Below are 476,483 nucleotides of genomic sequence, written 5' to 3'. Positions count from 1 at the left end.
TCCTAAGGTAAAAATTTCTTATTCACCATGCTCCAAAATGGTCTGTAATATTCTTCAGAGATGACATGGTAAAGCACGATACAAGGGTAATATTAACAGTATGCTGTCACAGCTGCCATTCTCTTCAAAAAGAAATCCCAAAATAAATATAAATGGAAAGCAAATAATTAATGGAGTTTTTACGGTCAATCAATGGTAAATATTATTGGCATTAGATTTTTCTATTAATTATAGTTTTACCTATGATCATGTATTTTTCCATTTAAAAATTACCATAAAACTTAATGGCTTAAAATAACAAATATGTATGACACAATTTATAGAAGTCAGGGAAATGATGGATTTGGGTAGGTGGTTCTGACTCGAAGTCTCTCATGAGTAAAGGTTGCTGTCATGTTGTTGACCCAGGCAGCATCCCCTGAAGACTTTAACTTGTGTTGGAAGGTCCATGTCTTAGTTTGTTTGCACTGTCGCTACAGAATACCATAGACAGGGTAGCTTATAAACAACAGAAATGTTTCTAATGGTACCGGAGGCTGGATGGTGCAAAATCAAGGTGCTTACAGATTTGGTGTCTGGTCAGAGCCCATTTTTTAGTTCATAGATTACTGTCCTCTAGCTCACATGGCAGAAGGGGCAAGGACGCTTTTTGGGGTCTCTTTTATAAGGGCACTAATCCCCAGCTGGGCACGGTGGCTCACGTCTGTAATCCCAGTACTTTGGGAGGCTGAGGCAGGCAGATCACGAGGTCAGGAGTTCCAGACCAGCCTGGCCAGTATGGTGAAACCCCGTCTCTACTAAAAATACAAAAATTAGCCAGGTGTGGTGGTGCGTACCTGTAGTCTCAGCTACTCAGCTACTCAGGAGGCTGAGGCAGAAGAAACACTTGAACCCAGTAGGCAGACGTTGCAGTGAGCTGACATGGCGCCACTGCACTCCAGCCTGGGTAACAGAGCAAGACTCTGTCTCAAAAATAAATAAATAAATAAAAATAAAAATAAAAATAAAAAATAATAATCAAGGCACTAATCCCCAACATGAAGACAGACTATCATCTACCAAAAGCTCCAACTCCTACTATCATTACATTGGGGGTTACGATTTCACAAATTCAGTGCATCATAGTCTGCTTCTAGAATGTTTAATCATTTGGCTGGATATCAGATAGGATGCCTCGGTTCTTCATGTGAGCTTTCTAGAAAAGATAGTTTGGAATTATTTGCATGGTGGCTGGGCTCGTAAAGAGTTGAAGGAGAGAAAGAGAGAGAAACACCAGTAAGGAGCAAATTAGTTCACTCAAAATTAAAACCCTAGCCTTTGTGACCTTGTCTCAGAAGGTAACATTCCAACCCTGTGGTGTTTTATTTCTTAGATGGGAGTCACTCAGCTTAGCCTGCCTTCAAGGGGAGGAGTATGAAGCTCCACTTCTTAAACTGAGAAGAACCAACAAATATGTAGATATATATATTTTTAATAGTATTACAGCTCATGAACCCATTTAAACCCATTTTAGAACTTTAAAGAAATATTTTAAAACGGAATTTTCAATTAAGCAGAAGAAATTGCCAGCTGTGGAACAGTGAACTTTATCACTGAAATCATACACATATATACACACACACAGTGCAAACTCATACATGATCAAATCTATAACCTTATTACACAAAGTTTTGTGAGAGGAAAAATGCTTGACTTTTCAAAAGGGCTCATTTATTAAAAATAAAATTACCATTGTGTTCATTTTAGCTGCAACATTTAAGCAATCAATGACTATATACTTGCTGTAATCATCCTTTAAAATTAGAATTATTGAAAAGCTTTATCACTGATGAATGAAAGAAAGTAATATTGATTTGTGGCCAATAGAGATAATCTCAGGCAATAAACAGGTGCAGTCTTTGAAGGAATCATTTTATTTTATTACTTTCTGACATTATTGAAGCCAATTTTAAATAAATTCATCATGTTTTTAAATTTAATCACATATTATTTTATCATACATTAGGTAAAGTTTCAATCTAACTCCTGGATAAAAAATGAAGTATATCAATTTACAATTACAAATACCCAAATTGTACAGGCATGCATTTTTCAATGACATTTATAAATTGTGTTTTGTTGTTTGTGCCTTGTGTTTGTTTTATTAATCAAATTAATTTATATAGATATATGTATGGAAATGAGACAGATATAACCAGTTCTCTATAAGTAAGCGTTATTTAATGGAGTCTTTCCTTTCACTAATGATCATCAGGACACCTAGGGAAGTGAGTTGAAATTTTCAGGCCATTAGGTTAATAGTTCCAGTAATTCTAGTAATGTTTCGACAGTCATAATATAAATGATACTATGTGGCTTGAATTAATGCATTTTCTTATGTAACAAATAATAAGACAATTTTTAAAAGTGGTAATTACTATTTTTAAATATGACAATTAAAAATAATGAAAGAAAAGAGGTTGTACATTGAGTAGCCATAACATTATCTTTAAACATATTTATTCTTCATTTCCTAACTTTTCCCACCTTTTGGCTAAATCGTATGTTCTTTCTCTAACCTCACTTCTGTTTTATTACTCCCTGGGAAAGATTTTTATATAAAACGTCAAAGCAATCAAACCTAACACAGGATGAATTTCTACACATTACTATACCCTCTGGTCACTATTTTTTTCTTCTCTTTATTGCCCATTTCCCTGTTCTTGAAACATTCCAATTATTTGCCTTCCATGACATTCTACTCTTACTTTTACTTTTCTGTCTCTGATTACTCATTTCCAGTTCCTTTTGTCATCTCCTTGTCTTCCTACACCTGCCAATTAAATTTGAATTTCCACTGCATTTCATCTTATGTCTCCTTTTCTTCTGCGAAATTCTCTCCTTAGACAAATACAGTCATTCCCATGGTTTTATATCCCACTTATATTCAGGGGCTCTAGAATGTATAGCGCCAGGCCAAATCTATCTTAAGAACTTACTTTACTTAACCAATTACATCTGCATCTGCTCAGGATCATGTAACCCAGATCAGCATTTGGCTCTTTTGTAGACCCATTTTTTCTTTTCCTGGAAGTCTATTTTGACACCTACTTTCTGTCACTACCCACATTTTAGCATTTAGCCTTGTCAATTTACTCTCATCCATATGTAACTCTATCCATTTTCTTCTATTATGAACAGCAGTTTGAGCCATCATGACCAATTTTGCAGTATCCCTTCTTAAATTAGCCTCCTGTTTCGCATTGGACATTTTCACCCCCAGCAATTCCACCAATTTCATTCTCGGAAAAATATAAATGAAGAGTTACATTTTTCAATAGCCATAATCATTAAATTTCCATGCGTAAGAAAATGTTCAGAACAGTATCAGTGCATTTATAATAAAATTAAAAAACTTGACCCACAAATCTCTACTTGTCCTTCTAGTTTTATTTCATTTGTCTCTCATCAATCTCTACATTCTGATCACCACAATCTTCTAATTCATCTGAAAGCTAAGCTCTCTCTTAATTTAGATTCTCTATACTTGCAATTTTATCTACCTAGAAGTGTTTTCTTCCATCTTTGGATTGTTATTGCAAATGTATTGAATAGTTCTCATCTGAATTGTTTCTTCCTTGGGATGACTTATAAACACTTCATCCTACAGCCAAATCAGAAGACCAATATCAAAATCTTTCATCACATCCTAAATTTGCTTATATGTAATTATATGGCAAGAATCTCTTTGTCTTTATAATCATTATTCACTTATCTATGGTTTTTAAAAACTTTTCTATGTGGTGATGCTAAGCTCCGTAATGTTGGGCTTGTTACCTGTCTCAACTATCTTCCACACCTACCACAGTATCTGCTACATAGATGTATTCAATATATATTTTTAGAATTAGTAAATGATGAGCAAGCGTGTACTTTTGTTCTCTTTCATTACACTGTTAGAAATGCTATTACAGCATTAGAAAAGATAATCAGAAAGAAAATTTAATAGATCATCAGAAAAAATCCCAAGATTTTTAGGCAAATGAGCCTATAAACACAGGTGAAATGGACTTGCAATTTACCAAGAAATAGGTTTGTCATACTTAGAAACCAACTGTATAAACATGTTTTTATATATTAATAACTTCATTTTCCAAAACGCTCTACTTTATATGAGACAATTCTTGACGGAAATACCATTTGCTTCTAGGCTCGTTGCTTAAACATAAAGTTAAAAATCTTTGTATGACACATAAAATTGTGGTGACTGCTTAACTTTGCAACTATAGTGCTCCTGAAATGCTCATCTAACCAGTCTGTGTTCCAGACCTACAAAACTTAGATGGTGCTAAAATTGCGCAAAAATTGTGTATTTCTTCTACAACTAACTTCTGATAAAAAGGGGCAGAGAAGGTTAACTCTCTCCCCCTTTAGCTTTATTTGCTTAGTGAATTTCTACAAAACATAATTTAAGTGCTATATTTTTCCAAGGTTTTAATAAGGAAATAAAAACCGCAATAGGTATCTTAAGCAGAAAGTGCATTTCATACATATACAATAGGAAGAGCTAAAATAACTAAAGTAGCTGTGGCATGGAGGAAGGTTTTGAGTTCTTGAATTCAAAGGCACGCAATCATTTCTGCAATCCTGGGTCAAAAAGATGCTCCTACTATTAAAACTTTAAGCTTCTTATGCCCATGAAACTGGGGATTAGGCACAAGGATATTGAATCCTACCACTTCCACTACTTCTGAACTATTGTCTCCATGATTTCACTTGCCAGAATCAACAATAGCAAGAAAGGCTTTGATCTCTTCCATTTTTCTAAGTCTGATTCATATGCAAACAATGGGTAAGTGGTCTAAGCTGCATTCATAAAGCTAGCTCAAGGGAAGCTGCATTGCTTGTTTTGTTTTGTTTTAATTTTCTAACCTCTTCAAAGAGTGGAACGAAAGTTGAGGAAACCTGTCCACACAGTCTACCACACACCTTCCATGAAAGGTTCCCCAACACCTCCAACAAAATAATGTAAACACACGCTGGAACCTATATTACTCTCGCACCATAACACTTCCCACACTTCCCACAATACTTTTTCTCTTCACGGGAATATCCTTCCAAAACATGCTGATATCTCCTAAGCATTATTCATCTGTCGAATTTTCCCACCTATTGTAAGGTCTTCCAATTGTTAGGTTCTTAATAAATATATTTTAAATTATTAAAATTCTGAACTAATGGGTAATCAACTGTACAACCCGAATTGCTGATTTGCATACAACTGAAGTCCCTCCTCAAAACTTCTGTAATACGTGAAACTTAGGCAAATGGTTGGGTCATTACCATATATTACTTTATATTTTTATTTATCAGTATATGTGATTACAGTTATACTTATGTTAATTGATATGTATATGTTAACTTTTATACATATGTACATTGTATTATTTTGTTACACAGCACAACGTTTTGTACTCAAAAAGTGACCAATAATAATAAGCTGCATACTTTGGGAAGCATTGCAGGCTAGTCATACAGTTTTTTTTTTTTTTTTCCCTGCAGCCTGACAACCTCTTTAGTCATTCACTAAACCTCTCTCAGCTTCAGTTTCTTCATCTGCAACATATAGCAAATAATAAAACTTAACTCAGATGGTTCTAGTGTGAAATAATACAGAGTAAACGTGCCACCAAATACAAACCAATGGCTTGATTGACATAACTCATTGCTAATTTTCTTGAAATGATTCAAAGTATTTTCCAGACAAGCACACACTGAGGGAATTCATCACCACTAAACAAGTCCTATGAGAAATACTCAAAGGTGTCCCAAACACAAAAATGAAAGGTCAACATTCATCATCATCAAAACACATGAAAGTAGCAAACTCATAGGTCTTGTAAAACAGTCACACAAAGTAGGAAGAGAAATCAAATAGCAACACAACAGATTTCCACCAAACCACAAAGACAAAGAGACAGACAGAAAAACAAAAAACAACAACAAAATAACCCCAAAGAACTTATAAAACAAGTAGAAAACAAATAGCAATATGGCAGAAAGAAAACCTCATGTATTAATATTAACCTTGAATGTAAATGAATTAAACATTCCACTTAAAATATATAGATTGATGTTGGGCCAGGTGCAGTTGCTCACACCTGTAATCCCAGCACTTTGGGAGGCCGAGGTGGGTGGATCACGAGGTCAGGAGTTCGAAGCCAGCCTGGCCAACATAGTGAAACCCTATCTCCATTAAAAATACAAAAATTAGCCAGGCGTGGTGGCCGGCACCTGTAATCCCATCTACTTGGGAGGCTGAAGCAGGAGAATCACTTGAACCTGCAAGACGGAGTTTGCAGTGAGCCAAGATTGTGCCACTGCACTCCAATCTGGATGACAGAGTGAAACTCCATCTAAAAGTAAAAAAAAAAAAAAAAAAAGAAATGTAGATTGATGGAAGGAACTAAAAAATGATCCAAAAATATTATGCTTACAAGAAACATATAGACACATACAGACTGAAAAGTAAAGACACATACAGATTTAAAGTAAATGGGTGAAAAAAGATACTCCATGTAATGGAGACTAAAAGCAAGCAGGAATAGCTATACTTACATCAAGTAAAACAGAACTTAAATCTAAAACAGTATAACAATGACAAAGGAGGTCATTACATAATGATAAAGGGATCAATTCAGCAAGAGGATTTAACAATTCTAAACACATATGCATCCAACACTAGACCATCAAGTTCATAAAATAAATATTACTAGACATAAAAAAGGAATAGACAGCAATACGATAATACTGGGGGACTTTACCATCTCACTCACAGCATTAAATGTTATCATCAAGACAGAAAACAAATAAACCTAAGACTTAAATTCAACCTTAGATGAAATAGACCTAACTGACATTTACAGAAAATTCTACCCAGCAACTACAGAATATACATTCTTAATAAAACCACAATTTCACCCAACAATCCCACTACTGGAGATCTACCCAAAGGAGAACAGATAATTATATGAAAAAGGTATCTGCACCCATATGTTTATCACAGCACTATTCACAATAGCAATGTGTCCCTCAGTGGATGATTAGATTAATAAATCTGGCATATATGCGCTATAGAATACTATTCAGCTATATAAAAGAATAAAATCATGTCTTTTGTAACAACACAGATGTAACTGGTCATTATTTTAAGTGAAACAAATCAGACACAGAAAGACAAATACTGCATGTTCTCACTTATAACTGGAAGCTAAATAATGTATACACATGGACATAGAATGTGGAATGATAGACAACAGAGACTTGGAAATTTCAGGAGGGTGGGAGGAGGGGATGATGAGAAATTATGTAATGAGTACAATGTACATTTTTCAGGTGATGTATATTCTAAAACCCTTACTTCAACACTATGTACTTTATGGAAGTAATAAGATTATGTTTGTATCCCATAAATTTACATAAATAAAAAATTGCCTTCTGTACTTACTTTTACTTTAGCCCAGTTATTGTTAGGTTCAACATTCAGCACTTTACTTAAATTTTCTATAGCTTTCTGGACCTTTTTTTGATATTTATATATAGTAGTGTGGCACAGAAGTGCTAATATTTACCAAAATAAAAGTTATATTTTTAGTTAAAAATTAATTAAAAGGTTGTAGAATCTCAGGATGGAATGCAGACTGTTACAAATTTATCTAGCTCTATTATGAACCATACAAAATAACTTCAGTGAGGGACTTAAGGGAAAGGGTGCTAGTCAAAGTGATATTGAAAATGAGTGCAGTCTCTTAAGATGAAAGGCAAAAGAAACTTGTACGAAGGCATTTAATTTAGTTGATAAAGATGTTCTTCTACTAAGGGCAGGTTATCAATTCTGGTACAGCTATATACATATACTGGAAGTGAACAATTAACTAAATAGATGTCACAAAATAAGAGTCAGGATTTTTATTGTTGGAGTGGGGGTTTAGAGATACAGGAAGGCATTGATGCTTGCGGGACTAGGTTAGAGGTAGTGATATCAGTAAGAACCCATGTTTAGCTTAATATAGACATAGATGGTGATATGGTTTACATTTTGTCCCCTCTCAAACCTCTTGTCCAATTGTAATCGCCAGTGTTGAAGGAGGGGTCTAGTGGGAGGGGATTGGATTATGGGGGCAGATTTCCTCCTTGCTGTTCTTGTGATAATGAGTTAGTTCTCACACAATCTGGTTGTTTAAAAGTGTGTAGCATCTCCCCCTTAGTTCTCTTCCTCCTTCTCCAGCCATGTAAGATGTGCCTGCTTCCTCTCTGCCTTCTGCTATGACTGTACGTTTTCTGAGGCTTCCCCATCCTTGCTTCCTGTACAGCCTGTGGAACTGTGAGGCAATTAAAGCTCTTTTCTTTATAAATTACCTAGGATCAGATAGTTCTTTATAACAATGGGATAATGGACTAATATAGATGTTTACATATAGAAATATTTAAAGATATGTGTCTACATGTGTAAGAATATACACATTGTTTCTTTGCTCTCTCATCTTAGAGAGCTATGAAAAAATTGATACTCCCTTAGCTACAGGCACAGCTAGCACTTAAATATTGATTTCATATATAGAAAGCAGGGCGTCTTTGAAAGTGGCTGATTCTAAGAATGGGGAAGAAAATACACCAGATGAGCCTGGGACATCCTCTAGTGCCAGAAATTATGAAAATACTAACAAAAATCTATTTGTGAGATATGTCAAACAAGCACAGGGGCCAAGTGAAAGGTCTTTCAATTTCTAGAATAATTTTAGCAACACAATACATTAATTGGTATTATATTTGGATTATACCCAAAAATGTAATTTTCCTTAGTCCATATTGATATCAATAAATGACTGAATAAACAAATGAATGAGATAAAAGAGGTAAATCTCCTCTGCAAATAATTTACATATGTATTCCAACTAAAGGAAGTCAGCTCTTAAAGACATCTTAAGCAATACTGCAACTGAATTAGCTTTCCAAAGATACTGTCACAATTCATCTATTCCAAGACCCATACATTTCATATTTTAATATCTCCTGAAAATATAATGCATTTTACAATTCAGTGGTATGTCTTAGTTTAATTAGCCACAATGCGAATTACTTGCTTAACGGGACATAAAATCGTGCATTATACAATCTATGGGCTCTTGGACTCAAGAAAATACGATAGAAAGGAGTTTATGTTAGAGTCTGCACACTGACTAAAGATCAGAGCAGAAAGCAGATTCTAGGAACAGTCACATTTGTGGCAGTCACTGGTCTCGGCATGCAACAAAATTCAAAGTAAATAGTGGTAAGGTGGGAAATGGACAAAGCTATGTAGCTAGAATCAGAAGTCTTTGAAATCAAAACATCAAGATTCAAACTATTTAGGGGCAGTGGGGCTGACGTGGTGACCGTGGGCCTGATCAGATAAAACCTTTACAAAGAAACAGTAGCTCTCAGACTCACCTCCTGAGACAGAGTTGTTCTGAGGGGAAAATGGGTAAGTTTCTACAGTAACATACAGTACTTAAACATACAGTAAGATACAGTACTTAAAGCCCTGACCTGTCCAGTTCCCAACACATCTTTCTTGATGGGCACCTAAATGTCACCTTTTGGTTTTACTTTTGTGTTTTTCTCATCTAAGCTCTGAGAGCAAAGCCTGACACGGTGAGCCCCCAAAGTGTGTTCATGTCTTAAGAGTGTCCAGAAGCCACATAGGGAGTGTGCAAGTTTTTCATTTTCATGCCAGGGACAATGTCTCTCTTTATTGAGCTAATGGCAAGGTATGGGTCTCAGAATATGTACAGTTTGAACATATTTGCATCTTCCCTTTAATTAACTGTGAAATCTGTGAGGCTAATGAGAAGAAAATTGATGGGTAGTCGGTGGAAGAATTTTTTTTCATCGTCATATCTTCAACTTTCCTGGGGTATAATAAGAGATGCACAGTCAATTCAGTATACTTGAAATGTGTGATGTGGTCAAATTTGAGATATATATATACATATATATATACACATATACATATATATACACATATACATATATATATACACATATACATATATATGTATATACTTTTGGAAATATCACTACATTCACAACCATCATTATGGAAAGTTTTCTTGTGCACCTCAGTAATCAGTCTCTCCCTCCATGCTGTCTCCAGGCAGCCATTTGATTTTCCATCAGGTAACATGAGTGAGAAGAAAATGTTTGTTGCAAGCTATTGAAATTTTGTGGTTGTTCACTTTTTAGAAACTCTTTGGAATTTTCTTTCTCATATCTTTATTAACATATAAAGTGTCTGTTTGGCATACTTTCAGATAATGTAAATAATATACTCAGCAATTGTTTTGTGCTGGGCTTCCATTTAATCTTTCAAGATCATATGGATTTTTATACCTTTATATGTTGTGTTTGGCATCTTAAGCTCACTATCTACCTACTGACTCTTAAATCCCAAACTCTAAAGAGGTTCTGAAGATTCCAAACAATGGCTTGATAGCTTAAAGTAAAAAAAGCTCAGGATAACTCAAATTTTGTGACTTAGCATGCTTGAGAAAGTTTTTTTTTTTGAGACAGAGTCTCACTCAGTCACCCAGGCTGGAGTGCAGTGGCGGGATCTCGGCTTACTGCAAACTCCGCCTCCCGGGTTCACGCCATTCTCCTGCCTCAGCCTCCCGAGTAGATGGGACTACAGGCACCCGCCACCGTGCCCGACTAATTTTTTTTTGTATTTTTTAGTAGAGACGGGGTTTCACCGTGTTACCCACGATGGTCTCGATCACCTGACCTCGTGATCTGCCCACCTTGGCCTCCCAAAGGGCTGGGATTACAGGCGTGAGCCACCTCGCCCGGCCTTGAGAAAGTGCTTTTAAGCTCCTTCCTAAATGAATGATTATTTAGTCTTGCAGTGTCCATAATTTCTTTAGGTCACTTACGGAAGTCTCAAACTTGTCTGTAACACCTGATAATAACTTCCAGTACTATTCTAAAATGTAGATTTACTTTATCACATTTTCTTCTAACTTCTACTTGCCCGTTATAACAATCTTCATTCTTCTTTTGTACTTATATTTTCTCCTTTTAAAACTCAATATCTAGGTCCTCTCTTATAATTGTGCTTAAAATTCATCCTGCAGTAGTGTCAGAGCAGGGTTTCTCAAAGTCATTGTGGGGAACTATCGTGTACATTGTAAGATGATTAGCAACATCCCTAGCCTCGACCACCAGATGCCAGTAGCACACCCTCTCTTTCACAGATTTTTTTTTTAATCAGAAATATCTGTACACATTGACAAATGTCCACCGGATGGGAAGAAGAATGTGGGGTGTAAAATTCCCATTTTTGAGACCCACTTGCTTAGAATGTATTAAAGACCTATAATTGAAAATACCTTGGCAAAATCTCCCAAAATTGTCTCTCAAAATAACAGTATATACAGTGTAACATACACAACATCCTGTTATACTAATGAAAAAATCTAAGAAAAACTCTATATGATGATATTTAGATATTACAGTCACTATATTAACTATTAGGATAATGTGCCACTAATTCCCAATCATCACTGCTTTCATGTAGTGCTTGCTCCATATTGTCTTAATGTTAATCCTTAACATACACAGCCTAACATATTTATTGATGTGAAAGTTTTTGTTTTATTTTCAACAACACGGTCTCAACCAGGGGTGATTTTCACTACCAGGGACAATTTGTCAATGTTTAGAGACAATTTTAGTTTTTACTGCTGTAGGTAGTGGAGTGTGCTATTCACATCCGGTAAGTTTAGGGCAGGAAAACTGGTAAACCTCCTATAATACGAGGCTAGAGCCCACAACAAAATTATCAGGTCCAAAAATGTCAATAGTATTGAAGGTGAGACAATTTCTAGGGAGACATTACACCTTTATATTCTCATTTAATATGCTGGTAATGTAATCCAGCATTTTTCTGAAAATAAGAATAGCCTGGTGGCCTTAAAAGTCATTGTTTTACTCTTACTTACATTGGACTAAAGAATGAGATCAAATGCAGCTGAATAATTTGGATATTTAAAGCAATAACATTTTTCACTAACGCGCATAGGCTTAATGCCTGGGTGACAAAATAATCTGTATACCTATTTACCTATAGGTTTACCTATATAACAAACCTGCATATATACCCCTGAACTGAAAATAAAAGTTAATAAATAAAGTAATTACATTTGTTTAGAAATAAAATAAATTTAGAAATGGAAAATATTGTTGAAAATATTCTAAGAATTTTAAATTTATACATTAAAATAAAAATAATCTGAATATTATTACTAATAGAAAATCTTTGTCTTGATCTCAAATTCCAAGTAGAATATCTTTAGACTATCTCTAGCAATAGCTAACAGAATAAGATTTACAAACCTTGATAGATCATTTTTCATGCCTGTGTCATTTTAAAATAAATTGATGGCTGTTAAAAATTTAGTTTGAGTCTCTTCCGGATCATATATATAGTTTTACAGACAGCCATGTTCAATGAAATTATAATATGTAATACAAGAAATATGCCAGATGTAAAGTAAGAATCTCTTTTAAACGCTCTGATATTCAAAAATCTTTATCAGATTTCCTAAGCTAACGATTTTAAACAAAATCTTTTAGTTAAGAAAGCATTGGTCTCAATAGTAAATCTGCCAATATGAATTGCTGCATTTTATTTTTGAATTTTCTAAAGGACATCTGCCAGAGTAATTAGATATAAAATCCTGCATGCAATCTAATATTAGATGAAAAGTTTAAACTACCAATGATACGATATTGATGCACAGAGGAATGAATTGATTTTTTATGTTATTCGCAAATTGAAAGTCAATCTTTTTATAAAATAAGTTAAATTTATAAATAAATCCAAATAGTGATATTTTAGCTCACTTTTGACAGTAGGTTTTCAGTTTCTGATGTTAACAATGGCATAATTATGATTTGTTGAATGACTTTAAAGTGATCAGATAAGGAAATAATTAGGGTTTGCAGTAGCTGGAGAAAGAAAAAGAAGAAATATTTTGATATTGCATACTCAATATGGAACATACTACCTCATAGGCTTTAATATCAGTTGACTACTCTCTTTAGAAGGAGTACGGTTTGACCTAGACCAGTTTATTTATTTATTCATTTTTGTAATAATTTTTCCTCATTCTCTTTGACACATTGGTTAACCTAAAATTACTGTGTTGCTTAGGACATTGACTAAAAATCGTAGTCTTTCAGTTTGTGGCTGCTCACAGGATTTTTTTTTTTTGCTTTGGCTTACTAAATAATCTTTTATTGGAGTTAAAACAACAAAGCTAGTAAAGATATATAAATCAATACCAAAAAAAAGGAGACAGGCCTACTTATATGCCATTATCTTCTGTTATTGCCATTGGATAGAAGACAGACATTATCATTTTTAATCAATTGTATACTTCATAAATATGATACAACAGATATTTTTACTTCCAAGATTATACATAGAGTTTTTATGATTCCTTTGTGAGTGTGAACTATATAGCTGTCCCTAAAACATAATTCAGAACAGAAAGGTTTTATTTTTAATTATATAATTTTCTTGCCCAAGTTATATGGATTCATAGGTTACAGAACGTATAACAATATACATTTTTTGCATTTTTTAATTTACTATATAATTTGTGAAACCAAATTTGATATACAACTATGTAAACCATTAAATATGATTTGGATTAAAATAATCTTAACAGACAAATCCAAAAACACTGCATTTTATTACTTCTATTTCTGATGTTACCTCCAGGTTTAAACTCCCCTAAGTAATTGCCTCTACCTATTATGTTTGTGTTTTGAAACATCACTCTATATTGTAACAAAAAGAAAAATGACACAATTAGTTTCATATATGTACACAAAAATTTTCAGTTTTAAATAAGGAAATATAGTTTTGAAATTTAAAAAAGTAAATGTTATAATATTTTCTCAAATAATTTACTACTCATATTCCCATTGCTTAGTTTCATTAATTTTTACACTCACATTTTACATATCCAAGATATATTTCCAGCTTTATTTTCTGAATGAACTGCTAGGATCTTAGATGAGTTTATTATTTTGCACGAGGTGCCACTGCTTGATACCTGATTGTGTGTATACCCCCTTTTTTTTTTAATACTTTAAGTTTTAGGGTATATGTGCACAATGTGCAGGTTAGTTACATATGTATACATGTGCCATGCTGGTGTGCTGCAACCATTAACTCCTCATTTAGCATTAGGTATATCTCCTAATGCTATCCCTCCCCGCTCCCCCCACCCCATAACAGTCCCCAGAGTGTGATGTTCCCCTTCCTGTGTCCATGTGTTCTCATTGTTCAATTCCCACCTATGAGTGAGAACATCCGGTGTTTGGTTTTTTGTCCTTGTGATAGTTTACTGAGAATGATGATTTCCAATTTCATCCATGTCCCTACAAAGGACATGAACTCATCATTTTTTATGGCTGCATAGTATTCCATGGTGCATATGTGCCACATTTTCTTAATCCAGTCTATCACTGTTGGACATTTGGATTGGTTCCAAGTCTTTGCTGCCCAAGGTAATTTATAGATTCAATGCCATCCCCATAAAGCTACCAATGACTTTCTTCACAGAATTGGAAATAACTACTTTAAAGTTCGTATGGAACCAAAAAAGAGCACGCATCGCCAAGTCAATCCTAAGCCAAAAGAACAAAGCTGGAGGCATCACACTACCTGACTTCAAACTATACTACAAGGCTACAGTAACCAAAACAGCATAGTACTGGTACCAAAACAGAGATATAGATCAATGGAACAGAACAGAGCCCTCAGAAATAACGCCGCATATCTACAACTATCTCATCTTTGACAAACCTGAGAAAAATAAGCAATGGGGAAAGGATTCCCTCTTTAATAAATGGTGCTGGGAAAACTGGCTAGCCATATGGAGAAAGCTGGAACTGTATCCCTTCCTTACACCTTATACAAAAATTAATTCAAGATGGACTAAAGACTTAAACATTAGATCTAAAACCATAAAAACCCTAGAAGAAAACCTAGGCATTACCATTCAGGACATAGGCATGGGCAAGGACTTCATGTCTAAAACACCAAAAGCAATGGCAACAAAAGACAAAATTGACAAATGGGATCTAATTAAACTAAAGAGCTTCTGCACAGCAAAAGAAACTACCATCACAGTGAACAGGCAACCTACAGAATGGGAGAAAATTTTCGCAACCTACTCATCTGACAAAGGGCTAATATCCAGAATCTACAATGAACTCAAACAAATTTACAAGAAAAAAACAAACAACCCCATCAAAAAGTGGGCGAAGGACATGAACAGACACTTCTCAAAAGAAGACATTTATGCAGCCAAAAAACACGTGAAAAAATGCTCACCATCACTGGCCATCAGAGAAATGCAAATCAAAACCACAATGAGATACCATCTCACACCAGTTAGAATGGTAATCATTAAAAAGTCAGGAAACAACAGGTGCTGGAGAGGATGTGGAGAAATAGGAACACTTTTATACTGTTGGTGGGAATGTAAACTAGTTCAACCATTGTGGAAGTCAGTGTGGTGATTCCTCAGGGATCTAGAACTAGAAATACCATTTGACCCAGCCATCCCATTACTGGGCATATACCCAAAGGATTATAAATCATGCTGCTATAAAGACACATGCACACGTATGTTTATTGCGGCACTATTCACAATACCCCATTCTTTAGACTTTTAAAATCAATACCCACTCTTCCCCACGAACAAGAGAAAGTAAAAACAACTAAGAGTGCATTTCTATATCACGATGACTCATTTTCAATAGAACACTACCATAGGTCAAATGGATGAATGCATAAATAATGAATGGATTAATATCTTTTATAAAATCATGTGCCACATAACAATGTTTACATCAATAAGAGACAGCATGTAAAACAATGGCTCATTAAGATTATAATAGGGTTGAAAAATTGCTATCACCATTATAGATTGATCACTCTATGAAGTTTGCACAGTAAGATAATCACCTAATCACACACTTCTCAGAACATATCCTCATTGCTAAGTGACACAAGGCTATATTTCATTTAATGATTGTGTAAATATTTGTTGAGAAAAATCTGCACTCTAAGTACCAGGATAAAAGAGATTAATAATAAATTAATGATTAAATGCACCATGATCAATCTTATCATTGAGGTCTATATGCTACATTTGGATTACATCATAAAGGCAGAGGTTAATCATCGCAACTTACACAACAGGATACAGAGTGGATCAGCAGATAATTACATAATAGAATACAGTTTGTAACCTGCAAGATGCATTAGAATTAATTAGAATCAAACCATATGTGTGACTTTGGTTTAAATGTGCAAAACCTATTAATATAGATATAGCCAGGACATTTCTATTGTGTGTGTGTATATATATATACACACACACATATACATGTATATATACATATATATAATATATATATATAATATATATATATACTTTTTTGTGATGGAGTTTCGCTCTTGCTGCCCAGGCTGGAGTGCAATGGCATGGTTTCAGCTCACTGCAACCTCCGCTTCCAAGGTTCAAGCAATTCCCCTGCCTCAGCCTCCCAAGTGGCTGGAATTACAGGGGCCAAACACCACACCAGGCATATCTTTGTATTTTTAGTAGAAACTGCTTTCACCATGTTGGCCAGGCTGGTCTCGAACTCCTGACCTCAAGTGATCTACCCCCTCGGCCTCCCAAAGTGCTGAGATTACAGGTGTGAGTCACTGTACCCAGTTTGTCTTTATAAATCTTATAGAAATATTTAACTTTTAAAATCAACCACATACAATTAAGACTTTGATAAAAGTAATTAAGAAGTAAAGCAATGGAAAAAGCAATTTTTAAAAACATATATGAATGATTGAAAGCCAGGAGTAAAATTAAGAATTGTATTAAAATATCAGTATTAAAATTAGCTAAATATTTAATTAATGCAGCTAAATTGTTAACAAACAAAATTTACAGAAGAAAAGTATGTTAACATTACTGAATCATCTTAAAATCTTATTAAAATTTAAAGTTCTTCTAAACTGAAATTATATCACAGAAAAAAACAGTGTCACCTTAAAAAGTTTAGGATTAGAAATACACAATTATTTTTAAATATAGTCTTTATATATTAATTATATTTCATTAATGTCTTATTTCTTGAATAAACTTTTTTCATGATACTATTTAAGTGCCACATTCTATAATAATATGGAAAACAATTCTACAAAATGTGGCATACAGTAATTTATAGGTAGTATAGCACACCTTTTATCTCTTTATAGCAAAAACATAATGTGTAAATTAATATAACACTAAGTCCCATATTGTCATTTTTTGTCAAACAGCTATCTCCTTGAAAACCATCATCCTCAGATGCATCTCTAACTTAAAAAGACCTTAGAAACTGTAACAATTGTAAATGCATTATAACTTAAAGAGATATTATCTTCACATTAGAGGCTAACAGGCTTATACCTACTGATAGCTGACAAGTATTATAGGAATCCTGGCAGGCAAATTGTTGCATAAAAATTATGTAATTTACTAACTGTAAAATAACCTTTAGAGTTTAGAATCAGTCAAATAAGTAGAAGAGATAATTGTTATCAAAGCCATATAAATGTCTATTAAAATTATTTTTTGCTACCCTCATTTTATCTCTGAAGAGACATCTTGTTAAAAAATGAATAATAGACACATATAAATACCTAATTACAAGCAGAGTTAAGATTAAAATTCAGTCTCATTAGGGGTGGGATAGAAATCAGTACAGTAAAGAATATTTTGGTGCAGGTAGTTTGTTTCAAATGATTCAACCTTCAACATCACTTCACTTACATTTTAGCAAACTTTCTGCTATAATTTAAGCATACAGACCTATGACACTAGACATATGTCCTGTATAAGCCTGGGCTAGGGGAGCTCTATTAAATACTTACATAAACCCCAAAGATGTCCTAAGAAATAAAATTTGGAAAAATTTTGATGTGCTACAGCACGGATTTTCTCATACAGCAACAGAGCAGACACTTGAATGTAGTTATACTCCTGCTTTCCACCTCCCTGTCAAAACAATAAAAAAGGCCACAGGCCTGTGGTTCTGGCCTCCAGGGAACTGGTGGCTTCTTTAACCCACACTGCTGCTGCTGAATCCCATTTAGGTTTAGGGTTTATTTTTATATGCCTTTGTACAGGCTAAATGCTGGTCTAGTTGAAAATCAACATAAAACAACCTTAATAGCATCTCATTTTATTGTGACTTTACTTTTTGTGTTGTTTTGTGTTTTACTTTTGGAGACAGAGTCTTACTCTGTCACCAAGGCTGGAGTGCAGTGGCATGATTATGGCTCAACCTCCAGGCTCAAGTGACCCTCCCACTTCAGCCACCTGAGTAGCTGATACCACAGGAACATGCCACCACATAAGGCTAACTTAAAGAACATTTTTTAAGATGGGATCTCACTATGTTGCCCAGGCTGATCTTGAGCTCTTTGCCCCAAGCAATCCTCCCACCTTGGCCTCAAGTGCAGGGATTATAGGTGTGAGCCACTATGCCAGGCCTCTCTCATGACTTTAAACTTGAACATGCTTTTGTGCTGTGGCCGAGTTTAGGATCCCAACCAGCCTGTGATTACTGTGGTCACCACACAGATTCCCTCTTGTTCCATCTTTTAGATTCCATCTTCTCACTCTCATAACTGTGTGGATAGTAAAACAATTATCCATACAGGTATGATATGGGCAGAGAAAATCACAAAATGTTTTAATGAGCAAACACTTTGGGGATGGTAATAATCTTTCTACCACCTTCATTGTCTTGTTTAAGTATCTCTACATTCTTCTTTAAAAATTAGGAATATATCATTCTTGCTCTTTCGTTGTTGTTGAACACCAGAAGGGGATATTCCTTAATTCTCCATAGCTAAGGACAGTACAGCACAATATTCCATTCAGCAGGTGAAGTCAGTATGAATGAATGCATTTCAATCAGCAAATTGCTGGTTGTGTTGCAACTCCTAGTTATGATGTTTTGTGTACTTTGAAGGGCTCCCATTAATTAAGGTATTTCTTATAAGCATTTAGAAAGATTTTTTTTCTTGGCATGCGACTTGAAAATTTGTCCTGATATTTTCCCTGTGACAATGTTTTGTGAATTGTAACTCAGCCACTTAAGTGGCTCCTCATAATAAAGCCACATGGTATCCATGTACACATATTTAACAAATCTAAGAAGTGGTTGTCAACCTAATCTCTAGAGGAGGTCCTTCTTGTTCACTTTCAATAACTATGTTGAAGAATAGATTCTAAAAAGCTATCACTAAATTTTCGAATATGTTTTGAAATTTGTGTCCACAAAATCTATAAATCAATAAATGTACAGAATAGAGCATAATAATACAATTAACGAATTTAAGATGTCATCTAAGCAGGAATGAATGCAATAAATAGGCCTTCTTACTTCAAAATCAACTGCAGAGGTAATGCATTGCCACTAGAATTGTGTGCTGTTGGTAATAAATTAACAAAAACTTTGGGGATAAAAAAATCTGCAAATAAAATGGTGTGTCATTTGTGAAATATAATCACAAAAATGTTCAGATTTTTATAATTAACAGAAAAATTATTGTTTTTATTATCTCCAGTGTTTAACAGACACTATTCATGTATACATACAACATTCTTATAATAACTCTTGTGTCCATGTAAATAGCAGTCTTGCCAAAAAGAATTGATTATCATGTAGTAGTTTATAAGTATTTTCATGCATAGGCTGCAACCTTTTACAGTGCTATTCTAATAAATTATTAATATTAACTTGATGAATACAATTCTAAGACATTTCATTTGAGGATATGTTTATTAACTATTAGGTTGGTACAAAAGGCACTGCGTTTTTTGCCATTACTTTCAATAAAAAATAGAACCAGCATTTAGAAATCTACTTTCAGAAACTTAATAAAATGAGAATTTGTCCTCTTTTACATATAGGAAGCCTGCATAATAAGCATTCTGTTGCTAGTACATAAGCTTCCCATTTTCATCAGGAACCTATACACTTACATTTCTCTTTTACTAACTTCAATGCATGACTTCTATCTTCAAGGTGATTTCATGCTTCTAGCCACCATGTCCGTACTCCAGGACAGCAGCAGAAAGTGTAGAAAAATAAAAAAGACATACCTCCCTAATGAGTCAACTGCACTTAAGGAGCCATCCCAGAAGTTTCACACGGCTTATTTTAATACAGCTATATCCAGATGCAAGGAATGCTGGGAAATGTGGTATTGTGCGCAGCTAAAGTTGGGATTATGTTAATGAAAATGAAACCATGAACATTGGAAGGTTAAAAGCAATCTCTCATGACATATACAATACAGAAATTAAATTAAATCTTTAAGCAATGTGATAAACCTATGGAATGTTAACAGGCAAAAATAGCAACATTAAAAATTACAGTGAGGGAATAAGGTATGATTCGTTTGTAGATGGTTTGTGTGTCATTAATCTAGGCAAAAAGTGATAAACTCCTCTAACAGTGACCAAATGTATAAAAGAAATAATAATACACACTATGGCTAACAACATTCCATTTTGGCCTATTTACTGTTGTTAAGTCTCTATGGTTAGCATCAGAAATGTACAGTTTTGATAGCCTATGACCTCAACATGTTCAGTTTGATCGTAGAAAGGACAACATAAAGACAAACCAGTCAACAAATAAGAATAAAAACTGTTAAAAAAGGACAATATTATCATAAGAACATAAGGATGTGATAATGTATTTGATATATCGTTTATTTATTGTTTTATAGTTTGATAATACATATAAATTTACTGCTCCTTCAATGTTAGAATCAATAGAATCATAGCAGAAGTAATTAAGCAGATAAAGATCAAAACGTCACCTTTATTACTTACTGTTTGAAAAATAGTCTAAGGCTGGTTTTACAGGGTTGCTCCTATCCATCACCTGATGTGAAGTTTCTTAGGAAGCTTCAGGACTACACCGAAGAAGCAGAACCTGCTGTTTCACTCTGTTGCATTGTGTGGAGTGCAGGCCATCATGACTGCTCTCTACAAGAAAAAGAAAGGAAATAATTAAGAAACGCACAAAAGTTTGTGAATTGAGAATCGCAAAATAGGTATGAAATTGGTTAGCTTTCTAAATTCACCAATCTCATAACTAACACCTGTCCCCATGCAGTGAATGAGTAAAGGATGGACCGAGTCCATAATGATTATTCTAGGGAAAGCCTTCTGAGTAGAAAGAGGAGAGTTTTGCAAACAGTTTTATATAGTTTACTCTTGTTTATGCACTGATAATAAATAAGAGTTCCTAAAATTCTCTCTAGAACTCTAGGTAAATGAGATATTTCACTGCTCATGCTGTGTGACCTTCATGTCCCAACTGCCTAGACTGTAAATATGCTTTCTGAATTTTAAAAGAATTAGTATACTATGCTTACATTAAGCAAAAAAGTACCCTTATTATGCAGGATCAAGTAACACTCTAAAGATTCATGTTTATGAAAAAACACTGATGATTCTATTTTATTATGTGTCTTCTAAAGAGAAAAATACCTGTGCTCTGCAGCATAATTTTACAATGTGCTATTCTAAATACTTTCATTTAAACAAGATCATTATGAAGATGTTTTGCACACAGAAATATATTTTGAATACTTTTTTAAAAAGATCACAAAGTATATGGTCTCTGTACGTGTTCAATTATTTTAATGCTTTCACCGTAACAGGAATTCTTAAAGAGGATATGTATTTGCATAATGCTGATAATCCTTTCTCATTTCTGTTTGTGCTTTGGCTGTTGTTACAACCACTGAAAGTAGTAATTACATGACTGTATTATCCATGATTATCTTTAGATATATGTGCATTTTCTTTAATTCAACTATAAACTCTAAATGAAAAATAAAAAAGAAGTCACCTCTTGTCTCTTTGTACAATATTAAAATTTTTTTCTTGTATCCAGAGTTTCCCAAATGCCTGTTGCAAAATTTTACTTACGGAGTAGAAAGTGGAGAATCAATATGGTAAAAAAAAACTGTGTTACAGGGAAGGAGACACAGGGTAAGCATTTTCCTTATCTTCTCTCCTGTATCTACGTGCTGCACAAGCATAAATGATAGCAGTCACATGAACGAGTACTTTTCAAGAATGTAGAATATTGTGATGGAAAAAAAAACCGCTTTGAAACATCGAATAATATAAAAGCCAGAACTATTACAACTGTTTTTTACATCCATAGAAGGTAAACTATTTTTAGATATAAAATTCCTTCTAACAGTGGTCCTGATCATTTAACCAATATTTTGATAAAAGAAGGGAAAAATGGACATTCAGTCCAAAGATGGGCATGTATTCCCATGCCCAGTCAGGCAAAACTTGTGGATGTTCTTTAAAATAACAATTCATTCAACAAATAATTTTTAAATGGCTACTGAATACCTGGAAAGGTTCTAGACACAGGGGCTATACTAATAAACAAGAAGGAACTAATTGACAAGAATGTGCTCACTGACAATGAAACATCTCCTCATGGAGCTTGAGTTCTATTTGAAAAGACAGAGAACAAAAAAATATTATTGCACAGAGTGTTAGTTATGTGTGAATTAAAAGACTGGTCAGTACTTGAAGGAGAAGGAGTGACAACAAATCTCACTTCCAGTTCTATTTACCTGAACAGATTAATTCTATTTTGTTTCAATGCAACAGTAGTCCTACGGTTAACAAGATGCACTACACAAAGCAAACAACTTATAAAATGCATTTTTTCCTTATATTGCAAATCAATTTTAAGTGGATCTACAAATATACAATAAATAATATAAATTAGGGATCGTTTGTTTCTAAGGTAATAAGTAGATTTGTTAATTTCACATAAATAATTTCAGAAAGAGAGCAAATGTAAAAATGTGTTTTAGACAGTGGAGATGCCATTTTATTGTAAGACTATTTATACTCAAAGGTCAAAGTAATGAGCTTTCTATGTCAATGATCGTCCTTCTCTATTTCACCCAGTTCCAGACAAACCCAAGTCTTCCAAGTCTCTTCATATATCTGATCCAATAAAATCTATAATGAGTTCAGTTAGCATACACACACACACACACACCACACACACACAAGCACACAAACACACACACACACGACTGCATTGAAATACTTGCTCTAGGGAAGGAACATAGTGTATATGCAACTTGTGTACTTTCTAAGTATGGGAAGACTAATCCTTTAACAACTGCATTTACTTTCTTTCACTTCTATCGTTGCTATCTACTCCTCAGAAATCTACTTAAACAACCAATAAATATATATGATGCTTGTTATGAGAGTTTTGGAAATAATTCCTAAAAATTTGCATGGCTGCCTCTTCATATTTGGCAGCTTCTATCACCCATGGGAACAACCCCTACAGAATGATCAGAATATAAAGCATGTGAGCCCTGGGTTTCTCAGGCACTGGAAGGACCTGTCAGAATCCTCTCAGGTGGGTCAAAATGGCTGGGCTTTATACCTCATCTCCATTCATGTTTGCATGTCCAGTGCTCCAGGATGACCTAACATTGAGCCAGACAATGGTTACAGCTGAGGCAAACTTTGAAGGAGCTGAGAGCTGAAGGCTGCTTTGTAATATTGCTCCTAGCAGCCAAGGGGGAAAGAAATCTTTTCTTGAAGAGCGATCTGTGTCCATAGCAAAATGTTTTTTTCTTAGCTCCTGTAAAATCGAAATTGTTTGCTTTTGAATTTTTTTAAATGATTCCTTTAAGATTCTTAATACCAAGATATCACAAGGTCAAGGAATTTTATAAAGAAGTATTTCTATTTATGTAATTTCCTAAATTTATCTATACATAAATCAGCACTAAAACATGCCTTTGATACTAACAACTTGATTGGTTTGTGAACCAAATGTGTCATGCAAATACATATGGATGTTTTTAGATAAATTCTAAAGGTATTACCAAATCATTTAATTTTATTGTGTATCTCAATATTCTGGTTGATGTATAAGTTTAAATAGAACAAACTATTTGACATTGAAATGTTCTTTATCAAAGGAGAAGGAATACAATTTTAAAGCCACAACGAGTGACACATAGTTCTGAATGATTTATTGGCTGTCTGCCATTCTGAAATGGCTGCCAGTCAATGTTACATGTGACATCTTTCAGATAGTGTGAACTCTTTTATGCAAGTACCTTTCACTATAAAATTACAGCTGAAGATCATGAAGAGAAAAGTGTGGTGTTTATCTCAATGGGCTGAAAGACCTATTTCAACAGTTACAATAATTCAGAAAAATAGTCTGAAGTCTAGTATTTCAATAATGTTATTTTCATAGATTTTAATCTCTAAAGACAATGCTTCAGTTTTGTAGAAAATGACTTTTCTAATCATCCTGGATTTCAAAATTCTTTCCATTACTTAATATTTAAATCACTGGCAGAACTTGGCATGAGGACTAGAGAGCTGTCACCAAGCAGCCAGTCATTTTTCTTGGCTTCCCATATGCCATGCCCAGCAATAGAGCATTTCTTAGGGGCTGAGGAACAGCAGCAGTGCTAAACACAGAGATGACATTAACAGGAATGACAGGGTCCAAGCTGTTTTCCTAGACTAATTCTCATTCAGCCTGAATCAAAGCATTTTCCTATCATTATTATAGATATTTTGCTTGTGGTATTATCTATCTTTTGGCAATGTTGATTTTTTTCTGATTATCCAAATAAGTAATGTTAATGGAAAAAATCAGATATTAGGGGAAAAAACCTCTAGAAATAAATGTTAACCCAAGACAATAACAATTCAATTAATTTATATGATACCTTAGGGATTGTGTCAATTATTTTTTAAATGAAATTCTAAAAATTCAACACCTGTGTTTTTTCTCCTATGATTACATATTCAACTAGGGCACAATTGTAAATGGTTGTATTTGGTTGAATTTTTAGATTGTTTATAAGTTTTACTCTTGCAGACAATAATAATGGAGTTTCTTTGAAAATAAATTTAGTTGTTCTATAACCAAGGCATAAATATTCAATTCAATAAAATTAGCAAAAATATTAAATGAAAAATATATTATATATAAAATGCATAAATAAAATAAAATATCCTGCACTGATCATTTTATGTCTATGGTTACCCTATTGATTCTGTGCACATTTGCATATGGGTATATATGCAATTTTATAAAATGAAGTATTCATAGTATACATAAATTTAGTAATTATTTTACCCCTTAAAAGTATATGCAATGAATGTCACTTATATATAAATTCTGTTAACGTGGAAGAAGAATGTTAGTCAAAAAAACTACGAATTTAACAATTTTCTGGTTAATTCAAAGGGCTTTCCAAAAATGTCTTTTAAAATTCAATTTCATTTATTTTCTCATAGCAGAATATGAGAATGAATCTTTTTTGCTGCAAATTGGCTAGCAATAAATTTTTATTTTTATTATTTTAATTCTGTGAATTTCGGGAATGGAGTCTCATTCAGTATAAATATTATAATACTAATGAGATTGACTCCCTCCTTCTTATTAACAGTGTGCATTGTTACCCTCAGTGATTCAGTGCATGGTGTAGTGCTGTAACTAAAAATGAACATTTTTTTAAATTTTATTTTATTATTATTATATTTCAAGTTTTAGGGTACATGTGCACAATGTGCAGGTTAGTTACATATGTATACATGTGCCATGCTGGTGTGCTGCACCCATTAACTCGTCATTTAGCATTAGATATATCTCCTAATGCTATCCCTCCCCCCTCCCCCCACCCCACAACAGTCCCCAGCGTGTGGTGTTCCCCTTCCTGTGTCCATGTGTTCTCATTGTTCAATTCCCACCTATGAGTGAGAACATGCGGTCTTAGGTTTTTTGTCCTTGCGATAGTTTACTGAGAATGATGATTTCCAATTTCATCCATGTCCCTACAAAGGACATGAACTCATCATTTTTTATGGCTGCATAGTATTCCATGGTGTATATGTGCCACATTTTCTTAATCCAGTCTATCATTGTTGGACATTTGGGTTGGTTCCAAGTCTTTGCTATTGTGAATAGTGCCGCAATAAACATACGTGTGCATGTGTCTTCATAGCAGCATGATTTATAGTCCTTTGGGTATATACCCAGTAATGGGATGGCTGGGTCAAATGGTATTTCTAGTTCTAGATCCCTGAGGAATGACCACACTGACTTCCACAATGGTCGAACTAGTTTACATTCCCACCAACAGTGTAAAAGTGTTCCTATTTCTCCACATCCTCTCCAGCACCTGTTGTTTCCTGACTTTTTAATGATGGCCATTCTAACTGGTGTGAGATGGTATCTCATTGTGGTTTTGATTTGTCCTCTCTCACCACTCCTATTCAACATAGTGTTGGAAGTGCTGGCCAGGGCAATTAGGCAGGAGAAGGAAATAAAGGGTATTCAATTAGGAAAAGAGGAAGTCAAATTGTCCCTCTTTGCAGATGACATGATTGTATATCTAGAAAACCCCATTGTCTCAGCCCAAAATCTCCTCAAGCCGATAAGCAACTTCAGCAAAGTCTCAGGATACAAAATCAATGTACAAAAATCACAAGCATTCTTATACACCAGCAACAGACAAACAGAGAGCCAATTCATGAGTGAACTCCCATTCACAATTGCTTCAAAGAGAATAAAATACCTAGGAATCCAACTTACAAGGGATGTGAAGGACCTCTTCAAGGAGAACTACAAACCACTGCTCAAGGAAATAAAAGAGGATACAAACAAATGGAAGAACATTCCATGCTCATGGGTAGGAAGAATCAATATCGTGAAAATGGCCATACTGCCCAAGGTAATTTACAGATTCAATGCCGTCCCCATCAAGCTACCAATGACTTTCTTCACAGAATTGGAAAAAACTACTTTAAAGTTCATATGGAACCAAAAAAGAGCCCGCATTGCCAAGTCAATCCTAAGCCAAAAGAACAAAGCTGGAGGCATCACACTACCTGACTTCAAACTATACTACAAGGCTACAGTAACCAAAACAGCATGGTACTGGTACCAAAACAGAGATATAGATCAATGGAACAGAACAGAGCCCTCAGAAATAATGCCGCATATCTACAACTATCTGATCTTTGACAAACCTGACAAAAACAAGCAATGGGGAAAGGATTCCCTCTTTAATAAATGGTGCTGGGAAAACTGGCTAGCCATATGTAGAAAGCTGAAACTGGATCCCTTCCTTACACCTTATACAAAAATCAATTCAAGATGGATTAAAGACTTAAACGTTAGACCTAAAACCATAAAAACCCTAGAAGAAAACCTAGGCATTACCATTCAGGACACAGGCATGGGCAAGGACTTCATGTCTAAAACACCAAAAGCAATGGCAACAAAAGACAAAATTGACAAATGGGATCTAATTAAACTAAAGAGCTTCTGCACAGCAAAAGAAACTACCATCAGAGTGAACAGGCAACCTACAAAATGGGAGAAAATTTTCGCAACCTACTCATCTGACAAAGGGCTAATATCCAGAATCTACAATGAACTCAAACAAATTTACAAGAAAAAAACAAACAACTCCATCAAAAAGTGGGCGAAGGACATGAACAGACACTTCTCAAAAGAAGACATTTATGCAGCCAAAAAACACATGAAAAAATGCTCATCATCACTGGCCATCAGAGAAATGCAAATCAAAACCACAATGAGATACCATCTCACACCAGTTAGAATGGCAATCATTAAAAAGTCAGGAAACAACAGGTGCTGGAGAGGATGTGGAGAAATAGGAACACTTTTACACTGTTGGTGGGACTGTAAACTAGTTCAACCATTGTGGAAGTCAGTGTGGCGATTCCTCAGGGATCTAGAACTAGAAATACCATTTGACCCAGCCATCCCATTACTGGGTATATACCCAAAGGACTATAAATCATGCTGCTATAAAGACACATGCACACGTATGTTTATTGCGGCATTATTCACAATAGCAAAGACTTGGAACCAACCCAAATGTCCAACAATGATAGACTGGATTAAGAAAATGTGGCACATATGCACCATGGAATACTATGCAGCCATAAAAAATGATGAGTTCATGTCCTTTGTAGGGACATGGATGAAATTGGAAACCATCATTCTCAGTAAACTATCGCAAGAACAAAAAACCAAACACCGCATATTCTCACTCATAGGTGGGGATTGAACAATGAGATCACATGGACACAGGAAGGGGAATATCACACTCTGGGACTGTTGTGGGGTGGGGGGAGAGGGGAGGGATAGCATCGGGAGATATACCTAATGCTAGATGACGAGTTAGTGGGTGCAGTGCACCAGCATGGCACATGTATACATATGTAACTAACCTGCACAATGTGCACATGTACCCTAAAACTTAAAGTATAATAATAAAAAAAATAAAAAATAAAAAATAAAAAAATAAAAAACAGCCACACTGAATTTCTAGAGCAGAAAAATTTCAGTATAAGAATTTTATAATACAACAAGAAATATTAACAGAAGGTAGGCCAAGCTAAGGAAAGAATCTCAGAGCTCAAAGACTGGTTCGTTCAATCAACTGAGTCAAAAGAAAATTTTAAAAAAGAATTAAAAAAAGAAAATGAACCAAAGCTTTAAGAAATATGGAATTATATAAAGAGACCAAATCTACGACTCATTGTCATTCCTAGAAGAGAAAGAAAGAGAAAAGGCAACTTGGAAAATAGATTTGAGAATAGAGTCTATGAAAATTTTCCTAACCTCGCTAGAGAGAGTGACATGTAAATCCAAAAAATACAGCAAACCCAGCTAGGTACTATAAAAGGTGACGATCCCTAAGGCACATAGTCATCATATTCACCAAAGTAAATACAAAAGAAAAAAAAATCTTAAAGGCAGCCAGAGAGAAAGGTCATGTTTTCATACAGCAAGAACTCCACTAGGCTAGTAGTAAATGTCTCAGCAAAAACCTTACAAGCCAGAAGAGATTAAGGGCCTATGTCCAACATCATTAATGAAAATAAATTCCAGGCAAGAATTTCATATTTCACTAAACTAAACTTCCTAAGTGAAGAAGAAACAAATTTCTTCTCAGATAAGCAAATACTGAGGGAATCAATTTCAACTTCACCAGCCTTATGAAAGGTCCTTAAGGGAGTGCTATACATTGAGTAAAAAGAATGACACCTGCTACCACAAAAACCCACTTAAGTACATAGCTCACAGGCACTATAAAGTATCTACACAATCAAGTCTACCTAAAAACCAGCTACAAACGTGATGATAGGATCAAAATCTCATGTATCAACATTAACCATAAATGTAAACAGGCTAAACACCCCACTTAAATGACGTACAATGGCAAACTGGATAAAAATGCAAGGCTCACCATCTGTAGTCTTCAAGAGACTCATCTCATATGTAATGACAGCCACTGGCCCAAAATAAGGGGATGGAGAAAATCTGCCATGCAAATGATAACAAAAAAGCAGGAGTAACTATTCTTATATCAGATAAAACAGACTTTAATCAAAATTAAAAAGAACAATTGAAGAATGAAGAGCATTACGTCATGAGAAAGTATATGATCAAACAAGAATACTTAAGTACCCTAAATATAAATGCACCCAACATGGAGCACCCAGATTCATAAAACAAGTTCTTTTTGGACTACAAAAAGACAGACGACCACCCAATAATTGTAGGAGACTTCAACACCCCCGCTGGCAGCATTGGATCATCAAAGCAGATAACTAAGAAAGAAACTGTGTACTTAAACTTCACACTTGACCATTTGGACCTAATAAGACATCTACAGAACACTCCACTCAATAACCACAGAATATACATTCTTCTCATCTGCACAGGGAACATATTCTAACATTGACCACATGCTTGGTCATAAAGCAAGTCTGGATAAATTTTAAAAAATGAAATCATATCAAGCACACTCTTAGATCTCAATGTAATCAAAATATAAATAAATATCAACATCTCTCAACACTACACAAATAGATGAAAATTAAACAACTTTCTCCTGAATAACTTCTGTGTGAAAATCAAAATTAAGGGAGAAATTTTAAGAAAGTGAAATTAATGAAAATGGGAACACAAATTACCAAAATCTCTGGGATGCAGCCAAATCAGTGTTAAGAGGAACGTTTAAATGCCTTTATCATAAAGTTAGAAATATTTCAAATTAACAATCTAACACTACACCTAAAGGAACTAGGGAAAAAAAAAAGAACAACCCTACATCAACGCTAGGAATGAAAAGAAACAACTAAAATAGAGAAGATCTGAATGAAATTGAGATGCAAAAATCCATACAAAAGATTAATGAAACCAAGAGTTGATTTAAAAAAAGAGATTGATAGACCTTTAGCTAGATAAACAAAGAAAAAAAAGAGAAGATCTAAATATATAAATCAGAATGACAAAAACGACATTAAAAATGGTCCCACAGACATACAAAATAATCCTCAGAGAATACTAGGAATAACTCTAGACACAAAAATTAGAAAATCCAGAGGAAATGGATAAATTTCTGAAAACAGGCAATCTTCCAAGATTGAATCAGGAAGATACTGAAATACTGAAGAGACCAATATGAAGCTCTGAAATTGAATAAGTAATAAAAAATCCACCAAGCCAAAAAGCCCTGGACTATATGGATTCACAGCAAAATTCTACCGGAAATATAAAGAAGAACTAGTACAATTCTACTGAAACTATTCCAGAAAAGTTGAAGAGAACGTACTCCTTCCTAACTCATGCTGTGAAGCCAGAATCAGCTTAATACCAAAACCTGGCAGAGACGCAAAAAAAAAAGAACATTCAGGTGACCACTGTTGATGAACATAGACTCAAAAATTCTCAACAAAGTACTAGCAAACTGAATCCATCAGCAGCATATCAAAAAATTAATCTACTATGACAACACAGGCTTTATTCCTGGGATGCATGGCTGGTTCAACATATGCAAATCAATAAATGTGATTCACCAGATAAACAGAATTAAATCAAAAACCATATGATCATCTCAATGGATGCCGGAAAAGCTTTCAATTAAATCCAGTGTCCCTTCATGAAAAAACAAAACAAAACAAAAAAACCCTCAACAGTTGAGGCTTCAAATAAGCATACTTCAAAATAAAAAAGAGCTATCTACAACAAACCCACAGCCAATATAATACTCAATGGGCAAAAGCTGAAAGCATTCTCCTTTAGAAATGAAACAAGCCAAGGACATCCACTCTTACCACTCCTATTCAACATAGTACCAGAAATCCTAGTCAGAGCAATCTCGCAACAGAAAAAGAGAAAAGCACCCAAATAGGAAGTAAAGATTAAGGCAAACTATCTGTCTTCACCCAACAATATCATTCTATACCTAAAAAACCTCAAAGACTTCAACAAAAGTCTACTAGAAATGATAAAGGATTTTAGCAAGGTTTCAGGATACAAAATCAATGTACAACAATTAGTAGCATTTCTATACAACAACAACATCCAGGTTGAGAGTTAAATTAAGAATACAGTCATATTTACAACACCTAGGATGAAAATAAAATCCCTGCAAATACAACTAACCTAAGATGTGAACGATCTCCACAAGGAGAATTACAAAACACAGCTGAAATCTGAAGCTGGATGCAGTGGTTCATGCCTTTGGGAGGCCGAGGCAGGTATATCGCTTGGACCCAGGAGTTTGAGACCAACCTGGGCAACATAGTGGAACCTCATCTATACAAATTTTTTTTTTTTTTTAAATAGCGAGGCATGGTGGCACATGCCTGTAGTCCTAACTACCCTGACGGCTTGAGGCCAGGAGTTCCAGCCTGCAGTGAGCTATAATAACTCCACTGCATTCCAGCCTGGGTGAAAGGGTGAGACCCTGTCTCAAAAAAGGAAGGAAATAAGAAAAGGAAGGAAGGATGGAAGGAAGGGAGGAAGGGAGGGAGGGAGGGAAGGAAGGAAGGAAGGAAGGAAGGAAGGAAGGAAGGAAGGAAGGAAGGAAGGAAGGAAATTTTGATAACACAAATAAATGGAATAACATTCCATGTTTACAGATTAAAAGAATCAATATTGTTAAAATGGCCATACTGCCCAAAGCAATTTGTAGATTCAGGGCTATCTCCATGAAACTACCAACATCATTCTTCACAGAATTAGAAAAAACTATTCTAAATTTATATGGAACACCCGCAAAAGCCAGAATGGCCAAAGCAATTCTGAGCAAAAATAATAAAGCCAGAGAGGCATCATACTACCCAATTTCCAGCTATACTATAAGTGTACACTAACCATGATACTGTTACAAAAGCAGACACTTAAGCCAATGGAACAGAATAGAACACTCAAAAATAAAGCTGCACACTTACCACCATCTGGATCGTGGACAAGGCCAACAAAAACAAACAATGGGGAAAAGGCACCCTATTCAATAAATGGTGCTGGGATAATTCGCTAGCCATAAGCAGAAGAGTGAAACTGGATGCTTACCTTCCACCATACACACAAATTAATTCAAGATGGATTAAAGGTTAAAATGTAAGACTTCAAATTATGAAAACTCTAAAACAAAACCTAGGAAATATTTTTCTCGACATTGGCCTTGGCAAATAATTTTTGGCTAAGTTTCTAAAAACAATTGCAACAAAAACGAAATTGACAAGTGAAAGTCAATCAAACTAAAAAGCTTCTGCACAGCAATAGAAACTATCCACAGAGTAAACAGACAACTTACAGAATGGGAGAAAATATTTGCAAACTATGCATCTGATAAAGATCTAATATAACAAATCCATAAGGAAGAAAAAATGACAAGCATAAAACAACCCCAGTTAAAAAGGGCAAAGCTAATACAGGAGCAGAAAATCAAACTCCGCATCTTCTCACTTATAAGTGGGAGCTGAACAATGGCAACACATGGACACAGGGAGGGGAACAACACACAATGGGGAACAACACACAACACACACTATAATTTTCTGTAGGGGGTTGAGGAGAGGGAGAGCATCAGGAAAAATAGCTAATGCATGCTGGGCTTAATACCTAGGTGATGGGTTGATAGGTGCAGCAAACCACCACCACACACGTTTATCTATGTAACAAAACTGCGCTTCCTGCACATGTACCCCAGAACTTAAAATTTAAATCAAGAAAAGGCAAAGGACATGAACAGATATTTTCTCAAAAGAAGACACTCAAGTATATGAAAAAACACTCATCCTTACTAATCATCAAATAAATAAATGCAAGCAAAAACCACAGTAAGATGCCATCTCACATCAGTCACAATAGCTATAATTAAAAAGTAAAAAAATTAGATGTTGGCCAGGCTGCAGAGTAACGGGAATGCTTATACACTACTGTTGGTGGAAATGTAAACTGGTTCAGGTACTGTGGAAAGTATTTTGGAGATTTCTCTAAGAACTTAAAACAGAGATACCCTTCGACCCAGCATTCCCATTACTGGGTATATATTCAAAGGAAAATAAATTACTCTACCAGAAAAATATATATGCATTCGTATGTTCATCAGCATGTTATTCACAATAGCACAGACATGGAATGAACCTAGGTGCCCATCAACGGTGGATTGGATAAAGAAAATGTGGTACATATACACTATGGAATACTATGCCTCCATAAAAAAGAATGAAATTATGTCCTTTGCAGCAACATGGATGGAGCTAAGGACATAATCCTAAGCAAATTAGTGCTGGAAAAGAAAACCAGATACCACACATTCTCACTTATAAGTGGAACCTAAACATTGAGCACACAGGAACATTAACACGGGAACAAGACATGCTGCAGGCTATGGGGGTGGGGGAGAGAGGGTAGCATGGGCTGAATAACTACCTACTGGGTACTATGCTCACTACCAGGGTGCACTGTACAAAAGTAACAAATCTGCATATGCACTATCTGTGTCTGAAAAAAACTGAAATTATAAAAACCAAGAGAATACGTTTCTAATGAATGTAGACTTTATTTGATGGACTGGATTAGAATATAATATTTTTTTAAGGGGGAAGGCATTGGGGGATGCACAATGTCTACAGGTTTCTAAATCTCTCTGGTTTCTCACCTAATTCATAGTCTCTTATGTCATTTTCATAGTTTTCATATTCTGCCTTTCCACCTCTTCTTTTTAACAAGTAAAATTCCTCATAGCATACAAAAAACCAATTTTATAAAAAACCCATATTATAGATCAGGGACCTGTGGATTATGCGCTATTAGAACTATACAAAATGTCTCTATATAGTTTTCTGTATCTTTGGAATATCTTTGGGTGAAGCTGCAGACCTTCTTGGTGAGTGTTACAGCTCTGCGCAGAGCCAAACAGTGAGCAGCAGCAAGATTGCAAAGAGCAAAAGAACAAAGCCTCCACACTGTGGAAAGGGACCCTAGCACGTTGCTGTTGCTGGCTCTAGCAGCCGCTTTTCTTCCCTTATCTCACCCCACCCACATCCTGATGATTGGTCCATTTCATAGAGAGCTGATGGGTTCATTTTACAGAGAACTGCTTGGTCTGTTTACAATCCTTTAGCTAGACACAAAAGTTCTCCAAGTCCCCACCAGATTAGCTAGACACAGAGCACTGATTAGTGCGTTCACATACCTTGAGCTAGACACAGCATGCTGATTGGTGCATTTACAATCCTCCAGCTAGACGTAGTAAGTTCTCCAAGTACCCACCGGACTCAGGAGCCCAGCTGGCTTTGCCTAGTGCATCTCGGCCGCGGGCGGAGCTGCCCGCCAGTCTCTGGCGCGCTGCCGCACTCCTCAGCCGTTGGGCGGTTGACGGGTGCCGCGTAGCAGGTGGCGCCCGTCCCCTCGGGGTGGCGCGCGGGAGCCCGCGGTTGGGGGGCGGGGAGCAGGGGACGGGGGCGGGGAGCAGGGTGAGGGCTCCAGCATGGCAGGCTGCAGGTCCCGAGCCCTGCCCCCTTGCCCCGCGGGGAGGTGGCTGAGGCCCAGCGAAAATTCGAGCGCGGCGCCGGCGGGCCATCACTGTTGGAGGACCCAGTGCACCCTCCGCAGCTGCTGGCCCGGGTGGTAAGCCTCTCACTGCCCAGGGCCGGCGGCGCCAGCCGACCGCTCAGAGTGCGGGGCGCGCCGAGCCCGCGCCCACCCGGAAGTCGCGCTGAGCCCGCGCCCACCCGGAAGTCGCGCTGAGCCCGCGCCCACCCGGAAGTCGCGCTGGACCTGCGAGCACCGCAGGCAGCCCAGGTTCCGGCCCGCGCCGCTCCCTCCACACCTCCCCGCCAGCAGAGGGAGCCCGCTCAGGCCTCAGCCAGCACAGAGAGGGGCTCCCACGGTGCAGCTGCGGGCTGAAGGGCTCCTCAAGCGCGGCCAGAGTGGGCTGAGGCCGAGGAGGCGCCGAGAGCCAGCGAGGGATGCCAGCAAGCTGTCACCTCTCAGAAATACAGGAAGAACATCAATAATGTTCGAAGTTATAAAGTAGGTTTCTATCAAGAATAAAACGTAAACGATCAAAGAATTCCTTATAAAAACATTTTTTTATTTCTAGGAATCAAAACATAAATATAAAATTTGAGAGTCCACCAAAAAAAATTAGATGCCAGATTTCACTATAATTATCAGGGAAGCGCCCAAACGGGTTGTTTACGGCGCCTCGGGGAAACTTTCTGTTTCGTGTTAAGGGTCTTGAACCATGATGTTTAGAAAACCATGGGCTGATGCTTTCAGAACCTCTGTGATTGTTGCCTCTGACACTGCATCCAATAGACTAGCATGTTGATTAGGGAAAGCTAAATTCAATAAAATACGACTGTAAGTGGGGTCACCACCTTGAGGGGTTATGTTAGAAAAGTAGATGATAAGGTGGTATTGATAGAGTATTGAAGTCTGGGCTCAAATGGTTGCCCGGGGCCTTTCAAGACCAATGACTGATAAGAATAGGTAATGTTCAGGACATAGAGTTTAGGATTGGGGGACACTGTGAGTTAAGGGCCATGACAGAAGTCTTCATAAGTAAACTGTTATTGACACAAGCTGCTACCTGTCCAGGTGAGCAATCTGTTGGCCCAGAGGAGAGTTGCTTACTGACATAAATTGATTTGCAGAAATTTCCTGAAGTAAACAATAAGTTATTTATTGGTTTGCAGCCTTACTTTCCTGAAAAATAATTTTCTGGAATGAATTGTGAAATCATGTTGACACAGATGGCCTCAGGTTTCAGTTCGGATAATTAAGCTGTGTAAATATAGAAAGTCTAAGGTTTCTGTGTGCTGTTGATTCACAGTATGTAACAATGATCATATTACTTTTATTTACTATGAGCTTCAGCTGAAAGTCCAAAAGAAACTTTAATTTCAGATATTTAATGAAATCATTATAGCTGTGGTAATTTCCTTTAGCTGGGTGTGAGTGTGTGATGTGAGTGTGTGAGGTGTGTGTGTGTGTGTGTGTGTACTCTGGCAGCATATTCCAAATTTCTGTAAAATTTCAGTTTGAAATTAATAGAAGACATATTAAATTGTTTAAACTCTTTGTTATTTAAATTCTATATTACTTTAGTTGATTACTCTGTATTATTACGGCAAAGCTTTGATATGTTGCCCTGAATTTAAATGAAAAGGCTGTTCGGCATAAAAACAGGAATATTTTATTACCAAAAAGAATTAACTACCATATGTCATTTACAGAAAAGAGTAAATTCTTCAGGGCATAGAAAATACACATTTCCTTCTGTTTGTGTGGAAATAAGCAAAATACCTGTTATAATAGATTCCTCACAGAATTTTGTGAAGCTTCAGGTAAACTTGAAAGAGAAAAATTAAAATGCTAGAGTTTCATAATTACAAATTGGGATATAAAAATAGAATAATTATTTGAATTTTGTATTTCTCTCCAGGGATCAAAAGTAATATATAAACTTTTAATAAATATTGGTATAGCTTCACGTTGACTCCATATGTGAGCAATTTGCTTTCTGTTAAATTCACAATTGCATAATTTTTTTCAGGCTGGAATGCACTTGGATGCCAGAGATTTTGATTTCTTAATGTGAAATAAGGTGATAATACATTCCAAAGTATATATTTTTTCAACTTTGAATATATCTGGTGTATTTGGAGTAATATCTGAGTAAATACACTTATATGTAAGAGAATCAAAGGAACAAGATATTATTTTATATCCAAGGAAATTAAAACACTTAGAACATAAATACGTATTGCATTACTTCATATTAAAGAAATGTTTTACAAAAGAAAATAAAGGAGCTTATTTTATAGCCCCATTTCCACAAATAATAGCAAAGGTACATACACATATCTAATGTTTTACACACTCATTATTGTTTCTCTTAAAATTTGTTGCTTATACTATTTTAAAAGGCAAGCCTATAGATTGTTGTGTGTATATACATATACACACAACATATATATATGTGTGTGTGTGTGTGTGTATATATATATATATATATATCAGCAAGCAAGAGAATGGGCCTCTTCCTACTGCGGTTTAACATTTGCATGTATATGTATATTTTGATTCACATAGACTTATTGTTCTTAATTACATGAACAGTGATTCCTGGTTACATTATTGGAAAATGGAAGCAATGCTCAAAGAGCATCACCTAAATTTCCATCATATTTTGCTCTCAATATATTTTGTACATCCAAATATATTGTGATTAATCTGCATACATTTTTGCTGTTCTAGGTGACGCTGGTATGAGGCTAGGTAATACACGACCTTAGTCTGCATGTTGTACTTGTGTAACACACATAATTTTACAGTGCTAACAGGTGCTATAATAACTAACTATAGTTAATGATGAATGAAAGAAGGAAGATGTTAAGATGTTAGGGAAGGACTCAAAAGATGCAGTGCTTGAGTTAGAATTTTAAGGGAGATTATGCAAAAGCAGTCACTTAAGGTGGGTTGGGATAATCTAGAATGTGGGAATGATGTATGCAAAGTCACACAGGAGAGATACAGCATGCATGTTTAGAAAATTGTTGATTACATATGGAAAGTTTGCAGGACTTGCATCCTAGAATGTCAGGATTTTAAGCTAAGTGGGGTTCAAATTAAATTTTTCACATACTTCACTGCATTATAATAACTAGTTTATGTTTAACTCATCCACTAAACTAAGTTATTTGAAAAGAGATGCCAGTGTTCACTCAATCTAGTTGTCTGTCATTAATAATTTAAAAATAATTGAGATTTTAATTTTGGTCTGCTAAGCCTGTTTAATTAAAATTTGACATTAAATAAGATTTTACAGGCCTCATTTTTTTTTCAGTCATCACAGTTTGAATATTAAACATTACTACTTTTATCTCCCTCAGTCAGCATAAAACATACTACTTATGGTTTTAATAACCAAATTCAATGAGCACCAACAAAATTTGATGTAACTATTAACTTTGAAATTTTATTGAAATAGAACTATGCCTTGGGTATCATTCAAAGCATTTAATTGTTGCAATAAGAAACTTTGAGATAAATTGAAATGATGGACAATATGGGTCGAAAGCAACATTGGCTTGAGGGAATAGGCTAATGTTTGAGAACAGAATTGTTAAGGACAAGATTGGATGTTTATATTATTTTAGGAAAGATACACTCTAATGGAGTTTAATTCTAAAATGTTTAATATTATGAAAATATTATATGTTATATGATCATTATAGAAAATTAAAAATATAAGAACATCAGAAGCAAAATAGTCAAAGTCTACCTAAACCCAATTAGAAGTGAATACTATTAATCTTGATTTGCATGTTTCTAATCTTATTATTATCCAATTAATAAACAGCTTTCAGATATTCTGCTTCTCCCTGTTACTAGATCAGGATAATGTCATTTATGTACAGGCATCTCCTGCTTACTCAGTTCAGCATTGATCAATAAATATTTTAGACTTCCATTCAAAACACTTCCATTTTTCTTTTGCCCATATTCTTTTTATTCAGTGCTGCCTGTTTTCAAATACACAACACTTTGTCAAACAAATTCCAACATTAGATTGGATATAGTTGGTATCAAAGTAGTAATACACATTGCCATTCCTAATCCTCAATGCATTGATCCTGAAAATTATTTGTAAGAATAGAAAAATACTGGATATTTCAAATTAAGTCTCATTTTGTTGCTTACACATGAAAGACTGGAATTAACCAACATAACCATTACAAGGTGATTGAGCAAATGAATAGATGGAAAATATTATAGAAACTTTACTGCAGTTCATCAACCATTGTGGTCATTAGGCCATAGGAAAATACAGTGTGACAGTACCCCTGTCTTCTTTTCCATTTGTTAAGTCTCATATCCAAGTAGCAGTGGATAGACCTTATGAGAATACAAAGTGAGATAAAAATAATTTTTGGCTTTTCAATGTATCTTATTTGATCTAAGAGGTATTTCCCCAACTTTGATGCAATAATTATTGTCACAAAATTTGACTTTACTGAAGACCGTTTTAAGGATCTTTGCAGCTGACAGCAGTGACTTTTTTACCTCCTACAAAGTTTCAACTGACAGTCTTATTGTCTCTGACTTTCCCAAATTAATGACATAATTAGTCACCAGGGCTTTGGCTGCTCAATAGGGATTTAGTAAGCAATGAGTCATATGTTGGTGAACACTTCAACAAACAAAATGTTGGCAGAGAAAGATGTATGAATCAGCTAGGAAGAAACACTATTCTATCATTGAGGATCTTTCTAATATTAGATATCACAGAAAAATTTTCATATAGATTACCATATGAGTGAGCCAAAATCTCTAGGAACAAAAAAGCTTAGTATAATTATAACTCCTTGCCATGATTTAACTTAAAATTTCTTTACTTATTTAGCAATTCTATAAACAAGAATAATTTCTGTTAAGGATACTAAGGAGAGTGTTCCTATTGAATCAGAACATTTAAAAGAAATAATTGAGGAACTCACACATGTAAAACGTCATTAACCAAACTAAAATAAAATGTGAGGGCATAAACTTAACCAGAAATGTTTAACACCTATATATAAAAAAAACTAGAAAACACTTCTGAATGGCACAAATTTGGACTTGAGCACGGGGAAAGAAATTCCATGCTCTTGAAAAAGCCTTAAAATCATAAATGTGCCAGTTCTTTAAATAAACTTATATCTTCTGTGTCATAACAAAACGACATTTTCTAGAATTTCTTTTTCCAGATTTAGAAAAATAGACAAATTTACTTGGAGGAATAAAGAAGCAAGAATAGCTAGAAATATCCTATAAAATCAATGGAATTTGGAGTCAATACAAAATATTAAGCAATTCTTAAAGCTTCTATGATTAAAATGAGTTATAAATACAGATAGATGAAGATCATATAGAAAATCAAGACATTGACAGATATGGAAAGGTGGTATATAATGAAAACATTTCAGATCAATGAGGGGGAAATGTTAACTGGAAAAGAATATTAAAAAGGCAATGAACTCAATAAGACAACAAGAAGCAAACCACAGAAAAATAACTGGACTGGATTAGAAAGAAAATATTTTAGACACTTCAAAAATAAAATATTCAAGTAACCAATGAACTTATTAAAAGGTTGTTATTTATATTGGTTACCTGAAAAAATAATTCAAACCACAATGAGATGTAAGTACTTGTCATTCAGAATCCTGAATTTGAAAGGAATATTTTAGAATTCTAAGTTGAAGAGAAAATGCAAAGTATTGATGAGAATGTTGACTAATTAGAACACTCAAATTGATGTTATTGGCATAACTTAGTTCAAATAATTTGGATAAAGATATGTATTAGGCTCCAAAATTCTACTTGTAAAGATGGTTTCTCCAGAAATGCATGCATATATATAGCTAAAAAAAAGTGTACTCATGAAAACACTTTTCAGAATAACACCAAAATAACCCCAAACTGTGGCCCAAAAGTGGACTAAAATACTTATAAAGAGTACAGTAAACAAATAAGTTGTAATATGATCACCTAATAAAATATTAGAGAAATAAATATAAATAGTTTCATTTGCAGGTCATATAATCAATTAGTCTCACAAATATAATATTAAGCAAAAAAATGTGGTTCAAAACACTACACACACTATTTGATTCCTTACTGGTAAAAGTTAGAATAGTGTTATGTTAGGAGGGATGGGTGGAAATCAGGTGTGTGACTATTACATTTTCTTATTCTGGATGATCATAGTTTTTTAAAACTCACTAAGCTTTAAACTTATGTGCATTTACCCATGTGTATACAATACTTTAATAGAAGCTTCAAATCAATGAGAAAACATGAAACTGTCTGATGGAAAAATAGCTTGAGGAAATGAACAGGTATAGCAGAAAAGAAGGGCTGCATATAGTTTAAAAACTTGAAGAGATGTTTAATCTCTTTGCAAATAGAAAAACATACGCATTTAAATTGAAATACCATTTTCATGTTCCAAAATTAAAATTATTAGAAATATGATGGTATACAGTGATGGTAATATGGGAGAAAGGAAACATCCTGGGCAATTTGGCTAAGCTTTTCTGAGGAAGATTTAGGCAATATGCCATTAAGATTTAATGTGAACAAATGGGAAATTTGCCCACATAAATCAATGGAAAGATACTCTATTTTTCAAAATTTAATCTGAAAATACCTAAGCCCCTGATATTTTTCTAAAAACTGGAATGTCCCTGTGGTCATTGGGTTTTAGAGACATAATTTTCACTGCGATGGTCATAATTTTAAAAGGTTGCATCATCCATTTTTAGTTAACATATATTGTCCTAACATCACATATCTATGTAATAGAAAAATAGAGTCAATTCATGTAGGGACAGACATGAAAATGACAAATACATATAGAGATAGAAAGGTATCTTGTGCATTATACTGAGAAAGACAATAGAAATAAACAATTTACATGGGTTGATTTATTTTGATTAAGATATATAAGTGGTTAGATAAATGTTAAATAGGTCAGTATGTAATTACAGAAAATGACAAATTGTTATGTATGGTACATTTGTAGGCATAACACAGACATTACATTTTGGAAAATTGTGTTCTATGCAACAGTGCCAAGTCTAATGCAAGTAAGAGGAAGAGGAATTCAGCCAAAGTACCAACCCCTGTTATCCATTCCTTAAGAAAGGAACTTCTTTATACACTCAAAAGAGGGGATTGTTTTTAAATTTGTTTCCAGAGGGGCATCTGCATACACATACACACACACACACACATTTACATTATATTTAAATGTGTGTGCATGATATATATATACATGTATTTATTTATTTAATATATATGTGTTATCCAGGTCCTATATAGGAACACACACACACACACACACATTTTGAATCAAACACTCTTTCGTATAATTTTGGTGACAAATGTATGCAATAAATGAGAATACTTTAACTTTCCAAAAAGCTATTCAAAAGTATAATTTTCAAATAAAATATATGTTTGTATGACAACAAATGATTTTTTATAAATAATATATTCTGCATTATCAATCTGCCACTTGTTTTTATTAAATAAAAAAACCCGTAAGTTTGTATGCTTTTAAAATACATATAACATTTGTAAGAATAGTTTTTATGTAAAAATAATTATAGTTCACTATAACTATGTTAAAAATAGACATAGCCAGGCAAGTCGCTCATGCCTGTAACCCAGCACTTTGGTAGGCTGAGGCGGGCAGATCACTTGAGGCCAGGAGTTCAAGACCAGTCTGGCCAACATAGCGAAACCCCATCTCTAATAAAAATACAAAAATTAGCCGGGCATGGTGGCCCATACCTTGTAATCCCAGCTACTCAGGAAGCTGTGGCAGGAAGATTGCTGGAACCCGAGAGGCAGAGTCTGCAGTGAGACAAGATCATGCCACTGCACTCCAACCTGGGTAACAGAGTGAGACTCTGTCTCAAAAAAAAAAAAAAAGAAAAGAAAAGAAAAAAATAGACACAGATGAAGGGTGTCTTTGATTATGCAAATAGATTACCCATCTTGTACTCACTGTGTTTATTTCAATAAATGATCCACAGAATATGCTACTTTTGATTTATAGTTTTCTTCTCCTTCACCGCTGTGGACTGGGAAAATATTTCTTATTATTTCTGCTGCAGAGTAGCAAAAAATTATGAGCCAGAAGGAAGACCACTACAACGAGCAAAATCTCTGAGTAATCATAAAATGAAGAACTATTTCCTATTGGGATTCATTGTGACGAATTTGATTTTAAATTCTTGATGTTGGCATTTTATTTTTAAAACTTAGCTTTCTTGCCTATTCTGAAATTGTCAAAAATTCAGAAAAACAATCATGATCATTTGCTTGCTGATCAATGGAGACCTACTGATTTTTAGGCTGTGAGACTACAGTAATAAATAAATAAAAAAGTTCATACTTCCTTCTATCGAGGGAAATTGAGCATTTTTCTCATAGTCCTAAATCACCAGATCAAGGGATATATGTAATACTTGAGTGTTGACATTTTATTAATTTTTATATTTAACTAGAGCTATAAAGTTGAAACAAATGGGTCAATGCAGTAGCCCATAAAATATTTTAAAAACACATAAAAGAAATATCACTAAAATTTAAACATAAAAAAATACAAAAAAACCCTGAGCTATAGGAAAGGAAGTATCCTCTAAATGCCCAAGTTGAGGGTAGTCCTCTTAGAAAGGCACAGTAAGAAGCAGTGTTTGATGGGAACGTGATTTTTCAAGTATTTGAATTTTCAAACTCACCACATTAACTGAGTAAAATGAAAAAAATATATAAACTTCCTCTGAGGCAGAAAAAACATTTGGCATTTTCAAGATAGAATTATAGTAAAAATATCTTGCCCCAATAGAATACAAAGAAGCATCCTTAAGCAAATAGAAGGCATCTACGGAAATATCACACTGAAGTTTGAACTAATAAATTATTCGTTTAAGATCCAGAAGAAGACAAAGTGTCCTCTTTCACTATTGTTCTCTCTACTGTATGGGAGGAATTAACCAGTGAGACAAATCAAATAAATAAGTAAAACATACACAGTTAAGAAATGAAAAATACAATTCTAAATTTTTAAACAACTCCATTACCTATACATAAACTTCTAGTGACTGTAAAAATCAGCTGCTGGAATAAACTAGTAATTTTAGCCACATCATAGAAAAAATAAGTCAACCCATTAACTTATTTCTATATATTTCCAATGAGCAATTAATGATAAAAATCAAATCCATGTAAAATATTAATAAAAATAAAATATGTATACATGATTTTAACAAATTACATGCAAGATCTCTCTAAATAGGAAACTAGCAAAAGTGTTGGGAGATGTAGGAAAGTTCTAAATAAATGGAGTCGCATACAATAATTGATGGTTTTGATGTGTGTCCCTGCCCAAATCTGATATGATGTAATCTCCAATGTTAGAGGTGAGGCCTGGTGGGAGGTGATTGGATCATGGCGTGGATTTCTCATGAGTGGTTCAGCATCATCCCTCTTGATATTGTTCTCATAATACTGAGTGAGTGAGTTCTCATGAGATCTGGTCATTTAAAAGTGTGTAGCACCTTCCCCTTTCACTCTCTTGCTCTTCTGGCCATGTGACGTGCCTGTCCCCCTTTGCTTTCTGCCATGATTGTACGTTTCCTGAGTCTTCCCAGAAGCTAAGTAGATGCCAGCATCATCCTTCCTGTATAGCCTGCAGAACAGTGGGGCAATTAAACCTCTTTTCTTCATAAATTGTTGAATCTTCTGTATTTCTCTATAGCAATGCCAGAACAAACTAATACAATAATCATGGCTTGAAAGTTCAGTGAATTTTAGTGTGTAAAAGGTTTTGGTTTTTCCAAATTAATCATTCTAGAAATCCTCACCATAATCACAAAAGATATTTTTATATAAATTGACACACTGATTTAAAAATGTACATCAAGAGAGCAAAAACAAATGACAGAAAGCTGAAAAAAAAGTTGGAGTACTCACACTTCCTAACACCATGCAATAACTTAAAGCTATAGTCATCAAGAGAATGTGTTATTAGTATATGGATAAACAATTAGAGTAATGGAATGGAATAGAGTTCACAAATAGATCCATGCTTATATGAATAATATAATATCAAAGATACTGCAGTTATTCAAAGGGGAAAGATAATTTTATTTAACAAAGTTTGCAGAACTACGAGATAAATGTGAAGAAAACAAACCTCAAGTCCTTCCTCACAATAAAAGCGTGAATGAGTTCAAAATTAAAGGAGTCCAAAATATATTATGGAACAATGTGTAAAAGTGAAAGCATAGGCTTCAAATATAAAGCACAGAAAATGTCTTAGTAAACTACATGAAAGCATTTCTTTTTATCCAAACTGTGGATAAATTTCTTTTTATTCAGAAAGCAATAATTATATAATGATAAACTACAGAAATGTGTAAATATATTTATACTTTAATGTTTATTTTTAATTACACAATTATATATACTATTTATTATGAATAAGAGCGAGAATATATAAATATAATGTACAACATAGAAACAAGAGAACTATAAAAACTAACAGATGCTACACAAAAATGATATAATAGCAAATAAGCAAATGAAAAATTTCTTAATATTGTTAGTAATAAAAAATAAAATGAGATAATTATACACATCTACTAGAAAAGCTACTATTTTAAAAATTGTGTTACCAATATTTGGCATAGATGTCAAGAAACCAGAATCTAGAGTTTGCATACATTGACGGTGGGAGTGTAACACAGTACAGCTACTTTGGATAACTAAATCTACCTTACACGTACCAATTCTACCCCTAGGCATTTATCCTAGGGGGGAGAAAAGCATAAGTCTGTAAAAAGGCTTGCACAAGTACCTTTATTCATTATTGTCAAAAACAGACACCATGCAACTGTCCACCAAGAGCGGCGTTCTCAAGTTCAGCACTATTAGCTGTTGAAGTGGCTTAATTCTTTGTTGTGGGGAGCTATCCTTTGTGGAACCCTGGCCTGTGGACACTCTATCCCCTCCTCCACAAACCTCTGATAACCAAAAGTGTCCCCAAACATTGGAAATGTCCCCTGGCAGGTAAAATGTCCCTCATTTGAGAACCTCTGGTCAAGAGTTTAGTAAATAAATTATAGTGGTATGTCTATGAAATGAAATAATATGTAACAATAAAAAAATGTGCTACTTCAACATGCAAGAAATTGTTGAATCTCAAAAATATTATGCTTAAGGAAAAAAGACAAAAAGAATTCATACTCTGTAATTCTACTGATATATAATTGTAGAAAATAAAAGCTAATATATGGTAATAAAACCAGATTAGTACTGGATTGACAATGTGTTGAAAGTCAAAAGAAGAGGCTTGAGATCTCTTTATAGTGTGATAGTTTTACAAGTATATACGTATGTTAATGTTTAAAAATTTCACACCTCAAAAATGTGCAGTATACCAGATGTTAATTATATCTCATAAAGCTATTAAAATTTTATCTCAAAATTATAGCTTTATTGCATTTAGGGCATTATTCAATTTTGAATCTAATCCAGTTATCATAGCTTAATGCAGTATTATGAAAATAATGCCTATAAAGGTCCAGTTCCTCAAACACCCTTGGAACCAATTTTGTCATCTATATTAGTTACCTTGGGCTGCTATAATGAAGTACCACAAGCTGTGTGTCTTTAAGCAACAGAAATTTCTTCTCTCACAGTTGCAGAGGTCAGAGGTCAGAAAACAAGGTGTCTGCAGGACCAACCTCTCCTCTGGATGCTCTAGGTGAGAATCTTTTCCATGCCTTTCTCTTAGCTTCTGATGTTGCCATCAGAACTTCAGATGGTGTTCCTTGGCTTCTGTCAATATTAATACATAAATCCTTTTCAGTCTCAGCTTCTCTCTTCACATGGTCCTCTCCACATCCTATCTGTTTCTGTTCCCTCTTCTTATAAAGATAACCCATGTTATTTTAAGTCCCACCTAAAGACATAATTTTAGCTTGATTACATCTGCAAAAACTTTGTGTCCAAATAAGGTTTCATTTACCTTATGTGTATAACTAGGGGTTAGGGCTTGAACATACGGGTTTGGGGAGGGGAACACAATTCAGACCATGACACTCATTGTTTCACTCATTAATGAGTTAAGGGTGCTTTGATATTATTACATTTGAATGAGAGTGGTTTTTAAAATTACATTTTGTCGTGTAGTTTGTTCCACCCTGATGCTTAAAGGGAGTCACCTGCCTCAGCCAATTAAACTGTGTTGTCTCTGCAGTGTGTTTTATCACAAGAACATGACCTTCAAGCACAAGAACACCTTGTATTCCACCACTAAAAACAGAAATGACATCTACCTTCACTGCTTCCCTATTTCTCTCCATCTTTACTGACTTGGTATTTTGTTGTTGCTGTTATTTCTGGTTGTTGGTCAATTTTCATTTCTATTCTTATTTTGCTGATAATTCTTATAAATCAGTGCTGAATTTTGTCAAATTATTTTTCTGCATCTCTACAGATGATCATTTTATGTTTTTGTCCCTGTGATAATTTGGTGAATGTCATTGATCAATTTTTAAATAATGAATATCTTTGCATTTAAGATAATATTTTTCACTATTAATGTTATCTCTGAAATGAAAGCTAAACCTAGTCAATAGATATTAGAGGTGCATGATTTTTAAAATTGTATAAAATTAGATAAAAAATACAAAGAAATATATATAATTTTAAAACTATGTAAAAATGTAAATGCCAAATGATAGAGCACTAAATGAAGCTTGTGATATTAAATACAATCTTTAGAAACTCTTTCGCAGTGCAGGAAAAAAATAGAACTGAAAACAAAGCAGAAGAAATCACAGATATAAAATTAAAGAGGATAGAATAAGCACCTGAGTTCCCACATCTAAAGTGAAAATCTAAGAATTTAAATACCATTCAAATACAGACTAAAATACAATATAAAATAAAATTTCCTGAGCTAATTTTTAAAATACTGCTTAATTTGTAGATAAAAATACAGACTAATTTTCTGACTATATTACTATAAAAATCTTCTACAAATATTTTTTAACTAAAATTATAAGAAAAACATCCGCCATAAACACGTAAGATTAATATTTTCGTTTCTGAAGTATAAAATGTCTGGATAGACTTGAGCTTGTTGCTTTAGTTTTATATGTGAAGACTGAAAAAATTCTGTTTTGTTTTGAAAAATATTTTGAGCTAAAAATGTTGTATTCCACATTTGTTAGGAATGGAAGTCTTTAAAATATGAAATATTTCCAATTGAAGAAAAATAGTGAAAATGAACTTTATCTGAATAAGATTAATGAAAATTATATGTTGAAAAAGTAAAATAGTTATGTGTACTAACAGTGACTACTAACCCAACAATATAAAATTAAGTAAAAATATTATTACCATGTTAAATACAAATTAAAATTAATTATAAAAAAGTTAAGATCTATGATTAAAGTATTAAAATAAAATGAGACTGTATTCACAAATTTAAAAGCAAATTGGTGAATGACATATTTTTTGAAATAATAAATTCTTTGGCATATTTTATATTTTTTATTATAAATGATAATTATTTATTTGAAATATTTAAAGGAACAAAATATTTGCAGCTCTATTTTATTGAGAAAGTAATTACAAAACAAAAACAAGGAGTTTTTGTAATTACAAAAGAATATATTAATAATATTATTTAGAAGCACAAAACCAGAAAAGCTTTATATTATTTCTTAACAATAAGTGTAAACCATCTAATTTTCTGAAAAGGGGTGGAAATAAATATTTAACAAAGAAGATGTTATTCTTAAATTGTAATATATACATTGCCTAAAAATAAAAAGGTAGTTGAAGATATATTGTGAACAACAAAAAATGAAGAGCTGATAATATTAATGTGTGAAGGAAACTCATAACATATTGTACTAATTATAAATCAGTGTATTGACAAAACCTGAGTCCTCAATTATTATTGACTGTTATTGACATTAATGATAGAATATTAAATATAGAATATAATAAAGCAATTTAGAATAAAAAAAGAGAAAGCGATAGACATGAATAGAAACAAAATGCAACTGTTCAATATTAAAAGCCTTTCTAAATTGCTTGTGTTTTTCTAGTGACCTGTTTCGCTATGCAGTGTAGGCTCAGGTGTCTAGATTTTAGTTGCAGATAAACACAGGTAGTGTTTTCCAGATCTCAGAATGACCAGTTACATAAAAATAGGCCATAAACCATATATTTCATTCTTACGGTTGACAAACCTCTAATTCACCTGAAAATATTAAAAAGAAAGAAGACAGACGTGACAGTGGTTGGAAGTTGAGGATAAGAAGAAGTTGGCAGAAATAAGCCTTCTTCTTTTGGAAAACAATGCATGATAAAAAAAATTAAACTAAATTCAGTTCATTTCCACTAACTGGGACTTATTTAGAAACTTTGAGAAAGTCTGAAGAATTTCAATTGAGGAGTAAATAAGGGCCAATTTATTTCATAGTGTGGACTCTCAAGACAATACACAGCAGTGCTTCTCAAAGTTAAACAGTATATGAGTGATCTGGAAATGAAGATGCAGATTTAATAGGGCTGGAGAGAAGTCTGAGATTCTCAATTTCTAATGAATTAAATTACAAAGAGGACACAGCACCACGGCTTCTCTTCCTCAGCACGGCGACAGGGGCTTCCCCTTCGCCGCCGCCGCCGCCGCCGCCGGCCAAGCTCCGCCGCGCCCGCTGCCCGCGGCCGCCATGCGGTTTATGTTGCTTTTTAGTCGTCAGGGAAAGCTTCGACTGCAAAAATGTTATGTCCCACTATCAGACAAAGAGAAGAAAAAGATCACAAGAGAACTTGTTCAGACCGTTTTAGCACGGAAACCTAAAATGTGCAGCTTCCTTGAGTGGCGAGATCTGAAGATTGTTTACAAAAGATATGCTAGTCTGTATTTTTGCTGTGCTATTGAGGATCAGGACAATGAACTAATTACCCTGGAAATAATTCATCGTTATGTGGAATTACTTGACAAGTATTTCGGCAGTGTCTGTGAACTAGATATCATCTTTAATTTTGAGAAGGCTTATTTTATTTTGGATGAGTTTCTTTTGGGAGGGGAAGTTCAGGAAACATCCAAGAAAAATGTCCTTAAAGCAATTGAGCAGGCCGATCTACTATAGGAGAGTTTCTTTTCTTCTTGAAGGATGTTTTTCCAGTGAAGAGGGGTTTCTCCCTATGAAGAGTATTCTCACATTTAATAGATGCCACGTCATGAATATTTTAATGTCCCTGTGTACTAAATGACTACTCATCGAGTATGCAGAATTTCACAGAGGAAATAGAATGCTGATATACATATGAAAGAAAATATCCTCAGCATGGTGATTTATTGTCTTGTATAATAATAGTAGAACATTTTAGAACTAGTACTTTTATGATTGTATTTTTTTCCTGTTCACATTCCAAACTTTTCTGTTTTATTTTCATTCTATATGTGATCTTGATACAGCTCATTCCTCTCTGCAACTGATTTAATCTCATCTTGACAAAATATGACCTAGAAGTGTTTTGAGTAATATTAAATCTTAAACACATACATATTATTAATGAACCATCTGTGATTTATCTTATAAGAGGAAAACATGACGATCATTAAAATGTTTACCAAAGAAAATATAGCTGAAGTGCTAGGTCAAAATAAGCAGTGCCATAATATATAGTGTGGTTTGGTCTTCAAATATTGAGGTTAAAAAAAGAAACTATTTTGTGTGATTATCTTACAATCTGTATGAGCTAATGTGTTCTAATGTATCACATAAAAGTATATGTGAAAATATTACAAGAAACTAAAATTAATTTGTACCATTATATAATATTTAAGGTTAAAACATTAAGTATTAAGAAATTTTGTAGTGCCACATTTATTGAATCACATTTGTGCTATATAATAATATCAAACAATCCCTTTAAGAACTTATTAGAGTGCTATGTCTGAAGTCTGTTCTGCAATATCTTGCTGAATAATAACTCTTTCAAAGCATTAATGCTGAGTTTATATAGTTCAAAACTTCTAATATTCATTCAGTTTTAATACCTAAATACTTATATTTTACTAGTGATGGCATTCTAATATATTAAGTCCTCATTTAAATACTTAATACTTTGTTAACTGTGGCATTATATTTCTGAATTTTAAAACCTTTAATATTGGTAACTATTGCATATTCTTTTAATAAAACATGCAGCATTTTTTTTATAAAAGGAAAAGAATTCATTGTTTATATAGAGAGAGCATAAAGCCTAAGTTAAGTAAGTTATTAAACAATAACTTCACAAGATGTTCAAATCGATTTACCACTGAAAGAAGATCTATGAAAATGTGTTTTGACCAAACTTAGTATTAGGTAGGTACACAGATAAGATTTTCCATTCTTAACATTCTCACTGTAATGCACTACATTTGAAGCACCTGGATGTGCTATCAGGTGGGAAATTTAGCATTATATATTGGAAGCATTGAGAAACATTGGTTTTTCATTTCTATTTTTCCCCTCCTTTCCTCCTCCTGCCCCACAATATATTATTCATCTGGTTTTAATGCTACATAAATATGCATTGTCTCATGCCTGTTTGTGTTGGATGCCTTGTGCTAAGCTGTAACAAAATGTTGCTTCTTTTGCTGTCTGTATACAGCTGCTTGCTTTAAATTAGTAGATTCTGAAATAGCTTTCCTTGCATGTCTAAAATAAAAGTATTGCATGTAAAATAAATAAATAAATAAATTACAAAGAGGAGAAAATAAGGTTATTGCTTACTTTATATACATTCACAAACACAGGCTAATCAAATAATTGTTTAAAGTATTGCTCTGATAAGAATTAAATTACATATTTCATAGGAAACATTTTCTTTACATTCGGATTTTATCTATTATTAGAATAATAATAGAATCTTGACTTTATGTAACTCTATATTCCAAACAACTAGAAACTTTTCGATAGCAATTGTTCACCATTTAATAACATTTTTCCAAGATACCTAATGCACTCAAGGACAAAATAGCTGCCTTCCAGTGATTTCCAATTTATTCAATTTTCAGGCAATCTGTCTGCCCCCACAATGACAGATTATAGTTACATTCTTGCCATGCTCCGAACAGCTAAGCCAATTGTTTTCAATCTTTTTTCTTCAGCAACTCCATCTTTTAAAGTACTTCAGAGTAGTTCCTGAAAGGATTCCTCCTTAGTTAAATGGCTATACAGCTCTCCCATCATCCAAAATAATCAGTGGAGAGATAGCAATATTTTTCATTACATTAGGCCAAGTTCCATTGCTTCCTTCATCTTGTAATCTGATCAGAAACACCACTATAGATTCAATAATTGAGTTTAGAGTTTCAGAGAATTTGGGGTCACAGAACATCTATGTCTATTTTGTAAAGATTATCGCATATTACTGAAATAGCTTGTCAAACACTGCAGTCTGCTTAAAGTATCAAAATAGAAATGTTGAATGCTGTGTCTGCACAGAGTTCATTTAAGCAAAGAATCTACTAGGCTCTTATGTCTGTTAATGCAAATTCCTGAATACAGTTGACCCTCCATACCCCCATTGTGGGTGGATTTAACTAACCATGAATCAAACATATTTGTTAAAAGAAATACCAAAAATAATTTTTAAAAAGAAATACAACAATAAAACAATGCAAATAAAACAATCCTTATAACAATTATGTGCATAGCATTTATATTGTATTCAGTATTATTAATGTAAGTAATCTGGAAATGATATAAAGTATACAAGAGGGTGTGTGTAAGTTATATGCAAATACTAGGCCATTTTATATAAGAAACTTGAGCATCTCTGGCTTTTGCTATGAAGGGATGATGGTGGTAGGATTGGTGGTGGTCTTGGAACAAATCCCCAGCAGGTACCAAGGGGGACTGTAGACCCCAAAGCTGTTTAGAAATGGGTCACAGCAGCAGAATTGAGGTAGGAATGCTCCCCACAGAAAACATCAACCACCTGTTGATTTTTGAATCTGCTCCTCTCAGGCATGCCTTCAAATGCTATAACCTGGAGATTCAACTCATTTTCATGCTGCTAAGTAGGAATAGGTGATTCAATTCCCCAAGAAAGTGACAGAGGTCCCTGAAATATAGATTTAAAGTTACATAGTGTCAAATGCTAGTCATTTTCTTTTTGCTCGATGGTATCCTCTCAGAAAAACCTTTTATAATATTTCTAATTCATTTACCAGATTTATAGAATCATCAAATTGTCTATCCATGCGTTTTTCAAATATTTTGTGAAGTGTCTAGGGTAACAACCTATTATTCGAACGTATTTTGTGAAGTGGCTAGGGTAACAACATAATGTTCGAACTTATGTTCGTATTTAAATACAAATGTATTTTGGCTGAGTGATTACTCAAGGTCACTGAGGAATCCACAAGGTTGACCTCCTGACTCTAGAACCATTGTTATATAGAGATATATAAATAGCTGATTTAATATTATAGGCTTAGCAAAATATTTAATAAATAAGGTCTTAGTAAAACAACACACATGTATTTATCCACTTATTTAATTTTGTTTTTCCATTTCTTCTGAACATAAGTTCCTGAGGACACGGGCCTTTTTTCACAGTTCATTTTTGGATTCCAACATCTAGCCAGTACTTTGCAAAGAGCACTGAATTTGAAATAAATTTCTCAGTTAATGATTTGAATCATATAAAATATTTAGTAAATTTGAAAACTAGTAACCGTGTAAAGCGATTAAAACAAACATACTAGAGGGTAATAATCCCCCGCCCCTTGCCTTCTTCCTTTACATCCACTTCATTCTTATTCTTGTCTACTTCCCCTGCCCCACCCAGGGAACGTGGTTAGCCCATCAACTGCAAAGATTGTTCTCATATAATATTGTTCTGATGGATAATGAGACTCTGAAAGTGGAACATAAACAGATAAAACAAAAACAAACAGAAAAGAACCCAAAAACCTAAACTCAACTTCAGTTAAAGCAGAAAATATCTGTCCAGCCTAAACCAGGCATACTCAACAGACTTCTGTTAGACGCCTGATCCTACTTCAGTCTGGAACCACCTAGTCTTCAGGTTTGCCTGGTGCTCACCAGCTGAAGAAATCCTTTAACGACCTTTATTCAGTCAAGTAAATTGTTTTCTTTTGGCAACTTGCATGTTATTTTTTAGGTTTTCATTTATTTATTTTTTTATATTTAAAGTCATGTTTTCTTCCTTTTATTCACTTTGCTGATCTTTCTCAAATTCTTTGATTTTTTTTTGCCTTGTTTTGCATTTGTTTACTTTAACATTTTTTGTAACTTATCTCTTTTATTTTGGAAATTATTCACATTATCAGTTTTCTTTTGCTAGGCAATTTTGATATTCTAATAAACATTATTAACATAAAATATAAAGTTTATTAACACCAAGCCCAAATAATACAAAGTCTTAGGGCTCTTTAATTGCAATTATTTAAAAATATTTGCTACAAATTGTTCATTATTTTATATTTATGTTGTTTTTCTTATTCCCACAAATCACATATTGTTGGTGTGTTTGTTAAATAAAATTGTGATTGCTTATATATGTTTTTTCACATCCTTTCTTCTTCTAATGTTTTGGAATTTACATCCAGTTAATTATCCTTTATTCTATGGTATATACTGTAAAAGTTACTATTCTTGGTAGTAAACTCTCAGTTTTTGGATTGTCTGAAGATGTCTCTATTTTGATCTGCTCTTGAATTCTAAATCTAATTGACATAAAATTCTAGATTTGCCATTATCATTTATTAGCACTTCAAAGATATTCCACAATTTTCTGACTTTCAATGTTTTTGTTGGTAAAAATGGTGATTGTTAATTGGCTTGCATATTCTGTTTTGGATATTCCACTGTTTCCTTATAATTTGTTTATTTATAAGGAAACTTATAAACAAATTATAAGGAAACAATAGAATATCCAAAATAAAGAGAATAGTTATGGGTTCATATAGATAATTCTTCAGAATCTACTAATTTGTGTCTTTCTTCTTTACTTCTGTAAACTTTTCAGCTACTATATATTAGAATATTTCTTAACTTTTTTATATTCATTCTGAAATTTCTTGCTGAAATTTGTTCAAAAGGTGAGTTAACGGAGCTATACATTTTTAGTGTCATGTGCTCTAAATTGCAAAATACATGTATTTTTATTTCAGACAACTTGAGTAACATTTGTGCAAATGTTTTATATACACGGACTTAATTTGGTAAATTTAGGCATGTGGTAGACAAATTTAAAAATGTATAAAAATCATGGGCAAGCATATGAACATTCTATTTTTGCTACTATAAAAAAATAGCAGACTATCCAACTATTTTATGGTACTCAACGATACATCTTACTAAATGGTCATGACTCTTGCCTCTCAGGGTCAGAGTTTGCAATAGTGAAAGCAAGAGAAAGCCATGGAAAAAAAAACAGGGAGAGGGAAAATATTAAGCTCTAGAATATGTACATTGTTTTGCTTGTATAAATTTAGAACATTCAACACATGTTTACAATGAATACATATAAAATACCAATGACATGAGGAGAATTAGAATAGAAATAAATACAAGGATTCTTTCATGATAACTAAAAATATCAGTGAAGGTTTGTACATAAAATTTAGGGATTTTATATTATTACCTAATACAATTCTGGCTATAACATCACTAAAGGATTGTAAACGTCTGCTGGGAAACCTATGGGAAAAAATGCAAGTGGAACTGGTGTCATACAAACACATTTTCTAATGGGAAGCTTAACTGGTGAAATGTAAGTTGGAAACATTACTAAATTTAGGTCTATGAAAATGTTTTCCCAAATACAATCTTTTCTTGTTTGATAGGAGGTTTTACTGTGATGTATTATTTCTGACAGCCTCTTTTTTTTTTTTAAAGCAAACGAGTAGAATTAAGTGAATTAATTATCATATCTAACCTGTAAGTACAAATTACTTTCCCTTGGAATTACATAATTGATAATTGTACATCCTTAGATGTGTTTGAATCTGAGATTTACTCTAAACTCAGAGAAAAAAAAGTGAAATTTTGTTTCCATTGTGACACCTTTGTTTCCTTTTTAAGTTTTCAAAATTTCTTAAAAATTATTTTTCCCTTTCATAATTTATTCAACAAGTATCTATTGTTAGGTGTTGGGAACACAAGACCTAAAACTCCTGACAAATATATTCTATTTATGAGGTCAATTTGTACATTAATAAATGCATATATAATACCAGACAAGATTGTAATGCTAACCAGTTTGACTTTGAGGCACAGTATTCAGAATGTAAATGCCCCTGGAAAAAACGCTGAATATAAATGCCCCTGGAGAAAGAATGTAGGTGGAAAAAACATTCTGAGGTAAAATTATGCAATATTGGTATGACTAATTATAGTGACCAGAGGTTCACACATTTTTGTGACATGCCATTGGTAGAAAAAGAGCCATAGCTGAAAAAATATGGCAGTCATAAGATGTCAGTGGAAATGAAGACAAGGATACCTTTTGGTCAATTTTCTTGAAAATATTGGCTTTTTCAACAGTGTAGTTTATTTAAAATTTAGTCCCAGTTCTTAGCAATTATTTATATACTGATGGACTTATATCCAGGGTCTTCTTGAATTAAAAAAAGTCAAAAAATAATTTTATAAATTTAAAATATTATAAAATTATGATATATACAATTCTTGCTCTCTCTGTCATATTTTTCCAATTTTTTGTCTGTCTTGTTTTTTCTTGCCTTTTCTTCCCTGTCCTTTCCCTTTCTTTTCTTTTCTTTTTGTTTTCTTTGTCTGGCCTTGCTTTGAGTTTCTTTTCCAAACGAATTCACTGGAGGTGGTATTTTTATGCATAATATACACAGCAAATTTCTAGGGCCTCTCATTTTTTACAAATCTTTGTAAGAAAAGGCTATCTATTAACCCAATGACATTGTCATAACCTTTTCTAAATTTCAATGATATTCAGTTTCTCGCAGCTATTACATTACAAAGTATACCTCAGTAAAAATCTAGTAAGTCACAGGGCTGATGTTGCTGATTGCTCACTTGCTCAAGCCAGAAGCTTAGAATACATGCTTGATTCTTCACTTTCCTGTGAGTTTATGCCAAATCAATTTCAAATCTATAGATCTTATCCTCTAAATAACATACAGCATGCCTACTTTTTTCTCTCTCTCGACTACTGTCACATTAATTCAAAAGAAAAAGACTGATGATTCCTAACTTCCTGGCTTCAGTAATTGGCAACAATGACATCACTACTAAGGCTTCACTTCTCACCTCTGCTTCCATATGAGTGTAATGTTATTTTCTCCTATGACAGATAAGTTTATTTTTCACCATTAAAAGGTAAGAAACTCACTCATAACCAAAGTTGGAGGAGACAGTTATTTTTTTCCCCCAGCTTGCCTGTTAAAACCATAAGGAATGATTAATCTGCCATGGTGCTTGATGTGGCCCAGGGATGTGCTCAGACTCAGTCATGTAGGGGCAGATGGTATTAACATTAGTTCAAACATGGAACCATGGCATGTGTTAGAAATAATGGCTTATATTAGAAACTGGACATAAAATTGTTGTGAGCAAGAAAGTTACCTCAATTTGAGTCTACTAGAAGTTTCAGAGTGCCATTTCACATGGCCACAAAGTTCAAAAGTTCCAAAAGAAGCAAAAGTTTGACCAAGAAATCAGTGATTTTTTAAAAAAGAGAAATTGAGCTCAATCATGTTTTTTATATCTTCTACTGTACTAAAAGTTTTTTTCTCAATAATTGACTAAAAGTTCATTAACTACTGCACAGACTTCAATATTTAGAAATGTAATATGAGCTTGCTAACTAAAAGTGAAGTTATTTTATTGTTGGAACTAGCTATTGTTAGAAAGACTCATTTGCTTTTTATAATAAAATTTTACATATGATTTATAGATTTACAGATTATAACAATTTATAGATAATTACCTCATTAATTTATTGAATAACCTGACTAAATTACTTAGTCACTGAATTAAATACAACCCAGCCTTAATACTTTGGGTCAAGGAACATTGACCAAATATATATTTATGCCACAGATTCCTTGAAATTTCTTACCAAAGTAAATTGTTTCATGAAAAATACAGAAATAAATTGGTAACTAAATAAAACATGTTCTATATTTCAACTTGAAAAATTAAAGAAATTAATAATTCTTAAAATCAAAGCAATGATCATTTGTTTCCTAATTATTATTATTGTGAATGTACTTAAAATTTTTGCTATGCTTTTAAGAAAGATGTACTTCTATTAAAAATTATTAAAATAAACAGCAGAGAGACTGACTTTTCAAAATAGTTTATCTGGGAAGAGCAATGAACTGCAATTTGGGATATGCGTACCGTAGTGAACCATAGGCACATTTGAAAAAGCTGGGGGAGCCGAAGCTTTTTTAAGGGTAAAAGGTGAAGTTCCCCATCAAACTACCATTGGCATTCTTCACAGAATTAGAAAAACCTATTTTAAATTTCATATGGAATCAAAGAAGACCCCATATAGCCAAGACGATCCTAAGCATAAAGAACAAAACTGGAGGCATCACACTACCTGACTTCATTACTGCAGGGCCTCACTGACCAAAACAGCATGGAACTGGTACCAAAACAGACATATAGACCAATGAAGGTGAACATAGACCTCAGAAATACACCACACGTCTACAACCACCTGATCTTCAACAAACCTGACAAAAACAAGCAATGGGAAAGGATCTCATATTCAGTAATAATGTGGGAAATCTGGCTAGCCATATGCAGGAAACTGAAACTGGACCCCTTCCTTACACCTTATACAAAAATTAACTCAAGATGGATTAAAGACTTAAATGTAAAACCCCAAACCATAAAAACCCTAGAAGAAAACCTAGGCAACAACATTCAGGACATAGGCATGGTGGGCAAAGACTTCATGACAAAAATGCCAAAAGCAATTGCAACAAAAGCCAAAATTGACAATGGGATCTAATTAAATTAAAGAGCTTCTGCACAGCAAAAACAAACAAACAAACAAACAAACAAACAAAACAAACTATCATCAAAGTGAACAAGCAACCTACAGACTGGGAAAAAATTTGTGCGATCTACCCATCTGACAATGATCTAATATCCAGAATTTACAAGGGACTTAAACATGCTTACAAGAAAAAGACAAACAACGCTATCAAAAAGTGGGCAAAGGATATGAACAGACACGTCTCAAAAAAAGACATTTACGTGGCCAAAAAACATACAAAAGAAGCTCAACATCACTGATCACCAGAGAAATGCAAATCAAAACCACAATGAGATGCCATTTCACGCCAATTAGAATGGAGATTATTAAAAAGTCAGGAAACAATAAATACTGGAGAGGATGTGGAGAAATGGGAATGCTCTTAGACTGTTGGTGGGAAAGTGAATTAATTCAACCATTGTGGAAGACAGTATGGGCATTCCTCAAGGATCTAAAACTAGAAATACCTTTTGACCCAGCAATCCCATTACTAGGTATATACCCAAAGGAATATAAATCATTCTACTGTAAGGGAACATACATATATATATTTATTGCAGCACTATTTACAATAGCAAAGACATGGACCCAACCCAAATGCCCATCACTGATAGACTGGATAAAGAAAATGTGGTACATATACACCATGGAATACTATGCAGCTATAAAAAAGGAATGAGAGCATGTCCTTTGCAGAAACATGGAGAAAACTGGAAGCCATCATCCTCAGCAAACTAACACAGGAACAGAAAACCAAATACCGCATGTTCTTATTCGTAAGTGGGATTTGAACATTGAGAACGTTGAGAACAATGAGAACACAGAGAAGGAAACAACACACGCTGGGGCCTGTTGGAGGTTGGGGGGTGAGGGGAGGGAACTTAGATGATAGGTTGAAAAGTGTAGCAAACCACCATGGCATACGTATACCTATGTAACAAACCTGCACGTTCTGCACATATATCACTTTTGTTTGTTTTTTGAAGAAGAAGAAGAAATAAAGAAAAAAAAAAGGTGAAGTTCATGTAAATTATTTTAAAATAAACCTCTTTGGCCCCAGAAGCTTATTGCTTGGTATGGACAAATACTCATTGGTGATACTGGCTATTGCTGGGAAGATGTCTTCATAGAAGCATCGTATCTAAAATTTTTGTAGTTTTCAGAGAGTCCTTGCAATAATTCTTTTAGAGACATCCATGCATGAAGGGCCTTCTTTTATACTCTCCAAGCTCCATTTTGTTGTGGTTTGACTTCAGTGAGTCAACTTCTTTGCTTGTAACTTTAACATTTCCCCCCTTTGACCAAGAATTTTTTCTGAAAGCATTGCTGATTAATCAGCCTATAGTTAGGTTTTGATTGTTTCTTGGTGCTGGAGTGGACCTTTCCTAGTTAGTCTGATCCTGCATCAGAGGTGAATGGCCAGCAACTAAGAGCAGATGTCAAAACCCTTTTAGTCACATTTAAGAAACAAAGAGATTCAGAAGGAGTGGCTCTCAGGATAAATCTGCCTGGAGTTCATTGCTAAGTTCAATTTTGTCAGTTCCATAGGCATTGACTACCATTTGGAAGTTCTGGACCAGTGTTATTCTGTTAGATGCATCATTTCTGCAGAGGTTGGACAGGAAACAGATAAAAAGTTTAAAAAGAATGATGTGGTACAAAATTAATAGTAACATGAAATATTGTCTATGAACATGGACCCAAAGGCAGCCAACTAATGAATCAAAAGTCTATGTGAGACTGAGTGAGATCTGTTGTAGCCATAAAGCCTGTCTTGCTATTTTATGCAATTAGGTCTTGACTTCCCCAGAGAAATATATTCAGGTACAGCATGTAGTTATTAGCAATGGCACAGACATGCTTGTTCAACCAGTAGATAATTGAGAGTTATCTCATCCTGTTCTGTTGTGTTATCTACGGCTACTCAGCAAGATACTTTAATGAGCACTGCTGGGTGGCAATAGCCTTTGCAGTGAAGCCTGCAATGAAACCCAAGGTGGCAAATAAGTCATTAGGGATGTTGCCATAGTTACCCACTGGATGGACTAAAGGATCCCTTAGGTCATGTAAAGATGTGGGTTTGACACGACAGATCCAAAACTTCATTCAGTTACGGAAGCTACTGAATGTGAAATTCTCACCACAGCGTTATTCTGCCAAGTGAAAAATGTAGGCATAAGCAAGAAAAAAAAATAAGAAGGATAAGAGTCCAGTTTTGTTACAATGTCTTGGGAAAAGCTTTCCACACTGTGATGTCATCAACTTCTTACTCTGGTTTGTAGTTTGAATGTTCCTGGGTATAGCATGGGGCATTTTAGTCAATTCTCTTTGTAGCCCACACAATAGCCATGAGATTTCTCTCTTGAAATTTACATGGAGTTTTCTGGCTCCAACTTATAGGACTTTAGGAACAAGGCAGTTTATGTTCTTAGTTGGAGAATCGTAGCCAGATGTTGGAGGAAATTAGAATAATTAAGTGCCCTGTCTAATTTAGAGATAGATGACAAAAACTTGAAAACAACAAAGAAAACTACAATCTAATAACAGGTGTACTACAGTTTTTCTTCAGAAACATAATTTTTCTCTGTACAATCATCCCTATTTCTACTAAAGATAATCAGAGTAAGACTAATTTGTCTGCTGAATAAGTTTAGTCTCATTAAACTTGGCATGATTATTGACAACAGTATAGCAAGAAAAGGGATGAAACATGGGCTGTTTTTAAGTTTATTTTGATGGAACTTTTGATAAGAAATCTCAGATTAGACTTTTAAAAGCCTTTCAAGGGTCAGAAGTCAAAGGAGGGCGAACATCAGACTTTGGCTGCAGTATCTAAAAATCTGCATGAATTTCTCTCTTCTTGAGGTCTCCAATATATCTGGAGGTTCCTGGCCTGTCAAGAGGTAAAAATGTTTATTCACTCACTGCGAGCTTGGGAATCCTTGAAGCTAGGCATCTTGTGCATAGTCTCAAATTTCACATTCAAGTCAAACCATTTATAATATAACCAATGTTTGTAATTCTATCCTGTTATAAAGAGAATAGATTTTTATTGAATTTATGCAAATAACTATGTTGCCATAAAATAAAAATATCAATAAGAGCTCTCTGAAGGCTGCAGGCTCAGGTAGGAAGAAAAAATAAATATTTCCATTTTTATTTATAAAAGTATACTTTACCAAATTGCTGTATGCTATAGATAGCTTTTTAAAAGTTTTCTCAAATCTGGAAAACAAAAAATTTAAAAAAACAGCAAAATGTTAAACAAAAAGTCACTCGAAAATATTGCCATCAGTTTGTTTAGTTCCATTCATTAAACTTATTCTACTTGATCTGGGTTAGATGTTTTAAGAAGCCATCGTTTCTTCATTAGAGTCCTGGAAATTCTTTCCCAGTCCAGTGGTATAATCTTAAACTCATAAGAAATCTAAATTCCAGCATACTTGTTAGAGTCCTTTTCATGAACCTCCTTGAAGAGGAAGTATTTTTCTTTATTCATTTTAATTTATTCTCTACAATACTTCATTAGGGAGTTCAATGATTTGCACTCAGAAGTTAAATAGCCAAGAGGCAAGCAAGTATAATAAACTTCAGAATTGGACTGAGGTTGTTGCACTGAAGGCCATGTAGTCTTTTGCTTCAGGGAAATAACAACAAAAATAACCAAAATGAACACATAGCTCCCTAGGCTTCTGAATCTCAATAGAAAATAACATCAACATTTAATGAAATTGTAGATATTAACACATCATGGGAAAAAAGATACTGTGCAAAATATTATAATTAACACTTGGCACTTCTTATGTCTAGATTTTTATTATAAACAATAAAATATATGTAATATCTTAACTACAAACCTTTCATGTTGAAAGGGCATCTAACATAACTTGTTTTAACATTATGAAGGGAAAAAGTTTAGAAATTTCAAAGTGGAAACAATCGAACACTAACAAACTATAGTGATCAAAAGTATTAACTTTTAAAGAAAAACAAGGACAATTCATAAAAGTAGAACTACCATTTGATCCAGCAATCTTACTGGTTATCTACCCAGAGGAAAAGAAGTCATTACACAAAAAAGATACTTGCACATGCACGTTTATAACAGCACAATTAGCAATTGCAAAAATGTGGAACCAGCCTAAATGCCCGTGAATCAATGAGTGAATAAACTGTGGTATATTTATGTGTGTGTGTGTGTGTATGTATATGTATATATATGCATATGTATATATATATATGCATAAATACATATATGTGATGGAATACTACTCAGCCATAAAAAGGAATGAATTAATGGCATTCATAATAACCTGGATGGGATTGGAGACTATTATTCTAAGTGAAGTATCTCAGGAATGGAAAACCAAACATTGCATGTTCTCACTCTTAAGTGGGAGCTAAGCTATGAAGATGCAAAGGCATAAGAATGATACAGTGGACTTTGGGGACTCAAGGGAAAGAGTGGGAAAGGCATGAGGGGTAAAAGACTACAAATTGAGTTCAGTGTATACTGCTCGGGTGATGTGTGCACCAAAATCTCACAAATCACCACTAAAGAACTTACTCATGTGACCAAATACCTCATGTTCTCCAAAAACCTATGGAAATAAAAAATTTAAAAAATTACAGAAAGGGAATGTATTATGAGACAAGCCAAGTTTATAGACCAAAGCATGCTCATAGCTAGGGATGAAACAAACCACAAACCAAGCCAGCAAAGTTGGGTTGATTCCTTGAAAAGAATGGTTACCTATTGTCCAGATTGAGTAGCCCAAAGACAGAGGAAACACTGAGCGTAAAACATTCCCTTTTTTTTAAACCTACCACTCACACCACATGCACTGATCACTCTCATCACTGCTTTGGTAAAGCATGTAGGATGCAGTTCAGTTTCAATTTGGAGCTGTTACCTCCCCAGGCAAAGCTGCCACACAGATGATCCAGACTTGGTGTTTTTCCTGAGAGCCACCTGCCACACATTTTCATAAGGTGACCATGACTATACACATCCAGGCTACTTCCTGACTAGGCCCTGTTCAGGAAGCATCCTGAGGTGTCCATTCCTCGTGGAGCCAAATAGTTCCCTTGGTTGACTCCTGAGTTCCCTTGGCAAGCCAAGCAGAATTCAAGCATTTCTACTGCTGGCCTTGTGTGGGAGCATGAGCGAATGTAAAGGGAGCAAGGCTCTTCACTCCATAAACCACAGCCTACTTTGGGGTGGTGCTGGACCAGCCCTATTCTTGGGTACTGAATTTCTTTTTCTCATTTGTTGGGATTTTAAATTTTCTATTTATTTTCTTAAATGGCAGGTATCCTACTGCATCTTCAATAAAATAAAATATATACATATATATGTTATACACTGGAGAAAACAAATAGGGGAACAGTTTGATAGTTTAGCACCATTTTTTGCTTTTATTTAACCTTTAGAAGTAAAACACAATTATTAAAACAGAATGCTTGAGCAGTAATAAGTGTAGCCCTATGTATCAATATTATTGTACAAATTGGATGTGGGTGGCTTAATCCAGAGCTGACCACCCTGATAATAATCCAGAAAAAAACCATTGTTACATCTGTTTGTAACAAGACATTTATTATTCTCAGCACCAGGACATCATAAAATGACTCCTTGATCTTCATTTACTTCACCAAGGGAAACGTGGCAGGCTACAGAAACTCAGCACAGCAGTTAGTGGGGCTGTGCCCTGGGTGCCCTGATGTCACCCACATTTCCCTTGCATGTCTCAGGTCCTAATAAGCAGTGCAGGACAATGTTGAGCCAACCTACTCACCCGTGCCCATTCCTTCCCAGAAACTTAAAGGTGATCCCTATAATAGCACATATGTCCTTTCCCAAATTGTGTCTTTGCTCCCCTAACCCCATTCTTGGCAGAAGAAAAAACAAAACATCTCTTGACTTGAATATTTGCTTATTTTAGAAACCTACACAATCACCATAAACTTAAAAAAAAAATAAATCAAAATGTTGTTTTCACTGGGTTGACACCTATCTGCTTCAAGAATTCTCTAAGCATGTTGTTGAAAACCAGTGTAACATCTTTAGGATCTTTCTCCCAACTGACCAGTCTTCCTGTGAATCATTTCAGCAGTTCCTTTGTGGCAATGTTTACAAAGCATCTTCTAAGTCCTCTAATTCTATGAGCTTTGCTATCAAAATAGTGAAGAATAGGAAAGGGGGAGGAAAAAACTAGCTGACAGCTATTTGGAAATCAGCAACAATGTGAAAGAGAAATGTATCACATGAAAGTTTGAAAGACATGGAATAAATGAGCTCCTTGGAAATTTGCCCTGGCGGAGTGAAGATTCCCACTTTATCTTCTTAGGCAAGATAAAGATTCACCTTATGTAATTACACAGCTTTGTTTAAGCATCCTGTAAAAGACTGAAAAATCAACTGTCTTCCTAACTCTACAGGCAAACTAGAAAAAGGATCTCCCTGCTTACTGGTCCCTCAGGATGTTTTCCTGAAAAGAAAACCAGCTTAGAGATACTGGATTTTCTTCTATGACAAAGTGTCCTCTTAAAGTCCAACCGAAACTTGTTTGCACACTTACACTTCTGAAAGCCTAGGTCCAACTATAGGGCTGATACCGGGAGAGAAGTGAAGTAGCTGGGTGGTGAGGAAGTGGTCTCTCCTTTCACATCTCTGTGCAGTAATGATATCAAGACCCCTTGTGGACATCTCTATTCCATTCCTCAGTCAGTGACACCACAGAGCTCTGTTTGATACCAGGAGACTTAATGCAGTAAAAGTGACAGAAAGTGCAACTGATAGTAGGATGAAAATTATAATCTTCAAGGATTATTGAGCCATGAGATCTGCAATGCTATCATAGGGTTTCTGATCCTGATGTGGGTCTCTGTCCAGGATCCTTGAAGAAATTATGGCACCCACATCCAACCCTAACATAGCTTCCACTTATGAAACAAGGAGGTTGTAATCAACTCTTGGTATGTAATAAACTGGAAGTTCAAAAATGTAATTTAAAACAATCTAAAAGAATTTAATGTTGGTCTCCATTGCACAGACTGCTAGGGGAATATATCAACTTGATTTGGGGAGGCTGTAGAGGTATATAGAGGAGTATATGGGTTAAACCTTAATGGATCATCAGTTTCAGAGAAGAAGCAATTTTTTATTGTAGCTGATTGCAAATGCTTTTAGAAAAGAATGAAAGCAGTCGATCCCTGTGGATGACAGACTTAGAGTGGCCATGGTTAAAAATCTCATGGAGTTTATTATAATAATAATGTAATTGACAAAGAAATTTGTTTATTTCTGTGGCATACAAAACTTGAAGATAATAACCAAGATTATGACCGATAACATATCAGATTTTGAAGAATTCAATATAATTTTGTAACACATATCAATAACATTCTGAAATACAACTTAAAGAAGGTTTAGCACCACTTAGTATTTGACAATACTCCCTATATAATATATCAAGTAAGTCTCATTAGTTTAATATATCTCTTTACAATGTGAGATACACATTCTTTGATCTTTCCAGGGGTCCAAATGAGAAATATCAAAATTAACTTGAGGGCAAAAAGAGTTAATTTAAAATATTATTTTGGGAAGTTTGTCAAAAACATCAAACAGTTTAAAACACTTTATCAGAGTACGATAACAGGTAACCAAAATGAAAATTAAAAGATTTCAAAAAATAAATGTAGAAATTTACATAATTGTCAACAAAAACATAGCTTTTTAATACTGAGAACACTTACTTTTCTCTTTTTTTAACTTTTATTTTAGGTTCAGGGGTACACATGTGGGTTACTTACGCATTTATATAGGTAAATTGTGTGTCACGGGGTTTGGTGTATAGATTATTTCATAACCCAGATAATAAGCATAGTACCCAGTAGGTAATTTTTAAATTTTCATCCTCCTTCCTCCCTCCACTCTAAAGTAGGCCCAGTGTCCGTTGTTCCATTTGTGTCCATATGTACTCAATGTTTAGCTCCCCTTATAAGTGAGAACATATGGTATTGGGTTTTCTAGGATAATGGCCTCCAGCTCCACTCATGTTGTTGGAAAAGAGATGATCTCATTCTTTTTATGGCTGCATAGTATTCCATGTTGTATATCTACCACATTTCTTCATCCAGTCTACCACTGATGGGCATTTAGGTTGATTCCATGTCTTTGCTATTGTGAAAAGTGCTGCAATGAACATACACGTGCATGTGTCTTTATGGTAGAATGATTTGTATTTCTTTTGGTATATACTCAATAGTAGGATTGATGAGTTGAATGGCACTTCTGCTTTGAGTTCTTTGAGAAATTGCCACACTGCTTTCCACAATGGCTGAACTACCTTACATTCCCACCATCACTGTATAATCATTCCCTTTTCTCCACAACCTCACTAGCATCTCTTATTTTTTGAGTTTTTAATAATAGCCATTCTCATTGGTGTGAGATGATATCTCATTGTGGTTTTGATTTGCATTTCTCTAATGATTAGTGATGTTGAGCATTTTGTCATATGCTTTCTGGCCACATGTATGCCCTCCTTTGAAAGTGTCCATTCATGTACTTTGTGTACGTTTAAATGGGATTGTTTGTTTTTCACTTGTTGATTTTTTTAAGTTCACCAGATGCACTGTGCTGGGGTTCTGTGATAGTCCCTAACTGCTGTGCACCCTCCCAAGCCTGAGAGCAGCAGGAGGGAGGGTTGCGAGACAGCAAAAAGGTGGACTGCCTCTCTCTTTGGGAGCTGCATGCCGGAGAAGTGTAGAGCTGCTCCCAGCTGGAGAACTCAGGAGGACTAGGGTGGCCTCACTAGCATCCCAGGCTAGTGGGCCTTATCCTACAAGGTTCAGTGGTGGTGAGGTCTGCAGTCTATCACTGCTCAGCCCCATGGACTTGGCCCCTTTTCTGGGGAGCATGCAAGAAAACTTGGCCTTCCCAATTGCTGGAGCTGCAGCCCCTGGTTTTGGGGTACCCAGGGAACAAATGCTACTGGGACTCCACACCTACCTAAGAAGCAGCTCTACCCAGACTCCACATGGCTCTCTGTTTTGGTCTGGAGACCCCAGTTGGGGTATCTCCTGAGCCCAGGGATTCAAAGGTTCGTGGCAGAAATATGCATCCCACGGGACTCTCACTCACTCACCATTTTCTTGTAGGGGGATTCCCCTGGGTCTGTGCCACTCCTAGGTGAATGGTTGATCTGTCTCACTCTTCTCCGTGATCCGAAGGTCACACTATGTCACTGATGAATCCTTATGTGTCCACCTGGATGTTCCGGTTGAAGAGCTAGTGTCTACTCACCTCACCACTCTTTCTGCTATTTGTGAGAGTGGCACACACTAGCTGCTTCTAGTCAACCATCTTGGCCCCACCTCACTCACTTTTCTCAAGTAATCAAAGACCTAATAAAAGAGAGCATAAAGCATAAGAAATTACCTTGATAAACAAAAAATCTTGGTTTATTAGGCCAGTTATCTAAAAGGTAGAGAAAACATTTCACTATTTTCTATTAAGAGCAGGTCAATACTCAAAGAAAACCTTGTTGTTTTAGCACAGGGGACAAATTTCAAGTTTTCCATTCCTGTACTTTTGATAATAATGCTCAAGTTTTCAGAATATTTATAAATAATTTCCTTTTAACTTTAGCCAACTTGGTCACACATAAAATTCTTTTCACAAGATTAATCTTCCACAAACTTTCTATAAATTTGTCATCCAGTTATCTTATTCAGTTTTTGTCTATATTTTTTCTCTTTTTCTTTTTGGAACAATAAGACATTCTACTTTTAGACAAAAAATACTCTCTTTTTCCCTTAACAAAAACACAACCTCTTACTTATAACTTTCTTTATGTGTTTTCCTTCCCTCACATACAGATTTGTTTCCCTTCATTATTTCTAGTTTAAATTACTCTAATATTAATTTTAATTAACTCTTAATAACCTTAATTTCTAGTGAAAATTAGTAAGCATTTTGAAGTGCATCATGTTAGTATTTTGCAGATGAACACCATCTCATAAAATAATTTTTATGCCTTTAATTAACAGGCCCAAATATGTTTAGCTTTTCCATAACATGTGAAACCAAGATGCCAAATTACGTATATTTTAAACTTCTGTTAAGCAATTGATATTTCAGTATTTTCCTTAGAAATGACTCAAATATTAAATCAGTAAAGTGTTACTTAATTTAATATAACATGATTTTAAGATTTCAAGTCACACTAAATTATTTTTGAAATTCTGACAACTTTATTATAAACCTTTTGTCAATTTATATTCACCTAATTCACTTGTTCTTAACAATTGTGCTTCAGTTCCTCCTTAAACACAACGATGAGTGGATTTATAGCTTTAAGACATTCATTATACATCTCAGTAATAGCAAGCTTGTTTCACCAGTAACTTTAGGTTTAAAAACTGTATCTGTACATTGTAATTAATGCTGACAATTCTGAAAATATTTGTTTTTATTTTGCCAACAAATTTTAAAACTAGCTTTGTTTGCCAAAGATTATTTCATCACATAAGCCAAAAGGCAATTGAGTTTCTGTTTTTCTGAGAGAATTCTTAGTTTAAACACTTATGTTTTCTCTGTAAGCCAATTAAGTAGAGCCGTTTATGAATTTTGGTAGAAAAAATTATACATATGCACACACACACACGTAGAAAAATACAGACAGAGGAAGAACTTACAACTTGCATTAAGAATTGTTATTTGCCTGGCTTGCAAATAGTTTTACTCCCTCTTTCAGACTATCTGTCTTTTAATGATCTGTTCAATTGGCCCATAAACAAGTGTTAGTTAGGCCACCCAAAATTTGTACTTCCAAAGAGATGATTTTTAGGTGAAGGAATGTAGAAAATTTAAATCTCAAAGGTACAGAACTTAAACACCACTATTTGTTGAGATGAAAAAAAGCATATATAGGAAGCATTCAAAATGAAATGGTCAAGGGTGAGTTTACACAGATAGATAGATTTAGGTCTCTTCCTTTTGCTTTGTGAAAGCATCTAGTGTTTTAGGTGTCAGAGAGGGAGATATCCTTACAAAGCAGAGATTATCATTACAGGTTTACATTTCTTACAAAGAGTTTCAAAATAAACAGGTAAATGCCAAAAACATATATTTTGGAGACAGATTAATTCACTAGTTGGTCTATTCAACTTAACTTGTTTCCTAATGAGATTAAATTCATGCACAAATAACCAAACCAAAAATTAAACCAAAAGAATACTCACCAGAAAGGATGTCCTTTACAAGAGCAGATCCCCCAAAATGTAAGAGTTCACTGAAAAGGTGGGAGCTCAAACCAAGAGAGGACTTATCTCGCAGCATAAAGACAACTTGTACAAGTGAAGATCACAATAGGCTCAGGTGAGTATCATACACAATTTCAAGTATCGCCAGATACTTGAAAGCCTTCCAAAGGCTTTCTTTGTTACTGTTTGGATAACAGTGCTGTAACTGTAAGTAACAAAGAAGGCTTGGAGCCTTTGCATCTTGCTTCTGACATTAGATTATGTCAACTTAAACAACAGAAATACCGACTCTCTAAAATAAAGAGTGTATTCAGGAAATAGCAGTAAATTGCAATTTGAAATACACATGCTATGGTGGACCTTAGGCACCAAAGAAGCTGAGGGACTGTATTAGTTTGTTCTAGCACAAAGAACTACCTGAGACTTGGTAATTTATAAAGAAAAGAGGTTTAATTGACTCATGATTTCATAGGCTGTACAGGAAACATGATTGGAGGAGGCCTCAGGAAACTTACAATGATGGCAGAAGGCAAAAAGGAAGGAGGCATGTCTTACATGGCCGAAGCAGGGGGAAGAGGGCAAAGGGGAAATACCACACACTTTTCAACAACCAGGTGTCATGAGAACTCACTATCACAAGAACAGCAAGGAGGAAATCCACCCCCATGATCCAATCGCCTCTCACCAAGCCCCTCCTCCAACATTGGGGATTACAATTCGACATGAGATTTGGGTGGGGACACAAATCTAAACCATATCAGGAAGGCAAAAATCTTAAAAGAGAAATTTTATGTAAGTTTTGTAATAAACCTCATGGGCCAGAGAAGCTTATTACAAGAGTTGGCAAATACTCATTGATAATATTGGCTGTTGCTGGAGAGATGTCTTCATAGAATCATCATATCTAACATTTTCGTGGTTTTTGAGAGAACCATTGCAGCAGTTCTTATTATAGACATATGTACATGAAGGCCCCTCTTTCATGGCCTCCCAGCTTCATTTTTTTATGGTTTGATGTAAGTGACTCCATTTTGGTGCTCACAACTTCCACATTTCTCCCTTTTGGTTGAAATATTTTTCTGAAAGCATTTCACACTTAAGATATAGATTGGCCGGGCATGCTGATTCATACCCGTAATCCCAGCACGTTAGGAGGCGGAGGTGGGTGGATCACCTGAGGTTGGGAGTTCGAGACCAGCCTGACAAACATGGAGAAACCCCATTTCTACCAAAAATACAAAATTAGCTGGGCGTGGTGGCATGTGCCTGTAATCCCAGCTACTCAGGAGGCTGAGGCAGGAGAATCACTTGAATCCAAGAGGCAGAGGTTGCAGTGAGCTGAGATCATGCCATTGCACTCCAGCTTGGGCAACAAGAACGAAACTCCATCTCAAAAAACAAAAACAAAAACAAACAAACAAAAAATGAAATAATTGTAAAAACCAACTATAGTTCTCAGTAATGATAGTTTCATTACTGTCAGCTATTAGTAGAGTTAATTAACTCCTATCAACCTCACATTTTCCATTTAAAAAATACAGGAGAAAAAGTTTGATGTGGGTTTAATGAGAAAATTTATATAAAATAGATCTAACTACTATATTTATCACAAAACAGATGCACAAACTATGTTTTTTTCCTCTCACTTGTTCTTATTTTATATATCATTTTAATTGAGGAAATCATTGAGCATAATGTAACAAATATTTTCATAAGTTATTATAAAGAGGGTTTGAAGGACTTGTTAGAAAGTGTCTGGCAGTGGAAAAAACATCTGAATAGAAAATGAAAATAGCATGTGAATGCTGAAATAGCGTATTAAATAGCTGCAACTCTAATATAATTTATATTTGGATTTTAGTATAGACAGAATACTTAAATTTATTTCTGCAGTCTTTTCAGTTGTTAAACATTTTATTGAACTCTTCATGTGCCTTTCAGATGTATTGTGCTTCAAGTGTGCTTGTACCAGCTTTTTCTGTTTAGAAATGCTTGTCTCCATTGTCAAAATGATCAGAAGGCAGTAATTGTATTTCCAATGTGAGGACAAACAATACTAGATATCCTGCAATCCTACATTGTAAAAAATATTCCCATCAAATGCCCCAATGGATAGCCACGTAAGTGATCATCTGTAATTATTTAGTCAAGAAATGAATATTTTACATGTAAATACTTTGAATGGCTTAATACAAACTAAATTTTTCAGAATGCAACCACTATGGAAATTAAAGAGAAAAAGTCTTTTTATTGTAGAAACTTCCAAGAGTCTTTCAATATTTACAAAAATTATGTTGCTAATGGCAATACCTTAGTTATTTGAATCACCAGTAGAACACACTATAAAAACATGCATTGTCACATCTGTACCCTGTCACATCCAGGATAACGATAATATTGAGATATATAACTATTTAGCCCTTATTTTAAAACATCAGGTAACAAGCATCAATCAATTTCTATCAAATGTTTCAACTCAGGTATTATAGCATAAGCAGAAATATACTGTTACCAATATCCCAGCCAATTTCTTTTCCTAATGAAACAATAAAACTGAGAATATAGAGACCATTTAGTAAAGTTGATATATATATGTGTGCATATGTGTGTGTGTGTGTATATATATATAAATGTAATTAATACAATAGATGAGGTCAAAGAAGCAAGTGATACACAACTTTTAATTTGGATGGGATGTCCTTGAAGATTCCTGTATTAGTCCTTTCTCACATTCCTATATGAAAATACCTGAGACTGAGTAATTTATAAAAGAAAGAGGTTTAATTGACTCACAGTTCCCTATGACTGGGGAGGCCTCAGGAAACTTACAATCGTAGTGGAAGGTGAAAGGGAGGCAGGCACTTTCTTCACAAAATGGCAGGAAAAAGAAGGATGGAAGGAGGAACTTGCCGAACAGTTGTAAAACCATTAGATCTCGAGAGAACTCACTCACTATCATGAGAACAGCTTGGGAGAAACCACCTCCATGATGCAATTACCTCCACCTGGTCTCTCCCTTGACATGTGGGGATTATGGGGTTTACAATTCACCATGAGATTTTGAGTGGGGACACAGCAAACCATATCAACTCCTAAATCTTAATACACTTTATTACTAGCTGATATGATTTGGATCTGTGTCCCTTACCAAATCTCATGCTGAACTGTAATCCCCAATGTTGGAGGTGGGGTCTTGTGGGACGTGACTGGATCATGGGGGCAGATTTCCCCCTTTGATGCTGTATCATGATAGCATCCTCATGAGATATGGTTGGTGAAAGTGTGTGGCACCTTTTCTCTTCCTCTCAGTCCTGCTTCTGCCTTGCAAGATTCGTGCTTCCACTTTGCCTTCTGCCATGAGTAAAATCTCCCTTTAGCCTCCCCAGAAGCAGATGCTGCTATGCTTCCTGTTCAGCCTGCAGAACTGTGAGCCAATGAAACTTCTTTGCTTTATAAATTACCCCATCTCAAGTGTTTCTTTATAGCAGCAGTGTGAGAACAAGCTAATACACTAGCCTTCTTGAATACATCTTAGCAAGCTCTCGAGCAGTGTAACCACATAGATTAGAGAAGGCCAAAACTGACAGATTCCCATCTTGACCAAAGTTTAATCGTTCTTCTCCAGTCCCTCTTCTCAGGCCCAGTTTAACAAAGACGCCTGCTAAGCCAGTTCACTGAGAATCACTTCGCCCTTGATATCTTATCACTTTGGCATGCCTTTAGCAATAATGCAGTTTAGCAAGAACCCCGCTCCCCGCCACCCCACCCCCCGCCACCCTTAATATCTAATTAGTTTCTATCCACTGACTCACTCCCTCAGCTCTTTGCTTATAAATTTCCAGCTCCATGCTGGGAGAAATTTTAGTTCAATCTCTCTCTACTACAGCTATATTATCCCCCCATTGCTATAGTCCTGAATAGTCTTCCTTGCTATTTTTAACAAGCATCCAGTGTACACATTTCCTTTTGACAAAACATAGTGTCCATATGTAGAGGGAAGAGGAAAGCTAACAAAATATAAAGTCATCCAAACCACACACACCTTGGACAAGCTTATCATGTGTGGGAATAAAATGCTGGAGGTGGGTTTGGCTTCCAAAAAAAAACAAGTGTGTAATTTGAAATTTCATATCAAGAACAGTTAAATTCCCAGATTCTTTATCATTACTGAATACCTTAGTAATTATTCTTCATTTAACACAACAGGAAATAGGAGATTTATTTTCTGGAGAGACTTGTCCAATTAAAGTGGGGATATGGTTGCTCTGTTGAGCAGAAATTTGGCTTATATAGACCCAAAGCTCAGAAAAAGAGTTATAGATCTAAAATGACAATCATTGAGACAATAAAGTTCATGGAAACCACGATGGGAAGCATCTACGTGGAAATAAAAAGTTGGATTTTCAGTAGAGAAATTGGTAACAATGTAAATTTCCTCTTAATGTCAGGTGAGAACTAATCCTGAAGTCAGAGGAGGAAAGTAGCCTACAACAAAGAGTAAGATCATCTTGACAGGATCAGGGAGAAAGATAATAGTTGCAAATGGAGACAGGTATATTGATTTAGTGCCAGGTAGTTGAAAGACTATGAGTATAAAGATTTATATTTTCTCTGTGTTGCAGTAGCAAAGTCATCTGCAGAGAGAGAGAGAAGTGAGAAGGGAGAAGAGAGTGTCAGAAATTAGAGGATTGTAGAGATTGAAAAAGTTATGTCAGGCACAATTGAAAACCCGGTTTCCAATGGTGATCATTGTCTTAAAATATTATCAGTTTGTTTTCTTGCATGACATTCTTCAGCAGCAGTCATGGACTGAGAAATATGCAGAAATCAGATAGTTGAGTTCATCTAGAGAAGAGGTTGCAATGTGCTTCTAAAAAGGACAAAACCAAAAGCAACCGAGAGAGAGAGAGAGAGAGAGAGAGAGAAAGAGAGAGAGAGAAATGAAGATGTGAAAGGGGATAGGTCAAAACTCAGTAATTTTTTTTAAGCAAAGGGCCAGATAGTAAATATTTTTATTTTGTGAGCCATATTGTCTCTGTAGGAAGTACTCAGTTCTCCCATGTTCTGCAAAAGCAACCATGGACAATAAGAAAATGTGGCTGCGTTCCAATAAGAATTTATTTTAAAAATAGGTGATGGATTGTATTTAGCCCAAGGGAAGCAGTATGTCAATTCTGGTTTTATGTTACTGGCAATTACATTTTAAAATATTCAGTAATGGAATCTACAATATCGATTCCCAACTATTGCTGCATATTAGTATCATAATAGAATGCCAGGTCCCAGAGACACTGGGTCAGCCAATCTCAATTGGGGCCAAGGCACTCATATGTATCTTTGGAAACTCCTCAGGCAATTCTAACATAAAGCCAGTGTTGAGAAGAGCCATTGTTAGTTTGCTTGTGGGAGTAACTGACCGCAGGAGGATCATAATGCTATAGGCAAAGGCTGAGGCACCAGTGGATTGAAAGTCTTAGTGAGGCAGGAGAACAGCTGCAGTGGGAATTGTTGCCACACTGAACAGACAGGAGATTGATCAAAGAGTGGTGTGCTTATTTAGTCATTTAAGAGGAATATCATGTTTTGTCATTATACATTTCATGGGTTTGGTAAGCAGCCTCTAAAATTGCTCCATGTCACTTGTACCCCTGGTAGAGGTAACTCCTTGAGGAATCTTCTACTCTGTTGTCCTAGTTGAATTTATCTCACTTCACTATCAAATCGACTGTGGCAGAAGTGATGGATATCACTTCCAACATTAGATTGCACAAAGACTGTGGCTTCTGTCTTGGGAATCCTCTCTCTCTCTTTCATTGTAAGGGAAGCTGACTTCTATGTTGGGCGCTGCCTATTAAGAAGTCCACATAGCACGGAGCCAGTGTCACCAGTCACAGCCAGCAAGGAAGGACCTGGGGACTGCCCCCAGCCACATGATTAATCTTAGAAGTGAATCTTCCCTAAGTAAGGCTTTTAAATGATGGCAGCCTTATGAGAGTCCTTGAGCTAGAGGGCCTTACTAATTCTGATATAGTTCTTGACCCAGAGAAGTTGGCATAATGAATGTTTGTTGTTTTAATCCACTAAGTTTTGGAGGTAATATGTTAAGCATCAACAGATAACTAATAAAAGGAGTGATTCTGAGCAAGAAAGGCTTAAGTGGAGGGAAGCTAAGGTCGAATAGTTTATGAATATCATCCTGTAAGAATACAGGGCTTGGAGCTTTGAAGGTGGGAGCAGAAAAAAATTTATGTAAGCTTGTCATTAACAATATGACTAAAAAAGTTCATTATACTGAAGGATAAATGCTTACATGTGCCTCAGAGAATAGATGTTTTTATTCCTGGGAAGAAAGATAAACTTTTTCAAAAAACATAAAGATTAAGTAGGATGCAGTTTCCAGCTTTGGATTCTGACATTCAGGACATGGGGAGGGTGATGAGCTTCTCCTGGAGGACTGAATTTAGGACACAATCAAGTTCATGATGGAAGCCCTTATGAGGTAGAGAGGGAGTGCATCTCAGCTCTTTCGATTAATTAAATGACTGTTTGAATTGGAGAAGGTGTGGGTATTTTGTGTTGTTTGGGTGAGTACATTGGAATGGTTTTCTAGCATTCCTTTGAGATTTTCCACAGTATAAGTTAAGGTAAACATTTTTACTTGTTTCAGAAAGCATACTGAGGAAGCTTTAATGTTACTATTAAGTAGGTAGGGAAATGACCAATATTATAAACGCAGATTTCCAGCCTCTCCTTTTAATGCTTTCAGAATGATTCCACAAGAACCTTGAAAATGTTGAGTATTTATATTTATTTTATGCCCTTTTATTGTGATTTTTTTAATAAATAAGTTTTTTTGGTAAATACTGGAAGTTAATATTCTATAGTTTAGAAAAGCAATTTTGAACACTCAACTAGTGAGCCCATATAAAACTACATAACAGCACAGAATATAGTAAAATAATAATATAATGAACTGGGAGACAAACTAGGCACTGTGTGCCAAGTTTTTCAAGGAAGATACAATTTCAATACCAATGAAATAAACTCCCACAAATTGATTTTTCTTTGTGTGCACTCATCAGTGTAAATACAATTAAGTAATAAAGCCTGTACTTGTTCAGGAAAGATGTTTTCTATTCATAGTCTGATATCTGGGTGCTTTGGTTTCTGATAATTTGTTATGTAAAAACCCTGCAAATTAAAAAAAAAAATCAGCAGCTCCAAGTTCATGGGCCCTTATCACAGAGGATTTTAAACCTGTGCATTTTCTTTAAACTGAGAATATTATTACATTTTTTAATCCAGTGATGAAACCATAATAGTTTTCTGAAATAATTCAGAATAATTATATACCTAAAAGTTAATTTGCATGTGCTGTAATTTAGATAAAAGGACAGTTAATTTTTGCATTACAAAACATGAAAAATAAAATCAAACGTTGCATCTTTACTTTTGTTATTACATAAATTCCTTTACATTGTAGTGCCCCCTAGCACCACGCAAGTTTATAAACTGCTTTCAATATTAATTATGTTATTATAATAATAATTTAAGAATGTATTATTAAAGTCAGTAATTTAATAATAATAATTTCAATAATATATGTGTCACAAAAATACCTGAAATTACAATTAGTATATCCGGTTTACTGATGGGAATACTGTGGCTCAAAAATATCATCTCAGGCAGGGTGTGGTGGCTAACTCATGTAATCCCAGCACTTTGGGGGTCCAAAGCAGGTGGATCACCTGAGATCAGGAGTTTGAGACCAGCCTGGCCAACATGGTGAAACCTCATCTCTACTAAAGTACAAAACCAGTCCGGCATGGTGGTGCACACCTGTAATCCCAGCTACTCGGGGGGCTGAGGCAGGAGAATCACTTGAACCCATGAGGAGGAGGTTGCAGTGAGCCAAGATCACACCACTGCCCTCTAGTCTGGGTGACAGAGCGAGAGTCCTTCTCAAAAAAAAAAAAAAAAAAAATCATCTCACCCAAATCATGTAGCTACAAAGTTATGGTTTAGAATAATTCAACTATTTTACTGAAATCAAAACTTTTACTATTAACCAATCAGTTACACTCAGCTTTGTGTAACTGAATACCAAATAACATCATGTTCCAGTAATTTTCATTTGAGTGAGAAGGGAGCACACTGGTACCCTGGACACACCCAGATACACTAAATCAGAATCTCTAAAACTTGGTGACTGTAAAAATAATTTTATTCTGAGTCTGAAACATATGCTCCGTGTTTCTTAGCAAGTTTCTGCAGCACAGGAGTCAGGTGAGGGAAGGTAGCGCCCCACTCCTGGTTATGGAAGGCAGAGGGTGAGTTCTGCTGCACATATGAAGCTATGGAGAGAGCAAGACTGCATAGGAGCAGGGTACAGTCTCTGGATATAGAAGACAGATAAACCTGGGTTATAGTTGACCCAGTGGAAAATTATAGGCCAAGAATAAGTTTCCAGATACCTTAATAGGACTGGGCATTTGATAAATTTTGAAAGTTCTCTGATAATTCGTATGTGCAGTGTAGGCTAAGAACTCACGGAAACAATATAGACATTTTTTGCCTCTCAGGGATATGCAGACACCCCAGTTCAGATATGATGTCTTCATGATCATCAGAAATCCAGATGGCTATTATCTTGTTGCTTTGCACCTCCAAGTACTGCTGCTTCTCATGTTGCCCCCTGGCTGCCCCAGATCTAGCCATCAGAGCTGCCTTTCCAAGAAGGAAGAAAGCACAGAGATAGGACATGCCCCCTGCATGTAAGTCAGCTTCTCAGAAGTTACACACGTTACTTCCCCTTACACAACATAGGTCAGAAATTGGTCACATGTGTCATGCCCTATGTTAAGAAAAGATTGGGAATATAGCATTTATTCCTGGTGATCATGTGTCCGGCTAAGCATTAGAGGACATTTTTACTGATGGCGAAAGGGTCAATGGAGATTGCAGTTAACCAGCCATCTCTGTCCAATAGGCACTTTATTTGGTGACAATAATTATAGGAAAGGTAGCACTAGACAGTTTTAATTCATTGAAGTTATTTTGGGTTTTTCTTGTTAATTTGTTTGTTTGCTTATTTGTTTTATCCTTCAGAGAAATGCTAGAAATTTAGTAATTAAATTAAATATTTCATTGAACACAAAAGCATAACATTATGGAAAAGAGTAACTGTTGTTTGGTTTTATTCATATATGTTAGTGTTTATACTGACTAATCTCACCAATGGAGACAGACAATTTCTAAGATTTATTATAGGCATTGTGTTTGGATCTTTCTTTCAGAAAAGTAACAATCAGCTTAACCCAAAAATTATTTTAATAATAATTGGCATATCCAGCTTCATCCATGTCCCTACAGAGGACATGAACTCATACATTTTTATGTCTGCATAGTATTCCCATGGTGTATATGTGCCACATTTTCCTAATCCAGTCTATCATGGATGGACATTTGGGTTGGTTCCAAGTCTTTGCTATTGTGAATAGTGCCGCAATAAACATATGTGTGCATGTGTCTTTATAGCAGCATGATTTATAATCCTTTGGGTATATATCCAGTAATGGGATGGCTGGGTCAAATGGTGTTTCCAGTTCTAGAAGCTGGAAACCATCATTCTGAGCAAACTATCGCAAGGACAGGAAACCAAACACCGCATATCCTCACTCATAGGTGCAAATTGAACAATGAGAACACCTGGACACAGGGTGGGGAACACAACACACCGGGGCCTGTCGTGGGGTGGGAGGAGGGGGCAGGGATAGCATTAGGAGATATGCCTAATGTAAATGACGAGTTAATGGCTGCAGCACACCAACATGGCACATGTATACATATGTAACAATCCTGCACATTGTGCACATGTACCCTAGAACTTAAAGTATAATAAAAATAAATAAATAATAATTGGCATATCCAGAACCCTTTGCTATCTTCTGCTACATTTGCACAAATTCACAGCTATTTGAATACCAGTCATTGTCAATCCTGGTCAGCTTTGAAAATACTGTTCCTTAGTTTTGCTCTCTGCCTAATTTACTTGGATTTAGGGGAAACCCAGGAATCAGTTGATTTGGGTATGTAGCCAATGTTGTAAAGAACTAATTGCTTTAACTTCTAATAGAAAAATATCACTATTTTTTTAAAAAAGTTACATAATTCATGTGTAGGAACATAATCCTTTTAGCCTAGAAGTAAAAAATGATATAGTCTTGCCCTATAGCACTGATCATGGCCATATATAATTTATAATAACCAAAATAATGACAATATTTTGGTAAAGCATGCTCTATTAATTTGAATGCTCACGAGTTAACACATAATTTAATGTGATATGTATTAGGTTATAGAAAACCATGAAGTAAAAATCATAGGCTGCATTGAACTTTCTACTTTCCCAACTTTGCCTCATTATAGGGAGGGATGCAGCCCTAGAGTTCAAGAATTCCATGAAGACCAACCTGAAATTCTGGTGCCTGGCATCTTGTCACACCTTCTTCCAATACACAAACATCAAGGAGTGTAGAAGTTGAACATGGTCTGTTGTCACTGCCTCAAAGAATCCACTTCTAGCTTGTTCACACTAGGGTGTGAACATTTAAAGAGGGTAGGGAAGAACCACCTGGGTGGATTTTCACTGGGGATCTTATAATAAACTCTCAAAATCCCAGATTGAGACAAGGGAAGGGATGCTCAGTCTTATGTAATTAGGAAAAAGAGAGGGATTTTGAGCCCACCCCTGCATCATCTAAGTCAAATAGAGCCAGTGTAACTGTTGGGACCATTGCAGGTAGGGTGTGCTAGGTACCAAGCCACAGTTAGGTAACCAATGACTTTTACAAGCTTATTTTCATCTCAGTACACCACATGCTTCATGTGCCACTTGCATGTATGTAAGTTACACATCTAAGATTATATTATTGGGTTACACTACTATGAATTATCTAAGGAAAATAGAATGATCATCATTGTGTGTGCAAAGACGACTTCTGAAATTAATACCAACAAGAGATTTCTTCTTTGCATATTTTCAAGCAGAAAGTGGACTAAATTATATCATTGGAGCATGATGTCTCAAAAAATATTTATTGCCAAATAATTCTTTACTGCTAAAAATTATTTATTGCATGAAATAGAAAAGATCTGAGACTGAAACTTCCATTTAAAAACATGAATTATTTAAAAAATAGAGTAATTACATAACAATTATGAAACTCAGATGCCAGAGTCAGAAATCAAGAAATTAACTATGTCAAGCAATTACAATATGATTACAAAGGCCCTTATATATTCATACAAGCTTTTTGCATTTTTTGAGCTAATTTTATGAAAAACATCAAAAGCCAGAAAACTAATGCTTAATGTATATTTTAAGGCCAAGAACAATATAGAAAAATTAATTTTCTCCTTAAAGTTTTTTAAGATATTTAAAGTAAACATTTTAAAAATTATTTAATCTGTGACCCAATTTGAATCACTTTGCTCTTCAGATTCCAATGTCTCCACAAATATTCCAATGTGTCCTTGAAATTAGCTGATACATTATAAGAAATGAATGACTGTCCTGTCCTATTTGGGATACACATAAAAGTTACCCCAAAGGTTTAATTAGATAGTGAAGTACAAAAATACAGATTTGTAAAATATTAAATATATAAACAATATAAATCTCTATTTTGACAAGTGACTTGATAAACTAGGTTAAATAATTGTTAATAGAGTTGAGTAAAGGCAGTGATGTTGGTAAACTAGTGATCCAAATGAAAAGCAAGTCGGCTGGGCACGGTGGCTCACGCCTGTAATCCCAGCGCTTTGGGAGGCCAAGGCGGGTGGATCACAAGGTCAGGAGTTCGAGACCAGCCTGGCCAATATTGTGAAACCCCGTCTCTAATAAAAAATACACAAATTAGCCCAGCGTGGTGGCATGGTGCCTGTAGTCACAGCTACTCAGGAGGCTGAGGCAGGAGAATCGCTTGAACCAGGGAGGTGGAGGTTGCAGCGAGCTGAGACCACACCACTGCACTCCAGACTGGGCAACAGAGTGAGACGCCATCTCAAAAAAAAAAAAAACCAGAAAAAAAGAAAGTCTTGATACATGGTGTATGCTGCATGTATGTAAGTTACACTTCAAAGAGTAAGTCCTCCCACCATAGCTGTTTTCAAGTTATTACCATTTCAAGATACTAACTCCTGTGAATAGGAGGGTGAAGTCTTTAAATTACAGGAAATTGCAATAAAAGCCCGAGGCAAAGATATTTCAAGGGTTTTGGTTAAACAAAAGACACATTGGCTGGCATGAACAAGAGGAATCCACTATTGAAACCATCTTAGTCAATGGCAGGAAGACAGTGTTATGAGTCTACTGGTTACAGAAAATCTTTGTTTTAAAAACTCAAGGTTTATCGAATTAAAATTTATATATGTCAAAAGTCATCTTTTTAAGTATGCAGTGTGTTGAAAACATAGATGGTTATATAACAAATATCATCCTCAAGATATAGAACAGTAACATCACCTAGAAAAATTCCCTTTTGTGCCTTTTAAATCAGTATTTCTGCTGCCCTCAGTCTTTGGAAATCGCTGTTCTTTATCCCTATCGTTTTATATTTTCTAGAATGTCATACACAAGGGAGCAAACAGCATCCTGAATAGGCCTTTAAATCTGGCTTTTTTTTTTTTTTCTTTTTTTTTTCACTTTTTCACACTGCCTCAGAGGGGAAGCAGCAATTTATTTTTATTTTTATTTTTAATTATACTTTAAGTTTTAGGGTACATGAGCACATTGTGCAGATTAGTTACATATGTATACATGTGCCATGCTGGTGGGCTGCACCCACTAACTCGTCATCTAGCATTAGGTATATCTCCCAATGCTATCCCTCCCCCCTCCCCCCTCCCCACCACAGTCCCCAGAGTGTGATATTCCCCTTCCTGTATCCATGTGATCTCATTGTTCAATTCCCACCTATGAGCGAGAATATGCGGTGTTTGGTTTTTTGTTCTTGCGATAGTTTACTGAGAATGATGGTTTCCAATTTCATCCATGTCCCTACAAAGGACATGAACTCATCATTTTTTATGGCTGCATAGTATTCCATGGTGTATATGTGCCACATTTTCTTAATCCAGTCTATCATTGTTGGACATTTGGGTGGGTTCCAAGTCTTTGCTATTGTGAATAATGCTGCAATAAACATACGTGTGCATGTGTCTTTATAGCAGCATGATTTATAGTCATTTGGGTGTATACCCAGTAATGGGATGGCTGGGTCAAATGGTATTTCTAGTTCTAGATCCCTGAGGAATCGCCACACTGACTTCCACAATGGTTGAACTAGTTTACATTCCCACCAACAGTGTAAAAGTGTTCCTATTTCTCCACATCGTCTCCAGCACCTGTTGTTTCCTGACTTTTTAATGATTGCCATTCTAACTGGTGTGAGATGATATCTCATAGTGGTTTTGATTTGCATTTCTCTGATGGCCAGTGATGATGAGCATTTTTTCATGTGTTTTTTGGCTGCATAAATGTCTTCTTTTGAGAAGTGTCTGTTCATGTCCTTCGCCCACTTTTTGATGGGGTTGTTTGTTTTTTTCTTGTAAATTTGTTTGAGTTCATTGTAGATTCTGGATATTAGCCCTTTGTCAGATGAGTAGGTTGTGAAAATTTTCTCCCATTTTGTAGGTTGCCTGTTCACTCTGATGGTAGTTTCTTTTGCTGTGCAGAAGCTCTTTAGTTTAATTAGAATCCCATTTGTCAATTTTGGCTTTTGTTGCCATTGCTTTTGGTGTTTTGGACATGAAGTCCTTGCCCACGCCTATGTCCTGAATGGTAATGCCTAGGTTTTCTTCTAGGGTTTTTATGGTTTTAGGTCTAACGTTTAAATCTTTAATCCATCTTGAATTGATTTTTGTATAAGGTGTAAGGAAGGGATCCAGTTTCAGCTTTCTACATATGGCTAGCCAGTTTTCCCAGCACCATTTATTAAATAGGGAATCCTTTCCCCATTGCTTGTTTTTCTCAGGTTTGTCAAAGATCAGATAGTTGTAGGTAAGCGGTGTTATTTCTGAGGGCTCTGTTCTGTTCCATTGATCTATATCTCTGTTTTGGTACCAGTACCATGCTGTTTTGGTTACTGTAGCCTTGTAGTATAGTTTGAAGTCAGGTAGTGTGATGCCTCCAGCTTTGTTCTTTTGGCTTAGGATTGACTTGGCAATGCGGGCTCTTTTTTGCTTCCATATGAACTTTAAAGTAGTTTTTTCCAATTCTGTGAAGAAAGTCATTGGTAGCTTGATGGGGATGGCATTGAATCTGTAAATTACCTTGGGCAGTATGGCCATTTTCACGATATTGATTCTTCCTACCCATGAGCATGGAATGTTCTTCCATTTGTTTGTATCCTCTTTTATTTCCTTGAGCAGTGGTTTGTAGTTCTCCTTGAAGAGGTCCTTCACATCCCTTGTAAGTTGGATTCCTAGGTATTTTATTCTCTTTGAAGCAATTGTGAATGGGAGTTCACTCATGATTTGGCTCTCTGTTTGTCTGTTGTTGGTGTATAGGAATGCTTGTGATTTTTGTACATTGATTTTGTATCCTGAGACTTTGCTGAAGTTGCTTATCAGCTTAAGGAGATTTTGGGCTGAGACGATGGGGTTTTCTAGATAAACAATCATGTCATCTGCAAACAGGGACAATTTGGCTTCCTCTTTTCCTAATTGAATACCCTTTATTTCCTTCTCCTGCCTGATTGCCCTGGCCAGAACTTCCAACACTATGTTGAATAGGAGCGGTGAGAGAGGGCATCCCTGTCTTGTGCCAGTTTTCAAAGGGAATGCTTCCAGTTTTTGCCCATTCAGTATGATATTGGCTGTGGGTTTGTCATAGATAGCTCTTATTATTTTGAAATACGTCCCATCAATACCTAATTTATTGAGAGTTTTTAGCATGAAGGGTTGTTGAATTTTGTCAAAGGCTTTTTCTGCATCTATTGAGATAATCATGTGGTTTTTGTCTTTGGCTCTGTTTATATGCTGGATTACATTTATTGATTTGCATATATTGAACCAGCCTTGCATCCCAGGGATGAAGCCCACTTGATCATGGTGGATAAGCTTTTTGATGTGCTGCTGGATTCGGTTTGCCAGTATTTTATTGAGGATTTTTGCATCAATGTTCATCAAGGATATTGGTCTAAAATTCTCTTTTTTGGTTGTGTCTCTGCCCGGCTTTGGTATCAGAATGATGCTGGCCTCATAAAATGAGTTAGGGAGGATTCCCTCTTTTTCTATTGATTGGAATAGTTTCAGAAGGAATGGTACCAGTTCCTCCTTGTACCTCTGGTAGAATTCAGCTGTGAATCCATCTGGTCCTGGACTCTTTTTGGTTGGTAAACTATTGATTATTGCCACAATTTCAGCTCCTGTTATTGGTCTATTCAGAGATTCAACTTCTTCCTGGTTTAGTCTTGGGAGAGTGTATGTGTCAAGGAATGTATCCATTTCTTCTAGATTTTCTAGTTTATTTGCGTAGAGGTGTTTGTAGTATTCTCTGATGGTAGTTTGTATTTCTGTGGGATCGGTGGTGATATCCCCTTTATCATTTTTTATTGTGTCTATTTGATTCTTCTCTCTTTTTTTCTTTATTAGTCTTGCTAGCGGTCTATCAATTTTGTTGATCCTTTCAAAAAACCAGTTCCTGGATTCATTGATTTTTTGAAGGGTTTTTTGTGTCTCTATTTCCTTCAGTTCTTCTCTGATTTTAGTTATTTCTTGCCTTCTGCTAGCTTTTGAATGTGTTTGCTCTTGCTTTTCTAGTTCTTTTAATTGTGATGTTAGGGTGTCAATTTTGGATCTTTCCTGCTTTCTCTTGTGGGCATTTAGTGCTATAAATTTCCCTCTACACACTGCTTTGAATGCGTCCCAGAGATTCTGGTATGTTGTGTCTTTGTTCTCGTTGGTTTCAAAGAACATCTTTATTTCTGCCTTCATTTCGTTATGTACCCAGTAGTCATTCAGGAGCAGGTTGTTCAGTTTCCATGTAGTTGAGCGGCTTTGAGTGAGATTCTTAATCCTAAGTTCTAGTTTGATTGCACTGTGGTCTGAGAGATAGTTTGTTATAATTTCTGTTCTTTTACATTTGCTGAGGAGAGCTTTACTTCCAACTATGTGGTCAATTTTGGAATAGGTGTGGTGTGGTGCTGAAAAAAATGTATATTCTGTTGATTTGGGGTGGAGAGTTCTGTAGATGTCTATTAGGTCCACTTGGTGCAGAGCTGAGTTCAATTCCTGGGTATCCTTGTTGACTTTCTGTCTCGTTGATCTGTCTAATGTTGACAGTGGGGTGTTAAAGTCTCCCATTATTAATGTGTGGGAGTCTAAGTCTCTTTGTAGGTCACTCAGGACTTGCTTTATGAATCTGGGTGCTCCTGTATTGGGTGCATATATATTTAGGATAGTTAGCTCTTCTTGTTGAATTGATCCCTTTACTATTATGTAATGGCCTTCTTTGTCTCTTTTGATCTTTGTTGGTTTAAAGTCTGTTTTATCAGAGACTAGGATTGCAACCCCTGCCTTTTTTTGTTTTCCATTTGCTTGGTAGATCTTCCTCCATCCTTTTATTTTGAGCCTATGTGTGTCTCTGCACGTGAGATGGGTTTCCTGAATACAGCACACTGATGGGTCTTGACTCTTTATCCAACTTGCCAGTCTGTGTCTTTTAATTGGAGAATTTAGTCCATTTACATTTAAAGTTAATATTGTTATGTGTGAATTTGATCCTGTCATTATGATGTTAGCTGGTGATTTTGCTCGTTAGTTGATGCAGTTTCTTCCTAGTCTTGATGGTCTTTACATTTTGGCATGATTTTGCAGCGGCTGGTACCGGTTGTTCCTTTCCATGTTTAGCGCTTCCTTCAGGAGCTCTTTTAGGGCAGGCCTGGTGGTGACAAAATCGGTCAGCATTTGCTTGTCTGTAAAGTATTTTATTTCTCCCTCACTTATGAAGCTTAGTTTGGCTGGATATGAAATTCTGGGTTGAAAATTCTTTTCTTTAAGAATGTTGAATATTGGCCCCCACTCTCTTCTGGCTTGTAGGGTTTCTGCCGAGAGATCCACTGTTAGTCTGATGGGCTTCCCTTTGAGGGTAACCCGACCTTTCTCTCTGGCTGCCCTTAACATTTTTTCCTTCATTTCAACTTTGGTGAATCTGACAATTATGTGTCTTGGAGTTGCTCTTCTTGAGGAGTATCTTTGTGGCGTCCTCTGTATTTCCTGAATCTGAACGTTGGCCTGCCTTGCTAGATTGGGGAAGTTCTCCTGGATAATATCCTGCAGAGTGTTTTCCAACTTGGTTCCATTCTCCCCATCACTTTCAGGTACACCAATCAGACGTAGATTTGGTCTTTTCACATAGTCCCATATTTCTTGGAGGCTTTGCTCATTTATTTTTATTCTTTTGTCTCTAAACTTCCCTTCTCGCTTCATTTCATTCATTTCATCTTCCATTGCTGATACCCTTTCTTCCAGTTGATCGCATTGGCTCCTGAGGCTTCTGCATTCTTCACGTAGTTCTCAAGCCTTGGTTTTCAGCTCCATCAGCTCCTTTAAGCACTTCTCTGTATTGGTTATTCTAGTTATACATTCTTCTAAATTTTTTTCAAAGTTTTCAACTTCTTTGCCTTTGGTTTGAATGTCCTCCCGTAGCTCAGAGTAATTTGATCGTCTGAAGCCTTCTTCTCTCAGCTCGTCAAAATCATTCTCCATCCAGCTTTGTTCCGTTGCTGGTGAGGAACTGCGTTCCTTTGGAGGAGGGGAGGCGCTCTGCGTTTTAGAGTTTCCAGTTTTTCTGTTCTGTTTTTTCCCCATCTTTGTGGTTTTACCTACTTTTGGTCTTTGATGATGGTGATGTACAGATGGGTTTTCGGTGTGGATGTCCTTTCTGTTTGTTAGTTTTCCTTCTAACAGACAGGACCCTCAGCTGCAGTTCTGTTGGAATACCCTGCCGTGTGAGGTGTCAGTGTGCCCCTGCTGGGGGGTGCCTCCCAGTTAGGCTGCTCGGGGGTCAGGGGTCAGGGACCCACTTGAGGAGGCAGTCTGCCCGTTCTCAGATCTCCAGCTGCGTGCTGGGAGAACCACTGCTCTCTTCAAAGCTGTCAGACAGGGACATTTAAGTCTGCAGAGGTTACTGCTGTCTTTTTGTTTGTCTGTGCCCTGCCCCCAGAGGTGGAGCCTACAGAGGCAGGCAGGCCTCCTTGAGCTGCGGTGGGCTCCACCCAGTTCGAGCTTCCCAGCTGCTTTGTTTACCTAAGCAAGCCTGGGCAATGGCGGGCGCCCCTCCCCCAGCCTCACTGCCGCCTTGCAGTTTGATCTCAGACTGCTGTGCTAGCAATCAGCGAGATTCCGTGGGCGTAGGACCCTCCGAGCCAGGTGTGGGATATAGTCTCGTGGTGCGCCGTTTTTTAAGCCGGTCTGAAACGCGCAATATTCGGGTGGGAGTGACCCGATTTTCCAGGTGCGTCCGTCACCCCTTTCTTTGACTCGGAAAGGGAACTCCTTGACCCCTTGCGCTTCCCAGGTGAGGCAATGCCTCGCCCTGCTTCGGCTCGCGCACGGTGCGCGCACGCACTGGCCTGCGCCCACTGTCTGGCACTCCTTAGTGAGATGAACCCGGTACCTCAGATGGAAATGCAGAAATCACCCGTGTTCTGCGTCGCTGACGCTGGGAGCTGTAGACCTGAGCTGTTCCTATTCGGCCATCTTGGCTCCTCTAAATCTGGCTTTTTAAATAGCATAATAAATCTGAGACACATTCATGTTGTTATGTTATCAGATTTGTTTCTTTTTCTTCCTAACGTGATATTAAATAGATACAGTATATAACTTTTTGACTATTCACCAGTTTTTGAAATTATGAATCATATGGTTAAAGTCACCAACAGATATACATATGTATATTACATATATGTATATAGTATACATATAAATCAGTGGATTCTTCAATTTTTTTATTGTCAAAATGATTTTTCCATTATAATTCCTTTGCTTCTCTGTTGAAAGTTTTAGAATGAGCTTGTTTGTTAGTTGCAAATATCCTGTTAGGAATTTTAACTGGATTGAATTTTTGTATTGAATTTTTTGATTGGTTTGAACATAATTAATTTATTGTCAATATTGGCTACCAAGCTCTTTACGTATTTACTTCTTCTTTGATTTCTTTTACCAGTGTTTTTTTAGTTTTTGTTACCCTTTCTCCATGTTTTTTTAGATTAAGAATTTAATGTTTCTTGTGCTACTTTAAATGTAACTTTAAAAAATTCTAATTTCCAATTGTTCATTAATAGTGTTGTAAAGTAGTGGGTCCCCCACCAGGGAATTTAAGGGCATATGTTGACTGCTTGAGTCCTGAAGGCTAGATGGTGAGCAAAGTTCATGGTGCTCAGCCGAGGAGCAGATATCCCTGAAAACCAAAACATCCGGGAGCATATCTAGGTACATACCAAGAAGAACAGTTTCATCACATGTAGTAAGCAAAGAGCCAGAAAAGTAGCTTTGGCCGGGCGCGGTGGCTCATGCCTGTAATCCCAGCACTTTGAGAGGCCAAGGCGGGCGGATCACGAGGTCAGGAAATCAAGCCCATCCTGGCTAACGTGGTGAAACCCTGTCTCTACTAAAATACAAAAGATTAGCCGGGCGTGGTGGAGGGCGCCTATAGTCCCAGCTACTCGGGAGGCTGAGGCAGGAGAATGGCGTGAACCTGGGAGGCGGAGCTTGCAGTGAGCCGAGATCCCGCCACTGCACTCCAGCCTGGGCGACAGAGCGAGACTCCGTCTCAAAAAGAAAAGAAAAGAAAAGAAAAGTAGCTTAAAAGCAGCTTAGAGGAAGATGGTGGGCAGCAGGCGGATCTCTGGAGTTATCCCGCTGCCCTTTACGTAAGTCCTAATAAACTCATCTTCTCATGAAGCTGGACTTGTCTAAGTCCTTCTTTGTTATTTCAGCACTATCTCTTTGGCAGAGGGATGTTCTTCTACACAGGTCTGGGTTTTTCGTGCAACAATTATATATAAAAAATAATTCTGTATATTAACATTATAGTGTTATAGTGCATAGTGTGAAATTACAAAACTCACAATTTATTTCTAGTAGCTTCACTTTTAATAATTTTAATTATTTTGTACTCACAATTTATTTCTAGCAGCTTCACTGCTAATAATTTTAATTATTTTGTACATAATGGAATATTGTGCATAGACCATCCACGAATCAAATAGAGTTTTATTTCTTCGTATCCAATTTGTATGCCTTTTGTTTATTTTTCTTACTTTAGTACACTGGTTAAAATTTCCAGTATACAGTTAAATCGTTCTTGAGGACAGGTTTCCTGTACTTCTTTTCTTCGTGCCTGTGTATAACGTATATTTAACTATATAATACATACAACACAACTATGTTTGTCTTCATATAATTTTTTACCTTTTTTTTAGTTTGTTTACATAGCCCCTATATCTCTAGAAATGTTTCTTGGATTTACGATTTGATTGCCTTCACTTCTTTTGGAAAATTCTCATTCATTTTGTTTTTAAGTATTTATCATCCTTGTTCTCTTTCATGAATCCGTTCAAGTTAGGCATCCAGAGCTGTCCTTCAGCTCTTGGATGCCATGTTCTGCTATTTATCACTCTTCTTGTTTCTTACTTGTATTTGTTATTCAATTTCTATGTTTTTTATCTTCAACTTTACTGTTCCATTCTTTATTCATATCAAGTCTTCTGATGAATTACTTCATTGGTGTTTGCATTTTGAGGTAGATACAACAGTATATCTATTGAGACATTAATTAGTGCAATTAAACCGAAGTTTAACACATTTTAAGTAAAAATTTATCCCACTATCGCATAAAACTTGTGAAAGTTAAAGTCATCAGCACTTAATATTGTCTGTCATGCGAGGCAATCAGCACTCAAGTGGCAAATGCACTCATTTAACTCTAAATTGGTACTTTAGTTGATCTCTCATATTGATTTTTTTAACCCTTAAACACTGGCAAAGAGAAGCATACACATAAAGAGAGATTTTTTACATTATTGTTTATTTAGTTAGTTTTTAGAAACAAGGTCTCCTCTCTCTCTCAGGCTGGAGGGCTGTGGTGCAATCACAGCTCACTGCAGCCTCAAAATCCTGGGCCCAAGCATACCTCCCACCTCAGCCTCCCAAGTAGCTTGGATTACAAGTGCCTGCCTCAGTTCCCAGCTACTTTTAAAACATTTTTTGATACACATAGAGTCTCAGTTTGCTGCTCAGGCTGGTCTCAAACTATTGGTCTCAAGCAATCCTCTTGCCTCAAGCTTCTAAAGTGCTGGGATTACAGGTTAACCAGGACACCTGGCCTAGAGGTTATTTTTTGTTGTTTTAATTTCTTTATTTAATAGTCTGTGTATTTAAATTTTGTTGACAATAATCTTAACAGCAACAATAGTATCTACTTGAAAGGTATGCATTCTATATATAATTCCTTAGATATAAATTTAAGTATAAATATTTGAAAACTCTTTAATTTTTTAATATTGTGTCCCATTTCTTAAAAAAGAGAGAAGCTATATTAACTTTTGAATTCAGTACACAGTTAACAGTTCTTTCATTTAATATGTGATAATATAAATTTAACAGTGAAACTTTCAAATACTCATATTAACTTACCCTGATAGATTTTATAGCTTTAGTATAAAACTTCTCATAAATGTAAAATTTGACAAAGCACAATATTCTCCAGGAAGTTAGAAAAGTAATATAATTTTCTGTCTCTCAGAATGTGTTTTCTAACCTCTAAATTTAAATTGATGAACTAATCTTTTAAAATTCAGAATCAAATATAATTGCTTTGGTTTGATCATTGAGAATTCTTTTTCCATTCCATCATTTTATAGTTTTTGCCTAAATAAAATACTTAAGGAAGTTATTGTTATGTTGTATTTGAAAGATGCCTGATGGAGAAACATTCATAGTTCTTTTCTATCCTTATGAAAGGTTATATGAAAACATATATATATGTATATATATAAACATGTGGATAAAGTACAGAAAATCCTATCATTGCCTCTGACTCAAATGGTAATCTTTAATATAAAGATTTGAAACTTTCATGGAACAGTATATCAGAACTTTATTTCCAATTTGTTTATGTATACTTAACGTATATCCTAAGTATCAAGAAATCACATTCAATTAACATATACATTATAAAACAATTCCTATATGGTAATTCTAATAAGTAAACATGATTTTAGTGGTAGTAATTATTCAATCAAATATTCATATTTTAAAGATTAAATCTTCATATTTTAAAGCACATTACATCAGTTTACAATTCGATATTGACTACTGGATAGAATTTATCAATGAAATTTTGAATATGGCATGGTTAATGCAGATCATGTGAATTAAATTGCAAGGCAGAGAGCTTTTAAATTAAAAAAATAAGCTGGTTTATAAATCCAGTGCTAGATAGTTAATAAAAGCAATACATATAAATCTCCCAGACACCTCCCAATCTTGGTATTTTGAAATATTTTCCTCTTTTTAGTATTATTTAAATAAAAAAATTATCTGCCTTTAAGCAACAAAACATGAACTCTTGGTAGAAAATTCACTAATTGACATAGGTATCTAGACTTATAAACCTGTAAAAAATGTGAAATAGAAGGCATAAAGTATTTGAGTCAATAAATTACTAACTAAATCTTTTGATTAAATCAGCTTTATAAAAAAAGTAAATGTAAACACATAAGTCTTTGTGTAAGCACCCCTACATTTTTAAAAGTATATTTGCCTTTTCATAAACTCAGTGGAGTAGTGGTAACATTCATCATCACAACTTTTTAGAGGCAATGAAATTGATGTCATTTGAGGTCTTCATCTCATATTTATCTTTTATTTTCTTATTTTGTCATGTTTAGCAAAGGATAGTAAAAGTAGAGGATCATTCAACCCAGAAATACAGGGAAACTGATCCTTGTAAATAGCACCCTTTATAGACTAATGGATATTTTAAGAGCAAGATGTGCTAGAAAGGAAAATAAGGCAATCTCTTAATGCTGTGCCTTTTCTTCCATTATATTTTTAGATTATATATTATCCCTTGTTTATTTCTGTAGCTGGGGAAAATATTTTTATTGAAATAGATTGTTTTTTGAAGTTTGCTATATTAGGTAAAAATAAATACCAAACTTCTCTGTCTTCAGTTTAATAGAAAAAAAAAATCCCTTGTTACTCTGTTTCTGCCTTACTGTTAGTAGAAAGATTTATGATTAAGTAATTTTAGTAGGACAACATTAAGAACAAAAACATGAACCAAAATACTTTTTAAAATAAATATACACATTTTTACTATATATAGACACATATATAAAAGTATATATACATATATGTATATATGTGGCTTCATTTTTTTTTTTTTTTCTTTTTTATTGATCATTCTTGGGTGTTTCTCGCAGAGGGGGATTTGGCAGGGTCACAGGACAATAGTGGAGGGAAGGTCAGCAGATAAACAAGTGAACAAAGTTCTCTGGTTTTCCTAGGCAGAGGACCCTGCGGCCTTCCGCAGTGTTTGTGTCCCTGGGTACTTGAGATTAGGGAGTGGTGATGACTCTTAACGAACATGCTGCCTTCAAGCATCTGTTTAACAAAGCACATCTTGCACCGCCCTTAATCCATTCAACCCTGAGTGGATACAGCACATGTTTCAGAGAGCACAGGGTTGGGGGTAAGGTCACAGATCAACAGGATCCCAAGGCAGAAGAATTTTTCTTAGTACAGAACAAAATGAAAAGTCTCCCATGTCTACCTCTTTCTACACAGACACGGCAACCATCCGATTTCTCAATCTTTTCCCCACCTTTCCCCCCTTTCTATTCCACAAAACCGCCATTGTCCTCATGGCCCGTTCTCAATGAGCTGTTGAGTACACCTCCCAGATGGGGTGGTGGCCGGGCAGAGGAGCTCCTCACTTCCCAGTAGGGGCGGCCGGGCAGAAGTGCCCCTCACCTCCCGGACGGGGCGGCTGGCCGGGCGGGGGGCTAACCCCCCCCCACCTCCCTCCCGGACGGGGCGGCTGGCCGGGTGGGGGGCTGACCCCCCACCTCCCTCCCGGACAGGGCGGCTGGCCGGGCAGAGGGGCTCCTCACTTCCCAGTAGGGGCGGCCGGGCAGAGGCGCCCCTCACTTCCCCGACGGGGCGGCTGGCCCGGCGGGGGGCTGACCCCCCCACCTCCCTCCCGGACGGGGCGGCTGGCCGGGTTGGGGGCTGACCCCCCCACCTCCCTCCCGGACGGGACGGCTGGCCGGGCGGGGGGCTGACCCCCCCACCTCCCTCCCGGACGGGGCGGCTGGCCGGGCTGGGGGGCTCCTCACTTCCCAGTAGGGGCGGCCGGGCAGAGGCGCCCCTCACCTCCTGGACAGGGCGGCTGGCCGGGCGGGGGGCTGACCCCCCCACCTCCCTCCCGGACGGGGCGGCTGGCCGGGCGGGGGGCTGACCCCCCCACCTCCCTCCTGGACGGGGCGGCTGGCCGGGCGGGGGGCTGACCCCCCCACCTCCCTCCCGGACGGGGCGGCTGGCCGGGCGGGGGGGCTCCTCACTTCCCAGTAGGGGCGGCCGGGCAGAGGCGCCCCTCACCTCCTGGACGGGGCGGCTGGCCAGGCGGGGGGCTAACCCCCCCACCTCCCTCCCAGACAGAGCGGCTGGCCGGGCAGAGGGGCTCCTCACTTCCCAGTAGGGGCAGCCGGGCAGAGGCGCCCCCCACCTCCTGGACAGGGCGGCTGGCCAGGCGGGGGGCTGATCCCCCCCACCTCCCTCCCGGACGGGGTGGCTGGCTGGGCGGGGGGCTGACCCCCCCACCTCCCTCCCGGACGGGGCGGCTGGCCGGGCAGAGGGGCTCCTCACTTCCCAGTAGGGGCGGCCGGGCAGAGGCACCCCTCGCCTCCCGGACGGGGCAGCTGGCCAGGCGGGGGGCTGACCCCCCCACCTCCCTCCCGGACGAGGCGGCTGGCTGGGCAGAGGGGCTCCTCACTTCCCGGTAGGGGCAGCCGGGCAGAGGCGCCCCTCACCTCCCGGACGGGGCGGCTGGCCGGGCGGGGGACTGACCCCCCCCACCTCCCTCCCAGACGAGGAGGGAGGACGCTCCTCACTTCTCAGACGGGGTGGCTGCCGGGCGGAGGGGCTCCTCACTTCTCAGACGGGGCGGTTGCCAGGCAGAGGGTCTCCTCACTTCTCAGACAGGGCGGCCGGGCAGAGACGCTCCTCACATCCCGGACGGGGCGGCAGGGCAGAGGTGCTCCCCACATCTCAGATGATGGCCGGCCGGGCAGAGACGCTCCTCACTTCCCAGATGTGATGGCGGCCGGGAAGAGGCGCTCCTCACTTCCTAGATGGGATGGCAGCCGGGCAGAGACGCTCCTCACTTTCCAGACTGGGCAGCCAGGCAGAGGGGCTCCTCACATCCCAGACGATGGGTGGTCAGGCGGAGACGCTCCTCACTTCCCAGACGGGGTGGCTGCCAGGCAGAGGCTGCAATCTCGGCACTTAGGGAGGCCAAGGCAGGCGGCTGGGAGGTGGTTGTAGCGAGCCGAGATCACGCCACTGCACTCCAGCCTGGGCGCCATTGAGCACTGAGTTAACGAGACTCCGTCTGCAATCCCGGCACCTCGGGAGGCCGAGGCTGGCGGATCACTCGCGGTTAGGAGCTGGAGACCAGCCCAGCCGACACATCGAAACCCCGTCTCCACCAAAAAAATACGAAAACCAGTCAGGCGTGGCGGCACGCGCCTGCAATCGCAGGCACTCGGCAGGCTGAGGCAGGAGAATCGGGCAGGGAGGTTGCAGTGAGCTGAGATGGCAGCAGTACCGTCCAGCTTCGGCTCGGCATCAGAGGGAGACCGTGGAAAGAGGGGAGAGGGGAGAAGGGAGAGGGGAGAGGGGAGAGGGGTGAGGGGTGAGGGGGGAGGGGGGAGGGGAGAGGGGAGAGGGGAGAGGGGAGAGGGAGCTCTATCTACCACACCATATGTGACTTCAATAACAGGAAAATAGATTTTCCAGATTAAGAATCTAAACATCTCATCCATAACAAAAGGTTAGGCTCTATACCAATGCTTGAATGAAAACTGTAATATCATCCATTTAAAAAAATGCCAACACATGCATAATTTTAGGCTGTAAAAATGAAAATATTTCAGAATTGATTAACAAATGGTGGAAGTTAAAGTTGTCTCTTCCTGACCTGCACTTTGTTTTCTGTCTCTTGCCTTTTCTCACATTTTATTTTTCCTTCCTATCTCAACAATATACCCCACCTGCCGTGTGCCCAATGTGGACACATACCTGCTTTTTTCAGGCACTGTTTTGGACAACATTTCCCTGCTGAGCATTAAATCACCTTTTCTTAAATATGTACTAAAGATTTCCATGGCTGAAAAGCTAGTTCCACATACATTAATAATCCTTGAAGAATTAAATCAGATACAACCTCTACATCAGCACAATATTTCAAGGTGGTAAGGGAGTGCTACTGCTGGGTTTGTCTTCACTTAATAACTTTATTAATGATGTGGATGAGTGAACAAATATGAAAAGAAAATTTATAGGTATTACATATGTAGATTCTGCAGAAACAAATAGGCTGGAAGGTAATGACTGTAGAATGACCTAGAGAGGTTAAAAAAAGAAAATAGTAGTCCAATATTATTCCACTTTTAAGTAAATGAGACCATTAAGCTCTTTAAAATAACCAGTAAATAAAAACTCAAAGCAATGATAGCTACATCAAAAAGTGAGGGAAGAGGGGAAATTATATGTTGCAATGTTACAGAGTACATTAAAGCATTCAGTATATTTCCTGAAAATTTCATAAGCACAGTTCTTAATGTTTATTCATAAATAAACAAAACCAAACCAAAAGCCATAGTTCATTTGTTTCTAACTAAGAGTACAAATTATTTATGCGGAAAAGTACATATAAGCTCACATAAATAACATGAATAATGTTTTCATTGTGAAGATATTCATAATGTTCAAATGACAAGGTCTTAGGAACTCTGCACCTTCATTAATTTTAATCAATATTTAACAATCAAGATTGTTTTCAATAAATCATGATCTAATAATGAAAGGGGGAAACTATTTGTTTTAACTTTCATTTCAGTTTTACCCTTTACTCACAAGTTGAAATTCATTCTCACTCTTTGCAAACTATTTTGAAACATTTCCAGGTAAAATTCATATAAATATTTTATTTTTCCTAATTTTTGGAAAAATTTTAGACTATTACAATCTGAGTTAATAGCCTAGTTCCTTTGTTGATCCAGTGTAAATAAATATTTCTCTTTTCTTGCTGTATTAAAAAACCCACAGCCTCTATAGCCAAGTCTATATCTATATCGATATCTATCTGTATCTGTATCTATCTATGTGTATCTCTATCGATGTATGCATACACAAATAATATCTGTGGAAGAATTTTTTTTCATGTAGTGTAATATCCACAGCTCTTCTACTTTAACCATAACTCAAGTTAATAACATTTTATTGTCTTTTGTTAGTTTTACCTGGAAAAGAAAGCACATCATATACAATATTATAAAATAGAAATAAAACTAAATATAGTGTTTTAGAAGGTAACAAAGTTTTATGTTTAAGGATATTAAATAAAATCTATTTCTTCCAGTATATTTTTTCACAATCTGTCTTAAATGGAATCTTCAGATATCTTAACAAGTTGACTACTAGATTTTGTAGTGTATTCCAATCAGATATCTATCTGAGGCCACTCTTTTTTTAATAATCTAGGCTTCTGTAGACAATGTGGAAACCTTTTTAAAATGATGACGCCCTCCTTTTCCTTCGTAGCTAAATTAGTACACAAAATTCTAAATATTTCCTTAGTTTTAATAATAATAAAGCAATATAAGATTCACCCTCTGTATTCAATTCTTTGTTACCAATTCTGCTATAATTAGAATTTTTGAAATTCTTAGTTATAACCTTTATTTTTGATAATTGCATTTAAAATGCAATGATAAAGCAAATAATTAAAATGCTAGGAATAAAATTGTCCTTTATTAGTTTATCATAAAGTTCCATAAATTTCAGCTCTCCTTGATTTCTCACTATTCTAGTTCATCAATTTTGTAATTAATCATTAAACATTATTCTTTCTCTATATTAAAAATATTAGCAATTAAAAAATCCCTATTTAATATTATATTCATTGTTTTAGTTTGATGCTTTTTTTTTTTAGTGATATGTACAGAAGACAAAAAAATGATGTGCAGCCTTTGTGTTCCATTTATTGTTGCATAAAATAAAATTTCATCAATCTTGGATAAAAATTCTTAAGCCTATGATTATATTTGAAGGAAACACTAACTTCTGACATGATTATTTAGAACACACATTTTCTTAACTTGTCTTCCATTTTAGTGGAGCTATAAATAGCTTTGGCAAATTTTTCTGCTTTGCTGTTAATTTAACTCAGTAGATTTATTGAAATTTTAAGACACCATGTTATGCAAGATTTAGGGTATGTGACTACTCTTTCCTCCTGTGTGGAGGTCGACATTGCCACAGTCTAATATCATAGTTCCCCTAACTGGTCCCCTCCCAGAAGTGAGTTGCAAGTTCCTGCTGACTTTCAGAATTATTTCTCCATGTTTATGTCATTTTGATGCAAGAGAGGTCAATACACAGGTATGTCATCAAAATAATATTTAGACTATGTCATTCCCACAAAAAACAATTTATATGCCATATTTTACTCACTACCAAAGTCTTGTTGAATACTACTTGTTTCATTCCTCTAGCCAGGAGACAACCTGGCAGGTATACTGCCTGAGCACCAAGAAGTTATCATATAATTTACGTTTCATTGACCTCTCTTACCTTGTCAAATTACCCACAATAATTTTGGTAAAGTTGCATCTAACTTGGTATGGACTAAAAATACTTGCGTCGCCCCCAAAATTTGTATGTTAAAACCCTAATTCCACTGAGATGATATTTGGAAACAGGGCCTTTGGGAAATAATTAGGTCATGAGTCTCTCTCTCTCTTTCTCTCTCTCTCTCTCTCTCTGTCTGGTCTCTCTCTCTGTCTCTTTATGAGGACATGACAAGGAATGGAGGTTTTACCTGTAACCATTGACTGGCACCTTTATCTTGGACTCTCAGCCTCCAGAACTCCGAGAAGTAAATTTCTATTGTTTAAACCAGTCAGTGTATGTTGTTTTTGTTGTTGTTATAGCGGCTTGAATTAAGACACAATTTTCCTAAAACTTAAAAATGTCAGATTGGTGGATAAAATTGTATTTCATTGTGCTTTTTTCTTCAAGCCTTATACCTCTGACTCCAAACTCATAGTAACCAGTGTAAGACATGGTAGAATCTTTCCACTAGTGCTTGGGACACTATTTATAGTATCTACCCAATCTAATTTTAATGAAAAAGTTGAAGGTTGGTATAAAAAAATGTTTATCATCTAGGAGTTCCAGGATCAATTCAACATACTTGCGATGGTCTCATGTAGTAGCAGTGACAGTCAACTACAAATGGTGCCTGAACAGGGACATTTCAGAGACTATCAGGGACATACAGAGACCTGAAAGGACCTGGAGGGACCTGAAGAGGCCTGCAGGGATAAACAGAGATAAGTAGAGGTAAGTAGAGAAAAGTAAGTAGAGATAAGTAAGTAGAGAAAAGTAGAGATAGGTAGGGAAAGACGGGGACTTGCAGGAACTTGCAGGAACTAACAGGTACCATAGGGACAGACAGAGACAGATAGGAATAGATAAAGACTAGCAATATAAGGTCAGTGCCCTGAAGAGGTACTGGTCAGTGTCCTAAAGAGGTACAAAAGTAGAGACTAGCAAAGACTAGGAGAGATTTGGAGGAACAGACAGGGACAGATAGGGACAGATAGGGTCCTATAGGACTAGAGCGAGGAAGGTCTGCTGGAACAGAAAAAAACTAAAACCAACTAGATGAACGAGAAAGCCCATTACACCTCTGTTGGCAGCGACATAAGGTTAGTGCTCTAAAAAGGTACTGGTCAGTGTCCTAGAGGTACAAAGAATGGGAAGTTTTTAAAACAGGGAAACGAGGAAGAATTTGGCTATTTCTTTTCTCTTTTTTGTTTGTTTGGAGTTTTGGTATGTACCATCTTTTTGTGATTTAGAATTTTTTGCCCCACCTACAGTGCCTATCGAAAATGGTGAACAGAAGAGGGAGAATGAAAATTGCCTTGTATCGTCTTCTTTTGTGGCTACAGAAAGGCTAACTTTAGCTTTGGCTTTCATGGATTGTAAACGTGCACTGGCACCTGTGAGATGTGCAGAGGACTTGGGAGGCTTTCTCAGAGCTTGTCAAGATGTGGGAACTGGCCGGGCGCGGTGGCTCACGCTTGTAATCCCAGCACTTTGGGAGGCCGAGGCGGGTGGATCACGAGGTCAGGAGATCGAGACCACGGTGAAACCCCGTCTCTACTAAAAATACAACAACAACAAAAAAATTAGCCGGGCGTGGTGGCGGGCGCCTGTAGTCCCAGCTACTCGGAGAGGCTGAGGCAGGAGAATGGCGTGAACCCGGGAGGCGGAGCTTGCAGTGAGCCGAGACTGTGCCACTGCACTCCAGCCTGGGTGACAGAGCGAGACTCCGTCTCAAAAAAAAAAAAAAAAAAAAAAAGATGTGGGAACTGAGCTTCATTGCTCTGCAGTATTGACTCAGGCAATAGCAAATTTGGTGGCTGACAGATCTAAAAGAAGCCAAGGGTCAAGCCCTAAAGTGGGAAAGTGTTATAAGTGTAGAAAACTTGGACGTTTCAAAAGAGAATGCCATCAGACCTCTGTGAAAAAGAGATCTTGTAACATAGTGCCCCTCTTAACAGAAAAAAATGCCGGACTTTGCCCTCAATGCAATAAAGGAAATCATTGGGCTAATCAACGCCACTCAAAATTTCATCAAAACGGCACCCCCCTGTTGGGAAGCAAGAAGGGGGCCTGGACCCGGGCACCTCAAACTATGAGGGCGTTCCCTGTCCAGGCCACAACTCCGTTTCAGGGGTGGGTTTCCAGAGGCACATGGATTCCCTCTCCCCAGGAACACCTGGAAACGCAGGATTAGATCTCCTAGAGAACCAACTACATTAAATGAAAGAAACAAACTCACTAAGATTCACATTGGTATTTGGGGATCTTTGCCAACAAGACACATGGGATTGATTTTGGTAAAAGCTGTCTTAACTTACAGGCCCAGGAGTTGTTGATTTTGATTGTGAAGGAGAAATTCAGGTAGTAGTAATGTCACAAGATCTTTGGGTTTTTGAACTGGGAGAATATGTTGCTCAATTTTCGCTTCTTCCCTGTAAATTGTACCCTTCTCCACATAAGAAGAAGCGAGGTGGTCAGGGATTTGGAAGTGCAACTAGGAGAGAGATTTATCTATCACCACCCATAGCATCTAGTGGACCCACCTGTACAGTGCAAATTGAAGGTTTAAGGATTGCTTTTTGCTATACTGTTTTACGAGAAGGATAAGCCTCGATTTGCTTTCTCTGTGCCGTGTGTTAATCAGAAAGAGCCTGCTTCTTGTTATCAGTGGAAAGTTTTACCCCACGGCAATTAACCAAAGAGGCAGAAGCTGAGTTACAAATGTTTCAGCAATGGCGTGCCTCCCAGCTACAGCAAAAAAAAAATAATAATAAATAAAAAAGAAAACACTTTTGATTCTGTTTGGTAGATTTACTAACGTGGGGACGAGGGTATACTTACGTCTTTGCAGAAGATGAACAAACCGAGTGGGTGCTCCCAAGGTGTGTACGACCGTTGAACAGGAGACTGGAGGGACCCATGGATCCCAACCATGGACCTTGTTCCCCCAGTATGAACCATGAACCAGTTGAATCTGAATGCAAAGATGGAATGAGGACCACTAGAAGCAGGGAGCTCTCTTCTTCCCCATGCTAGCCTTTCCTTAAAACAGTTTCTTTTGTTTTTTGTTACCATTTCTATGTTCGTCTCTTCATTCAGTCTAGTAATGACGGTCTCAAGTAGTAACCGTGGCAGTCAGCCACACTTAAATCTTAATGCTTTTGAATTCTAGAAGGAACTCAAAAAGAGACAAACAAGTCAGTCATAGTAGTAATACATGGAGAATGAATTGTGAAATCTAAGAGACTGAATATCATGTCAAGCATAAGCTTTTTCAAAGCAATTAAACTGGGCTTTTAATGACATTACTTAGACTTTCCAGACAAAATGTGTAACAATACAGCTAATTTTAATAAAATGACTTTGAAATCCCCAAACTCAAATATAATCTCATGAAGTAATTGTTTGTGATAACACCTTAATATGTTTTATACCATCATTATGAAAAACAGTGCAAGAGAAAGGAGAAAAAATTCTTTATTGTGAGTTAAAAACTTTGAAACCTAAATCAATCATTTTTATTGTTTCAAGAAATATTTCCCCACGGCTACTTTAGTAGCAAAATCGAAGTCAGGAGCCCAGGCTTCTGTAAACAAAGTTTAATTGTATCCCCTCCCCCTTTCTTCTCTGTCTCATAATTTTCTCAGTACTTTTTAAGGAGCGAGAGGCATCCCCATGAATGACGCTGTTATAGGTTCTAAGGCAGAGGATGTGATGATGATGATCTTTGGGAAACGGTGAGGTGAATGTTATCCACAAAGCTGCTTTCTAGTAGGGTGTCTGTGGGAAACTATACCCTTTCTGTGGGGTCTTCTGAATGTAGCTAATACTATTTTTGTTTGGGCTGGAAGTTTTTTATTATTATTGTTTTTACACTTTAAGTTCTAGAGTACATGTGCATAACGTGCAGGTTTGTTACATATGTATATATGTGCCGTGTTGGTTTGCTGCACCCATTAACTCATCATTTACATTAGGTATTTCCTCTAATGCTATCCCTCCCCCATCCCTCCACCCTACGACAGGCCCCTGTGTGTGATGTTCCCCACCCTGTGTCCAAGTGTTCTCATTGTTCAATCCCCACCTGTGAGTGAGAACATGCGGTGCTTGGTTTTCTGTCCTTGTGATATTTTGCTGAGAATGCTGGTTTCCAGCTTCATCCAAGTCACTACAAAGGACATGAGCTCATCCTTTTTTATGGCTGCATAGTATTCCGTGGTATATATGTGCCAGATTTTCTTAATCCAGGCTATCATTGATGGACATTTGGGTTGGTTCCAAGTCTTTGCTGTTGTGAATAGTGCCTCAATAAACATATATGTGCATGTGTCTTTATAGTAGCATGATTTATAATCCTTTGGGTATATACCCAGTAATGGGATGGCTGGGTCAAATGGTATTTCTAGTTCTAGATCCTTGAGGAATCGTCACACTGTCTTCCACAATGTTTGAACTAGTTTACACTCCCACCAACAGTGTAAAAGTGTTCCTATTTCTCCACATCCCCTCCAGCACCTGTTGTTTCCTGACTTTTTAATGATCGCCATTCTAACTGGTGTGAGATGCTATCTCATTGTAGTTTTGATTTGCATTTCTCTGATGACCAGAGATGATGAGCACTGTTAAGTTCTATCCTCTCCATATGTCCATGGGGCTGTTGGAAATATTCTTTTTCTGGGCTTAATGCTGTGCCCAGAGCATTTCCTTTTTCCTTCTCCTTTTTAAGGCAAGGATGCATCTGTTTTCATAAGGTTTGTGATAAAACAACACTCAAGTTTTGCAAGTTACATGATTGTCATCATCATCGCACTAATTTTTTGTGAAATATGCATTTTAATTACTTCCAAGAGGGTTTATTTCTAATGAAAAAAATTAAACAATAAATAATTTTAGACTTACCCCATGCAAGAAATGACAAATTCACTGAAGCAAACATGTTTAGGTTACACTGTGTACAATCTACAAATTGCCTGCTCAGTCTCAGTTTCTTGCATATATTTCTCATACATCTAAATGTTAATTTCCACACTTCTGTCTCTCTGAATCCCTGGCAAATGGCAATGGCTAGTGACTTTGCATTCACATATCAGAAAAACATGAATCCGGACACACTTCCGGGAGCATGGGACGTGGTAGGAATTTACTGGATAATAGGAACTGATATGTTATTTTGAGAGTGCTAAAATTCTCCCAGTGAATGTAACTTTGCCTATATTTTATATAACTTATTGGTTTTGGTTTGATAATTAAAAATATCAAAATTATCCTGGGGCAGGAGCCAAGGATGGTATTATACAGTGAGAAGTGAGTCCCACATGTCAGTCTTGTCATTTTCTTCCTCAGATAAAGTGCAGAATTTTGTCATCAGTAATATGAAAGAGAGATTTTACATAAAAATTGCCAATTTTTGTCCATGAAGATGAGGGCAATATGCTAAGTATCAACGGACTAAAAGATGGCATATATTTTTTAGTAGGACATCCATGCAAGACTGCATTTCTTACCTGTTGACTATTACAGTAAATAGAAAATAATTATTTTAATTAAGTGACTACAATTTAGGGCATTTGTTGTAGAAATTTACAAATGTTTCACATTGCTTGACTTCAGGGGGCACCATTTTTACATCATCCATTTCTAATAGCATGGCCAAGAGTATACTCCAAGTAACAAATGAGGTATAGCATATGAGACAAAGTAGAAACACTTAAAGGGTTAAAGAAATTTTCACCCATATCTCTATGATGCAAAGTAAAGCAAAAGACAAAGAAACAAGCAAAAAAGAACAAGTGGTCGCCAAGCTGGACTGCAGTGATAAAACCATGGCTCACTGCAAACTCCGCTTTCTGAGCTCAAGCAATCCTCCCACCTCAGCCTCACGAGTAGCTGGGACTACAGGTGCCCACCACCACTCCTGGCTAATTTTTGTGTTTTTAGTAGAGACAGATTTTTGCCACATTGGCCAGGTGGGTCCCAAACTCCTGAGCTCAAGCAATCCACCCACTTCGGCCTCCCAAAGTGTTGAGATTACAGGCATAAGCCACCACACCCGGCCGCTGCATTTTTTTTAAATGGGAAATAACAAGCATATTCATTACATATAAAATGATATATTTAGAAATTTTGTAGGCTTTATAAATTCTGTTGGATAATGGAAAATTTTTTATTGTATTTTTTGTGTATGAGAGTATATGTTATAAAGTAAAATCTACATAGAGGGAAATGGGATTGTGAGGATAGTAACCATAGGTGAGGAGATGGATGAAAGAAAGGTCTTACATTGCTGTAAGGAGCTGTTACTATATCTTCTTCATATTTTTATAAAACATATCTTATTAGAAGACTTAAGTTACTTATTTTTTTCTTATATGTATATATTCACCTCCATTTTGAAGGCTATTAGTCTGGGAAACCTACAAGAACATTGCCGTAGGGAAGCTCAAGTATGTTAACAACAACAAAAATAGTTCTGTGAATGCCTTTACATAATATAAGGTCTACATATTCTCTCTAGATCTGTGCGCCGTAAGACTGGATTTTGAAAAGCTGAGGCATAGACTGATAGCTCTTTACCACACTTGTTTTTTCTTCTTTCTGGATACATAGCTTGGCTATATTTCCATGCAACTGTGTCCCGGTTAATGTGTACCACTTTTAGAGGGTGGTACATATAAATGTTTCTTCCAGTTCTTTCAACATGTGTCATTTGAAAAAGGAGAACTCTGAAGCCCTCTAGGAAGTTGGAGCTACAATACTGGAGGCCAGTTTCCTGAATTACTCCCTGGTAAAAGCCACCCAGACAAGAAATGCCTTTATTTGAATGTTATTAATGAGAAACACATTTTAAACTTTCAGCCACTTTAACTTTGAGGATTGTTTGTTAAAACAGCTAGTGTTACCCAAACTGTTATAGGAGTCTACTACATATCATTTCATTTTTTTCCCTTCTCAAACTCAGAATGAATTGGGAGATAGCCGTGGGCATTAAAACTGTTTCAAGAAGTGCAACTTAGCGTTCAGGGCTGACCTCATGAGCTTCCAGAGACATCAGAGTAAGTGACCCTTATTCTAGTTTCAAAGCTCTGTTCTAGTTCTAAGCATGCAAATAAATTTTAAGCAGGATTTCTTAGCCTGCAGGAGCTGAGGATGATTAATAAGTCCTGCTGTTATGCATAAATGCACTGACCTATACTGTGCCCTTCAGTCAAATTGTATATTGTTTAATCGTGATAAATGAAGTGCACCAGGCACAGATAAGCTAGTCCCTGGAGTATGTCCAGATACACCTGAAAGAAGAATGACTCAAGCTGGGTGTGTAAAGCTACACTTTGGAGGATAGACCTTCCCACAGGTGCAATGGAACTCTCACTTCTCACTTGCTCAGAAATTATGATCTGCAGTGTGAGTCTCCCCTGGTAAGGAAACGTGTCCAGCTCCTTGAAACATGTTCTAGAGAACAGCATTCATTACCCTCCCATGAACTTAAACATGCTTCTTGGCTCCTGTGCATTTTAGGTAAGTAAGCTTTGATTTCCCCAGGTGGTGTCGGTGTCTAGTCTTTTCATAAACTTGCACTTACTATTAACATGGAGAGGACATCCACAGGCCGAGATACATTGCCATGTCTTGCATTAAAAGCAAATGAACCTGAAGTTTTTTTGTAAACAACTTACGAAGTTTCATTTGATTTGATTTGATTTTTAATAATTCCCTGAATTGCTGTGATAATTAGAGTAGTGAATTCATTTCTGGTATGTTTTAAAAGTAATTCAAGGAAAATAATTTTGCAGAATCCTGATTTAGATAATATGAAGAGTGAATAGGAAAATGATGAAATTGTTGCTGCTTTTTATAGAGGCTTAGAATCATGGAAATCATTTGCTTTCAGGTATAAAAGGGAATAATTTCATTTTCTACTTTTTACTTTAAATTTCTGTTATCTATGTCTACATGCTTCTGTCCATTTCTTCATAGTTTGTTTTTTAAATAATATGCTTCTACCATTCTCTGAAAGCTATTTTAATTTTTTAGCTTGAATATAAATTGGTTGATACTGGCTGCAAATTATTTTTGGTATTCTAATTTGTCTATTTTTCTTTTTCTTGAAATGGAATAAATAAGCTTCACACACACACACACACACACACACACACACACACACACACACACAAAACCCTAAACAAACAAACAAAAAATCACACAGCACCAGCAAACTACTAGGATTTACCGTAGGATAAAAGCTCTACATGGCCCTGCATACAAACTTTCTGCATACTTCTGCAAATTTTTATGCATTACTCAATCCATTAAAAATCACCTTGGAAGAAATTGCAAACACAATAGAAACTAAATGAGATAGTCACAGAGAACAACAAAAATAGTAATTTAAGCTCCCATACAACATCAAGTGTGTTCAGTCTATTTTTGGTTCTTCGGGTTCTCTTTAAAATTGAATTGAGTTTGTATATGCATATGTATGTAGGAGTGGAGGATGGAATTAATTATCCCAAACATCCTACACTCACTCCTCTAATATTTCTTTTGTTAACATGCAAATCTGTTCTCTTCATTACGGTGATACTGCATTTAAATTACAACACAATTAGAGATCATTAACTTTCTCCTTTATAATCAGCCATTTTCACAGGCCTTTGATATACAAGCACCTGTAATATATTCTTACTCATCTCACACTTTCATTTACCAAAGTGTCAAAACAACATTTTTACATCATTGATATTTGTTTTAGTTTCTGCAAGCTGGCTGTTAGAAGATGATTACTTCTCTTAAATTACCTCTTACCCTCATCTTGCTATCTTTTTAAAAGGAAAGAAAAAGCACTATAAAAATCAGACACTTTGGGTTCTGAACCTTTTATTTTGTGTGAAAAGATACTTATTTATGTATGCTAAATCACACTGATGCGGAAGACAAACTGGCTCTTCGTTATTATTTTTTTTTGGCACTTTATAGAGGAAATGTGTGGAGAACAGATCTTTCCTAAGGTATTATATTCATGTGCCTTAAAGATTAAGAATACTCAATGCGCCAAGAAGTGCTATATACCAGAAAAGTTTGTATCAATTAATATATCTAAATTAAGTTAAAGTTTCTTTCAATTTAATGTGCTTGCAGATGTAAAATTGCATGTTTAAGTTTTGCAGTTATGTACTAAATCTGGTGCTACACTTCTAATGTCTAAAGGTTTTATTCAATTTCAATTTATTTGTTTTATAGTTTGCCAGAATGTGCTTATGAAAGGCACTCTCAGTCATAAAAATAAAATTATAAGCAGACTGGCACATAACTATTTTTTTAAATAATAAACTTTCTGATTTTAGAGACTTGTATTCTTTTATAGGTCCTGGTTCTCTTTCACTCTCTGACCTATAAGAACCCATACAGCATGCATTGCTGTGTATGGAAAAGCAGTAAAGGGAAGTACAGCCACCTTTTAGGTCCCATGAATAGCAAAATCTCTTTGACTAATGTCTTGTTTCAGGGTACGTCCACTCCTTGTTTAAAGAATGTAACTGGCTGGGCTTGGTGGCTCACTCTTGTAATCCCAGCACTTTGGGAAGCCAAGGCGGGCAGATTACAAGGTCAGGAGTTTAAGACCAGCCTGGCCAATATGGTGAAACCCCATCTCTACTAAAAATACAAAAATTAGTCGGCCGTGATGGTGGGTGCCTATAGTCTCAGCTACTCAGGAGGCTGACTCAGGAGAATTGCTTGAACCCAGGAGGCAGAGGTTGCAGTGAGCCAAGATTGTGCCACTGCACTCCAGCCTAGGGGACAGAGTGAGACTCCATCTCAAAAAAAAAAAAAAAAAAAAAGAATGTAACCACACTCAATAGTCACTAGCACATTGTTTTGAATAGACTATATACTGAAAGATATCTGCTGGATATAGAATGACCTCAGGAAAAAGTCTAGACACTATAATCCATCTCACTTGCCAGCATTTAGCGACCTTTCAGCTTCATTACTGACTTTCACCCAGTGTCCCTTAGGTGAGTGACTTGAGTCCTCTTTCATAATATTTGGCAGGAGAAAAGATGAGGTCATTGCTCCATCAATCCCGTCATGTCATGTCTGCTCATGTGTCATAGCTTATAAATAGTCACATGGTTCTGTCCAAGTGCAAGGGGGGCATTGCAGGTAGAGGTCCATCTCCATGTGCCTTGAAAAGAAAATAACCAAATATCAGGGGAAAACAATAATATGAGCCATAGTGCCTGATATATACTATGACATCATAGAGATTTAATGAGTATTAATCAGGATTCAATGGCTGCAGGAGGCAAACAGTTTCACAAACGAGGGTAATTAACTGGCTCATAGGCAATATCTCAAGAAAGGTGGGGTATTGTTATACTTTATGTGTTGCAGAAACATAGATGCTCCAATTTTACATGTTCTTTCTGTGTATGTAACATTCTTTGCCTTCTGGGTCTCAGCTTTATCTCTCAGGTTGACGTCTGTCACAGCTGTAGAGATAGTCACTGTCAATTCCTAGTTTCACAGTCTCCCATTTTCCAATGGAGTCTTACTCTTTCTTTGTTTCCAGTTCAAATGTATTATTGAAGAATCCTGGTTCTTAATTTAGCTTCGGGACCTATTGAATCAGTCTGTGGAAGCTGGAATAATATGATTAGGGCAGCAGAAATGAAGAATGCTTCTTTAGACCAATCACTATGTCCATGAGGCAGACTAAGGACTACATGACCCTAATAAATTCTAATTTCTAGAGCTTCTTATCTGGATCCTGAAGCAGTTTTGGCCTTTATACTATGAGAGACTGAATACACTAACAGACAATGGTGGTTCCACACACAGAAAATCAACTCTGACCTCTGCAGCAACCAGTCTGCAGCGATTGGTCCAAATGCTTAGGAATTGGTGGGTAACTTCCAGCTTCCCTAAGTGTTTCCCTCCAGCTTCCAATTTAGAACCAACCAGAGAATGCTAATTATGCAGCTTCACCCATCAAATAGGATGTTTTGCTTCTAGTTATCCAACCTTTAGATTCCCCATGACAATAATTTCCAACCAGGGCATTCCTGCAGCCTTCTGGTTTTCCCACGATAAAGCTTTCTCACTGCCTGCCTGCCTTTGATTCGTTGCCATATTGCAAGTGATGGTGGCCAACTCCCCGGCTACAGCAAGCTCTGACTGAATAACCTGTATTTCTTTTCATTTGAGCAGTCTTAGCTTATTTTTATAACTATTGAGGAAACGTTGTAGCAACCCTTACACTAAATGAACTTAATTATGCCAAACCTTTACTTACTACTTAAACAAATACTCTTCCAGACAATGTTACCAAACAGTGTCCCCTTTGTTGTGAAATCTTGTAGATACTGTTTAATTAGTAGAATCCTCTTACTTTCTTTTCCCTGTCAGTTTTACAGTATCCAACTGGTCCCGTGTATGATAGAAAACATTTCTATAAGGTAACACAGTATATTTCAACCCACACTATTACTATTGATGAGATTACTTTGCTATTCACATCTCGTAACATTAGCAAAAATGCACAAATCTTAAACTGCCTTCTTTTTCCCCTCCAGGATGAAGGACAACCACATATTTAGCTGACAGTGATTCAAACTCTCATCTTGTCCAAAACTGACTTAAATGGCATAACTTTAATTAACTCTGATCTTACATTATCTGTTGACAGTTTTCACCTAGAATAGAGAAAATTAACCTTGTTTTGGATATTCTCTTATCTCTGAAGACTCCATCTGCCTGGGTTGCTGAATCAATTTTTGTAACTGGAACTCACAATCCAGCCTGAGGCAAAAAGTGAAGAGTATATGAGAGAGAGAACATTTATGTAGATAGTAGACAAGCACTAGAAATTGTGCATGATTTTGGAATGAAGGGCTCTTAGGTTCATTTTCGACTCTTAGCTGCAAGTATAGAAATTAAAAAGAAAATTAATGTTTTATCTGACTCCTTAAGAAATTATAAGTTAATTTAAACATATCTACTCCAGTGAAATAGAAATGAAATCTAAAGTTAATTCTCAGGCATATTGCTTTGCAAGAAATGCTCCTCTTCATAGAAAGCTGCCCAAGTAAACAAAATACTCCCTTACTGTAAACATTTATTCCTCTTTATGAAAAGTTACTTGTAAAAGAATTTTAACTAGGTATTGAGATTTATTTGACAGTTCAATGATAGCCACTCGGTGGCTCCTAAATCCGTACAAATAACATTAGCAATCACACTGTGTGGATCTACCTAAAATACTAAAGGTAACTCAGAATCAGTGTTACTAAGATATCGTGGATGAGTTTGTCTAGAGAAGAGCAAGCATGCCTTATCTGGAAATTCTGTAACCACCACAATGCTGATTAATCTGTAAAAGTGGGTCAAAACTTTCAACCACTATCACAGGCACTTTAACCCCCTATAAATGGACATTGTACAAATACCTTAGTCCCAAGGAAACCAATATGTCCTGGAGATTGTTTGTGAATGTCCCTAGTGGAGCAAAGCCTAAGTATAAAAATCTTTTTGGTGTGTTTTCCCCACCTGGGATCTCCTGTCAACCCTGTCAGCTGAAGGAAGGGCTCATTTTACAAGGAAGTGTTTTTGACGATTTTGCATGGTTGTCTTTATCTCTAAAGCATAATTACACTTATAATCTGAAAAGTATATAAAAGATAGAGATATTAAGTTGTTTGTTAAAAATAAGTAATCTGAATGTTCAGAATGACTTCATGTCCCTTGTTCTATAGTGCTTCTTTCAGTGTTACTAGCCATGTGATCCTCAGCTTTAAATCTTACAGGCTTTTTCTTGTGAAGTGGTAACTGTAAGAACCATGAACTTGGATCTAGTTACTACATTCGCCAATTCTTCATTTTGTGGTAGTTGTTGTTATTTTTCTTTATGAGACAGGGTCTTGCTCTGTTGCCCAGGCTGATGTACAGTGGCATGATCACGGCTCATTGCAGCCTTTAACTCCTGGGCTCAAGCAATCCTCCAACCTCAGCCTTCTGAGTAGCTGGAACTACAGGCATGCACCACCATACCTCACCATTTTCTTTTTTTGTATATATACATTTTTTTTTTTCGGTAGAGAATCAGTTCTTCATTATTAAGTTTATAAAATACCAGCCAGAGGCCAGGCGCAGTGGCTCACGCCTATAATCACAGCATTTTGGGAGGCTGAGGCAGATGGATCACTTGAGGCCAGGAGTTCAAGACCAACCTAGACAACATGGTAAAATCCTGTCTCTACTAAAAATACAAAAAAATTACTAAAAATTAGCCAGGCATGGTAGTGCCTGCCTGTAGTCCCAGCTACTTGGGTGGCTGGGGCATGAGAATTGCCTGAACCCAGAAGTCAGAGGTTGCAGTGAGCCAAGATTATGTCACTGCACTCCAGCCTGGATGACAGAGAGAGAAGCTCTCAAAAAAATAAAAATAAAAATACAGCCAGAGATCGATTTAACTGTTAACTATTGTTTGATGTAATTAGCTACATACCTATCATATAATTAAAATTCAGTATTGAGATGGTTGTCATAGGGACACTTCAAACCAGATTAAGTTTATTTTAAAAGTGAATTGAGAGATTTTACTTTATAAAAAAAAAACCAATTTGGTTAGTTTGCCATTTAGGCTTCTAATTTTGATCTGAGGCCTGCTAACCCTGGAGATTACACAAAGACTTTGTGAGGCGTACTGCGGCCAGGCAAAGACTTTTAAAGAACAGGTTTCCAGGTGTCACATTCGAATACTTCTTTCATCATTCTTGCTGTCCCTCTTTCATTTCTTCTTTTTCAAAAGAATTCTTCTCCCACAATGTTTCTTTTTTAAAAGAGAAAAATATATCTCCACTTTTTTTAACTTTACCTTGGTGCTTTGTCCCCAGGTGTTGAAATTTCCAGGATGCAAAACGAAGGGGCAATTCAAAACATTCATCTCCACTTCTCAAAAGTAAGTCACCTTGATGACTGGGTAACAAAATCTTGCTAATCATTTGTGTTTTTTGTTTTGTTTTGTTTTGTTTTAGATTTTTAATTACTTTTAAAAATTTGAAGAAATACCTAGTTGAATTGTCAATGGACACCTGCAATTTTTGTTGTCATTCTTCAAAGGAATTCAAAGAATCAAATGTCATTGTTATAACAAAGCCCTTCCAATCCTATCCACTTATTTCTGAGAACAAGATTTCTCAGTTCTTAGATCTTATAAAAATAATGATATAGGAATAAGAATGATGTGGAACCTGCCACCTTCTAGCAATAAAAAAGGTTCATTTATAAAAACATGAATTTATAGGCAAAACATTAGGAGGTAAATTTCAAAAAATGCTTTTGCAAATAATTAAATTTTAAAATCTGTCACATGTTTATGTTTTAATTCAACTTTTAATAAAATTTGAATGTATGGAGGCATTTTTTATTTTTTCCTCCTTATCACTCTGGGCCATAAAGCTCCACTTCTTTCAGAACATGTGCATGAGATATTTATACAGCTCTTCAGCTAAGGTTACTAATATGCAGCCCTGTGATGCCACCAGTTATAATTCTATTACTGCATTATTACTCTTTCAATTAAAAAGAAATAGTAGAAAAAACAAAGCAAACAAACAAACAAAAGGCAAAATAATTGCATTTCAGAGGATGTCTGTTCCCGTGTAAGGTGCGCCTGTCCTTGCTTCAAGGGGAGTGGGTTACTTTTTTTAAAGTTTTTATATTTTCAAGATTTGGGGTTTGATACAACCATTTTTTTTTTAACTTTAAATTCTGGGATACATGTGCTAAACGTGCAATTGTGTCACATAGGTATACATGTACCATGGTGGTTTGCTGTACCTATCAACCTGTCATCTAGGTTTTAAGCCCCACATGCATTAGGTATTTGTCCTAATGCTCTCCCTCCCCTTGCCCCCCACCCCCCGACAGGCCTTGGTGTGTGATGTTCCCCTCCCTGTGTCCATTTGTTCTCATTGTTCAGCTCCCACTTATGAGTGAGAACATGTGCTGTTTGGTTTTCTGTTCCTGTGTTAGTTTGTTGAGAATGATGGTTTCCAGCTTCATTCATGTCCCTGCAAAAGACATGAATTCTTTCTTTTTTATGGCTGCATAGTATTCCATGGTATATATGTGTCACATTTTCTTTATCCAATCTATCAATTGATGGGCATTTGGACAACCATATTTTTTGTTGAGTTTTGTTTCTTTAGTGGCTTAGCCATCTCTGCTGGTTTTAGTTAGTTCCAGCTGAGTCAATGGCTCATCATAGACTGCATTTCTACCACCAACCTCTGCAAGGAAATACTCCATAGGACTTCTGGCCTAGACCTGAGGTTGCCATGGATTCATATTGAGCAAGTGAGTTCCATGTACACATCCCAGTCTTTCCTCAAGTAGCCTGCACGCCCTGTCTCCACCCTCAGTTTAAGAACACCAATGAGGTTTTTGAGATGTTCTTCTTACTTTCTGCCAAAGCAAGATATCTGATAGAAGGAGAAACCCTGTATTGACTCCCTGGCTTTTTGTTTATTCCAAAATTATGCTCTGCCTGGCTGACACATTGTGAAATTTAAGGGGAAAATTAGACCTTTTCCTCATTTCACTTTCATTGTTTTTTTTTTTTTTTAATCTATTGTGTATTTCATTCATTTTGGGGGGGGAACAAATTCTACAAACTGCTTTAATATTGTCCTTTTTTTCTAATATTCACATTAACTTTTTATGTAAAACATACCAATGCTTTTAATAAAGCTTACATAGGAATAAACTATTATAGACCTGCATATATATAAGTACACATGTATTAATCTACATTAAAATAATGGATTTTATTCTGCGAAGACTCCAAGTTGCTCCTGGGTGCTAAGTGAAGCACTTAGGGAAATGTGTTCAGTCTTTGAGGTCATAGGAACATTAGATTATATCAAAGGAAACCTGGAGCCATCAGCTAAGTGGCCCTTCTGTCCTGTAGATACATAAAAACTAATGTGCTCCGCTATGCGGCTCACTTTCTGCCATTAGATATTATGAGGCACTAAGAAAAAACTACTGCCTGCATCATATCTTTCTTCGGTTTGAGATAAAGAGAATGGCCAGAACTGTATACAAGTCATGAAAGGCCCTGGTGTACATTTTTCAAAGTAGTGCAGATTGTGTTGAAATTATCAGTTTATCTTGCATATAAAAAAAAACTTATATACACTTTGAGTAAAATATAAAAAGTGGTAAATATCAAGAAAAGTTTGTTTTACTGTAGCCATTTCTTGTTCTATTCTATTTGAGTATTTGCTCTATATATTTGATATACTTCCAGAATGCATCCTATTCACAAAGCAGGCAATTACTCTATCAGTGAATACAGTTGCAGAGTCTCTCATCTATTCAGCTTCATTTGTACCTCCACTCCAGCCACTTGCAGAAATGGCGGATGCATCAAAAAGACTGGTTACAGGCCTTGCAACCTCCAAGCGGCTAATTACCAAGATGTTAAGTAAATGACCATTGCTCTTTATCATCCCCAATGGCGTATAAAAAGGATGTTAAACAGGTTGTCTCATGTTCCCTATACATTTATTCATTCCCGTGTTAAAATACGTCTTATGGGAAAAACAAAATTCACCAAAGAATGAGGAAGCGAACATGTGTTAACAGAGGGACTTCTGGCTAATTTTACAAAGAAGGATAAAAATTCTCAAAATATGTGTGGGGTGGATTGCGGGGGTATTACATATTCATAGCATGCCACAGAAATCATTTTAAGTCTATCAAAAACAACTATATTGTGCATTTTCAAATAAGCACATATAAAAGATGAGCTATAAGAAGAGAGAAGGATGCTAAAATAAATAAGTGAAAGAGAGAAATGGCTGGGCACGGTGGCTCAAGCCTGTAATCCCAGCACTTTTGGGGGCCGAGAGGTCAGGAGTTCAAGACCAGCCTGGCCAACATGGTGAAACCTGGTCTCTACAAAAATACAAAAATTAGCTGGGCATGTTGGCTCATGCCTGTAATCCCAGCTACTCGGGAGGCTGAGGCAGGAGAATCCCTTGAACCTGGGAGGCGGAGGTTGCAGTGTGCCAAGACCGCATCGTTGCACTCCAGCCTGGACAACAAGAGTGGAACTCCGTCTCGAAAGAAAAAAAAAAAAAGAGAAAAGTAGGTGAAAAGAAGTAATTAAATGGTAAGGAAAGAATAGGTCAGGACAGGAATCCAGGATGACTTTACTATATTTGAACCATAGAACATTAACCAAAATCTTATTTTTCTTCCCCTCAGTAGTTTGAAGTTGAGCAATATCTGTGTCTTTTGCATCACACTCTGAAATTGCAAATTATTTCTTGTCCTTTCAGATAAATGATTATGCAAAAGAAGCCCAGAACTGGCACAATTTAGAAGGTTTGAGGTTGCTCTCATGTGTTTGTAGGGTATGCTATCATCATCCCATAGCCTAAAGCTGTAGTATTGGACTCTCTGGAAGCAGCTCTGAATGTGATAGGATGGAGATAATTGAAGATACAAGCAGCCATTATGTGTCTGAATATTGGTTTACTAGAAGAGCTAGATGTGTAGGAGCACATCCTTACTTGACAAATGTCTGACAGAATGACCTGGCACCATTACTGTTTTAAATGTGTAATATGCTATCTCAACTGGGACATTTTATGAAAGCTATAGGTTGTGACCTACTGTTCATTACACTTAGTTTCTGAGGTGCCAAAGATTGATGTGTGAGCCAAAGTTCATTATTGTTCTTCACTGGATCTTTGCATTTATTAGTCTGATGCTAATGGGATTCACTCTTGAGTTGGATTGATGTTCAAGGTTAGAGCCACAGATGAGCTCCTGATCTTGACCAGAAATGATTTGCCCATTGCCAATTAGAAGAAGAAAAGGGCAAGGTGGAGGTTGAACTTGGAGTTAATAGGAATAATAGATGCTGAGGGTGCAAGATGAAACTCAGTAAGATAATACACTCTATTCTTAGACTGGCAAATTTACATAGTAAAGAGAACTTTTATCATTGTCATCCAAAGAAAATATAATCCTAAGAGAAAAAGTCCAGCTAGTTTTTTTTTCTTTTTTGTTACCTGCTCATAGGATATAAACTTATTTCTATCACACACAGGTATCATTTTCTACACTTAAAACACTTCTTCTATTTCACACAAATGACAAAAAATGTCCTTCAATTATTTTGACACATGATCTCTCAAGATACATATCCTTTTATATCAACTATAAATACAAATTTAAAATTTTGATAAAAGAGAAATAACTGGAATAAAACAAAGCAGTATTTTTTAAAACTATAGCTGTTCCCCTAAGATATTCTCACACTAAAGAATTTTTCCCAATTCTTCTCCCCCACTGAGAAGTACAGTCTTCAAAAATTAGTCCAGGTATTAGTGTTTACCAAGGAGGAATATTTTGAACAAGAATAATCTGATGCTACTTTTCATTTGTCAAGTACATTTTCTAAATTATATTCTAATAAGAGAGAATATGCACATTTGCATGTCATGATTCTTATAAATATTTACTGAGTACTGTCTCTCTGTAAAGAACTACAGTGGGATGGATTTAAGATATATGATACATAATTTTTCATCTTCAAATTGTTCACATTTTGTAGAGATAGTAACTTGTGCATAAATGACTAGAATGTTAAGTTGCTAAGTGACAAGTGACAAAAACGTTTAACCTGTAAAATCTTCCCCTTGGGAAATTGAGGAATAAAAACTTCCAACTAAAGGAACAAAGATTGTCATGAACAAAGTTGTATCAAAAATAAATTAAATGTAGGATAATAAAGGTAGTGTATTAAAGTGAGAAGGGTTAGGGTTTCTTAGGTGACAGACTGGCTTGATTTTGTGACTTGTGTGATGGTAGCAAGTTATGTAACACCTCTGAGTTTCCATATCTTCATCTGTGAAGTAGACATAGCTGAGGGTGAAATGCAATGGTGTGTGCAAGTTGCTAGGCAGTGTTGGACTGGATCTACTATTACGCTATACAAATGATACTTAGAATTTTTACAGTTATGCTTAATATTGTCATAATTCCAGGAAATGAGAAAAATCTCAGCAGAGGTACAAAACGGGCAAGCTCTGGGCAAAATGATCTTAGTGGGTTTGTTTCAAAGGATGCTTGAAAGTGATCTGTGGAAAACAAAATTGACAAAAAGTGCATGTTGAAATGGAAATTAACAGGTCTTTGAATGTTAAGACAAAGATAGCGGGCATGCTCTTTCATCTATCTATCCCTGGCCCTTAGCATGCCTGGTGCTTTTCAGTGCTCCAGCTTTACGTGTTTAATCGTTTTTGTTTCATTCGAAATAAATTTTCTCATAGATATAGAAAACCAGCAGGCAATAAAATATATATTCTGAGCTGTGATTTAGTGGTATTATTACTTAGCAACAGTGGGTAGGATGAATTACAGAAAGCAAAAGTAGGGCATAATTATAATCACTAAGACTAATTATCAATATAAACTTTTGCCAGAACAATTGTAAATATATGGAGAGGTGATGCACATGAAAAACACATTAAAATATCCTTGGATTTTGCCAAAATAAGCTGTGTAATAAAACAAAGGGAGAAGAAATTGAAGAATATGATGAAGTTTAAATTGAGGTTCAAGGTGTTTTGCATTAAGAAAGATGAGAAATTTAAATTTGAGATATGATGAGTTTATGGTAGGAAATTGAGATACCATATTTTGCCAGTTGGACTAGACCTCACAAAAAGACTCAAAATAAGTATGCAGAAAGCATTAGTTTAGATATATTTGAAGAGACCATGGGAAAAAAGGAAAAAGGGAGGAGTTTAAAGAGTCAAACAAAAAGATTATGGAAAGGCAGTGGGAGACATAAAAGGGAACCAGAAATCTTAAGAGGAGAAAGTGTTCTGAAGAAACACACAAAGTCAATTACTTAAAAAGTTGAGAATCACTGGCAGTGCTGGATGATCGTGACTTTTTTCTCTATTTCAGTAAGCGGGCGATGGACATTAGAATGCAAGAGATGGATGAGGTATGGAAGTAGAAGGAATAAATGTCAACTATTATTTTAAAACATTTGCACAGAAGAAGCAAAGTAGGATAAGAGCTTAAAAATAAAGGTTCTGTTTATTTTCATTTTTTAGTCATAGGGAAAATGTGGGCATGTTAAAAGAAAAGCTGAGTGTAAAAAGGGAATGAGAGGACAAATTGAAATAGACATGGGTTCAAATCCCAGATCCCACTGGACATCTCTGAGGCTTACTAGACATCATCTGTAAATATAAGATAAACACCTAATATAAAATGTGTTCAGCTATAAGAAGTTTGAGTTAGTGTACATGATTTTTAGAAAATCAATTTATCATATACAATAAAACATATATTAAATTAGACAGTTTGATGCATATTGACAATTGTATATCCCCTGCACATTTCCATCATATATGAAAACTTCTCACATGCCCTCACCATCTCAATCCCTGATCACAGGCAACCACTGATGGAGGTTCTGTCATTATGTACAGGATATATCTTTTCTAAATTTTGTATAAGTGACATCATACATGTGCATTATTTTGTTTCTGTCTTCTTTATCTCAGCATCTTGTTTTTTGAAATTTGTTCTTATTGAGTACATCAGTGGTCAGCTCCTTATTATAGCTTAGTGTATTTCATTTTAGGAATAATGTTCATTGAATTTATCCATTTTATCCATTATAATTTTGAGGGAAATTTGGGGTTTTTCCAGTTTGGGGCTAATATTAAAGCTGCTATGAACATTCAGATATGACTCTATGTATAGATATGTCTAACTGTCAGCTTCCACATAAACATTTTAAAAATCACTATCTCTAAGAAAACTAGGAAATCAAACATCTGGAATTCGGCATTGGCTACCAATTGTAGATGAAACATACTTTTTCAATGATTTAGACACAACTGTCACAGCTTACAAAATGCATCTTCACCAATTAGTTACCTAGTTAGGCTCTGCAGACTTAATTGTTTATCTCTGACCATAGTCCTAACCCAACTTGGCTCCATAGTTGCTGGGATAAGATAGATTGATTTTAGCTATTGGTATCAGTATTCTACTTCCCACATGCCTGTCGAAAAATGCTCTTAGAGTTTTAGAACTGGAATGGCAAAATTTATTTCCTGAGTGATTAAATGGCTCCACTCCTACTATTCTAGGTCACCTTGTTCCTTGTTGAGAGATAGCCACATCCTGAATGTGGCTCTTTTCTCTCAGCTTTGCACACACTGTCAATAGGCAAATCTCAGTTGCAAGAAACTCTTTAGGTAGAATGGAAGTATTTTTCTTTCTGCTACATGAACCTGAAGGAAGTATTCTCAGATTATCCAGACCTAAGGAAGGATACATTCATCTATAGCTCCCTCTCAATTTACAGAAATGTTTGGTTGGTAGAGAGTCTTGCCTAAGTATTTAATCTGGCCCAAGGTAAAGAAATACTGCAACCTCAGATCTACTAGCCAAGGGGAGCTGGGTTGTTTTGAAAGGCACTGTAATGTGCCCCCTTTTTCTTACACAGCAGTGGGCATGATTAGGAGGCAAAAAGCTATGGAAAGGAAAACTTAAGTTCTTCCTTATAAAAATTTAAAACGTGTATCTCCATGGAGGGCCTGCAAAGTCTTTATAGGATATTTTGCCTTTGGGAACTTCTTTTTTTATACTACTATTTCAATCTCCTCACCTCCCTCTCTGTCTCTATTTCTAATTAGATAGATCATAGATACAGGTATAGATAAACATAGATATATAGATGGAAGGCCTTGATTGAAAGTGCTACAACCTCCTTCCACTGTTGAGTGGAAGCACCTGCTTGAGGGATGTACCAGTTTAGTTAGGAGGAGGAAATGAGGAGGGGAGTCTGATGGAGGAAAAAAATAAAATGTTCTGAAGTGATTGAGAGCACAGAGAGTTTGGAATAGACCTGCAAACAGGGGGCCCTTGCTAGGAATTAGGGCACATCCATGAAGTGACTTTGCTGTTGTGTTTACATTATTTGTCTTTTTCCATTAGATACTTGCCACGGTTATATTACGCATCCACAATTTCAAGATGTTGCTGTTTTGGGATGCATTGTTTTATTTCCCCCGAGAACACAGCAGCCTTGTGCAAGAGGCATTGTGCATGACTAGGAGAGGAAGAAATAACAAACTCCTTAAGAACAACAGGAGGGGGAAACGGGGAGTAGTTGTTTAGACAACTAATAGTTAATTTCCAGGCCTTGCCAGGTCAGGAAAGGAAAATCCCTAGGTGGGGTTCATACCTGTAGTCAAATACAAGTAAAACCAAAAGGTAGGGCCTAATCCAGGCACATTTATTTTTCCCCAAATACTTTCAAAAAGAGAGACCATTGAAGGAGTGAGGGAGTCTCAGGGTTTTAGGCTACATATGCTTTTCATCCACCTTGTCTATGCAACTCGGGTCCAGGATTCCTTCCAGCCATCACTAACTGAACCAAATTCCAAGGAGCCACTGCCTCACATTGCCATGCTCCGTGTTTTGCACAGAGGCTTCAGTTTTGATCAAACATGTTTTGTTTTTGATTATCACACATTCCACTCCAAAACTAAATATTATTTCCCGAAAATAATTTGTCATTTTAGAAATTGATACAACTCTGAAATGATTTTATCTGTTTGAATACTTTGATGATCATCTCAGACACATAAGCAGAAATTTAACATAAAGAGTTAAAGATTGATAATAAATAAAATTGTTTTTCAGATTCATTGAAACATTCTTAATTTTTCTTCTATAAGAAATGAGTAAAATTGATTTTGTTATTTAATATTTCTAGAGGTGCTTATTTTAACTAGTACCTTATAACTAGAAGGTATCTGGGTCTTCAAAAGAATTTCATAGCATACCTTTGATCATTTAACTTGGCAAGTTTGTCTTTCAGAATATGTTGTAGTCAGATAGTCGAGAATGATCATTAGTGAATTCTCATATCCATCCATCTATTTCAAGTTGTACTTTGCCATAAATCCAGTTCAGAAATCTGTGGGAAAATTTAGCACTTCTGAAATTTTAGAAACTAGTTAAAAGGGATTGAATTCAGCCTTTCTGAGGCACTGAAGATAAAACTTAGACTTATATTTGTAATTCAACCCAAATGACAAATTTTTCAGTTACAAATTTTAATCTAGTTTTTAACTACCTCATAAAATTTTTACCAGTAAGTTCTAAATAAAATAATTCAAAAATCTGATAGTCAGAACCACTGCAATTTCTCTATTATGAATGTATTTACAAGTCATCCTGCATGTAAAAGAAGCAATTTCATGTGGATAAGTAAAATGGTTAAATTTGTTTGTATTCTATACATCTATACATAATTACGTGTACATATACATAATTAAACTTATACCCTTGTTGATGATGAAGTGAACAGTTAAAATAAAGTATGCTAGTCTTCACTTAATCATGTTATTTTAATTCAGCATAAAAGATAGTTACAGTAGTTATCTAACTAGTTAATTTCATTTTTTTCAGTTATTCTTATCCACAAGTAAGGCTTTTAGATAGATTTGAAATGGGATAATGGTTGAAGATGAGGAACTACCACTTATCAAGTAGCCATATTAGCAATGATGCAGTTTGCACAGGGAAAACAAGAAGGAATAAATAAGCAAATGGGAGAAGAATTACAGAGAACAGTATCCAAGATACTTCAGTTCAGATAATATTTTGTTTCATTATGAGAGTCTGCACTTAATTTTCCACCAGTTTACCAAGCTAGCATGACCATCATGACCTTGTACCATCTTCAGATTCCATGAATGGTAGATGAAGAGTTCTACCCATCACTTCTAATAGGCAAAGATAGCACATGTCTACATGCACTGATTTGGAAGAAGGACAAGGCTAGAGATGGTGAGCGTTCCGCTTGAGCTATGGGCTATTAGCTTGTGGTAAACATGACTTAATAGTCAGTGATATGGACTTCACTGGCAGGTCTCATTCAGATAATCCCACAGTTCTTCTACTTCTTAATATAATATTTTCTAGGATAGGGGGTAGGGTGTAGTTGGGGGATCCATCAGGTGAGTTGAGAAGAGGAATGTGATAGGAACTTTTGTCACTGTTGGAAAGTGCGTGGGTGGTGACATTGAATAGATTCACTCAGGGAGACAAGTTAGCATATCTTTCATCTTTTTATAAGCAGCTGAGTAGAAAGAAATTGAGCAGCAGGAAAGGAGGGACAGGATACAAGAAAGTGTCTTTTCTTCCTCTCCATTCTTACAATGTCCTGATTCTTCAGCCCAGAGCTTTAAATATTTTTGTAACTACTTTCTTGGGGAACTGTCATGTTAACAGTAATTTTGTATATATTGAGCTCCTAAAGCTATGGATGCTTTATAAAGCTACAATGTAAATTTATTTCTCTCCATAATCCCTGTCACTTTCCCTGTCTCCACATAAAAAGCAAGAGACTTAACATTTCATTATTAATTACAGCAACAGCAAGTTGGCTGTCAGAGTCAAACCTCCACACACTCCCCCCACCAAGCTGCTGAGCTTCCAGCCATTTACTCATTAAGCTTATGATGATGATGGAGTTTTTAAAACCTGCTCTTTGTAATGGACAGTAGACCTTAAAAATCTGTCGTAAATTGCTCAACTGAGGAAATCAAATGGCAAAGAGAGTGAACCAGTGTAAGAGCAAACAAATTGCACCATAAAAGAAAGTAGTGTCTTTAACTGAGCTTTTATTTTTACAAAGAATGTGAAAGCAACTTGGAGACTGTAAGTGGGTGCTGTGAGACTGTTTAACTAAGAGGAGTTATTCACATTAAAGAGGCTGAACACATAAGGAAAAAAAAAAAAAAAAGAAAGAAAATCAGACCAAACAAAAACAAAGGAACAAAACCGCCTTAAGAGTGTTTTCGTTTTTCAAATGATATGGTACTGCTGAGTAAAAATGACTAGGTCCATTTTTAAGTGTATTTTTTTCCTTAACATTTTAAAACCAGACTACATAAGATAAAAGCATATTTCAAGGTGAATACCGATCAAGTTAAGGATCTAAGCGTATAACAGATTTTTCTCTCATATTTCATAAGAGATTTTTCAAAATGCACATTAATTCTGATATTTTTATTCATTTATTCAGGAAATATTAATGAGGACTGTTGAAGTCAAAATAGAAATGTAAAGAGGAATCTCTAAATTTAACATTTAATTTAGAAATAAATAATTCGCAAATCAGGGCATATATTCAGACCGAGTGGTCTTCAGCATGTCTGAAGAATGAAGAGAAGGCTGGAGGTTTTACTAAAAAAAGAAATATTAATTATTGCTCTTTGAGAAAGTTCATTAGCATTGGTAAGGTTCTGGGAAGCTGGAACGTCTGACTGGTGACTGATGGTGGGTAAAGTAAATCTTAGATTTGTAGCAGGTTTGTTTGGCAACTATTAGATAAAACAGTTGTGAGGTTACAGCAGGCACTTTCAGCAGCCAGACTTGCAGTGAATTACATTTTGGGAGAGCAATGTTTTGTGTCCTGAGTGCTTTTTGCCCCTGCCCTCTTGACTCTGTTTTCACTGGGTATGACGAGAATGCCCCAATTCAAATAATGAGCTTTCACAGTACCTATTATGGTCCAGTTCTTTTCTCAAACACTTTGGAATTCAAGAATAAACTAAACAGAAGAAAATCTGGCCCTGAAGAAGAAAGTACCAAATAAGTCATAAGTATAATGGATAGGTAAGTTATATTGCAGATTTGAAAGAAATACGTGATGAAAAATAAGAGAAATAGAGCAGGAAAAAAGAAATTAAGATGGTAGGTGTGGTGGAAGGAGAGGAGGCAAATGCAGGCTCAACCAGAAGGTGAGAAGTCAACAAACATTTTGGAAGGTAGGAGTTGTCAATATGGACAACATGGACATCTGGGGGAAGAGTTCCATGTGGAGTGAGGTTACCCTAAATAATTGAACTTGCTGGAAAAAAACACAACTCTCCATTTTACTTCATAGAAGCTCTTATAAATGAGAGCAGATGAGCTGTTACTTGTGTTGTGTCCCCAAATGAAACAGCTCATTCTAACATGGGGTAGTGTGCATCAAAGACAAATCATGCCATCTCACAATAAGTATACCCACCAAGAACCTTTTGGAGACCTATATTTGGCACTAAAAATACCATTATGAAGAAGAACTTGTATGCCTAATTGCACCCATGCTTTGGTCAATCCTCAATTATATATACATTATAATCAACCACATACAAAAGTCTAATATGTGCATTTACCCTGTGATTCTGTTTTATTCATATTAATAGAAGCATGTTTCTACCACTGTGGTGTCATATTATTCAATTATTTTGAGTTTTAAATCCCAGGGACCGACTTTACCTGAGTATTGTAGCTCTAAAGTTGGAAAGAAAAAATAATGCTGATACCATAATCAGATAGACATAAACAAAAGTGGGAAGAAATCTGCTATTGTGATGAAGCCTATATCATTTAACACCTGAAACTTTGACCAAGCAGAATAAATGAATGAATAAATAATTAAATAAATTAATAAAATGATTCTGGAATTGTAAGCAAGGGAAGATGAAATGATCAGTAGCAAATAACCAAACATGAGCTGACATCATGAAGAAAATAGCAAATTCATGAATTATTCTAAAATCGAAGCATTTGTTAGTCTTAAGTGTGAATATCTCTCTATGAAATTCTTTAATCTGGCCTTACAGTATGATTTACAAAGCACAGTTTCTATTTCTAAGAGCCTCTTACAACTCAAAACTTGCCTTACAAATTTTCTTAGAAGTAATCTTGACAGCAAACACATATTGTTTGAACTTTGTTTTTCATATTTTGTACATTAATTGCCATTCACGTTTTGGTAGTAAATTCTACGTGGTCCCAGGTGTGTGACTGTGCATGCAAGTTATATCAGAACAGGCCTTCCCAGCTTTGTCTTATCGTTATAATATGCAAACTATTGGCATAATTCTACATCTCCCTAAAGATTTTTTGAGTCTTTTGGGATTGATGGTCTCTCTCCCTCTCTCTGGATGCTGCTTTAGGACATTTACTAAGTATACTACTGTGTCTTTCTCAGTGATTAATGATGACTAGATTAATTGGCTTTCTCTTTCATTGTAAGTTCCCCTTTAACATTTCTGATTTTAATTGTGAGAAATAACCCTGCACATGCATGTATTAGAAGTCAGGGAAGATCCTCTTGATCCATCCCATCAATTTCCCAGGAGCAACTGGCATAATTTAAATCTTCATCTAACTATTCTCCTTCAATTGTAATTGGTGCCACCTATTTTTAAAGTAGCCTATTCTTGTAACATTAACGTTATTTTGATAATTTATTGCGACCCCATTGCCAAAAACAGGCACAAGGGCGCCATAAATAAAGCAGTCTGATAATTGCTTAAACAAAACTGGGCCCCATGGACCAGCAATAAACTGTCATTAAGGTTAGGCTGGAGAAGCACCTGCAATTTCTCTGGATAACCTCTTTTATTTCTCTGTGTACACTACTGCTCATTTCAGAAAATGACAGTTTTGAAAGATATCAGCAATTTGTTGAAACAAAGAATGAGAAAAACATGGTCTTGGAGGTATAATTTACTTTTACATTTTGAATTAAAAAATAGAAAAAGATATGTTGAAAAAAATTATCATATGAAAACCATAAGATTTCTACTGTAGAGCTAGAGCTATTTCACAGTTTAAAAGCTTGCTCCCTTTGTGGTAACTTTTATTTGTTATTTAAATTCAAGTTAATCTTCCCTGACTTGTAGTACTAAAAAATAGTACTCATGGTCTTTTATTGTTTTCATGCACAATTTAGATAATGTATTTTAGTGTTGCAGCTTGGCTCAGCAATTTTAAAGATTTAGGTTCTGAAAGTTGTTCATCAATAAAGTGGCCTATGTACCTCATTTGCAATGTGAAAGTGTTAGAAATATGAAAGAATTATATTTATTTTATAATACAAAATATAGAAACATTAAAACTATATTTAAAACCAATTCAGAACACACAAGTAGGTATCACTTAAATGTCTTTTTCAATGTCAGTGACATTTTTAGTTGCTTTTCTTTCTTAAAATTTACTCCCAAAGTGGCCATAATAATTGATATTTTATAAAGTTGGGGAAAAAACCAAAATGAATGTCTTCCTTTTATATTTATCAAAAGGTTATTTAAATGAATTCATCTTGAATTTGATGGAAGCATTTTTAAAATTATGTTAATTTTAACACATCAGATGCATGTTTGAATACAAATAAGATCAAATAGGTCTTGAGTCATATCTGCAGGATCTTAATTTTAACATCATAGAGACAAAGATTTTAGTTAATCTTTTGTTTTGCTGTCAAATTTCCCTCTAATTTTGGACATGACACATTTTATCTTATTGAGTTTCAACTATATATGTATAATTATATATATAATCGAATATATATGTGTACATATATACGTAGATATATATATATATATATGTTGGACTCATGAATGTACATGAAGATACTAGCTTTGAATGAAACAATGTCAATTGCAAACTGCTGTTCATGCTTAATATAAATTCAATTATGAACCGAAATCCTTTAAGACAAAACAGGGAACCAGGTACTCTTATAACTTTTCTCCCAATAATTTGATGTTTTGGAAAAATTTAGTACCATATAATTTTTCCCCAAATATTACCTTTATTAAAAATAATAGTAATAATTCTGGAGAGTTATTTACACTGTGATTTATTAAATCAATCCCTATGATTTAATGTAGTGATGAAAGTGGTCTTTATATTTAAAATGTGCATGTTATATTGCCAGTTTTTACTGAGCACATACATTGTCAGCTAATACATACTCCTTTGTAGGTGAGTGTTTAGCGAAGAAAGCCATTGCTCCATTGGCAAATTAGCATCATTAGTTGAAGGAGCCCAAGGGTTTAAATTGCAGGAGGTTTGCAGGAAGCATGTGCGCTGGCAGAGCTGTGTGGTAAGGCATCTGCAATAACCGTCTACATTATGCTTCCATTTAGGTGGTGTCATCACTCTGTCACTTTCATCTATTCCATAATTTGCACAAAAAGAAAGCACACCACAACAACTCTTTAAATTCCAAAAATGTATGGTAAACTGTCAGTTTCTCTTGTATAAAGTTGTTTATCTCAGGATTTTACTTGGCGTGCAATTTCTCAATAGACGTATCCTTCCTTCTGAAATGCAAAGGAAATCCCATTGATCAATAGGGGTTGCAGTACTTATCAACATCACAACGGAGACAGCTTAATTCCTCAGATTAGCATTTGGCTCAGATCAGCAAATGTTTTCTGAGAAATTACTATTTATACATTTAAAAGTATCCAACTTCCCTATCTTCCTCCTATCAGCTCAAAATATAAGCCAGGGCCATGTGGCTGCATCTTAATCACGTTCGAGCTGGAGAGCCATCAGTTGAAAGCCTGTCTCAGTTCATAGATATGAGAGATTGTAATATTTTAACATTTCCTCCTGCCAAGTTGCTAAGCAATAAAACTATCTTGGCACTTTCCTGCCAGTTCATCATGAAGAACTACTTTAGTTTAGCTTAGTCTCTTGGTGAAACAAATGGAAGGCAGCTGCACCAAACGGCCTTTCAGAAACGTGTTGCCAAACAAATCCCGGGAACTTTCACCCCTTTGCATAGCTAATTTAGATGGCTTGAAGCAGAGAAATCCCATGTTAGTATCAGCATAGAAAATCAAGTCTTAAATATGAGTGATTAAAAATTATACAAACAATAGCTCATCATAATTTTTGCCGAGTGCTATTGTCCCATATTACCTTTCTCCAAGGTATACCTAAGTGTGATGATTTCTCAGCTAAAAAAAGGCACATTTTTCATACCATAAAGTCAACTTAAGTCAGACATACTAGACAAGCTACTGGCTAAATTTGAAATGTATTTCTACTTAATTTTTACTTAGCTTTTGAGAGTTTTGATTACATAAGTAATGCCAAAAGAATGCCACACAATAATTTCAAACAACAGAGGAATGTATACATTTAAAAGTGTATAAAGTAAAAAGAGAAGTAAGTTTCCTTTCGCATTCATCCAATCCTGTATATTTGTATGTGTTTTTTCACAACTGCCTCTGTGCATGTGTGTGTGTGTATTTGTGGCTGCATATGTATAAACTAAGAATTTTAGTCTATAAACTTACAGCAAATATTGACACATTTATTTATTGCTGTTATTGTTTTCATTAAAATTGAATCATATCCTGAGCCCCCAACTTGCCATTACATGAACTAAGTTCTTCCCATCTCAGGAATCAGAAAATCCCAAGAATCTTTATCACAACAGAATGTTCTGGGAGAGTCCCCTTGGATTTAGGACACACAGGTCACCAAGGAAATGGCCCTGTGCAAACTCACACCATCATGTGAAGTGGACATCTGCATTCTAGTGCTACACAGACTACACCGTCTGCTTCAGAGAGTTTGCAGGTGATCTTCTCTCAGTCTGTCCTCCTCACATTTCAGGTCCTTCACAGAGCCAACTCCTGCTCACTGTTATCCTCAGCCTGAAATCACAAAGCTTCCTTATGTAGGCCTTCTTTATCAACTCAGATTAAATTAAAACCTTTCCTCCCAGTGGACAACAAGGCACTTTTTAATGTATCCATTATCATACTTCTCAAATTTATTTTTGCCAACTCTCTGCTTCCTTACTAAACTATGGTATCCATAAGCGTAGCTTACAGTGCTCAACATTTATTCATTAATTGGACAGATACTCACTGAGCTTCTACTATGGTGAATTGATGTGCTGGATGCTGAGAATAAAACTTCTATTTGAATGGCATGATTCTCTCTCACTGTCCCTACCTTTGAGACAGATGTGAATAAAAAAGCCACACATTATTACTTAATTAGAATGATAAATGTTATACTATCTATGTGAGTAGTTGGAGCAAGTTAGTCTAGTGAGAGAGGTGAGTGTTTCAGGAAATTCTCTGGAAAAATTTGTGTGTAAGTTGAGACCTGAGAAGTAAACACAACTTCATTAGGAGAGAAGAGCGTCCTTAGTTCTTTAGTGAGACTGGAAGGTGTGTGGAGTAAAAGCCTTAGAGAGGAGGAGGTGGTGGACACACATTCTGAAAGAAGAAGTATTCTAAAGCCAGGCTGGCCAGCAAGGATTTTGTATTACCGAATCTTTTGGGGTTTTTTCCATGAGAATACTGTGAAGCCATAAGCAAGGCAGCAATATGAGTAGATCTGCAATTAGAACATGATGGTGGACTTGGCCAAGATGGTGAAAACAAACAGAATAGAATTGAAAAATATTTTGGAGTTAAAAATAGGAGAATTTAACGATTCACTGATTGTGGGTCTGAGGCAAAGAAGATAAAAGTTAAAAAATATAAGAGGAAAAGCAATAGTTAACACTCATAATGCACTTGCTAGGTACTAATCATTAAGTTTCTCACATGTATTAGTAGATTTAATTTGCACAATAACCATAAGAAGTAGGTGCTATTATTACTCAAACATCATCGATGAGGAAAGTAAATCAAAGGGTAAATAAATAACTTGCCCAAAGTTGTACAGCCATAGGGTGGTTTGGTTCCAGAATCTATTACTTACACATTACTCCTGGGCTTTTGGAATGAGAAACTGAGGATGGTGTTGCTATAAACTGGAACAGGGAACATTGGAGAAGCAGTGAATCTGGGTTAAGGCACAAGATGATTTTTGAACAGGTTGAATTTAAGGTGCCGCTGAGATAGGCAGCTAGAGATGACAGGTCTGGCATTCTAAAGTTGAATATAAACAGAAGATATCATTTTGGGACTTATCAAAGTAGAAATGATAATGAAAGCCATGAGATGCATGAAAGCATTCAGGATTACAGTATAGAGTAAAAAAAGAAAGCCTATATGAAGTAGAGGAAGGGGTATTGGCCTCATTGTCTAGGGAGGAACTGCTAGGGTAGTAGAACAATGGGATTATGCTGTCACAAAAAACAAAGAAAAAACATAATTTCTTAAATCATGGTCTGTCACTGAATCTGGTTATAAAACCTTATCTTGCACTAGAAGGATCTGTAGCTTTTCCAGCTGAGAATGGGGTTCAGGATACCGAATCAACACTAGAAAAGAGAGAAACTGGGGATGAAGAAAACTCAGCTAAATTTCCTATAGGAAGGAGAGATTTTGACAGTGAGTAGTTTTTCAAAATTCAATTCTTACATCCTACCATTAAACAGAACTCTGAGTTTAAGCAAATTTGGATGCAATCATAACAAAATCAAATAGGACCATGGCTCAATTACACCTGCCAAAAATGTGGGATTAAGAAGTGTTTAATTAGTTCTTATCATTTTGGTTTACTCAGAATTAGTTATACTAGATCCATTATTCTTTTTTCTTAACAAATTTTGTGTGATAATTATAGTCCTTTAAACAATTTAAACTTTCTTCGTCCTTCAGCACTCAGATGTATGCTGGGAAGAGTCTACCAATCTTGCTGGCAAGTCTGATTCTTTTTTTGATATGGACCTGTTGGTCCATATCATCTTTTCAGAAGAAAAGCATTTAATTGCCAATGGGAGGAGAAGCCCATAATGTTACTGTAACTTGGGTATTATGTTAAATGTCTGTTTTAAAAGAAAATAGCGTTAAGATAGATCAGTAACCAAAATCATAGGCTTTTTCTGTGCATTGAACTTTGTGAAAATGCTGTATAATTATGACTTACTAGTATTTTTGAACAATGCTTAACATACTAACCTTACATACACTCTAGACCAAAATAAGGCATCATAATTTACACCTTAATCTCAAAAATTAAGCATGTCTTTGGTGAATGGTTTTATATATACATAAACCTAAAACATATAAGACAAAAATTTATGTTTGGAGCCTGTGTTCTGTAAAGAGAAGGTTGATTTGTCTTTTAGCTATTGTATTTGGAGTGGAACTATAATACAAATGTATAATATTCTTTTTTTTTTTTTTTTTTGAGATGGAGTCTCACTCTGTTGCCCAGGCTGGAGTGCAATGGCACGATCTCGGCTCACTGAAACCTCTGCCTCCCGGGTTCAAGCAATTCCCTGCCTCAGCCTCATGAATAGCTGGGATTACAGGTGCCCACCACCATGCCTGGCTGGTTTTTGTATTTTTAGTAGAGGCAAGGTTTCACCATCTTGGTCAAGTTGGTCTGGAACTCCTGACCTCATGATCCACCTGCCTTGGCTTCCCAAAGTGCTGGGATTACAGGCGTGCACCACTGAGTCCAGCCTATATTCTTGTTTATCAGTTCAAAAATGCTCTGCACTGTTTTTGACTCTTTAAAAATAACTTAGATTCAAATTTATAGTAGAAGAAAAAAAATCTTTCAGATAAGAGGTGTTCTCCAGAATGGAAGAACGACTTGGCATGTAAGAAATAGCGTCAGTGTCCTAATGCATATTGTGACTGTTTGCATATACTTCTGTTTGTAAAAATATCAGTTTTACTTTTCAGAGGATTTGTAAGAAACATTTAAATTTTCATTGAAATAAATGACAAGTCATACTGTCACTTAAAAAAAAAAAGACCTTTGTCAAGGAGAGTGCAGTCAACCAGTAAACTGCAGATTCTCAGAATGTTTATTGACGTACTGATTATTCATTCTGTTATACTCTAACATCTGTATATTTTTACCAGTATTCTCAGACCACTTCTACCAAAACATAAATCTGTGATTGTGATCTCTGAAAGTCAGTCCTTTTATCTACTCAAGTAAGTGCAAATTTTAGAAAATAATTTTCCCTAGAAATATAAGTTGTTCTTTTCTTAATTTATCCACTAACTGTTTAGAAATATAATTAGCTTCTAAGATTTGAAAAACGGTAAATTTTAAAAATCATATCTATTGGTTAAAGTTTAAAATACTTCCAGGAAATAAGCAGAATTGAGTTAATGCTAATTTTATCCAACTAATACTTGAAAAGGATCATTGATTTATATTACCGCCAGCTTAAACCATTTTAATTAATGTACTACTAATCATAACAGTGTTAGTTACAATTTTGTCTTCAAGTACAATAAAGACACACAGATTTGAACTCTTTTGATTATTTTTGGCCTCTTGGTCAATGCCTCATAGTCAAAATTTTAATTAAGATTTTGCACTAAAAGTAAAAAGAAAATTGGGATAAAAATGTGCAGTGTGTTTTATTCATTATGTGGAGGCATCTTTCCTATATCCAAGTTTAACTAATACTGGTCCTCTACCTGCTTAGATTAACTGGTAAGAATTTTATAAGCATTTCTTACCATCCTGTTATAAACCAAAAATGGCAATCTTTCCACATTTTGACGTAATAATTTTGAGCTTATTACAAATTAAAATAAAAAATTAAAAACAAATATTACCTTATAAAAATTCAAATGGTATGTATTGAATATTAATTTAAATTACTGTTATTAATATTACATGAAATACACATGTTGTAAAATTTTAAATTACTATCTGGTTAAATAGACTATACATATTCTGTAGAGTCAAATCAGATTTTGGCAATGTTGTAGAATTTAACTGAATGCCCAGATGGAGGAACTTGATTATATTATAAAAAGGGGACTACAATCCTAGAGTTGGACTCAAGCACAAGCATTTCTCATTATTTTGCAGAAGAAGACACTAAGGTTTTCAGAAATTAAATTGCTTTTTGGAAAAGGTGGGAGATTCTGGGAACATAGAAACTTGAATCCAGTTTTCTTCAACTCCACGTCAAGACAGTTGCATTGTGTGAGAAAATAGCTACGGCCATTTGTGGTAAAATCACATATATGCAATTACGTGAAACTAATTGTGTATATGTATCTGTGTATGTGTGCGTGTACAATATATAAACTATCAATATTTATGAAAGTCCGTATAGCTGCTAGCAATGAGGGGGATCTAGGATTCTATCACATGATACCTTTTTATGAGGCCTTTGTTCTTTCCAGTACATTTGTCAGCTCGTTCATGAAAGAGATTCTTAATTATTTACTGAAATATCACAAAAGTGATGGTGAGCTAGGTTGCCACATTGATCCTGATAGGTCCTTGACAAATTCATATCGACTCTCCACAAATAAAACTCTAAGGCAGTTTTAACCCATTGTGATGCTTTTGTCTACAATCTTAATTGTTAACTCTTCCAAAGAATAAACACACAATATATCAATTTTTTAACCCATTTAGGTAGAAATATGGGTATATAGAAAGGAAGAAAGCAAGGTTAACGGTGAGCAGTGGCTAAATGAACAAGAGAACATTCAGTTAAGTATTTCATCTCCAAAATGATATGAACTGTGGCAGAAAGTACTTTGTTGAATCAATAGTTTCGAGACAGACACACAGTAGGGACATCGAAGGTACAAAATAGAGCACTGATGAAGGAGTGAATTATCATCTTCACAGATGAGTAGAGAAAGAGAAGGTCTAAGTATTGAGATGAGAATATAGAAATTTCTGATGCACAACACAGCTCCGAAATTCAATCTGAATATATTCCAATTCAGTGCCTTGCAATAGATCCATAATGATCGCCTACCTTTCCATCATACAAAGCAATGCATATCATTTAAACATTTTTCTAGCATGAAAATGTGCCTGGGTTATGCAATACACACTTTACCAAAATATGATTTTGGTGGCTGTAAGCACTTAATTGTAATGACCTGTAAAATAAGCAACATTTTTAACTCCGAAATTCTAATCAATATTAGTTAATGAGGTGTGTGACAACTTATAATGCTTTTAAATACTCTTAGTGGCCATCATAATACAAATTTTCCCACTTACAGCATATTTAATTTTAATCCTTGCAATAATATAAATGAAATACATCTAAAACACTTTATAGTAAGCACTCAAGTAAAAGTCCCCATAACATGGCCTTAAAAAAGGTTAATCTTTTAACAATGGGGTCATGAAAACATTTTTGTTATAGATATTTTTATGTTCCTCCTTGTATCAATCAGGATTAAATTTTCAAATATTCATACCATTTAACAACAGACTGAATAAATAACAAAGTTGTTAACACAAAATGAATAAATGTTTTGTATAAGTTAAAAATAGAAGATAGAAAAAATAACTTGGTAATGTGTTTAAAATATTTTATGGCCTCTACCCCATTACGTTATTCCATTTTCTCATAACTGTAGACCTTTAGCTACCAAACAGAGGGAAGGGGCATTGTACACTAGTTACCTAGAAAACAAATCATTTATAGGTCTTATTTTTTGAAAAGGAGATATCTTTTAATTCAACTAAAATGTAAAACATTGGAAGTGTCCCCTTCTCAAGGCTTAGTTTTACTATTGCTTAATATAGATGAAGAAAAAATAAATCATATACTAAACTCGGGAAGCTTGGGTTTTCTCTTAAAGTAAGCCATGCTGTGATTGTTCCATCTAAACAGTTATATCAACTTTACTTTGTATCATATGAAAACAACAGCCTGCTGAATGACTACGTATTGTCTATTTCCACCTGCTAAACAAGATAAGACCACATGAAATAGGATCAGCTTAGCCATTACCTTCAGGAAGCTTCAGACATATTGTTTATTGCAAATGGACATATATTATAAATGTATATACAGACACATCTTTGTGATATTACTTCCTGAAGTATGTTCTTATGGAAATTTAACTTTGTTCATCCAGTCAGATTTCCAGAAATGTATCTACTGTGACAATTAATATCTTATTCTCCAACTCTTTGTTATTCTCATTCTTACTTTGCTTTCATCAAAGACATTTTAGCAAAATTAATTTCCAGGACCATTTTCTTAGTGAACTAATGCCATTTGATCAACAATGGCCATTTTCGTTTTTATCTCGAGGATCACATTGGGCATTTGTCTCTGACTTTTCACTCAGTTTATAATGCATTCTTGTTCCCTTTGGAGGATGTTTGTTCTTTTTTTCTCTGCCCGCTCCCAACATTAAAATCCAAGGTAAACTCTTAATTAAGTGGAGTTGACAGAAGTCACATTTTCTCTATAAAGAACAATTGGAATCCACTGGATTTGCCCTATCAAGAAAAAAGAAAATCATATCTCCAAGAGTAGGTATTGGTAATCAATTCATCCCTAATCTTTTTGAAAAGTATCTGTATTAGTCCATTTTCATGCTGCTGATTAAGTCATACCTGAGACTGGGTAATTTATCTTAAAAAAAAAAAAAAAAGAGGTTTAATGGACTCATAGTTCCACGTGGTTGGGGAGGCCTCACAATCATGGCAGAAGGCAAAAGGCACATCTTACCTGGTGGCAGGCAAAGGCAATGAGAGTCAAGAGAAAGGGGAAATCTCTTATAAAATCATCAGATCTCCTGAGACTTATTCACTACCACAAGAACAGTATGGGGAAAACTGTCCCCCATAATTCAATTATCTCCCACCAGTTCCCTCCCACAAGATGTGGAATTATGGGAGCTACGATTCGAGATAAGATTTGGGTGGGGACACAGCCAAGCTGTATCATTATCAGATATTGTATTCATCTGGTAGTGGTCAGTAAATCTGTGCACAATCTCAGAGTTGGCTGATTTTTGCTTTTCCATCCTTACTATCTCACACCAGTGGTTTCCATCCTAAAGTACACAAACCATGTTATTTTTCTGCTCTTTGATTTCCTAAGCAGTATACCAGCTACTTTAGGACTGTGTTCCTGTACAGTGCCCCTTTTCTTCACGACCACCTACAAATCTATTAAGTACTTAAAGACTTTTTTCCTGTGATGGGGATTTTGATGCTTGTTTGTTCTTTCTATGCCAATTTCATACACCTCTGAGTCTCATCCATATGTCCCAACTGCTCCCTCTAAAACTAAAAGCTACTATTTATTAAGTATTTGTTGCATTTCCAAAATCACTCTAAGTACTTTGTCTACATTGTCTCATGTAATCTTCACAGTTTTCTGAGTTGTGCATTATATGTTGCTACTGTCCACATTCCTTCACTAAAGTTATGGATTTTAGTTTATTTTAATTAAATGGCCAATGAAGATTTTGAGAAGTAACTAGTATCACATAGCAGAGGTGGGAATGCATTTGAAGATATCTATATTAATTTTCTAAGGCTGCCATAGCAAATTTGCACAAACTTGGCATCTTAAAATAACAGAAATTGATTTTTTTTACAGTTCAGAAGGCAGAAATCTGTTTTCTCACAGTTTGGGCCAGAAGTCAGAAAGCAGCAGAGTTGGTTCCTTCTGGAGCCTCTTAGGAAAAACCTGTCTTATTCCTCTTTCCTAGCTTCTGGTGGTTCTTGTCACTCCTTGGCATTCCTTGATTTCTTGATTAGTTGTATCAATCCAATCTCCAACTCTGTCATTGAATGGCCTTCTTTCTTGTATAACTCCCCTGCATCTTTGTATTCAAATATTCCTCTCCTTTCTCTTTTAAAGATACTAACCATTGGCTGGGCACGGTGGCTCACGCCTGTAATCCCAGCACTTTGGGAGGCTGAGGCATGCGGAACACGAGGTCAGGAGTTTAAGACCAAACTGGCCAACATGGTGAAACCCCGTCTCACTAAAAATACAAAAATTAGCTGAGCGTGGTGTTGCACACCTGCAATCCCAGCTACTGGGGAGGCTGAGGCAGGAGAATGGCTTGAACCCAGGAGGCAGAGGTTGCAGTGAGCCAAGATCGTGTCACTGCACTCCAGCCTGGGTGACAAGCAAGACTCCGTCTCAAAAAATAAATAAACAGAAGATACTAATCATTGAATTTAGCTCCCACCTTAACTAAGTAGGACTTCATTTTAACTTGATTACATCTCAAAAGACCCTATTTCTAAAAAGGGTCACATTCATAAGTACCAAGGATTAGAATGTGAACATATATTCTTGAGGGACACAAGTCTACCCACTAAAATGTGTAATTCCAAATTGCATGCTCAATTTTACAGTATACAGCACTAAACTACATCCTACTGCTTTACTGGGTGACTCTCTTTTAAAGGCCTGCCATGGTCTTTACCGTAATGCTTCAATTTATTTTGCTTGAGTTGTCCTATATGTTTTTCTAGACCCAATCTCAAGTCATCCTTAGCAAGAATCTTAAGAAAATCTCCTAAATTGTATAAGTACTCAGTCAATGCAGAATAAGCAATGCTTTCCCTGATTAGTTCTATTCTGTTTCTTCTGCTTCCTGGACCTCTAGAAAGATCTCACCTGAGTTTTAGTAGAGTCTCTATACATCCTACATGAATGATCTAATCTCCAACCTCAACAGACTTCAAGTCAGTAATAAGTAAACAGAAAAACTTTGACTCATGTTTAAAATATTTCACTTGCCTTGGCCTCCCAAAGTGTTGGGATTACAGGCGTGAGCCACCACGTCCGGGTGGATCACAAGGTCAGGAGTTCAAGACCAGCCTGGCCAAGATGGTGAAACCCTGTCTCCACTAAAAATACAAAAATTAGCCAGGCATGGTGGCAGGTGCCTGTAATCCCAGATTCTCGGGAGGCTGAGGCAGAGAATTACTTGAACCTGGAAGGCGGAGGTTGCAATGAGCCAAGATCATGTGACTGCACTCCAGCCTGGGTGACAGAGCAAGTTTCAAAAAATAATAATAAATAATAAAATAAAATATTTCACTCATAAATTAATTGATTCAATAAATATTTCATTCAAGTACGTACACATTAGTACATGGTTTCAATGATCCTTGATTTAAAACCTTGGAAATAGCTTTAATTCTATATTACATTTACATCAACATCCACTCAGGTATGAATATTCTGTAGAAAAGTTTTGGTTTTTCCCTTTCCATTCTTTTGTGAAATGTTTGTCTTCCTTGTCTGCTAACACTTTTTAATATGACAATTATCATTAATTATTCACAAAGTGAGTTAATATTTGCTACATATTTAATGTCTAATTTGTTTCACTATTTTAAACGTACTGTACCTGGCTTCTGAAAAGAATGCAAAGCCCTCAGAGTCAAGTGCATAATATAATATCCTTATGGTTTTGCAGCCTACTATTCATTCAGTACTCAATAACTAGCAATGAACAGCAAATGTAATTATATATATGTATATATAGAGAGAGAACATTTATGTATATATAGAACATATATATGTATATATATAGAACACACACACACACACATATATATATGAAACATGAGAATTTATGTATAGCTAAGCTGAACATTTGGCTATCAGATAAAACTGTAGCTTTACAAATACTTAAGAACAGAAAAACTGAGATTGCTCCTAGATCTGGGGTGGCCAAAATAAATGGAATCAGATGTTTTTGTTAATAGGTAATGCCCCAAATCTTATCAGTCATAAGCACTGGGCCAGACAGACCTGTGCTTAGATATTCTAATATGGTATACCTTTACTAGTACCTTGGTTAGAAAAAAAGATATCCCCTCTAGGTGGACAAATCAGAAAAACAGACCAGCTGTTAACAGGTCAAGCTTAAGAGCACATGGCTTGGTGATGGTGGCAGAGAAGGAATTTTAGACTCTCCGGCTCCCTCCACAAGGCACTATTGTGCAGCACACACATTGCACAACCTCACGGAGTAGTCTTGGCCTTAGCTGAGGGGATAAAAAGAATTGTTTAGTTAAGAAATGAGATTTAGCAGCTTACATAAATCCTTAAGGTGTTTTACGCACTTTTTGTACATCAGTGCCTTACATTAATTAATCCATTTAATTCTACCTGCCATGAGTCTGCCACACCCATTTTACTCATGTGGAAACCAAGGCACAGGGAGGTTAAATGGCTTGTCCAAGGTCACACAGCCTTTGAGTGGTAGATTCCGGATTCAAATACATGCAGCCTGATACTGAAACTTTGTTCGTGAACACTTTACTGCCTTTAAACTGATGAAATTAGAATAAATGTAAATTCCTGGGACTAACTATTAAAAAAGTGTAATAAGCTGTAAGAAGGAGGCATTATTAAGTAAAGGAACTCACTTTGGGAAATACCAGCTTAGAACTTAATAGGCTTATGATAGTATTTATAAACAATCAAAGGATCAAGTTGATAAGCCATTCTGTGACTTGTTGATAAATATCTTATCAGTTTTTGTACCCGGCTGAAATCCTTCCTCAAGAGATTAAATCACCAAAGGGGTTAACTCTTTGTTTTGTGTGCAATTTTTCCACTGCCAATAATTTTGTTCTCTGAGCAGTGAAACAAGTAATTCCCAAATTAAGAGCATGTTAGGACTATAGGTCCTCATTTTCCTAACTGCAAAGAAAATTATTTTAAAAGTAATTTTCCCCTCAGAAGCAATTCCAAGACTGAAGATTAAATATACAGAGAAGCAATGATTCAGGCTTTTAAAAAAATAGCTTTTTAAAGGAGTATAAGTGAAAACAGTTAAGTAAATATATTTAATTACCAAGATTTTATTGTATCTTTTACTCACATAAAAAGACTAAAATAAAACGTTTCTGGTTTTCACAGTAACTGATCTGATAATGTCAACTTTTGAAAACAGATAGTTATGACTCAAGGCTTTGAGAATGTAAAGAGACCACCTTCACATGTTGAGAAATGGTACGATTTCACGTTATCAGTGCAGTTCCGTTCTCAGGGGGAAAGGTAAGCACACAGCTAACTCCAGCTCCAAGCTGCTATTTCATGATAACAGCTCATGGAGCTGTGGGCCTGCTAAGCCTTTCCCATCTCGTTCTGGAATTCCTCTATAGCCCATCCGTACTACCAGGAGACTGGATCCTCAAAGTAGACACTTGGTCTCATGAAGCCACTGCTGGGCTCCAGAGAGAAGGAAAAACTAAGAGGTTTTAAAACCCCCACCCTCCTTGGTTTACCTCCATCATTAAAAAACAAGAATGACAACAACAACAAAAAACAAAACTAAAACGACTTATTGTTTATTAATTATGTTGTGGCAGACAATGTGCTGAACATTAGGCATAATTAAATTCTTTTTAAAAATTGATAATTTATCTCTGTTTTATAGAAGTGTGAAACTGTCAGGAAGACAGATGAAATGATTTGCCTGAGGCCGTATCATCAAACAAGAAATTCATATTCACCTTTCTGGAATTCTTAGGATAATGATTACATGTGTTCAATTGTTAAAAATTGGCAGATAAAATTTTATGTATTTACCACGTACAACATGAAATTTTGAAACATGTATACATTCTGGAATGACTAAATCCAGCTAATTAACATAGGTATTGTCTCACATATTTACTTTTGTGGTGAGAACAGTTAATATCCACTCTCAACATTTTCCAAGAATACAATATATTACTAACTATAGTCACCATGTTGTAAAACGGATCTCTTCAAGTATTCCTCCTATATAATTGAAATTTTGTATCCTTGGACCAACGTCTCCTCACCCTACTCACTCCTCAAATATCCCTACCCTTGGAAACCACTGTTCTCTCTCTACTTCTAGGATATCAGCTTTCAAGAGTGAGATCTTGTGGCATTTGTCTCTCTGTTCCTAGCTTATTTCACTTAACATAACGTCCTCTAGGTTCATCCATGTGCAACCCCCTAGGTTCATGTCCTTTTTTAAGGTTTAATAGTTTTCTATAGTGTACATATGCCACAATTTATTTACCCATCCACTTCTTGATGGATGCTTCAATTGTTTCTGTACCTGAGCTATTGAGGACGATGCTCCAGTGAACATTGGAGCACCGATATTTTTACAGGGTGGTGATTTATTTTTCTTTGGATATGTATACCCAGAAGAGAAAGTGCTGGGTCATACGATAGTTCTTTTCTTTTCGTTTTTTTCTTTTCTTTTTCTTTTTTTTTTTTTTAGAAACCTCCATACTGTTTTCCACAGTGGCTGCACCAATCTATATTCCCAAATTAAACTTCAATGTGCAGATGAATTACCTAAAATTCTTTATAAATTGCAAATGCTGGTTTAGAAGGTGTGCTGATTTTGATGCATTTTTAAGACCCCCCTCCCATCCCGTGTGATGTTCCTACTCCACTCACTGATTTCCCATGTATTATCTAGGGTCTTAACCACATTGCTTGTTTTTCTATTAGAGTTTGGAACTGGGTCACCCATGCTCTGAGGCTCTATGAAACCCTGAAGGGAGAGGTAAACATATAAGCTCTGCAATCCAACTGCTTGGTTTTGTATTTTGGATTTGAAACTTAGTAACCATTTTCACCCAGAGGAAATTCCTTAAGCTCTGTAAGCCTCAGTTTCTTTATCTGTAAAGTGGGAGTTACAGTAGTATTATCTCTCACTGTATTTTTAAAGACCAAATGAGAAACTTGATGTAAATAGGAACCTAATGCCTGGTACATAGTGAAAGTTCAATATATACATTCATGAGTATTTTTAATTAAAACATGTTCATTGCAACATTATTCACAGGGGCCAAGATACGAAATCAACCTAAATGTCTGCCAACAGATGACTGGATAAAGAAAAGATTATATATATATACACATATATGTGTGTGTGTATATATATATACACATATATGTGTGTGTGTATATATATATACACACACGCACCCACACACAAACATATATATGTATATATCTGTGTATATGTGTATATATACACACATACATGCACAGATATATATGTATATATGTATATATGTATTACAGGCGTGAGCCATCTTGTCTGGCCAATTATCATTATTATTTTAGAAATTTATCAGTGATGCTTTTCTGTTCAGCTTTAATGAGGTATAATGACAAAAAAATTGAATATATTTATGTATGCTGTACACTGTGATGTTTTGATATATGTATATATTATGAAATGATTACCACAATCAAGCTAGTTAACATATACATCACCTCTCGTAATTATCTTTTTGTGTAGTGAGAACATTTAAGACCTACTCTCTAAGCTGATTTCAATTATACAATATAGTATTACTAACTATAGTCACCATGCTTTACGTTAGGTCTCCAGAAATTACTTTTTCTGCATAATTGAAAATTTCTATCCCTTGACCAACATCTCTCCATTTCCCCAACCCCAGTTTACACACACACACACACACACACATATACATATATAGTGTATATATACACATATACATATATACATATGTGTATATATATATGTGTACATATATATGTGTATATATACACTATATATGTATATGTGTAAAATTAGCTGGGTGTGGTGGTGCCTGCCTGCAATCCCAGCTACTCAGGAGGCTGAGGCAGGAGAATCGTTTGAACCCGGGAGGCGGAGGTTGCAGTGAGCCGAGATCATGCCACTGCACTCCAGCCTGGGCGACAGAGCAAGACTCCATCTCAAAAATAATAATAATAATATCAAAAATAAAATAAAAATTGCTTAGAAATTTCAAAATACAATACCTTCCACTGAACTTCCTTAATCCACATAGCACTGTATTTTTCTGTCTATAACACAGATTTATTATTGCACAATTTCTGTTGGTCGGGAGCCTGCCACATTTTGGCCAAGTCCTCTTCTCAGGGTCTCATAAGGCTGTCAGGGTGCTGGCCAACTGCATCCTCATCTGGAGGCCTGACTACAAAAAGATCGGCTCAAAGGCCCCTCAGAGTGTTGGCAGCATTTGTTTCCTTGTGGTTGTAAGATTGAGGTCCCTCTTGCCTCACTATCAGTCAGCTGGGAGTGACCTCACCTCCTCCAGGCTGCTATCAGGTTATGCCACAGGCCCCTTCCGTTTCTGTAATAAAGAACTGCCCTCATATTGAATCCATATCACACCTCAGATTTCTCTGATTTCCCTTCTGCTTTCAACTAGACAAACTCTCTGCTTATAGAAAGGCTCATGTGATTAAATTGTGCTCTATTTTAAGGTCAAGTGTGCTATGTAACATGACCAAATAATGAGAGTAAAATCTATTATAGTGACATTCCCTGGAATTATGTAGAAGCGAAACTATTGCTGGAGGGGTAATCTTTGGGGCCAACTTAGACTATTGATTATTCCATGTTCAAGGAGAGCTGGCATATAATTGGAGAGCTAAGAACCGTCAATATCTCAACATCTAAAAAAATAAAAATTGTAATTGTATTTAGAATGTTAGGAAACATAGTTAGAAATTTAGGGTTTTAAGCAGATATAAAGATCTTTTAATCATGCTACCACCTAATTACAATATTAGATAAAGAAGAACAGTTAAGCCTAGTCTATATGTTAGAGAAATATAGTAATTTTTTCTGGAATGATTTATTATGTGCAGACTTTGGGTTATTGGAATAGATCATTGAACATATATGTTTTAAAGTACTTAAAAATATTTTATAAATAAAGTTATTTTTATACAGAACAGAAATAGTTGATATTGAATCAGAAATACTGTATTAGCATAAGTCATATGTTTAAGGAAATATATTCCTAAACAATAGGAAGAAACACAGGCAACACTGATGTAAAAAAGATTTACAGACATGAGCTGCATGCACTTGGTTTATGGACTAGAATTCTATGCCTTCTAGAAGCAGAAAATATGCAACGACTCATTCTGCCTTATGGCCATTTCAGAGCTTTTAATCTAATAAAACCTATATGTCAGCCAGTAGCATGTCAGGGTCTTATTACTCTGCTTCCTTAGAGTCTGATATGGGAGGTTAAGTCCCTGCACAAATGTACCCCTTGGGGTTCCCTGAGGTGGAGCCGTGCAGGTTTGCTTCTTTGCTTACTGATATATATAAAAAAGATAACATTAAATATTCTATTCCTGTTTCACTTATGCATTCACTAAGAATGATGAAAGTGGGAACTGTGTGGCATGGCCTAGGAATTGTGCATGAGCACACTCTATTTTACATGTCTCATCAGAAGTCAGTTTCTAGCCTTCTTCTGTCTGTAGACAAGCATATCACCTAAGCTTTCTCAGAGATTAAAGGTATACCACCTAGCTTAAATGGCCCTACTAATGAAAGAGAGGTACACTTAAATTGCATCTTAATGAGAAAAAATATGAAAAGGAGAATTAATAGAGATTTCTCAAATAAAATTTAATGAGCATAATTTTTATTATTGAACAATGTTTGCCTATAAAGTCTTACTCAACTTGATGAAAAAATGCTAAGATACATGTTAAGGAGTCCTCATTTTAATACTTTATAAAATTGTATATACATATACTTAAGAAAGAAAAATAATGGCATATTTGCTGTCTTTAAATCATTGAGAAAAAAATAAAAGACTACATGTGTCATTTAATTTAGCTAAAGAAGGAAGGTGACTGAAAAATACAGTTTTTACATAAGATACTAAGTAGCTGGCTGGGTTTTGCTAATGTTCCCAAATTTGAAATCATTTTAAAAAGAACACTCCAATGAGCACCAGAGAACCGAGACGTTTTAAAATAAAATTATAACTGCACTTAATCTCACATTGTCTCCTTAGCCTTTTGACATTTTAATTGCTGTGCCATTTTTCACTGAGATGGCAAGCATTTTTTACATATGCATAATGTAGCCTGTGTTAATGCGTATTGATTAAAGTAGACAGTGATGCGAGGATGTTGGAATTTTACCCACTGTGACCCTGTTGAATGTTTCTCTCTGCTCTTTTTGTTTTCTTTATAACCAGAGGGGGAAGAAAAGCATGTATTTTCCAACAAGTCTCTATGCTATCTGAACTCTAGTATTAACAGGTGAAAAATGACATGTTTAACAAAAGAAAGACTAGAAAGCATCTACATCACAAACTTGTAAGTCTTTCATTTCTGCATTGGAGACACTATAGGAAAATCAATAACTTCCTTTGAGTCTAGTGATCTAGCTGCTTACAAGAAATTTACATCTCCCTGACAGGCAGTTTGTAAGGTCTGGTTCACCTGGGTCACAGGAGTACACATAATTTGCATCTTGAGCAATTTCTCTCTTTCCTTCTACCTGTTCCATGAGGAAAGAAGACTGAACCTGGTCATAAAGAGAATCTCATTACGTCTCAGCTGAGAAGAGTAATTTTGTAGGTGTTCTTGGATTGCAAGAGTATCATATAATGATAATATTTTCTCATAGCTCTTCAGACCTATGCACACACCAGGAAATGAAAGTAACATACACCCAGGCACATTTGAAGCTTCTGAGCTGTCATTCACCAAATGAAATTTAAGTGTTCCATCAAAGTCATTTGCAAATATGACCTCAAGATGGATATCCAGATTCTTTGCTAACAAAAATATACAAGAAGATAGACATTTAGCTTACCTCTCATAAAATCTGAAAAAAAATTCCCCTTCTATTTTATTCTGCCCTTCAAAATACACAAGATCTGAATGTCAAATAAATGTTTATATTATGATATGCTAATAATGCCTGGCATATATTTTCCTAGTTAGTTCTGTAAGCTCAGTTAAAAACAAATAAAAACCAAGGAGGCAATGCTGAAAACTTTTTGAATCAAAAATAGAATGCAATAGCATTTAATTATAATTAAGTCTTTAATATGCTTATTTAAATCTCACATACTTTTAAGCATGGGTCTATTTGCAAATTCATCTAAATAAATATTTGGCACGAAGTCTAAATCCACTTTATTCCAATGTTTTTTTTTCCGGGATAAAGATTATAATGAGATTCAAATGTAATAATTTTCATTCTGTATTCATGAAAATAATTGTCTAGGTGTAAATGAACGTATTATTACAATTCACTATGTGTACTCATACCTAGTCGTGAGGTCCTCATATATAAAATAGAGGGAGAGTACAACTTTAAAGTGTTTTATATATCCATTTCATATTTTTTCTCTTTGCAATTTGGGATGAATCTCCTTAGACAAATGGTTATGTTATTAACGCACCAACATTAACCTAGAAAAGGCTACTTAGTACTACTTAACTTGAATACTAATCACCCTGGCCTCAGTAGCCCACCATACCTTGCAAAGTATTCTGAAATAGTATTGGTGATAAACACCATTTGGAAAGGAGAAATGGCTGTATCTGTGTTTTTACATGCACGCTCCCCTCATTATTTTTGCATATGATAAAATAGACAATATTTACTGAGCACTTATCGCAAGTCAGTTGTCTTGTTAAGTGATGCAGAAGCATTTTCTATTAGTCCCCAGAAAACCATTGGGAGGTTGGTACAACACAGCTCCATTTTATCGAAGGATCCATTCATGAAGACCTTGTACTCACATAATGAAAGATTAATTTCCCGCAGGAGCAAATAAAAAGCTGAATGGGGGTGTTCTTTAGAAATATCACGGTGGTAATTCAGCTTGATTTAGAATGAATTTCTAAACCTATCTCTGCTGCACTATATTTGGTGGCTTGCTTCCCAATATTAGCCGTGTACACCTTACTTTTATATCATTATGACAGAATACACTTTTTGTTTGCATGATGACAATACATGTTTAAATAAAAGTCTATGCATCAGCAAAAGCACTCACAGGTGTTCTGATCCACTTGAACAACTGCTTGATTTACAATATGTTGACAAATTAGCTCAGGCCATCATTTATATTATCTAATGTACTAGTGCTACATACAAATAATAAAAACAAGAATTATAATGGTGTCCCTTCAGCTTTGAAATTCTGTGACTCTTCATAATAGCTTTGCATTATTTTTAAATTAGCATATAAAATAAAACTTCATTATTTAAAAATTTGAGCACAGTTAGATTGTTGGCATCGGTTCCCCTATGTTTTTGAATATACAGGTTCCTGAAAAGGTCCATAGTTTTAGCAGAGTAGACTTTACAGCAGTGGTGAATTTTGAGGGAGAAAACAGATGAGGACTGTCAATGTGCAAAACAAAGATCTAGTAAAAAATCAGCAGAAGAGAAAGAAACTATCAATGCACACCACTCAACAGCAAGGACAAAAGAGAGACAGGACAAGAGAGGATCTGTTGACAATGGTTCACAAAGAAGGAAATAGAAAGAAAATACTGATTTTCAACTCTGGTTTAATATGGTGACTTCTTATCCAACTGCCTTAATGTTGAAAATGAATAGTTTTCTCCAAATTTCTTAAGATAATGAGGATATGCCTACACGTTTTCATTAGAAAATGGTGCATGGGTAAAATTTTCTTTAATGTTTTGTAGTGTGGTAGCATGTTTTTCTGCCAGGTATATTAATAAAACCATATTATATTGCGTCTTTTCTGATCTATAATTATAGCTTACATGGTTCAGATGAATTTCCTCTCTGGCAGCTCTCTGACTTAATCGCTGCTGATAAACACTATCACTCATTTTTTACCCACCAAATAAAATTTTTCATCTTGATGCATTTTGTCTGCATTGCACATATTTAAATACTCAACAACTACCACAGCAAAAACTCACTTCGGTGTTTACCTTGTAGACAAATGGCTTATCTATTTAGCTTAAATTCATAAACTTTGTTACAGCGTTATCAACTGGATGAGTTTAAATATACTGGAATCGGGTTTACCATGACATAATTTAGATAGTTTAATAGTTCATTAACAAGATATTAACAAGATCAAAATTATTACTCCTTACTGAAAAAGGCAGCTCTATATACAAGGACATAGTCAAGACAGTAGCAAAAAGGGTCTGTGTGTGTGTGCGAGTGCATGTGCATGTGTGTGCCTGCGTGTGTATGATTCTTTAAGGTAATGTTAGAGACAACAAATGGTAATAGACGGAGTAAAAATAAAATATGTACCAGGCCAATGAAAATTAGAAAAACTTCACCTATCTATTGCAATATACGTTGCTCTTCTGTTCTGGCTCAAACAGGTATGTGTTCCAGAAAGTTGCAAAACTCCTCAAAGACTCTTCAGTTCAATAGGGTATCCATCATCGGACCCATACAGTTGAGATTGAAAATAGGTTCAGTCTGGCAGAAAAATGTCCACAGAAGGCTTTTCTCTTTTTTTTTTTCTTTTTAGAGAAAAACAAGATAAAGCAAAACAAAATAAATTATTAACATGCTGCTTTGGATATGTTAGATGTGTTTCCCAAGGGACACTGTGGTATCTTCGTGGCTGGATATTTTCAGAACATCTCAGTGTATTTTCTTATTTACTGCCCTTGGTTCTCCTAGACTTTTGAACATTGAGTAGTCACATGAACGTTGTTTAGCAAAAGGAGGTGAACCAAGTAAATCATTCTCTGAGATAAAGAAGTCCATGGGAATTGGCCTTACCTCACAGAAACAAACCAAAATGAATTGTAATATTAATCTTAGTGCATTCAGGCTGCTATAACTAAAATAGCATATACTGGATAGCTTATAAACAACATAAATTTATATTTAACAGTTCTAGAGGCTGGGTAGTTTAAGATCAGGGTGCTGGCTGATTTAGTGTCTGGTGAGGGCCCCTTTCCTGCTTGGTAGGTCACACCTTTTGGCTGTGTCCTGTGTTCTCACATGGTGAAAGGGACCAAGGAGCTCAACTCCCTTGGGCCTATATTATAAGGGCACTAATCCTATTTATGAATGCTCCACCCTCATGACTAATCAGCTCCTAAAAGGCCCTACCTCCAAATACCGTCACCACAGGGGTTAGTTTTCAACATACAAGTTTGGGGGAAAAGCAAACATTTAGATCATGGCAATATTCAATATCAGAAGCAGAAGATGATTCATGCTAGAGGGTCCTCGACAACTGTGTTTGGGAAAGTCATGCATGGCTCTGCACGGAGTCTCTGCCTGGCCCTCATTTAACACTCATGACCCTTGGAATGCACACGCTCTGTGACCTTGCCCAAATCCTGAAGCTTTCATTCCATAATTTAAGGGGAAGATACAAAAGTGTATAGAATTGAGCTGTCATAGAAGCTTCACTATTCTCATCCTCTCTCTTCTCATTTCTTATATCTTAACTATGATTGCTAACCCCAGTGAGCTCTTTGTCAACACTATGTTATGGAGTTCCCCTAAACCTTTTTGTTTCACCTCTCCTCTTCGGTCCTGTGTTCTGAAAATTAAAGATAAAAATTTTAGATGATTTAAGAATCCTTATGAAAAAATGAGCTAACTCTGGAAATTTAAAATACTAAAACACTTAAAAGAGAGTATCATATTGCAAGAATAATCAGAAACAACCTAAAGAAAAATATCTGGCTGGGCATGTTAGCTCACACCTGTAATCCCAGCACTTTGGAGGCTGTAATGGGAGGATCACTCAAGCTCAGGAGTTCGAGACCTGCTTGGACAACATAGCAAGACCCTGTCTGTATCATAATAATAATAATAATAATAATAATAATAATAAATTGCCAGACATGGTTGCACGTGCGTGTAAGAGGCGGAGGTGGGAAGATTGGATGAGCTCAGGAGTTCAAGATTGCAGCGAGCTATAATTGTGCCATTGAATTCCAGCCTGGATGATAGAACAAGAACCTCTCAAAAGGAAGGAAGGAAAGAAGGAAAAAAGATGGGGAAGGAAGAAGAGAGAGAGGGAGGGGGGAAAAGAAAAAAATCCAAACACCTCAAGTGTGGTTAACTGCAGTTGGGAATTCAATTTATATTTGAGCTTTCTGAAATCTGAGATACTAGAGAAATATATATTTAAAAAATAACATGCATAATAACTTTATTACATTTATTTGTAAAGACTCATATGTTTATTATAGAATGGGGGATTAATCTTTAATTAAACTGGTCTTGTCAAAGTCACTACAACATTCACTTCCCAGCCATGTCTGTATAATGACTTCTTATCAGTTTATGTTGCTTCAGCATCCATTTTGAATACTAGTATTGCTTTCTCATACTAGAAGCAGGGCTCAGTCACCCTTTACACAGTTTTTCATCCTACAGCATACCCAAAGGGCTGAAACTGGTGGTCATATATAAAAATTTAGAGGCATCTCTTCTGCCTAGCAGACTGAACACTGCTTTCTTGCCCCTTTCTTTAAAGGGACCATTCAGTCATTTGCTCTGAACTTTGAAGGCCCACACCCTAATCTTTATATAGTGTGCTAGTTGCCACCCGTTTCTCTCTCTTTGTCTGACTCTTCATTTCTGCCTGCCATGACTCCAGGATAAAGAACTGCCCTCCAGACTCATTATACCCTCCCACACACCCTTACTTGGATCCTGGAGTCTGCAAGGAAAAGTCTTTGAACTTGTTCCTTATTTTGGTGTTACATTAAATTTGCACTTTCCATCTGAAGAATCAGGAGCTGCCTCAGGTTGGGTTTTCCCTGGAACACTGGGGAGAATACAAGGTCAAGCTCCCAATGCCAAAGTGTTGACCAGGCAGGCGTAAACCAGACACAGGTCAGACAAGAATCACAGGTGGCTTGCCAGTGTAAGTTTTCCCTGGTCGCAGGTATGATGTGTTTATTTTTAAAAATAACATCATGCATATATTAAGTTTATTTGTAATAAACTTACAAATAAAATTTGTATACACCCACATCCAACTCCTCATCATTTGCCCTTAGTGCAGGTTTGTCAGCTGCTCTATTACTGGACCCATAATTTAGCTGGGGCTCTGACATCATGGAATATTTTATTTTCCCTTACCTAGCTCTCAATACACCCTATAATGCAGGCTATTCCTCCGCAGTCTCTTTTGTTGGTTCTTCCTCTTCCCTCTGACTTTTTTTTTTTTTTTTTTTTTTTGAGACAGAGTCTCGCTCTTTCGCCCAGGCAGGACTGCAGTGGCGCGATCTCTGCTCACTGCAAGCTCCGCCTCCCGGGTTCGTGCCATTCTCCTGCCTCAGCCTCCTGAGTAGCTGGGACTACAGGCTTCCACCACCGCGCCCGGCTAATTTTTTGTATTTTTAGTAGAGACGGGGTTTCACCATCTCCATCTCCTGACCTCGTGATCCGCCCACCTCGGCCTCTCGAAGTGCTGGGATTACAGGTGTGAGCCACCGCGCCCGGCCCCCTCTGACGTTTTAATGTTGCATCTCAAGGTTCAGTCCTCGGCCCTCGTTTATCCTGTTTATATACATTTGGTTGGACTTCTCATCCAATGTCAGGACTTTCAATATCCTCAATATGATGACAACTTCCAAATACATATTTCCAGCCCAGACTCCCTCCATTCCTGTATATTGCATGTACATAACACAAAGAATCATGTATCAATATTTACCACTTGGATGTCTAAAATGCATCTCAAACTTGGCATGCACAAAACTGCACCTTCAATCCATGAACACACACACACCCATCTATTTGTAGTCTTACCCACTTCAGTTGACATTCACAACCTTTCAGACCAAAAATTTTTAAGTTGTTCTTGAATTTTCTTTTTATTTTACATGCTTACGCCCATGCCATGGGTAGAATACTGCCCCAAATATTCATAATTTGAACATTTTCACCATCTTTGTTAGAATTATCCTGACATGAGACACCATTGTCTCTTGCCTGAAGTATTGCCATTTGTAACAACACCCAGGATCACACTGTCAATGAGATTCCCAAGAATTAGAAATTTGATCCAGTACTGAGCTTATTAATAATTTCAAGGGTACATATAAATGCATAATACAGGTGAAGCAGGAAGAATTCCATGACAACCAGTATGACTCCCTAGGTCATTTTTTCATCTCACCGTTATGTCTCTTTCAAGTAATAGATGAGACTTCTAATAAAGTACATGGTCACCTCACTTACAAAGAAAAAGCCATTTAGATTATAGAACATCACAATTTCATACTCATATAGTTACATAATTCACATTATGTTAATCAGGAAGTATGTCCCATGAATCTGTAGATTCCAGGTTTATTTACCAGAAGCAATTACAGAAGAAGCAAGTACATCCTGCCCAAAACTTTTCATAGTAAAGACTCTCCTCCTAGTGTTACCAGGGGTCCTTGCTCCCAGAGCTCCCAAGATGGTGGTGGGCCACTTCCAAAATGGCGGCAGGCCACTTCCAAGATAGTGGCAAGCCTCATGTTCTCTGACTTGGGGTTCTTGGCCTCAAGATTCCAAGGAATGGAATCTTGGGCCATGCAGTGAGTGTTATAGCTCTATTAGAAGTCGTGGGTCACAGAAGAGAACTGTGGAACCCAGTGACTAGTGTTCAGCTCAATTAGGACGAACCCAGGCACTTAGCTGTGCAGGAACAATGGCAAGACTTTAACCCGATGGGGAGCGACAGTGGACGCCTCGCTGAATCAGGAGCACAGCAGGCACCCTGCTGGATCCTGAGGGATGGAAGTCAGCGGAGGGTCTGTAACGGCGGCAAAACAGCAGTGGTGGACAGCTAGTGAAAGCTCAGCTCAAGCCGTAACAAACACGGACCAGAAGAGTGCAGTTGCAAGATTTAATAGAGTGAAATAGAGTGAAAACAGAGCTCCTATACAAGGAGGGGACCCCAAGGGGGTGGCCTTTGCCCGCTCGAATGCCTGGGTTTATATCCCGATCCTTGTCCCTCCCACTGTGCTCTCAGGCAATAGATGATTGGCTATTTCTTTACCTCCTGTTTTTGCCAAATTAGCATTTAGTGAGCTCTCTGATTGGACAGCTGTGAGCTCAGTTGCAAGCCCCGTGTTTAAAGGTGGATGTGGTCACCTTCCCAGCTAGGCTTAGGGATTCTTAGTCAGCCTAGGAAATCCAGCTAGTCTTGTCTCTCACTAGCACAAACCATGTAGTTTAATTGCCAGGAGGTCTGTCATTAAACATGACAATGTTTAATAGGAGATTAGACTTCTCACTGAATGTGTTTGTTTCCCAGGAGCACTGCCTTGCGAAAGGGAATTAATTCATCATTTCATCGCAGACCTGCTGTGTAAACATTTTCATCTCACCGCATAACAATGTCTCTGCTTTCACTTTGGCCCCGACATTCTATTCTGAACACACAGCCAAAGGGGCTGGTTAAAATGTTGGTCTGATCATGTCATTCCTTTGCTCATCACCCTGCAACTAATCCACATTTCATTCAGGCTAAGAGTCACACTCCTGACAATGGCCCCGAAAGCCCCACGTGATCAGTTCTTGTTACTTCTCTGAGTTCATCCTCTGTTAATCTCCCTTCACTTTCTCCATGACAGGCACACTAGCCTCGTAGATGTTCTGTGGATTTGTTAGGTGTGTTCCTGCTGTGCTTTTCATAGATACACACAGTGACAATTCCTTTACCTCTTCTAAATCTTTTCTGAACTCTTACTTTTTCAATGGGTGAATGTTTGATGACCCTATTTAAAGTTGCAAATATCCACCCTCCCAACACACATACACATACACATACACATACACACACACACACACACATTCCAAGCATTTGTGGTCAACACTCTTACTGTGTTTCACTTGTTTTTTCCTTATGTCAGAGGCCTTTGAACCACAGCAACTCCATCTTGAGTAGGGGCTGGGTAAAATAAGGCCGAGACCTACTGGGCTGCATCCCCAGATAGTTAGGCATTCTAAGTCACAGGATGAGATAGGAGGTCAGCACAAGATACAGGTTATAAAGACCTTGCTGATAAAACAGACTGCAGTAAAGAAGTCAGCCAAAACCCACCAAAACCAAGACGGCGAGGAGAGTGACCTCTGGTTGTCCTCACTGCTACACTTCCACCAGCACCAGGACAGTTTACAAATGCCATGGCAAGATCAGGAAGTTACCCTATATGGTCTGTAAAGGGGAGGCATAAATAATCTGAATAATCTACCCCTTGTTTAGTATATAATCAAGAAAATAATATAAAAACAAGCAACCATCAGCCCTCAGGGCTGCTCTACTTATGGAGTAGCCATTCTTTTATTCCTTTACTTTCTTAGTAAACTTGCTTTCACTTTACTCTGTGGACTCACCACGAATTCTTTCTTGTGTGAAATCCAAGAACCCTCTGTTGGGGTCTGGATCAGGGCCCCTTTTCAGTAACACTTATCAATTATCACTTTTTTAAAAAAAATACATAATGGCTAGTTCCTATCTTACACTGTTAGAATGCAAGTTTCAGATATGCAAGGATATTTATCTCTCTTGTTCGTTGATGTATCCCAAACCCCTGGAAGAGGACCTAGTTAGATAGTAGCTTCTAAGTATTTTTTAATGAATATCTGACTGCACTGGGAATTATATAGCTGTTCATTTATATTGGACATCTGGTCATCCCTTGAATAGAAGTCAATGGGTTTTTTTGCTTATGCCCATACCATATTGTCTGGTAGTTGATTAAGATGATTTTCCCTAGAATATATTTCTCTTAAAAATATTTTCTCCTTCTAAATTACCAGCAACCAAATTAAGATGCTTCAAGTATTTTGCTAAAAAGATTTTAAAAGTAGGTCAATTAGAATAAATCCAAAGAATAGCATTTTTACTATCATGCACTGCCAATTTCTTATATGGCACAAGTTTGCCAAATTATGCAAAAATATGTACACATGCTTTTAAAATATTTTGACAGATTAAAAACTACATAGTAAAACAACTGTAAAATGATTACAAAGAAAAGCTTCATTTCATAAAAATGCTGTTTCTCTAATATATCAAATTTGAGATACATTGTTAATTCAATGCTCATAATTGAAAAAATTCTTACTTTTAGAAATGATCGCTCCCTAGCGAGAAAGAATATATCTTACATTTTTTTAAAAAAAGCAAAAAATGATGGCAAAAGTCAATTTGAACCCAGTTGAAGTAATCATTTAACTGATAAGTAATACTCTGTAAATATCTGTTTCTTCAGTTTCAGAAGGAACTTCAGTTGTTGATCTTCAATTCCTATGTTTTATATGAAAATATTTTGAAAAGAAAATAAGTGTTTTCCAACTGAGCATAATAAAGGAGGCTAAACATGATTATTCACACTTTGCAGTAATATACCTTTGACAGGCATGAAACATACATATGGATGAGAAAAGAGAGACCTCAATTTGTTTAGATTAGACCCATTTCAATCAGCAGGAGAAAACACATATAAGAATGGATGTGGTTTGTGAAACACTGTGTTAGAATCTCTCTGTTTATATTCTGAAGGATGCTAGTCATGTGAATGATTTTAAGCAGCAGAATATATAAATGCCAATCAAGTAAATCACTCACGAAGAGCCAAAGCATCGCTGAAAGAAAGATACCCCAGGGAATTGGAATGACCTTACGCTGCCAAACCAAAGCAGATTGAAAAGTTTAATGCCATGGACAGATTTTGACAGTGGTAATGGTATTGGTGTCCTTGGCTCGTTCCTACTCTGGGGAGTTATAACTTTAAAAGCTTTGATTTTTGTTTATCATGACAAGTTCTTCAAATATATAGCTCTTTGGACTCAATGGCTCTGCCATGCCCCATTTCTCTTCTGTAGGCCTGGAATCAACTATGAGAAAAGAAAGCATAGCCATATATATTTTTCAAAGACATAATTTAAAACTATAATTCTACTTTGATACTTACAGATACTATAAATTTATAGTGCTATAAATAGTTAATAACATCATGATGAGTATTAAATACTCTTATTTTACATAGATTTGGCTATTTTCTTTTACGATGTATTATGTCTGTGACTCCCTTAGGTCTGCTTTGTTAATGACATTAAAGTTAAGCTTTGAAAATCCATATTCCATTTCTAATAGCTTTCCTCTGGCACATGAGTACACCTGATCTAAAGGGTGACATCATCCTTTACTTTCTCAATCATCTTGATTATCCTCAAACTCTGGTCAAAACACCACCATTAGATGGACACATTTTCCATCGTTTTTATAAGGTTCTTTTTCCTCTCAATACGTGTAACTGCCACATATAGCAACCGAAGGATGATAAGAGAATTTTCATGGCACCCAAGGTGAGAAGCTGAGGATTGTCAGAGAAAGGTGGAAGTGTTTATTTTTCTTTCTTTTCTCTTTTGATTCACTGTAGTTCTGTACCAATATCATCTTTGTCCTAGCTGAGCATGCCTCCTAACTTTGTGGAATAATGTGCTATATGTTCATGTGCATAAAGATAATATGTATATTTATAGTATGCATTAATTTGAATGAATCGAAATTAAAATTATGTGACTTTTTTCTCTCATGTCCCCTCTTCCGTTATTACACTACTAGTCCTCTCTAAACCCACTGACACTGTCCATTGTTCTGAATTTGATTCCAGAGTTAGAGCTCAATTCTCTGCCTAATATAGTATTTTCTGTTTACATAGTGATTGCTCATATATTTTGCTCTTGTCAGAAATCTTTGACGGACTTATGCTGCATAAAAGTGCTGAAGGAAGAAGTCATTTAATTTTAAAATAATTTGTTTACTATGCATTAGAGCCTAACAAAGACAGATGGATACACATTTATGGTAATAATGCTTATTTCTCTCATTTCCTTCTCATTGTATTAAAACTAAGAGCAAATAAGCACAATTCGGCTTTTGTTTGTGTGATTTTTACTTTTCAAGTTCTTTCCATCCTGACTCTCCTTGCAGCTTTCACATATGGACACATATTATTTGTGTTGAACATGATTCAAATACTGTTTTGAGTTATGTTGTACAATGTCTGATATATGTCATATATAAAAATAAAGGGTCTAATATATTCCTTCAAAGAATAATCAAGGTAAGTAATGTGCGCATGGGGCACACACTGTTCAAATAAATACTACAAAGAGACAGCAGTCTTTGCTGTGAGGCACACATCTTCCCTAGTGACCTCCCCTTGACAATAACTACGCTCCACTAAGGATGAATAAGGATCATTTCTTTTTCTCTCAGATGAGAAAACAGTACAACTACACTAGATGCATTTATCTTTTGTCTTTGCAACTGTCTTTCTGCTTCTTTGTCCATCCAATCTGTTTCTCTAGTCTAATTCAGACCTGCTCATTTCCCTCTCCTCCTGTCTATGTCTGTCTTCCTGTCTCCCTCTCTCTCTGCCTTTCTGTCCTATTTTTGCCTCCCAATTTCTCTCTACTTTTGTTTTCTTTTGGTTTGTCTTTCTGTCTTTTTTTTCACTTTATCCTCTTCTACTCATATTTATATATGCATATAAAGAGATACAGAATTTACACTTTATAAGTTGAACTCATTTCTGTTCTGCTCTCTTGCATAGTAAAATATCAATCACACTAACCTGCTTACTGAGCCAAAGTTCTTCCTTACAGTTGAGAAACCTTCTATGCGTCTAAAAATGAACAGTCGTATCCATAACAGTGACAGCATGCATTTGATTTGCATAGTGCCTTTTCAGTCAAACTGTTATGCAGCCTAGTTAGACCTCTGACTTTGAGGATGCAGACAGAATTGTTTAACACAATGACCTTGACGAGCCTCACAGTAAAGTCTCATTCTGAGAAAATCACACTTGAAAGATAAAATAATTTACACCTAGCATTCTAGAGTATAATTACACCCATGATAGACATTACTTTTCAGGGCTGAATCTATGGCTACATTTTATAATGCAAGGGGAAAGAGAGAGATAGAAATGATTGTTTGTTGAATGCATATCACTGACTAAGCACAATGCTAATTGATATATAATATCTCATTGTATTCTCTGTGTCACATGCTTATCCTTCTGAGTTACCTCTGTTTTATACACGAGAAAACCAGAGTTCTAAAATAGTACATTAACTTGTTTAAGGTCACAGATTTAGGAAGTGGTATTTTTGAGATTCCATCCTGAGCCACGTGTACTGAAAATATAGGTTCTATACTTGTTAATATATGTCTTCCATATATTCCTATGAGGGTCCTATTTCTTAAAGTTATGTAACTTTACTGCTTATTTAAAATATGCCTAATTGAAATAAACCACTACAATTTTATTTGCCATTACAATCTTTGGATTAATTTTCCAAAAAGCTAACACCTAGCAAGGTGTTATGTGTAGAAAGGGTGAAATGTGTAGTTGAATAACACACCTACAAAGGCAGAAAGCTGAATGTCCCTCAGAATAGTAGAAACAATTACTGGGGCTGTGGAGGGGGAATGATAATAGCCAGACCTGCTTCTCTTGAATACATTTTATTGAAGATATCAATATTCAAAGGCAAAAGATAATAATAATGATCAAAAACTTTAAGTTGTTCTGATTTTCTCGATGTATTTTCTAGGTGTGTTAGTTTGAGGGAATTGAATGTATTGAATAATTCAATTGACTTTTCACATTTCACATACTAACATTTCCTGAATACTTTTAAGGCAATTGTACTTCTTTGACATTTTTAAGGCTAACAACAATCCTAAATTGTAGATATAATTTACTGTAGTTAAATAAATGATTACCTGAAGCTGGGAGAGTTTGTTTTACATTCACTTAGAGAAATGGCAATTCAAATGATGAGTTAACTTATATATAAGCTTCTTTTTTAAATTTTCAAACTCAGTGCTTTCCTCTAATTATCGTTCTTCCCAGTCTACTTCTGAACTCACTTTTCTATGTCAAAGTAATATGTCTCAGTTAACATTGTACAATCTAACCTCTGGCAGCAGAACCACAAATTCACTGAATTTGGGAGCTGGTGCCACATTTTTTGTGATAATTATGATCTTGATAGTATGACTTTTTTCTAACTTCCAATTAGATTGAACTTTAAAATTAACATTTATCTTATTTTACTTACTTTGTCCATAGCTACTGTTAAGTAGAATTTTAATTAAGCAGCAGTTGGTAGCAGTTAGTTTTAAGTTGTTAGAATTCGTGATCATCTAAAACCCAAATGTTAGTAGATATATGCTTAAAAATAGGTGCTGCCAGAGGTCCACAAATACTTGGGTCTTTTTGCCAGTTTTAACAGTTAAAATTAGATATGCTTCCATGTTATTTGGAAAGAAACAATCCAAGAATATCTAGTCCAAGAACTTGCGTGGTCCACTGAACAGCATCACTGACAAGGAATCAGGCCTTTGCTTCTATTCCTGGCCACATGCTGCAAAAGTCATTCAGATTTATCATGCAGATGACTGGCTTTGCATATCCCTATCATTATCACTAACGCTGAGCTAACAATTCCGACTTACCACACAGGAATCTCTAATGATTAATTGGATAATGTTCGTTAAGTGCTCCCAGCTACTTAGAATAAATGTACTAGATGGCTATTAAGCATTGTTATTATAAGATGTTGCTTAGATGTAATACCAGTGACTGACTGCTCCATAGTTATGAGGAAAATTACTTCCTCTGATAATATGAGTGTAATACATATTGACTTAAAATATACATTCTTTGGCATACATTTAGACTTTCCAAATGAGCTAAGCAAAGGGCGGCCTTCTATATGGTTTGTTAGTTGCTTATTTAAGAGTGCATACTATCTGTGTGGCACTTTTATAAGCACTTCATCCTTACGATAATACTGAATGCCAATGATATATCCTCACTTTTTATAGGAAGGACACAGAAACATAAATGCCTTGCCTGAGGCCACACAGCTAGTAAGTGGTAGGGTCAGAACTTAATCCTTTTAAAATTGGCTTCAAACCACTCATGCTTAACCACTCCCTTAGACTGCATAGCTCCTATATTTACATTTGTATTGTGTTTATCCCTTTGCTCAAGAAAGTGGAAGTGTTTGGTTATATATCACCTGGAAAACTTGCTGATCTATCTTTTTTTTTTTTTATTATACTTTAAGTTTTAGGGTACATGTGCACATTGTGCAGGTTAGTTACATATGTATACATGTGCCATGCTGGTGGGCTGCACCCACTAACTCGTCATCTAGCATTAGGTATATCTCCCAATGCTATCCCTCCCCCCTCCCCCCTCCCCACCACAGTCCCCAGAGTGTGATATTCCCCTTCCTGTGTCCATGTGATCTCATTGTTCAATTCCCACCTATGAGTGAGAATATGCGGTGTTTGGTTTTTTGTTCTTGCGATAGTTTACTGAGAATGATGGTTTCCAATTTCATCCATGTCCCTACAAAGGACATGAACTCATCATTTTTTATGGCTGCATAGTATTCCATGGTGTATATGTGCCACATTTTCTTAATCCAGTCTATCATTGTTGGACATTTGGGTTGGTTCCAAGTCTTTGCTATTGTGAATAATGCCGCAATAAACATACGTGTGCATGTGTCTTTATAGCAGCATGATTTATAGTCATTTGGGTATATACCCAGTAATGGGATGGCTGGGTCAAATGGTATTTCTAGTTCTAGATCCCTGAGGAATCGCCACACTGACTTCCACAATGGTTGAACTAGTTTACAGTCCCACCAACAGTGTAAAAGTGTTCCTATTTCTCCACATCCTCTCCAGCACCTGTTGTTTCCTGACTTTTTAATGATTGCCATTCTAACTGGTGTGAGATGATATCTCATAGTGGTTTTGATTTGCATTTCTCTGATGGCCAGTGATGATGAGCATTTTTTCATGTGTTTTTTGGCTGCATAAATGTCTTCTTTTGAGAAGTGTCTGTTCATGTCCTTCGCCCACTTTTTGATGGGGTTGTTTGTTTTTTTCTTGTAAATTTGTTTGAGTTCATTGTAGATTCTGGATATTAGCCCTTTGTCAGATGAGGCTGATCTATCTTTTTAAAGACAAATTGTGCAAGGTTAATCCAGGAAGATCCCCTAGGGAAAATCAGTTAAGGAGAATTGAGATATAAAGAAAGCAGGTGTAGGAGTGAGAAAGGTAACCTGAGTTCCTTGTCTATGTACAGGTGTCATCACTTCCTATTAATTGGGGAAGATATTTTAAGTTCATTGTGATTTTGAATTTAGATGCCTCCAATTTTTTGAAAATGCAGAAAACAAATTATAGAAATGCTATGTGAAGTTATAGCATCTGGGAAAAAGAACAAATATTTTCTTCTCTAATGTTTCATCAAGTGAAATGATTTGGGCTGTAAATAAAGTGCTAGTACAATATATTTTCAATGATAAAAGAAATTATCATCTCTCCAAACAAGACATCCAAGGCAAACTGACTTAATTTTAAATTCAGCACCTCAACAGCATCATCAAGGATCCACACTTTTTCCCTCTTTATTCACTAGACTCCTCAGCATGTTACCTGAGCCTCTTATCTGCTCCTTGAAGATGACTGAAGCAGCTCCATCTACCAATTGACACACATCAGGATCTGCAAGAACAAGAACTCAATCTTCCTTGTTTCTCTCTTAAAGCCCCACAAGAAATCATTTCCCTTGTATCTCATTGGCTGAAACTTTGTAGCACGTTTGTTCCTAAAACAAATAGCAAGAGGGCTAAAAGGTTCACAGTTAGCTAAATTAGTCAAGATTCACTTCTTTCATCAGGAACTGGGAGGTCTCTTTCCTTAAATTCCATTGCTTTGTGAATGAATGTGGTTTTCGGAACATAAGTCATAGTCTCTAAACAGGGAAGAGGGATGTCTATTGGGTAGATGACTGTATACTGTCTACTGTTACTCTTATATTTTATTGAATGCATTTCCTTTTTTCTCTATTTTTAAATATTTGCATGGTGAGAGTGAATTCATTTAATTGATTTTAATTTTAAATATATATTAATGCAAATTTTACATAGCAAAATGAAAGAAATTTTTAGTTCATTAGATGCTGTGTCATTGTATTGTACTGAATTTTCTCCTAATTTTGTAATTCTGAGGATGACCCACAACCCATCTTTTCTCAAACTCAAATACCGACATTACCCAAGACTCATTAATCAGAGCCAATGACATTTTTGTCTGGTTTGTATTTTCTTCTAGATGTCAAATTGACATGTAAGGATTAACATATCCACAAAACAAACTTTATCAAACTAGGCTGCCCATTTCTATGTTCTGTCCTCTGTAATACATCATTTACATTTTGCTTTATTGATTTTTATTTAGCATAATACTTTTGGCAGTGGTGGTGGCCTGTGTGTACATGTATGTACATACATGTGCTAAATGTACACATTTAATTACATATATGTGATTTATGTTACATAATTATATAATTTATATAATTTAAATTTTATAATTATATAATTTATGTAATTATATAATATAATTTACATTTTATAAATCTAATATAATTTATATAATTTATATAATATAATATAATTTATGAAATTTATATAATTATAATACATACACTTTTATATAATATAAATATTAATAACTATCAATATTTATTAATAGTTATTGATAAATATTAATAAACATTAATATTTATTAATAAATATTAAATAAATACTAATAACTATTTCAAATGCTTTAAAATATTTGAAATAACCTGTATATAGAATTAGACTTAGATATCTAACCCTTATATAGGATTAGGCTTGGATATCCCAGACATCCAAATAGAATCCTATATACAGATTAGATATTCAAATATTTTGAAGAATTACTTCGATTTTTACAACCTTGGTTAACTCTTCCTTTCTATGAGATGGTATGATGTAATTTTTACTACTTTTATTATACTGTTTGTCTGCTGTGTGCTGTAGCTATTCATATACTAAAATTGTTACTCCTACCACATACACTGTGATAGTAAAAGCACAGCTAACACTTACATAATGTGTAATTTCCTTAGTATTTTCGATGTTACCATAATTTTTTGCAATGCTAATTAGTATTTTATGATAAAGTACGCTTAAAGAAATGTGGAGAATCCTAGTCTAGAAAAAATAGTTGAGCCTGTAAAAGCTGATATGCCACATGCCACTCCAAGTGGAATGGAGATAGTATGCTGCATTTCCCAAACATGTTTGGCCAGGAATCACTTGTGGTTATACTCATAGAATTACTAGTATTCTGTGAAACACATTAGGTGAATATAAGTATTGTGATTTGTAATGCATGCAATGCTTTAGGAATAAATATCATTTCATTTTCACAAAACATTTGAAGTAAGTAGATCAATAATTGTTAGTATTCTCATTCTATAGATGACAAGGTTGATGTAAAAAATGTGGCACAAGATTCATTGGAAATTCAAAATAAAATGTCCTCAACTTTGACTAAATCCTGTGTTGTCTTCATTACACTAAACACATGCTTAAAGCTCTACTTCTCTTGTATTTCTTTCAGTACCTTGCACAGTACCTTGAACTTTGTAAATACTTCAAAAATAAAACTTGCTTCAAATTTCATCTAATTTAATAGTAAGTTAAAATTAAAGCAAAAACAAGAAGTATGACTATGTCCCTAATAGTTTGTCAACACATTGATATAACAAAATGGTTTGTTTAATCAGTTCAAGATCCAATGGCATTTCTAAAAGCTTTTCAAAACTGTAATTAAGTTTTGTTTTTTAACTAAACTACAATCCTAGAATTTAGTGAAAAATCAGGCAGAAATCATGAATTGGAAAATATGTCCTGACATAGCTTTAGGTAAGAAATGGAATGATTAATATAGACCGACCATAATGAATACAAATGGAGTTCTACCTGTTCTATTAAGTGAACCATGGGAATCAGTCAATACCATTTATCTTGAGGACAAGTAAAGACTGAGTCAAAATACACTAAAAAGAGGGTATATTAATGTGGATTTCTAATTAACCGAATCCACCACACTCTGGTCATCAATGATAAAAAGTTGCAAATATGCTTTATATATGCACAACCATACAGATAACTAATGTCAACTCAATTTGCAAAGCTATACATTTTTAATGAACTGTCTTTAAATTGTATTAATTTTGAAAGAAATTTTGCTGTGCCAGGAATATAAGACACTAGCAACCATCTCAAGGCTCTAATGACTCTATTTATATTATTTATTAGTCTTCCACATTGTTATTATTATAAATGTCCTATACCTACTTACCTAGAGTTAAATTAATATTTTAAAATAAATATTAATGAATTAAACTATGTATTAAATGCCTAATTATTTAGCACATACAAAAACCCTCATTCTCAATCACATTTCAGATTTAAAGAAATGCTTTTACTTTGTGAATTGTCTCGTAAATAAATTTAGTTCTCTCTTTTAGGTTTAATAGGGTTTCTAAACATGCCTGGTTTAACAGATTATCAGTATTTGTTACACATTGTGTGTAATAGCATTAATTTAGAAAATTTAATGTACAGACACATTTTTCTTCTTCACAAATAGTAAACCATCTATCCATGTCAGATGTAGAAAAAATTGTTTAAAGCAAAATATGGTAGCTTCTTCTGTGTCTATCAGGTTATTCTGTTAAATGCCAGAAGGACTCAGAAGTTCAGGATCAAACAGAAAGCTAATATAAATCTATTTGGAAAACTTGAGAATGAAAAAAAAATATGTATATATATATAAATGCATTTCTTTGCCAATTTCCCAGGCTTGAGTTTTCCTAAGTATCAGAAGGAAATGTAAATTTTTTATAACCAAAATTAAGAAATATATGGTGTTAATTAAAAAGAATAGAAAATAAAATAATGCAGCTAAAGATTTATAGGTTGAATGGGACATGCCTGTAAAAGGAATCTGTATAGGTGGTATCTATGTAGGTCAACCTACAACAGAAAGCGTGAATGCTGATGGCAGAATGAAGTCTAATCAGGGTAAGGAGAGAAAATTCTAGATATCCCTGATGGCTCATCTCCTCTACCCTTTCAGTGACTTAGCAAGAAACTGGATCAGCTCACCTGAACTAGTGCAATAAATAGGACCAGAGGCTGAGCTCAGGAGCTTTCTCCTTTTAACTCGGCCACTTCCTAAACCAAGAAGCACCAATCATCACAGGGTCACTAGATGTTTATTTTCTTCCTTTCTCCACTCCTAAAAATGTGTAGATCATTATAGGGCTGGTATCTCCTTCCCGGAACCCCTTCTGTGCTGAATCCAGTCCAGCTCAATCTGCTTTAACACATCTCTATGGATTATTGAGCAACTGGGGCTCACTTGAGTCGTCCTAGTTCTCAGTGTATACATTATCTTCAAACAAACTCTATCACATATATACACTTCGGGGTATTAGGGTGTGAATGCCCATATCATCCTTATAATCCAGGACAAACTTTGTATATCTGAATGCAGTGGCAAGATTTTCACTTTTCATATTTGAATGAAAGATTCAAAACCATGTAAACATGTAAATCCCTTCATTGTTTTGTTGTTTTGTTTCTTTTTTTGAAAGTCTGTCTTCAGATTAAGTTTAACTGATCAATATATAGTATCTTAATCCATGTGTTTTAGGAAACAGTCTTTCTGATACTTTAAATAGCTGTGTTCAGGTGATCACGTTTGTTATATAACATTCTCTGCTCAATTATCTTCTATTTTGCTTTCTTCCTGCCTTCCTCACCTAAATAAGCCAGCAGCTTTGTTTCTCATACCAAATGCTAGGTGTCATCTTTTTATTCCTTCCTTATCTATTCCAATAGCAGAGTCTGGTTAGTTCTACCCCAAGTGTCTTTTCAATACTTGCACTTGGTATCTCTCCATTATGAATACCGTATTCCAAGCTACTGTCACTTTCTGCCTAACTGCCACCCTATCTTGTCTCTCTGCTTCTGCTCTCCTACCAGTCAAACCAGATCTCTTCCACAGGGGAGTGGGAGTGATCATTTAATCAGATCATACCACTCTTCTGCTAGGAGCATGTCCAAACTCAGAGCCCTCATAGAGTTGGGGCACTTTCTACCTCTTTCACTTCCTCCTGTATCACCTCTGACTTCCCTCACTATCCTGCAGCCCCATTTGCCTGCAATGCCTTTCCCTCGATATCTTCATGCTTTGCCTCTTTGCGCATGCCTCAACCAAGCTGCCATATGATCAGACAAGCTACCCACACTACTGATTCACACACAGGCATATGCTCATATCTGCTACTCTCCAACCCTGCCTTTTATTGTAATCAATAGTATTTATGATAACCTGACATAATACATATTTGTTTCTTGCTTCACTGAATGTAAATGGTATTATAAATGGCATGAAACAGGGATTTTGACTTCCTAGGTGGTTACTCTACCCTCAGTACTTAGCACGTTGCAGGTTCTGCAGAAATCCTGATTAATGGAAATGTTGACACAAATCACATGATTATTTTATGGTGAAATCACAAATTTCCCTGCCTATTTTTTTCATACAGAAGTAGCTTTGCTTTTTTCTCATTAGTTGTATTTATCTTCTAAATGAAATGAAAATATATTGCTGAAACAGGAGTAAGTTTCCTGTAATTTGGGTGTGGGAATCCCTCTGTAGAACTTAGTGCCTGAAAACCTTGCTTCACAGGGGAAGGAATAATGAATCTCATGTTTAAATTATGTAGCACAAGTAGATATAGTATCAACCTAAAAAATTTCACAAATTCTTTGAAAATCCAACTATTCAAAGAAAATCCATATTCAAGCACAGACTTTAATTTGGATTTTTACTCTTCTATTGGATCTCTATATAGCTTTGAAACTGATTAAAGCTGGCTTTGATTTCCACATTTAGAAATTAATCACACATGGCTGGATCATGGCCATGGGGGCTGCTATTCTAGAGCAACCTCTCTCTGTGAGACTTGGAAAAATATGAGGAGAGCCACCCACCTATCACACCATCAAACACTTATATAGACATACAACTGAGAGAGGGGTTGCTTCATGTGTTCTTTTCTCTAAAAAAAATCCTCTGGACATTTCTCTTTTAGCTTCAACAACTCTGTTGGTTTTTAAGTAGATAGAGAGATGGTTTGACAAATTAAAAGGTAGCTAGCTTACTAAACATAGCATGGTGAACACTTAATTCCAATCATAAAATAACATTTTACTATGTTCAAATTGTGAAAAACAGACGATAGTAAATGAAGATATCACTACTGATGGTGAAAGAAAGAGAAAGTAACACGATTGCTGTTGACTTCTCCAGCTGCATCTTCCCTCACTGGCATGTATCCACACCGTGTTTCAGGAATACCAAGATATTTATTATTTCCTAAATAGTCAAGGCTACCTCTCATCCCTTAGATCTAATTGGTCATGCCTCTCTGCCCAGCAGAATTTTAACACCTATCCTTTCTCATGCTAACTTCTATTTAGATTTCAGATTAGATCTCAAAGTTAAACTCCTTCAGATGTGGACTCAGCTCAAATACCATGGATACCAGAGATATCATTGACTTAATTATTCTTATGCTTATTAAAGCCTTCCTTGGGTTGTTGTGATAGATTATTGTGATAGGGGATATCATATATCCTCAAAATTATAAATACCTATGGTATTAATAGTAATATTTTTGCAGAAAATTTACTTTTGAATATCTATGTATTTCTAATTTTTAAAACCACTTTTCTGTTATAAACAATGAACATCTCTTTATGCAACAGATAGTTTATTCATCAATCTTTGTGTCTTTTTCTGATTGTTTCTATTAATTAAACTCTTAGAAGCTGAAATTGCTAGATAAATGCTGTTAACATTTAACACATATTGGCAAGTTGCCATTCTGAAGAGTAACACCAATTCATACTCTTACCAATAGTCCTCAGGGTACCCTTTTCCTCACATACTGTGAACTCTAGGTATTATCAATCTTTTTAACTTTGTAAAACTGAGAGTCAAATAAACTTGTTGTTTTGTGGTTCTACTATACCAAGAAAAGATATAATAGACATGAAAATGTTGGCATCTTTATGAGTCTGGAATTAAAGGAACTTTCCCTTTCTGCTTTCTAATTTGATTTAAGGAATATATTGCACTTTAATAACAAATGCACTAAAATGATTTGCATTTGAAAATCTCTTTAATATTTTAACTCTGAAAAGACAGACTTGCAGAATGGTTAAGACTGTGAGGTGAGGACTCAAGTGGGTCTGAGTTCAAATTGAAGCATATGCACTTAAAATGCAGTTTTATCATCTGGAATACAAGGGTGATAATCCTTGCTCTTCTAGGATTAAAATGATCTCATAAATGTTGAGTACTGAAAGAAGTATTGGCACATAATAGGCAGTTAATAAATAGTAGCAGTGAGGAGACTCCTGGTAAACATAGCATTTCAAACTTACGCACTCTTCCAAACAAAACAGAATTCATCTATGTACATGGACATGTATTTCTTACGAGGTTTTCTTCCATAGATAATGAATGTAAGAAAGCAAAATTAATTTGCTTGTGATTATTTGTGTTGTTATCAAGTATGGGTTTATGACATACTGTAGAGTATTCTTTGGAGGCAGGTTAATTGCTTTCATCCCATAAGAGGAGATTTAGTACTATAAATAGAAAATGCTTAAAGCTTTTCAGAATTTGTCTTAAAAGTAATTAAATTTCAGTTTAAACTATGATATTTTGCTCATTATCGTAAAGTTGGAAGATAAATTAAAAGTTTCAGAAGTTATTTTAATACAAATCTAAAATTCAATCATTATTCTTCTAAAATGCAATAAATTAAAAGATTATAACGGCTTGAAGTTTACCTTAATAACAACTTTTTAGTTGATGGTACATAGCTCCTGTGGGTCAGAATATGTTTTTAAAGTTTCTCAATTTGATCACATTAGCATTTGCACTGGATAAAAATGAATGGTACCACAGAATTAAGCGACGATTTCAGAAACAAATTCAAAATAAACTCACACTTAAGTGACTAAACAAATTGGCCTTCCATCTATTAATTTAGCACCTATAGAGTTCTAAAGTTTAGAGATTTAGGAAGGTACTAAGAGTGGCAAATGTGTGTCATCTGCATCTTAAAAAATAAGAAACATTAATTCACCAAACAGAGTGGTATTACCAAGTAGAGGAAGCCACTAACACATGCAAACAGAGTGGGTAAATTCACGGTGACTTCAGAGTACTTGTGGTTGTTGTGTGGGAAGCCTAACATGGAAGACCATGAATCCAAGTCAGAAAGATAATTCAGGATGAATTATGTTAAGGAGATTATATCTCATTAATTTCCCTCATTTATGAAGGAACTTGGACATTCTTAGAAATTTTCTCTCTCCAATAACATCTACTGCAAACATGGATCACATCATGAATGCCACAGGAAATAACCTAGATCATAAACCATTCGACTGGCTAATTTTGCTTTTTTCCCTACCTAACTCACCCTACAGCCACTCACTTTCCTCAGTCCTTTTAAATTTCAGCTCCAGTTTCAGGAAATGACTTTGTTATCTACTTAGAGAAAACTGGACCTATTGATAGAGAACCAATTAATCTTTTCTTCCCGCAACCTACAACAAACTCACCTAAGTCTACAGTGGCTTAATTTTTTTTCCTTTTACAGTACATCAATCATCTATTTGTGTCTGTAAGACTATCCTTTTGCCAAAGTTTTCAATACTCAATACAAAAATCACAGTTTTTAATTTTTTAAATTTTTTTTATTTGTTATTTTTTATTTTTTGAGACGGAGTTTCACTTTGTCGCCCAAGCTGGAGTGCAGTGGGGCGATATCAACTCACTGCAACCTCGGCCTCCCGGGTTTCAAGCGATTTTCCTGCCTTAGCCTCCGAGTAGCTGGGATTATAGGCATGCACCACGATGCCTGGCTAACTTTAGAGACGGGGTTTTGCCATGTTGGCCAGGCTGGTCTCGAACTCCTGACCTCAAGTGATCTGTCTGTCTCAGCCTCCCAAAGTGCTGGGATTATGGGCATGAGCCACCGTGCCCAGCCAGTTTTTGAATTTGAATGCCCATAGAGAATACACTGCAGTTACCCACAGAATCTATAATTGTTTATGACTTTATATCTAGTTGTCTTGCTTGTATTGAGTCAGATTATTTGTTAGACATCAAAAGGCACATAATTTGGGTTACCTTGAATTACATTATCTCTTTGATGTATTTGACATTGACTACTTAACTAAATCCTTCCCCTGTGTATGTAAACCCCTTCAGATTACTTATAAAAATAGACACACAGATCCTCTGTTGGACAGCAGATCATCCTCTCTTCTCCCTCACAAGCAAAATTATCATGAAGCATTGCATACCGTCTGAATCTCTGTTCATTTCTTTCTCTCCCACTAACATTTGCAACTGGCTGTAATTTCCCTTCAAATTCCTATTAACTTATGAAAGTTGTTGATAGGGTCACGTATAAAGTTCCATGTGAACAAATCTAATAAACATTAATAAGCTTTTTTTTTTGCATTCATATTCCTAGAGATACTTGATGACCCCCTTCACCTAGAAAGTCTTCCCTCTCCTTTATCACATAGAAGTCCCCTATTCTCCTCAGCATTCTTCCCCATCCTCCTTTACAGTCTCCTTAGACATCTCATCTTCTATGGAAACATAAAATAGTGAAATTCTGAAAGACTCATCTTTGCCTTTTTTTCTTAGAGATCTATATTCTCTCCCTACATAAGCACATTTATGTCTAGAGTTCTATTTGCTATTTTGTGCCAATGTTCCCAATATTTATATTTCAATCTCGGGCTTATTTATATTTTTTATTTTGAGATTCTTTTTAGTTTTATTCACATGCACTTAACAATTTCCAAATACTCTTTGGTGTTATGTTTTATGGCACATTTAATATAATGTACACAAAAGCAGACACTATCATCTTGCCCTGTTTCTTCCATCAATATCTGTCTTTTTTCTTGGCTCCTAATTTCAGGGAATGGTAATTTCCCTTTCTGCAAATTAGACATCTGGGAGTCATCCTTGATCTCTCTCTCTCTCTTTGATTCCTCTGTGCCCCATGCCATCCATATATGAGTACTTAAAATTTTTAATCACATATTAAGAAACTACTCCCAAATCATCCCGGAAGTCTTGCCACATCTCTCCATACTCACTACAATCTTTATATCCCAAGCTATCTTGATCTCTTTCTGGCAATATCTTCTATTCTGCTGCACTCCATGCACTCTGACTTTTTCAATCTGTTTTCTAAGTATATCACTCCCCCGCTCCATCTTTAAGCCCTATAATTAGTTTTCTTTGAATTTAGAATAAAGACTAGGTTTATAGTTTTTACGACCTGAACAATTAGTCACATTCTCTTATTTCTTCTCTCTGTTCAAATATACTGATCTTTCATTTCTTAAATTTTCCGAGCCTCTTCCTACTTAAGGAATTGTATTCACTTTGTTTCCCTTGTTTAGATTCCTTTTTTTCTAACCTAGCTTTTATCATTTTTCAGTTTGCAACTTAAAGTCTCCCTCTCTGACTTCCCAGGTTTCTCAAGTCACCTCAATATATGCATTCCACATGTTGGTGTTGTAATTGTACCTTTGTTTGCTAAGTGATTTGATTACAGTCACTTTTACCTACCATAAGAGGATTGCATCAGCATTACCACTGTTTCTTCAGTACCTAGTTTGGTAGATGTTTGTTTCTCCATAAATGCTCAGCTAAAAGAATATTTTGCCTGTTAGAATGAGCTGTATTGAGATAACTATGCAGGGTGGGAGCACAGTTAATTTTTGTTTTTAGAAATTTTACACAGTAGGAAAATAAAAGGAACAGATGGAGTGCGGGTGTTCTAAAAATAGGGAAATATTTTTGGAGGCTATATTAATAGCCCAAGATCCTGCCTGGACTGAAGATATTGATGAAGGCACAGCAGTTGGGTTATAGATGAGAAAGTGCAACTGAGAGATACTTAGATTAATGTAGTGATTGTTTCTGACTGGCTGGGCTGGACCCAAGGTAAGAGAGGCCTCATGAGCAAATGATCAACACTATAAGTTCTAATGAGTTGTAGAACTTTCTCTACAACTCATTAGAGCTTATAGTGCCAATAAGAAGATAGCGATGAAGCATTTTATGGTGAATTCTCAGTTACATTTTCCAAAGGCTGAATTTTAGTTGTTTAGCATGGAGAAGTTTAGAAGAATAATAGAGATAAGTACTACATGGTGCTCAAAGAGAGAAGTGGACTGATGAAACAAATTTGACAGTCATTGGTACAAGTTGCAGATAAAGTTATGAATGTGGCTGGGAACACATAGAGACTGGCTTTGGCTCAACCACAGGAATAATCTTAGAAGGAGAATGAAAGAATTTGAGCCAAAGAAAATTAAAAAGAAATGGCTACATGGGTAGAAATAAAACAGCAAGAAATTTGGGAATAAAAACCAAGCGAAGTGAGAGACATTCAAGGAGAGAGTGGTGAATCAAGATGAGGACTAAATAAAATATTGCTTATAATATTTGGTGATCAGAATTTGTTTTTAGGATTATCAAGTGTGTTGTTATTGGAGCTAGACAGGCAGCTATAAAGCCTGTTGTAAAGTGCATGGGACAGAAAAGAATCAGAAGTTATAGCACAGACTACTTTTAAAATATTTTTTTCTTATAAAGAAGAAAGAACTATATGGTGGTAACCAGATAAGAAAGCACATGGAAACGGGTGATTTCTTCTCGTGAAATTTAATGAAACCAAACATTTTACCCTTAAAATACAGCATTTACTCTATTTCATGCAAGTCACTAAGAATTCTCCCTGACCTTGCCATAAGAAGGAAGGGGCAACTGTAGGTACTACTGCTAAGGATCAGCAGGGACAATCTCACTCAAACCCACAGGACACAAGAAATCTTACGAGCTAAACAGAATTGACTGAAAGTCAAGTGCAATGTTAAAAAATCCCAGAAAGCCATAAGGCATTCTGCAAAGTCATCAAACTGAAAGGATAAAGAAAGCAGTGATACAGTCAGAAATATCCCCCAAAAGCAAGAGACTTGACAGTTAGAAAGGGTCCTTTCTGCATGAAAATAACTAGAGTAGAGTCATTAATGGCCTATTTTTATTTTCTGTCCTAATATATGAAGAATGGCTAGTTTGCAAAGGAAGAATAAATACCCTAGTGATAAAAAAAATTACAAAGTATGGAATTAGAGAAACCTGGGTCTGACCTTCCAGTTGTGTGGTTAAGGGTATGATTTTAGATAAGGCATGAAATGTTTCTTAACTCGGTTTTTTTTTTGTTACTTTATTAAATGGGCAACAATGGCTACTCTTAAGACTGTAGAGAGGACTAAGACAATAAATCCAAAGTTTTTGGCATGTAACACACGCCTAAGAGATAATAAAGTTATTCTTGATAGAGTCCTAGATTAGAAGTAGTGAGATGGGTTCATAAAATTGACCCTTGGTTTTTGAAACTAAAAATAGTTTTCCATTTCCAAAAAATATATATCGTGTAAATATCACTAGTAACATGTATAACAACATTTTTTTCCCCTGAGGCAAAGTTAAGGCAAAAGATAATTTCAGAGCTTTAAATATCTCTTGCCTAGAGCTCCTTCTTCAACCATTCCTCAACAACTATAGCGAGATCTGTCCTCTGTGTCTAAAATTTTCATAACTAGTAATTGTGAAACTAGTGGCCCAAAGCAAATGAAGAATAACTGCCTTGATATATGTATATGCACGACAATGAACACAGCAAATCCTGAGAAAGAAAGAATGGATTGGAACAGAGAAAAATAAATCCTCCTGAGAACTACATCTTCTTCTTATTTAGAACTCCTGTCCTTACTTCACATGTGCAGAACCAGCTCAAAGTCCGGATGTAAGCCAGCCATGCCCCTTACTCTGCTGTGAATATCATTCCCCCCAACAGTAGTCTCAGACTCTTCATTTCTCCATGTGGAAAATGTTGCCAAGTCACACAATACCTAGTACACAGCACTAAAGTCATTTTTTAAAAAGCTTTTAAGTTCAAGGGTGAAAGTGCAGTTTTGTTACATAGGTAAACTTCTGTCATGGGGGTTTGTTGTACAGATGATTTCATTGCCCAGGTATTAAACCTAGTACACATTAGTTAATTTTCCTGATCCCCTCCCCTCTCCCACCCTACCCTCTCTGAAAGGCCCCAGTGTGTGTTGTTCCTCTCTATCCGTCCATGTGTTCTCATCATTTAGCTCCCACAGTTTATCTAAAGATGTGTGCTTATAAATCTTCCTTCTCCCTTCTACTTCTGGCAAATAAAATATTCTTTTTGTTCATCTGCAGAAAGAAACAGAGTCCTCCTTCCCTCTCTCTCTCTTGTTTTTTTTTTTCTTTTTTTTGAGAAGGAGTTTCACTTTTGTCGCTCAGTCTGGCGTGCAATGGTGCAATCTTGGCTCACTGCAATCTCTGCCTCCCAGGTTCAAGCGATTCTCCTGCCTCAGCCTCCCAAGTAGCTGGGATTACAGGTGTGCACCTCCATGCCTGGCTAATTTTTTTATTTATAGTAGAGGCAGGTTTCACCATGTTGGCCAGGCTGGTCTTTGATTCACATATCAAGGCATGTTACAAAACTATTTATGCAGAAATGGCACACGTGAGCTGCTGGCATGTAACCTGAATCCTAAATTGGTTGGGAGAAATAGAAATTGTGTACCATAGAATCAAAGACTTTTACCTTGACATTCACAGTGTGTCCCTTTTCATGTAGATGACGTTATTTACTATTCATTGTCTCAAACACATTTCCGTGTATAAGTGAGAAAGTCCTAGTGCTTATTTGTCATAAGGTAAGTGAAGATGCTTCATGGGACAAAAGAAATCTGACAATGCAGCAAGATTTTTAAATTTTCTATTGTGATAGGAGTTTTACTGATTATCACTAAAATAGGGAATGAAGTGGGTTTTGGGAAATCAGTTCCATTTACATTTATTCCACAAAAAAGATTTATATCTATATGCCACTCTTTCTTTGTGTATGCTAAGGTGTATGAAAGGAAGAAAATCCTCTGTGATTTGCATTAAGAACAGTAAAAAACAATATTGAAGGACTTCATCATAACCAGTAGGAGAACCTGGTCAAATTAAGCACATTTGTGATTCCCCGAACATTCTGAAGAGAAATACTTGAGTCATTCATTTGGTTCTAAGTACACCTGACAGAATTGCATCTGGGCATCTTCTGAGGGGAATCTTCTCTCCTTAAGTGCCCTTGAGTAAGATCTCTCTACAGTTAAGTGCCTGACATTATTAAGAATCTTAATTTTGTACTGACTTCTTGTATGCGCGGCATAAGATTTAGGCAAAAGTAACACTGCCTCTTTCAAAGTCAATTTGAAACACACATATATGAAGAATTTTTTAAAAAGTCAATAACTATTGTCATTCAGTAAAATCCTCAAAAGAAATGTAATAATACCAAGTCCTTCACCCACTTCATTTTGATTTGAATTTATCAGAAAAAGTTCTGAAATTAATATCTAACCATATAGTCAAGCTGTGCCAAATGATTGTAGATTAACCAGTGAAAATCTATTCACATTTTGTTCAGTAGTGTGAGAGATACAGCAGCCAAAATCTACGGATTTGTGTTTGGTTTTTTGTTTGTTTGTTTGTTTTTTGAGACAGAGTCTCCGTCTTTTGCCCAGGCTGGAGTGCAGTGATGTGATCTCAGCTCACTGCAACCTCTGCCTTCCGGGTTCAAGTGATGCTCCTGCCTCAGACTCCTGAGAAGTTGGGATTACAGGTGCGCACCACCATGCCCAGCTAATTTTTGTATTTTTATTAGAGGCAGCTTTTCACCACGTTAGGCAGGCTGGTCTTGAACTCCTGACCTCAAGTGATGCCCCCGCCTTGGCCTCCCAAAGTGCTGGGATTACAAGTGTGAGTCACTGAGCCCGGCCAGCATTTTTATATACCTGCAAAAGACACTTTGAAATAACAAATAAGTTGTAATGACACAGTTGATAGAAACTGGAAAATGTATCCTTCCAATGTGGAGTAAAATAGCAAAACATGCTCGTAAAAGCACTAAATAAATAAGAAATATTAATGAAAAATATCTAACTGTAAATTTCTTGAAGAAAATACTTAAAGTACAGTTTTAGGGATTGAACCTAAACTTCAAGTTTAAATGTTCCATAATATTTAAATTTATTTACAATATAAATTTATAAAACAAAATAGATATTCAGCGTGGAAATTCAGAACGGAAACACATATACAAAGTTACTGGTGTTACTAATAAGTGCACGTGGTTTGCAACTGATTGCTCTTATGCAAACACTCACACGAACACATGTGAGGTCCCCAGGAGTAATAGACCAGTCTCTGGTATCTGGGCAGATGGTGCTTATATTGCTGGCAGGTGATGAAGCTGAGGGAAGACACTTATCATCTTAAATCCCAGAGACCAACACTTTCAACTTAAAAATGAAAATGTCCCAATTATAAATCCCCGAGGTGGAAAAGGCTGCAACACGAAAGCATTCTAAGCCATGCCTTTGTGTTGTATTGCAGTCAAGAGGAAATAAAGAGGTCCCCTTTGTTTAATAAGCAACTGAAAATTTTTCTTTCATGCCTCTCATATTTCTTGGCATCACCATAACTGTTGCCATTTAATCAAGATTCCCTTTAAACTGGTGAATGCTAGCAGAATGTCTCAAGAGAGCTGATTTCCTTCACTTTCAAGTTCATTGTGACCACAAATGCATTAACCTGGGCTGCCTACATTTCTTCCTGTACTGTCACATAAGATATACTCCACATAAAAATAAAGAACATCGACCTTGAAAGAGGAAAGAAAAAAAAAGAAAGAAAAAACTACATTTAGCAACCCAGACTAGAATCTAAGCTCTGTCAAAGTGATTTCTTATTCCATTTTACTGAAGCAGTGCCAAGCTTTATCACTTCTGAGTTCATGTCTTACAGCTGAGGCAACCCACTTGAATTGGTAAGTTGCTTAAAGTATACACGCGCTGTTCACGTTGTCACTGTGATTTAAAATGAGAGAGGAGTTCTGCAGGTGGAATACAGCTGAAATAGAGAGAGGAAATGGGAACTAGAAACATTAAACCATGCATAATTAATGGTTCTTTGTCTTGCTGGTCCTCTGGAACTCTTTTTATGAGTGTTATGCAGATGCCCTATAGCAGGAAGGGCAGTGCTGTCATTTGAATAGGGTTGGTTGTTCTCCACCAAAGTGCATTTTGAAATTTGATTCCCAGCGTGTAGGTTTTGGGAGGTGGGGTCTAGTTGGGAGGTGTTTGGGTTGTGGGGGTGGATCCCTGATGGATGGCTTGGTGCTGTGATCCTAGTAGTGAGTTCCCACTCTCACAAGACTGGATTACTTCCCTTGGGAATGGATTTGTTCTTGTGAGAGTGGATTGTAATAGAGCCAGGGTGCCCCTCAGGTTTCCCTCTCTTCACATGAGTTCATTTCCCCTTTGGCCTTCACCATGTTGTGACACAGCACGAAAGCCCTTGCAAGAAACCAGGGCTATGGCCTTGAACTTCTCAGCCTGCAGAACCATGAGCTAAACTAATCTCTATTCTTTACTAATTACCCAGTCAAAGGTATTCCTTTAGAGCAACACAAAACAGACAGAGAGAGAGAGGCAGGATGCTTAGTGCTGAGGGTCCAACTTTGTATCATCCTACATTTTTCGGTCACATTGGCATCACAAATAGAAATGGAGAAAATAAGTATGATTGCTGCAGCTAAATCTGACAAACTGTCACCTACCTACACCATTTCTACACCATGTAATCTCACATAACGTCCACAAATGTCCTGTGCCTATTAGCATTTTAAAGGGCTTTGTGGCCATCATACTCTCGCTTTGGAGCTAGGGATGTTTCATTATCCTCAATTAAAACTCTCTCAGAAGCAAGATTGGCAAGCATTTATTTATATATTTTCCTTAGAGGCAACATGGGAGGCATGGATTCTGTAAAGGAGGCAGGGTGCTCTTCTGTACTGCATCAAGAAGCGATGCTGGTTTGGAATAATTCTCCTAATGTGAAGCTATCCCCATTAAAACATAAACCATAATTGTGGAAAGCAATTTGCTCAGTAGCAGAGAACTAACAGGGTTTCTTATTGTGATTCAATAACAAGGGAGCATGGAGATGCAATGCTGAAAATGCTCCCCAAACTCTTTTAATTTTCTTGAAGTGTAATTTTCTTCTGTGAAACCAATGTGAAAAGCTGGAATCATTTCTATTATACTCAGAAGCAAGATGTATATACATTTCCTGTAAATTAACATTTTCCAACTTCAGTGAACTTAAACACTCTTCCATTTGTCTGTTTCAAAATGTGGATTAATAAAAACTTGAAACCATGACACTGCCGATAAACAGTGAAAGCAAATCCACAGCTAGGTCAAAAGTTGATGTACTTAAATTTCTAATCAGTTTTGTCATGCTTTATACAGCTGCTTCTCTTTCACTAACAATTGATTATAGTTCAATAATGATTATATACCAACATGAGAGGTTGATAAATATTAATAATATTTTGAAAATCAATAACATTATTAAGAGAATCTTTCCTATAGAATATGGTCAAAATCAATAATAGCATATAAATATATCAGATGCTGAGATATTGCATACTGTATGCTACTAAAGTCAAAATCAATAGTAACAATCAGGAGATCTATTATTTTATTACTTATACTTAAGATAAGTAGATATTCGATCTGTACAATTCTATTTCTTTTATTAGGCATAACATGGATCAAGGAAACGAAAGGAGCCATAAATGGTTCTAATAAATTTATAAAAACATTTATTTGTTAAAAATTTGTAGCTAGCCCATTTCTTTTTATAGCATTATCCACTAGTGAAGGACAAGAAATAGAAATATCTTTTTAAAAAAAATTTCTATTTTTAATCATAGTGCTCAATAGTGGCACATGCAATGGCTTGAGATCTGTGGTGCATCCAGGGGATTACAGATGCCTCAGAAGCATTACCACATCTTCCCCTCCCCTACCCCCAGCCCCGTGGGCTGCATTTTGTTGTGACTCCTGTGTGCTTTTCTAAGACGTGTTTGCTTCACAGCTGGTGAATGGACACTTTCCATCACTTCACCTCTTGGCAACAGATGCCTCTCAGTTAGGCACAGATGCTGAGTGTCCACCCATCCCTAACATTAGCCTTGCGTTCTGGACTAATTGGGCCAACAGAGTTGCAATTAAGATTTGAATAATTAGATAACGGACATGATTACTTTTGTAATTAATCCTCATACTGAGTCATCATGATCATGTCTGGGGTGATGACCACTGGCTTATACTTAATTCAAATAGAGGTAGTGAGTATTAAAAGCAAAGCATTAGCAAAAATACTCCCTCACTTCTCCTCTAGAAAAAATAAATATGACACTACATATAGACACACAATTTTCATTTTTCAAGTACATTTTACAGTGATCTGTTGGATGATGAGAACTCATTTCAATTTAATTCATGCCTCCATCTGTCTGTCTATCTATCTATCTATCTATCTATCTATCAATCGTCTATCCATCTTTTTTTCCCAAAGACTTCCACTTTGGCTTCTGCACTGTTTTGGAACTGTGACCTATATTTTAAAATGAGTGTTTTCTTTCCTTTTTCAAAAATTTACCATATCATAAAAACAAATACATAGAAACAAACTGGAGTTGACCTCTCTCCCTTCTCTTGTCTACAAAAAAGCCACAGATGTTAGAATTTCTTATGGTTTGGCTGTGAGTTCCTCCTCTTATCTCTACTCTTTCCACATACTGTCCATATCTGTGACTCCTAGAATGTCATCTGGTAGGAGTGTGTTGCGAAAAGACATCCAAAGCCAACAGTGCCTAGCAGACCTGCCAGAGCTCTTGTCTCTGCAGATCCCTCTCAGAAGCCTGTTGTCTTCAATTAATCTTCTCAATGAAAGGATCAATCAGCTCCGTAAATCAGGGTCTCAGACTCATCCCTGACTGCACACTCCCACAACTGGCGCATGCCAATCTGTTGCCAGATGAAGTTCACTTTTCTCTTTAAATGTTACTCAACTCCCACCACTATGTATTTTGCTCCATTGCCTCAATGTGGGAGTATTGTGATATCTTTCTGAAGTAATGTAATAGTTTTCCTTTCCTATTCCTGTCCCATTCCAAACTTCCTTCTAAACTGGCACAGGCTTCTCTGTATGACTGTGTTCCTCCATCGCTGCGTTTTAGCTGCTGTAGCTTCTCTCAATCCTAGGAATAAACCAACATCCCAAGTGTTACTACATGGACGCTTCCCTTTGCCTAGAACAGTCTTTCTTCCCTCTTCATCTAGTAAACTGCACATCCTCAGATCTCTGGCCATCAATTTTCCCAAGAGGTGTTTCTTGTCCCTCTAGACCAAGCCAAGCCCTTCCTTTATACTCTCTTACAGCCTCCTTCTCATTTCACTCTTAGCGCTTTCCTCACTTTGTAGTTATATGAGCTTTTTTGTTAATCATTTCAGCTCACAGATGCACTGGTTCGACCCAGTTTCTGACACACAAGAGACTCTATGCTCTTAAATTAATGAATGATAAATGGTGTCATATTGAAAATGGGTTAAACTGTGTGATTCAGCAACTAAGGATAAAAAGGTTTCAGAAGTAATTACTCAATATTTATTTATAAGTTGTCTATATACACCAATGGTCTTTAAAGAACAGATTCTTTCATATATGTGTTCATGTATGGCAAAATTAATACTCATGTTTTTTGTTTGTCTGTTTGCTTGAGACAGAGGCTTGGTCTGTCTCCCAGGCTGGAGTGCAGTGGCCTGATCTTGGCTCACAGCAACCTCTGCCTCCAGGATTCAAGTGATTCTCCTGACTCAGACTCCCCAGTAGCTAGGATTATAGGAAGGCCACCATGCCCAGCTAATTTTTGTTTTTTTGGTAGAGACAAGGCTTCACCATATTGGCCAGGGTGGTCTCAAACTCCTGGCCTCAAGTGATCTGCCTGCCTCGGCCTCCCAAAGTGCTAGGATTACAGGCATGAGTCACCATGCCTGGCAGTCAAATATTAATATGTGACTGACACAATACAGGTCTTTGAAGATATACACATAATTAATATGTAGTCTGGGCCTGCAAGGAACTTATAATCTCTCAAGTAATACAAATCTCTAAAGACAAAATTAGGAGCCATGACAAACTAATAAAATAATGAGTTAACGAGGCTGGTGGCTGGAAATGAGAGCGTTTTCTGGTGAATGTAATGTCAGGTTTGGGTTTCAAAGAGAGTAGGAATTAGCCAGACAAGTTACACAGATGTAGAAGAATAAGAAGGAGAAGAGCAGACACATTTAAGGCCCTATGAACAGCATGGGTAAAAGTCACAGAGGTCCACAAGCACCATTAGGGGTGTGTGTGTATACATTTGTGCACACAGGCTTATGCATGTGCCTACAAATTATTCACAGTGACTGAAAAGAAAAGAATGGTGAGAGGTAAGGAGGGGTGGGATAAGCTGGGGGGATGTCAGAGTAGACCTCTTATCCCAGAATAGACTGTGGCTCACTTTGTAGATAACAGAGAGCCATTTGAGATTTCATGTAGGTAAGTGGTAAGGTTATATTTGTATTTGAAACAGAACACAGCTGGGGAGGCTACACTTGAAAGGGAAGAGACTGGAGGCCAGAATATTGAAGAAGAGGCTGAGTCCAGGCAAGAATTTGCTATACTTGCCTGCATAGGCAAGAGTGAAGGCCTGTACTTAAGAGAGATGCAGTAGGTATGCAGACATGGCTACATAGTTAAGGAAGTCGGAAAAAAAACTGAGATTTGTGATACTGGAATGGAGTGTGGGAAAAAAAATCATAGTTTAGTAAGACACTCAGGTTACAAACATACATGCTGGAGAAAACTGCAATTTTAACAAATGTATTTTAGCTTCTCTGACTCATGAATCTGAGCCCTACATATGTCTTTTTGTTTGTTTTTGTTTGTTTGTTTTTGAATACTAAATGTTTTGAACACCAATTTGGATGGCTATAAAGTTTAATGTGAACTAAAGATATCATAACTTCTCAAATTCAGGCTTAATGCTTCTAGGAGTAAACATGTTCAGAATTCTAACCAAGAGCATAAGGAAATGTAATGACATAACTTTGTTAAAACTAGATTTCGATGTCGTGTTTTTTGAAGCTATGAATGTTAGATGATGGGGAAACTCCCAGGTCTTTTCTGCTTTACATAACATGTAAGTATTTTTGTCTCTTTTTGCTGGTTACTTTCCTAGGCATTGAGGAGTACAGGTGAATTCATATATTACCTTTGGGGTAGGTTTTCACTTTGTGCTGAATGTCAACCTGTTCCTTGAATGGGCATAATTCAGAAAAAAAAGCTAATTTGTGTGTTATTATCAGAGATTATAGTTCATTTTTTATTCTGGCTGTTGTCTTCTTTGAAACTTTTTTCTTTGTAGGTATACAAATTTGGATAAGCAGCCAGATGTATCAGGCAAATTCTTGGGGAGATCCATGTTTGCACAATTCTTGATGTAGTTGTTTTATAGAAGAAAAACCTACCAGGGTTGCTGAGTCATCAGACTCCACTGTACTCTTTCACTGCAGTAGAGAATATAGTAAGAACTTGGTTTGGCTCAGTACAACATACTAGCTCAGTGATAGCCTACACAAGGTATTATTTAAGACTTACTAATACAATTGAATTTATGTAGGATTATCTTCCTTTAATTTTCCTATTAAGAATAACTTAGGGACTGCAAGGGAGAAAGGAATGTTTTATTGAAATAAGTGGACATTATCATAGCCAATACTTACAAATGTTAGAATTTGGAAATGAAAATGAGGCTTCTATGTTCAAAACCCAGGATGGAGTCTAGGGCTTTGTCTCTGACACCTCATTGGAGATGAGTCCTGTCCTCTGCTAGAAGATCTATTTTAGTGCAGTCCTGGTAGGAAAAGAAAGCTGGCCCCTAGCCAATGGTAAATAGGGGTTAACAGAGATGAGACATTCAGGTACCAGGCTTGTGAGCTAGAGAGGTGACACACTGCTTACTTAAGGGTGTCTTATGTAACCTACCTCCCCCACTATTCTTTCTTTTCTTTTCTTTTTCTTTCTTCTTTTTTTTTTTTTTTTTTGTTTTTTGTTTTTGAGACCGAGTCTCACTCTGTCTCCCAGGCTAGAGTTCAGTGGCACAATTTCAGGTCACTGCAAGCTCTGCCTCCTGGGTTCAAGCGATTCTCCTGCCTCAGCCTCCCGAGTAGCTGGGATTACAAGCGTCCGCCCCCATGCCCGGCTAATTTTTGTATTTTTAGTAGAGACAGGGTTTCACCATGTTGGCCAGGCTGGTCTCGAACTCCTGACCTCAAGGGATCTGCTCAGCTCAGCCTCCTAAAATGCTGGGATTACAGGTGTGAGGCACCGTGACTGGCCTCCCCACTATTATTTCTTTACTTTATGAAAAAAACTTGCCACTTCGTCTGTCGGTGCAGTGTGGTCTTAATGAAAAGGCCAGGTTCAAGTTGTAAGTAAAAAAGTAATAAAAGGCAATATGTTATTCTTTCCCTGTAGCTACAATTTTGTGAGCAATGGGGACCACGGGCATGGGACAGTTTCACCCAGAGGAGCTGTGATCTCCCAAGAGACATCAGCAGTTGTGGTCTTGCCTGGCAGATGGCAGGAGGTCAGAGAGGGAAATACAAGACTTTTTTTCTAAGAGTATAAGCGAGCACCTTGGGAGTTTCGCAAACAGCCAGGAGAGAAATCAAGTGACTCAGGGGCAGCAATCAAGGCAGTGATCCTGAGCTATCATAAAGGTGTCAGTTGATGAAAATAGGACCTGATGATATTATCCCAAGCCTAGAAATATGGGTTGCCATAGGTTCTTGATAAAAGTTAGTTTTCTGTCTCTAGGTAAACAGAGGCTTTTTAAACTTGAAATTATTAGGGAGATTTGAGACCAAGATTGTAGCTAGAATCAGTGACAGGGCAATGTCAGTGAAATATTGGGACGTGGGCTATCCAGTTGCTGAAATAATAATAACCTCCTCGCAGTAGTGTGCTTGCTGTAAGCCAGGTGCTTCACTAAGCACATTTATTATAGTATCTCATTATATAACTACCTGTTAATATTGTCTGTGTTATGCTATGAAAGGAAATCAGAGCATTAAAGAGTGACAAAAATTGTCTAAAGCTACATAGGTAGTAAGTGGTAGGCTCAGATTGAAATGTCAATGTGTTGAATTGTAAATGCCATTCTTTTAACCATTATGCCCTTCCAATTCTACTTTACAAACTTGGATGTGCTACCTGGTAACACTGTTAAGGTTGGGAAAGCCAAAGGAAAAACAATTATTATTTTTCCTTTGAAAAATTGTTATTTGTCATTCATTAAGATGGGTGCTTTCTCATACTTTACCTCATTTAATTCTCAATACAATGAATAAGAAAATATAAAATGTGTATTTATACCTTTTAAACACACAGAAGCAAAGGATTCTCCAACTCTCACTCTATTGCCACCAAATTTATTTCTTATGGGGATTTCTCTTTCTCTACAATCTTCTGCAAAAGAGAGCATGTTTTGCCATTTTCTCTCCTTTATTTCTTGTTCCTAAATTTAGCTCAATATGAGGGAATAAAAGCCTGGTGTGAAAAACTCTTTTTTCCTAGGTGGCATCTCTCCTCCCTCTCTTTCTTTCTGTCTTTCATTTTCTCAGTTTCAACCTATTAGTAGTAATAATTTTTAAAAAGAGTCATATATACATATTAATCACAGAATTTAACCTAGATGTTTACATAGATTTAAATAAGAACGTTCTACACGTCTTTATTTCTCTATCCTATATTACAGAAGTTTTGGTAGAAATAGTGTGTGTATATTACAGTGTGTATGTATGTGGCTGTGTGTGCATATGTATGTATATCTCTGTCTATTCTATCTGCATGTAATTTTTTTTTTTTTTTTTTTTGACAGAGTCTTGCTCTGTCGCCAGGCTTGAGTGCAGTGGCATGATCTCGGCTCACTGCAACCTCCGAATCCCGGGTTTAGGCGATTCTCTTGCCTCAGTCTCCCGAGTGGCTGGGAATACACGCACTACCCCGCCCAGCTAATGTTTGTATATTTAGTGGAGATGGGGTTTCACCATGTTGGCCAGGATGGTCTCGATCTCTCGACCTCATGATCTGCCCACCACGGCCTCCCAAAGTGCTGGGATTACAGGCATGAGCCACTTTGCCTGGCCTGTATGTAATCTTTTATTCATTTTACAGAGATCATTAGAATTTTCTCTCCTGCTTTCTCATGCACTCCATTCCAGGTGACATCCTATACACAAGCCACATATACAGTGAGAAACTGCCTACGCTGAGTTGACCTCAAGTAGGTAGAAGGCTTTACACAGCTTCAAAAGTCCCTCATTTGCTCTCATCAGAAAAGGATATCTGCAAGGGGACTAGAGACATTTATTCTAACATGTGCATCAGGACTCAAACAACTTCTGAGGTGTCCTCAGGCACCCGGAGGGCTCTATTGTCCTACTTCTCCTTGTTGCCTGTGTTCTCCTTTCAATCTCAGCCTAAAGTTCTTGTGGCTTTGGGACATCACTGTAGCTCCTTGTTGGGTATTCTCTCCCTTTAATTATTTCATGTGATAGATCTTGCTTCTTTTCCCCAAGGAAAGGGATTCAGAGTGGGTCAGTTGAATTTCTTAATCCTCAATCAGACAAAAAAGTAGATCATGAAAAATAATTGATGGGTGTTAGGCTTAATATCTGGGTGATGAAACAATCTGTACAGCAAACTCTCATGATACAAGTTTACCTACATAAACCTGCACTTCTACTCCTGAACTTAAAATAAGAGTTAAAAAATAGATTATGATAAGATTTTCATTAATAAGAAACTGTTTGTTGCATTTCTAACACAGGGGCTTTCAATACCTCAACTTAAAGAATGGAAAGAATAGGCCAGGTGCAGCGGCTCATGCCTGTAATCCCAGCACTTTGGGAGGCCGAAGAGGGAGGACCATGAGGTCAGGAGATCGAGTCCATCCTGGCTAACACAGTGAAACCCCGTCTCTACTAAAAATACAAAAAAAATTAGCTGGGCGTGGTGGCAGGTGCCTGTAGTCCCAGCTACTTGGGAGGCTGAGGCAGGAGAATGGTGTGAACCTGGGAGGCGAGCTTGCAGTGAGCCAAGAGTGCGCCACTGCACTCCAGCCTGGGCAACAGAGCGAGACACCGTCTCAAAATAAATAAATAAATACATAAATAAACAAAAAAGAATGGAAAGAATATTGGCAAGGTAGATTTTGCCAGAGAGTATCAGTGAGATGCTTTTAAAGAGAAGCAGCTTTAAGCAGCATTGTTTCTTTTCTGATTAGTCAGCTCTTCTGTTTTATTCTAAATTAGCTTTCATTGCTTTTTGTGAAGATCAGGTATTGGTAAGGACTCCTTATTGCATTTTCCTAATCTGAAACTATGATGTTATTATCACTTGTTCCTAAAATACATCTATACCATAAAAAGTCTGGGGCAATTACTTTATTTCTGGCTCAATGTCTCCCAAGATGATCTCAAACACAAAATCATTACTGTTAATATTTATAAAGTCTCTCAAAAAGTATGGATTTTTCTAATTTATAAATTTGTATGCTTCTTGCAGAAAATCCTTAAACCTTTCTTATTTTTTTCTTTTCTTATGTATCAGTGTGAAATCAATTTGAAAGTTATAAAAGGCTTTACATGGTGCTCTTCACTTGCAAATTGGTGGGACAACATTCATTATGATAAAAATAACAGTAAAATAATATGATTTTATTCACAACAATATTATTCTTAATCATATTTAAAAGAATAAAAAGATAATTTACTTATAATTACAACAAAGTTCTTAGCAAACCATGCAGAATAACTTTTTTCATTACTAAAATATCATAGTGTGTGTCTGGGTGAGTGTCTCTATGTAATTACCATCTGTGTCAGGGTGTTCATTTCTAGCACTTCAGTAGTCTCTCTTTTGTACTTCTGTCAGTCACCCCAAAAACGTACTGATAGTGTTGGCTAAATGAATAATGCAATAACACTTTTATTCTACTTGCATTTTATGTAATAACTAATAATGTTAAAAAAATGCTTCAGATTTATTTTACACACCAAATAAGCATATTGTATAAACATGTTACATACATGATAGTTATGTTATCTGACAATGTTAGAAACAGGCATTTCTGACACTCTTCAATATTTTTATTTTTATGTAGGAATCATAACAAATGCCTAAGGAACTTAATGTCTACAAAACTATTTCTGCTGTTTAAAAGATACCTAGCAACTGGAATGTTAAATTTGCTCTATTTGTATAAGTAGTTATGCTGTTGTCAGATTGAGATGAGTAACTCCAGGACCTATGAAAACTCTACTTTCTATTCCTACATGACTTCAACAATTCTGCTCTGTCTAGTAAGTGATTTATGCACAAAACTCAAGGCAAGTATTTGAATACATCTTACACTTTCATTGGTAATGGCTTTATGTGGACAAAAATGCTATCAATTCTGAATTTTCCTTTCGGAATGCAAAACCAATGAAACATTTCAATAAATATAACACAAGCAGAATCACCCTCTTTACCAATCCTCAAGATTTTGAAATGTTTAACAGACCTGACATTTTTAATTTTTATTTATTTATTTAGTAAAAAAAGCAGATAGGAAAATTCGGCCTATTTTTTGTACTTAGTATGGGTCACTAGAGAGATAGAGAGAGTGAATGGTCTTTCAATAACCTCAAACTACAATGTGTTCAAAAGGGGAAATTGGAGAGGCACATGAACTTGAATTCTGATTATAGAGAAAGTGCCAGAGCACCCAGCTCTGCACCTGGGAGTACAGAATTCTTAAAACAAGGAAATGCTTACTCAGATTCCTCCAAATATGGAACAAACCACTTGGGGAAACAACACATTTTAACTTTACTGGTTCTTTTCAAAATAAGATCACCAAACTTCTTGAATAGGACACTAATACAACAGACACACAAACAAAACCAAAGACAATGAAGAGACTCTTATGTTGATACATGTGTGGCTACTTAGTCATGAGGGTTAGATAACTCAGGAGTCTGTAAAAACTAGACTAGAAAAGACCAGGAGAGGCGTGAGGGTGGGAGATGGCCGGTAGCTTCCTAAGTTCATATGTTGTTTAAGACCAAGGGTAATATAAACACTATCACACAACAAGCTTTACTTTGTTAAAAGAATCAGTGTGAAGCATTCATAGCTTTAACTAAACTTTTGTGTTAACTGTTCTCATTCCCCGCTGCTTACCTCTGGGCTGAGTTCCTCTTTTCATGCCTGCAGATCAGAGCATAATTGGACCTGCTCTTTTTCCCTAAAATATTTTCAAGAACAAAATGGCTTAGCATCCCATAGAGAAAAACATTCCTGATGTTTAATTATACTTCTCAGTAGATGTAGAATTGTGGGATGTTAAACCTGTTTACTTTTTGTTTGACAAGAGATATGTCTCTATTATTTTTCTATTATGTTCCCCCTTGGACACTAGTCACAACATTTTTCTTTGCATTCTTTTTCTCTCTGCCTTTTAGATGTTTGCCTTTAGGGGCGCTGACAAAAACCATTTTATTTGGTGGATCTGCATTAGAAATCACTTCTTTTCCTGACAAGCTATTTAAAATGTCACTTGTGCCTTGTGAAGGCTTTTAGAAAAATACAGAGACCTGGACCCAGATGACCCAAACTGTGTTTCTGCAAGGATTGCAATTTCCTTTTGAGGATTATGGTTCCAGGGAAGATTGCTTCTAAATATCTGTGAGAGAAATACTTTCCAGAATTATTGCTGTTGTTTACTCTATATTGATTTTTAGAGTATTTTACCTCACTTCATATAAAGGACAAATAATAAAATATCATTTAATTATTGTAATATTAAATATAACAGTGTAATTATTTCTCAAACACAAGAGATCAAAGTGTATCTCTTCGGGATGTGCTTTTTGACTACTGATTATCAAGTACAATATAGCCAATTTCAGTTGTTTGTTCTACCAATTACACTTCTCTGAAGATCAAAAAGCCAGAGAATAGGAATTAGTGTAGCTCCCCTATACTAAATATCATCCAGTTATGAAATACAAAGCTATGAGTGGTGCTTTTGAAGAAAATTGACGTGTGACTTAAAATATGCATGTTCATTGATCACAAATGGATGAGAAATGTCACCCAGTTATTACACAGAAAAGAGCTGATTGAAAATAGGTGACCTTTACCAAACATGTGTGAACAATTTCCACTGTTCATTAAAGTACAAGATATCTACATCATCCATAAGGTGGATATGATGTTGGAAATGCATTAAACAGATTTCAGTGGTTACTACCATGATAAGTGTTTTGAATTAATCTAATTGTTACTATACTTTGTGTTCTCTGACATTTCATCAAGGGGACATAGGGAAGCAAAATTCTTTTCAGAATGTCAGGAATTTAATTGCCCAAGTAGAAGGAAGAAGCATTGGCTTATGAATAAATAACTATGTTTTTAATTTGAAGAAGATCACCAACTATTCTTTTTACAAAGGATTTGGGCACATAAGTGCCTGTCACTGGGAATATAGTAGTGAATGACACAGGCATAGAACCTGCCATCAAAGAGTTTGAAGTGTGGCATTATTCAATGATGTAATGAGTTCTGTGATTGGATTATAAGGGACATAGAGTGTGCTATGGAAACTGATAGAAAAAACATTTGAACTCCACTTGTAGGGGCCAAAAAACACTTGTATGAAATGTATCTTGAGTTCTGAAGGTCAATAGATCTAGTCAGACAAAAAGTCAACTTACTGTGACAGACAGCAAACATGAAATCTCAGACATAGGAACCAAATGATAGCAACCATGGCTGGGTCATAGACTGCTTGAGATTAAGAAAAAGCAGATATGATGCAGCATCCAAACCTCACATTGAAATGGATGCAGCCATATTCACCATATAAAGATATGGAATCAACCTAAGTTTCCATATCTTAAGATATCTAAGATACGGAATCAATCCATCACAAAATGACTGGATAAAGAAATGTGGTGTATATACAAAACGGAATACTATTCACACATAAACAAGAATTAAATCATGTCTTTTGTGGCAACATGGATAGAACTGGAGGCCATTATCTTACGTGAAATAACTCAGAAACAGACAAATACCGCATGTTCTCACTTATAAGTAGCACTAAATAATGTGTACAAATGAACATAGAGTATGAAATGATACACACTGGAGACTCAGAGCTTGGGGGATGGAAAAGTGTGAGGGAGGATAAATAACTTAATGGGTACAATGTATATTATTTGAGTGATGGATACCCTAAAATGCCAGACTTCACCCTATGCAATATATATTGCATATAACAAAATTGTACTTGTACCCCTTAAATATATACAAGAAAATGGGTGTCCAGTGGGGGTTTTAATTATGTCTTTAAAAAGCAGGGAAACTACAAGAGAAGCCTTAACATGGGGGTAATAGGGCAAGCTTGTATTCAGAGATATCAATTTTCTGTCAGTATATGGCATTATCTTGTGTAGAAAAGGAATACGGTAACGCGGCCATAAGGCAAGTGACAGATGAAGGTGATAAGAACTGTGGGGAAACAACGAGGGAAAGCCAGGGGAGAGAAAGTTAGAAGGCAGGATTGAAAGGACCACATGTTAATTGGATCTGTGGGAAGTGACAAGTGGGAAGGCAAAGATGTTTGCTGGATTCCTAACTTGACACATTGGGTGGATTAGAGTGCCACTTACTGAGATGGTAAAGAGAGAAGACATAGAAAAGGTTTTGAGGTGAGATTAGGGAATGCACTGATATCTCCCTCCCTCTGCCCCTCCCTCCCTCTCTTTTCCTCCCTCCCTCCCTACTTTCCTTCCTTCCTTCCTTCCTTCCTTCTTTCAACATATAGTTACTACCTCTGTGACAGACACTGATCTAGGTGATGAGCCTGCAGCAGTAAACAAAGCAAAGTTCTCATCTTCACAGAGCTTACAGTCCCATTGGAGCAACCATCAGCAGGTAAGACACAGTAAATCTGAGATGAACAATAAGGAGAAAGAGATAGGGTGGGTGATATTTTAGGTAGAATGGTAAGAGAAAACTGAAAAATTAGTTTCAGCTAATATTAGCGACAACAAGCTCTGCACAAAAGGGTCAGAGTTTTTGCCAGAGTTAACCCTTAGTGTTCTATCTCTGAAATAAAAAGCTCAGAAGTTCTCCTTCTAAGAATGTCAATGGTGTTAAATTTAAATAGCTCAGTTTGACTTTGATTATCCAGCAAGAGTAGAGGCAAAAAAGTGGCCTTTTCTGTTAGGTCGCAGTCAGGAGGTGGGAGGATGTGAACACTTCTCCACGTCAGTACTAGCAGATATGGCCATCCATATTCTTCACTTTTCCTGAACTCTGAAACTGAAATACATTCATTCATCTAATCCTGCAATACAGAACCCCTGAAAATCACCTATGGATTTATAACTTTGCCAAATTTATGCTCATTCAACTTGATTTGGTTCAAAGCTCTACACGTGAACTTTCATATTCTTGGCACAGCATTTAGGTAAGTGACTTTCTCTCCCTTCAACTCCACTAAAACTTATTTTCTCCTATAGTATACATATTTTTGTTTTTCATGTGCCTTTTTAAATTTTTTAAAATTTATTTTTTAATTGACACATAATAATTGTGCATAATTATGGGAAACAGTGTGATGTTTCAACATAGGTATACGATGTGTAATAATCAAGTTAGGGCAATTAGCATATCCATCATTTCAGAAATTTATCATTTGTTTGTGGTGAGAGCATTCAAAATTTTCTCTTGTAGCTATTTTGAAATATATGTTATATTAGCTATAGTCACCATGCTGTGCAATGGAATACTAAAACTTATTTCTCCTATCTAACTGTAACTTTGACCAATTTCTTTCTATACATCTTTTTCCCTCCCCCCGCCACAGCCTCTGCTAACCTCTAATCTACTCTCTACTTCTATGGGATCATCTTTTTCAGATACTGCACATGAGTGCAATCATGAGGTATTTGTCATTCTGTGCCTGGCTTATTTCACTTAACATACTGTCCTCCAGGCTCATCCAAGTTGCTACAAATTACAGAATCTCATTCTATTTTATGGCTGAATAGTATTCTACTGTGTATATATACCACATTTTCCTTGTCCACTCATCTGCTGATGGACACTTAGGTTGATGCCCTATCTTGGCTGTTGTACACAGTGCTGCAATAAATGTGGGAGTGCAGACATCTCTTTGACATACTGATGTTATTTCCTTTGGATACAGACCCAGCAATGGCATTTTGGGATCATATGGTAGTTCTATTTTTAATATTTTGAGAAACCTTCCTACTCTTGCCTATAATGACTGTACGAGTTTACATTCTCACCAACAGCAATATGAATTCCCTTTTCTCCACATCCTTGCCAGCACTTGTTACTTTTTGCTTTTTTGATAATAGCCATTCTAACTGAGGTGAGATGATATCTCACTGTGTTTGTAATTTACATTTCCCTGAAGATTAGTGATGTTGAGCATTTTTTCATGTGCCTGTTGGCCATTGTATGTCCCCCTTTTGAGAAATTCTATTCGGATTGTGGGATAAGAACTCAAACACACAGATTTAGAAGCAAAAATAGATAAATGGGATTACATCAAAATAAAAAGCTTCTTCATAGCAAAGGAAACAATCCACAGCGCAAAGAGACAACTTACAGAATGGGAGAACATATCTATAAACTATGCATCTGACAAGGGGTTAATATCCAGAATCTATAAGGAACTCAAACAACTCAATGAAATAGAAACATAGAATTCACGTGTTTTTGTTTTGTTTTGTTTTGTTTTTTGTTTTTTTGTTTTTTGAGACGGAGTCTCCCTCTGTCGCCCAGGCTGGCGTGCAGTGGCGCGATCTCAGCTCACTGCAAGCTCCGCCTCACGGGTTCACGCCGTTCTCCCGCCTCAGCCTTTGCAAGCTCCACCTCACGGGTTCACGCCATTCTCCTGCCTCAGCCTCCCGAGTAGCTGGGACTACAGGCACCCGTCACCACGCCCGGCTAGTTTTTTGTATTTTTAGTAGAGACGGGGGTTTCACCGTGTTAGCCAGGATGGTCTTGATCTCCTGACCTCATGATCCACCCGCCTCGGCCTCCCGAAGTGCTGGGATTACTGGCGTGAGCCACCGCGCCCAGCCCAATTCACGTGTATTTTTTTAAGTAGCTGATAACATGTATTTCTATTTGAAGTAGTAAAAAATAAAATGTAAAATTCAGACTAGAGCGGCAATAAATCTAGCTTGCCCTTCTGAAAATTCTTTAATGAGTTCTCATTATTCCTGGGTTAAAGTTCGCACCTCTTACACAGGCATCAATGAAGCTGCTCTTTTTTACATATTCACCACTCCATTGTCGTGTTCTATCAAACTAATGTGGTGCTGGAGGGTGTCAGGAATGCACCCAACATATCTCTGTGCTTTAGCACATAGTGTGATTTCCATTAGGAGCTAATGGTCTCTCTTTTCCTGTCTGTCTAAATTCAAGCTATTCTTTAATTTACAGATAAGGGAATTCCTCTTGGCCTCTCTGTTTAAGTCAGGAGCTATTTTTTGTGCATTGACAGCAGTCTGTACATATGTTCCATGATGGCAGACCACAAGCATTGTGACTACTCGTTCTTTAGTTCCCCTCTCCCACCATCAGGCTGAGCATATTATGCATAGGAACTAGGCCTTGTCAACATGTATCCCTAGCACCTAGCACAGCACCTAACACTTAAGAGGTACACAATAGTTACTGAGTAAATTCAATGGATGAATGTCAATGAACAAATATGGTTGAATCTTACACATTAAGATTTTATAATGTGTTAAAACGTTAACAACAAAAGCAAAAGCAATTGCCTCAATTCTAATACAACAGCCACAGAAATTAATTTGGAATATTCACTCAATCTTGGTCAACAATATTTTCTGAGGATAAACTCTGTAACAGACACTATCTTAGGTACTGAGTTGCAGCTTTGAATAAAAGAAACAAAAAGCCTGCCTTCATAGAGCTCACATTCTAATAATGGGGAGTGGGGAGAAAAATAATAATCAAATAAATTTAAAAGAATATGGTTGATAAGATTTTAAACATTACAGAAGAAAATAATAGAGAAGAGTAATAGGAAATTATAGGGGCATGTTTGTAATTTTTAATTTATATTACCATAATGATGGTAATATAAATTATCCAAAATTTATATCTATATTAATGAAATATATTTCCCTCTATTGTTTATAGATTTTGGCAATAAGAAATAAATATGGCAGTTGAGATTAGAAAGGGAGAAAAGTTTAAATAAAGAAGAGAGATGAAATCAATATCCTTGCAATTCAGTTTTGGGAGAGAAGAAAGTTGAACTGACAAAGAAGAAAGTCTTAAGGCTACATTGCTAGAATAAAGAGAACTGAGATGTTACCAGAGAAGTCAGCATTTTCTGATAAGTTTTGAACTTCAGTATGGAGTTATCTTGAGCAATGCTATAGCCAAAAACTTCTAGATATTGGGAAGGGAGACTGGAGAAGCAATGAACACCCTGTCCCTCTTAATTGCAAGGAATTAAATATGTCAGCGATACTTACCTAAATATTTTGCTTTCTAAGACATCCAACTATTCTATGTCCAAAATAGTTATGTAGAAATCAACAATAGATTAAATATACACACAAAATTTTATATCATATATTAAATATAATATACATATTTCTCAATTTTGACCTGGTTCAGAATTTTTCTTCACCTTCCTGAGATGGGAAAAGCTTCTCAAGAAGGTTGATCAACATCTGATTCAGGTGAGCTAGGCAGTGAGTCTCATCCTGTGAAACGTCCTCCAGTAGACACTAGTCCACCCATGGCAGCCATGGGGCAGAGTAGGGGGCAGTGGTGATATGAGAGCAGCATTTCTCATCACCAGTAGCATCAACCTCTCTGGCAGGTTGTCAGAAATGCAGAATCTTGAGCCACACTCTAAAACCTCTAAAAAAGATCCCCAGATAACTTGCGTGCCTGTTCTTAAGGTTTGAGAGTTGCTGGTCTACAGCAGCAGTGTCCAATTGGGGCTACATAATAGAGTTACCTGGGAAAATTTTTTTTTAAATCCCAATAATTAGGCCACATTCTTATATATTCTGTTTTTGTCAGAATCAACTGTATATGTCTCAAACTGTGGTTCCTCGTTTCTTTTCTACAACTGAAAGAAATCTACCAAAGTTTTGACCTACTAAACCCACTAAGGTTTGACTTGTGAAATCAGCACTCCAGGAATGAGACCCAGGAATCTGCTTCTTTAAGTCACATAGCAGTTGATTCCTATATGTACCAAAATATAAGGTGTGGCTTGGAGGATGAAAAATAATGGATTCCACTGTAAAAAAAAAAAAAAAGAGTTTCTCTATGTTTATTATTTGAATCAATATGCAAAGTATGCAATGGAATACTTTTGCATATATACACTGGTAGTTGATAACTTTGTCAAAATTTATAATTAGAGGTTTTAAATACCATAGAAAAATATGGATGAATTAGTGAGTGTGAGGAAATAAAAATACTGAGTCTCTCCAGAGACAGACATTTAGATAGTTATCTTCAAGACATTTAAAAATATTCTACCACGGTCCGGCGTGTTGGCTCACACCTGTAATCCCAGCACTTTGGGAGGCGGAGGTGGATGGATCACGAGGTCAGGAGATCCAGACCATCCTGGCTAACACGGTGAAACCCTGTCTCTACTAAAAATACAAAAAAAAAATTAGCCGGTCATGGTTGCAGGCACCTGTAGTCCCAGCTACTTGGGAGGCTAAGGCAGGAGAATGGCGTGAACCTGGGAGGCAGAGCTTGCAGTGAGCTGAGACTGTGCCACTGCACTCCAGCCTGGGCGACAGAGCAAGACTGTCTCAAAAAAAAAAAAAAAAGAAAAGAAAAGAAAAAAAAATTCTACCAAATATTCATTATGCTGATAATAAAAAAATCATGCAAGATGAATGTTTCTCTTCTAAAGAAGCAGTCAGCAAACTTTTTCTGTGAAACACAAAATAGCCAATATTTTTAGCTTTGCAGGCTCTACAATCTTTTTCTGCTCTACTATTCAACTCTGGCTTTGTGACTTGCAATCAGCCATTGACAAGATGGAAATGAATAGCTGTGGCTGTATTCCAACCAAACTCTATTTACAAAAACAAATCATGGGCTATTTTTCTGGCCCCTGTAATACCAAGTTAGATTGTTGACTACCAGTGGTCAAATGGAACTTCTTTTTCAAGACTTGTTCAATTCCTTTCAATGTACGTAAGAAAGAGTCAAAGAATTCAGTTGCTAATTTAGTCCTCATGACAAATAGGATGGTTTCTCTAAAATGGCTCCTAAGTTACATTCTTTTAAGAAACATCCACTTCATCTGTGTAAATCCAACAGGACCCCCAAAAAAGAGTATGCCCCAAAATTCAAAATGTACTTATATAAACACAGTGTTATGAAATTGTTCCTGGAAGTTTTGCAAGATCCACGTGTTCATTGTTGCTTAGGAGAGAAAAGATCTCTAATTTTTGCTACTTTACAGGTAAGGTGACAGCTAATAATAAGGTTCTCTATTTATAATCATTTATAAACAACTATCATTTTCTGAGGACCTGAGCAATTGTGGATATATCAATTCCCTCCTTTATTTCTCAGAACACTACAATAGGATAGGTACTGTGATTGGCTCAATTTTAAATAACATAAAAACAAAGTTTAGACACCTTAACTGACTTGTCCAAGGCCACAGAGCTAGAAAATGCCCTCAGCTGGATTTGAACCAGGTAGTTGAACCTAGAACACGTACAGCCACTAAACATTACTGCCCTATCCATTGTCTACCAGAACTATGAACATGTAAGATACTGAGTTAGTTGTAATATTTTCATTTGTAAGGGAAATAGATGTGCTCAATTTGAATGGATTAACAGGACTAAAACTACAGAGAAAAATGTGAATGTGAAAAATGGGGAAGTCTCACCACTGCATGGTATGCCTGGAATACGATACGGGATATAAACCCAGGATAACACAGTACTTCCTCTGAGAAGCACTCTTTTCTTCTTGTGCTTAGCTATTAGGGTAAGTTAGAAAATGTGTCTGTTCTTACTGACCTAATGCAATTAACCTCTTTTCTTTCTTTTCTACTGGCCTCATTACTGCAGCTTATTCATGATTTCCACAGACTGTCCTTTCTATGTTTCTCAACTTCTTTTCCTGGCCACTAACTGCTGAGGCTCCACATGGTATTTCAAATTTAAGATAACCAAGTCAAATATTTGTTATTTCACACAGAACATTTTTATTGGCATGGTTCTCCTGGAAGGCCACATGGTGGCCATTGGCCAGTCTAGAGAGGGCTGTCTTAGACCTTGGCACATTCATTTCTCATCAAATCTACTGCGGCCAGTAGAGCCTAGACACATGGTCATATTTTCTTGGTGGAAACACCTATGCATTGTGAACTGTTACCATTACAAGCTCTTCTACAATATTGTTCTTTATAGATAATATTCATTCTTTTGGAATAGTAATACAGGAGGTAATGTGTACATATACTTTGTTTTTTCTGTTATTCTTATACACAATTAGGATAAGCCAACCATTTTCCAACAACCTAGAGAATTGAAAGTACGCTGGTTGGTTGTTGGAGATTATACACATATATGCCTTGAACATATTTCTAGTCATTGTGGAACCTGTTATTTACAGTATCTGGTACAATGTCATCTCTTTCCAGATTTGGGAACATGTTGGAACACAATAAATTATCATATTTTATAACCATACAACCTAACTTCTAGTTACCATCTTAGCACATCATTGGATATGACAGCTAATCATATTAAATTTTCCAGGTCACCTCTAATCTTATAACATCCCTCCCTTCTTGTCACAGGATTAGATCAAATATTAATTGAAAAATATTACCACAATATCAACATGATTAGCTACACCAAACATATGGGAAAGTTTATGTAAAATCAGCATAGCAAATAGGCTGCTGAATATGTAAGTCTGTTTTTTCTGAAGTCCACTTCCAACATTCAATTCCAACAGTTAGTTTCTCTACCTTTTCTAATATTGTGAATATCTTTCACTATTAACGTGAGTTCCCTTAACTTCCTTTTAATCGCATTTCAATACAATTAACACTGAATTTATATCTCTACATTTTGTTTTATTTTATCCTGAGAGTGTGTCAACCTCTCTTGGAAAGATGTATATGTTACAAATACTAAATTTCAGTAGAGACTTTGCTTACAGTAGAGTGCTTTTTCTGTCAGTTAATTAGCTGGAAGCAAAGACTTGCACACTAACCTCTTTCAGAAACTAAAAGAACAAAGTACATGCTGGTTTCCAATACTGGCGGTGATGGAATTTACAAAATCATTTATTTTGTGTAAACAAGAGTTAACCTGTTCTAAAGGTAATATGATTACTCTGTACTATCTTAAAAATAGTCTTACAATATTCATGAGTATCATGTCAAGTGCTGGAAACAGTCACCATATATGAGGTAACAAAAAGGTATAGTATAGAGTGTATGAGTTTTAAACACAGCCAGATCTGAATTTTAGTTATAGGTTCATTACTGTGTGCCCTTGGCCCAGTTACATATGCTCTCTCAGATTCCAGCTTTCCTTCTGGAAAATGAGGGCAAATAACATCCATGTTAACATTTCAACTTTCATATGTTTTTATATTTATCATTTATTCATATATAAAAAGTTTATAACTCAGCTATCTGAGTTGAGGAAGCATGTGAGCTAGATTAGATACTGCCTATCTCTAGTGTCTTTTATGGAACATATTACTTATTGAGGAGCAAGTTATAGAAGAACTTGAAGCAAGTTTTGTAAAGTTTTAAAAGATTATTTTATTTAAATTTTGAGACTTCCTACTCTAAGTGAGGTTATCCTATGAGATGTTTTCCCATCTTACAGAAGAAATAAACTACCCTCAATCAAATGAAAAATAGAATTCAATATAGATTAAGGAGGCAGATGCTAAGTAAAATAAACTGTTACTAATTCTCAGTTGAACCCAAGATTTTCTTCATCCTCCTATCAGTATATTGCAAATTCAGACAACTATGACAATGGTAAAACTCCTTTAAGCAATTGCATTTTTAATTTTTTAAATTAAATTTGTATTTTAAGTTCAGGGGTACATATGGTGGTTTGTTATATAAGTAAACATGCGTATTGGGGATTTGTTGTTTTTTGAATGAGAACTACAATTCCCTCAATTTTTAAACATAGATATTTCATTAGACAGTAAACACAACCTTCAATGGACGTACTCTGGTCAGACACTTCAGTGGTCAATACATCCAACAAAAAAGTTCATTGGGTCTGATGCCACCATCAATTCTGAAGTTGGCACAAGGATAGAGATGTTTTCAGCGACATGCAAGTTCGCTAGTAGCAAGTGTGTGTCCCTGTTTGGTTAATGTTGCCTCTTTCTGTTTATCAAGTTTGCTTAAAAAAAAAAAAAAAAAAAAGAAGCCAAAGACCCAGGGACAGTCACTGTAGTCAACACATTCTTCTCTCAATTATCTTTAATTCTATTGAGAAATCATCTCCCCAGGGAAAAGAGATAGAAGTCTCAGAACAAGAGAAGTAGATAAAAGTCTTCAGGCTTTAGCTACAAACATACTGGTAGCCAAGTACACATCAGCCTTTGGGAACCTTGAAAATAATTTACTCCTCTGGAAGAAGCAGTAACATCGACATCAGCCTGAAAAGCTCTCCAGAGAGTTTCAGAATGATAGCCAATTATTAGAAAGTGTTCTGACATCTTTATAAAATGTCCCATCTCAAGAGATCCATAGAAGAAAAGGGAAGTCAGCACTTCAGGAAATACGAGTGCTCACTCTGAAAAGCACACTTGAGATACCATTATAAATCTTTATACAAAAGCAGCTAGATATTTACATTTTGCTTTAACAATAGAAATTAATTGTTAAAAATCAACCTGTTTCAGTATTATATGTGATATTTTAAATAATGTTTATTTCATTATTTGAAAACTTTTATGTCATACAGTATCAAGGTAAGTGATTGCTATTCTTCAGTATTTAGAGTGCAGACTAATAGATCACGTAATTATAGTGATATAATTATTTAATTACTCTTAATTACATAAAAATTTATCATAATATGGAGTAAAACCATCAGGCATGTATGCGCTTAGTAAGGTAGAAAAGAAAAAGTTCAGGTAATTAAACTTTGGAAAAAAGTTGCTTACAATACCTTTCTAGATATTTTTAACAAGCTTACAAGAAAATGGGTAAAAAAGAATTAATATGGAATGGTTTAATCTGAATTACCTGGATAATTGCCCTAAATGATATAGGAAATGTAAGCTTCACTTCGATTCATTATATCTTAATAATAAAAATGAAATAAAACATAAAAAAGATTTTTTTACAAACACATAATCTCTTATTGAAGAATTCTTTCAAAAACAAGCATTTTAGAAAGCACTTAATTTTCCTTTGCTTTCTTTTTTTATTCATGTCATAAAAGAAATCCACTTCTGTTGAATAAGGACTATAAATTATATGAATGGTATAATAAGTCTTCTAGTTTCATTTTTCTTAATACTTGCATCAGAAACTATAACATTTAAGTTTTAAGTTCCAAATGGATACTATTAAAATATTCAGGGATTTAGTCCTAAATCCTTAAACCAAAAGGGAGCTCAGGAATATTGCTAAAGTAGAAAGCTGCACAAAATCTCAACTCGCATTTGCAAATTTTCTTTCCATCTGATTTAACTTTGAAGCTTTCAGACTCAGATTTTACTATATGACATCAACAAATCACTTCAATCAAAATCAATTTACCCTGGCAATGCACAACCCTCCAAATAGATTATTAAAAAGGTAAAATGAGAAATTAACTATCTTTTCATGTTCCCTTTTATTTTCTCTGGATACACGGCAGAATGAATGTATTTCAAAAGAAATTGCCCTGAGATATCATTATCTCCAACGCCGTTTTCACTCCAGGAAACTTGCTTATAAATTAAGCTTTTCCTGACACAGTCACTTGCTGCAGTGCAGATTGTCAGTTTAGTCAGTTAGAACTTTCAATGCAGAAATTCAGTGCCATGCAGTCACCCGGATAAAGCAGCACTTACCTTAATTGAAATTTTCTCTGTGAAAGAGGTGAGAAATCCGTCAAATCAACCATCAATGATGGGGTGGGGAGATCGAAGTTTTCAATCAACACCCTCGAAGTAGCTGCATCCTGTGCTCCTTTTCCCTGTTATGTTGAGCTCCTCACTGTCTAAGGAGAGAAAAACATCAGCTGAAATCCTCCGAGGTTCCCAGTGAGTAAATGAGGACTAAGCGATGTTTCTGAACGGGAGATTCTCCGTGAGCGTGCTCCGTTTGGAGGCTCCCTAACACTCTTGGCAGGTCCCTGGAGCCAGGCGCTAATCATTGACCTGATTAGCAAGAACGCTCCGGGTGCGCAGGCAACACACGCCGAGGGTTGGTGGGTCTCCCGGGAACTGGAAAAGGCACCAAGGCCACTTGGGAATCTTGTCTTTTCCAGCCTAATGGATGAACTACAACTATGATTATAATTTGCAAGGAGATTAGCTGCCGTGCTAGCCATCGCAGGACTTAAACAAATGTGCTTTCTCCTGCTGTTTTTCAAGGTGCCTTCGTGTAAGATATTAGGTACAGTGAAACAATTAATAGACTGATAGAGCTGATTTGTAAGACAAGCTTAAAGCTGAAAAATGGTTAAAGCGATGTGATCAAAGAGATAGCTGCACTTGTCCCTGCCGCTCGCCTGCTACATACTTCAACCTTTGTCGAAGTAAAATGAATTTAAAGGTTTATTACAGCCCTCCAGAGTGCAACTCTCTGAATTTATAAAAAGGAAGTATTCATACTAAATAAGCATATTTGGCAGATTGCTACAGACACAAGCACTCAAACCACGGCATGAACACAGCCTTGCTTGTGTAGTTTTCCAAACGGCATTTTCAATTAGCATTAAACTTGCAAAAAATGTTTGCATTGTACCATTAACCAGAGTAACGTAGGAGAATACAGCACTACACCTAACCGAATCATCTCTTTGATTATCTGTTGAAATACTGATTTACTAAAACAAAAACAAACAAGCATATGAGAGGATCGAAAATATCTAACAACTTTTTAAACGTAGTTATGTGCCGTTACCAACCTGCTGGTCCCCATCCGTCATCCGCTCTTTCTGCCACTGACCACCTTCTCAGCACTTCCTCATCAAGTTCCTAGTTCCCTGAAGAGATCTAACTCTCTGGAAAAGGTCACATAACTGAATGCCAAAGCCCCAAATGGTTAATTTTTGACAGCTCTCACTTTTGCGGGAGAAAATTATGCAAATAACATAAAAAGAACAGATGAAAAAAGTAATTTGCATGTCTTGAGGGTGAGAAAATTCTCATTGCCAGAGAGAAAGCTGACGACTGTCCTCTCACAATGATCCTGAGTGATATGTTCAGCACTTTTGTTTTTTTTCCAGTGGGCCTCACTTGGGACATATGGCATTTCCTTGATGTGTGTGTGTGTGTGTGGGTGGGTGCGTGTGCTTGCGTGTGTGTGTGAGAAAGAGAGAGAGGAAGAGCGAGAAGCTATATTTACATTGTGATATTTATATATATCTTAGAAAACCCTCAAATTTCAGTAGGCGAATGCACTAAGTATAAATAATAGAGAATCCGTTTGCCTTATACATTCCCAAATATATTTTTAAAGTATCTCATTAAAATACAAGCTCTTGGTGAAACTTTTTGGACAAAGTAAAACTTCAGGGTAACTGAATTGCTGTTACTAAGGCAGGTACTCATCCTACTCTGAAAACGGAGACGGCCCTGCAGGAGACCCAGGAGGTGGGGCTGTAGCCTCCCATGCAGAGGTCTCTTGCTCCCTCAGCTGGTGGAGGGTGACAGCAGAATGTGAAGAAACCCAGTCAACCACTTCAGGAGAGGGAGAACAATTTTTGCTGCTGTAAAGCAGGAAACCCATTATCCAATTTTAGACTGGCATGAGAGTGTTATAGTAGAAAAGAGGCTGCTTACATCGAAGTAAATGCATCTTGAGCATAAATTGTAAAAATAAGAAAATGTAACTGCTAATTTCTCCTGAGAGGGTTCCAACTAGTCTTTAACACAATACTTGTAAATAACAGTGGGATAGATTCCAGGGCTCTAATGTGTAGTTGGTCATGCAATTAAAGCACTCCGTTTCTCATATTGGTCTAAGTCCCATTCTGAGGATCTTAAATCGTGAACTATTTTTAAAACTTATTAAAACATTAAGACAAGGCTTATTTTCCTGAACCCTGCCAGCCAACCCGCAATCATCATCACCAACTAAAACAGGTGCACACGAAACTCTGTGCCATAGTAGATGGGTTCTATCTGGAAACTCCAACTCCATGAGACTGCCCTGATGACATTTCCAAATAACCAGCCTTTCTGTTCTCATAAAATCCAGAGGTCTTTCAAAACCCTGAATGGTTTCTACAGAGAGTATGATGACTCTTCAGTAGTTTTTTTAACCTATGTTGGAACACTAATTGATTTTATGTGAAAGTACACACATGAAGAACAAAGCAAAATAAGACCATTTTGTTGGAGGAGTGAGGGGAGACCGTAGTCACATGAAAATAACAGGTACTGTCTATTACATGCTTGCTATGTAGTAAGTGACTGGCATGCACTTCAGCTATAGCTATCCATGAACCCCTTAGTCCAATTCTATTAAGCAGACATTATAATATTTTATTTTTTAATTAATTAAGTTAGGGCTCTGAGAAGTTAAGCAAATTTACCAATGTTGCATAGTCAGTACAGAAGAAACCCACCACTAAAAGTCAGGTTACTGTAACTATAAAATTAACAAATATTTGGAAGTTCCCAAATGTTAAAACTGATCAAAATCCCTACTTCCAACAGAATGGGAACATTTTCTAGATTTTATGATTAACAAAAATCATTTTCACATCTTTAAAAACCATTTTATAACTGATAAACTATTGTAACAGTTCTGCTATTAAAAGTTATGTATGATTTAGCAGAAAAAAAATTCACACAAAAAACTTTAGGCTAAAAAATAGATTCCATCCAGAGCTTCCAAATATATAATTCCATTAGCACAAATTGCTCAATTTCAAATTTTTAAAAATCCCTTCTGCAATTCATTTGCTCTCCCACTCAAATATAATAATTATTGCTTTTTTAAAACAAGAAAATAGCTCCACTCTAAGTAAACGAATATCTCAAGAACAGTCATAAAAATATATTAGGCCAAAATTATGATGATTTTTACTATCCTAGTTCTCCAAGTGGCATAATGTAACAGCAAAGCTCAAATGTACTAGGGAGCTAAAGTTTATCTCTGATTTGTTCATGCTTTATCTACAGGTTTCTTAAAAGTCACATGAATCCTATCATTTCATATGGCTCTTTGAAATTCTCAGACACAGCCATAACTTTACACAGAAGCATTGTGACCACACTCTTTCAAGATGTTTAATAAAATAAATGATGATAACGCAAACTAATGCAACATTTAAACTTTGCCAAGAACTTATTCTCTCATTTGATTCTTATGGGAATCCTGTGAAATAGGTTACCATAAGTATTTTTCTTATATGTTAGTGATGAGGAATAAAAAGAGCAAGTGATTGTCCTTTAGTGTTTGATAGTGGAAAACCTAATGTCTTCCTTTTTACATAAGTCCTATTGCTCCCCACTATGTCAAACAAATATGTTTATCTGAGTCATCTTTTTGTCAAAAAGGATCTTAAGTGGCTATATAAACAGAAGCCAGTCTTTCTTCATTTACTTAGGTTTGTTCCAAACAGTGTAAATTGTGATTGTGATTTATTGAAGAAAAAATTACTCTGAGCTGACAGGGAACTTGTGATTTATGTATACTGGAATAACAACCCTTAGATTTCCTACAGACTTTTCCTGATCTTGGCTATTATTATTTAAATTGGGGATATATGAAGATATTTCCCAAATATTAGTCTTACGATTCTTACACAAATAGAATCTTGCTTCTGTATACCAATTCAGCTATTACCTCCCTACCACTGTTTGTGGTGGTTTATCAGAACAGACCTTGAAAAATTACCATTAATTATTTTAAATGGATCTATAAATACATATACATAAACAAGCCACCTAACTAATAACAAATTGATCTTGCAGCAGCAGCATCAAGCTAATACTATCACACAGAGGTTTGCTGAATGCTAACAGATTCTCATGTATTATACATATTTCTGCTTATGTCTAAATCATGGAGGCTGAATGACTAAACTCACCAGCCTTCAAGAGAAATTTTTATTTTTGATTCCGGTTTCACGCACATATACTCATGAGTTTAAGATAAGATGAAATTTTAGATAAAAAAGAAAGCTAAACTGGATATCAGAAAACTTAGACTATAGTCAAAATTCTAGCAGTGAGTAGTTTTCTAACCCGAAGCCATTTAAAAAGCTTCTATTTAATAATTTCATTGGAAAATTTGAGGAAATTAAACTATATTATCTCTAGGATTTCAGTCAGTTATGAAAATACATCTATTTGACTAATAATTTGTGATGTTCTTTCTACCTAATTCAGAAATAATCAAGCAATTAAGAAGGAATTATTGTCTGCAAATACATGTTTTCTCCCTTCTCACACCCTTTGGTACCCCAAATAACTTATTTTATACTATAAATAACATTATAGCAAGGATGTGTTGATTTCACAGTTCGAGTAATTAAAAAATCAGCCAGAAATTATTGATTTGAAATTGTAAATGGAGTAGATAAAAAACTGCTAAGGTCAAGAATATTCTTTAAATGTTTTAAAATAATTATAACACGTTTCTTATAACGAGCTTCTCCGAAGCTCGTGGAGACTTGGCGGCGCCGGGAGCCCTGCTGCTACACACGCCTGGGAGAGCCCAGCGAGAGCCCAGAAAGCGGGTTCTGTTCTGCCGGAGGGATAGGCGTGTGTGGATTTTCCCCACTGTGCGCCAGGCACAGGGGATCCACCAGCTCCCCACTTTTTTTTTTAATAGGAAATCACAATAAACACTACAATATCTTACTTTTTGGCAAAGCACATTAGCTTTCATTCATCCCCTTGCGGAGGCGGAGAGGGGCGGATGGAGACTGAACAGATTGAGGGTAACTCTGCAAAAGGCACTGTCCTTTACATATTTTCCTTCCTTATTCTAAACACAACTCTGCAAGTTAGGCTTCATTGTTTTCATTTTGCATAAGAGACAGACTTAACCGCGTAGGAATTGATATGAGAATAAAATTTAAGACGGACTCTAAAGCATATTTATTTTCCAGTTTATTCCAGTGCCCTTGTCACGATCCACAGTGCTTCAGGAGTTTTAGGCTACTGACTGTGCTTAGGTTGTTTGGTGGGGAGAGAATGGCAGGGAGTGCAGTCTTAACCACAATTCAGAATAGCCCAGAATAACCTCGGAACCTACGTAAAAGCTGTGGACCATCTGCCATTGGTAGAAACACGTGTAGAGATGCTTCTGTGGCTCATGTAGCGTATAATTACTTCACCTCTTTCATTGTTATACACACACACACACACACAAAAGAATAAAAACAAAAAGAGGCCGGGCGCGGTGGCTCACGCCTGTAATCCCAGCACTTTGGGAGACCGAGGCGGGTGGATCACGAGGTCAGGAGATCGAGACCATCCTTGCTAACACGGTGAAACCCTGCCTCTGCTAAAAAAAAAAACAAAAAACAAAAATACAAAAAATTAGCTGGGCGTGGTGGCCGGCGCCTGTAGTCCCAGCTGCTGGGGAGGATGAGTGAGGCAGGAGAATGGTGTGAACCCGGGAGGCGGAGCTTGCAGTGAACCGAGATCGCGCCACTGCACTCCAGCCTGGGCGACAGAGTGAGACTCTATCTCAAAAAAAAATAAATAAATAAAAATAAAAACAAAACGATAACATTGTTACAAACTGAGATGATTTGGATACCCCACATTGCCCTATATTTTAAAAACTTTTATTTTGGAAGATCTGAAATTTATACAGTACAAAAGCATTAGTAACAAGGATAATGAATCCTCAAGGAGATGCGACCAAACTTCAATTATTACCTCATAAAATCGTCTATTTTAGAGAAGGTGGAGAAAGTGAAGACTGAGGAGCTCTGGAGATGAACTGTCTGGGTTGAAAGTCCATCTCTACTAATTAGTAGCTGTGTCAACTTGGACAGTATTTCAATATGTTAAAGCGTTCTTACCTGTAAAATGGGGAGGTATGTACCTTCTTCATTAACTGAATTAACGTATGTGAAGTACTAGGTCCCCAGCATATGGTAGCACTCAATATGTTAGCTCTTACTGTCATTATTCTTTCAAATTCAGAGAGCCTCGCACACATCACTATCCTATCCCCACACCCCACCTCTCTTCCTTAATACTGCTAGCGTCTGTTTCCACTTAGTGAAGTAACTTGAAGGGAAAAGATTGACTTTCTGGCACCGTGTTTTGTTTTGGAGACAGTATCTAACTCTGTTGCCCAGACTGGAGTACACTGGCGCAATCTCCGCACACTGCAGCCTCAGCCTCCCAGGTTCAAGCGATTCTTGTGCCTCAGTCTCCCAGTAGCTGGGATTACAGGCGGCTGCTACCTTGCCCCGGCTAATTTTTGTATTTTTCGTAGAGACGGTTTTTTGCCTTGTTGGCCTGGCTGATCTTGAACTCCTGGCCTCGTGTGATCTGTCTGCCTCGGCCTCCCAAAGTGCTGGGATTTCAAGCATGAGATTTCAACCATTCCAACCGCTGGCACAGTTCTTTATAGAGATAAGATCATCTAAAGAGGGAATGGGGTGGGATTGGAAGGTAAGTGGTAGAGTTTTTTTGTTTGTTTTGTTTTGTTTTGTTTTTTAGACGGAGTCTCCCTATGTCGTCCAGGCTGGAGTGCGGTGGTGCGATCTCAGCTCACTGCAAGCTCTGCCTCCTGGGTTCACGCCATTCTCCTGCCTCAGCCTCCCAAGTAGCTGGGACTACAGGTACCCGCCACCACGCCCAGCTAGCTTTTTGTATTTTTTTCGTAGAGATGAGGTTTCACCGTGTTAGCCAGGATGGTCTCGATCTCCTGACTTCATGATCCGCCTGTCTCGGCCTCCCAAAGTGCTGGGATTACTGGCGCAAGCCACCGCGCCCGGCCGGTGAGTAGTAGAGTTGTTTTTGTACGTGCTCTCAGTTTAATCTAATTGAACATTTTTCTTTGCAGCTGAAAAATTTTGCAGTTCTTAAGTTGTAGGGCTACACATGATATACCCCATGTACACAAAATGTGTTGGGTGTGTCTCTCAGAGAAAAGTAGAGATTTAAAAAATTAGTATGATGCCACTAAGAATTTACTCCACAAACTTGTGTAACAAATGTCTTATGACTTTATATTTAATAATAAAATTTAATCTGGTTGTGTTCCCATCCCTTTACTGGTGGGAAATTAAATCTTAGTCACTATTTACTTTCTGACCTGTAAAAACTTGGGACAATGCCCTAGTCTCTTAAGTGGAACAGAAGACCATCTGGGGAAAGGCCCTGTGTCTTCAGTTGGTATCAGAATATGCTGTTCAAAGCTGTGTAGTCCTGGCAGTGGCTCCAAGATTCCTGAGACATCTTTAGCAGGGTATTCTCTCGAATTCTTGAGCTTCTTTAAATAAAGAAGATAAAACTGAGATCCTGTTCCTTTTCCAGAGTATTGCAGGGAGCCCACAGAATCCACAGACCTCCTCTTTTCTCTTCCTTCCTTCCTTCCTTCCTTTCTCTCTCTCTCTCTTTTTTTTTTTTTTTTTTTTGAGACAGGGTCTCACTTTGTCACCCAGGCTGTAGTGCAGTGGTGTGATCTTGGCTCACTGCAACTTCCGCCTCCTGGGCTCAAGCAATCCTCCAACCTCAGCCTCCTGAGTAGCTGGGATTACAGGCAGAAGCCACCATGCTCAGCTAATTTTTGTAATTTTGGTAGAGATGAGGTTTCACCATGTTGGCTAGGCTGGTCTTAAACTCCTGGGCTCAAGTGATTCGCCTGCCTCAACCTCCCAAAGTGCTGGGATTACAGGCACGAGCTGTGCCTGGCCTCCAGACCTTCATTTTCTTCATAGTCTTAGAGACATATGTTTTCTCTTCTCTGCTTTCAGTCTTGCCTTCCTACTCTCAAAAGCACTTGCCTCTTTTTTGTTCTCCCTTTAGGTGATCAATTTCTTCAGTCAGTTCAGAATTTTATTCCTTTGACCTTTTGTTATTAATGTATCACCATATTCTTGTAGGATTTTCTTTTCCTTCTAAGAAGAAAGTCAGGCCTTTGTGTTCCCATGAGTCAGGGGATTTGTATCACTGGTTCAAATATTGGCCCAATACCTCCAAGGCCAACCTCAGCTGTGGCTATTTTTCCTCTCATCATAGAGGACTTCCCTAGCCACTCTACTGCCAGCCTCCCTCCCATTACTTTCTATCACATCATCCTGTACATTTCTCTCTTTTTTTTCTTCTTATTATTAAATTTTTGTTTTAGGGACAAGGTTTCACTTTGTCACCCATGCTGGAGGGCAGTGGCACTATCATAGCTCACTGCAGCCTGGACCGCCTGCCTCAGCCTTCCAGGTAGCTGGAGCTAGAGGTGGGAGCCATCACAGCCACCGCATGTAGGTAATTTGTTTTAGGGGTCTCAATATTTTGAGCAGGTTGGTCTGGAAGTCTTGGGCTCAAGAGACCCTCCCACTTCAGTCTCCACAGTAGCTGGGATTATAGATGTGCCTCACCATACCCGGCATTCAACCCTTAAATTTATTTCATGACATTTGATACACTTTATTTTATTGCAATTAATTAATTCATTTATTTTAAGACAGAGTCTCACTCATTCTGTTGCCTAGGCTAGAGTGCAGTGGTGCCATCTTGGCTCCCGGCAGCCTCCACCTCCAGGGTTCAAGCCATTCTCCTGTCTCAGCCTCTCATAGCTGGGATTACAGGCTTGCACCACCAGGCCTGGCTCATTTTTGTATTTTTAGTAGAGATGGAGTTTAACCATGTTGGCCAGGCTGGTCTCGAACTCCTGACCTCAAGCAATCTGCCTTGCCTTAGCCTCCTAAAATGCTGGGATTACAGGCATGAGGCACCCACGCCGGGCCTGATACATTTAAAAAATATCTTGTTCATTTCTTTTTTGTATTTTCTCCTCCCAAATCCAGAACGTCTTGTTTACTGCTACCTCCTGAAGCAGATTAAGAATACTCACAATAATTTACAAAGTTTCAACTATAATAATTTTTAAACAGGCTGGAGTGTAGTGGTACGATCTCGGGTGATACATTCATATTAAAAAGTACACAAGGAGGTTGGGCGTGGTGGCTCACGTCTGTAATCCCAGCACTTTGGGAGGCCAAATGGGTGGCTCGCTTGAGCCTAGGAGTTCAAGATCAGCCTAGGCAACATGATGAACCCCGTCTCTACTAAATATACGAGAAAAAAAAAAATTAGCCGGGTGTCGTGGCGCGTGCCTGTGGTCCCAGCAACTTGGGAGGCTGTGACGGGAGGATCGCCTGAGCCCGAGAGGTGGAGGCTGCAGTAAGCCAAGATCGCGCAACTGCACACTCCAGCCTAGGCGACAGAGCAAGACCCTGTCTCAAAGGACAAAAACAAAAAAGTACACAAAGGCGTACGGTAAATGGTCTTCCTACCACGACGTGTTTTCCAGAAACACATTCCTCTCCTGGGAGGTAACTATTATCAGTTTCTTCACACCAGCATTTTTAATCTATGTCTACTCAATTTAGAATTTCTAAACCCTTCAGGATCTTCAAAAAACAAAATCGGCCAGCGATTTTAATAGTTCCAGTAAAGGTTTGAGCAGAGAAGTGGACTTTCTTCTTTTCCTCTTTTCAACTACTCCTAAGGACTCCTGGAGAAGAAAGAGCAAATATCTCTGCATCTCAATTTCTGGTCCGCAGGTAACCCAGTCTCAGTAGCTTGGTAGTTACCATGGCTCCCAGTGCTGTGCGTCTGACGTCATTCTGCGGCGCTGGCTGATGGCGCAATCAGTTCCGGCGTCCTGTGAGGGCGGGGATGCTGGGAGGAGGGTGAAATTTAGCCATCGGTGTGTGGCAGGGTCATGAAAAAGCGGCGGCGGCGGGAGAGAGGAGGAGGCGGCGGCGGGGCAGTGAAACTACGGTAGCTGCCCCCTGAGCTGGTGGTGTGGCTTTGTTGGGAGGGCGTAGTTCCTAATCCCCTTTCCGGGCAGCCGCCGGGGCTCGGGGCTGTGAGCGGCCGTCAGGCTGCCTCCCCGGGCCCCCTGCCTCCGCCATGTTCCGCAGGGCACGCCTTAGCGTGAAGCCGAATGTCAGGCCTGGTGTAGGCACCAGGGGCTCCACAGCTTCCAATCCCCAGCGTGGACGGGAGTCTCCCAGGCCGCCGGAGCCTGCCACGGACTCTGCTTCCAAGCCCGCGGAGCCCACAGATGTGCCCACAGTCGATTTCGGTGGAGCGGAGCCCCAAGAAAAGACTCCTAGGAGCAGGTAAGAGCTTGCAGAGGGAAGAATTTTCATTTGTCCCGCCTCTCCGGGCATGTCACCTGGAAGCTGAGAAAATGAATTTTATCATAAGAGTCCGCTCTCGTTTGCAGTAAGCCTTTCAGTTGAGGCTTGATGAAACCACTCCAAACTGCAGTTTGGTTGTCTGACCTGCAGGGTGTGGCTTGTGTGGATTTTGTCACGGTCTATAGATTCTCCGAGAGGAGACCATGTCTTCAAGTGGTGGTGGGGAGAATCGGGGCATGGCAGTCCTGAAGTGAAGAATATCCACACTATTCATTTGAGAATTTAGGTCACTATAGTTTTCATCCTTCTGGAGTGCTTTGCAGGGAAGTGTTTTTGTCTTTCAATTTATAAAATATTTATTTTTTAAAGGAGAAGATAAGTATTGCTTTGGCTTTGCCGATTTATGTCAGTGGGTAAGAGTTCTGGTCACTTAATTGAAGTGTGCCTCTTTAACTATGGTGACTGTGTTTCCCGAATAGAGAAGCATGGCTTTAGCGTCATGTATCGTATTTGGATTCAGGACTCTTTTAGTCTACAGGTAAACTTTTCTCAGGCAGAATTTACTCATCTGCAAAATGGGAATAGTATTGCCTACTTGGAGCGTTTTGGTGCAGATTGGAGATAACTCATATAAACTACCTTGCAGGGGATATGGCAGAATAGTTGCCCACAAAAAGTTACTGGTTTTTTAGAAAGGTGATGGAGTAAATTTAAGACATGTTAGGCTAAGATGGCCTCTGTTTCTATGTATGTGAGGAAATCAGTAAACAGCCTTGTTAAGTGAAGTGAGATAGTACAAATTCTGTTTGTGCTGTGATAGGAAGGTGAAAAATTTATTTATTTTTGGAACATCTTCCTCTGTTGGCCTGAACTGGTGCTGAGTGTATGGTGTTACGTTGATAGTTCAGTGATGGTTAGTAATTTCCAAGTTTATTACATGAATCTGTTTCAAAATTTCTACACAGAAAGGAGATACCGATACTAGTCGCTGTTAAATTAATAAAGTTCTCAGAGATTTCGTTAATTATGTATGAGTGCGTGATGGTTGGTAATTTAATAAATTGCCCAAAGATTGTAGTTTTGAGATATTTATGGTCAAGGATATTTAATTTTTTTTTTGAGTTGACATTTACGTTTGGGGAATATAATTTGTTTTTTAGTCACTTTTTTTGCCATTACTGACCCTGGGAAAGTGGTTTTTTTTTTTTTTTTTAAATTAGTGTTTTTTTAGATGGAGTCTTGCTCTATCGCCCAGGCTGAAGTGCAATGGTATGGCTCACCGCAACCTCCACCTCCCGGGTTCTTGCAATTCTCCTGTCTCAGGCTCCCAAGTATCTGGGACTACGGGCGTGCCCCACCACGCCCAGCTAATTTTTGTATTTTCAGTAGAGACAGGGTTTCACCATGTTGGCCAGGCTGGACTCGAACTCCTGACCTCAAGTGATCCACCTGCCTCAGCCCAAAGTGCTGGGGTTACAGGTGTGAGCCACCGTGCCTGGCCTCTTTTTATTTTTTTGTGGGTCTTTGCTAGTTGTAAAAATCTATAGGATATATATTCTGTCATTATGCATTCAACGTAATTGGGTGAAATGCAGATAATGCATGTATCACATTGGCATAACAGCTAAGATGGGAATTTAAATTGAAGTCTTCCTGGAAAGGTTATTCTATAAGGCATTTTCTAATTTTTTATAAGTAATTATAAAATAGGAAAAAAGTAGACTGTTTTTAATTATTGACTTATACCACCTCTTTTCTTGACTCAAGTTGCATTTATAGACCATTCCTGAAATACTTATATCTGAGGTATACCATACCTAATATACAATTTGGGGTGACTGAGTACTTTTTTTGACTGAAGTTTATTCTGATGGCTGTATAAGTAGCGTTGTACCTGACAAAAATAAATGATTTCTGCCTCAAAGGGAATTGGGTTTGGCTACTGTAACTAAATGTTTTTCTTCAAATACTGCAATACAGATATTTCAGAGGTTTGAAGTTTTGCATATTTGATTTGACTGACCTCGGGTTGATAAGTAAAGTAAAATGCCGGTACAGACCAGTTTAAAATGTCAGAGTGAATTAAAATTTTTTTAAATTTTATATATAAATTAATTATAAATTATTACTTTGTTACTTAGTAATTCAAATTAGGTTGATTAAGCTTTGTTCTGTAAGTTGGTTATTTGTTTTGAGGGAGGTAAGCCTATAATTATGTGCTCTAATGTGCCTAGGGACTTTATGTTTGAAAAAGATTAAGAGTCTATTAGAATTTATGTATATTTAAAAGATTTACTAAACAAATTTTTTTGTAACCTGTCATAATTATCATAAATCTCAAGTTACTAATTTTTTTTTTTTAATTACGAGATTGCAGTTTTGGATTTTCACCAGACTAGGTTTTAAAACTAGCATGTGTAACAGAAGATTCATGTGCCCTCTTTTTTCTTTTTTAATTTCAATAGTACTGAAAAGACTGGTGGTGACAATGATGTTGAAGAATCCAGTAGATCTTCCTCTACTGTTTCACAGAGAAGAAAGCGAATATCAAGTACTTCTAGTCTGGTTAAGTCTAGTGTCAGTGTTCCTTCAGAATCTCATCCCTTACCTACAATTAATCAAGAGGCTCCACAGCCAACTGCCACTTCAACAAAAGAGAAACAGCCATGCTCAGACAGATACCGAATATACAAAGCCCAGAAACTGAGGGAAATGTTAAAAGAAGAATTGAGAAAAGAGAAGGTAAGGGAGGAGAATCAGGATTTTGATGTTGCCTTCTATTTATGTTAGTAAGCAATCATTGGGAAGAAAAGCATTTGTAGCATTTTGATGGGGGAACAAAACCACATAACATCCCTTAGTCAATAGAACATCCCTTCTTGTTAATGGATTGATTGATACACCGTGGAGTTAAATTATATTTTTCACTGATAGTAATTTTTACATTATTTATTTATGTTTTCAGTGTTTTTGGTGAGGACCACAAATAAGTTTCATACACATACACATAGATACACATACACAAACATATTTATAAAATAAACCTTCAGTCTGATTTTTCATATAAAGATGTCCAAGTGACAAGTGATATATTTATTTGAATTAAGACAAGTATAGGCCAGGCGTGGTGGCTCATGCCTGTAATCCCAGCACTTTGGGAGGACTAGGGGGGCAGATCACTTGAGGTCAGGAGTTCAAGACCAGCCTGGCTAACATGGCAAAACCCTGTCTCTACTAAAAATACAAAAATTAGCTGGGCCTGGTGGCGTGCATGTGTAATCCCAACTACTGGGGAGGCTGAGGCATGAGAATTGCTCGAACCTGGGAGGTGGAAGTTGCAGTGAGCTGAGATTGTGCCTCTGCATTCCAGCCTGGGTGATAGAGTGAAACTGTCTCCAAGAAAAAGACAAATATAGTTGAGCAGAATGAATTGGTAATGTTTTCTAAATTGACTATGGAAAATTACAAGTGGGAAAAATTTGTGGTATGCATATATTAGAGTCCATGTTCTTTTTAATCTTGAGGATTGATTTCTTTTCTAGAAGGGCAGGTAACAGCAGTAGAGCATGCTGGCCCTGGAGTTAAATACTTAGGGATTGAATCTCAGCTTCATTTCTTTACTAGCTTTGTGACCTTGGGTAATTTAATTAATCTATTTCCTCATCTGTAAAATAGACCAATAATAGTTCAGGTTGAGCATCCCTGAAATTGAAAATGCTCCAAAGTCTAAAATGTTTTGAGTGCCAAAGTGATGCTCCAGGGAAATGCTCATTGGAGCATATTGGATTTCAAATTTTCGGGTTAGAGATGCTCAGCCAGCATGTATTCTGCAAATATTCAAAAATGTGAAAAAATCCAAAATGTGAATCATTTCTGGTCTCAAGTATTTCAGATAAGAGATGCTCAACCTCTGTCTAGCTCATTGGAGGGTTGTGAAGATTAAATGAGTCAATACATGTAAAACACACTTAAACTGGTGTCTTGGGCCTTGTGCAGTGGCTCACGCCTATAATCCCAGCACTTTGGGAGGCCGAGGTGGGCGGATCACCTGAGGTCAGGAGTTCGAGACCAGCCTGGCCAACATGGTGAAACCCCGTCTCTACTAAAAATACAAACATTATCTGGTCGTGGTGGTGCACACCTGTAATCCCAGCTACTCAGGAGGCTGAGACAGGAGAATCGCTTGAACCCGGGAGGCAGAGGTTGCGGTGAGCCAAAATCGTGCCATTGCACTCCAGCATGAGTGACAGAGCGAGACTCCGTCTCAAAAAAAACCAACCAAACAAAAAAACTAGTGTCTTGAAAATAGTAAGTGTCCAACCAGTGTCAGCTTCTGTTATGAATTATAAAATGCCTCTTTAGTTTTTTTTAAATTAAGGGAAGGCATTTTGCTTGGTGCTTTATATCTGTTATCTTATGTAATTATATCAACTATGTGAAGTAGATATCACTGTTTTACACAGGAGAAAACAAGCTTTCAATTTATGTCTTCTAAAATGTAAGCCTCACAACAATTGCTTGAACCTGGAAGGCGGAGGTTGCAGTGAGTTGAAATTGTGCTACTGCATTCCAGCCTGGGCGACAGAGCAAAGCCTCTAAAAATGTTTTATGGGTTGGGAATTGGGGGTGGGGGGATTAAAAAAAAGTTCTGTATTTTACAGAAACTGCTTATTTGCTTATTTAATTTATTTTGGGGAATTAAAGATTAAACATTTGCTTCAAGAATTTTACAAAATACACAGAATTTCAAGTCACTACAGGGTAAAAAAAAGCTGTGTAAGCATAAATTCTCAGTGAGCTATTAAGATGTTTAGTTAGAAGGCATCAGTAAGCATTTTATACATTGAGCTTTATTAGTTTTATTCTTTCGTTATTTATTTAGTTTTGAGACAAGGTCTCACTGTCACCCAGGATGGAGTGCGCTAGTATAATTACAGTTCACTGCAGCCTCAACCTCCCAGGCTCAAGTGATCCTCCCACCTCAGCCTCCCAAGTAGCTGTGGCTATAGGCATATGCCACCACATCCAGCTAATTTTTTTGTATTTTTTTGTAGAGATAGGGTCTCATTTATGTTGCCCAGGCTGGTAACTCCTGAGCTCAAGCGATCCTCCTGCCTCAGCCTCCCAAAGTGCTGGGATTATAGAAATAAGCCACTGTGCCTGGCCACATTGAGCTTTTATCTAGTCCTAGTCACTTTAATTGTTAAAATCTAAATACTGCCTGGGTGTGTGGTTCACTCCTGTAATCCCAGTGCTTTAGGAGTCTGAGGCAGGAGGATCACTTGAGCCCAGGAATTTGAGAGCAGCCTTGGCAACATAGGGAGACTCCATCTCTACCAAAAAAAAACCCCCACAAAATTAGCCAGGTGTTAGGCAAGCATCTGTAGTCCCAGCTACTTGGGAGGCTGAGGTGGGAGGACTGCTTGAGCTCAGGAGTTCAAGGCTACAGTGAGCTATGATTGCGCCACTGCACTTTAGCCTGGATGACAGAGCAAGACCCCATCTCAAAAGTAGATAAATAAAAACTAAAAGCTATTGAGGGTAATGTGCTACAACTTTTTAATATTCCATCTACAAAATTACATAATTGGGGTGAGAATAATATTAAAGCACTTATAGTGAACGCAACAGTGGACTGTATATTTGCATATAGTACATCTGAAATTCTTTAATATTTATAAAAGTGGATCTGTGTGTTTATGTATACAGAAACAATGGAAAAACAAATATGCTATAAATGAAAGTCAGAGGCCACCAGATCGTTCAAAAATGACTATGAGAGACTTCATATATTATCTACCAGATAATAATCCAATGACGTAAGTAAAATTTATTTCTGCTTTACTATCTCTTTTTTTTTTTTTTTTTTTTGGAGGTGGAGTCTCGCTCTGTCACCCAGGCTGGAGTGCAGTGGTGCAATCTTGGCTCACTGCAACCTCTGCCTCCCAGGTTCAAGCGATTCTCCTGCCTCAGATTCCCAGGTAGCTGGGATTACAGATGCTCGCCACCACACCCGGCTAATTTTTGTATTTTTAGTAGAGACTGGGTTTGGCCATGTTGGCTTGCCTGGTTTTAAACTCCTTACCTCGGGTGATCCACCCGCTTCAGCGTCCCAAAGTGCTGAGATTACAGGCGTGAGCCACTGCGCCTGGCCTTCTGTTTTACTTTATTTGGGTATGTAGTTATATAAATAGCATTTTTATAGTAATTTTTTTAGTTTTCCAAAAGCATGTTGACAAAATTTGGAACACATATGTCCTTTTAAATAGAATTTCATAACAAAAAGTAGCAGTATTTCAAGTAACTGCTTTCTGAGGATGGTAGATTATGCCCTTTATTTCTGAGATTAAAAATAAATTTCCTGGCTGGGCGCAGTGGCTCATGCCTGTAATCCCAGCACTTTAGGAGACCAAGGTGTGTGGGCCGCCTGAGTCCAGGAGTTTGAGACCAGCCCGGGCAACATGGTGAAACCCTATCTCTACAAAAAGTACAAAAATCAGCCAGGCATGGTGGCATGTGCCTGTAGTTCCAGCTATTTGGGAGGCTGAGGCAGGAGGACTGCTTGAACCCTGGCATTTGAGGCTGCAGTGAACCATGTTCATGCCACTGCATTCTGGGTGCACTCAGGGTGACAGAGCGAGATCCTGTCTCAAAAAAAAAAAATTTTTTTTTCTTTGTTATATTAGTTACCAAGGCATAGTGAAACCAACTAAGCCACTTTTCTGTAATCAAGATTGCAATTTTGGCCAGGCGAAGTGGCTCACCCCTGTAATCACAGCATTTTAGGAGGCCAAGGCGAGAGAATTGCTTGAGCCCAGGAGTTTGAGACCAGCCTGGGCAATGTAGTGAGACCCCATCTCTACAAAAAATACAAAAATTAGCTGGGCATTGTGGCGCACAGGAGGCTGAGGTGGGAGGATCACTTGAGCCTGGGAGTTCAAGGCAGCAGTGAGCCAAGATTGCACCACTGCACTCCAGCCTGGGAGACAGCGAGACTGTCTCATTTAAAAAAAAAATGTTTGAAAGGATTGCAATTTCTATTTTTAACATACTATAAACTGATCTAAAGGAGTGATGCAAGTTTTATGCCCTGCCTTCTAATAAAGACAGTAGTAGTGTGATTAATAAATCCTCCAAGAACAAAGCTTCTTTATTAAAGTTAGCCTGGGGTTTCTGAGGCAGGTTTATAATAAATCTCATTGTTGTATTGTTGATGGTTTAGCAGGTAGAGGTAGGAGTTGGGACAGTTCCTCAGCATAGCCCTTTTTCAGATTCACCAGGTCTTTGGCCCTGTTGAAGAAAGGGCCAGAAACCTCGGTTTTGAGTTGTTTAACATCCAGGAGTTGGAGACAAGTCAGTCACCTAAGCTGCTTCATGCCTTGGGATTGGGAGCCTCCTTTCACTGAGAAGTTAGAGGATAAGAACATTCTCTGTTGGGCGTGGTGGCTCATGCCTGTAATCTCAGTGTTTTGGGAAGCTAAGGTGGGAGGATCACATGATCCCAGGAGTTTGACACCAGCCTGGGCGATATGGTAAGACCTCGTCTCTACAAAAAATTAAAAGACAAAAATTAGCCTGGTGTGGTGGCATGCACCTGTAGTCCCAGCTACGTGGGGGGGCTGAGGTGGGAGGATTGCTTGAGCTCAAGAAGTAGAGGTTACATGGAGCTGAGATCACACCACTGCACTTCAGTCTGACAGCAAGACCCTGTTGTTGTATTAAAAAAAAAAAAAAGTATTCTTTACTTAGGACCTAACAAATTATTTGTATGTGATGACAAGCTTTTGACTGAAAAATTGATTGTTGGATTATACTGTCATTAACAAAATGCTGTGATATATCATTAAAAATTAGAAGTTAGAATAATTTTCTTCTTGCCTACAGATAGAATTGGGAAGATATAAATTAATAATTTATTAAAGATATTGTTATTTATGTTCAATAGTTCTTCACTGGAACAAGAAAAGAAAACTGAAAAGCCATCGACTCCAGTCCAGACAAGAGAGTAAGTATTTTATTTTTGAATATATTCTATTCCTACATTTTTTAAGAAATGAGATCAAATGGTGCTTCCTGTTATAGTTGAATTACATTTGATTGGGGTTGGGCACAGTGGTTCACTCCTGTAATAGCACTTTGCGAAGCCAAGATGGGAGGATTGCCAGAAGCCAGGAGTTGAGACCAGCCTGGGCATCATAGTGACATTTTGTCTCTACAAAAAATGTAAAAATAAGCTGTGCATGGTGGTGTGTACATGTAGTCCTAGTTATTCAGGAGGCTGAGGTGGGAGGATCGCTCGAGCCCACACGTTCAAGGCTGTAGTGAACTGTGATCACGCCACTGCATTCCAGCCTGGGTGACAGAGCAAGACTTTGTCTCTTAAAAAAAAATTACGTTTGGTTGGGCTATTGTTTTTGTAATTTTAAAATTTTAATTTAATTTTTGAGACAGGATGTTGCTGTGTCACCCAGGCTGGAGTGCAGTGGTGTGAACATAGCTCACTGCAGCCTTGACCTCCTGGGCTCGTGATCCTCCTGCCTCAGCCTCCTGAGTAGCCGGGAGTACAGGTGTGTGCCACCACGGTTGGCTAAATTTTTTAGTTTTTTTTTTTTTTTTGAGATGGAGTCTTGCTCTGTCACCAGGCTGGAGTGCAGTGGTGCGATCTCGGCTCACTGCAGCCTCTGCCTCCCGGGTTCAAGCGATTCTGCTGCCTCAGCCTCCCGAGCAGCTGGGACTACGGCTGCGCGCCACCATGCCCAGCTAATTTTTGTATTTTTAGTAGAAACGGGGTTTTACCATGTTGGTCAGGATGGTCTCCATCTCTTGACCTCATGATCGGCCCGCCTCGGCCTCCCAAAGTGCTGGGATTACAGGTGTAAGCCACCATGCCCAGCCTAAAGTTTTTTTTTTCATAGAGATAAGGTTTCACTATGTCGCCCAGGCTGGTGGTCTTGAACTTCTAAGCTCAAGTAATCCTTTCGCCTCAGCCTCCAAAAGTACTAGGATTACAGGCATGAGCTGCTGCATTTGGCCATTTTCCTTAAGGCTCAAATGAGCATGAAAATACTAACCCTGAAGGATTGTACTGAAAAGTTAATCAAATAATCTAGAAACTAATGCTATATAACTATAAGCATTATTATTATTATTATTATTTTTTACAGATAGGGTCTTGCACTGTCACCTAGGCTGGGGTGCAGTGGTGTGATTAAACTCTTGGCCTCAAGAGATACTCCTGCCTCAGTCTCCTGAGTAGCTGGGACTATAGGCACGCATCACCATGCTGGGCTAATTTTTAAATTTTTTTTGTAGGGTAGGGTCTTGCTATGTTGCCCAGGCTGATCTCAACTCCTGGCCTCGAGTGATTTTCCTGCCTTGGCCTCCGAAATTGCTAGGATTACAGGCCTGAACCACCATGTCCTTTCTGTTTCTCTTTATTTTAAAAGAGAGTAAAGACTGCTTGGGCAATGCACGGTGGCTCACGCCTGTAATCCCAGCACTTTGGGAGGCTGAGGCGGGTGGATCGTGAGGTCAGGAGTTTGAGACCAGCCTGGCCAACATCGTGAAACCCCGTCTCTACTAAAAATACAAAAATTAGCTAGGTGTGGAGGTGCGCGCCTGTAATCCCAGCTACTGGGGAGGCTGAGGCAGTAGAATGGTGTGAACCCAGGAGGCGGAGGTTGCAGTGAGTCGAGATCATGCCACTGCACTCCAGCCTGGGTGACAGGGCGAAACTCCATCTAAAAAAAAAAAAAAGACTTCTTACTAAATGTCTCGAGATAAAACTTGAGAAAATCCTCTAATTGCGTCCTTAATAACACATACTGTTTTCATTTGGATTATAGGGAAAGTTGGAAATAGCTAGAAGGTTGAGTTTATAATCATTTATTTTAAGTTTTATACTATTCAGGCACACTTTTCATGCCTTTGTGAATTAACTTATCTTTATATGTGGTAGGCAAGAAGGTAAGAGTACTCCTAATGCTGAAGATAATGAAATGGAAGAAGAGACAGATGATGGGCCATTACTGGTTCCTCGAGTAAAAGTGGCAGAAGATGGTTCCATTATTTTGGATGAAGAAAGGTATTTAGAAAAGAGAAAAAGTGAGATTGTGGTTACATGAGAACAAACATGCTTTGTCTAGTGAAAGAGGTCCTCTTTCTATATTGGCCTTTGTCACTTAGACCTTGACGTTCTTATTTGCATAATGAATATTGTAAATAGAAAAGTGGGTTAGTTTAATTTGTAAATTTTAGTAATTTTTATAACTATTTTGTATGAGAAGATGCCCTATCATCTATTAACCTAACACCATTGTTTTATCATCTTTACTGGTCACTGAGTCAGGCTGTTGAACTAATCATATGCTGTCTTCCACTGAGGATAAATTTCTAAGATTGACACAGTCTTGAAGTCAATATTCAAGTTCTCATATTATTAAGAGCTTATCCTGGTGTGTGGTGATAACTAATGGATATACAATGAAATGTAGGTTTAACATATTTTATGATTTTTGTTATGGTGAGGTATAATTCATCTTTTGGTTTAATTTCTCAGTTATAACATTAAATTTCGCACATTGGGCATTGTGGAATTTAGTTGTCTTAAGGGTTTTTTTTTTTAAAAGATGTAAATTAGTAAATGAATAAAGCAATGGAAGGTCTTTGAAAGTTTAGCCAGTGAAAAATAATTTTATAGCATTCACATTCTATAATTAAACATAAATGTAGTACTGCTAATAATAGTTGTTTTTGTGTGCTATTTTCCATTAGTTTGTGATGATGATTTTACGGGTCATTAAATAGTTAGAGCATATTTAACTGCTTTCTCTGCAGGAATGTAAAATATAAAGTGCTTGTGTTTTCCAAAATTTCCATGGAGTCCAGCACAGTAATACATATTGAATATCAAAGACATGTGGAAGTCAATAATACAAATACCTTTTTATAATACGTAGCCCAAAGATATTTTGTAAATATTATATTGCTGTTATGGATTTTGAAAATGAGTTGACATTTCTTTCTACCCTCTTGGAATCACATTTTAGGTAAAACTTAGCAGATGCTTGGAAAATACCCATATTTCACATAAGTATTATTATGCTTTTGATATGATTGCCATGCTAAACCTCAAAATATAACTATTTACATCTCATTTGCTATTTGTTTCCTTGTTTTTAGTATAGATCTATTTAAAAATGTGTTTATTTCAGTTTAACTGTAGAAGTTTTAAGAACAAAAGGCCCTTGTGTTGTTGAAGAAAATGACCCCATATTTGAGCGCGGTTCTACAACTACATACTCCAGCTTTAGGAAAAACTATTACTCTAAACCATGGTCAAATAAAGGTAACTAATTTTCATTTAAAAACGTGTAAGTTCTCTATTTGAAGTGAAGTGACTGTTTCTGAATTAAATCAGTTCTCCCCTAAGTACATAAAATGTAAACTACCATTTTATTCCAGCTAATTTTATTGACACCTCTATCTTATGCCCTCCATGGAATGGTATCTCTGACTTTGTCTTACAAATCTTCAAAAAAATTTTATTTTTTATAGCAACTGGGTCTCAGCCAGGTGCAGTGGCTTATACCTGTAATCCCTACACTTTGGGAGGTTGAGGCAGGAGGATCACTTGAGGCCAGGAGTTTGAGACCAACTTGGGCAACAAAGCAAGACCTCATCTCTACAAAAAAATTAAGAAAAAAAATTAGAAAAGTAGAGATAGGGTCTTGATTGATTGCCGAGGCTGGAGTGCAGTGAAACTATCATAGCTTACTGCAGCCTTGAACTCTTGGGCTCATGTGATCTTCCTGCCTCAGCCTCCTAGAGTAGCTGGCACTACAGGCGTGTGCCACCAAACCCAGCTAATTTTTTGAAAAAAAAATTTTTTTGAGACGGAGTTTCCCTCTTGTTGCGCAGGCTGGAGTACAATGGCACGATCTCGGCTCACTGCAACCTCTGCCTCCTGGGTTCAAGCGATTCTCCTGCCTCAGCTTCCCAAGTAGTTGGGATTACAGGCACCTGCCACCACCCCAGCTAATTTTTGTATTTTTAGTAGAGATGGGGTTTTATCATGTTGGCCAGGCTGGTCTCAAACTCCTGACCTCAGGTGATCTGCTCACCTTGGCCTCCCAAAGTGCTGGGATTACAGGCATGAGCCACCGCACCTGGCCTGTGTTTTGGATTTTTTTGAAGAAATAAGGTCTCAATATGTTGCCCAGGCTGATCTCCAATGCCTAGGCTCAAGCGATCCTTTGCCTCCCGAAGTGTTGAGATTATAGGCGTGAGTCGTTGTGCCCAGCCCAGAAATATTTTTCTGTTCTTTTTTTTTTTTTTTTTAATTTCTTTCAGTCACTGTTCTGCTGAAAGAAATATTTTTTAAGAATTACCTTTATAGTCGTTTTGGCTGGAACGTTCCTCTCTGTCAAATCTCTACAGTAAATACCATTTAAATAAAAATTAACAATACAATATTTCCTTTTTTTTTTTTTTTTGAGATGGAGTTTCACTCTTGTCGCCTAGGCTGGAGTGCGGTGGCGCGATCTCAGCTCACTGCAACCTCTGCTTCCTGGGTTCAAGCGATTCTCCTGCCTCAGCCTCCCGAGCAGCTGTGATTACAGGCGCCTGCCACCATGCCCAGCTAATTTTTGTGTTTTTGGTAGAGATGGGGTTTCACCATGTTGGCCAGGCTGGTCTCGAACTCCTGACCTCAGGTGATCCGCCTGCCTCAGCCTCCCAAAGTGCTGGGATTACAGGCGTGAGCCACTGTGCCCAGCCAACAATACAATATTTCTAATGCGAATAATGTTCTACCTCAGATAATATTGTATAATAAAGCTTCTATAGATAAATATTATGCTGTTAATAATCTGTTGCATGTTGGTGCTTATTGTTTTTATTTTAAAAACAGTAGTTTTGAGGAAAAAATTCGAACAGCAGGATATAGAGTAAAAAGATTCTATACTTCCCTTCTTTCACTTCCCTGTACCTATTCTCCTGAAGTATAACTTCTGTTAGTAGTTTCTTTTTTTGAGACTGAGTCTCACTCTGTCACCCAGGCTGGAGTGCAGTGGTGCGATCTTGGCTCACTGCAGCCGCCACCTCCTAGGTTCAAGTGATTCTCCTTCCTCAGCCTCCCGAGTAGCTGGGATTACAGGCATATGTCACCATGCCCAGCTAATTTTTGTGTTTTTAGTAGAGACGGGGTTTCACCATGTTGGCCAGGATGGTCTGGAACTCCTGACCTCAAGTGATCTGCCTGCCTCGGCCTCCCAAAGTGCTGGTATTTACAAGCGTGAGCCACCGTGCGTGGCCTCTTGTGTATTTTTCTAGCTACTTTCTTTATATACTACTTAGCACATCTTAGTTGCTTATGTAGTGTAACCCTATCCTGAGTATGACTCATAGTTTTCTTCAGAGCACTTTGAATAAGATCAGCTAGGCAGAATGAATGTCTTAAAAAAAAAATTCCAGATGCTTTTGTATGATTTCTTTTTCTTTTTTTTTGAGGTGGAGTCTCGCTCTTTTGCCCAGGCTGGAGTGCAGTGGCGCCATCTCAGCTCACTGTAACCTCCGCCTCCCGGGTTCAAGCTATTCTTCTGCCTCAGCCTCCCCAGTAGCTGGGATTACAGGTGCACGCCACCACACCCAGCTCATTTTTTTTTTTATTTTTAGCAGAGACAGGGTTTCACCATGTTGGCCCGGCTGGTCTCAAACTCTTTTTTTTTTTTTTTTGAGATGGAATTTCACTTTTGTTGCTCAGATTGGAGTGCAATGGCACGATCTCGGCTCACCGCAACCTCCGCTTCCCGGGTTCAAGCGATTCTCCTGCCTCAGCCTCCCACATAGCTGGGATTACAGGCATGTGCCACCATGCCCAGCTAATTTTGTATTTTTAGTAGAGACGGGGTTTCTCCATGTTGGTCAGGCTGGTCTCAAACTCCTGACCTTAGGTGACCCACCCGCCTCAGCCTCCCAAAGTGCTGGGATTACAGGCGTGAACCACCGTGACCGGCCCTGGTCTCTAACTCTTGTCCTCAAATGATCTGCCTGCCTTGGCCTCCCAAAGTTCTGGGATTACAGGTGTGAGCCACCATGGCCAGCCTACGATTTCTTATACTGAAAAGTTTTTATTTATAATAAGGTGTTTTTAGGTATTGCATGGGGATCTTTCTAGTAAAATTAAGTACTGTCAAATTCTGTAAGATATCTTTTCTCTGAAATATTGATATAATTAATTTTCAATCATTCTAAATCTTTTATTTTCACAGAAACAGATATGTTTTTTTTAGCCATCAGCATGGTAGGAACTGACTTTTCTATGATCGGACAACTTTTTCCTCACAGAGCAAGGATAGAAATTAAGGTAAAGTAAACCCATCACATTTGTTGATTGGAAAGAGACCAGACATTACAAATGTTAGTAGTATTATTCGCTTACCTTTGGTTTAAATCTTAGTTCATCTTTTTTTTTTTTTTTTTTTCATTGAGACAGAGTTTCACTTTGTTGCCCAGGCTGGAGTGCAGTGGCACGGTCTCGGCTCACTGCAACCTCTGCCTCCAGGTTCAAGCAATTCTCCTGCCTCAGCATGTCACGTAGCTGGTATTACAGGCACCTGCCACCACGCCCGGCTGATTTTTTTACTGTTTTAGTAGAGACGGGGTTTTACCATGTTGCCCAGGCTACTGTCGAACTCTTGAGCTCAGGTTAATCCCCCCATCTTGGCCTCCCAAAGTGTTAGAATTACAGGCTAGAGCCACCATGCCCAGCCCTTTTTTTTTTTTAAACTGTTATGATGTTTTTGTTACATTTATCCCTCTTTATTGAAAAGTAATATTTATCAGTTCTGATATGGGTACAACCTTCTTTATGTTAGTTTCATATTTTCTTATGTCTTCTTCATTTCTAAAATGAATTTGAGGCAGTACCAATAAAAATGCACTGCAACTAAGATATAAGAAGAGTTACATAATGAAAAGAGAAGATAAATGTACCAGAGTACTTTGGTTAAGGGTAGCTTTTTTTTTTTTTTTTTTTTTTTTGAGATGGAGTCTCGCTCTGTTGCCCAGGCTGGAGTGCAGTGGTGTGATATCGGCTCACTGCAACCTCTGCCTCCTAAATTCAAGTGATTCTCCTGCCTCAGCCTCCCTAGTAGCTAGGATTACAGGCGCACACCACCACGCCCAGCTAATTTTTTATTTTTCGTAGAGAGGGGGTTTTACCATGTTCGTCAGCCTGGTCTTGAACTCTTGACCTCTGGTGATTCACCCACCTTGGCCTCCCACCAAGTGCTGGAATTACAGGCGTGAGCCATCATGCCCGGCTGAGGTTAGCTTTTTCAATGCAAAATGTATTTCAGAATTTCCTAGGAAAGCTTAAAGAGAAGAAATCTGAGTTTATACAGTTCTCATTTTCTGATCCGTTGCTTTCCTAGGCCCCCTTAACTCTGGGACAACCAGTGGCACTAATAACAATAGTGATGTCAGTTACAGCTATTATATGCCCAAGAGGATGAGCTTTCTCTGTTTTTTAGTTTCTTTGCTTGAGAAACTTTATACAAGTTTTCTGGGTTTAAGTGCATTTGAGTGTCATCACACTATGTTGCCATAATGCATTCTCAATTGATAGTGAGATCTTTACTCAACCATGATTTACTCAATCATTTCTCATCCCTATCATGTTCATTACATTAATAAAAGGAACCATTAGGAAGGTATGTTTTTTCCACTAGAACTAAATTAGGCATGGATTGTCTGGGGACATTACATAAGGGGCATTGTACAGTATAATGAAATAGTCTTGTTATTTCTGCAAGAGATGAGGAACTTTATACTCTTCATGTTCATTTTCTAATGTTGATCTTTGATAAAAGAACAAAATGTTAAAATTCTGTGAAGGCTAGAAATTGATTTTCTGGAATTGGAGTGCTCTGCTGATCTGTGTAATTAATTATAAATTTGTCACTGGGCTATTTGTCTCAAAAATCATGTATATTCTTTTCCTGAAAGGTTACTATGGCTCTAGCAGGTCGTTGGGTAAAGTGTAGAAAAGTGAGAGTAGGCTGGGCATGGTGGCTCACGCCTGTAATCCCAGCACTTTGGGAGGCCAAGGCAGGTGGATCACCTGAGGTCAGGAGTTCAAGACCAGCCAGGCCAACATGGTGAAACCCCGTCTCTACTAAAAATACAAAAATTAGCCGGGCGTGGTGGCGCATGCCTGTAATCCCAGCTACTCGGGAGGCTGAGGAAGGAGAATCGCCTGAACCCGGGAGGTGGAGGTTGCAGTGAGCTGAGATTGTACCACTGCACTCCAGTCTGTGCAATGGGAGTGAGACTCCATCTCAAAAATGAGAATAGACTGTATTTAAAGCTACTGAATTACATTACCTTGATTTTCAAATATTGGACTAATGTTGTATTCCTGTATAAGTTCCATTTGGTCATAGTGTATTCTTTTTCTGTGTTGCTCTATTTTGCTACGTTTTCTTGAGGATTTTTTTGCTACTTTGTTCATAAGGGATACTGATTTGTAATTTTCTTTTACAAAGTCTGCCCTATTTTGATATGAGGCTTATACTGGTTACAGAAATTGAGCTGAAAAGTGCTCCCTCTTCTATTTTCTGAAATAATTTATTGAAGATCAGTATTATTCTGTCTTTAATATTTGGAGGAAGAGTTTATTTTATAAATATACTCTTTCATTGATAATTTGTATTTTCTCTCTCTTTTTTTTTTGGAGACAGGGTCTCACTCTGTCACCCAAGCTGGAGTGCAGTGGTGCTATCATGGCTCACCTCCTGGGCTTGAGTGATCCTCCCACCTCAGCCTCCTGAGTAGTTGGGACTACAGGCACGTGCCACAAAGCCCGGCTAATTTTTTGTATTTTTTTGTAGAGACTGGGTTTTGCCATGTTGCTCAGGCTGGTCTGGGACTCCTGTGCCCAAGTGATCTGCCTGCTTTGGCCTCCCAAAGTTCTGGAATGACAGGTGTGAGCCACTTGTCCTAGCCTCTTTTTTTCTTAATTCATCTTGCTAAGTGTTTATTAATCTAAACATCTTTTTAATGAACCAACTTTTCTTAATGTAATTTTTTTTTTTTTTTTTTTGAGATGGAGTCTCGTTCTGTAGCCCAGGCTGGAGTGCAGTGGTGACATCTGGGCTCACTGCAAGCTCCGCCTCCTGGGTTCACGCCCTTCTCATGCCTCAGCCTCCCGAGTAGCTGGGACTACAGGCGCCCGCCACCACGCCCAGCTAATTTTTTGTATTTTTAGTTGAGACGGGGTTTCACTGTGTTAGCCAGGATGATCCTATCTCCTGACCTCGTGATCCGCCCGCCTCGGCCTCCCAAAGTGCTGGAATTATGGGCGTGAGCCACTGCTCCTGGCTTCTTAATGTAAGTTTTAAGTTTCTAATTGTTGGTGTGTTTTTATTGATTTTTTTTTTGTTACTGTTTAGTACTTCCTTCCATTTACTTTGTGTTTGTTTTTCTAGCTTCTTTATTTATTTATTATACTTTAAGTTTTAGGGTACATGTGCACAACGTGCAGATTTGTTACATATATATACATGTGCCATGTTGGTGTGCTGCACCCATTGACTCGTCATTTAACATTAGGTATATCTCCTAATGCTATCCCTGCGCCCTCCCCCCACCCCACAACAGGCCCCGGTGTGTGATGTTCCCCTTCCTGTGTCCATGTGTTCTCATTGTTCAATTCCCTTTTCTAGCTTCTTAAGATGAAAACTTAGAGCACTGATTTTAAAGCCTTCTTTTCTAAAGTAGACATTTAAAGCTATACATTTCCTTTTTTTGACACAGAGTCTTGCTCTGTCACCCAGGCTGGAGTGCAGTGGCGGATCTCGGCTCACTGCAAGCTCCGCCTCCCGGGTTCATGCCATTCTCCTGCCTCAGCCTCCCGAGTAGCTGGGACTACAGGCGCCCACCACCATGCCCAGCTAATTTTTTTGTATTTTTAGTAGAGATGGGGTTTCACCATGTTAGCCAGGGTGGTCTTGATCTCCTGACCTCGTGATCCTCCTGCCTCGGCCTCCCAAAGTGCTAAGATTACAGGCATGAGCCACCATGCCTGGCCTGTACATTTCCTTTTAAGCATCACTAGAGCTGTGTCCCACAAATTTTGATTTTTTTTTTTTTGAGACAGTCTTGTTCTGTTGTCCAGGCTGGAGTGCAATGGCATGATCTTGGCTGACTGCAAACTCCATCTCCCAGGCTCAAGCAATCCCCTGCCTTAGCCTCCCAAGAAGTTGGGACTATAGGTGCACACCACTATGCCCAGCTAATTTTTGTATTTTTTTGTACAGATGAGTTTTCATCAGGTTGCTCAGGTGGGTCTCTGACTCCTGAGGTTGGCCAGGCGTGGTGACTCACGCCTGTAATCCTAGCACTTTAGGAGGCTGAGGGGGGTGGGTCACTTGAGGTGTGGAGTCCAAGACCAGCCTGGCCAACATGATGAAACCCCGCTCCCATTAAAATACAAAAATTAGCCAGGTGTGGTGGCAGGCACTTGTAGTCCTAGCTACTCGGGAGGCTAAGGCAAGAGAATTACTTGAATCCGGGAGGGAGAGGTTGCAGTGAACCGAAATTGCATCACTGCACTCCAGCGTAGGCAACAGAGCAAGACTCTGACTCAAAAAAAAAAAAAAAAAAAAAAATGATCCACCCTCCTTGGCCTCCCAAAGTGCTGGGATTATAGGCGTGAGCCACCATGCCTGGCCCCCAGTATAAAATTTTAAGAATTATTAATTATTACTGATTAAGGTTATTAAATGCATAACACTAATTACTTGCCAGCTATTGGTAGTCTTTTTCGTGTCTAGTTCATCCAGGGAACTCTTAAATTACATCTTCAGCAGAATAATCCTTAAATGTACTTTATTTTAATTTTTTTTTGAGACAGAGCCTCGCTCTGTTATACAGTGTGGAGTACATGGGCATGATTACGGCTCACTGCAGCCTCTGTCCTGGCTCACTGCAGCCTCTTAACTGCTGGGCTCAAATGATCCTCCCACCTCGGCTTCCTTGGTAGCTGGGACTACAGGCACATGCCACTATGCCCAGCTAATTAAAAAAATTTTTTTGTGGAGACTAAGTCTCACTGTGTTGCCCAGGTTGGTTTCGAACTCCTTGACTCAAGCGATCCTCTTGCCTCGCCCTCCCAAAGTGTTGGGATTACAGGCATGAGCTGCTGTGCCTGGCCCTTCAGTGCACTTCATAAGCAAAATGGGAGCTTTTGTTTATGTACTTTTTTTGTATTTTGCTGTTCCTAATTTTATTCTGAAACTCAGTTTTACTCCAGGCCATAAATAACGTATTAACTTTGTAATGCACAGTTGTATCCAGTTCAGCAAAGCAGTAGTTCATCATCAGGCTGTATTCACCCAGAGGTTAAGAAAACCAGGATTGGTCACACCTTTTAAAACAAATCTATCTCATGTTATTTTCCAATGTGTAGTTTCAGCCTAAATTCTGACAATGAAGTTGTATGAATTCCTATCTGTGAGATGAGATATCTTGATTTTCAAAAGTAGCCAAAGGGAGTTCCTCACAGCTTACCTTTGCTTGGCTGAAGCTGAAAACTTTGTAACTTCATATTGCCAGTGATTTTCCCTTTGCCTTGAAAGAAGGAGAACTGAGGATTCGTTTTACCACTTCAATCACTAAAACCAGTAAGTCCTAGTCAGTCTTTGTGATTGTGTGGTCAGCTTTCTCATCTGAGTTGGAGTTGGAAAGCACTGATCCTTTTCTGTTCTTTACATGCACCACTAGGTGGCTTCTTTACCCCCTAGGCCATTCATTCTTCACCTTAAAGGCAAAAATACCACGGATTTTCTTCACAATCTGTCCACTTTCCTCTTCAGGCTTCCTCTAAATCTCTTTAAACACAAGATTTGCCTTAAATCCATTCCCTGTAAAGCTGGTTGGAGGAGCCTAATTTGATGAATTCTAAAAGAACTGGCAGCTTTGAGAAAACACATCTTGTGAAGTGTTAAAACCCCAGCTTCTCTAAGGCCTAAATTATGCTGCACGCCAACCTTTGCATCAGGAGCTTGCCTCTTTCTAGCTTCCTTTCTCAGCTGCTAGCAAAGTTCAGCACACTGAACCAGCTGTTTATTGGTTTATTATAAAGGATATTATAAGGGATACAGATGAAGAGATTCATAGAGTACGGTCTGGAAGGGTCTTGAATGCAGGCACTTCTCCTGGAGGAGTTGGGGTGCACTGACCTCCCAGCACGTGGTTGCATTCACCAACCACGAAGCTCCTGAAAATCTCAGCCTTTTGTTTGTTTTTTCCGTAGCCCCAAATAACATGGCCAGCTTTGACTTTTTTTTCCCCTTTTTTTTTTTAGACAGAGTGTCGCTCTGTCATCCAGGCTGGAGTGCAGTGGCACGATCTCAGTTCACTGCATCCTCTGCTTTCCAGGTTCAAGCCCTTCTCCTGCTTCAGCCTCCTGAGTAGCTTGGAATTACAGGCGCGTGCCACCACGCCCAGCTAATTTTTTTTTTTTTTGAGATGGAGTCTTGCTCTGTCACCCAGGCTGGAGTGCAGTGGCGCGGTCTAGGCTCACTGCAAGCTCCGCCTCCCGGGTTCACACCATTCTCCTGCCTCAGCCTTCCGAGTAGCTGGGACTACAGGCGCCCGCCACCACGCCTGGCTAATTTTTTGTATTTTTAGTAGAGACGGGGTTTCACCGTGTTAGCCAGGATGGTCTCGATCTCTTGACCTCGTGATCTGCCCACCTCGGCCTCCCAAAGTGCTGGGAATTACAGGCGTGAGCCATCGTGCCCGGCCCCCCCACCCTTTTTTTTTTTAAGTAGAGATGGGGTTTTGCTATGTTGGCCAGGCTCGTCTCAAACTTCCTTACTTCAAGTGGTCTGCCTACCTCAGCCTCCCAAAGTGCGGGGATTATAGGCATGAGCCACCGAGCCCAGCCTCTTTTTCCTTTCCTTTTCTTTTTTTTTTTTTCGAGACAGGGTCTTTGTTGCCCAGGCTGGAGCGCAGTGGTGCAACCATAGCTCACTGCAAGCAATCCTCCTGCCTCAGCCTCCTGGACCACAAGTGTGCGCTACTGTGCTTGACTAAATTTTTTATTTTTTGTAGAGAAGAGGTCTTACTGTGTTGCCTAGGCTTGTCTCAAATTCCTAGGCTCAAGCAATCCTCCTGCTTCAGCCTCTCAAAGTGCTGGCGTTACAGGCATGAGACACTGCACTTAGCCCTATATATTTTTAAATTCACCTTACAGTAAACTTATTTTATAATAGTTTAATGAGGCAGCTGGTCCAGGTGCACTGGTGTTTACGACTAAATGATCACAACTGATTACAGATTTCTTTTTTAATATTAAATTTTTTTTTTAAAACCAACTGACCCATGTTCAGACAAATTTTTTCTTTTCTTTTTTTTTTTTTTTGATATAGGGTCTCACTCTCTGTTGCCCAGGCTGGAGTGCAGTAGTGTGATTGTGGCTACCTGCAGCTTCAGCCTCTTGAGCTCAAGTGATCCTTCCATCTCAGCATCCCAAGTGCCCAAGTACAGGCATGTGTCACTATGCCCACCTAATTTTTGTATTTTTTTGTAGAGATGGGGTTTTGCCATGTCGCCCAGGCTGCTCTCAAACTCCTGGGCTCAAGCAATCTGCCGCCTCAGCCTCCCAGAGTGCAGGGATTGCAGGCTGAGCCACCATACCTGGCCCAGATAAATTTCTTTTATCCTACTCTACTGGCCTTAAAAACAAAAACAAACAGCCGGGTGCGGTGAGTCACGCCTGTAATCCCAGCACTTTGGGAGGCCGAGGCAGGCGGATCACCTGAGGTTGGGAGTTCGAGACCAGGCAGACCAACATGGAGGAACCCTGTCTCTACTAAAAATACAAAATTAGCCAGGCGTGGTGGCACATGCCTGTAATCCCAGCTACTCGGGAGGCTGAGGCAGGAGAATCGCTTGAACCTGGGAGGTGGAGGTTGCGATGGCCGAAATCATGCCATTGGACTCTAGCCTGGGTAACAAGAGCAAAACTCTGTCTCAAAAACAAAAAAAAAAAAACAAGCAAACAAAAAAACAGCTCTCTCTCTCTATATATAGATATATATGAGTCTTTTGTCTTTTAAGGAAATCGAGTAGAAAAAAGCTAGTTTTTAGCATTTAACTATATATTTACCATTTTTGGTGTTTTCATTTCTTCCTGTAGGTCCAAATGACAGGTCTGCTGTTGAAAAATTTTCTGAGCTTTCATTTATCTGAATGTTTTTATTTCAGCCTTTCAGCCTTGTTTTTGAATGATATATTTTGCCGGTTTGACAGTTTTTTTCTTTTTGGTCTTTTAAAGATGTCACTGTATCGTCTCCTGGCTTTCAGTGTTTCTGATGAAAAGTCGACAGTAATCATATCGTTCTTGCCTCATATATGATTAATTATATTTCTCTGGCTGTTTTCAGGATTTTTTTTTTTTAATTTTAGTATTCAGCTGTATGACGATGATATGCCTAGCTTTAGTTTTGAGTTTGCTCAGCTTCTTGCATCTTTTACTGTATTAGGGAAATTTTAAATTACTTTTAATAGTTTCTCTGTTTAATCCTTTCGTTCTGGAACTCCACCAACATAGTTTACCCCATGTGACATTCTACAGGTTACCAAAGCTCTGACCACCTTTTTCCAATCTTTTTTCCTCCATTTCAGTTTTGATAGTTTCTATTGTCATAGCATCAAGTTCACTGACTCTGTCTTTTGTCTTCAATCTGCTGTTAAACCCATTTAGTGAATATTTTATTTCTGATACTATATTTCTTATTTCTGTAATTTCCACCTGGTTTTTATTTTATTTTATTTTATTTTATTTTATTTTATTTTAGAGATGGAGTCTCGCTCTGTTGCCCAGGCTGGAGTGCAGTGGTGCGATCTTGGCTCGCTGCAAGCTCTGCCTCCTGGGTTTACGCCATTCTCCTGCCTCAGCCTCCCAAGTAGCTGGGACCACAGGTGCCCGTCATGCGCCCGGCTAATTTTTTTGTATTTTTAGTAGAGACGGGGTTTCACTATGTTAGCCAGGATGGTCTTGATCTCCTGACCTCGTGATCTGCCCGCCTCAGCCTCCCAAAGTGCTGGGATTACAGGTGTGAGCCACCGCACCTGGCCTCCTCCTGGTTATTTTTTATAGTTTCCATTTCTCTGCTGAGATTTCCCCATCTCTTCACTATATTTTCCTCTGAATCCTGAAACATCTCTATAATGAATGGCTCCTTTAACTTTTTTGTTTGTTTATTCTAATATCTAGATCATATTGGAATCTGTTTCTTTTTTTCTTTTTTTTCTGAGTTTGCTTGCCAGGGAATGGGGTCTTTTTCTTTTGACTTTTTCTTTTCTTTTCCTATCACATTTTCCTATCTTTTCTCATGTCATGTGGGTTTTAAAAAATAATTAATTTTTTGGTCTCTGTCACGGGTTTTTTTGTTTGTTTGTTTTTGTTTGAGACAGAGTCTCGCTATGTCACCCAGTCTAGAGTACAGTGGCATGATCTTGGCTCACTGCAACCTCCGCCTCCCAGGTTCAATCGATTCTCCTTCCTCAGCCTCCTGAGTAGCTGGGACTACAGGTGCGCACCACCATGCCTGGCTAATTTTTTTTTTTTTTTATTTTGAGGTGGAGTCTCACTCTGTCGCCAGGCTGGAGTGCAGTGGTGCTGTCTCAACTCACTGCAACCTCTGTCTCCTGGGTTCAGGTGATTCTCCTGCCTCAGCTTCCCAAGTAGCTGGGACTACAGGCGCGCACCACCATGCCCAGCTAATTTTTTTTTTTTTTGTATTTTTAGTAGAGACAGGGTTTCACCATGTTGGCCAGGATGGTCTCAATCTCTTGACCTTGTGATCCACCCGCCTTGGCCTCCCAAAGTGCTGGGATTACAGACGTGAGCCACCGTGCCCAGCCTAATTTTTATATTTTTGGTAGAGATGGGGTTTCATCACGTTGGCCAGGCTGGTCTCGAACTCCTGACCTCAAGTGATCCACCTGTCTTGGCCTCCCAAAGGGCTGGGATTATAGGCGTGAGCCACTGTGCCCGGCCATTTTTTTTTTTTTTTTTTTTTTGAGGTGGAGTCTCGCTCTGTTGCCCAGGCTGGAGTTCAGTAGCATGATCTCAGCTCACTGCAACCTCTGCTTCCTGGGTTCAGGTGATTCTTCTGCCTCAGCCTCCCAAGTTGGGATTACAGGTGCATGCCACCATGCCTGGCTAATTTTTGTATTTTTAGCAGAGATGTGGTTTCACCATGTTGGCTAGGCTGGTCTCGAACTCCTGACCTCAAGTGATCCACTCACCTCAGCCTCCCACAGTGCTAGGATTATAAGAAGTGAACCACCATGCCTGGCCAACCGTGAGTTTTTTTGAAATTGCATACTAGGCCAGGCATAGTGGCTCATGCCTGTAGTCCCAACACTTTGGGAGGCCGAGGCGGGCGGATCACGAGGTCAGGAGATAAAGACCATCCTGGCTAACACAGAAACCCTGTCTCTACTAAAAATATAAAAAATTAGCCAGGTGTGGTGGCGTGCACCTGTAGTCCCAGCTACTTGAGAGGCTGAGGCAGGAGAATGGCATAAACCTGGGACGCAGAGGTTGCAGTGAGCTGAGATCGCGCCACTGCGCTCCAGCCTGTGAGACAGAGCAAGATTCCGTCTCAAAAAAAAAAAAAAAAAAAAAAAGAAATTACATACCAGACATTGTGAATGATGTGTTGTAGAGTGTCTGGATTATGTTTTTTCTTTTTTTTTTTAAAGAGCAGTGGGCCAGGTGCAGTGGTTCACACCTCTAATCCTAGTACTTTGGGAGGCTGAGATGGGAGGATTGCTTGAGCCCAGAAGTTCAAACCCAGACTGAGCAACATGGCAAGATCCCATCTCTTAAAAAAAAAAAAAAAAAAAAGCCAGGCATGGTGGCACATGTCCCCTAGCAATTCAGGAGGCTGAGGCAGGAGGATTGCTTGAGCCTGGGAGATCGAGGCTGCAGTGAGCTGGGATCACAGCACTGCATTCCAGTCTGGAAGACATCAAGACTGTTTCAATAAACAAAACAGAATAAAAAATAGTGTTGACTTTTGTTCTGGAAAGCTGTTAATTTACTGCCAACTTCTTTGTTCCTGTTAAGGCTTGTCTTAAAGCTTTGTTGAGGCACATCTAGACTGGTCTTTAATCTAGGACATCCTTTCTCCAATGGGATTTCTCATCTGATTTACAGAAAATAATTTGAATTACTATTATATTTTATTATTTTCTTCTTTTTCCAGAACAGTCTCATGGTAGGCGTGAGTTATTATTTTCTAAGTTCTCTAAGGATGGTTATACTAATACTATATTATTAATAGATAAGTGAGAGAAGGGAATGCATTGCATACAGTGGCTGCTTTAATGCATTAGTACTTAATTCTCATGCTACATCCCTGGTAGAGAAAGGCTACTCTAGGGTATCGTTTTTATCTCTAATGGTGATCTTTCTGGTGTCTGAGGTGAATGTATTTGGGTATTAATGAGGTCTTTCCATTAGGATGCACCTGAACTCTATTGTCTTACGGTGTTTTATGACTTTTAGCATCTTCCTTCTGCCTTCATTCCTTTAGCAGCTGTTCTCTTTTAAGCCTTATATTCTGGACATATGCAACCCATACTTAGGCCAAGGTACCATGGGGTATTTCCACCAGGCCTGTGAGGTACCCCTCTACACAGTTCCTTTTTAGAACTATGCTCCTAAAGATTCCCTACCTCTGCAGCCTAGTTGGATTGCTGTACCCTGTTTGGCCTTCACCTCCCTTTCCTTGGTTAGGAAATTGAGCCCAGGCAGAGAGCCAAGGTAAACATGGGCACATCTTGTCTGTTTTTCTTCTCTCTGTGATTGTAGTCTTGCTCTCACTATTGTCCTTTGCTTGAAAATAATTGATGCATATATTTTGTCAGTGTTAAAAGTCATTCGTGGTGGAGTTGGATATGTAGGACCTGTCCATAATGAGTTATTTTGCCAAGGCCAGAAGTGGAAATTATGGGATTTATTTTGTGATCATGGAATTTGGCCTGTTACTGGTTCTTACCTATGAAATCATTGACTAGTTTCAATATATTTCTTCGAGAAAGTTTTAAATTGTTCTGAATTACATTACCAATTAAGTAAAATATGAGGTAGCAGTGTTTTAGAATTAAATGCCTGAAGCCTATTGATATTTCTTTTAGGACATTTAATTTAGTGTTTATAGCCAATCATTTTTTGTGGAGGTAACATTTGTTAACTTGAGGAAATGTTTAAATAACAGTATGATCTTTTAAGGCAGAAATAAGATTATCTTTGAAAACTTCTGTATTGATAATAAGTTTTGTGAAGAAAAACAAAAGAATGGGAAAGAAGGGCAACCTGTACATTAGAAGATGTTAATGTCATATCAGGTTTTAAAAATATGGGCAAGGCTAAACTGTATCATCTAAGAATACACACTTGGGTCATAAACAATAAGGAAATACAAGAAAGTGATTGCTTTACAAGTCATATTAGTGGTTAAGTTCTTTTGAAGGGAGGAAGGGGGCATGAAGTACTTCCTTTGTTTTATGTGATATTCTCTCTCTTTTTTTTGCAATTAAAAAGCTTTATTTTTGTGCTTTTAATAAAAACTTGTAGATCACTGACATGTAGATGGGAAACACTGGCTGTTTGTTTCCTCTCCTACGATGTGTTTGCGTGATCAGACGTCTTCAGACACAAACTTATGCCCTCAGTCTTCCTAATGACCTTAGGATGGATTGAGCCTTAAGCCTTAAACATCTCCCTCTTAATGGAAGTAATCTGGTAGTAAACTGAGGACAGGGATTTTTGGGGCTGAGAAAAACGTGAGGAAATGTCCCTTAATATATAGAAGTTTGTCAGGATAAACTTGGCCTGCTTCAAAATTTCACTTAGTTGTTTCTCTATAGTCTTCTCTCCATGCTACTTGAAATATATTAGAACAATGATGTCAGAGGTTTAACCTGTTACGAATACTTAATTTTTTAAAAGTTAATACCAGTGAGCTTAATCATAGGTTTGATCTGCTTCCGTGTTTGTTGACTTTATTTTTTTCTGTCCTCTGTAAATCCAGCTTCCATTGCTGATTCATGCTATTGGTAATGAGAATCAAGAAGCTCAGTAAAAATCTTTCATCCTTATTTTTAAAAAGCCAAAGGTTTAAGTAACTTGCCTATTGGCAAAGACATATTAAGTAGAGAGCAGTATGTTATTCCTAAGAGTTTCATTTTAATGCTTACTGCATTTAAAAAAAAAAAGCTTGTTTTATGGGAGAAAATTACCATAGGGTTTTTTGTTGTTAACAGAATAAATTTAAACGGGAAGAGAAAACAAATGGATGGAGAATAGACAAAGCATTCCGTAAGTATTAAGACCTCTTTTACAAAGTATTACTTGAAGAGCCTAAAAAATGACCAGTCTTTTGTCTTTGGCTTTAGTGTGTTTTAGATTTGTTTTGTTCCTGTATTGGCATTAAGAGGAAGCAGTCTGAAATTTTTCTGTTTAACAGTATGGGTCTGGCACTTGCTACAAATATATTGGCAGGAGATTATCCAGAACATCTAGGTGCAGGTAAACAGTTCTAAGTCCAAGAAGTTATGGAGGGATTGATGCCACCACTTCTAAGTGTTATTTATTCTGAAGGAACTGTATTGGAGGAGATAATTGTTTCTGGAAGACAGTACTATTAGTTATATAGATGGTTCTTTCTGGTTCTGAATGACTAATCAGTCATTCAGTCAATAACACTGACCACCTACTATATGGTAGTCATTGTTCTAGGTATTGAGCATGTAATGGTGGAAGATAAATGGCAGATGAGAATCCTGCATTTAGAGCCTTAAGTCTGATTGGATGGGGAAGAAATATAGTTGATAAGCATAATTTTAGGTAGTGATTCATTTCCAAAAAGAAGAAAAAAGAGAGGGTGGATGTTTAGGTCTCTTTTTTCCTAATGATCTTTGGATCATTAGGGAAGTTCTGTCTGAAGAGATACACTAGCATTTGAATTTAGATCTCATCTGAAGGAATGATAGATATCTTGCAATTTCTAACTAAAATCCTCATTAAAATTAACATTTTTCTTCAAGTCTAGAGAAAGATATCAAAGGATCTGTAAAGAAAAATACATTTACTGTTAAAAATAGTTCTTGTATTTTTTGATTAGAAGATAGGTCTTTTTCTTTTTCACCACACCTGTGGACAGGAATATATTTTTTGTGGATTTATAATTATCAGTATTTTATGATTCATAAATGTATTCAATGTCCATTTAGTCATAAGATTAGCCATAGTGCTAATTTTAGAAAAAAAAATCCAAATGTAGACAGTACCTACATTATGTAGCATGTATATTTATTTTATGAGTAGACACTAAGGTAGGTGGGTGGATCCTACACCCAGTGTTTTATCCGGTCTTTAGGGAAACTGCTTTGAGGAATGGCTCTTAGAAGATCTGGAATATTGTGCTCCTCAGCCCATTCCATATTAGAGAAGTGGTCCTGAAACTTCATTAAGTGTAACACATTATAGTCAGAAAATAATTCATAAATCTATAAACAGTCTATTTGGATTGTGAAGCATTTTTATAGACCATTATAATAGATATCTTTAAAATTTATTGATCTTAAACAGGATACAGTGTTGTATGCCTATAGGCCCAGCTACTCTCAGGAGTCGCTGAGGCAGGAGGATCTTTTCAGCCGAAGAATTCGAGGCCAGCCTGGGCAACACAGCAAGATCCTATCTCAAAACTAGAAACAACTCATTGATTTGGAGGCTTTCTATTGGAAATTTTTTTTAAAAATTAAAACCTATATAAGTTTTTTGAGAGAACTTATGTTTTGAATTTCTCTGAGAACCATGTGGAGATCCTTTACGATTCTTTGATTGCTATGTCTTTCAGAATCATTGTGGAGAGTCAGAACAAATGAAGTCTGGGTCAGCAGTGAAATAGGGTCTTCAGGAATCCCAGATTTGGGTTTAGTTTCCAGAGATTCTTTTTATTTTAGTATATACCTTCTTTTCTGAGGCTATCTTGTAATCAAAGCAGTCTTCGGCTTATGTGCATAGAGCACCATTTTCTCTACATTCACTTTAAGTTCAAGCAAGGATTTGCCTCCTGGTCTGGATTCATTCCTGGAGTGTTCACTGATTACTTTCAGATATAATGCTGTTGATAGGTATTTAGTGGGCATGTTCCTGATTAAATTCATTTACTTCCCACTTTGCTGATACTTATAAGAGTAAATGGTGAAATGGTTGTGATAAAGGTAGGGCATATGGTGGTGAACAGGCATTTCAAGGACTTCTCAGTCCATAAAAAAATTGATTTATATTTACACACAGCTCAAAGTGTAGTTCAAGTTTTGACAAAGAATATGCCTGTGTAACCACTACCCCAAACAATAGAGGAAATGTTTTCATCACTTCACAAGGTCTATTATGTCCCTTTCTGAACAATCAAATGCTGTCCTCTTGGCCCAAGGCAACCACTATTTTCATTTTAATCACCATAGATAGCTTAGTGTGTTCTAGAATATCTTATACATGGTATCATATAGTATGTACCCTAGTATCTGTTTTCTTCCACTCAGTATGTTTTTGAGATTCCCTCATATTATTGCATGTATCAGTAGTTTGTTCCTTTTGTTTTGTTTAAAACTAGTTTATTTGCAATAAACAAATTATTACAAATTTGTAATAAATTATTATTTGTAATAAACTAGTTTATTTGTTTCGTTGCTGAGTGGTGTTCTGATGTGAACTAATCTATTTCCCTGCTAAGACCAACCTATTCTGTTGCTGAGTGGTGTTCTGTTGTGTATTTGTTTTTCTGTTCTCCTACTGATAAACAAACCCATTTGCTTTTGATGTTATGATACTTTAAAAGCTAGAAGTAGCTTTTAAAAATAAAAACTTGAAAGTTCTTTTCCTTTTCTTTAAACAGAGGAAAAGCGCCCTTTTGACTTCGATTTTTTTGCTCATTTGCTTCAGAAAGTTCTTGCTGAAGAAGAGAAAAGAAAACAAAAATCTGTTAAAAATCACAGTTTAAAGGAGAAGAAATCCACCAAACCACGGAAAAATGTAAAAGGTATTGATTTTAAAAGGAAGTGTGATAGTTTACTTAGTAATAATAAACTTGCAATATTGTCCCTCAGGCCTTTGAGAGTTCATGTGTAGCTCAGGTAGTTAAGATCATCAAAGCATCCAGTTGGAGGGAGTATATGTTTTTTCAATCAACTAGTTATCTGGTCCAAAACAATAGCTTTCTTTTAAAATTTTTAACTGGCGTGATTGGGTTATTTCATATCTCTCTAGCATAGAGGATAGTTGTAGCCAGTCAAAGAGCATCAGAATTTGGAGTGTTGTATTTCATGTTGGATTATTTATTATCATTTTCCTCTGTAAAACAAATCTGGTATAAAATTCTAGGATTAAAAAAAGGAACTCTAATCTTCTGGGGTTGTGACTAGACTGTATTGGTTGAGCGTAATTTATTTCTGAAGGCTAATGTTGACTTGTAACAGGTAGAAATTGTATATATGTAGGTATTTTTATTTTTAGGCTTATGTTTTCTTAACTATTTGAACTCTGGTCTATGAGGACAATGTTTAGCTATAATCACATAAAGAAGACGCTTGGAACTATAGGGAACCTTATATGTTAGCTAGCTTACATTTTAGCCCCCTTTGTGTTGTTTTTTTCTTTTTTTCTGTTTTTTTTGAGACAGAGTTTCGCTCTGTTGCCCAGGCTGGAGTGCAGTGGCATGATCTCGGCTCACTGCAAGCTCCGCCTTCCGGGTTCACGCCATTCTCCTGCCTCAGCCTCCCGAGTAGCTGGGATTACAGGTGCCCGTCACCACACCCAGCTAATTTTTTTTGTATTTTTAGTAGAGACGGGGTTTCACCATGTTAGCCAGGATGGTCTTGATCTCTTGACCTCATGATACGCCTGCCGCGGCCTCCCAAAGTGCTGGGATTACAGGCATGAGCCACCATGCCCGGCCCTTTGTATTGGTTTTAATCACCAAGAAACAGCCCCAGAGATCGTAAGACACTTTTTCCTAAGGACTCACAGTGTGAGTAGTGGCAGAGGCAGAACTGAAACCTGGGATGGTGAGAGCCTGTGTTGGGGGTCCCCACGACCACCACCGGGGTTCGATTATCCACTAGGAAGACTAAGGATTCAGCATCCTCTTCCTGGAACATACAAAAATTTCGGATTTTCAAAAGGAAAGCAATTCAGCATAAACCACATTGTACAGCTAAGGCACAGTGAGCCACTCTTATCAGTTAGGGTGGTAGGAACCCTTCCCAGAACCAAATTCTGAGACATGGCCCAAGGGCCAACCTTATAAGAAGGATTTTCAAAGGATAGCAGTCAAGCCTGCAAAATTAACTCTTTACTGTTCAAAGCTAGGCTAGAATTTCTTCTTCTGGGGCATATCTTTTAAAAAGTAGTATTGATAACTGCAAAATACCTTTATTCTTAGTAGTCTTTTTTTTTTACTTACACATAATCGTAGAAGATTATGTATCTTCTTGTGAGTATGTTACAGGTGATAACATGAGTAACTCACTGTATCTTACTTAATGTAAGAACTTTTTTTTTGAGACAGAGTCTCACTTTGTTGCCCAGGCTGGAGTGCAGTGGCCCGATCTCGGCTCACTGAATCCTTCACTGCTCGAGTTCAAGCAGTTCTTTCACCTCAGCCTCCTGAGTAGCTGGAATTACAGGCATGTGCCACCATGCCCGGCTAATTTTTGTAATTTTTTTGTAGAGATGGGATTTTATCATATTGGCCAGACTGGTCTTAAACTCCTGACCTCAAATGATCGCCCACCTTGGCCTCCCAAAGTACTGGGATTGCAGGTGTGAGCCACCACGCCCAGCCAGAACTTTTTTTTTTTTTTTTTTGAGATGGAGTTTTGCTCTTGTTGCCCAGGCTGGAGTGCCGTGGTGCCATCTCAGCTCACTGCAGCCTCCACCTCTCCAGTTCAAGCGATTCTCCTGCCTCAGCCTCCCAAGTAGCTGGGATTACAGGCGTGTACCACCACACCCAGCTAATTTTTGTATTTTTGGTAGAGACGGGGTTTCACCATGTTGGCCAGGCTGGTCTTGAGCTCCTGACCTCAAGTGATCTGCCTGCGTCAGCCTCCCAAAGTGCTAGGATTACAGGCGTGAGCCACCATGCCCAGCCCAGAGTTTTGCTCTTGTTGCCCAGGCTGGAGTGCAATGGTGCGATCTTGGCTCACTGCAACCTCTGCCTCCCGTGTTCAAGTGATTCTCCTGCCTCAGCCTCCCGAGCAGCTGGGATTAAAGGCGCCTGCCACCATGTCCAGCTAATTTCTGTATTTTTAGTAGAGATGGGGTTTCACCATGTTGGCCAGGCTGGTCTCGAACTGCTGACCTCTGATGATCCACCCTCCTCAGCCTCCCAAAGTGCTGGGATTGGAGGTGTGAGCCACCGCGCCCAGCCTGTATTAAATGCATTTTCAATTTACAGTATACTCAAGTTATGATGGGTTTATTGGGATGAAACCCAGTGTAAGTCAAGGAGCATCTCTATATGTAACTGTTTTTGTTTAATAAAAATGAGATTTTATGTGTATCTTGTTCTGCTTGGTTTTTTAAATGCAACAATATGCTTTGAAATTTTTCACATGACTACATATAATCTTACCTCATTATTATTATTGGCTCCATGGATTTTTATATATTATTTAGTCATTTCCCATTAGACATTTTAGGTTGTCTTTAGGTTTTTTGTTCATACAAATAAATAATACAGAGGACATCTTTGAGTCTCTTTCCCACCTTTACAAATTTTTCTTTAGGTTGTTTAAATATTTATAGTAATTTCTCTTGTTTTCAGTGAAAAAAGTTGCCTGTGAAGCCGTGAATAATGATCCAGATGAGTCTATGAGTTCTAGAATTTCAGACACAGAAAGATCTCAGAAGGATGCTCAGACAGTTGAAGAAGAGTCTCTGACCTTATCAAGGGAGGATGCAGAGCAGGTTGCATTAGAAGTAGACCTAAATCAAAAGAAAAGAAGGAGGAAGAAGCAAGATGGAGCTAATGAACTGGGAGTAAACAATCTTTTAGAAAATGCCACTGTTCAGGCGGGTCCTTCTAGAGGAGAAAAACACAAGAGTAAGTTTCTTACATATTTAAAAAGCCTCTATATTACTTGAGAAGACATGTACAGTAATATGGTATGTAACTTAATTTTCTGTCTAGATAGCAATTAATGATGCTTATTAATTGGTTCTGTACTCATGGTACTGTGCTAACGCTGTTTATTTTTAATTAAAGAAAAAGTTTATGTAAAAAAATTAAACAAATTAAAGTGGGGAGATTGTTCTCTAAAGTTTGTTTCTAAGATGTATCACCTCCTGTGCATTCCCATTAACTATGATTAGAAATCACATCTATATAGAGTTAAAAGTATGTTGCTATGTCTGTCAATAAAGCACAGATTTTCATGTTGTACCTCTACAGAGCACCTCTGTGAACCCACAAGGGGTTAGTTCCTGTAAAAGAACTAGTGGAATATGTATTCCTTCCCTTTTTCTTTTTTACTCTTTGAATGCAAACATATTGCCACTTATGAGTTGCTTGGGGATGAGGGCTAAGAGTTTGAGGGGGAGTCTTGGTCCCTTTCCTTAAGAGTTCATATGTAGATTATTTAAAGCTGATAACCACGGAAAAGGTAGGAGCAGACCAGAACAACCTTTCTATAAAATTTATGTTTTCTGTAGTTCAGATTTACCCATCTGATTTTAATAAAAGAGTACTGGTAGCTAACGTAGTATGCTTTGTAGGCATCACAATATTATGCTCTTGTTTGGCTTATTGGAGTCATTACGTATAATGCAGAACAGCCTAATGATTCACAACCAGGTTTTTAGAAATCAAACAGACCTTGCTTTAAATTCCAGCTTTTTTACTTGCTTAAGTATTGCATTGGGAAAGTTACTTAAGATCTCTGAACTCAGGGGGTTCTCTATGAGGTTAATATTAATATCTTTTAATAGGATTGTTTCAAGTATTAAATGAGATAATGCATCTGATGGACTTAAGGGTTCCTGCCGCTTAGTAAGTACTTAATAAATGATAGCTATTACTGTGTTACTAATTAGTATACTTCTGAAGGAGCAAAAGAATAGTTAAGTCAACTTTTAGTTTCCCTACTTGACATATAAAATAAGCCACTTGAAATACTTAGAATTTAAGATAAAAGATGCTGCAAATTGCCCAAGAAGGTTGAGCTGATCCTCATATAAGTTAAGTTTTTATTATGGTCTAAAAATAAGATGTGTGCCTTGCAAATAGGGACTTGAATGTTGATTAAGGTTTTGTAGGAAAAGACAGTGTTATAGGTAAATTCCTTTGTGCTTTAAAAAAGATGTTTTTGCTGTCATTTTTTAGAATAACATGCATTTTGTATTTGTAGATAAATGTCAGGCTATAAGGCCTGAGCTAAAGGAAGGTGAATGCAGTAAGGAGCAGATGCTTTCCTGCACACAAAACATAGATGGCATTGTGGGTTTTGCCTCCACTGAAAAAGTTGAGAAAAGAACTGACCCCATCCTTTCATTAAGGTATTTTCTGTGTCTTTTCTGGTTTTATCCACATCTGTTGATTACTGAGAAAGGAGTGTTGAAGTCTCCATCTGTAACTGTGGATTTGCCTGTTTCTTTTTTTCAGTTCTATTTGTTTTTGCTCCATATATTTTGAAGCTCTGTTGTTAGGTGTGTACATATCTAGGATTGTTTTGTCTTGGTGAAATTCCCTTTATCATTATGTACTATCCTTCTGGTATTGCTCTTTTTTTCTGATGTTTACTTTGCCATTGTAGCTTTCTTTTGGTTGGCGTTTGCATGGGTTTATCATTTTCTATAATGATTTTCTCTATCTTTGGTTTCGTTAGTTTGAATGTGATGTGTCCTGCTGTGTGTGTGTGTGTTTTTAAATTTTATTTTGTAATATAAAATCATGAGATTTACCCTCAGTAGATTTTTTATGTGTACTATACAGTGTTGTTAACTATAAGCACAGTGTTGTATTGCTGATCTCTGGAATTTTTTTTTACCTTGCATAACCGCACCTCTATACCTATTGAACAGCAACTCCTATTTCCTCCGCCTCCCAGCCCTTGGCAATCATGATTCTTTCTTTGTTTTGTTTGTTTCGTTTTGTTTTTGAGATGGGGTCGGTCTCTGTCACCCAGGCTGGAGTGCAGTGGCACGATCTCAGCTCACTGCAACTTCCACCTCCCAGGCTCAAGCAATCCTCCCATCTCAGCCTCCCGAGAAGCTGGGACCACAGGCATGTACCACCACACCTGGATAATTTCTTGTATTTTTGGTAGAGACGGGGTTTCACCATTTTGCTCAGGCTGGTCTTGAACTGAGCTCAGGTGATCCACCTGCCCTGGCCTCCCAAAGTGCTGGGATTACAGGTGTGAGTCACAGCGCCCAGCCTCATGCAGTATTTTTCTTTCTGTGACTGGCTTATTTCACTTAATGTAATGTCCTCAAGGTTCATCCATGGTATAGCATATGAGAAGATTTCCTTTTTTATGAGCAAATAATATTCCAGTACATGTATAGACCACATTTTCTTTATGGACATTTAGGTTGTTTTTGTCTGTTGGCATCACTGAACATGGGAGTGCAAATATCTCTTTTGAGATCCTGATTTCAGTTCTTGTGGATAAATACCCAGAAGTGGGGTTGCTAGATCATATGGTAGTTCTACTTTTAATTTTTTGAGGACCCTCCATACTGTTTCCAATAGTGGGTACACCATTTTACATAACCACCAACAATGTACAGGGTTCCAGTTTTTTTCACATCTTCTTCAATACTTGTTATCTTTTATTTTATTAATAATGTCCTTCTGAACAGGTAGAAGATGGTTTCTTATGGTTGTTTTGATTTGCATTTCCCGGATAATTATTGAGTTGAGCATCTTTCATAGCTGTTAGCCATTTGTATATCTTCTTTGGAGACATGTCTATTCAGGTCCTGTGCCCAATTTTTTACTTAGGTTATTTTCTTTTTTGCTATTGAGTTTTGAGAATTATTTATATAGTTTGGATTTTAGGACCTTATCAGAAATATGATTTACACATTTTCTCCCATTCCATAGGTTGCCTTTTCACTCTGCTGTTTCCTTTGGCGTACAGAAGTTTTTTAGTTCAATGTAGTCCCATTTGTCTAATTTTGCTTTTGTTGCCTATACTTTTGGTGTCATATCTAAGAAACTATTGCCAAAAACAAACTTAAAGCTGTTTACTATTTTTAAGCTTACAATTTAGTGGCATTATTTACATTTACATTGTTGTGCAGCCATCAGCACTATTTCTAAAGCTATTTTATCGCTGGAAACAAAAAACCTGTACCCATTATGCAGTAATTCCTCATTCTCCCCTCCCTGCAACCACTGATAATCTCTAATCTGCTTTCTGTTTCTCATCCAAGTATTAATCAGGACCAGACTTGCTTAGTTTGAGATCAAATTAGGCTCATTGAGAGCGGTAAGGATGTAGACAACTTTCTGTCTCTATGACTCTGTCTAATCTAGATATTCACATAAGTGGAATCATATGCTATTTCTCATAGTTGTTTGTTCCTAGGTGACAGATAATCTAAAGTGTGAGTTCAGAGATACACCTAATTTCGTAAACTACACAAAACTGTACTCATGACTTTTTCTAATTTTTAAAATAATTAAAAAATGTTGTGACAGGTTCTTACTCTATTGCTCAGGCTAGAGTGTAGTAGCGTGATCACAGCTCACCACAACCTTGAACTCTTGGGCTCAAATGATTCTGTCACCTCAGCATCTCGAGTAGCTGGGACTACAGTCATGGGACACCATGACTGGCTAATTTTAAAAACATTTTTTAGTAGAGATGTTTTCCAGGCTGGTCTCAAACTCTGGGCTCAAGCAATCCTCGCACCTCAGCATGAGCCACTGTGTCTGGCCCTAGCTTTTTCTAATTTAGGGGAAAAACAACCTTGTAATGACTGTTAAAGTCCCAGTTCGTTTTGGAAAACAGAGTTGATTCTAAAATTGTCATGTACACAAGAATAAAGGCTCAAGAATGGTAAAGACAGTTTTTAAAAACACCAACTTTGGAGAGGGACTGTGCTAGTAGACTAATTTTCGAGCTAGAGTAACTAAAGCAGCATGGTATTGGTACAGGGTTAGATGAATTGACTCAGTGGAACTGAATATAGAGTTTAGGAAGAGACATTTAGGAATCTGTTACATGGCAGAGGTAGCTTTAGAAATTAGCGGGCAAAGATAGAACTAACTGTTCATTAGATTGAGCTGAGATTTGAAAAACATAATATTTGATCCTTGTGTTACCATATCCGCTAACTTCCTGATGGATTGAAGACTACATGTATAAAACAAATCTTTACAACTTTTAGAAGAAATGTAGAAAAATATCTTTGTAATGTGAAGGCCTCAGGTAAGACATTTCTATTAAGATGTAGAAAACACAGACTTTAAAAGATAAGATTGATAAGTTTGATGGTAGTAAAATTAAATACTTCTGTTAACAAATCCTCCATAAAGAAAGTAAAAGGCAAGTTACTAATCAGGAGATTTTATGTGTAATATCTAGACAATAAAAATATATAGAGAACTCTTGCTGATAAGTCAGGAAAACATAAACACCTAGTAGAAAAAATGAACAAGAAAACAAAAAAAAGGTATGGCTAAATGTGAATATGTGTTGAAATGGTCAGTGCGTGGCTATCAGTTATATTATTGTTAGTTGAAATTTATTTTGTGACAGAGTCTTGCTCTATCGCCCAGGCTGGAATGCAGTGGTGCAATCTCAGCTCACTGCAGCCTCGACTTCCTGGGCTTAAGCAATCCTCTCACCTCAGCCTTCTGAGTAGCTAGGACTGCAGGCACGTGCTACCACACCTGGCTGATATTTGAAATATTTTTTAATATAGTAGTTCTCACTTTGCGTAGGACTATGTTAACTCAACTTGAGCTTATTGGAGCTGTATCTTTGCTTTATTTGACTTTTGGTTACACAGTACCCTGCATAGCAAGGATTGCCTATATAAATTTTAATGAAAGCTAATTCCTAAATATTACTATTATTTTACGCATGTTTGATTTGTGAACCACATTTAATAATTTCTCATTTTGAAGCTTTTTCTTTTTTTGAGACAGAGCTTTGCTCTGTCACCCAGTCTGGAGTGCAGTGGTGTGATCTCCACCTCCCCGGTTCAAGTGATTTCTTTTGCCTCAGCCTCCTGAGTAGGTGGGATTATAGACCTGCACCACCATGCCCAGCTAGTTTTTGTATTTTTAGTAGAGACGGGATTTAACCATGTTGGCCAGGATGTTCCAAACTCCTGGCCTCAAGTGATCTCCCCGCCCTGGCTTCCCAAAGTGCTGGGATTACAGGTGTGAGCCACCTTGTCCGGCCTTCATTTTGAAACTTCTTGAGCATGTTCCTAAGCGTGTAAATTTGTGGCTGCTGCTTTCTCTGGAGGTACAGTTTTTATAACATGATGCAAGATGGATCATGGAAAAGCTAATGTAGCAGTTTGTATTACTCTATAATGTGAAGCAGCATCTTGCAAAATGGTGATTTTGTGTGTTTAAAATTTTTAAAAATAATTATAAAATATATATCATTAGGAATTCTTTTCTCTCTGAAATATTTTCATTTTTTTAGTAATCAACAAGATGCCACATCAGTAGCAACTGAGTCTTCAGAATCAAGCACTTCAGATTTGCCTTCATTCGAAGTTGGAATTAGAGCATTGTGTGAGGTGAATAATGCTGAGGGTAGTTGTATAGAAGAAAGAAATGTTGACCTAAAAAATAATTCACTGTAAGTATTTTATACGATAGGATTTATTTATAAAGTTTTGATAAGGTTCTTAAATGATAATGTTGCTTCATTTAGGGATTTGAGGGGATTATTAATACATACTTTATTAATAGTAGAGGGAATCATTTAATATGTAATTATACTGTAGTCTGTTCAGAGTGTAACATCAGGTGTTTTACTTTATATTTCTTTGCAGAAAGATTCTCTTTCATATCTTTTGTATAATAATGATACGAATTTTAGGAAGGTGGTAACTTATGAAATTCTAAAACAATTTGGAAGCCTAAATATTTGCCATGACATTTTACTTTTACTTGGTTTGAGTTATTTTTTATGCCTGGTGTCAAAATAATATTTTGATATTGGTGATTTCAAGGAAGTATATCTTCCAGTATGCAGATACTGGTTAAATTAGTATCTTCCCAAGAAACAATTAAAAGCATCATAAAAATCTCCCTTTGAAGAGGTATCTGAAGGTTTTATACTTCCTTTTAATCTTCCTTATAATTCCTCATCTCATATGGGCTTAAAAGCTATTAATAGTTTATGGGCTGGGCGCAGTGGCTCACACCTGTAATCCCAGCACTTTGGGAGGCCGAGGCGGGCGGATCAGGAGGTCAGGAGATTGAGACCATCCTGGCTAACACAGTGAAACCCTGTCTCTGCTAAAAATACAAAAAATTAGCCGGGTGTGGTGGCATGCACCTGTAGTCCCAGCTACTTGGGAGGCTGAGGCAGGAGAATGGCGTGACCCTGGGAGGCAGAACCTGCAGTGAGCTGAGATCACGCCACTGCACTCCAGCCTGGGCGACAGAGCGAGACTCCATTTCAAAAAAAAAAAAAAAAGAAAGCTATTCAGTTCATAAATTCTTATTTTTCAGTAAAGTACTGTCACAATGGAAATCAAACTTAAAAATGTGAGTCTTTGAAATAGACAATACATTCATAGGGTTCAAACATCGAAAAGTATAAAAAGGTATGATTGAGCTCTCCCTCACACACACATACACATTTAAACATTTATGAATTTTTTTTTTTTTTTTTTTTGAGACAGGGTTGCACTCTGTTGCCCAGGCAGGAGTGCAGTGGTGTGATCATAGCTCATTGCAACCTCAACCTCCCAGGCTTAGGTGATCCTCCCACCTTAGTCTCCCAAGTAGCTGGGACTATAGGTGCTCACCACCACATCCAGAGATGGAGTCTTGCTCTTGTCACCCAGGCTGGAGTGCAGTGGCACCATCTTGGCTCACTGCAACCTCCGCCTCCCGGGTTCAAGGGATTCACCTGCCTCAGCCTCCCAAATAGCTAGGACTACAGGCACGTGCTGCCATGCATGGCTAATTATTGTATTGTTAGCAGAAACGGGGTTTCACCATGTTTGCCAGGCTGGTCTCGAACTCCTGACCTCAGGTGATCCACCTGCCTCAGCCTCCCAAAGTGCTGGGATTATAGGCGTGAGCCACTGCGCCCGGCCTTCCCATCATCATTTAATCTTACTTAATATTTCTTAAGTTTTATCCTCACTGTATTGTATTGCATTTCATCTTATCCTCCCTATTATGAGTTGCTACCTTCAATATATACCAAAATCATGTCTATTTTGAAGTCATTTTCTGGATTTTAAATTTGTTTCATTTATCTGTTTATTCATATGTTAGTACCACACTGTTTTAATTACTGATGATGAATGGTGTATTTTTAATATCAGATAGAACAAGTTAGTCTCTTTAAGTTTTCTTTGCTACTCTTGTTCTAAGTAAGCTCTTAAAGGAGTTCTTCCTAATTCTCAGTAGGTTATTTTAGAAGTTCATTTGGACATGACTGCATGTTTGATGCTATTTAAATAATGTTAATTTTTCAGGGAAATTGATCAAACAGAAAATGTTAAACCAATGTTGAGAGGTCGCTTCCAGAGACCTAAACCCAATTTGTCAAGGGCTGGGAAGAAATCAGTTCTTTCACAAGGCAAAACAGAGTCAGAGAGCAAGAATTCACATTCAAAAACTTCAGTTGAAAAGGTATGGGGTAAGAGATTTCATGGAAATTAAAATTATAAAAATTTTCTTTAGATAGTTGGGAATGAAAGTTGTTGACTTGAAATTACAAAGTACTGTTACTGATATTAAAACAGATACAAGAACTTACATTAACATTAGATTTGTTCGTATCTTATTAGTCTCCTGTTTACACATTTTCTTTAACCTGGGATGTAATCATTTCAGATATCCTCAGTGGTGATCAATCTGTCTTCTGTTTACTTCTATAAAATTTTTATTTAAAATATTTCATAAACCAGCTATATATTAAATTATGCCCACAACATTCTCATCTACACACAGGCAGTCTCATTTCTGTTTGTCTTTTACAAACTTTCTGTTTGTTTTTTCTGAGACAGGGTCTTGCTCTATTGCCCAGGCAACAGAGTCCAGGAGTGCAATGGCACTATTATGGCTCTCTGCAGCCTCGAAATCCTGAGCTCAAGTGATTCTCCCACATCACCCTCCCCAGTAGCTGGGACTACAGGTGTGTGCCACCAAACCCAGATAAATTTTTTTTTTTTTTTTTGAGACGGAGTCTCACTGTCTCCCAGGCTGGAGTGCAGTGGCGTGATCTCGGCTCACTACAAGCTCTGCCTCCCAGGTTCACGCCATTCTCCTGCCTCAGCCTCCTGAGTAGCTGGGACTGCAGGTGCCCACCACCATGCCCGGCTAATTTTTTGTATTTTTAGTAGAGATGGGGTTTCACTGTGTTAGCCAGGATGGTCTCGGTCTCCTGACCTCATGATCTGCCTGCTTTGGCCTCCCAAAGTGCTGGGATTACAGGCTTGAGCCACCGCACCCAGCCTAATTTTCTGTTTTAAGTTAGCAAAAATTAGGAATGGAGTCTCACTGTGTTCACCAGGGTGGTTTCTAACTCCTGGCCTCAATTGATTCTCCTGCCTCAGCTTCCCAATGTGCTGGGGTTATAGGCATGAGCCAGCTCACCTGGTCAATAAATTTCTTTATTCTTTTTCTTTCTTTATTTCTTTTTTTTTTTTTGAGATGGAGTCTTGCTCTGTTGCCCAGGCTGGAATGCAGTGGCACGATCTTGGCTCACTGCAGCCTCTGCCTCCCAGGTTCAAGCAATTCTTCTGCCTCAGTCTCCCAAGTAGCTGGGATTACAGACACGTGCCACCACACCCGGCTAATTTTTGTATTTTTAGTAGAGACAGGGTTTCACCTTGTTGGCCAGGCTGGTCTCGAACTCCTGACCTGATGTGATCCACCTGCCTCAGCCTCCCAAAGTGCTGGGATTACAGGCGTGAGCCACCACGCCTGCCCTCTTCTTCTTCTTTTTTTTTTTTTTTTTGACATAGGGTCTCGCCCAGTCGCCCAGGCTGGAGTGCAATGGCATGATCCTGGCTCACTGCAGCCTCTGTCTCCCAGGTTCAAGCTATTCTTGTGCCTCAGCCTCCTAAGTAGCTGGGATTGCAGGCATGCACCACCACGCCCAGCTAATTTTTGTATTTTCAGTTGAGACGAGGTTTTGTCATGTTGGCCAAGCTTGTCTTGAATTCCTGACCTCAAGTGATCCGTGCGCGTTGGCCTCTCAGAATGCTGGGATTACAGGCATGAGGGCACCATGCCTGGCCAATAACTTTATCTATCTATGCACACATTTCTATAATTTTTAACCATAATGTGTATAATGTTTAAAACCTTTTTCTTTTCTTTGTTTTGTTTTTGAGACGGAGTCTCGCCCTGTCGCCCAGGCTGTGGTGCGATGGCGTGATCTCGGCTCACCGCAACCTCTGCCTCCTGGGTTCAAGAGATTCTCCTGCCTCAGCCTTCCAAGTAGCTGAGATTACAGGCGCGCGCCTCTATGCCCAGCCAATTTTTGTATTTTTAGTAGAGACTAGGTTTCACCATATTGAGCCACCGCGCCCTGCCAAAACCTTTTTCAGCTGACCACGGTGGCACACACCTGTAATCCCAGCACTTTGTGAGGCCAAGGCTGGTGGCTTACTTTAGGCCAGGAGTTTGAAACCAGCCTGGCCAACATGGCGAAATCCCATCTCTACTAAAAATACAAAAAAATTAGCTGGGCATTGTGACACACGCTTGTAATCCCAACTACTCGGGAGTTTGAGGCAAGAGAACCGCTTGTACCCGGAAGGGAAGAGGTTGCATTGAGCCAAAATTGCACCACTGCACTCCAGCCTGGGCAACAGAGTGAAACTCTGTCTCAAAAAAACAAAAAATTAAAAAAAAAACCCTTTTCCTCTGAAACTATTAATTTACATTTTTTTGGGTCCAATTGATCTTTTTAATAGCTGTGTCATGTTAACATGTTATTGATTTACCTAATCAGTTCTCTACTAATGGATGTTCAGATTGTTTCTATTTTTGTTTGTTTTTTTAACTCTTGTACATTAGAAGCAAACAGTTTTGTAAGTAAGGCTTTCTCAAGGAAACAAAGTATAAATTTCTAGAGACGGGTGGGATCGTTGGGTCAAATAATGTTTTAAATATTTTTGTGATTCTTGTTATGCATTGTCTTTTGTTATTTGTTATTTTTATTACTTTAAAAAATTTTCTGGTATGTCTGAGTCTCCTGAATTGTTATGCATTGTCAAACTGAGTCATAAATAATCTATTTACATTGCTAAATGAATCTTTCTGTTTCCTTATAACTTTTCCAGAATTCTATTATTAGAATTTTTTTTTAACTAAAACACTTTTTAAGATGTTGATTTGCTTCTTTTCCTGTTTTGTGAAATATCTTTTATCATAATCTTTATAGTACAGTTATATTATTCTAATCTTATGTTTATTGAATTGTAGAAAATTTGGAAAATACAGATTCATGTAAAAGTTAAAACAAAAATTACTTGTAATTTTTTTTCTTTACCTTTTTTCTTTGAAGTGTTGTAATCTTGTTTCTTTTTTTTTTTTTTTTTTGAGGTTTAGTTTCGCTCTTGTTGCCCCAGCTGGAGTGCATGGTGTGATTTCGGCTCACAGCAACCTCCGCCTCCTGGGTTCCGGCGATTCCCCTGCCCTCAGCCTCCTGAGTGGCTGGGATTACAGGCATGCACCACCATGCCTGGCTAATTTTTTGTATATTTAATAGAAACGGGGTTTCACCATGTTAGCCAGGCTGCTCTCGAACTTCTGACCTCAGGTGATCCACCTGCCTCAGCCTCGGAAAGTGCTGGGATTACAGGCGTGAGCCACCATGCCCAGCCATTCCTTCTAATACTTGTAATTTCATTATTCCCATGCAACCAATCTTTTCACATATCTCCTTACAGATTTTCTTTTACACAACTGAATCATGGTTTCAATACAGTTTTGTATCCTTTGGTAATTAACATTTCAGAAATATTTTTCTGAAATATTTAGTGTGATTCCATTTTTGTTAAAAAAAAAAAATGTACATCAGGTGTGGTGGCTTACACCTGTAAGCCCAGCCCTTTGGGAGGCTGAGGCAGGCTAATCACCTGAGCCCAGGAATTTGAAACAAGCCTGGGCAACATGGCAAGATCCGGTCTCTACAAAAAATGAAAAAATTAGCTGGGCATAGTGTGCACCTGTAGTCCCAGCTACTCAGGAGGCTGAGGTGGGAGGATCACCTGAGCCTCGGGGGTCAAGGCTGCAGTGAGCTATGATCATGTCACTGTACTCTAGCCTGGGTGACAGAGCATGACCCTGTCTCAAAAAAAAAAAAAAAAAAATTCTCATCTGCATTTAGGATTTTTAGAAAATCTCCTCTAGTTAGAAGTACAAAAAATGAAGTTCTTATGTATTCATTTATTGAGATGGAGTCTCACTCTGTCACCCAGGCTGGAGTATAGTGGCGTGACCTCGGCTCACTGCAACCTCTACCTTTTGCGTTCAAGGAATTCTCCTGCCTTAGCCTCCCAAGTAACTGGGACTACAGGCACACGTTGCCATGCCTGGCTAATTTTTTGTATTTTAGTAGAGACAGTTTCACCATGTTCCCCAGGCTGGTCTTGAACTCCTGAGCTCAGGCAATCCGCCTGCCTTGGCCTCCCAAAGTGCTAGGATTACAGGCTTGAGCCACCGTGCCCAGCCAGTTCTGTTGTTTTAATTTCCATTTGTTTATTACAAAGTTTGAACTGTTTATTGTAAGCAGATAAATTGTAGCAAATTAAATTCACAGAACCACGTGGAAAAAGATAAAATGAATACATTGGACATTTTGAGAATGGAGACTGCAGAGAGAGAGAATCCAGAAGCTGAAACTGTATCTGTGTGAGTATTCAGGAAGTAGTAAAAAAAAAAAAAAAAGTAACTCTTAGGAATGATGGTAGTAATTTGTTTTCTACTTAATAAGGTCTGAATTTAATTTTCAAGCAGCATACTTTAAGTTCATTTTCAACCATAGGTGGTTTTGAAACATTCATAATACTCTCTCTGCTTGATATTGCTTATATAAATTTTATGAGTCTATTGAGTTAGCCATTACATTTGAATGTTTACAATATATGCCCCTGGATAATTTTATTTATACTAAGAGATTTTTAAAGGGAATATTTAACTTGAAATAGAAATCTAAAATAGAATGTGAATCTGACTGGTGGATTCTGGGCTCTTCCAGGGGTTACCATTTATACTATGATTTGGGACTAATCCCCTGGAGTTCTACATTATTCTATAGTATCCTTAGGAGTAGTAGTCTATGCTTGGCAGATGTAGATTTTTCCAAATTTGTAATAAAATTCTATTTAAAAGTGCTTTTTCAAGAGGGCTTCCAGGATTATGTCTTTTTTTTCTCTCTTTTTTTTTTTTTTTTGAGATGGAATCTTGCTCTGTCGCGTAGTGGTGCAGTCTCTGCTCACTGCAACCTCTGCCTCCCGGGTTCAAGCGATTCTTCTGCTTCAGCCTCCCAAGTAGCTGATATTAGAGGCGCCCACCACCACACCTGGCTAATTTTTGTATTTTTAGTAGAGACGGGTTTAACCATGTCGGCCAGGCTGGTCTCGAACTTCTGATCTCAAATGATTCGCCCGCCTCGGCCTCCCAAAGTGCTGGGATTACAGGTGTGAGCCACCGCGCCCGGGCGGATTATGTCTTTTCAGGAAACTTGTGAATTATTTCATATTCCAAATGGTTTACTTATTCATGCCAGGGAGAAGGAAATTGGTGACTTCAAAATAAACATTAATTTTATTTCTTTGTGGTTCTAGTTTGGGTGAAAAAAATTGTCTGCAGGAAGGGAGTCAACTAAAGGCTTTAAGACCTGCACAAGTGAGGGGCCGATTGCAAAAGCCAAAGCCAAATGCAGGTAAAGCTGCCGAAAGAAAAGAAATTCTCATATCACAGGAAGAAATTGGGGCCAATGTAGAGAAGAATGAAAATGAATCCTGTGCTGATAGAGATGTAAGTACTCTGATTCCTCCTCACATTTTTGGTAAGCAAGTACATGAGCCTTAATATAAGCTTCCCTTCACCCACATACTTACATACATACATACATACATACATTTATTTATTTATTTATGACGGAGTCTTGCTCTGTCGCCCAGGCTGGAATGCAGTGGTGCGATCTTGCCTTACTGCAACCTCTGCCACCCAGGTTCAAGTGATTCTCCTGCCTCAGCCACCTGAGATCGCGCCACTGCACTCCAGCCTAGGCAACAGAGCAAGACTCTGTCTCAAAAAAAAAAAAAAAAAATTCACATGATCTATAATGTTTTTGTATTTTTAGTTGTGCGACTGCAGGCTCACACCACCACGCCTGGCTAATTTTTGTATTTTTAGTAGAGACAGTGTTTTGCCATATTGGCCAGCTGGTCTCAAACTCCTGACCTCAGGTGATCCACCAGCCTTGGCCTCCCAAAGTGCTAGGATTACAGGCATGAGCCACTGTGCCCAACCCCTTTACCCCCTTTTCAAAACAGTACTGCACAATTTGTGTGCATCATTTATTACATTTTTGGTCAAAATCTCATAGCCAGCAGCTTTGCTAGTTGTAAAGCCATTTTAGATTTTGGGCATTTACATGATAGATAATCTGTTTCACCTGACCTCATATTTGGACTTGCTTTTCTGTATCACTTAGTGGATGTTTGAATTAATCTTTTGTTTTGAAGAGATAAGTACATATGTGAGTTTTAACATTGGCTTAAACAGCATAAAGTGTTAAAAGCTCCCTAGTAAGATACAATTCCAAGAACAAAGACTGTGAATTTTAGATTATTTACGTAGTCTTTGTGATAAAGATAAAAGTTGTCATGTTTTGAGATTTCAATTTCTTATAATTCCCATGGTCTGTAGGCCAGGCATGGTGACTCATGCCTGAAATCCCAGCATTTTGGGAGGCCGAGGTGAGAGGATTGCTTGAGGCCAGGTGTCTGAGACCAGTCTGGGCAACATAGTGACACTCTGTCTCTACAAACAAAAATTTTTTTAATTAGCTGGGCTTGGTGGTGTGCTCCTATAGTCCCAGCTACTTGGGAGGCTGAGGCAGGAGGATCAATTGAGCCCAGGAGTTCAAGCCTCCAGTGAGCTATGTATAATTATGCCGTTGCACTCCAGCGTGGGTGACAGAGTGAGACCCTGTCTTAAAAAAAAAAAAATTCTGGCCATGCGCAGTGGCTCATGCCTGTAACACCAGCACTCTGGGAGGCCGAGGTGGGCGGATCACGAGGTCAGGAGATAAGAGACCATCCTGGCTAACACGGTGAAACCCCATCTCTACTAAAAATACAAAAACGTTAGCTGGGTGTGGTGGTGGACGCCTGTAGTCCTAGCTACTCGGGAGGCTGAGGCAGGAGAATGGCATGAACCTGGGAGGCGGAGCTTGCGGTGAGCCGAGATCGCACCACTGCACTCCAGCCTGGGCGACCGAGCAAGACTCCATCTCAAAAAAAAAAAGAAAAAAGAAAAAAAAATTCCTGTGATCTATAATGCATTTATAGTAATCAAAAGAATTCAGAAAGATAGACCCCACAGGGGTATTTCTAACAGATGAAACCAAGGCAGTTACTTGTTTTTTGATTGGAAGGAAAAGAATGGGGCTTTGAGATATCCTAAAAGGAGTAACTCATGAAATTTTCTAAGATAGCTAAAGAAAAAACATTAAAAGTATTTTAAAGTCACCATTTTATAATGTTGAATTTTTTACCATTTTATACTTAAATTGGACAACATTTTCAATGAAATCTGTTAGGCCTCATTGTGAAACCTAAAACATTAGAAAAATTTGTTTGTTTTTAAGACTCCTCAACACATGGAAGATCAATCACGTAAAGATTTTGAAGAGGAAGATGTCATATTACAGCCTGAGAAAAATGATTCTTTTCAAAATGTGCAGCCAGATGAGCCCAAGGTTCTTAATGAATGTCTAAGGTAAGCATCATTTTGTTGATATATAATCTTTGGATTTTGTAAAAAGTTTTAGAACTCAATCAGTTTTTTAAAGCAGAAGCAATTTAGATGGATTTGTTGTCTGCGTGTCTAGTTATGTAGTGTTTAAAAATATAACTTCACCTTTCAAGAAAGTTTATGTTGTAGCCTTTATGTGAATTTCTCAGATGGTTTGAAGAAAGCTACTCATCATAAATTAGTACTTGAGTTAACATGAATAGCCTTATCACTTTATTTTATTTTATTTTACTTTTTATTTTTTGAGATGGAGTTTCACTCTTCTTGCCTGGGCTGGAGTATAATCTCAGCTCACTGCAACCACTGCTTCCCAGGTTCAAGCGATTCTCCTGCCTCCGCCTCCCGAGTAGCTGGGATTACAGGTGCCTGCCACCAAGCCCAGCTAATTTTTGTATTTTTAGTAGAAACAGGGTTTTACCATGTTGGCCAGGCTGGTCTCGAACTCCTGACCTCAAGTGATCCACCTGCCTTGGCCTCCTAAAATGCTGGGATTACAGGTGTGAGCCATCACACCCAGCCAGCTTTATCACTTAACATGCGTATTAAAGTATATGTTTATGTTCAAATGTAAAATGCTACTTATTTTTAAAATATTTGTTTCTTTGGAATTAGATTGAGCACATATTGCCTTTATTTAAGATTTATAAATTTTATTTAAAACTTATGTATAGAAACCCATACTGCTTATAGTCAAAGTCTTTTCTATTTTTTATTTCTTCCTTGGAGGGTACCAAGCCAGGCTGATGGAATTACTGGTATACTATTTCAGCTTTTCACTTTGGAAATGTTTAATGTGTGCAAAAGTGCAGTAGTGGACTCCCATATACCTGCTGTCCAGTTTCAGTAATTAATATTTTACCAGTCTTTACGTTTAAAGGCTAGCCTATGCTATACTTTCTTACAGCTGTATTAGCCTATTTAAATAGTACCTAGCTGGGCATGGTGGCTCATGCCTATCTAGCTACATGGAAGGCTGAAGGAAGAGGATTGCTTGAGCCCAGGAATTAGAAGCTGCAGGGAGCTATGATTGGGCCACTTTACTCCAGCCAGGGCAACAAAGTGAGACAGACTCCTGTCCCTCCAAAAAAGAAAAGTACCTAACCTGAGAGTGAAAGCTAGGTTTCCTGAACTACTTTAAAGATCTTTATTGGAAGACAAAAAAATTTCTCTATTTCTTGTTGCCTTCACTATTCCTTTGTTTCTTATTCCTCCCCACTGCCCAGATTATTTTACTAATGTGCACACAGTCTCTAGGTAGAAGTTTGTATGACTACATTACTTGCTGCATATCTCTGATATGGATTTTAATTACAGTTAGCTAACAAATTGTTCTTTTTATTTATATTTTTTCGGTTTAAACTAGAGTCTATTAATAGATACTGTGGCTTGGTAGAAAATTAAACTTTTCTGAATGGCCTCTGGGTTTTAGAACACTGATGGACACTGTAACTAATACTCAATCTGATCTCAACAACTTTCCTCCCCATGGGCAGTGTCATTTCTGCTTTGTCATGTGATCTTTCTAGCCTTTGAGTCTCCAGAATCCTCAAAAGCAATTCTAAGATTCTGTGTTTTATCAAATTATACACCTATCTATGTCTAACAGAAAGTTTTCCCCCTCCCCTACTCCAAATATGTTGGCCTGTTCAAGATGCTGTGTAAGAGAGATAGTAGGAAAACAGTCTCTCAAAGAATGCATTAAAAATTCTTTAGGCTGGGCATGGTGACTCACACCTATAATCCCAGCACTTTGGGAGGCTGAGACGGGAGGATCACTTGAGGCCAGGAACTCAAGACAAGCCTGGACAACATAGCAAGACCCCATCTCTATTAAAGAAAAGGTACTTTATTAGATAAACTAGTGAATATTTCTTTGAAATTTAATCTTCTAGGTTAATTTTCCATCTTACCTACTTCATATAAATATTTTAAGTTTTTTGTCATGATTGGTGATGTTTGTTTGGAGGTTTATATATATATATATATATATATTTGAGACATATATATATTTGAAACACACACACACACACACACACCCATATTTTTTTAAAGACAGGGTCTTGCTCTGTCACCCAGGCTGGAGTGCAGTGGTGTGATCATGGCTTACTGCAGCATTGACCTTTTGGGCTCAATTGATCCTCTTGCCTCAGCCTCCCAAGTAGCTGGGACTACAGGTGCATGCCACCACATCTGGCTAATTTTTAAATTTTTTTGTAGAGACAGGGTTTCGCCATGTTGCCCAGGCTGGTCTTGAACTCCTGGGCTGAAGGGATCCTCCTTCCTTGGCCTCCCAAAGTGCTGGGATTATAGGTGTGAGCCACCACGCCTGGCCATGAATATTTTATAGATTCTTAAACTCCGTGTTTTAGAAAAACACATATGCAGACCTTAAAGCACATTTATAGTTTTGTGCTCATTCCATACCTTATTTTCTCCATTCATGGTCCTCTTGTTTTGCCTTTCTTCTCAAATTTGTGATCTGAGGAAAGTTCGTAGATCCACTGTATATTTTAAGTTGAGAAATAATCTAGTTCAATTTTATATCTGATATCCAGTCTCAGATACTGCCCTTCAGTTAATTCTGTACTTCTTTTGTTACTTAGAAACAATCAATCTATTGCTTTGCTGGAATGGCAGTTTAAAAAATCTAAGCACATAGAATATAATTATAACATTGCATATCTGTATCTTACAATCTGAACTGTTATGGAAATAATGAAATTATTAATAAAGCCTTTGCTTCAAGCATTTATATGTTTAAATAATATGCCTGTTTTCAAAATGTGACTTTATAAAGATAGTTTATCTCTTCCCATGATACCCAAACCAAGATTGCTAGCACAGTAATCTCACTAAAAGCTAGATGTTTCTGGATGGAGATGAAAAGTATCATAAATCAAAAAATGGAATGCGGTCCATTCAGGACTAATCAAATTAAATTTCCTTTATTGATTGCTGTTAATTTTACATTTAACGTTGTCAATTGCTAAAGTTAATGATGGATATAAACACTTCAGTTATGTAAACAAGTACAATTTGAAAAGCAATCTTATTCCTAAGGACCTGTCTTACAGTATCAAAAATTGCATTATTGAAAACAGTTATTTCAGTGAGGAAGGATAGTTTAGGACCTAAAGAAGTTGAAACAAGCAATAGCATACTTTTGTTGTTTTGTTTTTGTTTCTGTTTGAGACAGAGTCTTGCTCTGTCGCCCAGGCTGGAGTGCAGTGGCATGATCTTGGCTCACTGCAACCTCCGCCTCCTGGGTTCCAGCTATTTTCCTGCTTTAGCCTCCCGTGTAGCTGAGATTACAGGCGCGTGCCACCACGCCCTGCTAATTTTTGTATTTTGAGTAGAGACAGGGTTTCATCATGTTGGCCAGGCTGGTCTCGAACTCTTGACCTTAAGTGATCCACCTGTCTCAGCCTTCCAAAATGCTGGGATTACAGGCTGAGCCACCATGCCCAGCCTAGCATACTTTTAAGCAAATCTTTTGCTTATTTGTTTTGTTTTTTGTTTGTTTGTTTTGAGATGGGATCTTGCTCTCTTGCCCAATCTGGAGTGCAGTGGCATGATCATGGCTTACTGCAGCCTCATCCTTCCTGGGCTCAGGTGATCCTCCCACCTCAGCCCCCTGAATAGCTGGGACTACAGGTGCACGCCACCTCACTTGACTAATTTTTTTTTTTTTTGGTAGAGATGGGATTTCTACCAAAAACTCATGGGCTCAAGCCATCTGCTTCAGCCTCCTGAAGTGCTAGGAGTACAGGCATGAAGCATCATGCCCAGCTCAATACGTCTTTTTTAAAGCTGTTGAATGTTTAGTTATATACCTGTTCAGTCCGACATGGCCGAATAAATCTAATCTAGTGTTTCATTTGATCTAGCTTTTGCCCAATATTAATAACTTTTCCTAACCAGTCATTTAAAAGCCCTTTCATTCATTTATATGTTTATTGATTTTACCCTCTATTATAATAAACAGAAAGCAAAACAAAAAGTGCTGCTGCTTTTCTGGAGAGCAAGGTGCTTGTTTTGGATAGTGGTTGTGTGCCCAGTAGCATTCAGCAAAGTATTATTGTGTATTTGGTCTGTCCTTTGATTCTTTACTTATATTATGAAAAAACAAGCCTTTAGAGAACTATCTGTATAGGAAATCTCATATAAAATTGGTTTTAAAAGGTGAGGAGGGCAGACCTCATTTGTAGTCCTAAGACTTAATCTTGGTCAAGTCATACTTGTATCCAGGTATTTGAGGTGGTCAGGTCTATTATGGCAAAGCATTTGTCTGTGTAAAAGATAGAAGGGATGAAGAGGTAGAAATAGCAGACATACATCAATCTAGCTCCAATGCAGAGAACTGGAGAGTCTTTCACAGTCAGTATTTATAAATGGTAGTGTGAATGACAATTGGAAAGACACTGTTAAGATCAAATAGCTTCTATACTGATTGACCTTACTAGATATATATATATTTAAACTTATTGCTGTGATTTCAAAAGGTGGGATTTTTTTTCTTTTAATTTTTAAATTTTACCCAGCGATTCCTAGGCCTTCCTTAATTTTTTTGAATTTGAGAGTTTCTGGTGTTTCTGTAGTGATTTCTCAAACATCATCTCTTCAGCAGGCAGTCTGGTTTAAAACTTGATTGTGTGCCCCCCCCTTTTTTTTTATAGCGTTCAAGAGAATAATAAGGCAAATAAACTTAACCAAGTCCCAATTCTAAGGACTCGATTTCAGAAACCAAAGCCAAATATAGGAAGAGGAACTGGAAGGAGAGAAATTTCCTCAAAGGAAGAGGTACTAGAGAAGATTCTTGTCTCTGGGGAAATGGTGGCAGCATTGAGAGAAACCGTAAGACTAGACACCTCACCAAAGGAGATGGTACCAGCAGAGATTAATACTAAAGAAATGCAGTCAGATTTAAAAGAAACTGGAAGAAGAGCCATTTCTCCCAGGGAGAAGATTCTAGATGTGATTGATGTCACCATGGAAATGGAGACAGGTCTGAAAGCAATGGGAAGAGAGATTTGTCTAAGGGAGAAGACGCCAGAGGTGGTTGATGCCACTGAGGAAATAGACAAAGATTTGGAAGAAGCTGGAAGAAGAGAAATATCCCCACAGAAAAATGGCCCAGAGGAGGTTAAGCCTCTAGGTGAAATGGAGACAGATTTGAAAGCAACTGGAAATGAGAGTTCCCCAAGGGAGAAGACACCAGAGATGACTGATGCCACTGAGGAAATAGACAAAAATTTGGAAGAAACTGGAAGAAGAAAAATATCCCCAAGGGAAAATGGCCCAGAGGAGGTCAAGCCTGTAGATGAAATGGAGACAGATTTGAACGCAACTGGAAGAGAGAGTTCTCCAAGGGAGAAGACACCAGAGGTGATTGATGCTACTGAGGAAATAGATTTGGAAGAAACTGAAAGAGAAGTATCCCCACAGGAAAATGGACTAGAGGAGGTCAAGCCTCTAGGTGAAATGGAGACGGATTTGAAAGCAACTGGAAGAGAGAGTTCCCCAAGGGGGAAGACACCAGAGGTGATTGATGCCATTGAGGAAATAGAGATAGATTTGGAAGAAACTGAAAGAGAAATATCCCCACAGGAAAATGGCCTAGAGGAGGTTAAGCCTCTAGGTGAAATGCAAACAGATTTGAAAGCAACCGGAAGGGAGATTTCCCCAAGGGAGAAGACACCAGAGGTGATTGATGCCACTGAGGAAATAGACAAAGATCTGGAAGAAACTGGAAGAAGAGAAATATCCCCAGAGGAAAATGGCCCAGAGGGGGTCAAGCCTGTAGATGAAATGGAGACAGACTTGAAAGCAACTGGAAGAGAGAGTTCCCCAAGGGAGAAGACACGAGAGGTGATTGATGCTGCTGAGGTAATAGAGACAGATTTGGAAGAAACTGAAAGAGAAATATCGCCACAGGAAAATGGCCCAGAGGAGGTCAAGCCTGTAGGTAAAATGGAGACAGATTTGAAAGAAATTAGAGAAGAAATTTCCCAAAGGGAAAAGGTGCTAGCAGAGATCAGTGCTATAAGGGAAAAGGAGATTGATTTGAAAGAAACTGGAAAAAGAGACATTCCCATGATGGAGAAAGTATCAGGAAAGATGGCTGTTGTTGAAGAAATGGAGGCAGATTTGAAAGAAACTGGAAAAGAAAATTTTAGAGAGAGAGGATCTGAAGAGATCTGTGTTACTGAGGAAAAGGTGGCAGAATTGAAACAAACTGGAAAAACAGACATTTCTCCAAGGGAAAACGAGCTAGAGGAGACCAGTACCTCAAGACAAACTGACACACATTTAATGCAGAGCGGTAGCAATGACTGCAGTGCTATGCCTTCACTAGATATTCAAGTATGTATTTTTCTGTCCTTTAAAAGTTTTTTGAATGCTTTTTTCAGAGGAAATAAATAATTCCATGATTATTTTGTCCTTAAGTCCAACAACACTTAAAAATCTCTAAAAGTCTAAAGTCTTTTGTAGCCCTAAGTTTCTATGTTTCAGTGCCTTGAAGAAACTGTACGTTCTTTTTTAAAAAGATAACTTAGGCTGGGCACACCTTTAAACCCAACACTTTGGGAGGCCAAGGTGGAAGGATTACGTGAGCCCAGGAGTTTGAGACCAGCCTGGGCAACATAGAGAGACCTTGTCTCTACAAAAAATAAGATAAAATAAAATAAAAATCAATAAAATAAATAAAAAATAAAATATAATAACAAGGTGTAAGTCTGTAGTCCCAGCTACTTGGGAGGCTGAGGTGAGAGGATCACTTGAACCCTAGAGGTTGAGGCTGCAGTGAGCCGTGATTGTGCCATTGTACTCCACCCTGGGTGACAGAGTGAGACCCTGTCTCAAAAAGAAATAAAACTTAATAATTTCCAACTGTGAAAAAGTCACTGTTATTATTATTTTTCTTTAAGTCAGATGGGCAAGGATCAAACTTTTCTTTTGGCTTAGGTTTGAGATCCCAAAAATGTCACTGTTCTTAATGTCATTTGAAGTTACTCTTTTAGGTAAAAGAAGAATAGGAAATTAGACTGAATTTGTACTAACCCTAGCGTGAACACACATTATTTCTTTTGGCCACATCTGTATCTGCTTTTGTTTCTTGCCCCACCTGACTTACTTCACTTCTAAAAGTTCTTTTTGTTTTTTCAAGTCACTTTGAAGTTCATGATCTTCTAACATTTTCAAGGACTTTTTTTTTCTTCTAACTTTTAAAAATAGATAATGACATTTGTGGTTTGGAAAAGTAATAATATGCAACATAAAAGGGTTTCCTGAATTCCAAGTTTTTAACATTTGGAAATTAAATTTTATTCAAAAATTTAAAACTTCTAAAGTTTTAAAGGAAAGTGTTTAGAATTTAGTAGACTTTTGTTTTAAATATATAAGATGTTTAAATACTCTTTTATTTGTGCTGATTTACTATGACTGTTCCTCTAGAACATTAGCAGTGAAGTACTGTCGATGATGCATACACCTGTAGAAGAAAAAAGAAATTCTGAAAAAGAAGTATCAAGTCACTTCAGTCATTTCAAGATTTCTTCACAGACTCATGAATCTGATAAAACAGAAGTCCAGGGGATTCAATCTCCAGATGTTCCAGAGCAGTTTTCAGATATTAATTTAAGGTACAAGTGTGTTTTTAAAGAAGGAGATATTAAGTTATAGTTGCAGATTACGTTAAACTAAGTGAGGTTTCAAGATATAACATATACAGGATAGTGTTAGAGCTTTTAAGATAGTTTTGGGAAGACTGGGAGAGAGGATTGAGGTCACTCTGACAGTCAGTTGTGAAAGTTACTGACATACAAAATTGTATGTAACAGTCTTAAATCAATACAGGTTTGATAGACTCATATTTTCTTTGTGCAGAGATGGTATAATTCCTAGGCTCATACCTGGATTGTACCACTCGTGGTTTTCAGGATCTGCCAGATAGTTCGATTTGTTTTCCTGTTAAGAATTAGAATTAGGCCAAGTATGGTGGCTCACACCTGTAATCCTAGCAATTTGGGAGGCTGAGGTGGGTGGATCCTTTGAGCCTAGGAGTTTGAGACCAGCCTGGGCAACAGGCTGTAGAAACCCCATCTCTATAAAATAAAAAAACAAAAACTAGCTGGGTGTGGTGGCACATGCCTGTAGTCCCAGCTACTTGGGAGGCTCAGATGGGAAGATCACTTGAGCCCACGGAGGTCAAGGCTGCAGTGAGCTATGATTGTGTCATTGCACTCCAGCCTGGGGGACAGAACAAGACCCTGTCTCCAAAAAAAAAAAAAAAAAAAATTAAATGTTTACCGCCAGTCTCTAAGGTTGTACTGAGACTCCGTTTCCACTGCCCCTTCAGTTCATTCTAAAGCTTGATAATCCTTGTTCCAAAAGCAAATCTCTTCCTCAAGAACAGAAGCCACTTGAAATTAAACCAGCACCTTTTGTGAGGAGCCGATTCAAAAGACCAAAACCAAACTTAGCAAGAGCAGCTTTGAAGAGAGAGACTACAGAATCAGAAAAATATATATATGAGAAGAAATCAGAAACCAAGAAAATGGAGACTATTGTGATGCAAGAAAATAATGAACAAACCGAAACTCTCCCTTCTCAACATGTGAGTGATATATGAGATGGAAGTTCTGTGTGGGTGTTTTTTTTTTTTTTTTAAGTTATTAAGACTACTAAAAGCACCTGGCATTAAAATTTTACAAATATTTCTGTGTAATTTTTGCTGCATGTGATATTGCTCCCATGCTTAATGTGCCTCATTGTTCCACATAATTTGTGTAAGAATCTCAGATATCTGATAATGGGCAAGCGTGTTGTGGGAAAGCGTTCAGGTCTGGGCTCTGGTTCCAGTTCCAGCTATGTGACCATTGATTAAACAATTTTCTTCATAGAAAAAATGACAATAATAGTTTTTAATTTTTTTTATTTTTATTTTTTTGAGATGAAGTCTCACCCTGTTCCCAGGCTGGAGTGCAGTGGCGCGATCTCGGCTCACTGCAACTTCCACCTCCCGGGTTCAAGCGATTCTCCTGCCTCAGCCTCCTGAATGCTGGGACTACAGGCGCGTGCCGCCATGCCCGGCTAATTTTTTTTTTTTTTTTTTGTATTTTTAGTAGAGATGTGGTTTCACTATGTTAGCCAGGCTGATCTCGAACTCCTGACCTCGTGATCCGCCTGCTTTGGCCTCCCAAAGTGCTGGGATTACGCTGAGCCATGGCACCCGGCGAGAATAATCGTTTTTTATTTCACTCTGTTGTGAAGGTGAAATGAAGAGTTAAAAGCTTGATTTGCGTTAAAGGTGATATTTTATTTACTTTATTAACTTGGTCCATAACAGATTAAGATTGTGTGACATACCATCAAAAAAACATTGAAACGAAATGAATAATTATAAACTGAATGTTTTCCACATTCAGTGGAAGTCCTTTTTAGAATTAAAATTCTTATTTGATGTCTTAAAATACCTCAGTACTTTACTGTGCATCAACATTTGTACTATTTCTCCTAAGCTTATATTCATAAAAGATAAGTTACATTTGTATTATACTTTCTGATTATAGAAATTTCAATTTGGAAAAATATATGTATTCTAAAAAGTAAGAGTCTTTTATAATGTCACGTCCCTTTCCCCCAAGTTAATCATACAGCAATTTTGAATATATCCACTTATACTTTTTCGTCTTACAGTTATAAAATAATAAAATGGGAAGGTATTTTTATTGTTTTCCAAAATGCTTTCTGATTTTTCCACTTACAGTATTGTGAGCTTCTTTTTAGATCAGTACAAAGAGATATATCTTCTTTTAAATGATTAGGTACTATTGCATTGTAAATAAATTAAAATTTATTTATTCCATCCCCTAATGATAGATCTGTTTTATTTCTGATTTTTTGTTTGTCTTTTCCGGTGAGGGAGGTGGTGCTTAAATTGTTACAATAAGTATTTTTGTGTGTGTATTTCTACTTGTTGAGTATTTATAAGATACATTTCTAGAAGTGGAATTGCTGGGAATTTAGAATTTTGGTATAGACTACCCTATTATTCTTCACGAAGATGATATCAGTTTATACTTGTAAAGTTCTTATTTCCTTATACTTTTAGCAACCGTGAATGAAATTTTTTTTCTGTCTTCTAGGATGAAGCTTCCCTAATGATATCAAGAGAAAAAGACACATCAGGTCACAGGAATGAGGAGGCTGTGATATTGCCATGTACACAGACTGAAAGGAACCTTTCACCTTCAAATTCTTGTGAACCTAAAGAGGAGTCTCAGTCAGCACCAGTCCAGAAAAATGACTCAGTTGTTTCTGTGGGGTAAACAGTGATTTTCTTTGACAATATAAAATAAGAGAGATACTTCTTTTAAATATTTCTAATTTTTATTGAGATATGTTAATGCATTTAAAAAGTGAACATAAAGAATATTGGTTTAATTTTATTGATATAGCAGACTGCCTAAAATATAATATCAGATTGAATTCAACACCTTCTAATGGTTGCCTGCTTATCTGCATTGTCAGCTGCGTAAGAGCGTATACAAAGCAATGCGTTTAAAAACTACAAGTTGAGCATCCCTAATAAAAAATTCTCAAATGTGCCACAATTTAAAACTTTTTGAGAGCTGACGTGATGCTCAAGAAATGCTCAGTGGAGCATTTTGGATTTTCAAAGTAGGGATGCTCAACTGATAAGTATAATGCAAATATTTCCAAATCTAAAAAAATCTGAAATCTGAAACATTTCTGGTCCTAAGCATTTTGGATGAGGGCTACTCAGCCTATATGTATATAAGCTATATATATTCATTACCTTTTAAAAAGTAGTATACACATAAGATAAAATTTACCATTTTAACTATTTTTTAACATACAGTGGCATTAAGTGTATTCACATTGTTGTCCCGTTGCCACCACCATTCATCTCTAGACTTTCTTTTTCATCTTCATAAAATGAAACTCTCTACCCATTAAATACTAACTCATTCTCCTCTTCCAGCTCCTGGCAACCACCATTCTATCTGTATATTTAGCTACTCTAGGCGTATTATATAAGTTTATTACCTTTTAAGAATTGACATAACTGTTTTCTTTTGTAAAATAAGATGTTTATAATCAGAAAGCAATTTCCCTTTAATGGTACAAAGTATTTTTTAGAGCGTTTATTAGAGGAGATCCAAATTTTACATTTTTACATTAGTTTTCAGCTTTTTACAGTCAAGCGCCCTGCCTTTCTCCCTGTCCCCTTGTTTAGGACTAATAATATAAACACTTTCCAGCAAGAAATGAAGGAAAGTGTTATCCAAACTGCTCGACAAGTAAAGGGCCGACTTCAGAGACCGAGACCAAATATAAGAAAGACAGGACAGAGGCAAATAGTAGACAAAGGTGAAGCCAAAGGCATAATTAAGGAAGGAAGAACGATATTATCAAAAGATGAAACCGAAAAGAAAGTCTTAACTGTGGTAAGTTATTGTTATGTAATTAAATTTAGCCTTTTAATGCATTTAAAATGTCAAGTTATAGCTCAGACATAGCTTAGAAATACAGGCATCTGACACTTATTCTACTCAATGAATACAGTTTCCAGTTTTGTTTCAGATTTGCTCTTCTGGATTTTTTTTTAAGTGAAAATAGATTTATTTCTTTTCTAATTAATGAAGCTATTCATTGTAAAATGTTCCATTAGGACAAAATAATATAATAAATACCGCAAATCTTACTCTGAGATAACCACTGAAAACCTTTTGACATATCTTACTGGATCTATTTCCATGCACACATATGTGCACACTTATGCAAATTTAAACAATAAAGTCATTACGTACTATAACTTTCTGTTATTCACTGAATACTATGTTAAGTGGCTTTCTGGATCAAGAAATATGTTAGTTACATCATTTTTGCTGTATAACATGCTGTTTTGAGTAACAGTTTAATCTCTTATTGATGGATCTTTTGGTATTAGGGAAAAAGTCTAAGTAGTGTAATGTCTAAAAATGTTCATTTTAGGTAGTTCTTATTTTTCTGTTAAACAATGCAAAGTCTAGATTTAAAATAATCTTTATTTGAACCAAAAAGCTCTTTCTTAAAAAAAAAATTAAACTTTGTTTATTTTTAATTTCATAGCAGGTGACTATTATAGTTTTCAAAGTATTATGTAAACATATTACTGCAATAATCTTTGAAACTTTTCTCTGAACTAGGCATCCTTGTTTTTGGCAACAGAATGTGAACATTACATATCCAGTTTGAATCTAATTTTAAAGAATTAACCACGCATGGTGGTATCTGCCTGTAATCCCAGTTACTCAGGAGGCTGAGGAAGGAGGATCGTTTGAGCCTAGGAGTTTGAGACTAGCCTGGGCAGTATGATGAGACTATCTCAAAATAAATAAATAAAAATTTAAAAAAGAAAAGGGATTTTAAAAAACTAAATATCTTAATGGTGGAAATATTTTAAGAGGTATATTCTGCTATAAAAATAACATACTAATATGATTTTGTCTTTTCAGTCAGATTCTCAAATTGAAACTGAAATTGAAGTTCCATCCTCCGCAGTTCCAGAACACAGAATGTATGAAAATCAAAGTCAGGTGGTTCTTGTAGAAAACCTTCATGTTAACAAAACAAATGAAACAATCAGGTGAGTTTGCTTTTAATGAGAAAAACATAAGACTTTTCAAAGATAAAAGTTATATTTTTGCATAGTTGACTTTATATATTAATAACTTCACATCCTGAAAATGTTAAAAGGATAAAGTAATAAATACTTGTGATACTAGAGTCTTTTAAATCTGCTTCTCGAATACTGTATGAATTGCAAGGCTGATATTCTTTTAAGTATATGATATTCCCTTAAGTATATGTAATTTCTCTGAAAAGTTTGACAAGCATCCTACTTTTTGGTACCAAAACTAAATTTTTAATAGTAGACAAAGATTCTTAAGTTCTCTGTATCTTTTTTAGAAATTTAGGCCAGGCGCAGTGGTTCACGCCTGTAATCTCCCAGCACTTTGGGAAGCCAAGACGAGAGAATCGCTTGAGTCCAGGAGTTCAAGACCAGCCTGGGCAACATAGTGAGACCTTGTCTCTATAAAAATAACAAATAAAAAAAAGAAAAGAAGTTTATAACCTACTGACTAAAATTCATTAATAGGTAGTGCTATAAAGTATACTTAACAGTATACTATATTTAGAGGTAACTACATCGAAGCCAAATGGTAAGAATGATATCTTTTAATTGAGATGAGCTAGTAGGGTGAAGAAGTTTTAACATTACCACTTTTATTTATTACTTGCTATCTGCCTTCTCATTATTAAAGCAAGATGTGTTCTTTTCTTTAGTAAAAACGCCTTTCCTTTCTGTATATAGTTCTTGGTCCATCTAACTTACTGTCTTAGTAACTAGAACATGTTGTAGTGAAGTATTTATTAATTTTCCTCCAGGATGTTTTCAGCACTTATGAATATACTTTAAATATTTCAGCTTCCTTTAATTAGGTAGAGTGACTTTGGCTTTCTGGGAAATGCAGAGGAGATGTTATTGTATCCTTTTTTAACCCTCTCTAGTTAGGTGAAGCTAGAATTTGGGCATGTTAGGTCATCCGTCAAAACAGGTGCTATTGATTTATATTTTCTTTTTATTATATTTACTTTTTGAGACAAGGTGTCTCACTGTGTCGCCCAGGATGGAGTGCAGTGGCGCAGTCACAGCTCACTGCAGCCTCAACTTCCTGGGCTCAAGCAATCCTCCCACCTCAGCCTCTCGAGTAGCTGGGACCACAGGTGCACACCATCATGCCTGGCTAATATTTTTGTATCTTTTTGTAGAGATGGGGTTTCACCATGTTGCCCAGGCTGGTCCTGAACTCCTGAGCTCAAGTGAACTGCCCATCTCGGCCTCCCAAAATCTTGGAATTACATGGTGAGCCACCGTGCCCGACCTCTGTTAATTTTAGATGCTTGAAGTAGTTTGCTTTCATTTAGACAAGTTTCTAATGTGAAGTTTTTATTTTAGTATGGATTACTTTTTTTTTTTTTTTTTTTTTTTTTTGGAGACAGAGTCTCAGAGTGCAGTGGCTTGATCGTGGCTCATTGCAACCTCCGCCTCCTGGATTCAAGTGATTCTTGTGCTTCAGCCTCCCAAGTAGTTGGGATTGCAGGCACCCACCACCACACCCTACTAATTTTTGTATTTTTAGTAGAGATGGGGCTTCACCGTGTTGGCCAACCTGGTCTCAAACTCCTGACCTCAGGTGATCCACCCACCTCAGCCTCCCAAAGTGCTGGGATTACAGGCATGAGCCACTGCGCCCAACCTGGATTACTTTTGTTTTCAATATTACAGCCCCTCCCCCCGCTTTTTGTCTTAAAAAGCCTTAAATTTTTTTTTTATATATATAATAGTTATACATATTTTTGGACTACATGTGATATTTTGATACATTATACACAATATATAATTACCAGATCAGAGTAACTGGGATATCCATCACTTCATACTTTTATCTTTATATTGGCAACATAATTTTCTAGCTATTTTGAAATAATACAATAAATGATTGTTAACTATAATTTTTCCTACTGTACTATTGAATTCCAGAACTTATTCCTTCTATCTAACTGTATTTTTATACACACTAACCAGCTTCTCATTACTCCCTTCCCTCTTGCCTTCCTAGCCTCTGGTGAGCACCATTCTAATCCCTACCTCCATGAGATCCACTTTTTAAGCTGCTACATATGAGTGAGAACCAGCAATATTTGTCTTTCTGTGCCTGGCTTATTTCATCTAACATAATGACCTCTAGTTCCATCTATGTCGCTGTAAATGACAGGATTTCATTCTTTTTTATGGTTAAATAATATTCCATTGTGTATATATACCACACTTTCTCACTTTCTTTATTCATTTGTTGCTGGACACTTAGGTTGATATTATGTGTTGGCTATTGTGAATACCACTGCAGTAAACATGAGAGTTCAGATATCTCTTTGATACACTGATTTCCTTTCTTTTGGACATACACCTGGCAGTAGGATGGCTCAATCAAATGGTAGTTCTATTTTTAGTTTTTTGAGGAACTTTCATACTTTTTTCCATAATGGCATTCCTACTTTATATTCCCACGAACAGCCTATGAGTTTTCCCATTTCTCCACATCCTGACCAGTATTTGTAATTTTTTGTCTTTTTAACAGTAGCCATTTTAACGGCAGTAGGATATCTCAGTGCAGTTTTGATTTGCGTTTCCCTGATGATTAATAATGTTGAACATTTTGTCAGACACCTGTTGGCCATTTGTATGTCTTTTGAGAACTGTCTGTTCTCTTTTGCCTATTCTTTAATCAGATTATTTTTTTTTTTGCTATTAAGTTGTTTTTGTTCCTTATATATTCTGGTTATTAACTTTTGTGAGATGGATAGTTGGGAATTTTTTTCTCCCATTCTGTAGGTTGTCTCTTCACTTTGTTGATTGTTCCCTGTGTTGTGCATTGAAAAGTCTTTCTATATTGCTTTTATTTTAAGATTAAGGCCAATTTTTACTTCACATTAATTTTAGGTTCCCTTAGCCATTTTTTCAGTTTTTAAAACTGGATATTTTATTGAAATGTTTTTTACTAAAATGCATTACACTTATATTACAAATGCTATATTGGATTAGGTTGATGATTGATCTCAGAGCAATTTAACTCTGATAATGTCTAGGAAACATTACAGATGAATTTGTTTACATCATTCACTTCTCCTAATTACTAATTATGGGATGATTTTCTATGTATAATCCCTTTTTGATCTCAAAGAATTATAGAATTTTACCACTGAAAATAACCTTATATACTCATTTATTCCACAAACATCTTAGTGTCTGCTGTGCACCAGGCGTTGTTCTAAGTGCTGATGATGTAGGAATAAATGAAGAAAAAAATGCTGTCACTGTGGAGTTTATATTCTAATTGAGGAACAGATTATAAACGAGAAATAAGTTGAATAAATAAGTGATAAATCAGTAGAGAAAAATAAAGTTTTGAGTAGGGAGTGTTGTGGCTGGGGATTCACTTTTTAATCAGCAGTGACCAGAGAAAGCTTCATTGAAAGGGTGCATTGAAGGCCAGGCATGGTGGCTCACACCTGTAATCCCAGCACTTTGGGAAACCAAGGCGGGCGGATCACCTGAGTTTGGGAGTTTGAGATCAGCCTGACCAACATAGAGAAACCCCATCTCTACTAAAAATACAAAATCAGCCAGCCGTGGTGGCGCATGCCTGTAATCCTAGCTACTTGGGAGACTGAGGCAGGAGAATCGCTTGAACCTGGAGGCGGAGGTTACAGTGAGCCGAGATCGCACCATTGCACTCCAGCCTGGGCGACAAGAGCGAAACTCCGTCTCAAAAAAAAAAAAAAGATTAGTTTTTAATGCAGATCTTTCAGAGAACTCAAGATAGGTACTTATATATCCAGTTATTCTTTATAAATATTCAGGTTTATATTAGTTTTTTTTTTTTTTTTTTTTGAGACAGAGTTTTGCTCTTGTTGCCCAGGCTGGAGTGCAATGGTGCAACTTCGCCTCACTGCAACCTCCACCTCCCAGGTTCAAGTGATTCTCTTGCCTCAGCCTCCCGAGCAGCTGGGACTTCAGGCATGCACGACCATGCCCAGCTAATTTTTTATTTTTGGTAGAGATGGGGTTTTTCCATGTTGGTTAGGCTGGTCTCAAACTCCCGACCTCAGGTGATCCACCCACCTCGGCGTCCCAAAGTGCCGGGATTACAGGCATGAGCCACCGTGCCTGGTCTCTATTAGTTTTTAAGCTTCCTAATTCAGATCTTTGCCAGTTGCTAAAATATTGTCCAGGAAACCATTAGATAGCTATTCAGGTTACCTTGGGAGCTCTGGCTACCCTCTTGAATGCTAAAACGTCTTTTTCTTATTTGGCAGATACAGATGGATTATATTGAGAACCTTATGACATTGGTTGTCAGTAAACCCTTTTTAGTGAGAGTTCAGGCATGTGGTAGGAGAACAGACTCTACCCTTCAAGCCTACTTTAGAACTAGAAGTATCGAGTTGGTTATAACTGTCATATATTTGTTCATGCTTTGGGGGCCCAGTTGAAGGCATTTGTTTAAAGTGCCATTATGAAATCCATCTTCAGCTACTTGCCTTTTTTTTTTTGGTATCCTGTGATTTCTCTGAAAATTAAAGTAGCATGAAATCATATAATAGAATGAATAAATGAAAGTTTAAAAAGATTAATATTATTGTAAAACTTTTTCAGGCTCTATAGAAAATGGAAGCTATAAATGCTTTATAAGTTCTTCTTTTCATATCAGCAATGTGTGGTTTCATTTTACATGCTTGATTTTATTGCCAATTTATATATAGTCCTTTGAACATAGAATTGATTTGTATCCAAAATTGTTTGATGTAACAGCTGTTATATCAACAAGAAATTCTGATTTTTGTTCTTCAACATGATTCATACTTCATTCTAGACATGAAAATAAACCGTATGTTCCTAGTTCAGCACAAATGACAAGAAGGAAATTCCAAAAGGCTAAGCCAAATTTGGGAAGAGCACACAGTAAGAAAGAGGAACCAGTTTTAGAAAAAGGCACAACAGATCAGAGCAAGGAAGGCAAGCCAGAAGATCATTTGCTGCAGAAAGGAGCTTCCAACACCCAGCTCCTTCTAAAAGTAAGTTTGGGCAAAAAAAAAAAAAAAAATTTTTTTTTTCTCAGGTCTGTTTTGTCAAGATCATGAAGAGCATGAGTAAAATACAGTTTTGACTGCCGTACTGTAACCATTTTCATGAAAAGTGACTTTCTAGTGTTGTAAAAGATGAGCAACCAACTGCTTGTAGATATGTGTAAACTTAGAGGTTTAGGCCAAACTACCAAACCAAATTAACATAGAGATTGTTTCTGTAGTAATACTAGCTAATTTCTTCTTAAATTTAAGGAAAAAGCTGAGCTTCTGACATCTCTGGAGGTTTCAGCAAGAAAAGATTGTGTAGGTTCCAAAGAGTCTGCTTTGGCAAAAATAGATGCGGAATTAGAAGAAGTTGGACCATCAAGAAGGGTTGGAGAGGAAACTGTAGGAGATAATTCACCATCTTCAGTTGTTGAAGAGCAATATCTCAATGAACTAGCAAGGTAACATTTTATTTAACAAAATGTTTCACAGTAAGAAATAAAAATCACTTAACTTTTACCTTAACTTACTGGTAGAACAAAATTTTTGGGTGTTGAGTCTGTTAGACATGGGTAGAAACTTGAGCAAAGAGTAGTATGTATGTATTAGCTAAGTAATTAAGGTGCTCATTCAAATGGAGTCACACACACAAATAAAGAATACCCTACTTCTATAGTTTTCGAAGAAAATGGAAAGAAACTTAAGTTCTAGAAACCAGCACTGCTCTAGTGGATTTCTGCTGCCTCCTTTTTCTTTTAACCTATCTGTTTACCCAGTAGGATAAACTAATACCACATTTGATCTCATATTCTGTATTTACTGGTCCTGTGTCTTATTTTGTTTTTGAGACAGTTTCACTCTTCTCGCGCAGGCTGGAGTACAATTGCGTGACTCGGCTCACTGCAACCTCCACCTCCCAGATACAAGTGATTCTCCTGCCTCATCCTCCCGAGTAGCTGGGATTACAGGCGTGCACCACCGTGCCCAGCTAATTTTTGTATTTTTAGTGGAGATCAGGTTTTACCATGTTGGCCAGGCTGGTCTTGAACTCCTGACCTCAAGTGATCTGCCTGCCTCGTCCTCCCAAAGTGCTGGGATTAGAGGCGTGAGCTACTGCGCCCAGCTGGTTCTGTGTCTTTTATCCCTTTTTCTTCTAATAATTTTCAGTTTTGTGTTTATTTTATCTTCACTTTCATATTACAGGAAAGAATGGTCCAGAGTTAAAAACTTACTATGAAAAATTTGTAGGTAGATAACTAAGAATTAACTCTGAGTGAGAAACTAGTAGTTAATTCCTTGTTTATTTTCACAGCATAAGATTTTAAAAGAATGGGTGGTGGGAATTTTCATTTTAATGACTGGAACTGGAATTTCACTCTAAAAGTTTGGTTTTCATTAAAATTATCCTTGCATACATATGACCTTATTGTTGTTTTGATTAAATATCTAGCTGTCCACAACCGTTAAAAGAAACAAGTTACTCTAAAATTGCCCTGGATGGGAAAACAACTATCTCTTCTACATCTGAGTATGAGAGAAATCGTGGTGAAAGGAGAAGTCATAAAAAGATCAAACCAAATGTCACCAGAGGTCGTGGATCAAAACGAGTTCGGGGTAAGACCCCTAAGAAGGAACCTAGAGCTTCCAAGGCCGTGCTGGTGACTCTTCGGGCTTCCCAGGAAGAAGAAGATGATGCTGACGATTTTGAGTCTGACTATGAAGAAGAAAGCTATCATCTTGCTCCCGAAGAAGTAAACAAAGCTCCAGTATTTGTACCTGTTGGTCTCAGATCTCCTGAACCTGTTTCTGCTCAGATTGAGGAAACAATGGAAGAGGTTTGGTTTTTTTTTAAATCCTTGGTACTTTATCTTACTTGGTTTTCACCTCTTGTTTCTTTTAGGGGATCATTATTTCTTCTCTTAGTGATTATTAGGATTTGAAGAGTTCATTCTCTAAATAACCTCTACCAAATATAATTTGGGGCCTTGTATAACCTTTTGTGATTGCTCAGTCCCTATGGCCCAGGCCCAGCAAGGGAGTCAGTATAACAACGAGAGAAATCTGCTTACACTTGTACCTGGAAGCTGTTTAGTCTACTTTCTGATTAATCTTTCAAACATTTTGGCAGGTGTTTTCTGGTTGATAGAGAAGCTAGAAGGGACATACTTTTTTTTTTTTTTTTTTTTTTTAATTTGGACCAGACGTGGTGGCTCACGCCTATAATCCCAGCACTTTGGGAGGCCGAGGTGGGTGGATCATCTGAGGTCAGGAGTTTGAGACTAGCCTGACTAACAAGGTGAAACCCTGTCTCTACTAAAATACAAAAATTAGCTGGGCGTGGTGTCAGGTGCCTGTAGTCCCAGCTACTGGGGAAGCTGAGACAGGAGAATTGCTTGAACCCGGGAGGCGGAGGTTGCAGTGAACTGAGATCGTGCCACTGCACTCCAGCCTGGGAGACAGAGCGAGACTCTATCTCAAAAAAAAAAAAAAAAAGAAGAGTGCTAAAATACATGTAACATAAAATTTACTATCTCTCTCTCTGTTTTTTTTTTTTTTTTTTTTAAGACAGGGTCTCAGTCTGTCACCCAGTCTGGAGTGCAGTGGTGGGATCTTGGCTCATTGCAACCTCCACCTCCCAGGTTTAAGTGATTGTCCTGCCTCAGCTTCCTGTAGCTGGGACTACGGGTGTGCACCACCAAGCCTGATTAATTTTTGTATTTTTGGTAGAGGCAGGGTTTTACCATGTTGGCCAGGGTGGTTTTGAACTCTTGACCTCAAGCAATCCACCTGCCTCGGCCTCCCAAAGTGCTGGGATTACAGGCATGAGCCACCATGCCCAGCCATCTTACTCATTTTTAAGTGTACACTTCAGTGGCATTAAGAACATTCACATGTACGTGTTGTCATGCTACCATCACTACCATCCATCCACAGAACCCTTTTTTAAAATTAATTAATTTAGAGATGGGGTTTCGCTATGTTGCCCAGTCTGGTCTCAAACTCCTGAGCTCAGGCGATCCTCCCTCCTCGGCCTCCCAAAGTGCGGGGATTACAGGCATGAGCTACTGCGTTCTTTTTTAAGATGATTAAGACATCCCGCAATGAGTGGTTGTTCCCTAGCCTGGCAAAAAACCAAGATACAAGATACAAACACCAAACACCTGTCCCTTGAGCCCCATCTCTATGCCGTCTGGCCTGGCCACTCTCAGGTCTGCCTTGCACCCCTAGCGAACTCTTTTTATTTTGTTAAAACTGAAATTCTATACCCATTAAACAATAACTCTCCATTCCTCCCACCCCCCCCAACCTTTTGGCAACCACTTTTCTACATCTTATCTCTTTAATTTGACTCCTCATGTAAGTGGAATCATACAGTATTTTTTTGTGTGACCATTTTATTTCATTTAGCGTAATGTTTTCACAGTTCATCTATGTTGTAGCTTATGTCAGAGTGTTCTTCATTTTCGAGGTTCAGTAATATTCCATTGTGTGTGTGTATCATGTTTTGTTTATTCCTTTATCATCAATGGACACTTGGGTTGCTTCCACCTTTTGGCTGTTAGAAATAATGCTGGTATGAACATAGTTGTATAAATACCTCTTTGAATCTCTGCTTTTACTTTTTGCGGGATATACCCAGAAGTGGAATTGCTGGATGGTATGGTAATTCTTTTAATTCTTTTTTTTTTTTTTTGAGATGGAGTCTCTGTTGCCTAGGCTGGAGTAGAGTACAGTGGCGCAATCTTGGCTCACTGTAACCTCCATCTCCCAGGTTCAAGCAATTCTTCTGCCTCAGCCTCCCAAGAAGCTGGGATTACAGGCACCTGCCACCACACCCAGCTAATTTTTTTGTATTTTTAGTAGAGGTGGGGTTTCACCATGTTGGCCAGGCTGGTCTCAAACTCCTGACCTCAAATGATCCATCTGCCTGGGCCTCCCAAAGTGCTGGGATTACAGGTGTGAGCCACTGCACCCGGCCTCGATCTTATGTTCATTCTATACTTAACTTTTCAAGCAACCTTTATACTGTTTTTCATAGGGCTGTTATCATTTTACATCCCTATCAACAGTGTACAAGCATTGCAGTTTCGCTACATCCTCACCAGTCGTAGCTATGTTGTAACTTTGGATAGTAATCATCCTAAGGGTTGTGAACTAGAGAAACGTGTTGAACATATTTAGCTTCCTTACACTTTTGCCTGTTAGTCTGCCATTCCAACTTTGTAACTTCAAAGTTTTCTGTTCTGCCTTAATTTTCAGTCACTTCTTTGGCTTACTGAGGAGCATATCTGAGTCAGTTTTGTGTAAGCATTCATGATAGTTTCTGAGTAATTTGAAATGAATCAGAGTTAACTAAGATAGTGGCAACAATAAAAGAAGCAGTAAGAAACAGTAAACAATTCAAGTAATGTTTAAGATAATTAAGGGAAACTTTACATGTTAATGTAATTCCATTAAGAATTAACGGATTATCTGAATCTGTAAAGTCACATTTATGAAGGGAAGTCAAAATCTACTTTTATTCAGTGTTAATAATAACCTGGTAAATGTTTTAGAGTAAATGAACTAATAAAATGGTTGAAGCTAATTTAAATGATGCAAAATGAGGTTGTTTCTTACAATTCAAAGTAAAGATAGTAAATGTAAGCATTATGTGAAACCAAGAAAATGCAGAAGGAAGAGTAATTTTGTGGAAAGACATCTGGTTAATGCTGCATGAGAGTTCATTTACCTATATATTTTGTGTTTTTCTTTCTTTAAGTGAAGGCAAATTGCTAGTGAAACTATCAGTAATTAATTTCTGAAAATTAGATTCCAGACTGTATCCCTGAATTAATACAGGCTATCTTTTTTAATAGCATTAATCATAGTAATTGACAAGGCTTTCCTTAGATTCTATTCCTTATGGCCAGCCTACTAAACAGGGAAATTCATATATATGTTAGAAAAAATGTTCTTTAAAAAGCATTGAGGCCAGGCACGGTGGCTCACACCTGTAATCCTAGCACTTTGGGAGGTTGAGGTGGGCGAATCACGAGGTCAGGAGTTCGAGACCAGCCTGGCCAACATGGTGAAACCCCATCTCTACTAAAAATACAAAAATTAGCTGGGCGTGGTGGTGGGCGCCTGTAATCCCAGCTACTCAGGAGGCTGAGGCAGGAGAATCGCTTGAAACCAGAAGGCAATGGTTGTGGTGAGCCAAGATCACACCACTGCACTCCAGCCTGGGCGAAAGAGCGAAGCTCTGTCTCAAAAAACAAAAGCATTGAAAGGCCAGACATGGTGGCTTACGTCTGTAATCCCAGTGCTTTGGGAGGTTGAGGCGGGAGGATTAGTTGAGGGCAGGAGTTCAAGACCAGCCTATACAACATAGCAAGACCCTGTCTCTACATTCAGTCAATAAATTAGCAAGGTGTGTTGCTGCGTATCTATAATCCCAGCTACGCAGAAGGCTGAGTGGGGAGGGTTGCTTGAACCCAGGAGTTTGAGGTTACAGTAAGCTACAATCATGCCACTGCTTTGTAGCCTGGACAACAGGAGGAGACAAAAGCTTTGAAGCACAATGGAATGTTTTTCAGTCCTAAAGGGATATAAAGTGTTGATATGTGTCACAACATGGATGAATTTTGGAAACCTTAGGCCAAGTGAAAGAAGCTAGTTACAAAGTATCGGATACTGTGTGATTCCATTCATATGAAATGTCCAAAATAAGGAAGTCCACAGAGACAGAAAGTAAATTAATGGTTGCCTAGGTTTTGGCAGATGGGGAAGAGAGGGGTTAAGGGAGACATAGCTAATGGGTATAAGGTTTATTTTTGAAGTGACAAAAATGTTCCACATTTGAATGTGGTGATGATTGCACATATCTGTGAATATCCCAAAATACATTGAATTGTACACCTTAAGTGGGTGAATTGTATGTTATGTGAATTACAAGTCTTTTTTAAAATAAACTGTATGATGCTTAAAAAACCAACTTTTACTTTATAGAATATTCCCTTTTCCCACCCAGTCCCAACTCTTCAAGAAGTATTTTTTCTTCTCAAATCATCTGAACTTTAAAATTTTTTTTGTTACATTTATTTACTTTTCTTTTCTTTATTTTTATTTTTTTGAGATAGGGTCTTACTCCATTGCCCAGGCTGGAGTGCAGTGGCATGATTTCAGCTTGCTGCAACCCCCGCCTCCCAGGCTCAAGCAATCCTCCCACCTCAGCCTCCTGAGTAGCTGGGACTACAGGTGCACACCACCACACCCGGCTAATTTTTTTTTTTTTTTATTTTCAATAGAGATGGGGTTTTACCATGTTGTCCAGGCTGGTCTCAAACTCCTGAGCTCAAACAGTCTGCCAACCTCAGCCTCCCAAAGTGCTGGGATTACAGGTGTGAGCTACCGTGCCTGGCCTATTGTTTTTAAATTCAGTTTTTTGGTGACAAGATCTTGCTGTGTTGTCCAGGCTGGCCTCAAACTCCTGGGCTCAAGTGACCTTCACACCTCAGCCTCCGAGTAGCTAGAACTACAGGCATGTGCCCCCGTGCTCACTTGAATTTTTTGGTTCATCCCAGTCCTGTCAGATATTACCAAAGATTTTTCTCTAAATTTTGTATCTGAGGAAACAGATGTGGTACATACAAATGTAATTATAACAAATATGTTGGCTGGGCACAGGGTCTCATGCCCATAGTCCCAGCACTTTGGGAAGCCAAGGTGGGCAGATCACTTGAGTGCAGGAGTTCGAGACCAGCCTAGGCAACATGGCGAAACCTCATCTTTACAAAAAATACAAAAATTAGGCATGGTGGCACATGCCTGTAGTCCCAGCTACCTGGGGGGGGGCTGAGGCGGGAGGATTGCTTGAGCCTGAGAGGTTGAGGCTGTAGTGAACCCTGATAGTGCCACTGCACCGCAGCTTGGGCGATAAGAGTGAGACTTTGTCTCAAAAAAAAATAACATATGTCTTGAAGGCAGATTCTCAGACTTGACTCTTTACTCACAGTTTCTACTCAGCCATACAACGTTTTATACTGTTTTTTTCTGTTAATAAGAGAATAGGCCCAGGCGTTGTGGCCATCATCGCACCACTGCAGCTGGGGTGACATGAGTGAGACCCTGCCTCAGAATAACAAAAGAAAAACAAAAAAATAAGATAATAAGAACCAGACTATATTGTATGTATTCTAGTAGGTAAATACCTTTTTAGTGCTCAGATTACACGGCTCTTTAAGTAATAGGACTCACAAATGAAGAGTAAATATGAGTGAACTTCTTATTTTACATGGCTGTTGCCCTGGGTATCAAGAATCGTGCAGGCTTTGGGGTTTTGGGAGAAGGGAGTTGGTGTGGGGGCAGTGGTATGATAAATATTTTATTTATTTATTTATTTATTTTTGAGAACAACTTGTCACTCTGTTGCCCAAGCTAGAGTGCAGTGGCACAATCTCGGCTCAATGCAACCTCCACCTCCTGGGTTCAAGTGATTCTCCTGCCTCAGCCTCCCCAGTAGCTGGGAGTACAGGCAGGCACCACCATGCCCGGCTAATTTTTGTATTTTTAGTAGAGATGGGGCTTCGCTGTGTTGGCCAGGCTGGTCTTGAACTCCTGACCTCAGGTGATCCACCTGCCTCGGCCTCCCAAAGTGCTGGGATTACAGGCATGAGCCACTGCGCCTGGCCCGATAAATACTTTTAAGGGCTTTCAACTCATTATAGATAGCATTTATGACCGTATATAATTAGTTGATTACATGTCTGCTTTTCTGTTAGATTGTGAATTCATCGAGGATAGGGACTACACTTATCTTATTTGACTTTATATCCCTGTACACCTAGCCTTCTATAAATGTTAACAGACTGAACAGAGAAATTAGGGGAAAGTAAGGACAAAGTGAAGAAAATGGAAAATGAAATGCCAGGCACTAAGAAGATGAGTCTTAGAAAATTTGCTTACTGGTTCTAATAGTCACAGCCACCTCAAAAATTTTAAATGTTTTACTTTTGCTAAGTTGCTGTCAGTCAATAAAAGAATTACTCCATTTCATTTTTTAAGTTATGTATGAATGTGGATTATTTCTTCATTTTAGCGTTTCATCTTACTTATTCATGTTGAAGATGAGGCTTTGTTTTGCTGTTTATAATATGCCAAAATGAAATGATAAAACTTTATTTTGACAGCTTGAAATAACTGTGAATGTCCCAGATGTAGGATGCATAGCTGTTGTTGAACATGAGCTACCAAACACAGATGTGACTACTGAAGAAATGAAACAAGAAGAAAATTTGAGTGCACCGTTTGTAAGCATCCATTTTAATATGTTTTGGCCTTTTATTCTTTGTTTACTTTGAAAAGACTGGAGGTTCATTTTGATAGCTTTAGGTTTATAAACACTTTACTTAGCTAATTTCTCTTTGTAAGGAGCTGTTAGTCTGAGTAGTAAAAACTAGTGAAAGCAATGATTTTGTTTGTTTGTGGGCAGAACTCTTAATATCCTCATAGACTTTTACATTAAAATTCAGTTGCATTAAATTTATACTAAGTATAAACAAGTTAAAATATATTCTGTTGCGTTTTATTTGCACTCTTCCATTATTGGTATTTATTTGCCTTTGCAAGCGGAGGCTTGAAATTATAACTTTTTAAAAACAGCTTTATTGACATATAATTCACACACCATATGATTTTCTCATTATTTAAAGTGCACAATTAAGTGACTTCTAGTATTGTGCAAACATTAGCACAGTCAATTTTAGGACATTTTCATCACCTCAAAAAGAAACCTTATTAGCAGTCACTACTCATTTCCTCCCAACCCTCCCTGGCCTGGGGAACCAATAATTTGCCTTCTGTCTTTATAGATTTGCCTGTTCTAGATGTTTCCTAGACATGAAATTATAAAATCTGATCATTTGTGTCTGGCTTCTTTCACTTAATGTAACATTTTTTACTGTTCATCTATGTTGCAGCATGTAGTGGTACTTCCTTACTTTTTGTAGCCTAATAATATTCCATGTGGATATGGTACATTTTGTATATCCATCCATTCATGAACATTTGGATTATTTTCATTTTTTGTGTGTTATACATAATGCTGCTGTAAACATTCATGTAGAAGTGTTTGTGTACAATATGATTTTATTTCTCTTGGGTACATTTCTAAAAATGTAATTGCTGAGTCATATGGTAACTCTATGTTTCATCAGTTGAGGAACTGCCAAACTGTTTTCCAAAGTAGCTATACCCTTTTACATCCCCACCAGCAGTTTATGAGGGTTCCTGTTCTTCCATGTCCTTGCCGGCACTTGTTATTTCACTTTTTTTTTGGTTCGGTGGATTTTTTTTTTTTTTTTTTTTGAGACGACCTTGCATTGTCACCCAAACTAGAGTGCAGTAACACAACTGTAGCACACTACAGCTTTGATCTCCTGAGTGTAAATGATCCTCTCCACTCAGCATCCCAAGTAGCTGGGACTACAGGTGTGTGCCACCATGCCCAGCTAATTTTTTTTTTTTTGTAGATGTGGGGTCTTGCTGTGTTGTTCAGGCTGGTCTCGTACTCCTGTCCTCAAGTGATACTTTTACCTCAGCCTTCCAAAGTGTTGGGATTACAGGCATGAGCCACTGTGTCTGGCTTGACTTTTTGGATCTAGCTGTCCTAGTGAGTGTGAAGTGGTGTCACATTGTGGTTTTGATTTGTATTTCCTTGGTGACTAATGATGTCAGGCACATTTTATGTTCCTATTGGCCATTTGTATATCATCTTTGAGAAATGTCTATTCAAATCTTTTGTCTGTTTTTCTTTTATTGTGCTATTTGTCTTTTTATTATTGAGTTGTAAGGAGTCTTTATATAATCTAGATAAAAGTTGCTTAGCAGGTATATGATTTGCAAATATTTCCTCCCTTTCTGTGGGGTTGTCTTTTCACTTTCTTGATTTCCTTTAAAGCAAAAAGTTTTAAATTTTGATGAAGTTCAGTTAATCTGTTTTTTCATTTGTTGCTCATGCTTCTGTTGTCAGATCTGAGTCCTTTGTCAAACCCAAGGTCATGAAGATTTACCCATTTTTCTTCTAAAAGATGATTTTTGCTTTTACATTTAAGTCTTTGATCCATTTTGAGTTTATTTTTATACATGGATAACCTCATTATCCAACTTCTTTCTTTTGCACGTGGCTATCCATTTGTCCTGTCACCATTTATTCGAAAAGACTATTCTTTCCCCATTGAATAGTCTTGGCACCCTTATCAAAAATCAGCTGACTATAGATGTATGGGTTCATTTCTGAATTCTCAATTCTGTTGCATAGATCTATATGTCTGTTCTCATGCTGGTGGTGCTATATTAATTGCTGTTACTTTGTAGTAAGTTTTTTTTGTTGTTGTTGTTGTTGAGATGGAGTCTCGTCTGTCGCCCAGGATGGAGTGCAGTGGCGTGATCTCAGCTCACTGCAAGCTCCGCCTCCTGGGTTCACACCATTCTCCTGCCTCAGCCTCCCAAGTAGCTGGGACTACAGGCGCCCACCACCATGCCTGGCTAATTTTTTTGTATTTTTAGTGGAGACGGGGTTTCACCGTGTTAGCCAGGATGGTCTCGATCTCCTGACCTTGTGATCCGCCCGCCTCGGCCTCCCAAAGTGCTGGGATTACAGGCATGAGCCACCGCGCCTGGCTGCCTTGTAGTAAGTTTTTGAATTGGGAAGTGTGAGTTTTACTTTATTATTTTTCAGAATGGTTTTGGCTATTGTGGGTCCCTTTCAATTCCATATGAATTTTATTTTTATTATATTACTTTTTTTTTGGTACAGACAGGGCCTCCCAGTATTGCCCAGGCTGGTTTCAAACTCCTGGCCTCAAGTGATTCTCCCATCTCAGGTTCCCTAAGTGCTGAAATTACAGACATGAGCCACCATGCCTGGCCCCATATGAATTTTAAAATCAACTTGTCAGTTTCCGCAAAGCAGTCAGCTGGGAATCTTAGTGGGATTGCATTGCATCTGGAGATCAGTTTAGGGGGTAATGCAATCTTAACAGTGTTGAGATTCTTGATCCAGGAATATGAGATCTTTTCCCATTTATTTAGATCTTCTTTGCTTTATTTATGTGTATTTATTTTTTATTTTTAAGACAGGGTCTTGCTCTGTCACCCAGGCTGGAATGCAGTGGTGCAATCTCGGCTCACTGTAACCACCTCCCGGCTTCAAGCAATTCTTGTTCCTCAGCCTCCTGAATAGCTGAGATTACAGGCATATGCCACCACACTCAGCTATTTTTTTTGTATTTTTATTAGAAATGGGGTTTCACTATATTAGCCAGGCTGGTTTCAAACCCCTGGCCTCAAGTGATTTGCCCGCTTTGGCCTCCCAAAGTACTGGGATTACATGTGTAAGCCACCACACCTGGTTGATTTAGATCTTTTACTTTCAACAATGTTTTGTAGTTTTTAGCATATAAAGTTTGCACTTCTTTGTTAAATTTATTTCTAAGTATGTTATTTTTGTCACTATTGTGAATGGGATTGTTTTCTTTGTTTTTCTCTTTCTTTGTTTTTTTTTTGTTTTTTTTTTTTTTTGAGACGGAGTTTTCCTCTTGTTGCCCAGGCTGGAGTGCAATGGCGCGATCTTGGCTCACCACAACCTCTGTCTCCCTGGTTCAAGCAATTCTCCTGTCTCAGCTTCCCGAGTAGCTGGGATTACAGGCATATGCCACCACGCCTATTTTTCGTAGACACGGGGTTTCTCCATGTTGGTCAGGCTGGTCTCGAACTCCTGATCTCGGGTGATCCACCCGCCTCTGCCTCCCACAGTGCTGGGATTACAGGCATGAGCCACCGTGCCCGGCCTGGGATTGTTTTCTTAATTTCATTTTTGGATTGTTCGTTGCAAGTGTGTAGAAATAAAAATGATTTTTGTATATTAGCTTTATATCCTGCAACTTCTTTGGTGGATTCCTTAGGATTTTCTATTTGTCAAATCATGTCATCTGCAAATAAAGATAGTTTTACTTCTTTCTGTATTAGTTTCCTAGGATCACTGTAACAAAGTACAGATGCTCCTCGACTTATGAGGAGATGACGTCCTGATAAACCCATCATAAAATAACAATATTTTTTTTTTTTTAAAGACGGAGTCTCACTCTCTTGCCCAGTCTGGAGTGCAATGGCACAATCTTGGAGGCTCACTGCACCCTCCGCCTCCCAGTTTCAAGTGATTCTCCTGCCTCAGCCTCCAGAGTAGCTGGGATTACAAGCGCCCGCCACCACATCCAACTAATTTTTGTATTTTTAGTAGAGATGGGGTTTCACCATGTTGGTCAGGCTGGTCTCGAACTTCTGACCTCAGGTGATCTGCCCACCTTGGCCTCCCAAAATGCTGGGATTACAGGTGTGAGCCACCATGCCCGGCCTAAAATAAAAAAATTTTAAGTCGGGTACTCTTTGCACCACAAACTTGATAGCTTATAACCACAGAAAATTCTCCAGGCACTTATGGAGATGAGAAAAAACAAAACAAAAAAAATTTATTCTCTCACAGCTTTAGAGTCTAGAAGTCTAAAATCAAGGTGTCACCAATGTTGGTTCCTTCTGGAGGCTCTGAGGAAGAACCATCCCATGCCTTTCTCCTGCCTTCCGGTGGTAGCCGGCAGTCCTTACCTTTTCTCAGCATGCAGCAGCATACTTCCACCCTCTGCCTCCATTACCACATGGCATTTTCCCCTTATGTATGTGTAACCTCTCATCTTATAAGGAAAGGACACCAGTCATATTGGATTAGCACCAACTCTAATCCAATATGACCTCATCTAAATTTGATTATATCTACAAATACCCTATTTTTAAATAATGTCATGTTCACATTATTTGGGATTAAGACTTTGACATATCTTTCTAGGGGACACAATTCAACCTTTGATACTTTCTGACCTGAATGCCTTTTATTTCTTTTTCTTGCCTAACTGCCCTGGCTAGAACCTATAGTTCAAAGTTTAATAGAAGCGAGAGTGGGCATTTTGGTCTTATTCCTGATCTTAGGGGGAAAGTATCCAGTCTTTCATCATTTATTTTTTTCATAATTGAGATTTTATTGGTTGTGTTGAGGATCAGTACACAATTCTTCACATTTATACCGAAAATCTAAAAAGCCATGTATTGTAATTATTTTTAAAAGTTACTCTGGTGACTTTCCAGCTTAAAATTTGGAGGCAAGTTTTCATTAAAAGGCTATCAAGTACCGGTATCCTTACATGTTGATAAACTGTTACATACTTCCACAATTTGCAGTTAAATAGCATATATACTGCATACTCAAATTTTCAGTCTTTCACAGCACATTAACAAAATTATTAGGAAAACAGGACTACCACAACCAAAGATTTATAGAGTGCACACAATTCTGACAGGGAGAGCCATGATCAAGGAGTGGTTTTCTTTAGGAAGCAATTCTGCTAAAAATCAACATGGACCCAGGCGCAGTGGCTCATGCCTATAATCTCAGTAATTTGGGAGGTGGGAGGATCACATGGTAGTTCAAGGCCAGCCTGGGCAACAGAGGGAGACTCTGTCTCTACAAATATGTTTTTTAAAAGTTGGCCAGTCATGGTGGCATGCGCCTGTGGTCCCAGCTACTCTGGAGGCTGAGGCAGGAGGGTCGCCGGGGCCCAGGAGGTTGAGGTTGCAGTAAGCTGTCATCGCCATCACTGCACCCCAGTCTGGGCATCAGAGCAAGACTCTGTCTCAAACAAACCTGAACCAGGTCGAGCGCGTTGGCTCACGCCTATAATCCCAGCACTTTGGGAGACCGAGGCAGGCAGATCACAAGGTCAGGAGTTCGAGACCAGCCTGGCCAACATGGTGAAACCCCGTCTCTACTAAAAATACAAAAAATCAGCTGGGCATGGTGGCACATGCCTGTAATCCCAGTTACTTGGGAGGCTAAGGCAGGAGAATTGCTTGAACCCAGGAGGCGAAGATTGCAGTGAGTGGAGATTGCACCATTGCACTCCAGCCTAGGCAACAGAGCAAGACTCTGTCTCAAAGCCAAAAAACCAAAAAAAAAAAAAAAAAAAAAAAAAAAAAGAACCAGAACCAAACCATGGAAATAAAAGTAACTTAAAAATTTCAAGACATCAGATACAGGACTGTGACTCCATATTGCCAGTTAATATGGTGGAATGTTAAGCTGATACCCAAGACAGTCAAAGCCTCCCATAATTCAATATCCCACACTGTTTTCTGGTTGTACCAAAAAATAAACAACTGGAAAATGATTTTTACCCTTAAAAGCATTTACACTTAAAAAATGGGATGAGGTGGGATTTCCTTCTTCTTAAAAATGTTTCTAGAGTTACTAAAAAACTTGCATTTGTGAAATAGTTGAGAAAAATATTCCTCTGGAATGTACAAGAAGGGAGACAGGGACTATTGTTAAGACATAGTATATGATATTAATCAGACTTGGCTTTTTTTCTCTCTGGGCTTCATCAGAGGCTGGACTTTCCTTGGTTTTTGTTTCTGTTTTCTGTAGGTAAATCTGATTTCTTGGTTAGCCACTTTGGTTTGTTTTCCCTTTGTTCCCCGTTTTTCTCTTGTTTGCACTTTTTTTGTCTGGAGATTTATCCTTTCCTGCTGCCTTTTTTGGCTTTGTTTCCACTTTTGCAGGAGCAGGTTTAGCTGACAGTCATACCAATCTCATCTTGGGCTCTTTCCTTCACCGCCCTTCTGCTGAGCTGATCTTCCTCTTGGGCATCTTGTGGTCAGGAGTGTGCATGCTGGGTGCCTGTGAGCTGCACCATGCTGAGAGCCTTCTCAAAGCTGGGCTGCCTGGCTGCTACCACTCCTCCCTTCCTGTCTTATCATTAAGTATGATGTTACCATGGATTTTTCATAAACGTCCTTTACCAGGCTAAAGAAGTTACTTTGTATTCCTAGTTTGTTGAATGTTTCTTTCATTAAAGGGTGTTGGAATTTGTCATATGCTTTTTCTGCATTTATGGAGATGATCATGTGAATTTTGTTTTTTATTGTATTGATTTTTGGACGTTAAACCAACCTTGCTTCCCCAGGATACATTCTAGGGTCATAATGTCTAACTTTTATACATTGTTGGATTCGGCTTGCTAGTATTTTATTGGTGATTTTTATGTCCATATTCATAATAGATATTGGTCTGTACTTTTCTTGTGATGTCAAGAGATGAAGTCCTACTCCCCTAGGGAAAAATGCTCTCCAGGTGGGACCTTGGGGACTGGGGGCCTTGTATTTTTGGATGCAGCAGTTTGAGGTGGAGTCTTTGCCATGCTGAGCTGGGAGGAAGGAGAGAGAAAGAGCAGTTTTAGTTCACATAGACTCTCACCTTTGTTAGCAAATTTTCAGATTTTCTTGAACAGATATTTCTTCATTTGCTTTTTGTCATTAGGATCAGTTTCAGAGGCTTTTAAATGTTTTGTTTTTAAAATCAGTTTCACTGAGGAGTGGGTCAGTGAAGCTTCTCAAGCTGTCGCTCTGGACATTGGTTCTGTAACTTCTTAATTTATTAAAATGCATTTAAGTTTTAAGCTACGTAGTAGTATAAAAATTTTGCAATACCCTTTAGTCCTTGGTTTCCTTTGGGTAAAAATTGGCAGCAGATATGACTAGAGTTGAAGGATTATGAAAATGAAGAAGTAAAGTAAGAATGGTAGACGTACATAACAAAATGATAAGAGTTAAAATTTGCACATAATACAAGAAAAAGATAAAGTCAGGAGCAAGAGACACAAGAATTTTGCCTTTAAATTATTTCTGTTCTTGCTGGTGAAATTTTGTGAATAATTATAAATTAAGACAAACCAGTTTACACTATTGTAGCTAAAAGTATGGAAAGACCTCTGAAAATGTAGTGCATGCTGAGAAACAGAACATGTTTGGGGAAATATTTAAGATGTTACTTATTTTTTTCCTTTTTAGGAAATGACCACAAGTGAACATATCCAAGATGAACCAGGTAACTGTTATCAAGGAAACTGCTAAGACTACCTTGATTAACACTAGTACAGTGATTTAATAGTGGGGATAATAAATGAATTAGTTTGCTGGAGAGTTTAACAAAAAGATTCAGCTATTGAATGTGTTGTCTCTGTGAGAAATGTGGATTCTTGGAATGTTATTTTAGAAGGTGAATTAAAAAAATGTTTAAGAAGTATTTGAGCATTTCCTCTGGATCTTCACAAATGGGAGAGCATTTTTCTTGAAGATATTATTTAATGGGAGGGAGGCATGGTCAGTGAGTCAAAACCAACAGTGATGATTTATTTATTTGTAGCATATAACCTGAACAAAAGACTACCTTAGTAAGGGATTAATGGCTCAGAGGATATTGGAATCTGCTACTAGGAGATAAACACCTTAATTAAAAATCTTTTTTAAGTGAACAGATTTCCAGATTCATTCTTTTGTTTTAATGTTGATATATTTCCTCACAAGGTACCAATGATGGAAGCACCGAAGCTGCAATAACTTTACTTACAATGGGAGATCTAGTATTGCAGTCAGAGATCAGTAGTGAACAGGGTGATGGTAAGAATGAAAGCTAAGTCCTATCAAAAATAGAAACTTTTAAAACCTAACTTAAGAAATTATACCCACATTTGAGTAATAACCCTTTTACCTTTGAAGTTGTCTCCATTTTGTTGTTCTTCCATAAAATATGATATGTATGTATTGATCCATCCACTATTTTACTACCGTTTAGGTGTAGTGACAGCTAATTCAAGATCATGCTCTTGGTTTATTAAGAATAATTTGTATTCATGGAATAGTTGTATTCATGGAATAGTTGTATGCATGGTAAAGGTAGTATTTACTACCTTTACCATCATAAATGTCGTTGGTTAACTGAGCTCATTGATCACTGATATAGTTTATACATGTGTCTTTTGCAAAGGAGTTGCTGCTTGGGATGGTATTCACAATTAGATGACAAATAGAGCACAAAGAGACAATAGCACTCATTGAAATAATTTAGTTTAAACTGTTCTCAGTTTGGACAGAGCCAAAAGATATATCAACCAAGATTTTTAATTTATTAGATGGAAATCACAGACAAGCGATAAATCTTTACTATCTCAATATCTTTTAATTGCATGAAATGAATAATTATACTATTCCTGGTAATTATTTTGCCTGGTTACCATTCATTTTATTTACTTATTTATTTATTTGAGACGGAGTTTGGTTATGAGTGGCCTACCATTCATCTTATTTATTTATTTGAAGCAGAGTTTCGCTCTTGTCACCCAGGCTGGAGTGCAATGGTGCGATCTTGGCTCACTGCAACCTCTGCCTCCCAGATTCAAGCAATTCTCCTGCCTTAGCCTCTCAAGTAGTTGGGATTACAGGCGCATGCCACCATGCCCAGCTAATTTTTTTATTTTTAGTAGAGTTGGGGTTTCACCATCTTGGCCAGGCTGGTCTCGAACTGCTGACCTCAGGTGATCTACCCTCCTTGGCCTCCCAAAGTGCTGGGATTACAGGCATGAGCCACTGCACCCAGCCTCCATTCATTTTAAGTATTAGACTTTTGGGCCAGATGCAGCAGCTCACGCCAATAATACCAGCACTTTGGGAGGCTGAGGCTGGTGAATGCTTGACCTCAGGAGTTCAAGACCAACCTGGGCAACATGGTGGAACCCCGTCTCTACAAAAAATACAAAAAATTAGGCAGGCATGGTGGTTTACACCTGTATTCCTAGCTGCTTGGGAAGCTGAGGTGGGAAGATCGCTTGAGCTCAGGAGGTCAAGGCTGCAGTGAGCTGAGATCGCACCACTGCACTCCAGCCTGGGTGACAAAGTGAGACCCTGTCTCAAAAATAGATAAATAAAGACATATTAGACTTTTAGGCTTGGAACCATGTATTTATCAGGAAAGTCTCTGATTTGTGTTCTGTATAGGGCTCCTTTCTTAGTGGCAGAGTATTGCAGTACAGCCTGTCAAAAACATATAGAACATAAAGTACATATAGAACATAAAGGTTTTAAAAATCTTAAATGCTGGCAGTGCTGTCTGTCTTGAAATCCACCTGAGATTATATAATTACTGAAAGTAACAAAAGGACTCATTTTTACTAATAATCGGATAAAATTCCAGTCTGTAAGGGTTATTAAGCTCACAACAGGTCAAATCCCTGGCATGAAATAGGGAGATCATAAATTTACAGCCAACAAGAGCAAAATGTATTTATTTCTAAAATCTTTTTCTATTGCTGCCACACAAATGAAGCAAACTTTAATAATACAGAATTTTACAATTACTAAATGTTGAGGAATTTATTTTGAGCATCTATAATTTGGTCCATTTTAATTTTCTGTTTTTTTTTTTCTTCAGTAGGAGTATGTATACTTCCTCATGTTCATTCAAAGGATAAAAGCCATATTCCTTCTAGCCTAGATAATGTAAATCACAAAATTGTTCATGAATGTCAGGAACTTTCTTCACCTGTCATTACTACATCTCCTGCATCATTTGAAGAAAACAAGATTGTATTGGAGGAACAAAGTTCCAAAGAAGAAATAAGTTTAATGGAGAAAGTAAAGGAGAATGCTACACCAACCAGGTTTATTTTAGTATTCAATTAATAAATATTACTAAAACCACCATCAAATTAGTTAATAGCTTTGAGTAATGCTTGTAAATGTAAAGTAGGCAATGCTAATTTCTTACCCTTTAAAGATGGACTGATTTTGATTTTAGGTTAGTGGTTTGCATGTTTAAATTATAGTAGTAAATGTTGTGTATCTTTGAAGCTTTAATGAAATAGATTTATGTAAATGTCTCTGTTTTACAAATAAAGACTAAATTCTCTTCTTAAGACCTCTAGTAAAGTTACTACTTTGTAATTTTAGTATTAAGAAATGAACACTTGTAGACAGTGTGGCACCTAACAGGTCATTCACTCTATCAGTGCTAGACAGACTGTATTAATGTGAGAGAGCAAGATCTAACATGATTCATAAATTTCTCTATCTTCTGTTTTTAGGAATACAATTTCTAAAGTGACCAGTAATTTGAGAATAAGAAGTAGGCTTGCTAGGCCTAAACCAAATCTTGAGAAGACTTTAGGGACCAACAGACTTGATGATTATCAGAAAGTTTCCAGTTTGTGTGTAACCAAAGGGGCAGAAATGGAAACTCAAAGAGGTAAATTTTATTCTCTTAATATGTTGCAAAATCATTTTGACACAAGAAATTACATTAACATTTCAAAGAAATATTTGGTCATTAAATTGTTTTAACTTACAATAAAATAGTTTCAAATTAAAAAGTAAGACAAGCTATAAAATAAATATCCATAAATCTACCAATTGGTTTTAGTAATTAATACCATTTTGCTATATTTGTTTGATCAATTTTTTGTCCTTTTATTCTCTCTCTGTCTCTCTCTTTCTCTCATTCTCTCTCTCTCATAGTTGACCCTTGAGCTAGGGGCACTGAACTCCCCATTCAGTCAGAAATTTGTGTATAGGCTGGGTGCAGTGACTCACACCTGTAATTCCAGCACTTTGGGAGGCTTGAGCCCAAGAGTTCGAGGCCAGCCTGGACAACATAGTGAGACCCTGTCTCTTATGAATTGAAAACATATATATATATTCATGTATAACTTTTGACTCCCCAAAAACTTACCTACTAATGGCTTACTGTTGATCAGAAGCCTTATTGATAAGATAGTTAATTAACACATATTTTGTATTTTATTTGTGTTACATACTGTATTCTTATGATAAAATGGGCTGGAGAAAATTTTTAAAAAATTGTTTTTTCTGTTTTTTCAACTCATGTCCTTGAGCTGTAGAGAAATGAAAATGTTATGAGCCATAGAGAAATGAAAATGTTATTAAGAAAGTCAGACTGGGGCTGGGCACAGTGGCTCATGCCTGTAATCCCAGCACTTTGGGAAGCCAAGGTGGGTGGCTCACTTGATGAAACCGGACTGGGCTGGGCAACAAGGCAGAATCCCATCTCTACAAAAGTACAAAAATTAGCCAGGCATGGTGGTGCATGTCTATAGTCCTAGCTACTCAGGAGGCTGAGGTGGGAGTATCACCTGAGCCTGGGGAGGTTGAGGTCGCAGTGAACTGTGATCATGCCACTGTACTCTGGCCTGGGCAGCAGAGTGAGACTTCATCTCAAAAAAAGAAAAAAGAAAATCAGGCTGGGCACGGTGGTGGTGCACACCTGAAATCCTAGCCCTTTGGGAGGCAGAGGCAGGAAGATCACGTGAGCCCAGGAGTTTTGAGACCAGCTTGGGCAATATAGGGAGACCTTGTCTCTACAAAATAATTTTTAACAGTTAGCCAGACGTGGTGGCACACACCTGTGGTCCCAGCTACTCAGAGGTTTGAGCTCACAAGATCAAGGCTGTCGTAAATTGTGATATTGCCACTGCACTCTAGCCTGGGTGACAGAGCAAGACCCTGTCTCAAAGAAAAATAAAAGGAAGAAAATTATAAGGAAGAGAAAATACATTTTCAGTACTGCATTGTATTTATCAGTACCAAAAGTTTATGTCATCTGTTTACAAGATGAAACATCTGTCTGAAATGGTGGGCAACCCCAACTACAGGTGTCAATCTGTAATACATATCAAGCAATTCAGCTTTTTCTTACAATGTTATGACTCTTCTCTGCTTCTTGGGAGTGCTTCCAGCATCATTAATGATACTTTGTGTGGGTCCCATGGGGTTATTCACAGTATTGCACTAAACATGATGAAAAATACATGAGAACCATGAGAGGTCACCTTTTCTAAAACCTCTCTCAACATGCAGTCTCAAATTACCTCTTCTATATAGAAGTCTTTTTTTCCCCGTTTGTGATATTATTCTTTGCAGTGCAACTCCTTTTCCAAGACTTCCTCTAAAGTGGAACTAGCCCAACCTCGGTGTACCCACCTCGAAGTCTCTTTTATATGTTGAGTTTCTAATTATTGATGCTAGTACCATAAAATGAGGATACAATTATCATGGCAGCCATGAGTGAAATATTTGTAGAACAGGATTTATTAATCATCTGTTTTACTGTTCAAAAATCTATTAGCTAGGACTTTCTGCCATGTGTATAAGCCTGATTTGTGGAATAAGAGAAGTTTGGAAGAGTCACTATATAGGAATCTTCCTTTTAAGAGGGCATATGTTTCTAATACAGGGATTTTAGCCGTATTATTTTGGTCTATATCGTAAGTGTGCTTTTTGTTTAAGAAACAGAGAAAAATGCTTCCAAAGCAACAGAATTGGAAAATAAAAACCTCGGACCAGTTACAACAGCAGAGAATAAGGATCAGAGCAAATTGGCATGTGTACATGGTATCAAAGGGACCAGTATTTCTTCAGAAGTAAACCTAACTGAAAGGTAAAAGAGTGAAGAGGTTCTGAGATTCAGTTTATATTGTTTCAGCTATAGCCTTAAGTTGTGGCTGTAAGAATTTGAAAAAGAAGTTCTGGCCAGGCGCGGTGGCTCACGCCTGTAATCCTGGCACTTTGGGAGGCCAAGACGGGAGGATCACGAGGTCAGGAGATCGAGACCATCCTGGCTAACACGGTGAAACCCCGTCTCTACTAAAAAATACAAAAAATTAGCTGGGCGTGGTGGCGGGCGCCTGTAGTTCTAGCTACTTGGGAGGCCAAGGCAGGAGAATAGTGTGAACCTGGGAGACGGAGCTTGCAGTGAGCCAAGATCGCGCCACTGCACTCCAGCCTGGGCGACAGAGCGAGACTCTGTCTCAAAAAAAAAACAAACAAAAAAGAAGTCCTATTGCATTAAATATGTTTTAAAAGTTTGAAAACCATTGAATTAGATGATCTTTTACACACCTAACTCTAAAAATAATTCCATGATTTGCCTGATTTCAAATGACATGCATGCTAAACTCTCTTTCAGAAACGAAAATCAAGAAGAGAGCTCTCAGGAGGTTCACATGTTGTCAGTTGCTCCAGTTGCTTCCTCTGAGACAGGGCCCTGCACACTTGGTTTGGATAGGGGTCTTGGTGAAAATTCTGTTGAAGAGCCCCAGATAAAGGACTCTAAAGGAGACAGTGTGCTTACACTTCCTGTGCCAGAGGTAAAAGAATGTACAGTATAATAAGGGATAGCAAGGTGTTTTCCTCCATTAAAAAAAAAAAAAGGTATAATTTACATACAATAAACTTCACCTCTTTTATCTTCATTTTTCTTTATTTCTTTTTTTTTTTTTTGGAGACAGTCTTGTTCTGTTGCCCAGGCAAGAGTGCAGTGGTATGATCTCAGCTCACTGCAACCTCTGCCACCCAGATTCAACAGATTCTCCTGCCTCAGCCTGCCAAGTAGCTGGGACTACAGGCATGTGTCACCACAGCCAGCTAGGTTTTGTATTTTTAGTAGAGGCGGGGTTCGCCATATTGGCCAGGCTGGTCTTGAACGCCTGGCTTCAAGTGATCCACCCGCGTTGGCCTCCAAAAGTATTGGGATTACAGGCATGAGCCACTGTGCCTGGCTAACTTCACCCTTTTTAGTGTACAGTTCTTCAGGTTTTTATAACTATGCAGTCATGTAACCAATACATGAACAGTTCCATAAAAAGTTCTCCAAGTGAGAGAAGCCTTGGACTTGAAGAACATGTATACATTATCCAGTTAAAGGGAGGGGAACATGTGTGTGTAAAGAACAGGTGTGGACCGGTTGCAGTGGCTCACACTTATAATGCCATTAAAAAAAAAAAAAGCCAGGCATGGTGGCATTTGCCTGTAGTCCCAGCTACTCAGGAGGCTGAAGTGGGAGGATCATTTCAGCCTGGGAGGTAGAGGCTGCAGTGAGCTGTGGTCGCCATGCACTCCAGCCTGGGAGACAGAGTGAGACCCTGTTTCCAAGAACAAACCAGTATGAAACAGCACGTAAGTAGTATGAGTGGAATATTAATGAAGAAAGTGATTAGAGATGAACTTGTTTTTTAGCCTGTTTTAGAAAGATAGCCTGCAGACAGATCATAAAAGGATTTTTATGACTTGCTAAGGAGTTTGGTTACATTTAAAGTTACGAGATTCCTTACCCCACCCTGACTTTTTAATTTTTACTTTTTATTTTGAAAAATTTTAAACTTAGAAGTTAGAAAAATCTTACAAAGAATTATCCCATACACTTCACTTTGATTCATTAATTGTCAATATTTTGCCTCATTTGTTTTTTTACTCTGTCTTGCTCTCCATCTGTATAGATAAATACTTGGCTGGGTGGGGTAGCTCACGCCTGTAATCCCAGTACTTTGGGAGGCCGAGGTGGGCAGATCACCTGAGGTCAGGAGTTCAAGAACAGCCTGGCAAACAAGGTGAAACCCCATCACTACAAAAATACAAAAATTAGCCAGTCGTGGTGGCATGCACCTGTAATCCCAGCTACTTGGGAGGCTGAGGTGTGAGAATTGCTTGAACCCAGGAGACAGAGGTTGCAGTGGCCAAAGATCGTGCCATTGCACTCCAGCCTGGGCGACAGAACAAGACTCTGTCTCAAAAAAAAAAAAACAAAAAAAAAAAAACCAAAAAACTGAATCATTTGAAAGTAGGTTGAGTCCATAAATACCTCATCTTGTATCTAATAAGGACAAGGAAGTTCTGTTACAGACAAAGGACAGTACTGTTGTCACACTCAGTATTACTACACTATTTAACATTGTCTCAACAATATGTAATATACAGTTTCATTCCAGTTTCCCTAGTTGTCCCAATCGTGTCCATTATAGCTTTTTTTTCTTTTTGAGACAGAGTCTTACTCTGTCACCCGGGCTGGAGTGCAGTGGCACGATCTCTGCTCACTGCATCCTCTGCCTCCCAGGCTCAAGTGATTCTTGTGCCTCAGCCTCCCAAGTAGCTGGGATTAAAGGTGTGTCCCACCACACCTGACTAATTTTTTCGTATAATATTTTTAGTAGAGATGGGGTTTCACTATGTTGGCCAGGCTGGTCTTGAGCTCCTGGCCTCAAATGATCTGCCCACCTCAGTCTCCCAAAGTGCTGGGATTACAGGTGTGAGCCACCACGCCTGGCCAGCTTTTTTTTTCTTTTTCTTAAATTCAAGATCCAATCAGGGCTCTCACATTGCATTTGATTATCCTTTCTCCTTATTTTATTTTAATCTAGAGTATTTTTCTTGTCTTTTTGTTCACAGAAGAGAAAAAGCAAGAGAAGTTTAGACCAGTCTAGGCTGGCCTACAGTCTGGATTTCTTTTTTTTAATTGCTTCCTCATTACTAGATTCAACTGATATATTTTAGGGCAAGATTACTATATAGGTAATAATGTGTTCTTCCTTTTATATCACATCGGGAGACACATAATGTCAGTTTGTCCCATTATTGGTGATGCTGACTGATCACTTGGCTAGAATGGTACCTACCAGATTTCTTCATTATAATGGCATCTTTTCCATTCTGTATTAGTAATTTGTCAAATGAGACCAACGCAGCAAGCTGTTACCCTGTAGTTTTAATATCCACTGATGATTCCTGCCTTAATCAGTTACTGACATTGTTGGTTACAAAATGAAAGTTTTAAGATTTTAAGCAGGCTGGGCACAGTGGCTCACACCTGTATTCCAGCTCTTTGGGAGGCTGAGGCGGGTGGATCATGAGGTCAAGAAATTGAGATCATCCTGGCCAACATGGTGAAACTCTGTCTCTACTAAAAATACAAAAATTAGCTGGGCATGGTGGTGTGTGCCTGTAGTCCCAGCTACTCAGGAGACTGAGGCAGGAGAATTGCTTGGACCCAGGAGGCGGAGGGGCGGAGGTTGCAGTGAGCCGAGATTGTGCCACTGCACTCCAGCCTGGCGACAGAGCGAGACTGTCTCAAAAAAAATAAAATAAAATAAAATAAAATAATAAAATATTTTAAGCAGTAGAAGCCCGGCATAGTGTCTTACACCTATAATCCCAGCACTTTGGGAGGCCTAGGTGGGTGGATCACTTGAGCCCAGGAGTTTGAGACCAGCCTGGGCAACATGGCAAAACCCCATCTCTACCCTCGAAAAATACAAAAAAATTAGCCAGGTGTGGTGGCGTGCATCTGTACTCCCAGCTACTCAGGAGGTTGAGGTGGGAGGATTGCTTGAGCCCAGGAGGCGGAGGTTGTGGTGAGCTGAGAGATTTTAAGCAGTAGAGAATTACAGTCAGGATTGCATTTTAGAAAAACCACGTTTGTGGTTTTTTGGAAAACAGGAGGGAACCATACTGCATGCAGGGAAAGCAGTTTGCCTTCATTCAGATGTCACCTACTAATAGTACAATGGCTGGTGTGATGGGAGTAGAGAAAAAGTTGTGGGGTTTGGGTCTCCCTATCCTGTCACTTCAAAAATCATTTCATAAAATGCACATATTTAACAACGTAGTCAGGATTCTTTGTATTAATATTTATTTAAATGAATCAAAAGTTTATTGGAACAGCCTAAAGCTTCAAACACTTGAAAACTGTATATGGTTAGATGTTGTTGAGTTAATCTCTTCACTATATCATATTGACAGGAATAACTTTTTAAATGTAAGATTTGGCCAACCTGACTCTTTCATTTTAATTTTTTATGGCAGTATACACCAACAAGTATTCCAGAAGTCCAACAAGAGAATATAATCAATCCTCAAGACCTAACAGGTATGATAATATGCTTCAGTGACATGTCATAGAACTTAGTTGTATGATTTTTACCCCTTATTTAACTATGGAAAAACATAAAACAGTTGTATTTTAGTCTATGCTGGCCTTAAATTTAAAAAGTTTTATAGAAACACCTTGAAGTATTTTGCGTATCAGTTTTGTTTTTCAGAGTCATAAATCTTCTCCCTAGTATATCACCTTTATCCTTTATGAAATTACTTCTTGGGCCAGTCATGGTGGCTCACTTTGGGAGGCGGAGGTGGGTAGATCACTTGAGGCCAGGAGTTCGAGACCAGCCTGGCCAACATGGTGAAACACCATCTCTACTAAAAATACAAAACTAGCCAGGCACGGTGGCATGCACCTGTAATCCCATCTACTTGGGAGACTGAGGCACAAGAATCGCTTGAACCCAGGAGGCGGAGGTTGCAGTGAGCCGAGATTGTGCCACTGTATTTCAGCCCGGGCGACAGAGCAAGACTCTGTCTCCCCCCCGCAAAAAAGGAGGGAACTTACTTCCTCAGGCTGGGGGGTTGTTGGGGGGAGCATTTATTTATTTAGTCTTGATGATAAGTTGTCCTGAGACTGTCTTTTTAGAAATGAAATAAATTAATGATACTCTGTTATTTCATAATTGAGCTTTTTTATTACTAACTTTTAAACTTTGATAGTGAATCTAGTTGCTAATGTACCTCAAGATGGAGAAGATGAACAAGCCTTTATTTTAACTCTGGTGGAAATCCCAACCAATGCAGTAGAAGAATTTACTGATGCCACTGCACAGTTCATGCCAAACCCTTTACTGCCAGCTCCCATATTGGTCAAATCAGTGAATACCGAAGAAAGGGGTGACATGAGGTAACGAATGAGTGAAACTGTTTTTGCTAGGAGGAAAAGTGATTTATGAATTAAGTAGCATTGATTGAACAAACCATTCACCAATGTTAGTTGTTATTGTTGTGGAGATCTTATTTATCATTTATGTGGTAAGTTAGAGAAGAAATGTAATGTGGTAGATTTTATATCTGATAAAGATGCCACTTAAATGTTTCATGTATTAGTTTTGTATGAAACTTGTTTATTAAGTTATTTTGAAAGCTAAAAAAATTAACAGTCTAGATCATAAAGTGATACCTGTTAAAAGTGTGGTTACTTTGTATAAACATATACATATGAAACTGTGAAATATGCATTCACAGAAAGTTGTGAAAATAGTACAGTGGTAATAAATATAGTTTTTTTTCTTAAGAGACAGGGACTTGCTTTGGTGCCCAGGCTAGAGTGCCAGGCTAAAGTGTAGTGGTGCCATCATAGTTCACTGCATCCTCGAACTCCTGGGTGCAAGAGATCCTCCTGGCCAGGCGTGGTGGCTTGCGCCTTTAATCCCAGGGCTTTGGGAGGCGAAGGTGGGCAGATCACCTGAGGTCAGGAGTTGAAGACCAGCTTGGCCAACATGGCGAAACTCCATCACTACTACAAATACAAAAATTAGCTGGGCATGGTGGCCTGCGCCTGTAATCCCAGCTACTCAGGAGATGGAGGCAGGAGAACCACTTGAACCCGGCAGGTGGAAGTTGCAGTGAGCTGAGATTGCACCACTGCACTCTAGCCTGGGTGATAGAGTGAGGAAAAAAAAAAAAAAAGATCCTCCTGCCTCAGCCTTTGAAGTAGCTTCTCAGCTACAGGTGCGCACCACTGTGGTTAGCGAATTAAAAAAAATTTTTTTTTTCTTTTTTCAGAGGTAGAGTCTTGCTCTGGTACCCAGGCTTGTCTTGAACTCCTGGCCTCATGCATTCCTCCCACCTTGGCCTCCCAAAGTGCTGAGATTACAGGCATGAGCCACTGTGCCCAGCTGTTCTTGATACTCTTATTTTAATTCTTTATTTTGGAAGTAAGTTATATCTTAACCACCATTAATTAAGATAATTGTCCATCGTGTAGCATTAGAAATTGAAGACTTTAATATTTTTATTTTTGGAGACAGAATCTTGCTCTGTTGCCCAGGTGGAGTGTAGTAGCGTGATCTCAGCTCACTGCAACCTCCACCTCCCAGGTTCAAGTGATTCTCGTGCCTAAGCCTCCCAAGTAGCTGGGACTATAGGTGCGTGCCACCACACTGGCTAATTTTTTGTATTTTTAGTAGAGACGGGGTTTCACCATGTTGACCAGGCTGGTCTCAAACTCCTGGCCTCAGGTAATACACCTGCCTCGGTCTCCCAAAGTGTTGGGATTACAGGCGTGAGCCACTGCGCCTGGACTAGAAGGGACATTTTAGGTTAAACGTTTAACTTTACAATTAGGGAAAATACTATTAAATATTCAGATTTAATTCAATATTATGGAATTTAAGTTATAAGCCCTTAAGAATGAATGGAGCTCAAAACTATTAATAGCATTTTTGGGGCCATGGCCATGTATCTCTTAGTTTGGAGTTTTTTGGTTTTATTGGAATTTTCATTGGAATACCTCAGCCTTTAACTTTATTATTGGAAGGATTTCTAGGATCCTTTAAAAAAAAAAGTGTTAAATAACTTCTAATTCAGTAATTTAGTATGTATTTCTTTTCTATGCAGTATTTGTTTACCAGCAACTTCAGTTGGTCAAGATGCCATGGGTTTATCTATTTCTGGAAGAGATAATTCTAAAAAGCCTCCTGATAATTTGGATCTTGTATCTAGGAAGAGATTTCAATGCAGGCTTGATAAAAATGACCACATTCCTCCTGCCAAAAAACGTTCACTCACTTTAAGAGATGACTGTCAAGAATATACCTCTGAGGTAAGGTAGAATCATTAAGTAAGATGGCCATATTGCAACAGATGTTTCTATTTTTTCCTTTATTCTCTTTAAACTTTTAGATGTATATAAAGATAGTTCTGACATTTATCATCATAAGTTATTCAAGTAAAACTGGTTTTGGATTATCACTTTTAACCAATGGTAAATGAAAATTGATGAAGAGTAATCAAGAAACTTATTCCCAGCTCTGTATTGGTGGCTAAAAATAAGACCAAAAGCATTATATATGTCTGGATCTTGGCTCTACCACCTAGTAGCTGTAACACCTTAGGCAAGATACTTCACCCCTGTCTCTGATCAGGTTTCCTAATATGTAAAATGATAATACTAATATCATCATCATCATCATCATGCTTAAAGCTACCCATTGCTTTTAGGAGTAAAACCACAGCCTTTAGTGCCCCACATTGTCTTGCTGATTTTCGTCTCTAGTCTCATTTTGTGCCAGCTTCTGCCTCACTTTCTGGCCACACTGGCCATCTTTCAATTCCTTAAATGTCCCAGGACACTTCATTTGATGTACCTTCTGTGTGAAACATTCCCTTGAAAAACATACAGACTTCTTTAGTTCAGTCATCAGTGCCTCAGGGAAGTCCGGCCAGACCATGCAAATTCAGTCACTAACCACTATGTTGTAGGTTTCCTAGTACCCTCTTGTTTTTATACTCATCTAGTACTCATCATAATTTGTAACTACACTATGGAAAAGTCCTTTTAAAATCCATGTTCTCAAAGAGAAAGCTAAAGACCAATAGTTCTTGAGTAATAGTTGACAAAGAGCAAGTGTGCTTTTACATATTTGGTGAGTAAAAAAATGGCATATCCCAGAACTGTTTTATTTTCTCTTGTTATGGGTAAGATTGAACATCTTTTCATATGCTTAAGAGCCATGTGTATTTCCTTTTCTATGAACTGACTTTTCCTTTACCCACTTTTCAATTAGATTATTGATCTTTTTCTTAGAGTACTGGAAGAACTCTTATATATGTCTGTGGTAATGAGTTGCAAATCTTTTTTCCCAGTTTGTCATTATCTCTTGACTCTGCTTTCTTTGTTGTTGTTTTCTCATGCAGAACTTTTGGATTAACTTTTTATATGAACATTTCCAGACATATTAAAAGATAGACTAGGTATAATGTGCCCCCATGTACCAGTCACCCAGTTTCAATAATTTATCAGCATTCCATGCAGACATTATTTTGTTTTGTTTTAAAAATATCTTTAATGACATGGACAAAAGACCATAGTACTTTACTAAGTACAAAAGTAGGTCACCAGACTATGATACGCCATTTAAAAAATGGTAGTTATACAGTGGTGTGAATATGTAAGAAAAGTACAATGTCCATTTGGCTTATTTGTGATTTTTATTTTCTAAACTTTGTTTTTAGCATTTTAACAATTTTTTTAAAATTGCTTTTACCAGTTGAGTATCCTTTATTCGAAATGCTTAGGACTGGAAGTGTTTCAAATTTCAGATTTTTTTGAATTTTAGAATAATTGCATTATACTTACATTTGTATTATACTTAACAGTTCCACATCCCAAACCTGAAAAGCCAAAATCTGAAATGCTTCAATGAGCATTTCCTTTGAGTGTCATGCCAGCACTCAAAAAGTTTAGAATTTTGGAGCATTTCGGATTTTCAGCTTTGGGATGCTCAGCCTGTACAAAATTGTAGGATACACATACACTGTATTCAGATAGAAGACATTTTTTATTTTCCATAATCAGATTTATCAGTCTTTTTGTGTATGGCTTCTGGAGATTATGTTATACATTGAAAGTCCTTTGAGACTTAAATTTCCTAGTTAATGTTAATATTACTGATCTGTTGCGAATTTGATTTGGTGTAAGGAATAGGGCCAAGTTAATTTTCCTCATATGACTTTTACCATTTACTGAATAATTCATCTTATTTCCACTGATAGGAAATTCTGCTTTTATCAGTAAGACAGTAAATCTTCATATTTGTTTGGATATATTCCTAAAACTTCCTTTTCTTTTATGTTGATTCACCTATTTGTTCTGGGGCCAGTATCATCATACTGTTTGAATTTTTGTAGTTTTCTTTATTCTTTTTTTTTTTTTGAGATGGAGTTTCTCTCCTATTGCCCAGGCTGGAGTGCAATAGCGTGATCTCAGCTCACTGCAACCTCCACCTCCCAGATTCAAGTGATTCTCCTGCCTCAGCCTCCCGAGTAGCTGGGATTACAGGCAGGCGCCACCACACCCAGCTAATTTTGTAATTTTAGTAGAGACAGGGTTTCTCCATGTTGGTCAGGCTGGTCTCGAACTCCTGACCTCAGATGATCTGCCTGCCTCGGCCTCCCAAAGTGCTGGGATATTACAGGCGTGGGCCACTGCGCCCGGCCGAATTTTTGTAGCTTTATGATGCACTTTGGTATCTTATAGGGACAGTATCTCTCCCAAACCCATACAATTTTCTTCTTTTTTCAAGTTTCTCCTCATTACTTATATGTTCTCAAATTAATATGAATTTTAGAATTAACTTGTTTAGCTCTTTAAAAAAGAGTTCTATTGGTATTTGTATTTGAATTGTATTAACTTAGATTAATTTAGGGGAAATTGACAGCATAATTATAATATTGAATCTTCCTATTCAAAAACATGGTATGTCTTTCCATTTGTTTAAGTCTTGTTTTGTGTCTTTCTATTTTATGTTAAACTCTTCTTCATATAAATCTTACACATTTCTTATAGGTTACCCCTATGAGTTTTATCTTTTTTGTTGCTATTATCATTAAGTTCTTTTCTATTTAGAGAGCTTACTGAGTTCCCTCATTGTATGCAGTAATTTTTCAGTTGGTTCTCTTGGATTTTGTAGGTAAACAGACATACCATCTGCAAATATAATTTTAATTCTTCTACTTTTTGTAGTTCTAATTTTTTTGTAATTATAGTGGCTAATATAACTAAAAAATAATATTAAAAAGTGGTCCCAATAGTGCACATCTTTTTTTTTAATTTCCGATTTTAATAGGAGAACTTCCAGTGTTTATTATGTGGGATGCTAGCTTCTAGATTGCAGTAGTTATATTTTATAGTGTTAAGAAAATATCTGTTCCATTTTATAAGTTTTTTTCAAGAATGAATATCATTGGGTACCTTTTGTATAAATACAGATGATTTTTCTCCTCAGGTCTGTTGGTTTATATTAGATTTCATAGTGTCAGATCATCTTTGCATTCCTGAAACGAGCTCTACTTGATTGTGATGTAGTAGTCTTTTGATGTGCTGCTTGTACTATTTCTTTGATACTTTTGCACTGATATTGAGACTGATTATAAAAGGCAGTTAGCAGCTTTCTCTCTTCCAGTGGGCTCTGGAACACTTTAAAATAGTAGCAATATTTTTGCCATAAATGTTTAGTAGAATTCCTCTAAGAGCTTTTTGGGAGATAACATAGTTTCTTTACTTAAAGAAAAAAAGGAAATAAAATTAATTTCAGTTTTACTTGATAAATTTCTAAATTTTTTTGTAAATTTTCTTAAAACAGGTGCACTCAAAGGAATTAACAAATGTTTTTGAAGAAACAGGTAAGTGAAATACATTTTAACATGATTGCATTTTGCTAAATACTCCTGATTATTTGGGATATACCTTGTTCAAATATGAGATTGAAACTGAGTATTACTTTTCTCTAAGAGTAATACTTGTATTATCAGCACTTCTTTCCTGCAAAGGCCTTGGATTTGGCAGTTTGGTAGGCAAAAGAAGGTCTTTTCATCCTGTCATCAGTTGAAGACTATGTGGCTACAAGGATTTTCTATGTAAGCTCAATAACTACACTTTAGGAGTTAGCTGAGTGTAATGGCTTTTTTTCTCCCCCGCCCCCCCGAGACAGGATCTCACTCTGTTACCTAGGCTGGAGTGCAGTGGCACAATCACAGCTCACTGCAGCCTCCACCTCCCAGGCTCAAGCAGTCCTCCCACCTCAGCCTCCTAACTAGCTGGGACTACAGGCATGCGCCACTATGCCAAGCTAATTTTTTTTTTTTTTTTTTTGAGACGGTGTCTCGCTCTGTCGCCCAAGCTGGAGTGCAGTGGTGCGATCTCGGCTCACTGCGCTCAGAACCATTCTCCTGCCTCAGCCTCCGTAGTAGCTGGGACTACAGGCACCTGCCACCATGCCCAGCTAATTTTTTGTATTTTTAGTAGAGACAGGATTTCACCGTATTAGCCAGGATGGTCTCGATCTCCTGACCTCGTGATCTGCCGGCCTCAGAATTTTTGTATTTTTTGTAGAGACAGAGTTTGTATTTTTTGTAGAGACCATGTTGTCCAGCCTGGTCTTGAATGTATTTTTGTAGAGATGGGGTTTCGCCATGTTGCCCATGCTGGTCTTGAACTCCTGGCTTCAAGCAGTCTGCCCACCCTAGCCACCAAAAGTGCTGGGATTATAAGCATGAGCCACCACCTGTGGCCTATAATGGCATTCATAATAGGTTCTTTACCCTGAAAATTAGTTTAGTTCTAGAGATTTTTTCAGGCTTAAGCCACCTATGGAAGCTGAAAAGATCTTAGAGTCTTCTATTTTTATAGGAATCTAAAATTTCTGTGGGACATTAAACCACTTAGGATCTATTTCCCTCATGACTAAAGCCGCCAGTCACATTTATCCTGTGTTTATACAACTCTGTTTTTCATTTCTTTTATGACATTATTTCTCTTTTCTCTCAAAGTTAGGCTTATCATTCACACCTAAAGCCATTGCTTTACCATGGCAATGGCACTCAAGAATAAAAATGTTGCTGATGGCATCTTACAGAGTTAGAGTTACAAGATAGAGTAGGGTTTGATAACCTATGATGGTTCTGGTTCTTTAAAAACACTTATAATGGGCCAGGCGCAGTGGCTCATGCCTGTAATCTCAGCACTTTGGGAGGCCGAGGTGGGTGGATCACCTGAGGTCAGCCTGGCCAACATGGCAAAACCCCTTCTCTACTAAAAATACAAAAAATTAGCCAGGCACCACGCCTGGTGGGCGCCTGTAATCCTAGCTATTTGGGAGGCTGAGGCAGGAAATTGCTTGAACCTGGGAGACGGAGGTTGCAGCGAGCTGAGATCACACCATTGCACGCCAGCCTGGGCGACAGAGCAAATCTCTGTCTCAAAAAACAAACAAAAAATACTTGACTGGGCGTGGTGGCTCACACCTGTAATCCCAGCACTTTGGGAGGCCAAGGCAGGTGGATCACACCTGTAATCCCAGCACTTTGGGAGGCCAAGGCAGGTGGATCACCTGAGGTCAGGAGTTCGAGACCAGCCTGGCCAACATGGCGAAGCCTCATCTCTACTAAAAATACAAAAATAAGCTGGGCGTAGTGGCGGGCACCTGTAATCCCAGTTACTCGGCAGGCTGAGGCAGGAGAATCACTTGAACCTGGGAGGCAGAGGTTGCGGTGAGCCGAGATTGCGCCATTGTACTCCAGCCTGGGCAACAAGAGCGAAACTCTGTCTCAAAAACAGAAACAAAAACAACAAAAAAACCCCACACATATAATGGGCTGAGCACAGTGGCTCACACCTGTAATCCCAGCACTTTGGGTGGCCAAAGTGGGTGGGTCACTTGAGGTCAGGAGTTCGGGAGCAGCCTGGACAACATGGTGAAACACTGTCTCTACTAAAAATACAAAAATTAGTTAGGTGTGGTGGTGCATGCCTGTAATCCCAGCTACTTGGGAGGCTGAGGCAAGTGAATTGCTTGAACCCGGGAGGTAGAGGTTGCAGTGAGCCGAGATCGCGCCTCTGCACTCCAGCCTGGATGACAGAGCGAGACTCTGTCTCAAAAAAACAAAAACAAAAAAACTCTTATAGTGTTAATACAGTCTTAGACTGAATTGTCCCAACTTTGTGAAACTGTAATCTGGTTACAGTTTACAGCCTCTAGAGATGTTCTAAGATTGCTCCCATCCATCTGCTCTCCAATAAAAGCATTAAGCAAAGCACAATACAGTGAAGTGTGAGTGAATCTGTTCTATGCTATCTTTAATTAGGTTGTTTCTTTTAGCAGGTATACTTATCAACTTCATTCTCCCTTCACAGAGCTAAAACACTGTCTCTGAGAACAAGGCCTTAGCTATACTAAGGGAAAACAGGTTTTTTATTGAGCAAGAAAGCTTTAGTTATTTTGTCCTAATCTTTGGCTACTTTGGCTTTTGTCTACTATTTAGTTAAGGAAAGAGAATTCTTTAGCTAAACTTGAGTATTTGAGAGTCTGTAGGTTTTACTTTTCAGGAGACCCCAGGTACTTGAGTTACCACCTATATTTTGGATTGGTTTGGTTTCTAAATTTTAACAAACCTTAGATTTTTAAAAAAGTAATCACTTTCCCATTTTGATTGCTCAAGAAATATTTCTGGGAAAATATTTTCTAGGCCAAAATATATTGATATAACTATTTTGTTTCTGAATGCAGAAGCTGTTAGCATACCTTTTAACCAATTATAATATTCTTAATAATCCAAGTAACTCCACTAATGATAATTTAGCTTACTCTTATTAGGGTAGACTGTTTATTATAGAATACCATGGGTTTCTTTTCAAATGCTGGGATTACATGGAGTGTATTAACTTCAGTATCCTTGCTTTCCATTTGCTCTTTTTTTTGAAGGGGAGTCTCACAAGGGACAAGATATTTTTCTTACCTCAGGAAGCACACTGACAACTCCAGAACCTCAAAGACAGCAAGTTGAAGCAGCTTTTCAGAGTAGAGGATCTAGATCTCCTGATGCATGCATAGACAAGAATGTGCCTCAGTTACCTCAGGATGAAATGATTGTGTCTGATAAGGAAGAAAGAACTGATGCTGCTCCTAAGTCTCAGCAAATGGATAGCAGAACATCGTCTTCTAAAGCCTCACTATCCAGGTATCATGAACAAATCTTTAATAAGTGTTTTGCTCTGTGTCTTACTAACTATAACCTATACAGAACAGATTAGATCCAGTACTAAGGATGGTGTTTAATAAACATATTCCTCCATCAGTAATGTAAAGGAAAAAGTTTCAGCCAAGGAAATATAGTAATATTGCAGATACGCATTCTGTACAATAAGAGCCTAAGTTTAAGTGCTAAAACTTTGTTTTAGATAGAAAATCTTTAGAATATTTTGTACACTTATTTTTTTAGATTATCCATGGTTATTTTGATCATTATATAATCTACCATGTTCAGTAGCTACTAATGCACATATGTATGGATGCTGACATCAGAAGTTGTTTTACTGAAGTCCCAAATAATGTGTCATTTTTCTCCCTTGTGACAAACCAGAGGTAAACCATGGCTTTCTCCCCATAAGAATAGGTGTTGGAATTTAAGCAAAAGCCAACTTCTCTCACATTTTCCTCATATTCTAGAAGCAATGATTATCAATAATGATTGGCTTGTCAGCAGCATCCAGAAGATTAATGTGGTGTTGCTGAACTGAAAGAGGTGGGGGAACATGCACTAGTCTCCACTAAGGGGAAGGGGTCGGGGAAAGGACACATGTAGCTTAAAAGACATATTTAATAGATGTGTTGTTTTTGTTATCTAAATTATAGAAGGTAAAGCTCAGTGGTATCTCTTCTGGCCTTAGATATGTGCTGAAAATAGAATGAGGCCCAGGTACAGTGGCACATGCCTATAATCCCAGCTACTCAGGAGGCTGAGGCTGGAGTTTGAGATTGCAGCGAGCTATGATTGTTCCTGTGAGTAGCCACTGCACTCCAGCCTGGGCAACATAGCCAGACCCGTCTCTGAAAAAAGAAAAAAAAGGCTGGGTGCGGTGGCTAATGCCTGTAATCCCAGCACTTTGGGAGGCTGAGGTGGGTGGATCACCTGAGGTTGGGAGTTCCAGACCAGCCTAACCAACATGGAAAAGCCCCATCTCTACTAAAAATATAAAATTAGCTGGGCATGATGGCACATGCCTGTAATCCCAGTGACTCAGGAGGCTGAGGCAGGAGAATCACTTGAACCCAGGAGGCGGAGGGTGCGGTGAGGCGGAGGGTGCGGTGAGCCGAGATTGTGCCATTGCACTCCAGCCGGGGCAACAAGAGCAAAACTGTCTCAAAAAATAAACTAAAATAAAATAACAACATCATGAGAGTTTGGATTAAAACAGGTTGAGAAGCAGTGTTCTAGAACGGAAGTCAGCATTTTTTGTAAAATGGCATTTGTATATATTTTAGGCTTTGTAAGCCATGTGGTCTCTGTTAACAGCTATTCAGCTCTGCAATTACAGCACAAAAGCAACCATAGACCATATGTAAACAGATGAACATAGCTGTGTTCCAGTAAAACATACTCACAGAATTGGGTGGGGGGCTGCATGTGGCCTGTAGAGCATACTGTGCTGACCACTGTTCCACAGCTTTGCTACTCAGAGTGTAGTCCTGACAACAGCAGTATGGACATCATTTGAGAACTTGATAAAATGCAGAACTCAGGCCATGCCCGCTACCAACTGTGCGAATCTTCATTTTAATAAGATCCCCAAGTGATTTGAATGCTAGAGATGTTCTAGAGACCGGGGTCCTGCTAATTTTGCCCAGGCTGTTTTTGAGCTCCTGGCCTTAAGTGGTCTTCCCAACTTAGCCTCCCAAAGCAGAAGCAGGTATTAAGGTTGTGTCTTGGCTGGGTGCGGTGGCTCACGCCTGTAATCCCAGCACTTTGGGAGGCTGAGGCGGGCAGATGACGACGTCAGGAGTTCGAGACCAGCCTGACCAACATGGTGAAACCCCGTCTCTACTACAGCTACTTGGGAAGCTGAAGCAGGAGAATCTCTTGAACCCGGGAGGTGGAGGTTGCAGTGAGCTTAGATTGCGCCACTGCACTCCAGCCTGGGTGAGAGTGAGACTGCGTCTCAAAAAAAAAAAAAAAAAAAAGAATGTGTCTTCCTGGGTATTCTTGAATATCGTTACATTTGTATTTCTAGACCTGGCAGAAGACCCCTGGGATTTTTATCTTTAATATGTTCAAAGAATAGTTTGGAGTCTGATGAACCTATGCAAGTCCATAGTAAGAAACGCTTAAAACCTCTTATACCTGGATTAAGAAAGAAATTGAAAAGATCTAATCCATTCAATGAAAGCCAGGAAAAAAATCGAGAGTCCTCTGATCTGCTTCCATCTCCAAGTGTTATTACTACTCAATCTGAGAATATTAGCAGCTCAGCAACTCAGGTATGTGATAACTACTTTATTTTATAGTTTGTATGAGATGGGTTGGATATGAGATTCAACTAGGGAAAACATAGTAATTTGTTATTTTTATTTGATGTCAGAAATTATTTTAGAGCAACTCCCATCCTTCTCTCCATCGTGTTCCTCCATAATGGAAGAAGAAAAGGTGTTGAGTCAGGAAGTTACAGTTAGGTTAGTACAGAGCCATTGAACTAACCATAAATGGACACTTAATAGCCATTCCTTTAATCTAGAGACCCTTCTGACTTGTGGAAGCAAAAGGAAGCAGTGCTGACACCCACAAGAATTTAAGGAACTGTAAAACTAGAATTTGTTCACATGTTTCATTTCTATGTCTCCTGAAGCTGTCCAATGGCAAGTATTGGGATGGAAAACTCTGTAAACCTGTATCAAAGACTTTGTAAAAATATTGGGGTGACTTAAGATCTTGACAAAGAGAAGGCTGGTGAGCATCTATTGAACAGCATGAGCCTTTGGAAGGGGTACTTTTGTAAAGAACATCTTTAAACTTTTTAAAAACATTTTGTATTATTTGTTAGAATTATTTTCTGAGATCAAGATTGTATCAGTCTAGCTTATCATTGCCAAAGTCGTGGGTTTTGTTTTTTTTGTGTGTTTGTTTTGAGACAGAGTCTCACTCACTCTGTCACCCAGGCTGTAGTGCAGTGGCGTGATCTTGGCTCATTGCAACCTCCATCCCCTGGGTTCAAGTGATTCTCCTGTCTCAGCTTCTCGATTAGCTGAGCTTACAGATGCATGCCACAACACCCAGCTAATTTTTGTATCTTTAGTAGAGGCGGGATTTCGCCATGTGGGCCATGCTGGTCTCAAATACCTGGCCTCAAGCCTTGGCCTCCCAAAGTGTTGGAATTACAGGCATGAGCCACTGTGCCTGGCCTGTAGTGTTCTTATTATATTCAGGGAAAAAGGCCCTTTGTGATAAAGATTGCAATTTTTTTTTTTCTGTATGTCATTTGTCTTTTGATTTTATTTATGGTGGTTTTTGTCAAGCAGACATTTTTTATTTCTGTTTAATTTGTCCATCTTTTATAGCTTTCTGCTTTCAGATAGTTTAAAAAGGTACTCTTCCCAGCTGGGTGCAGTGGCTCACGCCTGTAATCCCAGCACTTTGGGAGGCCAAGGCGGGCAGATCACCTGAGGTGAGGAGTTTGAGACCAGCCTGGCCAACATGGCAAAACCCCATCTCTACCAAAATACAAAATTTAATCAGGCATGGTGGTGTGTGCCTGTAGTCCCAGCTACTTGGGAGGCTGAGATAAGAGAATTGCTTGAACCCGGGAGGTGGAGGTTGCAGTGGGCTGAGATCATGCCATTGCATTCCAGCCTGGCTTTGTCTTAAAATAAATAAATAAATAAAAAGGTACCCTTCCCCACCTACCTCCGTCCAGAATTATAAAAGTGTTTTTCCATGGCATTTTTATAGTAGAGTTTTTTAAAAAATACTTTTACATTTAAATCTTTTGATCCATCTAGAATTTGTTTTGGTAAGGTATTGGTCTGACTTTTTTCCCCCTGAGATGGTTATATAGTTGTCCAACATCATTTATTTAATAATACAATAACTGTTTTTGATATGGCGCTTTTATCAGATGCTAAATTTCTGTATATATTGGGGTTATTTCTAGTCTTCTGTTTCATTGATATATCTGTCATTCGTGTGCCAATACCATGCTGTCTTAATTTGTTTATAGATTTGTATGTATGCTAATTTCTGATAAGGTATCTTTGATATGTTTTCTTTAGGTGCTGTTTTGTCATGGGTCTGTCTATTCTTATGCAAATAATTACAGTATTTTTACTTTAATTATTTAGTGACAGATTTAACCATATTATCTTTTTCTTTATTAAAATTTTTCATGGAAATTAGGATGAAGTAATGGATTATGGGTACACTGTAATTTACCTAATTATATCTAGTGTGGTATATTTAGTTGCTTCCAATTTTATTATTATAACTAATGCTATAAAGGTTATCTTAGTCATAAAACTCCTACTATGTTTAGGATTATTTACTTAATGTAACAGCATAGAAATGAAATTTTTGGGTCAGTGATTATGAACATATTTAAAGCTCAATATTTATTACCACGTTGCTTTTCAAACAGATCATATCGGTTTAGACTGCTATATATACACACACACATATATATAAATGTTGTATTACAGTTTTATTTTTACTTTATTTTTATTACCTTTTTAGGTTTCTTGTGATCAGCCCTTACTGAAAGAAGGATATAAAAGTGCCCAAAAGCGGGCCCCTCAAGGGGAGCCAACCACAGTCTCTGAATATTTCTTCAATGATATCTTCATTGAAGTGGATGAAACAGAATAAAACAATCTTTTCTCTTTTTCTTTTTTAAATTAGGTCTAGGATTTCCAGAGTCAATTACATCAACAAAACAGTATTTAGAGCAAAATATCACTGTCTTATTTTTCTTTAGGTTGATTTTGAATATTTAATGAGCTTGATTTGAAGCTTTTATAATAGTGGAAAACATTTCTGAGGTTCCTTTCATTCTGACTGATTCAGCATTTTGCAGATAGCAAGCAATTAAGACTGCTTTCTCAGACAGAAATAACAACTCTTGTTTACATTTTGACTCTTCCTGTGCTAAGCACACATGGACATTTGGGAATGTTGTGGATGTATGTCTCTGTATGAATTGCAGTGCAGACAGATTTGGGGGTTAATTGTATCATATTTAACATTTAGCAACTTCTTTTGTGAAGATTTTTTATTTTTCGGGGGAGATGATGAAGGATGAAGGCTTTTTCATTTGCTTCTAAGTACAGTCATGTATCGCATAACGAAGTTTAAGTCAATGATGGACCACATATATTAATTACAGTGGTCCCATGCAATTAAAATGGAGATAAAAAATTCCTATCAACTAGTGACATTATAGCCATCATAACACAGTGCATTGCTTTTTTATGTTTAGATATGTTTAGATACACAAATACTTACTATTGTGTTACAACTGCCTACAGTACTCAGCATAGTAACACATTGTAGAGGTTTGTAGCCGAGGAGCAATAGGCTATACCACATAGCCTCAGTCTGTACGGTGTGTAGCAGCCTGTACCATCTCAGTGTTTGTAAGTACACTCTGCGTTGTTTCACACAAGATCACCTAACAAGGCAATTCTTAGAACATGTAGTTAAGGGACGTGTGACTATATGTGAAAACAAATTGTCAAACTTCACTTTAGTATGGCAAATGTTAAAGAACTTTTCTATTATCAGCTGTTTGTCTGACTGAAAAATACATATTTTTCTAATTCATGGTGATGTAACATTGGTCCTAATTGAAAAACTAGTATTTAAACATAATTATTTATAAAGATGACACATCAAAGAGCTTATTTATTTTTAAATTTTTTATTTAAAAGGATATTCAGTTTTAGCTATTTTTACCCCTCAGATTGTAGATAAAGAAGGCATTAACAAATTTATGTTTGTCTCCTTTTTCTGTTTAATTTTAAAGATATTTAAAATGATATAACTAAAAATGTTTGGCTGGTGTATATGTTTTGAATGCCTTTTTTCCCTCAGTTTAGTATATTGACTTTGTACTGTGAATTTTTCTGCTTTTCTTGGATAATCTCAGGATTTTCATGAGGATAGGGGGAACTCAACTTTATTTATGAGACAAAATTTCCATACAAAGCTCAATCTCCTTTATACACCCACAGACATAATATTAGTTTTTAAAAAGCCAATTTCTTCATAGTTTTTTCCCATTAAATTCTCAAGGAACACTTGGATCTTTAAGCATGGAACATAATCATGATGTTAAAAACAGAGAAAATAAGGCTTTATAAAGTTAATGATTATCATCAGTATGAATTTAAGGTTTGTTTTAATTTCAAGATTTGATTTTTTATACGTGTAATTCTATTATCTACCCAAGCAGATCTGTAGTGGTTCCAATTAGACTTCTCAAACAGCAAATTTATCCTGATTTTATTTGAAAAGCCTCTTGGATTGATAGTATAGTAGCTCAGGCATTGGAAACTTTCTGCAAACTGTTTTGGGTTTGCAGGCCAGATGGTCTCTGTGGCAGCTACTCAGCTCTGCAATTTCAGTGTGAAAGAAGCCATAGACAGTACTTGAATGAAGGACTGTGGCTGGATTGGCCTTTTAGTTTGACCCCCTACATTAGGCCCCAAATTTTCTTACCCTGAGGTGCTGATATCTGTATGGATGAGTTATTTGTCACTAAAGTTATGAGTTGTGCCTAAAAGTTAAAACTGTTGATTGTATTATGTAATGATCAGTATTTCAGTTGGGAAGATATTTTACAGTCTAGATAATTATGTTTGTATATTGAAAAAATGGTGGCCAGTTTTTAAGTTCCTTAATAGAAGAGAATTATGTCTCAGCAGATATAACAGTAATGCTAATTTATTGAAACTACTGCTGTTAGAGCACTTCTTATTCATTGTCTTTTAGTGAAATTTATGGCGTAACACTTTGTCAGAGAGGAGGCTATATAATTCGGAGCGGAAATTGTCTATAAGTAGGCATTTATTTCATGATTGATATGTCACAGAAATCATGGTAGTAAATCACATTGCTATTTGAATACCCTGTTTTTGTAAGTTTTTAAAACTCATATTCTGAAAAGATTTCATTCTCTTAGTGTTAGCTTGGGAGTTAGATTGCCATGATTAAACTATTATTTATCCTTGTGTAATATTAATTTTTAACTTTAACATCTGTTTCTTTTTAATCTATAATAAGCTAGTTTTACGGAAAATGGAATTTCTTACTATATAAAGAGTACAGAGACTCATTGTATTAGAGAATCAAGTCAGCCAGCTAAAGTATCCTACTGTTAAATCCTTAAACCTAATTTTGGAAAAGAGAAAGTTAATCAATGTATTTACCTTACATGTTGGAAAGAACTATGTTAGGTCTGATTCATGTAAAGAAGATGTTGCAAAGAATTTATTTCACAAATTTTAAAGGAGATATGAGTAAAAGTTTTTATCTTTTCTTGACTTTTTCTCCTGAACACGTATGTCTTAGCAAGTGGTCAACATGAGGATTTGAACGCCTAATTGTTGGTAAATGGTTGAGGCATGACAAAAATATTAATATCCACTGTTTACCATCATGTTATTTGAAACAAAAGTGACCATGTATACTATCTTGCTTGAAGAAGTCTTTGACAGAAAAAGCAATATCATGTCATTTATAAATTTTCTTGTTCTAAAGAAAGCAGTTATATATATATAAATTATGTAAATAAAAGTTATTTTATATCATTTCTGTTGTGTCCTTTTAAGATGACCAAATAAAGAATTGGCTGGGTATCGTGGCTTACACCTGTAATCCCAGCACTTAGGGAGGCCGAGGTGGGAGGATTGCTTGAGCCCAGGAGTTCAAGACCAGCCTGGGCAACATAATGAGACCTCATCTCTACAAAAAAATTAAAAATCAGCCAACTGTAGTGTTGTGTGCTTTTGGTCCCAGTTACTCAGGAGGCTGGGATGAGAGGTTCGCTTGAGCCCAGGAGGAGGTTGAGGCTGCAGTGAGCTGTGATCGCCCCACCACACTCCAGCCTGGATGACAGAAGAAGACCCTGTCTTTGTGGGGAGGAGAAAAATTTTTGACAGGTGTGCATGTCGTTATTTCAAAGCTGTAGGAGTCTGCAATGTGATTGTCCTAATAGTATTTGGAAGAGACTCCACACAGCATCTCTGTTTGCTACAGCATCGCATCCTGAATCTGCTGGAGGGCACTGTCTTACATTGGGTTTCACTAACAATCGGCAGTCTTACGGGCTACCCAGTAAGTAGGTTGGGGTAGTATTCCCAAATATATTTTATCTCAAACTCAAAGGGCGACTTCAAACATTGTTGCTTCTGTCTTGATGGTGGCCAGTGCAGGGTGCAGAATTTTGTCTCCCTCTCCCTACTACCTTTGTTTAAGAGATGGGGTTTCGCTTTGTTGCCCAGGCTGGAGTGTGGTGGCGTGATCATAGCTCACTGCAGCCTCGAACTTCTGGGTGCGAACAATCCTCCCAGGCAGGTGAGCCATCATGCCTGGGTAGCTTGTTTCTTCCCTTTAAAAATAGATCCCGTGTCCTCAGACCACTAGACCCTTAGGAGATTCACCTATGTGGCAGGCTCCTGAACTTTAACAGTATTTACCTCCCAACCTCTTATATACGTATGTCTTCCTAAGACATCTAGCTGCTTGCTAATTCTTGCTTTCCAGCTCCAGTTAGCATAAGGTTATCCATGTCACATTTCATTTTTTGGTCAAAAATCAAGAAAATAAAAGTCTCTCCAGACTATATAATGAAAGAAAATGAGGGTATTCATATCACTCTGAAGTAAGACAGTAAAATCAGTTGTCCCTGCCACAATAATTCAAGTTCTTTTAATTTTTCTTACTGGAATGGAAAATGTTGCATTTTTTTCATGGCACTAGCTTTATTCCAGGTATTAGGAGTTGTGCTGATTTGGTCTAATAAAGGTACCAATCGCCAACTGCAGCTGTGATTGACATCATCATTTGTTAAATCTGCGATAACTTATTGTCATTCCCCAAGACCAGTGGTTCCCAAATTTTATTGCACATCAGACTCACCTGGGAAGCTTTAAAAAGTTTCTGTGTCCAAGTGATATCCCTTATTGTTAAATCAGTGTCTGGGTGCAGTGGCTCATGCCTGTAATCCCAGCATTTTGGGAGGCTGAGGCGAGACATAGCGAGACCTTATCTCTACAAACAAAACAAAGCAAAAACTAGCAGAACATGGTGGTGTGTGCCTGTGGTCCCAGCTACTTGAGAGGCTGAGGCAGGAAGATTGCTTGAGCCCAGGAGTTCAGGGTTGCAGTGAGGTATGATCGTGCCAGCCTGGGTCACAGAGTGAGACCCTGTTGCTAAAAAACATTAAAAAATAACAGGGCCAGGCACAGTGGCTCACGCCTGTAATCCTAGCACTTTGGGAGGCCGAGACGGGAGGATCGCTTGAGCCCAGGAGTTTGAGACTAGCCTGGGCAACATGGCAAAACCCCTTGTCTACTAAAATGCAAAAATTAGCCAGGCGTGCTAGCACGCGCCTGTGGTCCCAGCTACTGGAGAGGCTGAGGTGGGAGGATCACTTGAGCCCAGAGGTGGAGGTTGCAGTAAGCTGATATTGTGCCACTGTACTCCAGCGTGGGTGAAAGAGGGAGACCCTGTCTCAAAATAATTAGAAAACACACACACACACACACACACTTGCAGTGCCTGGGGGTGGGCGTCAGACATCACCATTTAAAAAAAAAAATCTGCAGGTTATTCTAAGGTGTAACACCAACACCAACACACAAAACAAAAAAATGTGAAACATTGTTCATTCGGACCTGTCTGACTTGAACAACTGGCCAAGCTGGTGAATCAAATGGAAATGTAGTAGGAATCAACAGATCCCACTCACTATGTGGGTCAGAGAATGGGGGTGGTTTAAACCTTCTACTTGGCCTTTCCTTAATGCCTTATCTCATGGGTTAAGGAAACTGTGTGATGACTCTGCTATATCCTACTTCTGTGTATTCTGGGACTGAGGAAATAATTACAGGATGGGCTCCTGTGAGAAGTCAGACCAAGAATCCATCTTTCACGCAACCTCCATTAGCCTTCACTCTGAAAACTGGATCACAGAGGCTTTTAAGGTCTCTGGAAATCAGTATAATTTCAGAGTCACTATCTTAATAACCGTGAAATAGCTGAGTATTTTTGTTTCCCCAGTGCAAAGACCCTGATGAATAACCATAGTTCTCTCTGCGGAAGGCTTGGGGGAAGATTTATGGTATACCCATGAAGCCACAATTACAAAATCCTTCCTCAGAGGCTCCCGTCTGCCCCCTCAGTCAAGGGACTTTGGGTCTATAACCTGATTTATTTAGTCTGGAAACTGGATATGAGGCTTTCTCCACTATGGAGACTTGAGTTTGGTTCTTGCACAACAGACCTAGAATTGTTTTGTCTATAGGTGTCATGCAACACTTTAGAAGGCTGTCAGTCTAACAGGAACCTTGGGATCAATTAGCCATCATCACAGATCCTCACATGTAAAAATACACTATGTCAATCCTTTGCTATGGCTTATTACAGTAATTGTGCCTTCCTGGTCTAAAACAGTTCGGCATTGCTGCCTGGCTTCTTCCAGTATTCCCAATGAGGTCAAGGGGCCTAATTCCTTGGCAGTACCTCTCACCATCATCTCCAGCCTGCAAAGGACAACCATCACAGTGGCTGCATCAGCTCTTTAAAGAGGCTTATGCTTCTGTTACCAAGACTTTAAAGAAAAGAGTGTCCTCCAGGCCCTCTTGGGAGTTACGGTTAGGGGGTGTCTGAATAAGATGCACATAAATACAGCCAGTCCCCCTTTATCAGCAGGTTCCATATCCTGAGATTGAACCCATCAAGGATCAGAAATATTTGAAAAATAAAACATAAAAATAACAATACAACTATAACAAATAATACAAATAAAAAATAAGTATGACAACTATTTATATAGCATTCATATTGTATTAAGTATTATGAGTAACCTAGAGATGATTTAAAGTATATAGAAGAATAGTGCTATGTTATATGCAAATACTATCCCATTTTATTTTATTACTTTTTGAGACAAAGTCTGGCCCTGTTACCTAGGCTGGAGGGCAGTGGCACGATCTCAGCTCACTGCAGCTTCGACCTCCTGGGCTCAAGGGATCCTCCCGCCTTAGCCTCCCAAGTAGCTGGGACTATAGGTGCATGTCACCATGCCTGGCTAATACTTATATTTTTTGTAAAGATGGGTTTTTGCCATATTGCCCAGCTGGTTTTGAACTCCTGAGCTCAAGTGAACCAACTACCCACCTCGGCCTCCCAAAGTTCTGGGGTTACAGGTCTGTGCCACCGTACCTGGCCCCTGGAACCAATTTTTCTCAGATACCCAGGGACAACCGTGAATCCATTCCAACATCCTCATTTTCCTGAGTCTTCAGATGGCTTCCTGTACATGGCTTCCTCTGTATAGTAGTGAGCATCAGAATCACCTTGGAGGGCTTATTAAACACGGATTGCTGGGCCCCAATCCTGAAGTTTATTTATTTTATTTAATTATTTATTTTTGAGATGGAGTTTTGCTCTTGTTGCCCAGGCTGGAGGCAATGGCAAGATCTCAACTCACTCCAACCTCCACCTCCTAGGTTCAAGAAATTCTCCTGCCTCAGCCTCCCGAGTAGCTGGGACTACAGGCATGCACCACTATTTCGTATTTTTAGTAGAGGTGGGGTCTAACCATGTTGGCCAGGTTGGTCTCGAACTCCTGACCTCAGCAGGTCCAACTACCTCACCCTCCCAAAGTGCTGGGAATATGTTGGGAGCCGAAAAGGCCAAAGGGATTGTGACCAACTCAGCATTCCACTGGAGGCTACATTATCAAACAGCAAACTGGTTATCATGAATACAGAATGTGGGCAAACTCACTTCTGTGCCTGCCCCAGAAAGTTTGCTGAGGGCCATCGCTCCCTGGCCCCGGCTCCTTGAGGTTATCTACTGGGACATCTAGAGCCTATTGTTCGAGGAATGCAGTCTTGCAAGCCTACTCTGGACCGAGCAGCTGACCTCTTCTTCCACACCCCTTCTCACTGTCTCTTTTGCCTAATAAATACGGAGGGCTGTGTAAAGCTCAGGGCCCTTGTTCACTAGAGACAAGGTGTCCCCTGACCCTTCTTCCAAACATATTCTTTTGTCTCTTGTCTTTATTCCCGCATTCATCCCCCTTTGTTCAGTCCACCAGGGATCCTGGCAGGCTACAAGTGGCGCCTCGAACAGCAACAGAATCTGGTGCTTTACAAGTGGCGTCCAAACACAGGGGCTTCGAGGATGTGAATGAAGAATGTCTGCTGGAGCAGAGGAACTGAAATTGACAAGGCGAATGGGGACCCCGGGATGAGTCTGCTGGCAGCGGATATAAGGTCAGTGCCCTAAAGAGGTACTAGGAGCAGTGCTTTAAAGAAGTACTGGGAACGGGAAGTTTTCTGAATCAGGGTAACATGGAGCAGAATTTGTTTATTGAAGGAAAACATTATGTGCAGTTGCTTAAAGTTTCGTTGAAACAAACTGGTGCTCGGGTTAGTTCTCAGACATTCATTAAGATGCTACAGGAGGTTATTACGCATAACCCATGGTTTCCACGGCTTATTAAAACTCTTGATGTAGAAAATTGGGACAGAGCAGGAGAACGATTAAAACAGGCTCATGAAAAAAGGTCTTAAAGTTGATTCTTCTGTTTTTTCCACTTGGAGTTTAATTTGTACTGTACTTCTACCATTATCTCCTTATTATTCTGTGGGACAGCAGGCTGAGTCTAAAAATCTGAAAGAATCTGTTGTCCCACCCACAGCTCCAGTTGAAAATAAAAAACAGGGCCAGGCATGGTGGCTCACGCCTGTAATCCCAGCACTTTGAGAGGCCAAGGCGGGTGGATCATTTGAGGTTGGGAGTTGAAAACCAGCCTGGGCAACATGGTGAAACCCCGTCTGTACTAAAAATACAAAAATTAGCCGGGCGTGGTGGCATGTGCCTGTAGTCCCAGCTACTCAGGAGGCGGAGGCAGGAGAATGCTTGAACCCGGGAGGCAGAGGTTGCAGTGAGTCAAGATCGTGCCACCGCACTCCAGCCTGGGTGACAGAACGAGACTCTGTTTCAAAAAAAAAAAGAAAAGAAAAAACAGGAGAGGGAGGATAAAAATTGGCCTATACCACCTGCTCCAGTTGCAGAACCATCTGCACCACCTCCTTAGGTAGCAGAAATAGAGACCCCAATACAAAGAATTTTACACTCTGCTGCCATAGCTGGAGAGTCCTTAGGACCTTGTGCTTTTCCTATTTCCATAAGGCCTGATCCAAATAATGCACAGCAGCTCATTCATGAACACACTCGACTAGAGTTTAAGTTGTTGAAGGAATTAAAAGTGAGTGTGGTAAGTAAGGGCCTACAGAGCCCATTCACCTTAGGATTACTAGAATCTGTGTTTGGTGCTATGCGTCTTTTACCCTTTGATGTAAAACAATTGGCGTGAACTTGCTTGTCTGCTAGTGCATATCTGACGTGGAATTTAAATTGGCAAGAACTGTGTGCAGACCAGGCTAGATAGAACCGTGTTGCTGGACCCGGAGACATTACAGAGGATTTGCTATTGGGTAAAGGCCCTTATTCAGACCTGGAATGTCAAATGGCACTCCCAGATACTGCTTATCAGCAGTGTGTACAGGCCACTAAACGTGCCTGGCCACAATTCCTGAAGAGGGAGTCCCAGTACAGTCCTTTTCACGTATCATGCAAGGGTTGCAGGAACCCTATGCACAATTTCTTGCAAGATTGCAAGAGGCAGTGAAGCGTCAGATTCCTCATACCGTGGCTGCAGAAATGCTAACTTTAACTCTAGCTTTTGAGAATGTAAATGCGGATTGTAAATGTGCCCTGGCACCAGTGAGGTGTACAAAAACTTGGGAAATTTTCTCAGAGCTTGTCAAGATGTAGGAACTGAGCTTCATCGATCTACAATGTCAGTGCAAGCAATGGCTAATTTAGCTGTTGACAAATCTAAAAGGAGCCAAGGGTCAGACCCTAAAATGGGAAAATATTATAATTGTGGAAAAACTGGACATTTAAAAAAGGAATGCCGCCAGATCTCAGGACAGAAAGGATCTTACAATGCAGTTCCTCCCCCAGCAGAAAAAAATGCCAGGACTTTGTCCTCGCCGTAACAAAGGAAATCACTGGGCTAATCAGTGCCGCTCAAAATTTCATCAGAATGGCACCCCCCTGTCAGGAAACGAGACGGGGCCTGGCCCTGGGCCTCTCAAACAATGAGGGCATTCCCAGTTCAGACCACAACCCCATTTTAGGGATGGGTTCCCAGAGGCACATTGGTTCCCTAACCCCAGGAACACCAGGAAATATAGGATTAGATCTACCCGCTAGAGAAAGAATCATATTAGTTGGGGGAGACAAACCCATCAAAGTTCCCACTGGTATTTGCGGTCCTTTACCCACAGGATACATGGGACTAATTTTAGGCAAAAGCCGTCTTAACTTACAGGGCATTACTGTAGTCCCAGGAGTGATTGACTCTGATTATGAAGGAGAAATTCAAGTAGTTTTAATGTCACAAGATCTTTGGGTTTTTGAACCGGGAGAATATATTGCTCAATTATTGCTTATTCCCTGCAAATTACACCCTTCTCCACGAAAGGAGAAATGAGGAAATAAAGGGTTTGGGAGCACAACTACACGGGAAGTCTGTCCCAACCAATAGCCTCTAATAGACCCACCTGTGTAATACAAATTAAAGGAAAGAAATTTTATGGGCTTATGGATATGGGAGCTGATGTGTCAGTAATATCTAAAGACAATTGGCCCCCATCCTGGCCCTTGCAATTAACTTCTGCGTACTTACTGGGAGTAGAAACAGCTCAAAGTGTTCAACAAAGTGCTGAGATTTTACCTTGTCTTGGTCCGGATGGACAGTCTTGTACTTTTCAGCCTTATGTCGCAAATACAGCTATCAATTTATGGGGTCGAGACTTACAGCATGGGATATGAAACTTACAAATGAAAACTTTGATAACCCAGGATTTAAAATGTTGAAGAACATGGGATATCACAGTGGAAAAGGTCTGGGGAGGTTCCTACAATGAAACCCTAATCCAATATCAATAACTGGAAAAACAAATAGAAAAGGGCTAGGACCTCAGGATTTCTGATGGAGGTCATTGATATTTCTTCTCCACTCTCTGCCTTACCATTAGAATGGCTCAGTGACAAACCCATATGGGTGGATCAATGGCCCCTATCTCGGGAGAAGCTGACGCAACTTCAGCAGCTAGTAAAAGAACAATGGGATGCAGGACACGTAGAGGAGTCAGTTAGCCCCTGGAATTCTCCAGTATTTGTTATTCCAAAAAAGTCCAGAAGTTGGTGACTGCTGCATGATTTAAGAGCTATTAATGCAAAAATTCAACTGATGGGCACCTTACAGAAAGGTTTACCATCTCCAGCGGCTATTCCAAGAGACTGGCCTCTTGTAGTAATAGATCTTAAGGACTGTTTCTTTACTATACCCATACACGAGAAGGATAAGCCTCAATTTGCCTTCTCTGTGCCTTCTATTAATCAAAGAGAACCTGTTTCTCGTTATCAATGGAGAGTTTTACCCCAAGGCATGCTTAACAGTCCTACGCTATGTCAGCATTTTGTAGGACAGGCATTAAAGGAGCCTCGGAATATGTTTCCTACTGCTTACATCATTCATTTTATGGATGATACTCTTTTGGCCGCTCCTACAGATCAAATATTGCATCAATTATTCAGAGAAGTAAAGCAAGCTCTTGTTAATTGGAATCTCAACATTGCTCCAGAGAAGGTACAAACGACTTCCCCATACCAATACTTAGGAACTATTGTTACAGAGAGAAGATCGACCAGAGTCACAATGACATCAACCCCCATAACCTGGGACAACTCAAGAAAACTACGCAGGAAGCTGAGAAACTACTGGAGTGTCAAGGCCAGACAAAAACCCCTGATTCCATGTTCTTGGCCATGTTAGCCATAATATCCTGTGCAGTATGTTTTTCCTGTGCAGAGGCAAAAACATATTGGGCATATGTTCCCAAGCCCCCAGCAGTATGACCCATACTTTGGAGTGACACTCCTCCTAAGATTTATCATGATTAAGGAGCATGGGCTCCAGGACCCCTAACTCCACCTGACATAGAACAGTTAGACTCCCAGAATAATGTCATTAATTATACCGCTCCATTGGAAGGACTTCCTTTGTGTGTCACCACAAAGACATCACTCAGCCATAGCTGTCTTACAGTTCAAGCTCACACATGGTTGAGTCACTATGGGAAAATCATGTACTTATTAAGTCTTGGTTATATTAATGTAACTGGTGTGCTAACCAACCATTCCTGGCCCAATCGCCTTCATTGTGCTGACTATACAGAATGGATTCCCTTCAATAGTTCCTACCCCCCTCCATAGACCCAGTGTTTTGGCCCACTGGCTAGAAAACAATCTATGTTAACTGGAGACATTGTGGATTGGGGACCTAAAGGTCAATTAGATGGAAAAGAAGAAAATCAGAAATCATGGCACAAACTTTGCTGGCATTCGTGGCAAGCTTTTAATGCTTCTTCTTTATATAACACTGGGATCCAATCCCAATCGGCCGCCCAGATTGCTTGGCATGGAGCAGGCTTTAGCCCGCCTCTTCCTCAGTGCATTATCTAGGGAGGAAAGGACCAATTCAAGAGATGATATGGAAGGCAGCATTCCCATTTATGAATGGCAACATCTGGGTTGTAATACTATCCAATAATAGCAATAGTAAGCAACACAGTCTTAATGTTACATTTGTAAAGAATATCACCACTCAATTTACAGTTTGTGTTTTTAATCCTTATGTGTTTTTGGCAGCTAAGAAGGACCAGCTCCAGGTAAACAATACCCAATTGACCTGTAAATCTTGCCAGTTATATCACTGCATTAATCATAGCACATTGCAAACACATAATATCTCTACTTTGATGATTTTAGGTTGCATCCCTGGGCTATGGATTCCTGTTAATCTGTCTGAGCCATGGGCTGCCACAATTGCTTTACATTTTGTGAAACTTCTTCTAACTCAGTTTACTCATTGTGTCCGTAGAGGCTTAGGCATGATAATTTTTGCTATTGTTTACTTGGTCACACTAATAATTTCTGTCGTGATGTCCTCTGTAGCTTTGCATAGTTCTATTCAAACAGCTCAGTATGTGGAGAACTGGACACGCACAGTCAACCAAGGGTGGCTACTTGAGAATAAAATTAACACTGAGTTACAAACTGAAGTGGCAGTGTTATAATCCACGATTATATGGTTAGGGGAACAAGTACAAAGCTTGCAATTGCAGCAGTAATTGTGTTGTCATTTTAATCACACTCATATTTGTGTAACCAACTTAGAATATAACCAAAGTGAGTATCCGTGGGACCTTGTGAAAGCCCATTTGCAGGGAGCTTTCACATCCGACATCACCTTTGATATTGGTGAATTACAAAACAAAATTCTTGATTTAAATAAACAAATTCAAGAGTTTCAGCCTTCTTTAGAAGACTGGACTGAATTCCAGCCAGGCCTGGAGAGCGTCAACCCTTGGACCTATCTAAAGCACCACATTAACATCTTATATATAGTTCTTGGAATAATGTTGTTTTGTCTCTGTCTTCTGTTCATAGTCTGTAAAATCGGATGGACTGCCAATCGGAGAATGAAAGCTACCCAGCCTGGCCTTACATTCTTTCACTTAATACATAAACAAGAAGGGGGAAATGTTGGGAGCCAAAAAGGCCAAAGGGATGGTGACCAACTCAGCATTCCACTGGAGGCTACATTATCAACAGCAAACTGTTTATCATGAATACAGAATGTGGGCAAACTCGCTTCTGTGCCTGCCCCAGAAGGTTTGCTGAGGGCCATCGCTCCCTGGCCCCGGCTCCTTGAGGTTATCTACTGGGACATCTAGAGCCTATTGTTCGAGGAATGCAGTCTTGCAAGCCTACTCTGGACCGAGCAGCTGACCTCTTCTTCCACACCCCTTCTTACTATCTCTTTTGCCTAATAAATATGGAGGGCTGTGTAAAGCTCAGGGCCCTTGTCCACTAGAGGCAAGGTGTCCCCTGACCCTTCTTCCAAACATATTCTTTTGTCTCTTGTCTTTATTCCCACATTCATCCCCCTTTGTTCAGTCCACCAGGGATCCTGGCAGACTACAAGTGGCGCCTCGAACAGCGACAGAATTAGGTGCTCTACAGGATTACAGGCATGAGCCACCACTATGGGCCCCAATCCTGAAGTTTATGATTCAGCAGATCAGCCTGGGGCCTAAGAATGAGCATTTCTAACAAGTTCCCGGGTGAGGCTGATGCCACTGGCCTGTGAGCACGATTTGGGAATCACTGTTTTATAGCAGATTCTCAAACTTGGCTGCCTACTGGAATCACCTGAGATGTTTAAAAGAATACTCATTCCTAGGTTCCAACATCAGAAATGATCATTTAACTGGTATGGAGTGCTTGGCTTGGGATTCCTTTAAATAGCTTTATTGGCTATATTTGACACACAAACTGCATATATTTAGAATACAATTAAATTTTAATATATGTGTACACCCATAAACCATCACCACAATAATAATAATATATCCATCATTTCCAAAGTTGCCTCTTCTACCCTGGCCTCCTGCTCCTCCCTCTCTCCTGAACACCTCCCAGATCCCAAGGTAACAATCTGCTTTTGGTCACGATGGATAGCCTGCATTTTCTAGAATTTTATATAAATGAAATCATATATACCCTTTTTCCTTTTTGGTTTCACTTCTTCCCTTTAGCATGATTTTTTGTTTGTTTGTTTGTTTTTGAGACACAGTTTCACTCATTTTGCCCCGGCTGGAGTGCAATGGTGCAATATTGACTCACTGCAGCCTCTGCCTCCGGAGTTCAAGTGATTCTCCTGCCTCAGCCTCCCAAGTAGCTGGGATTACAGGCGCCCGCCATCACGCCCGGCTAATTTTTGTATTTTTAGTAGAGATGGGGTTTTGCCATGTTGGCCAGGCTGTTCTCGAACTCCTGACCTCAGGTGATCCATCTGCCTCGGCCTCCCAAAGTGTTGGGATTACAGGTGTGAGCCACCGCATCCAGCCTTAGCATGATTATTTTGAGATTCATCTACCTTGTTGAATATATTAATAATTTATTCTTTTTTAAAAATATGGTTTAATCTTTATATTTTGTATGGCTTTTCTCATAAAGTGGATATATTGTATTTTTTAAAGGCTAGCCATATAGCATAAGTATATACCAAGTACTCCTTATTTCTAGTCTCTTTGTTTCTTTCCCAATCTCCTCTTCTCCTCTCAACATGTTTCAATTTGACTATAATTCTTTTTTTTTTTTTTTTTTTTTTGGAGATGGAGTCTCACCATTTGCCCAGGCTGGCCTCAAACCCTTGGGCTCAAGTGATCCTCTCACTTTGGCCTCCCAAGTAGCTGGGACAGTAGGCACAAGCCACTGCACATAGCTTCTTTGAAATAATTTTAGACTCACATAGAAGTTGCAAAAATAATACAAAAAGTTCCCCTTATATCCTTCAGTTTTGCCCCATGATTATGTAAGTGTAAATAAAAATCTAAAAACAATTAAAAATTGAATTTTCCTAGAAAAGAAAGAATCCCCCAATCTGTCTTCAGAGCGTTTACTTTAGAAAACTTGTAATTGTGAATTCCTTCTCTGCCCTTTGAAGATGTATTTACATCTTCTTTTATGAGGCTCGCTCTTTTGCCAGCCTAGAGTGCAATGGCACAATCTCGGCTCACTGCAACCTCCGACTCCCTGGTTCAAGCTATTCTCCTGTCTCAGCCTCCCAAGTAGCTGAGATTACAGGCACGGGCCACCATGCCCAGCTAATTTTTGTATTTTTAGTAGAGACGGGGTTTCACCATGTTGGCCAGGATGGTCTCAATCTCCTGAGCTTGTGATCCGCCTGCCTCCACCTCCCAAAATGCTGGGATTACAGGTGTGAGCCACCATGCCCGGCCTACATCTTTTTTTAAATAAGCTTAATAACCCATGAGAAAGGTGTTAGTTTAAAAAAAAAAAGATAAATAAATCTCTTGTCATTTTTTTTCCCCCAACCCCATAATCTTATCCTTAAAGACCTGGAAGCCTTCTCTTTGAAATGAAATCATCGAGGGAAATAGCATTCCTATTTCCTAGTCCTATGGAAGGGTAGGAACCTAACTTCAGCTGGCACCTGTTAAGTTACAAACCTACCATAAAGACATAAGAAATTTAATTTTCCTTTGGATAAAAACAATTAACAAACACAGGTGACTACTCCGATTCGCAGGTGACAGGTGGTGCTGTGAAGTCATCTTATTTGAGGACTAGTTGTTTATCTTGAAAACATGTATGACATGGGTTGCATCTGCCTGGTTATATAAAGGGGTGAGTGTTTTTTATTTTTTTGAGACAGAGTCTCAGTCCGTCACCCAAGCTGGAGTGCAGTAGCGCAATCTCGGCTCACTGCAACCTCTGCCTTCCAGGGGTGAGGGTTAGGTTCTGTCTTTGCAATCTCTTTAGCAGATTGCCTGTAATGCACATCACATTCTGGTTTGATAGGTTTTCAAATACTAAAATTGTTTTTTTTCTCTTCTACTTTAATGGAGAGGTTTTTTGTTGTGGCAGGAATTTTTGTCTTAAATTATATTTCCCCAAGAACATCTTATATAATCCTAGTACAATGATGAAAACCAGGAAATTGACATGTGCGCAATACTATTAACTAAAGATTTTATTCAAATTACAGCCAATTCTCAATATCCTCAAGGACTGGTTCCACAACTCTCCTTCTCCACCAAAACCCCAGGATGCTCAAGTCCTTTATATAAAATGGTGTGAGCATATGTCTTATGCATGTCCTCCCATGTACTTTAAATTTTCTCTGGATTATTTCTAATAACTAATACAAATGCGAATGCTATGCAAATAGTCATTATACTGCATTTTAAATTTGTATTTTTTTATTGTATTGTTGCGTGGTTTTTTTTTTTTAAGACAGGGTCTCAACTATTGCCCAGGCTGCAGTACAGTGGTGAGATCGTAGCTCACTATGGCCTCGACCTCCCATGGCTTAGGTGATCCTCCTGCCTCAGCCCCCGAGTAGCTAGAATTACAGGCTCCACCACTCCCAGCTAATTTTTGTATTTTTAATAGAGATGGGTTTTTCGCCATGTTGCCCAGGCTGGTCTCAAACTCCTAGGCTCAAGTGATCCGCCCACCTTGGCCTTCCAAAGTGCTGGGATTATAGGTGTGAGCCACTGCGACTGGCCTGTATTGTTATTTTTTTATTGTCTCTTCCCACCCAATATTTTCCATCTGTGGTTGGTTGAATTTGCCGATGTGAGACCTGGGGATACAGAAAGCTGACTACATATCATGCTTACAGGCAGTGCATGTGTATATACAATTCCATGAAATTTTATCCCATGTATAGGTTTATGTAACGTCACCATAGTCAGGGTACAGAGCTGTTCCATCACCCCAAAAGTCACTCTCATGCTGTCAATTATAGTCATTCCCTCCTCCAGCTCTAACCCTTGACAACCACTTATCTGTTCTCCACTACAACTTTTTTTTTTTTTTTTTTGGTCACCTAGGCTGGAGTGCACAGCTCATGGCAGCCTTGACCTCCAATGCTCAAGCAATCCTCCCATCTCAGCCTCCCAAGCAGCTGGGACCACAGGTGCATGCCACCACGCTCAGCTGTTTTTTTGAAAAAAGTTTCTGTAGAGACTGGGTTTTGCTATGTTGCCCAGGTTAGTCTCCAACTCCTGGGCTCAGGCGATCCCCCACCCCTGCCTTGGCCTCCCAGAGTGCTGAGATTACAGGCATGAGCCACCATGCTGGGCCCACAACTTTTCATTTCATTAAAATGGGATCATACAGTATGTAACTGTGCAATAAAGGGTTAATTCAGCAGGTTTGGGTTGTACACATTCCAAAGAAAGAACTGACACTTGACCAGTTCCTTAACCTATAAGCCCTTGAAATAAATGTCCTGCCTTTTAAGAGTTTTTGTATACCTGGGGCCTTCAGCCATGACAGATAGTTTATGCTAATTTTATGCTGATTTAAAACTGTATCCTTTCACTGTAATAAGCCATAACTGAACATAGCTTTTCTGAGTTCTGTGAGTCTTTCTAGTTAATCATTAAGCTTAAAAGTGGTCTTGGATAACCTTTAGAGATTGTGCTTTACATAAAATCTAACTTTTTTTGTTTTTGTTTTTGTTTTTTAAGAGTTGGGGCCTCGTTCTGTTGCCCAGGCTGGAGTGCAGTGGTGCAATCATAGCTCACTGCAGCCTTGACTTCCTAGGCTCAAGTGATCCTCCCACCTTGGCTTCCGAAGTATCTGCAACTACAGGTACGCGCCACTATACCAGGCTAATTTTTTAAGAGTGGGGCCTTGCTGTGTTGCCCAGGCTGGTCTTGAACTCCTGGGCTGAAGGGCCTCAGCCTCCCAAGTAGCTGGGATTGTAGGTGTGAGCTACCATGCCCTACATCATTTTTATTGCAGGCAGTATTGTGTCATATGGATTTACCATAATTTGCTTATTCATTCATCTGTTAATGGACATTTGAGTTGTTTAGAGATTTTGTGTATTACAAATAAAGCTGTTATAAATATTTTTGTTCAAGTTTTTGTATGCACACGTAATTTTATTTACCTTGAGTAGATTCTTATAATAGTGAAAAGTAAAAAAGCCTTTATCACAGCTTGGAGTCTATTATCTTCTGTAGATGCAGGGCAGTTTGGCTGAGAATCAAGCCAGGATTTGACAAGAAGGGAGTTGAAGGGTCAATGAAAGGTACAGTATGATATAAGGACACTACACAGGAAGGAATGGAAAGCTGAGAAATAGGATGGACACATTTGGGCAGATGTGGTCAAGACCCAGACTCTCAAATGCCCAAATCCCCTTGAGCTTTTCTCAGAGTGGAGGCAACCTACCCTCATATCCACTCCCCATTCCTGACCAGCCTTTCCCTGTGTAAAAGGCACTTAGTCGCTTCATCTGGGGCAGTTGCCTTATGAGCTGATGCTAGTTCTCGTGAGGGACTGATCCTACCCTGCCTCCTTGCCTCTGGATCTTAACAGAAGTTAGTTATTCCAGTGCAAACCAAAAAGTACTGAACGTGGCCCAGAAAGAGATAGTTTCTTGCCAGTGTGTATTGGCAAGAGTTAGGGAATATGGAAATGGATTGTTATGCCAAGGAAAACAAATATAAGGTTGGATTGGGATAAATGTATAAACATGAGTGCATGTGCTGGCATGTCAGTCATGTTTTCCAAAGATAGTCACACAATGTCTCTCATCTTTTCTACCAGTGGCCTTGACACTCCTTCCATTGAGTGGTGGGGTCTATGTCCCCTCCCCTTGAATCCAATAGAGTACAACCAAAGTAATACCATGTGATATCCCAGGTAAGGTCATTAAGTTTCTACAGAAGAGACTTGATAGCAAAGGAGAGCCTGCCAGATCTAACTGCTCATCCTGACCTCCCAGCTTCTTGCCTGGCCTTTAAATAACCCTCCCTTAGGTGTCCTGGAATGTCTCCTTGCTCTGATTCTAGAGCAGTTATTTTTTATGTATTCATTCAACAAATTTAGCGTCTGTAATATGCCCGGCATAGGCCATAAATGATGACACTGACAAGACCCCAAGTTGGAGAAACTAAATGAGCCCTAACAACAAGTGCTGACCCGAGCCACAATAGAGGCCTGTTGAAGGGAGAAAGAGGTAATGAGGTGGGGTCAGGGAGGGCTTCTGGAGTAGGAGATTCCTGAGCCAAGTCCTAAAGGATGTGTCTGGGCTCACCAGGTGGAGAAGATGGAACGGACAAGTCTGGTCGTGGAAAGATGCCCTGGGCAGAGGGAACGGTGCGGATAAAGGAAGGAGAGCAAGTGGAAGATGGCAGCCAATGGGAATGAGCAATGCATGGGAAGGAACTGAGGGTGAGAAGAAAGGCAGCGCACCAGGCTGCAGAGATCAGCCCTGGCGGTTACATTTTTCAATTAATTCTCTTATTTTTATTATATAAAACATTATTTTGGCCAGGCGCGGTGGCTCACGCCTGTAATCCCAGCACTTTGGGAGGCCGAGGTGGGTGGATCACGAGGTCAGGAGATCGAGACCATCCTGGCTAACACGGTGAAACCCCGTTTCTACTAAAAATATGAAAAATTAGCCAGGTGTGGTGGCGGGCACCTGTAGTCCCAGCTACTCGGGAGGCTGAGGCAGGAGAATGGCATGAACCCGGGAGGTGGAGCTTGCAGTGAGCCGAGATCGTGCCACTGCACTCCAGCCTGGGCGACAGAGCGAGACTCCCTCTCAGAAAAATAAATAAATAAATAAATAAATAAATAAATAAATAAATAAATACATAAATAAAATAAAAACATTATTTTACTTTATTTTATTTTTATTGTTTTTTTTAGAGACAGGGTCTAGCTCTTGTCACTCAGGCCGAAGTGCTTGGCAAGATCATGGCCCACTGCAGCCTCAAACTCCTGGACTCAAGTGATTCTCTCACCTCACCCTCCAAGTAGCTAGGACTACAGGCACATGCCACTGTGCATGACTATTTTTATTTTTCAGAGACATGGGCTCACTATGTTGCCTAGGCTAGTTTCAAGTTCCTGGCCTCAATAAAACATTATTTTAAAAAATCAGAGATGGCAAAGATTATGTTCCTTGTAATCTCAATAGTGGGGTAGAGAGACACTGGACACTAACAGATGCTAGGTGACTGCTTTTGGCTTTCTGTGCATTTGCACTTCACCTTTTGCATTTTTCTACTTAGCTGTTCTGGGAACATTATACATTTCCAAAGAGCTTCTTGTAACAAAAGTTACAAGAAATAAGAAACATGTATGACTTTTTTTTTTTTTTTTTTTTGAGACAGAGTCTTGCTCTGTCACCCAGGCTGGAGTGCAGTGGTGCCATGTCGGCTCACTGCAGACTCTGCCTCTCGGGTTCCAGCGATTCTCCTGCCTCAGCCTCCCAGGTAGCTGGGATTACAGGCACGTGATACTATGCCTGGCTAATTTTTGTATTCTTAGTAGAGATGAGGTTCTACCATGTTGGCCAGGCTGGTCTCAAACTTCTGACCTCAGATAATCCACCCGCCTTGGCCTTCCAAAGTGCTAGGATGATAGGCATGAGCCACTGCACCCGGCCAAAACAGGTATGACTTTTAAAGAAAGCAAGGAATCATATCCTATTGTGTCTTCTCTGTCTTCGGGTGGTGATTTTAAGTACTTTGCATCATTGAAGAACTATTTAGAGAAAAATAAAGTGTGGCAATTAAAATATCAAACACTCTCTTCTGATACCCTGATACATATGAAAAGTCAGTTTTTACTGGCCTTTTTTTCTGTTGACCATGGGAGGCAAGCACAGTGTAAATCATACCTTTGCAGTTTAGCTCATGCTTTCCTCCATTTGCACAAAGCCTGGGCATGTTCATTGCTCAGTCCACTCTCAATGCTTCTGCAAGGCTCAGCTGCAACCCTTTCCCAATTGCATTCTGTTCCTTTAATGTCTGTCCTACACAGTTCAGCAAGAAATCATGTGGCCATTTGTATTATTTTCTTATAAGTACCTTGAAGTCTGAAACTAAGTTTACCTCCAGGTGTAGACGCACCCTTTCTCTACCCCATCCTCCCCCTTTACTCTGCCCCACTAAGCAACCAATGGAGTAGAAGTAGTAAGTGCTCAATAAATATGTGAATGAAAAACCTTAAGTTCAAGGCATTTTGTATAGAATGTTTTAATTTTTATGGGTATATTTGGAGTCCTTTATTTAAGACCACAGTGCTGATGTCCACAATCTGTCACTACATAGTGCCTGGCGTGGTGGCTCATGCCTGTAATCCCAGCACTTTGGGAGGCTGTGGCGGGCAGATCGCTTGAGTCCAGGAGTTCAAGACCAGCATGGCCAACATGGTGAAACCCCTACAAAAATAAAAAATTAGCCGGGCTTGGTGGCACGAACCTGTAGTCTCAGCTACTGGAAAGGCTGAGGTGGGAGGTCAAGGATTCAGCGAGCTGTGATCGTGCCACTGCATTGCAGCCTGGGCGACAGAGTGAGGCCCTGTCTCAAAAAATGAAATAAAATAAAGTAAAAAATAAAGAAAAATAACTACATAGCGAAAATAATCAGAAGAATGTTTAAGGTCTCCAGTGAAAGGACAACAGGCTTGTTGTGCTGTTCGAAAGCACGTGTTAGATGCGATTCACCCATGTTGTTGGTGTGTCACTGGGGGTTGTGACTGCAAGTTGTCCAGGTTCTTGGCATTGTGAACAAAGAATTGGACAAAACGCCCAGCAAAGCAAAGAAAGAACAAGGCAACGAAAGAACGAAAGCAGGGATTTACCGAAAACGAAAGTGCACTCCACAATGTGGGAGCGGACCGAGCAGAGCTCAAGGGCCCGGATATAGAATCTTCTTGGGTCCAAATACCCACTAGAAGTTTCCTATTGGCCATTTTATGCTCACCTCAAACCCGATTGGTTGCAAGAAGCAAGCAATCAAAGGCTAGGGTGAAATTACAAAGTTATACTTCTATGCAAACGGAGACTGGACCCCCAATCAGTCTGATTGGTTGTGGACAGCAACCATTCAGAGGCTGGAGTTAAGGTTCAAACTTGGCAAAGCAAGCCTCCACCAGCAGTAAGTCTGATTTGTCGGCGACAGCCAATTTCCTATCTGCCCTGCGGAAAAGGTGGGGGGTTTGCAAAGGGAGTAGCCTTTGGTTCTTTTGTTACTTAGGCATGGAAAGTTAGGGTTTTCCTTTCAGTTTAGCTCTAGGAAGTCAGCGTGAGACAGCCTTAGGTTCCCTGCTTCCAGACTTATTCTCCTGCCTTAGGTACAGTCACTATCGTGATATTATCTATCGCTGTCAACACAACACCAATCCAAGCCCAACCGCAGCTCTCTCAGTGCCGCACCGCTTCGTGAGGGTCGATCCGCCAGGGAGACCTGCTCTCCTGCGCTCGGGACTAGACGCGACCTCGCGGGGCTGAGGCTCTGTCCCTTATTGGCTGGGTCAGGGGGCGTGGCGCGGCTTGACCAATCGCGGGCGGCGCGCTTAGGCACGTGTGTGGACAGGCCTGAGAATCAGAGAAGCCTTCTCGGGGGCTGCAAGAACCTGAGCTCAGCCTCCGCCCCAGCCAGGGAAGCGGCAGGGGAAAGCACCGGCTCCAGGCCAGCGTGGGCCGCTCTCTCGCTCGGTGCCCGCCGCCATGTGGGCCGCCCTGAGGTTAGCCCTGCGGCCGTGTGCCCGCGCCTCTCCCGCCGGGCTGCGCGCCTATCACGGGGACTCGGTGGCCTCGCTGGGCACCCAGCCGGACTTGGGCTCTGCCCTCTACCAGGTAGGCTGAGCGCCCCGGTGGCCTGGCCGCCGGTGCCAGGCTAGGAAGCAAGTGGAGGAGGGGCACGCTTCAACAACTGCTGCTCTCTTGTCCGGAGCCCCAGTTGATTCTGTGACGCACGTGAAGTTTGAAGAAGAAAAGCCTAACAGATACAAGAAAGTTTAGTTCACTTTTAGAGCTGGCACTGTACTTTGTGTCTTTGAAATCAGTGGTTCTTAAAGCCTGGTTTAGAATTGCTACCTGGGGAGCTCGCTGAATAGCTGCCTGAGCCCTACTCTGGACCTTGTGGGTGTCAGGTGGAGTCGCTGTGTTTATGTTGTTAGTGAACTCATTAGGGGACTTTTGGCAGCCAGCTTTGGGAACCACTGGCCTAGAGCAGCCCAACGAGGGGCGCTGTGCTTAGGAAATTTGAGTTTAAAAGTTGATTATGATGGCCGAGCCCAGTGGCTCACGCCTGTAATCCCAGCGCTTTGGGAGGCCCTGGCGGGTGGATTACCTGAGATCAGGAGTTCGAGAACAGCCTGGCCAACGTGGTGAAACCCCATCTCTACTAAGAATACAAAAATTAGCCGGGCATGGTGGCGCGCGCCTGTAATCCCAGCTACCTGGGAGGCTGAGGCAGGGGAATCGCTTGAACTTGGGAGGCGGAGGTTGCAGTGAGCTGAGATCGTGCCATTGCACTCCAGCCTTGGCAACAAGAGCGAACTCTGTCTCAAAAAAAAAAAAAAAAAAAGTTGGTTATGTTAATAGAAAATATCCCACAGTATCTTTGAGTGGCTTTTCTTGGAATTAGGAGGCATCATAAGGCCAAAAAACTCAAAACTTGTGAAATATCAGAGCTGGAAAATTTCATTGTGTTCCCACGATTTCTAAGCCTATACAGATAACATCTAAATAGTGCAAACAACACACAATTGTTTGTCAGTCCAGAATGTTTAATTCAGAATTATTAAGTGGTTATTGTGGTCTAGGCACTATTTTAGATATTTGGTATGGATGCGTAGGAATGGAACTAATAATTTTGTAGGGAAGATGGACAAGAAAGCAGGCAACTGTGGTACAGTGTGAGAAGGGTTGTCTAAAGCTTGAGAAGGTGGTTACAGAAAGCTACCGATAGGAAGTAATGGGTGAGATGAATCTTGGGTAAGAGCTGGCCAAGTTCAGGGTGCAGGATGGAAGGTAAGACTGTATAAACCAAGAGAGTTACAAGAACATAGGTACTGAGTTATGAAAGTGTATATCTGGTGTGAGGACTTGAATTCCATGTCTAGGGCATGGAATTCATTGAATAGTGTCTGGTGATGGGATTGATTGATTATGGGGCCAGATAGAGGAGGATCTTCCATGCAAAAGCCACATTTAGATTCCATTTGGCAGGTTGTCCATTAAAATATTTAAGTAGATAAGTGGCATGATCCTATGGATATGGTAGAATCATCAGTGTGGTGGCAATGTGGAGGATGGATTGATGTAGGGAAAAGACTAGACCTAGGTGACAGTGGAGAGTTGAGTCTTGAGATGGAGTCAAAGTTAGAGTTGTATGTAGGAGGGGGGCATAGATACCTGAGGAGCAAAGATTATAGAGTTAATAACTGAGTGGAAGGGGAAAATGGATGACTTTGGAGTTTCCAACTGGGCAGAATATTTAGGTAGGTGGAACTGCCATTAATACAAAGAAGGCTTTGGTGATGGGTTTTGTATGAATCACCTTTTGCTAGGTTGCGCTTTGTGTAACAAACAATCAAAAAATCTCAGTAACTCACAACAGTAAATATTAGTCTCTCACTTGATTTTGTTTTGTTTCTTAATCTCTCACTTGTGTTGGTGGCCTTTGGTTAGCTGCTGCTGTGACTGTTCCACTGCAGGGTAGGTTCAGGTCTGCTCCATGTGTCTTCCCATTCCTGGACTGAGGCTGAAGAGCAGCCCTGAATTAAACATGCCCTTCTCATGGCCGAAGGCACAGGAGCAAGAGGCTGAACACAAATTGGATTTAAAATTCTTGCTGGCATGTGATGAAATTAATGTGTGCTCACATTAGACAAAGCAAGTCCATGAGGGTGGGGGAGAATGGGATGAATGATCCAGTTTAGCTGTGTTTCCTGATTACAAATAAAAGCAACTATAATAAGTAATAATAATGGCAGGAATTTTATAGTGTACCCATCATTTTTCTAAAGGCTTTATGTGGTTTTACTCATGTATTTATCATAATGATCCTGTGCAGTAGGCACAATTGTTATTTCTGTTTTATAGATGGGAAAACTGTGGTATATAGGGTCCAAGAAATTTGTCTGAGATAACACAGAGCCTGAATTTGAAGCCAGGTGGTCTGGCTCATAACTCTTGAGTCCAGGGTCTTAACTGTTGCTCTATAATGCTTCTCACTCACCCAGCTCTACCTAGGTGGGTTCTATGGTTGAAAAGATGGGGTGGGAAACTTGTCAGTGGCTCAGCTCCAATTCATTATGACTGTCAGGCACTAACCTCTGTGGTTGCTCAGCTTCAGAAGAAAATTACTAGGTTGTAGAATGTTGTTTCGCAGGTGATTAAACACACACACACACACACACACACACACACACACACACACACACACCTGGCATCCTGAGAGATCAAGATTTGCCAAATGCAGTATCAGTAAGTAGGGAAACTGAAAGTTGAACTTTTGGTTTTGCCACTAAACTACACTGCCTCTTGGTTAGTGAGTCTCATCCTAAGGAGGCTAGGTTGGTTGGTTGACAAAGGATTGCCTGGGAGGTGAACTATAGCCAGTACTGGCTCTTCTGTGATTTAAGTCTGATGGACTGAGCTTGGCACAGATGTTGCCCAGTCTGTAGAGGCAAATGTCAGCTTCAGTGGGTCAGTGCTTTTCTTCTTTGACCCACTGGTTGCTTAAAAGTACGTTGTTTAATTTCCATATATTTGTGAATTTTCCAGTCATCCTTCTGCCATTGATTTCTAGTTTCATTCCATTGTGATTGAAAGGATACTTTTGGGCCAGGCATGGCGGCTCACGCCTGTAATCCTAGCGCTTTAGGAGGCCGAGGCTGGTGGATCACCTGAGGTCAGGAGTTCTAGACCAGCCTGGCCAACATGGTGAAACCCTGTCTCCACTAAAAATAAAAAAATTACCTGGGCATGGTGGCGCACGCCTGTAATCCCAGCTACTTGGGAGTGTGAGGCAGGAGAGTCGCTTGAACCCGGGAGGCGGAGGTTGCAGTGAGCTGAGACTGTGCTACTGCACTCCAGCCTGGGCGACAGGGCCAGACTCCGTCTCAAAAAAAAAAAAAAAGGATACTTTGTATGATTTCAGTCTTTTAAAATTTATTAAGATTTGTTTTGTGGCCTGACATGTAGTCTATCTTGGAGAATGTTGCCTGTGCACTTGAGAAAAGTTACATACTTTTTTCTGCTGTTGTAGGGTGACAAGTTCTGTATATATGTGTTAGCTCCAACTGGTTCTTTCCCTAATACCATGCTGCTTCCTTGTTTTTTATTTTCTGGATTTTGCAGAGCAAGAGAATGTAGCAGAAATCATGACCCTCAGAGCTCTTGGAGCTGTAGAAAATAGGAAATAATGGAGATATACTGTAGACTGAATATTCATCTAAGTTTGAACAGTTAGGAAGTTGCTTAGTGTTCTGTCAAACAGAAGGAACTAAATAACTAGAGATGCTAATCACATGGGGAGCAAAATGTATTAGTGGGCCAAGTCTGAATTTCAAAGATAATTAGCTAGTTAAGTATTGTTCTAAAGTAATATGCTGACCAAACAAAATTTAAAAATACAGAAGGGTGAGAAGTTAGTCCCTCTACCTCTTTTCTACTTCTCACTGTCAATATTTCCTTGTGTATTACTTAATTTGTGTATATATGCCAGCATAGAGTTTTGTTCTGTTTTTTTTTTTTTTTTTTTTTGAGATGGAGTTTTGCTCTTGTTGCCCAGGCTGGAGTGCAATGACGCAATCTTGGCTCACTGCAACCTCCGCCTCCCGGGTTCAAGGGATTCTCCTGCCTCAGCCTCCCGAGTAGCTGGGATTACAGGCAAGCACCACCTTGCCTGGCTAATTTTGTATTTTTAGTAGAGACGAGTTTTCTCCATGTTGGTCAGGCTGGTCTCGAACTCCCGACCGTAGGTGATCTGCCCGCCTCGGCCTCCCAAAGTGCTGAGATTACAGGCGTGAGCCACCACGGCCGGCCGAGTTTTGTTCTTTTTACTAATTTATTTATTTATTTGAAACAGTCTTGCTCTGTCGCCCAGGCTGGAGTACAATGGCACGATCCTAGTTCACTGCAGCTTCAAACTCCTGGGCTCAAGAGATCCTTCCACCTTAGTTGGTCAAGTCGCTGGGACACACCACCATGCCCAGATAATTTTTAAATTTTTATTCTTTTTGTAAAGATGGAAGTCTCCCTATGTTACTCAGGCTGGTCTCAAACTCCTGGGCTTAAGCGATGCTCCTGCCTCCGCCTTCCACCACATAACAGACATAAGCCACCACACCCAGCCTGTTCTTTTTAAAACATAAAATAGGATCCTTGGCCAGGTGCGGTGGCTCATGCCTGTAATCCCAGCACTTTGGGAGGCCGAGATGGGCAAATCACTTGAGGTAAGGAGTTTGAGATCAGCCTGGCCAACATGGCGAAACCCGGTCTCTATTAAAAATACAATAATTAGCTGGGCATGGTGGCACACACCTGTAGTCCCAGCTACTTAGGAGGCTGAGGCAGGAGAATCGCTTGATCTCGGGAGGCGGGGTTGCAGTGAGCCGAGATTGCACCATTGCACTCCAGCCTGGGCAACAAAGGGAGACTCTGTCCCAAAAAATAAAAATACAAAATTAAAAATAAAAATAGGATCCTTTTTCTCCCTCTGGGATTTGTTTTTAAGTGTACTTTGTCAGTAAGCAAGCATTGGTTGGAATCTCAGATAGTGACTGATGGGACAGGAAAAATAAGATGGTATTCTAACCTTCAAAAAGCTTATATTCCTTAAAATAGGAAAACAAATAGAGATCAGTTTAAGTTCAGAAGGTGTTTAAGGAAGAAAGATGTTAAATTGAGTGGGAGTGGCCAGAAGTAGAGTTGAAGATGAGATAAAACATGAATTAGGCTTACAGAGGAGTAAGATATGGAGAGATGGACAAGTGGGGTGGTGAAGAAGAGCTTGAACAAGACAGGCAGGGGTGAATCTTTTCCATACGATCCAGTGGCCCAGCGTGGCTGCCACAGATGGGGTGGCCCAGTGTGGTGGCCACACAGAGTTGGCACAGACCACTGTTTTTTTTTTTTTTTTGACCTTTATTTTGGTAAAAAGGAATTGCTTTCTAATATTTCTCTCCCCTGTCTCCTCTATTTCTGTTTTAGGAGAACTACAAGCAGATGAAAGCACTAGTAAATCAGCTCCATGAACGAGTGGAGCATATAAAACTAGGTAAACACAGCATTTATTCCACAGCTTATGCCTTTACTTAAGATGTCCTAAAATAGTTATTGCTTTTAGGAAAAATACTGGAATTAAGCTTTTGATATTTTTTTTTTTTTTTGAGATGGAGTCTTGCTCTCTTGCCCAGGCTGGAGTGCAGTGGCACCATCTCGGCTCACTGCAACCTCCGCCTCCTGGATTCAAGCCATTCTCCTGCCTCAGCCTCCCAAGTTGTTGGGATTACAGGTGCCTGCCTCCATGCCTGTCTAATTTTTGTATTTTTTAAATAGAGACAAGGTTTCACCATGTTGGCCAGGCTGGTCTTGAACTACTGATGTCAAGTGATCCATCTGCCTTGGCCTCCCAAAGTGCTGCAATTATAGGCGTGAGCCACTACTCCTGGCTGAGCTTTTGACTCTTAAGACTATGCATTTGTTGGTATGCAGGCATTTAATTTTATTTTTCCTATTACTTGGCCAGTTTTTCTCTTCATAGAGTACTACCACTTTTGGGGGGAAAAGTAAAGATTCAAATTCATAAATTTTATGAATAAATAATTTATTTTTAATTTTTATTAATTTTTTTTTTAAGAGATGGGTTCTTGCTCTATTGCCAGGCTGGACTGAACCCCTGGCTCAAGCGATCCTCTCATCTTGGCCTCCCAAAGTGCTGGGATTACAGGTATGAGCCACCACACCTGGCCAGTGATTTCTTAGTAGGCATTTAATATTTCCTTCCTAAGTGCTGAATCTCAGATGGAAAGCATTCTTCATATTTGATAGACTGTTTCAGATAACTTTTATCAACAAGTATATAATACTTAAAATTGTATATAATACTTTTAATGTAAAATTTTACATTTAGGGTAGAGTAGTTTAAATACTGGATCTCAGGAGTATAAAAATAGTGAAGAAGACTGGATTTGGAAAGTATGGTCTAGAATTGCTTATTTACTAGTTTATTTAGAGACAGGGTCTCCTCACTCTGTTGCTCGGGCTGGACTCGAAGTCGGGAGCTCAATTGATCTTCTTGCCTCAGCCTCCCAAGTAGCTGAGACTATACCTGTGCCCCTGTACGCAGCTATGGAATTCATACTTTTGAAGCCATTTTAGATCAAGATGTTGTCTCCAGAAAAAGAATTCAAACTCTTGCTGAAATGAAAGTGTTTTGTTAGGGGTGATAACTCAATTGTTATGCCCATTTTGAGAGTTTGATTTGGTGAACTCACTGTCCCCCTTAGACATTAAGATGGTGGGTTTTGGGGCCAGGCACAGTGGCTCACGCCTGTAATCCCAGCACTTTGGGAGGCCGAGGTGGGCGGATCACATGAAGTCAGGAGTTCGAGACCAGACTGAGCAACATGGTGAAACCCTGTCTACTAAAAATACAAAATTAGCTGGGTGTGGTGGCGCATGCTTGTAATCCCACCTACTCGGGAGGCTGAGGCAGGAGAATTGTTTGAACCTGGGAGGCGGAGGTTGCAGTGAGCCAAGATGGTGCCATTGCACTCTAGCCTGGGTAACAGAGCGAAATTCCGTCTCAAAAAAAAAAAAGAGGTGGGTTTGACTCAATGGAGGGGTGAGGAGTCCTGTGGCATCAGGTGCCTGCTGGGGATGGTGGATGCTGAGGAACCGTGGTGCAGGCTGGTGGCCACAGGAGGGTAGAGGACTGAGCCGGACTCCCTGGGGAAGGAGGTAGGGAGAAGGGGGAAAGGACAAACTTGGCTGTCACAGCTTTGCCAAGAATTAAATATCAGGGGAGCTTAATTATGTGCTCTGTGAGCCTGCATCAAGGATAACCCTCTTTCTGGTTCTTCCTAATAAAACCATAATTCACCAGCTGCTCCAAATTGTAAGGCCCCACTCTAGACAGAATTGCTAAAGAGCGATGTTGTCTTAAGTCTCTTTTTTTTTTTTTTTACTGAGACGGAGTCTTGCTCTGTCACTCAGGCTGGGGTGTAGTGGCGCGATCTCAGTTCACTACAACCTTGGCCCCCCGGGTTCAAGCGATTCTCCTGCCTCAGCCTCCCGAATAGCTGGGACTACAGGCATACACCACCACACCCAGCTAATTTTTCGTATTTTTAGTAGAGATGGGGTTTCACCATGTTGTCCAGGCTGGTCTCAAACTCCTGGCCTCAAGTGATCCGCCCACCTCAGCCTCCCAAAGTGCTGGGATTACAGGCATGACCCACCTGTCACTTTGGGAGGTCAAGGCAGGAGAATTGCATGAAGCCAGGTGTTTGAAACCAGCCTGGGCAACAGAGTGAGACCTCATCACAAAAATTTAGCTGGAGTGGTGGCACATGCCTGTAGTCCCAGCTGCTGGGAAGCCTGAGGTGAGAGGATCACTTGAATTTAGGAGTTCAAGGCTGTAGTGAGCCATGTTGTTGGCACCACTGCACTCCAGCCTGGGTGACAGAGTAAGATCTTGTCTCAAAAAAAAAAAAAAAAAAAAAGGTCCTACTTGGAAGATCGTTTGAGATTATTTTCTTGCCTAAATAAACAAAGAAATAGCTTTCTGAAATAGCTGAACATTTCATTAGACAAAGACTCTATTAAGATGAAATTCTTGGGCACCAATAAAAATAAACTAATGTTTTAATTATTAAAGGTACAATTTGATACTTCTGTTCTTGCTCCATTACCTTGGTTTGCCGAGAGTGGGTTATAGATATTCCCAAGAATACTCCAGTGGGCTCTTCAGTTATAATTTTCTTTGTCTGTCATGATGTGAGCAATGTTGAGAAGCACTGAAGACAATCTCTGAGTCAAGGAAGGGGACTTTTAAATTGCTAAAGTGTTCAACTCACCCAGTTGCAAGCCTAAAAAGTTACGGATCACTAATGTCATCTTTAGGTAAATTTACTGCACTTATCATGGAAGTAATTTCTAAAATTTTATTTTTACCTGGTACAAATGAAGATAGGAATTTTCCAGATCTATCATAGCATGTATTTAATAAATGTGGTGGAGATGAGGCAATATTTGCAATATGTGAGCTGCAGAGAAAATACTCTGTAATTTATGTAACTACTAGTGAATTCAGAACATAGACTCTAGGATATACTCTAAAATCAGGGATAGATTGATTTTTTTTTAATACCAGTTTTTACATTTACTTCAGAAAATTGGCAACTTGTAAGTTGAGTGAATGATTATTAGCCTTTTCTCAGAGGATATGTTGAACTTTTAAAAAGTGCTATATTTTGGATTAAGTATTATGTTTTTCTGGCATTGAGACCTTTTTATCGTGTCAATCTAATCTAATCTAATCTAATCACATTTCTATCATAGGAGGTGGTGAGAAAGCCCGAGCACTTCACATATCAAGAGGAAAACTATTGCCCAGAGAAAGAATTGACAATCTCATAGACCCAGGGTGCGTACATAGCCAAGTACTGACTCAAAGTGTTCTCTGTTCCATAGTACTTTATTAGACAGTCTTGTAAATCAGTTATTTTGAATTCTAGTTCTCATCGTAAGATTCAGGAACATGTGTTTATTGAGAGCCTACTATGTGTCAAGCACTATGTGTTGACATGTTTATTGAGAGCCTACTATTGGTCAGGTACTAGTGATATATCAGTGACCAAAACAGACACAGATCTTTGCTCTACTAGAGTTTACATCATAGCAAAGGGAGACAGAAAGCAACAGTAAAGACTGTAACTTCTGGCTGGGTGTGGTGGCTCACTCCTGTAATCCCAGCACTTTGGGAGGCCGAGGTGGGCGGATCATGAAGTCAGGAGATCGAGACCATCTGGCTAACATGGTGAAAACCCGTCTCTACTAAAAATACAAAAAATTAGCTGGGCATGGTGGCATGTGCTTGTAGTCCCAGCTACTCGGGAGGCTGAGGCAGGAGAGTCGCTTGAACCCCAGAGGCAGAGGTTGCAGTGAGACGAGATTGTGCCACTGCACTCCAGCCTGGGTGACAGAGCGAGACTCTGTCTCAAAAAAAAAAAAAAAAAAAGATTGTAAATTCTGTAGTGTGTTAGTAAGTGACAAATGTCATGAGAAAAAGAAAAGGTGGCCCAGGGTAAAGGAGAGGAAGATACAGGGCAAGTTGCAGTTTTAAGAGGTGGTGCCAAGGTAGGCCGCATTGAGAAGGTGATGTCTGAGCAAAGATTTAAAGGAGGAGAGAGAGAGAGAGAGCCTTATAACTCTCTGGGGAAAGAGTGTTTCAGGCAGAGGGAATGGCCAGTGCAAAGGCCCTGAGGTGGGAGTGTGCCAGATAATGCTGGTATGCTCAAGGGGCAGCCAGGAGGCTGGGGTGGTTGTGGTGGAGGGAGTGAGGGGAGAGGAGTAGGAGATGGGTCAGATCCTGTATGGCCTTGTGGGTTATCATAAAGGTTTTGGTTTTCACCATGGGAGAAATGGGGAGCTATTGTAGGGTTTTGAACAGGAGATGATTATGATCTGACATAGCTTAAAAGAGTGCTTCTGGCTGCTGTGTTGTGAGTAGATGGAGCAGCAAGGGTGGAAGCCCTGTGACCAGGTAGAGGGCGATTGCAAGGATTTGAGGGAGACGTGATGGGGACTCAGCATAGGGTAGTAGTAGTGGTGGTGGCAGGAGTGCAGCGTTCTGGATGTATTGTGAAGACAGAGCCAACCCAACAGGATTTCCTGAAGGATTGGATATGGAGTGTAAGGGGGAGAGAGGGGTAAGTGAAAACTCCCAAAGTATTTTTTCTCCTGACACGTGCACACACATCCAACCTGGAGACAGCACTGTTAACACCTAGTATATTATCCTTCTAGGCCATTTGTATGCATATACATATACCAGACACCTACATTTTTTAAAAATGCAAATGAAATCGTACTAAATTTGCTGTTTTGTAGCCAACTCTCTTTTCTCCCTCCTAATGTATCTTGACCATGTAAGTAAGTGAGAGGCGGACTAGTGGTTAAGAGCCTGGCCCCTGGGGCAAGATTGCTTATGAAGCTCCCGGCTCTGCCCCTTACTTACTGTGTAACCTTAGACAAGTGACTTGATCTCTGTGTGTTTCAGTTTCCTCATCAGTAAACGAGGGTCACAATAAGATCCACCTCAGAAGGTGGTTCTAAGGAGGACATGAGTGAGTGTTTCTTTGTTTTTTTTTTTTTTGAGACGGAGTCTCATTCTGTCACCAGGCTGGAGTGCAGTGGCGCGATCTCCGTTCACTTAACCTACGCCTCCTGGGTTCAAGCGATTCTCCTGCCTCAGCCTCCCGAGTAGCTGGATTACAGGTGTGCACCACCATGCCCAGCTAATTTTTGTATTTTTAGTAGAGACAGGGTTTCACCATGTTGGCCAGGATGGTCTCAATCTCTTGACCTCGTGATCTGCCCACCTTGGCCTCCCAAAGTGCCGGGATTACAGGCATGAGCCACCACACCAGGCGATAAGTGAGTGTTTCTAAAGCCCTTAGAAGAGAGCCTGGTACTTGGAAAGGATTTTTATTTTAATTAATTAATTAATTATTTATTTTTTGAGATGGAGTTTTGCCCTGTTGCCCAGGCTGGGGTGCAGTGGCATGATCTCAGCTCACTGAAACCTCTGCCTTCCGGATTCAGGTGATTCTCCTGCCTCAGCCTCCCAAGTAGCTGGGATTACAGGCACGTGCCACCACACCTGGCTAATTATTTTTTTTTTTGTATTTTTAGTAGAGATGGGTTTTCACCATGTTATCCAGGCTGGTCTCAAACTCCTGACCTCACGTGATCTACCTGTCTCAGCCTCCCAAAGTGCTGAGATTACAGGCATGAGCCACCGTGCCTGGCCATTAGTTGTTTTTTGAGACAGGGTCTCATTCCGTTGCCCAGGCTGGAGTGCAGTAGCACAGTCACAGTTCTCTGCAGCCTTGGCCTCCTGGGCTCAAGTGATTCTTCCACCTCAGCCTCCCAAGTAGCTGGGACCACAGGCATGTGCCATCATGCCCAGCTGTGTTAAAATTTTTTTTTTTTTGTAAAGATGGGATTTCCCCATGTTGCTCAGGCTGGTCTCAAACTCCTGGGCTCAAGCAGTCCACCCACATGAGCCCCACAAAGTGCTAGGACTACAGGCATGAGCCACCCCACCTACCTCCAAAAGTTTTTAAGAGATGGGGTCTTGGCTGGGCATGGTGGCTCATGCCTGTAATCCCAGCACTTTGTGAGGCCGAGGTGGGCAGATAACCTTCAGGTAAGGAGTTTGAGACCAGCCTGGCCAACATGGTGAAACCCCGTCTCTACTAAAAATACAAAAAATTAGCTGGTTGTGGTGGCGCATGCCTGTAATCCCAGTTACTCGGGAGGCTGAGGCAGGAGAAACGCTTGAACTCAGGAGGTGGAGGTTGCAGTGAGCTGAGATCGCGCCACTGCACTCCAGCCTGGGTGACAGGGCAAGACTCCATCTCAAAAAACAACAACAACAACAAAAAAGAGATGGGGTCTCACTATGTTGTCCTGGCTGGCCTCCAACTCTTGGGCTCAAACAGTCCTCTTGTCTCAGCCTCCTGAATAACTGGGATTACAGACTTAAGCCACCACACCCATTTTAGGTTTTTAAAAATAGATTTTATATACAACATGTGTATTTGAAATATTGTCCCATTGAGGAAAAATCTTTTCCTTTTCCATGTGTAACTGTTTAAATGTGTAGTTTTTAATGACATTAATTCAAACAACATCCTTTCTTCACTTTAGGTCTCCATTTCTGGAATTATCCCAGTTTGCAGGTTACCAGTTATATGACAATGAGGAGGTGCCAGGAGGTGGCATTATTACAGGCATTGGAAGAGTATCAGGGTGAGTATTCTACTTGTGCTTCATAATGTGGGTTGAGAAGAAGACTTTGATGAGGCACAGGCATCCAGCACTCACTTTGCATATTAGCATGCGATTTGTATGCTATTTATATTATGTAGGACTGGCTGGGTGTGGTGGCTCACGCCTGTAATCCCAGCACTTTGGGAGGCTGAGGTGGGTGGATCACCTGAGGTCAGGAGTTTGAGATCAGGCTGGCCAATGTGGTGAAACCCTGTCTCTACTAAAAATAAAAAAATAAGCCGGCATGGTGGCACACGCCTGTAGTCCCAGCTACTTGGGAGGCTGAGGCAGGAGAATCGCTTGAACCTGGGAGGCAGAGGTTGCAGTGAGCTGAGATGGAGCCACTGCACTCCATCCTGGTGACAGAGCAAGACTCCGTCTCAAAAAAAAACCAAAAAGATGTCTTTCCATGGAGACAAGGGCAAGGAAGGAGACCAGTCTTTATCTTAGAGATGCTCTAGTATTGGATATTATGGCTGAAAAAAATTCAGTCATTTAATAGGTATAAAGTAGCACTTAATTATAAATTCTTTATTTTTTCCTTTTTTGTTTTTTTTAGAGATGGTGTCTCGCTCTGTTGCCTAGGCTAATCTCGAACTTCTGGGCTCAAACAATGTTGAATATAGGCTAGCACATCATTATAATTTTTTTTTTTTTTTGAGTTGGGGTCTTACTCTGTTGCCCAGGCTGGAGTGCAGTGACATGATCATAGCTTACTGTAGCCTCAAACTCCTGGCATCAAATGATCTTCCTGCCTTGGCCTCCCAAAGTGCTGGGATTACAAGCGTGAGCCACTGCTCTGGCCTTTATTATAATTCAAATTGACCTTTCTTACATAAAAATTGTTGAACGGTTTATATCATCACTACTCTTTCTCTGACAAATGACAGATGAGCTGGATTTGCTCAAATTAAGCAAAAAAGAGGATATATTGATTCTCTTATCTGGTGAGTCTGGGCATGGCTGGATCTGGGAGCTCAAATGGTCTTAGGTATTATTAGGTCCCAGGCTGTTTTCTACTCCTGGCCCTGACTTGCTGTGTGTCAGCTTTGTTTCTAGGCAGCCTCTCTAAATCCAGAGGCAGCGATGGTCATAGGCAGTTCCTGGTTTATATTCTATAAGTTTAGCAGCTGCAGTGGAAGGCAAGATCCGCTTAGGCTTAGAGCCTGTCCCATTGCCGAGCCTCAGTGGGAACTCTGGGTAGAAAGACCTGGTCCCTGTGCCCCCCTTTAAGGCAGGCTCTGGGGTCAGTCCTACTTGAGCCACCTGGATTAAAGATAAGAGGCAGTTTCTGAAAGAAGGTTTAGTTTTGTTGCCAAAATAATAGATGCTGGGTAGGCAAAACCAATAGAAATGCAATCTAGTATTTTTGTGGGCCAATTTGATTTCTCATTCTGTAACAAGTCTGTGACCTTTAATAGACAAGCAGATATGGCTATGTCCCTTGTCCATGGTCACATAACTAACAAGTTGGCAGAGCCAGAATTTCAGTCTAACTTTGTTGACTTCACAGCCTGGCCTCTTTCCAGTACCAGAGCTTCTTAAACTTTCTAGCGTAGCACCCCCAGTGGTAGGAAGTATGAGCACACACTCTGGAGTGTGAGGTTATGGCCCAGCAACCTATGAGAAGCCTACATTTCCTTTGAAGTCTAGTTCGTTTAATGTTAAATCATTAAAAGTTTGCATTCTACTCTATAAAATGTTCATTGCAGTGCAGAAAAAGGTTTTATATGACCTAGGGAATAAAATTGATGCTCAAAGAAGAGTCCTGTTTGTCTTGTGGCGAGCCCTGCTGGCCACATATCCTAGTATGAGAAGCTCAACACTACCCTGTGCTGGGTGTTCAGTTGCCGTTCTCTATTTTCAGCAGGGATTTAATGACTCACTCTTTAGAGTTGTAGGCAGCATAAAGTGAGGTAACACAAACATCAGAAACATAAAGAAAATTGAATTTTGTAAAGAGCACACTGTTGTCATCTCAGATTTCAAGGGTACCTCTGACCTTAAGGTTTCCTGCCAGTGCTGTGCAGTTTCCCCAACCAGCCGTGGTTGTTGGCCGCCCTGCTCTTTGTGACTCATACCCAATAAACTGGTTTTGGTGAGAAAGGGCACTGTTGATGACTCAGGATACCTTTCATGTGTTTTTAGTATATTAAAGTTTGCATTCATTCTGACTTCACTTAAGATGAACGTTATATTTTAGACTACTTTTAGTTTTGTAGAAAACCATGGGGCTGTAATGTTGAAGAACAAGAATACAAAAAATAAATCTTAGTACTAAAGGTCAGTTTTCATTTTTGCAAAATACCCTCCTAAAAGGAGACTTTGAAGGTTTATTATGAGGGAATTCTTTTCCCTTGAGACTTGGATTTTTTTTTTCATTATTATTTTCATCTTGTTAGGACCTTTTCATTCAAAGAACCATTATGACACAAGGCTTAGGTCGTTAGTTTTTTTTTACTAATCTAGGACTGATGACTTTTCAAAAACCAAGTGTGAGTTTATAAACTTGTTAAAAGTAATTGTTTTGTATTATATAAATTAATATGTGAACTGTGATTAAAGTTTGCATTTATATCCTAAGACTACTGTCTGCTAATGGATGTTAATAGTGATACGTACTAGAAGTTGAAGGTCGTATTGGGGTATCTTGTAATGAGTGTAATTAGTTTTGAAGAAATCTCTTAAATTCTCTCTCCAATGAAATTTCTGCCTTTCAGAGTAGAATGCATGATTATTGCCAATGATGCCACTGTCAAAGGAGGTGCCTACTACCCAGTGACTGTGAAAAAACAATTACGGGCCCAAGAAATTGCCATGCAAAACAGGCTCCCCTGCATCTACTTAGGCAAGTCACCAGAGTGGTAAAATAAACTATTATTAGCTGGTAAAATGCAAGATAGTTTGGAAGGCTGTATGTATTACATTTGGGATGGGTATTTTATAAACCTATTGATTTCTCCCGTAATTATAAAGGAAACACAGGTTCTTTGCTGAAAACTCTGGGGGAAAGTAAACAAGAACTGTTCATAGTACAAGTGCATAATACTCATACATTTTGACGCATGCCAGTTTTTTTTCTCTATGTGTTGTGTGGTTTTTTTTTTTTGTTCTCTAGATCCTGTTTTTCTTTTAACTTTATGGATCATACTATGAAAAAAATAGTAGCAAATATTTATAGATGTCTTGAGTGCCAGGTACTGAGTTAAATGTGCAAGTATTATATAATTTGAGCAGATGTAATTTAAAGTAAATTTAATTTCCAGTGAAAGTAAACTTATATTTGAAATTAAAACACATTTAAATCAAAGAACCTGAAAGCAAAGCAGTTTAAAATGGGCCTTTCCTCTGGGCGCGGTGGCTCACGCCTGTAATCCCAGCACTTTGGGAGGCCGAGGCAGGCGGATCACGAGGTCAGGAGATGGAGACCATCCTGGCTAACACAATGAAACCTTGTCTCTACTAAAAAAAAAATACAAAAAATTAGCCAGGCGTGGTGGCAGGCAGCTGTAGTCCCAGCTACTTGGGAGGCTGAGGCAGGAGAATGGTGTGAACCTGGGAGGCGGAGCTTGCAGTGAGCCGAAATCGTGCCACTGTACTCCAGCCTGGGCGACAGAGAGAGACTCTGTCTCAAAAAAAAAAAAAAAATGGGCCTTTCCTGATACTGGGTTAGTCTGGTAAAATTCCAACATATGTTGTTCATGTATGCAGGTATTTGAACGGGTACTGATGTAGAGGTATTTTTTGTTTTGTGTTTTTCTGTGAAGTTGAATTTACCTGATTAACTCACAATACGAACTGCTCTGCACATAGAGAAAACAGCAAATGAGGCCCAGCTGCTTGCAGGTGCTGTGCCAGTCTTTATAGGGGATACAGTGAGGAGGATTTTGTTGTCTCTGTCTTCAGCGAGCTCATAATGAATTGGACACAGCATATAATGTGCAACCAACAAAAGACTTAATGGTTGCAGATTCTGAACTCTAAGTGCTTTCTATGCATTTTTCAAGTCATCCTAATATATGATATGGCTCCTTTTTTTATCTTCATTTCGTGGGTAAGGAAACCGGGGCATAGGATGGCTAGGAAACACACCTATAATCACACAGCTGTGAAGTCATGAGCTCTGCTTTGAACGCAACTGACCTGTGTACCCACCACTCCAATCTGCAATGAAAACAGTATCAGAAGGCAATATGTATAAATTATTATATGAATTCTGTGGATGGCTTTTGTATTGGTTTAGAAGAAGGAAAGATACTTTTCCACCTTAACTCTTTAAGAACTTATGATGTTTCTGGGGCTTTAGCTGGTCCTCAAAGGAGAGAAGGTTCTAAACATTTCGAGGAGAATTTTGCACAGAGGTAGGAAAGCCTGATGGGTTTGGGGCAATGAATCCTTTTGGCTGCATTGGGGGTTTGGAGAACGAGGCTCTATAACAGTTTAGAAAGACAGGGCAAGTTTTTTGTGAATGTGATTAAGAACTGATGCTGTCATTGATACAAGTTTCCCTCTGCGTAGCACATTTAGTTCATAGAGATGCTTATGTTTCTCATTTTCCTTGTCTTCAGTTGATTCGGGAGGAGCATACTTACCTCGACAAGCAGATGTGTTTCCGGATCGAGACCACTTTGGCCGTACATTCTATAATCAGGCAATTATGTCTTCTAAAAATATTGCACAGGTAATTTCTCATGAATGACGTGTACAGTGGTGCTTTTTACTCCAAGTATCTTTACGAATTAGGTACTCTGGGATGGCTTGAAAGTAAAACAGAATTTAACACAAAATCTAATCTTTTTTTTTTTTTTTTATACTTTAGGTTTTAGGGTACATGTGCACATTGTGCAGGTTAGTTACATACGTATACATGTGCCATGCTGGTGCGCTGCACCCACTAAATCGTCATCTAGCATTAGGTATATCTCCCAATGCTATCCCTCCCCCCTTCCCCCACCCCACCACAGTCCCCAGAGTGTGATATTCCCCTTCCTGTGTCCATGTGATCTCATTGTTCAATTCCCACCTATGAGTGAGAATATGCGGTGTTTGGTTTTTTGTTCTTGCAATAGTTTACTGAGAACGATGATTTCCAATTTCATCCATGTCCCTACAAAGGACATGAACTCATCATTTTTTATGGCTGCATAGTATTCCATGGTGTATATGTGCCACATTTTCTTAATCCAGTCTATCATTGTTGGACATTTGGGTTGGTTCCAAGTCTTTGCTATTGTGAATAATGCCGCAATAAACATACGTGTGCATGTGTCTTTATAGCAGCATGATTTATAGTCCTTTGGGTATATACCCAGTAATGGGATGGCTGGGTCAAATGGTATTTCTAGTTCTAGATCCCTGAGGAATCGCCACACTGACTTCCACAATGGTTGAACTAGTTTACAGTCCCACCAACAGTGTAAAAGTGTTCCTATTTCTCCATATCCTCTCCAGCACCTGTTGTTTCCTGACTTTTTAATGATTGCCATTCTAACTGGTGTGAGATGGTGTCTCATTGTGGTTTTGATTTGCATTTCTCTGATGGCCAGTGATGATGAGCATTTTTTCACGTGTTTTTTGGCTGCATAAATGTCTTCTTTTGAGAAGTGTCTGTTCATGTCCTTCACCCACTTTTTGATGGGGTTGTTTGTTTTTTTCTTGTAAATTTGAGTTCATTGTAGATTCTGGATATTAGTCCTTTGTCAGATGAGTAGGTTATGAAAATTTTCTCCCATTTTGTAGGTTGCCTGTTCACTCTGATGGTAGTTTCTTTTGCTGTGCAGAAGCTCTTTAGTTTAATTAGATCTCATTTGTCAATTTTGTCTTTTGTTGCCATTGCTTTTGGTGTTTTGGACATGAAGTCCTTGCCCATGCCTATGTCCTGAATGGTAATGCCTAGGTTTTCTTCTAGGGTTTTTATGGTTTTTGGTCTAACGTTTAAGTCTTTAATCTATCTTGAATTGATTTTTGTATAAGGTGTAAGGAAGGGATCCAGTTTCAGCTTTCTACATATGGCTAGCCAGTTTTCCCAGCACCATTTATTAAATAGGGAATCCTTTCCCCATTGCTTGTTTTTCTCAGGTTTGTCAAAGATCAGATAGTTGTAGATATATGGCGTTATTTCTGAGGGCTCTGTTCTGTTCCATTGATCTATATCTCTGTTTTGGTACCAGTACCATGCTGTTTTGGTTACTGCAGCCTTGTAGTACAGTTTGAAGTCAGGTAGTGTGATGCCTCCAGCTTTGTTCTTTTGGCTTAGGATTGCCTTGGCGATGTGGGCTCTTTTTTGGTTCCATATGAACTTTAAAGTAGTTTTTTCCAATTCTGTGAAGAAAGTCATTGGTAGCTTGATGGGTATGGCATTGAATCTGTAAATTACCTTGGGCAGTATGGCCATTTTCACGATATTGATTCTTCCTACTCATGAGCATGGAATGTTCTTCCATTTGTTTGTATCCTCTTTTATTTCCTTGAGCAGTGGCTTGTAGTTCTCCTTGAAGAGGTCCTTCACATCCCTTGTAAGTTGGATTCCTAGGTATTTTATTCTCTTTGAAGCAATTGTGAATGGGAGTTCACTCATGATTTGGCTCTCTGTTTGTCTGTTGTTGGTATTTAAGAATGCTTGTGATTTTTGTACATTGATTTTGTATCCTGAGATTTTGCTGAAGTTGCTTATCAGCTTGAGGAGATTTTGGGCTGAGACAATGGGGTTTTCTAGATATACAATCATGTCATCTGCAAACAGGGACAATTTGACTTCCTCTTTTCCTAATTGAATACCCTTTATTTCCTTCTCCTGCCTAATTGCCCTGGCCAGAACTTCCAACACTATGTTGAATAGGAGTGGTGAGAGAGGGCATCCCTGTCTTGTGCCTGTTTTCAAAGGGAATGCTTCCAGTTTTTGCCCATTCAGTATGATGTTGGCTGTGGGTTTGTCATAGATAGCTCTTATTATTTTGAAATACGTCCCATCAATACCTAATTTATTGAGAGTTTTTAGCATGAAGGGTTGTTGAATTTTGTCGAAGGCTTTTTCTGTATCTATTGAGATAATCATGTGGTTTTTGTCTTTGGCTCTGTTTATATGCTGGATTACATTTACTGATTTGCATATATTGAACCAGCCTTGCATCCCAGGGATGAAGCCCACTTGATCATGGTGGATAAGCTTTTTGATGTGCTGCTGGATTCGTTTTGCCCGTATTTTATTGAGGATTTTTGCATCAATGTTCATCAAGGATATTGGTCTAAAATTCTCTTTTTTGGTTGTGTCTCTGCCCGGCTTTGGTATCAGAATGATGCTGGCCTCATAAAATGAGTTAGGGAGGATTCCCTCTTTTTCTACTGATTGGAATAGTTTCAGAAGGAATGGTACCAGTTCCTCCTTCTACCTCTGGTAGAATTCGGCTGTGAATCCATCTGGTCCTGGACTCTTTTTGGTTGGTAAACTATTGATTATTGCCACAATTTCAGCTCCTGTTATTGGTCTATTCAGAGATTCAAGTTCTTCCTGGTTTAGTCTTGGGAGAGTGTATGTGTCGAGGAATGTATCCATTTCTTCTAGATTTTCTAGTTTATTTGCGTAGAGGTGTTTGTAGTATTCTCTGATGGTAGTTTGTATTTCTGTGGGATCAGTGGTGATATCCCCTTTATCATTTTTTATTGTGTCTATTTGATTCTTCTCTCTTTTTTTCTTTATTAGTCTTGCTAGCGGTCTATCAATTTTGTTGATCCTTTCAAAAAGCAGCTCCTGGATTCATTAATTTTTTGTAGGGTTTTTTGTGTCTCTATTTCCTTCAGTTCTTCTCTGATCTTAGTTATTTCTTGCCTTCTGCTAGCTTTTGAATGTGTTTGCTCTTGCTTTTCTAGTTCTTTTAATTGTGATGTTAGGGTGTCAATTTTGGATCTTTCCTGCTTTCTCTAGTGGGCATTTAATGCTATAAATTTCCCTCTACACGCTGTTTGAATGCGTCCCAGAGATTCTGGTATGTTGTGTCTTTGTTCTTGTTGGTTTCAAAGAACATCTTTATTTCTGCCTTCATTTCGTTATGTACCCAGTAGTCATTCAGGAGCAGGTTGTTCAGTTTCCATGTAGTTGAGCGGTTTTGAGTGAGATTCTTAATCCTGAGTTCTAGTTTGATTGCACTGTGGTCTGAGAGATAGTTTATTATAATCTCTGTTCTTTTACATTTGCTGAGGAGAGCTTTACTTCCAAGTATGTGGTCAATTTTGGAATAGGTGTGGTGTGGTGCTGAAAAAAATGTATATTCTGTTGATTTGGGGTGGAGAGTTCTGTAGATGTCTATTAGGTCCGCTTGGTGCAGAGCTGAGTTCAATTCCTGGGTATCCTTGTTAACTTTCTGTCTCGTTGATCTGTCTAATGTTGACAGTGGGGTGTTAAAGTCTCCCATTATTAATGTGTGGGAGTCTAAGTCTCTTTGTAGGTCACTCAGGACTTGCTTTATGAATCTGGGTGCTCCTGTATTGGGTGCATATATATTTAGGATAGTTAGCTCTTCTTGTTGAATTGATCCCTTTACCATTATGTCATGGCCTTCTTTGTCTCTTTTGATCTTTGTTGGTTTAAAGTCTGTTTTATCAGAGACTAGGATTGCAACCCCTGCCTTTTTTTGTTTTCCATTTGCTTGGTAGATCTTCCTCCATCCTTTTATTTTGAGCCTATGTGTGTCTCTGCACATGAGATGGGTTTCCTGAATACAGCACACTGATGGGTCTTGACTCTTTATCCAATTTGCCAGTCTGTGTCTTTTAATTGGAGCATTTAGTCCATTTACATTTAAAGTTAATATTGTCATGTGTGAATTTGATCCTGTCATTATGATGTTAGCTGGTGATTTTGCTTGTTAGTTGATGCAGTTTCTTCCTAGTCTTGATGGTCTTTACATTTTGGCTTGATTTTGCAGTGGCTGGTACCGGTTGTTCCTTTCCATGTTTAGCGCTTCCTTTTTTAGGGCAGGCCTGGTGGTGACAGAATCTCTCAGCATTTGCTTGTCTGTAAAGTATTTTATTTCTCCTTCACTTATGAAGCTTAGTTTGGCTGGATATGAAATTCTGGCTTGAAAATTCTTTTCTTTAAGAATGTTGAATATTGGCCCCCAGTCTCTTCTGGCTTGTAGGGTTTCTGCCAAGAGATCTGCTGTTAGTCTGACGGGCTTCCCTTTGAGGGTAACCCGACCTTTCTCTCTGGCTGCCCTTAACATTTTTTCCTTCATTTCAACTTTGGTGAATCTGACAATTATGTGTCTTGGAGTTGCTCTTCTCGAGGAGTATCTTTGTGGCGTTCTCTGTATTTCCTGAATCTGAACGTTGGCCTGCCTTGCTAGATTGGGGAAGTTCTCCTGGATAATATCCTGCAGAGTGTTTTCCAACTTGGTTCCATTCTCCCCATCACTTTCAGGTACACCAATCAGACGTAGATTTGGTCTTTTCACATAGTCCCATATTTCTTGGAGGCTTTGCTCATTTCTTTTTATTCTTTTTTCTCTAAACTTCCCTTCTCGCTTCATTTCATTCATTTCATCTTCCATTGCTGATACCCTTTCTTCCAGTTGATCACGTCGGCTCCTGAGGCTTCTGCATTCTTCACGTAGTTCTCGAGCCTTGGTTTTCAGCTCCATCAGCTCCTTGAAGCACTTGTCTGTATTGGTTATTCTAGTTATACATTCTTCTAAATTTTTTTCAAAGTTTTCAACTTCTTTGCCTTTGGTTTGAATGTCCTCCCGTAGCTCAGAGTAATTTGATCGTCTGAAGCCTTCTTCTCTCAGCTCGTCAAAATCATTCTCCATCCAGCTTTGCTCCGTTGCTGGTGAGGAACTGCGTTCCTTTGGAGGAGGAGAGGCGCTCTGCGTTTTAGAGTTTCCAGTTTTTCTGTTCTGTTTTTTCCCCATCTTTGTGGTTTTATCTACTTTTGGTCTTTGATAATAGTGATGTACAGATGGGTTTTTGGTGTGGATGTCCTTTCTGTTTGTTAGTTTTCCTTCTAACAGACAGGACCCTCAGCTGCAGGTCTGTTGGAATACCCTGCCGTGTGAGGTGTCAGTGTGCCCCTGCTGGGGGGTGCCTCCCAGTTAGGCTGCTCGCGGGTCAGGGGTCAGGGACCCACTTGAGGAGGCAGTCTGCCCGTTCTCAGATCTCCAGCTGCGTGCTGGGAGAACCACTGCTCTCTTCAAAGCTGTCAGACAGGGACATTTAAGTCTGCAGAGGTCACTGCTGTCTTTTTGTTTGTCTGTGCCCTGCCCCCAGAGGTGGAGCCTACAGAGGCAGGCAGGCCTCCTTGAGCTGCGGTGGGCTCCACCCAGTTCGAGCTTCCCGGCTGCTTTGTTTACCTAAGCAAGCCTGGGCAATGGCGGGCGCCCCTCCCCCAGCCTCACTGCCGCCTTGCAGTTTGATCTCAGACTGCTGTGCTAGCAATCAGCGAGATTCCGTGGGCGTAGGACCCTCCGAGCCAGGTGTGGGATATAGTCTCGTGGTGCGCCATTTTTTAAGCTGGTCCGAAAAGCGCAATATTCGGGTGGGAGTGACCCGATTTTCCAGGTCCGTCCGTCACCCCTTTCTTTGACTCAGAAAGGGAACTCCCTGACCCCTTGCGCTTCCCAAGTGAGGCAATGCCTCGCCCTGCTTCGGCTCGCGCAGGGTGCACTGCACCCACTGTCCTGCGCCCACTGTCTGGCACTCCCTAGTGAGATGAACCCGGTACCTCAGATGGAAATGCAGAAATCACCCGTGTTCTGCGTCGCTCACGCTGGGAGCTGTAGACCTGAGCTGTTCCTATTCGGCCATCTTGGCTCCTCCCCAAAATCTAATCTTTTTCCACACAGAGTATCTAAAGGTTGTCTCCAATTAGAGCTTTTTATTAACTATAGGAATACTCCTATATTGTAATAAGATTATTAAAACAGGTTTTAGGCCAGGCGCGGTGGCTCACGCCTGGAATCCCAGCACTTTGGGAGGCCGAGGTGGGGGGGATCACGAGGTCAGGAGATCGAGACTATCCTGGCTAACACGGTGAAACCCCGTCTCTATTAAAAATACAAAAAATTAGCTGGGCGTGGTAGCACGTGCCTGTAGTCCCAGCAACTTGGGAGACTGAGGCAGGAGAAATGCTTGAACCTGGGAGGCAGAGGTTGCAGTGAGCTGAGATCGTGCCACTGCACTGTAGCCTGGTGACGAAGTGAGACTCCGTCTCAAACAAACAAAGAACAGGTTTTTAAAAGGAAAACAGGGTTTAAAAAGAAAGGGCTCCAGTAATTCCTTTTTTAGGGCTATACCCTAGGGAAACTCTGATATATGTATGAAGAGATACTTAGAAGAGTTCATGGCCAGGCACCGTGACTTGTGCCTGAAATCCCAGCACTTTGGGAGGCTGAAGTGAGAAGGTCACTTGAGGCCAGGAGTGAGAGACCAGCCTGGGCAACATAGGGAGACCCCGTCTCTACAAAAAAATAAAAAATTAGCCGAGTGTGGTGTGGCACATGCCTATGGTTCCAGCTTTCAGGAGGCTGAGGTAGGGGGATCACTTGAGCCTGGGAGTTTGAGGCTACAGCGAGCTGTGGTTGCACCACTGCACTCCAGCCTGAGAAACAGAATGAGACCCTGTCTCAAAAAAGAAAAAGAAAAAGAAAAGAAAAGTTCATTATAGCATTGTTTGTTAGAGCAAAAGTTAGAGAATAACCTAACTGTTCATTAATGGGAGATTAATAATACAGTTTTTGTCTGTTGAAAGGAATGAACTAAAATTGCATCTGTCAATATAAGTCTCAAAAAGTAGATTGAGTAAAAAAAATAGTAGAATCAATATATGGCTAGTTACTATGTATGTAAAGGTTAAATACATCAAATCCTACTGTATATTATTTGTGTATAAACATGCACGTGGGAGCGATACACTCAGCTTTAGAACAGTGGTTGCCTCTGAGGTGGGAAGGAAGAGACAGGGATGAGGTAGGAGGTAGATAGGCGCTTCAACTATATCTCAAATACTTTATTCCTTTTTTTTTTCTTTTTTTTTTTTTTGAGATGGAGTCTTGCTCTGTTGCCCAGGCTGGAGTGCAGTGGTGCTACCTCGGCTCACTGCAAGCTTTGCCTCCCAGGTTTACGCTATTCTCCTGCCTCAGCCTCCTGAGTAGCTGGGACTACAGGTGCCCACCACCATGCCCGGCTAATTTTTTGTATTTTTAGTAGAGACAGGGTTTCACCACATTAGCCAGGATAGTCTCGATCTCCTGACCTCGTGATCTGCCGACCTCGTGATCCGCCCGCCTCGGCCTCCCAAAGTGCTGGGATAACAGGCATGAGCCACTGCGCCTGGTCAAATACTTTATTCCTTAAAAAAATGATCTGAAGTAAATTTTGCTTAATGTCAAGATTTATTAAGACTAGGTATTAGGCTAATGGATGTTTGTTATTCTGTAATTTTTTTTGCATGGTTGGAATATTTATAATACAGATGCTGCTATTGTGTTTTCATTTCTTTATTGGATTTCTTAAGTTTGTAATATTTTTATTAATATTCTGATTAATCTATACTTGCAATTATTATATATCTTTTTGATTTTTCTATCAACATAGTTGGTTGTAATTGTTTATGGTATATTTTACTGTTACACAGTGACCTTGCCTACCTATATGCTTTATTTATCTAAATAGAAACTTCGGCTTTGCTTACTTTTGCACAGATGGCCGTTGCATTATCTATATGAAATTCGTATTGTGGTCTCCATTTAATCTGGTATTATATTTTTTTCTTTTAGAGAAACAGGATCTTGCTATGTTGGCCAGGCTGGTCTCAAACTCTTGGCCTCAAGGATCCTTCTGCCTTAGCCTCCCAATGTGCTGGGATTACAGGCCTGAGCCAACATGCTGGGCCTGGTGTTACAATTTTTATAGCTTACCTTTTATTAGTTTCCTAGGGCTGTTGTTACAAATTATCACAAATTGAGTGGCTTAAAGCAACAGCAATTTATGTATTTATTTTGAGATGAATGTCTTGGTATGTTGCTCCGGCTGGTCTTGAACTCCTGGCCTCAGATCATCCTCCTACCTTTGCCTTGTGAGTAGCTGGGATTATAGGTGTGAGCCACAATGCTAGGCTAACAGAAATTTATTCTGTGAAGTTCTGGAAGCCATAACTCTGCAGTCAAGGCAGCAGCGGGGCTGTGCTTCCAGGGGACATTCTGTTCCTTTCCTAGCCTCTTCCAGCTCCTGGTGGCTCCAGGTATTCCCCTGGCTTATGGCTACCTCCCTCCCATGTCTGCCTCCATCTTCACGTGACCTTCTCTGGGTATCTGGGTCTTCTCCTTCTCTGTCTTATAAGAACACTTGTCACTGGATTTAGGGATCACCCAGGTAATCCACAAGATTCTTAATTATATCTGCAAAGATTCCTTTTTCAAATGAGACCATCTTTACAGATTCTGGGGATTAGGATGTGGCTATATCTTTTTATCTTTTGTTGGGGGAGGCTACTATTTAAGCACTATAGCCCTCTATCATCTAACATGTTCTTTGCTGTGTCTTTCTGCTGCCAGGTGGAGTCTCTATTCCTGTGGAACTTTGAAGTTTAAAGTGCTTTAAAATCAGATCTTTTAAAAATCAAAAGTGTACTTACTTCTTGGAATAAGCAATACCTGCTTATGATAAAAAACTCAAAATGTCTGAAGGGCATTTGACTGAATGTCTGTCTTCCTTTTACTTATTTTATTTTTGTTTTTAAAAAAATATTAGGGCTGGGCATGGTGGCTCATGCCTGTAATCCCAGTACTTTGAGAGGCCAAGGCAGGAGGATTGCCTGAGCCCAGGTGAGACCAGCCTGGGCACACACCCGTGGTCCTAGCTGTTTGGGAGGCTGAAGCAGAAGGATTACTTGAGCCCAGGAGGTTGAAGCTTCAGTGAGCCATGATTGTACCACTGCACTCCAGCCTGAGTGACAGAATGAGACACTGTCTCAAGAAAATATACATATATTTATAATATATATCAAAGAAGGAAGGTGGAGTAAGTACTAGTGTTTTCAGTATGAAGAAAAGTGCTCACACATAGCCGGACATCTTCAGTGCAGATTTCAGGTTTAGGGCTCATATATTCAGGAAGGGGTCAGAAAAGATACTATGGAGACTCAATATATGATAACAGAAATTTCTTTTTAAATTCCAAGAGGTTCATATTATATATCTAATTCATATTATATAGTTCATATTATATATATATGGTTCACATTATGTATAACGTATATAATACACACACACACACACACACACATATATCAGTATTTCTTTGAGCTACTTCTCTTAGCCTTTATTTTTTTCTATTTCCCTTAAACAGGAAAGGAGGTTTAGGGTTAAGGTTTGCCTTCTCATATTTTAATGAACCGTATTTTTAAGTTTCCATAGTATCTGTTCTGAGCCTTTCCTGAATATATGAGCCTAAACCTGATATCTGCACTGAAGATGTCAGGCTATGTTTCTCCTCTTCTCAAAACCTAAACCCGTCATTTATGATTTTAATACTAACCTCTCCTTTTTGCTTCATCATTTATTCCCTTTCTCTTACTCTAATTAATTTTCTTGGGCAAGGCACGGTGGTTCACACCTCTAATCCTAGCACTTTGGGAGGCTAAGGTAGGAGATTGCTTGAGGCCAGGAGTTTAAGACCTAACGTGGCCAGCATAGTGAGACCCCATCTCTCTCTCTCTCTTTTTTTTTTTTTTGAGATGGAGTCCTGCTCTTGTCCCCAGGCTGGAGTGCAGTGGCGTGCAATATTGGCTCACTGCAACCTCCGCCTCCCAGGCTCAAGGGATTCTCCTGCCTCAGCCTCCTGAGTAGCTGGGACTATAGGCACATGCCATCATGCCCAGCTAATTTTTGTATTTTTAGTAGAGACGGGGTTTTACTATGTTGCCCAGGCTGGTCTTGAACTCCTGAGGTCAAGTGATCTGCCCGCATTGGTCTCCCAAAGTGCTGGGATTACAGGTATGAGCCACTGTGCCCAGCCCAGACCCCATCTTTTAAAAATGAAAAAACAATTTTTTTATCTGCTTATTTTTCTTCTCACACCCCAAAATCACGTTGATACCTTTTCTTTAAAGGAAACAAAAAAAGAACACCAAAATGATGCCAAAAGATAAAGACCTTTTCTAGCTTCTGCTGTTTTTGAAGCTTTTCTCCCTACCTGGGTGGCTACATTTTTTTCCCCCTTTGAGTTGGAGTCTCACTGTGTCATCCAGGTTGGAGTGCAGTGGCACGATCTCGGCTCACTGCAACCTCCACCTCCTGGGTTCAAGCAATTCTCCTGCCTCAGCCTCCCTAGTAGCAGGGACTACAGGCATGCACCACCACACCTGACTAACTTTTTTGTATTTTTAATAGAGATGAGGTTTCCATATGTTGGCCAGGCTGGCCTTGAACTCCTGACCTAAGGTGACCCACCCACCTCGACCTCCCAGAGTGCTAGGATTATAGGTGTGAGCCACCGCGCCCAGCCAACATTCTTAAGGATTGGCACATTGTCTTCATTCTAACTGCTCACTCCTTCAAACCTCCATGCCCTACGAGAGTTTCACCAGCCTAGAGACCAGATTCCCACTCTGCACAGCCTTTTGGTATCATCATTTTTTCCCTTTTCGTGAAATTCTCCTTATGCTTCATGCCACTGGGGTGCCCTTATTTATTTATTTATTTATTTTAACGATTTAGCCAGATCTCATTACCTGTCATCTCCCCGATCTTTATCTAGTCTTGACCCCCTCTACATCTCTACTTCTGAACCTCAGGGGTTCTGCTTTCTCAGTCAATTTCCTGCTGGTACCTTAGTGTGAAATAATAAGAAATATACACATTGATCTCTGTCCCCAGTTCCAGGAACAGAGCTCCTAAAATCCTCATAAGTTTCTGAGCAGTAGGGGCACTAGGAGGCTCTTTTGTTCCAATATTTGGTGTCTGCCCCAGTTCCTCCGACAGAGTTCCTAATACCCTTGTAGATAGGAGTACTAGAAGAATCTTTTGTTCTATGATTTGGTCTTTGACCCCCATTCTTGTCACAGAGCTCCAAAATCCCTTGGAATTTCCTGGGTGATAGGAGCATCTTTTATTCGATGAGGCGACTCTTAGTGGGCTCCTGGATGGTGCTGGTCACCAGAAAGACCAAGCCATGACCATAAACTTGGAGCTTTCAGTCCCAGCCCTATCCTTCAGGGAGGGAGAGGGGCTGGGGATTGAGTTAATAATTGACCATGCCTCTGTGATGAAGCCTCCATAAAAATCCCTAAATGGTGTTCAGAGAGCATCTGAGCTGGCAAACTCATCCAAGTGCTAGGAAAGTGGTGCATTCCCACTCCGTGGGGACAGAAGCTCCAGCCCTCAGGACCTTTGCAGACTCGCCTTATGTATCTTTTCATCTGGCTGTTCATCTGTATCCTTTATGATATCCTTCCTAACCAGTAAATGTAAGTAAAGTGTTTCCCTGAGTTCTGTGGGCCACTCTTGTAAATTAATCAAACCCGAGGATGGGTAGTGGCAGCCCTGATTTACAGTCAATCCGAAATATAGGTGACAACCTGCTCCTTGTGGATTGGCATCTGAAGTGAGGGCCATCTTGTAGGACTGAGCCCTTAGTCTGTGGGATCTGATGCTGTCTCTAGGTAGACTGTAAGAACTGAATTGGATTAGAGGACAGCTGGTGTCTGCTGGAGAACTGCTTGGTGTGTGGAGAAATACCCCCACATATCTGGTGTCAGAGGTATTGAGTGACTGTGTCAGACAGTAGGAAAAACACTTTTTCCTCTGTCTTTTCAGACTTAGGTTCAAACTAGACATTGAACACATTAACTTCCCCTACTCATTTGTTCCCTCACCTGAGTTCCCATCTACTGCTAGCACTACCTTGCTCTTTCCCTAGGACTTGATGTCATCCTTGGCTCTTTTCTCTGCATTTTCCCTTACTTAATCCTTTTAGGTCAAAAATATACATCTTTGGCATTTTTGTATCCCTGGCAGTTGCTCTGATGCCGGGCACAAAGTGAACACATCCTAAGCCTTTGCCTAATATACTGATGAGTCCTGTTGGTTTCACCTTTGGGCAGTTCCTCTCCACTCTGTTCCTACTATCACCCCCAGAGGTAGCTCAGGCCTTTGTTACCACTAGACTGTGGCTCTAGCCTCACCTGCCTGGTGTCGCTGTCTGCCTAGTCTATCCTTTCCCATACAGTGGACACATGCTGCAAGGTTATTCTTTATGTGGCCCTCCTGTTACTATTTGCTACAAAACAAAGCTCATACTTCTTAGCCCGATACTTAAGCCCCCGTGTGATCGGATTTCAACCTAACTTTCTAGCCTTATTGCTCCTGGACCCTAAACTGTAGTCAACCTGATGCAGTCACTTGTCTCCATATATACCATAGCCTTTTTTGACCATCTGCTCAGGCCCATGCTGGTCCTCTTTCCCCTCATCCTCCTGGGTCGGAGTCTCCAACCCATCTTCCAAGACACATCTCAAATGCCACCCTTTTAAGGAAATCCCGGAATCCTTTACTGGAAGTAATATTTTCTTCCTCCTAGCTCCCATAGTTCTTGTACTGTGCCTTACTAATAGCATTTATCCCTTTAATCTAGATATATCTGGACTAATTTCCTCTACTAGTCTGTTAGCTACTTGAGAATAGGGACAATTTAGATGAATTTTTATATCCTCACACATTTCCCTGAGATGGTACTTACTTAATATTTATTAAAAGATAAATCTCCTTATAACTATTAAAGTTGTAATATGATAGATATTGAGTGGTTCTGTTTCCTAAGTTTAATGTTTGTTTTGTTGTTTATTTAAGACTTTGGTTTAGACAGACTGATAAAACAATTCCTTATATTTATTATATAAGTTAATCACTTCTAACTTCAATTATGTTATGTATTTATTTCGATAGTAAGCACCAGCTTCCTTACTCAAATTTAGTTGTTTTTCTCTCCAAGGTTGGTTTTTATTTAATGTTACTAGCCTTGCCCATTGTAAATTCATTTACCTAGTTATTTCAAAGAGTATGTCTATTGGCAATCATACCTCTATCGTTTTCTGTATCTTTGCTGCTATAAAAATGTGGACAGATTACTATAGACCTTCCAGGTTTCAACATTTTCTTTTGCTCTCAAGGAGAAAAGATAGTTAAACTAGGTACTTACTTTTATGTTCTCTTCTGTTTCATCTTTCCTTCATGGCAGGTTTTAAGACCCCTTAATCGTTTCTGGAGTTTAAAGAGTTGATGTGTGGGTGTCTGGTGGTCTTTCTTTGAGTCTCATGTCATGAGAATGCCTTCTCTGGGCCTTCTCCATATCTGAGGCCTGATGACATGATGATCTTTGCAATGTTCTTCTTTTATTTTCCCAGTGGTGCAGTTTAAATGTGTCCCCCAAAAGTTTATGTGTTGGAAATGTGATTGCCATTGTGGTGATGTTAAATGGTGGCACCTTTGGGAGGTAATTAGGTCATGAGAGCTCTGCCCTCATGGATGGATTAATGCTATCATTGTGGGAGTTTGGCCTTCGTTTGCTCTCTGTCTCACACACACTTGCCCTCTCTTGCCCTCCCACCTTCTGCTGTTCCACCATGGGATGACTGTCAGATGCCAGTGCCATGCTCTTGGATTTCCCAGCTTCCAGAACTGTGAAAAGTAAATTTCTTTTTTAAATTCTTTCTTTCTTTCCTTCTTTCCTTCTTCCTTCCTTCCTTCCTTCCTTCCTTCCTTCCTTCCTTCCTTCCTTCCTTCCTTCCTTTCTTTCTCTTTCTTTTTGTAGAGGTGAAGTCTTGCTGCTCAGGCTGGTCTTGAACTCCTGGCTTAAGTGATCCTCCCACCTCAGCTTCCCAAAGCATTGGGATTATAAGCATGAGCCACTATGCCAGGCCAAATTTCTTTTCTTTATAAATTACTCAGTCTTGGGTATTCTGTTATAGCAGCAGCAAACAGTCTAAGACACCAATTATGGTTTCCATGTCTGGCTTTTTAAGTGTGAGACTTAAAATCCTCCTCAGAAGTGGGATCTTCATGTGTGTTTTCTTTAGGTCTCACATTACTTTTGATTTTTATAATTGAGTGATAGTCTAGTTTGCTGTAGATTGATCTTTGCTCTGGTGCATTGGTTCTCTTTCTTGTTTTAGTATAAGCAACAAGGTTTTTGTTTGAATGAACAGTTTGTTTCTTCTGAAATAGGCATCATTCATCTAGCCATGCTTAGTTGCAGTTCCTCAGGCCTTTCTCTTTTCCTTTGTGTTGTATTCTGCCTATTTTCACTTCTTTTTGGAGACATATTTAAAATTATTCTCAGGTTTCCCTTTCTCCCCCCTACCTTACCTCCCTCCTCCTCCCCGCTTGCCTTAGCTTATTATTTTTGAAATGTATCTTGTTGGTTTTCATTGTTTTGACCTTGGTAATTGTTTTGAGGAGCTTAGTTAGGATAGGTACTGCATCCTTTTTCTTTTTTTTAAAGACAGGGTCTCACTCTGTTGCCCAGGCTTGAATGCAGTGGCACAATCACAGCTCACTGCAGCCTTGACCTCTCAGGTTCAAGTGATCCTCCTGCCTCAGTCTCCCAAGTGGTTGGGACTTCAGGTGCACACCACCTTGCCTGGCTAATTTTTATTTTTATTTTTGTAGAGATGGAATCTCACTATGTTGCCCAGGCTGGTCTCATACTTCTGGGCTCAGGGAATCTTTCTGCCTTGGCCTCCCGAAGTGCTGGGATTACAGGCATGAGCCAATGTGGCCTCTTGTTGTTTTATTTGTTTATTTATTTTTCGGGACAGGTCTCATTATGTTGCCCAGGCTGGTCTTGAACTCCTGGGTTCAAGCAATCCTCTTGCCTCAGCCTCCTGAGTAGCTGGGATTACAGGCGTGTGCTACCCTGCTTGGCTTGTTTTAAAAATGCATTTCAAAGCAGGCGCAGTGGCTCACACCTGTAATCTCAGAGGCTGAGGTGGGCAGATCACAAGGTCAGGAGATCGAGACCATCCTGGCTAACATGGTGAAATCCCGTCTCTACTAAAAATACAAAAAATTAGCCGGGCATGGTGGTGCGTGCCTGTGGTCCCAGCTACTCGGGAGGCTGAGGCAGTAGAATCGCTTGGACCCGGGAGGTGGAGGTCGCAGTGAGCCGAGATCACGCCACTGCACTCCAGCCTGGGCGACAGAGTGAGACTCTGTCTCAAAAAAAAAAAAATGAATTTCAACCTGTGATGGAGATGGATAGGGCCTAGGAGAAACAAAATCACTGTTTGATTTCTTTGAGGCTCTCTGACAAAAAGATTGAGGAGGAAACAGAACATACTGGATAAGACTGACTTTTTGGATTCTTTGTGCATTTCAGTCTATCCAGTTGGCATAGGTAAGCATGACTACTATCAAATCAGTGGTATTGATCAGTCAGTATAGTTGATAACGTTCTTAAATTCTTGACAGCTATTGAATTGAGATGTATATTTTGTGGCTTTTATTTTTTAATGGTGGCTCTTCAGGTAGGGGCAGGAAAAATGGGATGTGGGCAGTAATATCTGCTTTCTACTTTGAATTGAAAAAGAAGTAAGGTGACAGATTTAAAAAATGATTATGTTTTTAATGGCTTTTCTATCAAGCAGTTGGACCTTTTTTCTCCCTCCAAGTTATATTACATTTATCACAGCATTTCTATGAATTGGATAGTATTCTACAATTTTGCAGGGAGGAACTGAGGTCTAGAGTTCACCTAGCTTTTCAGAATTAGATAAAAAATCTCTTAGCTCTCTGTTAGAGACCCTTTCCATGGGGCAGGCTGTTGACCTACAATATGTAATTTGCTTTTGGTGCAAGGAGACCCAGTCTCTATTTGTTTAGGCAAGACCTAGAGGGTAATGAAATTCAATCTAAAGCTTTTCCGGATGATTACCTCTGTTTTGTAGCATCTCATTTGCTTTTGCTTGGAAATGTTGCCTGTGCCTTCTGTGGAGGGGATGACAAGTATTGTTACTGTCAGGTATGTCTCATCCTCATCCTTCTTGCACGTTCTTACTCTTGATTCAAGTCTTAGAATCACCTCACCTTGCAAGAGGGATCTCTGTTTGTTCCTGTCACAGAGCAGGCCCATCTCACTGGTGACTGGGTGGACGGTAGTCTCTCAGTGGAGTTCTTTGGAGTTCACCTCTGTCCCGATGCAGATGCAGGTCCCTGTGATGTCTGTCCTGGTACAATGCCTATGTTGTGCCACATCACAAGCCAAATCTCTGCCTCTGAGTCTAGTCAGAAAAGTTTCTGGTCATGCATCTTATGTCTTTTCAGTGTCCTCAGGTAACGTCTTTGTGGTACCACCAGTGAATGCTTTGGGTCATGGCAAGTTGTTAATGCTGTTTGGCCCTGGGATCCCTGTGCTTTGTGAGAGGAAGAAGCAGATACAGGAAGAAGCAGATACAGCTGGGCACGGTGGCTCATGCCTGTACTCTCAGCTTCTTAGGATGCTGAGAGGTAGGAGGATTGCTTGAGCCAGGAGTGCTACCTGGGCAATATTGGGAGGCCTCATCTAAAAAAAATAAAAATAAAAAAGAAAGCAGACACAGTGGCAGAACTCTTGTTCCATTCACTTTGTCACCTTTTGTGAGTAAGTGAATGACTCAGAACTAAATGACAAGGATTATTAGTTGGGCGTGGTGGTGCACCTGTAGTCCCAGCTACTCAGAAGGCTGAGGTGGGAGGATCTCTTCAGCTCGGGAAGTCAAGGCTGCAGTGAGCTGTGTTTGTGCCACTGCACTCTAGCCTGGGCAACAGAGTCTCAGAACAAAAAGAGAGAAGAGATTGTATGACATTGAGTGACAGTGACTAATCATTAATTAGTGAGCTCTTTTATCTCTGTTTTTTAATTTAATTTTTATTTCTGTCATCAGAATTTGCTTTTAGCAATATTAAGATTTTGCCTGTTGATTACCAGAGGCTGGGAATGGGAGTAGAGGTTGGGGGAATGTGAGGATGGTTAATGGATACAAAAAAAAAAGAAAGAATGAGTAAGACCTATTATCTGATAGCACAACTGGATGACTGTAGTCAATAATAATAACAACTGCACATTTAAAGTAACTTAAAGTATGTAATTGGATTGTTTACAACTCAATGGATAAATGCTTGAGGGGATAGATACCCATTCTTCATGATGTGCTTATCTCACATTGCATGCCTGTATCAAAACATCTCTCGCTGGGTGTGGTGCCTCATGCCTGTAATCCCAGCACTTTGGGAGGTCAAGGTGGGAGGATCGCTTGAGCACAGGAGTTCAGGACCTGCCTGGGCCAAGTTTCTGGTCATTCATCTTATATCCTTTCAGTGTCCTCTTAGTGGAGAATGCCATAGAATTTTCTTTCTAGGGTTTCAGATCACTTGTCCAGTGAGCTTTGTCCAGTGTAGGCTCATGTAACGTCTTTGTTGTACCACAGATGAATGCAACATGGCAAAACGCCATCTCTACTAAAAAAAAACAAAACAAAACTCAGGTACCCCATAAATATATAGACCTACTATGTACCCCCAAAAATTAAAAATAAAAACAAGATTTTGCCTGTTAGATACTTGTTTGAGAATTTTGACTCCTTTGTACTTATTTTTTTGACTCATTAAAAAATTTTTTTACAGCTTCGTTGAGATATAATTCAAATATCATATAACTTACCCATTTGATGTGTACAATTCAATGGCTTTTAGGATATTCACAGAGTTGAATGAACCAATTTTAGAATATTTTCATTCCCCCAATAGCAGTCACTCCCCATTTCTACCCAGTCCCCTGCAGCCCTAGGCCACCACTAAGCTACTTTCTGTCTATAGATTTGCTTGTTCTGGACATTTCATGTAAAGGGAATCATATGATAAGTAGTCTTTTGTGACTGGCTTCTTTCACTTAACATAATGGTTTCCTGGTCTTGAACTCCTGGCTTCAAGCAGTCTTCCTGCCTTAGCCTCCTGAGTAGCTGGGATTACAGGCATGTGCTACCCTGCTTGGCTTGTTTTAAAAATGCATTTCAAGGCAGACGCGGTGGCTCACGCCTGTAATCCCAGCACTTTGGGAGGCGGAGGTGGGCGGATCATGAGGTCAGGAGATCGAGACCATCCTGGCTAACATGGTTTCCATGTCTTGCTCCTGGTTTTCCTTCGCTCTCTGGGATGGCACAGAAAGTTGTACATATTTCTGCAGTACGTTTCATAAACTGTTCATGAAAAAAGAAAAAAAAAGTTCTACATATCGTCTGCCATCTCTGGAATAGTTGAACAGGTTAGATAGGTTCTTTGAAGAACAACAATAGAAAAGTACTTCCAAACAAAGTCTGTCTCAAGTCTTCAGATGCACTTCAATTGTAGTCACTTAAGACAGATGTTTTTTGATCTCTGTATTAATTGTCCTATTGTAGCAGAACAAATTGTCCCAAAACTTGTGCGGTGTAAAACAAGACACATTGATTATCTCGCAGTTTCTGTGGGTTGGGAGTCTGGGCGCAGTGTAGCTCTGGGTCTCTCACGTGGCTGCAGTCATCTCGGAGCTTGACTAGGAAGGACCCACTTCCTCGCTCACTCCCATGGCTGTTGGCAGGGTCCAGCGCTTTGCAGGCCTGTTTCTTACGAGCTGCTGGCCAGCGGCCTTCCTCAGTTGCTTGCCATACAGCCTCTTCCTAGAGCATCTCACAGCACGTCACGTGACTTCATCAAAGCGAGAGAGTGAGAAGACAAGAAAGAGGGCCAGGAAGAGCAAGAGGGCCAGCAGGATGGTAGACAGTTTCTCATGACCTGACCACAGAGGTGACAATCCATCACTTGCCATATTCTCTTTATTACAAGTGAGTCACTGGACCCACCACATATTCAAGAGGAAGGAACTGCACAGAATGTGAATACCAAGTCACGGGTTTGGGGGGACCATTTTAAAAGCCTGGTTACCAGAATCTCCTGTCCTTTTCTGAGCTTGTGTAGCTAGTGTCAGAGAGGTGGATTGCTGGTTTCCTTGGTTGTTGAGGAACTGTGGAGAAACGTGTGGGAAGTGCCCTTAGCCATATGGTAAAATTCCCGGAAGTAGATATGCCAATAATTTGTCAGCTATTCCCTTGTGAGACTTTTCTAGATCTCTCTTCCATCCTTCTTCCCCTACTCAAATGGTGTCTTAGTCATTTCCAGCTGCTATACCAAATTATCATAGACTACTGGGTGTCTTAAAAAACAGACATTTATTTCTCACAACTCTGGAGGCTGGAAGTCCCCAGAGATAGGGGTACGAGCCTGGCCTGGTTCTTGGTCAGGGCCCTGTTCTTGACTATGTTCTCACATGGTGACCAAAGAGATCTCCTGTCTCTTCCTTATAAGGGCACTAATCCCATGGGGAGGGGGGGGCCCTACCTCATGACTTCATCTCACCAAATTACTCCCCAAAGGCCTCCGCCTCTGCATACCATCACTCTGGGGAGCAGGGCTTCAGCAGATGAGTTCGGAGGAGACACAAACATTCAGTCTGTAGTAGATGGTATGATGGCATTTAGTTTCATTTCTCTCACCTTTGTCTTACTACATTTCTTTCTTCCTTTCTTTTTCTTTTTCTTTTTTTTTGAGACTGAGTTTTGCCCTTGTTGCCCAGGCTGGAGTGCAATGGTGTGATCTCGGCTCACCGCAACCTCTGCCTCCCGGGTTCAAGCCATTCTCCTGCCTCAGCCTCCCGAGTAGCTGTGATTACAGGCATGCACCACCGTGCCTGGCTAATCTTGTATTTTTAGTAGAAACGGGGTTTCTCCATGTTGGTCAGGCTGGTCTCGAACTCCCAACCTCAGGTGATCCGCCCACCTCAGCCTCCCAAAGTGCTGGGATTACAGGCGTGAGCCACCACACCCACCCCCTGCTTTCTTTCTTTCTTTTTTTTTTTTTTTTTTGAGACGGAGTCTTGCTTAGTCACCCAGGCTGGAGTGCAGTGGTGTGATCTCGGCTCAGGGCAACCTCCGCCTCCCAGGTTAAGTGATTCTCCTGCTTCAGCCTCCTGAGTAGCTGGGTTTACAGGCATGCACCACCACACCCAATTAGTTTTTGTATTTTTAGTAAATACTGGGTTTCACCATGTTGGCTAGGCTGGTCTTGAACTCCTGGCCTCAAGTGATCCACCCACCCCCACCTCCCAAAGTGCTGGGATTACAGACATGAGCCACTGTGCCCAGCCTGTCTAACTACATTTCAACACAATAATTCCTCTTCCTCTGTTTCCTCCCTGACCTGCCTCCCTCATCTTGGTCTTTGAATTCTTGCTGACAGTTGCTTTCTCCTCCTTTTGCTCTCTGGTTGTTTTCATGGGACTCTGCCATGCCTGCTTAGTTCTTTAGGTATTATTTTTGAAAACTGTTCCTTTTTAGATTTGACATCACTGTGACTCTTCTGTAAGTTCCTTGACTGTATTTCTTTTTGGATACTGAAATAGTTTGAGCTGAACTCAGTGTTCTGGTACAGAGAACAGGATGCTAAGGTAAAATTGTGTCCTTTGCTTCCCACAGAAATTTGAAAAAGAAAGCCCATAAAATGTTTCAAACATGCAGAAAGTATACAGAATAATAGAACTGAATGCTGGTGTGCTCACTCCCTGGGTGTATTAAGTGTTAACATTACATTTTGTTATCTTTGCCACAGATTTGAAAAGAATGGACTCATTTAAAAGTTTATTTATGTGTTCAAAATATATTGATGGACATGTTGGTTATTTACATATTTTTGCTATTGTAGCAATGCTATGTGAGTGTTTCCCTGTGCTCATAGGCAAGTTTTTGTAGCCATAGATAATCTGTAACACAAACTTCTGGGTGATTGATAAGCAAAACTGTAAGTGATAATCACTTCTGTAATATGTTGACAAATAAATGTTGAAGCCACTTTCAATAACATACATGAAAGCTTTAGTTGAGGAAGAATGCTTTTTGTGTTGGCCATTTAGATGGAAAAATGCTAACTCATGTTACCTTTCATCTTTTGATTATACCAGTATGGCATGCTGTTTTTCAGAACATGCTGTTTGCATGCCTATAAGGAAAACTGATGGAATATTGGAATTAGTAGCAAAAATTGCTTTCATATGATAATTTTAAAAATATTCATTATATACTTTATTTTTTCTTGGTGGTATCGTTCAATCCTATTTAGGAGTCATCAGCCAAACCTATATTTATTATTCTTTGTACCATCCTAATTTCTGAGCAAGATTTTTTTAAAGCTTTTTATTATGGAAAATTTTAAACACACGAAACTAGAGAAGATAGTACTGTGAACCCTATGTACACATCACCCAGCTTCAATACAATCGACTTTTCTTTTGAGGAAGGCTTTAAACTGCAATCTTAACATTAGTTTTATATTTAGAAAGTATTACATCCAGTGTAACACAAAATATTAATAACATCCATTTGAAGAGTTATTTTAGTATTCCTGTGAGGTAACTGGCAAATGTTTAGAGGACTTATTATTATTATTAGACATAAAAGTTATCCTTTTAATACAGTTTTGCAAAATTATAGGTATATTGTGGATTTCTTCTCTCCATTAGTTTTTCAGGCCAGTAGTCTATCAGGCCAGTCTTCTCTCTGACAGGGAGATTTTCCATAAGTTTTGTAAAAGTGAGACATAAGCCCTTCAAAATGTTTTGATACAAGAAGTCAGAAAACTATTTCAAACATTTAGAGGACTTTGTTTTTAAAATGATGTTCAGGGACCAACCAGTAATATCCCCTGGTCACTGCAGTGTTTGTGGGATTCTGGATCAAACACTATAGAAGTCACTGCATGAGCTGCATCTCATGTGTTTGTCGTGTGCTTGGATTCCAGATCGCAGTGGTCATGGGCTCCTGCACCGCAGGAGGAGCCTATGTGCCTGCCATGGCTGATGAAAACATCATTGTACGCAAGCAGGGTACCATTTTCTTGGCAGGACCCCCCTTGGTAAGAACATAAGAACGTTGGTCGATGGAAATTAAATATGCATAACATAAAATACACCATTTAAACTATTTTTTGATGTTTTAAAAAATATTGTGATAAAATATGCATAACATAAAACTTACTGTTGTAACCGTTTTTCAGTACAGCTTGGTGACGTTTAGTATGTTCATATTGTTGTGCAACCATCACTACCATCTATCTCGAGAACATTTTCATCCTCCCCAACTGAAATTCTCCCTATTTCTGTCACCTCTGCCACCTCGGCACCACCATTCTACTTTCTGTCCTTATGAATTTGACTATTCTAGGTATCTCACATGTCAGTGGAATCATATAATATCTGTCCTTTTGTGATAGATGTATTTCACTTAGCAAAACGTCTTCATGGTTCTTCTATATTGTAGCAGATGTCAGAGTGCCCTTCATTGTTAAGGCTAAATAATGTTCCATTGTATGTATACACTGTATTTTGTTTATTCATTCATCCATCAATCGATATTTGGGTTGCTTCCACTCTCAGGCTATTATGAATAATGCTGCTATGAACATGAGTGTACAAATTTCTATTCAAGTTCCTGCTTTCATTTTTTTGGGTATATACCTGGAAGTGAAATTGTTGGATCATATGGAATTCTATGTTTACTTTTTGAGGAATCACTTCATTCCTTTTTATGGCTGAATAATATTCCATTGTATGGTTATGCTGTGTTCTAGCTATCCATTCATCAGTTGATGGGCATTTAGGTTGCTTCTGCTTTTGGGTATTATGAATAACGGCTCTTTGAATGTATAGGTTTTTGCATGGAAGTGTTTTTATTTCTGTGGGATATGTACCTATGAGTAGAATTGCTGGATCATGTGGTAGCCATGTTTAACATTTTGAAAAACTTCTAATCTATCCAATACATGTTTTACATTTCTACCAGCAGCATGTGAGGGTTCTGATTGTTCCACATTCTTGTCAACACTTGTAATTGTATGTTTGTCTGATGACAGCCATCTTTGGGGGTGTGAGGTAGTACCTCATTTTGGTTTTGATTTGCATTTCCCTAGTGACTAGTGATGTTGAGGCTTTTTTTTTTTAAATTTTTTTATTTTTATTTTTTATTGAGGCAGAGTCTCACACTGTTGCCCAGGCTGGAGTGCAGTGGTGTGATCTTGGCTCACTGCAACCTCCACCTCCCAGGTTCAAGTGATTCTCCTGCCTCAGCCTCCCAAGTAGCTGGGATTACAGGTGCACGCCACCACTCCCGGCTAATTTTTGTATTTTTAGTAGAGACAGGGTTTCACCATGTTGGCCAGGCTGGTTTTGAACTCCTGACCTCAGGTGGTATGCCTGCCTCAGCCTCCCAAAGTGCTGGGATTACAGGCATGAGCCACCGCACCTGGCCAAGGCATCTTTTCATGTGCCTGTTGGCCATTTGTATGTCTTCTTTGGAGACATGTCTATTCAGATTCTTTCTCATTTTTAAATTGGGCTATTTGTCTTTTTATTTAGTTGTAAGAATTCTATATGTGTTCTGAATACAAGTCCCTTATTAGATTTGCAAATATTTTTGCTCATTCTGTAGGTTGTCTTTTTTACTTTCTTAGTGATGTCTTCCCTTGAAGCACAAAAGTTTTAAATTTTGATCACATCCAGTTTATGCATTTTTTCCTTTGGTTTCTTGTGCTTTTGGTGTCTTATCCAAGAAGCCTTTGCCTAACCCAAGGTCATGAAGATTTACTCCTCTGTTTTCTTCTGAGAGTCTTATAATTTTAGCTCTTGCATTTGGGTCTGTGATCCATTTTGAGTTAGTTTTTGGGTGTGGGATAAGGAAGGGCTCCAGCATTGCTCTATATGTGGATATGCAGTTGTTCCAGCATCATTAGTTGAAAGGACTCTCCTTTCCCCATTGAATGGTCTTGGCAGAAAAAAACTTTTACTTATTTTTTCTTTTACCTCAGCTATACAATTGTTTGACTCAAGGTCAATAACAAGTTAATAAGCTGTTAAGAGAAAGCAGCAAGATTCCTACAGTGTATTAACTTTTGTGTAAAATGGAGAGAAATATACATTTGTATACTTCTATATGCATAAAGAAGTTCTAGAAAAGATACAAAAATACTGCTTAAAATGTAGAGGAGAGGAAACAGGGTAGAAGAAAGACTTTTGATTTTTTTGAGCCCGAGACTGGGTACAGTGGCTAATGCCTGTAATCCCAGCGCTTTGGGAGGCTGAGGTGGGTGGATCACTTGAGATCAGGAACTCGAGACCAGCCTGGCCAACATAGTGAAACCCCGTGTCTCCTGAAAATACAGAAATTAGCCAGGCATGGTGGTGTGCGCCTGTAATCCCAGCTACTCTGGAGGCTGAGGCAGGGGAATTGCTTTACTGGGAGGTGGAGGTTGCAGTGGGTTGAGATTGCGCTACTGCACTCCAGCCTGGGCAACAGAGCGAGACTCCATCTCAAAAAAAAAAAAAAAAAGAAAGAAACAGAAAAGGACAAATATATGATTTTACTTCTAATGAAATATTGAGAATAGGCAAATTCATGGAGGCAGAAAGTAGATTAGTTGTTGCCAGGGACTAGGAGGAGGGTGGAATGGGAGTGACCGCTAATGAGGATGGGGTTTCTTCTGGGAGTGATGAAATTTTCTGGAATTGGGTAGTGGTGATGGTTGCACACTTTGTGCACTTTGTGAATGTACTAAAAGCCACTGAATTGTATGCTTTAAAATAGTGAATTTTATGGTATGTGAATTCTATTCCAAAAAGTTTGTTGCTTCAAAAATTTGTCCAAGAATCATCTTTGGTTATGGAATACTAATACAAATTCATTAGAAAGAATGTGTTAAATAGAGCTTATGTTTTGATGTAAAATAAGTATATTTCCCAAAAGAGGGTGTTAATTTTTAATAACTTTTACTGAAGATCAGGTAGGCCTGAAGGGCTGCCATTTCAAATGTAAAAGTCTTAAGGCATTATTTTAAAAGCCTGCAGCCATTATTATTATTATTATTATTATTATTATTATTACTATTTTAATTTATCTCTTGTATGTGATAGCTGTCATTTGTTAATGAGAGGAAAATGCACTCAAAATTTACCTTTGTATAGTAAAAGGTACAAACTTTCATGGGCCATTCTTGTTTATTTTTTGACTAGAAAATGAGTAAAGATATGACTACAATTTGAAAACATCTTTTTGGAAATACAGGCAGATCATAATAGTGGAATAATGCGAAGGGTTTTAGAGAGAAGATTTTGTCTAAGGGTCAGTAGTTACAATGTCCATTCAGTTAACTTGTACCTTATAAAGAAGCCACTTGGCAGCCAGGAAAGCCTGAAGTTCTGTTGGAGAACTGGACCCCATCCAGCAATCCACCTTTGAAAGACCATGTTCACGGGGAGAAAAAGGCAGTAGCAGCAGCCTCATCCTTTAGAGAATTCTAAATTCTGACGCACGCTTGACCGAATGTTGAGAAAGGGCTTTGAAGGGTTTGCACGTAGTGTGGGGTGTAGTGCTGTAGCTTTTAGTAGCTTAGAGTAGTTGAAAAAAACAGATAGTAAGACAAGTTTTTGAAGGAGCTTTTTGTTCTCCTGTCTTTTGTTTATCTTTTGAACTTGTCATTTAGTCAAATGAGCTGTTTTAATTTTCTCTTTGACTTCTATCATCTTTGCACCTATCACACTATCAAACGTTGTGGGTGTTCAATAAATATTAACTGATGACAAATTCTTATTTTTTTTTTGGTTGATATTAGTCAGATCCCTGAAAATAAATATAATTTATCTGTTGTTTATTCCTTTTTGCAACTTTAAATATCCAGACACCTCTTATAATTTGTTATTGTCTGGACTGAATGTTATTTTACACTAAATGTTTTGGAAGGAAAAGAACCAAGAATTTAGTTCTGGGGGTGGAATAATTGGAGGTGAAAATTTTAACTAACTCTCTCTGCAGAAGGATGTTTAAGACAAAGCTTTTGATGTAGAGAGTATAAGTTGTTTCTATGCTGTATTTTCTTTTCTTTTTTCTTTTTGTTTCAGGGCTCCCCTCAAGAAAGACTTTTTCTTTACCTTCAACCTCTCTGTGCTATATTTTAGATTAATGTTCATTATTCTAATAAAAGGTTTTCTTATTTGAGTTGATTAATTTGTTTCTTTTTCTTCAAAGAAGTAGGAATCAATAAATAATTCCTAAGGGGTTGGATTGGCATTTAGCCTTAAATTATTTTTCTTTCTTTTTCCTGGTAGAATTTCTCTGGCTATAATTAAGTTATTCTTAATTTATTACTGGGGTTTGTTTCTTTTTGGCCACATTCTGCTAGATCTTAGGTTTAGGTAATCTTGGAGATTTTTTTCCTACCTCTCTTTCCTATGCAGAGTTTGTGATAGTAAATGGAATTTTTCAGCATGTTATTGAGTATTCAAAGATGAATAAATCACAGTTCCTGCCACCAAGGAATTCACAGCATAGAGGAGATGACAGACATAACATGCACATTACTGAACTACATTCTGACACATGCCGTGTTGGAGGTGTAAGTGCAATGCCCTTGGACCGTGGATAGGCAGGCAGTCCTCTATTAATACCATGGAGAAGGCCTGGGCGGGTCAGGAAAGCTGTGTAGAGGAGGCAACTTGAGGTGGGACTTGAAGGGTAAGTGGGAATTCGTCAGGTAGGTGAGAAGAAGAGATCCCAGGCAGTGGGAGGAACACACACACAGACACAAAGTCTTGACCACATGTGTCAGGGCAGCATGACATAGGGAAAGAGGATGGCCTTTCAGGTCTTTCAAGCTGGAAACGTGTGGGCTCGAATGAGACTCCATTGCTTGCTATGGACTGTAAGCAAGTTCTTTGTGACTCTGGGCTTAGATTTTTCACCTGTAAGAGTAAAGATAATAGTCTCCAGGTTTCCTAGGTGCATGAATGAGAAAGCACAGTGTTCTTTAGTTCTATGGAAGAAAAAGTATAGGTATAGTCAGGTGAGGAGTTGTGCATGTTGGGGAAGCATTTTTATATGTCTGATGGACCGATTTCACTGATGATTTTTATCCTTGTTGTAGGTTAAAGCGGCAACTGGGGAAGAAGTATCTGCTGAGGATCTTGGAGGTGCTGATCTTCATTGCAGGTGAAACAGAAATGGTTGTTTCTTTCCGGGATTGAGTGTCATTTTGTTTGTTTGTTTAAAAGAAGTTTTACGTGTTTGTTTCCAGTGCTAAACTTGCCAGACCACATCACAGTTTATTTGTTCTTGATCTGCTGGTTTAATATTCAATTCTTTGAACTGTAGAGTTGCATTTCCAAGCTAGAGCATCAGCCAAGAAGGACTGGAGAGACAGGTTTCTTATTTATTTGACAAACATTCATTGGGCACCTGTTATGTAGCAGGCACTGTTCTGGGTGCCTGAGATAAGAGGTAGATACTATCTTTGACTTCGAGGACCTTATATTCTAGTCAGGGAGGTGGGCAATTGCAAGTAATTGCACAAAATTATGTAAATGTGGCTGATACGCGATAAGGCTTACAAAGGAGAAGAGGGAGAGCGTAGAGGAGGTGGGTCTACCCTGGGGTGTGCAGTTAAATGTTTAGTAACTGGTTCTCTGGGGAGGAAAAAAAGCCCCGATTTGTGGCATTTGCCAATTTCTGTGGTATGAGTGATCCCACCATGGCTGATTTCAAGCTGCCAACATGATGCCTCTATGTGGAATCAGACACAGATGCACGTAGTTGGCTCTTGTGAGTTAGCTGTGAGCTGGCTTCGTCACATTGTTGGCCTGACCATGTTAGGTTAGAGTGCAGGGGTAAGAAGACCCTCTACCTCCTAGAATGTTGTCAGAAGTCAATGAGATACAATACATGTGGATTGCTTTAGAATGAAACTATACCTGCTTTTGATAAGTTAGCTATAAATGTTGGTTGCCATTATGATTATTTTCTTGTTTGTCATCATAGTTGCTCAATAAAGGTTTTAGACTTTTTTTTTTTAGGAGTAATTGGGAAACAATTGAGGAGGAGGGTTTTTTTTCAGTTATATATATATATATATATATATATATATTTTGTAGAAACAGGTGTCTCACTGTATTGCTCAGGGTGGTTTAAAACTCCTTGCCTCAAGCAGTCCTCCTGCCTTGCCCTTCCAAAGTGCTGGGATTACAGGAGTGAGCCACTGCACCTGGACTAAATTTTTAAGCAGTTTGACTATTTAAAAAAAGTAAAGCTGTAGGCAATATATTACGTTAAGGGTGTAGATTCTGGAATTTAACTTCTGTTTGCCTCCCCTATTCCCCTTGGGACTTAGACAAACTGCTTACCCTATCTGAGTCTCATTTCCTCATAGATAAAGTGAAAATTATGAATAGTGCCTGCCTCATAACACAGCATCTACTACATATAACAGTAATAACTCTATTACTGTTATTCATAATAACCTGTTTAAAATTGTGAGGAAATGATTGGGGGTGATGAATTTTTTTTGGAAAGTACCATGAAATTTATTAGTCACAAGTGGCTCTGTGTTCTCTCAAATGCATCTTTATACCTCTCTTAAGTCATCCTTAAGAGCTAATTTGACACAAAGACTTATATATACAGTGTCTCATTAAAGGTTTTCCTTTCCTGCTGTTTTGGTAAATACTAGACAGTTTTCATAGAAAAGCATTTTATTTTAAATATTTACTGATTTAGAAGCTGTTCCTTCTGCTTCTATTTGACTTCTGACAGTGTAGTTATAAGTCAGCATTTATAACTGGTATTATGTATGAAGCATTTAAAATATATGGTCAGTCATAACATGATAAAATGTTGTATTAAATTAAAGAAACTGAAAAAGATCTACCATTTGCGAGGCATCTGTGGGCTATGAAAAAGAGTAAACATGGTCTCTGCTTTTACTCAGGAACTCCCAGTCCTAAAGTAGAGTGTCATGGAATCACTGAGAGCCTAGCTCTAAGATATGTCTCCCAAGGAGTTTGGTGTTTTCCCAGGCAAGCCATAAAAATTTAGATTGCAGCAGCTTAGTCCTTACTCATAAAATGAACAAATTATTTTTTTCAGGTATGTATTTTTGACTGACTTTACAGAGTTTTAAATACTTTATTAGAAAGTCATAGTTTATCTACATTTATCTACTATTGAAATAACAGGCCATCTAATTGGGACAGGACTAATAACCAGAGCAAGCCCGTACTTCGTTCACTGCACTTGAAATTGAACAGGAACTTCCATGGCCCATGCCACAGAACCATTTTACTAGTTCCGATTTTTACCCATAATCCAAGGGCCAATGTATTCAAGCCTTTTCATTTGTTGCCTGTGATGGCTTACTGTCAGTGTAACTTTGTAGGGAGGGGGCTCAGAGTTCTCTCAGAAATGAGAGGCCAGAATTGGCATCTCCATTAGGAGCTCAGTTACGTACACAGTTTATGCCGTAACCAACTACATCATGAAAGTGTGCCGTCTGTGGTTGGCCTTCATCACACGCAATTCTGCTTAAGGTACAGGGGATGAGTACTTAATAGAAGCCTTTGTCAGCAAGGCCCCTTGGTCTAGCAGAGGAAGGTTAAGGTTAGAAAATAGAAGGCGGGGGTTCTTAGCTACTTGTGGTCTTAGGTGAAGGTACTTAACTTATGTGTACTTCAGCTTTTCCTGTTTGTAAAACAAAGGGAATACAGTTTTGCCAGGGTTCTTAAAAGGACTACTTAAGATGACATTTATTAAAGATGACAAATTTTTTAAGTGTTTTAGAAGTAAAAGTGCTGTCATCTTTAGATGAGAGAAGATACTTGGGACTTGAGATATTTAATTATTTTCCTTTTCCCTGTTCTGACGAGTTTAGTTTGCTTATTCTGTAGAAAGTCTGGAGTAAGTGACCACTGTGCTTTGGATGATCATCATGCCCTTCACTTAACTAGGAAGGTTGTGAGGAATCTAAATTATCAGAAGAAATTGGATGTGAGTACGATATGTTCTTATATCTTTTATTTTCCTGAAATGCATTTTGACTCACTGCACCTTGAAATCATGTCTTTAAACAGGTTAACATGATCTGTATTTCTGCAGGTCACCATTGAACCTTCTGAAGAGCCTTTATTTCCTGCTGATGAATTGTATGGAATAGTTGGTGCTAACCTTAAGAGGAGCTTTGATGTCCGAGAGGTATGTGAAAGTGGAACTGTGAGCTTTTTGACCAGCTGTGAGTCTCTTTGTATGTGTATCTATTTGCAAAGCTAAAGTTTGTTAAGATATGTTCATGCCTAGAAATAGATGTGGATCTCAGTAAGGAGTGACATATGTGGCAATGATACCTTTCCATACTGTGGATATCATTGGCACAGAGTAAATACTAAAAGAGGGGAGTGGGGGACCTCAATGATTGGAAAGTTTTCATTGCGCAAAAAGTGTGATTTGGTCATAAGTAAGACTCCATGTCCTGTGCACATTATGAATGATGTAAGGCAACTTAACAATTGTCAGCTATTTCTTTTCATTGTTCTTATTTTGGGAAATGGATGAAATGTCAGTAAGTTGTTGGAAGAAAAAACATACCCTTTTAGATCAATATGACATTTGCAATGATTAGACCTGATTACAGTTGAAAATGTTGCTATGGTTACACATTGTCGACATAGTGTTCTGTAATTTAGATGGACAACTTTTAGGGTTTAGAGCATATAGTCTTTTATTTTGTTCAGTATCCATAGTTGGCAGAGTAGTTTTTAAATTAGGAAATTATCTTAATATCCAATTCTGTACTGGAAGTTTTAATATTTCAAATTATATTTTCCCCTTGACTATAAAATATTATATATTAGTTGTGAAAAATATAGAAAATACAGAAAAGAAAAAAATTAAATTGCATATAATTCCACCCTCTAGAGAAGGTGGCTAATATTTGGATGTTTTAGGTTAATGTGTATATACGCACATTTTTATGTAGTTGAGATAGTCCATACGTATATTTTTTTATTTTACTTTTTCTAGTTTAAATTATAAACATTTTCCCATGTCTTTAGAAATTCTTCATGAAATATTTTCTACGGCTAGATCTTAATTCCTATAATAGTACTTGGCAACATGATAAGTAATCAGTAACTATTTTCTGAATGCATTGATGGATATAACGTTCTGTTGTATGGATTTATTTAGGCAATACCCCAGCATTGCTAGTGGGTCTTAAATCCTGGATTTTATTGAGCTTCAAGTGATACTTCACTTTAGCAAACGTGACTTAGTTAATTGTAAATTTTTAAATTAGGTTTTTAGTTTGACTTTTAATTAATTATAAGCACAGGAAAAAATGGTACTTAAACTCTGACATACTTGAAACATGTGTTGGGCCAGGTGCAGTGGTTCATGCCTGTAATCCCAGCACTTTGGGAAGTGGAGGCAGGCAGATCCCTTGAGTCCAGGAGATCAACTGGCTAACATGGTGAAACCCCATCTCTACTAAACATACAAAAATTAGCCGGGCGTGGTAGCACATGCCTGTAATCCCAGCTACTCGGGAGGCCGAAACAAGAGAATCTCTTGAACCTGGGAGCAGAGGTTGCAGTGAGCCGAGATTGCACTACTGCACTCCAGCCTGGGTGACAGAGTGAGACTCTGTCTCAAATAAATAAATAAATAAATAAAGATAAAAATAAACAAATAAATAAAAGAGAAAAATGAGTTGTTCCAGGTAGCCAAGTTCTCTGGTTGGCTGAGAATTCACCCTTTTTCGTGTAACCACTGCAACCACTGCTTCCCAGGTTCAAGCGATTCTCCTGCCTCAGCCTCCCGAGTAGCTGGGATTACAGGCACCCGCCACCATACCTAGCTAATTTTTGTATTTTTAGTAGAGGCGGGGTTTCGCCATGTTGGTCTGGCTTTTCTCGAACTCCTGACCTTAGGTGATCCGCCCACCTCAGCCTTCCGAAGTGCTGGGATTACAGATGTGAGCCACCACACCTGGCCAATTAATACATTCTTTTAAAAAAAATGTATTAAAGTTATAGCTTTTAAGTTCAGCTTAAAGATACATTATTCTATGTATAAGTCTAGGAAATTTTAACATTTCCCCCCTTCTTCCTAAGAAATTTTCAAATATGCTGAGATGTTCAAAGAATAATACAATGATCACCTGTATATGAACCTCATAGAGTCAACAATTGTTAGAACTTGTGTCATTTGTGTGTGAAATACATTTTAAAGCACAGGCACACCTCAGATACATTGTGGGTTCAGTTCCAGATCACTGCAATAAAGTTAATATCACAATAAAGTGAGTCACATGAACTTTTTGGTTTTCCAGAGCATATAAAAGTTATATTTATACTATATTGTAGTCTGTTAAGTGTGCAGGAGCACCTTGCCTTTAAAAAGTACATACATTAATTAAAAAATACCTTATTGCTTTTAAAAATGCTAACAATCATCTGAACCTTCAGTGAATCATCTTTTCCTGGTGGAGGGTCTTGCCTTGATGCTAATGACAGCCAACTAATCAGGGTGGAGGTTGCTGAAGGTTGGGGTGGCTGTGGCAATTTCTTAAAAGAAGACAACAATGAAGTCTGCCACACTGACTGACTCTTGCTTTTATGAAATATTCTCTGTAGTATGCAATACTGTTTGCTAGCATTTGATCCAGGGTAGAACTTTGTTTTTTTTCAGACTGAATCTCACTCTGTCACCCAGGCTGGAGTGCAGTGGCGCGATCTCGGCTCACTGCAAGCTCAGCCTCCTGGGTTCATGCCATTCTCCTGCCTCCCGAGTAGCAGGGACTACAGGTGCCCGCCACTGCGCCCGGCTAATTTTTTGTATTTTTAGTAGAGACGGGGTTTCACCGTATTAGCCAGGATAGTCTTGATCTCCTGACTTCATGATCTGCCCGCCTCGGCCTCCCAAAGTGCTGGGATTACAGGCGTCACCCACCGCGCCTGGCCCAGGGTAGAACTTTCAAAATGAGTCAGTCCTCTCAAACCTGACTACTGCTTTATTAACTAAATTTATGTAATACTCTATATCCGTAGTTGTCATTTCACAGTGTTTGTAGCATCTTCACCAGGAGTACATTCTATCTCAAGAAACTTCTTTTTTTGCTCATTCATAAGAAGCAGCTCCTCATCTGTTCAAGTTTGAACATGAAATTGCAGCAGTTCAGTTACATCTTCAGACTCCACTTCTAACTCTAGTTATCTCCACCACATCTGAAGTCACTTCATCCATTGAAATCTTGAACCCCTCAAAGTTACCCATGAGGGTTGGAATCAACTTCTTCCAGTATCTTTAATTTAATTAAATATCCTTAATGTTGATATTTTGACCTCCTCGCATGAATCGTGAATATTCTCAATGGCATCTAGAATGGTGAATCCTTTCCAAAAGGTTTTCGATGTACTTTGCCCAGATCTGTCAGAGGAATCACTATCTATGGCAGCTATAGCCTGAGGAAATGTATTTTTTTTTTTTTTTTTTTTTTTGAGACAGAGTCTCGCTCTGTCGCCCAGGCTGGAGTGCAGTGGCGCAATCTTGGCTCACTGCAACCTCTGTCTTCCAGGTTCAAGCAATTCTCCTGCCTCAGCCTCCCAAGTAGCTGGGATTACAGGTGCACGCCACCATTCCCAGCTAATTTTTGTATTTTTAGTAGAGACAGGGTTTTACCATATTGGTCAGGCTGGTGTTGAACTCCTGACCTCAGGTGATCCACCCGTCTTGGCCTCCTAAAGTGCTGAGAATACAGGTGTGAGCCACCACGCCTGGCCCAGGAAATGTATTTCTTAAATAATAAGACTTAAAAGTAAAAATGACTCCTTGCTCCATGGGCTACAGAGTGGATGTTATAACAGCAGGCATGAAAAGAACACTCATCTCTTTGTGCATCTCTATCAGAGTCTTGAGTGACCAGGTATATTGTTAGTGAGCAGTAATATTTTGAAAGAAATCTTTTTTTCTGAGTAGTAGGTCTCAACAGTGCCCTTAAAAATTCATTAAACCATGCCACAAATACATATGCTGTCATCCAGGGTTTGCTGTTACATTTATAGAGCACAGGCAGAGTAGATTTAGGATAATTCTGCAACTTAAAGTCACCAGCTGCATTAGCCTTTAACGAGAGAGTAAGCCTGTCCTCAGACGACGTGCACTAACCTCTCCCCAGCTATGAAAGTCCTAGGTGGCATCTTCTTCCACCAGAAGGCTGTTTCATCTACACTGAAAATCTGTTGTTTAATGTAGCCACCTTCATCAATGATCTTAGCTAGATCTTCTGGATAACTTGCTGTAGCTTCTATAATACATCAGCACTTGCTGCCTCACCTTATACTTTTGTGGTACAAATGGCTTTTTTTTTTTTAAACCTCATGAACCAATCTCTGCTAGCTTCAAATTTTTCTTCTGCGACTTCACCTATCCAAGCCTTCAGGGAACTGAAGAGAGTTAAGACCTTGCTCTGGATTAAAGGGAATGTTGTGCCTGGCTTGATTTTCTATCCAGACTACTCAAACCTTCTCCATATCAGCAACAAGGCTGTTTTCGCTTTCTCGACATTATGGATTTTTTGTGAAGATAAGTGAATGTATTTTATGTGGCCTGGTGGTGTTAATTGTAATGCAAATACAACATAGTTTTTCACTAAATGGTCCTAAATTGCTGTGCCGTTTGAGCAGCCGTATCTCTGTGTGGAAGAATGATAGTTGTTACGTGTTGATTGCTTGTTAAAGGTACAATTTTTACAGGTATATAGCACCCAAAACAGATAACTTACATTCCCATTATATTATTGGATTTTTTAGGAAAAGAAGTAAAAAATAATTCAGAGTAAACTTTTACTTGATGGTGAGAAAGATGTTGGGAAGCATTCACTCAGTTTTCAGGCTTTGCATCATACAAAACAAGATTTTGATTGATGTGGCAGACAGAAAAAGGGAAGTGCAAACTATGTAGAAAAATAGTATGTATCATCTAAAATAGTTTCTGAAATTGAAAATATGCTTCCTGTTTAGAACTCCTTACAGTAGTCCTGATATATAATGATAAGCCCCAGGGATAAACTATTTAGTAATTTCCACTCCTTTATACATATGTGGATGATCCTTCAAGTATACCAGATTCAGAATCAATGAGTCTTTATTAAGTGCTTAATAATAGTGATAGCTACACTTTAATGAGAGCCTGACAGTATGCTTTAGTTAGCACTTTATTTTTATTTTTTACTTTTTTATTTTTCTTTTTTCTACCCTGTTAACTGATAGTGCTGTTTATCCTTTTATTTTTTTTTCTAATTTATTATTTCTTGCTGAAAGGAATAGTTAGCACTTTTTACATTTTTTTTTTTTTTAACAGATGAGGAAACTGAAACTTAAAGAATTTTCTAGTTTCTCAATGGGAGAGCTGGGAGTCAGAGCTGGCTTTTCATCTCAGCATGATTTTTGTAGGTTCCTACTTCCTTACAAGTAGATCATATCTTCACAGCTCTTCTGTTCCATCATTCCAGAAGTGAGAACTGAGACTCAGAGGGGTGAAGTGACTTACTCCAGGGCATACCAGTCATACTTGATACCTTAGATTGGAGCCTGTGTCTTTTGACTCTGAGCCCTGTCTCTACCCAGCTTTCTGATTGCATCCCTGAACCTCTGCCGTTACATTCGAACAGTCCTTGAAGCTCTAAGTCTAGCAACCAGCCCTTGGAGCCTTTCCTGCTTTTCTTGCATGCAGCATGGTGCTGTTGCTTGTATAGTGAAGTATAAAATCAGAACCCAGAATGACTTCAGGGCATTAACCAGGCATGTCAAATGAAATTCTAGTGAGATTTTCTGTGTAGTGTGAAATTTTGTGAAAGTGACAACTTCACTGTGAATTGTTTTCCTATAAGTAACTTTAATACAAAAATTCTTTTGTAATATAATTTCTCAAGGCCATTGTTGTTTTTCCTCTTAGGTCATTGCTAGAATCGTGGATGGAAGCAGATTCACTGAGTTCAAAGCCTTTTATGGAGACACATTAGTTACAGGTATAAAGGTGAAGAATTGAAAATACGAACATTTTCTGCTGCTTTGAAAATCAGGAATCTCTTGTTTCAAGACTTTGATACACTTGACATGGGCTTTGTTGTTGAGAGCACTACAAATGTGTGAGCCAGTTTTAAAAGGAACTGCTTTATAAACATAATTTGTAGCTTAATGGCTTCATGGATCCAAATAGTTTAAAATGTTAATAGCTAGATGCTGTGGTGTGGGTCCCTATCTGTGACTTTGTGACATTAGTTGTATAAAAAGGTTCTTATAGTAAAATTAGTAGAAAATACTTGTAGTCCTTTTTGTTTTTCTGGATAACAATAATTATTTTGAAAATTTCAGCACTGTTTCCTTTGTTCTTTACTGTCCAATTCAACGAGGAAGTTTTATATTGTGTTTAGCTTCCCAGAAGGATATAAAGTGAGTTAAACCTTCTCACAGCCTCTGTGTAGGTCTTAAGCTGATTCATGCAGACACTAGATTGAGAATTCAGTATATCACGTCAGGAAAAACAAAATAAGGATGTTTATAAAAGTTAATTTTTTAAATCTAAACTGTTTAGTTTATAGGCCTTTGAAGAAAAGTTTTTGAGATAGATGCTAGACCCATAATAATCTATTTGGGACAAATGGAAGAACAAATTTTGTGAATTTTACTTGTTCATAAAAAACTTGAAAATATAGTAGTTAGTCAAAGGTAATACCAGAGTAGGAAAAAAACTAGCTGCAGAAATCCAAATTGCAAATATACATTGAGGCTTAAGGATAAATCACAGTACTTTGTCCTAGTTTGATTTGTGAACAAAAGAAGGGTTCACACTGGGAGTAGAATTTATGTTTTTGTACTTAGGTGTTTAAGTGATTAAAAGCTTTTTGTTTGATATATAGACAGGATTTGTCACCAAATTGTTCAGAATGTAACAGTCATTGTGTAGCAGTTTAAAACAAGTCAAAGCCATTTCTGCCTTCTCTAAAGATGGATGGGCTGTCTTTGTCATCTGCTTTTATGGATTTGCCTCCTACTTGCTAAAAGCCCTGTGGCACTCTTATCCCCTAGAATACACAACCTGGTTTCTTCCATCTCTTGACTGTACTGGAGTTCAAATACATTTAGGGACAGAGAAGGGGAGTGAGAAGGAGAAGAAGGGAATGAGAGGCTGGTGGTGGGAGGTGGGGGTGGGGGTGGCGGATAAGAAGGATGGGAGGAATGAGAAGGTGGGAGGCATAAAGGGTGAGGAGGTGAGAGGGAAGGACAGATTTTTCTGGTTCTCAAATTCTCTGGAAGTTCCTCAGGCTTTCCTCCTGCCTCAGCACTTACCATGTGTAGCCTCTAGTCGTTTCTTGGACACTGTGCTTTCCCGTTTGTAACTCAGGTTTGATCAGGCAGTTGGTGAAGACCCTCCCTCTATGGGTGTCCCTAGTAGTGTGGGGACATGTTCCCTACTCAGCGCATCCTGTCTGTGCCTGGAGATCCCTAAGTGGGGCCTAGTGTGGGTTGAATCTAAGTAGTTAACAGGGTTGCACATTTGCAGGGGCAGCATCTTTCCAGTGAGTGATGTGTTAAATTCCCATGTCTTTGTGCAGTGAAGCAGGACTAAGAATGGATTGCTGGACTTTGTGGAAGTTTACCCCTTTCTGAATTGCTTCTGTAAGTGGCAGTGCCATTTAGGATGTACTGCATAAGTTTTTGGCTGGGATTTTAGGACTGAAAGACATGTAGGTGGCCATCAAATCAGGGTTTCATTGTATCACATTAAATAAACATGATAAGTTAGCCAGGTGTAGTGACTACTGGGGCCTATAGTCCCAGCTGCTTGGGAGGCCAAGGTGGGAGGATCACTTGAGCCCGGGAGGTTGAGGCTGCAGTGAGCCATGATCTCGCCATTGCATTCCAGCCTGGGCGACAGAAAAAGACCCTGTCTCATAAATAGATAAATAAGAACATGATGATTTTTAAAAAGTCATAAATCCAGACAAAGCCAGAGTAAAGAAGAAAAAAAAAAAACAAATCTTTAAAGATTCAGGCTGGGCGTGGTGGCTCATGCCTATAATCCCAGTACTTTGGGAGGCCAAGGTGGGAGGATCACTTGAGCCCAGGAGTTCCAGACCAGCCTGGCAACATAGCGAAACCCCATCTCTACAAAAAATACAAAAACTAGCTGGGTGTGGGGGTGAGTGTCTGTAGTCTCAGCTACTCAGGAGGCTGAGGTAAGAGGGAGGATCACTTGAAGCCTGAGAATTTGAGGCTGCAGTGAGCCATGACTGTGCTACTGTGTTCCAGCCTAGGCAACAGAGTGAGACCTTGTCTCAAAAAAAAATTCAGTTTTCTGGCTTATCAGTATGTTGATACTCTCTCTTATCTGTTAATTTTTCTTCAATAATTATTTTGATATTAAAAATGATATTTTTATAGTATCTCTAGTGTCTGGTACATACTAGACACTCAGATATATTAAATGAATAAATGGATAATACACTAAGCCAATTATTTAATCAAATCAATCAAGACAAATGGATAACTCTGCATGTATCATGACCCTTTCTAGAAGCAAAAGAAACCAGAGTCTAGGACCTTAGGAACAAGAAGATTGTGACATGAGCTGTTTTATACCATAGACAAAATCTCTTTGCATTTTAAACTTGGATCTGATATTAAAGAATGTGTAAATATGCCTCTTTCTTGTGAATTGAAGCCCTTGGAAAAGCACAAAACATAAATCTTCTTTGAACTTTCTTTTGAGGATTTGCTCGAATATTTGGGTACCCAGTAGGTATCGTTGGAAACAACGGAGTTCTCTTTTCTGAATCTGCAAAAAAGGCAAGTACTGTTAAAAATATTTCAAGATTTTCTGTTTTAATTTAACATAACGTTGAAGGTCAAATAATGAGTTAAAATTTATTGCATAAAAATGCTTAACTAGATGCCTCAGCAACCAGAACACTGTGTGCGCGGGCGTGTGTGTGTGTGTGTGTGCATGCGTGTGTATATATGTGCATGTATGTTAGTATTTGAAACAGTTTTTATGGTGGTTTACATTAACGTGCTATGACGAACCATCTGGAGCACTATTAAAAATGTACTCATTTTAGGAAAATTCTCCTAAGATACTTGAGTTATAATTGCTATAGAGGACATGTACATATTCTCAGTTGATAGAGAATACTTGTCCTGAAAGTGCTTCATGTCCTGGAGGGACTCAGAGGTCTCATGGTTCAAAGATTCAGGTGGTTCTGAGACATGATCTGTTTATTCTCTTCTATCCCATTATCGCTTTAACTTTATTGTATTTTTACTTTTTGGAAATGAGAATAGTGGGTCTTTGTTACTGGAACCGTGACTTTAAAAAAGGAAGTTCTTTTTATTTATTATTATTATTATTTAATTCAATCCTCCAAGACATCAGAAAAAAGAGGGAGTTCTTGAATATCTTTTGGCTTAGTTATTATTTGATTTCATATATCATCTCAGATTTACCTAAACTTGGATAAATGTAATTCATATACTTATTTGATAAAAATGTCTTTTAAAAAAATTTTAATTCACCAAACTACTTCAGGAAATAAAATGTTTCCTTAAGAAAAAACGTGTTTAGTATTGCGTTTTCTCTTGAAATAACAGGGTAAAAGTTCTCTTTATTGATGCAGGTAATAGGCAGTTAAGCTCTTTCATACCCTAATTGAGGAAGAATTTGTCTTTGGTGACATTTTTTATCAATAAAATTGGTTTCTGTATTCTGCTATTTATTATTACTCCTTCAACTTGATTATAAAATGAGAACAAGAAATTAAAAGTAACAAAAATAAAAAATCACTTATAATTATACCAGAAATAGCTTTTAGTAACATTTTATTATTTTTTCTTAATAGTTTGCTTTTTTAAAAAAATTGATATGCTATATATAGAGAGGTTTTGCATGTTTTCATTTAATAGTATATAGACAGTATTTCTCAAAATATTAGATATTCCTGAAATAATGACTTTTAATGAATATATAATATACTTATTTCAATAGAGGAAATGTCAGACTGAGTCCAAACAAACTCTGCCTGGCTTTATTTGTCAGCTTGGTACAAATAAACCCCAGAGGAGTTATGTTTGGCCTCAGCCTGACGTTTCATTTGTTGAAATAAGCCCCAAAGGTCTATGTGATTTTCTCATTCTTGTAAACGTAGTCATATTGAAGTCGAGCAATTACTTTGCAATTTTATACCTGACAAGGCATTTCCAGCAGAAGTAAAGAGAAATTCAGATAGACTAAAACATAAAGGAAATGGTTTATAAGAGTTTCCTAACTCATACAATCTTTAGGGAAGAAATAGTTGTATTTTTGTATCATTAAATAATTTCCTAAACTCAAGGTTAGAAGATTTCTATTACTCATCTAATCTAAAATCCCATTTATCTGGGGAATGTTGGCAAGGATGATATATTTACTATAATCCTGATGCATTAAAGAATTTCAGATGATCATCAAAATGGAAATGTCATCTTCATATCCCAGGAGGGTTTATATTCTGGCTTTTCTAAAGTGGAGAGCTAGAGAATTGTCATATAGCAGAGTTCAGCAATTCTCATTCGCATCAGTTCTTTCTTTTCTGTTACTTAAGTTTCACTTGCTGTTTACAGTGTTAGTGATTGACCTCATCCTTGACGCAACAATAGTCTTAGAGCCATGTGCCAGTGATTATACAGGTGATTGTGCAAAACTAGTGTAGTACAAACCTACAGTTACATATCCTATTGATAATGGAGTAGCACTGTACTATTACTGTTACTCTTTCTATAAGGTAAGACTAGCCAAGCAAAGGGTATTCTTAGCCAGGAGTGGTAGCACACACCTGTAGTTCCAGCTACTCAGGAGGCTGAGACAGGAGGATTGCTTGAGCCCAGGAGTTTGAGGCTGCAGTGAGCTATAATTGTGCCATTGTACTCCAGCCTGGGCAACAGAGTGAGACTATGTTTCTTTAAAAAAAAAAAATTAATAAGAAGAGAAAAAATTTTAAAGGGGAGTATTCTTTCTTGTCTTTGGCTGAAGTTGTGGTGTTTGTAGAATGCATGATGATAATAGAGTTAATTCCCTTTTAAAAAGATTTTTATGTTATTTGCTTATAGGGTACTCACTTTGTCCAGTTATGCTGCCAAAGAAATATTCCTCTGCTGTTCCTTCAAAACATTACTGGTAAGAAAATAGCTTAATCAGTTTGGTTGTATTGATTCCAGAGCTGTACCATCAGTGTGGCTCATGTATTGGACAGCACACATGTAGACCACTTCATCAGAGCAGGAAGTTCTACTGGACATGCTCTTTCTGGAGGCCCTTTAAGAGTTAGTACTTTTCTTCATGTGTGTTAAATATTCTGAGGAGATTATCCATATTTTCTTTCCCCCAAGTAGCTGGGCCTACAGGCATGTGCCACCATGCCTGGTTAATTTTTGTATTTTTGTAAGACGTAGTTTCACCCAGACCATGTTGCCCAGACTGGCCTCAAACTCCTGAGCTCAAGCAATCTGCCCGCCTTGTTCTCCCAAAGTGCTGATACTACAGACATGAGCCACGAGCCACCACACCTTGCTGATTATCCATATTTTCTAAGTGAAGCTATTTCTGAGTTATGTACCTGATCAGCATTCACATGGCCACCCTTTACTCCTGTGTGTGCACAGCCACACACCCAGAAAGCAGCAGGAGCATGATCTGATCACTGCAGAGAGCATCATGCTTTTCCTAGGACCCTTTTCCTCCTCAAGATTTCAGGCACGTGCTACGGTCTTCCCTTTTATTGTACAGTTAATTCAACTTAAGTAACATCATTTTAAAATGTATGTGTATACCCTGAACCAAAGTCTGGGGATTTGAGTTTTGGCCCCAAAGAATGGTATGACCAAAGTGAGATATGTCACCTCTCTGGACTTTACTCCAGAGATGACCTTAACATGGTGGATAAATTGATTTTTAAGGTCTGTTACGGTTGAAGAGTGAATTCTCTGATTCTCTGGTATCCTTCATTATATGTTGCAGAGTGTGTGAGATATACAGGGCACTCAGATATGTTGGTTAGCAGAAAACAGCCTCCCCCATCCCAGGCTACCTCAGCTTCAAAGGAAGGAGAGGCTCTTAGTACTTGTTGGGATCATGCAAGCCTCTTTGAGAAGGAAGAGTCAGGCTCTTGGCAGTCAACAGGGCTTGAAATAGTACTGGTGCTAAAGCGTCTTCATCCTGTGAGCTACTTAGGTTCATGATATTTGGTTAGATGAGTGTTGAGAGAAGTTATATCCAAATGGCAGCCTAAGAGGGTCCTGCATGGCAACTTATGTAAAAGGGCAGATAGAAAGGATTCTGAAGCCTAACTATACCAGAGTTCTTGTTTTTAATAATGATTCCTGGATTGTTAACCACCAGGCAGTTAAAACTCTGTGGTTTGAAGATATCTACATTTTTGTTTTGTTTTGGCCCTGTTGGGTTGAGTTTAGTTTTTCAGCATTGCATTTGAGGTTCCTGTGGGATAGTCACCTGGAGGCATATAGTAGGCAGGTGAATAAGTCTCAGCACAGGAGAGGTGTTTTAGGTAGAGATGCAAATGTAGACATCATCAGAATATGGAGGTAATTTTAAAGCTGTGGGAATAGATAAGAACCCCCCTGAGAGAAGAGAAGAAGGTTCAGTGACAGTCTTCGAGTACCTCTGATTTTTTCCTTTTTCTTCAAGAGTAAAGGAAGATGGGGAGCATGATTATGCAGTTTTCTTAAGATGGGAAGGAGAAGGATTTGAGAAAGCGAAGTGAGATGCCTCAGTCTTCTTTTTGAAGGCAGGATCCCCTCCAGAGAATAGAGGGATGGTGGGTCGGGTTGGGTGGGGTGAGAACTTGAAGACAGCTGATATTTGAAGTAGGTATGGTGGGAATGTTACAATGGAGTCAAGGCTGGGGAGACTGAGGAGTTTCTGAGCTTTTCTGAGGGTCCAGCTGAGTAGGATAGCTGCAGGAAGCAGATGGTGCCAAGTAAAGGGCTGTGCTGCCATTCCTGTGGTGACTGCAGAAGGCACACGTGCTCTGGAGGAACTGGTTGGGTTGAATTGGATGACCAGATACTGGAGTTTGGCAAACCAGGGATAGTGGCAGTCAATGAGGCAGGTGAGTCTGCAGGTCCACAGATGGAAGAAATGCCTTTGCTGGAGACTTGCGGGGTAAGGAGACAAGCGAAGCCCGACTCAGTGTTATAAGGCAGAGAAAGAGGAACCCAAGTTCTGGAAGGCAGTGAAGTTGCAGAGCAGCCTCCACAGAGCTAGGGGCTTGAAGAAATAGAAGGATCCTGTATTGAAATGGAAAAATAGTGTTTTTTTAACCTTGCTATTGAGTCACTGGCAGGGACTGTTAGCATCTCTATGAAACATTCATCTTTATGTCTTCAAAGTTTCAAAGCATCACTTTAGAAAGAACAGTCTGTTTTAAAACCAGGTCAGTGAAAGCTAAAGCCCTCATAGTTGGGCTCATCACAGCACTTTGTCCTTAACTAGCCATGTCACATTCTTTTCAGCATCAAGCTGCTTCTTTGACATCATCTCCTTTTTAAAATTTTTATTTATTTATTTTTAAATAGAGGTAGGGTCTCGCTTTGTTGCCCAGGCTGGTCTCAAACACCTGGCCTCAAGTGATCTCCCACTTAGGCTTCCCAAATTGTTGGTATTATGGGGGTGAGTCACTGCACCCAGCCAAGATCATCTCTTGAAGATAGATTGCATCCTCATATTGTTTGAAGGTTTCTGTGTGCATCCAGATGAACTGCTTTAAGAAAATTTAGAAAGTGATTAGAGAAAATTTTATTTTATCCTTTTAAAGCAAACTTTTTAACGGTATGTTTCACATATAAACATTTTCTTAAGGCGAGAGGCATTTAGTAAGATGAGTTTAGTAAAACAACATGTCCTTTTGGTGGAATTGCGTTCCGCATATTAATCCCATCACCCAGAGGCTCTCTTTCTGATCTTTCTCTCAGGATTTATGGTTGGTAGAGAGTATGAAGCTGAAGGAATTGCCAAGGATGGTGCCAAGATGGTGGCCGCTGTGGCCTGTGCCCAAGTGCCTAAGATAACCCTCATCATTGGGAGCTCGTATGGAGCCGGAAACTATGGGATGTGTGGCAGAGCGTATAGGTAGGTGTCATGATTTTCTCTGAAACAAACAAACATGCTTCAAGTATAAAATACATGGTCAGTTTATTTCAGGTGTATTTGAAATATAGAATGCCATTCCCAGATCTCAATCAATTATACCGTAATTTGTATCATTTGGAGGGGTGAAATGAAATTTAATGCCAAAGGTGTTATTTGGAAGAAATCTACAATGGGAGTCAAGAAATACTTGAAATGGCTGATAATGAAAATGCCACACATTAAGATTTGTGCAGTGCAGCTAAAGTCTGGCTCTGAGAAAGGTGGTATGTAGCCTTAAAGGCATATACGGGAAAAGAAGCAAGACTGCAAGTCAGTGAGCTAAGCCTTCATCTGTGGGAAGTTCAAAGAACAGCACGTTAAACCCATGACAAATAGAAAGGACATAATGAAGAGCAGACATCAGATAGAAGAATCAGTATAGCCCAAAGTTGTTTGGTTTGAAAGTTCAACAAACTTGATAATCCTATGCTTAAACTAAAAAATAAAGAGAGACAGCACATATAACCACTATCAGGAATGGAAAAAAGGACATGACTGTAGATCATGAGAGGATATTATGAACACTTTTATACCCAGAATTACATGGAGAACTTAGAAGTCCCATCTGTGCTCAGGCCCCTCCTCTGGAGTCTAGTCTGGGGTGTGTTCCAGGCATTTGTATATTTGTGAAAGCTCCACAGATGATTGTAATGTGCAGCCAGAATCAGGAACCACTAATTTAAAAGGCAAACATGGGCCTCTGAAAATCTATGTTGTATATTGACTTAATTTGTTTATTCTTCCTTTTCTTCCCCCAGCCCAAGATTTCTCTACATTTGGCCAAATGCTCGTATCTCAGTGATGGGAGGAGAGCAGGCAGCCAATGTGTTGGCCACGATAGCAAAGGACCAAAGAGCCCGGGAAGGAAAGCAGGTCGGTGTCGTTTTCTCTTGTTTCTCTCTGGTTTTGCCTCTCACCATAAACACCCTGGAGCCAAGGAGCAGCGTGCCTGGAAGCCCTTGGTGTTCATGGCTGGGGACCTGGCGCACACTGCCTGGCCATATTTAGACTGTGCTGCCCTGGAAGTTGTTCCAGCAAATCACATGATTTCTGTCCTTTATCTTTTTAAAGCCAGTTCATTTGGGGTACTTTCTTTGTGGCCATTTAAAATTGTTTCAGAATTTCCAAGAAAACACTTTTTTATTTTATTTTTATTTATTTTTAAAATTTTTGAGACAGAGTCTCCCTCTGTCACCCAGGCTGGAGTGGAGTGCCGCAATCTCGGTTCACTGCAGCCTCCACCTCCTGGGTTCAAGCAATTCTCATGCCTCAGCTTCCTGAGAAGCTGGGATTACAGGTGTGTGCCACCACGCCAGGCTAATTTTTGTATTTTTATTTATTTATTTATTTATTTATTTTTGAGACAGAGTCTCGCTTTGTCGCCCAGGCTGGTGTGCAGTGGCACGATCTCGGCTCACTGCAAGCTCCGCCTCCCAGGTTCACGCCATTCTTCTGCCTCAGCCTCCCGAGTAGCTGGGACTACAGGTGCCCATTACCATGCCCGGCTAATTTTTTTGTATTTTTAGTAGAGATGGGGTTTCACTGTGTTAGCCAGGATGGTCTCGATCTCCTGCCCTTGTGATCCACTCGCCTTGGCCTCCCAAAGTGCTGGGATTATAGGCTTGAGCCACCGCGCCTGGCCTAATTTTTGTATTTTTAGTAGAGACAGGGTTTCACTATGTTGGCCAGGCTGCTCTCAAACTCCTGACCTCAAGTGATCTGCCCACCTCCCAAAGTGCCGGGATTACAGGTGTGTGCCACCATGCCCAGCCAAGAAAACACTTTAGAAACTGACAGTAAGTATCTGAGGCATAAAGATGTTTGATTCTTAGTCATTTGTACTTAGTGAGATTTAAATAAGTCTGATGTACTACTTTGATTTTATGACCAAAAGCAGCAGAATTTTGTTCTTTCTATTTTACTTTTAGATTGTTGTTAAGGATACCCTGAGTGGGAGGGCTCCGTCATCTATTGAGAATTGAATAACATTATCCTGTGTATAAATGAAGAAAAATGGAAAGGGCAGTGGAAACTTGATGAAAGGCAGATCAGCAAGCGGCTGCTTTTAAAATGAATTCTTTTGTTTGTGTCTCTGTTGGAGATTGTTTTGAAATTTTGCATTAATTTTTATTAGTTACAACTTTTAACTCCTGCGTAAGCACCAAGTATGAAGATGATGGATGTGTGTTCCTGAAGTTGCTTAGGTGCACTGTTGTCTCATTATGGGAAGGGATGGAATGGAGGGAGCCCTGTCTGCTCTGTGCAGGAATCATCAGGTCTTCTACCTAGATTGTGGAGTGAGGTACTGCCTCCCTGAATGCATCCATCCATGCCTCACATCCCTAGTTGTCTTTTCCAAGCACTCGGAACTCTGGAGACTTACATTGAGGTTTCAGATTCACTTTAGTACCTACTAGTATCAAAGGAAACAGATAGCTTTGCTTTTGTGCGAGTGGTTGGGGTGTGGGTATGTGGGTGGGGGAGGTGAGATATGAAATTCTACCTGATACTTCAAAGACATGTCTGAAACTCTATGAAGCCTAGCATGGTGATCTCTTATTAAGTAGTTATTCTTTGATTACTTCAATATACAGATACTTGAATTCATTCATTTTTATATAGGAAAGGAAAGCACAGTGTGTTAATTGTTCTCCCTCAGAATTCGTGACCTAGAAAATGATATTAAGGTATTAGCATATTTACGTAAAAGAAGGTAGAGTTTATTTGGAATAAGTCTTTGTTTCTGCTGTCGAGTTGCTTTTTGAGTTGAAAGTATTTTTCAGGGTTTCAAATTAAGTTCTGCAGATTTTTACATCTGAATTAATTATCACTTGATCCTTGTAATACTGATGGGAAGGCTGTGAAATTCTTAATTAGGGGAAAATATCTCTCAGTTCTCTGGGAACTTGACTGAAAAGGTTATTCAAGATTTGGTTGGTATTTTACCCCTTTAAGCTTAAACATTTAAGCTTAAGTTTTAAATTTTGGCTATTTTAAATGAGAATCTCATACTTTTCCACGTTCTTAACTGGAGGTTGCTAAGTGTAATGCAGCCCTTTTGTTGGGTTGTATAATTCACATCTATTATTGTACCTTGCTGTGATACACAGTACCCTGGGCTTTCACCTTACGTGAAATAGCCTCAGGATATTGTCTCTGTTAGGAGAGATGGGATGGGGCACTAACTTGATACTCATGTCTTAGGTGAGAGCGTGTATGTTAATGATCACTTGTAATTTATACATCACTATGCACATGTTAGATGTAACATTATTATTCATGACATCTGTTGTTTCTTTTGAATTGAGATGATCTAAACAGGGCCAGTTGTTCACTGAAGCTGACTTATTCATGGCCTCTTTTCCTTTAGTTCTCCAGTGCTGATGAAGCGGCTTTAAAAGAGCCCATCATTAAGAAGTTTGAAGAGGAAGGAAACCCTTACTATTCCAGCGCAAGGTCAGGGCCAGAACATCACTAACTCTCTGATGGGTGCAGATGGCAGTCAGAGGAACAGCTTTACAGAGCTCTATGTAGTTGAGATGTTCCAGCATTCATAGGAACTGGAAAATAACATTTGGACACACTTAATTTTGTACTGTTGTTTCTTTACAATCTGAATGGCTATTGCTGAAATGCCACCCCTCCTCCCAGCATCCCTGCACTGTGGACTCACCACCAGTGGTCTGATTCTCGCTTCCCTTGTCTTCCCCCTAGTTGAGGTGTCTGGGGCCTGGAGGGGTCCTGCAGCCCGAGGTGGGCCATGTTAGGAGCCGAGAATAAGTTATAAGCTTGGCTGTGTTACTTCAGAAGTTCTAATTTTTGCTTAAAAACCCCTCTCCTTGATCATTTTGTTTTTACCCCATTTTAAACATGAGATTGGTTGAACACTTACTGGCATTTGTTGACAAGTATGCTTGTACGTTTGAAAGGTGATTAGTCACTGCCAGGGTCTGTGTGTCAGCGCCAAATAATTACCTCACAGACCATTGCCGCTGTTGGCTCTGTTTTTTTCTTACACCACTTAATGAGGTAATAAATTATCATGCCTGTCCCAGCTGAAGACCTGCTGGTGCCTGCTTTCACATCTTTCTTCAACAACTTTAGTGTTCTGCATTCCGAAGACTAATCTAAGCTTCATGTCTTCCTTTCATCCCTTGGGCAGATGGAAAAAAGAAAGTAACTCTTTCTGCATCTTGTAAAATTAGCTTATGTTGTAATTTATGCTGGCGAAGGCAAACTGGAGAGGAGAGGGGAGAGAAAAGAAAATCAGGCCAGGCACAGTGGCTCACACTTATAATCCCAGCATTTTGAGAGGCCAGGGCGGGCAGATTGCTTGAGCCCAGGAGTTCGAAACTAGCGGGGCAACATGGTGAGACCCAGTCTCTACAAAAAATATACAAAAATTAGCCAGGCGTGATGGTGTGCACCTGTAGTCCCAGCTACTCAGAAGGCTGAGGCAAGCAGATCAGTTGAACCTGGGAGGTCAAGGCTGCAGTGAGCCGAGATCATGCCACTGTGCTCCAACCTGGGTGACAGAACAAGGCCCTATCTCAAAAAAAAAAAAAAAAGCAGAAGTTAGAGTCCATTACAATCATTTGAATGGTTCCTTGGTGGATACAAAGACAAAACATACTGATTTTCAAGAACATAATTAGTTTGAGGAGATAAATAATACCATTTGGGTGTGTGTATGTGTTTTTGTTTTTGTTTTCTTTAAAGACAGAGTCTCACTCTGTTGCCCAGGTTGGAGTGCAATGACGTGATCTCAGCTCACTGCAATCTCTGCCTCCCGGACTCAAGCGATCCTCTTGCATCGGCCTCCAAAGCTGGGACTACAGACATGTGCCACCACGCCTGGCTAATTTTTTTGTATTTTTTGTAGAGATGGCGTTTCACCATGTTGGCCAGGCTGGTCTTGAATGCCTGAGCTCAAGTGATCCTGCCTCGGCCTCCCAAAGTGCTTGGATTACAGGCGTGAGCCACCTGTAATCGTGGCTGGCCAATATTTGGGAATTTTTAAAGGTTTTTTGCTAAATATATATTTTTACAAACAAATTTACAGGTATATTTTATTGTGGTGGTTTGATTCATTTAATTAAGAATAAAATATTTTATAGTCTTTGAGAGCTAAATATGTTCCTGATTTTATCATCGTGTAAACAGACATATAGTAGCCAGTAAATGGAAAGAAGCAATAGAAAGCCGTATAAGAGGTTTGAGATGAAATATAAAATATATATTGTTAAGCTTTTCTATAGTTTTTTTTTTCCACAAAAGATTTTGACTGAAATACACAGGGACAGCTGAAATATTAAAGTTTGAAAAATTGTGTATTTTGTGTGAGCTGTTAGCTTGTTTTTCAGCCCTGGCTAAGATAAGTCATCTCTTGAGAAAGATTGCATCTTTTATTATTTTCATACTAACATTATTATTATTTTTTAATGGATTACATTCAAGGCAGAAGAGTAAATGGCCCAGAGAGACTTATCTTTGGAAATAAATGTTAACAGACAGTAAAGTTTTCTGTGGATCTGTAGATTTTTTTTTGTTGTTGAGACAGAGTTTCTTGTTGCCCAGGCTGGAGTGCAATGGCATGATCTCGGCTGACCACAACCTCCGCCTCCTGGGTTCAAGGGATTCTCCTGCCTCAGCCTCCCGAGGCAGGAGATTACAGCTGGGATTACAGGCATGTGCCACCACGCCTGGCTAATTTTGTATTTTTAATAGAGATGGGGTTTCTCCATGTTGGTCAGGCTGGTCTCGAACTCCCAACCTCAGGTGATCCACCCGCCTCGGCTTCCCAGAGTACTGGGATTACAGGCGTGAGCCACTGCACCTGGCCAGATCTGTAGATGTTAACCCTTCTGTTGAAACAGCTGGTGGCATGGAGACAGCAGCTTTCTTTCAAAGCTGAAAGATTTCCAAGCCAGTTTATGATACCTTCCTTGGGTTTAGTAAATCTCAGCTTCACAGTAAAATTCCCTGGCCTGCTTAGGTTTGAACATGGCTAGATCTGTCTTTTCAGAGACAGAGCTTGTTATTATCAGTTACTGGAACCTACAATGTTTTCCTTAATCCTAATAGGTTACATATGTAGCGTGCCAATTTGCTTCTGCTCAGTTGTTTTTATAATCAAACTTTTATCAGGCATTTCATTAGTGCCTCTTACCTGGTGCAGTCTTTTTAATGAACATTATTAAGCAGCCCCTTCATCACCGTGCTTGCTGTGCTGCAGGCTTCAGAGGGAGTGTAATCAATTCACCTGGTTGCAGATGACAAGAGTGGCTTCCTTTTTATTGGATGTTGATACTTTAGGGTCCCTATTATGAATGTTTTATGAGCAAAGATTTGATTCATGTCTGTCAGTGTAAGAATGGTTTAATAATTGATGCCAGGTTCAGATACCGAAGGGAGTTTATATAAAAAAAGCAAACTGCCACCTACTAATAACCTTTAAAAAGTAATATTTCTCAGTCATTTTTCCTTATACATTTGAGGTTGTCAATGAAAAGGAAACTAAAATTTCTACTTAAAAGTTTCTTCTGCAAGCAGTTTAAAGTTATTGTTTTTCCTATTGTAGCAAAAAATAAAGACCTACATTTGAAGGTATCTATTTTATTAATAAAATGTACTGAAGCCGGCCGGGTGTAGTGGCTTATGCCTGTAATCGCAGCACTTTGGGAGGCTGAGGTGGGCGGATCACCTGAGGTCAGGAGTTTGAAACCGGCCTGGCCAACATGGCGAAACCCGTCTCTTCTACAAATACAAAAATTAGCCAGGTGTGGTAGCGCACTCCTGTAATACCAGCTGCTAGGGAGGCTGAGGCAGGAGAATTGCTTGAACCCAGAGGGCGGAGGTTGCAGTGAACTGAGATCGTGCCACTGCACTGCACTACAGCCTGGGTGACAGAGCGAGACTCCATCTCAAAAATAATAATAATAATAAATAAAATAAAATGTACTGAAGCCTATTCAATAATTTTCATAGTTTCTTAAGAGTTTGGATGGGGGTTGGGGAATATACATTTTCCAGTAAAGTTTGAGGTTATTACCTGGGTATATGTGGTTCTGCATATTAATGACAGAATATACCAACTTGGCTTATATATTTGTGTGGGAAGAAAAGGAATAGGAAAATTTTTCCTGAAATAAGTAAACGTATTGTCAAATTAGGGGTTACTTTGAGATCTCTTATAAAAGTAGTTCCTCAAGCCTTAAGCCTGACATGACATTCTGTGGTGGCCTGGGATGAAAGTCATATCATTTTTTTCCACGTTTTCCCCCTCTGTCTTGAACATAGTTTCTGTTGTGAGATTATGGTACATGGATGCTAATCAGTAGATCCATGTATTACCTGAAGGAAAACTTCCTTGGCATTTCTGCACATGGAGAGTGTATAAATGGTAGTTTGGTGGTAAATTCATAACTCTTTTTTTGTTCTTTTGTCAGGGTGTGGGATGATGGGATCATTGATCCAGCAGACACCAGACTGGTCTTGGGTCTCAGTTTTAGTGCAGCCCTTAACGCACCAATAGAGAAGACTGACTTCGGTATCTTCAGGATGTAACTGGAATAAAGTACCGAAAATTAACACATGTAGTAGCCTTAAAATTTTAGACTTCTCGAACATGAGGCTATTACAGTAATTTTTTTAACGCTGTGCATTGTACTTTTCTACCTTAAAAAAATCAGTGAGGGTATTTATTTAATGAACATCAATTCCTTTTAAATTTTCTTAGAGAAATTTCTCTGTGGCTCAGTTTTACCACCCATAAAGCGGAGACAGTAATTTACGGTTATCCTTTCTGACCCACAAAGTATGAAAAGTTCTGTAATCTGTAAACTCAGTTCTGTAATCTGTATTATTGAGATGATTAATATAAAGTTGTATTTTCACTGAAATGATTGTTTTGCTGGTTATGCTTGGTGATATTTTAGCGGGCTTATTTTTGAAAGGCATCTGTTACTTCAGTGGCATAAAGTGCCCTCACACTGCTGTGCAGCCATCACCACCATTCATCTCCAGAATTTGTTCTCAGTCCCAAACTGAAACTATACCATTCAAACAACAGCGCTCCCCATTTCCCCCTCCCCCGAGCCCATGACATCTCCTTATTATTATTATTTTTTTTGAGACAGGGTGTTTCTCTGTTGCCCAGGCTGGAGTGCGGTGGCGTGATCTCGGCTCACTGCAGCTTCCACCTCCCGGGTTCAAGCGATTCTTGTGCCTCAGCCTCCCAAGCAGCTGGGACTATAGGCACGCGCCACCACACCCAGCTAAGTTCTGTATTTTTAGCAGAGACGGGATTTCACTATGTTGCCCAGGCTAGTCTCAAACTACTGACCTCAAGTGATCCACCCGCCTCGGCCTCCCAAAGTGCTGGGATTACAGGTGTGAGCCACCGCGCCTGACCACATCTCCTTATTCTTAAATGTATGTGTTTCTCATGGTTTGATTTATTCTTGCTGGGCCATTTCAGCCCCTGTCATGGCTTCACTCGCCATCTAAATGCAGATGATTACTGCCTTGACAGTTCTTAACCCAGCTCTCCCCTGAGCTGCAGGCCTGCATATCCAGTAGGTCTACTGGACATCTGTACTGGTTGTTGTGGAGGAACCTCTGGCTTGCTCATTAAGTCCTACTGATTTTCACTATCCCCTGAATTTCCCCACTTACTTTTGTCTTTCACTATCGCAGGCCTTAGAAGAGGTCTACCTGCCTCCAGTCTTAGCTAGTCCAGTCTACCCCCTGGAGTTAGAATGGCCATCCTGAAGTGAAGAGTAATGTCACGTTACTCCCTTCAGTGATTTCTTGTAGAAGTGCCAATCCCTGAATGCCACCAAGATCTTAATCTTCACATCTTTAATCTTATCTCTTTGACTCCTCTTTACACCGGAGAACGGCTCCAGCTGTTCTAGCTCTCTTTCAGTTCTTTGAACCTTCCCACCTTAGGGTCTGTAAGGTTCCCTCTGCCCAAATTGTTCTACTCTCCCTTCTTCTTCAACACATCCTTCAGTTTAAGCACTTGCTTCTCTCAGTTTAAACTCCACTTCCTTAGGGATGTCTCTGTGACCTCCCTGTGCTGGATTAGCTTCCCTACTCTATGCTCTTGTAAACACTATCTACTTCCTTTGTCATAAACTCATCATTTTCCTATAAACATTAATATTGTCCTCCTGCTAGAATGTAAGCTCCGTGAGAGCAAGGATCCTCCTGTTTACCCTGTACCTCCAATGTCTGGCACTTGTAGGTGCTCAAATATTCGTTGAATGAATGAAAAACCCATATTGTAATTGATGTCCTCTGGCCACATAGTTTTAAAATTAGGTGATTGATTATATGACCGAATAGAACTATCAAATGTTTTCCTAATAAAGTCAATATTTCAAACATTTGTGTGTGATATTTAGTATTTTAAACATTTGTGTGTGATGTTCAATGTGTACCAGGAAGTCAATTTAGTTTTTGTGGGGAGAATACAGATAGATGATCAAATTCAGTGGTAGGTTACATTTTCAGAAGCAATATATTAAGTATATTAAAATAGTAATATTAAAATTTTAATGAAAATGCACATCTATGTCAAAATGATTTTCTATATAAAGACTAGGTAATATTCCTTTGGTAGGAACCATTAACAAGTCAAGGATTCATGGATATTTTAGGACTGCTTTTGCTTTTCTGGGAAGAAACTGTCCATCAATAAAACCACATTTAAGTGAATTGGATTTTTTAAAACTTATTTTTCTAGAGGCAGGGTCTTGCTATGTTGCCCAGGCTGGACTCGAACTCCTAGGCTCAAGCAATCCTCCTGCTTCAGCCTCCCAAGTAGCTGGGACTACAGGCTTGCATCACTACGCCTTGCTCTATTTTGTATATTTTGTCCAACAATAAACATTTATAATTGTCTTACCAAAATAGGTAATACTTTTTAAACATTTTGACTATCATAAATATGAATTCCAGCAAGGATAATATGAGCTACTTGGAATTTGAAGAAATATACAAGTTAGTCTCTAAATTTGCCCCTGTTGGTACTTAAAGAATGAAAAAGACAAGATTACTTCTATTTTTCAGTTTATAAGAAAAGTATTTTCAAATCGAATTTGTTAAAAAAAAAAAAACAAAAAACACTTCTGCACCAGCAGAAGGCACTATTGAGTGTTTGAGTGACACCATCATTTGCCAACATGCTTATGTGCATGTCTCTCCAGAGAGAGGCCATATGTTTCCTTCACAGGGATAAATCAAAGCAGGTTTTGGAATGATACATTAATAAGATTATTTTTGAGAGGCCACATTAGTTCTAAAATGCATTGAGTTTGGTTTTATGGAAGATTAAATCTCCACTAAGAGTCTTGGCGATTTTTTTTTCTTAGTGATCTTTTAATGATTGGTTCTGAAGTTTCATATATGGAAAAATGGCAAGAAGATGAACTAGGTTATCATAGCCTAGTGTCATTCATAACATTTCCCTTAAAATGTTACAATTAAGTACAATTAATATTTAATGATGACATAGATTTTAATCATTTTCGACAAAACGTTTTGTGCCTTTCCACTAAACACTTAAAAATAGTTTGTTTCAGCGGGGCACCCTGGCTTAACACCTGTAATCCCAGCACTTTAGGAGGGTGAGGCAGGAGGATTGCTTGAGCCCAGTGGTTGGAGAACAGCCTGGGCAACATAGCAAGACCCTGTCTCTACTTAATAAATAAATAAATAAGTAAATAAATAGTGCTTTTATTTTATGTGCTTCAAATTCTCTTGTATCTGGAATCAGGATCCTGAGGACTAAGTTGTTCTTAGGGATGAATGAAATTTCTATGCCCCTTTTACCTTTCTAGGCAAATGTACATTCCATCAAGTTGACTGTGTAACTTACCATACACATTGGGGCTTTTGAGAGTGAGAAAAAGGGGGTCTTAATAATAACTACACTGGGAAACAGGTCTGAACTGGGACCGACTCATCCCAGTTTGAACTGGGATGTGTGCTCGCTGCCTGTAACATCATCATGACTAAATACTTTGTTTGCATATCAGCTTTTGAAAATTCTTAGAAGCCTTCACTCCAGATACCTGCTTCATGAATTTTAATATAGATTTCAGTATGATACCAGTCACATAATATGTGTGCATTAGCATTCTAGGGAGTCATTTAATTGACCCTAGAGGAGAGTTTACCATAGGGCAGGGATGATTTTGTTTCCCAGCTGTTAGTTTTCTGAGATCAGTGGTTCAATATGTCTGGCAGCTTTGTCTTTCACAAACCAAGTCACATGTTTGTGCTACTTTTTAGGGTAAGCAAGAGAAGCATTTTTCAGGGAGAATAAGGTCTTAGAAGGTGATGATTTCACAGAGAAGTTATTGCAAGGAAAATATACCCAGAACCAGATGTTGGAAGTAAGCTGGAGTAGAAAAAAAAATTTTTTTTTTTTGAGTCAGGGTCTCGCTCCAGTGCCCAGGCTGGAGTGCAGTGGCGTGATCTTGGCTCACTGCAGCCTCTGCCCCCTGGGCTCAAGTGATCCTCTCACCTCAGCCTCCTGAGTAGCTGGGACTCGGGCACATGCCATCACATCCGGCTAATTTTTGTATTTTGTAATTTTTGTGTTAGCAGAGATGTGTTTTCGCCGTGTTGCCCAGGCTGGCTTCAAACTCCTGGACTCAAGTGACCCGTCTGCCTCGGCCTCCAAAAGTGCTGGAACCATTGTGCTCAACCAAGAAAAACAATTTTTTTAAGTGTAATTCAGTAAGTGTTGATTGTAAGAAGTGAACTCAGAAGAAAAACAGGTAGAATTTTAGAATACTCAGACTAATTTTAAACGTTCTTGTAGAAAATGTATTCAACATTTTTCAGCCACAGCACTGTTAATGACATTCCTTTATCTACAGGATAATTAGAAATAATTTTTGTCTTAAAGTTATTTGTAATCTAAAAATCTAACAATGTTACTTGCGGAAAATTTAGGAAGACAAAGTGAAGAAAATAAAGTGAAAAAAAAGCTTCATAATCTCACTACCTAGAGATAACTGCTATTAATATTTTTCGTGTACTAGTCTTTTTCTATCTTTAAGAATTTTTTTTTTGCAAAAATGCTGTGTGCTACATGTTATTCTGTAATCTGCATTTCACTTAATGTATTGTAAATATAATGACCTGTTTACATGAAATTTAATATTCTGCAAATTTTTTTTCTTTTTTGAGATGGAATCTCACTCTGTTACCCAGTCTGGAGTGCAGTGGCGTGATCTCGGCTCACTGCAACCTCCGCCTCCGGGGTTCAAGTGATTCTCCTGCCTCAGCTTCCTGAGTAGCTAGGACTACAGGCACGCGTCACGACACCCAGCTAATTTTTGTATTTTTAGTAGAGACGGGGTTTCACCATGTTGGCCAGGCTGGTCTCGAACTCCTGACCTCAGGTGATCCACCCACTTTGGCCTCCCAAAGTGCTGGAATTACAGGTGTGAGTCACCTCACCCAGCCTAATATTCTGCAATAACTCTGATGTTGCATGATAATGCAGTGCATGAATCCTCCCTTTGATTTAACTACTCCCCTATTGTTGTACCTGTAGGTTTTTTCTGGTTTCCCACATTACAGATAATGCTGCAGTGAACATCTGTTTAGTTTCTTTACATATCTGTGATTTTTAGGTACATTTTTAGCAATGGTGTTGTTGGATAAAAGTGTACAGGTTAAAGTATACACAGACCTTTAAGACTTGTTGGTAAGTTTTGCTCTATAAGTGTATATTATGGTATTTATTGCTGGATGTAATGGTTACCGTGGTGTTTTTAGATACAGAAATAGCTTCCCATAGAATTAAATTGTTTAGCATAAACCAATGTTTTCTTTCATTGTTAAAAGTTGTGTCTAGGCTGGGGCATGGTGGTTCATGCCTGTAATCCCAGCACATTGGGAGGCCGAGGCAGGCAGATCGCGCGAGCCCAGGAGTTTGAGACCAACCTGGGCAACATGGCGAAACCCTGTCTCTACAAAAAAATAAAAATAAAAAATTAGCTAGGCATGCTAGTGTGTGCCTGTAGTCCCAGCTACTCAGAAGGCTGAGGTGGGAGGATCACTTGAGCCTGGGAGGCCAAGGCTGCAGTGAACTGTGATCGTGCCACTGCACCCCAGCCTGGGCAACAGAGCGAGACCCTGTCTCAAAAAAAAAAAAGCTGTGTCTAAGTGACCATGTCACATTAGCAACGAGTTGTGAAGACTGAGCATTAATGCATGGGAGGTCACGGTCGTGGAGAGAACACTGGGCAGGGTGTGGACCAGTTTCGCTCTAGTTCAGCTACTAACGTGCTGTATGAACCTGAGGAGGATGGGAGGGGATTAAAATCAGCCTTTCTGGCCCAGCGATTGTTTTCCTTCCCTCCTTCTACATGCCTAAGTCTTTTCTCCACCTCTCCAGATTCCCTCTTTCTCTGCTAGTGGATGGTGCTAGGGAAGGTGGGCCGAGGGGTGAGGACTGGGCGGAAGGGTAGATAGGGTATGCTGAGAGCCTTTTTTATTCCACAGGAAAGCATGTACCTCAGGGCTCGGTGGGACTCATGGTGGCAATCATTTACCAGGAAGACCCATTCTCCAGTTGGTCACAGCTTGTTTTGTTCAAATGAGCATACATTTACCAAGGGCTCACTACGTGTCGGGCTTCGGGATGGTACACAAAGATAAGAAGACGTGGCTCCTGGCCTGGTGCAGTATCTGGTCAGTGACTTGAGGGTTATCTTCAGCCTCTTGGTACCCCTCTGTCTTCTTTTGGTAACTGTACTTTCATTCTCTTTGGGAACTACCCCTCTCCTGTTCTGCACAGTCTTGGCCAGTGTGGCAAGCAAAGAGCCCTGGACACCAAGGGCTGGACACATGTTGAGGCTTGGCCAGGTGGACTCTCTCAAGTGCTTTGACTCATTAGCAGAGAGACAAAGATGGAAGACGAATGACACTGAGTTCAAGTAGACCTGAAGAAGCTGTTCGTTCACTCACCTCTGCTCCAGGGTCCCTGGCACAACCCTGATTACTGAGAATCTGTGAGTCAGAGGCATCTGTATCCTTCCAACAATCTTATTTATTGATTTATTTAGCAGAGTCATGTTTCAATGCTTGTAGCAACCAACCCTACCTGGCAACATGTTCTTCTGCAAGCCAGAGGTTACAGTAAGTCACTCTATGTTTTCAAACTTGGTGAAAGAACGATGGTATAGACAGAAGAGTAAACTGAGAATTTTGGTCCTCAAATACACAGAACATTCAAAGGAGGAGGGTTGTGGCTTCTCACCACCATCCCCAGTGAGGATGGATTGAATGTTTATTTTTTAAATGTAAATTAGTTAATGATTGATTGAGACAGGGGCTTGCTCTGTCATCCAGGCTGGAATGCAGTGACATGATCATAGCTCACTGCAGCCTTAAACTCCTGGGCTCCAGGGATCCTGCCATCCAGCCTCCTGAGTAGCTTACAGGCATGGGCCACCATGTGGGGCTTCTGGATCAAGGTTTTAAATTGTCACAAGGGCAACTCAATTTATTGCAATGTTTTGATCACTGAAATATGTCACTGAGCAAGATGTTAGGTTACTTTTAATTGGAAATCTGGCTAAAAATCTGAAAGTCTACCACTGGGGATAGTTTAAAGACAATCATACCAGGAGACAGAAGGTAGTGACTTCTTGGGTAGTCTTAAGTGGCTTTTGTATAGCCTTAAGGCCACAGTGATGGTCTTATGAATGATAAACGAATTGTTGCCCAGGCTGGTCTTGAACTCCTGAGGTCAAGTGATCCGCCAACCTCAGCCTCCCACAGTGCTAGAAGCGACTGCGTCCAGCCCAGAATGTGCATTGCTAACAAGTTTTCAGCTGACACTGATGCTGCTGGTCTGGGGATCATGCTCTGAGAACCACCACTCTCAATGATCTCTAAATCCCTTCCTAGCTCCAAAATGTTAGGATCCTAAGATAAATTTCTGCTTTGGTGATATTATCATTCTTGCATATTTGCTAGGTAATTGTACATTTCTCTCCCCCATTTTCAGGGAAGGGTGAGTTTGTATTAACTTCTCGGTAAGTAGGTGTTCTTTTAGATCAGTGATTCACAGCCCAGACTGCACATTAGAATCACTTGAGAAACTTTGAGTAAGAAAAATCCTGACCAGGTGCAGTGACTCACGCCTATAATCCCAGCACTTTGGGAGGCCGGAGGGGGGTGCGTGGATCATGAGGTCAGGAGATTGAGACCATCCTGGCCCATATGGTGAAACCCCGTTTCTACTAAAAATATGAAAATCAGCTGGGTGTGGTGGCGCATGCCTGTAATCCCAGCTACTTGGGAGGCTGAGGCATGAGAATCGCTTGAACCCAGGAGGCGGAGGTTGCAGTGAGCTGAGATCATGTCACTGCACTCCAGCCTGGTGACAGAGCAAGAAATCTGCCTCAAAAAAAAAAAAAAAAAAAAAAAAGAAGAAAAAGAAAAAATCCTGAGGCCCTGGCTGCATGCCAGGTGAACTAAACAGACCTGTTCAGGTTAGGACCCAGGTATCAGTAGTTTTTAAAACGCTCTCAAGTGACTCCAATGTGCAGTCAAAGCTGAGAATCACTTCACAGGGGAAGGCTAGATCAGTAGATTTCAAAATGGGCACCTGTTCATTTCAAGACACTTTCATGAATTTAAAATCTTAAATTTTACATTGTGTATAGTTTTTCCAGATAGAGCTCACAGCGCAGATAAAAGTTGGCCTTATTTTGGTTTCTTGACCTACCTCGTTTCAGGCAAACTGCTGGAAGTGGGTACCGATAGCTAAACATTTCTAAAGAGATCCCTGGTGATGGAAAGAAATGAGATCAGAGCAAAAACAAACAAGCAAAGACAAGGATTTTATATAATGGGCCATCACAGTAGCTGGCATTTTGCTTCCAAAGGATCATCTCCAGAGTCATTTCTTTCTGCTCTGGTGGCTTTGTTGTAACTTCTTAGTGGATTAAACAGAGGGTTTAGGTCTCTGAGGATTCTTGTCCATTCATTTCCAGCCGACCATGACTAGACTTTTAAAAAAGGGAGTATTAGGCCAGGTGCAGTGGCTCACACCTGTAATCCTAGCACTTTGGGAGGCCAAGGTGGATGTATGGCTTGAGCTCAGGAGTTCAAGACCAACCTGGCCAACATGGTGAAGCCCCATCTTTACTAAAGATACAAAAATTAGCCAGGTGTGGTGGTGCTTGCCTGTAGTCCCAGCTACTTGGGAGGTTGGGGAGGGCAGATCACTTGAGCCTGGGAGAAAGAGGTTGCAGTGAGCTGAGATTATGCCACTGCACTCCAGCCTGGGTGACAGAGTGAGACCCCTGTCTGAAAAATAATAAAATAAAATAAAATAAAATAAAATAAAATAAAATAAATAGGAAATATTCATCACCAACATGGATGACTGATAACTTGAGATTATTATCTTTTTTTTTTGAGACGGAATCTTGATCTGTCACCCAGGCTGGAGTGCAGTGGCACGATCTCGGCTCACTGCAACCTCCACCTCCCGGGTTCATGCCATTCTCCTGCCTCAGCCTCCCGAGTAGCTGGGACTACAAGTGCCCGCCACCACGCCTGGCTATTTTTTTTGTATTTTTTAGTAGAGACGGGGTTTCACCGTGTTAGCCAGGATGGTCTTGATCTCCTGACCTCGTGATCCACCTGCCTCGGCCTCCCAAAGTGCTGGGATTACAGGCGTGAGCCACCGGGCCCTGCCATCTTTTTGTTTCTTATTGTGGTAAAATACATATAACATAAAATTTCCCCTCATAACCATTTTTAAGTGTACAACTCAGTGGCATTAAGTATTAATACATTCACATTGTTGTGCCACTGTCACCGCCATCCATCTCCAGAACTGTTTCCTCATCCCAAACTGGAACTCTGTACCTATTAAAAAGTCACTCCCCATTCTCTCCTTCTCTTCAGGCCCTGGTAACCACTATTGTACTCTCTATCGCTGTGGATTTGCCTATTCTACCTCATATGAGTGGAGTCATACAGTATTTGTTCTTTTGTGTCTGGCTTATTTCACTGAGTATAATGTCATCAAGGTTCACCTAGAGATTATTTTTTGATCAAATATATTCGTGTCACAATTAAATTGGGTCCATAAAGATGTCAGTCTCATTTCAGTTAAACAAACACACAAGTGATGAAAAGAGCAATTATTTCCCCTGAGCTTTTAGGAAGCCCCTGGGATGGGCTGGTGTGGTGTGCATTTAGTCCTGCTTCTGGCAACTGTATCCTCTTACTTGCTCAGTCCAGAAACGTGAGTGTCATTGTGATTCTTCCCTCTCTCTTACCCTGACATCCAGTTGCTCTATAAATCTCATTGATTCTGCCTCATCAAAAGCTAAGTCCTCTTCTGTTATCACTGAACTAGCCTCAGCGTAGGCCTTTATTCTCTCTTGGATCAGTGTAGAGCCCCCTAACCAGTTTCTCTGGTTATCGGCCATCAGCCATTATTTCATGAATTCACCCAACAAATATACTGCATGAACATTTCTCATCTGGCCTTGAGCCTGTCTCTTCAATTACCATCTTCTGCATAACCCCTTGAGCCATCTGTCTCAAACAGATCTGATTTTACCCAAGTTTGTCTGACTCCAGAGCCACGCTTTCCCCAGTCCACTCACAGCCTCACAATAAAGGATGGAATAAAGATTCAAAACTCTTGACAGGTTAAATTAAGGGCTCAGAACAACGAGATGAAATTTAAGAGTAATAAATACAGAATCCTATCTCTAAACTTAGGAAAATAAAGAGCTTACATACACAACTGGGGAAATCTGGCTTTGCAATAGTTCCTATGGAAAAATAAAATGATCCTGGAGTTTTGTCAACAAGCTTGACGTGGGTTAATGCTGTGACGACATGCCTCATGATAGCTATTTCTTTTTCTCTTTCTCTTCCCTTCCTTTCCTTTCCCCTCCCCTCCCCTTCCCTACCCTTTCCTTCCTTCCTTCCTTCCTTTCTTTTCTTTCTTTCTTTCTCTTTCTTCTCCTTCCTTCCTTCTCTTTCTTTTTTTCTTTCTTTCTTCTTCTTTTCTTTCTTTTCCTTCCTTCCTTCCTTTCTTTTCTTTTCTCTTTCTTTCTTTCTTTTCTTCTTTTCTTTCTTTCTTTCATCTCTCTCTCCTTTCATTTTTTTTTTTAATAGAGTCTCACTCTGTTGCCCAGGCTGGAGTGCAGTGGCACGATCTCAGCTCTCTGCAACCTCCACCTCCCGGGTTCAAGCGATTCTCATGCCTCAGCCTCTCCAAGAGCTGAGATTACAGGCACATGCCACGGCACCTGGCTAATTTTTATATTTTCAGTAGAGGCAGCATTTCACCATGTTGGCCAGGCTGGTCTCTAAATCCTGACTTCAGGTGATCTGCCTGCCTTGGCCTCCCAAAGTGCTGGGATTATAAGCATGAGACACCGCACCAGGCCTTTTAAAAAATTTTCGAAATGGAATCTCACTATGTTGCCCAGGCTGGACTTGAACTTTTGGGCCTCAGTCTCCTGAGTAGCTGACAGGTGTGTGCCACCACACCCAGCTTAGCTATCCACATTTTAGACTGTACTAATTAAAAAAATGTATCCTGATCATGGGCCATAATAATCTCTATTCTTTGGGCTGATCATTGCCTTCAGCTCTGTAAGTCATATTCTTGGAAGAATATTAACCAACTAGAGGGCATGCGGGGCAGTGGTTCTGAAGCCTGAGTAATGCCCCACGGCTGTACTAGGAGAGTATATAAAATATAGAGATTCCTGGGACCTACCCCTGGATATTTTCAGGTGATTCTAATACATATCTTAGATTGGGTATCACTGATCTGGAGGACACCAACGACATGATGGTGAAGATACCGAAGGAAGTGGGTGTTTAGCCTAGAAGGAAAGGACATGGGGAGGTGAAAATAGGCATTTCTAATCTCTGAAGGTCTGTTATTTGTAAGTTAAGATGGCAGAATGAGGAGAAGGTGTGGTGTTCAGGGAAGTTTTCATAAGAATTTAGTAATACTGGCCGGGCTCGGTGGCTCACGCCTGTAATCCCAGCACTTTGGGAGGCCGAGGTGGGCGGATCACGAGGTCAGGAGATCGAGACCATCCTGGCTAACACGGTGAAACCCTGTCTCTACTAAAAATACAAAAAATTAGCCAGGCGAGGTGGCGGGCGCCTGAAGTCCCAGCTACTCGGGAGGCTGAGGCAGGAGAATGGCGTGAACCCGGGAGGCGGAGCTTGCAGTGAGCCGAGATTGCGCCATGGCACTCCAGCCTGGGGAACAGAGCGAGACTCTGTCTCAAAAAAATAAAAATTAAAAAAAGGAATTTATTAATACTGAGGACTGCATGGTTATGGACCAGACTATCTCAGGAAAGAGTAAAGAGGAGCCCAGATGTCAGGGATGCTGTAGAGAAGTACTTCAAACTTGAATGCTTGAATCCCCTAGGGATCTGATGCAAATGCAAATTCAGGCCAGGTGCGGTGGCTCACGCCTGTAATCCCAGCCCTTTGGGAGGCTGAGGCGGGCGGATCATGAGGTCAGGAGTTCGAGACCAGCCTGGTCAACATGGTGAAACCCCATCTCTACTAAAAATACAAAAATTAGCTGGGTGTGATGGTGTGCACCTGTAATCCCAGCTACTTGGGAGGCTAAGGCAGGAGAATTGCTTGAACCTGGGAGGCAGAGGTTGCAGTGAGCCAAGATTGCACCACTACACTGCAACCTGGGAGACAGAGCAAGACGTTGTCTCAAAAAAAAAAAAAAAAAAAAAAAAAGCAAATTCTAATTAGTAGGTTTGGAGTAGGGCCTGAGATTCTGCATTTCCTGTGAGCTTTCAGTGATGCCAGTGCTACCAGGCTGTGGATTGTGCTGTAGTAGAAGGCCGCAGTAGGCGATTCCAGTACTGGTCTAGGCCAGGTGAACTCAGTGATCTCTCAGGTTAGAGAGGGTATTCAGCAAAGTTAATTCAAGATAGAGAAAGCATCTAGCAACACTACATTGGAATCCTTGAGAACTTTTGGTGTGGAATATGCTTTAATTAGGTTAGTTTAATTCTTTCATTTTTCTAGAAACTAGGTATTAGAGATGAGTGATCAAGAGCATAAGAGCATAAGCTTTAGAATAAAATAAACTTGAGTTTATGCATTGCCCTCACCATTACTAGGATTATGAAGCTAGAAAGTAATGACCCATCTGAGCCTCATTTCTCCATCTGTAATAACCTCTCACTGGTTTTAATTTTTTTCTTTAAAGACTGGGTCTCAGTCGTTGCCCAGTCACAATCACTGTAACCTCAAACTCCTGGGCTCAAGCGATCCACCTGCTTCAGCCTCCCGAGTAGCTAGGACTATGTGTGCACCAGCAAACCTGGCTAAGTTTTAAAATTCTTTGTAGAGTTGGGGTCTCACTGTGTTGCGCAGGTGGGTCTTGAACTCCTAGACTAAAGCAATCCTCACAAAATGCTGGGATTGCAGATGTGAACCACCATGTCTGGCTTTTTATATGAGTATTTATTGTGTTACTATATGTAAAGTACTTAGCATGTGTATGTGCTCTTCATTATGATTTTTATTAAGTTATTAATTTAAACAAGCATCAGCTCTGCATTGCTACACTCCCTACTCCTCCTGTGCTCTTGGAGTATTCTTGAGAACTCTGTAAATGTCATGGAGCACGACGGTGAGTTCTCAGAGGCCAGGCACTCTCCCCATATTTCTGTAAGTTTACTGGAAATACCTTTTTATGTGTGTCTCATGTCTTGACGATTGGCATTTTCTTGCCTTCACCTTCAAAAATTGAGAACTAAATATTTTCTCTACATATTTTGATCAAAAGTATCCATGGATATAATTTGATTTCCTGGACTCATTGCCATTTTTTGGATTTAGTGTTATCATAGAGCGGGTGTCTGTTAGGTGTCTGCCCAGCATCTGTTCCTGTTTCTCTCCTGCAGAACTCCAGTTGTTTTTTCTTTTGTTATTCATACCTATAAATGAATCCACATGCCTTGGGAAGCCAGTTAACCCACAGCTCCAGATGGGCCTGACTGGTGAAAAACTTCCCATTCTCTTTTCCAGGGATTGGCATGAAGGTATGTCTGTTGAGCGGTGGTTGTAGGGGACATTTCTTTGCCCCAAGGAAAAGCTAGAAAATTTGATCTCTTTCTTCTCTGGGATCTGGTCATGTGGACATGTGACTCTGGGATCTGTGAAGCCTTGTTGCTGCCAGTTGGAGGATGAAGCCAACACTGAGGAGGCCGAGCAGGATGAGGGATCGATCTCCTTGATCCTGCCATTGAGCCATGGACCCACTGCCTTGAAGCTGCATCTCTGAACTTTACACTGCGTGAAATAATACATATCTTTAATGTTTAAGCCATTTTAGTTGTGTTTTCTATTACTTTAGCTAAAAGTACCATTACTAATACTGATGTCTCTGCTTTCAGCGATGCATCCCAAAAGCAGTGGGAGGATTAAAAAAATATTCTGTAATCGCAATGAATTGGGGAAGGAATTTTCTCCTCTTGTAAGAAAGAATTACTTCCTAAAAAGTTTCTCAGAAGCCATTTTTTGGAATGTAACTCTAAAACCTTTCTTAAAATAGAAACTATCTACATACCTGTATTATGCTTGATATGTTTGATCTATATCTCTCAACTTTTTTTGAGACAGTGTCTTGCGATGTTGCCCAGGTTGGATTCAAACTCCTTGACTCAAGCAATTCTCCCACCTCAGCCTACTGAGTAGCTGGGACTACAGGTGTCCACTCCCATGCCTGGCCCTATCTATATTTTTTGGAGAGGTGACACATAAAGTTAGTAAGCATATCATAATTGGGGACATATCAACTCACAGAAAACAAACATTTCAGGATTGTGTTAGTCTGTTGGTGAATTCTTCTCTTTTTCCTCCTCCTTCCTCTCTTTCTTTATCCATACTTTCTACATAAACATTTTGGGATAAAATTTGAGAAGGAATATTTTAAAATGTGATTTGCAAGCTGGATCAGTTTTAAGACCGAGTTTGCTAACCCTTGATTATCTCCCTGTCCACATCTTTTCCATGCCTGCCAGCAGGGAAGGGGCATGAAAGCAACGAAGGCCTTTTGAAGGGTGCTCCCATCCACACCTTTATCTCATGGCCATTAAACCCCAGGCATCCATTCTGGACTCTGGTTCTTAGTGGAAGACGTTTCTTTCCTGCTAACCATACAGATTGGGCTTAGTGCAATCTGGGGCTATTTATGTCTCCATATCCCAAGGCAATGATGATAACTGATGGCATAGTGAATCAAAGAAGCCATGTTAGTGTGCTGTCCCACTGCTTGACAGCTGTCTGAGGGATTCACTTATATACTCTCACTGCTGGAGCTTCAGCAAAGGTGACTCTGAAATTGCATGGTGAAATTGATCCTGGGCCATTCAGTGAGGAGACTCACGCATGTGGGAGGCTCATCTCCCAACCAGTCTCCCACAGTCCTGAGTCCCACCCCTCCCCCGCCCTCCAATGCTCTCTTCACATTGCAGACCCTCCTGGCACTCTTAAAAATGATTTTTGGTCATGCCACTCTCTTTCGCTTAAATACTTTTGTTAGCTCCCTGTCACTTAGGGATAAAATTTAAATGTCTTTCCTTGGCATCCCTGAGTGTTTTGAGCCTGGCTTACAATTTAAAAATTTTTTAGAAAATCAAATAATACCTACCATGGTTAAAAAATAAATAAAGAGGCTCAAAACAGTCCCTTGATCCACCTTTCTCATCATCCTTTATCCATAGAGACCCTCACTTTTTTATTTTTAATTTTCGTGGGTACGTAGTAGGTATATATATTTATGGGTTACATGAGATATTTTGATACATGCATGCAATGTGTAATAATCACATCAGGGTAAATGGGGTATCCATCACCTCAAGCATTTATCCTTTATGTTACAAACAATCCAATTATGCTCTTTTAGTTATTTTAAAATGTACAGTTATTTTTGACTATAATCACCCTATTGTGCTAGCAAATACTAGGTCTTATTCATTTTATTTTTGGTACCCATTAAGCATTCCGCCTGTACCCCCGAAACCCACTACCCTTCCCAGCCTCTGGTAAACATCCTTCACTCTTTATCTCCATGAGTTCACTTGTTTTACATTTTAGCTCCCACAAATAGGTGAGAACATGTGAAGTTTGACTTTCTGTGCCTGACTTATTTCACTTAATATAATGACCTCCATTTCCATCTATGTTGTTGCAAATGACAAGATCTCATTCTTTTTATGGCTGAATAGTACTCCATTGTGTACCACATTTTCTTTATTCATTCATCTGTTCATGGATAGTTAGGTTGCTACCAAATCTTGCTATTGTGGATAGTGCTGCAATAAACATGGGAGTGAAGATATTGCTTTGACATACTGATTTCCTTCGTTTTGGGTATATACCTAGCAGTGGGATTCTAGACCATATGGTAGCTCTATTTTTAGTTTTTTGAGGAACCTCCAAACTGTCCTCCACAGTGCTTGTACCAATTCACATTCCCACCAACAGTGTATGAGGGTCCCCTCTTCTCCACACCCTCACCATTGTTGGTTATTGCCTGTCTTTTGGATAAAAGCCATTTTAACTTGGTGTGAGGTGATATCTCATTGTAGTTTTCATTTGGATTTCTCTGATAATCGATGACATTGAACACCTTTTCATATAACTGTTTACCATTTGTCTTCTTTTGAGAAATGTATATTCAGATCTTTTGCCCACTTTTAAATCTGATTAATAGATTTCTTCCTATAGAGTTGAGCTCCTTATATATTCTAGTTATTAATTCTTTGTCAGATGGACAGTTTGCAAATATTTTCTCCCATTCTGTGGGTTGTCTCTTCACTTTGTTGATTGTTTCCTTTGCTGGGCAGAAGGCTTTCAACTTGGTGTGATCTCATTTGTCCATTTTTGTTTGGTTGCCTGTGCTTGTGGTGTATTACTCGAGAAATCTTTGCCCAGTCCATTATCCTGGAGAGTTCCTCCAGTGTTTTCTTTTAGTAGTTTCATAGTTTGAGGTCTTAAATCTAAGCCTTTAATCCATTTTGATTTGATTTTTATATATGGCAAGAAATAGGGGTCTAGTTTCATTCTTCTGTATATGGATATCCAGTTTTGCCAGCATCATTTATTAAAGAGACTGTCTTCTCCCCAATGTGGGTTCTTGGTACCTTTGTCAAAAATGAGTTCTGTAGATGTGTGTGTTGTTTCTGGGTTGTCTATTTGGTTCCATTGGTCTATGTGTCTGTTTTTATGCCAGTACCATGCTGTTTTGGTTACTAAAGCTCTGTAGCATAATTTGAAGCCAGGTAATGTGATTCCTACAGTTTTGTTCTTTATGCTCAGGATAGCTTTGGTTATTCTGAGTCTTTTGTGGTTCCAAATAAATTTTAGCATTGTCTTTTCTATTTCTGTGAAGAATGTCATTGGTATTTTCATAGGGATTGCATTGAAACTGTAGATTGCTTTGGGTAGTATAGACATTTTAATAATATTGATTCTTCCAATCCATTAACATGGAATACTTTTCCAGTTTTTGGTGTCCTCTTTACTCTCTTTCATCAATGTTTTATAGTTTTCATTATAGAGAGCTTTCACTTATTTGGTTAATTTCTAGATATTTAATTTTATTTGTAATGATTGTAAATGGGATTACTTTTTCAATTTCTTTTTCAGATTGTTCACTGTTGGCATATAGAAATGCTACTAATTTTTGTATGTTGATTTCATATCCTACGACTTTACTGAACTTGTTTATCAGTTCAAATAGTTTTTTGGTGACATTTTAGGTTTTTTTCAAATATTAAATTATATCATCTGCAAACAAGAATAATTTGACTTCTTTCCCAATTTGGATGCCCTTTATCTCTTTCTGTTGTCTGATTGCTCTAGCTAGGACTTCCAGTACTATGTTGAATAACAGTGGTGAAAGTGGACATCCTTACTGTATTCCAGATCTTTGTGGAAAGGTTTTCAGTTTTTCTTCATTCAGTATAATACCAGCTGTGAGTCTGTCATATATGGCTTTTATTATGTTGAGGTAAGTTTCTTCTATACCGAGTTTTTTGAGTGTATTTTTTTTTATCATGAAGGGATGTTTAACTTTATCAATTGCTTTTTTCAGCATCAATTGAAATGATCATATGGTTTTTGTCCTTTATTCTGTCGACATGATGTATTACCTTGATTGATATACATGTGTTGAACCATCTTGCATCCCAAGGATAAATCCTATTTGGTCATGATGAGTGATCTTTCTAATGTGTTGTTAAATTTGGTGTGTTAGTATTTTGTTGATGATTTTTGCATCAATATTCATCTGGGATTTTGGCCTGTAGTTTAGTTTTTTTGTTTTTGTTTTTGTTTTTTTTAAATATGGTCAGGATCTCCCTATGTTGCCCTAGGTGATCTTGAACTCCTGGCCTCAAGTGATCCTCCTACTTTGGCCTCCCCAAGTGCTAAGATTACAGGTGTGAACCATTGCACCTGGCTAGTTTTCTTTCTTTCTTTCTCTCTCTCTCTTTCTTTCTTTCTTTCTTTCTTTCTTTCTTTCTTTCTTTCTTTCTTTCTTTCTGTTCTTTCTTTCTTTCTTCTTTGTTTTTCTTCTTCTTCTTCTTCTTTTTTTTTTTTTGATACGGAGTCTCTCTCTGTCACCCAGGCTGGAGTGCAGTGGCGCAATCTCGGCTCACGGCAAGCTCCGCCTCCCGGGTTCACGCCATTCTCCCGCCTCAGCCTCCTGAGTAGCTGGGACTACAGGCGCCCGCCACCATGCCCGGCTAATTTTTTTTTTTTTTTTTTTTTTTTTTTTGTATTTTTAGTAGGGACGGGGTTTCATCGTGTTAGCCAGGATGGTCTTGATCTCCTGACCTCGTGACCCGCCCGCCTTGGCCTCCCAAAGTGCTGGGATTACAGGCTTGAGCCACGGCGCCTGGCCTCTCTCTCTCTCTTTTTTTTTTTTTTTTTTTTGGTGTGTCTTTGGCTAATTTTGGTATCAGGATAATACTGGGCTTGTAGAATCAGTGTGGAAGTATCCCCTAGTCCTCCATTTTGTGGAATAGTTTCAGTAGGATTGGTATTCACGCTTCTTTAAATGTTTGGTAAAATTCAGCAGTGAATATTGGGTCCCAGGCTTTTCTTTGCTAGGAGATTTTTGTTATGGCTGTGATCTCATTGCTTGTTACTGGTCTGTTCAGATTGTGTATTTCTTCATGGTTCAATATTGGTAGGTTGTATGTGTCCAGGAATTTATCAATTTCTTATGTTTTCTAATTAGTTGGCATACAGTTGCTCATAATAGCCTTTAATAATCCTTTGAATTTCTGTGGTATTGGTTGTAATGTCCTCTTTTTCCTCTATGATTTAATTTATTTGGGTCTTCTCTCCTTTTTTCTTAGTCTGGCTAAAGGTCTGTCAAATTTGTCTATCTTTTCAAAAAACCAACTTTTTGTTTAGTTGATTTTTTGTATTGTTTTCTCCATTTCAGTTTCATTTATTTATGCTCTGATCTGTATTATTTCTTCTACCAATTTTGGGTTTGGTTTGCTTTTGACTTTTCTAGTTCATTAAGATACATCAAGTCAGGCACAGTGGCTCACTCCTGTAATCCCGTCACTTTGGGAGGTTGAGGTGGGAGGATCACTTGAGCTCAGGAGCTCAAGACAAGCCTGGGCCACACAGTGAGACCCTGTCTCAATAAAACATCAAAAAAATTATCTGGGCATGGTGGTGTGTGCCTGTAGTCCCAGCTACTTGGGAGGCTGAGGTGGGAGGAATGTTTAATTTCCGTGTGTTTTTATAGTTTCCAAAATTCCTCTTGCTGTTTATTTCTAGTTTTATTCCATTTTGATCAGATAAGATACTTGATATTATTTCCATTTTTTGAATGTTTTAAGACTTGTTTTGTGGCCTAACATATGGTCTGTCCTTGAGAGTGATCCATGTACTGAGGAGGAGAATGTGTATTCTGAATATCCATTAGTTCCATTCAGTCTACAGTGCAGATAAAGTCTGATGTTTCTTTGTTGATTTTCTATCTGGATGATCCCTCCAATGCTGAAAGTGGGGTGTTGAAGTGTCCAGCTATTATTTTATTGAGGTCTATCTCTCTTTTGAGCTCTAATAATACTTGCTTTATATGTCTTGGTGCTCCAGTGTTGGGTGCATATGTGTTTACAATTGTTATATCCTCTTGCTGAATTAACCCTTTCATTATTATATAATGACCTTCTTGGTCTCTTTTTATAGTTTTTGTCTTGAAATCTATTTTCAGAGATACTTACTTTTAACCATTTCTATATTTTGTTCTTTGGTGATTACAATATCCCTATATGAATGTCTATATTACAATTTCATGGCTTTTCAACCTTAGAAATTTTCTATTTAATTTTTGCTGTGAAAAATCAACATTTGAGTTTAGTTACACAATCAACCCCCTCCATTCTCCCCTCAATATAGTTATAATACCACAGATTCATCATCTTTTATCCACAGTTTTATCATTGAAAGGCCACTAAGTCTCAAAGGTTTTCTTGGTGGTGGCAGAGTAAGTTTGGTGCCCAAACCAACTTCATGTCAAATTCAATCTCTAAACTATCTTACATGTACTTAGTTATGATAAAGTGTCTAGTGAAGCAAGTGCCTTTGGGGAAAAAGTGGCTACTGCCCCTGACCATTGTGTCAGTAATGATGACTACAAAGGGCACTATCCTGGGGTGGATTCTTCTGGGTATTTTAGAGAAAGCAAATGGCAAGCTTAGATATTAAAATTCTCAGCTCTAGTAATAGAGAGCAAGAGAACTGTCTCTCTCTCCCCACAAACACACACACACATACACATGCACACATGCACACACACACACACACACAGAATTGTGACTGGGGGTTAACTCAGAGGTGGGCTGCAGGGATGTGGTGCTAGGCATAATCGTTTCCGCTAAATAATACATTCCTAAAATAATCTCTTATTTCTTATAGCTGCAGAATCAATCTTGCTGAGGACAAAATTTAACTGACTTCGCAGCCTTGCCATGTCTCTGTTATGAGAGTTAGGACATTGATTGAGAAGAATGGGATATCTGGTAGGCTTAGATGAAGCTGAGAATCTTAAGTCCCCAAGTTTCTGTGAGCTTTCCTTGTTGGTGGAAGCAGGCTACCCTTCTGTAGACTAGCCTTTCTCAACTTTGAAGACTTTATAGTAATCTTACCTGGGGGAGTTTCCTTATAAGAGAATATCTGTTGTCCTTAAGATCCACTTCAATCTCCCCTTGTTGTCTCCCTAGATCAATAACTAGGGAGACAAGTATAAAGTTTGACATGGGAGGCAATAGCTAATCCCGCAGAAGAGTTGCGGAAACACAGTTGAAGACATAAAAGATGCAAGGTGCTAATACTTATCTCATCCCTGTTGAACTTGTCTCTTTGGCCTTTGCAGAAGGCAGAAGAATCTTGGAGAATGACCATGGGTGATGGTCACTCATACTTGACTTCCATTTTACCTGCTCTTGCAGGTATGGTATGCATACTGGAGCAAATTAATACAGCTCCTGGCACCTGGTATGCAGATATTGACCTGGAAAATGTTTTTTTTCTCTTTACCAATTTGCAAGTATCACCAGAAACCATTTGCTTTTAACTGGCAGGAACAACAGTACACTTTCATAGCCTTTTCTCAGGATTACACTTCTGAGACGTGTAATCAGAAGCAGAGTCCTGCTTCTGTCATAATGTAGTTCACAAAAGCCTTGGTCATTTTGACATGCCATACAACATTATGATTTTGATGACTATGTTAATTAGACCTGATGAGAAGGAAGTGGAAAGTACTCATGATACCTAAATGAGACAATTGTGAAGCCATGAGAATTGAGGGGTCTGTCTCCTCAGTGAAGTCTTCTCAGGGAAGTCTCCTCAGTGAAGTTTCTGTTCAGTTCACACACCCTCCTGCAAGGTGAAAGGGTTGCTGTACATTTCAGCGTCTACCAAGAAGAGGAGGCATAACACTTGGTAGGCCTTTTTGGATTTTGGAGGAAACATATTTGAAAACGCTATTTCCACCTTTTTCCTTGTAAACTTTCAGTTTGCAATGAGTAACAGAGCAAGAATAGGGGAATCATCTGGCTGTATAAGGCTGTGGGAGAGCATTGCTTGGTGAACTGAATTTCAGCTGATTCCTGTTCTAGATCTCCTTGCTGCCCTTTACACATTCTGGTCACTGAGTTTGGAGCCTATTGTACTGGAAAGGATTATGCCTGGCACTACATCCCTGCAGCCCACCTCTGAGTTAACCCCCAGTCACCATTCTGTGTGTATGTGTGCATGTGTGCATGTGTATGTGTGTGTGTGTTTGTGGGGAGAGAGAGACAGAAAGAGAAAAAGACAGGGTCTTGCTGTCTTGCTCAGGCTGGAGTGCAATGGTGCAATCATAGTTCACTGCAGCCTCGAACTCCTGGGCTCAGACAATCCTCCTGCCTTAGCCTCCAGAGTAGCTGTGACTACAGGTCACAAGACCCAGCTAATTTTCATACTTTTTGTAGAGATGAGGTCATTTCTCTCTATATTGACAGTTTCTTATCTGAAGTACCTGCCTCTCTCTGCTTCGAGTCTGCTTGGAGGCTTTCTCCTATGCTGTGAGAGCTTTTCTCAGTGTGCAGGGCAGCTTGGAGGTCTTGGGGACTTTTTTTTTTTTTGAGACAGAATCTCACTCTGTCACCTAGGCTGCAGTGCAGTGGCATGATCTCGGCTCACTGTAACCTCCACCCTTCAGGTTCAAGTGATTATCGTGTCTCAGCCTCCCAAATAGCTGGGATTACATTTATGCACCACCATGCCCAGCTAATTTTTGTATTTTTAGTAGAGACTGGGGTTTTGCCATGTTGGCCAGACTAGTCTTGAACTCCTGGCCTGCCTTGGCCTCCCAAAGTTCTGGGATAACAGGCATGTAATGTGATCTGCCCACCTCGACCTCCCAAAGTTCTGGGAGGCGTGTAATGCCTCCAGGGGCAACAATCAGCCTGCGAGAGATGGAAGTCGTTGCATAAATCTTCTGGCTTCCTGGTATTGCTGTGAGATGACTCTGAGATGTGTTCTGTATCCTCCAGTGGACTTGAGCTCTCTAGTTGCCCACAGCAGCAATCCTCATATTAACATGGACTCTTGGCTTTTTCTTTCTTTCTTTCCCATTTCACTTTGCCCATTCCCTCACTATGCTTTTTGGAGATCACCTGCCAAATAAACTACATGTATAGAAGTCTTTGTCTCTGAGTCTGCTTTGGGAAACCGTAAACTCCGGCCTCTGTCAAGAGCTCCGTGTATAGATTGAGGCTTCCTCAGCTCTGTTTCGTGGGTCAACATCCTTTCCACTGCTTTCCAGCTTGATGAATTCTTCTGTACACAAACTGATGACCTCTCTCCTATGCTCTTTGTTTTCGTTAGCTTATTCCTTATATGCTCCTTTCTGTCGTTTTATTGGCATATAAAGAGGGTGAGGAACCATATAGCTGTGCTTATTTGGCCTTCAGTCAAAGCCTACCTTATCTCTTTAACCTAAGTTCCTATTCCTTCATCTTCTGTCCACAAGCTAACCATCATGGGACCCTCAAATCTATTTCCCTTTTTCAAGCCTTTGCATATGCTCTCCTCCTACCTGGGATTTCATTCTCCTTATCATGGCCAACAAACTTTCTGGCTTTTCCTCAAAATTCTGGTCAAAGGGTAACTCTTGTATTAAATTTTTCCTATTTTTTCTCTCTCTCTTCAAACAGTTAATATTGATGAATTCCACATCTATGTCCTTTAGTTGCCTGCATGTTCTGCAAGAACAATGTCTCTACCTCTTTGTTTCCCACTGTATTCCCAGTCACTGGCACAGTGCCTGGCCTGGCTCAAATATTTGTTAAATGAGCAAATAAATCCATTCCTTAAGGGTAAGAAAGCCAATTTAGGTGGACATGTCAGCACCTGGAACTTAGCTGGTATGCAGATTGACCTCTGTGGGGTCATTGTAGGAGAGCTATCTATTTCCAACCACTCTTTAGGGGAAGTGCTTACAAGATGGACATTTGGAGTAGTCAGTGAGAGACTGAGATGACAGCAGATGTGGTGGTAGAAATATGAGCAAGAAGTCAGGTTACTGTGCTCTGCCCCAGGTTTTGTCTATCGTCACCTTGGAATTGTTGCTAGGAGTGAGATGATTCTGTGATATCTCAATTTCCAATCATTTATTTACCAGAGGCCATCTGGTGTGCATGTTAAGAGGTGTGGTAAGGCTGGGTGTGGTGTCTCATGCCTGTAATCCCAGCACTTTGGGAGGCCAAGGTGAGAGGATTGCTTGAGCCCAGGAGTTCAAGATCACCCTGGGTAGCATAGCAAGATCCTGGTCTCTACAAAGCAATAAAAAATTAGCTGGGTGTGGTGGTGCACGCCTGTAGTCCCAGCTACTTGGGAGGCTAAGGTGGGAGAATCACTTGAGCCCAGGAGGTCAAGGCTGCAGTGAGCCAAGAATACACCATTGCAATCCAGCCTGGGTGACAGAGCAAAATCTTGTTTCTTAAAAAAAAAAAAGAGGAGCCAGAGTGAATCTTGGGTTTGAATCCTCACCTCTGTCACTTGCTAGTTTTGTAATTTTGGGGCAAGTTACTCAAACTCTCTTTGTCCCAGTCTCCTTATCTGTTGTGAGGATCAGGTGAATACATATTACATATTATTATATTACATATTTGTTATGTATTACTTATTTTATATATGTATCATATACAATCATTTTTAACCCATGTAGGGCACATACTGAACCCTGTGTAATTTTGGCTATTGTTAATATAGTAATTGCTAGGTGAATCATGCAAGATTTTAGGAGAACAGGTGGCTTGCCTGAAGCCACCAAGGGAGTCTGGGCTGCGTCTTGGGTGGTAATCTGTATATTCTGGGATTCAAGGACCATTGAAAAAATCTTAGCTGCCAGAGGATGCAACAACTGGCTGCACCTCACTGAGCAAGAGGACTTGTCACAGAGTCAGACCTATGCCTGGATCCAAGTAACAGGATGAGATGATTCAGAAAGTCTGTCTGATTTCCGTCACTGGAGTTCTGCTGTGTATTTGGCTTCAACAAGTGAGTGTTCCCTGAAGGGCTCATTCAAGTCCAAGTCATTGTGTTTTTGTTACTATGGACACATGGATGCAAAAGGAACTGAGACTTAAAAAAAGATCCCTTGATATTGAAAATGTCAGCATGTTTCCTTTGGTTATTGATATTTGAAACTATTAAAAAGTAAATCCAAAACTATTTCTTCACCAGTGAAAACATTAAATGAAAATAAAGGTGATTAGTGTCAAAGTTGTAGGACCCAAGCGTTTCTGGTTAGGTCGTGGGCTTATGATGAGGATGCTTGGATTTCGCATAGTTCAATTCTCTCTTTGGACCTCTCTGGACTATTTGTCTATGTCCATTTTCTTTAGGAGTTTTCTCAGGTGGGTTTTGTTGCCCCCATATTTTGAGTCGAAGGCTGGGACCAAGGAATTAGACTAGAGTCAAATGGTTAGAGGATATTTCTATTCCTGGAATAGCAGCAGGTAAAAATACTGGAGAATTCTGGCAGCATCTCTCAATGATCCTTTCTTTAAATATTAGTTATTGCTTTGATTCATGTGTTCATTGTGTTATGCTATATTTTTGTTTTAATTGTTCAGTGGTTGCTCTAAGGTTTACAATATACATCTTATCATATTCTCCTGCAAATAATATTACACTACTCCTTAATACTTTAAGAACCTTACAATAGTTTGCTTCCCTTCTATGCCATCTTTTGTGCTATTATTGTCATATATGTTACATGTGTTATAAATCCCAAAACTCATTGTTATGATTATTTGCTTTAAATGATCTTATAAAGAAGTATACTTATTTTATAAAATAACAACAAAAAAGTATTTTATATTTACCCCCAAAGCTTCCATCTGATGCTCTTCATTCCTTTGTTTAGATCTGAGTTTCCATCTGGAATAATTTTTCTTCAGCCAAAAGAACTTCCTTTAACAGTTTTGTTTTTTGGTGATGTGGATCTGCTAGCAGCAAGTTCTCTCCACTTTCATTTTCCTGAAAATGTCACCTTCTTTTTTAGGTGGGGGCAATAATAGTTGGTTCAATATGTGTATCAATAGAATAAAATATATTTATATGTTAGATATAATGTTTGCATATACATTTTATATTTATATATTTGCAACTGTTTATAATATTTCAGAAGTATATTTAAAGGCATTTACTGTACATCAAGTGGAAAACAGTAGTTTATGGAGCTGGATATATAGTATAACGCTATTTCTTCTACAGAAGTTATATATGTATATTTAATTACAGAAAAGCCTGGCCAAGTGCGGTGGCTCATGCCTATAATCCTAGCATTTTGGGAGATTGAGGCAGGAGGATCACTTGAGCCCAGAAGTTTGAAACCAGCCTGGGCAACATGGTGAAACCTTGTCTCTACAAAAATACAAAAAAATAGCTGAGTGTGGTGGCGTGCATCTGTGGTTCCAGCTACGTGGGGGGTGGTGGTGGGGGGGTGGGACTGAGGTAGGAGGATTGCTTGGGCCCAGAAGGTTGAGGCTGAAGTGAACTATGGTGGTGCCACTGGGCTCCAGCCTGGGTGACAGAGCAAGACCCTGTTTCAAAACAACAACAACAACAACAACAACAACAACAACAACAGAACAAACAAGCAACCGAACAAACAAGCAACCAACCAAACAAAAAAACCAAGAAGGAAAGAAAGAAAAAGCTTGACACTATATACATGAGCATGTAAGCAGTGGCATATCAATGAAGTATCATGAAGTACTTCTTTTTGCTTATTGGAATTTTCTGAAATTTCTGAAATGAATCTGTATCATTATTGTAATAAGAAGGCATAATTTGTTTGTTACAGGCTATTTGGTTTTTTTCTTCCAATCCTTTCACAGTATTAAAATGCATAGCTTAACAAAATTTGCTTAACAGTAAATGTTGAGGATCGCTTGAACCCAGGAGTTGCAGGCTGCAGTGAGCCAAGATTGCACTCCAGCCTGGGGAACAGAGTGAGACTCTGTGTCAAAAAAAAAAATTTTTTTTTAGTATGGATTACATCATGGAGGACGGGAGGCAGGACTAGATTGCAGCTCGAACTTGGAGGGACAGAGCAGCATGTGGAGGCTTGCATTGTGAATTTTAGCTCCAGAACAACTGCAGGAATAAATCAGGAAACCTGAGAGGACCCACAGACCCACTGAAAGAAGCAGATTGCTCCTACAGGACCTGGGAGACACCCCAAATACAGTGAGTGCCCAAGCTGTGGAAGTGGGAAAGGGAGATCATCTGCCCCCAAACACACACCCTCACTGGGGAAACTGAAGGTCTAGTTTATAGGAGAAGATTTCGACCTTACAAAGAGCTGAGGAAATTTAGAGAGCTGAGCAAAATACAGGGATAGAGGAAGCAGTGGGAAAGGCCCTGTGAGCTCACTGGTCCTCAAGCAGGCCATTCCTGCCTGGCATCACAGGGATCCCTTGGGAGGGTGGTCAGAGGCATGGGGGGAAATGCCACAAGGAGAAGGAAGTCTCCAGCTGAAATTTGTAACAATTTGAACTGGTCAAGAAGCCTCCTGGCCAGATCTCAGGGGAGGGCATGAATCCGGAGTGCAGACTCCACAGGCGGGGGAAGAACTGAAACCCTACTTTCTTTCCCAGCTGGGAGGTGGGTAGCCTGGGGCAAGTTCTCAGCCCTGCTTGCCCACTGCCTGGAAACAAGCTCAGTGCTGTAAGAGAGGGCATGGTGGGAGTGAGACCAGCCCTTTGGATGGCATGGGAGCTGGGTGAGGCCTGTGACTGCCGGCTTTCTCCCACTTCCCTGACAACCTGCGTGACTCAGCAGAGGCATCCATAATCCTCTTAGGTATATAACTACATTGACCTGGGAACCTCACCCCAATCCCCCACAATAGTCACAGCAAGACCTGCCCAAGGAGAGTCTGAGCTCAGATATGCCTAGCCCTGCCTATACCTGATGGTCCTTCGCTATCCACCCTGGTATCTGAACACAAAGGTCATGTACTCTTGGGAGTTCTAGGGCCCCACCCACCACCGGTTCCTCCCCATACTACCACAGCTGATGCTCTCTGCAAAGCACCACCTCTCCTCAGGAGGCCAACCAGCACAAAAATAGAACATTAAACCACCAAAGCTAAGAACTCTCACAGAGTCCATTTCACCCCACTGCCACCTTCACTGTAACAGGTGCTGGTATCCACAGCTGAGAGACCCATAGTAGGTTCACATCACAGGACTCTGTGTACACAACCCCCAGTACCAGCCTGGAGCCTGGTAGACTTGCTGGGTGGCTAGATCCAGAAGAAAGATAACAATCACTACAACTTGGCTCTCAGGAAGCCACACAGATAGGAAAAGGGAGAGAGTACCACATCACGCGAACATCCATGGGACAAAAGAATCTGAATGACAGGCTTCATCCCTAGACCTTCCCTCTGACAGAGCCTACCCAAATGAGAAGGAACCAGAAAACCAACTCTGGTAATGTGACAAAACAAGGCTCTTTAATATTCCCCCAAAATCACACTAGCTCACCAGCAATGGATCCAAACCAAGAAGAAATTCCTGATTTCCCTGAAAAAGAATTCAGGGGTTAGTTATTAAGCTAATCATGGAGGCACCAGAGAAAGACGAAGCCCAATGCAAGGAAATCCAAAAAATGATATAAGAAGTGAAGGGAGAAATATTCAGGGAAATAGACAGCATAAAGAAAAAACAACAAAAACTTCAGGAAACATTGGAGACACTTATAGCAATGCAAAATACTCTGGAAAGTCTCAGCAATAGAATTGAACAATTAGAAGAAAGAAATCCAGAGCTTGAAGACAAGGTCTTCGAATTAACCCAATCCAACAAAGACAAAAAAGAAAGAATAAGAAAATATGAATACAGCCTTCAAGAAGTCTGGGATGTTAAATGACCAAACCTAAGAATAATTGGTGTTCCTGAGGAAGAAGAGAAATCTAAAAGTTTGGAAAACATATTTAGGGGAATAATTGAGGAAAACTTCCCCAGCCTTGCTAGAAAACTAGACATCCAAATACAAGAAGCACAAAGAACACACGGAAATTCACTGCAAAAAGATCATTGCCTAGGCACATTGTCATCAGGTTATCCAAAGTTAAGATGAAGGAAAGAATCTTAAGAGCTGTGAGAAAAAAGCACAAGGTAACCTATAAAGGAAAACCTATCAGATTAACAGCAGATTTCTTAGCAGAAATCCTACAAGCTAGAAGGGATTGGGGCCCTATCTTCAGGCTCCTCAAGCAAAACAATTACCAGCAAAAAATTTTGTATCTAGCAAAACTAAGCATCTTATACAAGGGAAAGATACAGTCTTTTTCAGACAAATGCTGAGAGAATTCGCTACTAACAAGCCACCACTACAAGAACTGCTAAAAGAGCTCTAAATCTTGAAAGAAATCCTGGAAACACATCAAAACAGAACCTATTTGAAGCATAAATCTTACAGGACCTATAAAACAAAACTATGATTTGAAAAACAAAAACAAAAAACCAAGATACACAGGCAACAAATAACACGATGAATGGAATGGTGTCTCACATTTCAACACTAACATTGAATGCGAATGGCCTAAATGCTCCACTTAAAAGATGCAGAACTGCAGAATGGATAAGAATTCACCAACCATCTGCTGCTTTCAAGAGACTCACCTAACACATAAGGACTCACATAAACTTGAGGTAAAGGGGTGGAAAAAGGCATTTCATGCAATGGACACTGAAAGCGAGCAGGAGTAGCTATTCTTATATCAGACAAAACAAACTTTAAAGCAACAGCATTTAAAAAAGTCAAAGAGGGTCACTATGTAATATTTCCAACAGCAAAATATCACAATCCTAAACATATATGCACCTAACACTGGAGCTCCCAAATTTATAAAACAATTACTAATAGACCTAAGAAATGAGATAGACAGCAACACGATAATAGTGGGGGACTTCAATACTCCACTGACAGCACTAGACAGGCCATCAAGACAGAAAGTCAACAAAGAAACAATGAATTTAAACTATAGCTTTGAGCAAATGGACTTAACAGATATATACTGAACATTCCATCCAACAACCACAGAATACACATTCTATTCAACAGCGCATGGAACTTTCTCCAAAATAGACCATATGATAGGCCATAAAATGAGCATCAATAAATTTAAGAAATTGAAATGATATCAAGCACTCTCTCAGACTATAATGGAATAAAACTGGAAATCAACTCCAAAAGGAACCTTCAAAACCATGCAAATACATGGAAATTAAATAACTTGCTCTTGAATGATCACTGGGTCAAAACCGAAATCAAGATGGAAGTAAAAAATTGTTTGAACTGAATGACAATAGTGACACAGCCTATCCAAACCTCTGGGATACAGCAAAGGCGGTTCTAAGAGGAAAGTTCATAACCTTAAATGCCTACATCAAAAAGACTGAAGGAACACAAAGTGACAATTGAAGGTTATATCTCAAGGAACTAGAGAATCAAGAACAAACCAAACTCAAACCCAGCAGAAGAAAGGAAATAACCAAGATCGGAGCAGAACTAAATGAAATTGAAACAAGAAACAGTACAAAGGATAAATGAAACAAAAACCTGGTTCTTTGAAAAGATAAATAAAATTATAGACCGTTAGCAAGATTAACCAAGAAAAGAAGAGAGAAAATCCAAAAAACCTCAAAAAGAAACAAAACGGGAGATATTACAACTGACACCACAGAAATACAAAAGATAATTCAAGGCTCCTATGAACACCTTTACACACATAAACTAGAAAACGTAGAAGAGATGTATACATTCCTGGAAATACACAACCCTCCTAGCTTAAATAGGAAGAATTAGATACCCTGAACGACCAATAACAAGCAGCGAGACTGAAATGATAATTTAAAAACTACCAACAAAAAAAGTCTGGGACCAGAAGGATTCACAGCAGAATTCTACCAGACATTCAAAGAATTGGTACCAATCCTATTGACACCATTCCACAAGACAGAGAAAGAGGGAACCCTCCCTAAATCATTCTATGAAGTCAGCATCACTCTAATACCAAAACAAGGAAAGAACATAGCCAAAAAAGAAAACTACAGATTGAATCCCTGATGAACATAGATTCTAAAGTTCTTAACAAAATGCTAGCTAACTGAATCCTACAACATATCAAAAAGATAATCCATCATGATCAAGTGGGTTTCACACCAGGGATGCAGGGGATGGTTTAACATACACAAGTCAATATATGTGATACACTATATAAACAGAATTAAAAATCACATGATCATCTCAATAGACGCAGAAAAAGCATTCAACAAAATCCAGCATCCGTTTATGATTGAAACTCTCAGCAAAATTGGCATACAAGGGACATACCTCAATGTAATAAAAGCCATCCATGACAAACCCACAACCAACATAATACTGAATGGGGAGAAGTTGAAAGCATTCCCTCTGAGAACTGGAACAAGACAAGGATGCCCTTTCCCACTGCATCTCTTCAACATAGTACTGGAAGTCCTAGCCAGAGCCATCAGACAAGAGAAAGAAGCAAGGGACATCCAAATTGGTAAAAAGGAAGTCAAACTGTCACTGTTAGCTGATGATATGATCATTTACCTCAAAAACCCTAAAGACTCCTCCAGAAAGCTCCTAGAACTGAAAGAAGAATTCAGCAAAGTTTCCAGATACAAAACTAATGTACACAGTTCAGTAGCTCTGCTATACACCAACAGTAACCAAGCAGAGAATCACATGAGGAAGTCAACCCCTTTTAGAATAGCTGCAAAAAATAAATAAATAAAATAGGAATATACCTAACCAAAGAGGTTAAAGACCTCCACAGGGAAAACTACGAAACACTGCTGAAAGAAATCACAGAAAAAAACAAACAAATGGAAACATATCCCACGTCATGGATGGGTAGAATCAATATTGTCAAAATGAGCACACTGCCAAAAGCATCTACAACTTCATTGCAATTCCCATCAAAATACCATCATTCTTCACAGAATTAGAAAAAAACAATTCTAAAATTCGTATGGAACAAAAAGAGAGTCCACATAGCCAAAGCAAGATTAAGCAAAAAGAACAAATCTGAAGGCATCACATTACCGATTTCGAATTATAGTATAAGGCCATAGTCACCAAAACAGCATGATACTGGTATAAAAATAGGCATATAGACCAATTGAACAGAATAGAGAACCCGGAAATAAACCCAAATACTTATAGCCAACAGATCTTCAACAAAGCAAACAAAAACATAAAGTTGGGGAAAGGACACCCTTTTTAACAAATGGTGCTGGGATAATTGGCTAGCCACATGTAGGAGAATCGAAACTGGATCCTCGTCTCTCACCTTACACAAAAATCAACTCAAGATGGATTAAAGACTTAAATCTAAGACCTGAAACTATAAAAATTCTAGAAGATAACTTTGGAAAAACCCTTCTAGACATTGGCTTAGGCAAGGATTTCATGACCAAGAACCCAAAAGCAAATGCAATAAAAACAAGGATAAATAGTTGGGACTCAATTAAACAAAAGAGCTTTTGCACGGCAAAAGGAACAGTCAGTAGAGTAAACAGACAAGCCACAGAGTGGGAGAAAATCTTCACAATCATACATCTGACAAAGGACTAATATCCAAAATCTACAACTAACTCATATCAGCAAGAAAAAAACAATCCCATCAAAAAGTGGGCTAAGGACATGAATAGATACTTCTCAAAAGAAGATATGCAAATGGCCAACAAACGTATGGAAAAATGCTCAACATCACTAATGATCAGGGAAATGCAAATCAAAACTGCAATACGATAGTGCCTTACTCCTGTAAGGATGACCATAGTCAAAAAAAAAAAAATAATAAAGTAAAATAAAAAAACAATAGACGGTGGTGTGGATGTGGTGATCAGGGAACACTTCTACACTGCTGGTGGGAATGTAAACTAGCACAACCACTATGGAAAAGTGTGGAGATTCCTTAAACAACTGAAAGTAGAACTGCCATTTGAACTGCCATTTGATCCAGCAATCCCACTACTGGGTGTCTACCCAGAGGAAAAGAAGTTATTATACGAAAAAGATACTTGCACATGCATGTTTATAGCAGCACAATTCGCAACTGCAAAGTCGTGGAATCAACCCCAAAGCTCATCAATCAACAAGTGGATAAAGAAACTGTGGTAAAAGGAATGAATTAATGACATTCGCAGTGACCTGGATGAGATTGGAGACCAGTATTCTAAGTGAAGTAATTCAGGAATGGAAAAGCAAACATCGTATGTTCTCACTGATATGTGGGAGCTAAGCTACAAGGACCCAAAGGCATAAGAAAGATACAGTGGACTTTGGGGACTTGGGGGGAAGGAAGGGAAGGGAGCGAGGGATAAAAGACTACAAATAGGGTGTAGTGTGTACTGCTTAGGTGATGGCTGCACCGAAATCTCAGAAATCACCACTAAAGAACTTACTCATGTAACCAAACACCACCGGTACCCCAATAACTTATGGGAAAAATTTTTATATTACACATATTAAAAGTGAATAATAACAAAAACAAAAACAAAAAGCGTAAATGTCATTTAGGCTTTCTCCTAATAATGCACATGTTAATTGGTAGGATTAAAATTAAAGCGTATTTCTGGATTCTGGTCTTTGAAAATAAGGATTACAGGGGAAAACTGGGCAAACTATTTAAGACTACTGTGAAAACTGAAAAAACAGCGCATTGACTTCATTTCCCCCTCAAAGTTGCAACATCAGCCCAGGAGTCAGAGCACTGAAAAGGCTTTAGTCTGTAGGATTAAAGCCTAAAATATGTGCAACAATGAAATACATGATCTGCACACTTAGGTCAGTTTCCCTATGAGCAAACATTCCACGTTGTTTCTAAAGCACTATCATCATTAATAAACTCTCATAGGCTCTTTTTATGTATAAGAATTGGTATTAGGAAGATAAATAGATACTTGCCTATTTCTACAGGAATTCTGCCATCAGAGTAGGGGATTATTTCCCATACATTCTTCATGTTTCAAGTTTTATTCACCTGCAATATTTAGGGATATTTTCATGAACATAGAATTCTATCTTGCTAATTTTACCCCAGTATTTTATAGATGGCATTTCTTTGTCTTCTGGCTTGCATTTTTTAAAATGTTACTGGTAATTCTTACCTTGTCTCTTGTATATAATGTGTCTTTTTTCATGGGTTGTTGAATTTTTAAAAAATCATTGATGTGGCTTTCTTTATGCTTCTGATGTTTGAAGTTTGAGTTTCTTGGATCTATGGATTTATAATTTTCATAAATTTTGGAAACTTTTTGGCTGTTATTTCTTTGAATATTTTTATGCCCCTCTGCCTTTTTTCCTGAAATTCAAATTCTATGTGTGTTAGCCCGCTTGGTATAATTCTATGAATGAAAGGCTGTTCATTTTTGCCAGACTTTTTTGGGGGTGTGTGTCTTCTGTGCTTCAGTTTGGATAGTTAAAATTGTCCTGTTTTTAGGTTCATTGATCTTTTTATTGGCAGTGTCCTAAAATCTTTTGTTAAGCTCCTCCAGTGAATTTTCATTTCAGATATTTTGTGTGTGTGTGTGTGTGTGTACCAACTGAATATATATATTCAGCTTTGAAAGTTCAATTTAGGCTGGGCATGGTGGCTCATGCTTGCAATTCCAGCACTTTAGGAGGCCAAGGTGGGAGGGTCACTTGAGGATAGGAGTTAGAGACCAGCCTAGGCAACATGTTGAAACCCTGTCTCTACAAAAAATTAAAGAAAAAAAAAAAAAGCCTGGTGTGGTGGCATGTGCCTGTAGTTACAGCTACTCAGGAGGCTGAGACAGGAGGCATGATTGATCCAGGAGTTAGAAGCTTCAGTGAGCCATGATCCTGCCACTGCACAACAGCTTGGGTGACAGAGTGAGACAGGGTGAGAGACCCCATCTCTTAAAAACATAGTTCTCTCTCTCTTTTTATGTTAATATTTTTCTTTAATTCATATTTATAATAGTTGCTTTAAAGTTCTTGTCTGCCAAGTCTGTCAGTTTTAGACTTTTTTTTTTTTTTTTTTGAGACAGAGTTTTGCTCTTGTCGCCCAGGCTGGAGTGCAGTGGCATGATCTCGGCTCACTGCAACCTCCGCCTCCCAGGTTCAAGCAATTCTCCTGCCTCAGCCTCCTGAGTAGTTGGGATTACAGGCACCCGCCACCATGCCTGGTTAATTTTTTTGTATTTTTAGTAGAGACGAGGTTTCACCATGTTGGCCAGGCTGGTCTTGAACTCCTGACTTCAAGTGATCTGCCTGCCTTGGCCTCCCAAAGTGCTGGGGTTACAGGTGTAAGCCATGGAGCCTGGCCTAGACTTTTTTATTGTGTACATTTTTTCCTCATTATGGGTCACATTTTTCTGCTTGTTTTGCATGTGTAATAATTTTTGATTAAATGCTAGGTATTGTGAATGACACATTGGTGCTTACCTGGATTAAAAAAGTTTTTTTAGTAGAAAAGCAGAATGGCTTGGATCATTTATTGAAGTGGTGCCACTAATAAAGGAGAGGTGAGAGCCAGACTGGATGGAGAAGAGCTGCCAAGAACTGGAACACTGGAGCACCTGCAGAATTTAGTCCTTCACCACAGTCAGTGCAGACAAGCTCCTGAAAGGAAATAATGCTGCTCATTGACTTGCACCCTCTTAAGACAGTCCTTTGGCTTATTAAATTAAAACTCCAAGAGGAAAAACTACTTACTCAGCACTCAGGTGATGGGTGCACCAAAATCTCAGAAATCACTACTAAAGAACTTAGTTGTGTAACCAAGCACCACCTGTACCCCAATAACCTATGGGAAAATTTTTATATTACACATATTAAAAAGTAAATAATAATAATAATAAAATAACAATATAATAAAATAATAAATAAGGAAGATAAAAGGAAGACCACTGTTCCCTGAAGGTTAACTAGAACAGCTAGGGTCCTCCAAGGAGTGGATGAAGTATCCTAACAGGGCATATTGGGCAATGCCAGCTGCAAAGAAGAGGCCACCCATTGATCCATATTTAGGGAAAAGAGAACCGTCACTAGAAAAGCACCATTTCCAACCCCACGTCACAGAGCCAATACCCTGCTTGTGAGATGTCAGCTCTACCCTGGCAAGTGTAAAAGGCAGACCAGAAAAATAAAAAATCTACACAAAGTCAAACACCAGAGAATAAAAATATAACAAAGACCAGAAAATTAGTGGAAATGAAGGAAGGACAGATGAAAAATACAAACCATATGGGGACAAATGAATGTTAAGAGTTTGCCCAAATGCTTTCTGCATTGACTGTTTTACAGGCATCTGCCTGAACCTGTGGCTGAGGCTTGGAAATAGTTTTGCCATATTGGTGATAGGGTTTTTAGGTCATAAAATTATGTCAATCCTGGAACTTATTCTTTGTAATAGAGACTGTCCTTGACAAATTCTCCCAGCTCTCCCAGTTCTCCCTATTGCCCTTCTTTACTTAATTTATCACCATAGGATATATGACATTTTGTATTTATTTGTTTTATGTATGTCTTTCCCAAGTAGAAAATAAGCTCCCTAAAGCATGAATGTTTTTTAACAGCACACTGATGACATATCAACCACGAAATTGTAAAGAATTTTATGCCTTTCAAAATAAATATTGAGATGAGTATTAAACCCATTGGCTTGCTCCCCACCCCCAAATTTTCTTTAGAGAATGTTGGGTTTTGATCAGCAGGCATTTAATTTGCTTGCTCATCAGCTTTATCATTTTGAGTCTTTTTCTTTTAATTAAAAAAATTTTTTAAGAGATGGGATTTCCTTATGTTGCCCAGGCTAAAGTGCAGGCTATTCCCACGTGTAATCATAGTGCACTACCACCTCAAACTCCTGGGCTCAAGTAATCCTCCTGCCTCAGCCTCCAGAGTAGCTGAGACTGCAGGTGTTCACCTCCATACCTGGCTTCAGCCTTGTTTTTAAGCATGATTAGGATGAGTCTAGAGTTACTCTAGGGCTATGTTAGCTTATTTTTCCAGTGTCTTCTTTCTGGGGTCTTTGTTGATTACTCTGGGTTTTCAGCAAGTTCTTTCCACAAGGTTGGTTGAAATTCACATTTTCCCAATCCTGTGTAAGCTTTCCTAATTGTTTATTTTTTAAAAACAAAGTTATGGCAAAATATGCATATCATAAAATTTACCATTTAAATAATTTTAAAGTGTTCAGTTCAATAGTGTTAAGTATATTCACATTGCTGTGTGGCCAATCTCGAACTTTTTCATCTTGTAAAACTGAAACTCTATACCCATTAAACAACAGTCCTGCATTTTCTCCTCCCCCTATCTCCTGGCAACCGCCATTCTAGTTCTGTTTATATGACTGTGACTGCTCTAGATATGTCATATCAGTGGAATCATACAGATTTGTCTTTTTGTGTATTTGTTCAGTTTTTTTTTTCTTCTTGCTAGTGTTTGTTATTTCCCTAGTGATTGTTCTTTGCTGGGCTTTATGGAGTTTTACCCTACATATCCATCACATTCAGCCAGAGTCCCCAGGGGTCCCTTAGGCAGATTTCCGGAGCTCCCTCTCCGCCTAGCTCCCACACATTTCAGATGTTTCTCTTCCACACTCTGAGCTCTTTATCTGCAGCTCACAGTGACCTCTGTACTCTGTGTGGCTTCCCCTCCCTGTGCTGGGGTCTGGTTAGAGGACTCATCTGCTTGTTTTTCTCTTCTCTAGGATCGTAGCTCTGTACTACCTGCTGTTCAGCATCTGAAAGTATGTTTTTGGCCAGTATTTTAGTTGTTTCCAGTAGGTACAGTCGCTATTAGTACCTTTCTTGTGACATAAATCCATATGGCATACAAAAAATCTTTTTCCTCTGGCTTCTTGAGGACAGGAACTATCGCTCTCCTCCTCCCTTTTTCTACTTCTCCTCCTTCACTGTCTTCTTTATTATCTTCGTAGCTACCACCGAGGGAGCTCTTTCTGCAAGCTTGTCACTGTTCTATGCAGTATTTCATTTAGTTCTTATAACAATTCTACAAGGTGAGTATTGTTTTACAGATAAGGGACCCAAGGCTCATATAGAAATAAAATGCTCAAGGTCTCATTGCAATATGTAGCAGAGATGAAATTCAAGCCTAAGACTTTCTCATTCCAAAGCCTTAACAGTTATACTAGTAGCTCTCATTCACTGATCACAAGATATTACATTTATGAGGATATACCCAGCAGGGTTCTTTTAAACAAAATAATTAATTAATGTTAAAAATTGACAAAATAGTATATCTTTATGGTGTACAATATGATGCTTGGATATATGCAAACATTGTAGAATGCCTAAACTATGTTAATTAACACATGCATTATCTCACATAGCTTTTTGCACTGAGAACATTTAAAACATACTCTTTTGGCAGTTTTTAAGTAGACCATATATTTTTAGTAGCCATAGTCACCATGCTGTACCATCAGAGTTCTTGATTGGAAATGATGAAAGCCAACTCGATCAGCGGGTATTGGGTTCATTCCTAGAATCAACAAGAGTAGGGCGAACCTGGCTTGAAAGACGGGCAGGAATGAAGCGGGGCCAGGTGGCAGGAAAGGCGCCAGGGCCCTGCTCCAGGACACCCCGCCCAGGATGCTGCTGCCATTGCCCTTGCATGTTTGGCCAGTCCCTTGCACAGCGGGTGCCGCAGCTGCCACTGCCAGAGTGAACTCTGAACTGCTCTGCCTCTTTGCAATTGTTGGTCTAGAGTGAGGGCTCCAGTTGTCTGTGGCCCAGAGGTCATGTGTCCCAGAGAACAAGCACCTCACCTTAGGGCTTCTGTGGAGGGAACTGGGGCCCTGCCTTCTATCAAGACATCTACAGTGGTGAATTTCCCAAGCACATGAAGGTGGTTTAGATGCTGGGAGGCCAAGAAGACAACAGTTGATGGTCACTCCAAGGATCATATACATATTTGTCGAATGACTGGTCAGCTTGAGGCTGGCTTCTCTTTTAGACTTACAAGGAAAAGAAAAAAAAATTTTTTTTAGGTTTGCTTTCTTCTTTTCTGACAAAGCCAGCCCAGCACTTACCTCACTTTTTCTTCTCTTTTTAAAGTGCTTCTCATGTTGCAACATTGTAAGAAAGCAATCCCATAAAACCAAAGTCCTCACATTCTTTCAGCTACTTTTGTCTCTATTATGTTACAATAGTTAGATTTCAAAAATGGTAGCTACCATATCCTTGGCACTGAAACAAAGTACTTTACACACATGACCTTGTTTAGTCTTGGCAATAGCCCTAGGAGGTGTGGTGATTAATAGTCTTAGCAGCTCTCCTTTATACATCAGGACCCTGATACTCAGAGAGGATTCAAGATCCTAGCTACTAAACAGTGCAGCTGAATTTGTGACATGTTTTCCTTTTGTTTATTTTTTTTGCTTAATTTTTTTTGAGAAATTAAAAAAATTCAGAAAAGTCCAAGGAAAAATAGAATAGACACCTGTATTTCTATCAACAAGAATTAACTATGTTAATTTATATTTGTCTTCTAGCTTTCCTTTTTAAAGAGATAAAACATTAGAAAAACAGTTATGTTTTTTTTTCGTCATCTCTTTTCCTCCTCCGGTGCACTTTCAAATACTTTTGCATAATATATTTATACATTAGTAGCCAATGCATGGTATTATTTTTAACATACGTGTGCTCTTAAAGTTTTTGTAAATGATATGTGAAATTCTGCATCCTGCTTTTTTTCTGCTCATATTTTATTTTGACATCTCTCCATGTTAATTCATGTAGAGAAACAGACAACAAAGTGGTTAAGATCACAGGATCTAGAGCCAGACTGCCTGGCTGGGTTGAATCCAGCCCTACTATTACTAGTTGTGTGACTTCGGACACATTTCCTGTTTTCTCTATGCCTTAATTCCTTTATCTGTGAAATGTGGACTCTAATCGTGTCTTCTTTGTTAGGTTGTTGAGCAGATTGAGTTAAAAACATGCAGAACACTTAGAACAGTGCCTGACACAGGAAACACTCAATAACCGATATTTGCTGTTGTTATTAAAGATGGCCCTGCATCCATCTGTAAGACAAATGTTGAATTGTTTATATTCATTTCCACCAAATTCCTCTTGTTTTCTTTAGCAAGCATCACCAACATTGGTGCATGAAGGTGAACTTGAAATCACTAGCCACTGAGCAGAATTTGTCCATTTATTCCATTGTGAGCTCTTGATAAGTGTGGGCTATTGTCATTATCTTAGTCACTTCTTTTAACTCTTGCATAACCTTCCATCGTATCCATTCATTTCCTTAGGGATGGACATTTAGGTTGTTTCTTATGTTTTTCTATTAAAACCAATGCTGCAATCTTCATCCAGGTACATGTCTCCTTACACACCCTTGGGCATGTAGAATTGCTGGGTAGGGATTGAACCCAGGCCTCCTTAATGCCAAAGACCTTATGTTGCTCCCACTTACAGAGTCATATGTAGAGACAGACAGTAAATTTCGAGGGTGATGATGATCCATGGCTAATGGAAAAATTTTTCAGAGATGCACATTATCTCTAAGAGATCACTCAGAGGGACCTTTGGCGGGGGAGATATTAAAGGTCTCCTTACCTCATAAATGAACCCACAATGAATATTTAGCTGAATGCAATACATATTAAGACAAACAAAAAATGTTGTACAGGGATATTATCAACATGAATCGTTTTTATTGCTCCCAAATTAGAGTTTATTAGAAAAAAATACTTTTTTTAATTTTTAGAAATTTTATTTATTTAATGGACATTTAATCATAGACATTTGTTGCAGAGTTGAAAGAGTGGTGATTTGTGCAGGCAAGATGCATTGAAACAGTATTTCTTTTTCAGTCTGACTGAAAAAGTCATATTACTGAGCCAAGAACTATTTAATTGTCTGTACATCAAATAGCTCAATAAAGTATTGGATGGTATGACTAGACAAGTGGAGGGATATTTCAAAATGTCAAATTAGTGAAGAATTGTAGAGAAGGAGAAAGAAAGGAGACAGACAGGAGAAAAGAAAGGAGGACTTCATTGGTGGCAGAGGTGGGGCAGTAGCGGGAAGTCCTGGCTTGAAGGAAGGAAGTTCAACACCCGAGAGAGGACGGTCTGTTCTCTTATCAAGTTCATCTCCAGGGACAAACTCTATAATTTCCCCCAAGCAGACCCTTCTCAGCTTTCAGCAGCGTAAAAAAAAATGTGGAAATTCAGATTTAGTCCCATTGCTTCTTCTTTGGGTCTCTGAGGACTCAGATGGCAGCCTGAAGGCAGGTCTGGGAGCTGATATGTACCTTCCTGAGGCCCCGTGGGGAGAGGACCTGTTGCAGACTCTGAGCCTTTCCCTTGGTCCTCAGTCCCCCTCCCTTTCTTTTCCCAAGTCCTTGGCCTTCCGAGGTAGAATAATGCTCTCCATTATTCCACCCAGTGCCCCAAAACACCTGCGGTGGAGCTGAGGTGCCCTGCGGTCAGAAGAGCGCCCCTGGTGGCGAGATCCGGAGCCAGCTTGCCTGATTTTGCCGTCCCAACCTGAGCTTCCTTTTCCACACCAGAGAAAGGGGGCAAATTAGAGCCCTCCTGGCCTAGAGCTGCTGAGTGGCGGGTGAAGGGCTCGGCGGTGTCTGGCGTATGCCACGCCACATGCTTCCTGGAAAGCAGCAAGCGGAGAGTAGCCTCAGCCTGTGAAAATTCAGGGCATTGCTTTGGCTCGTCCCTGTCCCTGACCCTAACCTTAACCCTTATGTCTGAAGTAGTTTGAGAGGGAGACACAGGCCTTCCCAACAAATGGGCCCCTTTATTCTTTGAGTCGATGGGAGGCCAGGGCGGCCAGATCTCCCACTCCAGGCAGGTCAGTTCTCGTCAGGAGCAGCCTGCGTCTTTAAGGTCATAGCTGTTATTCTTGGAGTTATTTATTTATTTGTCAAAGTCTCGCTCTCTTGCCCAGGCTGGAGTGCAGTGGCGCGATCTTGGCTCACTGCAAACTCCGCCTCCCGGGTTCAAGTGATTCTCCTGCTTCAGCCTCTGGAGTAGCCAGGATTATGGGCGCCTGCCACTACGCCCGACTAATTTTTTGTATGTTTTTTTTTTCAGTAGAAATGGGGTTTCACTATGTTGGCCAGCCTGGTCTCGAACTTCTGACCTCAAGAGATCGACCTGCCTCAGCCTCCCAAAGTGCTGGGATTACAGGCATGAGCCACCGTGCCCAGTCGGAGTTATCTTTAGTGACCTCAGGATTAGCCAGCCCGCTGGGGTAAAGGGGTGGGTTTAGAAGCTTGCTTTAAAGGTGTAGTCAAAGGCAAAGAAAAGCAAACTATGCTTTTAAGTAATGCATTTTGAGGCAGGGCGCGGTGGCTCATGCCTGTAATCCCAGCATTTTGGGAGGCCAACGTGGGAGGATCACTTGAGCCCAGGAGTTCAAGATCAGCCTGGGCAACATAGTAAGACCTCCATCTCTATAAAAAATAAAATTAAAAATAAAAATTAGCTAGGCATGGTGACATGCACCTGTAGTCCCAGCTACTTGTGAGACTGAGGCACGAAGATTCCTTGAGCCCAGGAGTTGGAGGCTGCAGTTAGCTGTGGTCACATCACTGTACTCCAGCCTGGGTGAGAGAGCGAGACCCCATCTCTTAAAAAACAACAACAACAAACAGACACATTTTGAGGAAGGCTCACAGCTTAGGCATTTTGTTCTGTCTGTGTGACCCAATTACAATGAGGTTAATCATTTTCCTTCTCCTTTCCTTTCTCCCTTGGCCTATTCTTCAGACAATGTCTTATTCACAATTATCCTGTCAGTCACTGTTGTGATAAGGATCGTGCTTTCTATGACTAACAATAGGCAATAAATTAATAACAATATCCACAGATATGTTTCCTGTGCAACTCCTTGGTTTCTGTTGCTACACATTTTAGTTAAAAACAAATCACCTAGAAAAAGAAAGAAAGGAATAATTAGTCTACAAGAAACAAAAACGAAATACCGCAAAATGTAAATCCCAAGCTTATAGCAAATTTCACAGAATTTCACACTAAAAAGCAATCAATTAAATAGATAACCTTTTTAATGATAATCAATATGATTTATGAAAGACCCTGAGCATACAAAATTCATGGAGGATAGAAAATGAATAGATGAAAGAATAGCGGATAAATTATACTTTATGAGTGTTAGGTCTGTTTATACCTTCTTGATAAATAGCTTTAGACATAAATTTAGAGTTTTTTAAATGAAAACACAACTGAAATCCCTTCTCATTCTATTCTTTCAGGAAGGCAGGGTGGTGAGTAGATAGGACATGGGCTTTGGAGTTGATCTGCTTTAAATCCAGGCTCTAGCACACAGGTGACTGTGTGACAGGAAATGTATTATGTATTCTACCAACTCTGCTATTTCCCGTCCATAAACCTTGCAGGCTGCTGTATGTTAGACATGCACACACAGATGTGTCCATATACATAGGCATGTCCATGCACACATGTATTGATAAAGTATTTAGATATGCTTCCCAAGATTCATCTGTGTATGGGATTCAGCTGATCACCCCTGACTGCACGAACATCTGGTGAATACATTACAAACCATTCCTGCTGGTTTATAAATGGTGACAACAAATGACAATTAGAAATGCTTATAAATACTACAAGCATTTCTAAGTCTTTACTTAATCCTAAAAAATTAGAATTTCTATAATGTGTATAACATTAAATACTTACCATTTATTTTGATCTCAACAGTGTGTAAAGGTGTTTCTATGAATTATACATGATTCTGACTGTCACAGGATCAACTCTTGTCTGATCTGTTAATCCCTTTGTTGTTGTCTTTTTTTTTAAATTGTATTATTTTTATGCAATTATTGTTTACTCTCTCAAGAGTTCAGCCATTGGGATCATTAAACATTTGATGTATCAGGGCATAGAGGTCCCAAGCATGGACTCTGAAATCAGAGTGCTAGGGTTCAAGGCTGTATTAGTCCATTTTCACACTGCTATGAAGAACTGCCTGAGACTGGGTGATTTATAAAGGAAAGAGGTTTAATTGACTCACAATTCAGGATTGCTAGGGAGGCCTCAGGAAACTTACAATTCTTGTGGAAGCCGAAGGGGAAACAAGGCACCTTGTTCACAAGGCAGCAGGAAGGAGGAGTGTCAGTGAAGGGGAAAGAGCCCCTTATGAAACCATCAGATCTTGTGAGAACTCACTCACTATCATGAGAATAGCATAGGGGAAACTGCTCCCATGAGTCAATTACTTCCACTTGTTCTCTCCGTTGACACCTAGGAATTATGGGAATCATGGGGATTACAATTCAAGATTAAATTTGGGTGTGGACACAAAGCCTCAGCCATATCAAAGGCTCAGCTCTGCTACCTTCAAACTGTGTGACCTTGGGCAAATTACTTAGCCTCTCTGGGCCTTAGTTTCTTCATCCACAAAAATGGCATAACATAGTCTTTTTAGGAGAACTAAATGAATTAATCTTCATAGTGCATGGCCCTGTTCTGAACTGTAATTGCTATAAAAATCTGAAAGAATGAAATTGTTAATTTTCCTAATGATTAAAAATGGATAAAGAAAACACTTTATTATTATATTTGTAACTATTAAGATACTAGTAGTAACTATTAAGATACTAGTAATAACTATTAAATTAATAGCTGTTAAAATATTAATATAGTGTACATTATTCCTGATATAGCTATTTAAGAGAAATATCTATGTAAAGTATCTGACACACAACAGATATTCAGTAAATAGACATTTTTTATTATTGTTATTCTCTCAGGAAAGAAACTTATGCTAGGTTATATTTAAAAGGCACTGATTAGATTCAGCTCTCTCTATGGAGCTTTGAATGGAAACTTTTCTTCTTTTAAAAGTACAGTGTTTTCAGGTTCAGGAAAAACGTGATGACTAAACTGAGTCCTGTTAATGTGTCAAAGCCAAGTCATCAGGTGTCCTGGGTGGCAGGAGGGCAGGAGGCCCTGTGTGGCAGATGGGTGATTGGAGTAGTATGAGTAGGTGACAGGGGCCTTTGAGGCTTTTGTCCTCCTGCTCTGGTTTTCTTACCACTCCTTCAGGTCCTATTTCTGAGTGGAGCAGCAGCCTTGAGAACTATCTGCCTAGGGTGGCTAGTGATGAGGCCGTCTAGACGGTGGCAGCATGGCAGTGGATGGCAGTGGATGGTGGCTTCCAAGCTGTTACCTACCCTGGCCTCCTTGCATAGAGATGGTCACAGGAAGCATTGCCGAGCCGTGTGATAAAGGCCCAGGCTCTACCACTTAGAAGTTGTATGGCTACCTAACTTTTCTCAGCCCTAATGTCCTCATCTGAAAATGGGAGAGTAATCCCTACTGCTTGTTTTAAATGAGAAATGTCGGCTGGGTGCGGTGGCTCATGCCAGTAATCCTAGCACTGTGGGAGGCCAAGGCAGGAAGATACCTTGAGCCCAGGAGTTTGAGACCAGCCTGTGGGCAACACTGGGAGACCCTGTCTCTATTAAAAAAAAATTACTTAAATGAGAAATGTTTGTGCTTTGCTCAGTGCCTGGGCCAGAGTAAGGGCTTTGTTAGTAGTAACACAGCGGTGTTCTGATGTAGTAGCGCACACAGTGGGTTTCTGATGGCAAAATCTATTGAATATCCCCAATGGTGCTAATGCATCTTTCCTTCAGAGTTCCTGTTCAATAAGCTGCTCCATGCTAGCCTAGAAATTAATCAAGTTTTTATCTCCTTTACCTTTTCACTATAAATTATAAAAGAATTTTCTTTTTTAAATTTCTCAAATGCTACATATTTTAGAACTAGCATTTCCCTGGTGGACACAGTTATAAAGGAATAAGCTCTCTGACAGTAAGACCCAGGCTTAGTTCAGGGAAATGGTCCTTGAGATGAAATCAGTAGGTATTACCAACACCCATTTCAGCTCAATCTGTCTGATCCCCAGGAAAAGAGATCTCCATCATTTCATTCTGGAGGTATCAAATCAGTATTTTCTGGACCTCAGGATGAAGCCCTTGCTGTATGGTGTTAAAGTCCAGCGCTTAGGTCATGTCCGATGTCATCCAGCTGTCCACCATCACTCACTGCACTGTCAGTAGCTCTGGTCACACTTGATGTCCTGAGTGCCAGTGGAAAGTTTGTCCCCAAGGCTGACTTGCTGCAGGCTTATGCAGGATTCTCTGGGCAAAGGCTTAGGAGTAAGGGGCTGGGAGTTTAAGATCTTAGAACAAAGCCCAAATTGTACCTTACAGGAGATGCTCTTGGGCAGGTTTGTGTCTCCCTCTGCGGAACCCAAGATGTGTTCCTTCAATGAGCATGTGTGTGACAGGCTGCCCATGAGGGGTGTGGGATGTGGAGAGAGGGGAGAAAGGGGCTTCTACTTCCCTCTAGTCAGCTCTCAAAAGGCTTTCCTGGAGAGGGGAGGGAACCCAGGAGTGCAGCTGCAAAGGAACCCTGAGATACGCTGGATGTGCCAGGGTCTATGGGGCATCGGTCACCTGCTGTGCTGTGACCAGGTGAGGGGTGGTTGGCTGCAGACAGCGCAGTCCTGGCATACAGGGGAGGAGATGGACAGGGGTGCACATGCGCAGATGACTGACCTCTCGCTCATTCCCTCATTCAGAACTGTTCACTCCGTGGATGCTCTGTGCCTGTGCCTGGCACTTGTTGTCTTTACAGTCTAAGGAGGAAGATAAACATTTAACAATTAAACAAATACATCAGGCTGGGCATGGAGGCTCACTCCTGTAATCCCAGCAGTTTGGGAGGCCGAGGCGGGTGGATCACTTGAGGTCAGAAGTTTGAGACCAGCCTAGCCAACATGGTGAAACCGCTGTCTCTACTAAAAATACAAAAATTAGTTGGGCGTGGTGGCATGTGCTTGTAGTCCCAGGTACTCGGGAGGCTGAGGCAGGAGAATCGCTTGAACCCAGGGGACAGAGGCTGCGGTGAGCCGAGATCATGCCACTACGCTCCAGCCTGGCTGGCAAAGCAAGACTCCGTCTCAAAAAAAAACAAAAAACAAACAAAAAAACCCCAAAATACATCAATCACAGACAGAAATAAGTGCTCTGAAGAAAATGGAGTTTTGTGATAAAGAATAACAAAAGGCAAATATTTTTGAGCAGGTGGAGAAGGCCTCTTTGAGGTGATATTAAGCAAAAAACTTAGAGAATGAGAAGAAATCGTCTAGGAGTGGGTGTGGGTCAAGGGGAATGGCATGAAATAAGATGAGCTGAGGCCCGCAGCCTAAGAGATGCTCATAAATGAGTGAAGGTGGAGAGGTTGGCAAGGGCCGGATCACCCCCAACTTGCAGGCTGTGTAAGGAGTTATGAATTAGCACTGAAGGGATTTAAGCAAGGGAACCACAGGGCTCAATGTATGTCTAAAAAAGGCCCCTATGGCTGCTGTGTTGGAGACTGGGACTTGAAGGAAGCCAGATGCACAGCTTCTGAGTTGAGTTTTCCTCTTCTCATATTACACTGTCCTGTCGTTGTTTGGTTCCACCCCTCCCCCGCTGACCTCCCACCACACACCCAGCAGCCTCGCCATTGCTAAAGGACAGAGAAGTATTTGTAGCCCTCCATCAGCAGCCCTGACCCACAAGGCAATAATTGCTTGCTAATTAGATCAGCTGTGACGGATCTTCCTAGGAAAGGGGTGTAGGTCCTGAGCCTTTGAGTCTAAGTATACTGTTCCGAAGGGGACCTATTTGGGCATCAAAATTCTTTGTTTAAAAAGAATCAGTTATATCAGTTCATAGTCTTACCCACTCCACACTGGCACGAGGGACTCTGGACCAGAGACGGCTTGGTGAAGAGATACAGAGCAGAGAAGTATTAATGAAGAGCAGTCTAACTCATGGTGAGATGTTATCCCCTCAAGCAAACTTGGTACACTATTTTAATACTGTGGGGAGCTTGGGCAAAAGGCTGTGTATTGTTCAGCTTTTCCTCCCCAGGGCCTTAGGAGGATGGTTGGAGAGAGAAATCTCTGCACGTTTGAGGAATTAAACTGAATGTAGACAGATGTTGTGAAAGATGGGGAGCCCTGACTGTAGCTACTTTGTGGAATGCAAGGACCACCAAGATGAGATGGGAAATGTGATCTTGGAACTGGCATGGGTGCTGGAGGCAAGACGCGGTTTTGCATAAAGAGGCTGGTAGAAAGTGCTTTGGGTGACAGTTCATCTCCTGGGTGACATTTGTATATCTAAAGAGGATGGAAAGATGAATAACACAGTCTATTCTATGAGGATAATTATGTCAGGCGACCATATGCAGACTGCTAAGTTGTGGCCTTCCCATTCCAGTGGGCCAAGTGGCAGGCGATATAGTAATACTGTGATATGTTTGAGGTGTGTGGAAAGGCAGGCAGAATTCAGAGGGCGACAGGAATCACGACAGCCTTGGTACGACACTAGCAGGAAGAAAGAGCTATGACTGAAGAAGGCATTTGTCACCTTTGTTCCACACACATAGAATGACAGTGTAGTTGTCAGCTGTTGCAGATAAAGGGAAATTAGAATTACATTAGATAGCTGGAAGAACTCTCCAGCTGTAAGAGTTTGGAGAGGCTGTGATTAGATTACCAAGCGGAAAAAAAAAATGGTTGCCTTATGTGACTGGGAATTTGTGAGTTGCATGCTATGTGCCAGGTACGGTAGTCATTGTATCTGTCATTGCAACTTCACGGAGCTGGTATTTTTATGCCCATTTTATGGATGTGAAATCTGAGGCCCATGATGGTTTGGTTTGCCCGGTGTCATACAGTGGGTAAGTGCCTGGTTTCAGTGCCTGTGTTTCTTCACCCACGCTCTCTAACTGGTGATTTTAACAAAAAGCCTCCACAATGATTTTTAGGGGCTTAGTCATTCCCCTATTTATTTTTATTGGGTTTCCTCCAAGCCCTTAACCAGTGGCATATTCCTAAGAAGCCCTGGTAAAGCTTCTTAGGGCCAGGGCCACCCATCTTGGTTATGAGGACATTCCTGTGTCTTCCCTGAAACCATGGTCTTGCTAAATGTCGACTGAAAACATGTATGAATGAGACCTCCTCCGACCCCTGCCAATTGATGGGGCCCAACATTTAGCAGGTCATGCAATCAAGCTCTGCAGATGGACGTGCTCTTTCTTTCCTCAAGAAAGAGATATCCAGGCATCTGAGGACTTAGCATAGAAAAAGCTCTAGGTGGGAACAAAGGTGGCCACATTGTACATCTTCAAAGAGTTTAAATTAGTTGTGTAATTTTTAAAAAAGTTTGGGAAACTTTCACGTAAAAAAAGTCTTCATCTCCTTTTGAAAAACTAGAAGCTCCACCATTCTCTGTTTCCTGGTATCTGGCACTCTTCATTCCTTACCTTGCTTGTAGAAATCAGAGTTTGTAACCCTTAAGCTAGAACAAAGCTAACTGACCCAAATGCCCAGCTGATGTTCTGTGCATAAGCACCAAAAGAGTCATACTGATCATTGAAAGTACGAGATACTTCCTGCTCCCATCTGGGGAGCTTTTAAACTACCCTTACCTGGGAACTGCCCTGCACCAATTGAATCAGTATCCCTGAGGATGGGGTTCATACTAGTATTTTCCTTTTTTATAAGCTCCCCAAGTGGCTCTAATCTGCAGCCAAGTTAGGAAGCTCCGCTTTAGGGTTTCCCCATAAATAGCACTCCAGGCTTGGGTCTCTGTCAGAGAGATGAGCTCCTGAAATCTTGTATGCAAAGTGGCTGTTTAGTCTGCTCCCAGCATCTCTTAGGTGGTCCCATTCACCCTGTCCTGACAAGCAACTGGGTCTTTATGACTTTTACGTCTATGCTTCCAGAGTTAAGACATGTTTTTACAGAATCGTGGGTGGGGAAAGAGAATAGATGAGGAATGAACCGAGAATTATTTCCTTTTTCCTTTGAAATGCTTTGGACATTAAGACTATCATATGGCAAAGCTTAAACTTCCTAGGAAACAAGTAATGACATTTCGAAGCCACTTGCTCTTTAGGTGCATCCTTGCTTCAGAAGTAAGACACATAATAAAATATAAAACAAACGTGACAGGTTTCTTTGAAGTCTTTTTCATCTCCTGAGGAGAAATTTTCATCAGCAAGCATTGGGAGAGCTTGGTCTCTGTGGGTGTGTGACGGCCGCTCTAGGCGAAGCTACAATTATATCCATTCCAACCAACCCCCGCTGCAGGGTGCTGGGCAAAGGCCATGTCCATCAGTGATGTCTTCATCCAGGGCTACCCTGGTCAAGAGTGCAAATGGCAGAAAATGACATTTGCGTCTGGGCAAAAAGCATCATAAATGTTCACAGCTGTGGCTCCTCAGGGTCTTCCTTATCACTCAGGCATGGTTGGTTTTGTGTTCACTCAGGGTGAGACCTTTGCTCTTCCATCAGCCAGAAGGCTTCCAGGGCCTCCTCTGTCTGCTCAGAGGGAAGATATTTGCTGGAGCACCAAGACAGGTCTCAGTCCAAAGTTCAAGGTCTTTGTCATAAAGTGGCCAGTCCCGTTTCACATTTGGAAAGTCAACGCTTGCACTTGGAGACTCAGCCTGACATTTATTTCCAGCTTCCCATGGAAAACAACTTTGTTTTTCAAGAAACAAGGAGGATCTTAACCACTAGAGAATCTCTTTTACAATATTTAAAGATTTTTTTTAGAATTCAAGTTTTATTTTCTCTTTTGCTCCTTTTTCTATCTCCTTTAAAAAAATGATAAAATTGGTAACAAAGTAGAAGGGCAATGTAAATTAAAAAACACTAGGTTTTCAGAGGATCTGGATTCAACCTCCTTCCCACTTACCTGGGGACCTGCATACAGTTACTTAAATAATCAGTTTTATCACCTGCAAAACTGGGAGCAGAATGTCTGCTCAAGGTGAGGATAAATAAGTCTTTCATGAAGGTTTGATGATTTACTATTTAGGGGGCTTATCTCTGCATGCCAGGAACTCTTGGGAAGCCCCTTGGAGTGTGTTCACGACCACTTAAATGAGAGGACAGTGGAAATCTCTGCTGAAATAAGAATGACTTGACTTTATCCATTTATACTGGCTTAGCTATGGAACTGTTCATGTTTTACAAGGGCTGGTCTTGAAATTTTGGGCTCAAGAGATCCTCTTGCCTCAGCATCCCAAAGTGCTAGGAATACAGGCATGGACCAAGAATGTCATCTGATGAATTTAGATTAAAGAGAGAAGAGGAGTGACATTGACACTCCTGTGTGGTGCCTGGGTAGCCCTGAATAAGCCTCATCTTGGCCAGTCCCTTGCCAAGAACATCTTTCCTTTCTTCCCTGCTCAAACGAACAATTCCACCCTTTGAAGCCTAGTTCATTTAATAACCTGCTTTTTCGATTGCCCCAGCCTAAAGAGCTTGCCTTTTCTGCACTTTTAATTCACTCATTGTCATTTATGATTGATGATTTATTTAACTATTTAATTAGTGATTGATGTCCTAGATTCCATTTTAATTGAATGCAATTTGTCTCATATTGCTGTTTAATTTTTTCATTTATCTCTGTCTAGTGGAAATGGCAGTGATCTGAATTTTACTTTTGGCTTTACTTCAAACTGTGTATCCTGAGAAAGATAGGTAACCTTTCTGGGCTTCAGAGCCCCAGTTATAAAACTCCATAATTCTGTTTCTTACCTTACCACTCAAGCTTAGTTTCTTACATGATTCTTGTTGATTTGTTTTATTTTGTTGTCAGAGTCATTGTAGTAGGCTGTTTCTAACATGGTCCCCCATGATCCCTGCTTCCTCTTATTCACACCCTTGTGTAATGCCCTGCCCTTAAGTGTGGGCTGGACTCAGTGAATTGAATATGGTAAAAGTGATGGGATGTCAAGTCTGTAATTAGTTTGGAAGAGACTGTGACTCCTGTTTTGTTAGTATCTTCTCACATGCTTGCTCTAATGGAGAGGGTGACTTAAAAAGGAATTGAGAGTGGCTTCTGGTCAAGAGTCAGCAAGTAACTTAGTTCAACAGCCTGTGAAGAACTGAATCTTACTAACAACCACTGAGTTATCATGGAAGCGGATCTGGTCCCAATTGAACTTTGAGATAGCTGAGCTCTACTTAACACCTTGTGATTGTAGTCTTGTGAGAGACCCTAGGCTAACACCTTAATTGTAGCCTCATGACAGATTTTAAAGCAGAGGACCCCGCTAAGCCATGCCTGAATTTCTGCCCACAGCCATGCCCACAGCAATGGTGAGATACTAAATGCGTGTTGTTTGAAGCCACTAAGTTTTTGAGAAATTTGTTATGCAGCAGTAGATAACTAATACTATCTGTGAGATATCTACCTGTATTGATCAGATTAGGCTAAATTATGCTGCAGTAACAAATGACCAAAAATCTCAGTAGCTTACATCCACAAAAGTTTATTCCTTACTCACATTATATGTCCATTGAAGGTTGGCTGTAACTATGGTTAACATTTTCTTCCCTTCAGAACACTCCAGAACTCAGGCTGACAGACCTGCCTCTATCTGGAACATTGCAAATCATCCTGGAAGAGGAAAAAGAGAGCAGGGCAAAGTATGCGTTGGGTTTTACAGCATCCCCATGGAAAGGTTATATCATATATCTACTTGTATTTCATGGGCCAGTGCTAGTCACATGGTCACATATCAGTTCAACAGGGCCCCAAAGTATAATCCTCCTCCAAGAAGGGGCGCTACATATTTGTGAACAGTGACACAGTGTAAATGGTACATGGTCAGAGGGAGTGGTAGCCTTGCCGTGCTATGATGTACAGAAAAGAGAAGGAACAGCTTACGTCCACAAATGGATGTGTATAGAAAGCCCAAGTCTTGTCTAAGAGACAAGGCTATGATTGAAGAGCTATCTTTCCTAGAGAAGAGTGAAAAATTAAGGGAATGTGTAACAGTAAGGGAAGTTGACGGTTTTTACCAGCCCCATAGTCTCCATTGTCACTTCCCTACGATCCCCCACAACCAGCGAACTCTCTGTGACAAATGCAGCTTCAAGACATGCCCCCTAGCACCCTTCTTCTGATTGGTTAGATTGCCTTCCCTAAATTCTCTAAGTTTTCTCTGTATAGAAATATAAGCCCCTCCCTTGTCTTTATAACTTTATGAATAATCCTGTTCATAAAGTTAAACTGTGTTTTCATACAACTGTCTCGCGGCAGTCAATTAATGGGAGAGGAAACCTGAAACATGGTCCTGGGCAAGCCTGCCATCCTATGGGCTTCAGTCTTCTCAAAGTCCCACTCTAATCTCGCCTTCCTGAGTAATAAGCACAGTCCCTGTGGGCTTTCCGCAAATGTTGGAGGAGCTTAAGGAGTGATTGCTAGCTCATCTACCTCAGAGGCCTCACCAGGCTGGCTTTAGAGAAGCAGCTTCATGGGAAATGTTGAGATCTGAATGGTAATACATCTAGCTTGCAGAGAAGCTTGCAGGAGAAGTCAGACCCTGACTTAGCTGGTAAGCCAAGCCAACATGATGAATCTATTGCTAAAACCAGAATCAGATTAAACTTCTCCTGACACACAGCAGATAAACGTCAGGGCCAGAAATCCCCTAAAAAATAAAGGAGAGACTGGTTGATGATCCTTCCTCCCATAAAATATACTTTTGCCCCCAGGCCCTGCCTCTCTGGATCATGCCAGATGGTATTCTGTTTTTCCTGAGGTTATAATTTATGTCAAAAGAAATAGACCTCACTTAGATGAGTTCTGAAGGAAGCATAGAAGAGTCTCAGAATTGTGGTTTAAAAAGTGACCTTAGATGCCTTTAAAGACAAACTCCTGTCCTGCACAGGAATAATTTTCTCCAAGTCCATAATCTAGGCCATCAAAAACACACTGGAAATTGGTGATCAGGGACAAGATTTAAACTCCCCAGGATTCTTTAGGATATGATCCTACCCAAGTTTCTTCCCCCTCGTATTGCACCATAGAGTGTGAGGGGAAAGCATTGCAGTAGAAGTCTGTGGCAAGAGTGTGGAGACTATACCTCTTCCAGTGACACAGCAAGTTTTGCATTTAGAAAAATTGTTCCATCTTGCAATTGAAATGCACTTAGTTGTCAGAGGAACTGTTGAGAGAGGCCATAGTCTATACTTCAGATATCCTGCTTCTGAGACTGGCTAGCTGTTAAACAATTTATTCCTCTCTGGCACATTTTTTTTTTCCTGGTATGAGGATGATAATGGTGTTTCTAGACAGTAAATTGTCAGTGCTTCTAAAGTGCTTGGTGCATCACAGATTATGTACTTTACTGAATGGTCATCTAGTTAGTGTCTACAGGTTATCTTTCATTTCATAGCAATTAACTTTCCCCTATACATCTGGTTATCAGGCACTATAATAAATACTGGGAATATAAGAGTGATTAGATACATTCCCTGCCCTCCAGGATCTCCTTGTCTAGCAAGTGAGATAGATATATGATCATATGATGGAACACATTAGATGTATCAATAAATATGTGTATAAAGATCTATAGAAACAAAGACAAGGCAGATCTCGTGGTGTGATGGAGCCGTGATGAGGAAGACTTCAGATAGAATGTGTCTCAAAGTATGAGTTTTTTTTTTTTTGAACAGATGGTTCACAAAAGAAGATATATTAATGGCCAATAAACATATGAAAAGATGTTCAACATCATTAGCCATCAGAAAATTGCAAAATAAAACCACAAAGACATATCATTTCACTCTCACTTGATTAGGTAAAATTATAGACCAATCGTATCAATGCTGGCAAAGACATAGAACTACCCTAGCCTACTGGTGGAAATATAAAATGATACAATGACTTTGGCAGTTTGTTAAAAAAATTACACATACATCTACCAAAAGAACTAGCCATTTCACTCCTAAGCACTTACTCAAGAGAAGTGAATACATACGTTCATAAAAAAACTTGCACATAAATGTTCATAGCAGCTTTGTTTGTTATATCAAAAATGGAAACAACTCCAATGTCCATCAACAGATGAATGGATAAACAACTGTGATATATTCACACGACGGAATGCTGCTTAGCTATGGAAAGAAATGAGTTATTGATACACACAATAACATGTTTGAGTCTCACAATAATTTTGCTGAGTGAAAGAAGCCAGACAAAAAAAGTACATATCGTATGACTTCAATTATACAAAATTCTAGAGAATGCAAACTAACCTGTGATGATAGAAAAATGAGTCAGTGGTTGCCTGGGGACAGGATGGAGGAAGGATGGATTGCCAAGGGGCAGAAGGAAACTTCTGAAGGTGATTGAAACTTTTATCTTTATTGTAGTGATGGTTTCACAGTGTATATATGTGGCAGACATAAACTAAGGTGATGCCAGTGATCTCTGCCTTTTGTGTTCACCCCTTTGTGTGATCCCCTTTCCTTGAGTATGGATGGGAACTGTGAATTGCTTCTAACCAATACAATATAGCAAAAGTGATTGACTGTTACTTCTGCAACTACATTACATTATTTAAAACTCCATCTTTTTTAAAAAAAATTATACTTTAAGTTCTGGGACACATATGCAGAATGTGCAGTTTTGTTTCATAGGTATACATGTGCCATGGTGGTTTGCTGCACCCATCAACCCATCATCTACATTAGGTATTTCTCCTAATGCTATTCCTCCCCTACCTCCCCACCCCCCAACAGGCCCTGATGTCATGTTCCCCTCCCTGTGTCCGTGTGTTCTCATTTTTCAACTCCCACTTATGAGTGAGAACATGTGGTGTTTGGTTTTCTATTCCTGTGTTAGCTTGCTGAGAATGATGGTTTCCAGCTTCATCCACGTCCCTGCAAAGGACATAAACTCATCCTTTTTTTTTTTGAGATGGAGTTTTGCTCTTGTTGCCCAGGCTGGAGTGCGATGGCGCGATCTCTGCTCACTGCAACCTCTGCCTCCTGAGTTCAAGTGATTCTCCTGTCTCAGTCTCCCGACTAGCTGGGATTGCAGGCACCCACTACTACGCCCAGCTAATTTTGGTATTTTAGTAGAGACAGGGTTTAACCATATTGGCCAGTCTGGTCTTGAACTCCTGACCTCAGGTGATCTGCCCACCTCAGCCTCCCAAAGTGCTGGGATTACAGGTGTGAGCCACCGCCCCTGGCCTGAACTCATCCTTTTTTATGGCTGCATAGTATTCCATGGTGTATATATGCCACATTTTCTTTATCCGGCCTATCACTGATGGGCATTTGGGTTGGTTCCAAGTCTTTGCTATTGTGAATAATGCTGCAATAAACACACGTGTACATGTGTCTTTACAGTAGAATAATACTTTGGGTATATACCCAGTAATGGAATTGCTGGGTCAAATGGTATTTCTGGTTCTAGATCCTTGAGGAATTGCCACACTGTCTTCCATAATGGTTGAACTAATTTACATAAAGCTCCATCTTAGCAGACTGCACTTAATGACTCACCTTTTGTCCTTAATGAAGTGGCCATATTGAGGGAACTCAGGTGGTAAAGAACGAAGGGTGGCTTCTAAAAACTGTGAGTTGCCTCTTTAAAACCTGAGGGTGGCCTGCAGCCAACAGCTAGCAAGAGGTGGGGGCCTTTAATCATACATCCACAAGGAAATAAATTCTGCCAATAGGAAGCATGAGGTTTTTAGATGTTCAAGGTGTGGTAAAGACATTCGAGGACTAGGAAAGGGCATGAACAAAGGCAGACACATGTGTAGTCATTAGTGCTGTTCCATAATGTTTGCATTCTAGGTACTTGTTAACACTGTAATTCTTAGTCCTTTTGACTTTGGTGGAGCTGTGTGATTACTTCAGGCTACTGAGTTGGAAGGAAAAGTGAAGTATCACTTATGAGTCAAAGCTTTTAGTTGTTCATTAAAGACTGTCCAGAACTCTTTTTTCCATTTGGAACAAAATTAGCCACTTTAGAGATGGTGGATGATCTGTCAGTCTGGGTCCCTGAGTGACGATGAATAGAACAAACTCTTTTTTCCATTTGGAACAAAATTAGCCACTTTAGAGACGGTAGATGGTCTGTCAGTCTGGATCCCTGAGTGACGATGAATAGAACACTCCATCAATTCTTGATGCACATGGGACACGAGTGAGAAATATAACTGCATATTTTTTAAGTCACCAAGATTTGGGAGTTGTTTGTTGTAGCAGCATAACCTAGTAAATTCGGTGCAAAATTAAGAAATAAGGCTGATGTACCTACAAAGTAAAATATATCTGATGGAACTAGTTGGGAGCAGAGAAAAATGAGATTAGAAATATGGCCAGAACCATATTATAAGAAACTTCAACACCATGCTGAGAAGTTGACTTGAACCTATAGACAATGAACAATCACTGAATGCTTCAAAATTGCTCCCTATTAAGTCATATAGTTAATTTCTTGGGTATTCTAATCAGCTGCTTTAGTGCTAGTTTTACACTCTCTGTAAGCTTAGGAGATCTGGATCTGGAAAAGTTAGAGAAGAAGAAGGGGTTAGCGGTGGCATGTAAAGTGTGGGTTTGGCATGCCACCCCTGCCGCACTCCAACAAGGTGTGCTGTGCTGGGATCCAGATAAATGTTTCCTTGTCCTAGGAAACAGTCTATCTCTTGGTCAGTGCTATCTCCCTATATCTGAAAAGGACCATTTTTCTCAGGCTAGACCTTTAGGTTAAAAGCTTGTTTTTAGTATTAGTTTTTGAAAAATGAAATCTTTTGGGTTCACCTGTGCTCCTACCACCTGTTTATTGGATCCAAATTTGGAACTATCTATTGCCACTCTGGATTTTCTTTTTGTGCTCCAAAGTTCCTTTTCAGGCTTGTTTCCCATTATGCTTCCCCGTCTCTTACATTCCCATGCACCCTGCTCTCCAGCAACCCAGAGCACTCAGTGCTCCCCAGATCTCCTACCTTGATGACTTGACTTTGCTGTCTGCCCACCCCCAAGGCCCCAGAGTGGGATGTTTGCTATTTTTGGAATTCTACCCATCCCCTAGGACTCAGTAGCTCATTCAAAGGATGCCCCTTTTTCACGAAGATTCCCTCTTGTGGCAATGAATCTCTGACTTCTCTGGGCTCCTCTTTCTCTAGTAGGACCCTCATCTCACTAAGTCATTGTATTTTAGGAGTTTGTGGACGTGGGCACAAATGACTAGACCCAAAGATCCTCAAGGCGAGAACTGTCTGGATTATCTCAGCAGTCCTCAAAATACTTAGCAGAGTTGTGAGCATATAGGGCACCCAGATTTTAAAATTAAGTCTTGAAATGGAAAGCTTTTCAATTGGAAGCTTAAAAAATTGACTGAAAAGCTTTGTTTAATTTTGCCTGCTTTGCTCCTTCAGAAGCAGTCTGTAAAGCACACGTTCTTTGCTGCTAGATCTCCACCCCTCCCAATTTAGAACCGACTCCAAGTGTCCTTTACTTACAGGTTATTTTCTTTCAGATAGTGATAAAGATGTTTAGTTAGAACACAGTGAATAGCAGTTCCTTTGGAAGGCTATGGCTTGGAAGTAAACAGAACATAAATGTCAATGGGAATTAATCTCTCTTCTGCAGGGAGGAAGAGTGGAGAGCAAACAATGTAGAAATGAAAAAAAGTCACCCAAGAGATTGCATATGTATACCAAAGAGAACAGAGTGATGTTTAACTTGGAGAGTGATGTTTAACTTGGAGGAAAGTGCAACTAACACAAATAAGGAGAAATAGTCTTAAATACGAATATTTAGGAAGTCAATAAAACTGAGGACTTACCAAAATTTAAATTGAAATTTTAAATTTTTATTTTATTTTTGTCACAGGGGCTCACTTTGTCACCCAAGCTGGAGTGCAGTGGTGGTGTGATCATGGCTCATTGCAACCTCAACTTCTTGAGCCCAATTAATCCTCCTACCTCAGCCTCCTGAGTAGCTGGGACTACAGGCATGTGCCACCACTTCTGACTAAGTTTTTTTTTCTTTTCTTTTTTTTTCTTTTGTAGAGATGTGGTTTCACCATGTTGATCAGACTGTTTTTTTGTTTTGTTTTGTTTTGTTTTTGAGCCACAGCCTCGCTTTGTCACCTAGGCTGGAGTGTAGTGGTGTGATCTCAGCTCACTGCAACCTCTGCCCTGCTGGGTTCAAGTAATTCTCCTGCCTCAGCCTCCCAAGTAGCTGGGATTACAGGTGCATGCCACCACACCTGGCTAATCTGTGTATTTTTAGTAGAGATGGGGTTTTGCCATGTTGGCCAGGCTGATCTCAAACTCCTGACCTCAGGTGATCCACCTGCCTTGGCCTCCCAAAGTGCTGGGATTACGGGCATGAGCCATTGTGCCCAGCCAGACCAGACTGGTCTTGAACTTTTGAGCTCAAATAATCCTCTTGCCTTGGCCTTCCAAAGTGTTAGGATTACAGGTGTAAACCACTGCACCTCGCTGAAATTGAGGATGTTTTACTGTTGAACAAGACTTGGTTGGGGTGGGGGATGGGAGAGGAGGGTTAATGGTTAACAAAGTAGTCTGATATTTGGGAAATACGACAACCTAAGAGGCCACTGTTATTCTGAGTTACATAGGAACAGAAATTATTCACAACTGAAGGAGAAAGGAAGGGAGAGAGAAATACTAAAGCTTAGGAAAAAACATCACTGTGGTGTTAAATTCTGCCATGACCTTCTCATTACTTAAAATCTTAGGGCTCTAGGGTTCTAATTTAGTAATATTGAACACATATGTTTTAAGGGGTGTGTGTGTGTGTTTTCTTTTTTCCAAGAACAATACAGACATCGTTTTCTTGCCAAGTCACAAATCAATTGATGGGTTATTTTTATAGTGAAAAGTTCAGGACTCCAAGAGTTAGGCATGAGTAAGAAGAGGTTTTTAAAATGTTCTCAGATAGCAGTATGTTGTAAGTAGATCTTGCTGGCACTGGTTTCTTGGCTGTCGGCTTATGAGATTTCTTTACTTGAGCTATTTCAAAGAGCAGGACTGGAGGCCTACTCTATCTCAGAAAAGACGATTAAGAGAGATTTGTTCACATTAAATCTCCAAAGACCCATCCTGGCCATTGCTTCTCTTTCATGAGGTGACCTGCCTCCCTTTTCTATATCTGGGGTGAGAAGTAGTAGTTAAATTCCATATGATTTTAATTGCTTGGGGCATCAATGATGGGCTTTTTTCCCCTAATGGAGTCATTACAAAGTAGTAAGAATATACAAATTCTCCTAACAGGGCATAATATGAAGACTGTGGAATGTCTCATGCTTTTGTTTCTTTTTGAGTTTTAACTTACATAAAAGTTGTCTTTGGGAAGAAGATAGCCTGGAATTTACTATACCATGCTAGCTAAAGACAGTTTAAAAGTCATTCTGTTCAAGATGAAAAAAAGCCTGTGGTATGTAAGTGACAAAGATGCCCCTGACTTGTTTCACAGGATTTTCCAAGAGTCCTTTCCCTAACCCCTTAACTAAATGTGCCCTCCTTATAAGAAAATGATAGCACCAACTCAAGTTCAGCAAGATTTAAACTTTGGATTTTTTTCCAATAGAAGTAGCACAAAGGGAAAGTTATTACTTGTGTCTGGGTAGAACAAAATTGGAGAGAAAGTATTGCATTGACAATATCTACATCCTTCAGGAAGAATAGGCTAAAATCTTATTTGAGATTATTTTTCTTCTGAAGCTTAGAATAGTTTAAAGATCACTGGAGATGGTTTTTGCAGTGAGTGTCAATATATCTCTGTAAGGTTTTAACAGTAAAACGTGCTGCCACTGAAGTTTTCTTGTGCAGAATCAAAAGGTATGTGTGGAAGGCAGAGCTGAGGGAGGTGTTAGATACATTTTCAAGTTGGGTTTACCCCACAGCAAAATATTTTGATGCTGTTAATATGTGTGCTATTCATTCGAAGAGATATCACTTCTTGAATTGCTTCCCAGTGAGTATTTGAGTACCAATTAAATACTTGATAGTTGAAGTAACCAGGCATATATTGTGTATTAAACTATCTTAATGACCCACATGATCTGCTACGCAATAAATTTGTGGGAGAAAAGTATTGATAGATGGTTTGGATTGAGTAGTCATAGACATTTACACTGAGATTTAAATAACAGAAGTAGTGAGCCTTTTGGAAATACAGGAAGACCTTTCAAGGAGGGGTAAGTGCAAAGACATCAAAGTATGAATGAGATTGGCCTGCTAGAGGACCAGAAAGAAGGCCATGTGAGGTTGGAGTGGAGGAGTCTGGGGCAGAGTGGTAGAACATGAGGTGGAGAGGGGTGAAGATCATATAATGCTTTGCAAGTCAGGATGAGGAATTTAGATTCAGTGCTTAGTAAGATTAGCAGTCATTAGTGTATTTTAAGGGGAAAAATACTCCGGTTGGTGGTGAACTATGGAGTAGAGGAAGGCAAGAGAAGATAGGGTGGGGATTAAGTGGTAGACATTAAGTTGACTGGGGCAGCTGTCTAGGACTGGGTTGTAGTAATGGGGATGGAGAAGAGTGGATGAATTTAGGAACAGTTGAGGGAAAGATGGTGTGGTGAAGGAAGCCAGATGAGCAAGCAGGTCTAAGTGGGAAAGCATTGCTTTTCCTACAGGAATTTTCATGTGCATTCAGGCTGTAAGGATCTCAACTTTTAAAAAAGCCACATTGTTCTCCCAAGTTGTTGGGGAGCTGGTTCACCATTGACTTCTGATCTCTGGAGATATTTTCATAATCATGGAGCTGTCTTTCTTTTCACTCTTTTACTCTCTTTCTAGACAGGCTTCTTGGATACCAGGGGTTGGTGGTGGGTGGGGGGAGGTTCTGGGGATGGTTAAATTTGCCTGGGCAGCCTCAAAGTTCAAAAAGGAGGGACAGGGAAGCTTAGCTAAGAACCAGGAGTTTGACATACTTAATCTCTCATTTCATCCTACTGATGACTTTGTGAGGTATATCTTTTTAATCCTAGATCTACAAAAGAGAAAGCTGAGGCTTGGAGAGGTTCTTCATTTTGTTCAAAGTCATACAACTTTTACGTGGTGTAGCCAGGATGGGAACAAGAGCCTGGCTCTCTGCACTTCCAACACCACTGCTGAATCCGGGTTTGTCTGTTTTCCCTCTCTTCTTTTAACTATTGTCACACAGATTCCATCATAGAACCCATCACGTGGAGGGCCACTATTTCTCTTTCTTTTGTATAGTATGTTTGCTTCCCCTACCCCAGAGAGTAAGGTGCTCAGCAAAGGTGGCTGTCTGGAGGCAACACCCCCTTCTCACCGCCACACTTGGGGTTGGGGTGCGAGGCAAGGCAGGGCTGGCGAGGTGGATGTTGCAGCTGCCACCACTGCTAGGTGATGGGAAACGACTCTCCTGCCTGTGCATTGACCCGAAGGCATTTTCCATTTCCTAGGCCCCTCCCGCTTCCCGTCCCTCACCTCTAGCCCCTCGGCTTCAGCTCAGGCCCCTCGGGGAGCATCCCTTGCCGTGAGACTGACAGGCTTTGGGGGCGCAGGGTCCTGTTCTCTGCGCTCTAGCCCATCTGTGTGCAGAGCCTCGTTCCCAGGCGCCTGGAGCTCGGCGGGCATTGACGTCAAGCGCCGGCGGAGCGCTGCCTACAGACGGTTGACCCGGGCCCTCCTCCACACCCCCTTCCTTCTTCACCTCCTCCCTCTTTCCTGCACGGGGGCTCGGGCTCACTATAAAAGGTGGGAGCGCGTGGTGCCCCAGCAACGACGAGTTTCAGAACCATGGAGAGCTCCCGCGTGAGGCTGCTGCCCCTCCTGGGCGCCGCCCTGCTGCTGATGCTACCTCTGTTGGGTACCCGTGCCCAGGAGGACGCCGAGCTCCAGCCCCGAGCCCTGGACATCTACTCTGCCGTGGATGATGCCTCCCACGAGAAGGAGCTGGTCGGTATTCCCCTCGCTCTCGACCCCCTTGAGCTGTCGCCTTGTCTCTTCTCTTGCACGCCTCCCTCCTCCCCCCACCCCCACTCCTATTCCCAGAGTCAGGGCGCGGGGAGCTGAGCGCAACGCCCAGGCACCCACTGCCATCCGAAGAGCGTCTCGAGCTCACGGGCTCCTGGCAGTCTGTTGAGCGAATCCCTCATCCCGGCCCCTCTGAGCAACAGGGGCCCCAGCGGCTCAGAGACCCGCGGTCAGTACCTGGGACAGCGTCCGCTAAGTTTCCACCCCTCGACCATTCCCTGTGTCCGCGGAGTCCCACCGCAGAGTGCGTGTGGGTCCGGGGCTCCTTATAACTAGGGCTGGAAGTGCGCACCTGGGCTGGGCTCGCAGCCAAGGCGGCAACTTCAGGCTCCGAAGCGGTGTGTTGCAGATCGAAGCGCTGCAAGAAGTCTTGAAGAAGCTCAAGAGTAAACGTATTCCCATCTATGAGAAGAAGTATGGCCAAGTTCCCATGGTAAGGTTTGTGGTCACTCCCTTCCCGTGTTTTTCCAAGAGAAAGTACACCGCCTTGAATCGTACACACAATCTTCTCTGCAGGATGTGGCTAAATAACTTAGGTAATGGGCTTGCAGGATTCTGTGGGCTCCTTCTTCCTTCCCGGGTGAGGAAATGGGAAAGCAGGAACAGGGGTTGTAAGAAAGTGTAAGTCTATTGTTTGTTGCTCAGGAAAAAGGTCTGATTTTTTCCCCTCTGAGCGGGCAAGAAAAGGAGCCAGGAAATGTGATGCTCCCCTTCCCACGCCCCCCAACCCTCGCCACTTAAAGGTGGAAGAAACTAGGATAAAACTAATAATGTAAGTTTCTTTAAAAAATGTACTCTCACTGAAGTTACAAGCACAAGGCTCCCTGTTTCAGATCTGATTGTACGTAGACCTCTTGTGATGGTGATGGGGTCCAATTGCCCCTTTCAAGAGACAGAAATTGCGTTGACTGTGAGACTTGCCTGTTGGGAACCTGGGTTTGTTCATACTCGATGACCACACATTTTGTTGTTTCAGTGTGACGCCGGTGAGCAGTGTGCAGTGAGGAAAGGGGCAAGGATCGGGAAGCTGTGTGACTGTCCCCGAGGGACCTCCTGCAATTCCTTCCTCCTGAAGTGCTTATGAAGGAGCGTCCATTCTCCTCCATACATCCCCATCCCTCTACTTTCCCCAGAGGACCACACCTTCCTCCCTGGAGTTTGGCTTAAGCAACAGATAAAGTTTTTATTTTCCTCTGAAGGGAAAGGGCTCTTTTCCTGCTGTTTCAAAAATAAAAGAACACATTAGATGTTACTGTGTGAAGAATAATGCCTTGTATGGTGTTGATACGTGTGTGAAGTATTCTTATTTTATTTGTCTGACAAACTCTTGTGTACCTTTGTGTAAAGAAGGGAAGCTTTGTTTGAAAATTGTATTTTTGTATGTGGCATGGCAGAATGAAAATTAGATCTAGCTAATCTCGGTAGATGTCATTACAACCTGGAAAATAAATCACCCTAAGTGACACAAATTGAAGCATGTACAAATTATACATAATAAAGTGTTTTTAATAATTGCCCATAGTGCACTGCTGTTTTCAATATAAGTAATTTAAGTGGAAATGGTGAGATTAATCATGCTGTTGTTTTCAAAGAAAAATATTTTAAAAATAGCAGCCTATTGGGAGAATGGCACCTTAGCTCCAAGGAGTTTTGATCGTTAATTAGAAGTTTGCCAAGCCAGTTTTAGTATACTCTATTTTTCTTTGATTGCAGCGATGTGGTGTGTGTATGTGTGTGTGTGTGTGTGTGTGTGAGAGAGAGAGAGAGAGAGAAAGAGAGAGAGATGAGTGAGATGGAGATGGTTGGAGTTGAGGTTATAAAATTTTGTTTATTAAAACTTTTAGCCAGACCCTTTACTTTAAACAGTGAGACCAATAAAATATAAACAGTTTCATGTTTTAGTCACATTAAAAGCAATTTGAAAAATTAGAAATTTTGTTTTGACAACTCCCTTATTAGAAAATATACATTGATTTAAAGATATGGGCTGTTTAGGGTTGTTATTTGTCTAAAGACTCCAAGGTTATAAGACCCATTCATTCCCACAAGTAAATTCACACTCTTGGAAAAAATTCTCTATTCCAGGAGAAAGAGTCATTTCAGAAAATAGTTTTGAGGGGAACAAATAAAAATTGGAGAAGGTGAGAATTCAACTCAAGAAATTAAAACATATTAAATGTAAAGTTAAGTCGCTTTTAAATATTTCTGAGTGCTTATTTGAGGTCACATTTCCAAGGGTTTAAACCAGACTAAGTAACATCTAAGTAGCAGCATCATGAGAGAAATAAATGTTAACAGCTTCATAATCCAAACTCAAGAGGCACTTGCATAATAGCAGAATTGAAAAATAAAGCCCCTCCACCGATTCATAGGGAGTTTTCTGACAGAAAATATTCTTATACACAGTTACCATTTTCAGTGTGATTATTATTATTAGCATGCCTAATCTTGCAAGATAGATATTATTACTATTTTTCAGAGTAGAAAACAGAGGGCAAGAGAATTATGGAATTTGCTTACATCATATAATCCTAAATAATAATTTTAGCTGTAATCCCTTTGACTCCAAAGATTTGTCCTTTTTCTCCATGTCACTTAGGCAATCAACAGACTGGGCTTTGAATTCCCCGGAAAGCACATCTTTCCTTAATAAAAATTGCTCACTGGGGGCCAAGGTGTATTTTTTGGGGCTGTGCTTCCGTTTGAATTCCCCTACACAAGCCTATATGTGATTAGAATGTGGTATTTTTGTTTGTTTCTTTTTTTTTTTTTTTTTTTTTTTGAGACAGGGTCTCACTCTGTCACCCAGGCTGAAGTGCAGTGGCACAATTACGGCTCACTGCAGCTTCGATCTCCCAGGCTCAAGTGATCCTCCCACCTCAGGCTTCTAAGTAGCTGGGACCACAAGCATGCACCACCATGCCTGGCTAACTTTTGTATTTTTAGTAGAGACGGAGCTTCGCCATGTTGTCCAGGCTGATCTCAAACTCCTGGGCTTAAGTGATCTGCCCACCTTGGCCTCCCAAAGTGCTGGAATTACAGGCGCGACCCACGTCGCCCAGGCAGAATGGGATATGTTTTAATTTTTAATAAGTGCAAGTAGTTATTTAATAGTTTCACAGTCTGCTACTTTTCCAGAAATCATTTCAGTTAGAATATTCTTGAGCCCCTTAACTATTCCTATCTATCATTCCTAAATAAGTCAGATCAGGAAATTGCTTTAGTGAACAGGCAGGACCGTCAGGGCTAACACACAGAACTGCCTTCTCTCCTTATTATTTTTTTTAGAGACAAGTTCTCACTCTGTTGCCTAGGCTGGAGTGCAGTGGTGCCATCCTGGCTCACTGCAGACTCAAATTCCTGGGCTTAAGGAAACCTCCCACCTCAGCCTCCCAAGCAGCTAGGACTATAGATGCACGCCACCACACCTGGCTGATTTTTTAAAATTAATTTTTGGAGAGATGGGGTCTTGCTTTATTGCCCAGGCTAGGTCTTGACCTCCTGGGCTCAGGCAATCCTGCCTCTGCCTTCCAAAGCACTGAGATTACAGGTATGAGCCATCACACCTGGCCAGAACTGCTTTCCCTTTTAGCCTGGTGTGTTTCCCCAAAAGCAAGAGATGCTGGAGGAATCTGGAGTTCAAAGAAAAGAATATAAACTTGACTCTAAACCTTTTTAGCTTGTTCCCCTCACCCTTGCCTTTATTCTGTCATCCCTCCTCTCTTGTTTGATAAGACTAAGGGATATGAACAAGTGGCTATAGGAA

General features: G+C 38.7%; 3 protein-coding genes, 1 long non-coding RNA gene and 2 pseudogenes across 30 annotated transcripts; 4 read left to right on the top strand and 2 right to left on the bottom strand.

The window, feature by feature from the left end:
- The first annotated feature begins 34,992 nt into the window (after positions 1 to 34,992).
- BDP1 (B double prime 1, subunit of RNA polymerase III transcription initiation factor IIIB) lies at positions 34,993 to 337,735 on the top strand. 21 transcript variants are annotated; one of them, XR_008548224.2, is made up of 44 exons: positions 34,993 to 35,574; positions 46,809 to 46,873; positions 113,322 to 113,386; positions 209,061 to 209,174; positions 211,806 to 212,525; positions 215,012 to 215,288; positions 218,256 to 218,365; positions 220,492 to 220,551; positions 222,505 to 222,630; positions 223,760 to 223,893; positions 226,817 to 226,911; positions 239,898 to 239,952; positions 242,540 to 242,683; positions 245,468 to 245,746; positions 247,050 to 247,197; positions 251,316 to 251,474; positions 253,336 to 253,492; positions 257,637 to 257,728; positions 258,664 to 258,856; positions 260,697 to 260,827; positions 265,540 to 267,226; positions 268,319 to 268,506; positions 269,258 to 269,480; positions 271,012 to 271,190; positions 272,127 to 272,337; positions 273,388 to 273,518; positions 278,371 to 278,572; positions 278,837 to 279,030; positions 280,020 to 280,404; positions 286,741 to 286,860; positions 294,503 to 294,539; positions 295,019 to 295,111; positions 296,919 to 297,147; positions 297,571 to 297,731; positions 299,789 to 299,939; positions 300,468 to 300,648; positions 304,136 to 304,199; positions 304,874 to 305,060; positions 306,776 to 306,980; positions 310,522 to 310,561; positions 313,639 to 313,894; positions 315,945 to 316,191; positions 326,017 to 326,202; positions 337,719 to 337,735. XR_008548224.2 is itself a non-coding variant. In XM_054685052.2 (43 exons), the coding sequence occupies exons 5-43, from the start codon at positions 212,314 to 212,316 to the stop codon at positions 326,146 to 326,148; spliced, it is 7,875 nt and encodes a 2,624-aa protein (XP_054541027.2). In that variant the 5' UTR covers positions 34,993 to 35,574; positions 46,809 to 46,873; positions 113,322 to 113,386; positions 209,061 to 209,174; positions 211,806 to 212,313; the 3' UTR covers positions 326,149 to 326,261. The 21 variants fall into 21 exon arrangements, 15 of the variants coding, with proteins under 15 accessions (XP_054541027.2, XP_063666448.1, XP_054541028.2 ...); XR_008548220.2 differs by lacking the exon at positions 337,719 to 337,735 and adding an exon at positions 334,644 to 334,660; XR_008548219.2 differs by lacking the exon at positions 337,719 to 337,735 and adding an exon at positions 331,517 to 331,655.
- On the top strand, positions 49,752 to 50,285 carry LOC741655 (adaptor related protein complex 1 subunit sigma 2; annotated as a pseudogene).
- Positions 107,699 to 202,435, bottom strand: LOC129144081 (uncharacterized). Its single transcript, XR_008548229.2, has 3 exons — positions 202,099 to 202,435; positions 122,328 to 122,461; positions 107,699 to 109,612 (listed from the first exon to the last, which is right to left on the bottom strand). It is a non-coding gene; the product is annotated as an uncharacterized LOC129144081 (long non-coding RNA).
- On the bottom strand, positions 292,905 to 293,303 carry LOC129144062 (non-histone chromosomal protein HMG-14-like; annotated as a pseudogene).
- Positions 337,736 to 340,964: 3,229 nt separating the features above from the next.
- MCCC2 (methylcrotonyl-CoA carboxylase subunit 2) lies at positions 340,965 to 416,732 on the top strand. 7 transcript variants are annotated; one of them, XR_010156902.1, is made up of 19 exons: positions 340,974 to 341,273; positions 346,641 to 346,707; positions 349,995 to 350,079; positions 353,370 to 353,471; positions 356,213 to 356,340; positions 358,061 to 358,173; positions 380,339 to 380,452; positions 385,508 to 385,572; positions 388,299 to 388,398; positions 388,507 to 388,602; positions 394,360 to 394,432; positions 397,177 to 397,253; positions 399,549 to 399,615; positions 402,429 to 402,585; positions 403,404 to 403,518; positions 406,016 to 406,101; positions 414,265 to 414,396; positions 416,176 to 416,364; positions 416,471 to 416,701. XR_010156902.1 is itself a non-coding variant. In XM_054685060.2 (17 exons), the coding sequence occupies exons 1-17, from the start codon at positions 341,145 to 341,147 to the stop codon at positions 414,317 to 414,319; spliced, it is 1,629 nt and encodes a 542-aa protein (XP_054541035.1). In that variant the 5' UTR covers positions 340,974 to 341,144; the 3' UTR covers positions 414,320 to 415,489. The 7 variants fall into 7 exon arrangements, 4 of the variants coding, with proteins under 4 accessions (XP_009447314.1, XP_063666452.1, XP_054541035.1 ...); XR_008548228.2 differs by having other exon boundaries at positions 416,176 to 416,732; XR_010156903.1 differs by lacking the exons at positions 414,265 to 414,396; positions 416,176 to 416,364; positions 416,471 to 416,701 and adding an exon at positions 407,484 to 407,764 and having other exon boundaries at positions 406,016 to 407,056.
- Positions 416,733 to 471,702: 54,970 nt separating this feature from the next.
- CARTPT (CART prepropeptide) lies at positions 471,703 to 474,231 on the top strand. Its single transcript, XM_063810374.1, has 4 exons — positions 471,703 to 471,835; positions 472,144 to 472,639; positions 473,067 to 473,150; positions 473,694 to 474,231. The coding sequence occupies exons 2-4, from the start codon at positions 472,481 to 472,483 to the stop codon at positions 473,799 to 473,801; spliced, it is 351 nt and encodes a 116-aa protein (XP_063666444.1). The 5' UTR covers positions 471,703 to 471,835; positions 472,144 to 472,480; the 3' UTR covers positions 473,802 to 474,231.
- The last annotated feature ends 2,252 nt before the right edge of the window (positions 474,232 to 476,483 follow it).

Source organism: Pan troglodytes, chromosome 4, assembly GCF_028858775.2.
Source record: "Pan troglodytes isolate AG18354 chromosome 4, NHGRI_mPanTro3-v2.0_pri, whole genome shotgun sequence".
Classification (NCBI taxonomy): domain Eukaryota; kingdom Metazoa; phylum Chordata; class Mammalia; order Primates; family Hominidae; genus Pan; species Pan troglodytes.
The sequence above is the reverse complement of the archived record's forward strand: the minus strand, read 5'-3'. Positions and strand labels throughout refer to the sequence as shown.

What these genes read in the sequence shown, in the direction of transcription:
- BDP1 (XM_054685052.2), top strand. Translation starts at nt 212,314, where the DNA reads ATGTTCCGCAGGGCACGCCTTAGCGTGAAGCCGAATGTCAGGCCTGGT. An exon ending in GTTCTTAATGAATGTCTAAG is followed by an intron (nt 260,828 to 265,539) that starts GTAAGCATCATT and finishes TTTTTTTTATAG; the next exon opens with CGTTCAAGAGAATAATAAGG. An exon ending in GAGAATGCTACACCAACCAG is followed by an intron (nt 297,148 to 297,570) that starts GTTTATTTTAGT and finishes TTCTGTTTTTAG; the next exon opens with GAATACAATTTCTAAAGTGA.
- MCCC2 (XM_517717.9), top strand. Translation starts at nt 341,145, where the DNA reads ATGTGGGCCGCCCTGAGGTTAGCCCTGCGGCCGTGTGCCCGCGCCTCT. An exon ending in AGTGGAGCATATAAAACTAG is followed by an intron (nt 346,708 to 349,994) that starts GTAAACACAGCA and finishes TTTCTATCATAG; the next exon opens with GAGGTGGTGAGAAAGCCCGA. An exon ending in CCTTACTATTCCAGCGCAAG is followed by an intron (nt 406,102 to 410,093) that starts GTCAGGGCCAGA and finishes TTCTTTTGTCAG; the next exon opens with GGTGTGGGATGATGGGATCA.
- CARTPT (XM_063810374.1), top strand. Translation starts at nt 472,481, where the DNA reads ATGGAGAGCTCCCGCGTGAGGCTGCTGCCCCTCCTGGGCGCCGCCCTG. An exon ending in CCTCCCACGAGAAGGAGCTG is followed by an intron (nt 472,640 to 473,066) that starts GTCGGTATTCCC and finishes GGTGTGTTGCAG; the next exon opens with ATCGAAGCGCTGCAAGAAGT. An exon ending in AGTATGGCCAAGTTCCCATG is followed by an intron (nt 473,151 to 473,693) that starts GTAAGGTTTGTG and finishes TTGTTGTTTCAG; the next exon opens with TGTGACGCCGGTGAGCAGTG.